Source organism: Arvicola amphibius, chromosome 5 (assembly GCF_903992535.2).
Source record: "Arvicola amphibius chromosome 5, mArvAmp1.2, whole genome shotgun sequence".
Lineage (NCBI taxonomy): Eukaryota > Metazoa > Chordata > Mammalia > Rodentia > Cricetidae > Arvicola > Arvicola amphibius.
This window is the reverse complement of record NC_052051.1, coordinates 44,277,199-44,702,966: the sequence shown is the minus strand read 5'-3', so window position 1 is coordinate 44,702,966 and position 425,768 is coordinate 44,277,199. Positions and strand designations below refer to the sequence as shown.

General features: G+C 46.4%; 12 protein-coding genes, 2 long non-coding RNA genes, 1 other non-coding gene and 2 pseudogenes across 38 annotated transcripts; 8 read left to right on the top strand and 9 right to left on the bottom strand.

Annotated features, from left to right (window-relative positions):
* Positions 1 to 10,439: 10,439 nt before the first annotated feature.
* On the bottom strand, positions 10,440 to 13,870 carry Gfra4 (GDNF family receptor alpha 4). Of its 2 annotated transcripts, none has more exons than XM_038330665.1 (6): positions 13,819 to 13,870; positions 12,395 to 12,758; positions 12,236 to 12,345; positions 12,024 to 12,158; positions 11,136 to 11,227; positions 10,440 to 11,006 (listed from the first exon to the last, which is right to left on the bottom strand). In XM_038330665.1, the coding sequence occupies exons 1-6, from the start codon at positions 13,868 to 13,870 to the stop codon at positions 10,956 to 10,958; spliced, it is 804 nt and encodes a 267-aa protein (XP_038186593.1). In that variant the 3' UTR covers positions 10,440 to 10,955. The 2 variants fall into 2 exon arrangements, with proteins under 2 accessions (XP_038186593.1, XP_038186594.1); XM_038330666.1 differs by lacking the exon at positions 10,440 to 11,006 and adding an exon at positions 11,046 to 11,072.
* Positions 13,871 to 18,421: 4,551 nt separating this feature from the next.
* Adam33 (ADAM metallopeptidase domain 33) lies at positions 18,422 to 31,380 on the bottom strand. 3 transcript variants are annotated; one of them, XM_038332045.1, is made up of 23 exons: positions 31,111 to 31,380; positions 28,969 to 29,048; positions 26,589 to 26,665; positions 24,754 to 24,829; positions 24,490 to 24,566; positions 24,231 to 24,405; positions 23,960 to 24,025; positions 23,799 to 23,870; positions 23,530 to 23,696; positions 23,360 to 23,444; positions 23,141 to 23,283; positions 22,795 to 22,845; positions 22,497 to 22,674; positions 22,295 to 22,384; positions 21,921 to 22,116; positions 21,684 to 21,792; positions 21,399 to 21,600; positions 21,232 to 21,309; positions 21,051 to 21,159; positions 20,831 to 20,975; positions 19,328 to 19,419; positions 18,919 to 18,991; positions 18,422 to 18,669 (listed from the first exon to the last, which is right to left on the bottom strand). In XM_038332045.1, exons 1-22 carry the CDS (start codon positions 31,208 to 31,210, stop codon positions 18,966 to 18,968), a joined length of 2,394 nt encoding a protein of 797 aa, XP_038187973.1. In that variant the 5' UTR covers positions 31,211 to 31,380; the 3' UTR covers positions 18,422 to 18,669; positions 18,919 to 18,965. The 3 variants fall into 3 exon arrangements, with proteins under 3 accessions (XP_038187973.1, XP_038187975.1, XP_038187974.1); XM_038332047.1 differs by having other exon boundaries at positions 26,589 to 26,713; positions 31,111 to 31,154; XM_038332046.1 differs by lacking the exon at positions 22,795 to 22,845 and having other exon boundaries at positions 31,111 to 31,379.
* Positions 31,381 to 39,832: 8,452 nt separating this feature from the next.
* Positions 39,833 to 57,936, bottom strand: Siglec1 (sialic acid binding Ig like lectin 1). Of its 4 annotated transcripts, none has more exons than XM_038331919.1 (21): positions 57,679 to 57,936; positions 57,113 to 57,472; positions 56,544 to 56,840; positions 55,587 to 55,853; positions 55,089 to 55,343; positions 53,088 to 53,387; positions 52,164 to 52,421; positions 50,121 to 50,441; positions 49,603 to 49,860; positions 48,933 to 49,235; positions 46,549 to 46,809; positions 46,135 to 46,446; positions 45,460 to 45,711; positions 44,931 to 45,200; positions 44,597 to 44,848; positions 43,994 to 44,299; positions 43,208 to 43,468; positions 41,897 to 42,196; positions 41,550 to 41,652; positions 41,136 to 41,208; positions 39,833 to 40,745 (listed from the first exon to the last, which is right to left on the bottom strand). In XM_038331919.1, exons 1-21 carry the CDS (start codon positions 57,725 to 57,727, stop codon positions 40,722 to 40,724), a joined length of 5,082 nt encoding a protein of 1,693 aa, XP_038187847.1. In that variant the 5' UTR covers positions 57,728 to 57,936; the 3' UTR covers positions 39,833 to 40,721. The 4 variants fall into 4 exon arrangements, with proteins under 4 accessions (XP_038187847.1, XP_038187845.1, XP_038187846.1 ...); XM_038331917.1 differs by having other exon boundaries at positions 39,833 to 40,728; XM_038331918.1 differs by having other exon boundaries at positions 39,833 to 40,721.
* A 38,109-nt stretch (positions 57,937 to 96,045) lies between these two features.
* Positions 96,046 to 96,612, top strand: LOC119814968 (annotated as a pseudogene).
* Positions 96,613 to 97,633: 1,021 nt separating this feature from the next.
* Hspa12b (heat shock protein family A (Hsp70) member 12B) lies at positions 97,634 to 118,733 on the top strand. 2 transcript variants are annotated; one of them, XM_038330655.2, is made up of 14 exons: positions 97,634 to 97,904; positions 105,197 to 105,669; positions 107,798 to 107,857; positions 109,508 to 109,605; positions 110,515 to 110,639; positions 111,798 to 111,984; positions 112,313 to 112,417; positions 112,675 to 112,791; positions 114,500 to 114,674; positions 115,343 to 115,429; positions 115,799 to 115,903; positions 116,013 to 116,271; positions 116,720 to 116,823; positions 117,493 to 118,733. In XM_038330655.2, the coding sequence occupies exons 3-14, from the start codon at positions 107,815 to 107,817 to the stop codon at positions 118,143 to 118,145; spliced, it is 2,058 nt and encodes a 685-aa protein (XP_038186583.1). In that variant the 5' UTR covers positions 97,634 to 97,904; positions 105,197 to 105,669; positions 107,798 to 107,814; the 3' UTR covers positions 118,146 to 118,733. The 2 variants fall into 2 exon arrangements, with proteins under 2 accessions (XP_038186583.1, XP_038186581.1); XM_038330653.1 differs by lacking the exons at positions 97,634 to 97,904; positions 105,197 to 105,669 and adding an exon at positions 100,409 to 100,622.
* A 535-nt stretch (positions 118,734 to 119,268) lies between these two features.
* Positions 119,269 to 134,498, bottom strand: C5H20orf27 (chromosome 5 C20orf27 homolog). Of its 5 annotated transcripts, none has more exons than XM_038332209.1 (6): positions 134,405 to 134,498; positions 126,633 to 126,749; positions 124,875 to 125,014; positions 121,096 to 121,234; positions 120,096 to 120,221; positions 119,269 to 119,886 (listed from the first exon to the last, which is right to left on the bottom strand). In XM_038332209.1, exons 2-6 carry the CDS (start codon positions 126,649 to 126,651, stop codon positions 119,786 to 119,788), a joined length of 525 nt encoding a protein of 174 aa, XP_038188137.1. In that variant the 5' UTR covers positions 126,652 to 126,749; positions 134,405 to 134,498; the 3' UTR covers positions 119,269 to 119,785. The 5 variants fall into 5 exon arrangements, with proteins under 5 accessions (XP_038188137.1, XP_038188135.1, XP_038188134.1 ...); XM_038332207.1 differs by lacking the exon at positions 134,405 to 134,498 and adding an exon at positions 133,744 to 134,081; XM_038332206.1 differs by lacking the exon at positions 134,405 to 134,498 and adding an exon at positions 133,078 to 133,201.
* A 4,082-nt stretch (positions 134,499 to 138,580) lies between these two features.
* On the top strand, positions 138,581 to 143,429 carry LOC119814506. Of its 3 annotated transcripts, XR_005285425.1 has the most exons (5): positions 138,581 to 138,711; positions 139,115 to 139,210; positions 139,579 to 139,978; positions 140,784 to 142,106; positions 142,281 to 143,429. It is a non-coding gene; the product is annotated as an uncharacterized LOC119814506 (long non-coding RNA). The 3 variants fall into 3 exon arrangements; XR_005285424.1 differs by having other exon boundaries at positions 140,784 to 143,429; XR_005285426.1 differs by lacking the exon at positions 139,115 to 139,210 and having other exon boundaries at positions 140,784 to 143,429.
* Positions 142,155 to 147,707, bottom strand: Spef1 (sperm flagellar 1). Of its 2 annotated transcripts, XR_005285423.2 has the most exons (4): positions 145,158 to 147,707; positions 143,714 to 143,825; positions 142,373 to 143,246; positions 142,155 to 142,283 (listed from the first exon to the last, which is right to left on the bottom strand). XR_005285423.2 is itself a non-coding variant. In XM_038330309.2 (3 exons), the coding sequence occupies exons 1-3, from the start codon at positions 145,264 to 145,266 to the stop codon at positions 143,030 to 143,032; spliced, it is 438 nt and encodes a 145-aa protein (XP_038186237.1). In that variant the 5' UTR covers positions 145,267 to 147,707; the 3' UTR covers positions 142,366 to 143,029. The 2 variants fall into 2 exon arrangements, 1 of the variants encoding a protein (XP_038186237.1); XM_038330309.2 differs by lacking the exon at positions 142,155 to 142,283 and having other exon boundaries at positions 142,366 to 143,246.
* A 150-nt stretch (positions 147,708 to 147,857) lies between these two features.
* Cenpb (centromere protein B) lies at positions 147,858 to 150,541 on the bottom strand. Its single transcript, XM_038330308.1, has one exon. The coding sequence runs from the start codon at positions 150,467 to 150,469 to the stop codon at positions 148,649 to 148,651; it is 1,821 nt and encodes a 606-aa protein (XP_038186236.1). The 5' UTR covers positions 150,470 to 150,541; the 3' UTR covers positions 147,858 to 148,648.
* A 9,067-nt stretch (positions 150,542 to 159,608) lies between these two features.
* Cdc25b (cell division cycle 25B) lies at positions 159,609 to 170,771 on the top strand. Of its 2 annotated transcripts, none has more exons than XM_038331822.1 (16): positions 159,609 to 160,023; positions 160,726 to 160,838; positions 161,676 to 161,727; positions 163,931 to 163,972; positions 164,103 to 164,139; positions 164,372 to 164,494; positions 164,584 to 164,706; positions 165,136 to 165,267; positions 165,681 to 165,761; positions 165,845 to 166,018; positions 166,223 to 166,312; positions 167,052 to 167,114; positions 167,263 to 167,361; positions 167,546 to 167,679; positions 169,737 to 169,848; positions 169,967 to 170,771. In XM_038331822.1, the coding sequence occupies exons 1-16, from the start codon at positions 159,824 to 159,826 to the stop codon at positions 170,105 to 170,107; spliced, it is 1,716 nt and encodes a 571-aa protein (XP_038187750.1). In that variant the 5' UTR covers positions 159,609 to 159,823; the 3' UTR covers positions 170,108 to 170,771. The 2 variants fall into 2 exon arrangements, with proteins under 2 accessions (XP_038187750.1, XP_038187749.1); XM_038331821.1 differs by having other exon boundaries at positions 166,220 to 166,312.
* A 20,054-nt stretch (positions 170,772 to 190,825) lies between these two features.
* Positions 190,826 to 204,523, top strand: Ap5s1 (adaptor related protein complex 5 subunit sigma 1). 5 transcript variants are annotated; one of them, XR_005285557.1, is made up of 5 exons: positions 190,826 to 191,126; positions 191,884 to 192,094; positions 193,319 to 193,608; positions 198,637 to 198,742; positions 203,148 to 204,523. XR_005285557.1 is itself a non-coding variant. In XM_038331948.1 (5 exons), exons 2-4 carry the CDS (start codon positions 191,919 to 191,921, stop codon positions 194,854 to 194,856), a joined length of 543 nt encoding a protein of 180 aa, XP_038187876.1. In that variant the 5' UTR covers positions 190,826 to 191,126; positions 191,884 to 191,918; the 3' UTR covers positions 195,153 to 196,384. The 5 variants fall into 5 exon arrangements, 4 of the variants coding, with proteins under 4 accessions (XP_038187876.1, XP_038187877.1, XP_041911119.1 ...); XM_038331948.1 differs by lacking the exons at positions 198,637 to 198,742; positions 203,148 to 204,523 and adding exons at positions 194,780 to 194,856; positions 195,153 to 196,384; XM_038331949.1 differs by lacking the exon at positions 198,637 to 198,742.
* Positions 204,524 to 209,743: 5,220 nt separating this feature from the next.
* Mavs (mitochondrial antiviral signaling protein) lies at positions 209,744 to 224,967 on the top strand. Of its 4 annotated transcripts, none has more exons than XM_038331009.1 (7): positions 209,744 to 209,815; positions 217,184 to 217,331; positions 218,667 to 218,844; positions 219,852 to 220,021; positions 220,929 to 221,067; positions 222,172 to 222,662; positions 223,396 to 224,967. In XM_038331009.1, exons 2-7 carry the CDS (start codon positions 217,215 to 217,217, stop codon positions 223,825 to 223,827), a joined length of 1,527 nt encoding a protein of 508 aa, XP_038186937.1. In that variant the 5' UTR covers positions 209,744 to 209,815; positions 217,184 to 217,214; the 3' UTR covers positions 223,828 to 224,967. The 4 variants fall into 4 exon arrangements, with proteins under 4 accessions (XP_038186937.1, XP_038186936.1, XP_038186939.1 ...); XM_038331008.1 differs by lacking the exon at positions 209,744 to 209,815 and adding an exon at positions 209,822 to 210,044; XM_038331011.1 differs by lacking the exon at positions 209,744 to 209,815 and adding an exon at positions 209,822 to 210,044 and having other exon boundaries at positions 217,151 to 217,331.
* Positions 224,968 to 240,217: 15,250 nt separating this feature from the next.
* On the top strand, positions 240,218 to 273,792 carry Pank2 (pantothenate kinase 2). Of its 2 annotated transcripts, XM_038329981.1 has the most exons (7): positions 240,221 to 240,512; positions 254,646 to 254,998; positions 258,664 to 258,917; positions 260,318 to 260,494; positions 263,949 to 264,072; positions 268,367 to 268,492; positions 271,661 to 273,792. In XM_038329981.1, the coding sequence occupies exons 1-7, from the start codon at positions 240,260 to 240,262 to the stop codon at positions 271,709 to 271,711; spliced, it is 1,338 nt and encodes a 445-aa protein (XP_038185909.1). In that variant the 5' UTR covers positions 240,221 to 240,259; the 3' UTR covers positions 271,712 to 273,792. The 2 variants fall into 2 exon arrangements, with proteins under 2 accessions (XP_038185910.1, XP_038185909.1); XM_038329982.1 differs by lacking the exon at positions 268,367 to 268,492 and having other exon boundaries at positions 240,218 to 240,512.
* Positions 273,793 to 277,441: 3,649 nt separating this feature from the next.
* Rnf24 (ring finger protein 24) lies at positions 277,442 to 323,523 on the bottom strand. The gene is made up of 6 exons (XM_038331200.1): positions 323,452 to 323,523; positions 287,049 to 287,198; positions 282,988 to 283,030; positions 280,803 to 280,844; positions 279,034 to 279,113; positions 277,442 to 278,414 (listed from the first exon to the last, which is right to left on the bottom strand). The coding sequence occupies exons 2-6, from the start codon at positions 287,189 to 287,191 to the stop codon at positions 278,276 to 278,278; spliced, it is 447 nt and encodes a 148-aa protein (XP_038187128.1). The 5' UTR covers positions 287,192 to 287,198; positions 323,452 to 323,523; the 3' UTR covers positions 277,442 to 278,275.
* On the bottom strand, positions 297,487 to 297,594 carry LOC119816013. Its single transcript, XR_005285670.1, has one exon. It is a non-coding gene; the product is annotated as a U6 spliceosomal RNA (small nuclear RNA).
* A 23,483-nt stretch (positions 323,524 to 347,006) lies between the features above and the next one.
* On the bottom strand, positions 347,007 to 347,858 carry LOC119814904 (annotated as a pseudogene).
* Positions 347,859 to 350,676: 2,818 nt separating this feature from the next.
* LOC119815719 lies at positions 350,677 to 356,956 on the top strand. Its single transcript, XR_005285563.1, has 3 exons — positions 350,677 to 350,872; positions 354,045 to 354,080; positions 356,173 to 356,956. It is a non-coding gene; the product is annotated as an uncharacterized LOC119815719 (long non-coding RNA).
* The last annotated feature ends 68,812 nt before the right edge of the window (positions 356,957 to 425,768 follow it).

Here is a 425,768-nt window from a genome sequence, read left to right as displayed (position 1 = left end):
ACGTTTCTGAGAACCATGTTCTTTTTATACTAAAAACTGGGGATGGGGGCTCATTTGTTAATAAATAGCGCCGTTTCCCTACACCTCAGCCTCCTGTCCCCCTCCTGGTCTTCCCTACATAGTCTGGAGAAGGGTCTGAAAGGTCAGAGATGTGGCAAGAAAGCACCCCATTGCCCCCTGAGCTAGCCTGTAAGAAGACTGTCAGCAAAAGGAAAGTACCAGAATATCTAGAAGGCTTGAAGTGTAAGATGGGATCTCGTTAGGGAATTGGAGAAACAAGAAGAGAACGCCCTGGGTAGGAGATGCCACAGCCTGCCAGTACCCATCCTCCTTCAGTGCAGTGGGGTGTACAGGGTGAGGAGTGACTCACTTCCTTGGGGGATGGTGCTTTTTTATGAACACTTTGAACCTTGGTGTCCTTTAATTGAACAAATATTTACTAAACACTTCTAAGCTAAGCTAACATAAGAGCAGTGACTGGGGTGGAAATCCAGCTCTTTGGACACAGCCATCACCCTAGGGGAGCTCCTGATAAGTCTGAAGTGTTGACCCTGGTCACACAGCCCCCAGCACAGCTTTGGACCGAGATGTCAGCATGGCCTCTGACTGAGCAGAGCCTCTGGAGCAGGCGCCTGCCTGCAGGGAGCCCTCAGGGTGCCCTCCCAAGTGCAGAGAAACTGGCGCCTTCTCTGCTCAGACTTGGACTCTGCACAAAACACTAGCAAAGCCTGCTGGACCAGTTCGGCCTCTCAACGTTTCATGGTTATTTACAGTTCGCTGTCTGTCTTCATCCAGCTTAGTTTGTTCATATGTGTAATTAGCATCTGTTGCACTTGTGTAAATATGGAGTAAGTATTGTAAACTATTTAATTGCTGGGATTGTTGGTGTTATACCTACATTTAAGACTGCAATTTTTGGTATTTTTTGTATTGTAAAATAACAGCTAATTTAATCAGGAACGAGATTTAAGGGGGGGGGTCTGCATTTTAAATGCAAATGTGAAGCACTTGTATATAAACAAAAGTAAATACTATAATACAAAATTCCTTCTGAAATAAAAGTAGATCTGGTAAAATTGTGGACTTTTTCTGAATATTTAATGATAATGCTGATTTTATTCTATATTTACATTTCATTCATTGCATTAGCAGTGAGGGGACAGAGACAACTACAGTTACCACCCTCAGCAGCCTGAGGAGTCCCCTAGATTAGAGAGTGCAGCTCAAGATTATTGGCTTCAGTCCTGAAGAGAATCCCAGGACTCGGCAGTCTATGAAGCAGCATTTAGTAAGGAATGTATCATTTGTGTCTACGTATGTGGTTGAGTACACATATGCCACAGCATGCAAAGACAACAGTTATGGAAATTGTCCTCCCTCTGGGGCCTGAAAAGCAAACTGATGTCTTCAACCTTGGTGGCAGGCACCTTTGCCTGATGAGCCGTCTTGCCAGCCCAGGATATTACTTACTGGGGGGAAGGGCTGTGTGTGCCACAGCACACAGGGGAGGTCAGAGGACGCCTCTTAGGAATCAGTTCTCTCCTACCTTGTAGGACCTAGAAATAAACCTGAGGTCAGACTTAGCAGTGACTATCTAGCCACTGAGCCATCTCATTGATCTGATGAGGATATTTTAATGATAGGCCTAATTAAGCACAGGGGTGCTGGGCATGGTGGCACACGCCTTTAATCCCAGCACTTGTGAGGCAGAAGCAATCAGATCTCTGTGAGATCCAAACCAGCCTGGTCTACATAGCAAGTTCCAAGACAGTTAACATTATATAGATGAGATCATGGCTCCCCGTCCCTACCCCACCCCCAAATAAGTACAGGGATTAAGAGAGGGGTGCTTAGAAGAGAGTGAGCCAGGCTGGAGAGACTCCGTGTGGGCTTCTCAGAGAAAAGCTCTAGAAAGACCGCATGTGAGTGCAGACTTGTAAGGACAGTCGTGGCACATTGGGTTTTGTTGGTTGGTTTTGGTGGTGTGATGGTTGGTTTTGGTGGTGTGATGGTTGGTTTTGGTGGTGTGATGGTGGGTTTTGGTGGTGGTAGTGATGGTGGGCTCCTGGCTTTTACAATACTCATACAGAATTTTGATGAGGTTTGAAGTGTTACAACTTTCTAAGGGTAAAGAAACACATATGAGGTCACCAGGTAGGTCCTGAGAGGTGCCTGACAGGCATTGCAGTTGATAAGGTCCTCAGGATGCAGGGACCCATGTAGGTGGAATTGTCTTTGGGCCACCAGCTCATAAAAAATGACACAGAGACTTTTTATTATTAGTTATGAAAGCTTGGTCTGTAGCTTAGGCTTGTCAACTAGCTTTTCTAACTTAAATGAACCCATATCTCTTAATCCATGTTCTTTTACATGGCTCGGTTACCTTTATTCTGTACTGCCCATCCTTCCTCGGCACCTAGCTCACAACCCTGCCTCTCTTCCCAGAGGTCCCTGCTAGCCCTCCTGCCTAGCTATTGGCCGTCTAGCTTTTTATTAAACCAATCATAGTGACGCATCTTCACACAGTATAAAGGAATATTCTACAACAGACCCAAAATCTTATCCATTCAGACCTTAAGACTTATTCTTTGTTACTTTAGCATAAAAATATGTATGAGAGAAGAATATTGACTGTCAGTATTTTCTACAGAAAGTATTTATAATTGTCCTTGAATTCTGGTTTTTCAGCTGATGAGAGGGTTAGTCAGACTCCAGGGTCCCTTCCCTGCCTATTTCCCCATAATTCCTGTCTCTGTTTTGCCTCATTCTCAGCCTGGTTATAGCCACCCAAAGGTCTAGGGGGTAGACTTCCCCCAGGCTCCAGCCCTAGTGCATGGATGCCGTCCTCTGGCTGCTGTCTTATGTTTAGTCTTATTTATTTATTTGTGTGTATGTGTGTGTGTGAGGCTACTTCCATTCACACAGCCTTGTCTGAAGGCCTCCTGGGTGCCCAGCTGCACCGTATTTGGGTAAAAGTCGTCCATGTTATTGCTCTAGCACATAGTACACACTGCCAGTGCTAGGAGTTGCAGAATGGGGTCATTGAAAATGGGAAGTCACAAGTGGTGGGCACTCATAGGGAGGATAAAACCAGTGTTCAAAAGCCAGGGTGCTTGAGAAGGGGTGGGCACCTGGAGTGGGCATGTGGCAGCAACCAGCTTGAGAAGGACTTTGAAAGTTGGGAGCCACCAACAGGATAATCCCCTAGTGGGCCAGTAACTTGGTAGACTGAGGAAGAGGAGTGTTGGTGGCTCAAAGCCAGCCTGGGCTACATGGTGAGACCCTGTCACAAAAGAACAAAACCTAGAGACACTGCTGTTGCTTTACCCAGGCTCTGAGAACTAGGTTAGTGCCACCCTGAGCTGTGGCTGATGAGACGTTGGGAAAGTGCTTACACCCAACTTTTACACATTAAATGTTTTCATTTGGGACCTTCCCTGGAATTCATGGGTTAAAGAGTTGGAAGGAGGCTGGGCGGTGGTGGCGCACGCCTTTAATCCCAGCACTCGGGAGGCAGAGGCAGGCGGATCTATGTGAGTTCGAGGCCAGCCTGGTCTACAGAGCTAGTTCCAGGACAGGCTCCAAAGCCACAGAGAAACCCTGTCTCAAAAAACCAAAAAAAAAAAAAAAAAAAAAAAAAAGAGTTGGAAGGAACAGGGTTCTTGAACCACCACTTGTTTACATGCAAACCACTTGGTCAGCAAGAGCTATTTTGGGTTTTGTTGCTAAATATTTCTTCCCAGGGAGAAATATAAACAGCGCCTGTCCCTTCAAAGGTCCCAACAAACAAACAAGGATAATTCCACCGAAATTCACTAGGAAGCCAATGAATTTATTGGGCTTTCTTACAAAACATAGATGAGGGGTTACTTGCAGAAGTGTGGGGGTCCTCCCCTTAACAGCCCATACCTGAAAAAGCCTTAGCCAGCAGGGATGAGGGCTTCCCCATAGCCACATAGATGGAGCTTCCACGCTAGTTTTCCCAGACAGACAGACGGACGGATGGATGTAGTGTGTGTGATAGCCCCTTCCACCAGGTTGCATGCAGTTAAAGCAGAGTTGCATACACCAGGTGGTAGGTGTCTCTGGATTTCTGTTGCTGTGAAGAGACACCATAACCATAGCAACTCTTCTAAAGCAAACCGTTTAACGGAGGTAGCAGTTCACAGTTTCAGAAGTTTAGTCCACCATGGTGGGGAGCATGGCAGCTGGGAGTGGAGTGGTGGTGCAAGCAGACAGGGTGCTGGAAAGGGTGCTGAGAATTCTTACATCTAGACAAGCAGGCCACAGGAAGTGATCTGAGACACTGGGTGTGGCTTCCACAGTGACACACTTCCTCCATTAAGGCTGCACCTACTCCAGCAAGGCCACACCTTCTAGTAGTGCCACTCCCTTTGAGGACCTTTTTTTTTTTTTTTTTTTCAAACCACCACAGGAGGGAAACTCAGATGAGAATCTCAGGTCCTATTCCACCTGTCTGTGCTGGGATATAAGCTGTCAACAAACCCAAATGGGATAATCTTTTGCAAGGAGACACAGCTGAATGCCCCAGTAGGGTGGTTGGCTCAGAGGACACTGACTACAGCTTTGTATCAATGAAAGGCAAACTCTGACTGGAATGAGGGGCTCCATTTTCCAGATCTGTACCCTGGAGAACCATGCAGATGCCGGCAATGGGAAAGGAAATGGCAACAGGCAGACAGCTGTGAGGCCCTGGCAGGTGGGAGGTTGTTAGGTTAATAACTTGTAAAGCAAACCAACAATTTTTAGCTAGAGAAGTAATTCTCAGCCTGTGGGGGTCACATATCAGATATCTTGCATATCAGATATTAACATTACAATTCATAACAGTAGCAAAATTACAGTTACATAGTATTGATGAAATAATTTTATGGTTGGGGTCATAACATGAGGAACTATTATAGGGTCACAGCATTAGGAAGGTTGAGACCCACTAAGCTAGGGGGAGAAAAGTTGAAGATAACTATACTTGATGTTTTTTTAATATCAATTTTTATTTTGTGTGTATGGGTATTTTGCCCGCATGTATGTCTGTGCACACGTGTGCAGTGCCCAGAGGCCAGATGGAGTAGTCTGATCCCCTGGAACTAATTACAGATGGTTGTTACTCACTGTTTAGGTGCTGGAAACTGAACCCAGGTCCTCTGGAAGAGCAGCCAGTATGCCTAACCACTGAACCAATCTCTCCAGCCCTGGCAGAACCTCATGTAGTCCAGGCTGGCCTCAATTTTGCTTTGCAGCCAAGAAATAGCCTTGAACTTTGATCCTTCTGTCCCCGCTGTACTGCCTTGAGCAAGCCAGGCATTGAGTTCTATGCCAGGTACAGTAGCTCATGCCTAGAATCCTAGGTCTTCGTCTCTTTACAGATTTGCTTTTATTCATATGTGTGTGTTTGCATGTATGTAGCAGCACTGTGTGTGTACAGTGCCTACAGAATTCAAAAGAGAGTACATGATACCCCGGGATGGTGATACCCTGGAATGGTGATACCCTGGGATGGGAGTTAGTTATGAGGCACCATGCAAGTTCTGGAAACTGAACCCAGTTTCTCTGCAAGAGTAGTAGGTGTTTGACTGCTGAGCCATCTCTCTATCCCCAATCCCAGCATTTTTGAGACTGAGGCAGGGAGATGATGCCAAGTTTGAGGTCATCTTGTGTTATGTAATGAGTTCAAGGCCAATCTCAGCTACCGAGTGGGACCCTGTCTAGAAAAGGAGGTGGAGAGCTGGCTCAGCAGTGACGAGCACATGCTGTTCTTGCAGAGAACGAAGGCCAGGTTCACAGCACCCTTGCTGGGCAGCTCATATTGCCTGTTACTCCAAAGGAGTAGCAGGTGGGTCTCACTGGCTGGTGTGAAACGGGCTGAATTGCTGTGCAGTTAGCGGTGGGGCTCACTGTGGCTGGTGTGAAACGGGCTGAATTGCTGTGCAGTTAGCGGTGGGGCTCACTGTGGCTGGTGTGAAATGGGCTGAATTGCTGTGCAGTTAGCGGTGGGGCTCACTGTGGCTGGTGTGAAATGGGCTGAATTGCTGTGCAGTTGAGGGTGGACCTTTCCTAGGCTAAGCTGAACTGAGCTGCTGGGTCAGTTTTTGTTTCTTCCAGGCTGCTTCTTGGCTGGTCTCTGTGCTTCTAGATTGCTCAGTTTGAGCCTGTTCCAAGAAGTTGAGTCTCAGGGGAGGAGGAGGGTGGTTGTCTTTGCAGCTGGGCTTGCCTGACAACGACTCAGCAGCTTTCACAGCAGCTCTGTAGTCTTAGGAAAGTGAGGGGGAGGGGAGGGGGGCAGGAGGGAGGGAGTAGTGAATTTGGTCAGTTTCAGGGACTTTCTGAAGCTGCTTTGAGTTTACAAGTTTACCTGCAGTATGGAGAGTCTCATCTCCTTGTAAACATCCTGTCCTAAAATACCCTGTTGTTTGACTTCTCTCTGACATCCTATGTCTTGAGAAGTTTGCCTCCAAGCCAGGAGATTTTCACCTCAGAGGAAGCTGCTACAAAACATCCCAGAACCCATCTGTGTAAGATGAGGACCGGCTTGTTGGGGTTTCTGTCCCGCCAGGTACCCCACAGCCGGCAAGTCCCAAAGAAAATCCCACAGAGTATACATTAGGTTATAAACTGATTGGCCCATTAGCTCAGTCTTCTTATTAGCTCTTGTAGCTTATATTAACCCATTATTCTGATCTATGTTAGCCAAGTGGCTCAGTACCTTTCACAGCAGGGCAGGTCACATGTTGCTTCTTCAGAGTCTGGGCAGGACTGGGAGCAATGGGCTTCCTCCTTTCCAGCATTCTCCTGTTTTTATCGCCCTGCCTCTACTTCCTGTCTGGTTGACCCGCCTATACTTACTGCCTGGCCAATCAGTGTTTTATTAAAATACATGATTGACAGAATACAAATAATTCTCCTGCATCACTTCCCCCTCTTTTTTAAAAAAAGAAAAAAAAAACAAAGTAAAATATCCATAGTCCATTTTTTGGGAATATGGACGTAGTTTTCCAGGCTACTTCTGGCTAGTTGGAGGCACTGATAATCTTACGGGGACCTAAAGATAATTATCATCAAGTCCTGACTGGAGTATCCTGTGAGTCTTGATCACCTCAGGCAGCAGTCCTGAATCTGTTTTAGATGTAGAACTCTGATATCGGGCCATCTGTTTCTACTGGAGATTTCTCAGGTGGTCTTCCTTGATCAAACCTAATTTTTCTTAATTCAGAATGAATCCACAGCCTCTTTCTGTCCTGCCCGATACCCCTGGCATGAGGGGCCTGTAACATGACTGACAGAATACAGACAATTCTCCCACACCACATCTAAGTTAAGCTTTCTAGGTTGCTCCCTTCCTGCCCTTAAAGTTTTGTATTTTATCATCTTAATTTTTCTCTACACCCTTCCTTGGTCTGGGAACTCATTTGGTTCCTTATTTTGTTTGGCATTATAAGAAAAGGTCTCACTACACAATCAGTCTGCCTCAAACTCATCGGTTTGCCTTAGCCTCCTGAATTCTGAGATTGCCAGTGGAACTTACCATGGGACTCACTGAAGTGTAAAGCGATGTGTGTGTTACCGCTCTGTGGGGGAGGGGGACCCCTAACAGAGGTGTTGGCAGCTCTAAGAGGAACGGTTTCCCCAAAGCAAGTCATACATCTCTGAAGGGAGAGGTGTCCTGGCAGTGGGAAGTCACCCTACACAACAATCATACAAGACATTTACTGGGAGTGCTACTTCTGCTTGGCTTGGGTGAAAGGCAGCAGGGGACTGAGCAGGGGACAGACTTACATAGGATTTCTTAGGGGAGGAGCTTGCCAGGGGGGAGACTTCCAGGGTGGGGATTGGTGAGATTTCAAGCCCAGCCCAGGGATTGGTGGGTTTTCAGGCTCAGGGATTTGTGGGGTTTGGCGGGTTTCAAACCTGGAAGTAGGCTTTGACCTTTTACCCTACAGTGTGGACCTCGCAGAGAAACCTGACCTAACTAGTCTGCACCCCCACAGCCATGTCCCTGCCACCTTCGCTGGGCGTGCCAAGTTCACTGACCAAGTCACTGTTGTGTCAGGAGCCACCCAGAAACTGTGCTGCCATTGTCCGAGCTTTCTAGAATTTTGTCAACAGAATTCATAATTTCTCCAGTTACAAAAACCAGTAGGCAGAAATAACTTATTCAGACCTAGCAATCTGGGAAGACCGTGGGTTAACAACACCTAGAGATTTTCCCTGCATCTCACCACCAATTGGCAGATTATATGTGAGGAGGGGAAGGGAACAAGAGCAGTCAATCATTATGGGGCTCAGGTTTGCTCAAGGTCCAGTGGTCAGTTCTGTTTCTGAGAGTTGTGATATCTATGCTTCTCGTTACCATCCCTCTTGCTCCCCCTCCCACTTCTGCATATGGTCTCTGTCCCCTATCAGTTTCACTGGCCAGAGTCCACATTTTCCTGCAAAAGTGAGCTGGTTTAGTGAACCTAGCTTTCTATCCCTGACTCATTTAGGGAGTGTGGGGGAAGGGTGAGCGGTGATTTCCACATCAACTTTGCACCTGGTTGCTGGGACCCATGCCAGAGGAGCATACATGAGCCATGAAGTTTCCACCAATAAATCCATGGATGCTTCTAGCAGCTGTCTTTCTACCTCAGCCTCACCTATGCCACCTGCCAGCTGCCAAATCAATGCTGAGAGCAGGTAACAGAGACCCAGGCACGGGGCCAGGACCACTGCCCTAGAATGTGTACACAGGACCGCTTCCTGGCAGAGCACGGAGGCTAGCAACTGTGATGGAGGGGAGATAGGAAGGATGAGGCTGGACTCAGCCTTATGGCACCTGGCCAAACAGCACCCTACATAAACCAGGACCTTGACGTAAAAGTAAATGAAACCAAACAAGCAAACAGGCAATTCTACTAGTTTCCTGGGACTTGTGTAACATTTTCCAGTCTTGGTAGTTTAGAAAAATAGTTTGTTCTTACCATTCTGGCAGAGCTGTACTCCTCTGCGGCCTCTGGGGATCCGGGCTTTGTGTCCTTTAAGTCCAGTGGCTCTGGGTATCACCTCCCTTCCCTAAGACTGTTGGTAAAGTGATCGCTGGGCTCTGCCTGTCCTTGAACTACCTCCCTCTACACTGATTGTGTAAGGTGTGTATCGGGCCTGCTTGGGTAGCCCAGCCCTCCTCAAGATCTAGAAGGCAATCACACCTGAACTATATGAAGTGGACTCTTTTGCCCCACTGTGTGATACTATACAGGTGCTTGGCCTTAGTCCAGTATTTTCACTTCATGTTCCTGTTAGTTTTGAAGACTTATATCTACACTTTCTACCAAGAACTGTAGTTTTATTTAGAATCATTCCCACTTTGGGGGGGGGGGGTTGAGACAGGGTCTCTCTGTGTAGCTCTGGCTGTCCTCTGTAAACCAGGCTAGCCTCAAACCCAGACATCTGCCAACCTCTGCCTCCCCAGTGCTGGGATTAAAGGTGTATGCAACCCAGCCTCATTTCCACTTTTTAAAAATGCCTACAGATGTCTCATAGGTTAAGAGCATTGCAGAGGACCTGGGTTCAGTTCCTAGCACCCACATCAAGTACCTCACAGCCTCCTGGAACTGCAGTTTCAGGCCCTCTAAAGCCCTCTCCTGGGCTCCGTAGGCACTGCATGCACATGGTGCACATATGTACACTCAGGCACACACAGGAAATAAAATTTTGATGTCTACATTTTATTCTAAATACTCAAGTCAAACAAGCAGTGGAGTTGAGCACACTCAGATAAGGAAGTCATTTAACAGACATTCCTATCTATGTCGAAGCCACCTGGTGGTTGTAGGAGGCTGGGACAAGTGGTGCTTCCCTGCCTCCCTGGCCCTAGCACAGCCTGCCTCTCCCCTCCCGCAATGTAGGTGTCCACTTCCGTGCAGGTGGGAAAGGGTATTCTCTCCTTTTTGTGACATGAGTAGAATCTGGAGTCAGCTTCACTCTGCCAACTCCTTCTTTGGGAAACCATCCCTCTTACACTTGGTGACCAGCTGGCTGTTGACTCCCTTCAGGAAAAGGCCCATGACCACCCTGGGCCATCACGGATCGATGCCTTTTCTCTGCCGAGATGCTAAGAGAAGCCTAAAGCTCAGGCATCCGAACCCACCCTTCAGTGGGGCCTCTCCTAGCTACGGAGCAGCTGTGTGAAGACTTTAACTCTGGAGACTGATGTGACGTGCTCACCCCGGTCTGACCTGTGTGCAGTTATGGGAAGGAGCTGGCTGCTAACACCAGTTGTGAGTGTGCAATGGAGTGCAACACATGCCCTCAGTCTAGTGGGTAGCTGCTCTTCCAGAGACAGGTTTATACACCCTCGGGTATTCAGGCTCAAGAGTAGTGCTGGGGGCATCCAAGGCCACACAGGTCTCCACGTTTCCGCCGCGACAGAAGACAGAAACACAAGGTTGGTCTCCGTGCACATGGGTTTACTGAGCTGCTATTCTAGGGAAACCATAAGGGAAGAGGCTGTGCAGCCAGTAGGATGCTGGGGCGGGGGGGCGGGGGAAGGGACTGAGTCTTCAATGCCTACACAGCAGCTTGTCATAGGTGGCAAGCAATGCCGCTGGTCATCGTGGGGCACGGGCAGGGCTTAAATGGTGAGCAATGGCTGACTGGGAGCATATTCAGGCTGAAGTGCTAACTCCGTGTGATCTCCTTAGTGCTTCGTCTGCTTGGAAGAGGGCAGCTCCGAATTCTAGGAGTCGGGGTAGTCTCTGCCCTGCTCTATAAGCCCTGGGGGCCTGGTGAGGTGACCATCTCAAGGATGGGGAAGAAAACAGCCAAGACACCTACTGACAGGGGAACCAGAGGCTTCTCAGTTGGACCCTAGCCTCCAGACCGCAATCCAGGGGACAGGCACACGGGCAAGGAAGTTTCACTTCTGCGAGCAGTGGCTGTGCTGTCCACGGGCCACCTCCTAATCAGAGCAGGGCCTGGAGAGCCAGAGCAGTGAGGACCGACATGGAGGACACCTAGGGGGTGAGGACAAAATGGGGCTGTCGCTCCCTCCATCACCTCTCAAGCCACTCATGCCCCACCTTGGCTTGCCGGGTACGGATAGGGCAGAAACGCCAAACTCCCCATCCTCTCTCCATACCTACCTGTGGGAAACAATGCCCAGTATTCTGGTAGGGCTTCATCCAGTCCTGCAGAATTGAGGGCCACAAAGGGTTAAAGGCTTGCATGGCACCATCTACGAAGCGGAGACATCCAGAGGCTAGGCCAGGAAGCCCTAGAAAAGGGCCCCCCTCCTTTGGGACAAACTGAGACCCTCCCTGGGATCTGCGGGCCATGGCCAGAAAATGGGAGGAGCATGCTACAGTATGGCTGTGCCCCACAAAATGCTAGCCTTCATCCTCACAGGAGAGGCTGACAAATGTCACCCCTCTTTACAGGTGAACACAATCACGATTAGTAAGAATTTAACTCTCAGCTACTGAGTGACAGAGAGCAACTTCAAACAGGCCCCCAGAACTCTGGAATCAAGCCATTCCACCCTGAGGCGTGGGCAGCAGTGTAAGGAAAGAGCGGATTGAGGAAAGAACCTCTTCATTGGTACCAGAGTGGGAAGCTCGGCCAACTCCAGGCCATTGGGCACGTTTTAACTCATCCCTTCCGGACCCTAGCGACCCCTTGACACCTAAAATTCTCTTGCGATCTACGATCTGGAAACAGCAGCTACTCAAAAAAATGTCAGTTTCCTTCCATCAGAAATGGGCTCACATTAGCGAGCAAGATGGCTCAGAAGGTAAAGAAAGGCACTTGCCACCAAAACTGACGACCCTAGTTCTATCCCGGGGGACCCACACAGTGGAAGGATAGACTCTCACAAGTTGTCATCTGACTCCCGTCCATAACAGAATGTGCACAGGGCCCCTAGCCCAACTCAAATAAATAAAACAACATAAACATTTTTGGGGTTCCCCACGGGCCAGGCGGCTTGGACTGGGCCGTCGACATCCGTGGCTCCCGGCTCTCCAGCCCCTCACCCAAGCAAGGGTTCCTTGTAAAGAGCTTGCGGAAGGCTTCGCACTCTTCCAGCCGGTTTCCGCTGTCCCCGCAGCCGCACCAGGGAGCGACGCGCGCGCTCACGTTGTCCAGGTAGTTGGGGGTGATCGCCGTGCCTGTAGGGACCCCAGGGCGCGGTGATGGGCTCCCCGAGTCCGCCGCCCTCCCCCCGCCGGGGTCCGCCAGGCCCTACCTATGAGGCCCGCATAGGCGAGGCGACAACGTGGACCCCGCTCCTCCGGGCAGCTGTCGCGGGAGCCGGGCGCGGGCGCGCACGAGGCCTGGAAGGCAAGGAGACGAGGCCTGCGTGCGCCCGGAAGGCTATGAGCGGCCCAGCCCGTCCCGCACGCACCTGCACAGGCGGCTACGCTCGCAGCGGTCCCGGACCTGCAGGCACGAGGGCGGCGCCGGCCCAGAGCCCGCGAACGCGCAGGCCGGAGCGAAGGTTTGGCGCCGGCGCTCGGCGCACGCCGGGCTCTCGCACCGGCAAAAGAGCAGCGCATGCGTGAGCGCCGGAGGCCCGCGGGCGAAGAAGCGGCGCAGGGCGCGGCGGCAGCGGGAGCGCACGCAGACCCCGGGTTCGCTCCAGCCCTCGGGCGCCGCCCGGCCCAGGCATCGAGCCACATACTCGGAGCGCAGCTGCTGGCACTGCGCGTCTGCTGTGCACGCCTCGGCCGCGGCCACGCAGCGATTCCCGCCGGTGGAGCTAGCAGACCCTGGTGAGGAACAGGCAGGCTGCAGTCCTCTGTGCTTGGTTCTCCCCATTCCGCACTACGGAATTTGGGGGTGCCCAAACCCAAGGGCACCATAGGTGTGACTGGGTTTCATCCTGAGGAAGGGGTATGAGCGGGTCCTAGGGATATCTACCAATGTCGTGAGTGGATGCAGCACTAGGAGGCTCGGCCTCCTGACCTTTCCCCAGAATCTGAGATCCAGCATCCTCCACCTCCAGAACTGCCGCATTGCTTCCACAGAGGATCTATTGGGCTCCTTCCATCCTCCCCAGCTCCACAGGACAGGACACTGAAGCCAACTGATTCAGCTACTGGAGACTGGAAATGGCACCCCTCATCCTCCTTTTGACACACTGCCGTTCCCTTCTCTGACACATGGAAACCCCTTGGGCGAATCTATAGATTTCTGGTCCTACTATCCCGACCTGTACTTCCTGCCCCTGTGCGAAGTGTTTCTGCATGGGTCTGAGTCTAACCTATCCTGCTCCACTGAACTCTGGTTCTGGACCAGCAAAGGGGGGTTCTAGGCATCGGATTCACTGGAAGGGTACTGCGGGTTGAGCACATCCAGGCCCTGGCGTCCAGATATGGATTCAGACGGCAGGCCGGAGTCCTTCTTCCTAAGAACAGACCTGGACATTCGTCAGTAGTTTGAGTGAAGTTACAGGGAAGTGACAGATGACAGCCCACTCGGGAAAAAGAAAACCCCTAACCCTTCACATCAGAAGTTGGTAGACCTGGCAGCTGTGGTGTCCAGACTCGCCGCTAAACACATCTAAATCTGGACAAACCAGGAGGGCTGGCTGCAAACACTTTCTAAGAATCAAGTCGCCAAACTCAGGCTTCTGGCACTTCCTTTCCCCATCCTCTTGCTAAGACTGGCCTCTCAGCCATCACCCTTAAAGGTGCTCCACTCCACATGGCACATCTCTTTTGAACATTCCAGTTCTCCCATTAGTCACCCTCACGCAATCCCACCTTGTCCCTGAGGATGGTGCCAGGGAGGGCAGGGGCCAAGACCAAGGAGGGGACAGGCTCTCACCCAGCAGCTGCAGCAGCAGTAGCAGCAGGGCAGACTCCAAGCAGCAGGCCATAATGATTGGCAGAGCCTCCGCTGGACAGGTGGTGCCGCCTTTCTAGAACCTCCTAAGCCTGGAGGGCAGCGGGCACCCTGGCGTCTGGACCCAGAGGAGTGCCCCGGGCTTTTGAGAGGAAACTACACCTGCTCTTCTCACGTTGTCCCCACCCCCAGGCCATACCTTCAGGCGAATCCAAATGGCCCCAGAGCACTGGATTGCCTGCTGTACACAAGCAGTTGGCTCCTAGTAGGAGCAGACCCTTCTGGGGAAGGGAGTCTTAGTGAAACTCTAAAGTTAAACAAGATTTAAACCTCACAAGTCCGGGAAAGCTGGAATGTGTGAGAACAAGACGGTGGGTGACTAATGGGAACGCTGGAAGGGACATTCAAAACGGCTTGTGCTCTGTGGCCAGGGGCCCCTAACACTCTGCCCCTGCTGTGCAGTGCCTGGAACCCCAGCTTTAGGTTCAGCGGGGCCACCCCTCCCAAGTCTAGCCTTGGTACCTGCGCCCCTCCTGGAGGTTGTAGAAGCACCTGTGGAAGGGAGACACCCCTGACAGGCAGGGCTACCTGCCGGCCGTGCAGAGAGCTCTTAAAGTCATCACCCCTGTACCGGTGGGTGTTTTGGTGGTTCCCGTGCTCCTGTAAGTAGTTCACCGCCATAGGGTTTTAAGAAATCTCAATAAACTCATGTATTTGCCAAGCTGGACTTTTGTAGAGTCATTCTTTGACCCATGGTCAGACCCCTGTCTGAGAGGAGTGGGCACTTGAGTTGCACCTCCCCAGGAAGCCTCACACCCCCTCACACCCCCATACACACTTGGCAACTCCAGGAGACCTGTTTCTCCATGCTGAACCAGTAACTTTAGGAAATCAGTTGTTCTTTTTCTTTCACTCGCTGGTTTTACACGTACAGAGATGTTGTAAAGATTTTGATCCCCCTACCACCACCACCCAGATTCTAAACCCAGCTCTCTGGTGTGGTCATGGCCCGGGGAGCAGCACTCGAGAATTAATACTGGTGCGATGCTGTGAAGTAAACTGCAGACCATTCATATTCTCCAGATTCCCCACGCATGGCCCTTTCCTGTTCCACGACCAGGGCATAGTGTGATACGCCTGTAAACCTGGCACTTGGAAGCAGCGCTTGGGGAAGTAGAGGCAGAAGGATCAGGAGCTTGGGGCCAGCCTCGGCTACACTGAGATCTTGTTCTCAAAAATCAAAGGTAGCAAGATGGCAAACTGAGCAAAGACTCCTGCCCCCAAGTCTAACCCCCGAGTTCAGTCTGGACCCATATGGCAGAAGTGAACCAACTCCCTAGAGTCCTCTGATGAAGAATGCTCCCCCGCCACACACACATAATCAATAAAATGGGGAAAGAATCATGTCAGGATCCCAAACTGCATTTGCTAAGTCTCCTCCTAAATGAGGCAGTCTCTAAGTATTTTTTAATCTCTATTCTTTCTTTAAACAATAGTGTGTGTGTGTGTGTGTGTGTGTGTGTGTGTGTGTGTGCGCGCGCGCGCGTCCATGTGAGCCCAATGTCATTGTCAGGAGCTGTTTCAGCTAGAATGGGCAGCAAGCCCCAGGGGTCCTCCTGTCTTCATCTGCCCATGGGATTGATGCACTCAGCTTGTTACAGAATTGCTGTGGGCTGAACTTAGGTTCTCACGCTTGTGTGGGACTCAACCAACTGAATCATCTCCCGGGGCCTCTGTAACAGGACTTTTGGTGTTAGCCGAGTTTATTGGTGGGACTGGTAAAGAACTGATGGTCCAGGGAAAACAGACCGTGTGGAGATGGCAAAAGTTTATGGAGCACAAGCTGACATCTAGCATCAGGATGGGAAGAGAAGCTGAGAGCTGGGAGTCTGCCTGGGGGCTCGGGGTGAAGCATCTTGTAAGATTCCTAGTCCTATTTCCCTCACCTTCTCACCCAGGTCCTCCCTCCCACCATTCCTGCAAGAAAGGAAGCAGCCATTGTAGGAAGCCCGACCCAGTTTCCCTGTATATTTTCCTCTCCATTGCCTATCCCACCCTTGCTAAGAATTCTGGCTAGATGGTTTCTGGATCCTTCCTACTGAGTGACTCTTATATTTTCTTCTGGTCTGATTGAGTGAGACACAGCGTTGTTGTTGTTTTTTTTTTTTTTTAAAAAAAAAAAGATTTTTATTTTTATTTTCTGTCTGTGTGTATGCTACCTGAGGCCAGAAGAGGGCACCAGATCCCCTAGAGATGGAGTTGTGAGCTGCCGATTTAGCTGCTGGAATCCGATATCTGGACAGCTGACTTGATTGCTGGGATCTGAACTCTGGGCCTCTGGAAGAACTCCGCAGGTGCGGCGGAGCCCGGAGCAGTGCAGAGCTTGCCAACTGCTGGAAAGCCAAGGTAGAATTGCCTCTGCGCACTGACCTGGGACCAGGCTTGGGGCTGGCAGTGCACCCAATCAAGAAGGGCTGTATGCTGAGCTAGCAGCCAGCCCGTCCAGTCTGGAGTCAGCGCAAGCAGACCCGGATATGTTCTGCCAGGTAGAGAAGGACTGGGGTTAGAAGAAAATGTTCACCATATGTTTTATCCCACCTAATAAAACCTAAGATAGACGTTTGCATTGCTATACAACATTGAGCCTAAAGATGATTTTCCTTCCAACATTGGGCACAGCAGTGACATCATTATGACCCAATACAGGGTGACAGTGTTCCACATGAGCTTGCTGCAGTGCACTGTGGGACACACTGTTTACAGAAGGGGCTAGAAGTTTGTGTTTGCAGCTTCCCAAGCTAGTCCCTGTAGCACAGACCACCCACGCACAATCAACGCAAGAAATAGCATGACTGTCTTCCAGCAAAATTCTATTTAAGAACACTAAAGTTTATGCTAATTTTCACATTCATGGTTTTCTGTTTTTAAAGCTATTTAAAATATAAATACAATTCTTAAAGAAGAGGCCTAGAAAAAGCAATTAGTGGCCTGGATTTGGTCTCTCCACCCCAGTTGGCTCTCTCTAGGGCAAAGGCAGCGAGTAAGCTGGGCTTAGCCCGCTCACCATGGTTGGTTCTTTCCCAAGCAGGCCTTTAGCTGTTGTGCGCCATGATAAAATTTTATAAAAACATCTCCTTCGTTCAAGAGAGACTGAGCTTTTGCTGGGCCCCACAGCCAGGCTAATATACCATGAGACCACTAAGGACCTAACCTGCTGTCCTGCACCTGCTTGCGTTCCTTCACACCGAGTCGTCTTTGTTTTTGTTTTTCAAGACAGGGTGTACACAACCCTGGCCACCCTGGAACTTGCTTTGTAGATCAGGCTATCCTCAAACTCACAGAGATCCTCCTGCCTCTGCCTCCAAAGTGCTGGGATCAAAGGCATGCGCCACCACCACCTGGCTGCACTGAGTCTTTCAATGAGTGTGAGGTCAGACCACCATTGTTGAAATTACCACCTTCATTAGAAAAGATTCAAGTGCACACTCACTTCCCACTGGTGTGCTTGCTCTTCGGAGTGCACCCTCTTGATCCAGGGGTGCAGTTTTATCTCACTGAGGCACTCGTTTGGTGTCCTTTGTGTGATACTGAGAATATTTCTAACAGGGTAGGGACCAAACCCAGGACTTTGTGTACGCTAGGCAAGCACATTCCCAGTTCAGCTCATGCTTCAACTTTTGCTATTTTAGATTTGTTTTATTTTTAACCGTGCACTCCACATGTGTGTGGGTGCCTATGGAAGCCAGAGGTATTGAATCTCCTGAAGCTGGAGTTACAAGTGACCATGAGCCATCTGATATGTTAACTAGTATTAATAGTTAAAATTGTAATAAAGCACCTGTGTTTGCCAATGGCTGGATATCAAGGGGAATCCAGATGGCCTGGTGCTGTATTTTGGGCAGTGGGCTGTGCAGGCCATCCATACTCATTTGCAGCAGTCTCATGGCTGCTGGAAAGGCAACAGCAAGTCCCCTGCGCAGGGGAGAGAGCCTGGCCCTAAAATGAGTTCAAATCCAGATGCTGATCAGGCCATGCTGTCTACAGAAGCCTTTTCTCGCTCACAGATGCTGACAGACACCTACTGAGTCCCCAGCTAACAGACATCCCGGAGCTAAGATCCCTCATCAGACTGAGTTTGCATCGAGGGGTTCCCTTGCCTGTCCCACACCCACTTCATGTTTATGCCATGAAACCTCCCCTATCGTCAGAAAAGAATAATAGCCCCCCTTCTGCCACAATGGTTTTGAGGCTCTGCCATACTGTCTCTGGTGCTGGGCCCCGAGCTCTCCTACGAGCCCCCACCATGTGTCTTCCCTGCCTAAAACACGGTGTTACTAATTTTGTTTTGGTTTTGTTTGTTTATTTTTCAGAATTTCTCTTTGTAGCCTTGGCTTTCTTGAACTTGACTCATGCACCAAGCTGACTTGAACTCAGAGATCTGTCTGCCTCTGCCTCCTGAGGGCTGAGATAAAAGGTGTGCACCACAAGACCCAGAGGTGGTTCCTTATGTTTTTATTTCTCAGTGATCCACCTCTGTGTTTCTTTAGAAAACCCCTCAAACTCTTTCATCAAAGACAGCCAACAGTACTGATAGAGCTCGTGAATTTATTGTTTAGAAACATCCTGACATTTCAGACTAGCACAGCTCTCAGGCCTGGGGTAGCCCTGGTGGTCCCGGGGAAGAGCTTCACATTAACGCATCGGTAGTACAAGAATTCAGATGCTGGCGATGTCCTTGGGGCCCAGGTTCCTGGAGTGGCAGTGGTCACCTGTCTGTCTCCACCTCAGGAAGTCCCCTTCTCCAGAGACAGGATCTTAGCTTCTGGACTTGTGCTAAGAATGAAATAGCAGAAAGAGGTGTCGTTCATCAAGAGCTGGGACCTGAGAAAAAACCATGGCTCTCCCTTCCTCGTCCCTAGGGCTTCCAGCATCCTGGTCTCCTTTGACAAAGCTTCCCTAGAGGGTTGCATCTCATTTCCTTATTGATATAAACCCATAAATCTGAGTAGTAAGCAACAAGTTGAGAAAGAGTTGGTGACTGGGCAGTGGGGGGAGGGAGAGGTATCAGGATCCCTCACTTACCTGGGGATCAGGCAGGTATGCGTGGCACAAGCTTCTTAGGGTAGTTCTCAGGTAAGTGCAGAGTTCTCTGGCTCTGAAAACAATGCAACATTGAAGGGTACAAACACTGTTGGCAAGAGGTGCCTGGGGCTGAGCCAAGGAGTGAAGGTGGTTGAGTAGTGGGTGCCGAATAGGGGGAGTCTGGAAGAAGGCAGACGGCAAGCCCGGCGGTGGTGGTGCACGCCTTTAATATCACCAGTCGTGAGGCAGAGGCTGGCGGATCTTTGTGAGTTCAAGGCCAGCCTGGTCTCCAGGACAGCTAGGGCTGTTACACAGAGAAACCCTGACTAGAGGAAAAAAGAAAAAAGGAACAAGGCAGGCGACAAGTTCCACCCCTCACTTCTTTCTCTGTCCCAAGTGCCACACTCACCCAGGGGTGAGGACTCTCCCATGGTGATGGAGCCAAACTCCATGGAGTGAACATTGCCCAGTGGGTGGTCCCTGCAGGGGCCATCAATGGTCCTATGCAGCAGATAAGAGTTCAGGAGGTCAGAAAGGGACCTGAACAAGGTGAAGAAAATCGCTTCCCCAAAGCATGGCACACAATCCCAGCACTGTAATGACTGACTTGTCCACGCTCAGGCTTCAGATTCCACCTTCCTGTTCCATTCTTGACGTGTCCAGATCCCACTCAAGATCTAGAACCTCCAAGGCTGTGGGCGTCTTCTCTCTCCAAACCTACTGTTGCTCCCACTCCAGCCTCCATCTAAGCAACCCTAGATGTAGGGCTTGCTTAGGTCCCATCTAGAGCTGAGGTGCAGATCTGCATCCCCGGGGGTGGGAGCTGTGCTGTCAGGTGCTCCTTCCAGTTAGATGCCCTGCCACTCTTGACTCCAGAGCCATCTTTGGCTGCCGGTGCCTTTCCCACAAGGCCTTGCTGTTTCATTGTTTCATTCAGACATTCCCCGCTGCCCTCGAGACCCCATCCTAAAGGTGGTGTGCAGCTGCTACTCCCCTGCAGTGCCCTTGCCAGCTGCCACGCCACCTTGTTTCTCTGCCTGCAGACCCCCAATCATCACCTGGCCCTTCCAAGATCTCCTCCCTGGCTCCTGGGGCCTGTTGGTGCCATTCCCTGCCTACAATGCTCTGTGCACATCTCCAGCCCAAATCCTACCCTTTCCCTCAGTGGGCCTGGAACACTTCCAGATTCGGACTGCCAGACATTGGACATGGTGTGCAGGACTTGCCAGGGGTCCAGTGAAGGTTGGCCCGAGTTGGGCCATGCTTGTTATCATGTAGCATGTCTGCCAGTCAGAGAACTGGGTTTGCAGCATCATGGTCTGCAGAGGGCAGGGGCACTGAGTCCTGGCACAAGAGCAGTCATCACCATAGCTGGCCAGTGGAAGGGAGTGCAAAGGTGTGCTGGGATTAACGCTGAAGAACTTAAAGGGGGTGACAGGGTCAAAGGATGAGGCAGATGGCTAAAAACTGGAAGCTAGAGAAGTCTTCAGAGACACAGCAGAGCACGGACCATTTAGGATTTGTTTAAAATGAATAAACAAACAAATAAACAAAAACACCAAAATGAAGGTGAGGCAATAGCCTGTTGGGAGACACAGAAGAAAGCCAGGGGAGCTGCCCTGTGGGAAGGAGCAAAGAGCAGCAGCAGTGAGTGCTGGTCAGGGCTGTGACACACACACACACACACACACACACACACACACACACACACACACACACACACGGACTTCTTCCCACTGCCTAAGGGCTCTCACTACACCTAGAGCTGAAACCAAACTCCAGCCGCTTCCCACAGCCCCAGCTCCCTGTAGCTCCCACTCCCCTATGCCCTGATGAGTTCTGAAAAGCAGGAGCCACGGGGGCAGGCTCAGAAAGAAAGACCTGAGCCCTCAGAGGTTAGCCCTGAGCCTACCTGTTGCATACGGGGTCCCTCCTGCAACACCACCAGGGTCGCTGACAGAGTGTTGGCAGCCGGTAGTAGCACCAGGCTAGGCCAGCCCCAGGGAGCAGAGGCAGCAGGAAGCTGAGGAGCATGGGCAGTGGGAAGGCGTCTCGGTCTGTGGAGGACAGGGCTGCTGAGTCCCGAGCAGGCATCTAGGTGGTGTCTGCCTGCTCCCACACCAATGGCATACTTGCAGGCTGTGCAGGGCCACTATCCAAGCTACCGCCCAAGCCTGGCTTGTCACAGAAGGGTGGATCCCAGCCTGGAGCACAGTGGCAGTTATGATTGCTATTGCAAACCTAAAAACAGGATAGAAAAGTCACACAGGATCAAGGACCTCCGGAGTTACCCTGACCCCTTAGGCGACTCACCCCATGGTTATTGCAGGCAGTCAAACAACGCTCCAACTCCTGGGAGGTAGCATTCTGGCAGTGCCTATCCTGGCACACCTATGGGCATTGTGCCCACTGGGCAATGAGGAGGACACTCTTGCATGGCAGATTCAATGACCAGGAGGGGCTGGGGAGGCAGGGCTCACCATTTTAGGTCCACAGCGGGTACCTGGCTCCACCAGGCCCAAGTCACGCTGATCCAGTTGAGTATGGGGGAGGATAAATACTTCCTGACAAGCCACCCCCTGACCCTCGAGGAGAACTGTGGAATCTGTAGTCACGACACTCCGCAACACAAATGGGGTTTGCTCCCCGCCCTGGCACAGCAGCTTCCCACACTGAGCATCCCTGGGGAGGAAACGGAAGGTGGTAATGTGTCTCACATGCCCTGCCCTGTTCTGTAAGGGTAGCCCTGCAGCTGCACACCTCACCTCTCTGCACAAGGAAGGAAGCTGCCCTTGCTGTCCTGGCCACAGTTCCCCTGCGAATTCCCCATGGAGTTCATCTCCTGGAAACAGGGCGTGGGAGCAGGCTGGGATCCTGGGGAAGAATGGGGATAGAAGAAGCTGGGCAGCTCAGGCCTCGGTTCCACGGGTGGAGCTTGCCTACAGTAGAAAACTGCAGGTCCAAGAAGCGATCAGGGCATCAGGGCGAGCATGCGGTCTCACCAGGCCCCCAGAGCTGCTGGCACTGCTGCTCCAGCGTAGGACACCAACCGTCTAGACAATAGCCACGGCCCTTGGCGCAGGGGGAGCCATCCAGTAGGTACATGTCTGCGGGACAATGCGGGGAGGCACCCGTGCAGAACTCAGGGAGGTCGCAGTCACTGGCAGCGGGACGACAAGGCGTGCCTGCCGGCTTTAGCTACACCAGTGACCCATCGGGAAGGGCAAAGAGACAATGGAGAGATTGACATCTTTGCCAGAGCCTGAGGGAGCATCAAGTGGACCCACCCACAGAGTCAAGCTCAGAAGGACTAGAAGGACTAGAAGGTACCAGCTCAGGTACCAACAGGTCGCTCCCCAGTGTCCCTATCTCTCACCAGGCACTGCGCACAGCAATCGCCGTGTGCGCACTGCGCCCCCACACGCAGGGAGCAGTTGTGAGCAACGCAGCAGGAGTCTGGGCACTTCTGGAGTCAGAAAGGAGAGAACAGAACACGTGGTGGCGCAGCAAGCCAGACCTGGGGGAGGCTGGGAGCAGGGGTCAACCTTGGACCCCAGGGACTGAGACGCTAACCTAACCTGGTCAGAACCACAGTCACATTCTTCTCCTGCTTCCACGAAGCCATTGCCGCAGCGGGTGGGCAGCACCAGGAGCCCCGTGCCTGGAGTGTTGGAGAGGCATGCACCACCCCCTTTGCGGAAGAAGGTGCGCAGCTGGCGGCGACTGCAGGCGCTGAAGACGCGCGGGAACGGGTGCCTGTGGGAAGAAGCAGACATCGACGGTGTGGGAAACCATCTGGCCTGTGGGAACCACCTCCTAAGCTATTGCACTCTGGGCCCTGGGCTTAGCCACACAGCGGACAAGATGTGCGGTTACCTCCTGAGCTGAGCGAGTGGTCTAGAGAGGAGAGGTCCAGAGAGGAGAGGTCTGGTGAGAGGAAAGGACTCGCGTAATCACACAAGAAACCTATGACACGGGAGGCTGACACTCAGGAGGCTGTGTGTCAAGATCTGGCAGCCCAGACCCTAAGGGAACCAAAAATCAAGAGTGGAGTACCCTAGTCCTAGTCCGAATGTCATGCTGAGACTTCTTAGCATTTCTCCCACTGAGGCCCCATAAACAGGCTGTTATCACCCTCACTTTACAGAAGAGGGAACTGAGGGGTAACCAAAGAAACGCAGGTGCCGCCTCCAGGTCCGGGGGCACGACCTTCTGTGCGTACCCTGTGGCTGCCTCCATGACGCAGCCTCCCTGCTCTGGATCTGCCTCTGTGCAGCAACCGTCGGGGTCGTGGCGGAGGCCCAGGCTGTGGCCTATCTCGTGGGCCATGGTGGCTGCTGTGCCGATGGGGAGTTCCGAGTGGTCCTGGAGAGCCGGGCTTCGCTGATGATCACAAGCCCTGCCTAGGCCCCTCCCCTCCGAGGTCCCCCGCGGAGCTTACTGTGCTCACACCTCCGGAGCTATCTGCGTTGCACATGCCCTCCACAGGTGCCAGGCCCACCGTGGTGCCCTGGAAGGTGCGGCCCCTGGGGGTGGCAGAGCAGGGCATGATTGGGTGGAGCTGGGAGTAAGGGCTACCCCGCAACCTGCGTGTGTCAAAAGGACACCCACGTGAGCAGTTGCGTGGAGTCGTGTGGACGCCTAGACCACAGCCCACGACGCCACTGCAGGAAAGCCCAAAGGGTTGCGTTGGCGTCCTGCGTGATGCGGCTGCGATCCTGTTTGGTCCACACTTCCAGGCCGGTCAGTACCACCTGAATATCCAGAGACCTGAGAATCTGAGGAAGAGACCATTTGAGGCCAGAATTAGCCACCCACTGTGCCGAGCCAGAGCTTTTCAATACTCACTCTCACTCCCGTCAGCGCCCTAACGACCCAACCTGGTCCACGCAATTGGCAACTTCCAGGAGGCGCTGTTTTGTGTGATTCAGGTTCTGGTGCTGCACTAAGAACTGCGAAGGCAGAAATCCCTGGGTCATGAGGGGCTGAGCAGGCTCTGACTCAGCCAAGTCAGACCTCTTAGGTCTCTCTCTCTTCTCACCAGGGTGTGGTCAGCCACTATGTACAGTTCCAGGTACCTGGGGCTCCTGCGGACCTCTCGCCTCACCTGGGAAGGGCAAATGGTGAGGGTCAGGCTGCTTGCCTTGAGTCCTGGCCACCAGCCACATTTCTCAGAAAGAACAGTTAAAACTTTTCGTTCAAACTTTATTCTTCAGCCTCCGGATTAAAACGGGGAGACCCCCAACCAGATATCTGCATTCCTGTCTCTTCTTGTCTGAAGGACAATGCCCACTCCAGTCTGTGCCTCTTACCCTGCTCTGGAGGACATGAGGAAGGCTGGCCATTTCTGCTTTGTATTTGGAGTTCTCTCTCCAGGTGAACAACTGCTCCATTCGGAAGATCTTGTGGGTTGAGAAGTCCCTGTTGTTCCCAGAAGTCCAGGGGTGCAGATAGTAGCTGACATTGCTACTGAGAACAATCAGGCCACTAGAGTGCAGAAAAATGCAGTGGCAGATGAGAATGAACTCGCACCTCTGCACCAGGTCCAGGCTCTTTCTCCTAACGCCTTACCTCATCCCAGAGCAGGTGCTGAGGACTACCCAGGATTCCAGGAAGCCCCTCACACGCCCACGATAGTGGCAATGATCCTAGAGAGAATGGAACTCAAACTCCAATCTCAGTGGGGTCTCAAGTTGGAGGGATAAGGAAGAGGAAGGCAGGCATGCAGGCTGGCTATAGTCTCCTTAGGAATGCAGAAAGGGTTAGGGTAGGCATTTAGGGGGTGCATTCCCAGCATCCCTCACGCTGTCCTCAGAGTCCATGAAAGAATCTCACCCTGTGGTTGGGGAACAGGACCACTGGCTGCCCATCTGGGCTGTAGTGGGTTTCTGTGTATCCTGGGGCCAGGAGCCTGCAGGGAAGCAGGTATGTTTTAGGAGTCACTGAATTTAAACGTCTCCAGCAGCTTGCCTTCAGGCATTCCTTCTGAATGCCAGCTGAACTGCTCTGAATGACGCATGCAGTGAGTCTGAGAGAAAGGACTGGAAAGGCTGTGCACTGTTCCTAGAGGGGAACCCTCAGAATAATAGAAGAAAAAGGCCTGGGGTAAGCCCTGAGCGGCTTAGACATGGGGTTGGGAATATGGTAAACCCCTGGGAGGAGCAGGCAGGGACCTTTGGTGCTGTGGAGCCGGCAGCAGGTAGATGGGGAAGGAGTCAGAGGACACTATTGCAGAGATGCCCCATGGGGCCAGGGCCATGAGCTCTGCATACTCCTGCCCTGCTGGGCATCTGTTGGGGAGATCCCAGGCCCTTCAGTTCTTCTCAGACTGCTGGATCCCTGTGTCCATCTGACCCTCACTGGTGCTTATCCCCAACTTCCAGAAAAACAAAGTCCTACCTGCCTGCATCTTCTCCTGTTGCGCCCACCTGGACAAGGGTCCCTTTACTCAGAGCTCGACTCTACTTAATAAAGACTCCATCATCAGGCTCCTTCCCTTCCCTGACCCCACCAAATAAGAAGTTCTTCCTCCTCTTCCTCTTCCTCTTCTCCTCCTTCTCCTTCTTCTCCTTCCCCTCCTCCTCCTTCTCCTCCTTCTTTTCCTCTTCTTTCTCTCCCCCCACCCCCTCCTCCCTCTCTCTATATTTTGAGACAGGGTTTTGCGAAATTGCCTAGGTCAGTCTTGAACTCACTCTATAGCCCAGGCAGGCCCTAATTTGACCCTGTGCTCCTCTTGCCCAGCTTCCTACAGAGCAGAAACCACAGGCCTGACTTCAGCTGTTCTTCTTACAGAAGACCCTGACTGCAGCTTCACCTTGTCCTCCAGATTACCCACCACCGTCCTGTGCTGTTGTAATCCAGTCGTTCTTACGCCCACTTCAACTTTGCTTCTTTGCTGACTGTGCTCATATGTGAAAACACTCAATGTGTGCACAAACACACAAGACAGTTTAGTGGGTAAGGGTGTGGCGCTCCCAGGAGCTATGGCTTGGAATAGGGTTACAGTTTGTTCCCAGTTTGTCTGACTCCATGGGGAAGGAGAAAGTGAATAGCGTACTTTCGGCAGTGCCAACAGGAAAAGAGACACAGAGCAAGCGATACTGTTGGTGACAGTCTATGATCTCCCTTTCCATCTTGTCCATCCATGCACCCAGGGCACCAGCCTGAGAGACACATTTCTCGTTTTACCACTTCACAACCTTTGACTCTTCAATCCAAGATATTTAGCACTAAAATGCCTTCTGCAATCTGGTCCTATTGGAACTTGGGAGACTACCCAAGTTCTTCCCTCCCTTCTCTCTTCCAAATGGAAACATTCCAAGCCGGCCAGAGGAACTGTCATCACTGGATACTGACCCTTGGAGCTACAGTGTTTCTGTCCCTGCCATCCCATCTGTGGAAGCCTGTCTACGACTGTCCCTTTTGAATGAACTGGTATATAAAAATGTCCACTAGATGGTACTCGCTGATCTGCAGCAGGGAGCCACCAAGCCGCTCCAGGACTTGAGATGGTGTGTATGTACCTACAACTGGGTTCAGCCCACTTTAACGTCAATAGCCACTCTCCCTGTGGCTAACGCCTCTGCCCACCAAGCCTCCCTCAGAAAGCACTGATCCTCTCCCGAGAGGGTCTGTTCGGGGCTTCAGCCAAACCCCAGGCTGATACTCACTGGTTCTTCTCCAGCTCAAGCAGGAGATCCTGGCCTTCAGCTTCTAAAGCCACCAGCACCACATCCGGCTTCAAGATCTGACCAAGAAGGAACGCAGTGACACACTAGGCCTCTAGGCCACCTGCCTGCCAGGGAACAGGAAGAATGTTCTAGAGCTGGCTAGAGAGAAACTCATAGGAACAGCAGGCCCCTGCTTTGCAATGAGTGAGCCGGTGTGGGGGTGGTAACTCAAAGATGTTCCCAGCACTTGTGTTTGTGACAATGGCCCCTTACAGATGCATGAACAGCCGTCCAGGGCTCCATGCCCCTTCCCTTGGTCGGCCCTCTTCTTTTGCTCCTAGAAAAATTGTGGGCACTAAAGGTATCGTGACTGGGTGGGCTGCGGCTTCCTCCATGCAGGTACTGCCTGAGGGCTTGCTCTGTTTGCTTGCGGGTTTGTTTTGAGTGCTGCAGTTCAAACCCAGGGTCTTGCATATGCTACACAAGCCAAGCACTGAGCTTTGTTCCCAGCTCCTTGTTATTCATCTTGCTGCCTTCCCCTCCTTCCTGATAGAACCCAGACTTTTTTTCTCCACCTCCAATTCCGGCACAGTGCCTGGTCCTCTAAAATTCCATGTGGGCTCCAGGCTGGTCTCATAACTGAGCTCAGAAAGTAAACATGAACCCCAACTTAGGCCCCCTCAAAAGTGTTGACTCTCTCAGCTAGATGTCAGAAGAGCTGGCCTTGGCCCTCTAAAGCCACCTCTCCTCTCTCTCTGACTTTGCCTCTTTCCTGCTGTCCACTCAGCCTGGCTAGAAGCCAGAACTGGAACTAGCCCAGGAGATTCCAGGGAAGAGGCTGCTGTACTTTTTAAAAATGTTTTCCCCACCCTTGTTGGCTCTCCCCTTTTATCCCGAAATGCACTGGGCTGGGACCCTGGCCAAGAGTCTTGCAGGGGAGCCCTTCCCCAGCAGGTGTAGAGTGCATGGCCTTCACTTCCCCGGTCATAGGCCCCTCAAGGGTCCAAACATAAGCTTATATGGTTGGAATGCCTCTTGATTTATAAGCAAACATTTGCTCTGGGAGAAAGGGAGTAGCCCCGATGGGAGGTCCCTGTCCCTTCGCAGCCCTTGCTGCCTTCAGTTCTGCTCCAGTGTTCATCCCCCTCTTCTGCGCCTCAGTCCCACCCTGCAGTATGATCCTGTTTGTGAAAGAGACACACTGCTGGCGGTCCCCTGCCCTCACAGGATTCCTAATGCAAAGCAGAGCCCTCTGGGATTCTCCACTCAGTCACAGGCCAAGCCAGGCAAGAAGAGAGGCCACAGGGCGACCCTGGTGTGTGTCCAGTCCTCTCTTCCACAAGTCAGCTTTGTTTGGCTACTTGAGGGAAATCCCAGAGGTCTGGGGAATCCCAGGGAAGGCCCTAAGTTGGAAGGTTTGAACTCCTGGGAACCCATAGACATTGTGGAAATGCTCTCTTGGGTTTGGACAGTGGGGCTGCCCTCTCTTGCCTGGAAATACAGAATCAAACTCTCTAGCTTGAGTAGTTGTAGGGAGGAAGGGGAAGGTAGCCAATTGTCTGAAGTCGTTTAGATTGTAGGAGGCCTCAGACTTCTGGAACCAATGAGCTATTAGAGCATGAGAAATTTCACAAGCCATCTGGAGCTCAGGGTGCCTCTCTGTAAGACAGACGCTCTAGTCCTGGCCTCTCAGTGTGCAGCGTAGCTATAATGGTGCACACAGCTGAGGCGAGACTATACTGGGGAGAATGTGATGGGCAGGAGTAGAGAGAAGGCTGGGCAGTGTCCTGGATAAGCAAAACAGAGTGGGCTTTCATCTGGAGATACCAGGGAAATGGACCACTGCTTCTTTGCCACAGGCAGATTCCAGCCACGGAAGCTGAGATTACAGGACAGCATTGCGTTCACAGAGCCACACATTCCCCACAAACATGGCCAAAGGATGATGTTTTGGTGTCCTTCCTTTAAAAGCTTCTGAAGTTGGCGTGATGGCTCACAACCTGAAACCCACCAGAGCTACGTAGTGAGACCCTGTCTTAAACCAAACCAAACAGAACAGAACACACACACAAAGCAGCTCCTGAAAGGCTTTGGGCCCCAAACTCTGAACTCATGTCTGTCTAGTTGAGTGGGGAGAGCTTAGATGTTCCCCAGTGGAGGAGAGGGTTAGGGCCAGGAATAGAAGGGGTAGGAGGGAGGAAGCCCAAAATGACTTCCATGTGTGCAGGCTCACGCCATCTAGATGTTTTCCTGTCCCACCCGCCCTGACAGGGAGTGGCTTAAGGGTCTAGGGGTTTGGTTCTGAGAATCCCAGAAAAACTGTCACGCTGCATTTTGGAGAAAGACAAAGGGACTGAGGCCCAGGGTTATAGATACTGACCGGCTCCTCCAGGGTGACTTTGAGCCAGAGTCCTCCATCCAGTATCCAGTGGGGAGTAACTGGCTCTCCAGGGACATTTCCTGGTGTGAAGACAGAGAACAGAATCAGAGCAAGTAGGAGCAGGAAGCCAGCAGGGAAGGTGAACCCCTGAAATCCAGAATCCATATGCAGCACTCCCGGGTTTGGTGTTCATAGGGCATCCCTAGAATGGAGCAGCGGCCAAGGAGGTGGCAAAAGAGAAACTAAGGCACCAAGAACATCCCCATTGGGGGAATCTGAGACTGGCCAGACCTTGGGGAGCTGGCTTGGAGTCAGAGAGCATGAGAAGAAACCCAGACCCCAGCGCAGAAGGGGTGGGAAGGAGGAGGCAGCCTCCTCTGGTATTTTTAGAATGGACAGCAGATGCCTTCAGGGTGAAGGATGTGTAGCCAGAGGCTGTCTGTCTCCTCTGCCATCTGAGTAAGAAACCACCAGATGTCTTGCTCAGTGCTGCTGTTGGGGTTGATGCTGATGGCGGGACTCTGAGGGACCCAGCCCAGAATCCCCCTGCTTTTAGGAGGGGAAAGGGAGGAGCTGGGGTTCAGAGCCTCCGTGCTCCCAGGCCAGGCCTTTCCAAGGGGGCTCCAGGAGTATTCCAGAGCCAAGCATTACTCAGAGGGTGCTGGAATGTTCTTCAGGAATGTTCCTACCTCCCCTCTCCTATCTGGTCCCAGACACCCTCACAGGGCCTATCCAGCAGAGCCAGGCTCTGGCTGCCAGAGCCATCAGGGAGCCTTTTCATCCCTCGGGCACCCAGTCCTCCAGCAAGCCCAGCTCACAGAAAAACAAAGCCCAAAAGCACCCCACCCACCATCAGTTCTGACCTCTGCCCTGCCCAGGCTGAGAGCTATCTCTGAGGTTGACTCTGCTCTTTCTGTGGTTGTTCGGTAGTTAAGGCTGCTCTTCCAGAGAACAGGCTTCAGTTCCCAGCACCCAGCAGCCGCTCACAACTGGCCACCTGTAACTCCAGGTCCAGCACCCTGTCCTTCTCTACTAGCCCCCAGGTATACCTGGTACCTCCGTGGTACACAGATGAACATGCAGGCAAAATACGTGCACACAATTTTAAAAATCTGGAATAGCAGCAGCTCCAGGAACCTCCTCCTTGAAGCCACACGTGTTTCTTAATTAACGAGCCATCATGGGGAAGAGGGTGTGGCTTTGGAATGGAGGCTGAAGAAGAAGGGAGTGGAGGAGAGGGAAGGGACAGAGATGCCTTCCTGGAGGTAAAAGAGCTCTTAGTCAAGAGAAGGCTCGACGTATGGAGAATTACATCTTGGTGGCCTGAGGCCACCAAAGGTGTAGGATATGGGTTCTCTGTGCAGTCCTGCAGGGACACCTTCAGGAAGGAGGCAAGGACGGACCTAGGAGTCTGAGGGGATTAAAGTGGAATTTGAGGACGCCAGTCTGGGTTGGGGAACACAGAGGCTGTTTCTCTTATGAAGTCCATCATTACCTATCCCCTGGCTAAAGACAGTACAGCCCTCATTCATCCCTTTCAGAACTGTAAAGGAGCAGGAGTCCCTAGGTATCGGGTTGCCTCCAGGCTGCCCATCAACCAGTTCACAGTCCTTCCCATCTCCTTCCTGGCACCTGCTCTGCATTCGGGTCAGCCATGTGCTTGCTGTATGGAGTTTGGAGACTAGGGGCCCTGTCCATATCAGAGTGAGGAGAGGTTACAGTAGGAAGAGAGAGAGGCAGTCACCAGGCTCTGCTAGGCAGACACCCCGTTTGAAGAACAACCACATAAGGCACCGGTATAAACACCATACAGTTGCCTAGACCCAAGACAAGGGGAATGAGCCTGATGGAACAGCTAAGTCCATGGGCAGGGCACAACGCCGAGGACCCCAGAGGATCAGTCCTTCCTGGAAGAGGAAGACTCTCTGACCTAAAATAGTCTGGAGATGAAGAAGCCTCGGAGCAAAGCTAGGAGCTGGGCAGCACTGAAGTGGGGATAGGGCCAGCCCAGAATCCCCTTCCCATGTCCTTTCCTGGACAGGTAGCACAGGGTCTCGAACTCGCTGTTCCACTAGTTGCTCTAGAACCCATGACCACCACCACTTCACCTGCCCTAGAGGCGCTCCCGGCCCGCACCCTCACCTGGAAACATCAGGGCGCTCCTCAGGGGATACGCGGAAAGCAACAGCTGCAGCAACAGCAACACGGGAGACCCCCGGGACCTCCCGCTCTCCGGGCCCATGGCTGGGAGTGTCTTTGCCTCCCTCTCTGGCTCGGCTGTTGGCTCCACCCCGGCTGCAGGGGGCCCGCCTCCTCCTGTTCTCAGCCTGCCTCGCGCCACTCCGCAGGACCCGGTCTGTACCCTGGTCCGCGGGACTTGAGCTCGAGCTGCGGAAGCACGGGCGACCCTCACTGGCGGCAGTGGTAACAATCCTACCTAGGCTTGCAGAGGGAGGGGAGCGAGGGAAGCGTCTCGGAAAGTTCTTAGAGAACCTCTCCGGGAGTTGAACAGAGGCACTGGCTGAGGAACCCCACCCTCCTTCCCACCCCCCGCAGCAGCTGTCAAGTCTGCCCAGGGCGCGTCTCCGGTCCTGGTCTCCCGAGTGACCTCTGGACCTGCCTTTCTAGCTGCCCTGCGCGAGGATTCCTCCAAGGATCTGTCTACCCGTGCTTAGTGTCGCCACTGCAGTGAATTATTCGGACGTAGCTGTCCCCTGCCGCCCAGGTGCAGATGAGTACCTAGGGGCCTTGTGGAGGCCTCCGTGCTCGAGATTGTGGTTTCTGGAAAAGGCGATGGTGGTGGGTGCAGGGGACCGGCAGCGATGACCAGGGCAGAATTGTACAATGCCGCAGATCCTCAGGCGCGAGGAAGCCTTCTCCAAATTTTAGGGGACATTGCTTTCGTGTTGTAAAGTACACTTCGCGATGCATTTGGATAGCAAAAGATTTATCTTTGAAATAAACTGGTTAATAGTTTGGCTGTGAGAAATTGGAATGTAAAAGTTCTGACAACAGAGAAAACTACATGTATAGAACTCAAACATCAAACAGTATCAGGCAATGGGGCCCTCTTGGATCAAGACAGGACACTCACGACTGCCAGCCTGGGCAATAGAGATCTCCTGGAAGAGAAAGGAAAGGGGGAGAGGATGGGGGGAGGAGGGAGGGAGGGAGGGAGGGAGGGAGGGAGGGAGGGAGGGAGGGAGGGAGGAAGACAGACTCCAACATCACATAAACTGGACACGGCAGCACACACCTGTAATGCCAACAGGTGGAGGCAGAGGACAAGTTCAAAATCACCCTCTGCTACAGAAAACTGAGTGAGATCGGCCTGAACTGGAGAGGGTGGGCTCTGTCACCAGGGAGATGGCTTAGTGAGCAAAGGGCCCTGCTGTGCTATTTGAGCTCAGGTCTCCAGCAGCTGCAGAACAGGGCACACACCTTTAAGACAAGTGCTGGACATGACAGAGACAGGCAAATTGTTGAGCTCCAGGTTCAGTAAGAGACCCTATCTCAAAATTATGATGGAGAGTAACATGGGGAGATACCCAAAGTCACCCACACATGCATGTACAGGATGATTGTACCCCTACACAGATACATACGCATACATACAGAGGTGAGCATCCGCACATGCATGTACAGGATGATTGTACCCCTACACAGATACATACGCATACATACAGAGGTGAGCATCCGCACATGCATGTACAGGATGATTGTACCCCTACACAGATACATACGCATACATACAGAGGTGAGCATCCGCACATGCACACACAGGTTAATGTACCCCCTACACAAATACATACAGAGGTAAGGGGAGACTGAAAGATAAGCGAGCCATGATTCACGCCTGTAATTCCAACACTCCAGAGGCAGCTCGAGCTACACAGCAAGACCCTGACTCAGAAACCAAACCCAAAAGTATAAAATGATTAGGAAAGAATTCCTATCTCTTCAGTCTCCACCCTTTCAATTCTCATTTCCCACAGGAAGCCACTGCTACTGGTTTCTTACGTAAGTTGTTTGAGATACAGAGTTGTTTATAGACAGACAGACAGAGAGATAGCATAGTCATTCACATTTGTAGCCCATTTTTCTAGCGAATGGTTAGTCCTCCTTTTAACAATTTGAGGGACCTCTGTGTATGGATTGTGTTTTCCCAGCCCATGAGGTTTACCCAGCCTATTGCCCGTGCCTTTACTTCATTTATTCTTGTAGATGAGTAGCTTTCAACTGTATCACTATAATCACATTTTTCATGAATTCTGCTGCCACCAGACAGTCCGTAGGTCTGTAACAAAAAGATTACAAGGGTGTTTGTGTGTATGTGTCCTTGGCATCCTCCCTGGCCTGTTCCCCTTCTTTATCTGTCTGCCTGGGAACACGTCCTTAGGAAGTCATTTGTCTGTGAATTCTCGCCTTGGGTAACAATATGGCTTTGGTCATGTTGTGGGCTCCATGGCAACAGGTGGAGAGGCTGCATGTCCTTTTCCCGTGAATGAGTAAGAGGGGTCACCAGAAATACTGATGGCGGCAGAGGCTATTCTTCCACTGAATTCCCTGTTCCTTCTGCAGGTTGAGCCTGGGGGGCGGAGGGATACGATTGAGAAACCTGTCATATCCAGATTCGCTCTGATGCCTCTTCCCTCATGCTGGAAGGATTTGAGAAAGTTAGCATTAGTTGTTGACGACAGAATCTAGAATCACCTGAGAGAGAGGTTTCTGGCAAAGCCTGTGGAGAATTATCTTGATTGATTGAAGTGAGAATACCTGTCCACTGTGGGTGGTACCATTCCCTAGGCAGGTTCCATCTGACAGAGTTGGTTGATGGCTTTTAAGTGGCTTCAGCCTAAAACAAGCTGATGGTAGGGAAGTGGAGCAAAGCCCCAATGTAGACCTTGGAGAGTCCTCTACACATAACCTGAAGTAAGCAAATGCAGTGGGGCAGAGAAGAAGGCAGGCCCTTCAAAGAGCACCATGGCTCCTACAGCCAAGGGGGAAAGTGTGCCTTTGCTGTCTCATTCGGAAGCTGTCCCCAATCACCAAAGCCAGGTAATTATTCCTGCATGGTACCTCTTACTGTGGCATGTTTCACATGGCATCCTAGTTGCCAATTTCCTCTTTCACCAGACCAAAAGCACCATGATGGCTGGGAATTCATTTGCTGTACATCCTGGTATGGGACCTGGCCCAGCTGAAATTAACAAGACGAGGAAGGCTATTGACATTGTTCTTGGCTGCCTCACAGCTAGATGGTGAGACTCTTGCTGAATATACAACACACTGGCTGCAGCACATTCATGAATCAAGCGGGAACTGACCTCATGGCTGACCTTCACAGTGCCAGAAGGAACTATGCAGGTGAATGCTACAAGAATGAGCTGCCAGAAGCCGGGCGGTGGTGGCACACACCTTTAATCCCAGCAATCGGGAGGCAGAGGCAGGCGGATCTCTGTGAGTTCGAGACCAGCCTGGTCTACAAGAGCTAGTTCCAGGACAGGCTCCAAAGCTACAGAGAAACCCTGTCTCGAAAAAAAACCAAAAAAAAAAAAAAAAAAAGAATGAGCTGCCAGGTAAGATGTGCCCAAAGGTGCAATAGTGACATGAAGGTTATGGGAGTAACCAACCACTTTCTGATTGGCTCTGAGGCCTGCTCCACGGGAGAGAATCTATGCCTGGTACTGTATATCAGGTCAAAAGCCCATGGCTCTGGAGGTCATAGACCCTGGAAGGGAGCTTATTACTGTTGTTCTGCTACATGGGACATGTCGAACAGCTTTCTAAACATTTGTTTATACCCATAGGTTAGTGCTGCTCTCTCCTTGGCCAGAGAGCTGCAGTGGGCAACAATTACTGCAGAGAGTCAAAAGAGCTGAAAATAACTGACTGTTGAGTGCTCAGCCCTAAGTAGGACGTCTGTATCAATTCTCCAAAGGCTCAGGGGACATCAGGGAAGGGAGGCAGGGAGGAGATAGGTGCTGGAGGATGAGGAGGATTACTATTAAAACTGCTGCGTCATGCACATGACATGGCTATTGCATTCAGAAATGCACAGCAGCGGTGGCTGGCTGCACAAAACCAAGCCAGAAAGAGCAGTAACCATTCCAACAGGCAGCACTAACTGGACTCCGAGTTATAAAAATAAATAATAAATAAATGAGTGGATGTGAAGTTGGGAGGGAGATATATTGGAGGGTGTCTGGTGGGGGACTGGGAGGGGACACTTAGGAATGAGTATGATCAAGATACAGTGTGCATGTAAAATTGTCAAAGACACTCAAAATAAAGTAAAATAAAAATATGAAGTAAAACTGACCATGTGTGGTGGTGCACACTTTTAATCCCAGCCCTTGGGAGGCAGAGGCAGAGGCAGATGGGTCTCTATGAATTTAAGCCAGTTTGGTCTACAGAGAGTTCCAGACTAGCTAGGGCTACATAGTGAGGCCCTATCTCAAAAATAAACAAGAGAGCTGTAGCCTCTGAGCCATGCAGAGATCATTTATTCTTTCAAAGCTGTGTCTCCTCAACCCAGAGAAGTTTCCAGACAAGTCAGGGTTGTTTGTGCCAAACTCTCTAAACAACCATAAACTTATACTTTGCAGTTGTAGCTGGAAGGAGAACAGTGGATCAAAGCTTTGGGAGGTAGAGCCCAGAACATCATGGAAAAACGATTTATCAAATATTTGTTGGTGTCGTTCTCAAAAGTGCAACCAGGAAGTGTCCTGAAAACTGTGCCAGTGCTCAGAATGGGCACCTCTCCCCACCTCCAAATGAGTCTTAGCCTGTGATAGCCCAGAGCCTGGTGTCTGAGGAAGGCATTGTCAATCCCAGCTCACAGACGAGGTCCAGAGTGGTGCCTGGAGATGCCAGGCTGGTGTTCAGGTGCTTCAGAAACAGTGATGGGTATGCATAGAAGTCCCCAAAATCATGGTCGAGGCTCCATCCCTGACAGCCCAGAACACCCAAAAAGAATTTGTTCTTTGGCAGGTATGAACCGAGTGCTTAGAAACCCAAGAAATTAGTCAGAATTTGGACAAGCAGCTCAGGGTTCTGGATATTCAGTATAAAAGGGTGGATTTTTTTCTCTTTCCTGCCTTTCTATTTGTTTATTATTATTATTATGTTGTTGTTGTTGTTGTTGTTGTTGTTGAGACAGGTCTTATTATGTAGACTAGTCTGGCCTGCCTCTGCCTCCTGAGTGCTGGGATTAAAGGCATGCACCTCCACACCCGATCTGTTCTGCTTTTAAGAAATGAGATTTTGCTGTGTGGCCCACTCTGATCTCAGTCTCATGGGGTCAAGGGATCCTCCCACCTCAGCCTAGAGAGTCTGGGGGTGCAGGTTCACAACACAACACCCAGGAATAGTGGCAGATTTTTTTTTTTTTTTTGGTTTTTCGAGACAGGGTTTCTCTGAAGCTTTTTGAGCCTGTCCTGGAACTAGCTCTTGTAGACCAGGCTGGCCTCGAACTCACAGAGATCCGCCTGCCTCTGCCTCCCGAGTGCTGGGATTAAAGGCGTGCGCCACCACCGCCCGGCTAGTGGCAGATTTTTTAAAAAATAAACTTTCTTGCCCAAATATATATTTGGAAAATGAGCAGCTCAGCAAATCTTCACAAAATGAACGCACTCATTTAACCTGCTCCAGAAGCTTCGTGGTGGCTCCTGCCAATCCCTTTCACCCATCAGTAACCATCGTCTCTGCTTCTACCCGTTGCTTAGCTCTGCCTGTTCTCCGTCTCCTTGATTAGGTTTAGAGTCACCTAGGAGTCACACCTCAGGGCACGTCAGTCAGAATGTTTCCAGACCGGAAGACCCACCCCAAATGTGGGCAGCAGCCACTGATGGGCTGGTGTTCTAGACAGGTAGGAAGCCAATGGGATCACTGGTCTCGCTCTGCTTCCTTACAAACGCAACGTGACCAGCTGCCTCCTGCTCCTTCCCCCCACAGCTACAGCCACTTCTACTGTCACCTTCCCCACGAAGGTGAGACTGTACCTCCTACCTGTGAGCCAAGAAAGAAAACCTTTCCTTCCTTAGATTGCTTTTGTCTGATGCTTGGATGCAGCAGTGAGAAAAGGAGAAACTCTATACAGCCGTGGCCCTGGCTGCCAACCCCTCCCACGGAACATTTGAAACCCATACTCATGTGGTCACCTTCAGGTCCAGCCTCTCATATCTGTGTGGACGCGGTACAGTCTGTCACCTGCAGGCACAGCTTCTATGTCTGTGTGGACGCGGTACAGTCTGCCACCTGCAGGCGCAGCTTCTATGTCTGTGTGGACGCGGTACAGTCTGTCACCTGCAGGCACAGCTTCTATGTCTGTGTGGACGCGGTACAGTCTGTCACCTGCAGGCACAGCTTCTATGTCTGTGTGGACACGGTACAGTCTGCCACCTGCAGGCGCAGCTTCTCATATCTGTGTGGACGCGGTACAGTATGTCAGCTGCTTCTCATGTCTGTGTGGACACGGTACAATCTGCCACCTGCAGGTGCAGTTTCTCATGTCTGTGTGGACGCGGTACAGTCTGCCACCTGCAGGTACAGCTCCTCATATCTGTGTGGACGCGGTATAGTATGTCAGCTGCTTCTCATGTCTGTGTGGACGCGGTACAGTCTGCCACCTGCAGGTACAGCTCCTCATATCTGTGTGGACGCGGTACAATCTGCTGAGCCTTTCCACTGATGTTGTGTATTTAGTATTTCAAGTTCTGGCTATGATGGATAACATGGTTATGAACATTCTAGTACAGATCTCAGGGTTACATAAGCCCTTACTTTTCCTGAGTAAATAAATGCCCAAGAATAGAATGTCAGGGTCAGGGAAGGACATTTTACCCTGGATGGACATTGGCAAATCATTTCACAAAGTTGTCACGTTTCAAGTATGATGCCAAAAATAAAAACTAAAAAATAAAGCATTATGCCATTTTATAAAGATCACAGGAACAATCAAATCTATGGCATTAGAAGTCAAGCTAGTAGCCACGCTTTGGGGGTTGCATGTGGGGTATCCTGGGGTGCTGGTGTTTCTATTTCTTGATCATGTGGATTACATGGATGTGTTCCATTTGGACACGCCATTGAGCTGACACACTTACCATGTGATATTATTTGAATTTCAGGTGTAGTTCAGAAGTCTAAGGGCTTCAGACCACTAAGGATTGAGCCAACTAGCCTCTCTGAGCATTCTTCAACACACCCCCTTGGGAGGACATGCAAGCCAACAAAGACCCAAGTCACATGTTCCCAAACCCGCAGTGCCCATCACCCTTTGGTCATCCCTGAAAGCCTGGAACATCTTCCTGCCTAGGTTTGTTCTCTCCTTGTCCTGCCTCTGGGTTAAAGCTGGCTTTTTGTCCTAATCAACAAAATTGTAGAAGAAACAATGTCACAAGACATATGCCAAACCTGTACTGGTCCTTAGGAGTGAGCCGCCCATTATAGGAGCTATGAGGAGTAGGAAGGAACACAGGTGAGTTCAGCAGATGGTGTGAGGTGAGCATCCTGTGATTTACACTCCCTGGCCACCTGCCCACAGACAGCGTCTGAGACACTGGACTATTAATTGAATTCTGAGAATTCTCGCCTAGGCGTTTTGGTTGCAAGAAGAAAACTGACTCCAGTTGTATCCTGGAACGGAAGTTTATTGGAGGGACACGCTAGAAAGGCTCCTGGAGAAAATATGGTATTCAGGCACAAAAACAAAAGGGGTCTGAGGAGGATCAGAAGCTCAAGGTCATCCATTCTCAGCCACTTAATGAGACTGAAGCCAGTTTGAGCTAAGTGAGACCTTGTTGGAGGCGGGGGAGGAAGAAAAGAAAGAGAAGAGCAAAAGTGGTCCTAGAACAAGCAGTAGAACCACCTTGGCTACACAGTTACTCCTTTCCTGATTCATTCTCAACCTTCTAGCCCCATTCTGCCCCCCCAACTCTCCAGGTTCCAGGTTCTCAGCTCCAGGCCCTTTGTTCCTGACACCATGTACTACCAGGCTACCAGGCTGCAGCAAGAGTCATCAGCCCACTGCAGGCCTGTCATCCCTGACCTCCCAGGACACTTCATTCCTTCTTGGTGATAATCATTTGTTTTAACAGACTCTGCAGTATGGGCATCCGGGAAATGAACAATTGTTCACTTTGCCCTGGAGAGGGATGCTTGTTCATATTTGAACAATTAACACCCCTGTCTGCTCCTCGCTCTTAGGAGAGCTGGTACAGCTGTAGGGGTGAAAGGGACCACACCCTGTACAGAGATGCCTGCCTGGCATGCCCTTGCCCTATTGAGTGTGATGGTTTGAATGAGAATGGCCCCCATAAGCCCAGCTGTTTGAATGCTTTGTCCCTGGTTGATGAGCTGTTTGGGAAGGATTAGGAGGCGTGGCCTTGTTGGAGTAGGTGTGTCTCTGGGGGTGGGCTCCGAGATTTCAAAAGTCCACACAACCCAGGAGTTACAGGAGTTGTCCTCTCTCTCTCTCTCTCTCTCTCTCTCTCTCTCTCTCTCTCTCTCTCTCTCTCTCTCTCTCTCCCTCTCCCTCCCCCTCCCCCTCTCCCTCTCCCTCTCTCTCTCTCCCTCTCCCCCTACTGCCTGGAATATAAAGCTCTCAGCTCTTACCGGTATTACAACTGTCTGCTTCCCACCATGATGGTCATGGACTAATCCTCTAAAATTATAAGCAAGACCCCAGCTGAATATTTTCTAAGAGTTATCTTGGTCACGGTGTCTCATTACAGCAAAAGAACAGTAACTAAGACACCTAGGGACCACCAGGCCTTGGTTTCTTCTGTTTTCTCATACAGGAGGGAGAGCCTTCCAGGACACCCAGAACCAGAATGACCAGGGACACTGAGTCAGAGCCAAGTGTGAGGAAGGCAGTCTCTTCAATATCAAAAGTCCTAGGGCTGAGTCCACAGTTGGGATCTTTCAGAAATACAGGTTCCAAATGCAGTCAAGACTCAGAATAAAGAGGACATTTCCCAGTCTCCCTCACAGCATGGTGTGTCTATGTGACCAAGTTCAAGCTGCTGAGGAGTGGGTAGAACTGACAACCATACTTTCTAGTTCTACAGACCATGGGGACAGGCGTGCCCTTCTCTCCTCTCTTCCTTCTCACTGTAGGACCAAGCTCACTGCAGTCACCTGAACCTCATAATCAAAGGCAACATTTGGGTGATGGAGAAAAAACAAGAGAGAAGGATTCTAAGCCCCAATATCTTATTCTCCCATAGCATAACCAGTACAGGAGAGAAAAATAAAATTCGGTCACGCAGAAGTCACTGTATTGTTAAAACAGCCTGACTTATATTCTGTCTGATACAGAGTATATTAGCAAGTCTGAGAGGACCTGGATGTCATTCTAACCAATCAAGAAAGTTCAAGGTGACCCGGATGCTGTTCTAACCAATCAAGAAAGTCCATGGTGGCCTTTGAAAAGAAAGAGGCAAAGGGACACAGAGGAAAGCTTGACAGAGAGACGTGGGCAACATGGCTGACACGGTCTCAGAGCCCTGGAGGCAGCCAGTCGGCCTCCATTCCACCTCTCCATCGCTTTTCCTAGGAACAAGAGGCTTGGAATCGGGTCTTGGGAAGTCAGATGCTACTGTGCAGCTGGTGCAGACATAGGTAGGAACTTGATCACAACACTTGAGTTGTCAGACAGTGTCAACTACCTCCTCCTGAAGGCAGGTAAGTCATCCATCAGCTCAGGGGTGTGACAGAAGATGATGTCTCATGTGTGGTTGTATCCAGTCCTAGGAGCTTCCCATAAAGAAAACCTGAGTCACAGAAGGTCCCACATCGACCTGTGGTCCTAGGAAGAGGTCATCTGCAGAAGAGGAATACGCTAGGGGAAGGGAAGATGGCCTCTCTCTCCTGCCTATCACCTATCAGACTTGAGGAAGAAAGACTTCAAAACAGAGGGGGAGGCACAGGAAATGCCTTAATAAGGCTACCAGTGCCACCGAGTCATGCACCTAGCAAACACATAGCTGCTCTGAGCCTCAGTCAGAAAAGCTCTCCCCGTGCCCCAAAGAAACCCAGGCTCCTGTGTGCCTTTCTCAGCCGCCCCTAGTCCCAGTGCCCCTAGTCCCATCCTAGGAATGGGGACGCTGTCCAGATGCCAGATGGGCACTGTCACACCTACGCATGCCCACATATGGATATACCTGCAGAGTGTCTTTATGGGTGGTCATCTCTGCCGAGTTCTCGTTCACGTTCATCTTATGAGAATGCCTCCTTCTGCATGGGCAAGAGCAGACTCAGTCAGAGTCCCTCCCCGCAGCTTCCCCACCTCCCCCACTGCAGAGGGCAGTAGAGGGAGTGTGGAACACCTCGTTTGCCCCCCCCCCCCCCAGCTCCTTCTTCAGCACAGAGTAGATATAAGCAAAGGGAAGATACTGCAAGATAAACTGGAGAGGCGATTTGGGAGGGGATCCCCAAATTTGGAGAGGGTGGGAAGGGAAATTTGAGGGCTGTGAATTTCGTAGGGGAGAATTTCCCTCCAAAGATCTGGGGGACAATGGAGGGAATGGGGTGAGCAGAATGAAGTATCCCAGTTCCCCACTCAGCTCTGGACCCACCTCCAGGTGTGCCAGGCTCCCAGGCCCAGCAGCAGGCACAGGAAGCCTGCCAGAAATCCCAGAACCCAGAGCAGCCGCTGGAACAGCTGCAGCCGGTGCAGAGCTGCAATACAAGGAGGAAGCTGAGGAGCTCTCTGGGCTCCAGGCCCCCATCACTCCCTCCTGAGGCCACCCAACCACAGTAGAACTGACTTCAACTTTCACTTCACCTCCAAGCCCCATACAAGAGAGCCCCCACGCAATCTGCTTAGACTAGAGAGGCAAGTTGTCTGGTGGCAGAAGTCTGGGAAGGACGTGAGAATCTTGTGCAGAGTGATTCCAGTGGTTGGTAGTGCCATTCTCCTCACCTCTGGTCCCAAAGGAGGCTGAGGCTGAGGCAGAGCCCAGGATGTTGGAGGCAGTGCACACATACTCCCCCTGAGTGCTGGCTCCGAGCTCCTCTATGTCCAGTCTCAATGCATTCCGGGAGACAAAATGAACGTGGGGTTCGGTGGGAACATCCTGAGGTTGGTTGGAGGCTATGAGTTGACTGCCCAGGTGGAGGGTGAGGCTGGCTGGGGGCTCACTGTCCACTCGACAGTCGAGGATGCCCTGGAGGCCACGCTGAGACTCCTCAAACACTGTCAGAGTGGGCGTCTTGGGAGGATCTGTGGGGAAGAAGAGTATAGTGACTGTAGACACCGACCAAAATTCCTCCCTCAGCTGAGGCCTTGCTGTCCTTCCGGGAAAAAGTGAAGATCATTTCCTCACTCCTGAGGCAAAGGTGACATTAAGGGGAAGGGGAAGGGTGCCTTAGTCAGTAAAGTAGTTGCCACATAAACATGGGGGTGATCTGAGTTTGATCCCTAGCACTCATGTAAAAACCTAGAATCCTAGCACTGTGGAATCAGAGATATGAGGATCCCTGGAGCACTGTGGACATCCAAACGTGCTGAATTGATTCCGTGAGGGACCACGGCTCAAAAGATGGGGTGGAGCGTAATAAAGATTGTGGCCTCTACCTGCCATGTACACGTACACAAACGAGTACATGTGTGTATGCACGCTCACACACACAGAATATGCACACACATTTTTAAATGGCATTATGGGACTTTGGAACTGAATCTCAAGATGTCTTACAGCTTCTCTTCTGCTTCCTGAAACAACCTTGTTGCGGAAAGCTCAGGCCAGCCTGCTGACGATGTATGGCCAGGCCACCCTGCAGTCACAGGTGAAGCCATCTTAGACTGTTCTGTCTTAGCAGAGCCACTGGTCAGCTGCAGCCAGGAGACCAGAATTGCCAAGCTGAGCCCTGTCCAGATTTCTAACTCACAGAATTTGGGATAACTCCTTACCAAGCTGTAACTGATTGATACAGCTCTGGCTCAGATGAAGAATGGCCTGAGAAAATTAAGACTAACGATGGTCTTCTGTGCACCAGGCATTCAACCTGCTTTATCTTCTGTATTCATCCCAAGAGGACAGGATGAATGTGCCCTCTGTTTCAAAGGTGGGGAGCAAAAGCATAGATACACAGCCACAAACAACCAGCCAGCGGGAATGCTAGTGTTATAAGATCCCATATCTCTCTTCAAAACTCTTACTCTATGCAGAGGAAAAGACCTGATAGAGACAGATGAGATGTGGAGAGACAAGGAGGGTGGGTTCATACTCACAGAGGACACGGAGCATGACAGGAGCAGAGGTAGTGACCCCAGTGGGGAGTTCAGCCCTGCAATGGTACAGCCCAGCCTGAGCCCGGGACACATGGGTGAAGGAGAGGGTGGGCACAGGTTGTGTACGTAGCGGATGGCGATTCCAGAACCATGTGATGGTAGAGTTGTCCATGGGCTTGGCACCACCAGGGAGGTGGCAGCTTAGGTTTAGGGCTATGCCCTCTGGCACGTCCAAGCCTGGCTCAGCTGCCACATGTATATCTGTGGTAGAAGGACAGGTAAAATGATCAGGGACCTGTACATTGTGGGGTGATCTCAATCTGTCTTGTTTAGGCTCCACAGTGGGGCTATGTCTCTGGCATAAAAACAGCTTGATGGCATTGCATTCTGAGGTTCCCATGACAGGGCTGAGCCTCCATCATCAGAAAAGGCCATCTGAAGTGTGAGGCTGCATCTTGCCCTCAGCCTGGGATTCTCAAAGGCGGGCGTCTGTCTTGTTCCCACCGCAGGCTTCCCCAGTGAAGGGCATGTGAGGTCAGGCTATGTCTCCTCCCACTCCTTCCATAAGACATTAATACCCTTCCTTACTTCGACGATAGGGCTGCACCATCCCCTCGGCCTGGTCTACCCCTTCCCCGAGGGCCATGCTTCCTCCAGCAGATCAGACTTATCAGGGAGGAAGTAGTTCGTTCATATGCCTTCAGGGCTGCAGACCCTCACGTGGGATCCAGCCCCACAACACCAGAATCCCAAACCCTAGCTCCCTCCTCACCCTGTCCCACTCACCACTCTCCCCCGGGAGCTTCTGCGTCGTACTGATAGAGCCCAGTGCATTTCGGGCTGTACAGACATAGACACTGTCATCACCTCCGGTCATGCCTTGCACCTGCAGTCGAAGAGCATTTCGGGCCACCTGGATGTGGCCTGTCCGTGATGCGGAGCTGGGAAGCTCATGGCTGGCAGCTAGCACCTTGCCGTTGTGGGATAGGACCAGCTCAGCAGGTGGTTCGCTGTCCACAGTGCACTGTATCACGACCATGAGCCTGGCCCTCGAGTCCCGAAAGGAAGACAGGACAGCATCCCGAGGGGCATCTAGAGGTAAGGCAGAACACAGATGGGGGCCCTGCCCATGTGCCCAATGTTGGTGAAGCTAGTTTCCAGACAAATGTCCCCCTCCTAAAAATTATGCCTTATCAAACGCCTGTGGGCAGAGCCCTTCTTGCAGGATTCCTAGGGTCATGATATCTCCATCTTCATTGCTAATGCCCTCTTTTCCCCAAGTGCCCATTTCTAGACCGTCTGTAGTGCCATGCCCACCCTAAGCCTGTGCTGGGAGCACCCTCTGCCACCCTCACCCTTGAAAGCCACAGCCAAGGAACCCCTGCTTACAGAGAACTTGCAGGGTGGCAGGTCGGGAGCCGCGTGTGCCCTGAGTGTCGTGCACCTGGCAAAAGTAGGCGCCTGCGTGAGCCCGTGTAGTTGCCAGAAACTGGAGTGAGGAAGCTGGCCCCTCCTGAAGCCAACGACCATTGTGAAACCAGGCATAGAGGGTGGGTGGGAGGGCAGCGGGGTCCTCGCAGGTCACTGTGACAGGCTCCCCTTCGGACACAGTAGCAGAAGGAGCCATCTTCACTCGGACACCTGAACCAAGGGGTCCAGTCAGTTTGGACCAGCTAGATGTTACAGGTATCTCCCTCCCCTGAAGCTTTGGTCCCTGTTTCACCTTCTAGGCGAAGCTCCAGGGAGGTGTTGACCTTGCCCAATGGGCTGTGGGCAGAGCAGCTATAGAGACCCTCATCGCTAGGCCTTGGGTCCCGAAGTTCTAGGCGCAGGGTGTTGGGGACAGAGGCTTCAAATGAAGAGGTTAGAAGGCGCCTGCCATGGCTGAGAGCTAGCTGGGCGGGTGGGCGACTATCCACAGTACATAGCACCAGGGCCAGCTGCCTGGCCTGAGTCTCTAGGAGGTAGGTCAGTCGCAGGCTTCGGGGGGCATCTGTAGAGATCCAGGAGGCATACAGAGTTCAAAAGCAGAGTTGAGAAGGCCAGTTAGAAGGCAAAGGAGAGTTCCCTACCGTCTGCCTTTCTGGGGAGAAGACCCATCCCCATCTCCCCCAACTCTTAAGGTCCCTTGTCCCGCGCACCATAGCTGGCTAGTAGCTGAGTTCTTAGGCTGCACACTAGGGGGCTCTCCCATGCCCTGATCCCCGTGAGTTTCTGTCTTTCTACCACTGCCTGCACCCAGCCAGACTCACAGAGGACATCCAGGGTGACAGGTCTGGAGAGATGAGGTGCCTGGCCAGGGAGTCCCACACCACAGCGGTAGGAGGTGGCATCTATGACTGTGACATTGGGCATGGAGATGGAACGGGCACCGGGGAGTTGTTGTCCACCCTTGTACCATGTGTAGCTGAGCGGGGTCTGATTGGCCGTCCACACCAAGCAGGTCAGGTTGACCTGCTGACCCTCCTGCACAGTGGCATTGGGCCACACCAGCACACGCACAGCTGGGGGAAGGAGGAAGTCACAAGTGAGTGTCTTAGAGCTGTGTGAAGCAAGCCGTTGTCCCCACATGGCCCAGGCAGCTCTGTTACTGAGATGTCACTTCAGGCTCCCGAGGATCACTGCTGCTAAAGGGTCCATAGGTTGAACCTGGGGGTCCTGAGTAGAGTTCTTCAAAGTCCAGACGGTCCCAAGCCCTTCCCTGTCTCTGGCTAAGGGTGAATGGGTGAAAAGGGCTCCCTGGACAGCTATGGTGTCTCTTGAGATGTATTTTCTGGTTAGCTTTATGCACCGGGCACCCAGTTTTTAAACACGGCCTTTCATGTACCCCAAGTCAGAAACCATACCCCTGATTAGCACAGGGCTGGAGCTCGGGCTTACGCTCCTAGGCTAGAACCTCCTGCATCCCCTCGTCTCTCCATACTGACCCTGGGCATCGAAGTCGGCTGTAGCGGAGGCCTGACCCAGCGTGTTGGTGGCCTCACAGGTGTAGGGGCCATCATCCTCCAGCCCCGTAAAGTTGATCTCCAGACGCAGTTCATTGGTGCTCACAGTCACACGCAGCCGGGGATCACTGCTCGCCAGTTCCTCTGAGCCTTGTTGGGTCGAGGCCACGAGGCGGTTCCGGTGAAAGAGCCGCAGCTGAGCTGGAGGGTCGCTGTGGACATTGCAGACCAGAAGGCTGAGTCGCGTAGGGCCTGTGCCTAGCAGGGCACTGAGCGTGGCCTGGCGTGGGGTGTCTACATCAGATGAGGAGGGTCAGGGTGTGTCTAGGTTGTCCCTCATGCAAGGTCTGTTGTGGAACACCTCCCTTCCCCCACATGAGTGGAAATCAGCCTTACAGGATACATGGAGGCTGACAGGAGCAGCCAGGCTGGCGGTAGCTGTGTCTGGAGCCTGAGCTTGGCAGTGGTAGGCACCAGCTTGCCTCAGACTTATGGCCGCAATGCGGAGTGTAGATGAGGTTGAACTTAGGAGAGGCCGGCCATCCTGATACCACTGGTAGGAGGTCCCCTCGGGGATCCCTGTGGGTACCTGGCAGCTCAGGACCACAGCCTGGCCCTCCTGGAGCTCAGGTGATGGGGAAACCTGGACCCAGGCTCCTGCAAGGAGAAAATGGGGTAGACGAGGACTTGCCATGGCCCCTCCCATTGTTTGGTTCTGTTTGTGTCTCCAGAAGAGTGAAGAGCCCAGGCCAGTGTCTACAGCTGCTGAGGACTCCCTCAGGTCCGGATCCTCGTCTTCCCTGCTCCTTGCCTGAAATGTACCTTATCCTGGCCCTTACTTCTTACCACCTGGAGTACACGTTTCTGGTTTGGTTTGGTTTTTTCTTTGATATGAGATGGTTGGTCTTTTGGTTTGGGTTTTTTTGAGACAGAGTCTTACTCTGTAGCACTGGGCTAACTTAGAACTCACTGTGTAGCCCAGGCTGGCCTTGGATTTATGATGACCTCTTGCTTCAGCCTCCTGAGTGCAGGGATTAACAGTATGCCGCATTTGAATTTGGGGTTTTGTTCTGTCGATCATTCTCACCTGTGGCAGGTGAGCCTCGGCAGAATGGAGTTGATATGCTCTACAGCCAGTTTCTGGCACAGCACCTACATGTGTTAGCCCTAAGAAAGGATGGTTTGACCACAAAGCACTGCCTGAGGAGGGCTTGGCTCATGCTGGGGCCACTGAACTGACTGTCAGCTGCATTCCCCAGGAGTAGCCCATGTTTGAAGGGAAAGTTGACAACAGCTGGTTTTTCCCACCCTTCTCTGGCCAAGTCCTTCACCCACGATGTAGGTCATGACAGCCCAGAGAGTGGGGAGTGGGCATAGAGGAATCAGGGGTCAGACAGTTGGGAGGAGAGACACTAGAGCCGTGATGGAAGCCAAGGCCAGGACTAAACTAGCCCATGGTCAGCAGGGCTGCCACTTCAGGATGCTCCCATGACCCTCAGTCTCTCTGCCTAACATATGGATGTAATAAATTAGGGGCCTGGAGAGGTGGCTCAGAGATCAAGAGCACTGGCTGCCCTTCCAGAGGTCCTGAGTTCAATTCCCAGCAACCACATGGTGACTCACAACCATGTATGATGAGATCTGGTGCCCTCTTCTGATATGCAGGCATACATGCAGGCAGAACACTATACATAGCAAATAAATAAAATCTTTTTTTTTAAAAAAAGCTGTGCAATGGTGACACACACACACACACAAAGACACACACACACAGACACACACACAGACACACACACAGACACACACACACAGACACACACACACACAGACACACACACACACACACACAAGACAGGTAAAATCAAAGCAAATGTCCCAAACTGTCACCACTTCGCATTCTGAGAGAAGGATGTATATCTCCTTGGCCCTGGCCTTGTGGATATCACCTTTCCTTTTTTTCTGCTGTATTTCCCTACATGGACTTTCTGTATTGTTTTCTTGAGACATATGCACCCCAGGCTGACTTTAAATTTGCTCTCTCCCTGCCTTTGCCTCCTGAAATGTCTGACTTACAGGTGTTTGCTACTTTGGATACCTGTTCTAGGAGACTTTCTATAAAGAATATATATATATATATATATATATATATATATATATATATATGAATATACAGGAGACTTTCTATGGCGAATATATGCATATGTGCACATGAATATATCACACATGTGCATATGTGTTTATACATATGTGAATAAAGAAGATAAATATATTATTTGTATGAATATATAGTCATATGTATAACATGCATGTACTTGATTTTATATGAAAATATTTAAGTGAAGCAAAATTACATTACAAAATAAGCTGCGTTAGAAAACTCTCTAGCCAGCTGGGCATGGTAGCTCACATCTGTAATCTTAGCCCTGAGGAAGCTGAGGCAGGAGTTTGAGGCTGACATGGATGCATAGTAAGTTCAGAGATTCCCTGTCTCAGAAGATCAGGTAGGGAGGGAGGGAAGAAGGAAGAGAGGGAGGGAGGGAGGGAGGGAGGGAGGGAGGGGGAAGGAGGGAGGGAGGAAGGGCAGGCTCCAGCCGAAACAAAGCCACCTGCACTGTTACCTTACAGGCACTGCGGTTAGTGCAGGTGGGAATAGTGGACACCAACGGAGACCTTGTGAAGGCTCCAGCCTGTACACGTCTGCATGGAACTCACAGTGCGGTGTCTGGCTGGAGCAGTTCTGGATCTCAGGGTTCACCCTAGGTCAGAGGGCTGACACTCACCTCTGACCTGGAAGAAGAGTGAACTGTTGGCTGATCCGAGAACATTTGTGGCCTCGCAGTGGTAGTTTCCAGAGTCCTCAAGACCTAGTTCTCGAACCTCTAGTTGCAGAGAGTTGGCTGTGGCCTTGGCCTGGATTCTGCCATGGGAGGGACGCTGGGGTTCCAAGTTGGTGGCCAGGAGATGCTCCTCACGGAATAGAGACAGGTGAGCCGGGGGATGGCTGTCCACAGTGCAGATAAACACAGCCATGTGGCCCTGACTCACATCCAGGAGAGCTGACAGCTTTGGAGGGTCTGGGGCATCTGTATGAACAGGAGTAGGGGTAGCTACTCAGGCGACTCTGGCCAACCTCACTACATTCCAGTTGTCACTCTGTGCGTCCTCCTCTTGGACATACTCCATAGCCCATCTGGTCATTCTAAGCTGGCATTTATCTCCTCAGGCCCCAAGCCCAACCCTAACCCCCCAGGTCCTCCACCCCTCAGGTCCCTCTACCCCACAGGTCCCTCCACCCCCCAGGTCCCTCTACCCCCCAGGTCCCTCCACCCTCTAGGCCCCTCCACCCTCTAGGCTCCTCCATCTTTCAGGCCCCTTCACCATCCTTGCCCTTTAACACACAGCCCTACGCCCCCTGCCCTCCAAGCTGTGATGCCCTCAGTCATCACCCACACAGCACACTTAGGACCACAGGAGCTGAGAGCAGAGCCTCGTCCTCAGTGAGAAGGCGGCAGGCGTAGATGGCAGCGTCGGTTCTGGCCACGGGCTGCAGCCTTATAGTCTCCAGTGGTCCCTCGGTCCACAGCACCCCATTCCGGAACCAGGAGAAGTTGGCAGGGCTGACAGAAACTTCCTGGCTCACGTTGCAAGTTAGGTTGCCCTCTGTGCCCTCATGCAGTGTGTCCGACGGCGAGATGACCAGGACAGTGGCTGGAGGATGGGCAGCAGGGACTCACTGGGGACAGGCCTCTCTCTGGGTAGCCTCACTTAAAGCCCACCCTGACCCAGGCTCCGTTTCCAACTTTAAGTAGGGAAGGATGGAGAGGCAAGCCAATAAGATGTGGGGGCGTAAGAGGGGCATGGAAAAGGAATGGAGAGCGAGGCAGCCCCACTGTACCCGGTCAGTTTGCTCAAGGCAGGGGTACTGTGAGCTCAGGTTATCGCTCCCTCAGTCCTCCTCTACTCCTTACCCTTAGCATCGAAGGTGGCTGAGGCAGAGGAATTGCCCAGTGTGTTGCTAGCCTCGCACAGGTACACGCCCTCGTCCTCTAATCCTGGGTTCTGGATCTCCACACGCAGTGAGTTGGAGGCTCTGCGGACCTTTGTGCGTGAGGAGCGGCTCCCACACCTCGATGGAAGAGAAGTGGCCACAACATGGCCCTTGTGGAGAAGCTGCAGACGAGCTGGGGGGTCACTGTCTACATGACACAAGAGGAGGCCACGCCGTGTAGCCCCAACACCAGAGGTATCCAAATCCAGCCTGGCAGTGAATGTGGGCTTTCTTGGAGGGTCTATGGAGAGGAAGAGCAATCGGCACTCATTTCGTGGCTACGTGAGAGCCCCAGGTCTACTTTAGCCTGGCTAGGCTCCAAGAAGCACACCAAGCAGCCACAAACAGCTATGTAGGGTGGGCACAGCACAAGGGTACCCAGACGACATTGGCGTTCATCTCTGCTCCTCATCCTAAACTGTGCCCTACTGCTGAACTGAGTCTTCCCAGAAGGGGAGCCATTTTCCAGCTGGGATCAAGGTGTTGTATTATCAGCCACCCCACATGTCTCATCTACCTCTGAAGCAGAATACCCTCAGGGCGGTCCCCATGACGCTGCTGTCTACACCCACTTCTGTCGCTAAACAATACCTCAAAGTTCATCTCACCTCCATTCGTTCCCCAGCCTAGATCCCGACATACTAGATAACACTTAAGATGGCCTCTCTAGCTTTGCTGCTGTTTCCGCAGTTTTGATGTTGAAGGGTGTCAACTTGAAGGCTCTAGAATCATCTAGAAGATGAACCTATGGGCACGGTGTGGGGTTTCTAGGTTGAATTAATTGAGGTGTTATGATCCACCCTAAAGGTGGGTGGCATCCTTCCATCGACCAGGGTCCCATCCTGAATAAAAAGGAGAAAGTGCCAGGTGGTGGTGGCGCAAGCCTTTAATCCCAGCACTCGGGAGGCAGAGGCAGGCAGATCTCTGTGAGTCTGAGGCCAGCCTGGTCTACAAGAGCTAGGTCCAGGACAGGCTCCAAAGCTACAGAGAACCCTGTCTCGAAAAACCAGAGAGAGAGAGAGAGAGAGAGAGAGAGAGAGAGAGAGAGAGAGAGAGAGAGAGAGAGAGCTGAGCATCAACCTCTGCCTCCCTCTGCTTTCTGACTGCAGAGACTGGCTGCCCTCCTGCTCCTACGGCCTTGACTCCACGCTCAAGCTGGAAATCAGAAGAAGCCCTCCCTTCCTCGTGTTGTCTTGTGCAGCAGCCCGAGGAGTCACTAAGTGATTCTAGAGTTGAACACAGGGCCTTGTACATGCTAAGCAAGTGCTAAAAAAAAATGGTTCCGTTCTAGAGATTTCTCAAAACACGTGGCCAAAAGACAGCTAGCAGACCAGGCTCCCACATAATCTCACTCTGGCACTAGAAAACCCATGAACACACCCACTAGGGGAGACCCTCAAGTGTGACCTTAGGGTTCATATGGACCATCAATCTTGGGGGGCACAGAGGAGCTGGTCAGTCTGTGGGACACATGCACATCTTTTTGAAAAACATGATATCTGGGGGCTGGAGAGATGGCTCAGTGGTTAAGAGTACTGCTTGCTCTTCCAAAGGTCCTGAGTTCAATTCCCAGCAACCACATGGTGGCTCACAACCATCTGTAATAAGATCTGGTGCCCTCTTCAGGCCTGCAGGCATACATGCAGAATACTAAGAATACTGTATACATAATAAATAAATAAATCTTTAAAAAAACATGATATCTGATACCTGAGAGTGGGATAAGCTGGGACCTAGAGCCATGGTATATTTTAGGAGCAAAGGCTGGGTCTAGACATCAGAACTTAGGGATCTAAGATCTGCCTCATCCCCCCAACTTCCAGCCCAGGTTGATAGGTTCATTGTGGAAAGGCCTATGAACACTCTCTGATGTGGACCCAGGGTCAGGAGAATATGAAAGGGGGTGGCTGTTGGGGTCCCAGTGGGATAATCCCACATCATGGGCAGTGGCCAGACCACTCACAAAGCACAGTGAGGACGGCAGGCTGGGAGGGGCCGCTGGTGCTGGGGCCAGTCTGTGCCACACAGTAGTATGAGCCAGCATCAGTGCTGGAGGCTGCAGGAAGCAAAAGGTCGCTGCTGGATCCCTGGAGAAGTAGCGCTCCGTTCAGGTACCAGGAGAAGCGAGTGTCAGATGCTGGGCTCAGGCCACTCCTGCAGCTCAGAGTCACAGCTTGCCCTTCCACCACCTGCGCTGAAGGACTGATGAGGAGCCGGGCCACTGGAGGAAGGGGACAGAGAATAGGCTTGGGTAAGTTGTGAGAGCCCTGGCCCTCTGTGTGGCTCTGCAGGAAGCCCTCTGGACATCTCTCTTCACGTGCCAAGGTAGGCTTTGTGGCCTCAGATATCAGTTCAGATGTACTGAAGCCAGGGTTACCTCAAGGCAGGCTTATGACACCTGGACTGAGGGCTAGGAACGTAGCTCAGTTGACAGAGTGCTTGCCTAGCGTGGCTGAAGGCCAGGGCTCAGTCCCCAGCACTGCATAACCAGATGTGGTGGGAAAAAAAAACCCAGCAAAAATCTGGCTTGATGCATCAGCTATGCCTCCCAGGACCTTGGAAGGAAGAACGAACAATGTGTGCTCCAACAACTGGTGGATTCTATTTCTCTGTCTCCCACATCTAATGCCTAACAAAGATCCTGACCCCAAAGCTAAAGAAATAAAAAATAAATGGATGTCTATAAAAGACCCTCCAAGTACAGAGTCAGAGATATGGGAGAGAAATAATTTGATCAACTACATTTCCCTTCTCTCCTTCTCTTCCAGAAATCTCTAAGGCTGGAGTGACTATATGAGACCAGATCTTCTGTGGGACCTAGCCAGAGAGTTTGGTCCCTCCTTGAACACCCGCCACTGGTCCTCCCTGCAGTGCATGCCCACATTACCGTTAGCATGGAAGTGCAGGCTGGAAGTTGCGCTTCCAAGGGAGTTGGTGGCTGCACATGCGTAGTCCCCACTGTCAGTGGGCTGCAAGTCTCGGATCTCTAGGCGCAGGGAGTTGGGGGTGGAGGAAATGCTGAAGCGAGGATTGAAGTCATTTTCTCCGGAGCTGGAGGCCAGCGTGAGGCCTCCGTGTGAGAGCACCAGTGTGGCCAGGGGCTCACTGACCACAGAGCAATGGAAGATGCCCACGAGCCCAGCCTGTGTCTCCAGGAAAGTAGTCAAGACTGGAGCAAGGGGTGGATCTGTGTGGGAAGCAGAGGTGGCTTGTCATCCTCAGACAGGTCAACTCCTGAATCCCCTGTTGTAGCCTTTGTGTTCCCTCTGCCCCACAGAGCCCTGGAACAGAACGGTCTCAGACCCTCTTGAGCACTTCTGAATATACTTCACCTTCTGGATGGGCAAATCTGTTAGCCTGGTTATCCCTCTTGCCCATACTACAAATGGAGGTCAGGGCTCCAAAAATTAGGTTCTCACTTTGTAACCAGGCTGATCCCAAACTGGTGATCCCTCTGCCTCAGCAGCCTCCCCAGCGCTAGATTACAGTGGTGTACTATCATGCCTGGCCAGTGTCTCATTTTAAAGATGAGAAAGCTGGAATAGTCCAGGCAGAGGGTAGCATTCTCACCAAGCGATCAAAGGGACCATTAGCAACATAGTACAAACTGGCCCTGAGTGTCTCCCAGTGAGATAGATGCTCCAAGGGACACACAGAGTCACACCTGTGGCCTTCCCAGTCAAACACATCTCAGTCAATTGCAAACTGAGGGGTAGCCTCCAAGAAGGACGGGGAAGGGTCATAAAGTCTGGAACCAGCATCCTAGTTCCTGGTGTGGTCCTGGAGTGAGGGTCATGTTCAGGGGAATCTTGGGAAATGCGCACTGACCAGGTGTGGCGTAAGCAGATTTTACACGCGCAACTCCAGGCACTACATACAGACGATCGTCCACTTACTATTGCTCCACTCAGGATTTTTCACCTTTATGGTGGTGTGCAAATCAGTATAAACTGTGCTTTGAATGTTGTCCTTTGCCTAGGCTAGTGGATTACAGTGTGACCCTCTCTCATGCTACTGGATGGTCAGCCATATACTGTGCCAAGCCTAGGAGAGCCGCTGGCATTCTGGCGTATTGTGCTATCAGCAGGCTTCGGGTACAGGCATTCGGTGACTTCATAGACTAGTTGGCACTTAATTGTGAACTAGGCATGTGTTAACTGGCTTGATCCAAATGTAGCTAGCATGAGGCTGATGCACGCATGTTTCCGGCTGACTGAACTAAACTCGGGCATTCAGAACCTGGATGTAGCAGATACCTCTTCAACTTTAGGGGTTTTTTTTGTGACAGGATCTCACTATGTAGCCCTGGCTAGCCCAGAACTCATAGATATCCACTAGCCTCTGCCTCCTGAGTTCTGGGGTTAAAGGTGCGAGAAAAGTTCTTTGTGGTGTAGCCCTATCCTAATTCTAAGTGCACCTGTAGAAAGGTATGTAAGAAACATGTGTGCATGTGTGCATGTGTGCAGAGTGATAATGATATATACGTATATGCACATATGTGCACATGTATGTGTATGGGATAAACAGTACAACCCAGGTGCACATGCAGAGACAGGATACAGTGCCTGCAACATGATGTCAACAGGCAGAAACTCTAGACTAAAGGTATATGTTAAATGTTTTTGAATGTTTCCTACAACTTTTCATGAGGTTGAACTTTTTTTCTGAAGAAAACGCTTGTAAACATAGCAGGAGACGGTGTCTGGGAAGGTCAGCGTGTGTAGGGATGCAGAGGCGGGCACACGCTTGTCCCCATTTGGCTGCCTACTCCGCATCTGGGTGAAGGGCGATGATACTATGTCGGGGGCCCCAGGTTTCTTGCAGGAACTCCATCCACCCTTTGGACCTCCTCCCATGACGTCTGCTGCCCCACAGGGTGACCACTTACATCTGACCACCACACTCACGGGGCCGGAGCGCTCACGGCCCTGGGTGTTCTGCACCTCACAGAAATAGAAGCCGGTGTTGGCCCTGGTGACGGCAGGCAGGTGTAAGGTGGGAGAGTGGGCATCTTCCAGGAGAATGTTGTTCTTGTACCAGCTGTAGCGTAGCTCCTGGGGTGCCTCTTTGGGGCTGGTGCAGACCAGTGTCACTGTCTCGTTTTCCAAGATGGGCCCTGCCGGGCTCATCTTGACCTCAACCACTGCAAATGGCATGGGACACACCCTTAGAGTTCTGGCTATTGGTCAGCTTCAATCTCTACAAGTTATGCTGACACCCACCCCCACCCCATACAGGAGGAGCCTCCTGGAGTCACTCATTCCCAGGGCCCTCCTGACTTGCCCCCTGTGAGAAGGCATTGTCATGGGTATGCAAGCCTCTGGTACTGTCCTATCACCAGGTCCCCTCAGCTCTCTAGCTAGATCCAGCCTCAGCCAGAACTTACTAAAAACATGAAGGCTGACTGGGGGTGAAACCATAGAGCCCACATTATTTGTTGCTTGGCAGGTGTAGACCCCAGAATCATTCCAGGCTGCTGAGGAGAGCCGCAGCACACGGCCACCGGCTGGGAGGCTCTCTCCATCCTTGGTCCACAGCACAGAGCTGACGTCAGGATAACTGCTGTTCACTTGACAGGTGAGTGTAACTAGATCCCCTGGAAGGATATTCTTTCCTGAGGAGCTGAGGAGGATCTCCACACCTTTGGGGGCATCTGCAAAGCACGATGGGATGTCAGGTGCGGTGCGTGAGAACAACAGGGTGTTTGGCACACTTCTTTCACATCTCTGCTCTAAGGAAGACCCGAAGCCCAGGGCCACCTGTTCCCCCCACCTCTAACATACTCCAACCTCCCTCCTTTTCCAATGAGACTCTGAGGAAGTGGACTTGGCCTAGATGAGGCCATCAATGGCTGTGCATGTGTGGCTATCAGGGGCCTATGTGTTCTAACTTGCTCCACATTCTGTGTGGGGACGATTGACATAGATCAGGTCATGAGCGCTCTACTTGCCTTGGTGACTTGTAGTAGCTATCGGAAAGGGAATAGCCACTTCATTTCAGGGGGTCAAAGACAGCAAACATTGATTCTCAGAAACATTTATAAGCAAGGGGCTAAGAATCCTCCCACCCTCGTCATGTGTGCATGAGTGTGGTGATCCCAGATATGGGGTGCACGCATATGCACACATATGGAGGCCAGAGGTCAAGCTTGAATGCTGTCCTCCTGGTGCTGTCTACCTGCTTCTTCAGGCAGAGTCTTTCATTGACCTAGGCTGTCTGGCCAGCAAGCCCCAGGGATCCAGGCGTCTCTGCCTCCCTGGTACGGGGATAATAAGCATGGGCTGTTAGGACCCAGAGGGAGCCACAGAAATGGTGTTCCGTGACAGGGCTGTGACACACTCACGCTGCACTTGGAGGTAGACCTCTTTCTGACTGCTGAGCCTGGCCAGTGAGAACCGACAGCGTAGGGCCCGGCCGTGGTCCTGCCAGGATAGGGGCATATGCAGGGTCTCCTGGTGACTGACGCCAGTGGGCTCAAGGCTCTGGTGACTTAAGATCACAGAATGAGAAGGGTCCTGGCCTTCCCACCGCAGGCTGGCCTTCTCCTGTAGGCACATGTAGGGCGTAGAACAGTTGAGGTTGGCCTCCATGCCTTCACGCAGCTCCTTTGGGGTCGTAATAGTGGGAGCGCTGGGGTCCTCTGAGAATAAAGACAGGAATTCTCAGGGCTAGGCTTCATTTCCCCTTAAACCTCTGTTCCCAGAACCCCAACCAAAGGGTGAGCTTAGTCGGGGGGGCTTGAAGGAAAGAGAATTTTTGGTGATCATCCCCCAATGTTACAGAGGGAAACAGTGTAAAGCCAAGACCAGAGCAGGAGTTGAGGTTGAAGACCTCGGTAAGGTCCAAGTCAAAGGCCAGGGTGGCACAGTAGCCTGGGAGTCCCCGGGAGTGGTCAGTCCTCAGCCTCCTCACTTGTCACGGTGACCTTGGTGCCTCTGACATCTGACCAGCGGTTGACATCACTGATCTCAAAGCGGAAGTTGTAGTTGCCGGAGTCCTCAAGCTGCAGGTCTTTGAGTAATAGGTTGCACACCTTGTGATCCATGTTCCCCATTAGCTCAGCGCGGCCCCTGAAGCGCTCCTCCACCTGTGTGGGGTCCCTCGAGTGGCTCACCACCTGCCGCTTGCCTGAGTAGTCGTAGTACCAGATGGCTGTGATGCCATCAGGCACCTCTACACTGGCCGGGAAGCTGAAGATGCAGGGGATGAGCAGGCAAGACCCCTTCAAACCCTGCACATCCTTGGGACTGGAGACACCCCAAGTGGTCTGGCCTGGAGGCAGGTAGGAGAAGGACAGAAGAGAGGGCCTGAATGTACTTCAGAGCCCTGTCACCTGCCCAAGAAGGGCTGCTCCAGACAGTGCACCCCCAGCAAGGACCTCTCAGTCCCCCAGGAATGGGGTTGCTCAGCCGTATCTTACCTAGGCACAGTCTGGCTGCTGTGCCGGGTCCCCAGAAGCCAGACCTTGTGCAACTCACCTGCTGAGAAGACAGAGGCCAGCAGGAGCAGTGGGAACAGCACACACATCACCAGTCCTCAGCTGAACTCGGCTGCCTAAGAGAGCAGTGTGACCAGCTAGGTGGGCGCCCAGAAGCCCTTTAGGGACACCCTGGGGCACTTTGGTCCCAGAGGCTGCAGGTTTTATCTCATCTGCTATGTTGGCCAACCCAACAAGGAAGGCAGGGTTCCTACTGACTGCTGGGGCAGCCACCAGCAGGGAGCCAGAAGCCTGTGTTCCTGGAGCAGGGAGTGACTAGAAATGCCCTCACTTGATGGCAGTGTCCCAGAAAGTCTTCTGTGTTCCTTGACTCCACCCCCTGAGGACTCAGCCTCAAGGCCGGAGAACAGTTGTGTCTCTTTCTTTACTTCTCCCTGGCCCCTCCCTATTACCCAAACCAAGAGTTCACAGACCCAGTGACGTGTTCCAGTGCACCCAGAAAGCACAGTGGACTTACTTGAGATTTGTCTCCTACCTCCAGTCTTACCAGCTACAGCTCAGAATGTATCTTACTGAACTTCCCAAAATGCTGAGGCTGCTTACTTGTTTGTAGACAAAGTTCTCAACTCCATAGCTCAGGATGCTCTCAGACTCACAGAATGCTCCCTTGGCCTCCTGATAACTGGCTTTGAAAAGTCATTCCTCTCAAGCCGGGTGGTGTTGGTGCATGCCTTTAATCCCAGCACTCGGGAGGCAGAGGCAGGTGGGTTTCTGTGAGTTCGAGGCCAGCCTGGTCTACAAGAGCTAGTTCCAGGACAGGCTCCAAAGCTACAGAGAAACCCTGTCTCAAAAAAAAAAAAAAAAAAAAAAAAAAAAAAAAAATTTGCCCGGCGATCGTGTCTACTTCCAATATCCAGGAGGATTACTATATGTTTTTCTTTGGGTTCACCTTCTTATTATCTTCTCAAGGATCCCGAATTATAGGCTTGATGTCCTTTAATTATGGCTAGAAACCGATTATGAGGGAGTACATCCCATGTTCATCTTTTTGGGTCTGGGTTACCTCACTCAGAATAGTGTTTTCTATTTCCATCCATTTGCATGCAAAATTCAAGATGTCATTGTTTTTTACCGCTGAGTAGTATTCTAACATGTATATATTCCACAGTTTCTTCATCCATTCTTCCACTGAAGGGCATCTATGTTGTTTCCAGGATCTGGCTATTACAAATAATGCTGCTATGAACATAGTTGACCAAATGCTTTTGTAGTATGATTGGGCATCTCTTGGGTAGATTCCGGTGGAGGCTGACTGAGAAGCCAAGGACAAAGGCGCTGGGCTTTGATTCTTCTGCATGGACGGGCTCTGTGGGAGCCTTCTCAGCTTGGTTGATCACCTTCCTGGACCTGGGGGGAGTTGGGAGGACCTTGGTCTTAACATAGAGTAGGGAACCCCAATGGCTCCTTGGCCTGGAGAGGGAGGGAGGTGGGGGTATGGGTGGAGGGGAGGGGAGGGAAGAGGGAAGAGAAGGGGAGGAGATGGAAATTTTTAAATATAAAAAAATAAACCAAAAAAATAGAAAAATAAACAAAATAAAGAAAGAAAGAAAAGAAAGAAAGCAAAGCAAAGTCATTCCTCTCAAAGACCTCTGTGGCTCCTCATCACTCATGAGAGTTGAAAGACCTCCATTCCTTACCACACATGCCGTCCCCTTTCCCTGCATGTCACAGACTCACTCTGGGCCCAGGCTCGCCTCCTCACTGGCACCCTAGCTGCCCAAACCAACCCCCATCATAAATGATCTTTGCAGCCTTCAGGACGCTGCACAAATCTCTAACTTGCCCTCTGGAGCGAGTCCTGAGGCCACAGCAGAGAAGCCTCTATGTTTTCCTTCTTCTTGGCATTCACCCATTTCTTCAGACCTAGACCTGAGGACACGTGTCCACAGCAGTGTAGAGCCCCAGACCCAAGGGATCTTCTCAGAGACGGGAGTGGGTGGTCCTTGGAGCTCAGAGTCTGGCTAGAGAGGTGGTAAGGAAACTTTCACGTGTTAGGTGGCACAAGGGTCCTGCACCCTTGAGGGTGTTCACACCCGCAAATATGAGTTAAGTGCCTATTGTATACCATGCACAAGAAGTCCTGTACCAAAGAGTGCCACAGTGGGGAGGAACCCCACAGGCCTAGAAGAAGACCTAGGTGACAGTGTCTGTGGCTCAGACCTAGGTGACAGTGGTGTCTCTGGCTCGGGCAGTGCTTTCCTGAGTTAGAAGCTAGGCACAGTGGTGCACTTTGTAGGATGGGAGTTTGAGGCCAGTGTAGGCAAGATAGTAAGACCCTGTCTCAGAAAAGAAGATGGGGGAGATAGGTGAGACGCTGTTCTGGACAACTTGACACAAGCTAGAGTCATCAGAGAGGAAGGAGCCTCAGCTGAGGAAATGCCTCCATGAGATCAAGGCGTAAGGCATTTTCTCAATTAGTGATCAATGGGGGAGGGCCCAAGCCATGGTGGGTGGTCCATCCCTGAGCTGGTCCTGGGTAAGCCAAGGGGAGCAAGCCAGTGAGCAGCACCCCTCCATGGCCTCTGCATCAGCTCCTGCCTCCAAGTACCTGCCCTGTTTAAGTTTTGATCCTAACTTCCTTTGGTGATGAACAGCAACGTGAAAGTGTAAGCCAAACAAATCCCTTTCTCCCCAACTTGCTTTTTGGTCATGGTGTTTTATTGCAGCAATAGAAACCCTAATTACCACAGATGGACTTGATTTTGTGAGCACCAAAAAGTACTGTGCAAAGAAATGAAGAAAAGACCACCAGGGAATGCGAGAAAATATTTGAGACTCACTTACAAAGGATTAATATCCAGACATGTAGAGAATTCTGACAATGGCATAGTCTCCTCCAAAATAAAACAATCCAATTAGGAAAATGGGCAAAGGACTTGAATAGAAACATTTCACTGAAGACATGCTGGTGGCCAATAAACAAATGAAAAAACAAAACAAATTTAAAAAAAAAAACCCCTCTGGTAAGTCATTAGTAAAACGTAAGTCAAAACCAGAGTGAGGGCTGGGGAGATGGCTCAGATGGTGGGAAACACAGCACCTGAGCCAGGTGTGGGCATGCATCCAGTCCCAGCACTGGCTTGGAGGAGAAACAGAGGACTGATGGCATTTGCTGGCCAGCCAGTTTAGCTGCAAGGGATCCTGTCTCAGGGGAATAAAGTGGAAAGCAAAAGGGGGAGACTACACAGTGTCCCCCATGTCCTGCCCCTGGACATGCATCGACAAACACGTGACTATGCCACATACACATGGAAAAATCACTGAGCTCCCACCTTTATGATGGTTACTAATGAAAAAACAGAACTAAAAACTGTTGAGGAGAGTGTGCAGAAATGGGAGCCCCGTGAGATGCAAGCCCTGTGAAATGTGAGCCCTGTGCATCATTAGTGGGATGTAAAATGGAGCCGTGCAAGAGACTGAGGATTCCTCAAGAAGCCAGTGCAGGGCTAGGAAATAGGGCAATAATCCCTCTCCTGGTTTATAACCTATAGGTATGGAGGCAAGAAGGCTCCAAACAAACACTTCTAAATCACGTCCATAGCAGTGACATTCAGTCACCAGAGAACAGAGCCCTGTGCCTATCAACAAAGGAGTGGACGTTAGGCAAACAGATACGGTGCTGACACACTTGCTCTATGACATAATGGACAGACGCTGCATTGCTCAAGTTAGTGGATGTTCTAGAGACAGAAGATGGGATGAAGTTGCCAGGGGCTGGGAGAGGAGAGAACAAGGAATTATTATCTAATGGGTACAGAAACTGTTGTAGAGGATGAGAAAGTTCTGGAAATAGAGGGGGTGATGGCTACGTAACAATGTAAATGTACGCCTAAAGACAGAGGAGTGAATTTTGTCTTGTGTATATTCTATCACACGCATGTGTTGCAACTTTGCAATCCTCCCAGCTGCCTGCTGACTCAGCAGGTGACAAGCAGGCCTGGGGAGGCTGGAAGTGAGGACAGGAAACTCATGACATCTCCCAGTCCCCAGCCCATCCACCACGACTGCACCGGCTACCTGGAGAGGGCTGAGCAAGGGTCCAAGCCTGGATGCAGATCTGAGGTGCTCCCAAGATGCCTAGGCAGCAATTAATCTGATGGAGAAAGCAGAAGAGATGTCTTTGCAGGAACAGTGACCACGGGCCCAAGTAGTACAGAAAGAACTCTGCTCCCTAGGGGCCCCAGGCTGCCAGTACCATCTGAGTGACATACTTGGCTTCTGGAAACTGACTCAGGCTGTCACTTTAAGAAAAGGCACCCTCGACCTAAAAAATAACTTCAAGAGAATATTTGAAACTCTTAAAGAGGAAATGAGAAATTCCCTTAAAGAAATGGAGGAAAAGACAAACAAAAAAATTAAAAGGTATCAGCAAATCACTTAAAGAAAACCAAGAAAAAGAAATCAAACATATGAAAGAAACTATTCAGGACTTGAAAACTGAAATAGAGACAATAAGGAAAACACAAGCCGAGGGAATTATAGAAACAGAAATCATGAGAAAATGATCAGTAACCACAAATGCAAGCATGAACAGCAGAATACAGGAGATGGAAGAGAGAATCTCAAGCACTGAAGATACACTAGAGGAAATAGACTCACCAGTTAAAGAAAACATTAAATCTAACAAGAGCTTAACCCAAAATATCCAGGAAATATGGGAAACCATGAAAAGGCCAAATCTAAGAATCATAGGTATAGAAGAAGAAGTTCAACTCAAAAGCACAGAAAATATATTTAACAAAATCATAGAAGAAAACTTTCCCTACCTAAAGAAAGATATGCCTATAAAGATACAAGAAGCTTACAGAACACCAAATAGACTGAATCCAAAAAAAAAAAAAATCCTCTCCCCACATATAATCAAAGCACTAAGCATCCAGAGTAAAGAAAGAATATAAAGAGGTGCAAAGGAAAAAGGCCAGGTAACATATAAATATAGACCTATCAGAATTACACCTGACTTCTCATTGGAGACAATGAAAGCCAGAAGGTCGTGGTCAAGCATTATGCGAACAGTAAGAGACCATGGATTCCAGCCCAGACTACTATAACCAATAAAACTTTCAATCACCATATAAGGACAAAACAAGATATTCCATAACAAATCTAGATTTCACCAATACCTAGCCACAAACCCAGCCCTACACAAAATACTAGAAGGAAAACTCCAACCCAAAGAAGTTGGCTACACCAACAAAAACACAGATGGCCTCATAACAGCAAATCCCAAAGAAGGGAAAAACGCACAAATTAACATCACCAACAATGAGAACTAAATTAACAGGAGATAGCAATCACGGGTAATTAATATCCCTTAATGTAAATTGAATCAACTCACCTATAAAAAGGCACAGGCTAACAGATTGGGTACAAGAAACACATCTCAACTTCAAAGACAGATATCGTCTCAGAGTAAAGGGTTGGGAAAAAATATACCAATCAAATGGACCTAAGAAACAAGTGGGTGTAGCTATCCTAATATCTAACAAAATAGACTTCAAGCTAAAATCAATCAAAAGAGACAAAGAAGGTTATTTCTTATTACTCACAGGAAAAATCCATCAAGAGGAAATTTCAATACTGAACATCTATGCCCCAAATACAAGGGCACCCTCATATGTGAAAGAAACACTTCTAAAGCTTAAATCATATATTAAACCCCACACACTAATAGTGGGAGACTTCAACACTCCCCTCTCACTACTGGACAGGTCAATCAGACAAAAATTGAACAGAGAAATAAGAGAACTAACAGATGTTATGACTAAAATGGACTTAACAGACATCTATAGAATATTCTACCTAAACAGAAAAGAATATACCTTCTTCTCAGAACCTCATGGAACCTTCTCAAAAATTGACCACATACTCAGTAACAAAACAAACCTCAACAAATACAAAAAAATTGGAATAACCCAATGTACCTTATCAGATCACCATGATTTAAAACTAGAAGTCAACAGCAATACTAATTCCAGAAAACCCACAAACGCATGGAAATTAAACAATGTTCACCTGAATCATCAATGGGTCAAGGAAGAAATAAAGGGAAAAATTAAAGACTTCCTAAAAATCAATGAAAATGACCACACAAGAGACCCAAATTTATGGGACACAATGAAAGCAGTGTTAAGAGGAAAGTTCATAGCACTAAATGCCTACATAAAGAAGCTGGAAAAATCCCACACTAGTGAATTAACAGAACATTTGAAAACTTTACAACAAAAAGAAGCAAACTCACCTAAGAGAACTAGATGGCAGGAAATAAAGTGAGAGCTGAAATCAACAAAATAGAAACAAAGAAAAAATACAAGGAATCAATGAGACAAAGAGTAGGTTCTTTGAGAAAATCAACAAAATAGACAAACTTTTATCCAAACTAACCAAAAGACAGAGAGAGAATATCCAAATTAACAAAATCAGAAATGAAAAGGGGGACATAACAACAGACACGGAGGAAATACAGAGAATCATCAGGTCATATTTCAAAAACCTGTACTTCACAAAATTGGAAAACTTAAAGGAAATGGACAACTTTCTGGATAAATATCACTTATCAAAATTAAATCAAGAGCAGATGAGCAAATTAAACAGACCTATAACTGCTAAAGAAATAGAAACAGTCATCAAAAGTCTCCCAACCAAAAAAAAAAAAAAAACCCCAGGACCAGATTGTTTCAGCTCAGAATTCTACAAGACTTTCAAAGAAGAACTAATACCAATACTCCTCAAATTATTCCACACAATAGAAACAGAAGGAACATTGCCAAACTCTTTTTATGAGACTACAATTACCTTGATACCCAAACCACAGAAAGACATTACTAAGAAAGAGAATTACAGACCAATATCACTCATGGACATTGGTGCAAAAATACTAAATAAAATACTGGCAAATCAAATCCAAGAACACATCAGAACCATCATCCATCATGATCAAGTCGGCTTCATCCCACAGATGCAGGGATGGTTCAACATAAGAAAATCTGTTAATGTAATCCACCATATAAACAAACTGAAAAATAAAAACCACATGATCATCTCATTGGATGCCAAAAATGCTTTTGACAAAATACAACATCCCTTCATGATAAAGGTTTTGGAGAGAGCAGGGATACAAGAAGCATACCTAAACATAATTAAGGCAATATACAGCAAGCCAACAGTCAACATCAAACTAAATGGAGAGAAACTCCCAGTGATTCCACTGAAATCAGGAACAAGACAAGGTTGTCCACCACTCTCTCCATATCTATTCAGTATAGTTCTTGAGGTCCTAGCTAGAACAATAAGACACCAAAAGGAGATCAAGGGGATACAAATTGGAAAAGAAGAAGTCAAACTCTCGCTGTTTGCTGATTATACGATAGTTTACATAAGCGATCCCCAAAAATATATCAAGGAACTTCTACAACTCATAAACACTTTCAGTAATGTAGCAGGATACAAGATTAACTAAAAAAAATCAGTAGCCCCCCTGTACACAGATGATAAAAGGGCTGAGGAAGAAATCAGAGAAACATCACCCTTCACAATAGCCACAAATAGCATAAAATATCTCAGAGCAACTCTAACCAAACAAGTGGAAGACTTGTATGACAAGAACTTCAAATCTTTGAAAAAAGAAATTGAAGAAGACACCAGAAAGTGGAAAGATATCCCATGCTCTTGGGTAGGCAGAATTAGCATATTAAAAATGGCAATCTTACCAAAAGCAATCTACAGATTCAACTCAATGCCTATCAAAATCCCAGCAAAATTCTTCACAGACCTCGAAAGAATGGTACTCAATTTCATATGGAAAAGCAAAAAACCCAGGATAGCCAAAACAATCCTGTACAATAAAAGAACTTCTAGAGGCATCACAATCCCTGACTTCAAACTCTACTACAGAGCTACAATACTGAAAACAGCCTGGTATTGGCATGAGAACAGACAGGAGGAGCAATGGAACTGAATAGAAGACCTGAATATCAATCCACACATCTTCGAACACCTGATTTTTGACAAAGAAGCAAAAAATATCAAATGGAAAAAAGAAAGCATATTTAACAAGTGGTGCTGGCATAACTGGATATCAACATGTAGAAGAATAAAAACAGACCCATATCTATCACCATGCACAAAACTCAAGTCCAAATGGACCAAAGACCTCAGCATAAAGCCAGCCACACTGAACCTTATAGAAGAGAAAATGGAAAATACACTTGAACACATTGGCACAGGAGACCACTTCCTAAATATAACCCAGAAGCACAGACTGAGAGAAACAATTAATAAATGGGACCTCCTGAAACTGAAAAGCTTCTGTAAAGCAAAGGACACAGTCAACAAGACAAAATGACAGCCTACAGAGTGGGAAAAGATCTTCACCAACCCCACATCAGACAGAGGACTGATCTCCAAAATATACAAAGAACTCAAGAAATTGTTCACCAAAAGAACACATAATCCAATAAAAAAAATGGAGTACAGACCTAAACAGAGAACTCTCAACAGAGGAATCTAAAATGGCTGAAAGACACTTAAGGAAATGTTCAACATCCTTAGTCATCAGAGAAATGCAAATCAAAACAACTCTGAGATTCCATCTTACACCTGTAAGAATGACCAAAATCAAAAACACTGATGACAACTTATGCTGGAGAGGTTGTGGGGTAAAGGGAACACTTGTGCATTGCTGGTGGGAATGCAAGCCGGTACAACCCCTTTGGATATCAGTGTGGCAATTTCTCAGAAAATTAGGAAAGAACCTTCCTCAAGACCCAGTAATACCACTTTTGGGTATATATCCAAAGGATGCTCAATTGTGCCACAAGGACATGTGCTCAACTATGTTCATAGCAGCATTGTTTTTCATAGCCACAACCTGGAAACAACCTAAATGCCCTTCGATGGAAGAATGGATAAGGAAAATGTGGTACACTTACACAATGGAGTACTACACAGCAGAAAAAAATAACGACATCTTCAATTTTGCAGGAAAATGGATGGAGCTAGAAAACATTATTTTGACACAGAAAGACAATTATCACATGCACTCACTCATAGGTGGTCCTAAGCATAAAACAAAGAAAATCAGCCTACAAAACACAATCCCAGAGAACTTAGACAACAATGAGGACCCTAAGAGAGACATACATAGATCCAATCTACATGGGAAGTAGAAAAAGACGATCTCCTGAGTAAATTGGGAGCATGGGGACCTTGGGAGAGGGTTGAAATGGGGAGGGGAGAGGCAGGGAGGGGGGCAGAGCTCAATAAAAATCAACTTAGAAAGGGGGAAAAAGGCACCTCTTGAGTACATTTGGGGTAGTAATAGCCCTAGGTCCTAGATCCATATATGTGGAATCAGGGCCAGTTACCCTGCAGCCAGAACATTAGCAAGCCATGTCTTTGCTGTCCCCAGATCTCTGTCTCCTATAATTCAGGTCCTAGAAATGGCGATGATGACTCTTGCGGAAGAATGGTGGGATTTAGACATTCAAATACCATAATGGAGCGTGTGAGATATGGCAGTGTTGCCTCATCTGGCCCAGGCCCAGTACCACAGGGACCAGTCCCACTGGGGTCCCGCATACTGACTCAGCCTGTTTCACCCCAAATGCCCAGGAGACAGTCTTTTAAAAAAAGAAAAAGGAGGGACAACCCCAGAAAGGAAGAGTTCTGTATCTGCATGAAAGCCTGGTGTAGAGGAGGAGGCGCCATGGGCTCGGATTGGGGTGGTCAACTAGTTGTGCCCCAGCACTCCCTGGGGATAAATTCTGCCCCTGGGAAATGGAAGGATACACAGAGAGCCTGTGGTCCCGAGAGAAAGCCTCCAGTGAACACAACTTTTGGACAGTATTGTCCTCACATGGAGGTTCCTGATGTTCATCCTTGAGTGCCCAAGCAGGGCATATGGAAGAAAGGGCTTAGATGCCCACCCTGCAATCTGCATGTGCCATGTCAGAGCCATTAGGGAGGCCCTGTGTTGACTGCATGTGAGACCAAGTGTCCCGGCACATCTAGGAAAGACAGGCTGAGGCCCTGACTCCCCGATCTCTGATCTCAGAAGCATAGTCCAGCAGGCACAAAAGGGACAGGGGGAGGGTCACTATGGGTAGCTTTCCCCAGAGTAAGATTCAGTTTCTGTTTCCTGTACCCCAGAGCCTTCCCTCAACTTCCCTATCAGCTGGAGAAAAAAAGATCCAGATGCAGCCAGCTGAAGGACACCCATAAGGAGAAGTAAGAGTGCCGTGGGCAATTCTAGGAGTAGATTCTTTTCAAAACAGAGGAGAGCCCCAAACAAAGGGCACCCCCAATTGTGTAAGTCACAGAATCCAAGCAGTTTTCCTGCCTCTCCCTTCCAAATGTTGGGGTTACAGATGTCATCCCTACACCTGCTTTGTGTGGTCAGGGCACTGAACCCAGAGCATCCCGTATGCCAGGCAAGGACTCTGCCAGTGCATGACACCCCTAGCCACCAACCCTCCTTTCGATAACTTTTCATGTTCTATCCTTGAATTTGCTCTGTAACAAGGCTGGCCTTCCATCAATGACCCTCCTGCTCCAGTCCACCAAGTAACTGGGACTACAAACCTGTGCCACCGGCCGGCAGCTACCCATTGACTTTGACAGAAGTTGTAGGAAGTCTACAGTTCATTCCACAACCTAGTTTTGCCCAGCTGTGACTGAAGACCCCACAACAGACGAAACAGCAGTGTGAATAAAGATGAATGGGGTGCTCTGGAGTGAGAAAGTTAGGGTTGGGATGGGTGAAGTTCAGTCGGGTGCTAGGCTGGGGTCTGGATTGGAATTTAGGATGGAAATGGATGCAGGAGAGGATAAGATGGGGCCTGTGCAGGAAAGAGGGGAGTGGGTTGGGCTGATGCTCTAGGATTATGGGAGAAAGACTCTTAGTTAATGGTTAGAGCGGCCATTTGAGTGAAGTGAACCTGGGATGGGAAACGCTGCTATGGAGCAGGGTTATGGCTTGAGCAGGGGGTGAGGGAGCGGGGCTGGAGAGGACCCAGCATGGGGGCATAGCTTAGAGTTCATGTTTAGGGTTTACACGTGTTTGGAAAGTCCTGGAGTCACACCCATCTGCATACCCCACCCCAGAAAGTCCCAGCCCCACTTGGCTCCCCACTCCCTGATCCCTGATCGGCCTCCTCTGCAGGCCCACAGATGGATGGAGGAAATGGCTGTGGGGACCGCTGAACTGCCTGCCAGAGCAGAGAACAGGAAGGAAGGCCAAAGAGCTCTCAGTGCAGCTGGCCCTCTGCTTCTGCTTCCCAGGAGAGGAGGATCCTGTCCTGGGGGCTGTTTCCTCTTTCCTGAACCCTCAGCCCTCTCTGCGTCCATCTGAGAGTGTGCTCAGAGGGCAGCTGAAGACCTTGCACAATCTCAGGCCAGGAAAGGCCTAAGCAGGGGACAGCCCCCAACCGGGCCAAGGACTGGAGGTCTGGAGCAGCTTAAGTGGGTGGGACCTAGAGCCACAATGAAGCTTTCTCCCAAGCAAATGGAAGATGCTGGTATTCTCCAGCAAGACCAAACCTGTCTCTCCGGGCCTCCTAGCCTAGGGAGAAGCCCTAGGAATCAGCTCTCCAATACTTTACGGACCGTGTTCATTCACCTCATGACAGGAAAAGTACATTTTCCAGCTTTTAACTTAGGTCTTGGCTTTGTGACGTTTTTGTCCAATAGATGTGAATGGGCCTGACATAAACAAGGTCTTGACATGTTCTTCTGTGGTGTCCTTCCCATGTGTGTCCTTGCCACTGTCCTTAGCAATGTAACTTGCAAAAAACAGGTAACAGGCAGTATGTTGTCCCAATTAGAAGAGACATATGGGTAGACAGACCAGTGGTCTGGAGCAAAGTCTAGCTGTGAGACTGCACCAGCCAGACCCGAGTTGCCCTGATACCCTATGGGGTTACTATAGGTGCCACACCCGAGTTTCCTTGAAGCTCTGGGGGTTTATTGGTGACTGGCAATGGGGATTTGGTGCTTGCTTATTCGGCTCCCTTGGCAGGCTAAGGCCTGGAGGCTTTGGCCTCAGAAACACCGCATGCTTGTTCTTAGTGTAAGAGAGGTCAGAGTTGTCTTACCTGGCCCAGTCAGCCAACTCATCTTTTTCATCCTCTCCTTGGGTCTATGGAGACCTCTGTAAGTAAGTCTCCTGCATCCTTGGGTCTATGGAGATATCTGTAAGTAAGTCTCCTGCAAGCGAACTGACCCACCCTGGGAGGTGGGGCCAGTTAGTCTCATTTCAGACAGAAGAATCAAGCTATGGAAATATTTTGGAATTTTCCCAGAGAATTTTCTTTTGAATTAAAAAAAAAGATGGGAAGGAGGAGGACTGGAGCAGAAGGATCAGAAGAGGAATGGGAGGGAATGGGGGAAGATAGCAGGATTGAGGCACATCTGAGGTGGTATGGAAACAGTGCAATGGAGACTCCCTAAAATATATGAGGGTGATCCTAATGAAGTCTCCAAATAATGGAGGAGACAGAGTCCCAACTCATTGCTTGTCATCAAACAAAGCTTCCAGGACTGGGACTAGGTTACATTCAATTGAGTTATTGGCCAAAGGGTCAAATGGAAGTCCCCAAACAACCCAGGTTGCCAAGACGGTAGGTGGCTCTCTATAAACTGACAGCAAGGCTCCACTGATGAAGACAATACCCACACAGCTCATTGAACATGGAAAGATCGAGCTGATGTCTATGTAGAACCGTCACCCCTACATTCTAGTGTCTAGTGCTTCAGTAAGTTACTCTGCAGGCTACCAAAAGAGAAACATGTACACCACCCAGCCACAAAACCTTTAATCTACACTCTTTCCTGCCTGTAAAATATGCTAGGGCAATAGTGGCACAAAGCTGTGGGAGTAACCAACCAATGTCTGATTTGACTTAGGCCCCACTCTACAAGATGGAACCCATACCCAGAAGGGCTTGGGTGACTAGAACCAGAGACTGGATATCCCAGAGACCTAGAGTAAAACCAAATACTACTCGTCTTAAAATACACATACACATACACACACACACACACACACACACACACACATATATATATAGTGTGTGTGTGTGTAAATATATATTAGTAAAATGACTTCTAATGACATTCTGCTGTACTCATAAATCAGTGCCTTGCTCAGTCATCATCAGAGAAACTTCGTCCTGCAGCAGATACAGAGACTGACAGCCAGACATTATGCGGAGAGAGAGACCTTGGAACACTCAGCTCTAAATGGGAGGTCTCCATCAAATCCCTCCCCTCAGAGCTCAGCGAACCCCAAAGAAGAGGAGATGGAAAGAGAGTAAGAGCCAGAGAGGATGGACAGAGGGGATGGAGAACACCAGGAGAACAAGGCTCTCTGAATCAGCTGAGCTAGGATCATATGAACTCAGAGACTGGCGCAGCAAGCACAGGGCCTCCTCGCATCTGCACTAGGTCCTCTGCATATGTATTATGGTTTTCAGTCTAATATTGTTATGGAACTCCTGAGCATATGAACAAGTTGGTCTCTGATTCTTGTACCTTCTCCTGACTTCTTTTCCTTCTGTTGGGTTGCCTGGTCCAGACTCAGTGTGATTTTTTTAATCTTATTTTATTTTATTTTGTTATATTTGTTGTTATATCTTAGAAAGCCCATTCGCTTCTAATGAGAGACAGAAAGGGAGTGGATCTGGATGAGAGGAGATGTGAGGAGGGACCTGGATGGAAAGAGGGAAGTAAAACTATGTTGTATGAGAAAAGAATCTGTTTTCAAGAAAAGGAAAAGTTTGTTACAAAAACCTAACCTCCAAATAGCAATAGTATAAATAAAACAGGATATGTCTCCCTTCTCTCAAGCTAGCATTGGCATACAATTTATTTCTGTGTGTAAATGGGTTGAAATAGGGTCTTATTATTATGTAGTCCTGGTTGGCCTTGAACTTGTGATCTTTTTGCAGCAGCTTCTAAGTGCTGGGATTATGGCTGTGTGCTACCACGTCCATCTGGCAACTTGATCATTGTGAAGCAGGACCCCTTTGTTTTCAGGCAGCTGTCTTCAATGGAATGCTTCTACTCACAGAAGAAGGGTCAGTGCAGCCCAAGCCCAGCTTTGTGACATTTCTGTAAACTGCATGCTTCATGCTTTTTTATGTCAAACTAACTAGAAGTTAGTCACAAGGTCTTATGTAATTGTTCTAATAGAGAACGTGCCCCGGGGAAATCTTGGAGATTCATTACTGAGCAGGTTCATTTCCCCTACCCAGATTCTGGGCTTCTTCCTGTGAGGGCACCAATTTGCCAGTGTTTGTGCAGAGCCTCCAACCTCCTCCAGAGGGTGCCAGAGCCCTCTGCTTCCTCAACCTTCAGATTCTTGGGGGAAGGGAGGGTGCATAAGAGGTGTGGGGTTCTTTGTCGATTAGATTTTTTTGGAGGCTGAGCTCTGGAGTGGCAGCTGAGCTCTCTCTCACATCTGGGTCCAAATCAGAAGACAAATAAAACTAACTTAAAAATGCATGAGTCTTTTGGAACCTCAAATCCAGCCCCCAATAGCACACCTCCTCCAGCAAAGCCACATGTCCTAATCCTCTCCAAACAACCCTTAGCTGGGGACCAAGTATTCAATACCAGAGACTTGTGGGGGCTATGTCATTCAAGCCAACACAATGACAATGACATACAATTGGGAGTGGAGAAAACCAGAGCCAAACAGGCCTCTAAAGAAAGCTACGCTGGAGCAGGACAGGCACCTTAGGCAGTTGGCCCTGGCCATTGTGCAGAAAGATGTGCTGGTCACCAGATAAATACTAGACAGTGAAGGAGAAAGAGCAGAGAGAGAAGGATTCTAAAGTGAACGAAAGATGAGCTGGGTGTAGACGTGCATGCCTGTAACCCCAGCCAGCACTCAGGGTGGAGGCAGGAGGATTGGGAGTTCAAGACCAGCTACATGAGACCGTATCTCAAAATAAACAAGCAAGCATGATAGTTCCTGCCTATAATACCCGCACTTGGGAGGCTGAGGCAGGAAAATTGAGATTTTGAGACCAGCCTGTTCTACGAGACAGAGAGAGAGAGAAAGAGAAGGGGGAAGGGAGGGAGGGAGGGAGGGAGAGAGAGAGAGAGAGAGAGAGAGAGAGAGAGAGAGAGAGAGAGAGAGAGAGAGAGAGAGAGAGAGAGAGAGAGAGAGAGAGAGAGAGAGAGAGAGAATCAAAGGCTAGGAGTGTGCATTCAGGACTTAGAATGCACAAGTTCCTGAATTTGACCCCCAGAACCTCACACACACACACACACACACACACACACACACACACCGGCGGGGTGCATGGAGGACAGCGAGCCTCTGAACGGCTTGTGCTATCGTCTCCATTTGTGCAGCAGCCGGGCGGGGATGGAAAGTGTACACAGGCAGCCACTCCCGGCGCCCAGCTCTGAACCGCCAGCTCCACTGCCTGCTGAAAGAACACGTAAACAAAGGTGAGCAGTGTGACTCAGACAGATAATGCAAACCACAAACGGAGTTCACGATAAAGGGAAGTTTTAATGTTATTATATTCATAAACAACAAAGCAGCTGTGAAAGAGAAGAGCACAAACAAGTCGTGGAACTTTTAAATAGAATATCTAAAATAAGAGGAAATTTAAATAGAAATGAATATGAAACTCTGTGGTTAGGGTTTTCAAAATTAATTCGCTCTTCCTTTTTCTAATTTTAATTTATTATTAGCACATGTGCGTGCACGTGTGTGCACGTGCATGTGTTCGTGTGTGCGTGCGTGTGTGTGTGTCCGTGAATTATGAGGATATCTTTGTGGAGTCCGTTCATTCCTTCTGTCTTTAAGGGGTTCGCATGTAGCACAGGCTTCACCGATGAGCCTGTCACCAGCCTTTCACGCTTCTTTCTTTGATGTGAGTGTGGGGGCAGAAAACCTTGATTTCAACTAAAGCCCCGTGGCAGGAGGATCAGGAGTTCAAAGCCATTAACCTCTCATACCAAGTTCCAAGTCAGTCTAGGCTCCAGGAAAGCCTGTTTCAAAACACACACACACACACACACACACACACACAAAATCCAATTCCTGTATTCCCTAGTGGATGGGTACAATAAACCTGGGTCACTAGACAAGACTAAGAACAGAAATGGGACACCATGATCCTGGGTCCTTAAATATATCATTTGGCCCCTGGATCAAGCCTGACCTAAAGCTAAAAGCTACAAGCTCTCCAGTTAATTATCCAATTATCTTTGTCTCTGTTGTCTCCCTCAGCCCTCAGATGAGCCACTGTAGAGGTGAGCTGCCAGGATGCGGATACAATCTCATCTCTAAGGAGAAATCACAGAAATTTCTAAATTTCTCTAAACAGAGATCACATAATTGCCTCGGGAAAGCAGTTCATCAAAGAAAGGTGCCAGGATGGGAGGACTGGGAGAGCAATTCAGTGCTAGAGTGGTTGTGTGATGTCCACAGACCCTGGCTACATCCCAGACCCCAAAAGGAGATAAAGGAAAGGCGGGAAGGAGGAGAGAGAAGGGTGGGGAGAGACTGGAGACCAAGGAGGGAGGAAGCAATGACCGGTGAACCCCTCGCAGCTGTGCCTCTCCTTTCACTGACAATTAGAAAACTAGAAACAAAACCAGGTGTGGTGGTGTACGCCTGTAATCCCAGCACTCAGGAGGCAGGGGCAGGTGAGTTCAAGGCCACACATGCACACATATGCACACGCACATGCACACACACATGCACACACATGCACTCACACATGCACACACATGCACTCACACATGCACTCACACATGCACACATGCACACACGCACACACATGTGCACACATGTACACACATGCGCACACACGTGCACACACGCACACAATGCACTCACACATGCACACACACATGCACACACATATACTCAGGTAATTTAAGTCAAAAATAAAGATAAATGGAAGAACAGAAGAAGGAAGATGGGGAGGGAGAAGGAGGAAAAGGAGAAGGAAGAGGGACAATTGGCATCCTACGTCACTTAGAGAATTGCTGAGTTTTATGGGGAAACACGAAGCCTTGATTAGAATGCCCAGGGTCTAGAGTGGGGAGGCACGTGAGTGGCAGAGCACTGACCAAGATTGGCCAAGTCCTGGCACCTGGCAGCACCACAGGTTGTCAATCATGTGGAGCACAGGGAAGCACAGAGTGTCCTGGAGGGGGTGTAAAAGGAGACTCACTTAGGAAAACAGTTTGACAAGAATTTTTTTTAATGTTTTTGTTTTGTTTTGTTTTGTTTTGTTTGGCTGGTTGGTTGGGTTTTTTTTTTTTTTTTTTTTTTTTTTTTTTAGATTTTGAGAGAGAATCTCTCTTTGTAGCCTGAGCTAGCCTGGAACTCACAGGCTCTGGTCTCTTTACAGACCTACAGACTCCTGTGCATATCACTGAGAGAAAGAAGGCAGGTGTCGGGTGTGAAAGGCGTCTAATCACAGCTAGCTGACACTGGGAAAGGCAAAACTATAAAGACTATAAAGAGGTCAGTAGTCACCAAGAGCTGGGGGACAGGAAAAGGTAGCAGGTGGAGCACAGAGGGACTCTAAGGCCATCAGCTATCCTACATGATGCTGTGATGTCCATAACGTTATGAGTCATAGAGAACACAACACAGTGAGTGCTACACGGATGTAGTGGCCCACAACTAAAATCCAGACACTTGGGCTGGGGAAGAGGTTTTGTCTCAGTCCAGAAGTTTGAGGATAACCTGTGCAGTACAGGGAGAACCGTGGGGCAGGGAGGCAACCTGGGGATGTAGCTCAGGCAGAAGAATGCTTGCCTGGCATGGCAGAGACTCTTGGTTTGATCCTCAGCACTTCAAATCCAGTGTAGTGGTCACCCTTAGGCACATAGTGAGTTAAAACCAGACTAAATTATAAGAGACCTGCTCTCAAAAAGAAAAAAACTGACCTGTAATGTAAATTATAGACTTTAATAAATATACCAATATTGGTTCATTAATTTTAACAAATGTGTTATATTAATAAGACATGACTAATAGGAAAAACTGTGTAGGCAGGGGTGGTATAAAGGAACTCCTATCTGCCCAGCAACTTTAAAAACTTAAAACTGTTTTGAAAATTAAGTTTTTCTATCCAGGTGTGGTGGATCTTTAATCTCAGCACTGGGGAGGCAGAGGCAGGCAGACCTCTGTGAGTCTGAGGCCAGCCTGGTCTAAATAGTGAGTTTCAGGCCAGGCGGAGCTACATGCTGAGACCTGACTCAAAATGAATAAATAAACATCAAAAACTTAAAGTGTCTGTTAAGGAGGCAGTCTGCAGTAGCAGGTGAACACAGCGGGCAGTGCAGGTGAACGCAGCGGGCAGTGCAGGTGAATGCAGTGGGAGCAGAGGGGAAGGTCCAGGGCGCATGATAGGACCAGGCGGCTGCAAGGCCAGGTTTCTGGAGCCAAACATTCACAGAGCCCTAATGCAGCAGCTGCTCAGGTCTCTATAGTGCACTCCTGTGTCTCCATGGCTTAGGCTGGTGAGGGTCCATACAAGCTGTATCACAGTTACTAAAGCCATCACCCAAGTGGGCCAGAATCAGACGCATTGTGACAGAATGCTGACAGGGATCCATTCTAGCTCTCCAAAAGTAATTTTCATGCATTTTCAAATGTTTTCCCGAATGCCAAGAACGAATTCCTCCCCTTACAGCGGCACGATGATTATGCTGAGATGACATAGTGCCCAGCTTATGCGGTGCCAGGGATCCAGCACATGGTTTTGGGTGTGCTAGGCAAGCACTCAACCATCTGAGCCGCAGAACCAGTGCAATAAGCCCTTCTTCTCAGAAGAGGGGAACTGTTAGTGCTGAGGAACAAGGCTGGGCATTTATCCAGAAATGGTAAATCTGATTAATGTTTCCACAGAGAGCTTCAGGACAGTGTGTGAGTGTCAGGCCACTTAGCAAGTATGTGGCGCTGTCCTGCACAGGGACCCACCCAAGCACTGTGCTGGAAATAGACACACACATGCCTGGGAGAGGAGCCAGGGAGCAGAGCCTAAGACTCACTCCTGAGTCTCTCGAGCGAGCCAGGCAGAGCATAATCCTAGCACTTGGGAGTCTAAAACGGGATCCCACAAGTTTGAGGTCAACCTGGTCTACATAGCAAGTCCCAATCTACCTATAACTACACAGTGAGAGCCTATATAAAATGAAAAATAAGAAAATACCCCTGGCGTAGCCAGGCACTCACACCCTGTCCTACCCATAACTCTGATGGATGGGCAGGACTGAGGATGATGCTCTCTAATCTGGGATAAAGTTGAGTTCCTTTTTGCAGGTGAGCTGTGACTAGGAACTCAGGACATAGCCCTGGCGGCTATGCCCACTCCCCCAGCTCCCGCTGCTCTCCCAAAGGCCCACACAGACGCAGGTCCCTCTGATCTGCCAGACTGTCATCAGGTCTGACTTCCCTCATAGACTCAGACCTTTTGATAATAGTCTAGGTCCCTCGGGTCAGTTCTGTCCTCTGTGAGGTGAAGAGGCCCTTTAGAGTCGTCCCAAGTTCTGCGGGAGGTCGAATGTCCAGATTATTGACCTGTATTGCGTTAGGCATCAGAGACTGTAACACTGAACAGCACGTTACTGAGGAGACCGTGAGCAGACGAATGAGGGAAGATGGGACCGAAGATGCGCACAAGAGAACAGAGTAACAAGGGGACTGTAGCTGACAGCCAGTGCTTTGCAGGAAAACTGGGTGGGGGGGTGCATACAAGGCACCCCAAGGAGCATTATCATCATTGTAGTGTGCGAAGGCCCACGATGTCTCCACAAGGTGCCGCTTGACGTAGCTCGGTGGTGGAGCACTCAGCTAGCACATGCAACAACACTCTGTAAGTTCGATCCCCAGCACCACAAAAACCAACCGAGCGCCACTTGAGCAGAGACCTGAAGGAAGCCAGCCAGGCAGGCAGATGCCAGAGGACAAGAGCATTCCAGCCTGAGGGAGCAGTGTACAAATGTATGCCTGGCATGCTCAGAAGACCCAGGAGGCCAGAGGGTCAGATCAGGGGAAGGGATGGGAGAAGCAATGGCGTCCCCTGTGCTCTGAGAGGTCAGATGGCACAGGCTGCCTGGCCCAGGGTAAGGGGCTCGGCTTCTGCACTGAGATGAAAACCACTCGAGGATTTCAAGCAGAGAAGTGATGTGATCTGTCAAAGGGCCTAGCGTATCCCTCTGGCTTCTGTGTTGAGAAGTTTGCAGTGAGGAAGGACAAAAGTAGGGGGAGGGCTGGGAGGCCATTGGGGTGGCCTAGCTAAAATACTGTGGCAGTCTGGACCCAGTGGGAGCGTGAGCAGTGATCTCTTCCGGGTATATGCTGAAGACTAAGAAAAAAAAGTAGAATCAAAGAGGACACAGATCTTTTGGCCTTGCATCTGAAAGAGTAAAGTCCCCTGTGCTTAGAATAACAGGAACTTGGGAGGAACCAGCTCGAGGGTTTGGACTACAAACATTGGCTCTTAACTAAGTGAAGACGTCAGATTGGAGGGAGTTCCAGGCAGAAGATAGAACTAGAAATGGTATTTGACAAATCTGATGACCTTGTGAAATGAGGGGAGGGGACAGAACTAAAGAAAACACAGTCTGGCAGGACTCCTGAGTTGTGACTAGAAAACACAGTCCCGCCCGCAGAGCCCGTTTGCTGGCTTCTTATCTCCAGCTTAGGCTGGCTCTTCCACCCACTCTTCCCTTTTAGGGTAACTGAAAAAATTTAGGAATGAAGAAGCATGTTGTAGATTCTAGGGGCTCTGAATCATAAAGTGGGGTATCACCAAGGAACTCTGTGACTGCTTTCTACTTTGGGTCTTCAGCCCTCAGCCACTCAGGCAATCAGCGCTCCCCTCTTCTCCTACTCTGTATCCACAGCCAGGAAGCTAACCATGTGCTTTCTCCCTTTAGTTACACAGATGTCATTGATGTTGTTCAGGCCCTGCAGACTCACCCAGACCCAAATGTCAAGTCCTACTTCACTATTGGTGCTGTCACCGTGTGTGTGGAGCCCCTGAGCTGCTACATGGAGCACAGGTAGACACGTAAGACCACCTCCAGCCCACGATGTGGTGTTGAAGTGAACTGTAGTGATTTCCCCTCCCCACCAGACTGAGAAAGGCTTTACACAGGTTTGGTTTGTGGAACACATCAGCCTGTGGTGTATGCAGTAAGTACCCCATGACTCTGATTTGTATAAAGTCCTAAAAGGGCACAGAGCAAGGTGAAGTAGATTATAGAAGACAGGCTTCATTCAGCTCTGTGAGAATAGGGTCCATGTCTTTTCAATACTTGGTACATAGTAAGTGCTCATGAAAGATCTGTTGTAGGAGGTGGGTAGGGGGTAGAGTTTGGGGCTGGGAATTTGCTAAGTGTCTGTAATAAACCTTGGGTTCAATCCGGAGTACTTCAAAGAAAAGAGGAGAAGGAAAAGAGGTGGGGTGGGGGGAAGGCAACTGTGAAGAGCCTCAGACCCGGGAAAGCTTCTAAAGGCTTTCTCCTTTCACAGCTAATAGAGAGTCAAGTGCCCTCATGTTCCCCACCCCCAGAAACCTGCATTTTCAGATAATAAACTCAAAATAGAGAAGACAGAGCTGTCTCATTGCATCCTATCAAGGTCTATTGTTCTCCCAGATGCCCCATACCCAGGAAAGTCCTTGGGACCTTTACACACCTACTCCAGCCAGAAATACTAGAAAATATAGTGGAGCTAGGCACATGGTACAAACCTTTAGTCCCAGCACTCAGTAGACAAAGGCCAACCTGATCTATACAGTGAATTCCAGGACAGCCAGGGCTACATAGTGAGACCCTATCTGGAGAAAACAAAACAAAACAAAACAAAACAAAACAAAACAAAACAAAAAAAAGCAAATAGAATGTCTCTGAGTCTAATTGGGCGAGGTCATTAACACTTGCCACCACCCCACCCACCCCTTCTCCCACTTCCATCCTCACCCTTGTGCTGTCTCACTGTAAATGGAAGTTTCTGTCCTACCTGGTCCCACAGCCATTCAGTCCCAAAGAAACACACACAGGATTATATTAATTATAAACTGCTTGGCCTATTAGCTCAGGTTTATTATTAACTAGCTCTTACAACTTAAATTAATCCATAATTCCTGTCTATGTTTAGACACATGGCTTGGTAACTTTTATCAGTGCAGCATTCTCATCTTGCTTCCTCTGCTTCTGGATGATGACTGCATCTGGCCTTTCCTTTTCCCAGAATTTTCTTTGTCTGGCTGCTCTACCTATACTTCCTGCCTGGCTACTGGCCAATCAGCATTTTATTAACCCAATACAAGTGAAAATCTTTACAGTGTATGAGAGTATTATCCCACAGAATTTCCCTTTTTTCTTTTTAAAACAAGAACTCAGAATCTAATCTCCTTTGTATAGCTTTTTTCCTGATCATTATCTATAACAACTTGCAACCAACACTCTAAACAAAGACAAACATCCATAATCCATTGTTTGGGGGGGAATGTGGGCATAATTTTCTAGGTTACTTCCTGCTGATTGGGAGCACTGAGAATCCTGTGGGGAACCAAAGAAAATTTAGTCCTGACTGAAGTATTCTGTGAGACTGGATCATCCCAACCAGCAGTCTTGAGGCTGTTCTGGATGTAGAATTCAGAGGAAGCTGCAACAGAGGTGCTCTGAAAGGTTGGATCATCTGGGCCATCCATTCCCATTGGAGATTTTCAGGGGGTCTTCCTTGATCAAGCCTTATTTTTTTTAACCCCGAATGAATCTACAGTCTATTGTTTCCTGTGGAAACAAAAGCAAAACCTCTTCTCCAAAGTAACATATCTTTTGACTTAAATTTTGAAGTCAATGCATTTTCAAAATATACAGGTTGGATTACTTCAGCAGTATTTATAATCAAATGTCTTTTAGCAGCCTCTTTTCCAAATCTTGAGATCCAAATTCTGAAGTCAAGATACCTTTGAAATATCTATACTGGTTTAGCTTAGCAGCCCACCCAATAAAATCTCTCTCTGTACTTAGCTCATTCACAGTCAAAAAATTCAAGGAAAATACAATAATATATATAATCCAGAATCTCTGTATATTCCCTCTTTATGTGGCTTATATTTCTCACTCTATTACTTTTTTTTACAAGTTTAATGTTAATTTTATTATCTTTACTCCTTTAATCTGTGACTGTCTGTACTCTTTTATATTATATTTACTGTCTCTTTACTCTTTTTCTTCTCTCTCCCAAACCTACATATATTTACCTAACACTGTGACCCATTTAGAGTTTTTTAATGTCTGAATCTGTCTTATAGTGTATCTGCAATCCTTTTCTGTCCTAGAGAGCATTTGAAATAATAAGCAGCTTGGTCACAGGGGCCCTGGGTTCTGGCTCCACCTCTCTCTGCTTTTCAAAATGGTGGAGGTACCATTACTGTCATGTCTGGGACCGCCAGGTAGGAGCTGAGCTCAGCACTTTAACTCTGAGAAGGAGCGTGCAGCACATAAACCCTTTTTATCTGAGGAATAATCATGCAGTTCACTGCACAGCCTGAAAATGTCTCTGTGCATGGCGGCAGGAATCCATACTCTCCTGCTTGTGCATGCCTGGTAGACCTGATTCCACTGCCTGCCCGGGCAGGGAGTGCCGAGCTGTGGGCATGGTCTCAGCTACTTTCCTCCCAACTCAGAGTGGGCACACAAGCACCCTGGCCCAGCAATGCCATTCAAGTGCTCAGCCTCCTGAAAGAGCCAGAGTGGTATGTGCTGCCATTTTGAAACCACACAGTTTGTTGTTGTTTTTGTTGTTGTTGTTTTTATCGCTGAATCAGAAAATCCTCTCTTAAAGGAGCTACAGCATGCCACCAACAAGCAGAGCCCATCCAGAAAAAAAAAAAAAAAAAACGCAGCTAAACTTTGTTTTTTCGTATCTAGAATTCCTTTCCAAGCCCTCTCAGGTTTTATGTGAATTTGGCTAGTACATGTTAGAGGGTCAATTTATTGTAGGTAGACCACTTGTTCATTCCCAGCTGCTCAGCCCTAAAATAACAACAGAAACTGTATTAATTAAGTCACTGCTTGGCCTATTAGCTCTAGTTTCTTATTGGCTAACTGTTACATCTTAATTTAACCCATTTCTATTAGTCTGTGTATTGCCATGTGGCTGTAGCTTTTGGCTCATCTGTTCCTGGCGGCAGCTATGTGGCATCTCCTGATTCTGCCTTCTTTCTCCCAGCATTCAGTTTAGTTTTCTCCACCTAACTATATTCTGCTAAGTCACTGGCCAGAACAGCTTCTTTATTCATTAACCAATAAAAAAACACATAGACAAAAGGACTTCCCACACCAACACTTGACTATTTCTTTTTTAAAGGATTTTCTCTATTCTATTTCTTTTCTCTCCCAAGCCTACGTATATTTTTAAACATAATGTAAACCATTTAAAGGTTTTTTTGTGGTTTGTTTTTTTCATCTGAATCTATCTTTACTGTGTATCTCTATTTTTTCTGACCACATGAGTCTTTAATCTGCTAAGCAGCATGGCTAGGATTAAAGATGCAGTTTTAGCCACTGGCTCCATAGCTTCATGGCAGAGGTACAGGCGGGAGCCACCCATGTTTATTGCCACAACTCTGTGGAGTTTCTAGGTCCATGCCACCACCAAGAAGCGTGCTGCTGGCTATTCATAAATACTATTTAAGTGTTTGGTGACAGGGTCTCTTAAAAGAGCTGTGAGGTTTTTGCTGCTAATGCTGAATCAGGAAATCTCTCTTAAAGGAGCTGCGCTTCTGCTTGCTGCCAGCAAACAGAGCCTACTCGAGTAAAGACAGTTACCAAAAAAAATGCACTTGACTCTGTTCCCATATGTCTAGTATCTTTTTTTTTTAAGCTTTCTTGGGCTTTATGTGAAAATTCTTGCCAAATGTTTCAGTGCCATTTGTAAGCAGGAGTTTCTGTCCCACTTGCTCCCGTAGCCATTCAGTCCCAAAGAAACACACAGAGGTTTATATTAATTATACACTATTTGGTCTATTAATTCAGGCCTATTATTAACTAACTCTTATAACTTAAATTAACCCATAATTCTTGTCTATTTTTAGCCATATGACTTGGTACCTTTTCTCAGTGCAGCCTTCTCATCTTGCTTCCTCTGCATCTGGGTGGCAAATGCATCTCTACCTTTCCTCTTCCCAGAGTTCTCATAGTCTGGTTGCCCTGCCTATATATACTTCCTGCCTGGCTACTGACTACTCAGTGTTTTACTAAACCAATACTAGTGACAAATATTTACGGTGTACAAGAGTATTATCCCACAGCAGTCTCACAAAGAAGTAGTTCCAACCCAGTCCAGTGACACACTCCTTTAATCTCACCATTTGGGAGGCAGCGAAAAGCAAATCTCTTGGAGTCCAAAACTGGCCTGGACTACATAGTGAGTTATGGCAACATAACTCAGCCAAGCAAGCAAGGACTACATAGTAAAACCCTTTCTCAAAAACACAACGCAGAGAAACAAGCAGGATGAAATCTTTCCTCCACACCCACTCTGTCCAGCTCACTAATAAGCCCTTTGCCTGAAGGTTGATCTCTCTCTCCTTCTCTCTCTGGAACACTGTTCCTTCCAAACCACTGAGTAGAAACATCTGATAAAGGTGAGTGTGGTGGCAAAGGCCTGTAATCCCAACACTCCCTGTCTAAAATAAACAAAATAAAAAAAGACATAAAGGCAATGAATGAGGGTGAAGGGCTGGAGATACTTTGTATTGCTCTTGAAGAGAACCTGAGTTTGATTCCCAGAATCAAAATCAGTATCAGGGTAATGCACAACCCCCTGTAACTCCAGCTCCAGGGAAATGTGATTCCCCTGGCCTACTTGGGTACCTATACTTGTGTGCATATATCCACATAAAGACACATAAGCCTGCACACAGATAAATAACAAAAATAAAATAGTTGAATAATTAAAAAATTTGAAAAACAACAAATGGGTATTCCAACATGTATAAAACAGACATAATTTAATAAATAAGTTATTAAAAGACTGAAAATGAGTATACAACCTACTTAATATAGAAATAAGACTTAAATTGGTGAATATAATCATGGAGTATAAAAAGATAAAGACTAAGAACGTGGCTCAATCGGTAGAGTGCCCATCCAGCATGCATGAAATCCTGGGTTCACTCCCCAGCATCATGGAAATTTGAGCATGGGGTACATGCTTCAAGATGTGGAGGCAGAAGGATCAGAAATTCAAATTCATCCTCAATTGCATATGAAGTTCGAGGACAGCTTTCAATACACAGACTCTGCCTTGAGGATAAGAACAGCTGAGATGGCTCAGTAGGTGAAGGTTTATCACCCAAGCTTGACGACAAGGGTTCAGTTCCCAGGGCCCACCTGGTAGAAGGGAGAACCTACTCCTGAAAGTTGTTCTCCGACCACCACCTGTGTGCCATGGCGATGGCACAATGCCCCCACCACACCTGCGCAAAATAACTAACATATAAATAACTAAAATAAGCAGCAGAAATAGGGAAGTAATAGGAAGCATGAAATATTAGTAAACAATTTTTTCAGACTGGGAGATCAAAAATATTAAAGTAAACAAATAAAAGTTGCTCATTTTGCTCATCTTTTAGATATTAATGAGAAGTTTCTGCATTCCTTTTAGAGAGTAATTTACCATAGTGATTTCATATAGGTGTGTCTTCTATCTATCTGTTGATTTCATTCGTTAATAAAGAAAACTGCCTTGGCTCATTTAATGGGCCAGCCCTTAGGTGGGTGGAGTAGACAGAACAGGAAGAAGGAAGTGAGGTAGATGGCTCAGTCAGATGCCATGCCTCTCCTAAGTTAGTCAGATGCCGTGCCTCTCCTCAGGGAGACAGATGCGATGAACCTCCAGCCCAAGATGGACGTACGCTAGAATCTTCCCGGTAAGGCACCACTTCGTGGTGCTACACAGATTATTGGATATGGGTTAATCAAGATGTGAGTAAGAGGCTGGAACTAATGGGCCAGGCAGTGTTTAAAAGAATACAATTTGTGTGTTGTTATTTCGGGTGTAAAGCTAGCCGTGTGGGAGCTGGGTGGGACGAAAAGCAGGCCTGCCCGCAGCTCCTCACTACAGTGATTTGCTAATTTTCTGTTGAAAAACTAAAGAATGGTCCATGGCATGTGGACTAAGAGAATTACAGGAACCAAGATCATAAGCAGAAAGTTACAGCCTGGGCTACACAGGGAATTCAACACTTAAACTTAGGGAAAACCTAACTCAAAATAGAAGGAATTGGCCACATAGCTCAGTGGCAAAATGCTTGCCTAGAATGTGCAAGACCGTTAGTTTAATCACCAATACTTTAAAAAGAAAAAATAGGGCTATCAAATAAAATCAAACCATTCCATTATAAAAGAAAAGGTGAACCAGCAGTGGTGGCGCACGCCTTTAATCCCAGCACTCGGGAGGAAGAGGCAGGCGGATCTCTGTGAGTTCAAGGCCAGCCTGGGCTACAGAGTGAGTCCGAGACAGCCAAGACACAGATCTGTCTGGGAAACAAACGAATGAATGAATGAATGAATGAATGAATGAATGAATGAATGAATGAATGAAAAGGTGAGGGGACTGGAAGCTCTCAGAGGGTTCAGTACAGAGCCCCAGCACAACAAGGATAAGCTGGGTGTGCTAGCACACACCTGTTGCCAGTGCTGGGGAGCAGAGTCAGGAATTGAGGGGCATTTAAGAATGATGTGGAAATCTAGTGCAGTAGAAACACCCTTAAATATATGAAGGCAATCATAATGAGGTCTCCTAACAATGGGGGATATGGATCCAACTGGTCATCTCTCGTCACCAATCAAGGCTTTCAATAGTGAAACTATTCTATTGAGTTGTTGGGCCAAGGAGATCCCATGGAAATCCCCAAACAACCCAAGCTGTTGCTAAGAGAATAGGTTACTCTCCACAAACTGACAGCAAGGCCCCATTGCTGAGGATAACGCCCATGTAATTTGTTGAATATGGAGAAGTTGAGCTGATGCCTACATGGAACCGTCACCCCTACATTCTACTGTCTTTGGTGCAGGAAGGTACTTCATAGGCTGCCAAAAGAAAAATGTATACAACCTAGTCACAAAGCCTTTGACCTACAATCTGCAACGTATGCTAGGACAGCAGTGGCTGAACTTTCAGGCGGAGCCAAGCAATGCCTGATAAGGCCCACTCCGTGAGATGGAGCCCATATCCGAAACTAGCTTAGGTGACCAAGAACTAGACACTACCCCTGAGGCCTAGGTAAAACCAATCACTACTTGTCAAAAAAAAAAAAATCAATAAAATGACTCCTAATGTTATCCTGCTATACTCGTAGATCAGTGCCTTATCCAGTCACCATCAGAAAGGCTTCCTCTGGCAGCAGATGGGAACAAATACAGACACTGACAGCCAGACATTATGTAGAGAGAGTCTAATTGCAGGTCTCCATCAAATCCCTCCACAAAGAGCTCAGGGAACCCCTGAGCAGAAGAGGAGGTAGAAAGACACTAGGAGCCAGAGGGGATGAAGAACACTAGGAGAACAAGACCCTCTGAATCAGCTGAACAAGGCTCATCTGAGCTCACAGAGACTGGAGCAGCAAGCGCAGAGCCTGCTCAGTCTGCACCATGTCCTCTCTGTATATCTTATGGCTTTCATTTAGTATTTTTATGGGACTCCTACATGTGTGAATGAGTGGGTCTCTAATTCTTGTCCCTTCTTTTGGGCTCTTTTCCTTCTGTTTGGTTTTGGTTTATCTTATATTTTATTTTGTCATGTTTTGTTGTTATCCCTTAGAAACCTGTTCTTTTTAGCCGGAGACACAAAGGGAGTGGATCCCGATGGGGGAGGAGACAGGGAGGAACTGGGAGGAGCAGAAAGTGCAGAGGGGAAACTGTGATCAGGATATATTGTGTGAGAAGAGACTATTTTCAATAAAAGGGAAAACCGAAAAAGAGAAGATAAGAGCTGAGCATGAACCTGTGAGCCAGCCGCACCCTCCAGGGTTTCTGCTTCTGTCTGGGAGATGAAATAAACGCTTTCCTCCTGAAGCTGTTTTTGGTTATAGTGGGTTTTAAAAATATTATTGTTATTGTTTTAAAAAAAATGCTTCTGGGGCTGGAGAGATGGCTCAGAGGTTAAGAGCATTGCCTGCTCTTCCAAAGGTCCTGAGTTCAATTCCCAGCAACCCCATGGTGGCTCACAACCATCTGTAATGGGGTCTGGTGCCCTCTTCTGGCCTGCAGGCATACACACAGAGAGAATATTGTATGCATAATAAATAAATAAATAAATATTAAAAAAGAGTTCCCCCTCAAAAAAAAAATGTGTCTGTATGTGTGAGAAAAGTTAACTCCAGAGACCAGAGAAGTCAGATCCTCTGGAGTTACCGGTGGCGGTGAGCCACCTTATGTGAGTGCTGGGACTTGACCTCAGGCCCTCTGGAAGAGCAGTATGTGCTCTTAAACACTGAGCCACCTCTCCAGCTCCCTAGAATGTTTTATCAAAGCAACAGAAAGGAAACTAGAACACATACACACACACACACACACACACACACACACACACACACACAAATGTGAGTGTATCTTGATGATAGAGTTCATGTTTACCATGTACGAAGTTCATTCCCAACACTTAAGGAAGGAAGGAAGGAAAAAAAAGGAAGGAAGGAAGGAGGGAGGGAGGGAGGGAAGGAAAGAAGGAAGAAAGGAAAAAAGAAAAGCCCATTATGATAGCACAGGCACTTGGGAGACAGAGTCAAGAAAGTCTTTGCAAATTTTAGGCCAGCCGAGGCCGCATTGCCAGACTCTGTTTCGACTGCCTTATCCAAAAAAATTAACTTGCTGAGGCAAAGTAAAGAAATATAAAACAAAAATAAAAACCTGTTACATAGCCAACTTCGTTAGACTAAAAATACGGCCACAAAGGGGGTTGGGTATTTAGCTCAGTAGCAGATTACTTGCTTAGCAATCACAAGGCCCTGAATCCTACCCTCAGTTCCAGCAAAATTAAAAACTAAAAATATGGCCACAGCAAAAGCATCAAGAACAAGTGTTGAATCCAGCATTAAATTTCATGCCATTCAAATCTGGGCATGGCCATATGACTGACTACTTTGGCCAATGGGACATTTACATTGTTTGAAGGGGTTGAGAAGGGTGGCTTGGTTGGTTTGCTTGCCTAGGATGCTCAGAACTTTAGCACTGCATTAAGTCAGATGTGGAGGTAGAAGCAGGAAGATCAGGACATCCTCAACAACAGATCAAGTTGGAGGATCAAGGCCAGCCTAGGATACTTAAGTGAGACCCTTTCTGATATGGGATTCCCCTCTGTATGCTGTGACTATGTTTTATTACCATTGGTAAATAAAGAAGCTGTTTTGGCCAATGGCTCTTAGCAAAGTAAAGCCAGGTGAGAAATCTGAACAGAGACATATAGAGAGAGAGTAGGCAGAGTCACAGAGATGCCATGTAGCTGCCAAAGAAGACAGATGCCCTGGAACCTTATGGGCAGGCCACAGTCTCGTGGTGATATACAAATTAATAGAAATGGATTAATTTAAAATATAAGAGTTAGTTAGTAAGAAGCCTGATAAGCCAAGAAGTGTTATAATTAGTATAGTTTCTGTGTGATTATTCCGGTCTGGGCAGTCGAGGAAACAAACAAACAATCTCCATTTATACCTCTCTCTCTCTCTTTCTCTCTCTCTCTCTCTCTCTCTCTCTCTCAAAAAAAAAAAAAAAACGCTGAAAGCAAACAGCTGCTTCTGAACGTCGGGGTTCGTCCTTGCTGCTCCTGGAACACGAGACCACCAGGAGCACAAGCCTGAGATCAGCTGGTGGTAGAGGGCAGAGTCAGAGACCATCACAAGCCTTTCAACCCTGCTGTCTGAATTGAGGTTCCCCCTGGGCCTGTGAATGAGACTGCCCCAGGCAGCCTCTTTGGACTTCCCCAGGCAAGAACAACCACCTAGCCAGCCCAGTAGTTCAGTTCTGCCCAATAATGTCAAGAGAAAGAGGCGTTCATTATTTCAAGCTACACAGGTTTGGGCTGATTTGTTACATGCCCACAATGAGAAAATCATCCCCGCAGAGATAGATTAGCCATTTCATTGTGAGAATTTTATCTTACACTTATTTGCATAAAATGCAAAGATACACATACTTGTTCTTATTTCAGGGAAATTCCTTTAATTCCAAACAAGAGGACTCATTTCCTTTTCCTACCTAGCAAACCACCATGCAGTGTCTTGTGGGGCATCCAGTCGGTGGACTTCATTTAGCGTGCACCAGACTTCTAAGGCAGTGGTTCTCACCTTCCTAATGCTGCGACCCTTTAATACATTTCCTCATGTTGTGAACCCCCAGCGATAAAATTATTTTATTACTTCATAACTGTAATTTTGTTACTGTTCTGAATTGTAATGCAAATATCTGTGCTTTCCAGTGGTTTTAGGCAACCTCTGTGGAAGGGTTGCTCAACCAGCAAGGGGTCGTGACCCACAGGTTGAGAACCACTGCTCTTGAGGAAAGCTGAGAAAACAGATTTCTGCCCTTTCTAAAGAGGGATACGCTGCTTAGCCACGCTGCAGTAGGTTGAATGATAATGCCCCCCCCCAGGCTCATATATTTGAACACTAGGTCCCCAGATATTGGGACTATTAGTGAAGAATTAGGCGGTATGGCCTTGTTGGAGGAGGTGTGTCACTGGTGGGGGGAGGCTTTGAACTTTCAAAAGCCCACATCACTCCCAATTAGTTCTCTGTCTTTTGCTTGTGGATCAAGATGTGAGCTCTCAGCTCCTGCTCCAGCACCATGCCTGCCTGCTGCCATACTCCCCACCGTGACCGTCATGGATTCTAACCCTCTGAAATTGTAAACCCCAGTTAATGCTTTCTTTTATAAGTAGCCTTGGCTATGGTGTCTTACCATTGACTAGAAAGATAAGAAGCCTAAGGAGAGGGGTGGGAGCAACAGGCAGTGTCAGACACTAGAGGTACCGTCTGCAGCTCACAGCAGCTGATGTACAGGAAGTAAAAGTGATCCAAATGTGTGTGGTTAAAAGACCGATGAGGCGGGGTAGTGGTGGCACACGCCTTTTTTCTAGTTATTTCCTATTTCCTAGCTATTGTGAGCAGAGTGGCAAGGAGCACAGATGTGCAAATATCTCCATAGCAAGTACAGAATTTTGGGGGTATCTGCCCAGGAATGGTACCTCAGAGTCACATGGCAGATCTGGTTCTAACTTTTTGAGAATCTCCACACTGGCTACACTTATTCCTAATCCCATCAGCAGTGTATAAGATTCCCCTGCCCCCATATCCACGCCAGCATTTGTGATCCGTATTTCGGAAGATTGCCATTCTGACAAGGGGAGATGGACTCTTGCCTGGATTAGATGCATTAGTGATTAACTCCAAGTCACCAACAATCTCACCAACAATGTATCAGTGTTGCATTAAGGAAAGAAATAAAAGCATTTCCCACGAGCGCCATTAAACCAAAACAAAACTCGATATGAATTCTCTCCTTCATGCTCCGGCCTTTTATCCTCTGGCTGCGGCATGAATCTGAATCTGTGCTTGCCTGGAGGCTGTCTTGTGGGTCTGCCCCTGTGTGTGTCTGTTGGTTGTGTGACTGTGTCTGTCACTAACAACTTTTTTATTGGCCAGCACAAAAATTATCACATGGGGAGATAATGAGGAATACTTTATAGAAATCTTTAAAAGAATTTTGCAAGTGATTACATCTCTGACTCCAACTGACCCCAGCTGACCAGAAAACAAACAGTTTTACAAACATCATTGTCTGTTAACCAATATCTATAAGCACTGCAGTCAACGTTTATGGTGGATATTCATTTTAGAGGATTGCTTTCTACCTCTGTGTTTGCTGCTTTCTGCAAAAGATACACATGCATTGTTCTGGTTAGGGCCGTGGAAGAGCTCTTAATTTAAGACTGCAGCTATGCATTAGCTTAGGTCATAAAAGCTGATTACATGGGAAATCCTCGGCAAATGTTCTGGCTGGTTTTGTGTCTGCTTGACACACTAGAACCATCGAAGAGGAAGGAGCCTCAGGTGAGGAGATGCCGCCAACGAGATCCAACTGTAAAGCATTTTCTCAATTAGTGATCCCTGGGCTGTTGCTCCTGGGTTCTATAAGAAAACAGGCTGAGCAAGCTAGGGGAAGCAAGCCAGTAAACAGCACCTCTCCATGGCCTTTGCATCAGCTCCGGCCTCCAGAATCTCAAGAACTTTGAGTTCTTGTCCTGACTTCCTTCAGTGATGAACACCAACGTGGAAGTATAACCCAAACAAACCCTTTCTTCCCCAACTTGATTTTTTGATCATGGTGTTCTGTTGCAGAAATAGAAACCCTACTTAAGACAAATAAAGCCAGTTGTCATATTATTCTCTTAAACACAGGTAAACGAACAGGCAGGATAGCAGTTTTAAGTCCTAAGTGACCTCAAAGTGTATAACTCTGGCTGGGAGGTCCAGCCAAAGTTCCAGTCTCTTAGAATATAAGATATTTTTACCATAATGCACTGCTGCAGAATCTTTCTTCGCATTTATTTATTTATTTATTTATTTATTTATTGACGGGGTTGCATGAATGCTACATTATGTATATGGACAACTTGCAGCGGTTAATTCTCTCCTTTTACTACGTGGTTCCGGGGTTAGAACTCAAGTCACCAGGCTTGGGACCAAGTGCCTTCCTTTACCCTCTAAGCCACCGCGACAGCTCTTCAGGTGTGATCTTAATGTAGTCTTAATCAGTGTTTCCCTGGTGGCTAAGGGTGTCCGAAGCTTTTGTTCAAGTGTTGACTAGGTATTTGTAGCTCTTCTTTTTGAGAACGTTCTGTTCAGTTCCACTGTTCATTTTTCAATTGGGTAGGTTTTTCCCCTTTGGTTTTAGTTTTTTGAAGTTTTTTTTTTTTGAGTGTGTGTGTGTGTGTGTGTGTGTGTGTGTGTGTGTGTGTGTGTATGTGTATTCTAGACATTAATACTCTGTTTTAAGATTCTCCCAGTCCCTGTTCTGTGGTCTGCCTCTTCACTCAATTGACCATTTTCTTTAGTCCATGAGATTCCCTTTATCAACTGTTTCTCTTACCTCCTGAGTGACTAGAATTTATTTTCAAAGTCCTTACATGTGCCTAGAATTCAAAGGATACTCCCTACCTTTAACCTCAGCAGTTTCAGGGTACCAGGTCATAGATTGAGGTCCTTCATTCATTTAGAGTTGAGTTTTGGGCACAGTGGGAGGTAAGGATCTAGTTTCATTTTTTTTTCTGCACATTGAAATCCCAAGTTTCCCAGCACCATTTGTGAAGATGCTGTCTTTTCTCTGGTGTATATTTTGACATCTTTGTCAAAGTAGCTGTAGGTGTGTGGGGCTGTGTCTGAGTCCTCTATCCTGCCCCACTGCTCTAAACACCTGTGTTTGTGCCATGCTTTTTGTATTACTGTGGCTCTGTAGTATATGAGATCAGGTATGGTTACCTACAGCAGTGTTATTTTGTGAGGACTGCCTGGGCTATCCTGTCTTGTGTGCCTCCATACAAAATTTAAGAATTTTTTTCCTGGGTCTGTTAAGAAAAGTCTGATGTTTTGGCTGGTACTGTGTTGAACCTGGAGATTACTTTTGGTAGAATGGTCATTTTCACTATATTAATCCTGCCAATTCATGAGCATGGGAAATCTTTCCACTTTCTGGTGTCTTCCTCAATTTCTTTCTTCAGTATCTTAGAGTTTTCATTGCAGAGGCCTTTCGTCTCCTCTGTGAGGTTTATTCCCAGGTCTTGTGTGTGTGTGTGTGTGTGTGTGTGTGTGTGTGTTTGTCACTGATGTGAATGGGATTGTTTCCTCCAATCTTCTTTAGTATATTTGGCATTGAATGGAAGAAGGTACTGATTTTTATGTTTAGTTTTGTATCCTGGCAGTGTGTGGGTGGAATATGACCAAAATAATTGTATGTAGTTATCAAAGAATTAATAAAATACTATTTTAAAAAATAAATTGTATCCTGCCACTTTGCTGAAAATATTTATCAGCTTTCTAAGGTTTTTGATGGGCTCTTTGGGATCTCATGTGTCTAGGATTGTAGCATCTGCAAACGAAGACCCTAACCCACTAGAGGAAAAGTCCACCAACAAGATATTAAATATTTAAGTCCCAAACACAGGCATACTCAAATTCATACAAGTACTACTGATCTAAAGTCACAGATTAAGCCCAGAACAGTGATAGTTGGTGACTTCAATACCCCACACTCACCTATAGGTTTTTATTGCTGTGAAGAAACACCATGACCATGGCAACCCTTATAAGGAAATAAAACATTTAATTGGGGTAGCTTGCTTACAGTTTCAGAGGTTAAGTCCACTACCATTATGGCAGGGAGTATGGCAGCATGCTCAGTGGTGGCACATGCGTGCAATGCCAGCACTTGGAACACGAAGGCAAGAGGAATTGAAGTTAAGATTATCCTCAGCTACATATAGTCCCATGTGAGAATATCTGGGGCCAGCAAGATAGCTCAGCAGGATAAGGTATCTGCTGCTGAGCCTGTGGAGCTGAGATTACATGATTAAAGGAGAGAAGCTAGTCCTACAAGTTGTCCTTTGCTTTCTGCATGCATGCTGTGGCATAGGGGCACATGCTGTGGCATAGGGGCGCATGTATGTGCTCGCCTGGGTGCATGTGCTCGCCTGGGTGCATGTGCTCGCCTGGGTGTATGCACACAAAGTTCAATTCCCAACAACCACATGGTGGCTCACAGCCATCTATAATGAGATCTAGTGCACTCTTCTGGCCTGCAGGGATACATACAGGCAGAACACTGTATACCTAATAAATGAAAAAAAAGGAAAAGAAAATAGGAGTGAAGGCAACAGGTCTCATACTTAACCAGACTGAGGTAGAAATGTTATCTTTCCTAACATTTCCTTTTCCCTCATCTTGCTCCATTTTGTACCATCGGTCCTGGGATGTTTCTGTGGGGCAGGAGCTAACAAGGCCTGCTCTTCCCCAGGATGAATGAATGAACTGTGTAATTAAGCTACCACCCAGGGATCAGGGTTAAAAAACAAAAACCTCAAGTAGCTCTTTCTGCCATCTCTCCATACCATCACTATGGTACCCATGAGTGTCCTGACCAGTGCTCTCAAGAGCATTAGCAGTGCTGAGAGGAGATGCAAACACCAGATCCTTATCAGGCCATGCTCCAAAGTCATTGGTTCCTAACTGAGATGATGGAGCATAGCTACACTGGCAAATTTGAGATCACCAATGATAACTGTGGTAGTTTGAATGTAATTGGCTCCCATAATCTCATAGGGAGCAGCACTATTAGGATTTGTGGCTTTGGTGGAGTGGGTATGGCCTTGTTAGAGAAAAATGTATCACTGTGGGGGCGGGCTTTGAGATTTTCTGGGCTCAGGATACCGCCCAGTAAGTCAGTTGACTTCCTGTTGCCTACAAGATATAGCAGTCTCAGCTTCAGCACCATGTCTGCCTGCATGCTGCCATGCTCCCTATCATGATAATAAGAGACTGGACCTCTGAAACTGTAGGGAGCCACACCAATGAAAGGTTTCCTTTAAGAGTTGTTGCGGTCATGGTGCCTCTTCACAGCAATAGCAAACCACAAACAGGACAAAAGTTGGTAACAGGAGTGGGGTATTGCTGGGACAGGCCTGGCCATGTGTTTGTCTTTAGGAATCTGGACTTTGGCACTTGTGTTTGGAAAGCAGTGGAATGCTTTAAGCACTGCCGTCTGCATGCTGGGTGAACACCACCAATTGGCTACACCACCCGCCCTCTTCTTAGATTCTGATTGTCTTATTAAGGGGGCTAGCTCCTTAAAAGCCTTTGTTTAACTAGTTATATATTCGTTGTTCAAAAGCAATCATTTGGGTCATGTTTAATAGTGATATTCTAATGTTCAGCGATCTGAATGTCCTTTTAGTTATTTTCATTGATTAAAATGAAAATTTTAAAATTCAAAAAATGTTGTTCACAGTGTATGATGCACGATAATAAACTGTCCCCTGCTGAGAGTTGGGTACTTTAGAGTGTAACAAATATAGACTGCGCTGGGTTAGATTGTAAATAAAACATACTTTTAGTAAATACTAGTATCTTTCTATACGTTGGAACTCTCAGCTTTGAGTTTTATGGTGTCTATGTGAACGACTGTTGAACATCCAGAGGTATAATTACCTAGGGTATAAGGGACAATTTGGCTGAATTAACCCTAACACTGCTGTTGTTCTGAAGAGAAAATATGAACTCTGATTATATATATATAAATAACTTAGATATCTAGCTGTAATTATGAAATATGTTGGCTCCCACAATTCCCAGTGTGAAAATATATATTAGAAATTTCCTTGATAATTTTGTTAAATTGAGCAGCATTTACACAGTTAAGCAAGCACTCAGTTCCCTATGTCCTACTTTAATGTTCAAGATGGGTTTGATTGGTATCAAGGCCCAGGAAGGCCAAGGAAACAACTCTAACCCCTTGGGAGCAGGAGGTGGAGGTTTGTAGAGTTGTAGAGAAGGACCCACAAGTGCCTGTGGACCAGAGCGAATGCTGGCCTTGCCACTGAATAGTTTCCAATCTAAAGAGCCTTAGTCCAAGAAAGCGCCCCATGCCAGTTCTGCCCGGATGGTGGTCCCCAACCACAAAGCAATACAGAGCATGAGCAGACCAGGTAGGCAGCTATAAGATCCTAGCTCAAGATTTAATGGCTGCAGTGTGTAACCTTGGCAAAAGGGATGCTTGGCCACACTTATCATCTCTAAGATGCAAGCCACACTTAATTTCTAGGATTAGCTGAGAAAGGGCAGAGGTACTCTAGACCTCAACAGCTCCTAGACAGCGGTGGTCTGCTCTCTCAGACAGTAACAAAGAGCAAAGGACAGTAGAGAAGACAGACAGTAGAGACTTTGGGAATATGTGAGTGTACTGTTTTCCAATTTATTTTCATAGTGTATTTTTCTGTTATTTGTAGAAATATCAATGTTTTAAACCTCTTCTTATAAAATTCAATGATTAGTAAAGTTCTACTGTAGAAGTTAACTCTAAGTGGCTGAAAATACTGTTCATTACATACTTATCAAATTATTGAAGAATATATAATTAAATTTAGTGACTTCATTAGTCACTGCCTTGTTAATTCTGCTGTAAAGAAAAAAAATAAAGAGCTGCTGTGGTCATGGTCTCTCTTCACTACAATAAAAACCCTAACAAGCTCTTTCTCTTCTGGTCGCAGGCGCTTTGGGAGCCGCCGGTTACCGTCCAGCCATGGCCAAGTCCAAGAACCACACCACACACAACCAGTCCCGGAAATGGCACAGAAATGGCATCAAGAAACCCCGGTCACAAAGATACGAATCTCTCAAGGGGGTCGACCCCAAGTTCCTGAGGAACATGCGTTTTGCCAAGAAGCACAACAAGAAAGGCCAGAAGAAGATGCAGGCAAATAACGCAAAGGCCGCGAGTGCATGTGCGGAGGCCATCAAGGCCCTGGTGAAGCCCCAGGTGGTGAAGCCCAAGGTGCCAAAGGCCCCAGCCGCAAACTCACCCGTCTGGCTTTCATCGCTCACCCCAAGCTTGGGAAGCGGATTAGAAGCCACATGGCCAGGGGTCGTAGGCTCCAAAAAACAAAGCCCAAGGTTCAAGCCAAGGCAGAGGCCGCAGCTGCAGCTCAGGCTCCCAAAGGTGCCCAGGCCCCTGTGAAGGCCCCATAAGAAAGGTCTCAGTCTGCCAGTGTGAAGAGATGGACTGGTGTGGATATCTACACAGTGTCTGCAGATGGTCAGGACCTTGTGCTGTTTTTACAAATAAACTTGAGGCAAGTTCTGAAAAAAAAAAAAAAACCCTAACAAAGACAATAACAGAACCAGGGAAATCTTTGTGAACCTCATGGGCAGGTTAAACAAGCATAGCAAGATCATCCCTAGATTGGATGTGCAGCTGAAAGACCTAGGAAAATGGCAGAATGATCTGCTCCCACCCTGTTTGGTTTCATTGTACTGACATCCTCAGCTGGTTTGATGAACTGTGAAGAAACAAGATAAAAACACGAGCAGAAAGCTCCTGGAGTTCCTTTTCCAGGGATGCAAAACACATGGATACATAAAATGTCTCAGAGGAAGGAAGGAAAGAAAGAAGGAGGGAGGGAGGGAGGGAGGGAGGGAGGGAGGGAGGGAGGGAGGGAGGGAGGGAGGGAGTCGTATTGGGAGGGAGGAGAGGCAAGGAGGAATGAAGGAAGGAAGGAAGCTTATGAAAGGACGTGCGGAAGAAAGAGCAAACTCGAGACGGAAGACACCAAAGCAAAATAAGTGACGTCTGGAGGTCTGGAGTCCTGGGCAAAGACCATAACACCTTCAGAGTGGGCTGGCAAAATAGCCAGCCACACTGGTGGCGTTACTGACTGCCAAGTATGTTGATTCATCCTGCCTCTGTTCTCCATACCCTCTGTGCACAGCTGCCTCTACCTGAGGTAACTCCTTCTCCTCTGTGAGGATCATTCTCAGTCATCCTTCAGGGTTCCAAAATCTCCTCTTCCTCCTCTTCCTCCTCCTCCTCCTCTCCCTCCTCCTCCTCCTCTACCTCTTCCTCCTCTTCCTCCTCCTCCTCTCCCTCTTCCTCCTCCTCTACCTCTTTCTCCTCCTCCTCCTTCTCCTCCTCCTCCTCGTCCTCTTCCTCCTCCTCCTACTCCTCCACCTCCTCCTCCTCCACCACCACCACCTCCTCCTCCTCCTCCTCCTCCAGGCTTCTGTCGCCTGTGTGGGAGCCCTGATAGGGAAGGGCTACGAGTGGGAGGCTCCAGTGAAGGTTCTGGAAGTGAGGTCAATCTCTATGAGCCAGCTGCCATCTGGGACAGAGAAGAGGGAGTGCAGCTGGAAAGTGGAACCTGCTTTTCTGTTTATGAAGAAGGAGGTACCAGCTAACAACAGAGCCTCCACGGTTAGCCTAGGCTCCTGATCCACAGACTCCTAGGTGACTGGCAGCGGCTGGGTCTCACGCACTCCCAATTCCAGCAAGGAAAGTGATCCTGCTGGAGGCCTGAGACCACAGGCCACAGAGAGGAAGTCCATCTGGGCGGCCCAGCAGGCAGAGGAATTCCTGGAAGGAAGCTCACATCTCAGGAATCTGGTAAAGGGGAACATTGTTGAATCTCTGTCCCAGGAGCTGCTTGCTGCCAGGATCCAGGATCTGATAGCAGGAGCAATGGGTCACCATCTGGGCAGCCTGGCATGTGAACTGGGCTACAGCCCAGTCACTAGCAAGAGTGAGGCTCAGAGGGAGGCAGCCTGCAGGAGCTGCCCTACAGTTTCTCAGCTGTGGTTTTCTTTCCTATACCTTGAAATGAAAAGGCTTTATTGCCACACATGGGGTGCAGGGGTGGCAACCAGAGCACCCAAGTAAGGTTCCTAGCTGGGCACAGGACATTTTGAAGTCCAGAGGACAGGCTCCACAGGTGGAAGAAGCCAACCCTTCCCTTTCGTGCATGTGTGTGTTTGCACGTGCTTGCGTGCATGTGTGCGTATGTATATACATGTGCACTCACTCTCCAGTCTTTGGAACAGAGCCAGCAAGTCAGGCTTGAGTAGAAGGTTAGAGCACAGCTATAAAGTTCTCTCCGCTAACCCTTAGCATCGATGGGCTTAGATCGGAGAACCGCATGTCTTAAATATTAACTACCTTTTGCCCTAAAGCTGCCTGCTGCTCTGTCATGTCATGGGTACCAGGAGCAGGGAGCTCTGCTCTGCCTTCCAAACTCAAAGATTCTTCTTAAAGACCTATGTGGTGGTCCCTGGGGCTAGAAGCTTTCTGAGTAGATGCAGCACCCACAGTAAAGTACAGGGGCCTGGTTTCTCCTAAATGCCTGGAGAAGGGAGGAATAATGGTAAGGAAGTCGTAATTAGGACTGGCCCAGGTGGAGCAAATGAGAAGTGTTAGGGACTGGGCCTGGGAAGGACAGTTAGGGACATTAGCCAAGGGCAGGGCATGCTTTGAATCCTGGGATCTCCTTTGGTGAGTGCTAGATTGATAGTGTGATAGGCAGGATTCCCATGATTGACAACCCACTGTATACACATGAGAGGGTAGGACTGGAAGACAGGGTCTCCCAGAGAAGGGCCTGAGGGAAACCTATGGAAAGGCTTGACAAGGAGAGGACACACTCAGAGACCCACCAGAGAAGCTAGAAACCTCTGGAGGTCAGTGGGTGGGCCCACAATGGCACTAGAGAAGAACAGAGGGAGAAAGAAGGGACCATTTAGGTGAAGGGTGGACACTCAGCAGGTCCATTGTCCCTGCCCACAGGACCAACTTTCTTTGGTGACTGAATCAAACATCTAATATGGAGCATTTGCTGTCCCCTGGGTAGACTGGAGTTGTACAAGGGTGGGACCGTGATTGATGAGGACTGAATCAGGACCCAAAGCAGAGGTGGAGATGCAAGAAGGAGGTGCCCTCATCACTTCAGAGGGTGGGTGAAGGGGTGGGAGGGGGGTGGGGGCAGACCGACTGCAGCTGCGATCCTAAGTGACAGTGTAGCTGGGGAAAACGGACGGTGAGATAAAAAACAAGAATCTTGTCACACATATCCTAACAGACACACAGACACAAGATGCATCCTCTGACAAGCAGGGAAAACTGCTGACTGGACGAACACCTTGCTGGCACACACACACACACACTACACACACACCCTACACACCACACACACACCACACACACCATACACCACACTCATACACACACCCTACACATACCCTACACACACCCTACACACCACACACATGCACACCACACCACGTGCACACACACACCACACCACGCACGCACACACACACACACACACACACACACACACACACACACACACACACCACCTCTGGCCCTGACCTCAGATAAAGACCCTCTTGGACAGCGCGAGCCCTAAGGAAGATAGCATTTTCTCTGGGCAGTGAAGGAGGCAAGGCAGACCAGGAGGGAAAATGACCTTGCAAAGGATGGGATAGCAGACAAAAGCAGTTTTCTCCTTGCCTTCTGGGTCTAGGGGAATAGTCACAAGGAGGGAAGATCTGGAAGCAACTGGAGTCTTTGTGGGGTATCGAGAGCAGAGGCCCTGACAGACCCTGGGAGCGCAGAACCTGGCAAGTCAGAACTGAACAAGCACCTGACAGCTACCCTCTGCTTCCCCTACTGTCTCCTGGCAGGGGAAGCCAGGTCCTGGCATCACCGGGAGGTCCTGGGTTGATACAAGAAGATTTATGAGCCACATTTGAAAGGTTGAGGAGGCAGAATAGGTGGTCTCTGGCCAAATCTGAGGACCTAGGTTCTGCCTTCACCCTCAATTCCACATGACCATTGGGGACACCCGCTAGGAAAAGTGTGGAGGAAAGAGTGGCGGCTTTAAAGATCTGGAATAGGGCCACCCTCCGTGGGGTCTAGACTCTGGGCAGCAGATGCCAATGCCCAACCCCAGGGTGGGCAGCTGGTGAAGTGGGAGCAGCAGAAGGCCTAGGAGGGTCTGGAATTCTCTTCCCACCCTGCTCCTCCCACTCTGCCTTCTCCCATTCCACCCCCTGGGCTGCCCTCCGAGCAGGGGAGGCGCCGCTGGCCTGTGGTGCTGCGAGAAGCTGGGAGGGGCCGGGGACGCGGGCCGGGGCTGGGCCCCTCGGCTGAGCTCTGAGGAGGCAGGCCCCGCCCTGGCTCACACATCTGGGCGGTGAGCGCGGCCATCCGGCCTGGGGGAGGGTGCAGGGACGGGCCTGGCGCACGTCGAGGGCCACAGCAGACTGCCGCGGGCTCTGAGCTAGTATCCAGGCGGCCAGACCTGGTGGAGCTGTCCGCAAGGCGGAGGTGAGCCGGGGAAGGGCCTCTGGGCTTCCCAGGGAGGTGCAGAGGCTGCTGTCTGGAGCTGTAAGCCCACGAAGTCACGGGCTAGGTGAAAGCAAATCTGCAAGCTCCTTGAGGAGGCGGGCCCGCTGGCCCAGGCTTGGGGAGGCAACTGAGCTTCGGCTCCTACCTGTGGCTGTGGGACCCCACCAGAGACTTGCTTGCTTTGGAACGACCTGGTGCATGGGGAGGTGGGCTGGGGGCTGGAGGAGAGCCAACTGTGAACTGGGGCCTGCTCACTTAACCAGTTGTGGGGACCTGCTGCCTGGGTTAGAGTTGAGACTGGATTTGAATATTTGTGTGTCAAGAAGTGCCTCACGAGGCTCCAGTCACTGAGATCCAAACTTGTGGGAGAGCATCTGGGTGACCAGGGTGTCTGTATGCCAGAGACCTTAGGCTGCTCTCAAAGAGGCACGGGTGGGGATCCAATTGGGTGGGGTCTGGGCTTCTATGAGGTTGGAGGAGCTAGCTAGCTATGGAGTAAGTCTGTCCCGTGGAGAAAGGGGAAGGCAGGAACTCCTACTCAGCCTGCTGTGAGCAGATGGAGCCATGGCAAAGGAAAAACTTCACTCGAGATGGTGGGCAGGGCACGGCTTTAGGTTTCGGTGGGACAGAGATTGTGAACTAATTATCCCCATGATGTGTACCCAAAGGGGTGGCACATTTGTGGAAAGCAAAGCTGGGGCAGAGACCAGGACACCAGGGGCCATTTCCATCACCCCTGGCCATGACAGGAGAAAGCTGCCTCCTTATTCCACAGCCTTTTCCTGGTCCCCTCTCCTTGAAGTCATCTCCCCAGTATAGGGTGGGGCAGCCCTTTGGGTGCCATTTCTGACCAGACCATGCCCCCCCCCCCGGTTGAGTGGCCCAGAAAAGTTTGGAAGAAATGTCCATAGCCCCAACCTGCCGACAGTCCTGTTGAAGCTCAGCTCCCCACCTAACCACCCCACCCAAGAAGAGACCCTGGAGGAATTGTGTCCATCAGACAAAAATTTTGAGGTTATTGTGAGATCTGGGGAATTCTCTGAGTTTCCACTTGGCACACCCTGTCCCGGTCCCCCGTGACTGACAGACCATGCCTATTAGACAACAATCGGGACTATAAGCCAGGGTGAACTTGAAGAGTATGAGCCCTGAGGCCCAGAGCCAGGAGTCAGCCACAGGTAGGGTTGAGGAGCTGTCTACAGATAGTGTAGTGATTACTTTAGGGCCTGGATTTGGCATGCAGTTTCCATCCGGAAACTCAGACATTTTCACCCCGTAACTGGAAGTCCCTGGGATGGGGGTCTGCCTCTGTCTGTTTCCATCTCTGCACTCTGCCGAGCCCTAGCTGTTGGGAGCTGACTTATCCCAAACTCCTTAGTCAGCATTCTCCTCAAATGTTCTTTCGGTGCACATGCACAGCATGGTGGGAAGGTCTGGAAGACACATTGGCCACCTGTATGTCCCTGCACAGCTGCTAACCCCTTTACCTCCATCTCTATGGAGTCTGTGGAGACTCTGTCATCATGGCTTGCTTCAGTTCCTATCGCCTTCAGAAAGAACTCAGGATAGGCAATGACCTTCTCAGTAAGACCCAGGGCTAAAGTCAAATCTACATGGAGAAGCAAAGAGCCCTGTCCACACACACCCAGCTCCCTGCCTTTTCCAGTGCTTTCCACACCTGGACTTGGTCCTCATAAGCCCAGTGTCACCCATTTCACTGAGGTACAGAGAGGTGACACACTCTTACGCAGTACCATAGTGGGCCTAGGGGGAGGTAAAGGCATCTGCCTGTGGCGTGGAACTAAGCTTTAGAGCGACAACTCAAGTCTTTTTCTCTTCGAAGCTCAAGGTTATTTTCTGCCATCCAACAAGCTTGGCCCAGAAAATCTATCCATCCATCCATCCATCCATCCATTCATTCATCAAAGTGGTTCTAGCACTAACTCAAGCCTATGACAGAGAAATGCTCAATATGTATTGTGGTGGGCTTTGATACAGTGGCATGCCAGTAAATACAGCCAGTTCTCTAAGAAAGAGAAAAGCCTGATTTGTAGTTTTTGCCCATTTCTGCAGTGTAAACACTCCTAGGCACGGCTGCTTTCAGGCTAACATCATTATGTGTATGGACATAGGATTAAGAGACAGTGTCTGCTCTGGAGAGTTTATGGTATCCGGCTCTAGTTTACCCCTTTCTTTTCTCTGAGCTAGGCTTCTGTCATGATTCCCAGGATTCTTAGAGGTCCCCTCTATTTGCTTTGCCTCTTTTCATCGTTAGCCCCTAGTTTCAGCCAGCCCTCATCCTTTCCCAAATTCTGACACCTACTACAGCCAACCGTGTCTCTCCAGTGTTGTGGAAGCAAGACCCTTTGTGTCTAGAAATCTCCATGATGCTGGCCACACAGGGGTACCCTGGATGTACAGAGCCTGGCTGTCTTTCCCTGATGCTGGGTATGTTCGGATGGTGGTGAGCAAGGGAGTATCCTTGTGTATGGGTGTGCCGCTGCCCGGATCTGTGTCTGCTTGTGTTCTGTTAGCAAAACTTCCTGATCAGGCTACAGAGAGGGGCAGCCTCCACCTTTGTTTAAAGGGGTAGCCAGGCTCATAGGTAAGAGCAATAGCCCCTGTGCTTTATAGACCACGGAGCAGCGTGAACACTTGAATATCACTTAATCTGTAAGGAGAATCTGAATTACCTTGGGAATGTCATAAAATACAAGTTCTGGCCGGGTGGTAGTGGCACACACCTTTGATTCCAGCACTTGGGAGGCAGAGGTGAAAGGATCTCTAAATTCGAGACCAACCTGATCCTGATCTACAGAGAGAGTTCCAGGACAGCCAGGTCTACACAGAGAAACCTTGTCTCAGAAAAGACAAAGAAAAAGAAGAGAGAGAGGAGAGAAGTTCTGAGCAGGTAAAGGTGGAACGCTCCTTTGGGGTGTAGTGATGCCGGGACTGCTGGACCTGTGGCAACATGTTAAGTAACAAAACTATTGATGAGTTGGAGGCATTTACTTAGAGCTTGGACCCCAGAACCTCACAGATTCAAGCTCAAATACCTCCCATGTTAGGAACAAAAATATAAATATAAATAAATATAAAATTTTTAACAGGCAGTAAATATCCTTGGCCCAGTAAATAACTTGCAAGCTGGCTCATCGGTAAAGGCGCTTGCCATGCAAACCTGATGACTTGGGTTGACTCCTAGGACCCACATAAATGTGGAAGGGGAGAAGTGACTCCCAGAAGACAGCTGTACATGTGCCATTGATGTGTGTGCCTCCATATTCAACTTCTCCCTGCTTGTCAAATAATATTAGAAATTTAGAACTTGTTTAAAAATGAAAACACATGAACACATAACCTTCCCTGCCTCCCTCCAGGCCCTTGTCTCTGCCCTTCTCAGCCAAGCTTCTTTTGCTCAGCTTTACCTGGGTTTATCTGCCTTGGGCCAATGGGACAGGTATTTGCTGTCCTAAATATTTCTTTAAAATTCTTTTTAAGGGGCTGGAGAGATGGCTCAGAGGTTAAGAGCATTGCCTGCTCTTCCAAAGGTCCTGAGTTCATTTCCCAGCAACCACATGGTGGCTCACAACCATTCGTAATGGGGTCTGGTGCCCTCTTCTGGCCTGCAGGCATACACACAGACAGAATATTGTATACATAATACATAAATAAATATTAAAAAAATTCTTTTTAAATTTTATTTGTATGTGTGTTTTATCTGCATGCCTGTCTCTGCACCACATGTGCGCCTAGGGCCCACAGAGGTCCGAAAAGGGCTTGGATCCTCTGGAACTGGAGTTGAAGATGGTTGTGAGCCACAGCCACTGGGTAGGTGCTGGGAACAGAACCCAGGTCCTCGCAGGAATAACAATATTCTTAACTGTTGAGCCAGCTCCCCAGTCCCTTTCTTCAAGGACTTCTCAAAACCACCTAGTTTCACCCTCCTCTCTTGCTGGGGTTGTCATGGGGTTGTCAGGAGGGTCCTTGGTCAGCCTGCTTCCACCTGCCAGGCCTTTAAATGTCCTTTCTCCTCCCTCCCCTCCCTTTCTACTTCTTCCTAGACTCCTGAGGACAATGAATTTCTCATGTATGGTATACTTCCTGCTCAGGGGCTTCTCCCTATCTCCAGACTACATATCTGATCACTAGTTCCGTTTTGTTACCTCGGTGTGAAACTGCATCCACACTGCCTGTCCCTGCTGTCAGCCTGCCATGCTCACTCTCTTCCTTCCATCCCCCAGCTTACGTCAGAAAAGTTTCCTCCTGAGGCCCACTCAACAGGTCTGATCAGCTCTGCTGATTTATACTGCTGCCACGAAATGGCCCCACTGTGTCCGAGGTGCACAGCTCACGGCCATCTGTAGCCTGGAAGCCTATAGCTGCCCAGCTGACTTCCGCTTCCCATGTTGCTCTCTAGCTGTTCCCTCTCAGTGCAGATGTGATGCTCGACACCCTCCCCCTGCAGCTTCCAAACTTGCGAGGTTTTCCGTTGCCCTTGACTAAAACTGAGTCTAAAGGAGGGTCCGGACCACCTCTTCTCTCCCACACAGATATCATCTTCACGTCCTTAATATGCTTGGCATTCGCAAAGTTGCTTTCATGATTATTGGGTCACAATCACTTGAGTCCCCAGAAAAGAAGGTGCGGATCACCATTTCCTAAACCACGGCTAGTGATCCCATTACAAGAACACCGTGCGGATCACCATTTCCTAAACCACGGCTAGTGATCCCATTACAAGAACACCGTGCGGATCACCATTTCCTAAACCACGGCTAGTGATCCCATTACAAGAACACCGTGCGGATCACCATTTCCTAAACCACGGCTAGTGATCCCATTACAAGAACACCGTGCGGATCACCATTTCCTAAACCACGGCTAGTGATCCCATTACAAGAACACCGTGCGGATCACCATTTCCTAAACCACGGCTAGTGATCCCATTACAAGAACACCGTGCGGATCACCATTTCCTAAACCACGGCTAGTGATCCCATTACAAGAACACCTGACTAAACAGGTAAGATGAAAATTTGGCAACACAATGTTCAATGACCAAAACTTACATCAAAATCAAAATGTGAATAAATCTGATTGTTTCCGGCAGTGCCAGCCCATGTTGCACTGTGTGGCCCACACAGTTCTGAGCACACAACACACTCCCTTTGTACTCAGATTTGAGACTATTCTGTATTAGGAATTGCGTGTTTTACTGTGCATACCAAACTGTGTAACTCCTTATGGAAACATACTGGTTTAATTACAGAAAACACAGACTTATGCCATTCCCAGCATTCCTCAGCATGTAAGATCATTGGATTGTATTATGTTAGAAAGGTTTTTGGTGGGGTCTTTGTTGTTTTTGTTTTTAAGAATGTTTGAATTTTAGTCAGGTATGGTAGCACACACCTTTAGTCCCAGCACTCCAGAGGCAGAGACAGGCAGATCTCTGTGTGTTCAAGGCCAAGCCTGGTCTATAGAGCTAGTTCCAAGACCGCCAGGGTGGTTACACAGAGAAGCCCTATCTTGAAAAAAACAAGCAAGCAAGCAAGTAAGCAAACAAGAATGTTTGATTTTTATGAATTTTAATCTTTTATTTATTTTATGTATATGAATGTTTTACCTGAATGTATGTCTGTGTACCACTTTCATGCCTGGTGCCTCCAGAGGCCAGAAAACAGCATTGAATCCCTTGGAAATGGAGTTCCAGATGGCTGTGAACTGCCATGGAGTGCTGGGAATTGAACCCTGCTCCTCTGGAAGAGAGCTTTTAACCACAGGCCATCTCTTCAGCCATGAGGGTGTTTGATTTTAAAGACTGCTGTTTGAATAATCAATGAATATTGACTTGAAGTTAAAACAGAATTTCCTGAAATTTCTGAAATGGCCCTAGACTTACTTGCCTCTGTCGTTTTGTACTGTGTGCTTATGTGAAGCAGCATTCTCAGCTTGACCATTATAAAATCAAAATATCTGTCAACTCTGGCACATGTTGACGATGCTTCACATTCAACGTCAAATATTCAGCCAACATTTATTTATTTTTTGGTCTTCTTGAAACAGGGTCACGTGTATCCCAAACTACCCTTCCACTTGATGATGTAGCCAAGGTTAACCTTGAATTCCTGATCCTTCTGTCTCACCTCCCCAGTGCTGAAAGTAGAGGCATGAGTCACCATAAGACTTCATTTTTTATGTAAAAAAGAAGCAAGCACATCTATCTCACCACTATTCAAATTTCTTCTATCTTTAATAAGTGGGAATATATATCAAAGAAGTGTTTTCAAAATAAAGTTCTATATGACATTATAAATAAAAATTTTATTTATATTCCTATTTTCTGTAATTATATACCCTGGATTTCATGGAAATTTCTTTTTTTTTTTCTTTTTTTTTTTGGAGTTTTTTTTGTTTGTTTTTGTTTTTTGAGACAGAGTTACTCTGGATCTTTGGAGCCTATCCTGGAACTAGCTCTTGTAGACCAGGATGGCCTCTAAATCACCGAGATCCACCTGCCTCTGCTTCCCAAGTGCTGGAATTAAAGGCGTACCCCACCTTTGCCCGGCGCATGGACATTTCTTGTATAAAATGGGTCTCGAGTGAAACAGTCTCGAGGGGAAAGTTTAAGGATCATCTGTGAGGGGTCCTGGCTGCTCCTCCAGAGACCTGTGCTCCCAGCACCCACTTGGCGGCTCACAGCTCTCTGTAACTCCAGATCCAAGCTATCCGTCACCCTCCCTGGACCTAGATACATACGTTATATGGGCATACATATAGGCAAAACAATCTCATAAGCAGCACTTGGCACAAAGCAAGCACCAGAAAACACATAGGAGAGTCATGGTTCCTACAGAGCAAAGGGCATTTCTGAGCAAACCAGGCCTATGGAGACTGAACTCTAGATGAGATGAAGGGATCTGGTTAGACATGCTAACAGAATTTGTGATGCTTGTTTTCAAAGTGTGACAACATCTTTATCTCCCAGAGACACACCGAGGAGTTTGTAAGTGAAATACTATGACGTCAGGGATTAGCATCAAGTGTCTCTGGCTCAGAGTAAAAAAAAAAAAAAAAATAGCACAGATAGCATTCAGGGAAAGAGCGTAGAACAAGTAAGTCTCATTTTGCTTGTCTGTTCTTGTTTTCAGCTCCAGAGATTGCAAGGATGCTGACTGTCCCAGAAATGGGCCTACAAGGGCTGTATATCAGTAAGACCTCTACTGCCCCTCCCTGCCCACCACCCCACTCACCCCACTTGCCTTGGCATGAGACTGCTAGTCACTGCCCACAGTTGTCTCTCAGCACAAGTTCTTGAGAACCATTCTATAAATTCTACACCGTGTGTGTGTGTGTGTGTGTGTGTTTGTGTACAGTGTGCACACCTGTGCATGTGTGCGCAGGGATGGTCTGTATACAGAAAGTATCTGTTCAGAGACCTCTGTGTGTGTGTGTGCATATGCATGTCTGTGTGCAAAGGACTTGCGTGTGCTTTGTGCACCTACGCGCATGTGCACCCTTTGTGAGTGTGCCGATGGATCCCTGTGCCGAGGACCTTGGGTTGGAGTGGTCTGCAGGTGGCCTGTGTGCACTGAACTCAGCACATCTGCTTTCCTCTGAGTGCAGGCTTTGTGCTCTCTGCAGGGTGGGAAGCCAGCAGGCAGGAGGGACACTCCTCAGGAAGTCCATTCACAAAGACCTGGTGGGCTGGGCCCTTCCTTCCTGCCTCCCTTCCCAGGCTCAAGCACAGCAACTGCCTTTCACATTAGAGCTGATAGCAGGGCCTGAGCCATGCTGGATGCCCTGGGAAGGGGATCTTGAACTTTAGCTACCCCGACCCTATACTTCTGGTACCCAGGCACACTGCAACTATGCCTAGGCTCTTCTTACAGACCCTCACATACATTCCTGGGTTATCCCGGGGCCACTGTCAAGGGTCACAGACAAGCTGAGGGAGCACAGCCAGCCCTGGCCCAGAGTGCAGCCATTCAGACCTGCTGACTTGGGCCTTCATGCCCGTTCCCACTCTCCTCTTATCAGCCTCCCTAGCTTCATCCATGGATGTCAGGGTCGCAGTGCCATCTCCTCCCATCACCCTTAGCAAACCTTAGTGTGATGGGGATAGTGACTTCCTTGCCACCTTTGAGTGTCCAGCCAGGCTGGCCTTCCTGTCCCACAGATGTCTAATTCAAGCCATACCTGGGGCCCTCCTGGAGGTTGCCCTGTTTCTTAGACCCTAAAGTCCAGCCCAGGCCTGGTCCTTCTGCCCCCAATGCTAACTTGAGTGTCTGCATGTGTGCTAAGGACGTCCCCAGACACAGAGCTGGGCTGGGGGTAGGTGCCACCTTCCCCTTCTGGTCCTGTGTGCCCAATGGGAACAGGGAACTCCCTCAAGTCCTGATTAGAACCATGTGGCCAACTTCAATAGCAGAGGAGTAGCCTGCCTCTAGGCCGTATGTCCCACCTCACAGCCACTTACATCTGAAGTCCCCTCCAGCACTGCCACAGGAGCCGATCTGCCCATTGCTCCTGCCTACCCATCTCTAGACTGTCTTTCTACTACAAAGTGCTTCTGTGTCTCCTTCTGTCCTCCTGTGTGTGCTTAAAGGGGACTTGGGAAACTGCCCAGATGATACACACACGACACCATCCAGGGAGACAGGTGCATCTGATTGGTCCAGGCAGGTGCTTAGACTCCCAACCCTGCAACATGCATGTCCTTCCTACTTCCTCCTGTCTCCCTTTCCCACAAATGACCCTTTGCCTCAGCCAGGCTCAGTGAGAACAGATAGAGCCCTTGTGCAAGGCAAGATCCTGCTTCCCAGATTGTTTCAAGGTGACTTGGTCTTTCTCCTCTACAGGCTCTAGCCCAGAGAGATCCCCAGTACCCAGCCCACCCGGCTCCCCGAGGACCCAGGAGAGCTGTGGTATTGCCCCCCTCACCCCTTCACAGTCCCCAGTAAGCAAGCCCTGATGGGGAATTTGGGTGGTAGGTGGCCTGGGTGGTGTGGAGGAGGGAGGTCCCTGTGGCAGGGACTGGACTGAAGAAAGGTAGAGAGGCATGCCACTAGGCCTGGCACACTAGTCATGTGGCCCCATGGCCTTGGACTGTGGGCCGTAACAACGCTACTGAAAACATAAGCTCCAGGTAACTTACTCCTACCTCTCTCTATAGAAGGATGACTCCCAGAAGACACTGTGGCTGACCTGCTTAAGCAGGCATGTGACTTTTCTAGGTTCTTAGAGCACTCTTCCTGCCGACCAGAGCCATAACACACTCTAAGCCCCATCTCAGGAAGAGTATATTGTTTAAAAATATTTAGAAACTGCACAGTTGACGTTCCCAAGGCAAAACCTCTGTCCCCACGGCTTTCCTGGGTTATCTACTCTCTATGGCTTTGTCCTGGTCTTCCAGCTTGGGAGAAATAGGGCCAATTCTGTACAGGGACTGGGGCCCCTCCTCTTTTAAAAACCAGAGTCTGGATTGTGTTACAAAAGCAAAAGGTAAAGTGTGCACATCCGCATGTTAGAAAACAGCCGAGAAAAGCCAGATTGCTCCCAGCTGGGGCAAGGCTGGCAGCAGGCTGTGAAAATGGTGTGAGATGGAGCTGGGCCGAGGGTGTCTGGGAAGCAGGCAGGTGAACAGGAAGCTAGATAGCAGTCATTTTAGCCCCCAAAGTGCCATGGCTACCTAAGAGGTATTGGACTGTCCAGGCAAGGTGGCATGGCCAGGTCCCAGCCGGGAAGGGAGGCTGTAAAACTAGGAAGGTGGGCCAACGGGACTGGAACAAAGCTACTTTGGGCCACAGGCAGTGAATGAGACGAGATCCTCTTAGTTGTTGGCTGACGTTAGGTCTTGGACTTGCAGAAGCCAGAGGCCCGTGCTCCACAGCAGGCCTCCTTCTCTGTGGTCGTAGCCATCGACTTCGGGACCACATCCAGTGGCTATGCCTTCAGCTTTTCCAGTGACCCTGAGGCCATCCACATGATGAGGTGAGGGCAGCTGGCCTGGGAGACTGGGCTGGGGAGGTACCTCAAACTCTGGTTAAGGCCTAGCCTTAGAAATAATTATGGGGCAGGGTCTTATCAGAGCCCCTTGTATCTCTAGGACTCCTCGCTGGGACTGGAGGCTGGAGAATGGACTTCAGGTCCAAACTTCAGCCTTATTTGGAGTCCTCCTACCCACTACAGGAATGCTGGGCCTCATTTATTTATTTGTTTATCCATTTATTTATTTGCAGTGCTGAACATCAACCCTGGGGCCACAAGCCCACAAGTGTTCTTGGGTTAGATCCCCAAATATATTTTGGGGATGTGTGTTTTGATGATCTTAAATGTGTGTGCACCATGCTTGTGTGTACTTGTGCATAGTGCATGAATATTAAGGCCTCTGCCACCCCCACAGGACCTCTCCCTGGACCCAGAGCACACCGATTGGCTAGCCTAGCTGGCCATGGAGCTCTAGAGATGCACTCATCCCTACTCCCCACCCCATTCCCCCCAGCAACAGGGTTAGTGACGAGGTTATAGATGCCACCATACCCAGCCTAAGCTCTAAAAATAACGAAAGGAAGAGAGGAAGATAAGGAGAGAGGGAGGGAGGAAACAAAGGAAGGAATCAGAAAAGATTGAAGTTATTTGGCCTTGGAAAACAACCTCGAGAAGTGCAGTGACTTGGCCAGAAACGCTCTGCTAGGGTCCCGGGAAACATCAGGAGGTCAGACACAAGCCATGGAATAACAGCTTGCTGTTGCTCGTAATAATACAGAGGTGAGGTCAAATGGGACACCCCAGCCACAGGTAGAGAGGATCCCTGGGGGAGCGTTTATAGAGGGATGTAACTTGGCACCACTTCGTTTTCATGAACCCCTAAGAGATACGCACTATTATTTTCCTGGGGGGTGAGGGTGAGGGCGGTGTTTGCGAGACGGCCGCACTCGGTAGATCAGGCTGGCAATCATCCCACCTCAGCCTCCTGACTGCTGGGATTGCAGTCACCACTCCCAGCTCCATTATTTTCATTTTACGGATGGCGGAGGTGGAAGCTCAGGGAAGCTGTGTCCTGCTCAGGGTCACACGTCTGGCCCCTGAGCCAGCACCCAACTGTAGGAATGTTGCCTCTGGCTCCCCTGACTGCCTTTGTCTTCGCAGGAAATGGGAGGGGGGAGACCCAGGCGTGGCCCACCAGAAGACCCCGACTTGTCTGCTGCTGACCCCAGAGGGTGTCTTTCACAGTTTTGGCTACACTGCCCGTGACTACTACCATGACCTAGACCCCGAGGAGGCTCGGGACTGGCTCTACTTTGAGAAGTTTAAGATGAAGATCCACAGTGCCACTGTGAGCCTATGCGGCCAGGCTCCTGCCAGGGAGGTGTCAGTGGAGAGCAGGGCAGAGCTGAGAGACCAGAGGAATGGCCTGACTAGGGGCCGAAGGGGTGGGGTCAGGGGCCAAACAAGTGGGCAACACTAACGATGGGCTTGATGTGAAGGTGGGCTAGAGGATGGGGGGGCAGACCTAGGGAATGGCAGGAGCTGGGGCAAAGCTGATATGAGAAGGATAGAAGAGAAAGAGAAGCAATGGGAGATGGGCTGATTATCCCGAGGAAATCCTCAGGGAATGGGGCAGAGCTATGGCCTCATGCAGAGCTGCCCTGTGTCTCTGCCAGGATCTCACCTTGAAGACCGAGCTAGAGGCCGTAAACGGAAAAAAGATGCTGGCCCTGGAGGTGTTCGCCCATGCCCTCCGCTTCTTCAAGGAGCACGCTCTTCAGGTGTGCTGCTCTTCCCAACCCTATCCCTTCTGTTCCCTCCCCCTCACCTCTCCCTACCCTGAGTCCAGATGATGAGTGGTCACTACCAAGTCACAGGCCACTCCAGTTCCCTGTCCTGTCAGAACTCGCCTTTGGGCCAGCCAGGTGAAGATCAGAGTTCTCACTCCAGCAACAGATCTTCCCAAGTCGAGCTCCTCCCAGAAGGGTCTGAAAATGCTTCAGGCCAGCTCTCACCTCACTGTCCTTCCCTACTGCAGGAGCTGAGGGAGCAGAGCCCCTGTGTGCTCGAAAGGGACAGTGTGCGCTGGGTGCTGACAGTGCCTGCCATCTGGAAACAGCCAGCTAAGCAGTTCATGAGGGAGGCTGCCTACCTGGTGAGGATGTGCAGGTGGAACTGGGGTAGCCCACACCTCATCCCTCCTTCAACCCCGAGGACCACAAAATCATTGTGGGATGATATTCACCCTTGCTGGGATTTTGGGAAAGTGTTGTCCCCGGGAGAGGGGGTGAGCCTTCAGGAACAAGGGATGCTGGGCAGAGACATAGGCCATCACAGGGTCCTGTCAGGTTCCTGAGAAGCAGAGCCCAAGATACGGAGTGTTGTGTATATAGTCTGCTGAAGACAGGCTCTTAGGACAAAGAAGGTGGAGGAATCAGGACCGGAGAGTGATGTGCAAGGAAGGATGCAGTCTTGCCGGGGTCTAGCTTCAACCCCATTCTATAGGAAGCCCCAGAGGGAGGATTGTGGCACTGGATTGGCCACAGTGAGGCAAGGGTCCATAGCTGCCTGCCATTGCTTGCTGGTGGGAAGGAAGGGGCACTTGTCCATGTGGGGTGGGACCAATGTCTAAAGCAGGGGCTGTACAGCAAGAGCAGCAGGCAGACACCAGGGGAGCCACTCTGGTCCTCCGCAGTACTTTGTACACCCCCATTCCTGCCCCAGGCATCATAGGTTCTTCCCAGAGGAAAAGGACTATTTAGCTACAAAGGGAGATGATTCTGGCCAAAGTGTGATGTCTTCCTACCACAGAGAATGTGGGGTTCAGACACTACCCTCTCCAATGGGGACAGAGAGGCCTCACAGAGCAAGATGGGTTGCTTGGCTCTGCCCCTGGGGCCTTGAGGAACAGACCCTAGGACATCCAAAAGGTATCTCAAGCCTGCCTTCTGTCCCCTTGAAGATACCTCTACTTGTGGGTCAGATGACAGGACTATGGGTGCCTATGCTTGTCCCTAGAGGGGGTTGACTTTGAGCACAGTGAGCCGTTTTGCAGATGTCCCTAGGCAGAACAAACATGCCTGTCCATTTACCTGCCCTGCTTCCTCCCACGTTGCTCCCTGATGCCAGCTCAGAAAGGGCTGGCCCAGGGCAGGAAGCCTCTAGTTCCTACCTGTCTCCCTCTTAACTTAGTCAGAATGCATGGAATCCCATGAACTCTAAACTCCCTGGAGAGAGCCTTTGTCCTGCTGCAGGAAATGACAGATCTTGAATGTTTCTCCTGTACCCCCACTGGCCTGTCATGATGCCTGGAATCTCACTATTTCCTTCCTGCTATAGCAGATTCTTTGGGAACAAAGTTCTCCTGTGAATGAGGCAACCTATGGCCAATATCTGACACCAGCCTGGTGAGCCGGGCATTGCCCCTGCCATCCCCTCCAGTTCACGGCACTCACCCCCCACTGTGCTGGAATTTTTTTTTCCCCTAGCAACACCACAGCCAGCACTTAGTTAGCCCCTGCCAGCCCCTCCAGTCCACTGTACCCACTCCCCCACCCGCCCCACTGTGCTGGAATCCCCCAGCCACACCACAGCCAGCACGGCATTCCCTGGGGATGGGAAACTTGCTACAGCCATGCCATTTCTTTCTGCTCGGTAAGCCTTTGGCTCCTTGGCCCTGGCCCTCCCTAACCTGACCTCAACGTGGCTGTGAGGCAGCTTCAACTGTGTGTAGCATGAAGGGGCCCGGCAGGCCTGGCATGGATGGCGTGATGGGTGAAGAGTTGGGAATACCCAGGAGCCAGAGTGCCATCTTACATGACAGTCTATGGTGCTGCCTGTGCGGGCCACCACTATATTCCCAGGCTGGCCTGGTGTCTCGAGAGGATGCAGAAAAACTCCTCATTGCTCTGGAGCCTGAGGCTGCCTCTGTCTACTGCCGAAAACTTCGCCTGCACCAGCTCATGGACCTGAGTAGCCGGACGGTAGGCGGTGGGCGCCTGGGTGAGCGCAGGTCCATTGATTCCAGCTTTCGACATGGTAAGCTGCTCCAGGGTTGCTGCCTGGGGCAGGGTTGGATGGAGTGCCCTTGGAAGGTTAGCTGTGTCTAGGATGGAAAAGGGGAAGTCACCACACTGAGGGAACTCAAGATCCCTGGTGGAGTTCACTGTGAGGGGGACACAGCCCTGGCTCTAGGACCCCAGGTTGAAGACAATCCCATCTTGACCAGGGAAGCGGAGTCTGAGGGCCAGGGAAACACAGACCGCCCCAGGGCAGGTGCTCAATGAACACTAACAAGGGAGTAAGCTGGGCTCCAGCCTCCTCTTCAGAGGCTTTTCCTTAAATGGCCACTCTATCAACTGTTATCCCACATCAACCCTGCCCCTTAGCAACCAAAGCTCTTGCAGCCAGACCCAGGCACTGAGGCCAAGGACAAACTCCTCAGTGTGCTCACCCTGGCAGGGAGAGGTCCCAAAGTCCTGAGCTTCCCTGGGACACTTGGAAACACCTCCCACTTAGATCCTGCAAGGCCTCTTGGGCCTGACTGAGCCAGGACCTGCTCCCTCTGGGGCAAGAACAAGTCCTGTATCCAGAAATGCTTCTAGCTGCTTCTAGTGCCTGGGATTGGGATCCGTGTTGCCCTAGGGCTCTGGACGGCCTTGGAAAGGAGAAGGGTTGAGACGGTAGCTCCTATCCTTACTTTCCAGCCAGGGAGCAGCTGCGGAGGTCTCGCCACAGCCGAACGTTCCTGGTGGAGTCTGGTGTAGGAGAACTGTGGGCAGAGATGCAAGAAGGTGAGGTGACAGGGCATGAAGGGACATCTCAGCGCACAAGAGAATCTGTAGGAACTGGGGAGGGCTCCATCCGTGAAGCCTGCATGCCCCCTCAGTCACCTATACCCCATCCTGCTTACAGTCACATCCCAACTCATTCCACCAGGAAGTTCTGCTCCATGTTCAAGCCTCAAATCATCCCTCTTCCACACTAGCATCCTTATTTGGTAGCCTGAAATGAAGCCCTTCGTCTCCCTCCCTGCCTTCCATAAACCAAGGCTGGGTTTGGTGCCTGGAGCAGGGCTGGAGGTGAGGTGGGGGTGGGGGATGCAAGACAGAAGGTGAGAGACAGAGACAGGCCTTTCATGTTACCTGTATTGGTCGGTGCAGGAGACCGCTACATGGTGGCAGACTGTGGAGGTGGTACTGTGGACCTGACCGTACACCAGCTGGAGCAGCCTCACGGCACCCTCAAGGAGCTCTACAAGGCTTCTGGCGAGTATACCCAGGAGTACCCTTGTCACCAAGCTCTCGCCGGGCTTTCCATCGTCCCCTGGTGGCCGATCTGGCAATAACACCCGCTCTGTCTCCTACCCTGCTGTAGGCGGCCCTTACGGCGCAGTAGGGGTGGACCTGGCCTTTGAGCAGCTGCTCTGCCGCATATTCGGAGAGGACTTCATCGCCAAATTCAAAAGGCAACGGCCAGCAGCCTGGGTGGATCTAACCATTGCCTTCGAGGCCCGCAAGCGCACTGCAGGCCCACACCGTGCCGGAGCACTCAACATTTCGCTTCCCTTCTCTTTCATTGACTTCTACCGCAAACAACGAGGCCACAACGTGGAGACGGCCCTGCGCAGGAGCAGGTGCGCCCAGGGTCAGGAGTCGGGCTGCTAATGTGGCCTGCCTTTGCAAGGGAGAGTCGTGTGCCCCAGGGACTAGAGAGAGAGGCCTGGGCAGTTCCACACACGTACACCATGCCAGCTGAGGGCACTGAGTACTGGGTGGTGAGGCAGGTCCACCAGCGATTAGGAATCGGCAGTCCAATTAAGAGTTAAGAGTGTCATAAAGGACAGAGGTTGCAGATTTTATCTTCTCCCTGACCCACCCTGTTACTCAGTGTTCGTGGCTCCGCTATGCTGGAGTAGGGTCAGTGGTTTGTGATTTCCTGAATGAGCCAAGCAGACAGCAGAGTGGGTTGGGGATAAGGGCAGGTGTCCACCCTTCGTTCACAGCGTGAGGACCCCTAACTAGAAGCTGCAGCAAACAGCTGAGCTGACCCATGGATTTGTGTGTCCCCTTCACCACCCACAGTGTGAACTTTGTGAAGTGGTCCTCACAGGGGATGCTCCGGATGTCCTGTGAGGCTATGAATGAGCTGTTCCAGCCCACAGTCAGTGGGATCATCCAACACATAGGTGAGTGCCTGGATGCCCCATTCATCACCAAACTCAGGTTCAGAAATAATTCCTCTCCTCTATGCTTGTAACCACACATCCTTACCTTGGGGTAAAACCCAGAATCATCTGTATTACCTGGGGCCAACAACTCATGGTGGTTAAGGAATTGTTTATAGTCTGCCAGGTTAAAGAAGGCCTGGTGCTTCCGTTTTCCCATTTTGTAAATGGACTTTATGAGCTGATAATGTGTAGACAGGCTGTCCTGAGCAGTGTAAATGCAATCCTGATTCTCTATTCTTCGTGGGATGGTAGCAAATGAGTAGGGTGTTGGGGGCCGGCAGGACCAGTGAAGAATGCCAGGAAACACTGTTTTCTTTTTAATGCTGTCAGAGTACTGGTGGGGCCAGGCATAGTGGCCTTTAATCCCAGCACTTAGGAGGCAGAGACAGGCGGATCTCTGTGAGTTTAAGGCTAGTCTGATCTACAGAGTTTGTTCCAGGAAAGCCAGGGTTCTATTTGCACAGAGAAACCCTTTCTCGAAAAACAAAATCCCCGCCCCCCCCCCAAAGAAAAAGAGTACGGGGGGTGTGGGTACAGAAGAGCTACTTACCATGAAATAGCTCTTAGTGACTCTGTCTCCTTCTTTCTCTTCCTGAACCCCACCCTACACTTGTCCTTGCCCTGCAGAGACATTGCTGGCAAGGCCTGAGGTACAGGGCGTGAAGTTGCTATTCCTGGTGGGCGGCTTTGCAGAGTCGGCTGTGCTGCAGCATGCGGTACAGACAGCACTGGGCACCCGTGGCCTGCGCGTTGTGGTCCCGCACGACGTGGGTCTCACCATCCTCAAGGGAGCAGTGCTTTTTGGCCAGGCACCCGGTGTGGTGCGGGTGCGCCGCTCCCCTCTCACTTACGGCGTGGGCGTGCTCAACCGTTTTGTGCCTGGTCACCACCCACCTGAGAAACTGCTGGTTCGGGATGGGCGCCACTGGTGCACTGATGTCTTTGAGCGCTTCGTCGCAGCAGAGCAGTCGGTGGCCCTGGGAGAGGAGGTGCGGCGCAGCTACTGCCCTGCGCGCCCCGGCCAGCGGCGTGTGCTCATCAATCTGTACTGCTGCGCTGCGGAGGACGCACGCTTCATCACAGACCCAGGTGTGCGCAAGTGTGGCGCACTCAGCCTGGAGCTTGAGCCTGAAGGCTGCCCGGAAAACACAGGCACGCCCCCCAACCGCCGTGAGATCCGTGCTGCCATGCAGTTTGGTGACACGGAGATTAAGGTCACTGCTGTGGATGTCAGCACTAATCGTTCTGTGCGGGCAGCCATCGACTTTCTTTCCAATTAAGGGTACCCCTTTCGGTTGGACAGAAGAACATGCTAGTTTTCACAGCGGCGCCCCTTTCTCCCCACCCTGAGAGAAATGTGGTAAGGACACATGGAGACTCACGTTGGGATTGGGCCTTGGTCTACTGATTGGAACACTAAAAGAACACCAAGAGGTGAGATGATATAAGAGACTTCGAAGGTTAGAGGGTGAGCCTGACTTTTAAGTGTGTGACCACGAAGACAGACTACAACGGAGGACTAAACACTGGCCTGAACTTGAGGGTTGAGGGGAAGGTTAAGCAAAATTGCTGAGGAGCCGCGCGAGGTGCAGAACCTGGGCCTGAAGGTTGGAGTTCACTGACTGTTGAAACTGTGGAGTTCTAGCCACAGGAAGCCAGAGAGCAGTTTCATGCAGGGGTGGGGGTTCAAGCCCATGCTAAAGGGACGGGTGTAATAGGAGCTGGCTGTGTGACTGTTAATGGCAGAGCAGTGGCTGACGGGAGAAGGGTGCACTGTTACAGTGAAGGCAGTTTGGAGGAGATGTAGACGCAGCATGCTCAGAGGGACCCATGGGCAGCCAATAAATGACTCATTTGCCACCAACCCAGCCACAGGAGGACAGAGTTCACGGGGGGTGGGGGGGGGCAGCTCTGCCACTTCATCACTATAGTATACCATTAGGAAATCTGATCAACCATGGGCCTCAGTTTCTCCAAGTGTGAAATGTCAGACACTTCCTGCCAACCATGGCATAGGACAACTTTACCTGCCTGAGAACTTACCCTAGGTGAAAATAAAGCATGTGTGGTCAAGAAAAGCAATAATCTTCTAGAACCACCAGAGTGAGGTACAAGTACCAGAGAGAAGAGAGACCATTTTCAGCTCACAGATGAAAGGGACCTGGCAAGGAGCTGTTGCTTTCTCCCTGTCTGGCATCAGAGGCCTGAAGATTGCTTTCTCCTAGGCAGGAGGCACCTCCCCACTCATATTAAGCAACGAGTCCCAGGCCTAAAAGGCATCCATCCCCTTGTGGTGCCAGTGCTACAGTATTGTGCAGTGCCTCTTCCTCCTGATGGAGCTGGTCCATCTGTGAAGGGTAAGGTCATCTGCCAACCCCAGAGAACAAAATGCCCCTACCGGTATCTACTGGAACTTTTGTTTATTAAGGTCTCTATCCCAACCAGTCATTTAAAAACCAAGTACCACAGAGCTGAGGGAAGGAACTGGGAACCGTACCTCCTCACCACATGAAGAGCAGTGGGGACGATGGAGGGCAGCAGAGGTGGACGGGAGGCGACAATAGCAGCAGCAATGGGCATCAGTGTCACAGAGAGGCAGAGCCACTCGCTCTCTCCCAGGCCCTAGCTAGAACCCCACCCAGGTCCCTCCTCTCAGAGAGTCTCCTTGGGACTCAACCCATTTCTTCAGTCAGGAGACTCAGGCACATGGGAGAGGAGGAAGTGGGAGAAGAGACCACAGGAGAGGCAGGATGGTGGCAGGAATGAAGGCAGAAGTGGGGGGCACCAGCAAGGTCTAGCCCTGCCACGCCCACCCAGGGGAGAGGTGAGGAAGCCACACCATCACGCAGCACGTCGGGAAGCAGGAGGAATTTAAGGCTCAGGGGCTCAGGCAGGCAGGCAGGCAGGCAGGGCCCAGGCCTCAGTCGAAGCCGTGCCAGTCGCTCTGTTCCGAGTCGTACTCCAGCTCGGCGCCCACACACTTGACACCATCCAGTAGCATGGGTGTGCCATGGTGCCGGTCTGCAAGGCAGGGGCCACAAGTTAGCATGCTGGCTGTGTCCTGGTACCACACAAGGTTTGTTCCACAGGAGCCTCTTCCTCCCATTGGCTGGGGATCCAGGAGAGGACCCTGCCAAGGAGATTTTAGAACCCCCTGCCAGCTTCAAGGATCTCTTGAAGCCAGACTCATGCCTCCTTCGCCCAGCCAGACCTACCCTGCTCTCACTCACCCATGACCCGTGCCTGCACCATCACACGCACGCAGGTGCCTGTGTCACCTTCGCAGGCGAGTAACATCTCCTCTTTGAGGACACCCTCTTTGTGTGCCGAGTACTCACACTTGATGCTGTAACCTGCTGGAGGACAGGGGAGGACAGGAAATCGGTACCTCCCATAGCTCCTCTCTAGTGTCCCCAGCACTCACAGTCCCCCACCCAGGAAATCTCGCTGAGATGGTCCCTCCAGAGACCCAGCCCCACAAAGCTGGCCCAGAACTTCAAGAAACTTCCCATTCTTTCAAATAAGGTCAATGTGTCTCTGGCCTGAGAATGCATCATGGCTCTAAAGGTGGAAGGACAGGGTCCAGTTCATCCTTCTAAGAAAAAGGTTCCCCTGGTGCCACATGGGAAGGCAGGAAGGTGACAGAGAACAGGGAGTGAGCTCTGCGCAGCTGGGATGGCCAAAGGAAAGGACTTTCCCAGTTCCCTGAAGGGCAGGCCGTTAGGAAGCAGCAGTGGTGGGGACACGGAACTGAGGCTGGAGCTCAGCAGCACACCCCGAAACTGACAGTCTGGTCTCTGCCAGGTTGGGAATCAGGAGCAGGACAGGATCAGAAGCCAGCTGGAGAAGCAGCCTAGAACCCAGGCCTGGAAAGTAGGTACTAGGCATTAGCTCCTACAGCTCCAGCCTTTTCACCCAGGAAGATGAGAAGGAAGGCTGGGGGCCAAAGACAGTTCTCAGTGGCTTCCATCTCTGGGACCTCTCCACTGAGGGTACCACCAGGCAGTGGGCAGGTGCAAACCTGCAGTGTGTGTTAATGGAATGGGCTTCTCTGGCCAAAACTAGAGGCCTGGGGCTTGAACTGCTGTGCCCCCACACTGTAAGCTCAAGGAGGTGCCATGGCCCTGACTGGCTGAGCTGCCGATTCACCCAACTAGGGAAAGGGCAAAGAACCTCATGTTCTCACGCCACTCACGGCAGGCCCCCATGGCAGCCCGGGAAGGGACCTACCTTCAGGGACAGGAGTGACACTGAGGAGCCTGAGGTGCAAGCTGTGGACAGGGGCCTCACGGATGTCTCTGCTCAGCCTGCGCACTGGAGGCAGAGTGAAGGTAATCTCATATCTGTGCTGGATCTTCAGGAAGCCAACCTGCAGCGACAAGGAGAAGGAGAGAGGCATCTTCACTGCTGCTACTCCTAGGCGTCAGGGTACACCGCCTAGACTCCTGAAGGGCCCCAGCATCTGCTGCTCCAGGTGCCCAGCTCTTGCTACTCTCCAGCTGTTTCACCCTCATGGCTCCAGGCATTCCCTGCATCTGTCTTAGAGGCCCCACAGGCCGCAGTGGTCAGTCTTATAGGTAAGAATATAGAAGTCAGGAAGTGGCTGCCTAGAGGTCACGTTGTGAACTACAGAAGTCCTTCTTAGACCTCTTGGTCACTTGGGTCCCGTGTGGCACACAGGAGGAAACCAAGGTCAGGGAGGGGAAGCTTAACATCCAGCCCCCGTCCAGATCCAGCAGCCAGTGTCACATGGGATTGGGAAGAGGACGGAACTGGAGAAATGGACACTAGGGTTTGGGTATAGCTCAGTGGTAGACTATGTACTCAACACATACGAAACCCTGGTTTCGATCCCAAGAACCAAACAAAACCCACAGTAAAGCAGCTGTGAGAGTCTACAGCAGGCCACAAGCCAAATATTAACCACTGACCCTATGATCCTGTCCACTGACACATGGTAATGGATGCCTGCCTACCTGCCCACTCAAAGGTACCACGTAACCAGTGACCTCTGCTGTGGCCCAAGCAATTTCTGTTGTCTAGATACACTGCTTGGACAAGCAGTGCTGTCCCTCTGGGACAGATGCCTCGGGAATTTTGGTGTGAAGGGTCAGAAGCTGAAATAGCTGCCATTCTAAGAGCCTCCTGAGCCAGACACAGTAGCTCCCATCTGTTCCCAGCACTAGAGAGGCCAAAGCAGTAGGACTCCACAAGTTTGAGGCCAGTCCGAGCTTCCCAGTGTTAGTCCAGCCCAGCTACACTCTCAAAGCAAAGAGCCTGTCTAGCATGCATGACCCTGGGCTTGACCCCCAGCACCAAATCAAATCAGGCATGGTGGGGCATACCTGTAACCCCAGCACTCTAGAGGTGGGGGCAGAAGGACCAGCAGTTCAAGGTCATCCTTGGCTACACAGCCAGTTCAAGGACAGCTTGGAGTACATGAGACCCTGTCTCAAAAAACAAAACGAAACAACACATTTTTCTTTTAAATTTGGATTTTTGCTTTTCATTTATTTATTGGGATGAAGGGTGGGTTTGACACACATGCTACAGTGCTGTGGAGGGCAGAAGACAATTTGCAGGAGTTGGTGCAACTTTCCACCATGGTTCCAGGGACCAAACTTAGGTAGTCAGGCTGGGCAAGTACCTTCACCTGCTAAGCCAAATCCGATGGCCCTCAAAAAATTCAGGTCTAGGCCAGGCAGTGGTGGCGCATGCCTTTAATCCCAGCACTCGGGAGGCAGAGGCAGGCAGATCTCTGTGAGTTCAAGGCCAGCGTGGTCTACAAGAGCTAGTTCCAGAACAGGCTCCAAAGCCACAGAGAAACCTTGTCTCGAAAAAACAAAAAAAAAAAAAAAAAAAAAAAAATCAGGTCTAGTGAGCTGGCACAGGGTTAAAGGGTGCTTGCCACTGACCTGATAACCTGGATCTGGCCCCCAGAACCCACATGGTACATTCAACTGACTCTTGCAAGCCGTCCTCTGCCTCCACATGTATCTCATGGCACACCTCCCCCAGACCTCCAAATAAATGTAAAAAGTTGGGGTTTTTTTGGCTTTCTGGGAGCTGGTAAGCTGACTCGGTGGACAGAGGCACTTGCCACACAGGCCTTGGCCCTGAGTTCAGTTCAGGCTGAAGGTGGAAGGAGAGAACGGACTCCATGAAGTTGTGCCCTGACCTCTACGTGTGCACTTCGGCACACGTAGTGGGGCGTGCGCACAGTAATCATTTTCAAGACTTTCTGGCTGCACTTGTCTGCTGTGACCTGGGGCCCAGCTGTGGCACTTGCAGAATCTGCCAGGGAAATACCCAGAGATGATAAGATAGTGCTTATCAGCACCTCATTTATAACAGAAATGGAAACAACAGGAACACCCAGGAACACAGAAGCAGCCATGACATATGCCAAATACCAGATGGGGGTGAAATATGATTGAAAATTATTTCCTAACAGGCAAGAAACAGTTTGCAAACAGAAGCAAGCAAAAACTACCATGTCCACTGTGATACCAGCTCTTCGAAACAAAGCTTTGAAAAAAGTGCACTAAAATAGTCACCAGGGTCACTTCTGGGTGGTGTTACTATGACTATGGCTACATTTAACTTTCCTGATAATTTTTTAGTGCCTTTATTTTGTTTATTTCCCTGGGAGCCATCAGCTGCAAAGAGAGAATAAATAAAGACTTTAGCATTGGACAGAAACAAATATGAACCTGGGATCCCTCTGCGAAGGGCAGCAAGTCTGTGGGGCTAGTCTTCGTGGAGCTGCCTGTTGATCTCTCACCACAGGGCACTCCTGCTCAACTCTGGGACCCTATGGACCTACCTAAGGCCTCTGAATCCCCATTTTCCCCAACCCTGTCCCTCCCACAATTCCTTCCTGTCCTTCCTAGTGTGTGTGGAACCTAAGCATCCAAGCAGCTGAAGGGCCATGCTGCTGGGTGTGTGGAGTGTGACTATGAATAAAAGTGCTCCAGTAAGTCAAAGATACAGAGCAAAGCTGACACAGCTCAGTAGTAGTGTGTGTTTAGCATGTACAAGGCCCTAGGTTCGAGATCATTAAAACCACCACAAAGAGCCAAACCAGGCAGAGTTATAAACACCTCATCATCACCATAATTAGCGACATCACACACACACACACATCCTTCCATTCTCACACCAACTTTGTGGGGAGTGAAGAGCCAGCTGGTGCAATGGCTCAGCAAGTAATGACTTGCAGCCAAGCACGACGACCAGAGTTTGAGTCTTGAAACCCGCAAAGTGGAGGAGAGAACAGACTCGTGCAAGTTGTCCTCTGACCTCCATGTCTAACTATGGCATGATGCTCCCACAAAACAAATAAATGTAAGAAACAAAGAGACACAAAGGGAGGGAAGAGATAACTAGGGGCAAACTGCCCAAGGCCACAGAGCCAGGACAGCATGCCTAGGCTGATCCAGGCCCATGACACCACAGCCTCCAACCAGACTTCTATGGCTCTTGTCTGGGTTAGACCACTGACAGTAAGTAGCCTTGAATCAAATGACATTTGTTTGAACCACTCACTGATTCCCTCACCTCCCATTTTACAGATGAAGAAATCAAGGCTCAGGAGATGCAAAGATGTGCCTGAGTCAGCTGTGGACGGGGTTCTATGCACAGGATGTGCCTGAGTCAGCTGTGGACGGGGTTCTATGCACAGGATGTGCCTATGAGTCCAGCTGTGGACGGGGATCTATGCACAGGATGTGCCTGTGAAGCCAGCTGTGGAAGGGGTTCTATGCACAGGATGTGCCTGTGAGTCCAGCTGTGGACGGGGATCTATGCACAGGATGTGCCTGTGAAGCCAGCTGTGGAAGGGGTTCTATGCACAGGATGTGCCTGTGAGTCCAGCTGTGGAAGGGGTTCTATGCACAGGATGTGCCTGTGAAGCCAGCTGTGGAAGGGGTTCTATGCACAGGATAGTTTCTAGAAGCCGGCAAAGATGCAGGTGGAGTGAGGCTGATGGAAGGAAGGAATTCACATACCTTGACTAGAAAGCTGTTATCACTCTCCTGAGTAACCATGACCACTGAGTCATGCAGCTTTTCATCAAAGTGGACATGGCTCTGGGAACCTTCTGCATCATGGCCTGCTGCAAAGCGGATACTTCGGACTCTGGGCTTGCCTAGGAAGAGGAAGAGAAGGCTCCAGGGGCTGCTGGATTCCCTTACCTCCTTGTTTCCTCCCCATGCCCAGACTGCTCTTAACATAACCCAACCCATAAATCGACGAGGACCCTTCCAGGTAGATAGTGTAAATCTTGAGGCTTGGACACTCCCACACACACTTCCCTGTCTTCTCACAAATGTGCACTCCCCAGCATAAATATAAGATTCAAGGGCTAGCTGATATGACCCCTTACTTGGAGGAAAAGAGGCTGGCACCTTCCCTACAATCATGCAGTATAGAAATGGACCCTCCACAATGCCACAGTCTTCATCCCTGGCATTTTTTTTGTTTGTGTGTGTGTGTGTGTGTGTGTATGTGTCATATCTGTCTGTATGAGTTTATGTGCATAATGTGCAAAGCAAGAAGGCACTGGACTTGCCAGGTGTAGTGGTACAGACCTTTAATTCTCTGAGAGGAAAAAGCAGGTGAATCTTTGTGCGTTCAAGGCCAGCCAGCACTACATAGTGAGATCCTGTCTCAAAAAACAAAACAAAAAACAACAAAGACGGCAGATACCCAGGAACTAGATTTACAGGTGGCTCTGAGCTGCCTGATGTGGGTAATGGAAACTCAACCCAGGTCCTCTGCAAGAGGACCGCTGAGCTGAGTCACCTCCCCAGGCCCACCTACGCTGTCCCTTCCAGCTTTGTAAGTGTATGAGACAGGCCCAGCCTGAGACTCCTGATAACCCCAACCAACCTGGGGTATGGTGATAAGAACAAACCCTAGGGAATCTACTTGCAGTGGGAGAAAAGAGGCGTTTAAAACCACACTTCTGAAAAACAAACTAAGCAGCTGACCATTTAGAAGAGGCTACAGCTGCCACTCAAGATCAATGGTCACTAGCAGCTAAGAAGCTGAGAAGCATCCCAATTCATCCCACAGTTTCCCCCTCTGCTAGCGTAGATGAGAGATGTTAGTTAGCTATCATATCACTGTGATGTGTTGGGAGTCCTAAAGCCAGAAAGGCCAGGGATTAAGACATACTGAGTGGCTGGGAGATAGCCAAGAGCCTAGGCATTCAGCCTATGGGAACGAAGGGCATGACCCCAGTCCTCTGTGAAGGTCTTAGGCCTCCCAAGAATCTGATCCAGGGTCATTTTGGTGGAGGACCTAGACTGGCACTGGCCTAGGTTCTTGAATACTTAGCAGCTCTAGAAGTCAATTGGACACAATCACTGTGATCCCTGTTGAACCCCCATCAACCTGATTCTCAAATCTTACCAGATTTCCTTTGCCTAAAGCCTTCCAAATTCACGGTGAGGTCCTGATCCAGGTCTGTGACATTAACCCAGCCCTACATGTCCTTTAAGATTGCTACCAGTGTGACAGAAGGGCTGCACATGGGAACACAACAGCACATACTTCCACAGAATGGCAAACAAGGAGCAAGCAAGGGTCCCTGCTAGGGCTTGGGGGATCCCCTAGATCCAGGACAAGCACTGGTATATTCTGAACAACACTGAGACATACCACATTCAGGGCTGAAACAAGCCCAATATGCAACAATACTCCATCTGCCAGGGGCTACTCCAAGAGCTCATGCAATCTTACAGACCCAGGAAAGCACTTACCTCTGTTGGCTGCAGCCATGGACACCTTCCCTGCCACTGGGCAAGACACACAGCTCCTGCTTGACACTGCCACTCAAGCTCAGCAGCCTGCCATGCTCCAGAAACAGTGGCAGGAACCTGAGGGATGAGGAATAAGGAGAGCAGGAGTCAGGACCACCCATCAGTTCACAGCTGGTGGGGATCAAAGGGCTCCCTTTGGGAAAGACTTAAACCCTTCTTGCTTTCAGAAAATACAGGGACATCTGCATGACCCTTCTAGTGCGCGACCCTTCTAGTGCGCACGTGCATGAACACACACACACACACACACACACACCCCTCAGCCCTGCCCTGCCTGATACTCTACTAAACTAAGGCTCAACTAGCTAAATTCAGCTGCCAAAGTACCAACACAGGATTCATATATCCAGCCTACCTAAGGCTGGCAGGAAAGACAGCTCAGAAAGGAGGCTTTACTGGAATTTTTCAGAGGCTATTTCTGGCATTGCTGACCCCAAAAGACTGTATTATTTAGGTACACACCCAGTTCACATGGGTAAAGGTCAGTCAACAGTAGGCTTAGAAGTGGGCAACAACAGGAGATAACCTCCTAAGATTTCATATTCCTACTCAGAGGGTCTGTCAGGGCCACATACAGAGCAGAGTCCTACGGAGGGGTGTGCTCCTTTCTGAGCCTGATATTTAGGCCCTCCTGACTCATGGAGGCCTCTGGCCCAGCAACCCAAAAGCTGCCTCAGTGCAAAAGGAAGGAGCTGGTGAGACGGACCAGCAAGTAAAAGCACTTGCCGCCAAGTCTGATGACCTGAATTTCATCTGGGGGACCCTCATGGCAGAAGAGAAATAACCCCTGTACTTCTCCTCTGGCCTGCATACATATGCTGGCTCATGCATGTGCAAGTATGTACACACACACACACACACACAAGCAAATGTGATAAAATAAAAAAGAATAACCATAAGGAATTCTTAAAAAGCCTCTGACGGGTAGGGTAAAGCCTATTTAAACATCAAAAGAATAGTGAGGGCACCTGATAGTACAGATGGAATACACTAACCAGCACGCACACAGAGATTACAGAAAAGGTAAAAACAATCAAAACAAACCTAACACTCATGTGTCACCACTGAGGGCAGCAGCGCAACTCTCTACTATGAAAACAGGCAATTAAAGAGAAATAATCCAGCTTATATCTTGTACGTGAACTGCCTTCTTTATAGGCAACTTCCTGCTAAGACAATGGATCAAATGCTAAGTCATTCTGCACTCCTAAAGGAACAACCGCCAGAGGCAAGGATACTCAAGATGCTGAGCCCTGAGACAGTACACAGATGCCCAAGTGGCATTAACAGATGACCCAGTGATCCTAAGGGAGAATGACACAAGACTGCATTGGTAGAGACAGAACATCTCCCCCCACTCACTGTGGGACAACGTTCGTGCCTCCTGGTGTCACAGCATCTCTGACAAAGGATGACTGATGACGATGCTTAGAGGAGACCTAACTGAGCCTCTGTGCCCAACTTCTTAACACTAAGAACATGAGATTGTGGAACAAACGAAATAACAGCGCGCAATGAGACCATCCAGAAGGCAGGATACGCCACAGGACAACTGACCTGTTTCTTTCAAACTGCAAGGGGGGGAAAGGGGAGGCTGCTCTAGATATGGAATTGGGCCACAGTCTTTTGTTTGTTTGCAAATAAAGCTTCATTGGGTCACAGTCTCTCTTGATCATTTGCATGTCATTTGTGACAGCTTTTGCATTAAAACAAAACTACTTGAATAGTTGTGACAGAGACCATATGGCCTACACAATCTAAAATGTCTGTCTATCATCCTGTGTTAGATTAACATACAGTAAGACACCAAGAAGGCAGAACAATTCTACAAGAAAACCGACCCATTTCACCTCATTAGCTACAAGAAATGGTGGAAGAGATTTCTAACTCCCTATTAAAAGAACACATTCGGGGGCTGAATGGCTGTTTCTGCAGAGGACCTGAGTTGGAGTCCTAGAACCCATGTCAGACAGTTCACAACTACCAGTAACTCCAACTCCAGGGGATCTGAAAACCTCTTCTGGCCTCCCCTGACACCCACATTCACGAGTACATACCCCCACTGAGATACATACATACCATCAAAACTGAAATAAATCTAGGAGGGGGGACATTGGGAAGCTGAATGTGGTGGTGGCATGGCTTTAATCTCAGTACTTAGAAGGCAGAGGCAGGTGTGAGTCTGAGGCAAGCCTGTCTATAGAGCGAGATGCTATTAAGCGAGAGAGAGAAACAAGTGGGAACCTGGAGATGTAACTCAATAGTGGAGTGCCTGCTTAACATGTGGCAAGGCCCCAGCACTGCATAACTTCATTTAATTAAAAGCCATAAGGGCTGGAACAATGGTTAAGAGCACTTGTTGCTCTTACAGAGGCCCAGGGCTTCAGCTCCCAGCACCCACACAGCAACTCAAAACCAGGACACTGATGCCCTTCCGATCGCCTCAGCTACATAGAAAGGTTGAAGCCAGTCTGAAACGCTGATTTTATTTGGTGAGGTAGTGGAATTGTACCATAAATGCATGTCCATATTTTTCAGAGAAGCACACTGAAGTGTTTAGAGATGAGTGACCCAGGAATGACCTTGGACAGTCCAGAGACTGAAGAGAAACCACAGGGTAGCGTTGTAGTCGTGAGTGGGCCTGTCCAGGGCATGAACTCAAGGTCCCCTGTGTACTGCGCAGTCCTGGGAATCACTGGGAATGGAGTTGGCCTTTCTTCCTTCTCCACTGCCTGTTGCCAGACAAGCCCACCCAGACCCCCACCATGGCTAGAGTGATCACAGCTTGGGTCTCAGGACAGCCCTGGTAGAAGAGGCCTGGAGAGATGAATGTAGTCCAAGATTCCACACTCTGGAATGCAGAAGCGGAAAGAACAGGAATAGACACCATCAACCCCCCTCACATTAGCTAGTTCCCAGGCCCTGGAATGAAGAGAGGCAAGCTATGCCCCACTCACCTCTAGTGAGGGTAGCTTGTGGTCTGCTTGCCTCCAGGGAGCCTAGCCTTAGAGAAGAGTTGACTCCTATTAACTTCCAACCACTTCCTACAGTTGTAGATTCCAGGCTGTGACAAATGACCAGGGTGTCTGGCCTTCTCACCTAAGGTGGCTGTTCCAGACACACGTCTGCAGCATAGGGACAGCCACAGTCCCATGTCTGCAAAGTTCCCTGTATCTCAAGACACTTCCTAGAGATGTGGGTGAAACCGGACCAGCGAAGGCTACCCTGAGCCCTTTTAACAAAACAGTCTGACCTGGAGTAGTCCCAGTCCACCTCTGCCCAGGCTCTCAGCCAGAAATTCCCCAACTCCCATCTACACCTAAGCTCAGCCCAGCATCTTCTTTTTAGGAAAGCAATACACACGCCACTCCAAATGCCAGGGAAGGCCTGACAGCTCCCCTTCTCAATCTCTGAGCACTGGTTTTCAATCTTTCCTACCATAAAGGGCAGCGATTGTAGCTTTGCCGAACGTCCCCAGCATCCATCAAAAAGGAAGCTGAATTCAATTTACACTAGTTAATTGAATTAATGAATGACATCCCAAGAGAAACCCCACTAGGACAGATACGGTGTGAGCAGGGCCAGTGACTCTCAGGAAGGTCTCACTCTAATCTCTTAGCCAACTCTCTCTCTAGACAACAACCTCCTCCCCAAACTGAGGTTTCCTTCCACCGTTCATCTGGAGGGTTACGACAGTCAGTTAGTTCCCTGTCCATGCCTACCCTGTGATGAGCAAGCTGCTGAAAGCAAGATCTCCATTTCCTGCAGTTACCAGAACTTGAAGGAGACATCACCCAGGAACTGCCTGTAACCTTAGGAACCAGAAGGCAAGTAACTGCAGGGACCCACAAGAGCCTGGAAAAACCAAACCTCCTTTCACAACAGACAACCTGCCAGTGGCTGCCCTGTGGGAGCTACACTCATCCACACAAATTCCTTATTAGATGCAGGAAAAGAGGCCACTGGGCCTCCCCCGCTCTAGGCCTGTCCACAGGGAACTGCTAAGCCACCTCACAACTCCCAAGCCTTGCCCTACCTCCAGCTGCACCTGTGCTAGTAGCCACATTCCCGCTGTCACCCAAACCACACAGATCCCCGCCCCCCAGGGGCGGCGGTCAATCAAATGCAGATTCCGCCCTTGCTGGCCATAGAGATGAGCCTTTTTTATTACTTGGATAGAGTGTAAGCAGTGGCTTGTTCATCCCAGGGCTTGGTGCCACTGTGCCTAAAACACTGTGAAAAATGCCCCCACCCCCTATTCTCCCACCTCAACCCCCAACCACTGCAAACACGAAGGCCCGAAGGCCTAGTTTCTAGAGCAAAGGCAACTTCACTGGAAGAAAGGCACCAGAAAACAAGCACTTCTGGTCACTCTTGGAGGAGCCCACAGGGAGTTCAGCTTCTCTGAAACTCGCTGAAAGGTTAAAAGGGGCATCTCTTCCTTCCCTTCTTCCATTCCCTGGGCAGCCAAATTCCCAGAAGACTATGGAGAAGGCTGCTGAGCCTTTCCTACTTTAGCCCCCTCATCTGGCAAAGAGGATGATGCACCTGTCCTTAGACGAATGCCAACAAATCACAAGTGAGAGGAGTGAAACCTGGGTAGGCAGCAGGCAAACCTGGGAAGTAGAGGCAGGAAGATCAGGAGATCCAGGTTATCTTTGGCTACGTAGTAATTTTGAGGACAGCCTGCGCTATATGAGACAAATCAATAACAATAAAAAACATATAAATCAGGAGTGATATCCTGGACAGTTGCAGGATGAGGAAGAAAAAAGCTGAGGCCTTGGGGGATGCTTTCGGATGCTCCTAGGGAAACTGGAGTAACAGAAAACCTAGGCCGAGGAAGGCTGCTTTGAGGCTACTTTTCCCAAGAACTAGCATGTGGGTAAACAGCTGGATGGTTACAGAAAAAGTCAGGATCCTTAGCACCATAAGGCCTTGCCTGAATCCAGGCCTGGCTGCAACTCCAGGCTGCCCTGTTCTAGCGCTCAAGCCCCAAGCTAAGCGCCAAAGATGGCCTATCCATTGCAAAGTGGAACTCCTGAACTGTGACTCTCTCCCTCCTGAACACATACCTCTTCACCCAGGGGCAGGGCCCAGGTCCAGCTTGTCCTGTGCTGTGTAGCCCAAACCTTTTAGAGCCCTCCTCTCAATCATTCTTCAATTATCAACTCAACAGGGGCCTTTCTCTATCCCAGACCAGAAAACAACCTTCTATTCTTCCTACTACTTCCTTCCTTACACCCATCCTGGGACCAAGTCACAGCTCAATCAGCCCAGTAGAAGCACCTACCCTGTCTCTCCTTAAAGCTCAAAAAACACCCATTGGAGTATCAGAGACCTCCATGGAGGCCAAATGTAGAAGCAATCTTCCATCAATTCAGCCTTGACCTATCTTCGAATCCTCCTTCTCCAAAGCCACAGATGCGAGGTCAGTCTGGGTATTCCGTTTTCTCTCACACACAGTGGAGGGAACTGTTGACCTGTAAAAAGGGTGTTCCCATGCCTTCTGTCTACCAACAAGTGCTGCCCTCCTCTGCCTAGCATCCTCTTCCCACATTCCCCCTGCACTCAGCCGGAAGACGGTGTTTGGATTCCTCTGGCCTCTAGACTGACTGTTCCACCAGAGAAGCAGAGGCCAGGGGGTGATAGATAGCTGCTCCCGATCTCCTTCCCACCCACCACCCACCCACCCAACCACCCACGACGCTCCCAGGTGCACAGCAATGCCCCATCTCCGCATCACACCGTCAAGATTAAAGAGGAAAAACTCAAGCTGTCCAATGGAGCCCTGTTCACTAACAAGAGCACTGGTCCAGAACCTAACTCAAACCATTTCTTAGAGACTCTGGGGAGGCTATGGATCTGGCCCTGTGTCTTTTCGTACCGCCATCGCTGTGGGTGTGGCACTCCCCAACCCACTATGATTGTCTTCTCGGGGAACAAGATCAGCAGGACGGGACTCAGTTGTACCCATACCGAGCGATAGGCCGGGGCTCCGTCTGTCTGAGATAATGCCGTGCGCTCTGAGTCGCTAGGCTGACGCAGGAGTCTACCGAGCCGACAACTCCCAACATCAACATCCTCCTCAGGATCGTGCCCAGGCACCGGCGGCTCAGTGGTTATTCTTCCAAGGTCACACAGAGACGTGGGGACCAGGTGGGAAGGGGACGCCAGACCCATTTACGCCCCCGCCCTCAGGTATCACTTGTACCCCAACAGCTAACCGTCATTTGTGCCCAGGACCCCACATCCCCCACCCCATCCCGCTCCTGAAGAGTGTCCCAGGCTAGAAAGCAGAGCCTCCAGCTCCGGCACAGAGGGGGATCTCAGACCCGAGAGCCGACTCTGGTGCACTAGGTGGAGCCGGGAGGGCCTATCTCACCTTGCGGGCGAGCCCCGCGGCCAGGCGGGCAGGAACGACCGCGGAGACAGCGGCAGCAGCAGCGGACCAGACTCTAGAGCGCGAGGAAGAGCCCCGCGCCGCAGCAGCCCCGCGCCACGCCTTCCCCTCCTTCATTGGCTTGAGGGGCGGGGAGAGGCGGGGCTACGGCACTTCAGACCAATGAACTGGCTCTGAGAGCCGCCAATGAGCGACGAGCTTCCATGTCACGTGGGCGCGGAGGCTGCGCCCCACGAGTCGGCGTCACCCTAGCCTCACGAGCTCTGGCGGTAAAGCCGGCGGCATCTGGGAACCGCTGGTGGAAGCCGACCCGAGCGGCCTTCCCTTTCGAGGCTTCCCAGCCACGGCAGTTTTGTCTAAGAGCTAAGCAACCACCTTTCCCGCTCGACTGAATTAGGATTTCGGTGTCTTCCCTTCCCACCCGGTTCCAGATAAATAAGAGAACAAAGAAGTCATGCGGCGTGGGAGTGGGGGAGGGAGCCTATGCGGGCGCCCCCGGGGACAGGAGCTTCTCATCTCTGTCTCCAAGGAGGCGGTCGCTATGGCAGCGGGATGCGCCTCGACCCACCCTACAGGGTGTGGGCGTCTACATAGAGCACGTCGGTAAGAGACACAGCAAAGGGTTTTGGATTTTTGCCACAGGCCTACCTGTCGGTGCGTGAATGTCTTTATCCTTAGATACAATGACGAGGACAGGTGACTTAAAAGTGCCGAAGGAGCAGTCCAGAACAAACAGGTTCCCTGCTTCCAATTTAACTAGTTGAGATAGGTCTTGGACCAATGAGAGCTTGCTTGATTTTCCGATAGACGGTGGTCCCTGCCTTTGAAGAGTCCGCAGGTTCCTTCTCTCCCTGTCTCTTTATGTCCCTCAACCTGACTCCTTCTATTGTTCTCATAGAGTCCTTGCCTTGTTTCAGAGGGCCCAAGGTTTCCCTGCTGTCTCCAGCAGCGCTCTCAAACTTTTATCAGTGTTTTGGGTGGTACGTGCGCTCCCTACTGTTTGAGAAAATTCTGTCCTCCAGCGCGGACATTGAGAACTTTTTGTTCTAATTCCAGCCTACTCAACCCCCACTCCCACCTTCCCATGAACCCTCTCATGTATTCCATATCTGCTCTTTTCCAAGTCAGCAGTGTGTCCAAAGTAGTCTGGCGGGCCACCATGCCAGGCAAAAGTAGCCTGCAGATTTATAACCTTCAGAGGCTTTCATAACTGTTCCTCCCGTCTGTTTGCCCCTCGTCCTACTTCTTCACAAAGGATTCTGATTTCCAGTCTTCTTTTGAAATATCAGATCTAACGATATATACTCACATTCACATTCCAGAATGAGGTAGTGGTTTCTGCCTCTTGGGAAGACATCAGTTTACCATAGTTTCCTCTGAACCCTATTTCTCGGATTTACTGCTTAGGTTTGTGTTGACTTTCAGTTTCGTGATTCCCTTTCTCTTCTGCTGCCTTTTACTTGAATTTCATCTCTTGTTGAGAAACACAGACTAGTTGCTAATGTTCACTGTCTGGGACCATTTTCTAATTGCCAACTCCTTTTAATGTATTTCCTGGATTTGTAAGATGAGCAGGTTACTGTGTTCCGCTGCTCCTAGTGCAAGGCACCCACAGCTTACTGTGGGAACACCACACAAAAAGAACTATGGTTTCCTGCTTTTGACACACTCCCCACAGTTCCAGACTCTGAGCGGCTTGGCTACCTGGGAAAACCTGTGAGATGGATCTGGCTGTACTAGGGCATGCTGCATGCTTCCAGAAAAGGCTACTGATGGTTCTGGAAGTAAGGCTTTGGATGCCACGAGAACACCAAGTTAGAACTTATATGACTGCTTCATTGCTTCTCAGTGGGCCTGTGCACCAAGAAGAAGGTATGCCAACATCAGAAATGCCCCAGCCTGTAAGACAGGGCCTTACCGAAAGCTAGAACGCCAGGCTCTATGGAGCTGGGGGCAGTATATGAGAAGGAGAAAACAACTCCAGGTTAGGAAAACATTCAGAGTACATGGAAAATTCTACTTTCGCTCCAGCATACTCTGAACTTTATTGATTAAAAAATTAAACTATAATCAGTCTCCTGAAAATATCTAACAAAGTTGATAGATGCTTGAGGGTTAGAGAGATGGCTCAGTAGTTATGAGCATTTGCTGCTCGCACCACCAGGATGTGAGCCAGGTAGAGTGTAGTGGCTCACGCCTTTAATCCCAGTACCGGGGAAGCAGAGGCAGGTGGATCTCTCTGAGTTTGAGGCCAGCCTGGTCTACAAAGAACATTCAGGGTTGTTACACAGAGAAATTCTGTCTCAGAAAACAAAGAAACAAGCCCAACCGGGATTTGGTTCCCAGCACCTACAGCCACAACTGTCTCTAACTCCGCTTCCAGGAGATTTGATGCCATCTTCTGGTATTCATGGACTCTGCACACAATGCGGTGTGCATACGGACAAGCTCATGTACACATATATACGTATAAATAAAAATGAATGTTTAATAGATACTAACAATATATATATATATATATATGGCAACATTTGTGATGTGCCCAAATGGAAATGATTCAAATATATATTGAAAATAAAATAAACTAATTACACCGTATTTATACAGTCATATCAGTGACAGAACATGCTGAATACGTGCAACAATATGGATGATTCTGTAAGACAATTTTGAGCAAAAGATACCAGACGCACACAAAAATAGTGTATACGCTTGTGTTTTAGTTTGCTTCTTTTGGTGAGCACATGTATGTGTTTCTCTTGACTATCTAGGATTTGCTGGTAACACAGCTTGTAGAACTTTGTAAAGTGCTACTTAGCTAGCATGAATTTGTCAAATTCCCTTTCACATATGTTTCCAATAAGGGTGGGCCACAGTAGACATTTTTGCATGAGACTTGAAGACTGGAAGAAAAATAGCATCAATATAGAACTTGACATTTGCAGGCTCCAAGGAAGAGATTTGTCACCCACACACTCTGTTGCTCTGCTGACTTACCTCGCTGACATGGAGCAGCGGCTGTGCCGACGAGGACTCTGTGTTTCTTTATCTCTTTTCAAGTCTCTGACTCCTGGGTCAGATGACCAAGTGGGCCTGCTGCTTCTGCAGTTCACCCTCCAGAAGACTGAGGAAAATGAGAGCTGGCGTGAGTTCCACTTTGTTCAAGAGCTTTCGCTCGTGGGTTCCACTGTGCCCCACTTTATGTCCCTCTCCCCTTCCCAGCTCCTAATCTGTGGGCTTGAAACCCCACCATAGATACAAAAGCATGGACTTTACTGGGGACAGGTACCATTTGACCTATAATCCCCACTACTTGGGAGGAGGAGGCATGAGTTCCAGGCTAACCGGGGCTAAATAGTAAAACCATGTCTCAAATAAACAAACAAACAGATTTGTTTTGGGAGGGGTAGGATGCAAAGAAATAAAATATAAAAAGTAAAAGCAAATTTTTTGTTTTTCTGATGGGACCCTAACATAAAATATAGCCATCTGTTTGTAGGAAATCCCCAAACTGTTATCTGAAATGACACTCTAATTAGCATGGTAAAAGAGCCAGTGGCTTCATATCCTCATCAATGGAAAAAAATGGCAATTTCTTGAAAACACTGCACAGTACAAGAGAACAAAGGAAGGTCACAGGTTACCAGTGTTTGCCTCTGCTATGAGCCAGCCTGGCCTTTTAGGGAACAATGTCATAGTATCATCACCACAGATACAATCGTTTATTTTGTTAGAGGCACAGTCTATAGCTGGTCTGGGGCTTGCTATATAGACCAGGCTGGCCTCAAATTTGTGGCAGTCATTATGACTCAGTCTTCAGAGTGCCAGGATTACAGGCATGTGCCACCACACCCAGCATATAACACTCTGACCTAGCAACCCAATTATAAAATTTATCATCCAGGTAACCCCTTATACAATACTGCTATCAGGTATGCTATTGTTATTGCATTACTATTATTAATAAAGATAGGAAGTAAGTATCCAAGTATAGGATGGATTCAACAATAGAATTTTATGTAGCTAAAAGAGGAGATTTTCAACAGAGCAACATGGAAGAATCTTGTAGAAGTCAGAGTTCTCCAGAAAAGCAGAACTGTTTGAAGTCAGCATAAAAGCAGAACTGAAAGGAAGGGCCTGAGTGATTCCTTTGGTATAAGGAGCTGGCTCGCACGATTACAGTAACTGGTGAGCCCTCTGGTCACAGGATGTCTTGATAGAGAGGTACAGGAGGGTAAATGATTCATTCGGATCCTGTGTAGGTTCTGAGGCTTGAAAATGAGGCGAGCCGATGGGGTAGTTCCTGGTACAAAGGCCGTTAGGCTTGGGCTCAAGACTCAGCAAGAGCAGTGTTTCTGAGTCTGAAGAGAAAGATGGGTGGGGCTGAGGTGCCAGTGCAAAAGCCACCGGGCTGGAGGAATTCTCTCAGGGCTAAGGGACGATCAGCCTCTGTGCTCTACTCAAGTCCTCCAACTGATCGGGTGAGGCCAGCCTACCTGCGGAAGACGGGGCAATCTGCTTCACTCCACTAATGTCCCAGGACGCTCTCACAGAGCACTTAGAACAAGGCTGATTAAGTAACTGGATGCCCTGTGGCCCAGTTAAATTCGTTCATAAAATTAATCCCCACAGATCTACAAGAGGTGCAGAACACAGAATGCAACACACTTCCCTGTGTACAAAAAGAAATATAGCCGGGTGGAGGGGACGCACACCTTTAATCCCAGCACTCGAGAGGCAGACACAGGCAGATCTCAGTGAGTTCAAGGCCAGCCTGGTCTACAGAGCAAGTTCCAGGACAGGCTCCAAAGCACGCGGCACACAAGTCCCGCTGCAATCCCACCTACTGCTGGGATTATAGGTGTGCTTGGTGTCCACCTATAATCCCAGCACTCAGGAAGTCAATGCACAGAATTTTGAGTTGAAGACTACTCAGAGAGACCCCCATCTCCAAAAAATAAGAACATTCTGGAAGGATGCTCAGCTTCCTTTCCAGTTTTAAATCCAAGCAGACTTTGCATTTTTCATTTTTATTTTTATTTGCATGTGTTTTTTAAAATCTTGGGCATGCTTAATCTACTCAAAACATTAAGTAGCAATTTTTAGATGTCATTTACATGCTTTCTCTCCTACAGGATTGTCAGTCTGTTTTTTACTCATCTTTAAACATTTGGGGAATTATGGAATGAATAAACCAGAGGAAATCAGAATTCATGAATTCAGAGGACCACCTGCGGGTAGAATAGAAGGGAAGTTCTCCCTTCTACCATGAGGGTCCTGGGGACTGAACTCAAGGTGCCTTTACCTGATGAGCCATCTCACCAGCCTGATTATTTTAATTTGCTGTTAAATTTTTGTTTGATTCCTAGTTAATGGGACTGTAGGCGAAAGATTAGGAGGTGTGGCCTTGCAGGGGTGGGTGTAGCCTTGTTGGAGGAGGTGTGGCCTGTCATTGAGGTGGACTTTGAGGTTTCAAAAGTCATTTCCCAGGCCAGTCTTGCTCCCTCTCTTCCTGCAGTTTGCAGATTACAGGAGCCCTTAGCTACGGCTACAGTACCTTGCCTTCCAGCCACCAAGATCCCCACCACAATGACCATGGACTCGCCCTCTGAAACTGTAAGGAAGCCCTACAGTGATATTTCATTTGCATTTTAATAACTAAAGCTTACCTGAAATTCAGAGAGTAAAACAGCCGCACTGGTCAGTTTTACAGACCAGGAAGTGGGTGACACACACCTTTAATCCCAGTAGCCATGCTAATTTGCCATAGAAACCAGGTAGTAGTGGTACACACCTTTAATCCCTAGATTAAAGGTACACTAGAGAAGAATATAAGATGGGAGGAGACAGCTCTCACACTGTCTCATTCTGAGATTCCTGGAGGCAGGATCGCCATTTTGGACTGAGATAGAGAGATAAGAACCAGTGGCTGGCTGTTTTGCTTTTCTGACCTTCAAGTTGAACCCCAATTTCTGTTTCTGAGTTCTTATTAATTATGCTCGCATGCCTTTAATCCCAGCACTCAGGAGGCAGATCTCTGTGAGTTCGAGGCCAGCCTGATCTACAAGAGCTAGTGTGGAACTCCAGACTGTTCATAGGGCTTCGTGTATGTTAGGTAAACATTCTACCAACTGAGATATAGTCCCCACCACATTCTTTTAAAAACCATTTATTTACTTTTATTTTATGTGCATTGGTGTCTGACCTGCATGTATGTCTGTGTGAGCATGTTGGATCCTCTGGAACTGGAGTTTCAGACGGTTGTGAGCTGCCATATGGGTGCTGGGAATTGAACCCAGGTCCTCTGGAAGAGCAGCAGTGCTCTTAAGCACTATGCCATCTTTCCAGCCCCCACAGCACATTCTTAATATTATTTAGCCATTGGTTCCATAAATAATTCACATACATAGCCCCACCGCCTGCCTCCAGAATGAAACCATTACAAATAACATAAACCAACTGAATTTCTTTCCTCTCTCTCAGTCTTCTCAAAGGGAACTACTACTGTCCTTGATTTGATGCCTTCATTACCACAAAAGGAAAAATAGATGGGTGTGGTGGCGCATGCCAGTGGGATTTGCTGAAAGAGGCAGAGGCAGGAGGATCACAAAAGGAAAAATAGCTCCAACAAACAGTTCCTCCTGATGTTGATGCCGGTGAACAAGCCCTCCCTGGATGTGGACTGAACCCAACAACGCGCTCCTCGTGAGCAGGAAACAGCAAGTGTGCTGGGTGTCACGTTTATGATTGCATGAGAGGACTGCGGTTTCCATCTTGCTACCTACTCTTTTAAAGATGTTTCTTGAAACATGTGTGTGAGTATGCACATATGTGCAGACGCCCTCAGATGTCAGAGGTATCTGGTCTCCTGAAACAGGCACTTGTGAGTTCTGGTCCTCTTAACCCCTGAACCTTAGCTTGAGCCCTTTAATTATTTTTTTAATTATTTAGTTGAGACAGGGTTCTCAAAATATAGCCTGGACTGCCCTTGACCTCACAGAGATCGGACTGCCTCTGCTTCCCATGTTCTGGGATTAAAGGTGTGCACTACCATGAGTGATTTGCTAACCCACTCTTTACTGTCTTATTTGCTGGTTTTAGTAAAATAAGCTATGTGGGGCCAGTGGGATGGCTCAGTGAATAAAGGCATTTGCCACAGTCCAAGTTTTGATGTGTGGAGGTCAGAGAACAACTTGTGAAAGTCAGTTTTCTCCTCCCACTATGTGGTCTTGGGTTCTCTGACCTATGCAACGTGCACACACACACACACACACACACACACGCGTGTTGTGGCATGCATATACACACTTTCATAAATGTAAAATCCAAATTTTTAAAGTAAGCTACTATACTGGAAATGGTCAAGGAAATTAGAGCAGTCACAAGGCAACAATCGTCAACACTGAAGCCCAACAACCCACAAGGGACTGATCTGTTAACACAGTGTGCCTCCTTCCCTAGTTGAGCTTAAGCCTGAGGATGAGGTCACACTTCTAGCTGACACCTCAGCCTTAACCTTGCAAGCATCCTGGAAGCTCAAGATCCAGCTGAGCCATGCTCAGATTGGACCCTCAGAACAGACTAACAAAAAAGACAAATCGTGTTGATTAAGTCTTTACATTGGTAGTAATTTGTTACACAGTAATAGATCACCAATACAAGTTCTTTTTAATTCTTTTTCTTTTTAGATTTATTTTAAGCTCAGGTGGTGGTCTGTGCACCACATGTGGGCCTGGTGCCCATGGAGGTCCGAAGAGGAGGCCCTGGAACTGGAGTGATGAAGAGATGTGGCTTGCCACGTGCGTGCTGGGAATGGAACCTGGCTCCTCTGCAAGAACAACAAATGCTCTCAACAGCTGAGCCCATCCCCAGCCCATCGTTTCCGTTCTGTATGATTGTTGTGGTGTGTTTCCCAGAACATAGGACACAAGTTTCTCCCATGCAATGTGTTGAATGCATTGCCTGGGAATGGAATTGCCAGACCCCGGGATTTACAAACCTTCAGCATTATTGTCAGTCAACAAATCATTAGAGTGAAGGTCCATGCCACGGTCAGGGTTTCAAGTGACATGTAGCCTCCGTCCATAGAGTTGAGATCAGTGTGGACAGGGTTGAGAGTCATACAGAAAGCTAATTTAAGAGAATCCATGGGCAAGGTTGGGAACATGAGTGGCCACCTTGGTGAAAATTTGCAGCTTGGGTTTGAACAAGTTTGGAGGACACTGGAAGGAGGCGATGGGGGTCACCCAGCGCTAGAAGCAGGCTGTCACATTTCCCAAACTCTTGTCCACTGGCAGGATCATCAATCTAAGGAGACATGAGACCCATCCTGGGTCCACGGGGTCTTTAAGAGGACAGCTAGGTGAAAGCGATAAAGGACAAGGCAGGAACTCGCTGCCTTTCGGACCCTTACAGACAGAAAGAAAAGGCAGCACAGGGAAGAACGCACAACACCACTTTTAATAGAGACAACTCTGCTCTGTCTTCCCCAGGCACTCCTTATATTGTTCCAGGCAGAAAGGGCTATTGTACACAGCTGGATGCCTCTTACTCGTGGCTTCTTCTTTCAACACCTTATCCCTTCCTCTCCAGCTGCAGTGGTCTCCAGCCCTGAGATGGGTCCCATGTAAGCACCCAGGAGGGACAAGAGAATCCCTCCACTTCCGGGTATAGCTGCTCGCGTGTCCGAGGCCTTGGAGAATTAGCATGGATGGAGACGGGGCTGTCCTCTGAGCTGAGAAAGGAACCAGAGGACCGCCTCTCCAGGCCCAGCGCTGGGAGCCTCAAAGTGGACACGGTTTGGGAGGTCATGCCGTGTGTCCGCACAGGTTTTCTGGGCTGTGGAAAGTGGTCTTTTCTCCTGGCCCGGATGGAGTGTAAGGAGGAGGATCAATCTCAGGTCTCTGCTTTGAACACCCCCACGTTCGCCCGAACCCTCCGCGTCCGAGCGCCGCTGCTGCAGGGGGCGCCAGTGAGCAGCTGGATCCGCCCTCCCAATCCTGCGTCCGCAGGTGAGTGGGTAGGTCGCGGCGTCGGGGCTCCAGCGGGCACCGGGAAAACCCGCGCAGCCCGGGCACTGCTCACCGCTGCTTGCGCTCGGCCTGCTGGAGCCTCCGGGAGAGGTCATCGATGCGCACGTTCTTGAGTTGGAGCAGGTGTTCCAGACGCTTCACCTTCATCTGCAGGACCTGGATGGGGGCGCAGAGACGTCAAGCCTGAAGACCTGTTGCCCTGCAGACCTCAAGCTGCCCTTTAGGCCTTAGTGTCCCCTCCTCACCTGCACTGTCTCTTGAGAGGCCAACAGCTCCTGCTCTTTTTCAGCGATCTGAAGGACGAAGCTGGGATCGCCCTGCAGCGCCTGGTTATATCCAGAGGGTCTAGGAGCCGGTGGCCGGCCCCCTCTGCAGTGGAAAGCAGCTTAGCAGAGGCCAGGACCTCAGACCCCGCCATTCCTTTCTAGTACTTGCTACCAGGCCTTCCTTTGTCGCCTTCTCACCACCTCCCCAATGGCCAAGGCACTGCCACACTAGTCTTTGTGGTGAAGGTATCAAGCCCGGTGAGGTCAGAACTCTCAAGTTTACCTGAGCTGCTCCCCTCCCAGGGCTGGGGCACCGTCTCCTAGAGTCTTCTGGGACAGACCTAAGACAAAGCAAGTGAAGAAGTGACCTTGTTGGAGTACCACTCTCCTGTCTCCCCCGGATCCTAAGATCGGTGTGGGAAAGCTTTCCTGAGGTAAAGGAAAGCCACCTTACCCATATCCATGTAGCCACTGACATCCTGAGAAGCCGGCTCCTGAAAGAACAGATGCGGTCTCCTGTGAACCTGGGTGTCTACGTCCAAAAAGCCCCATTTTCCTTCCACAATCCTGTGGGCCAGGTTCTCTTAGCTAGATACCCGTCTTCCTATTTATCGCCTAGGTAGGCATCGCCATTGCCTAGTCCACTGTCTGGGGAGCACCCCTTGCGCCCCCATCAGCAGGCTCATGCAGCAGCACCTGTAAGGAGCCAGCACCCAGTTTCTGGCGCCTCTGCCGCTCCTCCAAGCGCTGCCTTAGTGGAATGAGCACCAGCTCCACTACACCTGGAGAACACTGCGCAATCTTCCGCATCACATCGTCGGGGACAGAGAAGTTCAGCTTGTTCAGCACCTTTCTACGGAGTGGATACAAGAAGGGTGAGCGGGTCCTGGGGAAATGAAAGGAGTGCAGTGGGAAAGGAGTGGACATAGCCCCAGGGGACTGGAAGGGCAGACTCCTGAACCTCCTTGCTTGACTGTTCCAATTTCCCTTGAGTGTTTCCATTCCAATAAAATAATTATTTGATTTTATTACTAAATGGATTCTGTGTCTCCTGCTCCCCCCAGCAGTCTCAGTCTGCCTGTCAAGACCACAGGAGGTTTTTTGTTGTTGTTTTGCATTGCTAGGGACCAACCCAGGTGTGTGTGTGTGTGTGTGTGTGTGTGTGTGTGTGTGTTACACGCATGCGCACTCGCACGTGCATGCTAGTAAAAACACATCTCCAGGCAAGGTCATAGAAAGTTGAGTTAAGGCTGGCGCAATCCCTCTTGGGAAGCAGGCAGGGGCTGCAGAGTTTACTTCTGCACCCAGGGATTCTACTACCTGTTCAGGTGACCCCAGTTGCTGAGCTTCTGCTGGAGAGAGTTAGCAGGGACATAATTGTGCATCTCCACCATCTTGGGGAAGTAAAACTTGATAAGCTCTGCAACCAGGACTGGGGGAGTAGGATTGGGAACAGATAGGAAGGGCAAGCGCATGGGCCAGTGAGAAGGGATGGAAATACAGAAGAAGGGAAGGTGGACAGAGAGGAGACAAAGAAACAAGGTCAATAATCAAATCAAGATCCTACATTTCTCAGAGAAAAGGCATCTTCCTTATTAGATCAGGGCACAGAAAAACAGACTCCAAGAGGACCCTACAGGAGGCTGCAGCTTTGTTCTGGGAATTCACAAGGACACACACTAAAATCTCAGGAGAATCACAGATTTACACAAGCAGAAAAACAAGATCCTTCTATTGTGCTTGGAATATAGCACAGTTGGTAGTACGCTTCTATAACATGTATGAAGTGCTGCTCTCAACCCCCAGCACCATATAAGCAGGCTGTAGTAGCACACGCCTGTAATCCCATCACACAGAAGGCAGGAAAATAGTGAGTTATGGGCTACTTCACTACCCTGTGTCTCAAACATGTCCCTCTACAGGTATATATAGGTCAGAATGTATAGATGCACAGAACAAATAAATGCCAGACACACATGGTGCACACACAGAACACACACAAACACAGAAGTCATATATACATGTAGTTTCCTCAATTATACACATAGAAACAAAAACATTCTGGTTACAGAACTATGCATTTCTTAAATACAGGAGCCTTTCCTGAAAAAACAAACACATTATACATATGCACAAAAAACAAACAAACCATATATACATTCAGGACAGAACATGTCAACACAAAAGAGCATGGGGTGGGGATGTCACTCAATTGTTGGCATGCTTGCATAGCATTCACAGTGCTCTGGGTTTGACTCCTTAGCACCACATTAAAAACAAACAGGAGAGGTGGTGCATGCTTATAATCACAAAATCTGGAAGCTAGACACAGCAATATAGTAGAGGCAGGAGTCCAAGACACCCTCTCTCTCTCTCTCTCTCTCTCTCTCTCTCTCTCTCTCTCACACACACACACACACACACACACACACACACACACACACATTACAAGATAGACTTAGAACACAGAAATATGAGCAAGCATAGGTTCACAAATACATACCCAGACACACAGCTTAGTCCTTAACGCTCCTGAAGCGAGACACACAGACACACTCTATGTACACAAGGTATCATGGACATACATTGTTCACTCACAAATAGAAGAAACATGCAAGTGCCCACTTCCACAATCAAGTCCCAAAACACAGATCCCACCCCTGCTCCCACTCTACATGCACACATAACAAAAACGATAGCATACACACAAATTTATTACACATACATAAAGATAGAAAATTTTAAAACACACAACAACACACACCTCCGTCACTGAAGTCCCTGGAGAGGTTTCTCTTGGGTCGGGACAGAGGGATGTTGTCTACCCACAGGTACAGCTGGTGCAGAGACTCCTCGTCCACGGTGCTTGCCATTGGCTTCTGAACAAGGCCTCAGTGTTCCCCACAGAGCCCAACGCCAGCCCCAGGACCCTTCAAGTGCTTCCTCTCGCCACTGCGAGCGTTCAGATCTACGTTTACTTTCCAACTCGGCACAGACTCAAATCCCATCTGGGAGCAGCCATATTGTTTTCTGAAACCATAGCAACCGTCGCTACTTGCCTGGAAACAGAGACTTCTGGGAGTTGTAGTTTTTCCATATCTTTCCCCTGGGTCCCAGCTTTGAAAGGGCAATTATCTGTACTTATCTTCCTTTCTCTCCAAGAAGGCATCACCCGTCTGCCCACATCACTTGCTGATCAATCACTGCCCAACCTGGGCTTTGCCAAAACCAGCTATGTCCCCAGAAACCATTCCCCTTCTGTGCCATCTGTCAGTCCTAAAGGAAGCAGCATCTCCATGCTTGTTAGCGTTTAGGGAGGCGGGCACTCCGTTAGTCTGATACCTACTGATGCTGTGTGACAAGTTGTCTATTTTTAAATAAGTATTTTATTTTTGTATGTGTATGGGTGTTTTAGCTGTATGTATATTTGTGTACCACATGTGTTCCTGGTGCCTGCAGAGGGCAGGTGTTGGATCCCCTAGAACTAGAGTTACAGATGGCTGTGAGCCACTATGTGGGTGCTGGAGATCAAACCTGGGCCCTTTGGAAGCACAGCCACTGCTTCCCCACTAGCTCCCTCCAAAGCTCTGTAGACCTAGGGTCATTGCCATTTCCTCATCCCAATGTATCCTACTGGGCATTTAATATGTAACCCAGATTCCCAGGGAGAGCAATTTAAGGCCATTTTCTTGGGCAAGGTCATTTAATCCCTTAACCCTATTTCCTTCTTTGTAAAAAAGAAAGTTTTCATCTACTTGTCCCAATAATTTATTTTGAAAGAAATTTACAAAACGGAAAAAGGTATAAGCGGCCTGTATTTGTATGGGGATTAGGGATTAGGAATCTGCTGTATACATGAAAGCAAGAGCTTTGACAGACACCGTCACATCCCTTATCATTCACAGGAGGGATATTCTATGAAGGGCTAGAAACTGATTTCTGCAACCAGGAGGGGTAGGAACACAGGACCCTCTGTAACGAAGGCATACAAAGTACTGAAGGGATCTTCCAGAGCCTGCCTGAGTTTGCTTCCAGCAGCCTAATGTAGCTCTGGGCACATTACTGAACCTCTTCTGCCTGTTTATCGTGGGTTTTGTTACCTCATAAGGGCATCTGAGAGTGTGACACCTAGCATAGAGAAAGGGCCCTATTGGCATCAGATTGTGTTAAATCCTGGGACCAGTAAGAGGTTCTTATTGGCAGGAGGCAGAGTGAAGTGATTCGTCTTGGTACTAGAGATAAAGGACCTGTCTGGCATCTAGAGGAAACACCCCTGCTCCCTCCTACTTACTACTTAGAGCAGGCCCGTTAGATAGGCTAGGCTTTCTGGTCTCTTCCTCCAAAGTTCCAATTAGAGGAAGGGCTGATGCCAAATGGAATCCAAACACTCAGGGGGAAGTGTGGCTCAGCAGTGAGGCTCTTGCCTAGGTTGCTCTAGACCCTGGGTTCATCCCTACCCCAGTACAAATATAAGCAAAATTTGCATTAAAAAAACCAAAAACTAATTTTCAAAACTTGGAGATAATTTCCTAGTGTCAGAAATACAAAAGACCCAAACATTTATGGACAGCCTTTTTGGAAGGAACCATACCCAGGGCAAACAAGGCACAAAGGATGATTTGGATATCTCCCACCCCCTTACATTCCAGTGTGGGGAGAACTTGGTGGCTGGGGTATGTTAGGGATTGGGAAATTACCAGAGGTAATACGCCAGCCCTAAGTAAGGTGGGAAAACCGGTTTGGGACTCAGAGTTACCTGCCCAGCTCAGGTCTTTCCTTGACTGGAACTTGTGAGCCCCAGTAAGGGAGAGCCATGAAGGGAGGGGCCGGGCTCTGAAAGGACATGCCCTCACCTTTGGACTGGAGTGGGGGAGTGGCCCTGCACAGTGAGCTACCAATTCACGGGGATGCCATGTTTTCTAATAACTTCACCTTCCTCCTGTCATGGCCTCAAAGGTGATTTAACAGACTTGAAAATGCCAATCACTTGAACAGCCTGAAGAACTCCCTCTTAAAAGTTAAACGAGGGTTCCTTGCATGCCCCTCCAATTTTAACCTGACCCATAGCAGAACCAAAGCTTTCCCCATTCCTGCTAAACCCCTGCAAGGACCTTCCTTAACTAGCTTTGGTGGGCTCACTCTTCAGGGGTATACTGCCTGATCTGCCCTAACAGACCGCTGGCTCCCTCTCTACCGCCCCATCCAGTGACCAAAGCTTCTCACTACCATCAGAGGTTAAGGTTAGGGTTCCTGCGGTCTATCAAGAGATATGTCACTAAAGAAAGGCCCTCCCTCCCCAGAGTTCTCTAACATTTAGATGTCGGTGTCACTGCCTGCCACTCACCCCAGTCATGGTCATCTGCTCAAACCCTGCTTTCATGTCCCACTACAAGAACCAAGGGGAACCTGGAAAGGATGTGTCCCCCAAGACAGACGCAAGCCCAGACCATGAAGGATGCATCCATGGCTGTTAAAACATTCACTCCCACAAAAGGGGAGTAGACAGATTTATTGAATTCAAACTGGGAAGGGAGCACCTGGACGGCTGGACTCTGGGCCCAGCCCCAGGCCCCTCTGCCCAGGATGGGGGCCTGCAGAGGTTGAGGCACAAGGCCTGCAGCTGCCCAGTTTGGAGGTGCCTGCTGTCACTCCCCAAGAGGGCCTCTTGGAAACCTCCAATCTGGAAAGAAAACCAAGGGCCAAAGACTGGGCCAGAGCAAGGGATTTAGGGAGGTGGAAAGCAGGCAGGAGGCAGGCTCAGGAGCCTGCCCTACGTTACACTGTGCTTCTTTAGGCAGCCTAGAGGTGCAGGACGGGGGGATGCTAGTTTTGTGGGAGCCTAGGCTGGACCTTTCCTCTGGAGCCCTTTCCAGAATGGCTTTGGGATCCCCCCACCAAAGACCTGTTTGGGTGGCAAGGGGAGAGGCACTCTCTGGCCAAGAGCTTCCAGGACCTGTCCCTGGCTGCTGCTATGGTCTAGCCCACTGGTGGCATGGCGTGGTAGCACCGGACAGCTTCCCACCCAACCAGTGCCCTGAGCCCAGGAACTAACGGGGAGGAAACAGGAATCTGAGGAGGAGGCAATAGCAGTGAGGCAGACCTCAGCCCCTGGGCCTGTCTCGGGGCCGGGCGAAGCATTACTGAAGGCCCTGCAACTCCTCCAGCCATCTCCATCAGCTGCCCAGAGTCCTCTGCCTTGGGCAGGTGCTGTCCACCTGGGCTGGAGCGCAGCTACGTCCTGCAGAGTCCCGCAGATCAGCTTTGATGTCCAAGACCCCGAACTCCCGCCTGCCTGGCATGGTTCTTCCTAGTCACGTGGACCAGATCATGTTCCAAGTGAAGGATGTGGCTCTGCACGCGGTCATCGATGGGAAAGGAGGTCAGGTACCGTTTGACCATGGCAAAGTAGGCCATGGCTTCCCCAAAGCTGGGTACAGGGACCTCATCGCCATCATCATCATCATCCTCGTCGTCATCGTCTTCCTCATCCTCCTCTTCATCTTCCTCCTCCTCATCACTGTCTGAGTCCGAGTCCTCCCCACCTTCCAGAAAATGGAGGGTGGGGCACTGGGCCTCTTCCTGGACACCGTAACCCCCAAAGCCACCACTGGCCTCCACTACTCCCTGGGCCCAGTCTTCAGTCTCTAAACCCTCAGAGGAGCTTTCTTCTTCCTCCTCCTCCTCTTCATCACTGTCATCAACCTCACCCTCCTCTTCCACCTCCTCTTCCTCTCCCACCTCCTCTCCTTCCCCTCCTTCCTCCTCCTCCCCTTCTTCTTCCTCTTCTTCCTCCTCCTCTTCCCCTTCACCCTCCTCTTCTTCCTCCTCCTCCTCCTCCTCCTCTTCCTCCTCCTCTTCTTCTCCCTCGCTCTTGAAGGAAGTGGTGATAGTGGCATTAAGGCCACCTCCAAAACCGGCCTCCCGAAAGCAAGTTGCTATGTCCGAGGGCTCCACCGCTTGCCAGGCTGCAGCCACAAAGTGTAGGGCCTCCACCAGGCCCAGCTGCAGGCCTGAGGGATCCTGGCCCTCGAGTGCTGCCATGGCCTTGAGCAACATAGCCTGGCGGTAGTGGCCCTTCACCTGTTGGACCACTCCTCGCTCCAATGGATGCACAGTGCCGGGAGGGAAGAAGGCCAGCTGCACGTGCCGCAGGCCTGAGGTGTCCAAGGACTGGGCAGCCAGACGGCCAGCCAGCAAAAGGACCCGACGAGATTCTGCAGCCATTCGGGTGTCCAGCGCTTTCAAGTACTTAGCTAGGGCCTGGGTAGTGACTCCACCCTTAGAGTTGGCAGTGTAGTCACAGGGCAGACCACCTTGGCCTGCACGGGGCTTGGCGGACTTGCCTGCGACCAGCGGGGGAAGCTTTTCGCTGCCATCAGCGTTGGCGCACAGCAAAACACTAAGGCGCTGGGTGGCCTGGCGAGCCGTTCCATCACCTCCCCACAGCCCCGAGGCCTGGTCGGAGAGAAAGTCGTACCACAGGCTGGTCTCGGTGGCGCTGAACACGTCCTGCGAGGCGTAGCCCTCAGCCACCGACGGCGGCTGCTCCTCCCGCGTGCGCCAGCCTGGTGTACTCCCACCGCTGCCCTCGGAGGGCACCGCGGCTGGGCCGGCAGGTGCCGCTGGGGCCCGGGGGGTAGAGCTTCGCGCCCGGGAGCGGGTCACGCCGCTGCAGGCCACTACACCGTGGCGCCGGCGGAAGCGATCCAGCCAGCCGTTGGAAGCCGTGAAGTCGTCCATGCCCAGCTCCTCCGCTATCCGTAGCGCCTTCTCTTTCAGGATGATGCCCTTGACCGGCAGGCCCGCGGCGCGGATCTGCTGAAACCAAGCAATGAGGAGCCCCTCCAGCTTGTCGTACGGGGATAGCTTGTTGGTCTTGCGGCAGGTGGAGGCCACTCCGTACTTGCGCTCCGACGCCAGGATGGCGCGCTTGTTCTTCAGGATGGTGCTCAGCGTGGACGGCGGGATGTTGAAGCGCCGCGCGATCTCGCCCTTGCGTAGGTCCGGGTTCTCCTCCACCTCCTGGATGATCCGCGACTTCTCCCGGAACGTCAGCTGCCGCCGCTTGGGGCCCATCCCGGCGCGCCCTCCGCCCCGGGGCCCGGCACCGCCGTCGCCGCCCCGGGGCGGGGGGCCCGGGCCCGCGGCGGGGGGCACCTGGCGGCCTCTCCGTACGCCCCGCCCGAGACAAAGCGGCTCGCGGGGTGGCGGCGGGCGGTGGCAAGCGGCGCGGGCGGCGCGGGCGGCAGGACGTGCCCAGCGGGGAGCGCGGCGCGGCGCGGGGCGGAGCGCGCGCGGGATCTCGCGGGAAGCGCGGGACGCTGGGCGCCGCCTCCCCTACCCCGTGCTGCTGCCCGGACCCGCCGCCGGGGGCGCTGAGGTCCGGACCGTGAGCCTCGGCCACGCGCGGGGAAAGGTCATCTGCGGAGACAAAATGCACAGACACCTGGACAGATGCGCAAGGACGTTTTGATGCTCTCTCTTCTGCTCTTCCCTGCAGACAGGGCCAGCTGGCGTCAGGCTGCTTAGACTGCATTTTAACTGGCTGGCGTCAAGCGATTAAGTTTTCAGTGTGTGTAAATACCATTGCCAATATGCTTCTTTTTGAGTTAATTGTCTTTATGCATGTGTATGTCTGCCTGTGTGTATGCACACCTGCATGCAGATGCCCGAGCGGAACAGAAGAGGGCGTCGGACAAGAGTGAGATTACAGGTGGTTGTGAGTTGCAATGTGGGTACTGGGATCGGAACTCTGAGTCTCCACCAAAGCAGCCAATTGCTCTTAAGTGCTGGGCCTTCCCCCTGACGCCTAATATGCACTTTAATCATGTGTTTTGTTCCAAATGTGAGAAAGCCAGTCTATGGGTACACATTTAAGTTATTGTAAAGACAACATGGCATTTAAATCTATTTGATGGTGCTAAAGACGTTTTAAACTTCTTGTAAACCACAGTCCAAAACACTAATAACATCTGGGTATCATTGGTTTTTTTCATGCAGTTAGCTGTAAATTCAACTACAGAAATATGTATGTATATATGCATGTGTACAAATAAATCTTGAAACTTCCTGCAGCACCAAACACATGAAAGTGGTGATTCCTCAAGAGAGTGTGTACATTATAGTTTTTTTGCTTGCTTGTTTGTTTGTTTCTGAGCAGAGTCTCACTATGTAACCTTGTCTGACTTGGAACTCTGTGCAGACCAGGTGAGTCTTGAACTCATGGAGATTTACCTGCTTTTGATTCCTCAATGTTGAAACTAAAGGCTTGTGCTATTAATTATACCAGACAACCCAAGAAACACACACACACATACATACATACACCACACACACACACACACACACACACAGCCCTACAAAACAAAAAAATTAAACAAGCAAAATACCAGTAAGACAAAAAAAAATGCCCAAACAAAGCAAAATGAGACTAAAAGCCTATAAAAGTTCCATTGAGTTCATTTTGTTTTGACCAGCTTCTCCTGGGCATGGGGTCTGCCCGGGAGTGTGATTGATATACCCAGTAATACTCCACTGACGTAAACTGATTTTCCCTTTGCCAGTGGGGATCAGTTGCAGACAGCTTTGTGGTTCAGGTGAGACATGGGTCCGCCTTCCCCTCTCAGTGCTTGGACCTGGTCTGGCTTGAATTTGTGCCTGCCCTGTGCATGCGGCCACAGTCTCTGTGAGTTCATATGGGCATCAGTTCTGCTCTGTCTGGAGACACTGTTTCCTTGGAATCATCCATCACCTCTGGCTCTTACAATCTCTTCACCTCCTCTTCTGCATAGATCCTTGAGCCCTTGGGGGTGAGTTTTGATGAAGACATGATAAGTGAAGTTATCATGTTTTTAAAAGTCTTGAAGATCAGCATCCCAGAATGAAAGGCTGAGGAGCTGGGGCTAGATGAAGCTTCAGGTCAAGAAACAAAGAGAACCAAGGACAGCGTCCTGGGAGCTTCCAGGTTAAGGGCTCTAGAAATTACCAACAACACACTCATGAGGAGCTGATAAAGACAAAGTCAGAAATCAAGTCAGTGTGGTGTTCTGCAAGGTCAGGGAAGACTGTAACTCTCTGCTCTTTTAATACGTTTCTCTTCCCATGTGTATATTGGATCCTGAGATTCTCAGCCTTTGTCCATATTTCTCACTCTGGTCTTTTCCCCTCTGTGTGTGACTGTAAGAATCAGACTTTGGGCCTCATGCATACTAATCACATGCTTCACCCCAACCTTATTTTCCTGATGTTTAAGAAATCTACAAGTCAGGCTGGGCGGTGGTGGCGCACGCCTTTAATCCCAGCACTCGGGAGGCAGAGGCAGGTGAATCCTTGTGAGTTCGAGGCAAGTCTGATCTACAAAAGCTAGTTCTAGGACAGCTAAGACTGTTACACAGGGAAATCTTGTCTCGAAAAACAAAACAAAAAGAGAAAAGGAAAGAAAGAAAGAAAGAAAAAAAGAAAGAAAGGAAATCTACAAGTAGTGAGTGGCTCACACCTTTATTCACAGCACTCGGGGGCAGAGGCAGGCAGATATCTGTGAGTTCGAGGTCAATCTGGTCTACAGAGCGAGTTCCAGGAAGCCAGGACTGCACAGAGAAACCCTGTCTGGCAAACAAAAGCATTCTTCTAATCTCAAGGTTCAGGATAAAATATGAGAAACTTTCTGCCATAAGGACTGGATCAGTGCTTAGCTGTGGTGTCAAGGTAAATGAGGAGCCACATGCCAAGGACACCGTCCTATGCATCTTCAGGGAACGTTGCCTACATTTTGGAGTTTTCATCCATTTGCACACATGGCCCCTGCCCCCTCATATATGTTGACTTATAATCAGTGGATGCTTGGTGACTGGGCTGTGGACAGAGCTTTTCTCCTATGTTGATGAATTTTCCAAGCCGCTTTGCCTGCCTACCTGCCTTCTTCCTTTCCTTTCCTTTTCTTTGTTTTCTTTTACAGAACTGAGGACCAAACCCAAGGCCTTACACATGCTAGGCAAGCATTCTACCTCTAAATGCCAGCCCCCTTCACTCTTAACTATTTGAGATCAAATCTAAGTTTCCCAGGCTGGCCTTGAACTTGTATTCCTCCTGCCTCAGTGTCCAGAGTACTTGAGATTACAGATATGTACCATCATGCTTAGCCAAGTTTTCTTTTATAAGAAGTGTTACTCTTGGGGCTGGAGCAATGGTTCAGTGGCTAAGAACACTTGTTCTTCCCAAAGACCCAGGTCCAATTCCCAGCACACACATGTCAGCTAACAACGGTCTTTAACTAGTTCCAGATCCAACGCCTTTTTCTGGTCCCTGTGGGCACTGCATGTGGTGCACAGGCATACACACAGTCAAAACATCCATATACATAAAATAAAAGTTAAAAAAGTAAAATACTACCCTTTAAAATAAAAAGAGAGAGCTCAGCATGGTGATGGAAGCCTGTACTCTCAGCTGGGAAGCAGAAGCAGCTGGATCAGGAATGTGAGGCCATCCAGCTACACAGCCACTCTGGGGCCCATCTAGGCTACACAAATCCCATTGTCTCAAGAAATAAAAACATTTCAGGTGCAGTGATGCACGCCTTTAATGCCAGTGTTTGGGAGGCAGAGGCAGGTGCATCACTGTGAGTTCAAGGCCTGCCTGATCTATTAGTGAGTTCAAGGATAGTCAGAGCTCCACAGTGAAACCTGTCTCAAAAAACTAAAATAAAGCACACATGCATATTTACTTACACACATACATATTGAAAAGGAAAAGGAAAGGAGAATGAAAAGCTTGCTGATGGGCATGAAGGATGGGTAAAATAAACATAATGGGTATGAACCCTGTTCAGCAACTCCAGGTAGCCTGGACCAACAGAAGATCTTAACAGGGGGAAAGATAAAGCTTACAGAAGGAGGTGGGAATCCCAGAGCCTCACATAGATGCAGAGGGGGAGATCATTTCAGAGAGGGTAAAAATAACACCTGTGTACTGCTATAGGATCAGGTAGACCAGATTTGTCTGGAAATGGCTGTGCCAGGAACGCCTGTATGTGTTTGTTTTTCTGTCCAGGAGTGGCTGTGTAAGTGCCAGTCTATGTGACACCAAGGAAGGCCCTGAAAGGAGGTAGAATAGATGATATCAGTGGGATGGAAGATATCTAGCCATGGGGGTGTCACTAGACTTTCAAAGCACCCAGACCTGAGAGGCCTAAAAGGAATGTTCAATTTGCCTGTGGTCTCTCAGATATCAAAGCTTTATGATGTAGTTCATAGTCTGTAACTGTACAATTCGCCCAGAGTATACAGCTTACAGATATGTGCAGCTACCAGTGCAAGTCAATTTTAGAATGTTTTCCTCACCTTAAACGAAGGTTAGCACATGCCTTTAATCCCAGCACTCAAGAGGCAGAGGCAGGCAGATCTCTGTGAGTTCCAGGCCAGTCTGGTCTACAGAGTGTGTTCCAGGACAGGCTCCAAAGCTACATAGAGAAACCCTGTCTTGAAAAACAAAACAAAATAACAACAACTAAAAAAAAAAAAGTGAGGAGGCCAGGCGGTGTTGACGCAGGTATGCAGGTATTTAATCCCAGCACTTGGGAGGCAAAGGCCAACGGACCTCTGTTAGTTCAAGGCCAGCAGCCTGGTCTAAGAGTGAGTTCAAGACAACCAGGATGGTTACACAAACTCTGTCTCGAAAAACAAACAAATAAACAAAAGAAGTGAGGAAACATCTCCCCATCTCAGGACCGTAACCTACTGTGGTTGTTCATCTGCATCACACATGGGTAATAATTTGACCTTATGCCTGATTTCTTTTTCTTTTACAAATGGTATTTTGTTTATCCGCTCATCAGTTGATGGACATTTGGGTTGTTTCTACCTTTTGACTGTGATTAATACTGCTACAAACATTTGTTTGCAAAGTTTTGGGCAGCCATGTTTTCATTACTTTGGGTACATACCTAGCATAGGACCACTGGGCCATATAGTAACTCTACTTAGTCATCTGAGAAATTGCTATATGGAGAACATATGCTTAAGGGCCAGAAATGGAGCTTAGTAAGAAAAAAGGCTTGCCCAGCATGCATTGTAGCCCTGCATTTTATTCTCAGGTCATCAAAAACCAGAAGTGTGGCACAAGCCTGTAATCCCAGCACTCAGGAGATGGAGGCAGGAGGATCAGAAGTTCAAGGTCTTCCTCAACTACGTAGGGAGTTTGAAGTCAGTCTTGGCTATATGTGGCCCTCCCTCAAAAAAAACCCTGTATTTCTAATTAATTGAAAAATTATACAGATTCTTCTGAGCCTTTTAAAATACCGAAATTCTTTGGAGAATAAAAATGTATAATGCTACCATTGAAAAAAATTCAAAATTCTCTCTCTCTCTCTTTCTCTCTCTCTCTCTCTCTCTCTCTCTCTCTCTCTCTCTCTCTCTCTCTCTCTCTCTCTCTCTCTCTCTCTCTTTGCTACTGGACAGGTTATGTTGCTTTGTTTGAGGCAGAGTCTCATTGTCTAGGGCCGGCTGGCCTAGAACTTCCTGTAGACCAGGCTGACCTTGAACTCACAGAGGTCTGAGTGCTGGGATTAAAGTCGTGTGCCATCATCCCTGGCTTTATTTTTGTTTTTGGAGTTGGAGACACAGTTTATAGTCCATGATATTGTCACTCTTATAATTCTCCAGTCTTAGCATCCCAAGGGACAAATACTGTCTTTTGCTTGCTCGGTTGGATTTACTTTTTTTATGTGTATTGTCTTAGTCAATGTTCTCTTGCCGTGAAGAGACACTTTGACCATGACAACTCTTATAAAGGAAAGCATTTAGCTGGGACTTGCTTGTAGTTTCAGAGGTTTAGTTCACTACCATCATAGTTGGGGAGTATGGCAGCATTCAGGCAGACATGATGCAGAAGCAGCTGAGAGTTCTACAGGCAGTAGAGAGAGAGTATTGAAACCTCAAAACCCACTCCAGTGACACATTCCTCCAACAAGGCCACACCTACTCCAACAAATAGTGTCATTCCTAAGCGTTCAGATAGCTGAGCCTATTGGGGCCATCTTATTCAAACCACTACGTGTTTGGATGCTTTGATCGCATGTATGTCTGCACCATGCTAGTTGTCTGCAGAAGTCAGAAGAGGACAGGGGATCCCCTGGAATGGGAGTTACAGACAGTTGCGAGCCACCACGTAGATAATGGAAATCAAACCTGAGTCTTCTGGAAGAGCAGTAAGAGCTCTTTAACTCTTGAGATGTCTCTCCATCCCCTACACATACAACCAAGGAGCACATTCCTAGGGGAGACACCACCCACAGTGGGCTGGGCCCTACCCCATCAATCATTAATCAAGAAAATGCCCCACAGACTTGCCTACAGGTCAGTCTGATGGAGGCATCTTCTTGAGTTTCCTCTTCTCAGATGACTCTCTAGCTTTTGTCAAGCTGACAAAAAAACTAACCACCATAATAATATTTTAATATATTACATTAAATACAATACCAAAATTAAAATATAAAATTACATATTTTACCATATTTATTTATATTTTTGCTGTGTTCTGAACTGATTCCAGAAGCTGGAACTTTGCACACGCTAGGCCAATGGCCTCTCACATCTCAAGCCCCTTTTTACTTTTTTTTTGTTGGTAGTTTCAGACGTTTTGACGCAGGGTCTCGATATATAGCCCAGGCTGGCCTCAAACTCTCAGTGATTCTCATTCCTCGACCCCTTCCCCCCATAAATTTATAAGTACACAGCCAAGGCCAGCTTCCCTTTTGCTTTTTGAATGTGGAAATATTTAATTCTGTTTGTGGCTATCATCCATGTTTCCTTTGGAGAAGTATGAATCATTTTCAGGAGACAATACAAGAAAAGAACATTCTCACAATGCTGTTTCTGAAGATTAGGGGTGCTGCCTTTGGTATCATTTGATATTCTCCTCTGTCTGAATTTTTGGTGAAGCATAAATATGACATGTCACAAGTCATGAAAACACAGGTGTGGGGGGCACGGTGGACCAACAGGGGAAACTAGAATGTTTCTAAAAGGGCCCTGGAGAGATGTCTCAGAGGTGAAGAACACTGGCTGCTCTTCCAGAGGACCCAGGTTTGATATACAGCACCCACATGGCAGTTCACAACCATCTGTTTCAGGGGATCTGATGCCCTTTGCTGTCCTTCAAAGGCACCAAGCAGACAAACAGTGTACAGACAGGCAAAGTATGCGCACACATAAAACAGTAAGAGAGAAAAGTCCCTAAAAGATAGGGAAGTTCTCTTGCTCTGCAGGTCGCAAACATTTTAACATGCCAGTAGCGGTGACTCATAGCTGTAATCCCAACACTCAGCAGGCAAAAGCAGGGTGAGCACCACGAATTTGTAGCCTGCTTGCTCTACAGACAAAACCTGGGGCAGCCAGATCTACATAATGACATAATGAGACACGTGCCTCCTTAATTCAAAAAGAGCAAATCGTTTTTGCTTTTGTTTTTGTTTTCTTTCAACACAGGGTTTCTCTGTAGCTTTGGAGCCTGTCCTGGAATGAGCAGCACAAATCTTTTAACTGATCTTTAGGGACTAGTTTTGTTGTTTTAGTTGAGTCCATTGTCTATGACAATGGCAACCTGAAGTTCAAGAGCAGGTGAGCTGATAGATGAGGGGCCCTGGAAGGACTCTGCTGGGCTCCTCTCCCTTCCACAGGGGACCAGGAGCACCTCCAGATGTGATTTCAAGTGACTTCCAAAATCAGCACAGGAGGGCCCCTTCTCACTCTGAAGCGTGTGTGTGTGTGTGTGTGTGTGTGTGTGTGTGTGTGTGTGTGTGTGTGCTGGAGCGCAGGTGGGAGAAACCTGTTTTGTTGGTTTTGGAAACACTATCCTCAGAGGACTTTTATGCACAGGGGCGAATTTCTCTCTTGGTCCTGACACTAAGGCAGGGCAGGAAGCTGGAGGTCTTGAGCTTGACCTATGACCGGAACGGGAAATAGGACCCTAACTACTTAGTAGTATATAGTTCCTGGCACAGCACAGGCGCGGGCAAAATGTTGAGAGAAAGAAGGTCGTTACTCTGACTTCGGTCACTCCACTCAGGTGTGGTTAGTGCCCGCTTCCTTTGTACACAGCTGAAACTCTTAGACCCCATTCCTACCCTCAGTCACCCTTTTGCCGTCCCTCCCTGGTGGGCCTGGGGTGTTGGTTAAAAAGCAAAGGCAGATGTGCAAAGCTACTCTTAGCTCTTAGATCCTGCACTGTACCCCAACGACCAGCCCAGAAGCCTCGTCTTCCATGGGGAGAACAAAGTTGAAAAGGTTCCCAACTACCCACTTGGTCCTTCCCAGCTCATTTCAGGAAAACAGACCTGGCTGTGTTTTAAGGTGGTTAAATCATTAGAAGACGCTCATTGTAAACTAATAGCAAATTCAGCCTCTTCCACTTTCAAAGAAACACTAAATACGGTGCTATTAACACCAAATTAGCCAAGCTGTAAGTGGGTGTGAGATTTTTTTCCCTAACTGGGTTCTCTGGTGACATGTCACAATTGCCTGCAGCAGAAACCCATGCCTAAATCCAAACGTTGATTCTCGGGGATTACGGGAGAATATTTGGCCCAGTGTGGGGGAGGGGGAGTCACGTCGAAACTGGGAGCCCAGGAATCTCGCAGTTCCGCTCTGCCGCGCCAGGAGGCCAGTACCCAAAGCGCCGCCTGCGAAAGCCTGCGGCTACACTACGTGGCCCAGGGAGGCTGCAGAATCAGAAGATCCCGGGAGGGAGCATCTCTGGCTCCACCACTCAACCAAACCCGTGGCCTTAAACGAGTTAAAGAACTTCTTAATGTCCCGGTCTGCAAACGGGACAGGGAACGCAGACCTCGCAGCACACTTGGCAAACGTCCGGAGCTCAGGCAGAGCTTCGCACGGTTCCTTACCCGTGACCACACATGATGGTAAACGTCGAGTGGTCCTTACTAGGCCACCCTGTGGGGGTGTGTGCCTGCAAACCGTGTCCCAGGAGGCAGAATCCTGGAGACCAGGATCTTCGTGTCAGAGGGAACAGAGGGTATGTGTGGGGCATGGAGTTAACCCAACTCCCTGAGTCACCCTAAGAAGTCGGGCGGGCAAAGTTAGCTGGTCCAGCCTCAGCCCCAACCACAAGAGCCCCGCCCTCGGTCCCGCCCTCCCGGAACCGGCGCCCCCATTGGTGACGTCCGGCGGCGCTGCCGCTGTTATTTTTCGAATATATAAGGAGGTGGAGGTGGCAGCTGCCCAGCTCAGCGTTTTCCCCTCCTTTCCTACCCGCATCCCTCTCCTCACTCCCAGGCCCATTGCTTTTCCTCCCTCCTTTCCCTCCCTCTTTCCCTTCACCCCAGGCTCGCTCTCGGAGCCGAGCCAGCTAGGTTGGTGTCTGCTCGCCCTCGTGCTTGTTGTGGTGGCCCTAAAGCTAGCCTTTGCCCACCCCACCACGATGGAGGTGCACCCGCAGAAGTCTACGCCGGACTCGACTCTCAGTCCAGTTCGCGTGCTCGGTGGCGTTCAGCGGCCGCACCACCTCACAGGCTTCGGGTCGGAGCCTGATGGCTTCCTGGGGTCTCCAAAGAGCGCGGTTTCCTCTTCTCCGGTTACCACACTTACCAGAACCATGCACGACCTCGCTGGGCTCGGCAGGTAGGATGCCCCACTGGCACTGGGTGTGGTGGGACGGGGAGCCCCGAATAGGAGTAGCACCGAAGCCTAGAAGTGCTGAGCGCAAACGCCTTTCCCTTTATCCTTGCTTCAGGGACCTGGCACGAGAGTGCTGAGTCAGAAGTTGTGCGACTTGCACCACCCCCCCCCCGTATGACCGGCTAAGGATCATTCACCCCCTGTTCCCTCACTGCCTGTGGTATACAACCTCCCTAATTTCTGCCTTAGGCAGAGGATCATTGAGGTTGGCATAGCAGTGGCTCATACAAGGCCGTGCCTCGGCTCCTTGTACCCAGCATCTCCCGAACTCCCCTGAGGCTTAAAATGACAAAAGACTGGCTGACTTCCCTAAACGTGCCTGTGGGGGTCCCAGCTGGGTGGTCCAGGCGCAATAAAGACCCAGGTCACGGCCTTTGCCTCCAGGAAAATGCATGGTTAGGTAGGTGGAGCTGTGAGCAGGGAAAGGTTCTACACAACTTTCCCTGCCGCCTCCTACCTAAGCTCTTCACTCTTCCCTGAATTGACTGGAAGCTGACCTGAGCTACAGGATAGTCCTAGCATACGATCATCTCTCAGTAATGGTGGGCCCTTCATAGCTAGGGAATACATAGCAGCATGGACCAACCAACTTCTAAACCCAGAATTTATTTATTTTTCTTTCCTGTGCCTATTTCCCCTTACTAGTGAGACACCAAAGACTCAAGTAGGAAGCCTGTCATTCCAGAACAGGCTGGTGGGCCTATCTCTGTCCAGGCGTGCCTCCCTGTCATCTGAGTCCTCTGAAGCTTCTGATGCAGGTAAGTCCCAGGGTCCCCATGAGGTCCCCTACAGTCAGAAGAGATCAGGGAACTCTTTGGGCCTCCTAACTTCTCAGTCTGTCAGATAAACATCCTGCCCACATCTGGGTGGACCCAGAATGGTCTCCCATTCTCCCTTCAAAGCTGAAAAGAAAACACACCTCTAGTGGGTCTTACCACACCCAACCTTAATTGGGGAGCATGAGGAAGTCTGGCCCTTGGTAGGAGATGGTATCTTACCTATTTGAAACCTAGTGGTGAAGCCCCTAAAGTACCACTCCACCCAGAAGGCACTCACTACCACCAAAAGTTGGTCCTTGTGAAGCATTCTCAGTCTGTCACTTTTCTCCTTAGAAAACCATTATCTTTTCCAAGTCATTTTAAACTAGCTTAAGAAAAATGCTTAGAAAGCACTGTTTTTTTTTTTTTTTTTTTTTTTTTTTAAAAAACTGCAGAGGCTGGGCAGTGGTGGCACTTGCCTTTAATCCCAGGGAGGTAGATCTCTGTGAGTTCAAGGTCAGGCTGGTCTACAAAGTGAATTTCAGGATAACCAGGACAGTTACACAGAGAAACCCTGTCTCAAAAGACAAAACAACAAACAAAAAGCAAAGCAAAACAAAACAAAAAGCACCTGGGTAGAGACGGTTCCATAGTAAATAGATAATGTAGTCCTGACTCCTTTGGGGGGGTGGGGGCAGTGTCTTGTGCTCAGGGTCCATAAGTAGGTTTTGTTTCATTTGTTAAAGTCTGTCTTGATCTCAAATAGAAAGAGGTTTCCTTGGGAAAAGGTAAGCAGGAAAGGCTGCTACCTGCAAGCCAAGTTCTCTGTCCCACCAGGTCTCTGCATGGACTCCCCCAGCCCTATGGACCCACGGAAGGCAGAGCATGCGTGAGTAACGAAGGGAGGGTTCCCACGGAGGAGCTGGCACCTGCCTTTGGGAATCAATTTTTCTTTCTTTTTTTAAGATTTATTTTTAATTATGTGTTTGTTGTGTGTTTCTCTGCATGGGGAAATGTGCATGTGAACATTTGGGCCTGTAGAGGCCAGAGGAGGGATTTGCATCCCTTGGAGCTGGGTTTCCAGGTTGGTGTGAGTTGCCCTATGTGGGTGCTGGGTACTAAACTCAGGTCCTCTGCGAAAGTGACAAGTGGGCTGGGTGGGGCTGGGTGGTGGCGGCGCACACCTTTAATCCCAACACTTGGGAGGCAGAGGCAGGCGGATCTCAGTGAGTTTGAGGCCAGCCTGGTCTACAAAGCAAGATCCAGGACAGTCAGGACTGTTACACAGAGAAACCTTGTCTTGAAAAAACAAAAAACAAAAAACTTTTTTTTTAAAAAGTGACAAGTGTTCTTAGTCACTGAGCCATCTCTCCAGCTCCCAGAATCCTGCATTCCCACAGGGGGATCAAAAAGTAGACAGATTCCCTCAGGGCTGGATCTCCAAGCCTTGAGAACTGGGTTCCTGTTCAGAGAAGGGCCTGCTTTCATAGAAACCAGGTGAGAGTCGGTTCAAACCAAAAGTCATAGGGACGATGGCCTCTGGGAAAGTATATGCTGATACTTGGCTCTGGCTAGCACTGTAATTCAGAAATACAAACCTAATGTCCTGTTTTTCTTTTTTGCCTGTACACGTTTTTGTACATGTGAAATGTTTTTCCAACATATATATGGTCCTGCTGGGAATGGTGGCCCAGATCTATAATTTTAACACCCAGGACGCTAAGGCAGGAAGATAGAGAGTTCAAGGCCAATTTGGGCAAGATAGTAAAACCAATCTCAAAACCTAGACCAAACGAAAACAGTGTCTGCAGACTGGTTTGGCTCAGCAGCAGCCCCTGGCTTTGACACTTGACTCTCCTGGCTAACCCTTGACCAGGCCCTTTGCATTAGGGAGCAGAAAGAGGAAGCTGGTCTTTGCTCTTGGGCAGACACTTCTTCCTTGCCTATGGGCACAAATTATGCCTTCTAGAGAACACCTGTTCCCATCCAGCTGCTGGAGTAGCTGTCAGGCATTAGGAGGGACAGCTGGGCACTGCCAGCCAGAGCTTTTGGTTTAGGGTGGCGGTTACTATTTCCTCCTGATGCCTTTGATCAGACTGTGCTGTGCTCAGGGTTTATTCATAAACAGGAAACAAGAATTGGGTGGGGATGGGAGGAGTGGAGTTTGGTTTTAGTGACAACACAGATCCCTCACCCGGGAGACCCAGCTACAAATGATACCAGGATGATTGCACACAGCCCCTCTTAGGGGCCTGCACTTGCTTTTTGACTGTTTAGTTTCTCAGAAAAAGCTGGGGTGTGTGTGTGTGCAAGCACACATGGACAGGTGGTCTCCAGCAACATAGCTTTAAGGCACGGCTGTATGCAGAAACTTGTGCCTCAGCCTCAAAAGGAACATCTGTTGGAATTCCTTGCCGGCTGGCCTTTCCTAAGACAGAGGAGGGGGTGGAAGAGAGGTTGGGTCTTGGAAAATTCCATAGGAGGGAGGAGAGGATGTAACCCATATACTTGTCACTAGGAGTTTCTGCTGGGCTGATCCAGAAAAACACCAAAGGGGGTGGGGGTGGGGGTGGGGGGAGCTGTCCCAGAGAAAGTCAGACCAGTTTCCTGGTGTAAAGGGAAACCCAGCAAACCAGTCTTGCTGGCACCCACCCAGAGTCACCCATATTACAGGGTGCCTTTGGCCTATTGTCATGGGATGGATCAGTGCCTTTCATGGTGGCCATATGGCCCCACTAATATAATTTGCATACAGGTGGAAGGCCTGTGCTAGCTGGTGCAGGCTGGCGAGACTGTTGCCTTGGTGATGTCTTAATGACCCTGTGACCTGCCCCAGCTGTCTCCATCACTGCCTTTCTCTAGGCCTGCTTCTATTCAAGGCAGCCTTTAAAATCCCAGGCGGCCTCAAATCCTTCATCCTTGATACCTGGTCCCACGAATGGTGGGCTTTTTTTTTTCTACTCTCTTCTTCCCCCAGCCTGGTCACAGGCCCTTGTCCTTGTTCTCTTTGCTGGCCCTTTGAGGATGGGCCTGGCTGGGGCCTGATGCTTGGGGCCTGACTACAGAGAAAATGGATCACTTCTCTCTCCTAGGTTTGAGCAAACCATTCAGGCATCCAGTCGGGTCATCCAAAAGTGAGTGCTTTCTACCCTTCTCCACCTCCTGCTGTTTACTACAGTGTATGGCTTGGGTGCAAGGAGATCCTGACTGCTTTAAGTCACTGGCCCCCATTTTCCCAGTTCTGAACTGTCCTTTCTTTTTCAGTGAGCAGTTTACCATAAAACGCTTCCGGTCCTTGCCTGTGAGTATCCTCCAAGGCCTGACAGGGAACTTAGGCATCCTGGCTGGCATGGATATCCTGGGGGCACCTCTCGGAGAGTGTGCTCGAAGTAGCCTGGACTGCTTGGGGGAGCTGAGGTTTCCCCTGGTGGCTGAGTGGCCTGGGACTGGAGCAGAGTAGCAAAAGGTAGGGAGGGCCTGGGTGATCACAGGAGCACAGCCTTCAGTAGTTACTGCCCTGTCTGATTCCCTAGGTGAGGCTGCTGGACCACAGCCCTGTGCTACAGAACATCACCAACTCCCAAGCACTGGACAGCCGGAAGAAAAGTGAGGCAGGCTGCAGAGCTGCCAACAGCCCTGGGGAGGACAAAGAGAATGTGCGCTTCCAGAGCCGAGGACAGGAGAGGTTGGGAGAGCAGGGCGCACTGGGGTTATTCTGACACTTCCTCTCCAATCCTGCCCACAGGATGGATATTTCTTCAAGATGGCATGGAAATCCAATCATCCCAGCCCTGCCCAAGCTCTGGCAGAGTGGGCCAGCCACAGAGAGGCCTTTGCCCAGAGGCCAAGTTCAGCCCCTGACTTGATGGTACGTGAGGAGAACTGACCCCTTATAGGACCCTCAAGAAACAAACAGCTTAGGAGAGAGGTGGTGGTGGCTGGAGAGATGACTCAAGTGTCTGCTCTTCCAGAGGACCTGGTTCAATTCCTAGCATCCACATGGCAGCTCACAGCCCTCTAATTCCAGTCCCAGAGGACCTGATACCGTCTTCTGGTCTCTGTAGACACTGCTGGTACATGGTTCACAGACATATATGCAGGCAAAACACCCATATCTATAAAATAAAGGTTACAAAATAAAAACAAATAAAAGCTAAAAGGATTTTTTTAAGAGATGGTGAGAGAAGGAAAGAGTGGTCCAGCTTCTCTACCCCTACCTGTAGGTACTAGAGGCTTCTCAGAAGGGATGGCAGAGCCCCCACCTCTGAATATTCTGTGCTTGTTGTCATTTGGACAGTGTCTGACCCCTGAACGGAAGATGGAAGTAGAGGAGCTGAGTCCTGTGGCTCAGCCTTCTTTCTTGACTCCTATTGAAAGGGCTTCTGAAGAAGACGATGGATTTGTGGACATCCTAGAGAATGATTTAAAGGTAAACAGCCTTGGTCCACAAGGCCCCCTATTTGCTCCCCATTCAGCTAGTCCAGAAAAGGACAGCTCTGGCTTCAGCAAGACTATGACCTCACCCCAATGCCAGAAGAATTTGAGGGAACTGAGTAACAGCCTGAGATAGTGGTCAACCAGAGAAGACCAGGTGGGCTGGTGCTGCGGAGGAATGGAGGCTGGGCATGATGAAGGTACTGCTCCTGGCTCAGGGCATGCCCCAGCAGCAGGTGGATCCCCACAGCTCTTTATGTCTGGGCGGCAGGGGGAGGGTATTGCCATAGATAGGAGGAGTCAGCAGGGCTGGAGACAGCCTAGCATTTCTGGGAGAGTGGGCAAGGGAAGATTGTGAGGCTTAGTCTGTGCTTGTGTTTGTGACTGTCCTTGCTCATTTGACCTCAGGGTGATGACGTGGTCCCCCCAGGCATGGAGAACCTCATTAGTGCCCCACTCGTCAAAAAGCTGGATAAGGAAGAGGAACAGGTGAGTTTCAGGAGTGCCCCTCGGAGCTTAGGGACATGGAATTGAGGGACTATGCATTCTGACTGCCACACTGCCCTTGCCAGGATCTTATCATGTTCAGCAAGTGCCAGCGGCTCTTCCGCTCTCCATCCCTGCCATGCAGCGTGATCCGGCCCATCCTCAAGAGGCTAGAGCGGCCCCAGGACAAGGACATGCCTGTCCAGAGCAAGCGCAGGAAGAGCATGACACCCCTGGAGGAGCAGCAGCCTGAAGAACCCGTGAGTTTCTTCCTCCTGGGGCTGGGGGTGTCTGTGTTTGGGCTGAAGATGGCCTGGGGTGTACTCTCTTGGCCAAATGTGTAGCAAGGTGTAGTTGGTGTACAGGTAGTTGTTCATGTGACAGGGAAAGAGGGTGTCAGACAAATGCCATTGAGAGGCAGTCTCACCCCTGACCTGGCCTCCATCTGCCCTGCCTTCCAGAAGGCCCGTGTCTTCCGCTCAAAGTCCCTGTGTCATGACATTGAAAGCATCCTGGACAGTGACCACCGTGAATTGATCGGAGATTACTCTAAGGTAGCATTACAGGACCTCAGGAGGCTTCTTCTCTGATCTGCTCTGGACCCCTAGTGCAGGAGCTCTCTGTCCCCAGAGGCCCCCTTTTCTCTCTTGACTGACTTTCTTTCTTTCTTTCTTTCTTTCTTTCTTTCTTTCTTTCTTTCTTTCTTTCTTTCTTTCTTTCACTTCCTTCCTTCCTTCCTTCCTTCCTTTCTTTCTTTCTTTCTTTCTTTCTTTCTTTCTTTCTTTCTTTCTTTCTTTCTATTTTTGGTTTTTCGAGACAGGGTCTCTCTGTAGCTTTAGAACCTGTCCTGGAACTAGCTCTGTATACCAGGCTGGCCTCGAACTCACAGAGATTCGCCTGTCTCTGCCTCCCGAGTGCTGGGATTAAAGGCATGCGCCACCACCACCCAGCTCTCTTGTATCTTTTTCATTCTTGTTCTCATACAGACTCTTCCCTCTGGCTCCCCTTCTCCTGGCACCACCTCAGATCTATCCGGGCATCTGATATATCTCAGCCTTGAAAAACATTTCCAAATAGTGTCTGGTACGCAGTCTCCTGGCCCACCTCTCCGCTTTCAAACCCAAAAGCAGGAAGGCCCAGGGCTTCTCCTTTCTGCGTTTACCTCTGAAGACTGTTCCCCGGATGTGGGCCCCCAGAGGTTGCACTTCGAGCTGAATCTGAAGGCCTCTGCGCTCTCCAGACTCCTGGCCTGGCTGCCTTGCCTTCCCCTGACTGACTCATCCTTCCCTTCAGGCGTTCCTCCTGCAGACTGTGGATGGCAAACACCAAGACCTCAAATACATCTCCCCAGAAACTGTAAGCAGGGTTGAGCAGAAGTGGTAAGGTGCACTGGGGACCACCTTTTCTGGCTCTTGTCCTTCCCTGGGGATGGACTACGTGCACAGACCAGCACAAGAGTCAGGGCAAACCTGGGCTGCCCACCTCACCTGCTGGCCTCCTGCAGATGGTGGCCCTGTTGACAGGCAAGTTCAGCAACATTGTGGAGAAATTTGTAATTGTGGACTGCAGATATCCCTATGAGTATGAAGGCGGGCATATCAAGGTGAGACAGCAGCTGGTAAGATTCATTCAGATTCCTTGCCAAGAGGATGAATAGCCTTCTGTGGAGTATTTCTCATGGGGAGGGCTCCTCCCAGCAAGGGGTAGGGCTACTAACCTGGGAACTAATAGAGAGGGGGCCAGTGTAGGCTGCAGCTTGACCCCCCCCCCCCCGGATACTCTGACAGAATGCTGTGAACTTGCCTCTGGAACGGGATGTCGAGACCTTCCTGCTGCAGCGCCCCATCGTGCCTTGTAGCCTGGACAAGAGAATCATCCTCATTTTCCACTGTGAATTCTCGTCTGAGCGTGGGCCCCGCATGTGAGTCCTGCCTCTGCCCACCTTTGGCCTTCTTTGCCCAGAGCTGAGTGCTACAGTCTCTTGCTGCATCTCCTGCTACAGACAGCACGTCTTCCTGTTGCCTTCTTTCCGTCCACCTCATCAGACCATCCTTCATCCACTGTTGAACCCCCACAAAAATTGATGCCAAGTCTAGCAGTGTCCTTAAAATCTGAGAACCCTGTTCTAAGCCACATTCTCAGTGACACTCAGGCCTTTGGTATCCTGTTCCCATGCTGGTTACCACTGGGGCCCTCGGCCTTCCTTTACCCATCTCTCCTCTCTTCCCTCCATTGTGATCTTATCTGGTTATTCCCCTGCCACCTGGTTCAGGGTAGTCACCAGCTCCATCTGGCAGCTGGTAGCTTCTTAGCAGGCTGGAGTCGGTGTTTCCCATTCTCTGTGCAGGGGCCTTACTGCCCTACTCCACTTGCCTCTGGGGTTCCCACACAAGGCCCCTGTTAGGCAACTGACTGAGCTTCACTCTTTGATCCTCTGTCCCTGCTTCCCCTTCTTCCCTTGAGTCCTTACTGCATCTGGTCCAGGAGATTCTGTTTTGTTGCTATGATGACTGAGTCAGGCCATCCAGACACTAGGGAAGCACTGTACCAGGGAGGGTTACCCCCAGCCCTCTCTTTACTTCTTATTCTTTTTTAAATGATCACACATATGCATGTTGTATGAAGGCATATGTACATGGTGAACATGGACAGGTCAGAGGATGACTATGGAATCGGTTCTCGCCTTCCATGCTTACGTGAGTTTCAGACTTCAAGCCCAGGTTTCCCAATAAACCATCTCACCACCACCGCCACTCCCCTTTTAAAAAAGTTTATTTTTCGCCGGAGTGGTGGCGCACGCCTTTAATCCCAGCACTCGGAGGCAGAGGTAGGTGGGTCTTTTTGAGTTTGAGGCCAGCCTGGTCTTCAAGAGCGAGTTCCAGGACAGGCTCCAAAGCTACAGAGAAACCCTGTCTTGAAAAACAAAACAAAGTTTATGTTTAGTCTGGGCGGTGGTGGAGCACGCCTTTAATCCCAGAACTTGGTAGGAAGAGGCAGGAGGATCTCTGTGAGTTCAAGGCCATCTTGGTCTACAGAGTTCCAGGACAAGCTCCAAAACTACAGAGAAACCCTATCTCAAAAAACCAAAATAATTATTATAATAATAATAAAAATAAATTTTAAAAAACAGGGTATTTTTAGCTTTAAATTTTTTATTTTTTTGGTTTTTCAATTCAAATTATATGTGTGTGTGTGTGTAATTTGGTATGTGAATGCCTTTATGTGGTATACATATATGTGGTATATACATGTGTGTACATAAGCACATGTGTACAGAAGGCTGAGGAGGGTGTTACATGTCCCACTGTATACTCTCAACCTTATTCCCTTGAGACAGGGTTTCTCACTGAACTTGGGCTTGGTGACCTTCAGTCTAACTGCAACTGATCCTCCCGTTTTTACACCCCACACTTCCAATGCTGGAGTTACAGCCTTTTTGCTCGGGCGATTTGAACTCAGGTCCTCATGTTTATTCAGCAGGTACAGGTGCTCTTACCCACAGAGCCACCTCCCAGTAGCTTTTTTTTTTTTTTTTTTTTTTTTTTTTTTTTTTTTTTTTTTTTTTGAGATGGTTTTTCTTTCTAAATTGTCCAAGCTGGCCTTAAGCTCTTTTTGTGGCTCAGGCAGGTTTTGTACCTGCAATCTCTCTGCCTCAGAATCCTATATAGCTAAGACTATACAGGCTTGTGCCACCAGGCTAGGCTCTGAGTGGACCTTATATTGTGTTCACCGGTCGCCTTTCTTGCTTCCTCTTTCCTGGTACGTGCCATAAAGTGCTCCAACCAAAGTTATGTACCTGCCTTCCAGAAACAGTGGCCACTCCTGATTTTCCTGTCTTCACCCCAGTGTCTCCTACCTAGTAGATGACATTCCTGTGCTCTGAGCCTGTGCCCTTGGGGACCCTCAAAGCAGCATGTAAGGGCGTGGGTCTCTTTCTGACATGTGCCCTGCCCTGAACCCCCTCTCATGCTGCTCTAGGTGCCGGTTTGTCAGGGAACGGGACCGTGCAGCTAACAACTACCCCAGCCTGTACTACCCTGAGATGTATATCCTCAAAGGCGGCTACAAGGAATTCTTCCCACAGCATCCGGTACCATGGGTGGGATGGCCACAGCTGTCCTGAGAGAAGGAAAGGCTTGCCCCACCCTCTACAACTTACCCTTTCTCCCATGTTAATGAACTCTTTACATCTTCTTATCCTCCCTTAGAACTTTTGTGAGCCCCAGAACTACCGGCCCATGAACCATGAGGCCTTCAGGGATGAGCTGAGGACCTTCCGCCTCAAGACACGCAGCTGGGCTGGGGAGCGGAGCCGGAGGGAGCTCTGTAGCAGGCTGCAAGACCAGTGATGGGCCAGCTTGAGTCCTGCTGCCATCCTTACCTCATGGGGCCTGGAAGTCAGCGGGTCCCATGGGCCTATGAGGTCACCTACCTGCTAGAGACCTCAGGTGCTACTGGGGGTCGGGAGAATGGTGTGGTGTTACATCTTGTCTGTCCCTGTTCTTGATTCTCCTGTCTCCACTAATTTTCCAAATCCTGGTGCCAGTTCCACTTTGAAGAGCCCAGCCTGATGGGTGGATACCAGCTAGAAGAAAGTGCTTTGTGTTCGTGGGAGCCTTTTACAGTCCTTTTTCCGTGTGTGTGTGTGTGTGTGTGTGTGTGTGTGTGTGTGTGTGTGTATGTGTGTTAACTCTTTGTCTTCCTATGTTCAGAAAGCCCCTTTTGTGGGGAGAGCCTCAGCCCTTTAGGACGAGCACAGTTGCTCCTTGGGTGGTCTGGAAGCAGCCTGCTACCCCTGCTTCTGCACAGGGCTGGGTCTGCGCTCCTCTCCTGGCCTTTACACAGGCACCCTCATTGGAAGCATAAGCGCTGGCTTTTTCCTGTTGTCTTACCTGTAGCTTTTATTTTTGTTTGTCTGACTTAGCCTGTTTGGGGACACACTGACAGTTGAGTAGGCTCCCTCATACATCTGGGGGTTAGAGATTCAGATATCACTTACTCAGAAAGGAATCTTTCCCCAAGGCAAGGGCAAAGGCCTGATTGAGGATCCTCTGGAAGCCTCATCCCCAATATGTGAACTCCAGAGCCTCCCTGGTTAGAGCTTGCTGCTGGGCAGTGGACCAGTCACTAAGCATTATTTTGTTCATTGTCTTCTCCTTCCCACATCTGGTCCAGAAGACCTCTTGAGTATGCATGTCGGATTTTGTTGTTGTTGTTGTTGTTGTTGTTGTGTTTTCTGTGTTGCTGTTCTAGTGACCAAGCCTAGGCCTGTTGCAGATGGGCAGGCGGCTGGGCAGTCATGGATGCACAGTGCCTTGCACACACGTATGCATACGGACTGGGTGGAAGGATTTTGGTGAGCATGATGGCCTATGGCAGGAGCATGTGTGTGCGTGTGTACAAAGTCTTTACACTTAGCATTTGGAAATATTAAAGGAACACTGTCGTGGAAGCAGCTAAATAAAAAATGAAGCAACCTCTGGGTTCAGAGTCTACATATGGGAAAGTCATGCTGGAAGGCCCCCGGGAGTCCTCTGTTAGGGCCTTGGTTCAATAAAGCACTGAGCAAATTGAATAATCTGTTTGTTATGTGTAGCCTCTGACAAGACCATAGCAGACCCAGGGGAAGGACAGACAGCAGAGGCGGGGAGGCTTTCTGGAGAAGGGATTACACCTCATATTCTCCTCTGAAGTTTCTCCTGCTTTTGAAATGGAGGTCAGGGGTCGTCCTCTTACTATGTAGTTCAGACTGGCATCAAATGTATGGCTGCCCTGCCTCAACCTCCTTAGGGCTGGGGTGTAAGCTTGCACCATCACTCCTAGCTGGTGAGTCTCAGTCCTGCTAGGGCTTTGGACCCATCGCTCTCTCACTTGGCTACCCATGCTCTCCTGAACTTGCCCTTCAGGCCTGCATAAGAAATTGTCCTCAGGCTAAACTGCAAGGATTCCTGCCATAGTCCTTAGGATTTAGGTCTTTTGGCTTCATCCCCTCAGAAGAGCAGAAAACAATCTGGATGAACCACGTCTCTAGAGAAAAAAAATGAAACAGGCTCTCATTATATAGTCCTGGCTAGCCTGAAGTGTATGCTATAGACCAGGCTGGCCTTAGACTCAGAGATCTGCCTGCCTCTGCCTCCTGAGTGCTGGAAGTAAAGGTGTCTGCTAGGCTGCCCTGCACTAGAAAATTTTTTGAATGCCAGTGCAGATGACCCATAAAGGAGCCATGTGATTGCAGGCTCTTTTGATTGAGAGTGTGCCCACAGCCATGGTAGAGCATTGCTTGATATGCATGAGGCTTGGGGTTGGTTCCTAGTATTCTGGGGGAAAGTAGGACAGAGTAATTCAGAGTGCACACATGTCAGGTATGGGTCTCATTTCCCATGGGGTTTGTTGTGAAGTAGGTAGAGCAATGATTATCTTTCCCATTTTGCAGTTACCCTTGGTCCAGAGTGCCCTGACCTATGCTGGGTTGTGACTTTGATAGTTTAGGCCCTGGGCTTTGTGGGTGGAGGAAGGGTCATGTAAGAGTCCCCACTAAACAGACAACTGCTATCAAGACAAGCATCTATCTGGGTAAAGAAAACAAACTCTGAAGAAGGCACAGAACTGTAAACCTACAGGAAAATAGGCAAGGGACAGGAAGCTCTGCCCACTCTGAGCCCAGGTGGTCTGGTGCCATAGCAAAGCAACTGGATGCTCAGAAAAGGCATTCACTTGCCCTAGGGTCAGAGCAGACAAAAGCAGAGATTTTTCCATCCTACCCAAGACACATCATTCACCCTCACCTTGATCTGATAGAAGTCAGAGCTAGAGCCAGGGCTGCTTTACTTCTGCTGTTATCTGTCTGTATTGTCCCTGGACAGGAGGGAACCTATAATGCCTCATGCAACCTGGTGATGTCCCTGTGTTGTGTGACAAGACTTTTCCTGGGGAGATTAAACACACTTATTCTCCTACTTAGGGTTTCTATGGCTGCACTGAAACACAATGACCAAAGTAACTAGTAGAGGAAAGGGTTTAGTTGGTTTACACTTCCACAGCACTGTTCCGTCAAAGGACGTCATGATTCAAACAGGGCAGGAACCTGGAGGCAGGAGCTGACACAGAACCCATGGGAGGGGTGCTGCTTACTGGATTACTCTTGGCTTGCTCAGCCTGCTTTCTTTTAGAACCCAGGGCCACCGGCCCAGGGACAGCACCAATGAGCTGGGCCTTCCCCCATCAATCATTAGTTAAGAAAATGCTCGACAGCTTGATTTTTAGGGAGACATTTTCTCAATTGAGGCTCTCTCCTTTCTGGCTTGTGTTGAGTTGGCATAAGATTAGCCAGGACACTCATCTATTTACCCCAGATAGAAAACCCATGACAAGCAAACATATATACAAAGTCCAACTTGGTGAAAGAATGTGCTATGGGACAAGGGTCTGTACCGTGTCAAATGTATTTTAATAAAACACTCATTGGCCAGTAGCCAGGCAGGAAGTAGAGGTGGGGCGACGAGAACAGGAAAATTCTGGGAAGAGGAAGGAGTCAGTTTGCAGTTGTTAGCCAGCCGCAGAGGAAGCAAGATGAGAACCCCTCTCTGACAAAGGCACCAAGTCATATGGCTAACAGACAAGAATAATGGGTTAATGTAAGATGTAAGAATTCATTAATAAGAAGCCTTAGCTACTAGACCAACCAGTTTATGATTAACATAGACCTCTGTGTGTTTCTTTGGGACTGAACGGCTGTGGGATCTGGTGGGACAGAAACCTCTGTCAACAAGAATGAGTTTTATAGGAGTTACAAGAGCAGGAAGGTCTCAAAGACATCGCCAAGGCCCATTTGAGCATGGGTGACAGTTCACAAAGCTAGGGAACCCGGAGCACACTGCACAGCCTGAATACAGTTCATCAGGTTGGAGAGTGTCCTTACAGTTTCCTCCACTGGCCTAAATCTTTTCCAGGCAGCTCATCTTGCCTGAGAGTATTCTTTGCAGCTTTAACCCCCTCAGAATCTTTTTTAATTCCACATCACCTCCCCTGAGAAGGACTCTCAGCTTTTATTTTTTTTTTAACTCTGTCAGAGAGAGGCCCTAGTGAATCTGCTCAGTTTCAGGGACTTTCTGAAGCTATTTTGACTCTCTTACCTTCCTGCTTATGGAGTTTCCCTATAGGACAGAATGTTTTGATCTCAGAGGAAATCGTTACCCAACACCCTGGTCATATGAATCCCCATTTAAGCCATAGTCACCGCTGCAATCATGGGACACTTAGTATGTCAGACACCTGTCTTCTCAGCCTCCAGCAGGAGATATTCAGCTCATTCTGTCCAAGAGCTGAGAGGTTGTGGAGGAGAAGACACTGATAAAGACCTGAGATAGATGTCCTGTCCAAGAGAAGTCTTCTCATCCATCCCAAGGAAGACAGTGTCCTAAGCAATCATTGGCTTCTCCCTTACCTCAGGATATACCCTGCCTTGGAAAACTGAGGTAGGGGTAGAGGTGCTTACCTTCCCCTCCCCAGGAAAGCTACTTCTTAAAGTGAAGCCATCAGATAGGAGATGAGGTGTTTAAACACCTGGGATGCCAACCACCCTTGTCATTTTGCTGGGCTCTGGGCAGTCTGGAATCCCAGCTTGTGGGGCACCTGGTAGCAGCTGTCACTGTGCTGCTGACAAGTGCTGTCTGGAGCGGCTTGGCTGAGGCAGGGCATAGATCTAGGAGGCAGTGGGGAGAGCCTTCATGTGCTCCTTTGTGGGTTCCAGAAACTTCTTCCTCAGCGACCCAAAAACAGTTTTGTTTTGTCTTTGACAGGGTCTCATTGTACGGCTCTGACTGACCTAGTGCTCATTTGGTAAGGCTGGTCTCCGACTCCCTCAGAGCCTCCTGAGCACTGCGTGTAGATCACCACGCCTGGCTCAATGACAGTGTGGTGTTTTTGTTATTGTTTTGGTTTGTTTTTCATGGCAGGGTTACTCTCTGTAGCCTTGGCTGTCCTGGAACTCTCTCTGTAGACCAGACTGGCCTCAAATTCACAGAGATCTGCCTGCCTCTGCCTCCCAAGTGTAAGGACAAAGGGAACTTGAGTTTTGTGTCCTTTTCTGGAATGGACTTGGCAATGTTGGTCCAGGGCTGGGCAAATGCCTCTTCAGGAATCAAGATGCAATGTCTAGGGACCTGACTCTTCCCCTGGGCTGTTGTTATCAGTCCTGAGGCAGCTACGTCTTAGGTATCCCTTGTTCTCCTTGCCATCATTGTCTGACTTAGCTCTCTGCTGACTTTGGCCATTCCCACCACCACCTCCACCCCTGCAAATAGTCTATAAGATGTTTTGCTTCTAGGTGATTCTAATCTCTTTAAGATAATAATTGAGGTCAATCACTAGAGGTAGCCAAATCAAATCAATGGACTTCTGGTACAGTGAGAGTTTTCACTGGACTCTTTCAAAAACTAAAGTAAGGTGGAGTCGGGCAGTGGTGGTGCATGTCTTTAATCCCATCACTCAAGAGGCAGAGGTAGGCAGATCTCTGAATTCGAGGTCAGCCTGGTCTACAGAGTGAGTTCCAGGACAGCCATAGCTACACAGAGAAATCTTGTCTCAAAAGCCGAAAAAAAATGTTTGGACAAATTATAATTTTTATTCCTGTATAGCAAAGAGGGCAGGTAGCTGTCAGAATCGAGCCCACAGACTGCCATATGGCGTAGGTGTTTAAGCACCTCAGACCCAGCCTAGTTCTGATTCTTCCCTACTGAGAGGTAAACTAATGTTAATCTAAGTTCCACTTTTCCCACACGAGGTCTAAGACTCTTTAGAATTGGCGGTTTGTAAACTCTAGTCTGAACTCCTCTGTGGACAATAGTCCACACATATATCTGGAACCATGTCTTAAGAGCACCTCATCCCCAGGCTTGAACACATTGGACACCCACATTTGATAGGCAATGAAGCTGTTGGTAAACTATGTTTTGGGGTACAACTATAGTTCCAGCACTTGGCAACTGAGGCAGGAGGATAGCTGCAAGTCTGAGGCCAGTCTGTTCTACAATAGTGAGTTTCAAGCAATCCATAGCTGCAGAGCAAGACAGACCTCGTCTCAAAAAAGAGAGAGAAGCCGGGCAGTGGTGGCACACGCCTTTAATCCCAGTACTCAGGAGGCAGAGGCAGGCGGATCTCTGAGTTCGAGGCCAGCCTGGTCTACAAGAGCTAGTTCCAGGACAGGCTCTAGAAACTACAGGGAAACCCTGTCTCAAAAAAAAACAAAAGAGAGAGAGAGAGAGAGAGAGAGAGAGAGAGAGAGAGAGAGAGAGAGAGAGAGAGAGAGAAAGAGAGAGAGGTCCAGTACCTTCCCCCAGAAACCAACCAACCAAAAATCAAAGCTGTTGGCTCTGAAAGAGGTTTGGACAGGGAAGTCCAATGGCACTTGAAATCTGGACACAATCAGAAGGCAGCTGAGGAAGGATGGAGAAATTGCTGCTGGCGGCAGGGGGTGGGGGTGTGGGGGGAAGACTTGATCTGGTGCAGAGAATCTGCACAATCAAAAAAGACAGGTAGCTATGGTACTTGTAAGGAGGAAAAGCGTGCCTACTCTCTCCACACAGAAGTTTGTGTAGATGCCAAGTGGCCCCACCCTCAACCCACACTGAGTGACTGAGTGTGCCAGGGGTTGGGGGTGGGGTAGGAGGGTGACTGAAGCTGCTAGGCTTGGAGTCAGCAGGTCTGTGCAGCAGGAGGGGAAGGGAGCTCACGTGGCTGAACTTAGACTGCCTCGTGGAGCCTCCTGGCTTGCAGCCCTACAGGAAGCAAGGCTGTTTGAAAGGACAAATCATACACATCTTTGTCATCCTGGGGCTGTGCCACAGCCACTTCCCCAAAAGGAAGGCTTGGGGAAGGCTCCTGACGTAGGACTGGGAGGGTTGGTGAAGAAAAATACACAGTCCTGGGTGAGATGGCAGTTCCCATGGCTGGGCAGGCAGCGGTAGGCCTAGTGAAGATAACAGGCCTTCCACAGAACTAAGGAAAGGGGGCTACACCAGCTCAGGGGGTAGCGACTGGGGAATGAGGGAGGAGAGACCATGGAGTGTAAAGAGACAAGCTGAAGCCTATTGACACTTAAGACCAGTGATACATAGAACATCAGGATAATTCCTTCATCTCATTGGGCCTCCATTTCCTCATCTGTAAAATGGGGCAAAGAAAGTCCCTGGGGATACAGAGATGGCTCAGTTGTTAAAAGCACTGACTGCTCTTCCAAAGGGCCTGGTTTGCCTCACAGTACCCACGTGGTGGCTCACAATCTTCTTTCTGTACTTACAGTTCCAGGGGATCTGACACTCTCTTCTGGCCTCTGTGGGTACCAAGCACACCAGTGGAGCACAGACATACAGGCACATAAAATGCCCATACACACAGAATAAAATAAAAAATAAAATAAAGTCCTTTCGAAGGGCTGAGGATTGGCTTTGGTGAGTAGGTGAGACACACACAGCAGATACCTAGAGCAAGTACCATGCAGAGTCTCCTCCAGCTACTTAGGAACAGTGTGGGAATGAAGGCAAGATCATGGGTAAAAAGGATGATCCTGAAACATTTACCTAATGGGGCCAGTAGGGGGTTCCTCCTCTTTGTTCACCTGGACAAGCCCCTGGTGGATGGGACCAGGGAAAAGCTCAGCTACAGTGTGTGGCTGGTGGCTATTCTGCTCCAGTCTGAGCAGCACATAAGAGCAGGGTTTTGGGGAGAAGAAGTGTGGAAAAAAGCAGCCTCAGTAGCTCTGGGGAAGCTCCCAGCACAAGAACATGCACGGGGAGGTGGCACAGGGAGGTGGCACGGGGAGGTGGCACGGGGAGGTGGCACTGGGAGGTGGAGCCCAGCAATGCACAGGCAGGGCCTGAGTTTTGTCTTCTTTTATTATGGCAACTGTAATCAGCTCAAATTTAGCCCTACACCAATTCTAAAAAAGGAGAGAGAGAGAGAGAGAGAGAGAGAGAGAGAGAGAGAGAGAGAGAGAGAGAGAGAGAGAGAGAGAGAGAGAGAGAAGCACAATCCACCTATCTCTTAGTTTCTGCTAGCCCTTATCAGTAAAGAAAAATCCTCTGCCTGAGGCTGGCAGATTCCACTAAATAACCCTTCCTACAACCAGATGCAGGCAGTGATAGCCTGAGGTCTCAGAGTTTCTAGCTCTCAAAAACAAACAGGGAAAGGAGCTCACTCTCCCCAGCAGGTGGGAACTTGGAGATTGGAGAGATGTCTGGGAGAAGCCACATCTTACCAAGCCTGGCTGCAATTCTAGATCCAGCCTGAGCAGCTGAAGAAAGGGATCCACTTTCATCTGAGTTAGCAGCAGCTGCCTCACAGACGTCCTAGCAATGGGTACCAAGGGAATTCAAACAGGAACCCTAGCAGCCTGCTACTAGAGAGCGGGAATAGACTGGGAAGAAGGTGCCGTCGTTTGGGATGCGCAAGGGCTGCAGGCAACCCTTAACAATCCAAGAGAGAAGAAAAGGCATGGAGTGTGGCTCTCTGCCCATCTAGGCTGAGAGCTGGGTAATGGATCCAGCCATCTGTCCCCTTCAAGCTCCTCTGTTTTTGTGGTAGTAACTTACTACATTCTGTTCCTTCTTACTTCCTCTGCCTGTTACACATACATGGAATCCCAAACCTAAATCTATTGTGTACCCACCCCTGCCTCAAGTGCTGGGCTAATACCGAGCCTCACACAACCAATACGCAACTCATTGCTCCGTGCTTGGGAGAGGCCCCATAACCCAATGTGTCTGACCTGTCCCACCCCATCCCACCCCATCACTGAGTTGCCATCAGTACCTGTCTTCCCAGGGTTAATAAATGTCTTCCCCATCTGCCTCTGAGCCACCGAGTCCCTACTAGGTGCTAGGCTCCCTCTGCCCATTTCCCAAGCTGTATCAGCTAGGGGTACCTCTGGCTCCACATACAGGAACCCGTGAAGTGGCTTTATCACGCATGTGTATATGATCATCACTTCCAGGCCCCAGATGCTTTCCACTATTATCTGCAGCAAGGTCTTTCAGCCTCAAGGGCCACAGATGGCTGAGGGCTGCAAAAGGTCTGATAATGACGCTGTAAGTCCCACGACCTGAACAAGACTACAGCTTGAAAGCTATTTATCTTCATGTGTCTGTGTGTTGTGCTTACATGCATGTCTGTGCATCACATCCATGCAAATCAGTTTGTTTGAACCCTACCTCAGGTGGTGCCTTCGATGCCCCAGTACGCGGGAGAAATTGTTTATGGGACTCTGGTCCTTGGGATAACACAGAAAGGTTAGGAGTCTGAATCTAGGAAGACTGGCTTCTTCCCATCATTTGCATTTGATACAACTTAGCCCCCAGATACTACCTTCTCCATGCAGTCTACTCAGATTGCTCCTGCGGAGTCAATGCTTGGACTCTTCCCTTTTGTTAATCTATTGCTCCTCTTTCTTGTTTTTTGTTTTTGTTGGTGTGTGTGTGTGTGTGTGTTTGTTTATTTTTTGAGACAGGAATTCTCTGTGTAACAGCTCTGACTGTCCTGGAACTCACTTTGTAGACCAGGCTGGCCTCAAACTCACAGAGATCCTCTGCATCCTGAGTGCTGGGATTAAAGGTGTGTGCCACCACCACCCTGCCAGGTTTATTGCTCCTCTTTAACTCCTGTGCTGTTGCGGCGAGCGAACCCTGACCAGCAGGGAAAGATCACCACCGACACAGGATTCTTCTCTGATCACACTTTAATGAAGCGCTGCTTGGTTGAGGGAGAGCTGGAAGCAGGGGGCCCCCGAGCCGGGCTGGGTGGCGGCTTATATAGAGGAGGACGGGGCGTGTCTACTGATTAGGTGACGTGGCAGAAAAGGATTGGTGGAAACCTGTTGCCAGGCAGATGTGGCGCGAAAAGTTCGCGCCACATACTTGTTTACTTTAGCCCTCGGCGCCATCTTGTAATGGCGAATGTAAGTGCGGCCGCCACAGTTCCCCCCTTTTAATTTTATGAAATTTAAAAGACAGTCAAGGCTGAGGTCAGAGGACCTTACCCTGAAAATGTAGACATGTCCCGTTTTTCTCAGGGATGGGAAAAATAAGCGGGACTACCCATATGCATAAGGTCATGATCTCCTGAGTGGATCTACTCAGTGCACTCTTAGGTGCAAAACCTCCTGTCCAGGACAACACATCCCCAGATTCAGGGGAACCTCATCGATCCCTCTTTCCGAGTGCAATGGCTCAATGGCCTTCGGGTGCAAAAGCAGGGATTAGGGTCAGGAGTCCTGTAAGATGCTGATCCAAGCTTGGGGGGAGTTACCGGCCTCCAAGGCTGCGAGGGCACGAGCAATGGCCACCTTTTCCCGTTTCCTTACCCGAATCAGCCTTAGAATCAGAAACAACGCCAATATCACTCCCGAAGTTAATATTAATCCTAGCACGCCAACCCCTGCCCATTCCTTAATATATGAAAAGGTATCTACCAGCCAATCTGTAAATTCCCCCAGCGAAACCATAGTCGCCTGGGTTTGATTCAAAGCCAAAATCTTCAAACTAAAATTTGCTTGCAATTGTTCCAATTCCCTTGTCCAATTGCCATTTAGATATTGAGAAATCGCTCGGGATTCATTAAGGGTAGCAGTATAGGGGGTAACACACAAATGCTTAGTACGATCTACACAACCAAAGGTAACTATATCAAACATTTTTAACATATTTCTTTCCACCAAATCAACTCTCTTATTTAACAATAAAATACCTGACATTAATTGATGGTTAATCTTTTCTTGTATATACATAGCGTCCGAGGTTTTTTGAACCACGGAATTGATAAAAGTAACTGTCTGAACTTGATTGGCCATAGCTACTCCTGCAGTAACAGCTGCAGCAGCAGACACTGCAATAGCCGTCACAATAGTTGCTGTAATGCCAAAATCCCTTTTCCGGCGAACCAGGGTGGCTAATGGGAAGTTCTTAGGATTGGCTTTTACAGGCAAAAACACAAAGGTAGGGATGCGCATAACAATCGCACCTGAATGGTAGAAATTCCAACATTGTGACAGAGAGCAATTATCCTTCTTGCAATCAACTGCAGTATTATTTGAACTCCCTGTAGTATTAAACAAAAGCCAGACAAAGGGAGGATCCAGGCAAACTCTGGTTTGCCGTAGAGTAGTATTATGTTTTTTCTCTACACTAGTTATATTAATTTCTTTAGAAGTGTGATTCATAATCCCTGTATAATTATTTAACATAATTATTCCAGAGCGAACAAATGTAGCAAATGGAGACAACTCAGTTATAGCTCCTCTGGAATTCATAAGTATCCATGGTATAAAGGGTGATCCAACCTTTATCATAAGTTTTCTTTTAACCTTAAAATGGTTAAGATTCCTAAGAACCCATCCAGAATTATTGTAAAACTTATCATATCGTCCTCTGCAATCCACAAATTCAGGGGGATAGCTCAAATCATTACCAGAGCATCTAGGGACAGACCAAGAAAAAATATTATTACTAGTATGATTACTATTGCCAACCTGTGAATCACTATTATTAACCTTGCTAACCTGTACCCAATTGGGCGTTGTAAGGTTGCAACTGATCCCATAAGTGGTAACATTAACAGTATCATTGGAACCGGAATAGGAGCCAGATCCAGATTTAGCTCCAGATCTGACCTGAGGCAGGGCTACGCTAATGGCCTTTCTCAAAAAATTAGGGGTATCTTCTAAAAATGGATCTCTAGCTACAGTAAGATTCATAGCATCTAGCAAGATGCAGTCTGAGATAGAAGTGCTCTGATTTGTGGTAAAACATAAAGTTCCTGCTAGGGGCACTACAGTTTGATTAAATTTCTGTTCCTGAGCATCCACCTTTTTGCAAACTAAGTTCAATTGGCAACTATCAACAAAAAATTGTGGCAATATTGTGGACTCATTGTGAACAGGAATTGGAATGGGCCATGTACGGGCCACAGCCCAGAAATAAGATTCTTCAGATTCAACTGGAACCGGCAGGTTCACCAACAGGATCAGGAGCAGCAACATCTCCTTGCTCTTCGTCAGGCTGTTCCAGTGTTGTCACGATCCTTGTCAGTCTGGTAGGGATCCACACCGGATCTGGCCGATTCTGAGGAAAGACACAAACAGCTCCCCTGGACCTCTGTATCACAGGGTCCGGTCCATACCATTTGTTATCAATTACATCCTTCCATTTTACTAATTCTGTATTTCTGTGTCTGTGGTCCATATGTCTTTCCGCGGCTGAACAGCCATTGGAATCCAAGGTCAAAAAATTAAATGTAAAGAGAGCGAGAGATATTCTATCTCGCGGGGATGCGCCCTCGGCTATTCCCCCTTTTTGTTTTTGAAGCAATTCCTTAATGGTGCGGTTAGCCCTTTCCACGATGCCTTGTCCTTGTGGATTATAGGGCAAACCAGTAGTATGATTAATTTCGAAAATAGAGCAGAACTGTTGAAAACTTTTAGAGGCATATGCCGGGCCATTATCAGTTTTTAAAGAATAAGGCTTGCCCCAAGCAGCCCAGGCTTCTAGGCAATGGGTCCTTACGTTAAGGACCTTTTCACCACATAACGGGGTGGCATGTATAACACCTGAACAAGTGTCCACGGAAACATGCAAATATTTTTGTTTACCAAATTCTGAAACATGAGTAACATCCATCTGCCAAAGGGTAAGTGGCTTTAACCCACGTGGATTAACCCCAATATGAGGCGGATGATGAAAGATCACACAGGAGGAACATTGTTTAACTATCTCACGCGCTTGGTCGCGAGTAATATTAAACTTAAGGCGAAGGGTATTTGCAGGCACATGAAACTTTCTATGAAATTGTTCAGCCGATTGCATAGGATCCAGGGCAACTAAAGCCATTTCCCTGGTAGCCCTATCAACCATATCATTAGCTTCAGTCATAGGTCCAGGAAGACCGGAATGAGCTCTAATATGACCGATAAAAAATGGTTTAGCACGTTGAATTATACAATTCTGAATTTGTAATAACAAAGATGCAACCATGCTACTAGGTTTAACATATGCAGCCACTTCCAGATGTTTTACAGCATTAACTACATAGCATGAATCAGAATACAAATTAAAAGGCTGATGGGGAAAGGCCTTAAAGACCTCCAACACTACTTGACACTCCACGACTTGGGGTGCTCCAGAGCGAAATTTCAGAGTAACAGGCGGGGAGCCATATACCATATAGGCTCCAATTCCAGTTTTGGACCCATCAGTAAAAATAGTCAAGCCATTATTCAAAGGAGAAGCACTGGTAATCTTTGGAAAATATACAACATTCTGTGCCATAAAGGACAGCAATTTATCAGACGGATAATGATTATCAATAACGCCTGAATATGAGGAAATCAATACGGCCCAATCATCAGTAGTCCCTGTCAAAACTTCAATTTGATCTTTGGTATAGGGCAATATTAACTTCTCTGGCATTTTTCCAAAGGTGGTCAAGCTGAACTTCACTCCCAATAATGCCTGTTGTGCCACTAAATCAGGATAATAGCTTAACGTGCGTGAACCAAGTGTATGACCATGTATCCACCAAATCGGGCCTGTCTGCCACAATACTCCAGTAGGATGACCAACAGTGCGCAGAATGCAAAGCAATAATGGTTGTTCTGGATCAAACCGAAGAACCTGCGCTTGTTCTATGGCCTTTTCCACTATCTTTAATGCTTCTTTTCCCTTGGGTGTAAGCTCTCTAGGTGACGTTACATCAGGATTTCCTTCTAATATTGAGAACAACGGCTGCAAAGCTTCACGGGTAATGGGGAGATATCCTCTCAGCCAATTTATATCTCCGAGCAATTTTTGAAAATCATTTAAAGTGCGTAAATGTGATGTGCGAATGCAAATTTTTTGTGGAAAAATCTGTTTTGGGGTAACATGGGCTCCTAAAAACTCTATAATACTTGTCTTTTGAATCTTATCGGCGGCAATAATCAGCCCCTTTTGTTTTAAGGATGCCTCCAGGGCAACTAATGCCCGTTCTAGCATATGCTCTTGTTTTGCTGCCAATAGGATATCATCCATGTAATGGATCAGCCTAACTTTTGGAAAACTACGTCTCACTGGTTGTAACGCCTGATCCACGTATAGCTGGCACATGGTGGGACTGTTGGCCATACCCTGTGGTAAGACCTTCCATTGATAGCGTTCATCAGGCTGTTCGTGATTTATAGAGGGAACAGTAAATGCAAAACGATGTTTATCTAAAACATGCAAGGGTATAGAAAAGAAGCAATCCTTAACATCTATGGCAAAAACAGGCCAATCTCTTGGTAAAGCACTTAAAAGAGGCAACCCTCTTTGGACAGATCCCATGAGTTGCATTTGTGCATTAACTGCTCTAAGGTCATGCAGCAGCCTCCATTTTCCTGACTTCTTTTTTATGATGAAAATAGGAGAATTCCAAGGAGACACAGAAGGTTCAATATGACCAAGCTGAAGTTGTTCTTTAACTAATATGTGTGCGGCCTGGAGCTTTTCCATAGACAGGGGCCACTGAGGCACCCAAACGGGTGTATCTGTGCCCCAGGGGATGCGTAACGCATCATCAGTGGCCCCTAGGAAAAACCCAAGCCCTTCCGATCAGATTTGGGAGTGGGCAACACGGGATCACTTCGTCCTTGAAGGCGAGCCCCCAGCCCTTTTCCTGGTACAAAGCCTTGTGCCTTCATGACATCTTTACTCACTTGAGAATAATCATTGGTAATTATCAATTTTAATTGTTGTTGTACATCCCTTCCCCATAAATTTAAAGGAAGGTCTATGACAAAAGGCTGAAAAATGCCTTGACTGTGTTCCATCCTCCAATGCAATTGCTTAGCACTCATATCTGGAGTATTTTGATATCCTAGACCCTGTAAGGTTTGTGCAGCCGTCTGTAACGGCCACCTCTTTGGCCAATCCTGTTTACGCATCACACTTCTGTCCGCTCCGGTATCCAATAGGCCCGTAAAGAGCTTTCCTTCTATTTCTAGGGTACACATGGGGCGATCATCAAGTCCTATAGACAAGCATGCTAGTTCAACCCCAGAGGAGCCGAACCCTCGCTTGCCCCTCTCTTTCTCATAAGAGGGAAATTTTTCATGGTCTGATCGAAGAATTAACAATTGTGCAATACGATCTCCGGGTGCAATCGAAATGATGCCAAACGGAGAATGACACATTACCTTAATAATGCCTTTGTAGTCAGGGTCGATCACTCCAGGTAGCACTAATAACCCTCTAAGAGTACTGGAGGATCTTCCTAAAACTAGTCCCACTGTTCCTTCCTCTAGAGGTCCTGACATATCTGTGTCTATAGCTTGAACACCCATACTCTGAGTCAGTACCAATCCGGTGGTGGCACGGAGGTCCAACCCTGCGGAGCCTGTGGTGGCCCTTCTGATGACTGGGGTGGTCTCATGTTTGGCTCCTGAATTGCCCCATAAATTCTCGGGCCCTGGGGTAGTGGGCCCTTCTGCCCGTTTTTTGACATGGCTGATGTTGCATTAGGTATGGGCTGTCCATTGATATCCTTTACGGATCGACACTCATTTGCCCAGTGTTTTCCCTTTTTGCACCGCGGGCATGTGCCCGGCTGTCTCTGACCTTGGCTCTTTTTATGTGTGCCTTGGGGGCAATTTTTTCGTACATGCCCCGGCTTCCCGCAATTAAAGCAGGTACCTGATCTTCCCTGCCCCCTGGAGACTGCTAGCATAGCAGCTGCTAGGCCAGCATTAGTTAGAGGGCCGCCTATCTCTCGGCAGGCCTTAAGCCAAGCATCCAGTCCTTTATTTTTCCACGGCATGATGGCTCTCTTACATTCTTTAGTAGCCTGTTCAAACACTAACTGCTGAACCAGAGGCATAGCTTCTTCCGCCTCACCGAAAACTTTTCCTGCAGCTTCCATCATGCGAGCCACAAACTCCGAAAAAGGTTCAGTAGGGCCTTGAATAATTTTAGTAAGGTTGCCCGTCACTTCACCTCTTTTTGGTATCATTTTCCATGCTCTTGTGTAAATTTCATTAATTTGTTGATATACCTCCACTGGATAGGCTGTTTGATTAGCCGTCCATTGCCCTTGCCCTAATAACATGTCTGCATTCCAGGGAGCTCGATTTGGCGTTTGCGCATTTACTCGAGCCTGAGTGTGAGCAGCTTCTAACACTATAGATCTATAATCTAGATATTGACCTGTAGAAAGGCATGCTCTAGCAATTTCCCACCAATCTGTTGGTGTCATAGCTCTGGTGGTCAACCGAGTCAGTAATGTGCGGGTATACTGCGCATTAGCTCCATAAGTCTTTGCCGCTTCCACTAAATCTTTTAACTCTTTATAAGGGACTGGCTCATGATATCTTTGTTGATTTTGATCCTCAAAAACAGGAAATACCACCACTGAAGGTGGATAATGCACAGCTAACTGCGCAAGAGTGCCCCTGTCGATGAAATGGCAGCTACTCCTGGGCTGCACGTAAGGAGGGGGAAACTCTCTAGTAGGCACTTTTAGAGCTGGCCCATATCTCTCCTCCTCATAACGTGCATCTTCCTCCTCTAAGCTCTCCTCCTCTGCCTCTACCAGCTCTTCTTCAGCCAGCCGCAAGGCTGCGAATTCATCCAGCACCGGATATAGGGGAGGTGCTGAAGGTTTATTTATCTTAGGATCCTCTTTTTCTTTTATATCTTTCTTTTCTCCTTTTTTGTTCCTTATTACCGTGCACTTTTCTTCTGTATCCTCCTCTGTCTTTGAACCTGCTTCTGAAAGGCTGTCCTGGTGTCTTGCCAACATTTTCCTTCCTTCTCTTAACTCCTCTACATTTTTTCCGTCTTTCAAACAGGAGTGTACTAATCTCCAAAAAGGATAAGTCCCCTTCTTTAATTGCCCCTGTTCCTTTGCTGCCTCCAAATCTTTGCCTAGCTTTCTCCAGCAATGCAGATTTAGATCCCCAGACACCGCAAACCACGGCGCCATGCGATCAATATCCCCGACAATCACCTTTATGGTGGATTTCGAGATTTTCAATCCTCTCTCCTGTAGTAACCGCTGTATGGGATCTACAAAATCGCATACACTGGAGACAGACTGATCGTTGCCCATCTTTGCTCACTTTTCTACAAGAGGCTTACAAAAGGGCAGAAAAATCGCCTTATCTGCTACGGATTTACTTTCACTTTAGATGTTACAGCAGAGACACTCCTCTCCTGGTCTATGACAACGGATAAAAATGCAAAAGGCATAAACCACTACAGCAAAAACAACCACTGCTAGTGCAAACCACAAAGGACTAATTCCTCCAAGAAGCATACCTAAGGATACTTACCGGCGCCGACCGCTTCGTGTGTAGAGTTCTGAATCCTTTTCGGCCCCCTGTGTGTGTCCGCCGAAGTTCCCGGGTTTCGGCACCAGCTGCGGCGAGCGAACCCTGACCAGCAGGGAAAGATCACCACCGACACAGGATTCTTCTCTGATCACACTTTAATGAAGCGCTGCTTGGTTGAGGGAGAGCTGGAAGCAGGGGGCCCCGAGCCGGGCTGGGTGGCGGCTTATATAGAGGAGGACGGGGCGTGTCTACTGATTAGGTGACGTGGCAGAAAAGGATTGGTGGAAACCTGTTGCCAGGCAGATGTGGCGCGAAAAGTTCGCGCCACATACTTGTTTACTTTAGCCCTCGGCGCCATCTTGTAATGGCGAATGTAAGTGCGGCCGCCACATGCTGTGGCTACTGCACTTGTCTGCATAGAATCTGCTAGAAATACCCAGAGGACTGTCCTCACCTCAAGAACAAATATATAGCATGCTTTCCTTCTCCTTCTGACCCCTAGTTTTAGATAACATCTTTTTTTTTTTTTTTGGTTTTTCAAGACAGGGTTTCTCTGCAGCTTTTTTAGAGCCTGTCCTGGAACTAGCTCTTGTAGATCAGGCTGGCCTTGAACTCACAGAGATTGGCCTGCCACTGCCTCCTGAGTGCTGGGATTAAAGGCGTGCGCCACCACCGCCTGGCTAGACAATATCTTGAGTAGCTTAAGTTGACCTCAAATTCATTGAGTAGCTGAGGCTGTTCTTGAACTCATGATCCTCTTGCCTTTACCTCCCAAGTGCTGTAATTACAGGCATTCGAACCTGTTGTAGAATGCTCTCCTCCAAGCATAACAGCCATCATCTTCATCAGAACAGCTATGAGTGCCAGGCGGTGGTACACAGAGAAAGCTACACAGAGAAACCCTGTCTCGAAAAAAAAAAAAAAAAAAAAAAAAAAAAAAGAACAGCTATGAGTCTTTGCAAGAGTCTCTCAAGATCAGGTTTGCTGATGGTTGGCATTCCCATAGAGAGTGGAGGAAGCCCTGAGTCCTGAGGGAATGTGTATTTTACAAAGGCATGGCCTGTCAAGGACTCCAATTGACTCATGGGAAATTTGCAAAGCCTATATGGGGCAGGCACAAGAGGGATGGCAAATCTTTCCCCATGAGTCAATGTGTAAACGACTGGTCAGCGTGTGCAAAGACTAGCAACTCTGGTGTCCTGCTGGATGGTACAGCCTAGACTGTCCACCTATAGCGACTGCCTACTGAGACTAGCCAGTCTCTCCCCTGTGCTGTACCTAATAAAGAGGCTGGAGGAACTCATTTTTACCCCAAGTCGAGCTCTGGGGGACTCTTTCTCTATACAGAGCAGCACAGGTTTGTTTGTGTCTCCCGGGGAAAGCACTCGTGTGAGGGCCCCACATCAGGCTCTCTGTCCTCTTTCAGGTCATGTCCATCCTTCATCTTATTCAAATCTCCCCCCCCCCTCCTCCATGCTGGCTGCTGTGGGAAGCAGAACTCACATTCCAAATACTTTCCATCCCGTTCTGTGATGTGCGGCTTAGTCATCTGCCAGAGGAGACGACGCCCAGGTTTCTTTTTATATTATAAACCTGAACCATGCATAGCTCAAGCTTGTATCTTTCCAGTACAGGGAACGGATTCTATTACATTCTTAGTTTATTTATTTACTTTTGAGAAAGGTCTCACTGTGTATCCTTACCTGGTTGCTTCTGCCTCTCCAGTGCTGAGATTGAAGATATGCACTTTCTGGTTTTTAGTTTGTTTTTTGTTTTTATCCAAGACAGGGTTTCTCTCTAGCTTTGGAGCCTGTCCTGGAACTAGCTCTTGTAGACCAGAATGGCCTTGAACTCAAAGATCCACCTGTCTCTGCCTCCCAAGTGCTGGGATTAAAGACATGCGCCACTACTTCCCGACTTAGTTTTGTTTTAAAACCAGAATTCAAACTGGGTGGTGGTGGCGCACGCCTTTAATCCCAACACTTGGGAGGCAGAGGCAGGTGATCTCTGAGTCTGAGGCCAGCCAGGGCTCTACACACACAGAGAGAGAAACAACAAAAGAATTCAAAGTAAATGACTATTTTCGTGGATTTCCTACATTTTAAAAGTGCATGGCTAACCATGAAAGGGACACTACTGAGCTGGCTGCTTTTGATCATGTCTGAATCGGCATGGCTGAGTGTTCCCAGGGGGCCCCACAGAGGCTCTGAAGCATAGCTTAAAATCAGAAGAGGCCAGTGGCTACAAGGAAAGGCTCGCCCAGGGCACTCCCACAACAGCCCTTAAGCAAAACCATCAGGTGAGACCTCCGCTGCTGCCTGCCCCCAGCGCTCTCCAGGGAAGCCTTCTGTGATACCACATTCCTCGGGACCCTCCACCATCTTCCAAGGTGATGGCTCGGCACGCTTTTCTTCACACGCCCCACACAAGGTCAACTCTCCAGTGGTTTTGAACTTGACATGGACTGCCCGAGTGGTGAACAGAGGCCAGGATATCATGTTCCCAGTGCCCTCTGCCAGTTCTTAGTTACAATCTGCTGGCAGACATGAGGCCTGGCCCAGGGTGATAGGGATGGGGCACCAGGAGCCAACATCATCCCGACTCTCTGATTGAGGCCCCACACTGCCTCTGGGCCCGTCCTTTCACCTGCACCTGACATCAAACCCCCCCACAGCCTGTGCACCATCTATTCCCCTTGCCAACTGCCTGCCAAAGTCCTTCATGGGGGTCTTTCTTCAGAAGTCCTGCCTGGGCCACTCTGCTCCTTCATTTCGTCATCAGACAGTATTCAAGTAAGTATAATCCTGGCCTTGGGGAGAAAGACGGGAACCATGGCAGAGATGGGCCCCACAAGAGACAAAAGTTTTGGTCAGAGTCACTTAGGGAATAATCTCAGTGGATAGCCCTGGTGGGACCTTCGAGGTACATAAGACTGGGACATACTTAAGGAAGCCTAAGAATTCACATGCATAGCAAGTGGTAAAAGAATGCGTGTGCACCTTTGTCCTAAACACCGCTTGGGCCATGTTTCCAGACTGGATCTTCACACTAATGCTGGTGGCACCATTTGGTTCAAACCTTAGTTTTAGATCTCTTAAGTTAGAAGGTTCCTTGATGTCCTCCCTGTGAGGAGTCAAGCAGCGGCTGCAAAAGGGAAAGACAGCCTTAAGCACTTGCCCCAGCTGTCTCTAGATGGGGTTTCACTGGGGCCTAACAAAGACCTGCCAGGGCTACACAACTATGACGAAGTTGGGACTAGAATTGGAATCCTATGTGAAATCCAGGATCAGCTTTAACCCACTGAAGGAACCAACAATAAAGAATCTTCACAACTGCTCGCATATTCGTATCTTTCCCAAAGTCATCACTTTCTGGTGTGCGTTTCAGCAGGCAATTCGGTCGCACACAAGTAGCTTAGGGGTAGCGGTGCGCAGGCCTCCGTGGAAAGTTTGGCTCATGTCGCAGCAGCCACAGCGCCCCCTGGCGGCCACCCTCGCGGTGACCAGGCCGCAGCTAGTCAAGGGCTTTCCAGCGCCTCCAGAGAAGCTCGCCGGCCCCCTGAACCCTTCAGGGCGCTCTCGCAGTCGAGGAGATCGGCTAGTCAGAAGCCTGCGCGCCCTCGGGAAGTAAGGCCCCACGCCCGGACCACAGACTCAGGATTGAGTCCGCACTACAACCCCCAGAGTCCAGCGCGCCGCTGCCCGCGCGAGACAGTGACGCAATGAGGCCGTCAGGAAAAGAGGGAGTACGGTGACCGGGGTTGATGACGTCTGCTGCTGGCGGCAGAAAGATGACCAGAAGTCAAGGCCTATAAACCTTACTTCCCTTCCTGAAGCGGGTTTGCCAACCTACCTGTTGGATAACTTTCAATTCTTGATCTGTTTAGCCTTGACCGGGACTAACTACTGTGTCCCACCTCAGCCTTGCGACCCCGGGGTCGCCACTGTCACGTTGTCCAGAGCAGTCAGGGACTCCCCATATATCTGTGGCTGACTTGAATTCCTGATCCTCTTGTCTCCACCTCCCGAGTGGGATTTCAGGTATGTGCCACCATGTCTTGTTTTTGAAATAGTTTTGGTTAACTAGATAGAGCCCTTTGAATAAGGTTTGCCACACTCGCTCCTTCCTTTTTTTCCAGTTGATCAGAGTCAGCTGCAGATACGGCATTTAGAGGTATTTTCGTGTGTAGTTTCTAAAACAAAGACACGCTCCTACATTCAAAACCAAGTGGCAATGATCAAGACTTCCATGTCAGCCAGCCCGGTCTACAGAGCGAGTTCCAGGGCAGGCTACAAAGCTACACAGAGAAACCCTGTCTCGAAAAACCAAAACCAAACCGGTCTACAGAGCGAGTTCCAGGGCAGGCTACAAAGCTACACAGAGAAACCCTGTCTCGAAAAACCAAAACAAAACCAAAAAAAAAAAAAAAAAAAAAAAAAAAACCCTCCCATCTCATACTCCATACTTAAGTTGTCTTAATGGCGCACCCTGTGGAGTCTGGTTGGTTTTGTCCCAGGAGCACTCAGCTGTGGCCTCTGGTCATCAGTAGTCCTGCACTCTCATGACCTTGATGCTTTTGGAGATTTCCGGATAGTTTTGCAGAAGTGGGTTTAGTGTTGTAGGAGACATCTCCACCCTTGTTCTGCAAGGCAGACCAGACATTACATTATTCAGAGGCTAGGCATACCTAAGTAGACAGGTGATAAGTGTCCAGCCATAACACTCTCTGGGCACACTCCCAGGCCACACCCTCCTTGAGAGTATCTCCTTAACAGGGGTTTTACTTTCCTCTCGTAGGTCTCTGGCTTCTCTGCAGCACCCACCCTGTAGCCATGGTCCACGCCTTCCTCATCCACACCTTGAGGGCCCCGAATTCGGAAGATACAGGCCTTTGCCGAGTGCTCTACTCCTGTGTCTTTGGTGCTGAGAAGTCACCCGATGATCCACGGCCACGTGGTGCAGAAAGGGACAGGCTCTTGCGCAAGGAACAGATTTTGGCCGTGGCCAGGTAATGTCACAGCCTTGCCCCGAGCTTCATCAGACACAGAGCTGATTATGAGGGACGCTGGAGTTGGGCAGTGAAGGAAGACGAGGAGTCACGATGTTTCCCCTGGTCCCCACCACTGTGTATAAGTATTCCTATGAAAAAAGAGCTAAAGAAAGAATGTGATTATCATTATGGTGGTTCTGGGAATTTCATGTATATTATATAATCCTCATAGTCCTCTGAGGTGGCTATGTTATTATCTCCACTTTCCAGAAGAGTAAGCTGACATACAGAGGCTAAGGAACTTAACCTGCCCAAGGTTGTGCAACGAAAACATGGCTAGAAATGGAGATTAGAGTATAACCAGGCAGACTCATGCACACGAAACATGCTTTCTAGTGGAGGTCTTCCTAAGAGAGAGGACGTGATGATTAGCAGAGACTCAGGGCTGCTGAATGCCGGAGACTCCGAGCCGTTTTGGAAAGCTCCCTATGAGGGAGGTGGCCAGACTGGGACCTTTCTTCCCAGACCCACGTGAGTTGCACAGCTCTTTGCCAACCCCTTAGTCTTGACCTGGTTCCCCTCTTGCAGGACAGACAGAACTAAACAATGACCTGTTGGAATTATTTGTTTTGAGACAGAGCCTAATTTTCTGGTTCAGGCTGCCCTCCACTTCTCTGTGTATTTCAGGCTGGAATGAACCGATCCCCCTGCCTCCTCCTCCCAATGCTAGAATTATAGGCATGCACCACCATACCTGGCTAAACGCAAGGCTTTAAAGCCAGTCTGTGAGGGGCCTGATCTAGAAGATGATTCAGGAAGCGGTGAGGGCAGCCTTGACAGTCACATGGGAGGTGCTTAGGACTTGGAGAGGGGTGAATGGTTGAGAAGTCAGACGGCCCATGTTCTTCTCATCACTTGTTTGCCTCTCTCAACTGTTGAGAAGGCTTCTGCGAGGCGAGTGAGAAAAGACTTCATCCCTAGTCCTTTTCCCAGCCCAAGGAGCTGTCTTCTCTTGGCCATTTCGAGTAAAGTGATTCAGGCTGGAGCCTGGATTTCTGTAACCTCACATTTCCCTGGCTCTGTGTCCCTGGGCAGATCACTTAAGCTTTCTAAGCCTAAGTTTTCCTTACCCAAGATATGAGACATAACAGCTCCCAGCTACATTGGAAGTTGACAGAAGTGTCCATGTGTGTGGGGGTGTGGCACCTTGGTGGTCTGCCAGTGACCTGACTACTCTTCCAGGCAGGTGGAGTCACTGTGCCGGCTGCAGCAGCAAGCATCTGGATGTCCCTCCACAGACCTGCAGCCTCAGTTCTCAGATGAGCCTGTGTCTCTGCATGAGGCCCCCCATGGAGCCTTCTATCTGGGAGCCGGGGACCCTTTCCAGGAGCCGCAGACTGTGGTGTGGCTGGGTGTGCTCTCACTAGGCTTTGCCCTGGTGCTGGATACCCATGAGAACTTGGTGCTGGCTGAGAGTACACTCCGGCTGTTGGTCCGCCTCCTTCTTGACCACCTGCGGCTGCTGACACCAGGTAACAACTTCTTGTTGAGGGCTGACCGCATTGAGGGAATCCTCGCCCGCTTCCTGCCACATGGGCAGCTCCTTTTCCTCAATGACCAGTTTGTCCAGGACCTGGAGAAGGAATTCAGTGCTGCTTGGCCCCGCTGACCACCCACCAGAATGAGGCTTCTTGAAAGGACAGAGAGGGAGGGTAAAGATTACACACTTCAAGGAGAAGTTTGGCATCTCCCTCTTGCCCAGGCTGCTCCCTAGTCTGATATGTGACTGCACTCAGGACAAATGATTGGACAAGCTGGCAGGAGGGGGCCTGGATAGAAGGCAGAGGAAGCTAGCTGTACCTTTTCCCAGTTCAGTGGAATGGTAGGACATCCTGAACCAGTAGCTGCCATGTGACACTCTGCGTTGTTCACCACGCTAGCCCTTGACTTCCAGCCCTCTCAGCTGCCTGTACTGGAGCCATGTAATGCCTGCCAAGACTTTAGTTCACTTTCTCTATATCCCCAGCACAAAAGGAGTCTCTGAGACTCCCTTCAAGGTGGGGAAGCTGGGATGGTACCCTGGCAAATCCTGGCCCCTGCCTTTGCACATCATCAAGGATATTTTCAGCAAGGCCTATTCTGCATCCGGCCCCACCACAGTTCAGAGCAGGGGGATTCTGAGGCTCCGTATGTGCCGAGCCTATATCTGCCAGGCAAGCCAAGTGCACAGCAGCCTTTCTTGTCTGCTGGCCAGCAAGTGCCAGGTGTCTGGGCCAGGTGATACCTTACTTTGAATTAAAAACAATGGCTGTCTGACTTTGTTCTCTCTTTTTGTGCACCTGATGGATGCAGTGCCCTCCTGTGCATGAGCATCCGCCTGAATGACCCCTGACCTTGCCCTGCTACTTGCTCAAGCATCCTCCTACGAGGCTTCCTTTTGAGACCTCCATTCCTCCTCCTCAGTTGTTTCTTTGTGCTTTTTGCTGTAGTATGTGTCACGGGTGGTTGGCTGTGTGGTGGTTGGTCAGTCTCTGAGAAGCAGAGACTGGAGGGCAGTTCTGTCCTTGCCCTGTGGGACTGTCCTTGCGTTGTGGATTGAGCTCAGCTGTCAAGCTTCCTGGCAGGCACTGTTATCAGCTGAGCCATCTCTCCAGTACATGATGTATTTTTTCCAAAGTAAAATGAAGCCCTTTTTTATTTCAGAAATGTTTTCCCAGCTTGGGTCGTTAAGTAGCTATTGTGTTCCATTGTTCCATTCAGAGAGTCCAGCTGCACAGTAGGTGAGTCTCCTGTTGTTAATCTTCCCTTACCCTAATTGTGGCAGATAGCAGAAAACTCCAGAAAAGAAAAGTTACTTTTGGAAGATGGATCATTTGCGTACAATGAGGAAGGAACCACAGAACAGTTCTGCAAGGAAGCAGTTTAGTTTAACTAAGGGGGGAACCTGCAGGCTGCAAAATAAGGCTTAACTGTATCCCAGGTCTCTGCCATCTTGGCAGTCCAGATCATCCATCCAAGGTGGTTAGCTCTCATTGTATTCAAATGAAGCTTCCTCAGCTCCCTCCTCTCTTTGCAGTGGGGTGCCAGTATCCACTACCACCCCAGCATCTCAAGATCTCATGGAGCAGCCAGGCGGTGGTGGCGCACGCCTTTAATCCCAGCACTCGGGAGGCAGAGGCAGGCGGATCTCTGTGAGTTTGAGTTCAGCCTGGTCTACAAGAGCTAGTTCCAGGACAGGCTTCAAAACTACAGAGGAACTGTGTCTTGAAAAAAAAAAAAAAAGGAAGAAAGGAAAAGAAAAGAAAAATAGGCTCTCTTGGAACATCTGAGTCTACAAAACATGGTTTCTCTACATTTCTGACTCTAGTTCTGTCACGTTCCACTTGGCTCTCAGAACATGTTACTCTTCTTTCTTTTCTCTCAAAGCATGTAACACGTGCTGTTTCCACTGATGCTCACTCGCAAAAACAAGCATGTGCATTTTGGTTATAGCTGACTACTAATGAACATTTAGGAAGACAGAGTTATACAGAACAACAGAACAAAAAAAAATCTCATAATTGGTGATTATAGAATCCTTGTATTTTTCAGTACCTGAGGCTGGGTACATTTATAAAGAAAAGAGGTTCATTTAATCCAGTTTTGAAGTTAAAGTATGGCACTGGCCTCAGCTTGGCTCTGGTGACAACCTCATGGTGGGTGGCAATTCAGTGATGGGGACATGGACGGGAGAGAAGAGAGGTGGGCGTACAGTAAGCTGAGGAGCAGACAGGAGCCAGTCATGACCTCACAGAAAGCTCTACTGTAGATGACAGCGAGGGGTGCTTATATCCATACTCTAAATTCTAAGAGCTTATCTGAATGTCTTGGGTGGAAAGTTCACATATCCATCTATTGGTTTGTTGTGAGCTAACTTGAAGTCTTGATGTCTCAGGATGATTGCAAGACTTTGTAACCTTGGTATAAGTGAACACTCCCTGTATTCCACACACAGGGAGAAGGAAAAGCAGAACTTAGATCCAAGCCTAACCACTTGAGTGAGACCAGACTGGACTTTGGAGTGATCGATTGTTTTTGTTTCCCTTCCCATATACTCAGCCTGCTAAAGATGAGGGAAGACAGACTTGGAGAATGATATTCCTCTGTCTTCTCAGACTGAGCCTCTCAGAATAGAGTGCAGTTTAATGATTCACTCCTTTCTTTTTTAAGTTTTTATTTTATGTGTATAATTTGTGTGTGTGTGTGTGTGTGTGTGTGTGTACCATGTATATGTGTGCAATTCCCCAGAGGTCAGAAGAGGGCATCTGAACCCCTGGAACTGGAGTTACAGATGGTTGGGAGCTACCATGTGGGCACTGGAAACCAAACCCAGGTCCTCTGAACTAGCAGAATGTGTTCTTTACTACTGAGCCATCTTTCCAGCCCCAAGATTCAGTTCTTGCAGGGAGCCGATTTGCTGGCCGCCATTATGAGATGGCGCCGAGCCCCTGTACCACTGAGTAAACAACTCCATATTAGGCAAGGCTGTAGATGGAACCTCTCGCATGCGCAGTAGTGCGCAGAAATCTTGGCCAATCCCGTGGCCGGGGGCATCGGAAAAACGAGCGAGTAGCCAATCCAGGCACGACCCGTGTCCGCTCTCCCTATATAAGCTGCTGCCGTTTAGTGCTCTGCGCCCTTCGCTTCCTGCTCTCCCTTCAACCAAGAGGCTCCAATAAAGCGTGATTTGAGAAGAATCCTCGACTCGGTGGTCGTTCTTCCCTGCTGGCCAGGGGGGTTCGCCGCAAGTTCTTGCCTCTGTTCACTGGCATCTGAATTTTCCAGCAGCAGTGAGCTCTGAATTCAGATATCTGGATTACTTTAACTACCTCTGAAAGGTCTGCCATATACTAGTATCTCACTTATGGCCAAGATCCTAAGAAGTGATCTGAGAGGCAAATTCCAGCACTTTGATTCTCCAGAGTTCCCAACTGTTTTTTTAAAATTTATTTATTTATTATGTATACAATATTCTGTCTGCATGTATGCCTGCCCACCAGAAGAGGGCATCAGATCTCACAGATGGTTGTGAGCCACATGTGGTTGCTGGGAATTGAACTCAGGATCTCTGGAAGAGCAGGCAGTACTCTTAACCTCTGAGCCATCTCTCCAACCCCCCAACTGTTCTTCCAAGGAGGTTTTAATCATTCCTGGTCTCTACTTGGGGCCTCTGTTTCCCAACAACTCTCAGGTGTCACTTTCTTCTTTTAAAGTTCAGGGCTGGGGGAGAGGGTTCACTGGGTCCAAACACTTGGAGTGCAAGCATGACTAGCTTGAATCCCAGAACCATGTAAAGCCAGGCTCAGTAGCCCACATCTGTAATTCCAGTGCTTCTATGGTCAAAAAGGAGGCAGAGACAGGACAAAGCTGTGGGCTAGCTCACATAGTATACACCGTGGCAAACAACAAGGTAGAAGGCAGGGATGGACACCCAAGATTGTCCTCTGATCTTCAGAGTGCTTCCTGGCACACACATCGCACACAAATAATATCTTAATTTAAAAGTTGTTTTTTGAGGGCTGTGGTCAGGCCTTGAAATCAGCCTGTAGTCCCTCAGAAAACTGTGTGAGTATGGGTGTTGGGGGTAGGTTGCTGAGTACTATGGTTACATAGCAAGACCTGATCTCAAAATGATAATGAACACTCAAATATATGCACAGTGTTGTTTCTTTTATGTAGCTAGATAAATATCCATGGACTTGGTGGACATCGAGAATGGGCCTCTCTCCTTGTGCCCTAGACACTTTAAGAACCAGTATAAAGTCCATCTTGTAATGCCAATCTAAGCAGTGGTCCCTCCGGTCATTCATTGCCCACTCTGCCTAGAGAGTGCTTTGGTTTATTAAATTCTCTTTACTGTGATCATCAATCTATACTATGCACTGCATGTCTCTTTCAAATTAATTTAGTAGAGGGTGTAAGAAACCGGACAGAGAGCAGAGTGGAACAAGCCTGGTGACAGTTTCTATTTGTAGAGTGTTATCATTTGAGACAAAAATCCTATGCTTTGTGACAGGGGGTTTCTAGGGAATCCTTGAGGCTGGGAACTCTGAAATTTCACCATGTGCCAACCTTTTCTCCTTCAGTACTGAATACAGAACAAGGGCTTTTTTATGCTTGTCAGGCATTCTCCCACTGAGCTAAACTCCTAGCCCCATGCAGGGATTTCTCCTGGGATTCAAAAACAGCAGGCTCAAGAGTCCTGTTTCCCGGAAAGCGAGTTCTTTCTTCCAGTAAGTGCTCAGATGAGGCTAGAGCCAGAACTGGACGTTAGTACACACCTATGGTTCTGTCCTGAGGGAAAACAGGTGAAAAGGGGGCCAGAACTCCTCCCTCTCAGGAACAGTCACCTGATTTATGGTGGCAAGGTCAAAGCAGTTTCAGCCTGGCCTTGTCAGCTTAAAGAGCCATGAGCATTTGGAGCAGCAAAGATTTCACCTGTGGCTGGAGAAGGGCGGCATTTGGGCATTGCCTGGGAATCAACACTTGTGGACTGAAAATGACTTTAAAAGCCTTTGGAGTCCCCCATTTCAGGTGGTCTTGGACATCTACGTGATAAGAACAAAGCGCTGGGAGGCAGAGCAAACTTCAGCCTCAGAGAGGCCCATGCAGAGCTGACAGTAAGAGGTAAGCACAGAAGAGCAGTTTCCTGGGTCACAAATAGCAAGTTAGCAAAGATAAAGAAACGAAACCCTCACAGTCAGGCGTAACTAAAAATAAAGAGTCTGTGCAGAGACCTTCAGGGGCAATGGGGAACACAGTCACAGTACCTGTCCCTGGTCAGCACCCCAGGGTGCCCTCAGACTCCCTATGAGTGGAGGTTGACCTTGAACTCCATCTTCCACCTCCCAGTGTGGGGTAACAGGCACACGTCAATCACCACACTGTATAAACTGATGATATGACCACTCCATGGTTAAGGAGAACGTTTTTATTGCAGATGAGCTAGAGAACAACCAGAAACACCTAGTAGAGTCCAGATCAGAGAGGGAAAGAAGTAGACTGAACATGGCAGGGCTCTCTGTGAGAGAGAGAGAATAGCAGGGGACAGAGACTAGAGAAAACTGTGAGCCAAGCAGGAACCGTGCAGAGAGAACATAATGAGGATAGCAGGGTTATAAGAAAGAGTAGCTGGGGAGGGAAGCCCTCAGCTAGAGGGACCGTAGGGGAGGGAGGAGGTGAGAAGGGCCAGGATGCTAGTTAGTGTGGACTTTGAAATATATACCTGGTACCTGTGTTACAAGGGCCTGCAGGCCAGCATGGGCTTTGCTATGCTGATAGGTGCCACGGTACCCATGTGCCCCTCCTGGCTGAGGTAAGGAAATGTTCTTTTGGTGGAAGAGAACTATTTTCTAAGTTCCTGAGGATGTCGGCTTTCATGTAACCACCAGAAATCCTCCAGCAGTCCAAGTGAGCTCATTTCTGGATATTTGGAGTGTCTTTGGAGTTTGGGGGTTTGGAGTACCCTTTGGACCTGACACACACCTGACTCCATATATTATTATTGCTGTTGTCGTTTTGGTTTTTTGAGACAGGAACTCTCGATGTAGCTCTGGCTGTCCTGAAACTTACTATGTAGATCAGACTCAGAGATTCATGTGTCTCTGCCTCCCAAATGTAGGGATTAAAGGTGTGCGCTACTATACCCAGCTCCAGATATTACTCTTATCTTAAATATTACTAGAAAACGGGCTGGAGAAATGGCTCAGTGGTTAAGAGCATTGCCTGCATTTCCAAAGGTCATGAGTTCAATTCCCAGCAACCACATGGTGGCTCACAACTATCTGTAATGAGGTCTGCTGCCCTCTTCTGATCTGCAGACACACACAGACAGAATAATGTATACATAATAAATAAATAAATATTTAAAAAAAATATTACTAGAAAACTTGGAAAAGAAAGCTAACCAACTAAGGGAGCACCACAAAACAGAAGGGATAATAGTCAAATGCAGGAATTTTTGTGTTTTCACAGACAAGCAAACCCAAATGTCAGTGGGGTGATGCACACCTTTAATCCTAATACTTGGGAGGCAAGGGCAAGTGGATTTCTGAATTCAAGGCCAACCTGGTCTATACAGAAGTTCTAAAACAACAGACCTACAGAGAGAAACCTGTTTTTTTTAAAAAAAAAAAAAAAAAAAAAAAAGGAAAGAAAGGAAGCAAAGAAACCCCAAAGACTCAAGGTTTGCCGCTGGGTCTGTGGGGGAGGAGGGATGTGGGTGCTATAGGCGGTCCTTAGAGATTTCTGTACTTTTCCACTCCATGCTTTATCGCACCAGACAATGTGGCCTAGCATCACCCCTTGAGAGGGTGGAGGGTTTCTGTCCTTAGTGTGCCTGGGCTAGCCTCCTTACTTGCATCAGCCCAGTACAATGTGGCAGGAATGACACTTGGCCAGTTTAGAGTCAAGGTCTCATGGGCATTTTGCTTTCTGCTATGAAAAGTGTGTGGTTCAGGCTGATGGAAGGGTAAGAAGCTACGTGAAGTGAAAAGAACCATCCCTGGGCTGGTGCGATGACTCGGTGGGTAAGGCTGCACGAACCCTGGGACCTACTAGCTTCACTCTCTTTAACCCACGTAAAGATGACAGGAGAAAACTGACTCAACCTGCAGTTTCCTTTGGCCCTCTCTCTCTCTCTCTCTCTCTCTCTCTCTCTCTCTCTGGTATGTGCACCCCTCCCACAATAATAAATAACTATTGCAAATAAAGAGAGTCGTCCCAGCTGAGTCCATCTGAGACTATCAGCTCCTAACAGAAGAGAAGACTGACTGAAAAGAGGACTGACATCGCTGTCAGCACAGATGCCCAAGACCAGCACAAAGGAGATTTATTTCTCCCAGACGGACAGAGGGCAGGGAATAAGAGACCAACATGGGAGATCGGGAACGAGGGAGAAGGGAAAGGAACGAGAGAGGGAGGATATTTGCCCCCAAGGGACTAAGGACTTCCTCTGGATAGAGGGGAGACAGGTGTGGCCGGTAGGCAAATGGCAGTTTATAAAGGTAGAAGGGGAACCCCTGTGTTAGGACGAGTTGGTTCATTTTAATTGGGCATGTTAATTAGGTGAGCCGAAAGGGGGCTTTTGATTGCTGGACTTCAATAGTTTGGTAGCTGGACATTGGTAGGAGGAGGAAGTGGCCAAATAAGGGAATAGACCGTGGTGAGAATGTGATCTAATGGTTTTTACAAGGCAGAGGAAATGGGGGAAGGGCAAAGCCTGAGAGCCATGTTTGCCATGCTTGAGCCTGCTAGAGTCCTTCAGGTGTAAGTGAGACCAAGCATTGCGTAGCAGTCTCCTCTAAGAGTTAGACAGAAGATTGTAAAGGCTGGAGATGTTGGATCTGCAAAGATGACTCAGAGGTTAGGAGCCCTGGCTGTTGTTCTTCAGAGGACCCAGGTTCAATCCCCAGAACCCACATGACAGCTCACAACCGGCCATAATTCCAGTTCCAGAAGATCCAACACCTGTTTTTTGCCTCTTCAGGCACTAGGCAGGCACATAACTCATAGACATACGCAAGCAAGACACTCATTTAAAAAAAAAAATTTAAAACACACAGGATATACTAAGACAAGATGAAAATGCTCCATCCTGAAGAGATGCTGCCAAGTAAACAACTCAAAGTCTTCAGGAAGTCCCCAAACTGACCGGACTCACTGGGCCCTTCCCTCCCCAAGCATATATAAGCAATAAGGACTGCTTATCAGCACAGCTGCCCAGAAGAGGTTCAGACCTCACAAACTGCCTGGAAGAGAGTCTCCAGCCTGCAGAGCTGCCTGCACACTGCAGTGTGCTCCATTTTCCCAGCTCTCCTGAGCTGTCACTCATGCTGGGAGCACTTTGGTGATGCAACTGCCTTTGAGTTCCTTCCTGTAAGTAACCCCAATAAAACTTACTGGTTTACCACCTTGGATCTAAGTGGGATCCTTACTTTGGAGTCTAAAGTTTAGACTGCCATAGACGCCCTATCTGGGGTGAATAAAGGGACTAAAGTTCGTGTCGCCCCAGGAATAGCATCACGCAACACCAAGTAAGATCAGAGCTGCCGCAGGAGTCAGCCCCATATCACCAAAGGATCCACTCAATGGAGGAAGAGGTGCACTAACACAGCTGGCGCCCTCTACCTTCCTCCAGGGAGAAGGGCCAGGAACAAAGAACTATCCCACCTCCAAACAGACGTCTTGGTAGCGGGAGCTGTAACTATGAAGTGAGTCAATTATTAGATGCCACATGAGCTATTTGAGGGACAGAGGACGGCTTCCTGCTGTCACGTGACAACAATGACGCTAGGGTCTACGTCGGCTCCCAGCATTCTTGCCTCTTCAGCACTGAAAAGGCTTCTCAGAGCCCTGTGAATGGGGATGGCAGCAGCCATCTCCAGTTTTGACCAAGGTTTTCATGAGGTTTGGGTTGTTTTGTTTTCTTTTAACCATCAACTTTAAAAAGTTTTTTAAAAATTTTTTATATATTCCTGTACGTTGGTATTTTGCCTCTGTGAGAGGGTATAGGATCCTGTGGAACGGAGTTACAGACAGTTGTGAGCTGCCATGTGGGTGCTGGGAACTGAACCCAGATCCTCTGGGAGAGCAGCCAGAGCTCTTAACCGCTGAGCCATCTCTCCAGCCCCAAGGTTTTTGTTTTGTTTTGTTTTGTTTTTTGTTTTTTCCAGAGAGGGTTACTCTGTAGTTTTGGAGCCTGTCTTTGTAGACCAGGCTGGCCTCAAAATCACAAAGATCCGCCTGCCTCTGCCTCTGGAGTGCTGGGACTAAAGGCGCCACCACCGCCCAGCTCAAGTTTTGTGTTTTTTTTTTTTTTAAATTTTATTTTGCTATTATTTTTGAGACAAGGTCATACTATGTAGTTCAGATAGACTTAACCCTGTGCTCTCCCTGCCTCAGCTTTTCCAGTGTGGGGGTTACAGGTATGAATCCCACTGCAATAATGTGCGCTTGGATCCCCTCCAGGGGCAGCTCCCTGACTCTCACAGTTCCACAGTCAACTGAATTTGCACATTAAACTCCTCCACAGAGCACCAAAACCGTGTCAAGTGTTGGCAAGGAAGTGGACCAGACTGCATCAACTGACTCTCACACTGCATTGCTGCTGCGGGCTGCGATGCAGTCTCTTTGGAGAAGTCTGGAAACTGCTGATAAAGCTAAATATAGCTTAGCCTCTGTCAGGCAGTTTACTCAAGGGAAATGAGCGCGTAATCCCACAGAAAGACTTCCTTGTGGACGTTCATAGCAGCTCTACTCCTACCCATCCAAACCCGAGGGAGCCCAGATGTCCCAGTACGAGCAGAGGAACAGAAGGAATGTGAGCATGAGAGATGGCCCAGTGGTAAGGAGCGTGCCTGTAAAACAGTAAGGACCTGAGTTTGGACCCCAGGACCCTCATAACAAGCTGGGTGTGATCCTATGCTTCCTCTTTCTTGAACCAAACCGTCTCTCTTCTCCATGCTCAGTTGAAATGAACCAAAAGGACCGGCGCAACCCCCAGAAGCACACTTTGTAGGGACCTACTGCCGCCAACTAGGCTCCACATCTGAAGTTTCCAGAACTTCCCAAAATAGCACCATTCATTGGCTGGGGTTCACGCATTCAAAATGTAAGCCTGAGGGGGAAATTTACATTCGAATCCTTAACAGTGATGGAATCAGAAAATCGATTGAATGGTAGAGTGGGGGAGTGTGATGGCGTTAGCACACTGGTAACCTCAGCATGCAGCCGGTGCGAGCAGGAAGACCAGAAACTCAAGGTGGGGGCCACAGATGCTAGGCTGGGAAAGGCACTGGCTGTCAAGCCTGATGACCTGAGTTTGATCCCTAAGACCCACGTGGTGGAGGGAGAGAACTCTCCCACGTTGTCCAAAGGGAAAAACTCCAAGCACCCCGGAAAGGGCTGGCCCCTGACTTAGTCCAAAATGATAGTCTAGGCTCAGCTCAAGCTGGACTATAGAAGGATTTTTGGCAGATAGATCAAAACCTACAGCCAGCATTCCTCAGGAACCTGTGAAATGGTTTTCTGCCTGCCAGAAAGGGCCAGTTCCTTTGCCATATACCTGTAGTTACATACCAAGTCCAAAGCTAACCTCCAGGCTCCCTCAGTCTCTAGCAACAGACACCTCTTAGGAATATCAACCCCCACACCAGTCTTCTGGTTCTTCCCCACTCTGCTAGCTCCCCAGCGGCTCCAGATTACAGCTCACTCCCCTTCCCAGGCTCTGCTCTCTTGTCTGCCAAGGTCACCCCCCACACACTATTGTCTTCTCTTGCTTCTCCCTCCCGTTTTCTCTGCTCCCAGGAGATAGCCCAGCGAGATTGTCTTTTTCTCTCTGCTTTGGACTCTTCAAGATGCTTCTGGCTTCTCTCTCTTTCATATTTATAATAAAAACCTCCCAAACCATGGAGGAGTGGTCATTTCTGTGGTTTCTTACTGTGTCCTAGCTTACAATCTCCATGGATACACTGTGATTCATGAGCAAGCAAGTACATACACACACACACACACACACACACAATGAAAACCTTACAAGAGAAAAATTCAAGGTCATCCTTTGTTATATAGCAAGTTTGTAAATACCAATTTAAAAATATCAAAATAGCCTGGGCTATGTGAGACCCTCTTTCCTTTTTTTTTTTAAAGTGTGGGGGGAGGAATTTTTTGGGATTTGGAACATTCCAGGTATTTTTTTTTTTTGAGACAAGGTTTCTTTGGATAGCTTTGGCTGTCCTGGAACTCCATCTATAGACCAGGCTGGCCTTGAACACACAGAGATTCATCTGCCTCTGCCTCTGCCTCTGCCTCTGCTGGGGTCAAAGGTGTGTGCTACTTCCGCCCTGCTCATTCCAGATAGCCTGGAGCTTACAGCTGCAAAGAAAGGCCCTGCCACCAAACAAGGTAGGTAAAGATGACACCTGAGGTTATCCTGTGAGTTCCACACATGTGCTGTAGAATGCATTCGTGATACACACACTCACATACATTAATTGATTGATGTGATTCACTGAAGGTAAATTATGTTTCAGGCAGCCAAGCCTTTCCATCATGAAACATCCAGAGTAACTTCTATTTCCTGAGCTGCCCCATGATAGGAAGCTGGAACCTGGGAGAAGCAAAGAATCAGGGAAAGGTTCTTTGCACAATATGATCGGCATCTTGGAGTAGAGCTTACCTTCACCCACTTAACCCTGGCGCTAACTGAGCAGAACGAAACAGAAGTAGTCAGGTCTGTGTTAAAGATAATGGAGCTAGCTGGATGATGGGCAGGCAGGGGGTGGGGGTTGGGCTGCAACCCTCTTGTGATCTTGGGATATACTAGAGTTACAAGAAGTGGAAGGAAGGGGGCTGAGAGGGGCTCCACAATGCAGCTTCCATGAGGTCATCATGCTGGGGTGGCTCTTGTGGTGAGGCAGCTGTTTTGAAGTCACCTTAACCTATGCTCTATAAGTGACGGGTAAGCATTTAGGAAGAAGGAAAGGCTACCACCTACCAGAGGGGGAAGTTTTTTTAAAGGCTATCATCTAACATTTTAAAGTTTAAAATCCTCTAATAATCTCTGTACTATAAGATCTGGTTTATTTAGCTTCATTCCTCCACAGACTATAAGAAAAGATGTTAATTTTTAATTTTTATTTTATGAGTATAGGTAGATACCTGAATGTATATCTGTACACTATTTGTGTGCCTGGTATCCACAGAGGTCAGAAGAGAGTATGGGACCCCCTGGAACTAGAGTCACCGACGGTTATGATAAACCATGTGGGTGCTGGGAATTGAACTTAGGTTTTCTAGAAGAGCAGTCAGTACTCTTAACCACTAAGCCACTGCTCTAGCCCCCCCATTATATACTTTGAATTGATATCAAGTATGTAAGTGCTAAGACAGACTTGCCCATAGGAATAAATGTTCTGAATTGTGATCCAGTTTATAGAACTTTGTAGAAGTTGGTGTTGTCCCTTAAAGGAGAAGGAAACCTGGGCATAAGGAATGTCTTCCCATTTGCCTTTTAACTATAAAATAGATCTAGTTGTAGTGGGGTGTTAGAATTTAAGTTACCATCCAAGGGCCATGCTTTTCCACCACAGCTCATACCTGGGCCACACTGTGTTTAAAAAATAATAATAAATGAGCCAAACAGCCGGGCGGTGGTGGCGCACGCCTTTAATCCCAGCACTCGAGAGGCAGAGACAGGGAGATTTCTGTGAGTCTGAGGCCAGCCTGGTCTACAGAACGAGTTTCCAGGACAGCCAGGGCTACATGGAAAAACCCTGCCCCGAAAAACCAATAAATAAATGAAGTCATCATTTAAATGAAAGCATTATTTGGTATGAAGTTGTAAAGGCAGGGATAATTTTACTTTTGGTCTAGAAGAGTTTCTGCAGGGCTGAAGGATGTGGATGTTGCCCTTTTTGATGCCCTCTGTCACTGTCTCTGGGCCTAACTACTGCTCTCTCAGGAAAACATGAGCTGATTACTGCTGAGCCATCATAGTGGACACAGTCTCCTTGGAGCCCTGACCTGGACAACAATGAATTGTGGCTATGGAACAGGGGCTATAACAAGCAATAAGACAAAGTACTGTGAATAACCAGAGTCCATAACCAGTTCATTTTATCTTACTTTATAATTTTGAAAAAAATTCAGATTTACAGTTTCCAAGTAACACAAGTGCCTCTTGTCCAGCTGCAGGGCATCAGTCAGAAGAGAAGAGTAACGTGATAGAGCTTAGTGCAGCTCTCACCTTTGTCCCACTACTGTCCTTTCTCTGTTTCGGGACCTGGCCTAGGATGGCACCTTGCATTCAGTTATTATTCCACTCTGGTCTCCTTTAGTCTGGAATAGTTCTCCGCTCTTTCCCTAACTTTCATGACCTTCACATTATCCCCCGCCCCCCACTTTGTTTTTTGAGACAAGGTCTTGCTATGTAGCCAAATTGACTTCAAACTTCAAATGTTCTTGCCTCTACCTCAGTCTCCTAAGTGCTGGGGTCATAGACTGTATCACGTGATTTCAATATTTTTGAAGTTATTCTGCATACCAGTGCTATCCAGTAGAATTTTCTAAGAGAGAAATGTTTTTTATCTATACCCAGATGAATTTCACATTTGGAATGTGGCCAGAGAGGCTCAGAATGCCAAACGCATTTTTAAGAGCTGTTGACAGGTGATTGGGAACCAGGCAGGCCATGAAGCTGGATTGTTCCAATGCCCTTCAAAGTCCAGAAAGGACAGGGCTAACTATAACCACAATAAGAAGCCAGTTCTCACAGGCCTGATGCTCTTTTTGCAAGAATTAAGTAAAAGCTCTATATGGTGAATTCTAATTGGTCTTAAGAATAAAAACCTGGAACCAGATATCGGGGTAAATACTGAAAAATCAGAGAAACAAAAGAGCAAGCCACTAGAGAGACTTCTTACCTCTACCAAATTCTCAGACCAAAGGGGCTGAGCTCCTGTCTCTTCTCTCTGCCCAGCCATATTACTTCCTTTCTCCACCTCCCTAGTGCTGAGATTAAAGGCATGAGATCCCAAGTGCTAGGCTCAAAGGTGTGAGCTCTGTTTCTCTTTTAGACTGGTTAAACCTCTGTAAACCAGTGAGGCCGTGGACTCCTGGTCTTCCTGCTTCCACCTTTCAAATTCTGGGATTAAAGATGTGTGCCACCACCGCCGGTCCTAGTGACTAGCTCTGCCCTCTGATCTTCGGGTAAGCTTTATTTGTTAGAGCACAAACAAAATATCACCACAGAGGTCCTGGTGGTTTGCAGCAAGACTAAATCACCAATACTCACTTTTTAAAATTGCTTTTTACATTTTCAATTTTATTTTGTAGTCAAGGGGACAGACAGTTGTAGAAATCAGAAGAAAGCTTTCGGGAGTTCTTACACTACGTTGGTCCCAGGGGTCAAACTTAAGTGTGATTTGTATATGCTGAAAGTTGTGAACTATCCACACAACTACCAACAACTGTGTGGTGGTTTGAATGAAAATGGCCCCCATAGGCTCACAGGGAGCGGCACTATTAGGAGGTGTGGCCTTATTGGAGGAAGTGTGTCACCAGGGGTGGGCTTTAGGTTTCAGGAGCTCAACCTAGGCCCAGTGGCTCACTCTCCCTGCCTGCTGCCTGAGGATCAGATGTAGAAAGAGCTCAGCCTTCCTGCAGCACCATGTTTGCCTGCACTCCGCCATCCTTCCCACCGTGAGGCTAATGGACTAAACCTCTGAACTGTGAGCCAGCCCTCAAGTAAACTGCCGTGGCAATAGTGTCTCTTCATAGCAATAGGAACCCTAAGTAAGACAAACAGTAATAAAATCTCAGAGTTCTAGAATCTTTGTCACATAACTAATTCTGTTTGGCAGCAGTAGTGATTTCCCACGGAATCCCTCAGGCTTCTCTCTCGAATCTGTGCTAGACAGGAAAGTGTAACATTAAGTATACCATTGATGCAGTTTTAAAGACTTTTCATGTTTTACATTTATGGGGGCGATAGATGCCAATGCTTTTGGGAACTGATTCTCCTTCCCTCAGATTCTCAAGCTTGGCAGCAAGTGCCTCTACCTGCTGAGCCATCTCACCAGCCCCGCTGATACATTTTCACATATGCTCAAGCTGTGCACTCAGCACCCACAGGTGCTATCCTCAGGCGTGCTGCGGTAACTAATATGACTTCTGTTGAAGGACATTAGTTTTTACTTCTTGTTGAAACATGTGACTGGAAGCAGAAAGGGTGGATTATTTTGTCTGTTAGCTGAGCCCCGTTTAGCCACGCCACCCACTCCACTATGTGAGATCCCACCCTGTTATGTGCATCGAGAAGCTGTGACCTTTTACTGCTGTGTACTGGTCACAGTCTGCCCATTCATTTTACGGATGCACATTTGAATTGGTTTCATAATTTGCTTATTAAGAATAAAGACACTAGAACCTTTTCTAGTGGATGTAGTTTTTAAAAAAGATTTTAATCTTAGCTTTCATTACCTGGGTAGGTGTACAGTGAGTACAGGTGCCAGAGGAGGTCAGAGGTGTCGGGTCACCCTGGTGCTGGAGTCAGAAGCGTTTGTAAGGCGCCAGACATGGGTTCATAGCTCAAAGTCTTTTATTGCATCATATCCCCACGGTCCCTGCTCGTGTCGCCTGGCTAGGCACTCACGCCCCTGTGACATTTGCGTGTCAGCGCACCTTTACGGAGCACTGCGTGCCAGGCACTGGTAACCCTCTCTCCTCCAGCACCTGGCTAAAAAGGAGAGCTGCTTTGCTTGAGGAGGTGGGACGGAATCCAAGAACGCCAGTTTTCTGGGCTTCTGGACGTCCCGTGGAAACTGCTTTAGACCAAGCAAGGAGAGAATAATCTGCTCCTTCACGCCTCTGCAGGGAACCAGAACGGCCCCCAAGCAAGGTCTACGGAGCACTAGCAGCTAGACCAGCGGCTCATGAACTAGGGGTGTATCCAAAGGACCCACGATCGGTCTGGCCATCCTTAGCTCAGGACCTTCCCGTCCAACCAACAACCTTTTTTCCGACCCGTACTGTCCAGACCCGGCCCAGCCAATGGCAGAGTTTCCGGCCCCACCCTTCCCTAGCTCCTCCCCGCGCCCTGGCCAATGGCCGCGCGGCTCGCCGCGCCCCGCCCTCTTGATCTGGGAGGGTTCTGCACGGTCGCACGCGGGTCAACCTGTTGACTAGTCTGGTTTCCTCTCGGTAAGTTCGCAGCCCCGGAGTGGGTTCTCACGGCTCAGTGCTCACCATTGCCCTTCAGGGAGGGGGCCTAGGCCGGAGCCCAGTGCGGCGCGGAGTCTGCAGGAGCGCCCCGGGCCTGGGCACGCGGGGTCGGGGTGGCTCCTGACGGGATTATGGGAGAGCGCGTCCCGCCCCACTCGGATTCGGGACCCTGGGAGTTCCTCAAGCCGCAGGCACCTTTAGTGAGCAGGTAGGTGGTGCAGAGCGTTTGCCCGGGCTGTACAGGAGGAACCTCGGCGTGCCTCCTGCCTCTCCCTGGCCCTGATGACTCCAGCGAGGCCTGGCTGCGCGTAACGACCTGTGGCAGTCGCGCCAGGGAGTAGGCCTGCCAGCCCAGAGTACGGTCTGATCCCGGGTCTGGACAGTTGTGGGCAGTGACACCTGTTCAAAACAGCCTCCCCGCACTTGGAGACCTGGGTCCCGCCGGGAATCTAGTTTTAGGCCAGGAGACGTGTCCCTCGGGAGTGTGGGTATTTCTTTTCAGTGACACGGTCGGAAACTCTGTGGAAGTCAGGTCGGAAGCTTTGCTGTGTCCAGGATACCCCTGCCATCTCCTTTTCTTTGAGATGGGAAAGAAGTTTGAGGAAAAGGATGAAAACAAAGGAAAGAAAAAAAATGTTCTTTGGATACCGTCAAGCTTCCAAAACCTGAAGGGCGTTTGGCCTTGATCTCAGAACTCAGGTGAATGTCAGTGAGGGTTGCATTAGTGCCAGCCGTGTCTGAGAGATTTATGCTTCAGAGAGCCTAAATGCTGCGTCTTCTCACCCTGTAGACCCATCCCCAGGCAGTGACCTTGACATAAAGATGGACTTTGTGACTCTCCTGCAGGGCCTCTCTGCTCTGTTAGTCCACGGCAAAAAGTCTGGGTTCAAATCCCACAGGATAGTATAGTATCACTTCCTTCTTGCTTATGATTGTGTCAGAGGACTAGCTGAAAGAACCGTAACAGTTCCTGCTCCTGGTAACAGTGAACCTTCAAGAGAGAGCAAATGTGAGTCTCCTCTGCTTTTAGGGGGGCTACATGCCCCCCCCCCATCTGTGCCTTCAGGCTTATGGCTGGGCTGTAGAAAATTGCTAGTTTGACTCCCTGATTGTATCTTTCTAGGTGATCTGGGAAAGGAAGGGCCTAGGTTTCATCAGCCTGTCTGCCCCCAGAACTCCTCTTTTCATCTCCCGGAGGCTCAGCAGACCCCAATCTTACCCCCCTGATCTCCTAGCCTTCCATCTGTGGCTCTCCAAAGGAATGTAGCGTTCGGTAGTTAACAGTGCAGGTGATACCGTGAGCCGTGGGTCACTAGGCAGAACTGGTATTTCGTCTCACCTGTGGCCGGGGCCTGCAACCTTGAGCAGCTACGCTGTCCCCCAGAGGCCCCATAGGCAATAAAGAGCACCTGGTTCCCCCTTCTCCCCCTTCCTTCTTCTCTTTGAACAATACTCTTGGAATCCAGCAACAAATTGACCTTGTCACAATGGAGCTCTGAAGTGCTGCTGTCTTTCTGTGACCCCCCCCCCCCCACTTCCCTAGTGTAGGCGGTGGCACCTCCCCTGCCCCAACTTCCAAGAAACAATGTTTCGTTTCTTTCCCCACCTCCGGTGCACCCAAAGCACCAGGAACATAGCTGCCCAGCCCCACTTCTGTGATTGCCATCCTGGCCACACCCATCCTCCTCCCCCCCCCCCCCCACTTTGGTCTCTGCTTCCATCCTGGGCTTAGAACCTCCAGAGAGTTCTGTAACGCAAGTCGCGTTTCCGCTTTCCCATGATTCCTTCTTTCACACCAAGTAAAACTCAAAAGCCCTTCCCACAACACCTTACCTGCTAGCCTCCTCTTTGACCTTGACTTCCGCCCCTCTTAGCATTCCAAACCACTTCACTCACCTGCTCCAAGTGCTTAGAATCTGGGGTGTTTGAGGAGAAACACACATCTTTTTTTTTCTTTTTTTTGGTTTTTCGAGACAGGGTTTCTCTGCAGCTTTTTTAGAGCCTGTCCTGGAACTAGCTCTTGTAGACCAGGCTGGCCTCGAACTCACAGAGATCCGCCTGCCTCTGCCTCCCGAGTGCTGGGATTAAAGGCGTGCGCCACCACCGCCCGGCCACATCTTTTTTTTATTGATATTTATTGAGCTCTACATTTTTCTCTGCTCCCCTCCCTGCCTCTCCTCTCCCGCCTCCAATTCTCCCCTAAGGTCCCCATGCTCCCAATTTACTCAGGAGATCTTGTCTTTTTGTAATTTCTACTTCCCATGTAGATTAGATCAATGTAAGTCTCTCTCAGTGTCCGCATTGTTGTCTAAGTTCTCTGGGATTGTGGTTTGTAGGCTGGCTTCTTTGCTTTATGTTTTAAAACCACCTATGAGTGAGTACATGTGATAATTGCCTTTCTGTGTCTGGGTAACCTCACTCAAAATAATGTTTTCTAGCTCCATCCATTTTCCTGCAAAATTCAAACTGTCGTTATTTTTTTCTGCAGTGTAAATGTACCATATTTTTCTTATCCATTCTTCGATCGAAGGGCATTTAGGTTGTTTCCAGGTTCTGGCTATAACAAGCAAAGCTTCTATGAACATAGTTGAGCACATGTCCTTGTGGCACGATTGAGCGTCCTTTGCATATATACCCAAAAGTGGTACTACTGGATCTTGAGGAAGGTTGTTTTATAATTTTCTGAAAAATTGCTACACTGACATCCAAAGGGGTTGTACCAGCTTGCATTCCCACCAGCAATGCAGAAGTGTTTCCTTTCCCCCACAACCTCTCCAGCATAAGTTGTCATCAGTGGAGAAACACACATCTTAAACGTTTGCATCTGCTTTGCCTTCTGCTCAGAACTCTTCTCACAGTGAAGGACCGCACAGCTTAGATGCTACCAATCAGAGGGCCTTCCTTGAGCACTCAGTTCAAGCAGGGCATTTCCTCTTGGAGTTCTGTCCCATTGTCTGGACTTGTCATCTGGGGATGTGCTAACTGACCTGTGACCACTTCCACTCCATAGCACACTGGATGCGTGTGGAGGGCACATAGACCTGGCTTTCTTAGCCCTGATGGGGAGGATGCTACAGAAGTAATGCTTGCTTGCATTTAAGGCACTGTAAATGTTTACATTTAGGACCCGGGGGTGGTGGCAGGAGCAGAGGCAGGAGGATCTCTGTGAGTTCGAAGCCAGTCTAGTCTACAAGAGCTAGTTCCAGGACAGGCTCCAAAGCTACAAAAAACCCCTATCTCGGGGAATAAAAAAGGTTTACATTTAGGGTCAGTGAAATGGCTCAGCCGGTAAAAGTGCTTGCTGTGTTAGCCTGGTGACCTGAGTTCAAGCCCTGGAACCCACAATGGAAACCACAATGGAAGGAGAGAATCAACTCAAAAACTGTCCTCTGATTTTCGTATGTGTGCTTGTGACTATGTGCACACATTCACACACCCACCATACTCATACAATAGTAAGTGAATACGAATTTAAAAGTGGCTCGTTTAAAAAATTTAAGCTTAAGGGGACTGGAGAGAAGGCTCAGTGGTTAAGAACACTGGCTGCTCTTCCAAAGGGTCTGGATTTGAGTCCCAGCACCCAGATTGCATTTCACTCCCATATGTAACTCAGTTCCAGAGGATGGGATGCCATCCGCTGGCGTCTGAAGGCATGTGGTGCATAGACGTACATGCAGGCAAAACACCCATGCACATAAAATATAAATAAGTCTTGGGGCTGGAGAGGTGGCTCAGCACTTAGGAGAGTGCACTGCTGTTCAGAGGACCAAAGTTCAGTTCCCGGCACCCACGTACGACTGCCTGTCACTCTAGCTCCAGGGGTTCCAATGCCCTCTTCTGGCCTCCCCAGGTCCCTTCCCTTATGCACATATCCATACTCATACCCACACATACACATAATTTTTTAAAATTAATAAAGGAAATCTTAAAAAAAAGAAGTGAGGAAGTTAAAAAAAAAAAGCAAAGATTCTAAAAGTGATGTGGGAGAGTCTTCTCTTTGAGTTGATTTCATTGGCTAATAAAGAAACTGCCTGGCCCATTTGATAGACCGCCTCTTAGGTGGGTGGAGTAGGCAGAACAGGAAGAGGAAGTGAGTTAGAAGGGTCAGTCAGATGCCACACCTCTCCTAAATGAGACAGACTGCCATGCCTCTCCTCAGAGAGAAGCCAGACACGATGAAGCTCCAGCCCAAGATGGACATACGCTAGGAACTTCTTGGTAAGGCACCACTTCGTGGTGCTACACAAATTATTAGATATGGGTTAATCAAGATGGGAATAAGAGGCTGAAAATAATGGGCCAGGCAGTGTTTAAAAGAATACAATCTGTGTGTTGTTATTTTGGGTAAAGCTAACTGGGCAGCCAGGAGCCGGGCAGCGGGAAGCCAGCCCACAGCTAATCACTACAGAATGGCACCCAATGTGGATAACTGAATCCACAGAAAGCTTGAGAAAGCTTGGGAAAAAATAGAGTAAAGCATGGCTTCTTGGTAGCAGCAATTTCTCGGGTCTGGCTCTGCTTGCAAGAGGCTAGCAAGTGCTCTCATCTAAGAGAAGCTTCCTGACTCAGCTTTAGCTGCAAAACCCTGCAGCTCATTAAGAGGTCCTGCCACAAAACACTTAAACGGTGTTGATGAAAAGCTGAACGCATGCTTTTCGGTTTTCAGCTGTAGCAGGAAAAAAGCTGTGTCATTTTAAAATGCCAGCTTTCTGGGCCGTCCTGCCAGGGCAAACTGTAACTCTTTCAAGCAGGCGGTCCTGACTATGGAGCTTTTGAGTGTTGTGTTTAACACTGTTGCAGCTTGCTTGCTGGCAGGGACTTTGAACCGCCACAGAGTTGTGGTGAAAAACATGGCTACAGCAGTACCTCTGCCATGAGGCTGGAAAGCTAAGGAATGGGCTGGATCTAGCCGGCAAAGTCACGGCTTTAGTCCTACCGATATTGTTTGGTAAATTAAAGACTCATGTCGTCAGAAAAAGAGAGATATACAGTAAAAGAAAGATTCAAAGTCGAAGAAAATGTCTAAATGGTTTATGATGTGTTAAAAATATATGCAGGCTAAAGGTTAAAGTTCTTTAAAAAAAGGAAGTAGTTTGTTGTGGTGGTACACACCTTTAATCCCAACACTTGGGAGGCAGAGGTAGATTGACCTCTGTGACTTCAAGGTGTGGCAGCACACACCTTTAATCCCAATGCCTGGGAGGCAGAGACAGACAGATCTCTGTGAGTTCAAGGTGTTGCAGCACACACCTTTAATCCCAGCACTGGGGAGGCAGAGGCAGACGGATCTCTGAGAGTTCAAGGACAACCTGGACTACAGAGTTATTCCAGGACAAAAATATAGAGAGAACCTGTCTCAAAAAGTAAAAGTAAAAAATAAACAAAATAGAGGTTAAAATAAAGCCGCACAAAGATGGAAAATACACAGAGAATCTTGATACTATATACTATTATGCTCTCTTTGAATTGTTTGAATGCTGAGGAAGGAGCAACAGCTGCTAAAAGATACTTGTTTATAAATGCTGCTGAACTAATCCAAGAAAGATATCTTGAAAATACCTTGACTTCAGAATTTGGATCTAAGGATATGATACTTTGGAAAAGAGATTCTTCTTTTATTTTTACAGAAAATGAGACCATGTGGATTGCTTCTATCCCAATATGGTATGATAGACCACGACCTCCTGAAAGGTTGCCGTGAACACTTTCAGGAAATTACTTCACCCAACTGATGACCAAGATGAACCTGGAACACAGGTTACACCATGAAAGATCTGATTAACAGCGTCCCCATTCAGCAGGAAGCAGTTTGGAGAGAGATAACTGCGCCCATATTCCCAAATATTGTTTATAAATGTTCTTTTACATTTAAAGGGGGATATGATATGGAGATGAATAATTTGCATTGATATGGATTTTGTTTTAGTGATTTAAATTTAAGGTCAATTTTTTATATGTATATGTATTTCTAATAATATTAAGGTATTGTGATTGTGTAGTTCATTTTAAAAATGTAATGTATATAGGTTGTTAATGGATAGTCATCAATAATAGTAAAGCTTGTAGTCATGTTAGTTAGATTTTCTAGATATATAGAGATATATTTTAAGTTACATAGGCATTCTTCATATCTTTCAAAGACTACAGAATATTGCATTTTAGATGTTTTAATAACTTAGGACTGTTCATGACAATGAGACATGTCTGCTCCTGGCAGCACCAATCTACTTCAAGAAGATGATGGGCATCGACGAGGATCCTTATTGAGTTTGATAGCCATTTGGGCAAGAAACTGCTCTTGCCTGGACTATTGCATAAACTGGACATAGAGAACCCTCAGAGAGAGGACTGCTGAACTTGCCTAAAAGTGAGATGATCTTTCGGGATTCCTGATTCATGAAAGAGTCTGCAAGACATTCTGCAGGACACAGCAGAAAGTGACTGAACTGTCTTTGAAATTTCTTGCTTTATGGAAATGTCTGCTGGAAACTATGGGCCTGAAGCCCGAAGATGGATGCCCCAACGGTACAGAGGAACTTTGGGTGACTGTCCAGGCAGCGAGATGTCTCTGTCATTTCTAGAGTTTTGTAAGTTGCTTACTTCTTATTTACTTAGGTAATATTATATCCTTCTGGAGTCTTTGATGGAGTTGAAGAATGGATAGATAGTTAAAGTTTTCCTTTGTTATGATAAAGATAAAATGGATATAAGTATTGTAACTAATTCTTACTTGATAACTATTTTGTTATATGTAATTTTACTATGTTAAAGTTAAAGCCTTTCTTTTATTGTTTAAACAGAAAAAAGGGGAAATGATGTGGGAGAGTCTTCTCTTTGAGTTGATTTCATTGGCTAATAAAGAAACTGCCTGGCCCATTTGATAGACCGCCTCTTAGGTGGGTGGAGTAGGCAGAACAGGAAGAGGAAGTGAGTTAGAAGGGTCAGTCAGATGCCACACCTCTCCTAAATGAGACAGACTGCCATGCCTCTCCTCAGAGAGAAGCCAGACACGATGAAGCTCCAGCCCAAGATGGACATACGCTAGGAACTTCTTGGTAAGGCACCACTTCGTGGTGCTACACAAATTATTAGATATGGGTTAATCAAGATGGGAATAAGAGGCTGAAAATAATGGGCCAGGCAGTGTTTAAAAGAATACAATCTGTGTGTTGTTATTTTGGGTAAAGCTAACTGGGCAGCCAGGAGCCGGGCAGCGGGAAGCCAGCCCACAGCTAATCACTACATAAAAGCTGAGAAAGAATTGCCTTCCTCCGTCCCTCTGCCAACTTGTTGCCCTGGTGATCTTTCTTCCAGTCCCTCTCTCTCAGTCCATCCCATCCTTCCCAGGGCCGGAGTCCACTCCAGAAGCTGAGCAGCCATGACATTTGCCGAAGAGAAGACCTATAAGTATATCCGGGACAACCACAGCAAGTTTTGCTGTGTTGATGTTTTGGAGATCCTGCCTTACCTGTCCTGCCTCACTCCCAGTGACCAGGTAAGCCAGGGAAGCCACAGCTGGCCAGTGCTCTGAGCACAGGGCTGTCCCATCCAAGTTCAGCCTGTCCCAGCCCTTCTCCCAGACCAAGGCCTCCGAGGCTGCTGCCTGCCCTGCTTTTCTGACTTTTAGATCAAGTATATTAACGGTGGCTTTCCTAACATTGTTGATTTCCTTTTGTTTTTATGTTGCGCTCAAGAACTTGACCCTCCAGATCGGCAGGTTTCCAGGCTCTGGCTCTCTGATTTTTCAGAACCTTTTCTTTGCCTGTCCTTGGATCTTGGTCCTACTTGGTTCTGATTCATTCTCTCCTAGGATCTTATCTTGGGATAGAGTCTGGAGTATCAGTTCTGAGGACTCCACCACCACGACTTACTGCGGGCTCCTGCTCTCACCAGCCAGTGAAGTGGTTTATATTTGGGCACATCTCAGATGGCATAGGCTCCTGTGCTCCCCGCAGCTGCCTGTGTGCTGTTGGGGTCTCCGGAGTGCTGTTGTTTTCTGTGCAGTCTCCCGTGCAGACAGTGTTACAGTGCAGGGCTGGGCACTCCGGAGAGTCTACTGGCCTCACCCTGCCATCTAGTGTATAGTAAATATTTCTTGTAGTTTGTCACTTGTTTCTCCCTTCTTCTTCACTTCCTCCTAATCCTTTACCAAGTTTTCTTCCTCCTCCTCTTTCTTCCTGTCCTCTTTCCTCCTTCCTTTCCCTTTCTTCAAACAAGGTCTTCCTACGTAGCCCAGTCTGGTGTCAAACCTGTAATCCTCCTACTTCAACCTCCCCAGTGTTGAGACTAACAAGCTGATTGATCCTTTTCAAGTGGGAATCCCCGTGAATAATTAAAAAAAAAAAAAAAACCCTACAGCTGCTGTCGTATTTCTACTCTTGCCTGCCTGGCTTCCCATTCTTGGGCCCCTCCCTCTTCTTCTCTGCCCCCTTTCATCCCATTGTTGCTGGGCCCCTTTTCCTTCTCAACTTACTCCCTCTTCCCTTTGCTTTAGGAGCTGCCTGATTCAAGCTTTGCCCCCTTTGCTGCTTTGCTTCTGCTAAGCCTCTGCCTCTTCATCCGTAAAGTAGGAATGATCATAACGTTTAATGGGACAGTGCCTGCAAACCTAAACATGGCCATCGCCTTTTCCTGGCAGCCTTGATTGTTGATTGTGCTTCCTCATTCCATACGTGGGCTACCACCCTGACCTTGTCCTGACTCTCACCCATTGTCAGGTAGCTGCCTTCCTCTTGTGGCTTTCTTAGTGTCCCCTTTGCAGTACCTCTCTTCTGAGTGGAGAAAAGGCTAGGCCACCTGGCCTGAGTAGGGCGGCTGTGCTGTCTTCCAGGATCAACTGCGGGCTTCCTACAAGCAACTAGGGAACCGGGACACACTCTGGGACCTCTTCCATAAGCTCCAGCGTCGGGTTGGCTGGGTAGAGGTCTTCATCCGGGCCCTGAGAATCTGTGAGCTGCCTGGGCTGGCTGAGCAAGTGACTCGAGTGTATCAGAGCTACCTGCCTCCTGGTGAGCATCCTGCCCTTGCCTCCTTCCTAGGCCCCATCTCCCTCTTCCTTCCCCTTGTACCTCCTGCCTTTCTATCTCCATCGCTCTCCATCATAGGATATACCTGGGTTTAATCCAGCTGAGCCACTCACTAGCTGTGTCCCTTTGGCCATATCCCTTAATTTCTTAGTCTGTCACAGTGGGGCTAATGGCCACATTGCTCATGTGTGTCTGCAGTGGATAGACACCCCAGGGTGATGCCTTGAGTGTTAGCTGGGGTTTCATGCCTCCCCTATGCCTGGCCCAAGGCACCTGCTGTCAGTTTTGTAGTTCTGATGTTTTACTCCCTACTTGGTCCTCATTTTCTCTCCTGTCACCTTTCTCTACAATGTAGAGTGCAGAGTCTACACCCAATCGCTCACCCCACTCTTCATTTCTCTTTCCCTCCCCAAGGTTTCTCTGAGAACATCCTGGTTTCTAAGCCCAACACCCAGCTGCCCAGTTGTTCCTTAATTCCTCCTAATGTCCCTGCCAAGTCATGTGGCGGGGTGGGGGGAGGCGGTGTTGGTAGTTGTCCCTGAAGAGAAGATCCAGAAAGAAAAGCCAAGCCAATCTTGAACACACCATGTTTGCTTTTCTTTCCCCTTTCCTCCCTTCTTTCCAAGTTGGTGTCTTCATTTGTGGAAGTCAACAGTGCTCTCTCAAATAGAGATGACTGTGGTAGGGTCATAGATGGGCTGTGGCAAGGGCCAGTTGAAGATAACAGCTGTGTGTGAGGGAAAGCCTTGGGACAGAGAGGAGTGACCACTGGCAGTATGACTGGGCTCGTGCCCCCCCATCTCTCTTGCCACCTTTCCTGTCTTCTCCAGCTACTCTCCCTCCACCCCTCCTCAGTGATGCTTTCACCCCACATCAGGTCAGTTTTTGGAGTTATTTAAGGGAGACGAGACGCCCCAGAGCTTCCAGGTCTGGTAATAACCAGGACACTTGTGATTCTTTCTGGACATCACTATGTCTTTGTCCTTTAGGGACTTCACTCCGCTCCCTAGCACCACTGGAGTCACCAGCAATTCCTGTCACAGCTGCAGGACCTTCTGCCTATGCTCCAGGCCACAGCACCCCTGACAATGGCTACCAAGAGAAACCAGGCTACCCCAGGCCTGTCCAGGACACCCAACCGCCAAGGTCCCCAGGAGAGGTAGGTTCTCACAGTCCACTTCAAGCTTGCTGCTTTTTGTTTGTTTGTTTTTTGTTTTTTTGTTTTTCAAGACAGGGTTTCTCTGTAGCTTTGGATCCTGTCCTGGAACTCGCTCTTGCAGCAGCCTAGCCTCAAACTCACAGAGATCCGCCTGCCTCTGCCTCCCGAGTGCTGGGATTAAAGTTGTGCGCCATCATAGCCCGGCCTGTTTTTATTTATTTAAAGGTTTTATTTATTTATTATGTATACAGCGTTCTGCCTGCGTGTATGCCTGCAGGCCAGAAGTGGGTACCAGATCTCATTATAGATAGATGTGAGTCACCATGTGGGAGCTGGGAATTGAACTCAGGACCTCTGGAAGAGTAGCCAGTGCTCTTAACCACTGAGCCATCTCTCCAGCCCCCCAGTTTTTGTTTTTCTAAAGCATTTGAGGTCATCCTGGGAGGCTGGATGTAGCTCTCAATTGGTGGAGTTCTTGCCTAGTATACACACAACCCTGAGTTCATTTTCAGCACTATTTAAACTGGGCATGATGACACACACCTATAAGCCTAATGCAGAGGAGAAGCAGGTAGATCAGAAGTTATCTTTAACTACATAGTAAGTTCAAGGCTAGGGTAAGATACAAAAGACCCTATCTGAAACAAACAAACAAAAACAGTAACAGCAACAACAAAACCAAGTAGGCACTAAGAACTCAAGATGCATTAGGCAAGTATATTATTGATCAGTTACCCCATGGTATGTGAAGGTTACCTATGACCAGAAGCAAAGCAAGGGTTCCCAGGGTCCTGGGAACAGGAGCTGAGGCCTATAGGAGATGCCCCATAAATATCTGCTGTTCTTTATAAATATTTGTTAGCTCTTAGGAGAAACAGTTTCTTTATTACCATTTCCTCTGTTGCAGAATTCAGAGCAGGTCCCACAGGCCAGCTTCGGGACTGGTGACTCTTTGATGCCCTCACCTAACCTACAAGCTCTTAGTCCTCAGCCCTCCAGAGAACATCATGGTCAAGAACCAGAACGGGGTAGCACGCCCACAGCAAGTATGCATAGACTATGGTATCACAGGGTCTATCAGGTGGCACACCACAGCAAGTACGCATAGACTATGGTATCACAGGGTCTATCAGGGGTGTACGCATAGAATGTGGTATCACAGGGTCTCTCAGACCTCCCAAGGGAAGGGTAGGGTTACACTTACCACTTGGCCTTCCTCGGACAGGATGCTGGGTAGGAATAAAGGGTATTCACATTAGAGAGCCTGCATGTGTCTTCATATGTGCATGTGTACATGTGTGCATGCGTGAGAAGAGTAGCAGCAGCTTCAGTCACAGTCATTTATTAGCACATGGTTCAGCTGGGTGGGTCTTCTGGTCTTGTTGACTTCCTCCCATGCATTTCCTGACAGGATCATATTCTCTGCTGCTGTTCGTTAGCTCTCTCTCTCCCCTCCCTCCCTCCCTCCCTCCCTCCCTCCCTCCCTCCCTCCCTCCCTCTCTCTCTCTCTCTCTCTCTCTCTCTCTCTCTCCCCCCTCTCTTCCTTCCTCCCTCTCTCTTCCTCATGCTTGTGGATCACATGTAAGCTCTCAGCTACCGTTCCAACACCATGCCTGCCTGCTGCCATGCTCCCCACCGTGATGATCATGGACTCTAACCCCCTGGAACTATGCGCCCCAAAGTGATTTCTTTTATAAGTTGTCTTGGTCATGGTGTTGTCACAGCGATAGAAAAGTAACCAAGACCCCAGGAAATCACTGAAGTGTTTCAACTCCAGATGAGTCATCAGTTGGGTCAGAATCTGGCGCTCCCCGCAAGACTGTACTTGGTCCACCCTGGCTTTCCAGTCTAGAATGGCTCACCTCTGCTTTCCTGATTCTCTTCTGTTAGTCTCTGGTGCCTGGTCAGCCCTTGGCACCGTGGAATTGCTGTGTAATGGTGTGAACGAAGGTAGAGGCCATTTTATTTTGGTGATAGGACAGACTAGGGCTCTGTGTCAAGGACTGAGGGCAAGAATCTTCCCCATGAGCCGAAATTGGGAGACCAGATGTGGCAGGGACAGTGTAACCAAGGGCCTGGGGACCCTTATCTAGCCCTCAACACAAAACAGTCCTTTGAGTTTGTTTCTGTTTCTGTCTCCCCACCTGAAGGTGTTGACTCCATTCCCATACCACAGCATGGACCTGTGTCTCCCACTGTCTCCTTCCAGCCTCTTCCACGTACTACCCGTAGGACAAGCCACATGCCTGGGGCCACGGGATCTGTTCCATCTCCTGATTCCTCCTTATCTCCCCCTTCCACTGAATTGTCTTATGCAAAGGGAGCTGGTGACCAGGCCAAAGCTGCCACCTGTCTCAGCATGGATGGGGGAGTACTCACCAATTCTATAACTACCAGCTCAGTGCCTTCCTCTACCAAATTGGTACCAACAACTACTGTGTCTTCCAAAGTGTCCTCCAAGTTGCCCATCAGTCCAAAGCCCACTGCTGCAATGCCCTCTTCTGTGCTCACCAATACAACACCATCAAAGTTACCCATCAACTCAGCATATGCTGGCGCAATGCCATCCAAAGTGCCTGCTAGTGTGGCCAAAGCACCTGCCAACATAATGCCACCTAACAGGAGCAGCAGCAAAGCCAAGGTGAGTCTTCCTCCTAATAGTGACTCAGTCCACTTTGCCAAGACAGCTGATCCTCTGCCCCACCCTCAGACCCTTTTAGTCTCTGTGCTGTCTCTGGTCTGGTTCTTCAAGGTGTTGGGGCAAATGGAAATCAGCCTCATCCAGCCCTTACCCCTTGTTTTGCAAGAGGAATGGTAGTCATGAGAACTTCTTAGCATAGACCTTCAGCAGGGTGGGGCATGAGACCACCCACACTGACATGTATATTAACTCATTTGGGGCTTTGAGCAGTACCACTTTGTAGATGAAGTAATGAGGAATGAACTTGGTGGCTCATGTGCCCTGTTCTTCATTGGACAGTGGTCTCAAGCATCTGTCTTGGAGCAGCTACTCCAACCCAGTGACCCATATAGCCACTTTCCCTGTTTATCTGAAGGAACCAAGGTCACAAACCTTTGGGTCTTGTGGCTGCCTTGTTGCTCTCAGGTCCAAATAGTGCAACATGGGTCACACCCCAGTAAGGGCCCCCTAGCAGTGACACTCAGAGCAGCTCAGTGAGTGGGAGAGGGCTGCCCTGGAAGGGTTACTGCAGGGTCTTGGTCACTTCCTTCCCAGCTATGTATCATTGATGTGTTGACTCCCCAAGAGAGGGTGATTTCAGCTATTATGGGATGCAAGTTCATGCCCTGACCGCATAACCTAGCTTGTCTTCCTGTCACCTGAACTCCTTCTACCACTCTCCTTGTGTTTCCAGGAGACCCTAGAGCCTCCAGCAACCACAGACACCACGAGAGGCAACCTGCCCGGACCAGATGGCAGCTTCAGGAGCTTGCACTCCACGACTGAGATGAGCAAACCAGGTGTGCTGGTTTCCCAGGTGGATGAGCCATTCTCAGGCTGTTCTGTGGACCTTGCCATCAGCTCCAGCAGCTCCTTCAGCTCAGGACCTAATCATGGTCCGGAGGAGAATGAGTATTCGTCCTTTAGGATCCAGGTGGACGAGAGCCCCAGTGCTGACCTCCTGGAAGGAAGCCCTGGGCCACTAGCCACCCAGGAGACCCCAGAAGAGAAAGAAGAGCTTTGTGTCAGTTCAGTATCCTGGGCTAAGTGGCTCGGGGCAACCAGTGCACTCTTGGCCGCATTCCTGGCAATGATGCTGTACCGTAGTAGGCGCCTGGCCCAGTGAAGCCCCAGCTGTGTGTCACTCACTTGCTCAGTTCCGTCAAGCATGTTCTCTAGGCTTGGGCTGGTGGAGGCTGAGTTAGGGGAACCTAGAGATGGTGATTCCTTCAAGCGCTCCATCCTCTGTGGGGTAGGGGAGAGACTCTTTCCGTCCTAGTCCATGCCATCTTTTGGTCTTTAGGTGTTTGAGTCACTGGGTTAGCTCTACCACTTCTGACCTGCCACACGGCAGTTTAGGATTTCATGGCTATGTGCTTCTAAGCAGGTGTCCCCATCAGCCTCACCCCTCTTGGCCCAAGCCTGAAGGTCAGGAGGTGTCACTCTGTTGACAGTACCCCTCATCCTGCCCAGGTTCCTTGAAACACAAGCACAGGTATATTGGTGAGAGCTCCATAACATTTTGTGCCTTCCACTAGCAGTCCAGCCTAAGGCCTTGGCACTAGAGCCTGGGAGTAGCAGTGGCTGGTCTCTAGGGAGCTTTGAATCCTCTGTCATTCTGTACCCCCTCCACAGGCAGGCTACCCTAAGGGAAGGTCAGGTGGTTCCCTATGGACTCCAAGAAAGCCAGAAGCAGCTGCCAGGCCTGAGGAAGACCCTGGGAGCCCTCCTCTAGCCTCCTTACCCCTCCCTCCTCTTCACCTTCTCCCTCCTGGTCTCCATTCTCTTTGGCTTCCTACCCTGGATGATGGAACACCTAGTGGGCGGAGCTCGGCTGGGCTTAGATTTCAGTTCCATTCATTCTCTGGCATTACCCGATGTTTGGCTTCTCTAGTCTTTTTCCCAGGGTAGACAGTGAGCAGCTCTTGCTATTACTGTGCTCTTCTGAGACTAGAGGATATAGATATTACGTAATGCCTAGCCCAGAGGGTATGACCAACAAGTACTTACCCTCCTTCCCAGCCTGGTCGAACTGTGGTGAGCTTGAGAGGCAGAGCTCAGGTTTGTGATGGCACAGCCTTTGTCTTTAAGAGGACAACCTTGGCCTACATAGTGCTTCCGTGTCTCTCTGGCCCTAAGATCTCTGACAAGGTATAAACCTCTGTGCCTTATTTTCCCATGTGTGAAATGGGGGCGAATATGCATACATATGTGCTAATATGTTCTAATTTTATCAAGATAAATTAAAAAAGTTTATCTGTGCAAATCTTGTGAGTTCTATATTTCTTAGGGGTTGGATACATGTTATCACTTTTAAATGGAAAGGTGCTAGGGCTTTTGGCTGCTCAGTTAGAGAAAAGTGCTACATATTCTTTCCTTCTCCATTGGCAAGAAGTTTGGTTCCATCTACATCAGACACATACAACAAAGCTTAGGCTAATTTTGGTAGCTCACACCTTTAATCCCATCACTCAGGAGGCTGAGGCAGGCAGATCTCTGAGTTTGAAGCCAGCCTGGTCTACAGAACGAGTTCCTGGACAGCCAGAGCTACACAGTGAGACCCTACCTCCAGAGAAAGAAAAGAAATCCAGTAAGATGTATTGAGGTATCCTCGTGGGTTCTGTTAAGGTGCCCTTTGCTGGGCAAGGATTAGGCATGGAGCCAACTTCATCTCTGTGCTCTGTTGTGAGCACAAAGCTGAGAGGCATCAGGGATGGGGGTTGCTGTCACCGGCTTCCCTGCATGCCCTGGGGGGAAATGAACTAGTGACCTAGACTTTCTGAACTTCAAGGTGCACTTCAGCCTGGGCCGTGAATCTCAATGTAATTTGCACCCCCCCCCAAAGTCTGCACTGCTTTTTATCACCTTTGTTTCTTTAATTATTTTTCAATTTTTTTGGGGTTTTTTTGGTTTATTTTGTTTTTTTTTTCGAGACAGGATTTCACTGTATAGTCCTGCCTGTCCTGGAACTTACTCTGACTTTGAACAGAGATCCACCTGCCTCTGCCTCCCAAGTGCAGAGATTAAAGGCTTGCACCACCACTGCCTGGCTCACCTTTGTTTCCAACCAACCCCTGGACTCCCTACCCTCTCCCAGGTGCCATGCTGGCTTTGCTAGTGAAAGGTCGTGCGGGCACTAGCTTTAGTGTTGCTATTCCAGGGTAGCTTTAAAAAAGATATCTCAATAATACAAGACATAGCCCTACAGAGTGTCACCCAGATGGTGAGATTTCAAGCTCAGTAACAGGTCACTAGGCGTCTCTTAGGTCAAGGATGTGTAGGAGGTGTCAAAGGCCTTCCCTGCACTTTGCCTGTTTTGACGACTAGGCCTACATTTAATGACATCATCATCTCAGGTGGTGTCAACTTGGAGGCATCCCAGATGCCAGCTTCAGGAAGAGGAAGGCTCTGGCCAGCGTCAGGTCTCAGGAGTCCTGTGTTTGTTGCTTTCGGCTGCAGTAAGATTCATAGCTGTGTAGAAGGGAGGGTTGGGCCAGGTTACCGTCATAGCCATAATCTGGACAAGATGAACCAGAGCCCAAGCATCTGTACCCACAGGTGTCTGGAAACACATACTATGGATATCAGGAAACCGTTTCCTTTAGGATGATCACTGTTGGCTGGAGGAACCAACCCAGTGCTTCCTAAGCATCCTGATGGTCACTGTTGGCTGGAGGAACCAACCCAGTGCTTCCTAAGCATCCAGATGATCACTGTTGGCTAGAGGAACCAGTCCTTCCTAAGCATCCTGATGATCACTGTTGGCTGGAGGAACCAGTCCTTCCTAAGCATCCTGATGATCACTGTTGGCTGGAGGAACCAGTCCTTCCTAAGCATCCTGATGATCACTGTTGGCTGGAGGAACCAGTGCTTCCTAAGCATCCTGATGGTCACTGTTGGCTGGAGGAACCAACCCAGTGCTTCCTAAGCATCCAGATGATCACTGTTGGCTGGAGGAACCAGTGCTTCCTAAGCATCCAGATGATCATTGTTGGCTGGAGGAACCAGTCCTTCCTAAGCATCCTGATGATCACTGTTGGCTGGAGGAACCAGTCCTTCCTAAGCATCCATGCACAGATGTACCTGCAAAAGAGCCAGCCCTGGCCATCTTCTTTCTCTGATGAAGAATTCCCTAAAGCTCAAGGACTATATTGCTCTATCCCCAGCAATAGGCCCTGTTGTGATGAATTCAGTACAGCGCCACCCCTTCACTTCCTTCCCCTTGCTAGATGCCCTCATTATGGGACTCTGTCAGAGATGAAAGAGACACCCATCATGGGTATGCTCTATTACATCAGGGTCCTATTTTGGCAGTTTGTCAGTCATTTTCTTCTCTGTCCTGCAGAATGTCTAGCAGATTCTTCCATGAAGCAGGAACCCCGAAGAACTTTGGATTAGATAATGGACTAAATCTCTGAAATTGTAAGCCACCCAATTAAATATATTCTTTATAAGAGTTGCCATGATCATGGTGTCTTTTCACAGCGATAGAAACCCTAACTAAGATAGGGTCTAAGGATAGAGGTGTGCAGAGCCAGGCCAACCCAAGACTGTCTCAGAGGTTCTGATGTAAGGACAAAGGGAACTTTAGTTCTATGTCTGTGTCCAGGAATGGATTTGGCAAGGCCAGTCTGGAGTCTGTGTTGGGGTTTCTGGAGACCCAGCTCCTCCCCCTGGGCAGTCTTATCAGTCCTAAGGCAGCTGTGTCTGAAGTATCCTGTGTTCTCTTTGCCAACATTGTCTGACTTAGCTCTCTGCTGACCTTGGCCCCAGAAACAATATAGGAGGAGATGCTGTGCTTCCTTTTCTCTTTTCCTTTCTTCTTCTTCTTCTTCTTCTTCTTCTTCTTCTTCTTCTTCTTCTTCTTCTTCTTCTTCTTCTTCTTCTTCTTCTTCTTCTCCTCCTCCTCTTCATCCTCCTCCTCCTCCTCCTCCTTCCTCTTCCCCTCTCTCTCTCTCGCTCTCTCTCTCTCTCTCTCTCGCTCTCTCTCTCTCTCTCCCCCTTTCTCTTTCTCTCTTTTGAAACAGGATCTCTCTACATAGCCCTGGGTGTCTTGGAACTCACTATGTAGACCAGGATGACCTTAAACTCACAGAGATCGCCTCTGCCTCCCAAGTGCTGGGATCAAAAAGTGTGCATCACCACACTCAGCTGGTCTACTTATTAATAAACTTGCTTGTGAACAAGGCACAGTGGTGAATGTTTTGTACTCAGGAGGCAGAGGCAGGTGGATCTCTGAGTTTGAGGATAGCCTGGTCTATAGAGAGAGTTCTAGGACAGCAAGGGTTATACAGAGAAACCCTGTCTCAAACACTCCACCCTCAAAAAAGAAAAGGTTTGTGCAAGACCTCCCGATTTCAGCTTTTATCTTCTCTATCTTTCTCATCCCCTGGCTCCTCCTCATCAGCACCCTGTCACTGAAAAATGGCCTGCTGGTCCGGACCACACAGGAACCAGAGAAAAATTCAACCAGAAGCCTCTTCCTATAACTCTCCATGTGGCTCCTCCCCTTGATCACTTTCCTCTTTATTATCTCCATACTTATGTTTTCACCCTGTCTTTTAAATGTTTTATTTACTGAACTTCCCCTATACCCAAACAAAATGTTCCACATCAGCTCCCGCAATGGCCCTCACCCTACAACAGCTCCATTGGCTCTGGTTGTTACTGATACATCTGCAAAAGGAACTTTAGAGGGGCTGGAGAAATGGCTCAGCGGTTAAGAGCACTGCCTGCTCTTCCAAAGGTCCTGAGTTCAATTCCCGGCAACCATATGGTGGCTCACATCCATCTGTAATGAGGTCTGGTGCCCTCTTCTGGCCTGCAGGCACACACACTGACAGAATATTGTATACATAATAAATAAATATTTTTTTTTTTAAAAAAAAGGAACTTTAGATGTTGTGAGAAAGTCTGGCTATGAGGGACCTCCATCCCTTTCACCCAGGCCAGAGAGAATTCTTTAGTTCTCCACTGGCTTCAGTGTTCTCTAGCTCCCTGCTGCTGCTGCTGGACCAGTTTGGTGCAGTACTCTTTGCAATGGGACTAGTCTCTGTCCTCCTAAATCAACTCCAAACCCCCTTCCTTTCATGGGCTCACTCTACCTCTCTCACGTCTACTTCTCCCCAAGCCTCTAACTCCTGGACTAGCTCTCAATTTCACTCCAGCCAAATCATCTGCTTACAGCTAAGCGACAGATGACCTCCTCTACAGCAACCTGGAAATAAACCCCTCTGATCGCAGCCCTCCTTAACAGCAGTCAGCTAAGAAAGAATCTACACTCCCCACTTGTTTAGGGTTTGGAATGGTGGAGTGTTTCCTCTTTAAAATCTTACTGCACCTTACTTGGCAATCTGCTGAGATAGCCTGTGCTGTAGTCACCACCCTCCCTTCCCCTCCCTCCCCCTCAGCCCCTGTAAAGGCTCAAGTCATCTTTTTTCCTCTGACAGACTGCTCAGTTTCCTTCAGTAGAGAGTCTGCTCTCTGGCTGTTTGTCCTGCCTGTCTGTTGAAGGTCAAACTCCTCTATTTTTCTGCCGTCCATCTCTTTAAGCTGCCTCAGAAATCTAACAACCCTCTCCAGCCCTTCTCTTTTTCAACTGGGTCTCACTCTGTAGCCAAGACTGGCCTGAAACTCATTAGGTATCCTAGGCTAACCTTGAACCTGCAGCAATTTTCCGGCCTTGATTACTCCATGTTAGATTATAGGCATGAGCCATAACTATGGCTAGCTTGAGGTTTTTGCTTTGTTTTTTGTTTGTTTGCTTTTTTAAAGTTATAGTGAATAACAACCCCATCACCAAACAAACAAACAAGCAAACAAAAACCAGAACACAGCAAAACAGAAAACCTGGGCTGGCTGTTGATATAATTTAGTGTTGTAGTATGGCAGTTTCCCCAGAACTGAACCATTTCCCTCTGGAAAAAAAGGGACATTTCCGGAGACTCAGGAAGTAAACAATTTTTACTTGTCCTAGAAAGCTGAATTTCATAAGGTTCCATAGGGCTCAGCCCCAAGGTTATGGAAGCAGTGAACAACCACTGGGGCCTAGACTCAGGCCCTCTGTGTATACAAGGGGAGCCTCTCGATCTGCTGAACTCCTGCCCGCATGCATACTCAGGATGCAGCTTTTGAGAGCCATCATCAGTGTCGAGGTGGGCTTCGCAACGATGCTCCTGCATTTTAGCCATCTCTGATCTGTAAGCAATTCTATCCATGTTCCTGTAGGATATTTCAATAAGAACTCATTGGTTCACCAAGTTGGACTTCGGTCTCTCATGGGTTTTCCTAACGGGTGAGTAGACACGTGTTGTGTTTCCCCAGGAGGTTTCATGCAATTGATAGAAAGCTTATCTAGCCCTGTGTTTGATCCCCAATGTGAAAAGGGTTTTTTTCCCCTTTATCAAAAGTAATTAGTATAATAAAAGTGAGGCAGAGAAGCAGACAGACTTGTTCTCAAAAGGCTGAGGCTGCCTTATTGTAACAGTGAGGGTCCCCAACCTTTCTATGGGGTGAAGGTTGAGTGCATTTAGAGGATCTGGTGGACATATGTACATATATATATGTGCACACACACGCATGCACACACACACACCAGGAAGTTACAGCTTTTTTGTGGTTTGGCTGGGAGCAGCGTGTGTTGTTTGATACTTGGGGATATTGTTTCTGTAGGTGGAACAGGACAGTCAGGCTAGAGCTGGGCAGTTCTTCACAGCTCAGGGTTCTTATCCAGTACAGCCAGACTTAATTACACCCTCTTCCCCTTTGCACTCTAATCTCTTTATGGGGTTGGGATAGTCTACTCAAAGACGAGTTCCTGGATCTTAGAGGGTGTGGCAGGCTGGGCCGTCCCCCGCATCCTAGGCTTGTTTAGTGGAGCTCTTTGCTGCCATAAAGCCCAGGGCAGTCAGTTTTCTCCCGTGAAATTTTAGCTTCTTTACTGCTAGTCCCTTTAAAACAATTTATTTGTTTATTTAGTTTTTTCAAGACAGGGTTTCTTTGTGCAGCCTTAGCTGTCCTGGAACTCGCTGTGTAGACCAGAATCATCTCAGAATCATAAAGGTTCTTGTGCCTTTGCATCCTGAGTACTGGGATTAAAGATTAAAGGTGTGCGCCACAATTTCCAGCAAAAAAATATTGTTTTATTTTGTCCTAGTTAGTGTTTCTATTGCTGTGATAAAATATCATAATCCAAAGTAAGCCTGGGAGGAAAGGGTTTATTTCTTCTTACAACTCTGAGGTCCCACTCCATCACTGAGGGAAATCAGGGCAGGAACTCAAGACAAGAACGTGGACAGAAGTCATGAAGAAGTTGGCTTGTTCCTTCTGTCTTGCTCAGCCAGCTTTATTTTTTAACTTCTGTTGGTTTTTAAAATATTTTCATTACTTTTAGTTATGTAAGGTATGTGTGTGCATGTGGATATGTGCACGGGTATGACACATCAGGTTTCCTGGGAGTTGACTTTATATATGGTTGTGATCCATCCAATATAAGTGCTAGAAATGAACCTGGGTCCTCTGAAGGAGTAGCAAGTGCTCTTACCCACTGAGTCTTCTCTCTAGACCCTCATCCAGCTTTCTTATACCACCCAGGGCCACCTAGTCAGAAATGGCACCACCCCCAGTGGATTGGGTCCTCCTGCATCAATCACTAATCAAGAAAATGCCCCACAGACAGGCCATCTGGTAGAGGCATTTTCTTAATTGAGGCTCCTCTTCCCAGATAACTGAAGCTTCTGTCAAGTTGACCAAAAACAAAATGAAAAGCAAACAGATTAAAACAACAACTAAGACATAACCACATGGGTAATATGTGAACACATGTAAAACTCTGAGTTTGTCAAATTTTAATAGAAATGCAAGACCAGGGGTGGGGACTGAGACTGCGTTTCTGAAGAACTTTTTTGTTTATTTGTTTGTTTCTTTGTTTGTTTGTTTTAAATAAAGGCAAAGAACAATGACTGAGAGTGGATGCCCTTCATCCCGCTGAAATTGGAGGTATATCTTCTAGCACCCTATGATGCAATCTGGCCAAGCTGGGATGAATTGAGTTTCTGACAATAAATGACATGACAGTACAAATAATTTGGTCTCTGTTTCAGTTGATTGAGGACCCTATGGTTTTGGGGTTTTAACCACATGCAAGATGAAACACCTAAACCGCTGAGGAAATAGAGAACAGGGAAAAACCAGAGCCAGGATCCCACTGGCCACGTGCCATTATCATTTTCCCTCAGTAATCTAATAACATTCCTTACACCTTTTTAGGTTATATTGGTCAACTGTCCATCCCAATAATGCAATCTTGAGACAAAATTATAAAGAAAAATAAGCAGTTCATTTGGCTCTTGGCTTTGGAGGTTCCAGTCATGATCAAGGGGCTACCATCTCTTTGGACCTCTGGCAGGTGGCACATCATGACAGGAATATGTCAGAGGTCCTTCCTCCTGCTGGCCCACAGTATCTGCCCCCAGTGTGATGTCCACTTTGCCCACTTGATTGGACTGGGAGCTGCTGTAAAGCACACTTCTGGTCTACTGGTTTCGTTTCTTATTGGTGTGACAAGACACCTGAGAAAAGCAACTTAAGGAAAGAAGGGGTCACTTGGGTTTACAGGTTGAGAGTGGTCAGGGAAGCATGGTGGCGGGAGTGTGAGGTGACTGTCAGACTGTGTCTACATTGAAGAGGGAGGGATAAACACTGGTGCTCTGCCAAACTTCACCCGTGTATTCAGTTGGGATTCCAGTGCATGGGCCACCACCACATCCAGTACTGGTCTTTCCTCCTCAGTTAAACCTTTCTGGAAACACTTTTACAGGTAATGCCTGAGGTGTGTTTCCTAGGTGACTTAAACCGATTTGAGTTGACAATGATTATCAGACGTCAATTTGTATGTGTATGTCTTAAGGTTTCTACGGCTGTGAAGAGACACCATCACCATGGCAACTCTTATAAAGGTAAGCATTTAATTGGGTGGCTTACAGTTTCAAAGATCTAGTCCATTATCATCATGGCAGGACATGGCAGCATGCAGGCAGACATGGTGTTAGAGAAGGACCTGAGAGTTCTATATCTTGATTTGTAGGAAGTGAATGGAGATATTGGCTGTAGCTTGAACATTTATGTGACCTCAAAGCCTGCCTCCACAGTGACACACTTCCTTCAACAAGGCCACACCTACTTCAACAAGGCTACACCTCCTAATAGTGCCATTCCCTAAGAGCTTATGGGGACCAATTACATTCAAATTACAACAGGATGTTCCCAACCTAATAGAGTTGACAGTAAAGACCAGCCACCAGTTTGTATGAGCATTTCTAAGGGGCTTAACAAGGGAGAAGACTGGAGCATTGGCTGCACCATCCAGTAGGCTGGGACCTGTGAGAATAAAATGCGAGGAGGAAATCCACTAGGACTGGCATTCTCATTTTGGCTTCCCTAAGGCACATCTTTTTCTCATAACTTGACATTCTATCATGTCCCTTGTTCAAAGTAATGGATCCACCCATACATAAACTAAGACCTTTATAGCCACAAGTCAAAATAAATCTTTTTTTCTTGTAAACTATTTCTCTTATTTACCATAGTAGTAAGACACTACCTAACCAACACATCAGGCACTAGTCTTTATATATATGTGTGTGTGTGTGTGTGTGTGTGTGTGTGTGTGTGTAGTTTTGGCATCAGACCTCATTATAGATGGCTGTGAGCCACCATGTGGTTGCTGGGAATTGAACTCAGGACCTTTGGGAGAACAGCCAGTGCTCTTAACCTCTGAGTCATCTCTCTAGCCCTTCAGGCACTAGGTGTAAAAACTAGTCTTTAACACCTCAGTCTTTATGAGATGCTGTGGTGAGAACCTGTGAGAGTCTGGGAGAGGTTCAGAAGAATTTATTTAGATGTATAATAGGGGAGAGCACTCACTGATACGGGACAGCTTATATGCCACCACAGTTGTATTTCCCAAGGGGAAAGAGCACCACCGGCAAGCTGCCTGCTCCGCTCCTGCCATCCAAGCCAGTGCCAGACCAAGGGAGTGACCACCCCCCTCTTTCCTTACATCTGACAAAGGGCTGATCTCCAAAATATATAAATAACTCAAGAAACTAGACATCAAAATACAAAATAATCCAATTTTTAAAAAGTAGAACAGAGCCAGGCAGGGGTGGCGCACACCTTTAACCCCAGTACTTGGGAGGAAGAGGCAGGTGAATCTGTGAGTTTGAGGCCCAGCCTGGTTTACAAGAGCTAGTTCCAGGAAAGGCTCCAAAACTACACAGAAACCCTATCTCGCAAAACCAAAAAAAAAAAAAAAAAAATGGGTACAGAGCTAAAGAATTCTCAGCAGAAGAATCTCAAATGGCTGAAAGACATTTAAAAAATTGTTCAACATCCTTAATCACCAGGGAAATTGAAATCAACTTTGAGATACCATATTACCCCTGTCAGAATGACTAAGATCAAGAGTACTGAGGATAGCTTATGTTGGAGAGAATGTAGAGTCAGGGAATCACTACTGGTGGGAATGCAATCTTGTACAACCACTCTGAAAATCAGTATGGCAGTTTCTCAGAAAATTGGGAGTCAGTCCACCTCAAGAACTAGCAATAACCACTCCTGGGCATATACCTCCTTCAGCCAACAACCTTTAAGAGGTTGGACCAGGTTAGGGCATGACCTTTTAGGTAGCCAGAGAAAAACCACCCATGTTACACACCTGAGGTTGGACTTCTCGTTCCTGTTCTGTGATATTATATATAATATTATTATATATAATAAAATACAAGAGGAGGGGTAAAAGAACTGTGATTGGAATGTAAAATGAAATTAAAAAAAAAAATAAACACTCGGGGCTGGAGAGATGGCTCAGCGGTTAAGAGCATTGACTGCTCTTCCAAAGGTCTTGAGTTCAATTCCCAGCAACCACATGGTGGCTCACAACCATCTGTAATGGGGTCTGGTGCCCTCTTCTGGCCTTCAGGCATACATGCAGAAAGAATATTGTATACATAATAAATAAATAAATATTTTTTTTTTAAAAAAATAAACACTCACACACAAAATAAAACATCATGTCCGCAGACAAGAAGTCATGCCCTAAGACCCGTATTCCAAATCTATTGGCGGAATTAATTCCTACAACAGGATGCTCATTCAAACTATAGTAGAGGTGTACCTGTCTAAGTACTAAACCATTGGAAATTATGCCAATTTCCCCCTTCCAAAACAAATAAAAGAAAACAACAACAACAACAAAAAACACCCACCACAATTAGTACCTCATAGTTTTTCTGTTCAGGTACAGGTTAGCTGGGTCCCTTGGCTGCATCAATTCGTGTCCAACAATGGTGGGAGCAAAAAAAGAGTCGTCATCACATGGCAAGATAGGATGGTAGAGATGAGGATGGGGAAAGGGATCCACTTATAAACTCAGCTTGACTCCATCTGCCAAAGGTCTTAGTCTCCTATACTGTCACTCTAGGGGCCATGCTTCTAATACAGGAATATTTAAAGGGAACAAACCACATCCTAACCACAGTAATTTTCTATATAAAGAGAGAGAAGACTGGAGTATGGAAACAGCGTCTCTGAATATAACACCTATATACCGATTTTATGCTGGAAACTATGTTACCAGTCTACATAATTATAAAATTAAATTTAAATATTGTTTACTTTTATTTATCTATTTATTTATTGAAACAGGAGCTCATGTATACCAGGCTGGCCTTGAACTCACCGTACAGCAAAGGATGACACCGAACATCTGAGCCTCTTACCTCTCTCTCTAAGTACTGGGATTACAGATGTGCTCCACTGTGCCTGATGTATGCGGTGCTGGGGATCGAACCCAGGGTTTTAGCATGCTAGGCAAGCACTCTTCCAACTCAGTGTATTCCCAGAACTAAATTTTAGCATTAAATCCTTCTCAAATTGAATTGAGTTGAAATGGAAAACAATTGTGTGCTGATCTCCATGAAGAGGAATTAATTCAAGTAACTTTCAAATATAACAATCCTCTCTATGGTATGTCCTAAGGACATGAAGAACTGAAAATAAAATTAACATTTTAATTCTAAAACCACTACCTTTTTATTGATAAACCAGATACGTGCCAATGTTGTTAGAACTTGAAGTTTAGGATGAGATAAGAGAAATTTAAGTCAGATATATTAAATGTCAGCAGCTATAAAAATTAATGGGGAAATATTACCATAAGTTCATGATGTGTTTTTCTATTAAAAAATGGAGTTTGAGGCTTGCAAGACGGCCTAGTCAGTAAAGTACCTGCCATGCAGGCATAAAGACCTGAGCTTATCTCCTTAGAACACACAGAAAAATCATGACATGGTGCTTTGTCTGTTCCCCCTGCCTTGAGGATGAGGTGGAGACAGGAGGCTCTCTGAAGCCCACGGCCAGCCAAGCCGAGTCAGTGAGCCTCAGGTACAGTGAGAGACTGGGTCTCAAACAACGAAAGATGTGGAGCTCAGCTGAGGAAAGACATCCAAGTTCTACTTCAGCCTCTTCTCCCCTCACATACATGCTTACACACACACACACACACACACACACACACACACACACACACACACACACACAATCTATAGAAGGGCCTAGAAATGATGAGCAACCCTGTATTACTTTTCCATTGCTTTGATAAAACAAGGAAACTTCTGGAGAGAAGGGTTTATTTGGGCTTTTAGTTAATTCCATGAAGATAATGGTCTTTAGGCTTCTGTTCACCCAAGCCAAGGGCCTTCTGTTTAGGACATTGTCCCAGAACTCCTCTTTTGGATGATTCTATTTTGGTTCTAACAGTAATTAAGACAATATCATCTTTTACTCTACGATGACGCTGTGATTTAGCTGCATGAAAACTCAGTGGAAACTCAGGTTTGTCTCATCACTTGAAATGAGGTTGGACTCACTGGGAGGCCAGGGCAGACTGTGGGCTCTCAGATGCTTCCAAGAGTTTTCTCTTTCCTGATAGTTTTGTGTGATACCAATCCATACTGAATACATTTGGCCTGTTTAGTAACAGGATATTGCATAGATAATGGAGTATGACCTCCCAGCCTATGTCATAAAAGACACTGTCACCTCTGCCTATTTTCTCATAGGACACGGGCTCTGGAGAAGCCAGCTGCTATGTTGTGAGGACACTTCAGCAACCCGAGACAGGACCACATTTTTAGCTGAGGCTTCCTGATAATTACCAGTACTACCTTGCCATCCCATGATAGCCAGGCATGATCCTCCAGCCTGTTTTCACTGATAGTACTTCTTTATTCTAATTTTATGTGTATGAGTGTTTGCCTGCATGCTTGTCTGTGTACCATGGGTGTGTCTGATGCCTGCAGAGGTCAGAAGAGTGCAGAAGTCTAATTCCTCTGGATAGTTGTGAGCTACCACGTAGGTGCTAGAAACTGAACCCTGTTGCTCTGCAAGATCAACAAATGCTCTTAACCACTGAGCCATCTCTCCAGCCCAGCCCAACTGTACCTTAAAAAAACCCTGGGGCTGGAGAGATGGCTCAGTGGTTAAGAGCTTTGCCTGCTCTTCCAAAGGTCCTGAGTTCAATTCCCAGCAACCACATATGTTCACAACCATCTATAATGAGATTTAGTGCCCTCTTCTGGCCTGCAGGGATACATGCAGGCAGAACACTGAATAGATAATAAATAAATCTTTAAAAAAAAAAAAAAAAAAAAAAAAAAAAAAAAAAAAAAACCCTAAGGCCAGCTAAGTTACTCCTAATTTCCTTACCTCATGAGTTTGAGGCCACCAGAATCATGTAGTTAAAAAAAATGCTGTTTCAAAAAGCTAGGGGTTTTCACTAATTTATTGAAACTTCTATCTGTGCTGTCCATTTTCTTCTTGAGACAGAGTATTCCTATATAGCTACCTTGAACTTGGAAGCCTGAATGCTGGAATTATAGGCATGGACTACCATGCTTGGCTACAATCTGTGCCCTTTTTTTTCTTTGCCAAAACAGGGTTTCTCCATAGCTTTGGAGCCTGTCCTGGAACTAGCTCTTGTACACCAGGATGGCCTCGAACTCAGCGATCTGCCTGCCTCCGAGTGCTGGGATTAAAGGTGTGCACCACCACTGCCCGGTTTGTGCCTTCTTTTAATTACAAAGGCAGAGAATAGTTTATCTTTTCCTCCCATGCTGGGAGCCTAAATCCAAGGCCTCTCCACACTAAGCACTCTCTAGCGGATTTTTATCACCAGTTCTCCGTCATTTTTAAAATTTGTGTTTCTAAATAATTGCCTCATCACTCAAATCTAAGCCTTGATTTCCATCCTGTACAAATAAAACTGGCTGAATTGGTTGGAGTTTTGTAATTTGTCAAAGCCCCACATCCATGTCTGACTCCCCTGACTCTCTCTTGGCTTTAGTTTTGATTGAGGCTGCAGAAGCAGGAGAAGTAGTGGTAGCTGTTGCCATGAGGGCAGTGGCCACAAAGGTAGCTGGATTAGCTAAGAAGACCTTGACCTTATCAGCAAGTGGGGAGGTGTGTTCAGTTGCCACAGACTGTGGGAGGCACTGGAGGCAACAGCCAGATAACCAATCTGCACACAACACTGGAAGCAAGAATGCAGTTTCTTCTGTGATAGCAAGCATTTTGGGCTTGTAGAGCCAATAAACACTGCAGGATGATCAGCCCAGAGGAGGAAGGGAGGCTGCTATGTTCAGTAGTATGGCTTTGATGCTTCTTACTTTGTCTCATCTTTATTGGTTGCAGGTAATTCAGAATTCCAATGATACCTGCATATTTTAGTGGTAATTCCTAAAGTGTAGAAGCTGCTCTTCTCAGGCCCTAGCCTAGTGCTTTGGGTTGGCACAGTGGCTACATGTGAGAGAGAGACAGGGTGACTGGGCAGCATGTAGGTGCCTGGTACTCCAGGAGGGCCAGGAGAGTGAAATCCTCTGGAGTTACTGAGGGTTGTCAGCGCCATGTGGGTTCTGGGAATCAAATCCTGGTCCTCTGCTGGTAACTGTTGATTGCTCTCTTCAGCTCTGCTATGGGTATTCTTGATTCTTGTTAGATCTGCATGGGGTGTTATCCTGCAGGAGCTGAAAATTCAAGATAGGAAATAGGGTTTCCAGAGTTAGTCCTACATCGTGGGGCACTAGTTTGGAGTGAACATGGGACTATTATTCCACAGACCCAAAAGAAGCTTAGTCTGGTACTATTAATGATGGAGTAAGTGAAGATAAAAGGGCTGTCACTAGGGGGACACTATTGCCTCTCAGAAAAGGTACTTAGGAAATTGTGGGAAAGCCCCTGTCACTTCAAATTGAGGGATGCCTTAGGGGTATAGCTGGGTAGGAATGCTTCCAGAGTCAGGGCAGCCTTTGGTAGTGGGGGATGTTGGGAAGAGCCTGTTATATGAGGGAACCTTGGGACTGTTAGAAAAGACAACACCACCACCACCAAATCTAGCTGCCAAATTCTTTTTTCTCCAACACACACATAAAAGGGGAAAAGGCTTCTGCAAAATGCCAACCCAAGGGGCTGGAGCGTTTAGTCAGTGATTAAGAGCACTTGCTATTCTTGCAGAGGCCGGGGTTAGGTACCTAGGACCCTGTGGTGAATCCCAAGGACTTTTCTGCCTTTGGCGAGCACGGATACGGAGCACAGACATACATGCATGCAAAAAGCTCAAACACACACACCAACTTCCAGGCCTTCACACCATCATGGGCCACAGACATACATGCAAGCAAAAAAGCTCAGAAACAAACACGCACATACATACCCAACCCAACTTTCAAGCCTTCACACCGCCATGGACTACAAACGAAGGTAGATACACAGACAGACACACAACCCAACCCAACTTCCAGGCCTTCACACCGCCTCCTTCAGACTGGAGGTAAGTGAAGGATTTAGAATCCACCTCCTCCCGCCAGTTGCCATGGAGACCAACCCCAGTCTTTTCTTTCCTTCTGGTACGGGAATGAAGGATAGTAGCCAAAACACAAAGAGATGGTGCCTGTACAGTACGGATGGTTTTTGGGCCCCTACCGCAGCTATAGAAACAGACCCAGACACAAAAGCTAAGGTGTGACGCGGCTCAAAGTCCTTCCTTCTGCTAACACTGGCTACTAGTGGCTTCGGGGGCTCTACCGGGCCGAAAGAAGGCGCGATTCACGAGCGCCGGCTCCCGGCAGCGAGGAGACTAGGCGACGTCCCGGGAGAGTTTTACAGAGAAAGGGAGCCGACCGGCCCACCCGTCCCGTGTTTGCGCAAAAGGGGGCGCCCCTCGCTCAAGTCCTTCGTGGGCCGCCGCCATCGCTCCTAGCCTGCTCCGCTCAGTTGCTCTGAATGCCTGTCATTGGGTGGCAGCGCGGTAACCCGCGGCTCGAGTCTGGAAGCCGATTGGACGACAGACCTGCCACTCGCCCTAAGTCAGCTCGGATTGGCTCGCTCCACGTTGGCGCAACGGAAGCGGCTGCAGCCCGCGTGCGCCTGCGCTCAGCGGGCTGCGCGAAGACGGCGAGGCGGCGCTGGGGGGCTGGCTCGGGCGGCAGCGTCGGCTGCTGCGGATGGGAGCGGGCCGGCTCGGCGCGCCTATGGAGCGCCAGGGCAGGGCTGCTGCCACCTCAGCCACGGCCGGCGAGTCGGCGTCCGCTGATGCCGAAGCGCGAAGGCGGGAGCCGCTCAGGCGCCGGGCGAGTAGCGCGGCGCCGCCGGGGTCCGGGGCGGCGGAGGGCGTGAGACGGGAGCGGCCTGGTTCCCTCAGCGGCACCGCCTCGGTCGTCCGCCCGCGCGGCGAGGGCCTCCGGAAGAGGCGGCCGCGTAAGTGCCCCGGTCGTTGTTGCGCGCGAGCGGTGCCCGCGCTTCGGGTCCCCGCCGCTTCCCCCCCCCTTCCCGCCTCCTGGACCGTTCTTCTCCGGAGAATGCCTCGGTTTTCGTCTTGAGAAGGCGCCTCCTCTCCCAGACCTTTTATTTGGCGATTTCGAGCTCACTAGAAAATGGTTAACTGTTTCCGCCCCTCCCTGAAGCGCCACGGGCCTAAAATTCGACTCTGGGTCGGTACGCCTCTTGCTTGCTTTTCTTCCCGAGAGAATTCAGGTCATCTCGCACCCAGAGGTTCCCCCCATTTTCCTTCCTCCAGTTCGCGGGAATTCCGGTTTCAGCTGTAGCGTTCTGTGCCCTAAGGCCTTTTCTTTGGATGGTTGTCGACTTGTTCCTCAGTTTTGCCTAGAGAGTTAACTCTTTCCAGAGAATCGGTTTCTCACTCTTTGTGAGTGTGTGTTGCCTGGTGTATTTACTATTGTTTAAAGTGTCAGTTGTCCTGATACTGTAATAGGATACGGTAATACTTTACAGCATAGCTGCGTTTTACGTGTGGTGAAGACTTGGTTGTCAGATTACCACGAGGAAGGTAAATGATTAATGCAGGCTGTGAGAGTTACGGAAAGTGGCTTGATATTCAGGTCTGTGTTGGATAGTTTGTGCCCAGCCCAACTGCCCAGTTGTTTTTTATCAGTGATTTGTGTGATTGGATATAGCTGTTTTGTCGTGGAAAGTTTGGAGAGTTGATATATATATATATATATAATGTAAATCTAGTCATTTTCACTTTGCAAGAGATTTGAAAATACCAGCCGCTTGGGAGGTGAAGGCCGAGGGATCAGGAGTTTTAAGACCCTGTTAAAAAAAAATATATAAAAAAAGAAGACGTTTACTTGATTTAAATTTTTAAAATTACATTTATTTACTTATGTGAATGTGTATGGGTGAGCGTGTGTATCAGAGGACAACTTTCCCTAGTTCTGGGATTGGCAGGGGGAGTCACTCAATGAACCATCTCACTGACCCTGGTGTACCTGGTTTTTTGTTTGTTTTTATTTTATTTATTTTTCTTTTATGTGCATTGGTGTTTTGCTTGCATGTCTGTGTGAGGGTCTCAGATCACTTGGAGCTGGGTTGCAGACAGTTGTGAGCTGCCATATGGGTGCTGGAAATTGAACTCCGGTCCTGTGGAAGAGCAGCCATTCCTCTTATCTGCTGAGCCATCTCTGCAGCCCCTGTTTGTTTTTAATCTAAGAGAATTGCTGTATAGCCAGGGTGGACCCAGGACAGTCCTCCTGCTGCAGTCACCTTAGTGCTGGGATTACAGGTGTGCCACTACCATGCTCCTCTTGGGCCTTCATCTTCCAGTAGTGGGTTTGAGCACAGGACTTTGTACATGTTGATACGTGTTCTGTCACTGGGTATATTATAATATTCCCAGTCCAAGCACCCAAGTTTTGTTGTTTTGAGACAGTCTAAGATTGCCTTGAACTCCTGATCCTCTTGTCTACCTCCCAAGTTCTGAGATTACAGCCTATGCACCAAGCTCCTGATTCTTAAGCAACACGAAAACAATTTCTTTGTGGTCTTGTATTACGTGATTTGACATGAGTGTCAATTCTAGAGGTTTAATGTGACAATTAGCCATATGTAGATGGTTGGTGTGGCTACTGGACACAGTATCTGGAGTATTACTTAGGATCAGTTCAGCCTTCAGAGCACCCGTGAGGTATGTATGTGGTGGTAGCCTGTTTCACTGGAATGGTGCCCAGTGACAGGTGGCTACTCTGGTGGAATAGAAATGGAAGTTAGGAATTTTAGCCTTTGTGCTTCTGCTCTTCTCTTTTACTGAATTGTTTGTCTTACTGGTTTTTTGTTGTTGTTGTTGTTTTTCATTGCTTTAGGCCAAACGCAAACATGATCTTTTGTGTTCAAGGCTGTCTTGAGGGGAAAAATTGTGATTGCCAAGTACTGAACATAAAAAAAATGACCTACAGTAAATTGCTTGCTTCAGAAGTATGAGGACCCAAGTTCAAATCACCAGAACCCAGGTAAAAAGCTGGGCGCACTGGCATGTGCCTGTAATACAGTGATGGCCATCCATGTAGGCAGATTCCTAGTTAAGCCTAACTTATTTGGTAGAGTTTCAGGCCAATGAGAGTCACTGTCTCAAAAAGTAGAAGGCACCCGAGGAGCTACACACATGAACTTTAGTTTGCATTTGTACTTTCTCGTATATGAATGATGTAGAGTTAGAACAGATTTCAGGGCCCAATTTAGTGGTTGGAATAAGAATTGGAGAGGTGGTGGTTCACACCTTTAATCCTAGCCCTTGGGAGGCAGAGGCAGGCGGATCTGTGAGTTTAAGGCTAGTCTGGTCTGCAGATCAGTTCCAGGACAGCTACACACAGAAACCCTGTCTCAAAACAAAACAGATATGAAGAGGTGTTGAAGAAGCTGCCTTCGCCAGGTGTGGGTGGCCCATGCTTTTCATCTGATTGAGTAGTTTGGAGGTAGAGGCAGGTGGATCCCTGTGTTGAAAGACCAGCCTGATCTACAGTGTGAGTGCCAGGACAGCCAGGGTTACATAGAGAGACATTGTCTTGAAAGGGAAAAAAAGTGGCTTTATAAACAAAAGTCATTCAGATCCAAGCTATTCAGAGACAATTCTGAAAAACATTTGGGTTGTGCATGTTATATTAAAGTGGCCTCAGAACTTTTTTGAAGACACTAAGCAGACAAAAGTTGGGTTTATTTTTGGGGGACTGTGTTTTATGTTTCCCAATCTAATTCTTAGCTGTGTAGTTAAGCTTAGCTGAGAATGACCTTAGACTTGGTTATCTTTACCTCTTGGAGGCTGGGATCACAGTTTTTTTCTGTTTCCAGGTCTGCTTTATCTGGTGCTGGGGTTTGAACCCAGAGCTTTCTGCATGGTAGGCAAGAACTCTGCACACTGAGCTACATCCCTTATTTTTTTTTTAGCAAGTTTAAACAAACCACAGGCATTTATTTACTTATATTTATTTACTTATTTATTTTGGTGTGTATATATTTGTGTGCAAGTGAAAGGCATATATGGGGAGTTCACAGGACAACCTGTGGAAATTGGTTTTCTCCTACTTGGTGAATCCTGGGGATTGAACTTGGTCAGGTTTGGAAGGAGGTGTCTGTACTCACTGAGCTCTCCTGCCAGCCTCTGATTTATTTTTTTAATATGGTGTCTGATATTGGTCATATTCTTTTTCTTTGCGTTATCTGATTGTCTGATAAATCATGAAAAACTGTATTTCAGATAATGAACCTGCTGAAGAAACAATTTTTTTTAATTGTTAGCGATATGGTCTAAGGTAGCCCAGGCTAGCCTTGAACTCATGATTTATCCACCTCAGCTTCCTGAATGCTAAGATTACAAGCAAGACCACACTCCAGGATTCAAACAAGGTATTGACTGTTCTTATATCCATTTGATCTTCTGTACTACCCAGGGATACCCTGCTGCATGGAGAGCACAGCCTATTGGCTGCTGAACCCTTCCAAGAGTGTACTGTAGCCGTAGCTCTGAGAGAGTCCTCTGACAACTAAATAATTCTTTATTGAGAGAAGCCACCTGAGGTTAGAAACCCTTATTTTGTTTCTTTCTTTTTCTTCCTTCCTCTCCCTCCCTCTCTCCTTTCCTATCTTTTTTATTTTTTCTCTTTAAAGACAGCTTCTTATAGCACAATTAATAAAAATCCAGAGACAGATATTAGGGTTTAACCTGAAGGTCAGAAAAGCAAAACAGCCAGCCTCTGGCTCTTACCTCTACCTCAGTACAAAATGGCGATTGAGTCTGCTTCCAGAAATCTTCAGAATGAAACTGTCTGAGAGCTGTCTCCTCCCACCTTATAGTCTTCTCTAGGGCTGGGATTAAAGGTTTACACCACTACTGCCCAGTTTCTATGGCAACTAGTGTGACTACTGGGATTAAAGGTGTGTGTCACCACTGCCTGGTCTGTAAGACTGACTAGGGTGGCTGTATTACTCTCTGGTCTTCAGGCAAACTTCATTAAAATACAAATGAAATAATTACTGCAGGTTCTCTCTACACAGCCCTGGCTGTCCTGGAACTCGCTATGTAGACCAGGCTTTGAAGTCACAGATACCTGCCTACCTCTGCCTCCTGAGTGCTGGGACCAAAGACATGAACCACTATGCTGAGCTTATACTACTTTTCTAAGGCAGCTGAAACTAGTAGGAGCTAATTTGTTTTGTGATCTGTGGTCATGATTTATAATACTGTTCTATTCCACATGTTGCTTGAACAGTGTGGTTTCCAGACTGGATTCATCCTAGGCTTCTGAATGAGAAAGGAGATGAGGTGCATGTGTGAGAAATGTAAAGTATTATTACATAAATTTGGGCTGGAATGTTGGCTCAGCAGTCAAGAGCATTTGTTTCTTCTGCAGAGGGTCTGCTTTGTGGCTCACAACTGTCTGTAAGTCTAGTCCCAGAGGATTTGCCTTCTTTGGACCTCTCAGGGCACCAGGCACACAAGAAGTGCACACACACATGGTCAAGCAAAGCACTCATAAACATGAAATAATAAAATAAGTCTGGAAAAATAATATTAATGTTGTAAGTGTATGGGCACATGTGCTGTGGTGCATGTGTGGAAGTCAGAGGAAAAGTTACAGGAGTTGGTTCTCCCCCTCCACTTTGTGGGTTCCGGGGATTGAACTTGGGTTGTTAGGCTTAGTGGTAAGTGCCACTAATTACTGCCGTCTTACTGAGCCAGAAGTTCTTTAAAGATTTTAGATCAGGTGGGTGTTCTCTCACAGGATGAGAAAATACTCAATAAAGATATTTTAAAATTTCAGGACTTGCCAGGGAGATGGTGTAGTGGGTAAAATTACTTGTCATGTGTTGTGAGAAATTTTGCCCTGAATGGAGAAGGCAGCCTCTCCCCATTTTGTCCTAAGGTTCTAATGACAAACCAAAGTTCACACTGAGGAATCAGTGAGCTAACTAGGGTATTCTACAGCCTAAAAGCCACATTGCAAGGTGTGGACTTAGCATGGATGATGGCTTCCCTAAGACTAGCCCCCCCCCCCCCAAGGAGCCATGTGCAGTTAGCACAGCATTGGATACAGATGACTGGGATTAGTGGTTGGATACTCAGGTGAGGATCCAGTGACCCTTCCTACCACCTCCTTCTGTGAAAGAACATTAGCTTAGCAGTCAGCAAGCCCCCAGTTTTGATACTCTTAGGAAGTGGTATAGTTGAGTTCATGAGCCCAGAACCCTCTGTAATCCCAGCCTTTCTACAGCGAGATGGGAGGCAGAGACAGTAGAATCGGCTAGAAGCAAGAACAGAGTCCCTGTCTCAGTAAAGTGGAAGAAGAGAACTGACTCCTGAGAAGTTGTCCTATAGCCTCCACACACATGCTGTTGGCACAAGAGAATAGAGAAAATAAATTACAAAGGCTGGGGCCATAGCTATTTGGTTGAGTACTTGCCTAGCATGCAGAAATCCCTGATTGATCTCCAGGATTGTATAAACCAGGTGTGGTGGCACCTGTATATAATCCCAGCACTAAGGGGGACAAGACAGGAGGATGAGAAGTAAGAAGTTGAAGTCATTTTTGGCTATACGGTGGATTCAAGACTCATCTGGGATATAAGCTGGATGGTGGCGGCGCATGCCTTTAATCTCAGCACTCAGGAGGCAGATGCAGGCAGATCTCTGAGTTTGAGGCCAGCCTGGTCTACAGAGTCAGTTCCAGAATAGGCTCCAAAGCTACACGGAGAAACCCTGTCTTGAAAAACAAAAACAAAAATAAACAAACAAAAAAATGTAAAGATGGAACTCAGAGTTCTTGCCTGGCAAATATTTGGCAGTTTTAGCATTACTTTAAATAGGTAAAAATGATGGCAGCAAGATGCTAATAATAGCTACCACTACCAATTTTTAGGTGTTTGTTAGACACTCTGTCCCAGGTATTTTATTTAGGCCTCATTATCCAATGAGGTAGCAGGTTTTTTTTTGTTGTTGTTGTTTTTTTGTTTTGTTTTTTTTTTTTTGTGAGAGAGATGTGTGTGGTGTGTGCAAGTGAGAATTCAAATGTCCACATAGTCTTGAGCAGAACTTAAGGTGTCTTCTATTGCTGTTGATTGTTTGAGTCAGGGTCTCTTACTAACAGGATGCTGACCCTATCAGCAAGGATGGCTAGCCAGTGAATTCTTGGGACCTACTGGTCTCCATCCCCTCATGTTGAGGTTACATGCATGCATGGCTATGCTGAGGTTTTTTTTTTTTTTTATGTGCAATTTAGGGATTTGTGCTTGCAGAACATAAGTCTTTATTCACTAAGCCACTTTCCCCTTCTTTCAATTTCCAGGTGGAAAAGTAGGCTTAGTGAAACTTTAAAAATTTGTTTGAGATATAATGACATACAGTAAAACATTTTGGTAATATATATACAGTAAATTGTACTGGTGTTTAGGAAGTATGGGTCAGAGTCCTCCTTGGTGTTGTGGAGGAAAAGCTCTTTGAAGATGACTATATGATATAGCTCACGAGGGAGGGAGCTCTTTGGAACTTGGTGATTTTTGGACTCATTGCCAATCATGGGATATCCTTAAATTTTATTAGTCTAGAAAACAAAGCTTTTTGTAGCTTGTCAATACTAATTTAGAAAAGAGGCTCTTTGACTTTTGGGGAATATTGGTTGAGTGGAGCTGGTTGTGTTTTAAGTGTTCCTAGGTTTGTTTGGAAACCAAAAGGTCTTCTCTGCCCACCTCCCCCCATCCACATGATAAAGATTTTTAGTGCTTTTGATTTTCATGTTTTTTTTTTCCTTCTTCATTGTGAAGTATTTAAAACCTTTTGTTGTGGGTATATGATTTGTGTGTGCGCGTGTGCACGTGTGCAGGCATGTGTGGGCCATGGCATGGGGTGGAGGTCAGAGGACAATCTTGAGTTTGGGTCCTTGTCTTCCATTTTGGTTGAGACAGGTTCCCTTTGTTTGCTAGCTGGCCCATGAATATTTGGGGATTCTCCTGTCTCTGCCTCCCACTTACCTTTAGGAATGCTGGGACTGCAGATGGGAGTTGAGGTGCTCAACTTCTTTCATGTGTGCTGGGGACTAAGGCCTATAACTTCCAGATTTTATAGTAAGTACTTTACCCATGGAGTTAGCTTCTGTCTCTTGAGCTAACTTTTTTTTTTGGGGGGGGGGGCGTTTCGAGACAGGGTTTCCCTGTAGTTTCTAGAGCCTGTCCTGAAACTAGTTCTTGTAGACCATGCTGGCCTCGAACTCAGAGATCCGCCTGCCTCTGCCTCCTGAGTGCTGGGATTAAAGGCGTGCGCCACCACTGCCCGGCTTGAGCAAACTTTTTATGAGTTGTCGTCACCCCCCCCCCCCAACTAATCTTAGGATCCCTTTTAAACTTTGGTTACAAAGATACTTAATTTTGAAGTCTCTCCATATGAACTTTTTCATCTTTGACTTTGTAAATTAATTAATTTGTAGAGAAACTGGGAATAGCTCAGTTATAAAGTGCTTGTGCAGAGATGGGGACCTGATTTGTATCCCTAGCACCCACTTTTAAAAGCATGATGCAGGTCTAAGATTGGGGCTTGCCAGTATACACAAAAGCTTAAGTTCTGGGTTTAGTGAGAGACTCACACACTAAGGTGAACAAATGACTGAGGAAGATACTCAGTGTTGACTCCTGGCTCCCATGTTCACACCTAGTCATACACATGAAGCTACTAGTTACTAGAATATCTCACCCCCACCTCACCTCATGCATTCTAGGCAAGCACTCTACCACTGAGCTCTTACGTTCCTAGCCCCGTCACTGTTTACGTATGTATGTATGTATGTATGTATGTATGTATGCATGCATGCATGCATCCATCTGTTTATTTCATTTTTACAACAGGGTTTCTATGTGTATCTCAACACTCTGGTTGTCTTGGAACTTGCTCTGTAGACCAGACTGGCCTTGAACCCAGAGATCTACCTTCCTCTGACTCTTGAGTATTATTATTGTTATTATTATTACTATTATTAGTATTATTTTAGTAGAAATTTTAATAGAAACAGTTTAAGAGAAGAGAGTTTCAAGAATGGGAATGCACTAGTAGGCTTGCAAAAATGTATGTATTCAAAAGCTACTTATTTTCTGTTTTAATGACTTTTCCAAGACTTCATTTTATTATTGATCAGTAGTACTGTAGCTTTATGCACAATATTTTTCCTGTTTTTATTTATATCTTCCTTTTGGTGTGTACATGTACACACGTATGTGTAGGTATGCATGCACCTACAGGTGTGGAGGTCAAAAGAAGACATTGGGTGTCTTGTTCTGTATCGCTTGCCTTTTTTTTTTTTTTTTTTTGAAACAGGGTCTCACTGAACTTGGACCTAGGCTGGTGCTGGTGGCCAGCAAGCCTCAACATCCTCCTGTTTCTACCCTCCACAGTGATGGGGGAATAGACATCTGTGCAGCAACAAACACCCTTTTACCTGAGTGCTGGGCTACTAATTTAGGTTCTACTCCTGTACAGCAGGTGCTCCAACCACTGAATCAGCTTTCCAGCTCTTGTCCTCCCTCCCCCCCCACTGTTGTGCTTTATAGCCCTCACTACCCTGGATATTGTGGTAATGCTCCTCCTGTTCAGCCTCCAGAGTGCTAAGGTTGCAGACATGCTTTACCATGCCTGGCTTGCTTCTGCCCACTCTAGGTCTAGTCTGCTTTATTTTTCTAGCACTTGAAGTTGTACATGTCATTATATACCTATATTTTTCTTTGATGACATAGGCTTACACTATGTAGCCCAGACTGTCGTTGGACTTGTAGATGGAAGTTTCTGTTCTTGCCCATCAGTTCCCAGATAACCAACACAGAGGCTCAATATTAATTACAAATGCTCGGCTGGTAACTCAGGCTTATTACTAACTAGCTCTTATAACTTAACCCATTTCTATTAATCTATGTATTGCCATGTGACTCGTGGCTTTACCTGTCTTGCTTTACCAGCATGTCTTGCTCCCTCTTTGTCTCCTCATGACTCTACTGACTCCACCCTTCCCAGCATTCTCAGTTTGACTGCCTACTTCTTGCCTGGCTACTGGTCAGTTGGTGCCTTATTAACCAATGAGGTTATTCCACAGCAATTCTCCTTTTATTTAATTAAAAAGGAAGGTTTTAACTTAACATAGTAAAATTATATGTAACAAAAACAGTTATTAAGTAAGAATTACAGTTATAATATCCAGCCCATTTGTATTTGGCAAATTTAGGGAAAATATTCTGTTATTTTTATGACTCTAAAGTTTTTATACCTAATTAACCTTTTATCATAACTAAGGAAAACTTCAGCTATTACTATCTAGTCTTCAAATTAATTAAAGACCCCAGAAGGATGAAATGTTACCTAACTGCAAGGACATCTTGCTTGCTACCAGGACAGTCAGTTACCCTAGGTTTTTCTTTAATGTTGGGGTATCTATCTTTGGCTAAAGGTCTTGTATATCCGACACATTTCTGAGAAGCAGGGAATTTTGAAGGACTGTCCTACCTTGCCTTGGCAAAGTTTGACAGTTGCCTTTTTTGTGTCCTTCTGGTCCAATTAGGACAGTATACTGTCAGCAGTTGAGACAAGGACATGGTTTTTTTTTTTTGTTGTTGTTGTTTGTTTGTTTGTTTTTTCCCCTGAAATGGCTAGCTTTTGCTATAAACTCTATACAAAGTTTCTTCAATGCCCATTATCTTCTCTGAAGTAGATTGGTGCTTTCAGTAGCAGACATGTCTCACTGCAAAGAAAAGCTTTAGGTTATTAAACATATTAAATGCCATATTCTGTAGGTCTTTGAAGTGTTTGAAAATCATCTATTTAAATATCTCTTTATGACCTTGAAAACATACCTAACCTAACTAAGTTTGACAATAATAGATGACTATTAATCTGTATTTCTTAATTATACTTTACTTTTTAATTGAGTTGCATAAGCATAATACCCCAAACGAGTAGAAACATACATATAGTATAGTAAAAATAACTTTAAATTTGTATCAGTAAACCAAAGTCCATACCAGAGTAAAATATTTTGAGATTAGTAGTTGTTTTTTGGTTTAAACTGAACATTTATAATTGATACTAAGTACCTGTGCTGGTTATTTGGGAACTGGCGATGAGGAAAGAAAAGTCCACCTACAGTGGTCCTCTTCCAACTTCAGCCTCTTGAGCACTAGAATTACATGCTTGTGCCACCATACCTAGCTTAAAGTTTGTTTTAGCTGTGTGTAAAAATATTCCTGTTAGCAGCCGGGCGGTGGTGGCGCACGCCTTTAATCCCAGCACTCGGGAGGCAGAGGCATGCGGATCTCTGTGAGTTCGAGACCAGCCTGGTCTACAAGAGCTAGTTCCAGGACAGGCTCCAAAGCCACAGAGAAACCCTGTCTCGAAAAACCAAAAAAAAAAAAAAAAAAAAAAAAATTCCTGTTTACAGAGATCTGTGTGATGTTTTGACTCATGTATCCATTGCATGTTTAAATCATTAATGTTTGTTAGCATATCTACTCAAATTAATTTCTCTCTGGTGAAAACCTGCAAAATTTTTTAGGGCTGGGGGAAAATCTAAGTGGTGGAATGTTCACATTACAGTATGTGAGACCCTGGGTTGGATCTCCTGGCTATCCTCACCCTCAAACAGATTTATTACCTGTATCTAGTTATTTGAAAAATTTCATGTTCCTTCTCTCTTCTGGAGCTGCTTTTATTATTATTATTATTATTATTAAGTATTATTATTATTTTATTTTTTAATTTTTTGACATGGGGTCCCATGAAGTACTAGCTGGCCTGGAACTCGACATGTAATCATACTGGTCTTGAACTTGCAATGATCCCCCTGCCTTTGCCTCCCGAGTACTAGGGTTACAGCTGCATCTTTTTTTTTTGTTTGTTTTTTTTTTGGTTTTGTTTTAAAGCGTCCCTTTTCTGTTCTTGTCTCCAGTTGCTCAGTCTTTTTCTCTTTCCTTTCCCTACAAGACAGACGTGCTGCGTTTACTTTCCTACTTTCCTCCTTGATGTCCTTTGTTGAAATTGTGTAAGTATTTTAGATCTTAAAGTTAGCATGCATTTATTCCTCTGCTTATAGCTAATGGGTAAAGTCTTTCTTACAGCTCTTGGCAATGTAAAATTATGCTGTTGTGCATTTACATGAATCAGAGACTTTGTTTGGCTAGCAGTCCTTGTGTGTGAATTTTGTTTTGAATTCCTGCTTGAAAGCTGGTTGACTGGCTAACGCTTTTAAATCTTTCCCTTTCTTTTTTTGGAGCCTATGTACCTTTGTCTTCTAATACTCATGTTACTGGTGAAGAGCACTGCTTACCTTTGTATAATCTATTCCTAGGAACTTTGGTTCTTACGGTTTTCTGAAATTTCAGTAAGATTCTTTGCTTGGGACTGGAGAGATGGCTCAGCGGTTAGGAGCACTGGCTGCTTTCCCAGAGGACCCAGATTCAGTTCCAAGCAACTACATGGTAGCTCACAACTGTCTGTAACTCCAGTTCCAGGGAATCTGACACCTTCATATCAAATGCACATACAATAAAGTTAAATAAATATTAAAAAATATTTCTTTACTTATTTTATTTTTATTTTTCGAGACAGTTTCTCTGTTAGCCTTGACTGTACTGGGACTTTATGGATCAGGCTGAGAAATACACTTTTACCTCTGTCTCCCAAATGCTGGGATTAAAGGTGTACACCCCCCAACCTCCAACTTTATTTTTTTTGAGACAAGGTCTCACTGTGGAGTACTAGGTAGCTTAGAACTCAGAGATCTGCCTGTGCTGGGACTAAGTACCATATCTGACTCCAGTAGGATTTTTTTTTTTTTAAGTTTTCCCAAGTGTTTCCACTCTGTCCTGAGAAATTTCTAGAGCTTGTAAAAGATAAGGCTTTGGGCTTTGAATTCTACCTCTATTTCTGACACTTTTGTACTTGAGAGACAAGCTGAGAGGGTTTCTTAGTTTTGTCTTCTACTTAGTATGTGTGCACTCCCATTTTACTGCTAAGTGTATTTATTTGTATGGCTTAGAGTATATAGCTCTGTGATTCTCACACCGCTGACCTGTACCTCTGATAGTTTGTCCTGATACTTTGTTGTTTTTTTTTTATTTATTTATTATGTATACAATATTTTGTGTGTATGCCTGAAGGCCAGAGAGGGAGCCAGACCTCATTACAGATGGTTGTGAGCCACCATGTGGTTGCTGGGAATTGAACTCAGGACCTTTGGAAGAGCAGGCAGTGCTCTTAACCACTGAGCCATCTCTCCAGCCCTGTCCTGATACTTTGAATTTAGAATTTTATTCCTTCCTCTCTTTAGCAGTGTGATCACACAGTTGGCTTTCTCTCCTCGCTGTGGAAGTGATCAGTTTGTATTTCCTAGAGACTGTAGCATTTTCTGGAACACTTTTTTCACTCAGCTTATTTTTGAGTTTCATAGATAAATTTATGCTTTCTTTTTGCAAGGGCAAGTGCTGAAAGCACTCCCCCCTGATTAGGAACAAACTCTATTCATCTATTTTTTTTAAAAAAAGATTTATTTTAAAATTGTGTGTATGTGTGTTTGTGTCAGTATGTGCATGTTAGAATAGATGCCAGAGGAGGGCCAGAAGAGTGCTGGGTCTCCTGGAGCTGAGTCACCTGCAGTTACGCCACCTGATGGGAGTGCTGGGAACGGAACTCTGGTCCTTTGCAAGAACAGTGTTCGTTCTTTTCCTCTGAGCCATCTCTCCAGCTCCTATTCATTACTTACACACAAACTTATAGGTATCTGATTCTGTTTACTTTTGAAAATCATGAATTAATTCTTGTAGTTTTGGCATTAGTTTCTAATTTTTCACAGATGAGATCACAAAACATTTACTAGTCATTATTCCTGCAACTCTTTCTTCAGATACTTTCTCATTTTTGTGGCACTTGTTCCCTTTTGGTGATTCATCCTTAGGTGAGAATTGTTGTTGATCTTTAAATGGCTGTAGATTCTGTTTATTGTCTTCTGGGATGGGGTATAGTGGGGAGATGGGTGGAGGCTGTCCTTCCTTGGTGTGGCACCAGCCAAGTGGATACCATCCTGACTCTGTGTGTCTGATCCATGTACTCAGGGAAGAGACTGTTTGCCTTTGTGAGGGTGAGCAGTACTCCTGGTCCAGTTGCTCCAGGTCTGTTTCCTGACCATATCCCATATCAGCATAACTGCTGAAACTTGTCCCTGTGTCATCCTTGGCGGCCACTCCGTCTGCTGCTTGGGTAGAGTACCCCTGTTTGCTTGCCACCTTCACAGCTGTTTCCAGAGCTTTATTAGCGTTCTTGTTGGTTCAGAACAGACACTGACTAGATTTTTGTGTGTGTTCCAGAGCTATTTTAGGGGAGAATGTTAATAAACTTAAGCCCTCATTAGTCATTTCTAGATTTAGGATTAGGCACATCTATGTTCAGCCTAAAACCTATGGAGGCCAGGAGAGGATATCATATCCCCTGGAACTGTAGTTAAATATGGTTGTGAGCCACCAAATGACTCTCCGCCCCCTATTTAATTTTAAAGTGTTTTTTGGCAGCAGATAGCTTGGACTTAAAGTCCATTGAAACCTTTTATTTTTAAGCTGCCAGTATTTTCCTTTCTTTGGCTTCCCAGAGAATGAACCTAGGGCCTGATGTATATATAGTAGATCAAGTACTCTATCCCTAAGCTGTACGACTAGCCCAGAATAGCACTGAGAGGAACTGACCCTGGAGAGTCTTAGGTCAGGCCGGACCTTTCCAAGCTCTGTAGTCTCAGCTCTCCTTCCTTTGAACTGGAGGAAGGCTGAAGATTTTGTTTCAGTCTTTGTTTTTCAGGGTTGAAACTTGTTAGCTTTTAAGTATTTCACAGTATAGTTTGGGCATACAGAAATGTTAGTTTGTCCTGATACTTTGATATTTTTGATTCACATTTCTTTTTCCCAAACCTTTTAGTTTAGAATTTTATTCCTTAGAAACCATAGCCTACGGAATAAGTTGCTAGTCAAGTAAATATAAACTTTTATTTTTAGAAAAAGGTGTTTTGACATTTTTTTTTCTTTCCCATTTAGTTTTTCCATGGTTTGGCTTGGATATTGGTGGAACCCTAGTAAAGCTGGTTTATTTCGAACCTAAAGACATCACTGCTGAAGAAGAAAAGGAGGAAGTGGAGAGTCTGAAAAGCATTCGCAAGTACCTGACCTCCAATGTGGCTTATGGCTCCACAGGAATCCGGGACGTGCATCTTGAGCTGAAGGACCTGACTCTGTGTGGACGCAAAGGCAATCTGCACTTTATACGCTTTCCCACTCATGACATGCCTGCTTTTATTCAAATGGGCAAAGATAAAAACTTCTCGAGTCTCCACACTGTCTTTTGTGCCACTGGAGGCGGATCATACAAATTTGAGCAGGATTTTCTCACAGTATGCATTTTTTAGCTTATATACAATTTATGGAAATTTGATTGTTTAAAATGATGCCAATTACAAGTGGTAGAATCACTTCCATTTATAATGGAGCTTGACTATTCTTGAGGGAAATGAACATTATATAAACTAGTGACAGTCAGTAGTTGATCTTCTGGCGCTTCTTGGGTAGTGTGCTTCTTACCTGGTTAAAATATGTTGATGTATATCAGCATAGCATTTTACCATTTCTTTTTTTTTAATATTTATTTATTTATTATCTATACAATATTCTGTCTGTGTATATGCCTGAAGGCCAGAAGAGGGCACCAGACCTCATTGCAGATGGTTGTGAGCCACCATGTGGTTGCTGGGAATTGAACTCAGGACCTTTGGAAGAGCAGGCAATGCTCTTAACCACTGAGCCATCTCTCCAGCCCCTTACCATTTCTTTAGTATGAAAACTTTGACTGTGGGATAAGCACAATAAGAGTCTATGAGGAATACTATCATTACATTTTATTAAGGAGTTTAAAAATTGAAAAATTTAGTCCTGGGCTAGGCAGATGGATCAGTCAGTAAAGTGTTTGGAGGACCTGAATTCATTCTTTAGAACCCACATAAAAAGACTGTGTGGGCTGGAGAGGTAGCTCAGCAAGGACCTAAGTTCAGTTCCCATACCCATGTCAAAACAGCCCATAACTGCCTGCACTTTCAGTGTTAGGGTATATGATAGCACCTGTGGTCTTCTTGGAAATGCATACACAAAGCCATAAATAAAAATTTAGTTGGTTTTGGTGGTCTACGCCTTTAATCTCAACAGTACTCATAAGTCAGAGGCAAGTGGATCTCTTCTGAGTTTGAGGTTAGCCTCAGATCAGTCAAATGGAAATAAAATAACAATAAGACTGGGTATTGTTCCAGCACTAGGGAGGCAGAGACAAGTGGATCCCTGGGGCTCCTTGGGTAGCTTCCATGGAAAACTCCAGGCTAGTGAAGACTCAAGAAAAAAGTAGATGTCACCTGAGAAATAACATCTCAGGTTGTCTTCTGATCTCCACAGGGCCACAAAACTACTTGCAACCCTGTGTACCACATAGTTTCCATTCTGCCACCCCTGTTATTTTCCAGCATGTCTGGTTAAAAGTATTTTTGGGAGTATCGGGGGGCTGGAGAGATGACTGGTTAAGAGCACTGGCTGCTCCTCTGGAGTACCCAGGTTTGATTCCTAGCACCCACATGGTGGCTCATAACTGTGTACTGTGTGTAACTCAAGTTTCAAGAGATCCTAGTATATACATATAGTATACATACATGCAGGCAAAGCCTCATACACATAAAAATTTAAAGTACCGGGCAGTGGTGGCACACACCTTTAATCAGCACTTGGGACAGCTAGAGCTGTTATATAGAGAAGCACTGTTTCAAAAAACAAGATTTTTAAAAGCTCTTTTCAGGCATTAGAACTGACGGCAGAGTTGTTGTGCACAAACTAGGCAAATACAATCCCAGCCTATGCTCTTCTTGCCAACCAAGTTTTTCAACCATATCTAGACTCTTAAGGCCAGTAGAGCACTGAGCATTAGGTTTTGCTTTCCTTTTGTGAACACTGCAAGGTTTTGGGGCTTGATCTTTTGTGGGTCAATGTGGTGAAGGTGTGAGTACTAACAAATGAATTGTGCAATACCGTAGCCTTCAAAGGCAGTGCATACAGAGTTAAAATGTCTTCACTAACCTCTTTTCATGCTACCAAATGAGAATATTTGACAGAGGGAGGTTTTCCCTTTTCTCTGTCAACACAAAGCATAGCTCTTGCTTCATAGGAATTAAGTTTATTCTTCATAGGAATTAAATTTGTTTTGGCAGCACAAGTTTGGACTGCTCTGAACAGCATGAATGACATCTTTTTTGTGGGAGAGGTTACCGAGCAAAAGGAAGCCATAAGGCAGTGCCTTTCAAAAAACATGGGTAAAGACATCAGGTTGGCAGGTGCTAGTAAGTTTTAGATGTTGTCTAATGACTTTTTTAAGTTTAAGCTAGTGGTCTACTAATACATTCCAAAGATTTTAGCTGATAGTCTAAAAGGATGTTAAGTATAAAAATTGGTGATGGCTATTGAGAGTACTAACGAGCAGTTAAGAACTAACCAGTTAGTCGGTGTGCCGACTCGCCAGCATATACCTGGCTTTTCCAGGGAACTTGAGTCTATACTGTGTCTGTGCTTCACTCTTCCCCTGTGTGTCACTGCACACTTTATGGCCTTGCTCTTTTCTGATTCTCTCCCCATCCCCCAACTGGCTAATAAGCTAATAAGGTTTTATACTCTTTTTTGTTGTTTTTGTTTCAAGACAAGGTTTCTCTTTGTAGCTTTGGAGCCTGTCCTGGAACTTGTTCTGTAGGCCAGGCTGGCCTTGAACTCAGATCCACCTGCCTTGATTTTTCTTGTTTACTGGTTTTCAGTGGTTTCTTTTCTATCTATGAATTCAGGTAAAGAGTAGAATAGCAAGTCCTCTTTTGTGAGAGTCTCCCAGTGGACTCTGGGTCATAACTGTTAGGTGGGTGGAAAAGATTTCTGTTTCCAAGATGCTGTAGAGGCCCCATTGCAACAAATATTTGAAAAGCATTCAGGCCATGAACAGAGCCTCAGTTGTGTGAAGATTCAAGGGAAGAGTGCAGACTGGACTACGTATCCTGTTTGTTTGTTTAATTTTTTGTTGGTTTTGTTTTTGATATTTTTCAAGACAGGGTTTCTCAATGTAAAAGCCCTTGCTGTTATGGAACTCGCTTTGTAGACCAGGCTGGCCTCAGACTCACAGAGATCCGCCTGCCTTTGCCTTCCAAGTGCTGGGATAAAAGGCGTGAATCACTACTTCCTGACCTGGACTATGTGTTTTAAGAATAGGTTCTTAGACATTGATGCAGACATACTCAATAAAATACTGGTAAACTGAATCTAAGAACACATCAGAAAAATCATTGACCATGATCAAGTTGGCTTTATCCCAGAGATGCAGGGATGGTTCAAATTTGTCAATGTAATCCACCATATAAACAAACCGGGGGGGAAAAAACCCACATAATCATCTCATTAGATGCTGAAAAAGCCATCGACAAAATACAACATCTCTTCATGATAAAGGTCTTGGAGATAGCGGGGATACAGTGAACTTTCCTAAACAATAAAGGCAATATACAGCAAGTCAATAGCCAACATTAAACTAAATGAATAAGCCATGGCCTCAACTACATCTCTACTTCACTGTCTCTTTCAGCAGTGGTCCTACATTCTGCTGGTCACCTGTGACTTGGCACACAGCCCCACAGTTGCAGTGGTTTGGATGGAGACTCTTTGGGTCTGTGGGAACCAGAGTTTATCTTGGCAGTCCATCCTCCTGTTTCCTTCCCCCAGGACTGCTCTACAAGCACACATAAATGCCACACATCCATGGGCAGGCATGCTTTTATGTTTCCTTCCGTGTACAGATGTCTTTTTAAGTGAAATTTAAAATTTTTCTGTTGGTTGCCAGAGATGGTGGCTCACACCTGTAGTTCTAGCATTTAGCAAGTGGGGACAAGAGGATTTGGGACCAGCTTAGGTTACAGTGAGACTTTGGTCCAGAAAACCATATTTAAAAAATTGTTGGCTTATTAGAAAATCGGATTACTTTCTTATTTTATTACAGATAGGCGACCTTCAACTTCACAAATTGGATGAATTGGATTGCTTAATAAAAGGAATTTTGTACATTGACTCAGTTGGATTCAATGGACGGTCACAGTGCTATTATTTTGAAAATCCTGCTGATTCTGAAAAATGTCAGAAGTTACCATTTGATTTGAAAAATCCATACCCTCTGCTTCTGGTGAACATCGGCTCAGGTGTTAGCATCTTAGCAGTGTATTCCAAAGATAATTATAGGAGGGTCACAGGCACCAGGTAAATCTTTCATATAAGTCATTGCTTATACTTGATAAAGGTTTACTGAGTTCTCAAGTATCACAGAACTGTATTTATAGCACCCATTAAAATTTTTGTGAAAGATTAAAATTTTTGAAACTATGCAAAAAAACATTGCTTCTTTTTAAATATTCTGATATTATGAGCTCTTTTTAATCTCTTTTGCTTAGGTTTTATTGTTGTTTCATTAAGTGTTGGCTCAACATGACTCACTGCATCCAATTTATGGTGTGCACATATAAAGTAGCTGAAGTTAACCAGGTAGACTTTTGGAAGAGAAGGCAAGAAAACGGCCTTCCTTTGAAACCTCTAGATTTTGTACATATACATGCATACATGCTTTAACATGTGCATACATGCACTTATACCACAGGATGTTATAAGGTGACCAGGGGATGGCCATAGGATAAGGGATATTGATATTCATGTGATGGTGTGTGTGATAGTTTGATTGAGGATGGCCCCCCCATATACTCATATGTTTTAATATTTGGTTCCCATTGATGGAAATGTTTGAGAAAGATTAGGAATTGTGGCCTTGTTGGAGGAGATGTGTTACTGAGGGTGGGCTTGAAGATTTCAAAAGCTAGGCATTCTTAGCTTTCTCTGTTTCATGGTTGTGTCTCAAGATGTGAGCTTTCAGCTAGTGCTCCAGTGCCATGCCTGCATACTGTCATGCTGTCTGCCGTGATAGCCATGGACTCTAACACTGAAACTGTCTGCCCCAAATAAACTCTTTTCTATATAGGTTGTCTTGGTCATGGTGTCTTATCACAGCAACAGAAAACTAAGCAGTATAGATCTAGAAGTTGAGGTACTGATAACTAGAAAAAATGATTTGAAAAGGGAGAATTAGATGAAAGAAGAGAATGAATGTTTTGGTTAATGTTCAAGGGTCATTTGAGGAAAAGGAACTGAGGATTTGATAAACTTTACCTAATGAGTATTAGCCAACAAATGAGAGTAGTTTGGGGAAGAAAGGTTTCAATAGAGGGATCTTGTGGCTTAGTGACAGGTGCTGGGATGACTTCAGAGGTCTTTCTGCACTTGAAGACAGAAAGTAGGTGCCAGTATGACATTGGGTATGTTGGCCTTATTTTTGTGTGCCTGAGGCTTTTTATCCTCAAGAGTAGACTGCACTGGGAACATAGACAGGGAGATGGGCTCTGTATATTTTTCTACTTTGTTGATTCAAATGGATATATGCATTTTGTGTTTATGAGGCACTTGTATTTATCTTCTTGAAAACTTACTGGTATCATGCATGATTTAGCTGGGGCAAGAGTAGACCGATAAATGAATGTTGTTTTGGGGTTCATAAGTCTTAACAACCCATTCCTGTGTTTTAAAAATACTACATTGTTTGCTTTTAATCATAGTCTTGGAGGAGGAACTTTCTTTGGTCTCTGCTGTCTTCTTACTGGCTGTAGCACTTTTGAAGAAGCTCTTGAGATGGCGTCTCGCGGGGATAGCACCAAAGTGGACAAATTAGTTCGAGACATTTATGGAGGAGATTATGAAAGGTTTGGATTGCCAGGCTGGGCTGTGGCTTCAAGGTAAGGGAGTATGTACATAGTAAGAGACTATAGTTAGATATATGCTGTATTTTAAGCAGTTTCATTGAAATGTAATTTATAAAGTTACCTGATTAAAGAATTTAATTTGGGGCTGAAGATGTAGTTCAGTTAGTAAAGTATGTACTAATATGAAGCCCTGTACTAGTGTATATGATCCCAGCACTGTATAAACTGGGTGTGGTGCATAACCTATAGTCTCAGCCCTGGGATGGAGGCAGGGGGTCCGGAGTTCAGATCATTCTCTGCTTCATAGTTAATTGGAGGCTAGTCTGGTATACACAAGCACTTGTCTTTGTGTGTGTGTGTGTGTGTGTGTGTGTGTGTGTGTGAGAGAGAGAGTGTGTAATTTAGTAGTTTGTATGTTTACAGTATTTTGCAGCTATTTCTATAATTCAATTTTAGAAAATTTTTATCATTTTAGAAAGAAACCTTGCAGTCCTTAGCTGTCACTTTTTCATTTTACCCTTCCACCCTTCCCAAGGCTGCTTTTTTTCTGTCTCTGAATTGCTCTGAACATTTTATATATATAGTATCATGTCACTTAGTGCAATGTTTATATAATTCTTTTTATTGTTGAGTGATCTGTTATGTGAATATACCATATCTTATATATTTATTAGTTAATAACATTACGTGTTCCTTTTTTTTTTTTTTGTCATTAATAGTGCTGAAGACCTGTGTACTTGTCTTTGTATGGACATTTCCTTCCTTCCTTCCTTCCTTCCTTCCTTCCTTCCTTCCTTCCTTCCTTCCTTCCTTCCCTCCCTTCCTTCCTTCCCTCCCTCCCCCCCCTTGCTTCTGCCTTGCTATTACTGCCTGGCCAAGCTTAAAGAAGTCTTTACATGTTGTAGATAAAAGTTCTTTTATATATATAATATATATATATATATTATATGCATGATGCATACACATAATTGATATACTCCCCTCCCCTTTTTTTCTTTTTACTTCCTTGATGGTATTTACAATCCATAAATTTCTAATTTGGGGTGGTAGGTGGGAGGGGGCAAGGTCTCTTGTATCTCAGACTGGCCTTGACCTTGTTATGTTCTGACTTTGTCTCTACCTTCTGAGTACTGAGATTACATGTTTGTATCACTACATCCAGATTATTTAGTGCTAGAAATCATGTGTAGGGTCCCATATGTGCTAGGCAAGCAATTGAGACTACACCTGTAGCCTTATTTGGTCTTTTTGAGACTGGGTTTCAATGTGTGGTTCTGGCTGGCCTCAGGTTTTTGTTTCTCCTTCTACCTTTGCCCTTTGATGGCTGGGGTTATAGGTAAGTGCTATCAAACCCCGCCAGAAGCTTGCAATTTTGGTGAAGGCTCTTATTAATGTGTTTATCTCTTGTGCTTTTAGTGACATTTGCCCCCATCCAAGATGTGAAGACTAACTTCTAAGAGTTTTATAGTTTGGGCTTTGACATTATGTCTAAGACCCGTTCTATGTTAGCTTTTCTGTATGGTACATAATAGAGCTCCATAGTCTCTTTTGCATGGTGTTTTTCACTTCATCTCTGAAGACTGTTCTTTTCCTATTCTTTGGAGCCCTTTGTCATAGTAGTTGACTCTGGATGTTTGGTTTTATTTCTGGATTCTTAATTTTCTTCTGTTTTGTATATTTGTCTTTAGAACAGTACGACGTTCCCTTGTTTACTACAGTTTGGTACCAAGGGGGAAGTAGTAAACATACAGGATACAGCCCTCTAACTTGTTCTTCCTTTCCAAGATTATTTTGAATTTCTTGACTTTCTGTATGAACTGTAAGATGAACTTAGCAATATCTATAAAAAAGACAGCTGGGATTTTGATCGGGACTGTGTTGAATCTATTGACCAGCTCGAGGAGTATTGCCAACTTTTATTTTTAATTATTTTAAATTTTATGTGTGTTTCCTTTGGATGTATATATGTGAACCCAGTGTCTGTCTGATGGCCATGGAGGTCAGAAGAGGATATCAGTCGAGAAATGTGAACTGTTGAACCTCTGTATGGGTGCTTGGAATCTAACCTGGGTCTTTGTAAGAGCAAGTGCTCTTAGCCACTATCTCTGTAGACCTGAATATTACCAACTTAACACTGTCAAGTCTTTGGTTTAGGAAGATGGGCTTCTTCATTTACTTACATGGTTTTTGTCTTTCAACTGTAAAAGATTTTAGTACACGAGCATTATATTTCTTTTGTTAAGTATATTTCTACTTAGTTCTCTACAATTCTATCAAAAATGGAAGTCTTTGCTCACTCTTCCTCTTTCTGATTTTGAGACAGGATTTCACTGTGTAGCCCAGGTCTCCCTTGATCTCTCAGGTGCTGAGATGCTGGCCTGTGCTACCCTGCTCAGCTTGGGGGCTGTCTTAATTTTATTTTGTTTGTTGTAATTTAAAAAAAAAACAAAACAATTTTATGTGTGTGACTATTTTGCCTGAGGTACGTCTGTACACCATGGGTGTGCCAGGTGCCCGCAGAGGCCAGAAGAGGGCATCAGATTCCCTGGGATTGAAATTATAAACTTATACATGGTTATAACTGACATGTGGGTTCTAGGAATTGAAGGGGTTCTCTGGAAGAGCAACCAGTGAGCCGTTTTCTAGCCCCCTTGGGGTTATAATTTTGTTTTTGTTTTTTTTGTGTGTGTGCTAAAGTACATGTGTGTTGTTTTTGAGGTAATAAGGTCTCACTATGTAGCCCTGACTGGCGTTAGACTCTTAGAGATCTACTTGCCTCTGCTTTCTAAGTGCTGGTATTAAAGGTGCGAGTTACCATGCACAGCAGAGCACTTGGTTTTTAATAATAGAAAAGGCATTCATGCGCAGGCATTTGCTGAGTAATAGGCACTGAGTAATGCTGTAGATTCTGTTTTGTTTGTAGCATTTGATCACTGGTCTTGATTACTTATTCTTATTCTTGGATTTGAGTCATAATTACTAATGCAGCACTTTTGCTGATCAGTAAATATGGAAGTCTTTTACTTAACTTCTAGAGCAGCCAGGTACTTTAGTAGCTCACTGTGGAGTTCAGCTGTTTTGTACTCTATGCTGATAAAATGAGTTTCTATAATAGATGTTACTGTGACCATCTGAGTGGAACAGTTGCACATAGGAATGCCCTGCTGATAAGAGATGTCTTCCTGGAGCCCTGGTGGCAGATCAGGCAGTGTTGTCTCCCAGTGGATCTGTAGGATGCTACTTGGATAGGGAACTATCTAGTACCAAAGTTGAATTTTAGTAAAAGACAGGGCAAGTTACCTTCTCATTTAGAGTGCTTTGTGAACTTTTGTTTGAAGCTGAGCTCTCTTCAGTGGATGCTTCTATTATTCTGTAATAAATGGAAATGCTTATTGTAAAGTCATCTTATCATAGTAAAGTAACTTGGAAGTTCTCTTGGACTGTATTGCCTTTGTTTCACCAATGATTTTTTTTCCCTCCACCTCAGTTTTGGAAACATGATGAGCAAGGAGAAGAGAGAAGCTGCCAGTAAGGAGGACCTCGCCAGAGCAACTTTGATCACAATCACCAACAACATTGGCTCCATAGCAAGAATGTGTGCCCTTAACGAAGTAAGGACATGAGATTGTTCTTTTCTCTAAGGGGAAATGATGACTCTCCTAAATGGGTCCCACCTTGGCCTTACACAGTGTCTGTCTTCACAGTAGTGCCCAAATATAGTTACATGGGGGTAGACTTTAAATATGAACTTTATTCTTGAGGAACAGATTCATCTTCATTGACACCTCCTCCCCATACACACACCTTTTCTCTTCCTGAAGATAAACATTGCTGCTGCTGGAGGTGAATGAATTCTTTTGAGGAGAAAGTAGAAGGGGGTCAGGAAGGAAGCCAGAGTTAACTGGGGAGTGGGGTGAATGATGGGTAACAATGCTGAATCTAGATGCTGTGGTTTTTGGGTGCTATTGAGGTGTGGAAAGGAATTCACAGGAAGCCACTGAAGCTGGGAGAAGACTGAGCGGTCAGAGGAAGCCCACCTTGGTCCCATCCACCTCAGCAGAGCTGTCTTCGTGCTTTCAGCTTCTTTACAGTGCTGCCTTGTAGCATTCAGGTCAAGCAGCATTGTACAGGGCTATGAAAGAACCAAGAATGGGCTGCCCTCAGGGACAGAGATCTAGGATCCAGTTGGTGCAGCTTTATGGCTTGTCCCTATTTACACACTTTGGTTTAAAATTATTCTTTAAATAATATAGACATGTACCTTAAAAAGAGACTTCAAGGCCCAAAGGATTTGCCTAAATTTTAAATTAGAAGAAACTATATACCAGATTTTAAAAAGTACTTCATTTGAGTAAAATTATTTTGCCCTTTATCGCATGTTCTCTTACCTGTGCTTAAGTATTTTAAAATTTTTTTAATTGATGTGCATACATTATATTTTTAACCTGAAATATATGGTTTGTGGCTGTATTGTGTGTATGTAAGTGCATGTGTGTGTTTGTGTAGTTGTGGCTGACTTGTGTGTGTTTAAGTGCGCATGTGTGTGCAATTGTGAAGGTCAGATGACAGCCTAAGGTGTTCTCCAGTTCTGTTCATCTTGTTTTTTGATTTTGGTTTTTTTCAAACTGGCTACCAAGATCAGCTAGTCTCAAACTCTTAGAGATCTGGCTGTCTCTGTCTCCCTAGTGCTGGGATTAAAGGTGTGCTCCATCGTGCCAGGTCTCAGTTTTTGAGACAATGTCTCTCACTGATTGGAACTTGATTAGGTTAGGGTTGCTGGCCAGTGAGTCCTTGGGATCTGACTGTCTCTGCCTCACAAGTGCTGGGATTATAAACTTGCCACTGCCCCTGCTTTCTTAGGTGGATTCTAGGGAATTCAGCTCAGCACCTCACACTTGCATGGCAGACACTCTACTGACTATGCTACCTCCCTAGGGTCATAGCTATATATTTGATCAGGTTCTTATTTTGTTATAATTATTCAAATAGAGCTGGGCATTTGGTTTCTTGAAAGTGGTGACTGAGGTAAGTATTTTGAAGTATGAACTTGTTGGCTCTTTTATTCATGATACAGGGCTGACTTGGGAGTGACCATTGTGATCATCCTACATTATGATTGTACTTAATGGATCCTGATAGAGATTGCTGAACAGTTTTGCACAGGGATGTACCTATTTTGAGCATCTTTAGCATTGATGATTGGACTACTTTACTGAATTTGGGGGTGGAATTTCAGGTAGACTTTATTATAAACTGCTCTAAGATTCTGCTTCCTTAGTTCATAGCTGAAGCTGAATTGTTTTTAGCTGTCACTACCTTGCATATAATTTGCTTCTTTGTGCCAAGCCCTCTTTTTAGTTAGTTACCTTCTCTTTGCCTTGACCAAAACCTGACAACAGTAACTTAGGAGCGAAGTTTATTTGTGTTGGCCCACAGTCTGTTGTGGTAGGGAAGGAGGAACTTGTGGTAGAGTGGAGCTGCTCATTTACATCTGATATGCCAGGAAACAGATGAAGACTGCTTCAACTGACATTTCAGTCTGTAGGATGGTGTACCCATGCTCAAGACGAGTCTTAATTATCCCTCTGGAAATGCCCTCCTAGACGTGGCTAAAGGTGTGCCTCACTACAGCTTCCTACTCTAGCTATGCTGACAGTTATTATTGCCCATCTCAAGCTTATTTCTTGTCAGCTTGTCACCTAGACACCTCACAGCTCTGTGACCATCACTCGGGGCTCATGATGACATCATTTAGACTTAGGCAGGCTTTCATAGTTCTCTTCCAGCTATTGTTGGTGGCAGTTGTAGTTTCTCTCTTGAGCTGACTTCAGATGGAGTCTCCAGTTTTGCTTGGCAAATACCCCATGATCCTGGCATCTCCAGTATTTTAGTCTACATTGCAACTTAAGGACTTCACTGTTTTACATAGTCACCTCTGGGAGCCTTCTTGTAGGGAATTCAACCCCATCACATATTACTTGGTTCCATTAGCTTTCTGGATCCGTGGTGCAAACTTCAGAGACTCCATGGCTCTTGGATCTTTTTTTTGCCAGGCAGAGCTTGAGATAAAAGAATGGGGGAGGGAAGAGAGAGAAGAAGCTGCCTCCTCAGAAAATGGCAGAAAGGAAGCGGCTCTTGGATCTTTTAACAAATATTATTTATTTATTTAGTGGATGTGTGTTTGTGCTTGCATGTCAGAGGTTGTGTTAAATCAGAGGATAGATTTTGGGAATTGATTTTATCCTTCCAACATGTTGAATCAAACTCAACTTATCATGCAAGTGTCCTTACCATTTTACCAGCCCAACTCTGAGTTTGTGATGCCTGCACTGCAGTACTTTGTGGAATCACTGCTGCCTCCTGCCTTCAGCTCCAGATATAGCTGTGCCTCATTTTTAATAGTGACAGGTCTCTGAGTGTCTGCAGCCCTTTTAGAGCAAGATGTCATTATTTGTTCAGACAGTCTTCTTTTAAATGCAAGTTTTTCAGATAAGTTTGCACTTTTGTGGGGGTCGTAACCTCAGATTATCTTTCTGTTGTCTTGGTGCATTATCCCTGGTTTCTCTAATGGCAGTAGTCTCTTTAACAGTTAGGACTATTTTACCTGGATTCATGCTCCTTTCTTTCAAATTGCCCATTTTTCACATCTCTTGATGTGAAAAGTCTTAATGTCTTCAGGTCCCAAACCTCTTTCACATACCTCCTGTGGTCTAAAAGGCCTTTGTACCACAGTCAGTGCTATCACAATAATGGCCTCATTTCTTGGTACCAGTTTTTTTTAAAAATGTAATTATTATTGTGTATATGGGGTGGAGTGCCCATGTATCATGGCGTGGTTGTGGATGTTAGAGGGCAACTTGTGGAATTGGATCTGGCCTACCTTTGTGTGGATTCTGGGAATTGAACCATGTCATTAGGCTTTGAGGTAAGCATTTTTTTACTATAGCATACTATTTCACTGGCCCATTGGTGCCAATTTTCTGTATTGCTTTTCTGTTTTCTTAAGAAAAATATCCCTCCTTTTTTTTCTCTCCCTCCCTCCTTTCTCTTTTTTTTCTTCTTTTCTCCCCTGTCTGTGCCTCCATCTCTCTCTGCTTATACATGTGAATGTGCAGATGTACATACCCATGCTCATGTCTATGGAGGCCAGAGCATGTCTTCCTTTATTTTTTTTTTTTTTACATCTTACTGCCTTGAAATAGATTCTCACCTGTCCTGGACTCCTGGTGCTGTGATTAAAGGTGTGTGCAGCCAGTCTGACTTTTTTCTAAGTGCTGGGATTTGACTCAAGTTCTCCCTCATGCTTGCAAAATAAACACCTTATCTATCTCCCCGGCCCTCTGTATTTCTTTTCCTGTTGCTATAACAAAATTCCTGGCAAGAGCAACTTAGGGGAAGAAAGTTTTACTTGAATTCATGGTGGGGAAGGCATGGCTGTAGGAAATGCTTGTACTGTGGCAGTGTGAATGTGAGGCTCTTGATCACAGTGGATGGACTATCCTGAGGGGAGAGGGAATGCTTTTGCTTAGATGACTTTTTTCCTCAGAGTGTCCCCCAACACTTAAACTTCTGTAAGTGCCTTCACAAGCCTGAAGTTGTGCCTCACTAATGCCCTAATGTCTTAATCTAATCAGGTTGACAAAATCAATCATCAGGGGTTCTACCATTTTTTTTTTTTTAAGCTTACTGTTAAGTTTTCCTTGTTTATCACATTTAACACACTCTCTTTCATAATCTTTTCATGGGTCAAGTTTGGGTGAACCCATAATTGTCTGAATATCAAATCTTACTAGATATGAACCATTTGGATTGAATTTGATCCAGTCAAGTTGCTCTGAAAAACTCTATGGGTGTTTAGAAAACAAAAATCAGAGTGTGAACTCACTGCTACTTTTCTGTGCTCAGAACATTAACCAGGTCGTATTTGTCGGCAATTTCCTGAGAGTCAACACAATCGCCATGCGACTTCTGGCATATGCTCTGGATTACTGGTCCAAGGGGCAGCTGAAAGCACTGTTTTCAGAGCATGAGGTAAGGGACATGTTTCCAGGGACTGACCTGGGCTGCAGTGGTCCTGTTCTAACTGCAGAAAGCTATTTTTTACCAAATGTAACAAGGTATGTGTTCAATTAGTGTAGTTTAAGCATTTTTTTTTTGTTATTGTTTAAAACAGGTCCTTCCTATATAGGGGATGTCCAGGAACTTGCTGTATACATCAGGCTGGTTTGAACTTTTACAGTCTCCCTAACCTCTGCTTCCCAGTGCTGGGATTATAGGCATGAGCTACCTTGCTTGTCAGTTTAAGTGGTTTTAAAGGGGGAATTTTTTTTTTTTTTTTTTTTTTTTTTTTTTTTTTTGTGGTGTCAGATTAAACCCAGGACTTTTTACTAGGTGGGCAAGGGTTCTGTCACTCAGCTATACCATTAGGCCCAAAGGAAGGTAATGCTGATGAACATTGCCTTGTATGTCTCTAAACAAGCTATCTGTTCTGTTTTTCAATGTCAAATATCATTTACATATATGTATGTATGTTCTAGAAATGAATGGATGGTAATAAAGGCATTCCACACTGGAACCACACTATGCTGAGAATAGAATACACAGACAGCTAGAAGCCAGAGTGGAGAAGAGTTGGAATTGCTCAACAGGAACTCCTGTCTTAGGAGTTCTCCCTTTTCTTCCCGGTTTGGGGACAGTTGGACAGGAGCCATTGATGGGTGTTTCTCTTTTTTCCCCTTGGTGGGTGGGTAGTTGTTTTAGTTCATATGTTATTGGAGCTTAGATGATGTTACCACAAACATTAATGAGATGTTAATATGTGCATGTTTGTTTTATGACTTGATAAAAGTTCTTTTAAAAATTGCATACTTCATAATTAAAATCCAAAGTACACACATCCTTTCATTAAAGCTTAAGTCATCTAACTTTTATTTATTTATTTTCTGAGACAGGGTTTCTTTGTGTAGCCCTGTCTGTCCTGGAACTTGCTTTGTAGACCAGGGCAGCCTTGAACTCAGAGATTTGCCTGCCTCCTGAGTGTTGGGATTAAAGGCGTGCGCCATCAAGCTTGGTCTAGCTTTATTTTCTTTATTAGTACTTTTACAGTCTCTCTCTCTCTCTCTCTCTCTCTCTCTCTCTCTCTCTCTCTCTCTCTCTCTCTCTCTCTCGTGTGTGTGTGTATGCATGCTTATGCACATGTGTTCATGGGGCAGGCTCATGCTATGAAGTCAAAGAATAACTCAGTTCTCCTTTTTACCATGTTGGTTCTAGGTCGACAGACTTGATGACAAGTGCCTTTACCTGCTAGGTTTTGGAGATAAAGTCTCAAGATGTAGACTAGTTTGGCCTTGAGTTTACAATAATTCCTGCCTCTTCTCCTAAATGCTGGGATTATAGGCATGTGCTATTGTGCTTGGCTTTTTTAACTTGTAAGGTTATTATAATAGTAAATTGGTACTAATTGCTGTTAAGTTTCTTACAATTTATAACCTTTCCCATATTCCTATTTCTATAACACGTAACCTATTTTATTTTGTTTTATATTAGAAAAAAATTGTTAGCTGGGCAGTGGTGGTGGCACACACCTTTAATCCTAGCACTCGGGAGGCAGAGGCAGGTGGATCTCTGAGTTCGAGGCCAGCTTGGTCTACAAGAGCTAGTTCCAGGACAGGCTCCAAAAGCTACAGAGAAACCCTGTCTTGAAAAACTAAAACAAACAAAAACTGAGAAATAGAGAGATAGGGACCTTTTTAGGTATAATATTTAGTGTGTTCTTTAGAATCCACCACCTGAACTTGACGATTTTTCTGTTTCCTTTCAATTTTATTGTTGTTTTGGGTGGTTCTGGGGATTTAACCCTGACTTTATGTTCTGGCCTGATGGTCTGCAACTGAGCCATAGCCCACTTCAGTTGTTTGTTCTTACAATTCTTTAATTGCTAACCTCCTGCTTGGAGACAGATATAGTCTGTCCTTTGTATGATTCGTCTGATTCCTGCTGCCATCTCCTTCTGTTGGTGAGGGTTTTGTCTCACTTAATATTTTTTTTTTTTGTCCTTTGGTTTTTGGTTGGTTTTAGGTTCCTGTTTGAGCCCACTCCTTACTGTTGGAGACAGTATGGCATGTATCTTTTTTAATTTCTATTTTTTAAACTGGGTGTCACTCTGTAGCCTGGCTGGTCTGGAACTCTGTAGACCAGGTCTTCCCTTCTGAACAGATACCGATATGTTTGGACCCTTTCCACTTTCCCCTCCGTTCAGACCAGTCAGGCTCTTGTCCTCTGTGATTGAGCTTCTCAGCATCAGTCTTTGGCTGTTGGAAGTGTCCGGGCCTTTGCTCCAGGATAGGAGCCACCATCTGTCTTTGTTAGAGTTTTATTGCTGTGATAAAGACTATAACCAAAAGCAGCTTGGGACGGAGAGGTTTATTTGGCTTACATATCCCTGGTAACAGTCCATTGAGGAAGGCTAAGGCAGAAACTCAAACTGGGTGGGGACTTTGAGGCAGGAGCTGAAGCAGAGGCCATGGAGAAAAACTGCTTACAAGGCTTGCTCTTCATGGCTTGCGTAGCCTACTTTCTATGGTGCCCAAGACTGCCTACCCCAGGATAGCATTGCCCACACTGAGTTGGGCCATCCCATACCAATCACTAATCAAGAAAATGCCAAATAGATTTGCCTACAGGCTAGCCTAACTGGAAGCGACATGTTTTCTCAATTGAAGTTCCTCTTCTCAGATGATTCTAGCTTGTTTCAAGTTGACAAAACAAAACAAAAAACAAACAAAAACAGAATAAAATTCTTGCCAGATCTGAGCCTTTCTTCCCTCAGCTGCTGTAGTGCCCACTCTTCTTGTAGGGCATTTCCAGCATCCAGCCAGCCCCTCCCTGAACAAGAGTTCTTTAGGGCTTTTCCTGACTGCATGTGCTCTCTGTGCTCAGAAAACAAATGGGTCAGGTGTTACAGGAATATGCTAGCCTTATCTAACATTATACTTGTAGGAGTTAAAAATGAGCTCATGGGGTTGGAGGGGGATGATCCAGTGGTTGACAGCACACGTTGCTCTTGCACCCATGTTGGGTGGCTCACAACTGTCTAACTCTAGCTCCAGGGAACCTGACACCTGGATTCTGTGCACCTGTACTCACACTCCCTATGCATCTTTTAAAATAAATCTTACTTGTGGTGTATTTTTTTTTCAGGGTTATTTTGGAGCCGTTGGTGCACTCCTTGAGCTATTGAAGATACCCTGACTGTTACTCGGAGGACTTCCTGAAACTACCACAGGGGCATCTATGGACCTTTTTTTCTTTTTAAGAGACGTTTTATGATCGTGTACTACCCAAATCAGAGCAAGAAACAAATGTATTTTTCTAAGTCATCAAGATAAATTCTTAAAATTCTGTCTAATCTAGCAACCAGTAAAGAATTTTTTTCTTTCCCTGTGTAGACAGTATGAAGATTTGCTGCTTATAAGCTGCTGATATAGTTGGTGGCGCATGCCTTTAATCCCAGCACTCTGGGGCAGAGGCAGGCTGATCTTTGTGAGTTCAAGGCCAGCCTGGTCTACAAGAGCTAGTTCCAGGGGAGGATCCAAAGCTATAGAGAGAACCTGTCTTTAAAAAAAAAATAGGAAAAAGAAACTAGCTCAGAAGAGCAAGCCTCAAGGTTGCAGCATTGGTACTGTTCTGCACTTCCCACTACTGGTCTGTTTTCTCTTTCCTCATTGTGTACAGCCCAGTGTCACTCTATGAAGGGTTCTTTTTTGAGGCAGTGTCTCCTGTAGTCCAGGCTAACCTCAAACTTGCAATACTGCAGTATAGCTGAGGCTGTTTTGAACTGCTGATCATCTGAAGTGCTGGGATTATGGGTGTGCACCACTAGTACAACTCCATTGTAAAAGGTGTTTTCAGGGCCTCATCAGTTCTAACCTGCCTCCCTAGCAGCTATGGTCCCAGCACTATCTGTAGAAATGCACACATTACATTTTATGGCCACCTGACCTGTGAGCTGCATCCAGTGGCTGTTGGAACCATCTTGTCTTCTCTCATCTGACCAAAAGTTCCATCTCACTCCTTCCACTCAGGAGAAAGGAAGGTGGGAGAAGCCCCAGTGGCTGGATGTAGGTGAGACAGGAGGTGCTGAGGGTGTCTAGGTTGGTTTCAGAGTACCTGGTTTTGATAATCCCCAGAGCATGAGGGCATTTGAAGAAGAGACAAAGTAGAGGATGTGAATATAGGTGGGAATGTGAGGAGTCAGTGAATCCCCAGAACATGAGAATAATGTAGAGATGAGCAGTGAAGGAACAGGCTGTAGGGAAAACAACCTGAGGTTAAAGGACCTAGGGGTCAGAGAGCAAAGTGCTCAACAGGTACTTGATAGAAGGCATAGAAGGGTTGGTTACAAGGTTGCTGTGGTGAAGCCATGGGCTGGAGCTGGGCAGCAGAGAGCTGCTCACTGTCTTGTGTTAGCAGAGGAAAGCAGCTACATTTACAAAACTTTGAGTGTTAAGGTTGGGGCAAGTACTAGGAGTGTTACATACTATCCGAGGACAAAGCTATACATCAAGTCACCCCAAGTGACTGACTAGTCACAGTAGTAGGAATAGATGGTATGGTCTGGCTTCTTGTTGTCACTGAGGCCTGATGTGTTTTCCCCCATCAGTGTGCCCCACCTTACCTCACATTGAAGGAGGACAGGTCAGAGGTCGTTCAGTCTATCCGTTTCATGCCCACTGGTGCATAAGTTGACAGGTACATATTACAAAGTATTTCAAAATCTGCCCTTTATTTACATGTGTTTGGGTCAATTACATGCATGTTTTATTTTTTAACAAGTGATTAGCAAAAAATGCATTAAAGTTTTAAAATAGCAATTAAATATACAAAAATATAGCTTACAAAAACCAATATTTAAAAATATTCTGCTGCAGAATTCTTAGTGTACAAACAGTCTATGAAACCTGAGGCTCAGCATTTCATAAACCTTTTTGAGGGAGTTATATCTAGTAAATAAGCCCCAAAGGGCTAAACTACAAGACTAAAGTGCCACTCCCCTACTTTCCTGGCAATGACTTGTCAAGAGACCCAGAGGTACCAGTTCCAGGCCATCACCAGGAAGATGTCCCACTTCTCCACATCAGCCAAGCTGGAGTGGAGTAGGTGGTGCTGAGGTTTCAACCGTGCAAGTCCCTTAACACTGGTGGGGCCATGTTCTTAGCTATATCGTGCCTTTGAAACAGCAAGGGTGTTCTCCCTGACCCTGTGAACAAAGGAACTAAGACTGGATACTTGCTTAGGCTTGGTCTAACTAGAATAAAAGCATCTTGAAGCAATTTGAGTTCTAAAGCTGAGCTTGAAAATGGGCTGGTGTTTGACTCAATTAGTGTACCCGAGTCCTGTTAATTTTATTAAAAAGCCTTTACTTGGCATTTCAGGTCCTCATCTCTAAGATTTCATTAGATACTGTGACGCTTCCATTTTCGGTAATTTTTTAAAAAGATTGCCTTTTATGTGTATGAGTGTTTGCTTGAATGTATGTGTGTGTATATCTGGTGCCTCAAATGCCAAAAGAGATCTCCGGGAATTGAAGCTACAGATTGAAACTGTGAGCCACCATGTGGGTGTTGGGAACTGAACCTGGGTCCTTTGGAAGATCAGCATCTGCTCTTAAGTGATTAGCCAGGCTAGAGGTTGCATGAAGGATGGGTTCATCTTGAGTGAGCACAGGGACACTTTACTCACAGGTGAGTGAGTGGGGCAGAACTTTGGCTGAAGAGCAAGGCACATGTCTGCTCTCCCTTATGGTTGCCTAGAGGAGGCTGCTTTAATTTTTACCTTAGGAGATGGCAAAAATGAACTTAGGAGTGATTTCTGTTAATCAGAAAGTTGGGTGAGAGGAACATTTTGTAGGAAGCATTTGCTTCTATGCTGTCTCATTTGTAGACACTTAGATGTAATGACTGTTAGCCCTGAGGACCAACTTGTGACCAGAGTAACTTGAAAGACAGCTGGTCAGGCACCTGAAGAAACTGTTTAGTGCTAGGGGGAAGACTGTCATCCTGGAGAGAGTAGGGAAATCAGCTGTGTTGTTTTAGACGGATCAGTAAAGGAATCTATACGAAAAAACAACTTCCACGTCTGCTCCTTTCATGTAGATATTCTGGGATGGCTCTCTCTATAAAGTCTCAACGTGTGCATGCAAGTGTGTGCATGTGTTCTGCCCCCCGCCCCGCCCCGAGAGACAAAAGGAACAAATAATGAATCAAGTGCTCATGGGATAGATTTTTACAAGGAAGACAACTACTGTGATAATGTGAATTTTGTGAAGAATTGCCTATTTAAAGACCCAAAGGAAGACTGAGCAACCAGGTCAATATTCAATGCGGAGCTCAGGCATGGTGCCCCGCCTTTAATTGCAGCAGGTGCAGAGGAAGCTGATCTTTGATTTTGAGCTACAGTTTCAGGACAACTGGGAGAACATAGAACCTGTCTCAGATATTGACTGTGGCAGAGCCAGAGGAAGAGCCAGTCCAAGAGTTCTTGAGTTTACCACTGGGAAGGTATGTGCCATCAGCAACTCCTGCCCCTGGCCCCCATGCCTGTGCCCAACAGACTTGACAGACATGTCTTCTAGGAACCTTGCTACAATTCCTGGGTGGTGGCTAAGGAAAGGATGCTCTGAGAGGCTGACCTGAATAAAAGCACAAAGCAAATGAGCAGTGAGTAGACAATTGAAACTGGTGTAAGCACTTCTGCAGAGACCTCCTTGGAGCCTCTGTTGACATCTCAGATTCCCAGAAAATACGTGCTGTAGGTGTTCAGCACAGCTTAGAGTGGCTGTTAGAAATCAGAGATAGCATGAGCCAAGGAAAAGACCTTTTGTCAAGTCTTGTCGAGAACAGTATTTGGCAATGGTGGGAGGTCCCCTGTATTCCTCAGTATAGACCTCACCCAGAGGCCACCTGTCCCTACCTGGCTCCTTTGTCCTGCTTCCTGGTTAGGTAAGTACATGCTACAAGAACCTTAATGGTCAGGGATAGACCAAACTAAATTACACCTGGCAGAAAAACACAGATGGCCAGCTTACATGTTAGAGTGACTCAAGCAGAAATCTGATCAGGGCAGGTTTGTTCATTTCTATGCCAGCTGAATTCAGTCGGCTCCCAGGCAATAATGATCATGGCATGAAGTCCAGCTAGGGCTGATTTTTGTTCCACTAACCCATAGCCCACAAGTAGCACCTAATCCTCTAGCTATTTAAGACACCTGACAAGATTTCAAATAGTCTGAGAGTAGACCAAAATCTTCATCCCTAGATAAATGTTACCAGAGACTTAGGAAATTACCTCACTGCAGGTTTGGGCCTGAGCAGAGTATGGCTCAGCCAAATGCAGATGTACAGGGAACACTGGTGGGGACCCAGACATTAGTGTAAATGTTGAGTTGCTGTGACAACGAGCCAGAATGGGGGGAGGGGCTGCCGCAGCAGGAGGTGATCACCCACCAAGCCAAGAAGGGGAGATGAGAAGCATACTTTGCACATTTGGAGCTTCCAGCCCAAGGAATGTCTCTTAGGAAGCAGTCACATTAACAGAAACGTTTAGGGGACCTCTTCAGGCCCAGCAGAATGAGTGTCCTCATATAGGGTAGACCCCAGTACTCTTCCAAAGCCTGACTATTCACTGCATATCACCTACTCAACCTGTCTGGAGGTCTGATGAGGAATTCTGCCTTTACAAATACAGAGCTTTGGTGAGGCTGGCTTTTTACTAGTAAGGACAGGAATAGAAAAGGTTCCAGTTGAAGGTTCTACAAAAGCTGTGAGTGGTAATAATTTACAGTACTGACCATTTGGTGATCTTTAAGGGGACATTTCCTTACTGTGTCCAGTTACGCAATATGAAATGAATGCTAAGCTATAACAAAACTAGGCCAGAAGAAGCCCACTTCTGGCATTGGTCACTGAAAACATTTCGCTGTAAACTGAGTATCTGGGCATTTGACTTGTGCTTCAAACATAAAACAGAAGCAAGAGGAGCACAGGCATGAATTCTAGGGGCCAGTCAGGCTAAGACTCTCAGAAATGGTTCATGCCCTTTGCTCTGTATAGGAATCCAGCTGGCCTGCCATAAATAGAGCACACACTGGGGACAGCCAATCCTCACCAACCAGATTTGTAATTTTCCAAATGGACTCTGCCAAGAACCACCCCCTAGCCCCTTTTGCAAGAAAAATCTCACTATGAAGCCAAGGCTGGTCTCAAATTTGTGACCCTGCCTGCCTCAGCTGGGACTATACAGGTGTGTGCACCACATTTGGCTTCCTTAGCACTTGTTAGGAATTTTCTTCCCCATCTGACCTCAGCTACTGGAGGCAAAGGCAGGTAGGTTCCCTCTCATTCTAAGATTGGGTAGATGGCAAGAACATAGTAGCAAAGCCCCCCTCCCCCCATTCCTCTTCATGCCAGGCTGTACTTTCTACAAAAACCTCCTCCATAACTGTGGGACAGCAGGGCAGAGCAGTTGAGGCATTACAGTGGCACTCGTGACGAGGGAGGGGAGAGCAAGCTGCAAGAGAATGTTCTGTGCTTTACATGGCTAATTTACAGTGTCCACAAAGCCTGTTGGAGGCAGTTACCTCTAGAAAAGTTGGACAGGAAAAGCCAAAGAGCAGCATGCATTTCTCCTATAAAAACACCTTCAGTTAGGGATCTCAAGTCCAAGTAACTGAGGTACACACCAACAGAAGGTTAGCCATGCAGGAGCTTCCTCAAACTATTTACAACTCCAGGTGGCTCACTGGCTTCAGAATTACAGGGAGCTTTTTTTGGGTAAACATTTAAAAATGCAGTAACATTTTTCTTACATAGAAAAGCAGAAGAGAGGAGGGGAGTTAAAGGATGAGAGAGAAGCAAAGTGTCAGCGTCCTGGTCATCCAGGTGGGTGAGGACTGGTCTTGGTGCGGAAGGAGCTGAGCTCCTCTTTGGAGCCATCTGAGGGGCCGAGAGACTCCTTAGCCAGTGAGCTGAGGCCAGCAGCTATAATTGAATCATACTGCATTTGTGGGGTACTTATGCAGTAGTACCCTGGCTCCTGGGTTACATAAGACAGTTGAGGTTCAGGGTCAAGCTCCTGCTGCATCTTACTGATGACTGACTAGGAGGGAAAACAGAAGAAGAATGGCTCCTGACCAGGCCTTTCCAAGTGTGTCTAATGGCTTCAACTTGGAAGATCTGACAGCAGGTGTGAACTGGTGTGTGTGGCAGGAGTTCTGCTGATGCTGTTCCACAGTCTTTAGGTTCCCAAAGGCCTTATTAAATGGATAGAACCTGAAGAGACTTGCAGGGGCTGCCTCACCACACACTGGCAGTCAGTTGTGCTTCAGCTGATGGAACAGCTGGTTTCACGACTCAGGATGCCAAGAGGGCAGAGACAGGTGAGGTCTGCACAGCTGCTTACAGGTCCACAGGTGGGTGTGGCATTAAAGTCCCAATCTCAGTTCTTTTTCTAACACCTGTGTTATCTTCCCTTCTGGTTGATGTGCAGGTGCCTGGGAGACAGCAAGAGATGCTCAGGAAATTTATGAAACCAAACCTGCAGGCTCATCTACTCCTCTTGGCTTTAGGGTGATGTCAGAGTGCTTTGGTTGTCACAAGATCCAGATGCCTAGGGTCTCAGCTTGCCTGGCTCAAGAGTTCTTCATGAGGCAAAGGAAGTGACAGTGGGTGCCCCAGGCAGCGAACAGCCCAAACAAAGTCTGCTGTATTCCTCCTGGCTCCACACTGATGTATCCAGCAAGTCTGATCCTTTCAGTGAGCTATACAATGTTCTCTGCCCCAGGTAGGGGCTCTTGAGGGGGACCACGGTCCTGTTTACTGTGCAACTGGGCCAGCTGCAGCACCGGCATGTTGCACAGGGGACACACTTTCCGGACTTCCAGCCACTTAACAAGGCACCTGCAAACAAGACAGCCAGGTGGAAGACATCAGCTCCAGACTTAGAGTAAGTAAGGAGTCTGAGGTGGACTCTCGGCCCTAGCGTCCACATCACCCTCTGACAAGCCAGAGCTTTTTGTCTCCCACAAGGTAACATAAAAGTACCACAACCAACACATACTCTGAGTCACATGTGACTTCCTATTAAGTAGGTTGATGAGGGAAAGCAGGAAAAGTAGAAATTTCTAATAAACCAAAATTTCCAGAAGGAATATGGATGTGTCTGTAGAAGGTGTCCCTGTAACATCACGTATATCCATACTATTTATTGTGACTTAAAATAACTGGTTTTGATTAAAATACAGCTTCAAGAGATGGAGCGGTTGTCGGAAAGTTCCAGCTAAAGAACTGTTTATAGAGGTGTAGGGTGGGCTGGGCCTCTGCCCAAGCCTGCAGTGTTGGTCACGCTCCATTTCCCTGGTTCCGCCTAATGTCACATACACATGCATGTGCCCCACCCTGTGGAGTGCTGTCAGTTTTCTGCATTACTGACAATTATGAAGCCATCAAGCTTGGCTGGCAATGCCCCACAGCCCACAGTAAATTAGATCACGTTAAATAATTCCATAACAATACTCACTTTCTGTGGAAGGCATGCTTACATGGGCAAATCCCCAGTTCATCTCGAGGCTTAAAGTCTTCTAAACACACAGCACAGAGCTGGAAGGCAAAGTCACAGTGAGGCCAGTGTCTACCACAAAACGTGTGGGTTCCTGAAGCTCAGCTAAGCAACAGGACATATGGCTTCCCTAAGGCTCCTAGTGAGAGGATCAGGCTGCACATCCTGGCCATTTGTAGTTAAAAGTCAGCATGCGGAATAATATCAAATGCAGTCCTTAAAGTGGGCATGTTGAGCTGTGCCTACAAGCCCTTAGGAAGCTAAAGCAGGCTTATTGTTAATTCAAGGACAACCTGGGCTACAAATAAGAATCTATCTCAAAAACAACCCCTGAAAAATCTTGAGACTTCGTGTAAGGGTTAAGCCTCATCATCAACCTGACTGGCCTTTTAGAAGTCACCTAGGACAGACACATTAGGTGTTTCCAGAGAGGTCTAGCTGAGGAGGAAGACACACCGTACGTTTGGACTGGGTATCCACACTGACTATAAAGAGAGGAGGGGCAGGAAAGCCTGGTGAGCATCAGTGTTCATTTCTCTGCTTCCTACTGGAGGACCCAGTGCGAGCTCTTCATGCACCTACAATCGCTCAAGCCTTGCTCACTGCCAGCTCTTCACCATGCTGAATGAATACCCAAACTGTGAGCCACAATAAATGCTCTTGTGCCGGGCGGGCGGTGGTGGCGCATGCCTTTAATCCCAGCACTCGGGAGGCAGAGGCAGGTGGATCTCTGTGAGTTCGAGGCCAGCCTGGTTTACAAGAGCTAGTTCCAGGACAGGATCCAAAGCCACAGAGAAACCCTGTCTCAAAAAACCAAGATTTAAAAAAAAATGCTCTTGTCTTTAAGTGCTGCCAGGTGTTTTGTCACAGTGGCAAGAAGAGTAAGTGGTAATACATGACGTGCCTTATTGTATTGTCACTGTAGGGAGAGGGAGGAAGGGAGGTGCCCATCTTTTTCAGCTTCTGAAAATGAAGGTATTCAAGCACATCACTTGTACTAAAAAATTGCTCAAGGATATATACTTCTCTGAGGGAACCATTTTAGGGTTGGCAAGGGTCTTGACTCTAGAGAGGTTCCCAGGTATCCATGGAGATGTCCCCAGCTAGATCCTTGGGCAGCTGAGGAGAGGGAGTCTGAAATGGCCCTATCCTATAGCCATACTGATGAATATCTTGCATATCACCATAGAACCTTCATCTAGCGATGGATGAAGCTAGAGACAGAGACCCACATTAGAGCACTGGACTGAGCTCCCAAGGTCCAAATGAGGAGCAGGAGGAGGGAGAACATGAGCAAGGAAGTCAGGACCGTGAGGGGTGTGCCCACCCACTGAGACGGTGGGGCTGATCTACTGGGAGCTCACCAAGGCCAGCTAAACTGGGACTGATATAGCATGTGATCAAACCGGACTCTCTGAACGTGGCTTACATGGAGGGCTGACTGAGAAGACAAGGACAATGCCACTGGGTTTTGATCCTACTGCATGTACTGGCTTTGTGGGAGCCTAGTCTGTTTGGATGCTCACCTTCCTAGACCTGGATAGAGTGGGGAGGACCTTGGACTTCCCACAGGGCAGGGAACCTTGACTGCTCTTTGGACTGGAGAGGGAGGGGAAGGGGGACGGAGGGAGGGGGAGGGAAATGGGAGGAGGTGGAAATTTTTAATTAAAAATAAAAAAAAAAAAAGAAAATCGCTCAAGGAAAGATTAGAATACTTAAAAGCAACTTACCTCATGTAAATTCAGTTCTTTAACTTTTTCTTTTAATATAACCTGTAAGATAAAAAAATGCTCTTATGCCCACATAAATATATAGGCATGTACCTTTACCCACAGCACCATCTCACCAGCCACATAAATGTGTACTTAGTGGTTACAGTATTTGCCTAGCATGTACTGGGTTCAGGTTTCAATTCCCCACTGCCACATCCACAGAAGTGATTGAAGAATTTCTCAGTTCTGCTGACAAATGCTTATTTTATATGTATATACTATATAGACAGGTAAGAAACACACACACACACATATATGTATGCATATATGTATATATATAGCTCATTTGCCTCAAACAATTACAAACAATCTCTTTTACACTTCAAAACAAAATATTTAACTTTTTTTTTTTTTTTAATAAGGCAGGGCTAGCCTGGGATTCACTATGTAGATCAAGCTAGCCATAAACTCATGGAGAGCTGTCTGCCTCTTCCTGGGTGCTGAGATTAACAACATTCTTTAAAGTATTCTGAGTCAGGGAGTAGGGAGGCAGAGGCAGGTGGATCTTGTGAGTTCAAGGCCAGCCTGGTCTACAAGAGCTAGTTCCAGGACAGGCTCCAAAGCTACAGAGAAACCCTGTCTCGAAAAAAACCATCATCATCATCATCATCGTCATAATAATAATAATGTATTATGAAAAGCACTTGTTTATTTTTTAAAGATATGGTCTCCTGTAGCTTGAGCTGTTCCCGAGCTCACTGTGTAGCTAATAATGATGGCGAACCTCAGCTCTTCCTGTCTCCTCTTCCTGAATGGCTGAGATTGCAAATGTGTAATCCAGTTTAGGTGGTGCTGAGGGGTGGACTCGGAACCTTCTGCATGCTATAGATGCAAACCTCTTAACTGAGCTACATCTTTAGCCTTACTTCTGAATCTTTTTCAGGGTAGAGCAAATCTTGGGGAAAGACATTAACACATGCTCATCTGGATTGTGGTGAAATTGGTGGAAGGAATAACCACAATTCAGTAAAGCAGCACTGGCTGATGAGAATTAGTAATTCATAAAAGATTAAAATGTAAAGTCAATTTTAATTTTAGAAGTTTGCTTATTATTATACACCCATGTCCTCAGAAAAATTTCATCTAGATTTATCCTGGGTGTGTGGTAACAACATCAGCAGAAGCGAATGTGACAGGCAAGGATTCCATCTAAAAAGAAAAATTTGAGAATAGACTCATCATGTTTACTTTTTACTTCACCTGCTTAGTTCCCAGGCAATTTGACCTATTAAATGACCACCAAGGCCAATTTTACTCTATAGTTAACTTATATGCAAACATCTTGTATATTTTCAAGATTATGGTAGAATCAAGACAAAAGGATTCACTCATTTAGAAAACTACAACATTCAGCTGTTTTAGACCCACATGTTGCTGGAGAGAAACACAGGGTAGTCATGAATGGTGTACAGTGAGTTCACTTGAATGAGATCATTTTAAGACTTCCACAAAAGTCAAACAGAAGAATGCATAACCCTAAAATATGACATCAATGCCAGCAAGGCTAGGCCACTACAGGCCACTTGAACTTCAAGTTCAAGGCCAGCCTGGACTACAAAATAATTTCCAGGTCAAACTTAGGCACACAGTAAGATTCTATTTCAAAACAACAAAACCTGCCACTACCAACAAAAGCAAGCTGAGATTATAAAAACATGGGTTCTGGAGGAAGAGAACACAGTAACATAGCTGGGTGACCTGGAGGAAGAGAACACAGTAACAGAGCTGGGTGACCTGGAGGAAGAGAATACAGTAACATAGCTGGGTGACCTGGAAGAAGAGAACACAGAACATCTGGTCTCCTCTGAGCTTCTGATGTATTCTTCATGAAGGAAAAAGATCCACTCAGAGGGATGTGCACTCTATTGAAGGTAATTTGAAGGGTTACAGATGACAGCATTTACTTCAGCAAATATTGGCTGAAACTCTGTCATTTTATTCTATCATTTAAATTTTATAGCTTCAAATAATACTAATAAAAGATGACATGAGAAAATCAAATTGATCTATTCTGGACTGCAAACTGACAAATGAAAAGCTAAGATGAACCCATATTAAGTGAATCTTAGTTTAAACTATAGACTCATAGTCTCAAAGTTTATTGAAATACACAATAAAAGCTAATTATAATTAAATTTCTCACCTGCTTGTAGGCATAAAATTCTTTGTGTGCTTGATGTCTTAGCCTAAAAGACACAAATAAGCAGTGTGATATTGAGATTTTGGAGAAAGTACCCAGTGAACCACGGGATAGCATCCACTGTAAGTTCTAATAAAATCTCAGCAAAACAAGAGTCTCAACATATCAGATATTTTAATTAAGATAACAATTTTGTGTGTTAAGGAAAGTCTACTTATTTAAGTTAATTTGTCTAATTCTTAATTTAAAAATTTAAGACAAGTGCAAAAACTAAGTACACAATTCAGAAATTTAAAAAATGCATCTGCTGGAATAATTATCATCCACATCAAGATATAGGTTATTCCCAAGATTCCCAAAGCTTCTGAAATTGTCCCCCCAATTAGTGTCCACCCTTAAAACTTGCCCGACTTGGGCTTTTATCACAGATCAATGTAGATTAGCTATGTCTGTTTTTAGATTCATGCATGCATTGCTTGGTGTACCCTCCTTTGTGTTTAGTTTCTTCCAAACTATAGTCCCTGAGATTCTTTTTTTTTGTGTCTAGTTACAGAAATGTCTGCCAAAGATTAAGAAATTAATTCTCCTGAAGTCAGTGTCTGAAGACAACCCAGCAAAGTGGTAGAGATAATGGTAGAAAGCTCAAAAGTTCAAGGTCATAAGACAGACTCAAGACAATATCCCACGTTCTTAAAAAAAAAAAAAAAAAAAAAAAAGTACTATTTTACCTACTCCATTTAGGGCCGAGATCCACCTGAACCTAGTTTATGTGTTGTGAGGTAGGGTTCTAGATTCTTTTTATACCTATACCGGATTTATTGACTTTCTAACATTTATCAAGATCCTCCTTTCCCCATGAATGCAGTAGTTACATGTCTGGTATCTGCATATAACTGCATATGCAACATATGGATTTTCTCAGAGACTTTGCACCTTGCCCCAGTGTTCCATCTTCCTATCTTTGCATACTGGTTCCAATGGCATCCCTCAAAAACTCCGAATCCTGAATCTGGTGTGACTGGTATCCTTAGTCAATGGGCAGAGGCAGGAAAGAGGCCAGGTGACCAAGTGATTGCAGAGCAGAGGCTAAACAGCATCCACAATCCAAGGAATAAGGGTAGGCTTGGTTGTCACCAGAAGCTAGGGAGAGGCCTCCAATGGACATGTCTGAAGAGACAGACACTTCTGTTGTCTGGACTCACCTTTTTTTACAGTGCTTTGTTGAGAGGGTCCTAGAAAACTAACACCCTGTGTCAATACTATGCTATTTTAAAATGCTTCATTCTAGGGGCTAGAGAGATAGTTGAGCAACTAAGAGCACTTATTGCTCTTGAGAAGGACCCATGTTTCATTCCTAGCACTGACATCAGATGGCTCACACTGATTATAATTTCAGTTCCAACACTATTTGGTCTTCACAGGAATCTGCACACATGTGGTGCACATAAAAAACCTTTTTCTAAAACACACAAAAGATGCAGAGTCCATATATATTTTTGATTTGAGACAGAGTATTACTATGTAGTCCAGTCAGGCTTTGAACTTAAAACTTCCTGCCTTAGGACCCTACACCACTATGCTCAGCTCACACATACTTTTCTTCTTATTTCCTAATGCTTGAAGTTATGGAACCATAATATAGTTACCATAACTAGAAAATTACATGGCATAACACTGACAGGACATTGGCCAACTATTAACAACAGGCCCTATTGGAATTCCACAAGGTTTTTCACTCATGCCCTTTCCTTAGAAATACTTGGGATCACATTTTACACCTAAAGTCTACATAGCCCCTGCTATCATGCCATCTTATTAGCTGTTCAAACCTTTGACACTTAACTAAAATTGGTCGGTTCAGGTATTGTCAACCCTTTGTGACACAATCTTGGGAGCATAAGTTAAAATCATGTCCGTATCTTACTTTTCACAAAGCTTCTTTCCAGTATTAGCATCCACCTTCCTTGCCCAGTGGTCCTAATTTTTTGTATATTTAATTGAAATTCACATGTGTAAAAGTGAAGGCAGACAGTTATGGCAGCACCCAATTTTAATACCAGCACTTGGGGGGCAAAGGTAGGCGGATTTCTGAACTTGAAGCCAGTCTGATCTACACAGCAAACTCCAGGCTAGTCAAGACTGCAAAGTAAGACCGTGTCTGAAAACAAAAGCAAAGCCCCTTAATTTACACAATTTATTTTCATCTATGCTCTATGGGCTAAAATTCAAATGATCACTATTTGTTGCTCAGGTATATTGGGGCAAGACTATAGCTTACTGACAGAATGCTTGTCTAGCCTAGTACTGAAAGTGGGGAGGGAGACTTGAGTTATAATTTCCTTTTGCATTTATCTACCCATGATTAGAACCCTAAGCTTCTATGCTGCAGTTGTTTCAAACCCTTACTGCTCCAGGTTTTACCATACCCTCTACCTTCCTCTTTGAGACAGGGTCTTGCTGTGAAGGTCAGAATAACTTTGAACTCAGGACTGGCTTGCTTCATCATCCCGAGTATGTGTGAACCACCTGGTTCTTCTTTTAAAAAAAAAATTTTTTTTGAGACTAAGTATTACTTTATCCCAGGTCAGCCTGGAACTCACTATAGAGCTGAAGTTGGCCTTAGCCTGCAAAGTGCCATAATTACAGGCATGAGAATCATGTCCAGCCAGGAAAGACTTGCCACGATGAATGTAAAATCACATGTCAGATTATCAGAAACGACAGCCAGGTGGCTCATACCCTGCACTTAGAAGGCTGAGGCAAGAGAAGCAAGAGTTAAGGCTAGCCTTAGATACAGAGTAAGATCCTGTCTCAAAACAACAAAAACCCAACCCCACACAAATACGCTTACCTTTTAATTCCATGTTTTCTAACTCTAAATATGTAAACCATGCTGGCCTCAAACTCACAGAGATCCACCTGCCTCTGCCTCTCCAGTGCTGGGTTTAAAGGCATGCGCCACCATGCATGGCTTCATGGAACATTTTTAATGGTTTTTTTTTTTTTTTTTTTTTTTTTTTTTTTGATAGAGGGTCTTGCCATGTAGCTTTGTTGGCTTTAAACTCTTGATCATGTTGGCTCTACTTCGCAAGTGCTAAGATACAATTATTTGCTACTAAATTTGGCTTATACAGAATTTTTAAAGTTAGTTTGGGATTTGAAAATTAGGCTCTATTAAACAATGTAAAAGGTAAATGTGTTTAGATAATAAAAACTCAGCCAGACATGAATCATTAGTGACAAAATCTAACACCTCACCTGAGGCAACCTCTTCTGTCCCATGTCTGTGTCCCATGTTAGCAGTGTGGAGTGTTTAATGTGTTATGCTTTATGTGTTTAATGTTATGTGTTTATGTTTTCAACAGAGAGGTGTTTAAAGTCTTGAAAGACCAGCTGCAAGAGGCTTTTTTATTGTTGTTGTTGCTTTTCGAGACAGCGTTTCTCTGTAGCTTTGGTGCCTGTCCTGGAACTCACTGTGTAGACCAGGCTGGCCTTGAACTCACAGAGATTCACCTGCCTCTGCCTCCCAGTGCTGGGACTAAAGGCTGCAAGAGGCTTTTTAAGGCATAGCTTTTGTCTTACGACATTATCTTCTGACCCATGATGAATTCAGATGACAGTGATGCTTTCTACAAGAGCAACTTCAAGTAGACTAAATCAGGAATCTAGAGGCAGAAGCAGGTAGATCTCTATGAGTTCAAGGCCAGCCTGGTTTACATAATGAGTACCAGACCAGTCAAGAATGCAGAGATTGAGGCTCTGTCTCAAAACAAAACTTAAAAAGAGAAAGATTAAATCTTGGAGATGATGACGTAAGTGTATCTGGATGGGGTGCTAATACTGAGGAAAAACTATTGAAGAGCATTTTCTACTGCAGAGTAAACCCTCAGGAGCTGGTAGCATGGAAGACTGCATAGCAGTGGGTTTCTCAACACCACAGACAGTTAAAATGCTAAGCCACTAAGGCCTTAGAAAATGGGCCCCAAAACACAGATTTTGACCTCATGGTAGAAATAACTGTTTAACATATTCTGAAATATCAGAAAATAATAAAAATTGATTACCTAATCAAGTAGCAACAGAAGAGTAAACTAAGGATGAAGACAAATACAGCAGTGCCAAAAACCACAATATATATGTTGAGAGGCAGATTCTGGAATCCAATATTAGGCATCCTGAAGTTGTAATGTGGGAAATCTGAGCTCATGGATGAACTGTGGGAAAGAAAGAATGGAAAAGAATTAGGTGTGGGCAAGCATGGTGGTACATGTCTGTAATCCCAGTCCTTGGGAGGAGGCGGGAAGACTGCTATGAGTTTGAAGTTAGCCAAAGCTATACAGCAAGACTGTAAAAATAAATAAAATATAATAAAATAAAATACCAAACCTCCAAACACCCCAAAACAAACTCTCAAACTCCCTTAGAACCAAGATAGCATTATTTATTTATGCATGAACATGTAAAAGTTTTCTAATGCTTGACCTGAACTAAAATAACTAAAATAAGCTAAAGTATTAATATTCTTGTCCTTCCTTCATTTATCACACCAAATACAATTTTATTAGATTAAAAACATAAAGCCTATCAGCTCTTATTCATTCATAAGGCACTTCATGAAATAATGCCACTAATTAATCAACACAAAAGCCTCAAAGTGCAAAAAGAAAAAAAATGTATTAAAACTACTCAGATTATTTACTTAATAACTCACCCCTTTATGTAGCAGTATTTACCTCATAATTTACCAGTACTTATAATGGTAATATATGAAATATAATGAAAAGTAACTCATGTGGACTGGTAATGTGGCACACTTGACAACCTAAGTTCCATCCTCAGAGCCCATGTGAAGGGGAGAAAATGGACTCTGTGCTGTGGCACACGACATGCACAATAACAATAAAACACATATTTATCAGAAAAAGAAGATTAAATAATTATATAGCATCAAATGTTACAGGTTGGTTGTTTCTCAAAAAGTTAAAGAGTTGGGCCTGGTAATGCTCAGAAGCGGAGGCAGGTAGATTTCTGTGAGTTCAAGGCCAGCTTGGTCTACACAAGGGGTTCTACATAAGGAGTTCCAGGGATACACAGTGAGAGACTACAAAAAGAAAACAAAATGAAAAGTTAAATAAGATTATCATGTGATATATCCCACAGATCTGAAAACAAATTCTGTGAACTCTTAGTAACACTATTCATTGTTGCTCTAAAGTTGGAAGAGCCTAGATGTCTATTGAGACGAACAGGTAAACATCTGTGGTTTATCACCTATAATGGAGTCCTAGTCAGTCATAAAAAGGTGGACTGAATTCCCTGGGAACCCACCGGTCAGGGACACAAGTAAGCTAACTTCAGATCTTCACCTTTCCCCCTCTCCAAACCCAATCCCTCAGTCTCACCCAGTTCTGTTAAGAGACCTTCCCCTTGGGCCTCCCTTCCCTCTTTGCATGCCCCTCCCCTGTCTCCAGCAGATCACACAGATCTTCCCCTCCAGGCTTCCTTCCCCCTATTCATCTCTTTATCCCAGCCCCCAATTACACCAGGCATTCCCTGGGAAACTGCAAGCCAAGCCTGTCCCAGCAGCAAGCAGGCTAATTGCTGATCTTCACTCTCGTCTTCTACTAATCCAGTTACCCAGTCTCACCCCCAGCTCTACAGCAGACCACCTGCTGTGGCCTCTCTTCACTCCGCCCTATTCCTAGGGGACTAAGCAGACTCTACTGGAACACCTTGCTTTCTTTCCTCCTGTGGACCCCTTGAAGTCACTCCCAAGCCCATCCCCATTCCCAAGTCCTAGAAACACATTTTACCTGGAATTCCCAGCGGCCACACCTGGCAGGATCCCAGAATTTCCTACCAGGCATCACAGTCACCACACTCCAAGAACCAGAGAGGAAACAGAACCAAGGAACAAAACACCCACACAACAAAGACCAGATCTTAGCCCTAGAGTTACAATCATCACAAACCCAGATGCCTAGACACCACCATAAAAACACAGTAACAATATGTCTCCACTACAGTACAGCAACCCTACTGCAGCAGTAAGTACGGTAGTACTCTAGAACTGCAACACGGTTGAGGCACAGGACAAGGACCTTAACAGCCTTCATAAATATGATAGAGGATCTTAAAGAGGAAATTAATAAATAAACAAAAAGTAGGAAGAAATGAGTATAACAATTAAAGAGCTTCAAATAGAATCAATAAAGAAAGCCCAAACACCCAGGTGGTATCCCAGCACTCAGGAGGCAGAGATAGGCAGCTCTCTGTGAGTTCAAGGCCAACCTGGTCTACCTAGTGAGTTCCAAGACAACAGGACTGTTTCACAAAGAAACTCTGTCTTGAGGGAAAAGGAAGGAAGGGAGGGAGGGAGGGAGGGAGGGAAGAAGGGTGGAAAGAAAGGAAAAGAAAAGAAAGCCTAAATTGAGGAAAATCCGGAAAAGAAAAATTTAGAAACTTGAACAGGAATTTCATGACAAGCCTCACCAACAGAATACAAGAGATGGAAGAGAGAATCCCAAGCATTGAAAACATGGTAGAAAAAATGGATACCTTGGTTAAAGAAAATGTTTTATCTAAAAAAAATACTGGCACAAAACATCCAGGAAATTGGAGACACTATGAAAAGACCAAATGAAGATTAGGACTAGAAAAAGAAGAAACAACCCAGGGCAAAGGCACAGAAAATAGAACAGATGAGAAAAGAAATTCCCTTGGCACACAATAATCAAAAACAGTAACTATACAGAACAAAGAAAAAATATTAAAATCTGCAAGGGATATAAAGGTAGACCTATTAGAATAACACCTAACTTCTCATTGTGGACTTTAAAGCCTGATGTAGGACAAAAAGATGTTTTATAAGCTGAGACCACAGATGCCACCCCAGACTACTATACCTAGCCAAACTTTCAATCACAATAGATAGGGAAAACAAGGCATTTAAAGATAAAACCAAATTTAAGCAATATCTATCTACAAATTCAGCCCTATAAGATGCTAGAAGGAAAACTTCAACCTAAAGAGGTTAACCACACCCCAAAAAACACAAGGAATAAATAACTGTAGACCAGTAAGTCAAAAGAGGAGAAACATGCACACACAATCACCACAAAATAACAGGAGTCAACAAATACTGTTCTGCCGTGGAATATTTCTTTACAATGTGTGAATATATGCACAATGATTGGTTTAATACATGAGCTGACTGATCAATAGCTGAACAGAATAAGGTTAGGCAGGAGAGCCAAACTGAGAAGGCTGGAAGGAAGGAGGATGGAGGATGGAGTTGCCAGGAGGATGCAGAGGGAGCAGGAGACGAATGTGCCATGTTAATAAAGGTACTGTCACGTGGCAGAGCGTAAATAAGAAATATGGGTTAACTTAAAATGTAAGAGATAGTAGTAAGCCTGAGTTATCGGTCAAGTGTTTGTTATTTGAGAGTAACTGGGGGACAAAAAACCCTCTTCCTACAAATGGTGCCCACCATCTGGTGTAGATCCACATAAGACCTAGAAAAGCTTTTAAAAAGTTCTAAATACACAAAAATGGAGCCAGCCACAATGCAGAAATATGTCTCCCAACAGCTGCATACAAAATGGAGTCAGTCACCAAATGCCACGAGTTAAACCGGGTGTCAGGTTCCCACAGTCTCTCCACGTGGGCCGCGTACAGAAAAGCTTCTCCCAGCTGCTCTCTGTGGGTTTAAGAACTCCACCAGCATGCTCTATGGAGGGTTTAGGGTTTTTGATCATGAAAATAGAAAAGGTTACAGAAACACAATAAAGACAGATTCAGACAGGTTAAAAAAAAAAAAAGAAAAACCTCTAAATGGGTTAATGTGTTAAAAAATATGTGTAGAATCAGAAGAAAAAAGAAAAAGGGTAAAGAAAGTTCTTTTAAAAATCATCTTTGGCTTACTTGTGTATCCTGCAGTCTATATTTATACTTATATATACACAGATGTGTATCTTACCTTTAAAAGTTTATATATTTTCAGAACAAGGGGACCAGACATCAATAAAAATGGATGGACTAGGTGATCCAGCATCCAAAACAGCTTCAAGGGTGCTGACTGAGATGATCCAGCCTCACAGAATACTCTAATCATGATCTAATGATTATTCTGATTTTCACAAGGTTCCCTCAAAGATTATCAGCACCCCCAGACAACAGGAAGCAGTTTAGAGAAAACAATGTCCACATTCCCAAAATATTGGTTATTGTTATATGTTATCATTTGGGGGGTGGTTAAAAGTTGTTATTGGTAATAGTCAGGAAAAAAGCTGAACAAAGGAGATTAGATTCAAAGATCTCTCTCTGAAAAGAAAAAGGGAAATATAGAAATGATAGGATAGAATGGTAGATTATTGAATCTACTTTTAAACTATGAAAGCAACTACTAGACTTAAATGTTTTACACTGGTATAGATTTTTGTATACTAATACAAATTTAAAGTTAATTTTGTTATGTTGTATGTATGTGTCTACTCTTGTTTGAGTTATTGTGCTTATGTAACTCATTTAAAATGTAATGTATAGATTAAGTCAAACCTATAGTCATGTTAGTTTTCAAGGTCATAAACAAATATACTTAGATAAATAGATGGTCTTCAAATACTTCAAAGACCTACAGAAGCCGGGCGGTGGTGGCGCACGCCTTTAATCCCAGCACTCGGGAGGCAGAGGCAGGCGGATCTCTGTGAGTTCGAGACCAGCCTGGTCTACAAGAGCTAGTTCCAGGACAGGCTCCAAAGCCACAGAGAAACCCTGTCTCGAAAAACAAAACAAAAACAAAACAAAACAACAACAAAAAAAAGATCTACAGAATATGGTACTTAATGTTTAATAACTTAAGGCTTTTCATGAAAGTGAGACATGCATAATCCTGGCAGCACCAATTTACTTCAGAGAAAATAATGGGCATTGAAGAAACTCTATATGGAATTTTCTTTCTTTATGGCAAAAGCTAGCCATCTTGGGCAAAGAAAATGCCCTCGCCCCAATCGCTGACACTTAATGTCCAAACGGAACCAACAGGATGCAAGAAAGGTGACTGCTGAACTTTGCCAAGAGACGGTAGGAAAGTCCTTCAAAATTCCCCTCTCAGGAAAGTCTGTCAGATATGCTAGGCCTGTAGGTCAGAGTTGTATGCCCAAATAATACAGAGAAACTCTGGGTGACTGTCTAGGTAGTCTTATGTCTCTGACATTAGGTAACATTTCACCCTTCTGAGGTCCTTGATAGAGTTGAAGACCAGATAGTTATAGTTTTCCTTAGCCATGATAAAAAGGTGTATTTTATGTAAAACTTTAGATTTACTATGAAAGGTAGATAATAAAATATTTTCTCTAAATTTGCCAAATACAAATAGACTGGATATTATAACTATAATTTTTACTTGATAACTGTTTGTGTTGTATATAATTTTACTATGTTAATGTTAAAACCTTTCTTTTTTATTTAGACAAAAGGGGAAAATATTGTGGAATATTCCTTTACAATGTGCAAATATGTGTCACTATAATTGGTTTAATAAATGAGCTGACTAGTCAATAGCTGAACAGAATAAGGTTAGGCAGGAAAGTCAAACTGAGAAACCTGGGAGGAAGAAGGGTGGAGTATGGAGTTGTCAGGCAGACCCAGAGGGAGCAGGAGATGAGTGTTAATAGAGGTACTGCCATGAGGCAGAGCATAAATAAGAAATATGGGTTGACTTAAAATGTAAGAGCTTGTTAGTAATAAGTCTGAGCTATGGGCTGGCTGAGGATTTATAATTAATATAAACCTCAGTGTGTTTGAGAGTTGACTGCAGGACAGGAAAACTCTGCCTACACTGCTCATTGGTAACTCAACACCAATGGTCTCAGTACCCCCCACAACAAAAAACACACTAAAAGACTAGATAAAAAACAGGATCCATCCTTCAGCTGCATATAAGAAACACACTTTTACATCAAGGATAGATAATTGCCTAAGAGTAAAGGAATGAAAGAAGGTATTCCAAGCAAATGGACCTAAGAAGCAAGCTGGCATAGTCATCTTAATGTCTGACAAAATAGACTTCAAACCAAAATAATCAGAAGAGATAGGGAAGGACGCTACTGACTCAAATGAAAAATCCTCCAAGAAGACATTGCAGTTTTTAACTTCTATGTACCAAACACAAGGGCACTTATGTTCATAAAAGAAACACAACCACAGCTTAAATCACATATTAACTCACACGCAACGATAGTGAATGACTTCAATACTCCAGTCTCACCAATAAACACGTCATCCAGACAAAAACTAAACAGAAAAAGCTAAATGGAGCTAAATGATGTCATAAACCAAATGAACCCAGCAGATATTCAAAGAACACTCCATTGAAACAGTAAAAAAAAACTTCCTTCTTAGCAGCAGTTCATGAAACTTTCTCCAAAATTGAGCATATACTTAGACACAAAGCCAAGACTCAACAGATACAAGAAAACTGAACTAACATCCTGCATCTTCTCTGATCACCACAGACCAAAGCTGGACATCAACAACAAAAACAAGAAAAGGCTTACAAAAACTGGAAACTGAACAGTTCACCACTGAATGAAAACTGGATCAAGACATAAATTAAGAAGGAAATTAAAAATTTCTAGAACTGAATGAAAATGAATATACAACATACCCAGACTTGTGGGAGAAAATGAAGGTAATTCTACAAGGCAAGTTCAAAATACTAGGTGCCTACTTACAAAAAAGGAGAGATTTCTTACTAATAAAAGCACACTTGAATGCTCTAGAACTAAAAGAAGAAATCATACCCAAAAGGAGTAGATCACAATAAATATCAACCTCAGGGCCAAAATCAATAAAACAGAAACAACAACGATAAAAACAATACTAAGAATCAATGAAGCAAAAAGAGGGTTCTTTGAGATATTAGTAAAATTGACAAACCCTCAGGCAAATTAACTAAAAGGTGTAAAGAGAAGAAGTAAATTAACAGACACCAAGGAAATCCAGAGAATTGTAAGGGCAGACTTTAAAATCCTGTACTCTGAACTGGAAAATTTAAAAGAAATGGATAATTTTCTTGATATATACATACCACCTACCCAAGTTAAATCAAGATCAGATGCACAATTTAAACACACCTATAACTCTGTTTATCACTTCTATTTAGAAGTAGTAATTAAAAGTCTACAAAACAAACAAAAGGGCCAGATGGCTTTAGTTCAGAATTCTATCAGACTTTCAAAGAATACCAATACTTCTCAAATTATTCCACAAAATAGAAACAGAAGAAACTTTGCCCAATTCATTTTATGAGGCCACAGTTACACTGATACCCAACACACATAAAGATTTAAAGAATTAAAAATCAATTTCCCTTTTGAACACAGATGCAAAAATTCTCAATAAAATACTTGCAAACTGAATCCAAGAACACATCAAAAAGATCATCCACCGTGATCAAGTGGCTTCATCCTAGAGATGTAGGGATGGTTCAACATACATAAAATCCATAAATGTAGTCTACCATATACGCAAACTGAAAAGATAAAAACCACATAATCATCTCACTAGAAGCAGAAAAGGCATTTGACAAATCCAAAACCCATTCACAATAAAGTTCTGGAACGATTGGGAATACAAGGGACGTACATTCCTCAACATAATAAAGGCAGTTTACAGCAAGCTCATAGCCAATATCACTTAAAAAAGAGAAACTCAAAGCAATTCCACTAAAATCAGGAACAAGACAAGGCTGTCCATCTCTCTGTATGTTTTCAACATAGTGTTTAAGTGTTACAACAATTAAGGCAAATGAAGGAGATCAAGGGTATACAAACCAGAAAGAAGTCAAAGTATCTTTATTTGCAGATGATATGATAGTATATGTAAGTAAACCTAAAAATTCCACTGGAAACTCCTACAGCTATAAACACTTTCAGAAAAGTAGCTGGATACAAACTGAAGGCACAAAAAATCATATACAAATGACAGACTGAGAAAGAACTAGGGAACCAAAACCCTTCACAATAGCCTCACATAATATAACATACCTTGGGGTAACTCTAACCAAGAAAGTGAAAGACTAGTATGATAAAAACTAAGACACTGAAGAAACTGAAGAAGATGGATTGATAGAAATGACCATCCTATGAAAAGCAACCTACAGATTCAATGCAATTTCTATCAAAATTCCATTAATAGTCTCAACAGGACAATTTTCAGTTTTATATGGACACACACAGAAAACAAGAATAACTAAAACAATCCTGAATAATAAAATAACTGCTGGAAGTATCACCATCCCTTACCTCAAACTGTACTACAGAGATACAGTAATAAAAACAGCATATTGGCACAAAAACAAACACTGATCAATGGAATTAAGGACCCAGACCTATGGACACCCACTTTTTGGTAAAGAAGCTAGAAATACACACAGAAAAAAAGGCAGCAACTTCAACAAATGGTGCTGGATGTAGAAGAATCCAAATAGACCCATACTTCTCACCCTGGATAAAACTTAACTGCAAATGAAACAAAGACCTCAACATAAAACCAGATACACTGAACCTGTCAGAAGAGAAAATGAGGAATAGCCTTGAACGTATTGACACAGTAAAGACTTTCTGAAGCACAGGTGTGAAGATCAACAATAAATGAAACTGAAAAGCTTCTGCATGGCAAAGAACACTACCATTTGAACAAGATGGCAGTCTACAGAATGGGAAAAGATTTTAGCAATTAAACATATGACGGAGGGCTAATACCAGAATATATAAAGAACTTGATCAAAACTGGGTATCAAGAAAACAAACAACTCATTTAAAAAATGGGATCCAGGGCTGGAGAGATGGCTCAGCAGTTAAGAGCACTGCCTGCTCTTCCAAAGGTCCTGAGTTCAATTCCCAGCAACCACATGGTGGCTCACAACCATCTGTAATGAGGTCTGGTGCCCTCTTCTGGCCTTCAGGCATACACGCAGACAGAATATTGTATACATAATCAATCAATCAATCAATCAATCAATATTTTTAAAAAATGGGATCCAGATCAGATCTAAATAGAACATTCTTAAAAGAGGAAACTCAAAATAGCTGAGAAACACTTAAAAGAAATGTTCAACCTTAAGCATGCTAGGCAAGCACTCTACAACTAAGTTGCATTCTTACACAGCAGCAGAAAATTGCTTGGAGCTGCAAAGCCATTCTGTAGGCTGTTGTACTGTTGCATAATTGGGTGGGTGGCATTTTTACAGTCTATAGAATGCCTGAGCCTCTGAGCATATGCCAATAGTTCCCATTAGTCAAATTTTCACCACTTCCTGTCGCTTACTGTGTTTGTATTGCTATTTTTCCCTAAGGAGAAAAATATTTCTGCCTTTATTCAAATAAAAGAAAGGGAAGAAGAGAGAAAAAGGAAGGTAACCAGTGGAGAGCACTGTGATTTTTTTCTGTGTGATAAGCATGTCTACTTCAGGTCCTTGTCTGGCTGCTTCTACCACTAATAATCTGTCACTTTTATTTTTTTCTATCTTTGGCTTTTCCATATCCTATTAAAAGAAATGTTCATTTATATTCTCTTTTCACATTTGCATAGTTTTGTTCCTTAAATTTAAATGCTTAATCCATCTTGAATGTGACATAAGAAAATACTATGATATCCAATATCAGTACAGAGTGCTTTGTTTTAATGTAATTTAAACACATCAGTAATATACACAGGGTGGAACAGTTTTTTAAATACTTCAAAAATTATCCCTATACCTTTTTTCCAGGTAAGTTTAAAGATTAATTTTCTTATTATGTATAGGTGTGTCTGAATGTGTACATCAGTGCAGGTTCCTGAGGGGACTAGAGACATTGGATTCCCTGGAGCTGGAATTAAATATCCACCTGAAGTGGGTACTGGGAACTGAATCCAGGTCCTGTGAAGGAGTAGTTAAGTGCTCTTAATCTCTGAGCCATTGATCAAGTCCTCAGGTTTTAAAATGTTCTCTTGGGAAGGGGACTGAAAAGAGTATCAAATGTATAGTTTACATAAGAACAGGTTTTGTTAAAGTCTGAATGCTTGTCTCCTTCCAAGATTTATGTTACAGTTATTTTCTGTTGTAATAGTATTATAAGCAAGACCTCCGAGAGGTGCACAACCACAGGGCTATTCCTCATGAATAGATATCATGGGTTTGGCCACACTGACTGGCTTTTCTTTGTATTTCCACCATATTATAAGGCAGCAGGAAGGCCTTTATGAGATAAATTTGTTAATTTTGTGTGTGTATGGCATATATGTGCACGTTTGTAAGTGTCTGTGTGTTCCTTAAATGTTCTCCACCTTATTTTATGAAACAGGCTCCCTCACTGGAGCTCAGTGTTCAGCTAGATAGGGTGGCCAACAAGCTCCAGGAATGTGTGTGCATTCATGTGTTTGTGCATGGATATGTGTGCAGAGGCCAGAGATCAATGATGTCTGGTGTCTATCAATCCATCTTTTTATTTATTCTTAAAAAATATGGAATGACCCACAAATTTCCAGCTCATCCTTACACAGAAGCCATGCTAATCTTCTCTGTATTGCTCCAATTTCAGTACCATATGCTGCTGAAGTGAGCACTCAATCTTCACTTTTAAGATTTCCTTGTTGCGTGTGTGAAGTGTAAGCGGAAGAGAGCGAGTAGTGCTGTGCACGTGAAGTCAGAGCAATCTGTGGAGTCAGTTCTCTGCACCCACCATCTGGGTCAGGGACAGAACTCAGGGCACCAAGCTTGCACACCTTTGCCTGCAGAGCCATCTTACTGGCTCTCTTCACCTTATTTTTGAAGCAAGGTCTCTCACTGAATCTGAGCTCACCAATTTGGCTAAATGGTGTCTTAGTTTTTTTTTTTTTTTCTATTGCTGTGACAAGACACTATGACCACGGCAACTTATTTTAATTAACTTATTTAATCTGGAGGCTCACAGTTCCAGAGGATTAGTGTCTATGACCATCATGGCAGGGAACATGGCAGCAGGCAGGCAGGAATGGCACTAGAGAAGTCATTGAGAGCTTACATCTAATCAACAAGCATAAGGCAGAGAGAACTAACTGGTAATGTTGTTGGCTTTTGAATTCCAATACAGCCAAGGCTACATAGAGACCCTATCTCAAAAACAAACAAACAAACAAACAAACAAACAAAAAACCCCCAACTAACCCTAATGCATAGGTCCAGGTCACACTTCCTAATCCTTCCAACAGTTCCACCAACTGGGGACCAAACATGAGTCTATGGGAACCAATCTCATTCAGACCACTACACATGGTTAGCCAAGAAAGTCCCTGCTTCCTTCAACCTCCTCAGTGCTAAATTGTAGGCATGCACTAATACACTCAGCCTTCTATGTAGGTGCTGAGGACCCAAACTAAGGTCCACGTGCTTGTGTGGCAAGCATTTTTTACTGGATGAAGCCATTATGAGCACCTCTTTCAATTTTAATATTTTAATAAATTCTCCAGTCTGTGGGAATTCTGTGATAGCAGCACAAGTTGGGTTAAGATACACTTTTATACAAAACACATGTTATTCTTTTCATTTATCCTAGACTTATTCTATTTCCTGAGATAGATTTGGTTTTAGTTTTTTGAGATTGTGTCTTATTATGCAGCCATGGCTGGCCTTGAACTTGTCACGTGGATCAGAATGGCCTTGTATCATGGAAACCCACTTACCTCTGCCCCGCTCCTGAAGGGCTGGGATTAAAGGTGTTTGCAACCATGTCCAGATAAATAGATTTGTATAGTTTATTCAAACAAATTTATACTTTTCCAAGTTTATGTGTAGGTGTACAAAAACATACAAAATTACATTTAATATTTTCTAAACTGGTTCTTTTGACATAGAAGGAAGCTATTTTTTAAACCTACCCTAAAAGGTTAGACAGATGCAGCTCCTACTGCTATCTAGTAAGTCTTAAAGCACCTGAACTTTACTCAGCTCTAAGCCGTGAGTGCTTCAAGAGAAGCTAGTTTTAAAACACATATAAAAGCAATTGAATACAGCATTTAATGTATGCTTTTTACTTATATGCCATTAAAAATAATTACAAAAACATGCCAACAAGTAAAACTACTTTTAAACTTGCTGATCTGTATGTAGTTCATCTTCCTGACAAGTAAACCAGCAGTTGCTCTAGCCTCTGCAGTGTGAGCACATGCTTGGTGTTGGAGAGGATGCAATCTTTTGTGTTCTAGCTTAACCAAAGGTGGTCTTAGTAATCAATTAAAAGAAAAAAAAAACAGCCTAAAGACCTGTTTTATGTTGCTAGTGTAGGAACAATTGCAGAAGACATCATTCATTCTTACTGACACCTGGTGATGAGCCACAATGCAGCTTCACTGGATAGGCCGGCATCAGGCCCCACTCCAATGACCCGAGCCTTCCAGAAACAGCTCTGGATCTGCCTTGACAACTACTCGGTCTACAGCCAACTCTACTACAACAGAGGCCAACAAAACACATGGATTGCTAATAGGCTTAGCATATTTCACTAGAGAATATAAAAATTTACTTTGTGTTTTATTTTTGAGGCAGGGTCTTGCTTGGGCTGTTCTTGAACTTTAGATCTTGCTGCTTTAGCTACCCAAGCACTGAAATTACAGGCCTGTGTGGCTCATGATATGCACAGCTGGAACTGGCTTGGATTACAAAGCCGGGAGGATATTAAGAAACTGAAAGAATTGATAGCACGGACTGCTTTGGTGAGACAATAAGGAACACATGTGCTGGTTGGTTTTGTCAATTTGACATGAACCTAGACATATCTGGAAAGAAAGACTCTTAATTGAAAAAAATGCCTCCATAATATTGGCCTGTAGGCAAGTCCATGAGGGCATTTTCTTGAGTAATAATTGATATGGGAGGGACCAGCCCATTGTTGGCAGTGCCTCCCCTGAGCAGGTAGTACTGGGTTGTATGAGAAAGCAGGCCGAGCAAGCCATGAGAAGCAAGCCAGTAAGCAGCACTCCTCCATGGTCTCTGCTTCAGGACCTGCCTCTCAGGTTCCTCCCTTGTATTCCTACCCTGACTTCCCTGGATGATGGACTACAAGCTGTAAGAAAAAATAAACCCTTTCCTTCTCACATTGCTTTAAATCATGATGCTTATCACAGCAATAGAAATCTTAAGACAACAGGGAAGTGAATATATATATATATATATATATATACACACATATATTCTTTTGTATCTTGAAATTGGTATGTTAAAATTTCTCTAGTGAACCTTTTCTACATTGTTTGAGTTGATTTGAGGTCATTCTAATTTTTTATTCTATCTGATGAAGAAGCTGACTTATCAGCTTAGTAGTGCAGGCCTCTGCAATCCCAGCACATCAGTGAAGCTGGGGCAGGACAGTCGTCGTGAGACCCAGGCCAGCATGGGCAACCCAGTGAGACCGAATCTCAAAACGTAAAAAAAAAGAACTAGGGAATATAGTTTAGTAGTAGAATGCTGTGCAAAGCTCTAGGGTCAACCTCCAGTATTTAAAACCAGCCAACAACAAATGATGAATATCTGGGTGCTCTGTCTTCAAGTGCCAAATCTGGGGTGGGGTGGGGAGCAAAAAAGCCCTGCCACAGACTAAATCTGAAGGCAGAGGACTTTTCTCTGCAGGAACTCTGTAACCTCCCTCTACTTGCATTCCCATCCCATTCTCATTGTTTAGGGAATTGGAGGAACAAAAACCTACACAATTGCAATGCTGTATTCTAGTTATTTGTCTCATCTCTATTTCAATGCAGATCTTTCCATTTTACTTCACTCCTAAATCACATTATTTTGATTCTACTTTTGTTCATTCAAAAAAATGCTGTTAAGTGGGCTGGTGAGATGGTTCAGTGGGTCAGGTTGCTTACTGCCAAGTCTGGGCTCGATCCCTGGAACCCATATGATGGAAAAGAGAAAAGTGACCTGTAAATTGTTTTCTGCCACATATACACAAATAAGTAAGTAAAAAAAAAGTTATAAAAGCTTTATTTCTTTATTTGTACTTTGCTTTTAAAAAAATTAAAAATTCTAAACAGAGCTTGCTGTGGGGCAAAAGGTTTTAGTCCTAGCACTCAGTAGTTAGAGAGAGGTGGAGCTCTACAAGTGCAGGCCAGTCAGTGCTATACAGTAAGAGCCTGTTAGAAAGAAAAAAGAAGGAAGGAAGGAAGGAAGGAAGGAAAAGACAGATCTGGGGTTGGAGAGATGGTTCAGCAGTTAAGCTCATGGGTTGCTATTCTAGAGGACTGGGGTTCAATTCCCAGCACCCACATGGCAACTCACAAATGTCTATAACATCAGTTCTATGAGATCTGACACTCACACACACACACACACACACACATATATATATATACAGATAAACACCAATGCAATAAAATAAATCACTTAAAAAAATCTAAATAGTTCCTCTAATAGTCTTTATCCTCCCCTGCTCTATAGATGGAGATGCCGAGCCCTTTGCTGTTGGGTTTTTCTTTCAGCTGCCACTGATCCCTACGGGTGTGTATCCAGCACTCCCCTTGGCTGGTATTGCCCAAGTAATCGGGCTTGAGCTGCTGCCTTTAATTTGTGTACCGTAATTGGAGCATGATCGTTTGCTATTCTGATGGGTCCTTTGCTCTGCCCTATTCCAAGTTTCAGTTATTCTTTTTCTGTGGTTTTGTTTTTGAGACAGAGTCTCTCTGTGTAACCCTGGTTGTCCTGGAACTTCACCTATAGACCAGTATGGCTTTGAACGCAGACCCTCCAGGCCACCACAGCCCAGCAGAAGTGTCAGTTGTTCTATGTGTCAGTTTCATAAAGATCCATCTTTTTACACACTGAAGTCTCCATTAAAATTTTTAGGAATCTCATCAGACCTTTAAGAGACTTCACTGTGTGATGAGGGATTCAAATTAGTCATCTCCTATTCTCTTCTGATTTGTCTCAGGCACACAGTGCATACACTTACTATATTACAAAGAATCTATTTATCAGCCTTTAATTAATGGATTCTATTTGATTCATGGTTTTACAACCAGCTTGGTGAAAATTCTTTTCTGTTTGCTTAGGGTTTTTTTTTTCTTTTTGAGATAGGTTGTCCTCATATAAACCTCAGTCTTCAGTCTAATACTCTCTCAACTGAGTTATTTCACAACTAAACCTCAGTCTTAAAATCACAAGCTTCCTACCTCTTCCTGAGTGCTGAGGTGTACACTTCTATGCATGGCTCTAAGCGCAGAATTTTAAAATTCCATCCATCCATCCATCCATTTTGAGACAGGTTCTCTCTATGTATCCCTGGCTGGTCTGAACTCAGATATATAGATGAGGCTAGCCTTAGATGCACAGAGATCTGCTTCCCTCTGTTTACTGAGTGCTTGGGTCAAATGCATGTATACCACATCTGATCTAAGTACAGAATTCTTAGATTGTTAAAAAGAACATATCCACCACCATCCTGTAACACTCAGACAGCACAGAACACAAACTGTAAAGGAGACTTTCAGTCAGTTCCAGAAAGGCACTGAAAAGAAGTAGGCAGAAAAGAGAAGGTCCCTTCTCAATCTGCAATAAACTAGGTATATTATCTGCCTAATATTAGAAAAAGCTGCTTTGTTCTCAAGAGAATAGTATATCTTTCTCACAACAAAAGAAATCAAAATAATAATTATGTCAATAATAACTTTACTTTTGATTTTTTGAGACAGGGTTTCTCTGTGGCTTTGGAGCCTGTCCTGGAACTAGCGCTTGTAGATCAGGCTGGTCTTGAACTCACAAAATAAATGTAATTAAAAAATTTGTAAGACTGTCACATTGTCAGTACAAAAGGTACTTTCTATTGGTTTTAATATAAATTTACATATATACTAGAATATAAAGACAGATCTAAAGAAAGTCTTTAGTATGAATGTTTGAAAACCATGTGATTGGCTTGATTTGGTGTGGGTAACAACAGTTGCTGTGGGTTGATGTGTGCTTGTCATGTCATATCCGGAAACCACCATCTCACAGCTCCCCTCCTCCTCCAACACTTCTCATTCTTTCTGCTCCCTCCTCTGCAATGTTCCCTGAGGCCTGGACATTGGTGGGGATGGTGTGTGTGTGTGTGTGTGTGTGTGTGTGTGTGTGTGTGTGTGTACGCTACACAGCTGACCACTCATTTTACTTATACTCAGCACGTTAAGCAGTTATGAGTCTCTGCATTAAACACTATCCACTACAAAAAGAAACTTTTCTGACTGAAGTTGAAAGCAACACAAATCTATATTTAGAAGGAAATCTAACAGCATGACTAACAAAACTGTAGGTTCCTCCAAGACCTATTTTCTCACTATTTGTCTCAGGATTTCTATTGCTGGGATAAAACATCATGACCAAAAGCAACTTGGAATAAAAAAGGGTTTATTTCATCTTTCACTTCTCGGTAACATTTCACCACTGAGGGAAGTTAGGGCAAGAATTCAAGCAGGGTAGGAACCTGGAGGCCATGGAAGAGAGCAGCTGCTTATTGGCTCGTTCCTCATGGAATGCTCAGCCTGCTCACTTCTACCACCCTGGACCACCTGCCCAGGTTGGCATCACCCTCTTCAGATTGGGCCCATCCACACCCTATCATTAATCAAGAAAATGCTCCACAGGTTTGTCCAGTGGCTAATTTGATGGTGGCATTTTCTCAGTTGAGGTTCCCTCTTCCCATATGACTCCAGCCTGTGTCAAGTTGACATAAAAACTAGCTAGCACACAGGTATGGGTTTTTGACCAGTTTTACAGTACCAAGTATGAAATGCCTCCTGGGGAATAGGCCCCCTAACCAGAAAGCAATTGGATGCTCTCATAACCATTTTGCTACCACTGCAAGTAGGCACATCTTGCCAGGCAAATCAGTATTGTAGGATGCAAGATCCAGGGATAGGTAAGACGACAGATGCATTTCTTCCCCTAGCAGCCTGCCTAGCACCTTCAGGTGCAATGTAAGGTAACTATTTAAGAGTTTCCTGGTCATAGACTTTATGGATTCCACTGGTGTCTTGGGCTTTATATTTCATGTCTGAGGCTTTCATATCTGAATTTCTCCTTCTAGTGTCATGATTGTCAAAGTCCTAGACACTGGTTGTGTATACATTGTGAAATGCCTCAGTGCCAGAGAGGCTTTAAAGACAGAAAAAGAGCCCTTCTTTAATTTTTAAAATTATTGTGTGTGCACTGGAGGGAATGATGCGTGTGGAGGTCAGAGCACAGCTTTGTGGAGTTAGTTCTCTCCTTCCACCTTAACATGGGTTTCAGGAATTGAAGTCAGGTGGCCAGGCTTACACAGTGAGAGTTTTTACTCTCTGAGCCTTCTCACAGGTCCCCGAGAGCCCTTCTCTAAGTAAAGAGAACTGACTGTGATAACCTGCACTTAAGACACCTGTCAATAAAACAAAACAAACCAACAATTAGTCATAAGTTCCTGGAAAAGCACAGGTCACCAGATAGAAATCAATACAACTTTGTTTAATGGAACAGTCATGAAAGATTTAATTTGTTTTTAAATTAAAGGACTTGACTTTGTTCAGTCTCTAGACAAAATAAACTAATGATTTTATTAATAACTAAATTCAAGTATACAACGGATATTAAAATGCACTAGGTTTTCTCTCCATGTGAACTCCCTTTCTTTTCACGGATGGCAGTAAAGTTGCTAAGTGATTTTAATTTAAATTCTGAATCACCAGAGAAAGTGTAGTCTTTATATAAGACTCAGTTATTATATATTGAATACATATATATTCAAGCTGCTTTAGGAGACGTGTTAAGATCCTCTATGAAGCTCACTAGGTTCTCTTATTTTTGCACATCAAGTTCAGGACTTTACTGCTGAGTCTCCTTTCTGGTGTTTAGACCCAGGGCTTTAAACATGCTAAATGCATTCTGCCACTGAGTTGTAGTCCCAGCCTCACTGGTGGGTTCTCAATTCCTAGGAAAGATATGAGTTTTTCAGAATCCATACAGAACCTGAGAATCACTGAAGCGGAAAAGTACTAGAAGAAAAAAGCATATTTACTAACAGTAACAAAGTTTAATAACTATAGCCACATTTAGAATGGTACGAAACAAAAATTTGAAGAGTCTGTCACTGTATAGGCTTTAAATAGACAGAAAACAATGTAACCAATGTTTTAGAAATTCATTGGCAGAATAAGGTAAATCAGAGTAAGCTTCATGGTAATACTCAGAATCCAAGCAAGAGTCACAATAGCAACATGCATTAACCTCCCAGGCTCCTGCTTTACCGTCCCTCCTACCAGGACGGTAGCCTCAAGGAAGTCTCCATTTCCTGCCCACAGAAGAGGATAGCTACAACATCTACCCCAAGGGATGTGTCTCATAAACGGCAAGCATTCATCATTGCATCAAGGTTAGTTTTGGTTTAAGTGCATGGTTGGCTTTTGTTGCAGGGGTGCAGTTAAATGTAAAAATTTCAAGTTAGCAATCATCTTGGCTTAAGCCACATCTTCCTGGTCCACTTTGGGTCATAAATATACTCCTTTCTAGAGCGATTGGCTTATACAGTATGGGATTCTGAGGAACAGACATTAATTGAACATTTTTTTCTAACAAATTCTAGATAACTGATGTATATAAACTAAACACATGCCTGTTTTTGAACCTTAATTTGTAGAAGGAAAAGTGATGAACTGAAACAGCCATCTAAGAGGCTCATGACTAACTCAGCAATCCCTAAAGGTCTCTCTCTAAATCCAAAATATGAAGGCTACTTTGTTGTTGTTGTTGTTTGTTGTTATTTGTTTTTGTTGAGACAGAGTTTCTTTGTGTAGCTCTAGCTGTCCTGGAACTCACTCTATAGACCAGGCTGGCCTTGAACTGGGAGATCCAGATGCTTCTGCCTCCTGAATGCTAGAACTTAAAGGCATGACTCACTACCACCTGGCTGAGGCTGCTTTTTATTGTACTTTGACACTTGGTGATAATTACCTCAAGTTTCTAGATAGTAAATCCTGAGCATGGCACCCAACATCTTTTTGTCTTCTAGAATCACTTTGTTCTTTTACAAAAGACCTAAGGAAATTTTGTGTATGTGTGGTGCTGAGGACTGAACTCCGGATCTCTTACAGGCTAGGTAGGCACTGTACTGAGCCACAAACCCAGCCTAGTTGTATGCTTAAGACAGTTTCAGGCAGAGTATGGAATTCCTGGGATAATGGGGGTAGGGATGAAAAGTGTTTCTTCTGTGGGTGAGTCTGGTTCTGCTTTTATATTTTAAAACATCCTGAGAAGGTGATAATCATTCCAGAATGATGAACAACCTTTCTCTAAACAGTTTTTTAAAGAGTCAAGTCTTGCAATGTCACTAGTTCTGGAAGCTTTCTTTTCTTTGTTTCTGGGCTGGGTCTATTCCCTACTGATTATTTTCCTTAGGAGTTTCTGAGTTTTGTGGAATGTTCACACAACTTATTTCATAAGAGGCTGGCTCATAAATCACATCAGTTCTAGCAAGTGTCTTTCAGACTATCTCTTTACAATAACACAGCTACAGAAAAAGGAATGATTTATTCTTTCTTTTTGTGTTTAATTTTTGAGACCAGGTCTTGTAGTGTAGCTTTGAATAGCCTGGAACTTGGGATATAGATCAATCAAACTGTCCTCAAACTTGCTATTCTCCTTCTTCAGTCTCACAAATGCTGAGACTACAGGGGCTAGATACCAGAATGACATCTTCTTTTTGCTTTAAGATTTGCTTTTAATTACATGTGTGCACGTGTGAATACATGCACATACACAAGTGTAGGTGTCCATAGAGGCCAGATACCCCTGGAGTTGGAGTTATAGGCAGTTGTAAGCTGAATGACATACTAGGAACTCAAATTGGATGCAATGCAAGAACACTACTTACCCTTAGCCACTGAGCCTTTTCTCCAGCCCTGGTAATGATATATTAAGAGATATTTTTATAAAGTTGGGAAATTTATTTAGGATATTAGTATCAGGTATTAGAAACATAGAATCCTTCTTTAGAGGAAGAGATATAGTGAAGAATGTCCTTGGTTTTCTCTTATGATTAACAAGATAGTGGCATGGGGCTGGAGATATGGCTTAGCAGTTAAAAGCACTTAAGTCCAGAAGACTTAAGTTCAAGTCCTAGCACCTACACACAGTTCACAAGTATTTCTAACTCCAGATCCAAGGAACCAGAGACCCTCATTCTGGCCTCTGCAGGCACAGGCACATATGTGGCACAGAGACATATATGTAGGCAAAACAGTCATACATATAAAATATATAAAAAATAAAATCCTTAAAAATAATTTAACAAAAAGAGATTGTGGCAGAGAATGATAGTTTGTCCTCCTCTCCTGCCTCCTGCCACGTCTGTCTTCCTTTCCTTCGTGTGATCAGATTTCTAGGTGGGTGCACGACTACACTGCCCAACTCTCCTTGCAGTTACACTTGTCCACATCTTCGTTAAGACACATGCAATGGAAGCACATGAAATAATACTTATCAAAGCACTGACAACTGTCTTCTACTTTATGCTTCATTCTTTTCTTTACCTTGTGTTCTCTAATGGGAATGCCATGCCACCAATCTACTCAAGAAGGGTTGGAGATACAGTTCACTGGCCCAGTGTCTGCCCAGCATACACAAGTTCTGGGTTCCATTCATAGCATGACCAATATAGGAAGAGGATGGGGTCACCCACAACTTGAAGGTAGAATGGCAAGAAAGAAATGGGGATGTTTAGTATTAAGGTCCCTTGCTCCATGGTTCTTCATACTAAACATGTGGCAACTTTTACATTCATAAAGAAATAATTTTAATATTTTCTAGCACTCGTTTTATGATAGCTGATCCCTAATCATACTTGTCATCTAGGTCAGTACTATTTTTAAATTATTTTGTATTCACAGACATTCAGAAAACCAGATCACAGATCCTAACTCTAGTTCAGAAGCACACACTTTTTGCTAAGATCATATATATTTCCTAGCCCCATATTCTGACACATTATATAACTAAATAGAGCACAGCAAACTTGGCATTACAATGTGCTCTTTTTTAAAATAATATTTATTTATTTATTCATTATGTATACAATATTCTGTCTGTGTGTATGTCTGCAGGCCAGAAGAGGGCACCAGACTTCATTACAGATGGTTGTGAGCCACCATGTGGTTGCCCAGAATTGAACTCATGACCTTTGGAAGAACAGGCAGTGCTCTTAACCACTGAGCCATCTCTCCAGCCCCTACAAGATGTTCTTAACACAACAGTGGAGGAAGTGTGGAACCAATAGCAATATATTTACTAATTACCTAACTAACATTATCTGACATATATATCCTGATCCCAAAATCATGTCTATACTACAGGTTGGCTATCACTTTACTAAAGTATAAATAAAGTCATTTGTATTTCTATATATTGACTACACATAGCTAAAGCTGACTTTATTCAATTTTTACAGTATCTACACTGTAACCAGTCACATGAGGACTTGTTTAGTGCTCAAAAAGTCTCAACTTTTGGAGCATTTCAGATTTTCAGATTGGGGATACTCAGCCTGTCACACTCAATAGTTGGTTGTTCAAAATAAAACATTTAGGTTTTCATCTCATAAAACTCAATAATTAAAATGTAGTGTGTAAGCCTAGAAATGATATCAATAATGTTGAAGTTCTGCAGAACAATGAGGAGAAAAACCAGTCACAACGGAGGGGAACAAGTGACAGTGACAGCGGAGCAACAGTCTAGAGGCAGAGGCCCCAGAGTCTCAGCGACCGTCTGTGGAAAGACAGTCGTGCATTATCTTCCCTACCAGAACACCATTCTTTACTCCATCTACAGCAACTATTTAGAGAGCACTTCTCATCATTTGTGACAGAGTGAGGCATGGCACACAAGTCAATTTTTTTTATTAACAAGTCATTCCATCTATTCCTCCTATAGGTCAGTGTGCTTCTGAGAATCTTAATATTTCAAAATGATAACCAAAATGAACTTTGAAAACATCATTGCTAAGTCGAATGAGCCAATACCACATAGCCGCACAGTATATGACTCTCTGAAAGCCTGAGACTGGACACAGAAGCCGTCGAGAGCAAGGAGCAGAGAGCGATGGCTACAGAAATAAGGGTCCTTTGTAGGACAATGATACTGTTCCCAAAGTATGGTGACGAATGCCCAACTCTAGGAACAAATGAAAATCCAATGGGCGTACATTTAAAGATTTACTTATTTGTATGTGTGTGCCTATATGAGTTGGTCTATCACGTGTGGCAGGCGCCCACAGAAATCACAGGTGTTGAATACTCTAGTTACATAATGTTAGCTGCCTGAGGTGGGAGCTGGGTACCTGATATGGGTCCTCTGCAGGAGCAGTAAAAACTTTTTTGTTTGTTTAAATTTTTTTATTTTAGATTTCATTTTATCTGTGAGTGTTTTGCTTGCATGTACATATGTGTACTACAAATGTGCCTGGTGCCTGCAGAAGCGAGAAGGCATCAGACCCCCCTGCAATTGGTGTTATAGATGGTTGTGAGCCACCATGTGGCACTGGAAACTGAATCTGGGTCCTCTACAAAAACAGCAGATGCTCTTAATGACTAGGCCATCTTTCCAGCCTAGAACTGAATCATACATTTAAATAAACTGTGAACATGTAAATTTTGTCTCAGTAAAACTATGCAACCTCTGATCAGGCACATCTTGGCAGTCAGGAGGGCAAAGCTATCTGTTCTGTGCTCACTCCTTCCAATGAACTAGCTCTCATAGAGCAACGACAATTATTAGGACAGTACTTTATTAAAGGAACTAAATTATATCCAGAGAAACTCAAGTATTTAATTGTAATTACTTCCATCTGAGGCTAAGAACATAGTTATGAATAAGGCCAAAACTTGCTCAACTACCATATGCTATCCCTATATCACTCTGCTTTTTTCTGTATTCAAAAAAAATCAATGGAATTTATTGTGAAAAAATGTATAAGTTTGATTTTTAGGAGAGTTGGGAGTTAGCTAATAAAAGTCCAATGCAAGCTCTACTTGACTTCACTGCAATTATAGGAAGTTAGGCTGGGGAAGGTATTGAAATGCCAAAGAAGTTCCTATTTAAGTTTTACAGGAATTTTTCAGACTGTATGAAATATGTCACAAAACGAATATTAAAATGACAACTGGAAAATATTAAAATGTAACTTAGTGAATTATATAAAGAGTTATTCATTTATAAGTTCAGACTAGATGATGCCTGGTATATAAAAGATGATAAATGAGACATGAATAAAGATGGTAAACCCAAGAAGAATGTTCAATGGAATAATGGGAATATTCTTTTTATATTAATTGATTAAAACTTATGAACTGCATATTTATTTATTGTGTATGGGAGGGGCATGTGTACACTGGAAAGAATGTCAAGGTCAAAGGAAACCTGAAGCAGTTGGGTCTCTTTTTTTACCATGTGGGTTTCTGGGGATCAAAAGTGCTTATACCTAAGCCACCTCACTATCTTAAAAATACAAAAAAATTACACTTGTTTGTTGTAAAATGTACCAGCTTTGTAAACTTCAAAGTGTTTAAGACTGCTAGGCACTGTGGTCCACTGCTTTATAGGCCTCCCCACCATAAAAAATAACAGTAGGACATTAAATGGTGGATCTACACCTCGTGGGCTCTGGTTGTAAGAGAAAGAGGTTGCAAGGGCATGAGGCAACAAGGTGGTGACACAATTTCCTAGAAAGACTCTTTACAGAAAGGAAGTGTATCTTAACTAAGCAAATGCAATGATGAGCCCTCTGCAGGCATAATGACTTGCACACCGTGACTATTCTAAAGCAATTGTTGAACTCAGCAAGTAGAAAGTTCATTTTCTGCACTAAATCACTTTGGCTGAGATGAGGAATAAAGACACCTGTAATGCTTGGATCACCTGATTAAAAACAATGATGCTGATTTTATCTAGGGACTTCAGTGAGGGGATGTTTTGTTTTGTTTAACTGTGCTAGGGACTGACATAGGCCTCCTGCATGCTAAAGAAGTACTCTACTAATACTCCCCAGAGTTCTTGTAGACAGTCTTTTTTTTTTTTCAATTTTAAAAATTAAAATAAGCCGGGCGGTGGTGGCGCAAACCTTTAATCCCAGCACGCAGGAGGCAGAGGCAGGTGTATCTTTTTGAGTTTGAGGCCAGACTGGTCTACAAGAGCTAGTTCCAGGACATGCTCCAAAGCTATAGAGAAACCCTGCCTCGAAAAATATATATAAATAATATATAAAATATAAAATTATAATTATATAATATAAATATAAAATATAATTATAAAAATTATAATTATAATTATAATATAAAAATATATATAAACCTATATATATATTTTCCCTCTCCTTCACCCTACAATCCTTCCTATGTCCCCTTTTGTTATCTCTCAAATTGATGATGGCTTCTTTTCCTTTAATTTTGTACACACACACACAAATATGACTTGCTGGGTTGCTCATATGTACATGATTTCAGGACTGACCATTTGGCCTTGGATAACCAATTGGGGGTTCATCCCAGGGTTGACTCATTCTCCCTCCCGTGGCAGTGATTAGAGGCTGCTGCCCCCTTTCATGTTAGCTTGTCTATTGGTGTTGTCATTGTTCAGGTCTTGTTTAGGAGACACACTGTATCATGAGTGTAGGTTCCCTATCACTCCTAGGAGACACAACTGTGTGGCTTGCTGATCATCCGGCTCTAATAATCTTTCTGCCCCTCTTCCATGAGATCCCCCTGAGCCTTTGGTACTGGAGTTTTGTTGCAGATGTATCACCTGAGCCTGGGTACTCCACCATCAGTTGTTCTCTGGATTGTGGTCAGTTGTGGCTTTCTGTATGGTCTCTGCCTATCTGCAGTCTTTGAAGGCATCCCTTTACAATGGCATACTTCACTTTTAGGAGACCACAGCACAGTATTACTGCTTTGTAAGTAAACAGTATAGCACAGTAAGGGCTCATCTATGGAGAAATCACACTAGCACATACTTTTAATGACCCTCTCAAACAGTGTAATTAGAGATTGTCTAGAGATGGTTACTAAGCTAAGAACTCTAACCTGTTTAATTTTCCTTTGAAATCAAGACTACTTTCCTGAGAACAAAGATTCAGGGAATAACAAAAAACAAAAGGTAAATAAGGTAAATTGGAGCAGGACAAAGAGAGTAAGGCTTCCTCGGCATTAAAGGAATTTATTAAAGGAATTTGATGTTAAGAAGTATCAGGAGATACTGGGTGGTGGTGGCGGCACACCCTTTAATCCCAGCACTCAGGAGGCAGAGGCAGATGATCTCAGCAGCTCTGTGAGTTCAAGGCCAGCCAAGACTACAGAGCAAGTACCAGGGCAGCCAGGGTTGTAACAGAGAAATTCTGTCTAAAAAACAAACAAACAAAACCACACACACACACACACACACACAAATAAACAAAAAGTATCAGGAGAAATGATCAAAGAACTCTTTAGCATAAAGTAAAAAAATTTTTTTAAGACAGGATTCCAATTCATCTGTCGTCTGTTTTTTATCTTTTTTTTTTTCAGGTTCATTTCCCCCCCCCCCCCCCCCGGGAACTTAGTAACATTCACCCAAAGAGCAGCCCATGAAGAATGAGTGGAATGGGCACTCAGGTGCATATGAGGAAGGACTAGATCAAATCAACTTTTGGGAATCCTGACTTTGTATCCTAAACTAGTAGTATCCTTCCATTGCTTGATTTAAAAAGGCTTTAGCTTGCAGAGGTATTAGAGTGCATGTCAATTTTAAAAGAAATAATTCACATACTGATATGGTATTCAAAGGCAGCACCACAAAGACACATGATTAAATCCTTAAGTCAAACATTCAATTTCCTTCCTTATCTGATTAAACTTATTTTTATCAAGTATACAACAGTATAAAATTACAGTGGCAGCCTCTCATTTAAAGCGAATTTTATGGTTGCCCTAAAAATCCCTTGGATGAGACAAAGACCTTACAGAATTCTTGGTAACAAATGTAGAAGAGATAGCGGAGTAAGGAAAGTCACTATTACGCCACAGATGAAATGCCTTATACTGTGACCATCACACTGGTCTTTTAGCAATACTGGAAGTGGGGTAGACAGATACACATAGCCTCTAGGTGTGATTCAGTGTTGAATGTGATACAGAGAAGGGCAACAAACTACATCATGTGATGAAGAAGCAGACAAAGCCCAAATGTTGAGTCACAGGACCAGGACCCAGCTTGTGTGATGTGTTCATAACATAAAACAAAAAGAGGAACTGCCCTAAATAAAGAGACAGAAGACCTGGACTAGTCTTTAAAATATCTCAGCAAGGGAAGGCGAAAGAGAAAAAACTAAGAGAAACAAATGTGACAAACCCTGTAACTCAGTGTTTCTTAACCTTCCTGATGCCACAACCCTTTAGTACAGTTCCTCATGTTGTGATGACCCCAACTATAAAATTATTTTCACTGTTACTTCGTAACTGTAATTTTGCTATTGTTATGAATTGTAATGTAACTATCTGGGTTTTCCAGCGGTCTTTGGTCACAGGGTTCATCTGACCCACAAAGAGGTCTCAGCCCACAGGTCAGGAACTGCTGTTCTAACTACCGAGATGGCACATTGGAGCACTCAACACTGTTTCTGAGGATGTTTATAGCTCTTCCTAACAAAACCTAAGCCCCTTGCAAACAGAAGTTTGGGCTCATTGTGTTGGCCCAAGCCTGCAATCCCAACATGCAGGAGACAGAGGCAGGCAGAGCTCTGTTGAGTTTGAGGCCAGCCTGGTATATGTAGCAAGTTCCAGGCCAGCAGGCTACATGGAGAGTCCCTATCTCAAACAACAAAACAAAACAAAACAAAACAAAAAGATAGTTGAGTCTGTAGTCTTATTTTTGGGGCTCTCTGTTTTTGTTCTTTGGGGGGGGGCTGTCACCCACCTCCCAAATAAATCACACACAGATTCTTATGCTTTCTTATAAATATCTGGCTTTAGCTTGGCTTGTTTCTTGCTGGCTTTCCTTACCTTATATTATCCCATCTACCTCCTGCCTCTGGCTTTTTTCCTTTTCTTACTTCTGTGTATCTTACTTTTACTCCCTGGCTGGCTAGGTGGCTGACCCCTGACGTCCTCCTCTCCTTTTTCTCTTCTTTCTTTCTCTTCCAGAGTTCTTCTATTTATACTCTCTGCCTGCCAACTCCACCTATCCTTTCTCCTGCCTCGTTATTGGCCGTTATTAGCTCTTTATTAGACCACACGGTGTTTTAGACAGACAGAGAATCACAGCTTCACAGTTAAGCAAATGCAGCATAAACAAAAGTAACACATCTTTACATCGTTAAACAAATGTTCCAGAGCATAATCAAATGTAACATACCTTAAAATAACATTCTACAACATGAATATAAGAATATTAATCTCAGGCAGAAAATAAGGGGACCTGAGGCTAAAATCCACCTTACTGGTTTTTCAGTGTGTAGAGTAGGATAAGTTATATAGTAAATACCCATTTCTCCTTGAGTAAAACAACGGCATAACTATAGAATGCAAATATTGTTTTATATCTCAAATAAATTTTTACTGAAAATCTATAACATAGAACAAGCAGTTTTAACAGCACATACCACACACACACACACACACACACACACACACGCAAGAAGAGGCAGAGTCTCCAAATACAAACACACATCCTTTTACAGATGCAGCTGTCCACACCTCAGAACTGTCCTGCTTTCAAAGAATTGAGCTGTAAATGAATGGTGGCAGGGAACTGAAACAGAGAACCGAGACCCACAAAATAGAGTCACAGCTACATTCAGAAGCGAATGTTTTTCCTTTTGTTTACACTTGATTATTTCATAGCTTTTCTGAGATCGTATCTTAACATACAACATTCACAACAAACAAAACAAAGCAAACAAAAAAAGCATTGGCTGCTCTTCTAGAGTGCCTGAGTCTGATTCCCAGCACCCATATGGCAGCTCACCACTGTAACTGTTCCATGGAATATGACAACTTACTTCTGTCTTCTGTGGGCACTGCATGTAGGAGGTGCACAGATATGCACACAGGCAAAAAGCACCCACACACATAAGTAGAATAATTTTAAGAATCTACAACCAGGTGTGGTAACTCATACCTGTAATTCTAACAAAAGGCGTGCTGCACAGTTGAGGCTTGAGCTACAGAGTGAATTCAAGATGAGTGCTGGTTATAGAGTAACCTCCCTTAAACACAAAGGACCCTGAACTTCTTTCATCCACTGCAGTGCATCTGAATACTCTCCTGGGAGTTGGCAGCATAAACTGAGAGATGATGGGTGATGGAGATGTTTGTGCCCTGGCCCCTGACTTGTTAACCTCAAGAAATTACTTCTTTGGGGGCTGGAGAGATGGCTCAAAGGATGAGAACACTGGCTGGTCTTCCAGGACCCTGGTTCAATTCCCAGCACCCACATGGCAGCTCATAACTACCTGTAACTTCAGTTTCAGGCGATTTGATACCCTCATACAGACAGACATACATGCAGGCAAAACACCAATGCATATAAAATAAAAGTAAATAAATTATTTTTAAAAAAACAAAATTACTTCTTTGATCTTTAATTTTATCATCCACGAACTGGTTTCGGAGTAGTTGTAAGGAGGAAATAATAGCTGTTTTGCTATAGATATACAATGTTTTCAATGTAGGCTAATTCATGAAAAAGTTCATGTAGCTATTGATACTGCTTTGTCATTTAAAGAAAACAAATCTTAAGTTTCCAATCTTAATCCCAGCACCTGGGAGGCACTGAGTTTGAGGTTATTCTAGTCCACAACTACAAAGAGTTCTAGGACATCCAGAGGATGTCTACATAGTGAGACCCTGTCTCAATAAAGATTACTTTTTGACTTGTTTTCAGAGACAAAATTGAAAAATCAAAAGATTAAAGAAACATTTTTTTTCAAAGATTTATTTATTTATTATATATACAGAATTCTGTCTGCATGTATGCCTGTAGGCCAGAAGAGGGTACCAGGTATCATTATGGATGGTTGTGAGCCTCCATATGGTTGCTGGGAATTGAACTCAGGATCTCTGGAAGAGCAGCTCTTAACTTCTGGGCCATCTCTCCAGTCCGAAGAAACTTTTTTGTTTTGTTTTGTTTTTTTTCCAGATAGCATTTCTCTGTGTAGCCTTGGCTGTTCTGGAACTCACAGAGATCCTCCTGCCTCTGCTTTCTAAGTGCTGGGATTAAAGGTGTGCAGCATCACCAGCCATCAGATTGAAGAAACTTTAATTACAGACATGTACATAATTCAGTCCAAGCTGTAGACACTAGAACCTATTTTAAGTTTAAAGCACAAAGTATAATTTCACATGCTCAGATTCAAGAGAAAATAATAAAGAAATTTAGGTGATTTCTAATGCTTTTTGGTTTGGTTAGATGAATTTAACAAACAGGTAATGTAGAACCATTCAATCTCCAAGTGAAAAAAAAATTAAGGCAACATACTACTGTGAGATAAGTTTTTTTTCTATCAACGGTACTTTTCTCAATACCATTCCATAAATCTCCACATGATAAAACTTTTGTTTTATAGAATGTCCCCCCCCCACACCCCACATCCTGTAATTCACCACAGGACACCCTTACTATTACAATTTCAGAACTAGATGGTTTGAAGTGTTGACCCCTTTCCATCATTTCCTTTGCACCAATTCTTTTAAAACTAGCAATCACTAAAGACTGAAGTCTGAATAAAACTATTAATGTTGAGAATGAAAGATAGCATCATCAGATGAGATGTGTGCTCATACTGGCAGTATCACACTTATTCTTTTGCCCTTAATTAAACTAATATATTAAATTTGCTAAAGGATTTAAGGAACTGCTTGATACAAGTATCTGTCAAGTTAGGAAAATATTAACAAGTAAAATGAGACTAATTTTAAGATAACATATAGAATTAGCCCTCTACTGAGGCTTGTGATGTTTATAATGCAAATTTTATATTGAGGAAAAAAAGTTTACTAAACCAAATCACCCAAATGTTATAAGATAAAAAATGAAAATAACAGGGAAACTTTATTAAGTGATGCTAATAAATGAAAACAGATAAATTGGAAGAAGTCCCAATATAAAAGCATTTACTTTTATTGACAAGCAATTTTTCTATCCTTAGCATTAAATTCATAAAAATTCAGGCTGCATTAAACTTTCCCACAGCAATTCATAGCACAGAGTTCATTTGCAATACTAAGTGGCTTGCTTTCCCTTAACACTGCAGGCTGCCTTAACTCCATAGAGGGAGGCCTGGAGCAACTAACTCTTTGGCATGACTATTCTTAGGATAGATGGAAGGCCCAGACTGGCTTTCCAATAGTGGCCAACCCAAAATAAGGCCACTGGCCAGCTATTCATGGGCCAGCTGGCATGGAACAAAGTGTCTAGTTCTTACCTCCAGAGCAGAGGTTTATCCAGCTGGCTTTCAAAGGATGGCACAAACTGGAGTGCTCGCAATTCCTTTTCAACCATCTGGCATTCTTTTAAAACCCTCAATTTACACAGCACTACATTTTTGAGGTCTGAAATGCCCAGATTCTAAGGGTTCCCATTATGTATCTAGATAAGAAAGAATAGAGTAAGTACCAAATTAATTCAAGAAACAATTTCTAAAACTAAAAATTACCCATACCTTTCTCTTTAAAATGGTTGTTAAGTAAACTTCCTACACACACACACACACATACACAAATAATAAGAAAATAAACTAAACAAAACAAAAAATAATTTAGCGCATATAAACAAATTTCTTAGGTCTAAGTAAGATCTAGCCCTTCCAAATGGGACTTATACAGCCTGTCTATATCCTTCATGTGGCTCCCAAATGTTGAACTACTACATACATCTGCCTGTCTACCTTCCTAGCAGATAGAACATCTATAGTTACCAGGTATCTAACACACAAACACGCCTCTAGGGGTGTTTATCTATAATCCTAGCACTGCAGAAAGCCCTGAGGATCAGGCGTTCAAGGTCATCTTCAGCCACACAGTTAATTAAGTTCAAGGCTTGCCTGGGTTACATAAAATGCTGTCTTAAATAACCAAAATAAATAAGCAAATTTGTTTGATGACACACTGGGCATTGAAAGTTTTAACACACAACCATAATCTTACCACACAGGTGACAGAGGTAGCAGGAGGGTCTTTCAAGCTGGAGGCCAGCTTGGCTAACATAGTAAGATTCAGGCCAGCGAGGGCTACACAATAGTGAAACTGTTTCAAAAAGGAAAACAAAATTAGAAAAAACAATGAGCAACATGAAGAAAGAACCTTTGAGCCAAATAAACAAATAGTACTTGGTTCAAAATTAAACTATTTTATCAAATGATCAAAACAATTTACCAATTTACCAAACTGCTAAAAAGTGCTATAAGCTGCTCATTTGTCAACTGTAGATCCTTGGTTTTTTTTTGAGATAGATTTTCTCTGTGTAAATAGCCCTGGAGCTTTCTTTGTAGATAGGCTGGTCTTGAACTCAGAGATCCCCCTGCCTCTGCCTCCCAAGTGCTGGGATTAAAGGCGTGCGCCACCACCACGTGGCCAACAGCAGATCATTTTACTAACCTATCACATGATCTAATCTGGTGGGCAAGAAATTGGGGGGTGGGGAGTGGGAGGAAGAGAAGGAGAGAAAGAAAAAAACTAAACAGGTCATATTTATGACCAATATATCTTAGGGGATATAAGTATTCTAAACTAAAGTATTTTAGGGATGATAGGTCTTATGTAAGGACACAGGCAAAGTGTGTGCGTCTCACTTGAGACACTGAACTATGAGGTAAACAGGACAGATTGATGGGAAGCAAAGGAAGTTTGTTAAATTTGTTTTTATGGTGGAAGTGATGGACATGAGAACATGCCTGTGACCTGACATAACCTGTGTAAAGTTAATGATGCAAGAGAGAGGGCACAAATGCAGGAACTGTGAGTAGTGAAGGGGAGAGACAAAGAAGGGGGGTGGGGAGGGTGGTTCTGAGACGAGGAAACGAGAGTCCTAAGGACAGGTTTCCAGAGTTGGTGAGAGGAAGAGGGGTTTCTGTCTGAGATCTTCTAAACCTTTACAGTCTTAAGAGAGAAAAAGAGAAAGAGAGAGAGAGAGAGAGAGAGAGAGAGAGAGAGAGAGAGAGAGAGGAGAGAGAGAGAGAGAGAAGGGGGAGGGATGGAGAAAGAAGGAAGGGCCAAGTCACTTGAAAAATTAAAGTTCAGCCAGGGGTAGGGGCACACACCTTTCTGAGTTCAAGGCCAGAGGTCTATAGAGAAACCTTGTCTCGAAAATAAATAAATAAACAAACAAAATTTACGTTGTAAAATCCAAGCCTATCAAATCATAAAAGTTGACCTTTACTAACTTAAGGTCTTGTCATCCAAGGCAGGGTCATCTTTCCATTTACATGGCCATCATTCCCCTTTCCCTTTCTCCTGAGAAATGCTTTTCTGTGACCTCAGGAATACAGCCATAAAAAACTGGCTTAAAATTAAATCAAACATTTACTGATAATGAACTTAAGACAGTTTTATTTTATTTTATTTTATTTTTTTTTAATATTTATTTATCTATTTATTTATTATGTATACAATATTCTGTCTGTGTGTATGCCTGCAGGCCAGAAGGGGGCGTCAGACCTCTTTACAGATGGTTGTGAGCCACCATGTGGTTGCTGGGAATTGAACTCAGGACCTTTGGAAGAGCAGGCGGTGCTCTTAACCCCTGAGCCATCTCTCCAGCCCCCGACAGTTTTATTTTAAAGTAACTCTTTGGCATATACAATTTTACCACTTATTAAAGACAAAAGGCAAATTTGTATATTGATATAAATGTTTGTTGACTTTTATATAGAAAATTAAATTGTAGCTAAATATTTGATACTACCTAGAGCATCATTTTCAGAGGTGAGTGATCTTTTGACTTTATAATGTCAATGCTGAAATGCCACTTTATATATAGTACAAAATGGAAGAATTATATTTGGGACATATGATGGTTCACATTGATTTTCAATTTGATGGGACTTAGAATAATCATAAAAACACACCTCAGGGTGTGTCTATTAAGATGTCCCCTGCCCCTGAAAGGTTTGACTCAAGAGTAAGACTGGGCTAGAAAAACAATCCAGAAGTTAAAAGCACTGGTTGCTTCTCCAGAGGACTGAGGTTCAATTCCCGGCACCCACAGGACAGCTTGCAACTATTTTAGTTTCAGAGAATCTGATGCTGTCTTCTGGTTTCCTCTGGCTCCAGGCAAGCACACTGGCACACAGACACTTGCAGGGAAAACATCCATATACATAAATAAAATAATTTTGAAAAAGAAGAAAAGGGGGAAGACCCTGAATATGAATGGCAGGATCCTCACAAGCTGGAAGAAAATGGGAGCATCAGTATGAACCCCTCTCTGCTTTGCCACCAGACACAATGGGACTAAGCCTGGTACTCCTGTCTTAGACTTTACCATGACACCCTCAAGATGTCAGACAAAACAGACCTTTCCTCAAGTCATTTTTTGCCACAGGAATGAGAAAAATAACTAACACAGAGCCATATCTGGAGTTGTTGGAAATCTAATCCTAAACCAAAATTCAAATAATGATTGTTTTTTTTAATGAAATTAAAGTTAGCAACTCAAACAGCTTTTCTTTCGAGATAGGATCTCATTACATAATCTTGGCTGGTCTGGAAGTTACTCTGTAGACCAGGTTGGCCTTGAACTCACAGAGATCAATCTGCCTGCCACTGGCTCCTGAATATTCTATCCAGGTCTACACAGTGAGTTACAGGTCTATGTAGTGAGACCCTGTCTTTAAGGGAAAAAAAGAAAGAAAATTAAACACAATACAATAGGTATAGTATTTTTCTCTTTCTCTAAAGATTTATTCATTCACTCATTCATTGATTTTCCAAGATGGGGTTCTCTGTGCAGCCCTGACTATCCTGAAACTAACTCCATAGACCAGGGTGGCCTTGAACTCAGAGACCAGAGTACAGGGCTTAAAGGTGTGAGGTTTCAATAGGATCACAAGACCTTCTAGGTGCAGAAAAAAAAAAACCAAAACAAACAAAACCACTGTAATTCAAACACACAATAGCCTAGAGTCTGAGCCAAGGTACTTCAGGCAACGTCCACTGGCACAGTTGGTATAATAACATGAGGTGCCAAGCATACTCAGAAGCAAGGCTGCAGTGAAGTCCTACACTGCTATACCAGCAATGCCAGAACACCTCAGATCTATTCTGTGTTTGACTGTAAATTATTCCTACTATTCTCATTTTAGCAGGGTCTCTTGTATCCCAGGCTGGCTTCAAACTTAAGGTGATCCTCTTGCCTCCAATCTCCCAAGGGGAGATGGATTACAGGTATGGGAAACCAAATCTAGTTAATTCAGTCAAGAGACCAAGCCCAGGGCGTGGTGTTGCACATGCTGAGCAAATATGCACTATCAACTAAATCTCCAGCCCCTTGAATTAATTTTTGATCTCTGAACATGCAGAAACTTCTGATTGCTAATTATTGTGACTCCTACATTCAGTTATGCAATCCCATATTGGGTTGTGACCCATGGGTTAAGAAAAATGCATAAGGCAAGAATTTCTTTAAGAATAATGGATTGTCATCCAACCAGTGGAAATTTTCCTTCAAACTAAAGGCAAATGTTTTAAGCAGGGAGTCTATACATAAACAGATGCTGTGGAGGTTAACATTTCACTTTGTACTGAAATTTTACTAGGAATGAAAATATATGCGACTCAAAAATAAATAATCTTGAAAAGAACTTTAAAGAAAACTGAACCCACTCAATTATTCATATATAAACTCCTCAGTTTTTTCCACCATCACTATTTTGAAACAAAAGATCATAGCAAAAATATTTCTAAAACGTGCTTTTTCATTCTACAAAATTAGGAAGGTAAAAAAACCCAAAATATCATTATCCACCTAGAGTAAGAACTATCTTATAAGATTCAAATAATCTGTTTTAAAACAACAAGATATAGCTTGCTGGTTTGTTGAGACAAGGTCTCAGTATGCAGTTCTGGCCTGGAAATTCCGACATAGAACAGATTGGCCTTGAAATCACAGAGATCCTCCTGTCTCTTCCTCCTAAGTGAGGGGTCCGGTGGCGTTGGCCTCCACGCCTGACTGGCGCTAGTTTAACGACCTCTTTTAATCAGTGAAGTGAACAGGCAGGCAAGCAGGCAGAAAGTCCTATCAAGTCAAAGTCTACTGGACCCAGCAGGGCTTCCTACCCTCTTTGGGTGGCTGAAAACAATGGGGGAAAAAGGTGTTGTTTTCTGGTAGTCCTGTAAGATGAGCTGTTGAGCTGTTCAGATCAAAGCCAGAGTGCATGCCAGAATAATCTGCAATAAAATCCTTTGCCAAAACATGGGGGGGGGGGGCGGTTACGGGGCGACCAGACAAACAAGGAGGTGGAGAGAACCTGCTGGACCACCTCTCTTACTAAGGCAGGAAGGCAAGAAACCCAATCCACCTGTACAGAAGAGTGGGTAAAGCGGAGCCTGCATACATGGAACTATTCCTATAGATACGTATACAAAGACCTGTTATCAATCATCTAAGGCCAGAAAGCAATGCTCTGGATACTGGCGTAACCCTGATACATAAATACATCACCATCAACCCCAAGAGCAATGTGTTCTAGATATACAGCGACATAAGAATACAGACTCACACTTTCAATGAACAGACCCGCCGGTTTTACAAGAAACCAAAAAAGAATACAAAAACAAAACAAAAAACCGAAAAAAACAAAAACCAAAAAAACCCTGCACCAGGGACGGACCAATAAAGATGTGAAGTTGTCTTTACACTTCTTTTTCCGTGTGCCCTTTTAGTTGATCCCAGACCGCCTCAGTTCACAGGACACACACCCCTTGGGTCTCCGAAAACAAAGCAGGGTCATTAATTCTCTGCCCTGTGGGTGCACACACACGCCCCCCACCCATAGATGATGAGGCCGCCAGACGACTTTCACTAGTCAATGACCCAGTGCAGACCACTGCCTTGCACAGTGTGACAACCAGGCACGAGACAAGCACCACAAAGGAAGGAGTGGCTCGGGACCAAAAAACCACTGCCACACCGCGTCCCCGAGACGCGCGTCAGTCCCCGCCACCAACGCGGAGGCAGCGGCTCCTCCATCCTCCGCCCATCCCGCCTCCCCCGCCCGGGCCCAGCCCGAGGTGACCTCCGGGTGACAGCCCGAGCCGCCCTTTGTGCGGGTGTGTGGAGACTGCCCCGCGGCCCCCCAGTCTCGGGAGCGGGTGCGAGGCCGGCGCGCAGCCCTCAGCATCCCAGACACGGACCTGCGGAGCCTGCGCCTCAGCTTGCGCCTCAGCCGCACGGCCCTCAGGCCCGGCCCTCCCCTCACTCACCCGGGCGGTGGGCAGCAGACGTGAGGGCTGCGGCGCCCGGCAGCAGCTTTCGGGCAGCGAGCTGCTAGTGAGCAGCGTCCGAGAGCCCGGGCGGCTGAGCTGGCGACTGCTTGCTGCTGCCCCGGCGAGGGGCGGGCCCGGCGGGGGAGGGGCGGGCGCCGCGCCTCTCATTCATGCCGCGGAGGCGGGGTGTGGGACCCGGATGCCCGGGCAAGTCCCTCCTCCTCGCTGAGGGCGCGCGGCTTCATTGACTGCAATGCGCAGGCGCGGCGCCCTGTAGCGAGCCTAGGCTGTTGGCTGCCCTGATGCTGAGCTGTACGATTCGTGTCTTCTCAACTGTTTAGTATTTTCCGTGTCTGTGAAACAATTTAACAGTTAAAAGAGTGAAATTTGGCTTCTGTCGTAGCCGCCGGACCAAGAGTCCTCCAAAGTGGGGTACCCCCTATTTAGATGTTTCACCTGCTGCAGACCCAGTGCCTGCAGACAGTGGAAGTATATTCAAGAAACAGTGCGTTCTTTTATTTAATATCCTTTAATTATCTATCCATTAATCTCGGGCCCCAGCTCCTGTTTTACACTGTAGACAAGAAACTGACTCAGGATTTGGGGGCAGTGAGCCCTTCTTGTAATAGCAAGGCCCAAGTTCTAGCATAATCAATGGGAGCGTGCAGCCGTTCTCATAGCCACCACCGTTAAGGCTTCTTACCTAACCCCCCCATTTCCCCGTCTGAGACATCTCCCCTCCCTACACACACACACACACACACACACACTCCCAGATCCTTCACATAAACCATAAATAGTTCATGGCTTAATTCATCATGGAAAATGCCTAGCAGCCCATTCCTTCTGCTTTGGCAAACCATAAACCTCCTAGGAAAGGGGAAGTAAGAAGGATCAGTAAATGTTAGATTACAGGCCCTCTACCCAACTTCCTCTCGTTCTCCCAGAATCAGGCCACAACGGCCAGCAATCTCCCCCCCCCCAAACTCTCCCCTCCCCCTCCCGTCTCCCCTTCCCTCTTCTCTTCTCCCTTGGCTCTCAGGAGTCCTGCTGTGCTGTAGCCTCGCAGCTCCTCCCCCGCCCACCCCCCCCCCCCACTTCGCGGCTGCTCGCAGAAAGGCCTACCTAATTCCTTCACCTTGGCAGATAAACTAAAACAGATTGTTAACCGAAGTTAGGGTACGGTGTTTTCACGTTGCTAGTCTCTTATTTAAGGAATTGAAATAAGAGTCCACACAGATGTGCAAAAGTAGCAAGAAAACTTTACTTGAAGAAAAGCAAAAATGAAAAAATATTCAGCACACAATGCAAAGGAGCAGCAGGGCCACATGAGTGAAGACACTCAAATGCCTGGATTATTGTCTGAGGCCTTGGGGGGGGGGGAGAACACAATAAGGGGCGTGGCCTTGGGGGGGGAGAACACAATAAGGGGCGTGGCACAAATGAGTCATGGGGAGAGGGAACCTCAGCTGAAGAATTACTGTATCAGGCTGGCCTGTGAGCACATCTTCGGGACATATTTTTGATTAATGATTGATATGGGAGGGGAGGGGATGGGAGGAGAGGGTGGGTGGGGAGGGCAAGTCTGTAGGACATTTTCTTGATTAATGACTGATATGCAAACCGCTGTGGGTGACATCACCCCTACGCAGGTGGTCCTGGGTAGTATAAAAGAGCAAGCCAAACAATCCATAGGGAGCAAGCTGGTAAATAGCGTTCTGCTGTGGCCTCTGTACGGGCTCCTTCCTTCTGATTCCTGCCTTGAGTTCTTGTCCTGACTTCCCTCGATGGACAGTTAGCTGGAAATGTAAGCCAAATAAACCCTTTCCTCCCCGTGTTGCTTTCGGTCCTGGTCTTTTATCACTGCAGTAGAAGGCAAATGAAAACAATGGTCGTACCCAGCACAGGACCCTACATGCTCCTATGCTGAGCTGTCAGTCAAGATCTTCCCACTGAAGCAGTGATGACTGTTTCAGTTTAGCCAACCTCACAGGGAGGAATTCAAACTCGAGACTGTAAACTTGGTCAAAGGCCGATGGCTTGGGAGGTGACAGGCCCGAGGGGGGGATCTAAGTCCTGTTCTGTTAAATGTTCATGTTGTCATGCTGCCTTCTAAATATTTCTCTTTGTACCCATAGATGAGTTCTACTCCCAAGACTGGACAGAGAACCTTCTGTTTGCAGATAATGTAGAGATTCATAAGTGGTCAAAGAGTAAAGAATAAGTGACTCTTGGATGCTGATCCCTAAATAGGACATCTATTATTACACCAAGGTCCAGGGACCATCATGTAAGGGGGCAGAAAGGATGCAGAGGCCTGTGTAGGAGTGTGAAGGATGCTGTGAAACGCTTTCTTCTGAGCATGGCGTGGCCACGGCAGTTGTGGATCACCACAGCTGTGCTGCATGCACGGGAGTTAGCGGTGAACATTCCAGATGGAGGGAGAGCTCACGAGACCCCATCCCTAACTGAGAAGCTATGGGCAGTTGATGGCTGTTTGGGGAAAGGGACGTCAATTTTTTTTCGGGATGTGTCTGCTAGTATGTTGACCATACTGCAGTGAATGGCACCATACCCGTGCCCATGTTGGCAGTACTAATTAGACTCAGTGAGTTGAGAGAGAAGGGGGGGCACGAAGGTGGGAAGGAGATGGATTAGGGAGTTTAAGGGGAGTGGGGAGAGAGAGAGGTAGATATGATCAATATACATTATATACATGTATGAAATTGTCAAAGAATGAGTCAGAATACTGTAAAAATAATCTCCCTTGTTTGGGGTTATAGGAACTCTCCTTTCAGGATGCCTGTCGTGCTGTACGTGGCAGCTCTGTTTTCTATTTAGCCATCTAAGCTATCTCTACTGACGAGGCTCCTCTCCAAGTGCTGGGACGGAGTCCCCCTCTCTCTTCAAGGTCCAGCCATGTTGTCTCTGAGGTGATGTTCTGACCCTGCTGGTGCTCTCTTGCCTTAAGGCTGAGAATGGTCCTCCAAGGTCTTGAGACTGTCTCGTCTAATAAAGCTCATTGTGAACCAACCTGCTGTGACCACTTCCTCCCTCAGCCCTCAATGTCAGGGTCTGGACTGGCCCTTTCCCCCCCTGGCTCTTAATCCCAGCAATTCCCAGGACAGCCTTCGGGACACAGGTTTGCTGATGATAGCTCTCACTTTGGTATAGACCAGACCTCACCTTTGCTCTAGGCTGCTGCTGCTGCTGACTCTCATGCAAATCTATTCTCTCTCTCTCTCTCTCTCTCTCTCTCTCTCTCTCTCTCTCTCTCTCTCCTCTCTTCAAAAATATATTATTCTCTTGATGTGCAAATCTGCTGTGTCTGGCTTTTCATTTTTTTCTGCCCTGTCTGGCACTTAAGTCTTATTTTACAGCTGTTTCTAGATCAGCAACCATACTGCTTTGTTCTCTACAACTGGGGCTGCTGGTCCCTCTCCTAGAAAAACAACACTTACCTAGCAACACAGAAGAAAACTTACTTCCTCTTAAAATCCACCCAGAATTATTAGAGCACTGGAAATAATACCCTGGATGATGCTGTGTTGGTGAATACAAGCCACGCATCTGTGCAAACCTGTAGAACGTATGGCAACAAGAGTGAACCCTAATGTAAGCCATGGGTTTTAGATGATAATGACATATCAGCAAAGATTCGTCAGCTATGATGAACTTCCCACTGTGGTGGGGGAGGTTGGTGGTGAGGGAAGATAGATAAGGTGCAACTTCCCAAACTGTGGGTAGGGATCCATACTGAATGTGGGGGTCATGTAAAAATTGGCAGCAGTAACAGGTTTCTTAATGTGCAACTGCAGAAAATTCATTCAAAAGCAAACACATAACGAATCTATAATATTTCTGGCATCCCTAACCCATGCTGTACCGTGATCAGCTGGGCACTTGGGAGGCAGAGACAGGGGGAATCTCTGTGAGTTCAAGGCCAGCCTGGTCTACAGATCAAGTTCTAGGACAGCCAGGGCTAGACAAAGAAATCCTGTCTTGAAACACACAAACAAAAACAGCAAAACCCAGTGATGTTAAAGAAGATTGTATTTTGCTTTATGATTTCAGAGGATAATAGTCCAACATAGCCGGGCAATGGTGGCACATGCCTTTAATCCCAGCACTCGGGAGGCAGAGGCAGGTGGATCTCTGTGAGTTCGAGGCCAACCTGGTCTACAGAGCAAGTTCCAGGACAGGCTCCAAAGCTACAGAGAAACCCTGTCTCGAAAAACAACAACAACAACAACAAAATACAAACAAAAAAGAGTCCATCATAGCCAGAAATCATAGCAGCAAGCAGCAGGCCTTGTAGCTGGAGCAGGGGGCTGAAAGCTCTCATCCCTCACTGTAAGTGTGAAGAAGACAGAACTCTTTAAACTCGGAAAACCCACCCCAGTGACACACTTCCTTCAGCAAGGCCAGTTTCCTAAGCTTCCCAAATAGTGCCACCAACTGGGGCCAAGTGTTCCTGTGCCAGAGACTAAGGGGGAAACCCATCTCTTCAAATCACCTCCAGAAGAAAGACTTAACTGTTGCTCGACCACCTTTCACTCAGTTCTACTGAGTTTGGCTTGCTCAGTTCCAAAGGTGTCTAAGGCTTAATTCCATGAAAATGAGGCTGTTCTTACTTTTTCCTTGGGTCTTAGCTTTCTTGGAGTTTCTAAGTCAAGTCTGTCTGTCCCTGTTTTCCAGCTTCTGACACATATTTTGCAACTGTCCCTTTGTTTCCTCTGTCCTCTTGAATTCATGTTCCCACCCCACTCCTGATCCCACTGCCGTAGTTTTGTAGAATCAAGGATGGACAAAAAGAAATAGATATATGGACTAATTTTATAATCTTAGCCTGGGATAGTGTGGAGAGGACAAGACTCCAGTACTGTTTGGAAGCCATATACTCCCTGAATTTCTCTTCTTGTGAGATCCTTGGGATGACAAGCGGGCAAGTAAGGAATACCTTGTATTAGAGTCAAAGACCTGAGATGAAAGTTGTGTCTTCCTGCAGAGGATGATGTTCCCTTACAGATTCTTCTCTCAGCCATTGCATGAGCCAACTTTTGAAAACATAGAAGGCTACCTTTCAATTTCAATTATGTAAGATGGAAGAGCAAATAGCCAGCTCCGATGGAAAGCCTCCCAGAGGGTGTTGCACCAGCTGGAAAGCAGGTCTGACAGCTGTCTGCTTTCTTCTCCTTTTTCCCTTCCCCTTGCTTTGGAATGAGCTGGTGGTGACTGGGAGCTATGTTGGTAGATTGGACAGGCTTAAATGGAAGAAGAAAACTACCGAGGTCCCTTTTCCTAGAGTAAGCTGTGGGCAAGAGCAGCATCCCACTCCATTTCCTCTTTTGAAGGAAGAAAAGGCCCTGGCAGCTGAATGGAAAATTCAGGGGAGGAAGAAATCGTGGTGATAGTTGTGGTCTAAGGATGTTGGTCTAAGCACCATAGCCAATAGGTAGAGGAACAGAGCTGGACAGCCTGCTTGGCTTCCAGAGATCAAACTTTTAAGTTCCCTGATGATTGGTGGACAATCTCACCAAACAAATTTCAGTAAAATACAAATACAAGTTATAAGGGTGTGTACCTGCAAGTTATAAAGGTGTGAGGACAGGTGCACGCTATTAAATTTCTCTCTCATGCTGTCTTTCATAATCTTAAAAATACTTGTCATTGTGCAAAAACATCTGTCACAGTCATTCTGACATAAATATGTTAAAACTTATATTTTCACAACTCCCCCCCCAAATTCTTGTGAGTTCCAGGGAGCCTAATTGAAGAATCCACAGATAACACCCCTCTCAATTCTCTGATCCTAAAATTTTTTTTTCCTAAACTTAACTTTGTCTTCTGTCCTGCCAATACCTTAAACAGGTGTAAAAGACACCAGACATTTCCATCCACAAACACTGGACAAGAGCAAAGAGACTGGCTACCCCAGGATATGACCAGCACCCAGCTTTCTCAAGTTCCCCCACCCAGACGATGCCCACAAATAAGCAGGAAGCAGTCTTCAGAATCCGTCGCCCCAATTCCTTTAACCTGTTGTGCCTAACCTCCTGCCTTTTTATTATAAAAAAGAGATGGGAATGTCATGGTCTGTCCTGTTCCTTTAAGAGACAAGCACCGCCTACTCCCTCCCCTTCCACTGAGGCAAGCAGATCTTCCTTCCGCTTCCAGCCTGCGCCCCTTTCCCTTTCCTTTTCCATTTCTCTCCTGAAGAGTAGAGGTAGCTTCTCTTCTCCTCTTCTCTCTCTCTCTCTCTCTCTCTCTCTCTCTCTCTCTCTCTCTCTGTGCCTCTCTCTCTTCTCCCCCTTCTTCCTCCCTCTCCCCTTTCCGCTTTCCTTCCATAGCCCACTAAATAAATATCTAACTTCACTCTGCATGGTGTGCCTATTTGTCTGTCTCACCTGCCATGTGGCTCCCTGCCTGGGACCAGCTGCCTTTGTGGCCCACTGTGGTCTGTGGCCCACTGCCCACTGCCACCACTCAGAGAACGGCGCCGTTTTATTTAAACCATAACAATGTGCTCTCTCTCATCTGTAGTTCTTAGCTCCAAATTTTCAGACGAAAGTATACAACATGGAGAACTGCAGAAACTAAGAAGGTAAAAAGGGACTATGAGGTTTGGAGAAGAGGGCAATAACAAGATACAGGTGATATGAATTGGGAAACAGAAAGATGGGGAGGGGTTTCTCTCTTATTGTTTTGCTTTGGAGGCAAGGTTTTTCTGTCTAGCCCTGGCTATCCTAGAACTCACTCTGTAAAACAGGCTGGCCTTAAACTCATAGAGATTCACTTGCCTCTGCTTCCCTAGTGCTATGATTAAAGGTGTGCACCACTACCACTGCCTGGCCGGGGAGAGGTTTCTAACTGGGAGAGGGGGACAATAAAGAAGGAGAGGGAGGGAGGAGGGACACATAACACTGATGACACTTGATAGTCTCAAGGAAATATTGTATATTTTATTACTTAAAATAATACTATATATATTTTTACACACATACACACACTACATGAAGTTAAGTCACTTGGACTAGTACTGTTCACCACAAGTAAAGAGACATTGCTCACCAAAATCCCCAGTACCAAGTGTGAGAAGCCTCTGTTCAAGTTGTTTTTCAGGGTAGCTCAAGTGACTCCCAAAACAATATAAGCTATTACTGTTGTCATTTGATTTCTCTCCAAAGTTGAAAGTCCCTATTGCTGAAGACAGAACACACAGGGCTCAGAAGATTCCTGCTAGTTCTAACCTGAAAGCTTCCTTCCTGTGGTCTAGCTTTCATAGTACCAGAAAATACTATGTAAGCTGCCAAGGGAGGGAAACTACCAAGCTGCTATGGCAAGCTATCCATCCCTAAAGATGCAACAGCGGCAGTCGTATCTTGGAAGTAACCAACAGCTAATTGGACTTAAGGCCCACTCAATAGGAGGGAAGCTATGTTTAGTACTAGAAACCTAGCTAACTGCTCAGGGCTAGTGAGGGCATGGATCTTAGAAGATCCCATTACTATCTCTTTACTAGACAAGCATAATTTCTATGTCCATATTCTCTCTCTTTTTTTCAAAACAGGGTTTCTCTTTATAGCCCTGGCTGTCCTGAAACTCATTCTGTAGACCAGGATGGCCTGCCCCACTTCCTGAGTGCTGGGATTAAGGGTGTGTGCCGCCACCACCACCCCATGTCCAAATTCCTACAAATTCCTTTTGCAAATTAGTTGCAAAGGTCTACAAATCACATACCAGGTAATCCCAGCAAAGGCCTCACTTCTAGGAATCAATTATCTTTATTACTTGCTTTTATTGCTTCTGTGAAAAAAATGAGAATAATATAACAGATGAACAATTTATCTTGGCTCACAGTTGAAGAGGACACAGTCTGTCATGGCAGGGAAGGCATGGTGGTGGAAGTGTAAGACAATGAACTAAACACATTGTGTCTACAGTCAGGGAGCAGAGAGAAATGAATGACAGTGCTGTTATGGTTTTGGTTCATGGCTCATTTAAGAGACAAGCCACACCCACTCCCTCCTCCATCCACTGAGGCAGGCTGATCTTCAGCTTCTGGCCTGAGCTCGCTGTCTTTTCCTTCTTCCTCTCGGAGAGGCAGCTCTGCTTCCCCCGTCTCTTCCTCCCTCCCTCCCTCCCTCCCTCCCTCCCCCCCCCTCTCTCTCCCCCCTTCTAAGCCCTTCCCCCTTCACAACCCCCTGAATGAGGAATATTCAACCTCACTCTGCAAGTTGTGTCTATCCATGTTTCTGTCTTCTGCCCGCCCGCCATGTGTCTCCCTGCCTGGGACCAGCCTCCCAGAGCCCACTGCCTGCTGCCACATGGCCCGCCACCACCGCTCGGGCCACCGCTATGGGACAGGCAACCATCTCTGCCTGGGACTGGCTGCTCCCAGGGCCCGCTGTCTGCTGCCACATGGCCCGCTACTACCATTTGGGACCCACAGCATTTCTGCTGCCTACTGCCGCCGGGGATCTTGCATCATTTTTTAAAGAACAAGTGCTTCGCTTCCTTTCCCCTTTCCACTTTTTATTCAGCCCAAGTCCCAGCCATGGAACAATGCTGGCCACATTCAGGGTGAATCTTTCTTTTTCAGTTGAATTTCTCTGGAAGCACCCTCACAAGCATGGTAGTGAACCTCCTGTGGAGGCCCAAAAAACGTGAGACTGTTTCTATGTTGATCAAAGGTCAGAGAGTTGGAACAGTCCTCTAGTTCCTTCAAGGTTATTGTGCTTCCCCCTCAAACAAAGATCCCACCAGATGTTGAGCAGAGAGTTCTGCTTGCTCAAGGTTATTGTCAACAGGTGTGGCTAATTGTCAGACCTTGTACTCTAGAGAAGTAGATCTACCTCAAACAAGAGTCTAAGGATCCAACTAAGTTCCTGTTCCCTTTATGGAGTTCACTTGGGATTCCACCCAGGGTGTGATTTTCCTACAGAATGTTTTGGTCTAGGGTGTGTGACTTGTTTTGTTCTAGCAACAGAATGTTTAACTATGAATGTAGCCCTCAACTGGTCTATCCATTTCCTTGTATCATGCAAATGTGGTCTTTTGTCTTACTACTACTTTTTGGGGTCAGGAATATTTTGAGCAGTTGGAAATTAAACCTGGGCAAATTTTCAGTACTCACTGGAATTCTCTCTCGATACTATCCTATATATTTCTCTGTTTTGTTATTTTCATTCATATCTTCATATTACTATATTTACTATATTTTTAAATCCCCCCGCCTTTACCCTGGCAAGAGGTATTTTTGTCTTGGCTGGTCCCCGACAGCCTCCTAATTCCAAATCCAATCAAGGCAAAAATGAAGTCGAACGATAACTGTGCCTTAGGTTACCCAGAAATGGGATGTCCCATGCAACTGAGTTACAGAGGGCAGGGGCTCGGGGACAGCTCACTTTCTTGCTCTTAGAAGTCATAAAGAAAGGAGACCATGGAGGGAGCCTTGGCTAAAATTTGGACTCAGCCTGATCCATAGGGAATTCTGAAATAGAAATTATATCAAAGTTGATCTCATCTTGGAATAAAAGGACTGATTTCTTATATACAGCTATTAATAGATCTTTGGCAACTGACTGCCAAGAAAGAGGTCACAAATTAGGGAAGGCAATTCCTGGTCAAAGACAACTCTGTAGAGAAAGGAGAAACAGCACATTGGCAACCAGACACACAGCAGCTGGGCATAGGTAGGACACCAATAGTATCTAGTATAAATTATTAGAGTACCATACATACAGAAGATAGAGGACAAGTAGCAATGATACATATTAAAATAAAGTAATAGGAAAAAATAATTTAGGAAACATCAAGACTTATTCTCAAGGATGAGATACTGTAACCACAAAACAAGAATAAGATGCTATCTTAAGACAGGAAATAAAAAGCAGCTTAAAAATAAACATACATTCATGCTCATAGTACCAGAAATGATAAAGTCAATAGAAGATGTGTAGGCAAAGTCTGAAGCAGTTCATAGAAAATAAATGCAAAACACATGCAGGAGGAATAGTCAAAAATAGTAGGACTTCCAGAATGGGAGGGAAGGTAATAAGGAGTAAGATAATTCAAGAAAAATTCATCAAAGTAGAAAACATAAATCACCAGGTGTTGAGACTTCGCTGTGTTCAGTAGATAAAACAGGCCCAACTAAGACATGAAAATTGTGAAATTTCAGAACTTGGCACAAAAAGGTTCCACAACCTTTAATGGAGAAAATTAAGTTATATACTGAATCTCAAGAATCAGAACAGCTCTAGACTTCTCTTCTCCAAACTGTTGCCAGAAGCAGAAGACTCAACTGGTGTTTCTCAATGTGGCCTGAGGAGTCCTATTCAGGGTCTTGGGGGACCTTGATTCACTTGTACCTCGATCCTTGGCACCTTCCACAGAAGAGATTTTCAGGACAAATCAAAGTAAAGCAAAGTGAATGACTCTACTGACTAAGCAAAAAGATGACACATCTGAAGGGAGTCCGTGTGAGCGAGCCTGTGAGTCCATGTGAAATGCAGATGTGCTCCGGGGACGATGCGTTTGGCACTTTGAAGCTTCTTCATTTGCAACTAATTTGAAATTTGTTAGGGAAAGTCGTGTACTCCTCTTATTCACAGAATTCTGCTCTTGAAGAGGAGCATTTTCAGGTACATTGAGTGACCTGCAGTCTGAGAGAGAAGGACTGGCAGAAGTAGAACACCACCAGGAAGGTATCTTACTTACGTCCAAGTCCCAAATGGTGGCACTTAAGGCATCATTCTTTAGCATTTTCTGACAATCTCATTTGTGATGTTTCTCACAGAAAGGAGTGCAGCTTTCTACAGGTTGTCTTGTCAATCACACATAAAAACAAAACAGTAACAAGAAGCCCCCCTGGTCTGTAGTGGTGACTGTGGTGACTCCATAGTTAAGACTGTTAGCTACTCTATTATGAGTGCTAGAGTCTGGATCTAAGCACCTACATCAGGTAGCTCACAAAATCCCAAGCGATCTGTTCCAAGGGGTCTGACATCCTTTTTTGGCCTCTGTATAATCTCTCTCTCTCTCTCTCTTTCTCTCCCCCTTTTCGCTTTCTTTCTCTCTCACACACACATACGCACACACACACACACACACAAATGCATACATGCATGCACACACATACATACACACATGCACTTTCTAGAAAAATCCTTTTAAAAAGAATTATACTGCAAAGGACTGGAAAACAATGTTAAAAAAGAAAAACTCCTGGATATTAGCTAGTGAGAAAAAGGAAAAGAAAATGTTAGAACCAGGAGAATTAGGGGGTGGGGAATGCTTTCCTTTCCCAAGTCCTTTCCATTTTCTAACTAGCTATTGTGCATCAGAACTATTTTTTAGCAATACCGGAAGTTAAAATATCGGAGTTATATCCTCGGAATTGTGAAGGGAAATTGTTTTAATCTGGAATTCTATACCTAGCTAAAACTACCAGTCAAGTATTGAATAGCATGAAGATACAAATACGTACCAACTCATGTTTCCTTTTCTAGAAGTAAGTGAAAGTTGTACTTGCCAAACCAAAAAAGAAAACCAGAAAAAGGCCCAGGATACAGGAATTGGGGGATCCAGCACAGAGGAGAGGTACAGGGAATTCCCATGAGGCTAACAGAGGGCCAACCCAGGAAGACTCAGACACTTGTTAAAGACTCTAATCACCAACACATTCTTAGAGGCACAGACCTTCAAACTTTGTCTAAAAGAAAGGGGGCCTAGTTCTTGTTGGAAAGAGTATTACTGAGGCTTGGCTTCCAGTTTTGACTCTGTCTTAAAGCTGATGTAGGACTTGCTTTCAAGATCACTTCCTTTCAGGACCGTCTCTGAAAATGCTCAGATGGGCCTAGTGAATTCGTGTGTCTTTAAGACTACCTGTTTATCTTTAAAATTTATTTTCTGTAGTGTTCAGTTATATGAGTTATGGTATGGTATTTCTGTCTAATTGGCTCCTAAACTTTTGCTTACATCTACCATATATTATTGCTTTTGCTGGCCTTGGAAATTTCTTTTTTCTTTTTTTTTTTTGTTGCAGTTTGTGTTTACTGCAGAGATGTAACTGGTTAAAATGCTAAGAACAATTGACTATTTCTGTGAGATAGAGGCCCAATGATTAACCCTAAATGGGAGAAAAACAATCATACATGTTTATTACCCCCTCCCAATCTCAATGAAATTGCAGAAAATTGAGGGGAGGGGGAAGGTATGTAAGAAGCAGAGGAAAGGTAAAATTACATCTTTCAGGTACGGCATGTACATTATCATCTTGAAGTCAGAGCAGTTTTGATAACCTGTATGAGACCTTTAGAAGACCAGGCATACTGACATGCCTTAGTAAAAGTGGCTGACATTATAGCCTCTCCATTAATCTTGTTCTCTCATAGATATACAGGGGTGTTGGGGTTTATTGGGTGGAAGGTTAACTGAAGTAGAGGGAAGATTACATCTATTCAGCCTTTGAGAGCCTGCCATTCATGTTAGGTGGGACTTTTCGATGGTGAAGCTATTTAGGGATTACCCACATTTCTCTAAGTAACTCCTCATCCTCAGTCCTGTACGTGTGCCCAGATAACTGGTTGGCTCACCAAGGTAGATGTGGGTGTAGTAATTTCTTTGGTTTTCCGTTGGTGTCTTATCTGGGTGAATGGAGATTTATTCACGTTTCCCAGGCAGTCATTGAAGAGCATGGGTGACTGCTCTGAGATGTAACCCCTCAAACCGTCTGTCTGCACCTGCATTCTTTTAAGTTTCGTTCACATTCTTTGAACTAATATTTTAATTTTGAGATAGATTCACATGAAGTTATCAGAGATAAACCAGCAATTCTGCATATTCCTCTCCCAATTTCTCCCAGTTGTGGTAGCATATAGCATGATATTGTTAGCCAGGAAACTGACGTTGCTACAATGCACAAATCTTATTTCACCATCTCCTGTGTGTGTATTTAGTTCTCTGTAGCTTAGCAATAGCGTAGGTCTACGTAATCACATGACAGTCGAGTTGCAGAATTGAGGGTGCATGTGCTGCTCTTTTACCATGATTCTTGTTTCTTTTCTTCCCACCTCCGTGTCTCAATGTCTTGTCAGTTATTTTGTAGGTTCTTAATGTGTATGTGTATAATTGTATCATGTCAAAGGGATCCTATGATTAAAACCACCTACTGTGTGACTGTGACTAGCTTTATATACTCAGGAAACTTTCCTGGAGATTTATCAATATTGTGGCATGAGTCAATAGTTTGTTTCTTTTTATTGCTGAGTTGTGTTCCGGTGTATGGATGACACATTTTTTTTGTTAATCATTCATTTACCTGTTCAAGGATATTTGGCTTGTTTCCAATTTGAACATTATAGTATGTTTACTATAAGAGGAATATTTGTATATAGGTTTTTATGTATTTATAATTTTTCTTGAGTAAATGCCCAGGGGTGCAATTACTGACTGACATGGAAATTTACATATTTAGCTTCATAAGAAATTGCCCAGTTATTTTCTAGAGCAACTGTCCCTTTCCCACAAGCAGCGTCTGAGTGATCTCATCTCTCTGACTTCTCATTTTATATCCTTTGGAAGTACCTTTTAGAGCTGTAGCAAAACACCATATCCAAGGCAACTCAGAGATGAGTGTGTTTATTGGAGACTTTACCATTTCAGAGGGTGAGTCCATGAACAACTTGGTGAGGAGCATGACAGCAGACAAGCAGGCATGGCTCTGGAGCAGTAGCTGAGAGCTTACATCAGATCCACAAGCAGGAGACGAGAGAGCTTACTGTTGGTGTAGGAGAGAGAGCTTACTGTTGGTGTAGGTGCCCTGGATATTCTTTCAGAGTACGCTTTCTGGGAACAGTTGGCCTCATCTGAACGTTCTGCTTTCCCCTTCACTCCTGTAGCCTATTTCAAAGGAATATAGAATCCTAGGTCAAAAGTTCACTTATCACTCAAAAATATGCTACTCCGCTCTGCTGGCTGTAGTATCTGCGGGAGAATCTGTTGTGATCCCAGTGAGTGGTTTCCCCCTTATAGGTGGTATATCATTTCTTTCTGTCTGCTTTACAAATGTTTACATTTTATTATCAGGTACTTGTCTGTGATGTCTCGGTGTCCATTATTTTGGATTCAGTAATTTTGGATATTGTTCAGCTTCTTGAATTTGCAGGCGTATGAGGTTTTTGTTATACGTGCCAAATTTGAGAAATTTAGCCCTTATTTATTTGAATGTTTTCTTCTTTTAAAAATTTTTAATTAGCCAGGTGGTGGTGGCATGTGCCTTTAATCCTAGCACTTGGGAGGCAGAGGCAGGTGGAACTCTATGAGTTCAAGGCTAACCTAGTCTACAGAGCTAATTCCAGGACAGTTAGGGCTACACAGAGAAACCCTGTCTCAGGAAGAAAAAAAAGAAAGAAAGAAAAAGAAAATGTAATTGTATCCTTTCTCCTTTCCTCCCTTTGTTATGTTCTCGTGCACACTGCAGTTCTGTCCTCCCTCCCCCCCTTCCTCCTGTCTCCTAAATACACAAACACAACACATTTATTATCACATATCCTTCTACGGTTCTTTCGCCTCCCTCTCTGGTGAGTGTGTGAGGGCACGCTATGGTGTGGAAAGAGTTTTTCCCAAATGCTCACAGTTAAAGGCTTGTTTGCCAGTCTGTAGAACCTGTAAGAGGTAGGTCTAGTAATCCACACCGTTAATCTTAGGTAGAGTCAGGTAGATCTTTGTGAGTTCAAGCCCAGTCTGATCTTCAAATCAGGTTCCAGGCCAGCCAGGACTGTAGAGTGAGATTCTTTAAAAAAAAAGGAAGTGGATGTAGTGGGAGGAAGTTAGGTCTCCTTAAAGGGGACATTAGGACCCTGGATGCTTCCTGTCTCTCTCTCTTTTCTGGGTGCCGTGAAGTAAGTAGCCTTCTTCTCTCACATGCCCTGCCAGAATATATTGTGTCATCACAGCCCCACGCCCCCAAACAAGGCCAAGTAACCAGTGACTGAAGCCACCAAACTGGCAAATGAAAACAAACATTCTCAACATAAATTGAGTATCTTGGGTATCTCATTGAACTAATGGAAAACCCACTAATACATGGGTATAAACCTGGTACAAGATGAACTTCTCCTCAAGATCCTTAATCTCACCATGCTACCGAGTTCCATAAGAATGCCATGGGACCTGGTCTACAAGAGCTAGCTCCAGGACAGGCTCTAAAGCTGCAGAGAAACCCTGTCTCGAAAAACCAAAAAAAAAAAAAAAAAAAAAAAAAAAAAAAGAATGCCATGGGAGATAGCATTTCTGCGGCTTCTAGAGATTTGGATGAGGACATCTGAGGGGACCATTGTTCTTTTTGCCTCAGTGCCCTTGACAAAGAAAGGGTTTCTGGGTTCCAGTGACGAGGAAGGAGGATGGTGGCGTAAGGGGCTAGGATACAGAATGGAGAAATACATAGAGAAGAAATATGCATAATTCATTGGCTATTCAGTGTGTCGGCATGTGGATGAGGAGATCGCAGGTCTAGAAGGAAGAGGTGGTAGACATGAGACGCTGTAACTACTTCCTATCGCTGTATAGAGACTCCATGACAAGGCAGTTTATAGAAGTGTTTCATGGGGGCTGTTCACAGCCCAGAGGGTGAGTCCATGACCATCATGGTAGGGAGTGTGGCAGCAGGAGGGCATGGCACTGAAGTAGCTGAGAGCTTACATCTGATCCATAGGCACAGGCAGAGAGGAGAGAGAGAGCTAACTAGGGCAAGGTATGGGTTTCTGAAACCCCCAGTGACACCCCTCCTCCAAGAAAGCCACACCTCCTAATCTTTCTCAAACAGTTCCACCAGTGGGGTTTGGGGATGGGAGAGGACGATGTTGGCTAAGAATTCAAATATATGAACCTCCAGGAGCCTTCTCATCTCAAACCATTTGAGGGTGGAGCCTGGGAAGAATATAAGGTTCAGATAGCATGGCCCTACTGCTGAAGAAGTGGCCCCAGAAGGAGAGATGGAGGCGCAGGTGTCATCCACAAGACTTTGTTTTTAGACAGGGTTTCATATATCCCAGGCTGGCCTTGAAGCAGGACCTGAACTTCTGATCCTTCTGTTTTCATCTCCCCAGTACTAGGATCTCAGGGCTCTTTCATGGCCCCCAGTGTGTGTGACATTAGAAACTGAACTTGTGAGTGCAAAGCAAACACTCCTGTTGACTGAGCTACATTCCCAGCCCATGCAGAGAGAAGTCTCAAAGGCTGCCAAGAATGTGTACATGAAGTCAAAGAGAGAAAGAGGAATTTGACCCAGACTAGAGAGTGGGCAGTGCCTGTCTAGTGTGTGATCATTGCAGAAAGAGAGGACTGACCAGGCTCTCTGAGTAAAGAGGGAAGGTAAGAAGAAGGAGGTTTGTCCTGGACAATGTGACCCTGGCTTCACACTTGACACTGAGTACAAGTGCATGGTTTATGATAATGGATGTTGTCATTTAGAAATCACTGGGAAGAAGCCGGGCGGTGGTGGCGCACGCCTATAATCCCAGCACTCGGGAGGCAGAGGCAGGCGGATCTCTGAGTTCGAGGCCAGCCTGGTCAACAAGAGCTAGTTCCAGGACAGGCTCTAGAAACTACAGGGAAACCCTGTCTCGAAAAACCAAAAAAAAAAAAAAAAAAAAAAAAAAAAAAAAAAAAAGAAATCGCTGGGAAGAGATGTCACATCACATCATGCGACAGGGCTCACATGGAGTTTTTTTTTTAATTGAGGGAAAGGGAATGGGAAAAAGGGGTGAGGGGAGAGAGAGAGAGAGAGAGAGAGAGAGAGAGAGAGAGAGAGAGAGAGAGAGACAGAATATGAATGTATGAATATATTTGGGTGTGAGTGTGGATGTCAGAGGACAACTTTTAAAGTTGATTCTCTCTTTCCCCCATGGCTTCTGGAGGCCAGATTCAGGTCATCAGGCTTGTGTGGCAAGCTCTTTCTCCACTGAGCCATCTCACTGGTTCCCTTTTTGTGTCTTATTAAAAAAAATACTGTGTATAGCCGGGCGGTGGTGGTGCACGCCTTTAATCCCAGCACTCGGGAGGCAGAGGCAGGCGGATCTCTGTGAGTTCGAGACCAGCCTGGTCTACAAGAGCTAGTTCCAGGACAGGCTCCAAAGCCGCAGAGAAACCCTGTCTCGAAAAACCAAAAAAAAAAAAAAATACTGTGTAAAACTGGACGGTGATGATGCACACCTTTAATCCCAGCATTTGGGAGGTAGGGTAGGTGGATCTCTGAGTTCAAGGCCAGCCTGGTCTATAGAGTGAGTCCAGGACAGCCAGGGCTACATAGAGAAACCCCTGTCTCAAAAAACAAACAAGACAAAACAAAACGTCGTATGCATAAGTGAGATTCTCAGAGCCGGGTGGTGGTAGTGCACGCCTTTAATCCCAGCACTTGGAGGCAGAGGCAGGTGGATCTCTGTGAATTCGAGGCCAGCCTGGTCTACAGAGCTAGTTCCAGGACAGGCTCCAAAGCTACAGAGAAACCCTGTTTCAAAAAACCAAAAAATAAATAAATAAATGAGATTCTCAGATTAATTTGTTCAATAAATACTGAGTTGATAGCATACATTGGATAGTGTTCTTTGCAATGGAGATGCATTTAGCAAATAAAATGTGTGACTACAGATGGGAATTAGACAAGAGGAAAATAGACAAAGCTAAGAAGGACCAAGTGGGTGGGTGGATGCTGGAAGCAGAGAAAGTTTTCCCAGCAGGGGAGGATGCAAGCCTTTCAATATTCTTTTCACTTACAGAGAGACATTGGCCTTGCTCCCACCCTCTAGCAAGCCTTCTCTGTGGAAAGCTTTGAGGTGAAATCTTTCTCAGAGTCCATCCCTCTTTCCTTTCTTCCTTGTCTTCCCTCCAAATCTCTCTTTGCACATAAGTTTAGTTGGGTCAAGGTTAGAGAGGATGGGGACTATGGCTTCTTTACGTTGCCTTCATGTTTTCTTTCTACCCTTTGGACCCAATAAAAAATAACAAAGATGAACAAAGACCTATTGTACGTCTGGACTCACAGATGGAGCAGAGACTGACTCACTGGGGACTGAGGGCAAACCACTAATAAAGGAGTGTTTGGGAGCATTAGCAACCAATACACACAGCAGTTGGACCAGGGCTGGACCAGCTTGAAGGGTTTGTATGAGGCATTGACATCATTCAGTATAACAAGAATGTCAACTAGAAGATTAATTCCATACCCTTCTTGTAACTTTACACACCTTCCTAGTTAGTCACACACTCTGCCTTTAAATCCCATACCCAGATGCAAGCTGATATAAAACTCTGTAGCAGATTTAAGGATACAGTTTGACGGTGGAAAGCTCATCTAGTATGTGCAAAGATCTGGGTTGGATTCCCAGCACCTTAAAGACAAAGATAAAAGTTTCGGAAAGCCATGGCATCATACAGAGTGAAAGAAATGCATGTCCTATTACCCAGCAATTCGACTTTGAGACATATGCCCTACAGAAACTTGATCTATAAGAGGAGAAAAGTACACAAATGTTCATTGTAGCCATTTATGACAGTGAACGCTGACATGTCCATCCTGCAGGAACTTGGATGCACTCACAGAATGGAGCGCATCAGGTAAAAGAATCCAGGTTGTACTATCAGACACATCTGCCTTAGCTTGGCATCCCTTGCTGTGGTAAACACCATAACCACAAGCACCTTCGGGAGGAAAGGGGTTGTTTCATTTTACAGCTTGTAGTCCATCATGAAGGAAGTCAGGGCAGGGATCCGGAGGCAGCAACTGAAGCAGAGGCCATGGAAGAACGATGCTTATGGACTTATCAATCACGTCTTGTTTAGTCTCCTTTCTTGTACCATCCAGGACCACCCACCCAGGGATGGCACCATCCACAGTGCTCCCCCATTTATCATTGATGGAGAAAAATGCCTTACAGGTTGTTTTCTCAGATTACTCAAGCTTGTGTCAAGTTGACAAAAAAATTGACCAGCACAACATCTAAAGCATGCTGGAGAAGAATATATACACACACATACACACAATACATATATACACACAATATATACAATACATATATATGTGTATATATAAAATTTGTCATATGTATAGAGATTTTAAGTATTCAGTATAAATAGTATTTAGATATTTATATATGAATCTATGTACACATATATTCACACCCATATGTAGGAAATACATTGCATTAGTTACTTGCCCTGTGGCTATGCTAAAATACCCTGATAGGGCTGGAGACATGGCTCAGAGGTTAAGAGCATTGTCTGCTCTTCCAAAGGTCCTGAGTTCAATTCCCAGCAACCACATGGTGGCTCACAACCATCTGTAATGGGTCTGGTGCCCTCTTCTGACCTGCAGGCACACACACAGACAGAATATTGTATACATAATAAATAAATAAATATTTTTTTAAAAAAATACCCTGATAAAAGTAATTTAAGGGAGATAATAGTTTGAATGAGAATGGTCCCTATTGGCTCATATATTTGAACACTTGGTCCCCAGTTGGTGAAACTGCTTGGGAAGGATTAGGAAGAGTAGACTCAGAGTAACTTTGACCTTGGCCTTAGGGTCAACAAGGGTATGGAAAAGGGGTTATGGATAAGGAAATCTGCTGAGGCCAGGTAAAGTGGCAGGGAAGGCCTGTAGAGGCCATTGCATGAAGCAGTGAAGGTAAAGCCAGTGTTGATTTAGAGACCCTAATACGTTGGAGATGGCAGAGTCGTGGGATGCCTGCCAAGGACAGTTGCAGACAGGGTGTGGAGCCAGGCCAAGAGAGAGAAGTGTGTGCGTTACAATCAGATAAACTGGAAGGGAGGAGTCATCTAAGTTCTTTGCCATCAGACATGATCTTTGCCCTGTTGGGTTTTGTTCTTGTTTTGGTCCAGTGTTTCTTCATTGTGTCCCTGCTCCTCCCTTTTGGAATGGTAATATATGTTCTGTGCCATTGTGTGTGATTTGCTTTTTGTTTTTGCTTTTGCTTTTACATGGGGTTAGTCTCAAAAGAGACTTTGGACTTTGAGACAATGTTGAGACTGTGGTAGACTATGTGGACTTCTGAAATTGGAACGAATGTATTTTGCATTATGTTTTGGTTACAAGACTTTGTAGAACCGTGGAGTGAAATGTGGTGTTTTGAATGAGAATGTTTCCCACAGGCTCATATATTTAAATGTTTGGTTCCCAGTTGGTGGAACTATTTGGGAAGGGTTAGAAGGTGTGCTTTGTTGGAGGAGATGTGTCACTGGGGGTGCGCTTGAGGTTTAAAAGCCCACACCAGGCGTAGTATCTGTCCCTCTCTGCCTGCTGCCCGGGTATCAGGATGTAGAGCTCTCAGCTACTTCTCCAGCACCATGCCTGTCTGCTTCCTGCCATGATGAAAATAGACTAACCCTCTAAAACTCTAAGCAAGTCCCCAGTTAGATGCTTTCTTTTAAGAGTTGCCTAATTCGAGGTTGGAGAGATATCTTGCTCAGCAGTTAAGAGCGATGGCTGCCTTCCAGAGGACCTGGGTTCAATTCAAGATATCCACATGCCAGCTCACAACTGTCTGTAATTCCAGTTCCAGTTCCATGTGTCTGTATATCATACAGACATACATGCAGACAAAACACCAATCACAAAAGTTGGGTGCACGCCTTTAATCCCAGCACTTGGGAGGCTGAGGCAGGTGGATCTCTGTGAGTTCCAAGGCCAGCCTAGTCTGCAGAGGCAGTTCCAGGACAACCAAGACTGTGACACAGAGAAACCCTGTCTCAAAAAACCAAAACAAACACAAACAAACAAAAAAGTTGCCTTGTTCATGGTGTCACTTCCCAGAAATAGAGCAGTAACTAAGACAAGGGAGAAAGCATCTATTTTGGTTCAGAATTCAAGAATATAGTCCATTATAACACAGAATATAGATTATCATTCCAAAAGAGAGGAATGGGGACACACTGAAGAAATATTGGACCAAATACAGGGAGTCATGGAAGCAGGAGGTTGGGGGGTGGCAGCTCGTCATGATTGTCACAGTCAAGAAGAAGAAAGTGATGGGTGCTGGTTCTCACCAGCTTTCTCCTTTTTATGCTGCCCAGAAGGACCCCCAGCTCAGGAAATGATGCTACTCCATTTAGGGTGGGTCTTCTGTCAATTAATCTAATTCAGATAGTTCTCTATAGATACATCATGAGGCTTGTCTCCTAGGTGATTCTGAATCCTATAGAGTCGACTACTCAACTATCGCATACATACAACAAGCAGTAAGCACTGAGAATGCTAGCTCTTCATGCAAGAGCCATGTAGAACACTGTAGTTGCAGCCTGGTTGCACCTTAGTTCCATCCCTTGCCATTTTCAGAATCTTGAAACTCTACTTTGCCTCTGCAGGCCAGAGGTTTCTGATGTCAAATGTGAAATAGCAACATGTCAGTCAGTGATTGCTACCCTAATGCTGTGTAACAAACAACCCCTAGGCTCTGTGGCTTCTAACCTATAAGTCTTTGGCTTTCATTCCAAAGCCCACAGGTTAACTATGGCTCTGTTGGGCTGGGCTCCAGGCTGTGGGTTTGGTTTATGTCTCCTCCATGTGTCTACCTGCAGCTATGAAGAGCATATTCTTTTTATGGTGGAGGTCATACATATTAGCGTGGCAAGTAGAAACATGATACTCTTAAGAGCTGAGCTCTGAAGGGGCACATTGCTCCCACCCACATCCATGGGTAGAGCACATCGTTGGGGCTAGGGGAGTGTCCTCCCCAACCATGAAGTGGGATAAGAGCAGGAGAAGAAAGAACCTTGAGAAAATCCAAAATTTGTAGTGCTGACCTGGGAATATTGGAGAGGTTCCGTGAATGAATGTACGTTGGGGCTAGAAGCAGATCCTCGTATACAGCAAGTTCTATATTCTTGTTGTTCAGGAGTACAATGAGCTCTGAGAGAAAGAGAGATTTAGCTTATGTGTTAAACTTACCCTTTCCCCTGAAAAGTCATAAAAAGAAAAAGAAGGAAGCTATTTCTTTTCAGGAGATGGCTTTTTGCAATAGGTAGGAGCTGGGTTGTCTCCGAGGCAGAGTGGGATGTTGGGAAAAAGCAGATACAAAGTCTTGGGAGCAGATGGAGCCACTGTGGGAGAAAAACTGGGGGTGTGACTCAGTGTCAGAACATTTTTCTAGCATGTAGAAAGCCTGGGGTTGAAGTTACATCATTGAAAAGAGGGGAAAGAAGGGGCTGGAAAAGAGAGAGAGGAGAGACAGAGAGAGAGGGGGGAGGGAGGAAGGGAGAGGGAGAGAGAGAGGGAGGGAGGGAGGGAGGGGAGAGAGAGAGGGGGGAGAGAGAGAGGGAGGGAGGGGAGAGAGAGAGAGGGAGAGAGAGAGGGGAGAGAGAGAGAGAGAGAGAGGGAGGGAGGGAGGGGCGAGAGAGAGAGAGGGAGGGGAGAGAGTGGGGGGGGAGAGAGGGAGGGCGGGAGGGGTGACAGGGAGAGAGGGGAGAGAGAGAGACAGGAGAGAGAGAGGGAGAGAGAGAGGGGAGAGAGAGAGAGAGAGAGAGAGAGAGAGAGAGAGAGAGAGAGAGAGAGAGAGACTGTAGCCTTGGCCCAAGATGCCAAGTACAATGGAAGAGTCTTGTAGGCCCCAGTGTGGCATCACTCACCTTTGTCTTCCCAGTACCAAGGCTGCCACAGAATAAAGGTTCCTAAGGGGCACAGTGGGGGGGGGGGGGGAAGAAAGAAACAGTAATGTGGACAGGGGTCTGAAAGAATTAGAGAAAAATGAAGAATACTTACCCTAATAGCCAGTGAGATCGTTAAAGAGGTGCACTGGTCACAGTGGATACAGTCTCACCATAGACTGGGTGACAGCCTTGCTAGCAGTTCGGATCAGGCGTCCTAGGACAGAGGGGACAGAGCTGCTGTTTTCTGCGAGTTTTGTTTCAGCCCAGTTTCCTAGCAGTGAAGGCGAATAGGGCTGTCCTTCTGACTTGTCTCTATCCCATCCCTTTCTTTCTTTTCCCTGTGAGCTGCAGAATGTGCAGAGGCCAACACGGGGTGGCTAGGGCTCTCTAGGATTAGGAGGGAGGGTGGAGCCTCTCTTTGGCTTGAAAAGCTTGCCTGAGCCAACGGCCCAGAAGATAGACTCTCTTATAAAGGGTGCAATTAGAGCTGGGGTGATGGCTCAGTCAGTAAAGGGCCCAGATACGATGCCAGGTGTGTGGGAGTAAGCCTTACACTGGGGAGGCAGAAGCAAGCAGGGTTCTGTGAGTTCGAAGCCAGCCTGACCTACGTAGTAAGACCCTGTCTGAAAAACAAATGTAAGACCTAAATTTAGGTCCCATCACCCATGTGAAAAGCTAGGCATGAGGCACACTAATGTTCCCAGCACTGGTGAGGAAGTGACAAGGGACCCCCTGGAGCCAGCTGGCCAGCCACTCTAGTCTACTCTTGAGCTCCAGGGCCTGACCAGAGAGACATTTTCAACACAGTCAAGGTGGATAACTCCTGAGGATGGCGCTAACGTGCAGACATGTGCACAGGTGCACACGCCCAATTTTTTTTTTTTTGAAGTTTTGTAATTATATTTATGTACAGAAAACTCAGCAGTACATTTAACCCAGTTTAGTGGCGAGTTCTTTGGCCTTTGCCTTTTCCAGCTTGGCAATTCGAGCCACAGATTTAGGACCCAGGACGTTGCCTCCCCAGTGGCGGCGGATCTCATCATATCTGTCGTTGTAGTTGGTCCTAATAGCTTCCACCAGCTTGGCCAGAGCACCCTTGTCTTCCGAGTTAACTTGTGTGAAGGCAACAGTGGTGCACGTCTTCCTATGGACCAACCGCCCCAGCCTGGCCTTTCCCTTGATGATGCAGTAGGGGACACCCATCTTCCGACACAGGGCGGGCAGGAAGACCACCAACTCAATGGGGTCTACGTCGTGGGCAATCACCACCAGCTGAGCCTTCTTGTTCTCTACCAAAGTGGTGACTGTATTGATGCCTGCTCGAAGGACAGGTGGTCTCTTAGTTGGCACATCCCCTTTGCCAGCAGCTTTCTTCTCAGAACGGGCCAGCAGCCTCTGCTTCTTCTCCTGCTTGGTCTCTGGCCTGTACTTGTGGGCAAGTTTAAGCAACTGGGTAGCTGTTTGCCGGTCCAGGGCCTGGGTGAACTGGTTAATGGCAGGAGGAACTTTGAGCCCTTATAGAGGATGGCCCTCTGCCACTGCAGCCTGATGTAGCGGGGCCATTTGAAGAAGCGTGTGAGATCTCTCTTGGGCTGGATGTCCTGCCCAATGCCAAAGTTCTTAGGCCTCTTCTCAAACAAAGGATTCACCACCTTCTTCGCCTCCTGCTTCTTCACGATGGCGGGGGCCGGGGCCACCTTCTTCCCCTTGGCCTTCTTTCCCTTGGGCATCTTGCCGGGCTGGAGGAGAGAGAAAGAAAGAAAAAAAAAAAAACACACGCCCAAATTTTAAAAGCATTGTGAAACGATGGGCAGAAATTTCACAGGTCTCATTTTGATATCGTCAGGTTGTTGGATATCTGGCCCTTAAGAAGCCTCAGAGACTGGCTTCTGACTCACAGCGTGAAACTTGAGGTGAGTCACCTGGGATGGAACTCCAAGGAGGAGCCTGTAGCTGTCTGACTATGTAGTCTCAGGTTGGGGTACTCTCTGGGGTTCATTTGTTATGGAAGTCAGTGTTTGCTCTCAGGCTTGGCCTCACCACTTGCCCACCCTGTGACCTGGACTGGCTACTGGCCCTCCCTAAGCCTTCGTGTCCTTCTAAGGGCAGAGGTAGTGGTTTAGGGGGATTTGTTTGAAGATGACTGACTGTCCAACAGTTCCTCCTTCTCCCCGCCTCTCCCAGAAGAACAATGTGCGGATGTGGTCACCAACTTCCAGAGTGAAATCATCAGTTTTCCCTCAGGAATGTCTTACTTGCACCCTGGCAGACGACAGGGCTACACATTGCATCACAACTTGAGTTTCTCAGGGCTGAGAAGAAGCACGAGGCTGCCAGTCACAGACATTTACCTTCACTTCTGGAGGCTCAAAGCCATTATGATGGTGTTGGTGGGTGCTGCTCTCTCCCGGGCTCTGAGAGGGCATCCATCCTAGGCCTCTTTCTGAGATTCCACTGCCACCAGAAATCCCCAGCAGGGCTTAGCTTGCAGCATATCACACCACCCTCTGCCCCTGCTGTCCTGTACAGGGCATTTCCCCAGGTGACTCTTCCTAGGCTTTTTGTGTGTATATGCACCCGAGTTTCCCTGTTAGAGGGAAATGGGTCATATTGGATTAGCAGCCACCACAACAGCTACTCTTAACTTGATGTGATTGCAACTGTAATATTTCCTTGGGAGACATAATTTATGCCACGATGACTCAATAAATCCACTTTTAGGATTATAACAACATCAAAAAAATTCTTGGTTCCCACAAAATATGTATCAGAACTTTTCCAGTAGCTTCATTTTTTATAGTCACAAACTGAACACAAGCCAAAGATTTATCAACAATCCATTTTCAGCTGGATTTTATTCACACAGACTAGCACTCAGCAAAAAAAAAAAAAAAAAAAAAAAAGACAACTGCTTATATGAGTCACAACATGAACAAATGCACCCTGTAATTCCACTTGTGTGAAGTTCAAGAAGAGTTGAGCTGATTGGATGAGGTCCACTGGAGATATATTAGTAAATTTGATGACGATGATGATGATGATGTGTGTGTAATAAAATACTCGACATAAACAACTTAAGAGGAGGAAAGGTACATTTTGGCTCACAGTTTCTGACACCCAGTCTGTGGTCGCTTGACTCCCCTGCTTCTGGGAATCAATGAGGCAGCAGCAGATCAGGATGTGGGGAAGTGAACTCTCAGGTCACCGCAGACAGGAAGCAGAGAATGGAGGGGAAAGGTTAGGGACAGGATGCAGGCATGCCCGCAATGATCCCCTTTCTCCAGCTCTGCCCTTCCCCCCAGGCCTCTCACCTCTTCCTAATAGTGCCAGTAAATTATGGACCCATCCATAGACCAATGCATCCTACGGTTCAAATAACCTCTCGGTGAATACATCCAACAGTTGGAGAGAAAGGTATTTTTGTTTGTTTTATTTTTTGTTTTTCAAAACAGGGTTTCTTGGTGTAGCCCTGGCTGTCCTGCAGCTAGCACTGGCCTCCAACTCACAGAGATCTGCCTGCCTCTGCCTCTGAGGGCTGGGATTAAAGGCAGGCGCTCGGCTAGAAATCAAGTTCTTAGCATACGAGCATTTGGCCGAGGCAGGGCATTTTATGTGCAAAGCTATAAAGGAAGACAATCTGCTTTACTCAAAGCAACTTAAATATTAATCTTTAAAAAAAATTCTCACAGCACCATCCAGACTGCTGTTTGGTCAAATATCTGGGCACTGTGACCCAGTTAAGGGGACACATAAAATTAACATAACTGAAACGACTTCATAATGCAACAGAAGTGGTGGCCGATACAGCTATTGAGACCCTCTTGTAGTGGACCCTTGTCCTTAGTGCAGTGACTTACTCAAGGACACCCCAATACCACCCCAGAACACCTGCATGCTAAGTTTCTTGCTCCTTTGGCAGTGGGGGGGCGGGGCAACTGAATCATGTCCAGTGTAATTGGTAATGGCAGTGGCTTACTTACACCCTCTTCCTAGCCAGGGCTGTGGCTTCAGTTTATCTTTGAGACCATGGAGGGAGGGTCCCCTACCCTAGCGGTGAACAGTCTTCATTCTAAACCGATGTGAACCTCTCTTCCCTTCTTCCATCCTTGGCTCCCTGTCTTCCTGACAATGACTGACTGGCACAGGTATACAGGTTCCCTGTCTGGCCTCGAAGGCAGCCTGTTGGAACTCGGTGGTTCTTAACTGGGTGGCAGGGTTGGCGAGCACCTTTTTGGGGAGGGAGGTCTTGGCTGAGGGGAGGGCTCCTTATCTTCAGGGAGGTTTTTGTGGCTCTGCCGTGCCCTCTTCTGCACTCTCAGCTCACTCCTGCTTCATTCCCCCCAGTTCTATGGGGGGGGGGGCAGGGGGTGGTGAGAGCAGCTGCCTGTTGGGAAGAGAGACTTGGCCTTGAGTCCCACCCCCAAGACTTATTGGAATAGGAAATTGCCACTTTCTGCAGCCAGATAAGCTCTGATGAGAACAGCTGCCCCAGGACAGTGTTAAGAACCAAACCGAAAGCAAGCTGGTTTCCTGGTCAGCAGGCACCAGGCCTAGGCTAGGGTTTGTAGTCCCCGTTGCAGCCCGGGCCTGTGGCGTGCTGAGTCACCACCCTAGAAGCTCTCAGTGGGGTTTTTCCATAACTTTGAGGTTTGGAAATGTCCCAGACTCTCCTGCTCTAGCTGGAATCTCATCTCTGGCGTTCCCAGAGGCTTTCTGCCCTCTCTGGGAAACAGCTGCTCAAAGACGGAAAGTAAGTGAAAGCCAGGGCCAAGGTGGGGTGAGAGGGGTTAGGAAGAGGGCCCAGCGGAGAGGGGGATTGTGGGATGGAGAATGGCTCCTTGCTGCTCTCAAAGAACCTTCTATTCCACCTGGCTGGAGAAGATAACCAACAAAGGTTTCTTCCCTTCTCTCCCCTCCTTTCCCTCCCTCCCTCCCTCCTTCCCTCCCTCCCTCCCTCCCCCCCTTTCTTTCTTTCTTCTTTTGGTTTTTCGAGACAGGGTTTCTCTGTGCAGCCCTTGCTGTCCTGGAACTCACTCTGTAGACCAGTTGGCCTCGAACTCAGAGATCTGCCTGCCTCTGCCTGTGCCACCCTCAGCAGGCCAACAAAGGCTTCTTAACAGCAAAGCAGCAATTACAGGGCATCGAGCTGTTCCCTTAGAAGAACTGCTTACAACTTTCTTCTCTAAGAAGGATTTAGGAAAAAAAAAAAAAGCCTGGCAGTGGTGGCAAACACTTTTAATCCCAGCACTCAGGAGGCAGGTGGATCTCTATGAGTTCGAGGCCAGCCTGGTCTATAAGAGCTAGTTCCAGGACAGGCTCCAAAGCTACAGAGAAACCCTGTCTCAAAAAACCAACAACAACAACAACAACAACAACAACAACAAAAAGACTTAGGACAGGGTTTGGGTCTCAGAGGGATCTGACTGAAAACCTCACTCTGTTCTTATACATTCTGTGGTGCTAGGAAAGTGGGAAAGCTACTCCCAGCTTAGAACCAATTTCTTCATCCATGAATAATCATGCCCTCTGTGTATGTTTGCTTTCTGGAATGGGGCAAGGAGGCATCCAGAGGCAGAAAATGGCTTGGTAGGGCACGAGTGCTGAGGGAAAAGCCAACTTCACCAGAATAGCCACGGTAGCCATGGTGGTAGATTTAGGGCCATTGCAATTCCCTCTAAAGCAGATTTCACTATTCATACCCCCACACCCTAAGTCTGGATGGAGCCTCCAGCTAACTCTTATTTAGTGATTCAAGATGGTGCGCAAAATGGCCTATATGCCATCCCTCTCCAACAGAAGGCCTTGACAGTCACGGCTTTTGGCTTTTTTGTTTGTTTGTGTTTTGAGACAGGGTTTTATTATGTAGCCGCGACTGTCCTGGAACTCACTCTATAGACTAGGCTGGCCTCAAACTGACAAAGATCTGCCTGCTTTGGTTTGTGAAGTCCTGGGATTAAAGGTGTGTGGCACTACCACCCGGCCTTGACAGTCACTGTGTAAGAGTCCTTAGGCCTGTGAGGAGGATTTCCAAGAAGACGCTGCTTTGTAGGGGTCTCTGGCTTGCATGGCTGGAGGTGGAGGTGTTTTCTCAACGAGCGAGCGAAGTCCTGCTGTGGTTACTTGAACCACTGAACAGAGAACAGGTTTGGCTTGGATGTGCCTATGGGTAATAATCATTAGCTTGGTGGGCTGGTTCCACTGGAGATGGCAAGAGACTGGGAGATAAAGGTTCTGGTGTAAGTGGCTTAAGTTTTAGAGAGATCTCAGGACCTTCAGTAGGAATGTGAGAAATGAGCCAGTAAGAAAGCAGCCAGTGAACTGGGTTACTATGTTACTATAACAAATCATTATATGAATAAATCAACATAAAAGATGAAAGGTCTCTTGGCTCCATGACTTTGGGCCTGGGCAGTGGGTGTGCACCATGGCAGAAATGTGTGGTAGGGCTAACAGCTCACTTCACGGTAGCGAGGAATTAGAAAGGAAAAAGAGACCATGTCCCACAGCCTCCCTTGAGGGCACACTCCAGACTAGGAATCCGTACTACGCCTACCAGTTAAAGGTTCTGTTACACTGTCGCAGCACCCAGTGCGAGGAGCAAATCTTTAATACATGGGCCACTGGAACCATTTTACACAGCAGGACAAATCGGGCAGTGTTGAGCAGACTCCTGGGGTAGGACATTAACTGCTGACTCCAGATGGACAGAAGGAGGTCAAGAGGCTAGAGGAAGTGCGTGGGCAAAGACCCACTGGTGCTGCTGGTTGGAGGTAGTAAGAGCTAAGAGCAGCATTTGCTACTTAAGTGGTCATGAGGACCTCAGGGGAAGGAGGGAGGGTATTTCCATTGGAGAGCTGGGACATTGGCTGTCTTCTAAGGAACTAATGGGTAGTTTAAAGATTTTCTTGAAATCCCAGAGTTGGGCAGATTCCTTGTCAAACTCCCCACTATCGTGTAACAAGGTGATTATAAGGTGGTCCCCACTTGCTGTTCCAATCTGAACTGACACCCTGTACCTGGTGGACTTATAGCTGTTTCCGATGAGAAGTGGGCTCTGGTTCAAGTTTGTGGCTTGCTTTGGCCAGTGGAAAGTGCTGGAAGTCATGCTGAGTCCTTTCTGAGCTTAGGCTTTAAAAGGCCCCATCTGCTTTTACAGGGTTGCTTAGACAGTGCTGTGTGAACAAGATGAGCCTATGGGAGGGTAAGAGATCTCAAGGAGATAGAGATGGGCTCTGTCTGAGGCCTAATTAGCCCAGCCACTAGCAGGTGCTGAAACATGCCTCTATCCCAGGCAATATCAGAAGGTGCCTGCTCGTCTCATAGCTGATTAGGGACCCATGATGACCCAGACAATAAAAGGTGGCTTAGCTGATCTAGACTTGGAAATTCATGACATTCAAGCCTCTTTATTTTTTTATTTTATTTTATTTTAGGTTTTTTGAGACAGGGTTTCTCTGTAGCTTTGGAGACTGTCCTAGAATTCACTTTGTAGACCAGGCTGGCCTCAAACTCGCGGAGATCCACCTGTCTCTGCCTCCCAAGTGCTGGGATTAAAAGCGTGCGCCACCACTGCCCAGGAAAGCCTCTTTATTTTGAAGGAATTTGTTCTTTACTGTCTAGCTAACCAATACATTCGAATCACTGGACACTCAGGCTGACTCAATACTGAAAGCATCTTGCAGCCTACTCAAGGCCTCCACAAAAGGCTCCCTTGCGACCTCGGCCAGCTTACATTTTGGCTTCTTCTTTATTGATGGAGTTCCCTGGGTACTCTACCATCTCTGTTCTGTATTCTTCTTTGAGATCTCTTTCTGTGTGTGCGTGCGTGCGCATGTGTGTGTCTATATCTGTGTCTGCGCATACATTTATACATATACCCATGACCTCTAACGGGTTCTTTTTTTCCTTTATGTTTTGTGCAGGGCTGGAAATGGAGCCCCAGGCCTTGCATACGCTAGGTGAATGCTCTGCTATTGGGCCATATCCTCAGCTTGTATCTCACATCAGGTTAGTCTGCCCTTGCTAAGGACCCCCTGAAGCACAGACTGCACTTCAGCCCCTTCATTGCTCCTCATTACCTGCCCCCCTTTAGATTATGAGAATCCAGCTCCGTGCATTTGGTTAAATACCATGAGCTAGCCCCGCTTTGCCCCTGAATATAGCAAGAACGGTGAGCCTCAGCCCCCAACAACCAGAGCTAAAATTAGCATATCTGGCTGGGTCAGCTTTCCTGCCCTTTTAGGGCCCCTCCCTACTCAGTAGCTCTCTTCCTTGTGACTAGAGCTGGTCATGGGGCCATCCCCCTCTCACTATCTAGAACCTGATGAACCAGAATGACTTAGGACACCGCCCAGATCTCTGGTCTCTTCGTCATAGCATTTACTGACCAGGGCATTTGGTCACCAACCACAGACACTAATTCTAGCCTAAGTGGAGAGAAATTTTTTGGTCGGTTACCGGGTGCCTTGTGAGATTCCTCACAAGGACTGAGCATGAGGAGACCATGCCTACTAGCTGCCATCGGCACTACTCCTTATGGCTGTGCCCTCAGCTGTCCAGACTCCGAGCTCTGGAGGCATGACTGAGGGAAGGCTGAGCTTGGCTCTGGGCCTGTGCCCTTGTCACCAGAAAAAGCAAATCATTATACTGCTCAACCTCCTTTCTTTTCTTTTTTGTTTTTTCGAGATAGGGTTTCTCTGTGTAGCCCTAGCTGTACTGGAACTCTCTCCGTAGACCAGGTTGGCCTGCAACTCACAGAGATGTGCTTGACTCTGTCTTGGGAGTGTTGGGATTAAAGGTGTGCACTACCACCATCCAGCTTCAGCCTGCTTTCTTATAAAATGCAGGACTACGTGCCCAGAGATGGCAACACCTACAATGAGGTGGATCCTCTTACATGAATCATTAATTGAGAAAATGTTCACAGATTTGCCCAAGGCCCATTTTGATGGAGGCATCTTCTCATTTGAGGTTCCCTCTTCCCCATTAGCTCATGTCAAGTTGATAAACAACTAGCCAGCATACTGTTCCACCACAGATCTCTCCTCCCTACTGGCCCTGTTGCCTGTTCTTCTTCGCTGGTTATGTTCTGACTTGAGATTTACAGAGTTCAAAGTTAACTGTGTCAGGGAAGGGGTGTAAAGCTATGCAGATAAGTCAGTGTCTGTGTTTGAAGCTTTGAAAAAGTCAACTCAGGATTGCATCAGTATTAGAGGAGTCGAAGGTAGGAGGTTAGCAGCAGCACCCTAAGAATCCTCTGAAAGGGAAGTGACTATGGTTTGTTCGGATTCTAGGACAAACTCATGGGGTATGAAAGAAAGTTCCAAGAGAAGCCAGTGAATGAGAATTCAGGCTGCAAGAGCACACTTTTAAAACAGGAGCTCATGAATACGAGTGATACCTAAGGCGGCTCTGAGAGTACAGAAAAGGCGATCGCCTCAGGGGAAACAGGACAAAGGCAAAGGATCTGAAGCCCTACTACCTGTAATAACCTTTTTTTCTCCAAGACAGGATTTCTCTGTGTAGCCCTAGCTGTCCTGGAACTTGCTCTGTAGACCAGGCTGGCCTCAAACTCATGGGGATCCACCTGCTTCTGCCTCCCGAGTGCTGGGATTAAAGGGGTGCGCTCCCCACATCCAACTAAATAACTGAATCATTAAAAATCGATTATGATGAGCTGGACAAATGCACTGGCTGCTCTTCTAGAAGAGCACATTCAGTCCTCGGCACCTAAGGGCATTGCACAACTATTTGTGACTTCAGTTTCAGGGGCTCCAATGCCCTCTTCTGACATTTGTGGACAGTGGGTACACATACCAGGTACACATACATGCATGCAGGCATAGCACTCCTACACATAAAAACAAATGAATCAGTCTTAACAAATTCAGTTTGACTTATTTATACCACTTTTTGTGTTTATGTTTTCAGAACCATGCTGGGAGAGGCACTGCTCAACTAACCAAGCAATATTGGCTATGTATATGTGACATAGTTAAACTTCTCTGGTTTAGCCATTTACAAATGGTGCCATTGTTTTCTCCATTTTAGCCATATGACTGCACGTGATCAAAGATGATTGCCGTCTCCTGAATGATCCAGGCTCCGTACAGATACTCACCTTTTCTGTTAGTATACTTGGTACATGCCCAAGCTATGTGATCTTAAACAAATGACCTAACCTCTCTGACGTTCGGCTGTTATCCTGGCCAGGGCTTCCCGAGGGAGAGCTTGAGGAAAAGGTTTGTGAAGAGGTAGTTTGTTTGAGAATGTGACTCCAGGAAGCAGGAAAGATGGGCAGGGGACTGAATCCTAGAAGAAAACCTGTATAAGGCGGGTCAGCACACTGGCAAACGCTGTGGGTATCTAGGGCTCCCTGCCATCATGACCTTCCCCAGAAAACCTGAAATGTCTCAGAATTGTCTTCTGGAGAACAAGCGCTTACCCACTGGCTCCTCTCTCCTAATGGTCAAGGGAGACCCACAGACCCTAAGTTCCGCGTGCTTATGAGCTACATATGCTGAGATGGGTGCCCTTTGGTTATCTACTTCTCTGTATTCAGGAAACGTGTTCGCTAGGTTTTGGTCAACTTGACACAATCTCGATTCATCTGAGAAGAAGGAACCACAATTCCAGAAGACTGACCTGTGGGGCGTTTTCTTTATTAATGGTTAATGTGGGAGAACCCAGTCGTTGGTTGGTGCCACCCTTGAGTAGGGGGTCATGGATGGTATATGAATGCAATCTGAGCAAACCATGTAGAGCGAGTAAGGAAGCAGCTCTCTTCCATGGCCTCTGCATCAGTTCCTGTCTCCACATTCTTGTCCTGCTTGAGTTCCTGGCCTGAATTCCTTGGGTAATGAACTACAGTCTGAATGATGAAATAAATCCTTTCTTCCCCAAGTCGCTTTTGGTCATGGCGTATGTCTTAGTTAGGTTTTCTATTGCTGTGAAGAGACACAATGACCACACTGAAAACATTTATTTGGGTCTGCTGACAGTTCAGAGGTCTAGTTCATTATCATCATGGCAGGAAGCATGATGACGCGCAGGCAGACACGGTGCTAGAGATGGAGCTGAGAGTACTGTGTCAGGATCCACAGGCAGCTGAAAGAGCAAGTAAGCCACACCGGCCAGGCTTGAGTGTCTGAGACCTCCAAGTCTACCCCCAATGACACACTTCCTCCAACAAGACCACACCTACTCCACCAAGGCCATGCCTCCCAAGAGTGCCAGTCCCTCTGAGCCTGTGGAACCCTTCCGTTCTAACTACCCCAGTGTTTTTTATCACGGCAACAGACACCCAAACCCAGACAGAAATTGGTGCCAAGAGCTGGGTATTGCTGTGACAGAACTGACTGTGTTTGGGGGAGGAATGTGGAAGGGCTTTGGAATGGAAAAGCTACTGGAGTGTTCAGAGCCTAATGAGCGGCGACTGTGGGGACTTAGACGATTGTGTGAGAGCGATGCAGATGGTGGGGACCTGACTTGTGAAGTTTTGTAGGGAAGCAAAGACGAACAGAGCTATTGGAACGATTATTTCGAATTAAGAATTTGAGGTCCTGGTCTGCTGGAGCTGAATAATTGGCTGTGATTAAAAAGAAGCCAGCACGACTAAGGTGAAATCTTTGCTTTGCTGGGACAATCAACGCCCATTAGCTAGTGCTGAGAAATTAGTAGTGATTAAGAAGAGACCGACAATGTTGAGGTAAAATCTCACTGGGCGGTGGTGACGCACACCTTTAATCCCAGGACTTGGGGGCAGAGGCAGGAGGATCTCTGTAAGTTCAAGGCCAGCCTAATCTACAAAGCTGGTTCCGGGACAGCCAGGACTCTTACGCAGAGAAACCCTGTCTTGAAAAACAAAAGAAACAAAAAATTCTTCTTAGGAGCATTTTCTCAGGGTAAGCTATTGTTCAGAGGTGAACACCTTGTGCTGGAAAGTGAGCTTGGTAATGTATAAGAATCTCCCAGGCTTTGAAGGCATAAAGGAATCATGGAGAGTGGCTGAGGCTTGGGACCACGAGCAGTCAGGAGAGGCTTCTGGTGAATGCACAGCTGCAGGTGATGTAGATGTCCCAGGATTGAAGGGGTTGTGGAGAGGTTTTGGCTTGGCACTACATGGCGAGGTCAGAGACCCTGAAGAGAGGCGCAGCCCAGTTTTAGTGGAAACGCCAACATTTTAGAGTTGCTAACACCATGGAATGAGTGCCAAGGACAGCAGCAGCCATGGAGGGGAGCTAGCCTGAGCCTACATGACAAGCTCCATGTGGTTTGGATCACAGAATCCAAGAGGTAGATCCTTTGGCACCCAAAGGATCATGAGAGGATGGCAGGCATCTAACACCAAAGTTTGGTTTTGATTTGATCTGATTGTAAATGTGCCTGGCCTTTCCTTCTTGAAATAAGAAAGTGTTTAACTTATTTTCTCTGTCATGAACGCCCACAGTTTAGAGTCTCTGGAATTTTAGAGAGACTTTGGATATTTTAGAAGACTTTTAAACATTGAAAAAAACTGAACTTTTAAAATGTCTGATTTGTAAAGTATTGTGAAATTTTTAAAAAAACTGGAATGTTTTATGGTATTAATATTAACATACCATCTTGGGGACAGATAAAGGAAAGGCCAGTTGAATAGTGGTGCATTATCTGTCAAGTTGACCAGGGGTCTATTGTGCTGGCTGGTTGTGTTTAGGGTATTTGTTTAGTTATTGTCAACTTGACACAATCTAGAGTCATTTTGGAAGAGGGAATCTCAATTGAGAGAATGCCTCCATAAGATTAGCCTGTGGGGAGACCTGTGAGGGCATTTTCTTTGTAAATAATTGATGTGAGAGGGTCCTGGTCATTGTGAGTGGTCCTATCCTGGTCAGGTGGTTCTGAATGATAGAAGAAAGCAGGCTGAACAAGCCACGAGGGGCAAGCCAGTGAGCAGCACCTCTCCATGGCCTCAGCATCAGACCCTGGATCCACATTCCTAGCCTGTTTGAGTTCTTGGTCTGACTTTCCCGGTGATAGAGTACAATTTGTGCGATGAAATAAAACCTTTCCTTGCTAAGCTGATGGTGTTTAACCTGCAGTAATAGAAACCCTAAGTAAGACAGGAAGTGCCAGGCCAGGGTGAAGCCTGCCTAGAAAAGCCTTTCTCTGCTCTGGGTGGAGGGTCAGCTTTGATCCAGAGGTTTTTAAGGTGGTGTCCAAAGAGTGTGTGCCATGTTCATCTTCCCACAAGAGGAGGTGGGCCTTCACCTCACATGGATGCTGTATGGCTTGGGCTCTGTCCTGCCCTGAATAGTGAGGGTGAGGGGTTCCAGCCAAGGAGCTGAAATAACAACAGAAAACCAGGCCATTGCGGAGTGAAGTAGAGCTGGAATTGAAGGAAGGATGGTTTTGAGAGATGCAAAAAGGAGGGTGGAATGGGATTTAGAACCAGAACCAAGCTGGGATGCTGTGGAGTCTAGGTTTTGCGGAAAACCGTGGACAGTAACCTTTGTTAGGGAAACTTGTGACCTACAGTGCAGAGCTCATCCAGGAAGACTCTGACAGTCAGTGCAGAGGCAAGTGTTTATTAATTTGTTTTTGCTGTGAAACAAACCACCCGAGAGCATGTGTGTATGTATGAGTGCGCTGAAGCAGGCACACGTATGTATGTGTACATACCTGTGGAGATCTCAGGTATTATTCCCTCAGGGCAGATCCACGTTTTTTTTTTTTTATGTTGTGTGTGTATGTTTCTAGATGCATACACACCATGACATGTGTGTGAAGGTTAAAGGACCATATGTCCTCCTACCACGTAGGTCCTGGGATTGAACTCAGTTCTTAGGTTTGATGATAAATAAGTTAAAATAAGTTCGGGGTCAAAGAAGGAGACTACTCATCCATCTGAAGTGTCTAGACAAGGCATGCTTTACACTTTTGTTGTTTGTTTGCTTTTTGAGAAAGGGTTTCTCTGTGTTGCCCTGACTGTCCTGGAACTCACTCTGTAGACCAGGCTGACCTCAGACTCAGGGATCCTCTCCAGTACAGGGATTAAAGGCAGACACCACCACAGCATACTTTACTCTTGGTCAAGAGGGTGAACTCAGAAGAGTAAACACACAGAGACAGGAAGTGCATTTGTTTTTATTCTAACTCAGGTGGTGACTGTGCCTTTTCCCCATTGGCTGGGATCCGACTTCATGGTCTTAGTTTAATTGGCAAGTCTGAAGTGAATTGGCACACAGGAAATGAAGGAAGAGGGAAAGGTCATTCTCCCAAGGAGAAAGGAGTCGTTGCTCTAGTCCCTAAAATTCACGGAAACCACCGCAGAAGACCTTCCTGTAAACAAAGGTTTTACTGGGCAGCGGTGGTGATTAAAATATTTGAATAAATCTTACAAGGTGGGCGAGGTAAAAAAAGATTTCAATTCCTTGTTCTAAACACAACTTTCATAGTATATGATAGAAAAGACTCATATTGACTTTCCTTCCTTTCTTCCTCCCTCCCTCCCTCCCTTTCTTTTTTTCTTTTTGGTTTTTCAAGACAGAGTTTCTCTGTGTAATAGTCCTAGCAGTCCTGGAACTCACTCTGTAGACCAGGCTGGCCTCAAACTCACAGAGTTCCTCCTGTCTCTGTCTTCTGAGTGCTGAGATTAAAGGCATGCACCACACTGGGCCCTACTCTGCTTTTTGATCCAGGCTCTGGAACTCGAGACTGCTCAGGCTAGATTGACAGGCTGGCAAGTCCCAGACATGTCTGTCTCCAGCTCTCCAGCACTGTGATCACAAGCACGTGCCTCCATGCCTAGCTTTTCTGTGGTTTATGGTTGGAACTCAGGCCCTTATGTTTCTGCAGTAAGCACTTAACCAACTGACCTAGCTCCTCAGCCTTACAGAGTCTACTGGCTTACAACCCTAGTCAGCTATTATTTCTCACTAATGTATGGATCTTCTGGATACTTCTTTGGTCTAGGTTGGTAATCCAATCTTAGTGGCTCTCTCAAACCTCTATAGGCAGTTGACTGGAGGCTAGTTCAGGGTTTCTGCCTCATGTGGCTTCTAACTGCCCCTTGCCTGGGCGGGTGGGATCCCTGGGTTACATGATATCTCATGCCCCAGAGGACTCTTGAGGGCTTACTTTTATAGTGGCTGCACAGATTTCCTAGAAGTAGAAATTCACATGGCCTCTGGAAGCCTAGGCTCAGATTTTTGGCACATCAGGTTGTAGTAGCCAAAGCAATCCATAGGGACAGCCAAGATCAAAGAGGCAGGAGAATGCTCTCTGTCTCTTAATAGGAGATGATAAAAACAAAGTCACAGCAAAGGGTGTGACATAGGGAAGAAAATAACTGGCCACTTCTGCAATTAATCTATCACAAAAGTGCAAGGGAAGTTGGCAGAATTGAGACTAGAAGAGACCAAGGGATTGGAGGTCTGGCTGGGAGCTGATCTTCCTAGTGACTCTCAAGGAAGAGTCATGGGATTTGCTGCATTCCAAGATAGGTAGACCAGGGGGAGGGAAGGCTTTAGGGGATGCAGAGGAGACAGGTCTCTGAGTTTGCAGCCTCTGGGTCAGTGACGGCTATAACCATTCACAGACTGGGGATGTCAGCAGGGAACTGACGGACAAAAGACCTGTCTTATGGTCTGGGTGATTCAGAACCCAGCACTGGGAAGATGGGAGGCCCAGATAGATGGCAGTTCAGGTGAGCTTTCAGCCCTGAGGCCCATGTCCCTCTAGGCTGAGAGATCTTGTCCAGGTCTTTTTTAGGCTTGTGGATTGCTGTAGAACAAAGGAAGGCTAAACTTGCCATGGAGGCTCGCTGGGGGAAAGCATCCTACAAATCTTTTGGGCCCCACATTTATTCACGAGCTTATGGTTTGTTTACTTGTATGTTTGTTTTAATTTAAGAGACATTAGCTACACAGAGGAGGGTCTAGGAGAGACTGGGAAAGAAGAGTTCTGTTTTGGGGAGGATTGCTCTCACAAGTCAGATAAAGAAGAAGGAGCCACAGAGGAGGGTGTCTCAGCTTCAACAGAGCCCCTGTTGCTTAGGGCAGAAGACGGTTCAAAACGTCATCAGTGTCTGGTGCTGGACTGGAGCTGGCTCTGTCCTCGTCAGGTGCTGGAGTCAGAGCTGGAGTGGGGACAGGAATGTGCTTTGGCTACAGGCTCCTGGGTGGTCTGCTCTGACGTCAGTACAGTTTCCCCCCTCCTTCCTCTTTGCTCTGAGAAGTCCAGCGACATCATGGCTTCCAGATGTGGTTTCCAGATGTGACCTGGAAGATTTCCAGAGGGAGCAAAGACGCAGAGGCAGCAACAGCTAAGCTCCTGGCTTTCCCCCAACTCTTCCTTCAATGGCTGCCTCTCCCTGACTTATATCACTAGGCCAGTGTATCAGGCACCCAGAAGCCCCGGTGAGTGGGTGGGTAAATAAATACCAATTCCAAAGAAACCTGATTTGGACAGACACATCTTTACTTGTGTTGGAAAGAATTTAGTTCTGGGCAGCGGAGAACTCTCAGCTGTTTCTGTTGTGAGCAGCCCCAGCGGTTCCAAGGAGGAGGAAGTGAGCTGTCTCCTGTGCTGAGGACCTGCCAGAGCACTGGGCAAGCAGCCAGCTGTGGAAAGCCTCCCCTGATGGGAACAGCCTGGGCCCCAGTGTCTTAGAAGGATGAAGTCCCAGTTATGAACAAAGGCCACAGGCCACCGAAACCAGGTGGGATTGCTGGGTGGCACTTCTCTGATGCCCCCACCCACATGTCTCAAGCAGTACTATGCTCCATTGTTAAAATGCCAATTCTGATTGGGTACATCTGGGATGGAGCCTTGGATTCTGCATTTAAAAGATTTTAATTAAGTTAAAAATTGTATGTGTGTCCATGTATTATGTATGTGCAATGACCGCTACCGTGAATGTGTGGAGGTCAGAGGATAGTTTGTGAGAGTTGGTTCTCTCCTTCTACCACGTTTGGGTTGGAAAGCAGCTGGAGAGGGCTGGCATGTGGAAGCCCTGGCTTTCATCTGCAACACACACACACACACACACACACACACACACACACACACACACACACACGAGTCAAAGAAATAAAAGTGGTTACTAGTCATTGCCGGGAAAATTAAAACAGAAAGCAGCCAGACAGTATGTAAATGAATGGGTGTGACTGTGTTCCAAGGAAACGTATTAGTTTTTAAACAAAATAGGTAGCGAGCTGGATTTGCTTGTAGTCTGTTGGCCCTTGACCTTGAAGGAATATCCAATCATCTTCTGAATTCATGAGTAGAAGCATGTTATTTGAGTAAAAATGTAAAAGGCAGAGCACTGAGCAAACTCTGGGAGCGTGACTGCTTGGGAGAATGGTCTATCAGGGTCCAAGCAGGCAAACAAAAGTCATTTACACAGAGGTAATTAAATGCAAGAGTTGGTCACATGGGTGATGGAGAATTAGAAAGTCAATCGAGAGCAGCCTGGAAGTTAGCAATGGCATGGAAGTTGTTACTAGACCTTTGAAGTAGTGGGGAAAGCCGGGCGGTGGTGGCGCACGCCTTTAGTCCCAGCACTCGGGAGGCAGAGGCAGGCGGATCTCTGTGAGTTCGAGGCCAGCCTGGTCTACAAGAGCTAGCTAGGTCCAGGACAGGCTCTAAAAAAGCTGCAGAGAAACCCTGTCTCGAAAAAACAAAAAAAAAAAAAAAAAAAAAAAAAAAAAAAGAAAAGAAAAGAAAAGAAAAAAAAAAATGAAGTAGTGGGGAGGGTCAAGGACTTAGGTCAAAACTACTAGAAGCAGGGACCACATAGCTACTGCGTGCCTGTAGCCATGGGTAAGACCCAACATCAGTACAAATACTTGGGAAGAGATGCCAGGCCACCTCCCTCCTTTTGCCCTTCCCTCTGTCACGTACTGGTCACCCAGCTGGGAGCCTGTGTGAGCGTGTGGCAGCCAGCCCCTGCCATCTTGACTGAGCAGGGAAAGGCTAATAGGCTTTGGTTCAGCCTGAGAGGACTCCCAGAGTGAGTTCTGGAATGTAGGTAGTGGACCTGGCATAAGGAGGGAGGGTGGTATTCTGGGCACAGGCTTAAGGTATATCAGTCTGAGCGGTATCGAATACAGGGAGGATGTCCCCTTAGGCCAGATGTGATCTAGACTTTATAGCAGGCTTTGGCAAATAGCGGTCACAGAGTTTTGTTTTGTCTAAAAATAAAATGTAAAAACCACCCTCAGCTCACAAACCACACAAGCCACGGGCAGCAACAGCTGAGGCGTGAGCTTTAGTTTGCCAAGGTGGTTTTGAAAGGCTCATTTGAGACAAGGTCTCACTATGTTGCCCAGACGGATTTTGAACCACTGAGATAAATAAACCCCCTGCCTCAGTTTCCCAAGTATCTGGGACTATAGTTGTTTACCATTCTGCCTCAGTTTTACTTTGTTCTGTTTTGAGCAGTGCTGGGGATCAAATCCAGGGCCTTGCACAGGATAGGCAAGCAGACTCTTAGGCAGAAGGACCCACTTTAGCCTTGGAGTTGGCAGGAGCCTGAGGGAGGAGACACAGAGCCTGGAGTGGAGGCTTCTGATGGTCCTTGTGGAGAGTAAGGCACGAGTTAGAGATGCAGAACGGGCTGGACAAAGACATCACTTGTGTCAGACAAGACACCTAAGGTGGATTTGGAGGGATTTCCAAAGAAGCACATTAAATAGTTCCCCAGTTAACCTGGAACTCCCAGCCAGTCTCTTGTTTCAGAAAGCCAAAAGGGAAGTCCTGCCATTCCAAGTGACGGGTTCCAGGACACGGGACGTCTTCATTCCAGGCTCCCTCACCCCACCTCTGACCTCCCTTCAGGCAGAATGGGTGGGGGAATAGGTCTCTACACTTTCAGTACGTGAAGAGTCAGGCTGCCTGGCTTCCGTGACTCACTTATTGCTCATTCTAGAGTGCAGGTACCTTGTACCTCTTGTCCTCATTTTCAGGCCTTGGCTGTTGCTCTGGGACAACAGGAGAAGCCCTGCCTGCATCCTCTCATGTTTTCTTATGGGGTTTGGGTCCAGAGTAGAAATGAAAGACAGCAAGCCTCTCTCACCTAGCCCGGGGCTCTGAGGCTTGCTGCTGGCCCCAGCATCGTCCTGATCACAGGCTACTGGGTCTGACAGGGCTAGGTAGGGTCCTTATGCTCTAGTAGAAGCAGACACTCATATTAGGCTCTAAGTGCTAGTTTGATGAGATCGGGGGAGCCCATATAGGCTGTCTGCCAAGCCGGCTCCTACTGTGGATGACTTGAGAAACTTGAGTATTCCAGGGTAATCTTGAGGGACAAAGGGTTTGAGCTACAGATGGAGGATTACTCCAAGGGCTGGTTCTTCGAGCCTGCATTGTAGCCTTCTGAAGCTCAGGGGAAAACCCTCCAAGTGTGGGCATGCTGATTTATAAATGCAAGGCAGCTGGGGCTCCCTGAAGTTATGAGACACCAAAGAGGTAGGGGGGCTTTTAAGGAATCTGTTCTAGATGTTTCTCATAGACGCTTAACATGGGGGCAAAGTGAAAAGCAAAGTTACAGAGCTCAAGCAGAGCTGCGAGTCAATTGGCCAAGCAATTGGAGGAGGTGTGCAGGGTAGAGCAGAGCTAACAGTACAGAGGGAACGCGGCAGACACAAGAGAGGCTAAGCAGGTAGGAGTTGTGCCTCTTGTCTTAGTTATTTGGGATCAGGACCCATTGCATAGCTGGATACAGGGGTTGCAGGTCTCAGTATCCAAAGGCTTTGTGTATTCTATACCAGGCAGGAGCCACCCCTCCTGTCTGTCCATCCAGAGCTCACTTCTGGGAGGTTCAGTATGTCCTAGCTATCTTGCCAACTATTTTGGGGAGATGTGAGGGATCAGACTAAACCTCTCTCAGAGTGCATAAGATTTTCCAGGTGGATTAGTGCAGCTTTTTAAAATTTGTTTATTCTCCAGTGGGTTTTGTGTTGAGTGGTAGGAGATGGTAGAGGTCTCAGGAATCTAAGGTAGTGGGAATAGGTGGGTAGGAGAGATCTCCAGTCCCAAATCCAGTGGTAGAATTCCTTCTTTCCTACAGAAGCTTGGGGACACAGTGGAGAACAGATTGTTAAAAGTTCCACTTGCCTGACCAGCAGTGTCAATGTTCAAAGTCAGACGCCAAAGGTTGCTAGTTCCAAACTCTGCTCACACCCCCTCCATTCTCCAGCTTGTGCTGGCTCACTGACAAAGGTACCAGGAGTGAACCCCTCCAGTGTGCCTGCCCTTGGCAATGTGACTTTGCCACCCATCCCGTCAAGAGGTGGAATCTGGGCTAGGGCATTAGTCAGGCTCTCTGGAGAAACAGAACCAACAGGATAGGCAGGTGAATGAGAGAATTATTTTAAGCAACTAGCTCACACAGTCACAAAAATTTGCAAAACAAGCTGGCAGTCTGAAGACTAAGAAAAAACCTGCAGGTTGCATCTGAAGGCTTTCATTGTACTGGAGAACACCCTGTTTTTGGGGGAAAGGTAAGTCTTTGTTCTATTCAGGCAGTCAACTGGTTAGATGAGGCCCAAGCACATCATGGAGGCTAATCCTTAGGCTTTTCTTGAAGCTTTCCGACTTAAAAGTTAACTTCATTGAAGCAAAACTATCATAGAAATATCCACAGTAATGTTTGACCAACATACCGTGCCCAGCCATGTTGGCATATAAAACTCGTCATCATATTTGATCTGCCGCTTGTTTTGTGCCATAGAATGAGATGAAAGCAATGCTGTGTAAGTGCTGAGACCCTCAGGGGCTGTGGTCAGTTCTGCTTGCTGTCACGGAATTCTGCCAGTCATCACATTGACAGTCAGGCTGCGCTTGAGGATGAGTGCCTATGTGGGCAAGAGATAGGACATGCCAGTTGATGGCAGATCCCAGTCCATCTGGTAGCTGGTTGCATAACTCTGAGAAAAATTCAGCTGAGACAAACTGCCCAGCCCCGAGTGCTGGTCTGCATAACTGGAGGGCTAAACAGTTGTTGTCCCAGGCTTCTATATTTTGGGGTGATTTGTTACACAGCAAACACTAACTGATACAAGTTCAACTTCCATGGTGCCCATGAGCCTACCGCGATAGCTGTTTAAGAGGATACAGGCAAACAAGTTCTAATAAGGCTCCATGTGTGACACCTATGTTGGTACTTCTGAGATTTCAATATAGCTCCGTCCAAGCATATTCTGACCTGGCAAGATCCCACAACTGTATGCCAGAGCAAAGGGAGGAGCCAATGGCTGGTAGCCAGGAAAGCTGCACGCTGCAGGGTTGAGGACCAAAGGGTTGGTCCTGGAGCCTACCTCTGTGGGCCTTGAGGAGTTTCGGGGATAGTCAGAGGATGTAGTCTTGGCAAAAACCTGGGAAGCAGCAAAACCAGGCCACGTTGTGCTTCTGTTACCACCAGGCCCGTGTCTTGAGCAAACTGTCTTCCCTGAGTCACGATTTCTGCAAAGGCAGAGTCTGTGAGACCTGAGCTGATGCAGATTAGAACTCCTTTCAGAGTAAAATCAGTGATTGAGGCTGGGTGTGGTGTCACATGCCTTAATCCCAGCACCTGGGTAGAAGACATAGAAGGAAGGATCTCTGTGAGTTTGAGGCCAGCCTGGTCTATATAGAGATTTCCAGGTCAGTCAACGTTATGTAGTGAGACTCCGTTTCAAACAAATGAACAAACAGAGAAACAAAACAACCTGTGGTTGCAAAATTGCAGAGATCTGGAAGGGGCTCTGCAAGCATCCTCAGCTTCAGCAGCTCAGACAAATTGTTTCTGGCTTTCCCACTAAAGCCAGACACTGGTGCAGGGGGACAGACACTGGTGCAGGGGGACAGGGGCACTGGTGCAGGGGGACGGGGACACCAGTGCAGTGGGACAGGGGCACTGATGCAGTGGGGCAGGGGCACTGATGCAGTGGGGCAGGGACACTGGTGCAGGGGGACAGGGGCACTGATGCAGTGGGGCAGGGACACTGGTGCAGTGGGACAGGGGCACCGATGTAGTGGGACAGGGGCACTGATGCCGTGGGACAGGGGCACTGATGCAGGGGGACAGGGCACCGATGCAGTGGGACAGGGGCACTGATGCGGGGGGACAGGGACACTGATGCAGTGGGACAGGGACACCAGTGCAGTGGGACAGGGGCACCAGTGCAGTGGGACAGGGGCACTGATGCAGGGGGACAGGGGCACTGATGCAGTGGGACAGGGGCACCGATGCAGTGGGACAGGGCACCGATGCAGTGGGACAGGGGCACTGATGCAGTGGGACAGGGGCACTGATGCAGGGGGACAGGGGCACTGATGCAGTGGGACAGGGGCACCGATGCAGTGGGACAGGGCACCGATGCAGTGGGACAGGGGCACTGATGCAGTGGGACAGAGGCCCTGATGCAGTGGGACAGGGACACTGATGCAGTGGGACAGGAGCACTGATGCAGTGGGACAGGGGCACTGACACAGTGGGACAGGGCACCGATGCAGTGGGACAGGGCACCGATGCAGTGGGACTGTTTCCAGGGTCAGGGGAATCTGCTGTACACAGTATGGTTTCAGTAGGAAGTCAGTTCTGCATGGGAAAGTGGAATATGGTGGCTGGCAGGTGCTCCTAGGAGAGAGGTGAAATGGGACAGGGAAAGAGTGGAGAAGGCTTAGGAGTGGGTGTCCAGGTTCCAACCTGGTCCCATGGACTCCCAGCCCCGGCAAGCTTGCAGACAAGGGCTGTTGACAGAAGCAGGAGCTGATTTGATGGGGTCCTTATGATCTTCTGGAACTAGAGCAAGGCTGACATAGTTTGGGGAGCGAAGTAGGAAGGTATGCTGTCTTCCAGAGTAAGAGGCCATGATGGGGCTTCTGGAGCAAGTGACTTACCAAAGGACCATTGAGGTGAGCATGGAGTGAGGGGGCAGGCCGGGGTAGGGGGTGGCATAAACCAGGGGGATCAGGGTTCAACAGTGAGGGGATCCCAGTTGAGTTCTACCTTTAGCCCAGTCTCATAGGTAGCTATAAAGATTGAATGGACCCCATTACTGCCCTCACTATCCCCTGTCTCAATCAGTTGTTGGGGACAAGTAAGGAAATATAACCTCCCAGGGTCATCTATCAGCCCAGGGCACATCGTAGGAGAAGGGGATGGCATTTGCAGCAACTTTACAGACTCTGTTGCAGCCCACCCCCATTAATCTGGGATAAACAGACTTACTGTTATCTGAGGCTGGCAATTTAGGGAGGCTAAATGGATGTAATTTGAAGGAATTTGGAGGCTCAGGCTAGACTGGCAGGGCCCGTGGAGTACTGCTGCCCCTGTGTGCCTTCTAAGACCTTAGTTTTCTAGGAGAGAACCTGTGAGACATGTGAGACAATCTGGGGGACTTACAGAAATAACTGGGGCACATTAAGGGGAACTAGAGCACCTGCGGTCTTCAGAGAGTCAACGCCTGTGAAGTGTGTGTGTGTGTGTGTGTGTGTGTGTGTGTGAGTGTGTGTGTGTTTCCCTGGTGAAACAAAGTTGTTTATGAACATGGGTTGGTGGTGCTGAGAGGAGACATAGGCAGGCATGGAGCACTGTCAGCTCTGAAGTGTAGGATGACTTCCCAGGCTCTGCATGTGATCAGCTGGGAAGCAGTTAGCTGTGCTGTAGAAGGGAGAAAGGCTTTTCCTAGTTTGAGCCATGGCTCATAAAGAAGAGGAGGCTAGTCATTTAGGCCATGTACCTGTAATCCCAGAATTTAGGAGACTGAGGATGTGCAAGGCCAGCTTGAGATGTGTAGCCAAACTCTGTTTCAAAATGAGAAGAGGAGGAGTGAGAGACGAGAGAGGCGTCAGGCAGGAAAGGATGGAAGTTTAGCACAGCTGGGGGCCTGTATCTTATTCCCAATGCCAGACAGGCAAGGAAATGCTATTTGTCTTTGAGACTAGAATTAGGAAAACAGCGATTTGCATTTACATAAGGTTTAGGGAATGGTACAAGCACTTGGAAAAGCCTTTGGCAGCTTTCTATAAAGTTGGAAGGACTAAATTAAGTTGATTTTATGGGGGTGTTGTGGGTTTGGGCTGGTGTCTTAAAGGTTATTGGCTGAAGGCGTTCCCACAACATGGGAGGTCTTCCTGATCTTCTGGAGCAAGGTGGACACAGGGTTTGGGGCACCAAGTTGGAAGGCTTGTTCCAGGGAGTGATGAGGCTTTTGGAGCAAGTGACTTACCAAAGGAGGATGATCTGATTACCTTACCTCCTTAGGGTTTTTCCCCTACCACACCAGCCCCCTTCTAGCTTCAGAGTCTTATGGGATGGGGATGTTGCCCTCCCATGTTCTAGAGCAGTGGTTCTCTGTCTTCCTAAGGTTACAGCTCCTTAATACAGTTCCTCAGGCTGTGGTGACCCCCCCAACCAAACAATTATTTTCAGTTACTTCATGATTGTAATTTTGCTATTGTTATGAATCACAATGTAAATATCTAGGTTTCCTGATAGTCTTAGCCCCCTCCCTCCCCGTGAAAGGGTCATTTGACCTTGATGGGGGTCACAACCCACAGGTTGAGAACTGCCGTGCTAGGGGATGGAGCAGGGAAGTAAGACACATCCTTAGTCCTCGACATCAGCCCGTGCTTTAGTAAAGGAGTTTGGACCCCTAGGAAACGGTTTCTGAATGAATATTGAAACTTAGTCTTTCTCCCTATCACCAAAGCCCATATTTCCTAAAGATATGAATGAAGAGAGGCACTGTACAGTGATTCTCAACTCCCTGCAGGCCACAACCCCCTTCAAGGGAGTACAATGACTCTTTCATGGGGTTGCCTAAGACCACTGGAAAACACAGGTATTTACATTATGATTCATAACAGTAGCAAAATTACAGTTATGAAGGAGCAATGAAATAACTCTATGGTTGGGGGTCACCATAGCATGAGGGACTGTATTAAAGGGTTGCACACAGCACCAGGAAGGTTAGGGGTCACCATAGCATGAGGGACTGTATTAAAGGGTTGCACGCAGCACCAGGAAGGTTGGGGGTCACCATAACATGAGGGACTGTATTAAAGGGTTGCACGCAGCACCAGGAAGGTAGGGGGTCCCCATAGCATGAGGGACTGTATTAAAGGGTCGCACACAGCATGAGGGACTGTATTGAAGGGTCGCACACAGCACCAGGAAGGTTGGGATCTACTGGACTAGGACGTTAAAAGGGAATTCAGGGTTTGCTGAGCAATACAAAATGCATGCAAATGAATCTACAAAAGTGAACTTGTGACTCAGGGCCAGTGAATTTTGTCAAATCAAAGGGTGTTTGTGCCAGTTTGCCCAGTCCTGGATCATGACACCCCGTGGGAAGCTAGAAGAGGTGCTCTAGAATTTCTATGAAGGAGAAGCTGGGAAGGCACAGAGCTGTGGAGCGCTTCCAAGCCGAACCTGGAAGCTACTCCCTGTGTGGTCACTGAAAGATGGCCTCAACTCTGTTTTCTAGCTGTAGCCGTCAATGTGATTGCAGGATTTGAGTCACTTTATAACCGCTGCCAGTCATGTGACCATCTCTTCTGACCCCGTCATCTGTAAGCAGGTCCAGCTGTGCCCTTTGTGCCTGGGGGACCTGGATTTTTCCACAGACCTGCCTGGCTTAAAGGTTATTCCAAACCCTGATCCTCATTCTGGAAAGCTCCAGAGCTACAGAGTCCAGGGTTTGCAAAACCAGTCCCCTGTTTCCCAGGGCTGAGCAGATCGGACACAGAACACATGGCCCTCTAAACCCAGTCCTTGCCACTATCCCCATCACAGTGAATAGGTGGCCCCGCCCAGCTAGAGGAAACTGGAAGGTCATGCCCTCTTGGATGCCCTGTACTTGTCTGATGCCTTGTCTATTGCAGTGGCCCCAGCTGCTCTCCCACAAACTGCATGCTCCGTCTCAATGCTCCTAATCCTTACTCAGAAGTCAGGGGTATTCGTGTTCTTTCTTTAGCGTAGCATCATGGCTGTGAGCACTCAGGAAGTCGTTGCTGCTGAGTCTTAAGGTCAAGGGAGAGTTGGCTGAGAGACTTGTCAAGGACTGAAACAGACTGGTTTCTTGAGTCTCTAGAAAGAATAGCCATAGAGGAGTAGAGAACTGGCCCTGGGTCCGGGAACTGCTGTGTAAGAAGTCCCCCTAGGTTCTGTAGGTTACGTGCCACTTCCTGCCATAGCTAAAACTTGTGTCATGGTGCTGGTCCCTTTCTGCCTCGTATCAAAGCAAAAGCTCACTTCTTTTTTCATTTCAGAGCCACAAAACCAACTTAGTCCCCCCACCTCCACCAGTGGAGATTATATGCATTAGCTTCCCTGACCCCTGTTTTTCTATACAGGGTTTCTCTATGTAGTCCTGGCTATCCTGGAGCTTGCTTTGTAGATCAGGCTGACTTCAAACTCACAGAAATGCAGCATCAGCCTCTTCCTCCTGAGTGCTGAGATTTAAAGGCATGGGATACCATTGCCTGGCTAAAATAAGTAAAACTTAAAAGACTGTGAACTCCCTTATCAGTTCCCCCAGGACTGGAATTATAGGTATGTATCACCATGCCTGGCTGCATTTAATTTATTTATTTTTTGATAAAAATATGTAAAGGCAAGGGAAGAATATTTTGAATTGGGTTATGAGGCCTTCCAGGTGCTTCTCCTTAGCCACTGAGTTTGCTGCTTGCTGTGAGTCAGTTTGAAGCGCCACTGAGGGCTATCTTTTCCGTGTCCATAGCCTCTCCTGGCCAGTCCACTTGTTCTCTCTTGAAGCTTAGCTCGCTGCTCCAAGAGTGACGCTATTACAGCTAAGGAGGGCCCCGTCTCCCACCTTCCCAGGGGCTGGGAGTGATAAGCACTCTGCACGGCCTGCTCACAAGCTTCCCTCCCCTACATTGGTTAAAAAGCTGTTCACTTTCGAATAATTGTAGGTGCACAGATCGTTGTGAGGATGGTAAGGAGTGGTCCCCCCAAAACCCTGGCCAGTGTCTTTCATTGGCAACATCTCGTGTAACATTTTAGAACTGTCTCAAAGGCAGGAAGCTGATATTGATACAGCCTGTGCATCTTGTCACTTGCATACATTTGTGCAGACACCACGCCTGTCGTGATACCCCTTCCCTAGCCCTCCTGTCTTACTCTACCACCCCAAAACCCTGCCAACTATTAATGTATTCTCTATCTCTGTGTTAGCTACTTTTCCCGTGGATGTGCTCAGATATCTGACAAAAATAATGTTAGGCGGGAAGGCTGCACTTGGGCCTTTAGTTCAGAGGGATGCAGTCCATCATGGTGGGGAAGGCGTGACGGGCCCCAGACCATGGGATGGTGACACCCACATTCAGGGTGGGCTTTGCTTTGGGCATGCAGATTAATTTTTGCTAAACCTGCCACCTGAGCAAGATCTTAGCTGGAGACTGACCACCCTTTCAGCTAGTGCCAGGATCACTGGTTCCTCTAGCAGGGTCAGGTTCATCGTGTTTATGCCAAGTACCATCAGCGGGAACTCAAAAGTGATCTTTCACCCCCAAACCACGAGCTTGGCAGTGGACAATGAGCTCATCTCGAACCAGGCGTAGGTACTATTTTACCTATAAGACCGATGGGCACAGAGAGACCACACTGAGTATCTCAGTAGCTTACTATCTGCTGAAGTTGGGCCAGCCCAGTGCTCCTATCAGCCCCTTTGCTACTAGTGCCTCTAGAGACTTCTTGGTTCCCCTTATAGTGGGTAGGGTCACCCCAGATGGTTTCATTGGCATTCTTGAGGAAGGAACTGTCTTCTTGCTTGAAGACACCATATGGCACAGATCCAGATTGTGCAGATGGAGCCCGTGTCTTGAGGAGGTCGAATTTCATATCTTCAGGGTGGTGCTCGGTGTTCCACAGCTCGGTATGTCTTAGACACCTCTTCACGAGGCACCTCCTTTCCCGGTCCCATGTTCTCCTTCAGGGCCTCTCCAATCCCAGGAGATAACAGCACAATCCGTGTGGTGGTAGCCAAAACCAAGGGCATATTTAATGACTACTTTCCCATGACCAGGATTATCTTCCAAGTGCTCAGACCAACTGGGAGCATCATCGTCCCAGTATACATGAGAACACAAATGAACACAGTGTGTGGAGGCCTGAGGAGCCCTTCCTTAGGCACTTTCCATGGTATATGTGTTGTTGGCTCTTTTTACTCTTTGTTCTTTTGGGGGCCTGCCATCCCAAATGAATCATACACGGAGGTTTATTATTACTTAGGAATGCCCAGTCTTAGCTTGGCTTATGTCTAGCTAGTATTTAACTTAAATTATCCCATCTGTCTTTTGCCTCCTAACTTTTACCTTGTTCTATTTCTGTATATCTTTTCTTTCCTTCTTATTCCATGTCTGCTGTGAGGCTGGGTGACTGGCCTCTTCTTTTCTTGCTCCGCAATCCTTTCTTCCCAAGTTTCTCTTCCTATTTATTTTCTTTGCCTGCCAGCTCTGCCTAGTGTTTCTCCTGCCTCACTATTGGCCATTCAGCTCTTTATTAGACCAGTCAGGTGTTTTAAAGAGGCAAAGCAACACAGCTTCACAGAGCTAAACAAATGCAACATAAAAGAATGCAGCACTTCTTTGCACCATTAAACAAATGTTCCACAGCATAAACAAATGTAACACATCCTAAAATAATATTCTACAACATAGGGTCTGTCTTCTGAATCTAAACTCATTGATCTGGCTTGTCCAGCTGGCCAGCTTGCTCCAGGGATCTTCTGGCTCTGCCTCCCAAGTGGTGGGGTTACAGGTGGCCATTACTTCTGCTTAGTGTTTACATGGGTGCTGGAGCTCTGACATCTAGTCCCCATGCTTGTGCAGCAAATGCGTTCCCCACTAAGTCACTTGCTTAGGCCTCCTCGTTAGTTTTATATCGAGATCATCTGTTATTGAGAGAGAAGTTAAAGGCTCCAACTACAGTGGTGTTTGTTTCTTCTTCCTATATGATCAACTATCCTCTGTACCTCTGTTTGCAAACATGTTTAGCATTGCCACGTAATAGCATCTTCTTGGGTCGACCATTTTATTATGTAATGTTCTTGGACATTCCCCTCACGCTGACATCTGTGCATCCGCTGTGAGCATAGCCACTCTTGCTTCCCTCCGAGTTAGTGATGTATAACATGTCTACCCTTTTGCCGTCAGCCTACCTGCAACAGAGTTGAAGTGAGTTTTGTGTAGACAATATATACTTCAGTAATGTGTGGATCTTGTGGGTTTTTTTTTTTTTGGTATGTGTATATTTTGTTTATGTTTTTTGAGACAGGGTCTTTCCATTATAGCCCAGGCTGGTCCTGGAGTCATTATGTAGTTCAGACTAAACTTGAATTCACTCTCTTTTTATTCTACCCCCTGAATGCTGGGGATTGCGGCATGAGACACTATGCCCGGTTCTAGGGTTTTTGTTGTTTTTTGTTTTTCTGACAAGGTCTGTTGGGTGGCCTAGGCTGACAGTTTCCTGCCTTGGTCTCCTGATTGCCAGGATTATAGACCCATACCACCCCACCTGGCTTGAAGGGAAGGCGCTGTTCTAATTTGCTCATTGAATGACGCTTTTATCTAGTAAGAGGTCTGGTATACGGCAGGTGCTCTATAATCACTGAGTAAGGGACAGCTACAGTGGGCTAAGTGGGGCAGTCTGAGGCCCGGGTTAGGAAAGCGTGAAGATCAGGTTATTTAAGTACCAGCTTTGGTACTTAAACTTGGTTGCGTTAGGTAAGGGCGTTGTGCCCTTCTCAACCCAAGGATTTCTTATTGAACCAAGAGAGCAGCCCTTGGCTGAGATCCCCATAGCAGAGCCTCAGTCAGCCAGAACCAGGACTGTTTTATTTGAAGGGAAATTCTGTGCAGGTGCCTGGTCTAGGCTCAGAGTCGCCTCCTTGTGGCAACCGCAGCCTCTGCAGCTAACTGTAGACTCGCCAGCTCCCCACAGGGTCTCAGGGGTGAGGGAACAGGAATGAGGACTCACATCACTCTCTGCCTTGTAGTCTTTTTTGCTATGTCTGCAACAAGGAAGACCTTTGGGGAGAGGGAGATGAATTGTGTGCCTCTCCACCTTCCATGAAGAAATGCCAGGTCCCCAGCTCTCTGGTGGAGATTCTAAAAGTATCATGGGATAACAACTCCCTTGGGCTGCTTTGGTTAGACTTTACTCTCATGCCTCTTCTATCCTGGATGCTCTTTACCAGACTGTAGATCCTTTATGGGGATAAGCTCCCTGCCAGATTCCGCTGTGTGCTCACCTGACACTCACAGGACTTGAACCCACGGTTCCGTACATCCAAGCAGGCCCTGGAAGAGGAGATCTCTACCACTCTACCACCACCGCTTCCCTCCTTCCACAAGTTCTCAAGCTCCTCGGCAAGGTTTCCTCAGGACAGCCCTTTAGACACCATCTCCTAGGGCTGCTGAAGATGGCGCTGGCTTATACTCCTGGGGCAGATGTCATGAACAGAGCACAAACTCTGGTTTGTGTTAGATTGGGATTGATGGAGGTGACTTAGAAACAAAAGGAAAAAAAAAAGGCGCTTCTAGAAGCAGAATTGTTCTTTAATCAGAACGGAAGGGCTGCAGTATCTCTGAGGAAACGGAAGCTGTGCATACATGGTGTGGAGGTGTTGGAGTTTTATACTAAGGAAAAGGGGAACTTTTGGGGTGAAAGATTCCATCTGCAGGTCAGTTCTCCACTAGTCTGAAGAAGAAGGTACCAGTGGGTTTGAGATGTGGATCGCCTTATCAGACGCTTCCACGGGTGTGATCAGTCAAGTCAACTTTCCTGGACGGAATTTCATGCCACCCGAGGCTCTTAGGGCATTAAGCCTTCAGCAGGTGCTTCAGGTAGGTCAAGGATGAGGATTTATGGCCAACACGGTCTGGCGTGTATGACAGAAAGTCCATGTCATTGTCATTCCTTCTCTCTTGCGCCCCCGTGTGGTCCACATGCAAGTTTTGTACTGTTTTGATTCTGGGAAAGAAAGGTTCTTAACAGAAAGAGAAAACGACGTCTTTCCCTTATCTCTTGCCTGCCGAGGACAGATGTACAGCTGAGGTCTGAGAGCTGTCTGTCAGCAGAGGGTGCTCCGCCCATTATGCTGTCCTTCTCACTGTCTCCCGGGTTACCTTTATTTACGGGAAGCAAACAGAGCTCCTTGGTCGGTCCTTTTCCTGGCACTGTTGGCCTTTATTACCTGGGAGTCTTGAACTTGGTGGGAAGAAATGGTGGGAAGCTGAACCTTAGCTGGCATTCCTCCACAGGATCCAGCACTGGGTATGGATGGTGTGCTGATCCCTTTTGCACGGCTCAGACCAAATGCCTGAGAATGTCTTAAGGGAGAAAAGATAACCTTGGCTCGCTGTTTCAGAGGGTCTTGGGCAGACTGCTGTGGCAGTGGGAAGACGTAGCAGTGGGGAGTCTTCAGCTCTCGGTGTTCAGGAAGAAGAGAGAGAACGGGAAGGGAGGCCCAGGGGGAGATGACGACACGCCCCAAGTTAGGCTTCACCTCCTGAAGCTTCCAAGAGCCTCCCAAATAGCACTCCAGCGAGGGACTGAGTGTTCTTACATATGAGTTTGTGGGGGGACATTTCACGCTCACACCGTAGCAGATGGAGAGGAGGGAAATCCTCACAGAGGGAGGAAGAGGACCTGCGAGTCACAGAGTCTCAAGGGTACTGGTGAGGCCATGGGAGCAAAGGAGATACTGTGTGCTGGGACCTGGCCTCTTCCTAAACTGGGCCCCCAGGCAATTTCAGGCAAGCAGAGCAAATTCTAAAGACGGGAAACACCGGCTGGTGCTGGGTCTAGGACTCTGGAATTAAAGCCTTAGAGGCATAAGAAGCCCAGAGGAGCTAGCTCGGGGGACAGCTGGGATGCCCAAGAGGAAGCATTAAGCAGACAGAACAAGGGTACTGCAGCCAGCTCTGAGACAGGGAAGGACTGTCTTGTTAGAAGCATGTAAGAAGTGAGGACCCTTCAAAGTGGGTCAGGGGTGCTAGGATGTGAGGGTCATACTGCTTGCCACTCTACCAAAGCCCAGGAAGCAGAAGGAAGGAAGCTGGTTGGCTCTAGAAGAACCCTCAGGAAAAGAGGAGGCCTCGGTCTCAAACTTCCATTTTCAAATGTTGGGGAGGGTGGAGGACTTTTTCTGGGGCACAGGGGGTTACTGCAAGACAAATGGGGTTAGGCTGCCCATCTCCTCTGCTCTATTGCTTTATACAATTAATATGCATTAAGTAAAAAGAGGAGAAATCACAACTCATTTTTGGTTGATGTGATAAGCCGGTGAGAATGCAGCCTTTGGTTTTTGCAAAGTCATAAAAAGAAAGTCTGAGTCTCTGGGGGGAAAGAAATCAGTCAAAACCCAAAGCGTGGTAGTGTCAAACACCAGCTATGCCAGCACTTAGGAAGCTGAGGCAAGAGGACTGTGAGTTCTAGGCTACATAACAAGCCTGGCCTGTTTCTAAAAAAAAAAACCAAACCAAACCAGGCAAGGAGCCACTGACCATGAAGATTCTCCTGGGCCTGCCTGGAAGAAGTAGGTGGGAGATTCACTGCTGCAACAGCTTCCTGGACTGTCCCAGCCACAGGGACAGCCCTCTCTAGAGTCTGGGTTCCTGGTTCCTGGGTGTAGGCATCCCTTGTTCTCACCCCGGGAAGAGCAGAAGAGATGCTGGAGGGGATACCCTTCACCCAGTGACAACTTGTTGTCACCCTGGGAGGGAAGAGCAGGAGAGAAGCACCCAGCATCCCGAGGAACCGCACATACCTTCACCCGGTGAGAACTTCTAACTGATGGGCTATGCTCCATGCCAGAAGCCTTCAGCCTGTACATTGACTGTAAGTAGGCTGGCCAGGTACATCTGGTAGAAGCGGCAGTCCCTGGGTCAGATGGGAAACTAACCTCTACTGAAATCACACTTAGTAGCAGGGTGCCAGAAGCCATGCTCCGTAGAAATGAAGATGCCAGAGCAACTGGCATACACCACGGGCCTCCTTTTCCTTCGGTTGGAGGCGGGACACGCATTCACATGCCCAAGCCTTGAACCTGGGCTCAGCTCAGCTCTGCCTACATTTGAGAGCCAGAGCAGGCATCGCTGGAGATGCTCTTCTGCCCCTAGCAATTCTGCTGAGAAGCTTGTTGAGTCCCTCACAACTTCTACCCCCCAATAAAGGGACTCAGGAAATGTGGAAGAAGGCGTCAGGCTAATAATTCACAGTGGACAAATTGAAGATAGTTTTATCCAAGTGAAGGTTTGGTGAATTGGGTCGAGGAAAATACCAGTAGGTTTTGAGGGCCATGCTGGTAAGCTGGGGTGTCAGGGCTAGTTGTTCTGTGGTGCTGGGTCAATACCACGTCTTTGTCAAACAGAGATTATCATTGGAGCAGACCCTATAGCCTGGGGGTAAGGGTCTTACTGCAGTGTAATTACAGTTTTGAGAGAACTTTGGCATCTCAGGCCGCATGAATCTTGTGGCTAGTGAATTTTCTCTGCCAGTGGCTGTGTCAGAGGGGCAGCAGGTGGCAACTGAAGTTTGGGGTGTCAGTCCACCAGGAGGGAATCCCTGATGGTTGAATCTTAGATAGGCAAGGCCAGAAGATCACAGACTCCAGAATGTCTTTCTCTTCCACTATGCCTTTATGTGTTTGCTGCTGCCATCTTTCTCTGGTACCTGGCATGGTGTGAACGGGTGTGGGGAGATCCCCACTGCCTGTAATGTAGTGTGTTCATCTCATAGAAACATCCTGTTCTACTGGGCATTTTAACCTGTGGATTATTATGAAGGTGATTTCTTTTTAAGCTGTACTGTCTAATTGATAATAATAATGTTTAGTTTAGAGTTTTGATGATTAAAAATATATACTCCAGGTTAGATCAAGATGTTTTGATAATAGCTTTGAGATGAAAAACCCTAGAAAACAATCTAAAGTTCACAAGGCCTCATAGATGAGTTATAGATTCATTAGGTTAGGGTCAAAAATATAAATCATCCTAACTATCATGAACTGATGTGCCTTTCTTGCAAGGATTGGTTAATGATCAAAGGTGATGACTAGTTCCCGATACCCAGTTCTGCCCTCGATCTGCCGATATAAAAAAAAACAAAACTATTGTTGAATGGGTAGGTGCCCTAAGGTTTAAAGTAGAATTGACTGTTTTTCATGTAAAAAAGTATAATTTTGTGATTCCTTTAAGATTCCTTATAAGATTACCTTTCAATCATGCCTCTGCTTGCCTCTAGAGAACAGAGCCCACCTGATAAAATGCTGCTACCAAGAAGCCATGCTTAACTCTGTTTTTTTTTGTTTTTTTTTTTTTTTTTTTTTTTTTTTTTTTTTTTTTTTTTTTTTTTTGTGTGTGTGTGTGTGTGTCTAGAATCTAGAAGTGCTCTCGGGTTTTATTTGGATGTAGTTGCTCCACAATTGTGTGCCATTTTGTAGGTGGAGGCTGCATTTCATTTCCGGGCCACCCAGACCCAAAAAGTCACACAGAAACTATATTAATTATAACACTGTTTGGCCAAATTAGCTCAGGCTTCTTATTAACTAACTCTTACATCTTAAATTAACCTTCTAATTAAATTAAATTTCTAATAATCTAATAATCTAATAATAATTAATTAAATTTTTAATAATCTGTGTATTGCCATTAGGCTGTGGCTTACTGGTGCTCGCACGTTACTCCTTTGGTAGCTACATGGCATCTGCCTCCTTCAGCAGCTGCAAGGCGTCTCCTTGACTCCACCTACTCTTTCTCTATCTCTTCCAACCTGGCTATGTTCTGTCCTGCCACAGGCCAAAGCAGCTTTATTCATTAACCAATAAAAGCAACACACATACAGAAGGACATCCCACATCAGATAAGTAATAAAGTGATTGACTCTTACTTTGTTACCGCAATATGCAGCCTTCCAGCAAAAGAAATGATTGAGGAAAATACCCTGATTTCTCATGCTGTTAATCTATAACAAGTTACTTAGATGTAAATGTATGTGGGTTCTTGGGATGACTTTGTTTTAATCATGTAAGGCAGAAGAAAAACATGTTTTTACCTTTGTTCGTTATAGCCATTCACTTGAAAAATAAAATATAACCACATTGTAATTTCTATGCTGCCTGAAAGAGGTTGCTGGGGGGATATAAGCTGTACAGGAAAAATAAAGGAGAGAATACAGATGAAGAATTGAAGAATACATAAGGAAACCATCAAGAGAGTGTGTGAGTATCTTTTCCCTTACCTGCTCAGATAAAAAAGTCATAGGATGCCAGCTCTGTGGATTCCCTTTGAGCCCTCCACTGCTGGAGGCTGACCCTCTCCCCCACCCTGTAGCAAAATGCCACCACATTACACATCTTATTTTTATAATTAATTTTTGGGTTAGCATAATAGTAACAGGTTTCACTGTGGCATTTTACATTGTGTCTTAAACTCCATCTTGCCCATTCCCCTCCCCTTTGCCCCCTGGCCCCCAATGGCTGGCTTCTTTTCCTCAGATGACCTTCTGCATTGTCTTCTCACTACCCTCTGTGTTCCACCTCCGTTAAGACTCTTCCCTCTCCTGACCACCTTTGTAGCCCCCCCTGTGTCTCCTCCCCCCCACAATTTAAAATTAAGTTTGGCATATAAAAAGTATTTATCTAAGTTTAGATTAGTTCTTTAACTTAACACAAGGAATTACCACCACCACCCCTCCCCAACTTTAACTTTTTTTTTTTTTTGGTTTTTCGAGACAGGGTTTCTCTGCAGCTTTAGAGCCTGTCCTGGAGCTAGCTCTTGTAGACCAGGCTGGTCTCGAACTCACAGAGATCCGCCTGCCTCTGCCTCCCAAGTGCTGGGATTAAAGGCGTGCGCCACCACCGCCCGGCTCCAACTTTAACTTTTGAGACAGGGTCTCACTATGTAGCTCTGGCTGTCTTAGAACTCACTAAAGACCATGCTGGCTTTGAACTCACAGAGTTCCACCTACTTCTGGCTCCTGAGTGCTGAGACTAAAGGCCTGCATCACCAGCACAGCCCATCTATTGTCTTTCAGATGTCATGATTTCCTTTTTATCCATTTTAGTAAACAACTTTATCTTTTCTTGCCTTTCTTGTAGGTACCGCAGCCCTTTCCTGGGGACTTCCTTGCTTCCAAATTCCACCTTACAGCTAGAAGTCTTTTACCCACCGCGTTTGGCGGCGACATTGAAAAATCTGTGAAGGTTTCCTTTGCACTTATGGTTCAAGCCCCACCCCTTCTGTCACTGCCTGGAGTCTTTCCTCTTCTCCAGCCTCACCCCGTGACTCCCTTTGTTCGCTCTCTCCATTCCGAGTTCTTTTTTGTTTCCTTGAGCAGTCAAACTCTTGCTTGCAAAGATGAGGGTACCAGGAACACTTGATGTGTTACAGATAGCTGCCCTCCTCCCGCTCCCTGCCCCACTCCTGTCCACCTCGGTCATTTACTTCCTGCCGGGATTTGGGAACCCGAGTGAGCATAGCCAGAGGGGACGATCTTCTGCCTCCTAGCGGATAGACTGAGAACGTTTGTGGATTTGGCATTTTGTATTTTCTACCTCATGCCCTCATTCCATTGTTTTATAGTAGAGGTCAGTTGTGATGACCCATTTTTCTTTTATTTATTTCCTTCACTTACCACAATTTTAAGTTATCTTGTTTGTATGTTCCATTGACATTGGGAATGTGTTCTCTCTTCATATAGTTCTCTATGAAATGTCTTCCTGTGTTAGATGCTTGGTTTTAAAATCTTTGGGAGGTAGGACCGAGGTGAAGAAGTTAGGTCACTGGGGACATGCCCTTGGAGAGGGTATTAAGACTCTGATCTGTTGTATAATACTTTGTTTGTGTTCTGACAAATACAGCCTGCCTGGAGATCAGAGGGCGGAGCTAGTCACTAGTTAACCATAGAAGCCAGGTAGTGGTGGCACACACCTTTAATCCCCGCACTTGGAAGGAGGAAGCAGGAAGATCAGGAGCCACTCTGGGCTACACAAGATTGAACCAGTCTAAAAGAGAAACAGAGTTGGTCAGTGGTGGTGGCTCATATCTTTGATCCCAGCACTTGGGATCTCATGCCTTAAAACCCAGCACTAGGGAGGTGGAGACAGGAATAAAAGGCGGGTGGAGACATGATCTTGGGCCCATTCAGTCTTAGGATTCATAGAGACAGGATTCCCCCCCCACCCATTCAGTCTGAGGATTCGTAGAGATAGGATCACCCCATTTGCTCTGAGAGTTTGTAGAGGTAAGAACTCTCTAGTGGCTGCTCTGCTTCTCTGATCTTTCAGCTTCCACTCTAATATCTGACTCGGAGTTCACTCTCCACTGACCTTCCTGTTTCTAGTTCCTGGATGCCATGCAATAAAAGTCTCCTCTATGACGTCCTCCTGCCACGACGCACTGAACTGCCACTCACCCAACGCAGCAGAGTTAAGCAACCATAGACTGAAATTGCTTGAGTCATGAAACAAAAACCCCGCTTTCTTCCTTTTGAGTGTTTTCTTCCAGGTATTAGTAATCGAAACAGAGAGCTGACTAACAAACTCTCTAAAGGCAATACCCATAGCTGTGATCTCTGCCGTCCAAAGTATGAGTTATTCTCCTAAATGGTGTCTGTCAGGTAGGATGTTTAGCTGCAAGCAAGAGAAACATCCGATGTGATGGAATTGAAAAACATAAGGTTTCGCAACCCAAAGAAACCCAGATGTTAGAAATTGCCAGTCTGATATGACTTTGGGCACTGCACAGACAACCAGACAGCTAGGTTCTCTCTCTATTTCTGCTTCGTCATCTTGGCATATTTGTGTTTCTCCCCACATTTGCCATCTCACAGCCACAGCATCACTTCTTGGGGTACAGGCATTAAGTTCATAGTAAAACTGGAGAAACAAGGAAAGGCGATGCCAACCATGGCTTCTACAGGAGAAAGACATTTCTCAGGAGTCGCTGAACACATTCCCTTGTGCCTTATCCAGAACTGGGTCAGTGGTTTTGGCTTTGAAGGAGCTTGGATAACGGATCATGTAAAAACATGAGCTGGTTTATTTATTTTCTTTTTTATTTATTTTATTTATGTGTATGGGTGTTTTGCCTGAATGCATGTAAGCACACTGAATGTCTTCTTAGTGCCCTTAGAAGCCAGAAGGGGGCACTGGAGTTCCGAGCTGCCATATCGATGCTAAGAACTGAACCTAGGTCCTCTGCAAGAATGGTCAATGCTCTTAAGTACTGACTCTCCTCTCCAGCATCAGTTTACTTAGTTTCTTTATCTTAAAGCATTTTCTTTCACAAATGAGCTTTGAAAGTATTGAATTTCTGAGGTGTGTTGTTTAGATATGGGATAAGAAAGGGATCCTAAAACTCTAGGTCACAAACATTCTGGCCCTAAGTAAGTATTGTCATTTGCTGCCTCAGTTCCCCTCTCTAAGTCTTTGACCTCTTCATCATAGACCGATGAAAACCAAGGATGTATCTTCTATCACAGTTTTGGTGCTAAACAGGGAAATTAGGCCTATGTGGGAAGCAGACTTTTCCTCCTCAGAGCCGAGATGAAAGGGCCATCATTTGGTGGGAATCTGAAGAGAGGATACCATGACTGAAGACATCAAAACCATTCAAATCACCATACAGTGGTCCTGCTGGCATTAGTGCTGAAACGCCAGGTCCCTGTCCATCATGAGCTGCACGAGAGCCCTGATGTTAGTACATCAAGGAAGCTTAAGGCAGATTCTGACAGATTTAATTTGAGCCTGTAAATCTTGGAGAACTGAGAACCACCAAAAGTTTTACTTTAGTAATGCCACAGCCCCCTTTGTGCTTTTGCCAGACTATCAAGGGCCATCCAGTCTTGACTACAGCTGTCTTCATTATATTTATCTTTGAGCTTAGGAGTGAGATCCCTTGGATTAGGAAGGGGGCATCAATAGTTACATACTGAGAGTGTTACAAATCTCTCTCTAATACACACACACACACACACACACACACACACTTTTAAGAAGGAATCTAATGGTACAAAATTAAAAGGAATATAGAATGATGTTGTAATCATTGAGTTTGTAGTATCTCAGCAGTGGGGAAAAATAGAATTTACAACCAAAACACAAATTAAGTTTCCAACCAGAGGTTGGAAATGGGGCTACAAGTGGACTTATCCGTGTGGGTTGCCTTTGTATTTACAAGGAAGACATCCTTTTCTGCTTGTTTAAAGACAATGTTTACATTTTAAAAAGTTCTCGAATTTAAATGGCCTTGTATCTTAGTTTGATTCTCTGGTGGTGTGGTAAAAGAAAACACTGAGCAAAAAAGCACTTTGTGGGTTGCAAGATTTATTTGGCTCACATATCCTGATCATGATCAAACACTGAGAAGTCAGGGCAGGAACCCCAGCAGGAGCAGAGACTGGAACCATGGGTGGTGCTACACACTGGCTTGCTCAGCCTACTTTCTTATATTGTTCAGGGCCACTGCCCAGTGGTGGCACCTTCCACAGTAATTTGGGCCCTCCCAAATCAATCATTAATTAAGAAAATTCCAGGTCGGCAGCGATTCCAGGTGGGCAGCACTTGGAAGGCAGAGGCAGGTGGATCTCTGAGTTTGAGGCCAGCCTAGTCTACAGAGCAAGCTCCAGGACAGCCAGGACTAGTAGAGAAACTCTGTCTCAAAAACAAACCAAACCAAAACAAAAAATGAAACTCCCATAGACTTGCCCAAAGGCCAACTGATGTAGGCAATTCCTCAATTAAGACTTCCATTGCCAGATATGTCTAGGTTTGTGTCAAGTTGACAGAAATCAGTCAGCTCAGCTTGTCTCTAAGATGTCCTTGAGGTTGTGAGGATGCAGAATGGAGAATTATTTTAGAGAATACTCTCTTTAACATTCTTTTAGTCAGGAAGGCCTCTGTTCACCTTGGGTTGTCAGCAGACATCGGAAACTATTATTTCCCCAACTGAGACCTCTGAGTAAAATCTAATCAACAACTTTCACCCATGTGGCTGCCATCTTCATTAGGCTATGGAAAAGGAGCTGCTTAGCTTGACCTTTTGGGTCACTGCGGAGATAGAGATGATAGGCTCTTATGACTTTTTTGAATGACTGACTTAATTTATTCAGTTATTAAGGCACAAGTAACTAGGACGGTTGACTTCTGTCTCTTGAGGGGCCAGGGACTCTATGATCACAGCAACAGATGCCAAAAAACTCAACTTATAGTCTCTTTGAGAGCCAAAGTTACATTTTAAACTTTAATTATTATGCCTAATAGATCCACGAAACAAAATGCCTCTGATCAAGCCGGGTGGTGGTGGCGCACGCCTTTAGTCCCAGCACTCAGGAGGCAGAGGCAGGCGGATCTCTGTGAGTTTGAAGCCAACCTGGGCTACAAGAGCTAGTTCCGGGACAGTCTCCAAAAAGCTACAGAAGAAACCCTGTCTCGAACAACCAAAAAAAAAAAATGCCTCTGATCTGCAAGCCCCTTGCCCAAGGACAGGGAGTCCCTGAGATGCTAGAGACCGTTGTTTATGGGAGATAACAAGCCATGTGGTTTTCATTCCCCTAAACGAGTTTGTTTGACCCATCTTCACTGGATGTGCTTGATCACCTGTGGGTGGGAAGTTCACAGGCTGTTAATGTCAGGATGTATGCTTGCCCTGATTGGACCCAGTGGAAAATGCAATGAATTATGGGTTTTCTTTCTTCAGCCCTTGCCATACTTGATTCTGGGCTATTTCCAGGGAATCTGGCTAGGGGCCTGGCCAGTGCCCATCCACCTTGTCAGCATTTAATTAAGCTTGCTTCAAATTTGGCTTTAAACTGTGGTAGTGGTCTTATTCTTGACTGGTCAGATTAACATTTTCTTTACACAAAGAAATCTTTTAAGATAAAGAAACAAATAAATCAAGTAGAAAAAGACAAGATCTCCTGAGTAAATTGGGAGCATGGGGGTCATGGGAGAGGGGAGAAAGGGGGGGAAGGAAGGAAGGGGAGCAGAGAAAAATATATAGCTCAATAAAAACAATTAAAAATAAACAAATAAACCAACTCTTATGTTTTTACATGTTTCATTTTCCCAACCTCTTTTGAAGTTAAAATCATCAACACAATTCTGGACAAGATATAAGGGGAAGTGTGTTCATGGCATCCCTGTTTGGGGTAACAGAATCTTATACTTTCAATGAATTCACTACCCATGGATTAGTTTATATCTTATTGGATTCTCTCTCTCTCTCTCTCTCTCTCTCTCTCTCTCTCTCTCTCTCTCTCTCTCTCTCCTCTCTCTAAGATGCGCTTACATCTAATTTTGGGAGAGAGGTTTCAGTGCCTGGTATAGACTGTAAACATCCTGGCTTAGTTACAGAGTTTAGCTGGATTTTTATGTGAGGATTCCCAGTGTTGTGCCATCTTTCTAATATGGCAGATTCCAAGACTGGAGCTGACGGTGATATCCCCTTTATCTTTTGTACATTCCTGCCAACACTGGGTACTATATAAATTTACTTAGAAAGGGTCTCAGCTTACTGATTAAGGCAAAGAAGAAAGATCCCGTATCAAAAAGAAAAATCAACATTTTTATTTGCCATGCCAAGACTTCCTCAGATCACCTGATGGTCACATGGAGTGAGTGGAGTTTTCTCCAGGGATCCTTGAACATCTCTGGTCTCTAAGGGCAAACTTCACTAGAGCTGGAGGCCCAGCCTGTCTTCAGAGGGTGGACATATTTCTTATAGTAAATTTTCCGTTCTGGAGAGGGCAAAGTTCTGCTTTATTTTTTCCCCCTCCTTATCATGAGAAGTTACTTTACACTGCCTTGGTTTCTTCTCTTGGTCTCAGCATGCATCTCCCCCGAGAGTCCTATCTTTAGGCTTGGTTTCATTGAGGAGGCAGTTATTATCTGCCTGGGGGAATATATGATTCCCCAGGGTGAAAGTTATCAGTTACATTTGTCCTGGTGTCTATAATTATTTCCTCTGGGACTTTAGACTGCCTTTATTTTATTCTTGTTGATTAAAAAAAACTCCAAGAAAAAACTGAAATAATGAAATCTACCTTGGAGTCTCTGGAGTCTCACTGTCTGGTGTAGTTTTCCTCTAACATCTGGAGTCTCACTGTCTGGTATAGTTTTCCTCTAACACCTGGAGTCTCACTGTCTGGTGTAGTTTTCCTCTAACACCTGGAGTCTCACTGTCTGGTGTAGTTTTCCTCTAACACCTGGAGTCTCACTGTCTGGTGTAGTTTTCCTCTAACACCTGGAGTCTCACTGTCTGGTGTAGTTTTCCTCTAACACCTGGAGTCTCACTGTCTGGTGTAGTTTTCTTCTAACATCTGGAGTTCTGACTTGAATTAAATAACCGTAGCCTTATTCACACATACATCATCTATTTAAAAGGTGTGGTTTTGTTTTGTTTGCCATGGCTTCATTGTAGTTTAGGCCAGCCTAAACTCACTATATAGCTGAGGCTATCCTTGAACTCCCGGTCCCTCCTGCCAGCCTAGAACTCACTATATATAGCTGAGGCTATCCTTGAACTCCCGGTCCCTTCTGCCAGCCTAGAACTCACTATATAGCTGAGGCTATCCTTGAACTCCCGGTCCCTCCTGCCAGCCTAGAACTCACTATATAGCTAATAGCTGAGGCTATTCTTGAACTTCTGGTCCCTTCTGCCTTAACCCTCAAAGCACTGGGATTATGATACATCATTTTTAATCTGTTTTTAATTTACTTAAATATAAACATTTTTGTCATTTACTCAGATTCTGTTGGTTAGTCTTTTTGATGGATTAAATTTCATACATGTATATGAGGCGTTTTGTGGTCTCCACTCCACCCCTGCCATTCTCCAGGATGGTCAATCTTGTTAACCTGGTTGGATTTGTAGTTGCCTAGAAGACACATCGCTGGGCGGTCTGTGAGGGCATTTCTGGGAAGGCACAACTGAGAGGAGGTTCTCCCTCGAGGTGGGTGGCCTCTTCCCACCAGGTTCAGACATTAGGAGGTCCGAGGAAAAGCAGCTGGGCCTACCTGTCTTCGCTTGTGAGTGCTCCATTGGGACATCAGAATCAAGCCCTGTTGGGGTAAATGTGGACTCAAGACCAGTGGCTGGGAGAGGAGGAATCTTCCTGGCCTTCTGCACATGCTGGAACAGTTGAGGAACATAGCTCCGTGGGTGGAACAGCTTCCAGATTCTCAGTCTCTCCAGCAGGTAGATGAGTTGTGAAAGGAGCCCCCACTGTTGGTGGTAAACTCCTTTAGTAAATCCCTTTTACAACACACACACACACACACCCCCCTACACTTTCTGTCCATTTGGTCTCTGGTCACGGGTGCTGCCCTTGCAGAGGGATCGCCCTTCTGTCCTATCAAGTGCTAAACTCATAGCAGGGGACAGCTCCTATCTGGTACCTTTATTAGCCTACTAAGCCCAGAGACCCTTCCCCTCTAAAGTCTGTAGGTAAGCAGTGTTGATTGTTCTGAGGGGAGCTATTGGGTCTCCTGCCCAAGCTTCCACCCCTGTGAGTGACTAGCTTTACCTAAGATAATTTCACCTGACATCTTTATTTTTTGAAACACATGGCGTGAAATCCTGGTGCTTGAGAGGTAGCTGACATGGATTTCTTTGTGTGTGTGTGTGTGTGTGTGTACTTTATATCTAGCCACCTGGCACCCCCTGGCACTGTTTGGCCTATTGCTCAGGCCTATTACTAACTAGCTCTTAAAACTTAACCTATAATTCTTATCTGTGTTTAGCCACATGGCTTGGTACCTTTTCTCAGTGAGGCATTCTCATCTTGCTTCCTCTGTGTCTGGCTTGCAACTGCATCTCTGTCTTTCCTCTTCCCAGAATTCTCCTACTCTGGTCATCCTGCCTATACTTCCTGCCTGGATATTGACCAATTAGTGTTTTATTAAATCAATACAAGTGACAAATCTTTACAGTATGCAAGAGCCCACACTATCCCATAGCCCACACTGAATTATTTATTTATTTATTTATTTATTTATTTATTTATTTATTCATTCTTCCTCTCATCTCTCCCTTCCCCACTCGGTGTAGGTCAGAGGGCAACTTTTGGGAGCTGATTCTCTCCTTCCACCCATTCAGGTGCTAGAGTTTGAAGATCATTAGGCTTAGAGACAAATGCCTTTCCACGTGGAGCCATCTTGCCAGCTAGCCCTTATCCCCACTTTTAAGTAGGCTTCCCCCTGGATCAGAGGTCAGGTGACCTTTCCTCTTTCTTGTTCTTGGCCCTCCCCCAGGTTCTAGCTGAGGTCCTGTCCTTATCAGAACTTTTATTTCTCTTATACTCATTGCAAAGTTTCTGGGTTCTTAGGGACCCTTGTTCACGGTCAACTGCCCAAACTTCCACCACTGGGCTGGAGGCTTTCTACAGGGTTTAGTTCTGAGTCTATTGCTCTGATCCATGCTGATTTCCCAAGACCGTAGGATCTCAGTGGCACACTCTGAGTTCATCCATTTCCAGAATGGAGAAGGAGAATGACAAAGACATTTATTTATTCTTATTTTTCCTAGACCCTGTTGACTTAACAGACATCCTCTCTCCAATGGGCACCGCTCAGTCATGCTACTTCAAAGGTCTCCTCCTTGGCTGTCTAGTTCAAAATCATAAACTTCTCTATCTGGGGATGAAAGCAAATGAAGGAAAATGTCTTCTCTTTTGTAATTCTGTCTGACCACAATCACGACTTGATGACAGCCTAGGTCCTGAGAATGATACTTTCGACTTTAAAAACCTGAAAGAAAACGTATGCAACACCGTGAGAAATGCTCTTGCGTAAGAGGTTTCTTTCACAAACCGGAACCGCCCCTTCCTCTCCATGTCATGGCAACCATCTCCAGCCATTCTAAATTCCTTCATATGCTCTCAAAACTACAGCACAGATGTACACAGGGCACTTTCTCATCCCTCCTGGGTCCTTCATGGGCTCCTGCCCCCAGCATCAGCTTTTAGAACCCAGGACCAGGGGATCCACAGGAAGATGAAAGGAAATCTGGGTGACGTCTTTTAGTGTTCCCAGTTACAGCTGGATTTCTGCCATCAGCCTGTGGTAAGACTTGGATCCCTCTCCCTGGATTGAGATAATAACATTCTCTACTCTTTCTACAACTTGCCTTTTGCATGCACATCTGTGCCTGGCTGAGGAGTTTTCTTACTTCCTGACAAACCTTTATGATGTGTTTCAGATTTTTGGTTTTTGCCTTTAGTCTTAGTTTTATTTTAAACTAATTCTCCTTGGAACAAAATTATTATTTAAAATTATTTTTAAATCTGGAAGTATTTCCTTTAACATTTTCCAAAGTCATACTTTATATCTATACCTTTTCAATACTTTTTTGTTCTTTTATTTTTTTATTACATTTATTGAGTGTGTGTGTGTGTGTGTGTGTGTGTGTGTGTGTGTGTAAGCTCTTTGAAGTGTGGAGGTCAGAGAACAGCTTGCCTTCTATCATGTAGGTCCTGGGGACAGAATTCAAGTCATCAGGCAAGCACCTTTACCCAATTAGCCATTTTTCTGGCCCTCCATTTTTCCCTTTACTTTCTTTTATTTTTATTTAAACAAATTTAGAAAGCATTTTCTTTTCCTTACTAAAACACTGAGCTCCAATTAAACCCCAAGGGGCTAGTTCTGAAACTGGCAAACCATCAACAGTTTTGTAGATAACTTTATTTCCTTTTCAATTTTATGCCCAGTAGTATTTAGGTTAAACTGAAAAAGGAGAGATAAAGATGGGAAATTAGATATCACAAAACAGCCTCATCTCTCAGGAGACTGAGCCGTAGAGACCCTGCAAGCCAGGTCAGTCTCTGTTCTTTGAAAACAAAAGAGTATGGAGAAAAGAAAAAGGGAAACTCTGTAAGGCAAACCACAGTAGTGGACTGGGTCTGTCGTGCTAATTGATTATTACAGAAAAAAGGAAGGATGCTACAGAAGAGCCTGGAAGGATCCAGAGCCACATCTGTGTAGAGTTCACTTGGAGATCGTTGGCTAAAAGTTCAGCTAAACTCTGTAACTAAGATAGCTAAGATGTTTACAGACTATACCAGGCTCTGAAACCTCTTTCCCCAATTTAAATGTAAGCTTATCTTACTCAAAAACAAGAAAGATTAGACCATCCAATATAAACTAAGCACGGCTAGTGGATTCATGGGACAGGGACATCATGAGCACACTTCCTCTCACAGCTTGTCCAGAATTGTGTCAGTGGTTTTAGCTTGAAGAGAGGTTGGGAAATCGGAGCATGTGTAAAAGCATACGCGTTGGCTGGGGCTGGCTGAGCTGGCCACTCTTTAGCATCCTTGCGGCTGCCAGGCCAGGCAGACAATCGAGCAATGCTCTTCAAGGCTTGCACATTGTTTGCGGGTGATGCTTTTGGGTTCTTTCTTGGGGCGTTCAGGAAAGTCCTAGGGCTGCTGTCGCTAGGGGTCCTTCTACAGGATTCCTAGTGACAAGGCTTTTGTGGGAGATTTTTTTGGAAGAGCTTGGTCGGTTGATGTTTTCGTCGATGATGGCAGCAGCATGTAGTGGTCCAAGTTGTCTAATGGGGGAGGCAGCTCCTGGAGGTGGGAAACAACTGGTCTAGGGATGCAATATTCCCTTCCCTTTGTTACTCTGCTATGACCACCATCTTACCCAGAACGTCCTCTTTTTCTGCTCTTATTTAATACAGTGATGGATGTCTTAGCTAGAACTAGTAAGAGAGACCAATGTCTAGAGAGAGGGACTAATGGCTAGTGAGAGAGATAAATGGCTGGCTTGAGAGACCAGTGACTTATAAGCACATAAGATGCTCAGCATCATTTGCCATTGTGGAAATGACAATGAAAACAGATGCGTAGTCATACTCTCTGGAGAGTCTACAATGAACGGTTAGGAAGGAACAAGTGTTGCCGAGGACAAGCAGATATAGGAGTCTTCATTCATCATTGTGCAGCCACTTTGGAGAATAGACCAGTAGTTCCTTAAATGGCTAAACCACAGAAACAGTTTTACTACAGGATTCGGCAATTCCACTCTGGGTATATGCAAGGAAAATGAAAATACAGTTCAGGCAAAGATTTGTACCTGGGAGTATTGACAGGGGAGGGGCAGCAGAGGGGTGGTGGTCAGGGCATTCTATTTCCTTTCCATTGCTCTGATGAAACCCTGACCAAAAGCAGCTTAAGGGAGGAGTCCATTTACCTAGCTTATTCTTCCAGGTCACACTCCATCACCAAGGGAAGTCTAGGCAGGAACTCGAGCAGGAACCCGAAGCAGAAAGCATGGAGGAGCACTGCTTGATGGCTCCCTCACAGGTCATGCTCAGCTAGCTTTCTCAGACAGTTCAGGAATACCTGTCCAGGCCATGGAGCTGCCCACTGTGGGCTGGGCTCTTCTCCATCTATCAGTAATCAACACATTCCCCCCATGATCGATGTCCACAAGCCAATCAACTGAGTCACCCTTCTCAGACAACTGCAGGCCATGCCAAGTTGCCAGGTAAAGCTAGCTAGGAATAGAGTTCCTTTTTGCATTAGTGAAATATTCAAAAATTGATTTGTTGTTGTGTAAGTCTACTAAAAATAATTGGCGTATACATATTAAACAGGGACTTGTATACTTTGCAAATTATGCATGTATTAAATTATGTATCTATTAATAAAGTGTGACATTTCAAAATTAATACTGGTCCTGGGTTCTTTGTTTTGTTTTTTGAGATAGTGTTTTTCTAGTGTTTTGGCCTAAGACTCAGAGATCTGTCTGCTTCTGCCTCCTGAGTGCTGGAATAAAAGGCATGAGTCAGCATTGCTTGGCAATACTATTCTTGTTTATTACAAGAGTTATTCTCTGGGCATGGATCCATGAGTTCTAGGCAAGCCTGGTCCACAAAGTAAGTTCCAGGGCATTCAGAGAGGCCTTACTTTAAAAAAAAGTTATTCCCTTAAAATGTTACAGCTGGATTGAAAGAATATTTGGGAAATTACAATGTGGTTTACATAATATGTGCATGTCCTAACCACTGGAGATCCAAAGCCCATTGCCTTTGTGGAGTCTGAAACAAAAAAGCAAGCAGCAAAAGCTATTGAGGGAGGTTGGGCCCTGACAGAATCGTGTAAGCATGCAGACAATTACCAAACAGTCATGTAATTTGCAATTATTTCAGTTTCTTAACAACCTACAAGAAGAAGCACCAAGAAATCTGGTATATTTTTCTAAGACAGTGAAAAACAAAACCACTTCTGCCTCGAGTAGCTGGTAACTACTTATTTAATATTGAAGTATTAAAACCCCACAGTTCAAGAAAAATGAACCCGGTGCTAACATTGTTACAGGAAAGAAGAAGAAAAGCAGGAGAGAAGGAAGACATGGTGCAGACCAAATAGCTAAACACATACACACAACTACCATGAGTGCTTGTGAAGTGTATAGCTCGAGGCTGTGTCTGGGGGCTCAGAAGCAGAAACTCCTGAACCCCAAAAGCAAAGGAAAAGGAAAAAGCAGAAAAGTCAAAGTGTCCAGCTTACCTGAAGGCAAAGCAGGGAAAAACAAGAGAGAGTTCCGAGGATGTGAACACCCACTCCCCAGGTCAAAATAAGTAGAAACGACGGCTAACATAGATGGTTCTGAGTCTGGAAGAAGCAGAGGTGGAGAAATGGGATGGAGAAGAGGGAGAGGTGGACCACTAAGGCTGGATCCTGATGAGGCAGGGGCATTTCTACAGCTTCACAGCCACAGCTGTTTGAAGGAGAGTCCTTGTTTTTCTAGGCTTGGATTCTGTTCTATAGAAGAGGGAAAGTGGTGGAGGTAGAAAAGATGATCTTCTTAAAAGGGAAAAAGAAGCATTAAAAAAAAAAAAAAACAGGGAGAAGAGGCAGCCTCCTTGATTGAGCCACCAGGTAAGTGCCCCATTATGCTATTTTCTGTGGTAATCGACAACGTTCAGCAAATTATATCTTAATAAAGCTGTTTCTTAAAAAAATGCCAAGTGTTGTGTGTTATAGGAAATGAGATGCTGCTGTCGATGATGCTGGAACCTCAGACTTCAGAGGGTGGCAGGGCACCTGAATGAGGGCTTGACAGCTTGTGGTTTGGGTGTGTGCAGAATTTCTGTGATTGACTTTTTCTAAAAAAAAAAAATTTATTGGGGCTGGAGGGATGGCTCAGAGGTTAGGAGCACTGACTGCTCTTCCAGAGGCCCTGAGTTTAATTCTCAGCAACCACATGGTAGTTCACAACCATCTGTACTGAGATTTGGTGGCCTCTTCTGGTGTGCAGACAAACATGCAGTCAGAACACTATATACATAATAAAATCTTTAATTTTTTAATTGATTCTTTGTGGATTTCACATCATGTATCCCAATCCTACCTATTTCCCTATCCCCTTGCATCCACCCTCTGCCTCTGCAACCTACCCCCCAAAACAAAACCAAATTTGAAAGAAAAACCAAAAATCAGACAAGAAAGAAATGAAACAGAGAGAGAAGAATCTTGCTGTGGAAGCTGTAGTGTGGCTGTTGAGTCACACGGTTCATCCTTCAGTCCACTCATCTTTGCAAGTGTTGATTGCCATGAGTCATTGGTGTGGCTCCAGGCCCCTGGCTTCTGTTACACCACGGCTAATGGGCTCTCTCTGCGGCTCCTCTTAATATCCTGTTGTTATCCTGTGTCATGGAGTTCCTGCTGCTTTGGATCTGCAGGTCTGGCCCCTTCACCTGCTCCCACAGTTCATAGATGAGGTGGATGTTGGGGTGAGCCAACTCATAGCCCTGGTTCTGGGCCTGGGTGGTAGCTGGGTTGGTCAACTGGCTAGTTTTCCCTTTTCCCCACCATTGCATCACTGCCTTGGCTAACTCACCCAGTGCAGCCTGCAGCTAAGGGCAGGACCAGTTCTCCTGTTCTTGGCTTCTCAGATCTTGGTCAACCACACTCACACTGCCAAGGTCAGCTCTACTGTTTTGCCCAGGTGAACTGTAGGATCCCCTCTCCTGATGGCTGTAGGGGGTAAAGGAGGCAGGGGCAGTCAGCTTGTCTGCTCACATTCCTTCAGGGCTAGCTCACCTGAGCATCAACAACAGGATCAGCTCTGGTGTGCCGCCCAGGTGGGAAACAGGGTCTGCTCTCCTGTGTGCTGTAGCTGATGTTGGGCAAGACTAGTTTGCTCATGCTTGTGATCCCTGGTCCAACCCCCTCACCTGCCACAGGTCGCAAAGGGCGGAGTCTTTCCCTCATCCATGCCACAGCACGGCAGACGGGTGGTGGGGTGAGTTCAGTTCTCCTGCTCTCAGACCCTCAGAGTCAGCTCACCTGCATCCTGACCACAGGGTCAGCTCTGGTATGTTGCCCAGGTGAGGTACACATCTGTGGTGAGGGGTGGGGCCAGCTTTCTCAGAGTGCAGAGGCCAGCTCTCATGCTGCACTACCCAGCAAGGGACAGGACCAGCTGTCCCAGGGTCAGTGAAATCTCCAGGGACACCCCTCTGCTAGCACAGGCTGTGGACATCACCACAGATCCTGGCTGCAGTAGGACCATGAACTCAGACATGGCCTTCGGCAGTAGCCCTGGCTTGGTCAACGCCAAGGCTCTGAATGACAGCTCAGGCCATTCAGATCAACACGGCCCTGGTGGTGACATGGCCCTTGGACACGCTCATGGCCACAGGTTGCTGCCTGTGGTTGGCTTTTATTTGTGTCTGAGAGACAAGAAATTTCCACAGTTTTTACTCCAAAGGAGTGTGTCCTTGGATACGGAATGTTGCTCTCAGCAGAGACCAGCCAAACAACGTACTGAGAGCGCCAAGCTGTGTAGTCAGGGGTTGGCCATGCCAAGTATCACTCTGTTGACTGGAGCTTGGGCAGCTGCACCTACTTGGGTCCGCTATTAGGAACGTTCTGATTAAGGTCGTGATGGTTGATTTTAAATATTAACTTGCCACAGCTCGGGACGGCCCGAGTAGGGAGCCTCTAATGAGTAGTCTGTCTGGCCTATGGCTTATCCATGCAGAACAGCTCTGACTGCCCTAGTCAGTGTGGGAGGACCCGCCACCCCAAGGCAGGCAGCATCTGCTGGTAGCAGCGCAGATTTTCAGGCCACCAAGTTAATTTACCTTGTGGCTGGTGCTTGTTCCTTTGCTGATACAAGGACCGGGTTTTTCTGGGTTCCATGGCCTGAGGGAGGCCCTATGGCTTTCCAGGAAACCTCCAGGCCTTTGGTGCCAGGTTTGGGACTGCTGAGGCACCTAGACTCGTGGGATGAGCAACTACCATGTTCTCAGCTTTGCAGGTGTGAGGCTTACTATACTTTGGCCGTATTGCATATTGAATTAATAGGTCATCCTAGCAGTCCTGTTCCTCCCGAGGACCCTGACCAACACAGGTATGAAAAAAGCAGTGGTTTTGATTGACACCCATCACCAGTGATGATGGTGATGGTGTGTGTGAAGTGTGTGAACACAGGCGTCCCTTTGCTGTCTACTAGGTTCATCCCAAAGTTGCCGATGGATGACCTTTTTCTGCACCATGGCGCATGTCAAGGGACTGAGAACAGGAAGGTAGTTTCCCACTGCAGTCCAGATTCACCAGAGGATCTGCTCTCCATCCTGCAGGTACCATTTCCATTGTAGCAATGGGATCTCAGGGCTTTGTTTCACTTAGAGATGCTGCTTCTAAGCCATGTTGGGGAGCTGGAAAGCTCAGGGTCTGTACCTATAGAACAGCCCAGTGTGGGGCCTGCAATGGTGCCAGAATGAAACTTGGGTGTGGCCAGATTCTTGCTTGCAAAGACTTTGATGGCAAAGGTGCTGACATACCTTGAGGAAGGTGGTAATGGTAAATTGCAGCCCTCTGAAGGACAGGGAAGGAAGGCTGACTAAGCAGCAGTTGAGACAGTACTGAGTAAGGGCGTTAGCCTCATATAGAATAGCAAAATGGGTTCCACATACAGAAGCAGGCAGCAGCAGGGTACTTAGGAGTGAGAGAGAGGTTCAGGAGGGTCTGTACATTAGGTGCCTTTACTAAGCCCCTAGAAACACTCTGATTTGAATGTGCATGCCTCCTTCTGGGTCCCTGTCATGGTTTGAATAAGAATGGTCCCCATGGGCTCACATATTTGAATGTTTAGTCACTAGGGAGTGCCACCGTTTGAAAGGATTGGAAGGATTAGGAGGCGTGGCCTTGTTGGAGGAAGTGTGTTGCTGGGGATGGGCTTTGCAGTTTCCATAACCCAGGTTAGGTCCAGTTCTCTCTCTGGACTCAGGATGTAGTTCTCAGCTACGCCTTCAGAGGCTGTCTGTACGCTACCACACTTCCTGCCAGGATGATCATGAACTATAAGCCTCTGAAACAATAGGCCAGCGCCAATTAAATGCTTTCTTTCAGAAGAGTTGCCCTGGCCATAACCATAGGACAGTGACTAAGACAGCCTGTGACAGACATGAGGCTTTTGTTCTCTGCTGTATCTCCCAGGCTTTTCATAGCCTCCAACCCCAATGATAGCCAGGGCAGTGGCTGATCATCCAGAAACTCAGGCCAAGACCCACTACCCCCTCCCCGGTTTCTTAGAGACCACCCACAGTAGAAACTTTGTAAAAAAAGTAAAAATCTTCTATTTCTTCAGCAAGATCTACCAGGCTTGTAAAGTCAGTTCATAAAGGACCAGACTGAGACTTTAAATCTTTCCCTCCTTTAGCTGCAGGGCCTGACAGAAGCAAAATGATCCTCAGAACCCAAGTCCCGCCCCCAGGTAGGTTGTCTTTGATCAGCTTGCTAGATATACAGACAACTAGATAATTAGATGGCGAGGCAGTCCAAAAGCCAGACAACAGGTCACTGAATAGCTTGGCAGCCAGACAGGGGCACAGCACTGTCTGAGGGGATGTTTGCTGGCTCAGAGCTTCTATCTTCATCTGCCCTGCTCTTAGGCCTGAGCTAATCAACCAACCAGACTTAAGCAAAACTGCTCCCGGGATCTAAGTAGCATGAAGAGGGGGCTTTCCTAAGGGGCTTGGGAAGAGGAGGTCCTGTTTAAACTTGCCACAGCCCTTTAAATCCAGGACAGGAGTCAACCCAGAAGAAGGCAGGAAAGACACAGAGGAACCTTGCTTGAGCCCTGAGCAAGCCATTCCTGAATCCATACTGCATTTGATTTCAGAACCAGGGGGGTGGATTCTCTTTTTGCATGAGTCGGTTTACTGTGTCTCTCTTCCTTCCTGTGGGGAGTGCTCTGGCAGTCAGGGAAGCCACTGGGGTGTTGCTGCTTTGGGAGTCTGAGGTCTGCTTGGGAACATCTTCCTGGAAATCTGCTTATTTGGGATGCTGGGTTTAAACTAGAGTTTATTTTAAAAGAGCTAGGTCCACAAATGTGCCCTTTAGGCTGTGAGGGCTATGAACCTCTCAGAGATAGCCTTTCACCCTGCTTTGCCAACAAATGGAGCTGAAATTTGCACCATTCCCTGGAATTCCTAGTGGGATGGTGAACAGAAACAGAGCTTCCTGTAAGCTGGCCCTCAGTGTCTAAGGACTTATTGGTCCAGGAAGTGGAGTGGGCTTATCTGCTGCCCTTTCTTCATTTGGCAACTTGCAGCCTGGGACACCACCCAAACCCTCAGGCCTGCCTTTCTTTTCTCAGCCTTCTCCCTACACCTGCTCCAAATGAGTGTGCAGCAGGCGCTGAGTACTTGATTTTACCAGGAAATCCTGTCTGTGCCCCAATTCAACCCGCAGTCACCAGCGGCCGCCTGTGTGGCTGCCGACCAGCAATCCTGGCAGCAGTCTAAGGGCTGGCGAGAAATGCTCACCCCTGGCCTGCCTGACGGCAGCTGTGGGAGTGGATGTGTTTTAAGGGGCCTCCAGGGATCCTGGTCCTCATTCAGATACAGAAGCAAGGCTTGAACTCAGTGTTGCTCAAAAAGAGCTGAGAGGCTGATCTGGTGCCAGCCTGCATTCCTGGCAGCAGGTGTCTTCCCACCACCCCCAGCTGTAGTGGATGAGTGCCGGCAGCTTTGCTTCCAGCTGTCCCTTCTCCCCATGCCCAGAAATGCCCACTTGATCCCATGGGTCCCAGCCAATGACTGGTAGACACAGGTACCTGATGCTTGTCCCCTAATCTCCCAGTGGGACATTGGTGTGAACTACTCTGCCCTTTCACAAGTTAGAGCCATCCTGGACTGTAGATGCCTTGCTCCAGCTTTTCGCTGCTCTCAGACACCTAGAGCTGCTGTCGGTACAAACAAGTATGAATTACTACACAGCACCCTGGCGTAAAAATTAAACAGTCGCTTGGCTTAGCTTTGCAAAATTAAAATAACCTTGGCTGCAAGGCGTCGTCTGCCAGGCTGGCAGCTGTCTGGGCTGATTATACTCTACTCAGGCTACCTGGAGAGCCAGTCAGGAGAGGTGGCCGCAGTCACCCAGTTTGGTCTGTCGTATGCCCGGGTGGCCAACAGCTGAGCCTGGTTCATTTTCCTCTTGGCTTCAAAGAACCAGGGCCCAACATCTGGGCCACACATCACAGGGGCGCACTTCACAGGGCGTGTCTGGGCTCCTTTTCCTCCTCCGACCTCAGACCACAGCAGTTCCGCTCAAGACACACGTTAGAACCGACGAGTTCACTGACTTGAATTGCAGAAGCGTGGGTGGGGTGTTATGGGGGCAAAGGGCGGGGTTGTTTACAGTGTGTGGATGAGGTGTGCTCAAAGAAATGTGGGTGAATCCAGAATAGTTGCACCCCCAAAAGTCTCACCTGCTTTGGGATGACAGCTTCCCCACAGTTTACCAGACATGCTTTCCCTTCGGGTGTCCCCCCTTCCCCTCGATGTCCTGACGTGTCCCCACTGTTGCAGCCTCTCTTCCAGCATAAGCCTTGGCAGTCACCTTTAGTTCGCCAGTGTCCCTGTCTTCTCAAACTGCACATTTTGTATTTACTTCTGCCCCACTTGCTCTTTTTTTGTGGTACACCTGCATAAGACTGATTATTAATAATAACCACATGAAAGAGTCGATATGAGGCTGTCTTGACATCTTCTCTACCAAAAAATAAATTAGTTCATTATTTTTAGTTTAGACGCAGGTAGTTTCTTAGGACAAGGGCAGAGACCAGTTGCTAATAGTCTTCCCTTCTGAAACCTCTTGGGCAGGGCATCCATAGTCTGTATGGCTTTCAGCGCTACTGTCTTCCGAGCGCCTACAAGGATGGCCCACTATGTTCTGCTTATATTGTTCAACTGTTTTTGTAGTCAAAAGTCCCAAAGTTTTCCACATTTATTCATTCATTAAAAAAAAACAACAAAAAACAAAACAAAACAAACAAACAAACAAAAAAACCCACCCCAAAACCAAAAAAACCAATAATGTATGGTCAAGTCTGTCACAACAATACCTACTTCCTGGTACCAACTTCTGAATTAGTTACTCTTCCATTGCTATGATAGAACACCATGACCAAGGCAACTTATAAAAGAAAACATTTACTTGGGCTTACAGTTCTAGAAGATTGGAGTCCATGATAGTGAAGTGAAGGCGTGGTGGCAGGAGCAGCTGAGTGTGTGTGTGTGTGTGTGTGTGTGCACGCATAAGGGTTTGTAACAGGTTTGTGTGTGCTAGAGGTTAGGATGTGCTGGCAAATGCTGTGTCTATAGGTGTGTTTTATTGTGCACTTGGGAGGCTGATGCAAACGGGCCTAGAGTTTGAAGCCATCTTTGCCCTCAAAAAGCAAGACCCTCTCTCATCCTCTCCTTCCAACCCAGAAAACAAAACAACCTAGATGTATTTTCACATGTAGAGAAGTGTCTACACAACTGTGTATAGATGTGTTCATGTGTGTGTGCAGCTAGGTGTGCTGAGGGAAGGATGTGCAACGGTGCCTTTGTGTTGTGAGCTTATTGGTTTTGTGTTTGCTTGCTGGAGCCAGACCTCCATCACTGGCCAGAATGTTCCAACCACTCCTCAGTCCCAGGCATCACAGTGTCCACCTGACACCTTCCTGGAGCCCAGTAGGAGCACAGAGCTGGCTAAGACTGGTCAGGACAGTGGGATGGGCTCCAGACAGCTCCTGGCATGAGTGACTCACAGTCTGGGTTTCTGCAAGAACAGCCAAACATAGCCAGAAGCATGGGACATTAAAGGGAGACCTCATTCAGTAAAACATTTTTTAAAACCAGGTAGAAATATAGTGAAATTGTCTTCTTTTCTTTCCCCAGGAGTGGTGGGCTTGGATGATCTATATCTATTTGCATTTTTGAACTCTGCAATGAATATGAAGAGCGGGTACAACAACTGAAAATGAAGCTTCAAAAAATTATAAATACCCCACATCCAGCCCTTAGGTGCCTGCTCCCTCTTACTCCCAGGACAGTTTTAAGTCCTCAACTTCACGATGTAGCAATTTCCTAGCATTAGGGAAAGGTGGAATGGACAGTGTAACCAATACCTATACCATATACAAACATGTCTCACCCCTACATTGGATTTCATTGAGCCAGTAAGCACCCAAGGCCATTTCTAGGGATGTTTCTTTTCATTGCTTTACCCATCTAGAATGTTCACAGATTCAGGGCCTATTGGAAACTCCATCTTCTCCATTCCCGAAATCATCCATCCCTGAATGGAATGGATGAACTTGGAATTCAAACAAAACATCCAACATCAATAGTCAGGAGTGTGTATGAGAGGTTGGAGGCCTCACTTAGACTACAGGTGGTAGGTCCCTGGGTGGTTAGCACATGGATGACAAATTGAGACACTCAAGGCAGAGAGTACGTATCTAGGCAGAAGCACTAAGCCCCAAACTCCAAGGGACTGCTGTGTGGATGAGCTGGAAGAAAGAGTCCCAGATGGCTGTGGAACAGTGAGAGGAAAGCCAGGAACTCCTGCCAAAGAAAACAGGTACGCTTCTAAGAAAGGAGGAAACGCTACTGTGTCAGGTCATTCCCAGGAGGGAAAGCCAGAGGCGGATGTGCGAAGGTCCACTGAGGGCAGAATCATCAAGAGCAGTTCAGGACTCCCTGCTCCCGTTCCAGGGGGCCACGCAGATCTTCTCCTGCAATCTTCCCTACCCGCCTCATCCCTTTTTTTCCCCCAGCCACCAACTCCCATCAGCACTCCCTGGAAACCTGCAAGCCACACTGGTCAGGGTATCAGGTAGGAAGTTTTCACTCTCTCTCTCTCCTCCAACTCCAGGCTCCCAGTCTTATTCCCACCTCTGCAGCAGATTACCTGCTGTGGCCTCTCCTTCCTCTCTGTCCCCATTCCCAGGCCTTGGCTCAGAGCCTGGTGGCACACTTAGTTTCACTCCCTCCTGGGGCCTCTCTCAGCACAGTCACCATTCTAATCATTCTTCATTTCTTATTGTTAGCTCCCAAGATATCGAAACACATCCTACCCAGGACTCCCAGTGGCCGCACCTGGCAGTAACTCCAGAGCATTCCCTACCAGGCAACATAAAGGCACCACACTCTCCTAAGAACCAGATAGGGAAAAACAAAAACAAAAGAACCAACCAAGGAATGGAACCCTACCCAATAAAGACAACACCAGATATCAGCACCTCAAATTATAGTCACCCCAAAACCAAACTTCTAGATGTCTGCATAAAAAACACAATAACAGCCATGGCAATATTTCTCCGCTAGAGCCCAGCAACCCTGTTACAGGAGGCCCTGAAGTATAAGACAAGGACTGCAAAAATAACTACTATGGATCTGATCAAGGTCTTTAAAGAGGATATGAATAAATCCATTAATGAAGTCTATGAATATATAAACAGTGGAATGAAATTATGAAAACAGCTCAAGACATGAAAATAGGAATATAATTATAAGGAAAATCTAAACTGAGGAAAAACTGGAAGTGAAAAATTAGGAAGTCAAACACAAACCTCAGGGGTAAGCCTCACCAATAGAGTACCAGACATGGAAGAGGAACACTCAGGCGCTGAAGACAAGGAGAAAGAAACGGACACCTCGGTCAAAGAAAATAGTAAAACTAAAAAAATGTCCAGGCACAAAATACCCAGGAAATCTGGGACACTAAAAAGATCAAATCTATGAATAATAGGTATAGAGGAAAAACAAGAAACCTCGGTCTAAGACACAGACTGAGGTTTTAAATGCAAATCATCGAAGAAAACTTCCCTAACCTAAAGAAGGAGAAGCCTATCAGGGCACAAAAAGCATACTGAACAAAAAAAATAGATAGGACCAGAAAAGATATTTCCCACAACACATAATAATCAAAACTCTAGCTTTTCCCCCGGGGTGGTGCTGCTTGGGGAGGAGCTCGCATTCACGGTCGCAGCCTTGCTGTCCAAGGGTGTGCTGCAGTCTGCGCAGGTTTCAGTCACAAGAAGACAGCCACAGCCGCGATGCTCTGTAATGGGGAAGGGGCATCACACAGGCGTGATGCTCTGTAATGGGGAAGGGTCATCACACAGCCGCGATGCTCTGTAATGGGGAAGGGTCATCACACAGGCGTGATGCTCTGTAATGGGGAAGGGGCATCACACAGGCGTGATGCTCTGTAATGGGGAAGGGTCATCACACAGGCGTGATGCTCTGTAATGGGGAAGGGTCATCACACAGGCGTGATGCTCTGTAATGGGGAAGGGGCATCACACAGCTGTGATGCTCTGTAATGGGGAAGGGGCAGCATCAAGGCGAGTGTCCCCTGGAGATGATTAAGCCACACATGCTGCTGTACAAGTTATTGGAGTCCATCCCACTTTTGGGCATAGAGCGATTTCCTGCTGTGGGTAACCTGAGCCCTGTGAAATTTATGCTTTTTATTTTTCCGAGTTGATTTTCCTGGTGTGAGGTTATTTATTTCCTGTGTTTTCATGGTAACCTTGGCTGTCCTGGAACTCACTCTCTAGACCAGGCTGGCCTCAAACTCACAGAGATCCTTGTGCCTCTGCCTTCTAAGTGTGGGGTCAAAGGCGTGTACTACCACCGTCCTGTCAAATTTATGCTTTCTGATGGTCCATCTCCAAAGCCCTGATGGCTTATTGCCTTTAGTATGTTGTGGATAAGGCTATAAAGTAGGAGGATCAGGCTTTGCCTTTGTAATAAACATCCTAGGATTTTAATGTTCTGGAAAAACCCCACTAAATGTATACAACAACAACAACAGCAGCAACAACAACAACAAAGAGTATATTAAAAGCTCAAGGGGACAAGACCAAGCAACATATAAAGGCAGACATTAGAATAGCACCTGCCTTTTCAATAGAGACTCTAAAGTCAGAAAAGCCTGTGTGGATGCTCTACAGGATCTTTTTTGTCCCTCTCATATATTACATCTTGAACACAGTTTCTCCTCCTCACTTCCAGTTCTCCCCCATTTCTCTTCAGAGAAGGGCAGGCCTCCCATGAATATCAACCAAACACATATAGCATGTCAAATTGCAGTAAGATTAGGGCACACCCCTACTAGGGAGGCTGAACAAGGCAACCCAGGAGGAGGGAAAGGGCCCCAAAAGGTGACAAAAAAGTTGATTTTCCTGGTGTGAAGTTATTTATTTCCTATGTTTTCATGGGTGTAACTAGCATCTTTGAGATAGAGTTTTTCTTCTAGTACCTTCTGTAGGGCTGGATTTGTGAATAGATGTTGTTTAAACTTGACTTTGTCATGGAATACCTTGTTTTTCCCATCTATGCTGATTGAAAGTTTTGCTGGGTATAGTAAACTGAGTTGGTGTCTGTGGCCTTTTAGAGTCTGCGGTGATGTGGGAATCCCCCCTGAATGCTGTGAATATTGGTTAATAAAGGAACTTCCTTGGCCTGTTGGTAGGGCAGAACTTAGGTAAGGTGAGGAAAACTAAACTGAATGCTGGGAGAAGGAAGGCAGAGTTAGGGAGAAGCCATGGAGCTGCCACCAGAGATAGAGGCGCTGAAACTTTGCTGGTAGGCCACAAACTCGTGGTGATGCACAGATTAATGCAGATGGGATAAATTAAGATGTAAGAGTTAGCAAATGAGAAGCTAAAGCTAATGGGCCAAGCAATGTTTTAAATAATATAGTTTCTGTGTGATTATTTTGAGTCTGAGCTGCCAGGCAACTGGGAAATGAACAAGCAGCCTCCTTACTACAGCACTGCAGGATATATGTCCAGGTCCTTCTGGTTTTAAAGTCTCCACTGAGAAGTCAGGTATAATTAATTCTAATAGGTCTGCCTTTATATGTCACTTGGCCTTTTTCCTTTGCAGCTTTTAATAGTCTTTCTTTGTTCTGTATGTTTAGTATTTGATTATTCTGTGGTGGTTGTGGGGGGAGACTTTCTTTTTTGGTCCAATATATTTTGTGTTCTACAAGCTTCTTGTACCTTTATAGGCATGTTAAAAAACTTAGTATTAGGAAAATTTTTCTCTATGATTGTGTTAAAAATATTTTCTATGTTTTAAAACTGGGATTATTCTCCTATTCTTCTTATTCTTAGGTTTGATCTTTTCATAGTCTCTCAGACTTCCTGGATGTTTTGTGTCAGGAAGTTTTTAGATTTAACATTTTGTTTGACTGATGTATCAGTTTCCTCTACCATATCAACCCCTGAAATTTTCTCTTCCATCTCTTGTACTCTGTTGGTGATGCTTGTGTCTGTAGTTCCTGTTCGCTCACCCAGATTTCCCATTTTCAGGATTCCCTCGGTTTGTGTTCCCTTTATTGCTTCTTTATTGTTTCCATTTTCAGGTCGCGAACAGTTTTATTCATTTCCTTTACCTTTTGTTTTTGCTTTTAAAAAGGGATTTATTGATTTGTTCCCATTGTTTGTGCTTTACTAGCTTTCTTGAGGGATTTATTCATTTGTTCCCATTGCTGGTTTGTGTTTTCCTGGATTCCTTTAAAGGATTTATTCATTTCCTCGTTAAGGACCTCTATCATCTTCAAAAAGTCTGTTTTAAGGTCATTTTCTTGTGCTTCAGGGGTTACTGTAGTAGGAGAGCTGGGCTCTGGTGGTGCCACATTGCCCAGACTGTTGTTGATTGTGTTCTTTTACCGGCATCTAGGCATCTGGGTTTGGGTTAATTTTAGGTTTAGTTGCTTATTTCTGTGTTTATCTTTGTTGGATGGATTTTTTTTTCCTTTGGTTTCTGTTTCCTTTCTGGTCTTTGGCCTGAGTGGCCTGTGGTTCTGGTGACCACGAATTCTCAGGTCTAGTAGGGTGTCTCCACTGGGGTTTTGGTGGCCTGCGTGACCTCTGGAGTTTTGGGTGCAGGCGTTGCCTCTGGGGTTCTTGGAGCTGGCATGACCTCTGAGGTTCCAGGTACCTGTGTAGCCTCTGGTGTTCCAGGTACCAGCGTGGCTTCTGTTTGAGCAGTGAACTTCTGCCAGGGTTGTGGGCAGAGATATGGAGATGAGAGGAGGTAGTATTTTTGGGAGAGCTGGGTGGGTTCTGAGGAAGAACTGGATGTGTACGGGCAGGTCTTACGGGGGTGGGGGAGGTTCCAGTACCCTGGTGGCCTCTGATAGAGCAGTGGGCTTCTCCGGAGTCACTCTACAAACTCTTAAGAGACCACAGATCCTAGCCTAGATTACTAACTAGGCCCAGAAAAACTGTCAATCATGATTTTGCCGGCTAGTTTTACGTCAACAAGCTAGAGTTATCTGAAAGAAGGGAACCTCAATTAAGAAAATGCTTTCGCTGGGTGGTGGTGGCGTGTTGCAGGGAGGGGCTGCTTGTTCATCCTGGCCGCCTGGCTAGCTTAGCCCCGAAATAATCACACAGAAACTATAGTAATTAAATCACTGCTTGGCCCATTAGTTCTAGTTTCTTGTTGGCTAATTCTTACATCTTAATTTCTATTAATCTGTATATTACCACCTACCAGAAATGTTTCAGCACGTCTACCTCCAGCCGTGGATCCATGGCATCCCTTCTTGACTCTGCCTCCTTTCTCCCAGCATTCAATTCTGTCTTCCCTGCCTACCTAAATTCTTCCCTGTCAACTAGGCCAAGGCAGTTTCTTTATTCATTAACCAATGAAAGCAACACACAAACAGTAGGACCTCCTACAGTGGTGCACGCCTTTAATCCCAGCACTTGGGAGGCGGAGGCAGGCGGATCTCTGTGAGCCTGGTTTACAAGAGCTAGTTCTAGGATAGGCTCTAATGCTACAGAGAAACCCTGTCTCGAAAAGCCAAAAAAAATAATAAGGAAGAAAGAAATAAAAAAAGAAGGAAAGAAAGAAAGAAAAGAAGAGAAAATGCTTTTTTAAGATCTGGCTGTAAGGCATTTTTTAAATTACTGATTGATGCGGAAGGGCCCAGCCCACTGTGGGTAGTGCTATCCCTGGGCTCGAGGTCCTGGGTTCTAGGTTCTATAGCAAATGGGTCTGAGCAACCCATGAGGAGCAATCCAGTAAGCAGCATTCCTCCATGACCTCTGTATCAGCTCCTGACTCCAGGTTCCTGCCCTGTGTGCGTTCCTGTCCCAACTTCCTTCAGTGATGGACTACAATGTGGAAGTGTAAGGCAAATAAACCCTTTCCTCCCCAAGTTGCTTTTGGTTATGGTGTTTCATCACAGTAGTAGTAATTCTAACTAGGACAACAATACACACATAGAGGAAAACATTCCATGCTAAAACAGTACCCGTCTACAAATCCAGCTCTGCTGAAGGTGCAAGAAGGAACATTTCATTCTGACGAGGTTAACCACGTGGAAGAAAAGACAAGGAATAAATAGGCACAGCCAGCAAATGAAAGGTAGAGAGGCACACCACGACAACATAACAAAGATCAGCAAACACAAATCACATATTGACCGTCACATAGTGATAGCAGGTGGCTTTAATTCTCCACTATAATGAACAGACAGACCATCATGACAAAAATTAAACTGGAGAAATGATAAATAGCTAAATATGCTATAAACCAAATGGACTTAACAGATATTTACAGAACATTTTATACAAACACAAAAGAATCTATCTTCTCAGAAGCTCATGTGTAGTAATATTTTGTTTTTAATATAACAAATAAAGCTTGCCTGAAGATTAGAGTGTAGAACTAAGCCACTAGTTAGCCATAGAGGCCAGGTGGTGTTGGCACACACATTTAATCCCAGCACTCAAGAGACAGAGGCAGAGGATCTCTGTGAGTTCAAGGCTATCCTGGGTTACATGAAATTAAACTGTCTAAAAGAGGAACAGAGTTTACACAAAGGTGATCCCAGCACTTGGGATCACATGCCTTTAATCCCAGCACTAGGGAGGTGGAGACAGGAGTAATATGGCTAGGTGGAGAGAGGAATATAAGATGGGAAGGAGACAGGAGCTCAGGCAGTCTGAGGTTTTGGAGAGACAGATGCAGTCTGAATTTAGTCTGAGTATGTAGTCTGAGGTTCTGTAGAGTGAATATGTAGTCTGAGGATTCATAAGGACAGGATTGCCCCTTTGGTCTGAGCATTGGTAAGAACTCTCTAGTGGCTGGCTGCTCTGCTTCTCTGATCTGTCAGCTTTCACCCCTGATAGCTGACTCTGAGTTTTTATTATTAAGACCAATTAGAATCTGTGCTACACTCATGGAACATTCTCCAAAACTGACCACATAAGTTGGATGGACATATGGCAAATCTCAACAGATAAAAGAAAACTGAAATAATACCCTACATCCTATCTGACCACCACAGTAGCTGGATAGCAACAACAACAGAAACAAGAAAGCTTACCAACTCATGGAAACTAAGCCACTCACCTCTAAATGAAAAATGGATCAAGAAAAAAATTAAAAACTTTTTAGAATTGAAGAGAATGAAAATACAACATACTCAGACTTCTGGGACACAATGAAGGTGATTCTAAGAGGCAAGCTCAAAGCACTAAGTGCCTACAAAACAAGTAGAGAATTCTTATATTAGCAACTTAGTGGTGCACATGAAAGCTCTAGAACAAAAAAAGAAATAATGCCCCAATGGAATAGATGACAAGAAATAATCAAAACCCAGGATTAAAATCCATCAAATAAAAACAATAAAAATTACAAAGGATCAGCAAAACAAAGAGTTGGTTCTTTGAAAAAAAATAAATGATTGACAAACCCTTAGCCAAACTAACTCAAAGATGAAGAACAAAGATTCCAATTAACAAACTTGGAGGTGACAAGGGAGGAATTACAACAGACACCACAAAAATCCAGATAATCATAAGGAGGACACACTTTAAAAAATCCTGTACTCCCCCCAAATTGGACAATTTAAAAGAAATGGATAATTTTCCTAGTATATAGCACCAACCAAAGTTAAATCAAGATCAGATAATCAACTTAAACAGATCTACTAGCAAAAAAGTTCAGGTCCAGATGGTTTTAGGACACAATTTTACCAGACTATCAAAAAAGAATTAATGCTAATATTCCTCAAATTATTGTACAAAAGAGAAACAGCCAGAACACTGCCCAATGCTTTATATGAGGCCATAGTTACCCTGATTCCTGACTCAATAAAAAAAGAAAATTCAGTCCAATTTCCATTATGAACATAAATGCAAAGATTCTGAATAAAATACTTGCAAAATGGATCTAAGAACATATCTAAAAAGATCATTCATCATGGTCAAGTTGGTTTCATCTCAGAGATGGGGCATAATTCAATATATTTAAATTAATAAATGTAACCCACCATATAACAAACTGAAAGACAAAAACCACATGATCATTTCATCAGATTCAGAAAAAGCATCATCCCTTTATGATAAAAGTCCTGGAGAGATTAGCGATACAAGGGACACATTTAAAATAACAGTGGCGATTTATAGAAAACCTAGAGCTAATGTCAACCTAAATGGAGAGAAACTCAAAGCTTTCCACTAAAATCAGGAACAAGATGAGGTTGTTTATACCTATTTAACATAGTATTTGAAGTTTTAGAGCAATAAGACAACTAGACCCATGCTTACCACGTTGCATAAAACTCAACTCAAAAAAAAAAAAAAAAGAAAAAAAAAAAAAAAAAAAAAAGAAAAAACTCAACTCTAAATGGTTGAATCAAGCACCTCATAATAAAACCAGATACACTGAATTTGATAGAAGAGGAAGTGGGGGAATAGTCTTGAACTCATTGATTTTCTGAGCAGGAAAGTTTTTCTGAACAGCACATCTGAGGCAGTTTTCCCATCCTGGCAATTACTTCCAAATAACCATTCTGAGAGTTATATTTATTGCATGTGCTTGACCAATAGCTCAGGCTTATTACTACCTAAATCTTACACTGTAAATTTACCCATACTACTCATTTACATTCTGTCATATTGGTCTCCTGTTCCCTCTGTGTCTGTTGGTGACTCCTCTGACTCTGCCCTTCCTCTTCCCATCATTCTATTTGGCTTTCCTGCCTAACTATATCCTGTTCAGCTGTTCAGCTATTGACCAGTCAGCTTGCTTTTTTTTTTTTTTTTTTTGGTTTTTCGAGACAGGGTTTCTCTGTGGCTTTGGAGCCTGTCCTGGAACTAGCTCTTGTAGACCAGGCTGGTCTCGAACTCACAGAGATCCGCCTGCCTCTGCCTCCCAAGTGCTGGGATTAAAAGCGTGCGCCACCACCGCCCGGCTCAGCTTGCTTTTTAAATCAATCACAGTGCTGGGATCCCATTTGGCTTGGACCTGTGCAGGCTTTGTACATGCAGCCACAGTCTCTATGGGTTCATATGTCAGTCCTGCTGGGTGTAAAGGCCTTGTTTCTTTAATCATCCACCCCTCTTGCTCTTACAATCTTTCTGCCTCATCTGAAAGGTTCTGTGAAGGAGGGGTTTGATGAAGACATCCTATTTTAAGACTGAATATTCTGAGGTCTCTCACTCTTTCTATGTTGTTCAGTTGTGAGTCTCTGTGTTAATTCCCATGTCATGGAAGAGGAAGCCTCTCTGATGATAGCTGAGGAAGATACTGTTCTATGAGGATATCAGAATGTCATTAGTTAGTCACTTTATTGCTACGTTCCTTTAGCAGAACAAAAGTATTTTCTTTTCCACTAGATTCATGGCTTATCTAATCTCAGGTTCTTGGCCAGCCAAGTAGTGTCAGCAATGGGTTCCATCTCGTAGAGTTGGCTTTAAATCTAATCAGAGAGTGGTTGACTACTCCATTAACATTTGCGACACTATTGCCCCAGCCTATCACGCAGCCAGGTCACCATTGTAAATCAAAGGGTTTGTAGGTTGGTTAGTATTTACCATGCTCCTCTGGAAGTGTGCAGAATAGCTTTCTAAACCATAAACACTAGTCCTTAGGGGTAAACGCTCTAGGTAGGCACCAGCTTGACTTCTTCATGTTTAGTGAGTTGTGCAGATTTTGTCTTCAGCAATGGGCCTTATTATCAATTTGTGGAGAAGAACCAATGAACTTGGCAATAGCCTGTGTTGTTTGGAGGTTTCCATGGGGCCTTTTTGTCCAACAACTCAATTACATATAAACCATTCCCAGAATGAGAAGCTTCATTTAGTGACAGCTGTTTAGTTGTGGCTTACTCTCCCCCATTATTTGGTGACATCATTTAGATTATCTTAGTATATGTATATATTTGGGGAATCTTCTACTATATTAGGTTTCCAGACAATCCTCAAACAGCCCTTCATATAAGCTGCCACTCCAGGTGTTCTCTCCCTTGTTCTCTTCTTCTCTCCCCATCTCCATTTGATCCTCTCATTCCCAGCCCGCCTTTGTCCAACTATAACTATCGATTCTATTCTCCTTTCTGGGAGAGCCACCTCTCTCCTCTATTCCCTTAATCTATATATAACTTCTGTGGTTATATGGATTGAAGTTTGCTTTTTGAAGACTTAAAGCTGGCTTCCACATATAAACAAATGCATGCCATATTTGTCTTTCTGGTCTGGGTTACCTCAGAATGATGTTTTTATAGCTCCATCCATTTACCTATGAATTTCATGATTTCTTTTCTAGTGGTTTAGTAATATTCCATTATGTAAATACACCACGGTTACTTTATCCATTCATCCATTGATGACATCCATATTGTTCGGTCCCTAACAGCACCACGGATGAATGAACAGTCAGGTGTCACAGTATATATACCTATAATCTCAGGAAGTGGGAGTAGGAGGCCAGGCTGGGCTATGTCCCAAGACCCTGTCTCAAAATTAGAAACAAACAAAAGAACAGTTTTGTGAGTGATGGGGCAGAAGGGTTCCGAGGGCTTGAGTGATGAGCAAAGCATGAGCCAGGAGCATGAGCACTGACTCTTGCTCTTTAAGCACCATGGAGGCACAGAAGAAGCACAGAGGAAGGGAAAGCCATTTGAATTGGAGCCTACCTTTTTCCACTGCCTATCAGTCTACAGGTAGGGAGGAGGACAGCTTGCAATGGGACATGGAGTGGAGAAGGAATGTGGCAGTGGCCAAATAAACACACCATCCAGGGAAGCCAGCCAAGACTGAGCCCAGAATATCTGGACGGGAACCCATCTTCCCTCTGCAACAGGAAGTGGAGCTGGGAGCTGTGTTAACTGGAATTTCCGACTTTGGAGGATGTTGGTGGCAAAACCTTTTTTTTTTTTAATTTATTTTTTTCATTCATGAAAAAAAGAACCTGGACTTAAGTGATCCCTCTAAACATTCCCTCCCACAGAGGAAACGCTTAATTTAGCCTTGTTTGCTGTTAAGAAATGTATCCCTGAGGCTTGAAGGCTCCTGCTGCACTCTAACTAGGCAGGATGTTGAAGTCAGGTTGTTTGTGTCTTGATTTCAGCCGAGGATCTAAGAGAGGAGGCAAGGAAGTCCTTTAGAACACAGATGGGGCCTGCTCTGGGAACTTCAGAGAGCCCTACCCCCTGGCCCATAAAATTGCTTGTTGAAGCAAAGAGAAATTGAAAATTAGGATTTCTTCTGACACTATGCTTGTGTTATGGACCTGTCTTTGGATGAGGTGGAGACGTTTATCTTTCTCACTTAGAGTCAAAAGGTACTTCTGTACTGCTATATACAAAAACCCCTCCATCCTTCCCCAATGGAGATGACTCTAAAGTCCTGCCCAATTAGTTCAATTCAAAGTCCAGGTCTTCTGTGAGATCTGTGGCTCTGCCCCGCAAGGCTGGTTAAACCTCTCTTTGTTCAATGACCTGTAACATATTGTGCAACTTATCTGACCCACACCACACCTGGGGATGTACACGATGCAGGGAAGGAGACAAAGTAAATAATGAAAACTTTTCATCTGGCAGCACACAGTCTGTGAGTGGTCCACAGCTTCTATCAAGTCCCCCCAGTGCACCATGAATGAGATTCTTTGTGTCACAAAGGAGGGTGGCCCACTTGGTCTTGCTCATTAATTATTGGATTAATGAGGGCTTTGAAGTGTGAGCCCTTCCTGGTTCTGTATGGCTTTCACAGCTGGCACAGGTCTTGGAGACCGGAGGGGTAGACCTGGCCTTGCAGTTTTGTGCCTTCACCCCTTAGAATTCTGCAGGTGCATTTGTTTATATACAATTCGATATTTAAGTAGCTTTACCTAAAGAGTATCTCTCCTTTTAAAAAACATAAGAGGTTTTTTTGGTTGTTTTGTGGGTTTTTTGTTGTTGTTTTTTGCTTTTGTTTTTGTTTAGCTTTTCAAAACAGGGTTTCTCTATATAGCCGCCATAGCTGTCGGGAAACTCATTTTGTAGACTAGCCTCGAACTCACAGAGATCTTCCTGCCTAAGTGCTGGGATTAATGGCGTGTGCTAACATGCCCGGTGAATTTTTATTTATTTATGTATTTATTTTATAAACAGGTTCTTACTATGTAGCTTTGACTGTCTAAGAACTCTCTGTGTAGGCCCGGCTAACTCTGAATTCACAGAGATCCACCTGCTTTTGCCTCTCGAGTGTTGGTATTAGAGTACCACTATGCCAGTTACAATATCTGAAGACGTGTAACTTTCATTCATCATCCTCTGTACCTTGACAACCTCTCTTTTACAGTTTAGAGATAATCCTATTGAGGACAAACAAAACAATTGGCTTGGATGTAAAGGCAACAACTGTCTCCGACCTTCATTGCTACTCAGGTGTCCACTGCATCAAGGTCACAATCAAGACCTCTCCTGAAGGTTTTATTTATTTTTTATACATTTTTATTGATATTTATTGAGCTCTACATTTTTCTCTGCTACCTTCCCTGCCTCCCCTCTCCCCCTTCAGTCCCATGCTCCCAATTTACTCAGGAACTCTTGTCTTTTTCTATTTTCTACTTAATATATCTATGTAAGTCTCTCTTAGTGTCCTCATTGTTGTCTAGGTTCTCTGGGATTGTGGTTTGTAGGCTGGCTTTCTTTGCTTTATGTTTAGAAACCACCTATAAGTGAGCAATGTGATAATTGTCTTTCTGTGTCTGGGTTACCTCACTCAAAATAATGTTTTCTAGTTCCATCCATTTTCCTGCAAAATTCAAGATGTCGTTATTTTTTTCTGCTGTGTAGTACTCCATTGTGTAAATGTACCACATTTTCCTTATCCATTCTTCAGTCGAGGGGCATTTAGGTTGTCTCAAGGTTCTGGCTATGACAAACAAAGCTGCTATGAATATAGTTGAGCACATGTCCTTGTGGAACGATTGAGCATCCTTTGGATATATACCCAAAAGTGGTATTACTGAGTCTTGAGGAAGGTTGTTTTCTAATTTTCTGAGAAATCACCACACTGACATCCAAAGGGGCTGTACCAGCTTGCATTCCCACCAGCAATGCAGAAGTGTTCCCTTTTCCCTACAACCTCTCCAGCATAATTTGTCATCAGTGTTTTTGATCTTGGCCATTCTTACAGGTGTAAGATGGAATCTCAGAGTTGTTTTGATTTGCATTTCTCTGATAACCAAGGATGCTGAACATTTCCTTAAGTGTCTGTCAGCCATGTTAGATTCCTCTGTTGAGAGTTCTCTGTTTAGGTGTGTGCTCCATTTTTTTTTTTATTGGATTATGCTTCACTGGGTTTTAGAGTCACCAAGGAAGGGCTGGTGAAATGGCTCAGTATGTAAAAGTGCTTGCTGCCCAAGCCTGACTACGAGAGTTTCATGGACACAACCCACTGAGGAAAGATACCTGGGTGTGTCTGTTAGGGTGCTTCTAGAGAGGTTTAAGAGAAGAGGGAAGACCTGGTTAGACCTCTCTCTGTTCAATGACCTGTAACATAAAAGGCAAATTATCTGATCCACACCACACCTGGGATTGTATACAGTGCAGGGCTGGAGACAAAACAACCAATGAAAACTTCTCACTTGGCAAATAGGAGCTCCTGGCACACGGTCAGTGGTCCAGAGCTACGGTCAAGTTCCCCCTGAGTACATCAAGAATCGGATTCTTTGTCTGTGAATGTCTGTGGCACCATCCCAGGGGCTTGGGTTCCTCTGAACCGATTAAGAAGGAAAACACTGACTCTGCACATAGCTTGGTTGGTACTGTACTTGCCTGGCATGCATGGAGAGCCCTGGGATCCGTGCCCACAATGGCATAAACCAGATGTGGTGCGTTCCTGTAATAAAGAGATAGAAGGATCAGAAGTTCAAAGTCATCCTGGGCAAACATGAGTCCCCTGCCAGCCTGAGATACCTGAGAACATGTCTCAAAAATATAAGTAAGAAGGAAGAATCCAGCTTAGCACCAGCATTTATTTCTCTTTGTGTCCTGACTGCATATGCAATGTGGGCAGCCACTTCATGCTGCCATTCCCATGCTGGTGCTATGGTGGTAAGCCAGAAGAGCGTTTTGCTTCCTTATGATACTTTTGTCATGGCAATGGGAAAGTATGTAGTCTACTTTCTCTTCTATTTCCTTTTATTTCTTTTTTTTGCCCCAACATAATATATTTGTTTTTGTTTTTTCAAGACAGGGTTTCTCTGTAGAACAGTCTTGGTTGTCCTATAAATCACTCCATAGACTTTATAGACCAGGCTGACCTTGAACTCACATAGATCCAGTTGCCTCTGCCTCCCAAGTGTTGGGATTAAAGGCAAGTGCCTAACATAATATTTTTATTAATTATTTGGGAATTTCATACAATGCACCCTGATCACACTCACTTCCCAATCTTCCCAGGTACACCTTACCACTCTTGTTCCCTCCAAACAAAAACAAACAAACGAACAAGTCCAATTTATATTGTATATATACTCATTGGAGCATAGTCAGACTCCCAGTGGCCAGCTCCTTAAGGAGAAATGAGTCCTCCCCCTAACCCCCAGAGACCACCAACTGTGAGGAGCTACACTTCAGCATCTTTATCACAGTTTTTAAGAATACTCTTTAATAACTTCCTGTCTGGACTCAGCATTTTGACTCAGACATGGAGATATAGTGTCTGGAGTTTGCCTGGCTGGTTTTCAGTCTTGCTTTGGTTCAAAATTTTCATGGTGGAATTTTTAGGGTCACTTACATATACAATTATATCATCTGCAAATAAAGATACTTTGTTTTCTTTTCTTTTCTTTTTTTTTTTTTTTGGTTTTTTCGAGACAGGGTTTCTCTGGAGCTTTTTTAGAGCCTGTCCTGGAACTAGCTCTTGTAGACCAGGCTGGCCTCGAACTCATAGAGATCCGCCTGCCTCTGAAATAAAGATACTTTGAATTCTTCACTCAAAGCCCACCCTCACAACAACACACTTTCTCCAACAAGGCCACACCTTCTAGTAGTGCCTAATGGCATTTAGGGAGCTATTTTCTTTCAAACCACCACACCCAACTCCCTGACCCCCATAGGCATGTTGCCATACCATAATGCAAAAATGTATTCATCCCAGTTTCAAAAGTCCTCATAGTCTATAACAGTCTCAAATTTATTTAAAGGTTTAAAGTTCAAAGTCTCTTCTGAGATCCATGCAATCTTTTCACATAGTGGTCTCCTGCAATATCAAATTTAATAAAGCAAGCCAGGCGGTGGTGGTGCACACCTTTAATCCTAGGAGGCAGAGACAGGTGTGGTGTGGGAGGTCCTTCTGTCTGTGTGTGCTTTTATTGGCTAATGATTAAAGAACTGCTTTGAGCCTATAGCAGGGAAGAACAGAACTAGGCAGGGAAAGCTAGGCTGTATACTAGGAGAAAGAAGGGCAGAGTTAGAGAGAAGCATAGAGCCTCCGCTGGAGACAGACCCTGGGAACTTTACCTGGTAAGCCACAGCCACATGACAATATACAGATTAATAGAAATGGGTTAAATTAATTGTAAAAGTTAGCCAATAAGAAGCTAGAGCTAAATTAATATGCTTTAATTAATATGGGTTCTGTGTGATTATTTTGGGTCTAAGCTAGCCAGGTGGCCAGGAACCTACAAGCAGCCCCCTCCAACACAAGTGGATCTCTGTGAGTTCAAGATCAGCCTGGTCTACAAGAGCTAGTTGCAGGTCAGTCTCCAAAGCTAGAGCAAAACCCTGTCTCAAAAAAACTAACAAGCAAACAAACAAACAAACAAAAAAAATTAAAAAGCAGATCACATACTTCCAACATATAATGGCACAGGATATATATTACCATTCCAAAACATAGGGAAGGGAGCATAGTGAGGAAATACTGGACCAAAGTAAGACCAAAAACCAGCCAGGCAAACTCCAGACTCTGCATCTCCATGTCTGATGTCAAAATGCTCTTCAGATCTCTAACTCCTTTCCGCTCTGTTGACTACAACACACTTCTTTCTTGTGGGTTGGTTCTACTCCCTGTTAGCAGCTCTCCTCAGCAGGTATCCCAGGACTCTGGCATCTCCAGCATCTTGGGGTCCAAGGCAATTCAGGCTTCAGCTTCACAGTTTCATGAGATGGTATCTCTGTTAAAAGTAATCCTTAAAAAGATCCTCTCTGCTGGCGCAAAGAACTCCAATCAAACCAGATTAGACCGAATCAAAAATGCCCATGTTTAATAAATGCCACATTCCCGGGTGGATGGGGAAAGCATGGTGGGAAGAGGAGTCCACAAAAACCCCAGAAATCATGTGTTCCTTTTTCTGGTGTGAGCCTAAATACCCTGTGGGAGTGGTCCTGACCCTCCCCTGGAAGGGGTCAGCGCTTGGCAGGCTGGAAGTTGGAGTCCAGGTGCTTGGCAGGCTGGGAATTGAAGTCCAGACCAGGGCAATTCCCAGGCCAGGTCTAGGGTAACACTTCCAACTCAATATTACATTCCAGACTCTTTGGATATAGGGTTGTTAGAGGGCTTGGGTCTCACTTTTGACCAAACGTCCCAGAGTCCTTGGATACAGGGGCACTGGCTCATGTCTGGCTACTTCCTGTGAGCATGGGGTGACATGGGAGAGGGGAGAGCTGGGAGTTGGTGAGCTCACACTCAGTGAGAGGTGTGGCTGGGGCAGCATCTGGTTTGCTGTCATCCTAGAGTCCTCAGGCAGCTGCTTTTTGAGGGAGATGAGAAAGTAGGTGGCTGTGAGAAAAAAATGTTATTATTGGCCCTATGAAACGGGACTAGCCATGAAATGGGACACAATAGCAGATAAAACCAGATTTTAGTTGGCAGGTGTCCTTGATCCAGAAAAGTTGGTACCAATGGTGAAATGGCTGGAGTTAGCAAAAGGCTCTGGAGACTGTTAGGTTTTTTTTTTTTTTTTTTTTTTTTTTTTTTTTTTTTTTTTTTTCTTTTTTTTTTTGCCAGACCTGATTTTGATACAGCAGTAGAACTTTTCCAGGAACCTGTAGAGAACTGGAAGAGATTTACATCTTGGTGTCATAGGAAAAGGCTATTGCTTTAGGTTAAAAGGTATGAACATTTTAGCTGAACCTCTAAAGATACACCTGAAACCAATTAATTCTGGACTATGAAGCCTGTTAAAGAGGCACACCTGTCTGTATTTTAGCAGGAAACTTTATTAGATATCATGGATGAAGTAATAAGTTAACAACAGTACCTTAAATTGTCAAATGTCATTAGACATTAGAGGGATAAATGAGCAAAAATAAGAATGCTTTTTAGCTATGCAGGCAATCCCAAATCCTCTCCTTAGTCCTTGGAGAACACCAGTTTTCCTGTGGGGGAAAGATTTAGTCTACCTGTCTTGGCAGGATGACCAGATCGATTCTCCAAAAGGCATCCAGTCTTTTGTATCCAATCTGCTAGCCTGTGCCTTTTTATAGGTGAGTTGAGTTGAGTCCATTTACATTAAGAGATATTAATGACCAGTGGTTGCTATCTCCTGTTAATTTAGTTTTCATTGTTGGTGATGTTAATTTGTGCTTTTCCCCTTCTTTGGGATTTGTTGTTATGAGGTCATCAATTGTGTTTTTGTTGGTGTAGCCATCTTCCAACTTGGGTTGGAGTTTTCCTTCTAGTATTTTGTGTAGGGCTGGGTTTGTGGCTAGGTATTGGTGAAATCCAGATTTGTCATAGAATATCTTGTTTTGTCCTTCTATGGTGATTAACAGTTTTGCTAGGTATAGTAGTCTGGGCTGGCATCTGTGGTCTCTTAATGTCTGCCTAACACTTGACCATGACCTTCTGGCTTTCATTGTCTCCAATGAGAAGTCAGGTGTAATTCTGATAGGTCTACCTTTAAATGTTACTTGGCCTTTTTCCTTCGTAGTTCTTAATATTCTTTCTTTACTCTGTATGTTTAGTGTTTTGATTATTATGTGGTGAGAGGACTTTTTATTTGGATCCAGTCTATTTGGTGTTCTGTAAGTTTCTTGTATCTTCATAAGCATATCTTTCTTTAGGTAGGGAAAGTTTTCTTCTATGATTTTGTTAAATATATTTTCTGTGCTTTTGAGTTGAACTTCTTCTTCTATACCTATGATTCTTAGATTTGGCCTTTTCATGGTTCCCCATATTTCCTGGATATTTTGGGTTAAGCTCTTGTTAGAGTTAATGTTTTCTTTAACTGGTGAGTCTATTTCCTCTATTGTATCTTCAGTGCTTGATATTCTCTCTTCCATCTCCTGTATTCTGCTGTTCATGCTTGCATTTGTGGTTACTGATCATTTTCTCATGATTTCTGTTTCTATAATTCCCTTAGTTTGTGTTTTCTTTATTGCCTCTATTTCAGTTTTCAAGTCCTTAATAGTTTCTTTCATATGTTTGGTTTCTTTTTCTTGGTTTTCTTTAAGTGATTTTCTGATGTCTTCCAATTTTTTGTTTGTCTTTTCCTCCATTTCTTTAAGGGAATTTCTCATTTCCTCTTTTAGAGTTTCAAACATTCTCTTGAAGTCATTTTTTAAGGTCATTTTCTTCTGGTTCATCCATATTTGGTTATTCAGGTCTTGCTGTTGTAGGGTCTTTAGGTTTTACTGGTGTTGTATTGCTCTTTGCGATGTTGTGTGTGTTCTTACCTTTTCAACTCATCTTTTCCTCTAATAGGTGTGGTTGGGATTGTCTGAGATTCTGTTGAATAATCTTCTAGGTGCCAGTGAATCCAAAGCTCAGATGGTTGTTCCTCGTGGTACAGTCAGTGTCACAGTTCTAGTTACCCCATTGGTTACTCTGTGTCCCTGGAGATAGCTCAGCACTCCTGTGCTTTGCTCTGCTCCCTTGGAGTTTGCTATCTCAGACCTACTTTGTCCTAGGTTGCCAGCTTTGCCCTGTTTCTGTAAATCCTGGTCTGGAACCCCTCCTGCAGAAGTCCCTGGGTTGGAGTTGGACCTGGAAAGGTTTCTGGCTCTGGTCTACTGCCTTGGAGGTCCCAGTCTTGGATGCGCCCAGACCCACAGAGGACCTGCTTACTCCCTCAGAGGTTCCAGACTCACGCTAAGACTCCCAGAGGTTCCAGGGTTCCTGCCTATTCTCTTTGATGTTCCAGACCAATGCCCAGACCCACAGAGATCCTGGCTCAGGCCTACTCCCTCTGAGGACCCAGACTCATGCCTTGCCCTGCCGAGATCTCTGGTTCCTGCTTATTCCCTCGTAGGTCCCAGGTTCACTCATGCCCAGACTTGCAGAGGTCCTGGCTCAGGTCTAGTTCCTGGGAGGTTCTAGACTCATGCCCAGAACCACTGGGGTCCTGGCTTAGGTCTACTCCCTTGAAGGTCCCAGATTCACATCCGGACCCTCAGCGGTCTCAGGCTCTGGCTCACTCGCTCAGCCGTTACTCCCCTGTACCTGTTCTGGTGGAGATCGCTGACTCTTGATCTGGTAGCTGTCTCAATCCTGATCCTCCAGTGTCCTGGGACTGGGTTGGATCCTGGGACTGGATTTGCTCCTGGCTTCTGCTCCTGGTGGAGCTTGTTTGCTCTCTGTCCTAGGCAGCTGGTTCAGTCCCACTCTGGTTCCGGTGGAGATTGCTGACTCTGGGTCAGGTCACTGACCCACCAGTGCAGCTTTCTGTTTTCTATGGTCTCTTCACTGCCTAAGCTTAGCTGTTCTTGAATTTGCTCTGTAGACTAGGCTGGTCTCAAACTCAGAGATTCCTCAGCCTCTGCCTTCTCAGAGCTGGGATTAAAGGCATGTACCACCACACTAGGTTCTAAGCTTTTCTTTAATTTCTTTTCACAAGTAGGAAACTTGGGTGGGATCTTGCCCTGAGGTCACCACTCCCTTTATTCCATTTCTTAATGTATATCCTTGAATACAGGACTTAGGTCTATTCCACTTCCTGGTGCTGCTTTCTTCCTCAAATTGTACATTTTGTATTTGTACTTTCTCAGCTTGATCCTCTTCATCATAAATCTTCATTAGAGTTAGCACTAATAACGACATGGCAGAGTCTATACTAGGCTGTTTTGAGATTCCCTCTGACAATGAAATTAATCCAAATCTCTTCACTTCAGCCTTAAGCAGACTTTTTGGACAAAGGCAAAAAGCAGCCACATTTTTCACCAAAATATTGCATGAATGATTTCTAGGCAAAAGACTAAAATTTTTCTCCTCTGAAACCTTTTGAGTAAGATCTCACAGTTCAAATCTTCCATGTTCCTACTAGAGTAGTCTGTTAAGCAGTGCTTAGAACATTCTACTGCTTTCCTAACCTGAAGTACCAAAGTCCAAATTCCTCCAAATAAAAATGTGGTCAGGCCTATCACATCAATACAGCAGTCCCTGGTAACAACTTCTGTCTTAGGGTTTCTTTTGCTATGAAGAGACACCATGACCACAGCAACTCTTATAAAGGAAAACGTTTAATTGATGTGGTTTATAGTTTCAGAGGTTTAGACCATTATCACTGTTGCATAACATGGTGGCAACGCAAGCAGACATGGTGCTAGAAAAGGAGCTGAGGGTTCTACATCTTGATCCTCAGGCAACAGGAAATAAACTGAGCATATCATACCTCAAAACCCACTCCACAGCTATACACTTCCTCCAACAAGGTCATGCCTACTCCAACAAAGCCACACTTCCTATTAGTGTCACTGCCTTTGGGGACTATTTTCTTTCAAGCCACCACACCTTCCTATTTATATCCTCTTGATATCCTTCAGTTATCTGATCGCTCTAGTTAACACTTCAAGTACAATATTGGAGAGGTATGAAGAGAGTGGACTACCTTGTCTTGTTCCTAATTTTAGTGAAAATGCTTTGAATTTCTCTCTACTTAGGTTGATGCTGGCTATAGGGTTGCTGTAAATTTTCTGTATTATTTTGAGATATGTCTCTTGTATTCCTAATCTCTCTATGACTTTTTTTTTTTATCATGAAGGGATGTCAGATTTTGTCGAATGGATTTTCTGCATCTAATGAGATGATCATGTGATTTTTGTCTTTCAGACTGTTTATGTGGTGGGTTACATTTAACAATTCGTATGTATTGAACCATCCCTGCCTCTCTGAGATGAACCTAACTTGATCATGTTGGATACTCTTTCTGATATGTTCTTGAATTCAGTTTGCAAGCATTTTATTGAGAACTTTTGCATTTATGTTCATAAGGGAAAATGGCCTGTAATTTTCTTTCTTTGTTGGGTGTTTGTGTGTTTTAGGCATCAGGGTAACTATAGCTTTATAAAAAGAATCAAACAAAGTTATTTCTGTTTTTTTCCCCCAGAATAATTTGAGGAATATTGGCATTAATTCTTTTTTGAAGATTTGGTAGAATTCTGCACTAAATGCATCTGGCCCTTGGATTTGTTTATTTGTTTGTTTTGAAGATGGTCTTAGATAGGGTTTCTGTTGCTGTGAAGAGATACCACACAATTCTTATAAAGGAAAACTTTTAATTGGGGCTAGCTATAGTTTCAGAAGCTTAGTCTATTATCATCATGGTGGAAAACATGGTGACATGCAGGCAGACACGGTTCTGGAGAATGAGCTGAGAGTTCTACATCTTGATCCACAGGCAGGAGAAGGAATCTGTGTCTACACTGGGCATAGGTTGAGTATATAAGACCTCAAAGCCCACCTCCACAGTGACACACTTCCTCAAACAAGGCCATATGTCCCAGTAGTGCCACTGCCCATAGGGCTATGTAGGACATTTTATTCAATCAGCTACGGAGACTTTTAACTACTTGCTTATATTTCACTAGGATCTAGTATGGATCTATTTTAAATTGCTTATATGATCTTGATTTAACTTTGGTAGATGTTGTATATCAGGAAATCTATCCATTTCTTTTAGATGTTCTAATTTGGTAGAGCACATTTTTTTTTTTTAAAGAATATTCTTAAGATTCTCTGTATTTTCTCTGTGTCTGTTGTTCTCCTCTCTAATCTTCTTAATTTGGCTAAAGGTTCACCAATCTTACTCATTTTCTCAAAGATCCAACTGTTTGTTTTATTGATTCTTCGTATTTTTGTGTGTGTCCGCTTTATTAATTTCAGTCCTAAGTTTGATTATTTCTTATTATCTACTACTTTAGGGTGTTATTTCTTCTTTTTGTTCTAGTGCTTTTATATGTGCCATTAAGTTGCTACATGAAGTCTTTCTAATTGTTTTATAGGCACTTATTGCTATGAATTTGCATCTTGGAACTTCATTATGTCCCATGGGCTTGGGTAGGTTATGTATTCAATTTTAGTCAATTCTAAAATGTTTTTAATTTTCTTCTTTTTTAATATTTATTTATTTATTATGTATACAATATTCTGTCTATGTGTATGACTGCAGGCCAGAAGAGGCACCAGACCCCATTACAGATGGTTGTGAGCCACCATGTGGTTGCTGGGAATTGAACTCAGGACCTTTGGAAGAGCAGGCAATGCTCTTAACCTCTGAGCCATCTCTCAAGCCCTTTAATATTCTTCTTAATTTTTGTCTTGACCCATTTTTCACTCAGTGGTGAGTTGGTCAGTTTCTAATGAGATTGTAAGATTTCTGTTGTGTCTGTTGTTGTTGATATCTCACTTTAATTGGTAGTGGTCAGATAGGATGCAGGGTGTGCCAGTGTAGAAGAGATAAGGTGAGCTATGGTGTCAATCACTTTGTGGGTGGTTTTAACTGTCAACCTACAAGGGAGACTCAATAAAGGATTATCTAGAGTAGGCTGGTCTGTGGGCATGTCCATGGGGGTGTGTCTATGGAGATTATCTTGATTATCTTAATGGGGGGGGGAAGACCCATTCACTGTGGGTAGCACCATGCTCTATACAGAGGATCCTGGCTGTACAGGAGTGGTGAAGGTAAGTTGAACCCTATCATGAATGCTTTCCTTGTTCTCCAATGTAATGGATGTGGTGTAGTCAGTAAACAGCTTAACCTCCTGCTGCTTTCTGTGACTTCCCTGCTATAATGGACCACAACATGGAACTGTGAGCAAGAATAGACCCTTTCTCCCTTACATGACTTTGGTCAGGGCATTTTGTGACTGCAGTAGAAAAAGAAACTAAGATATCACA

Bases quoted from the DNA above. Each gene is read 5' to 3' on its own strand.
- Gfra4 (XM_038330665.1), bottom strand. From the start codon at position 13,870: ATGGCCTGCTGCTTGGAGTCTGCCCTGCTGCTACTGCTGCTGCAGCTG. The intron at 12,759-13,818 runs GTGAGAGCCTGT...GTTCCTCACCAG, and splicing joins ACTGCTGCTGCAGCTGCTGG to GGTCTGCTAGCTCCACCGGC. The intron at 11,228-12,023 runs GTGAGGGGCTGG...TCCGCTTCGTAG, and splicing joins TACAAGGAACCCTTGCTTGG to ATGGTGCCATGCAAGCCTTT.
- Adam33 (XM_038332045.1), bottom strand. From the start codon at position 31,210: ATGGGCCCGGAGAGCGGGAGGTCCCGGGGGTCTCCCGTGTTGCTGTTG. The intron at 26,666-28,968 runs GTCAGTATCTAT...CTTCTTGGTCAG, and splicing joins AAGTCACCCTGGAGGAGCCG to ATCTTGAAGCCGGATGTGGT. The intron at 24,406-24,489 runs GTAAGGCGTTAG...TCTGCACTCTAG, and splicing joins AGCACCTGCTCTGGGATGAG to TGGCCTGATTGTTCTCAGTA.
- Siglec1 (XM_038331917.1), bottom strand. From the start codon at position 57,727: ATGTGTGTGCTGTTCCCACTGCTCCTGCTGGCCTCTGTCTTCTCAGCA. The intron at 41,209-41,549 runs GTGGGTCCAGAG...TTGCCCATGCAG, and splicing joins GGAGCCTGGCACACCTGGAG to AAGGAGGCATTCTCATAAGA. The intron at 40,729-41,135 runs GTATATCCATAT...CTTTATGGGAAG, and splicing joins CCCATAAAGACACTCTGCAG to CTCCTAGGACTGGATACAAC.
- Hspa12b (XM_038330655.2), top strand. From the start codon at position 107,815: ATGCTGACTGTCCCAGAAATGGGCCTACAAGGGCTGTATATCA. The intron at 115,430-115,798 runs GTGAGGTGACAG...TGGTCGGTGCAG, and splicing joins GTGGGCAGAGATGCAAGAAG to GAGACCGCTACATGGTGGCA. The intron at 116,272-116,719 runs GTGCGCCCAGGG...CACCACCCACAG, and splicing joins ACGGCCCTGCGCAGGAGCAG to TGTGAACTTTGTGAAGTGGT.
- C5H20orf27 (XM_038332209.1), bottom strand. The intron at 121,235-124,874 runs GTATGTGAATTC...TTGTCGCTGCAG, and splicing joins ATAACAGCTTTCTAGTCAAG to GTTGGCTTCCTGAAGATCCA. The intron at 120,222-121,095 runs GTAGGTCCCTTC...CCTGTCCTCCAG, and splicing joins TGTCACTCCTGTCCCTGAAG to CAGGTTACAGCATCAAGTGT.
- Spef1 (XM_038330309.2), bottom strand. From the start codon at position 145,266: ATGGCAAGCACCGTGGACGAGGAGTCTCTGCACCAGCTGTACCTGTGG. The intron at 143,826-145,157 runs GTGTGTGTTGTT...CTACTCCCCCAG, and splicing joins CAGGGACTTCAGTGACGGAG to TCCTGGTTGCAGAGCTTATC. The intron at 143,247-143,713 runs GTAGTAGAATCC...TCCACTCCGTAG, and splicing joins AACTGGGGTCACCTGAACAG to AAAGGTGCTGAACAAGCTGA.
- Cenpb (XM_038330308.1), bottom strand. From the start codon at position 150,469: ATGGGCCCCAAGCGGCGGCAGCTGACGTTCCGGGAGAAGTCGCGGATC.
- Cdc25b (XM_038331821.1), top strand. From the start codon at position 159,824: ATGGAGGTGCACCCGCAGAAGTCTACGCCGGACTCGACTCTCAGTCCA. The intron at 164,140-164,371 runs GTGAGTATCCTC...CTGATTCCCTAG, and splicing joins AACGCTTCCGGTCCTTGCCT to GTGAGGCTGCTGGACCACAG. The intron at 165,762-165,844 runs GTGAGTTTCAGG...TGCCCTTGCCAG, and splicing joins TGGATAAGGAAGAGGAACAG to GATCTTATCATGTTCAGCAA.
- Ap5s1 (XM_038331947.1), top strand. From the start codon at position 191,919: ATGGTCCACGCCTTCCTCATCCACACCTTGAGGGCCCCGAATTCGGAA. The intron at 192,095-193,318 runs GTAATGTCACAG...CTACTCTTCCAG, and splicing joins CAGATTTTGGCCGTGGCCAG to GCAGGTGGAGTCACTGTGCC.
- Mavs (XM_038331009.1), top strand. From the start codon at position 217,215: ATGACATTTGCCGAAGAGAAGACCTATAAGTATATCCGGGACAACCAC. The intron at 217,332-218,666 runs GTAAGCCAGGGA...GCTGTCTTCCAG, and splicing joins GCCTCACTCCCAGTGACCAG to GATCAACTGCGGGCTTCCTA. The intron at 220,022-220,928 runs GTAGGTTCTCAC...CCTCTGTTGCAG, and splicing joins CGCCAAGGTCCCCAGGAGAG to AATTCAGAGCAGGTCCCACA.
- Pank2 (XM_038329981.1), top strand. From the start codon at position 240,260: ATGGGAGCGGGCCGGCTCGGCGCGCCTATGGAGCGCCAGGGCAGGGCT. The intron at 258,918-260,317 runs GTAAATCTTTCA...TTTTAATCATAG, and splicing joins AGGAGGGTCACAGGCACCAG to TCTTGGAGGAGGAACTTTCT. The intron at 264,073-268,366 runs GTAAGGACATGA...TTCTGTGCTCAG, and splicing joins GAATGTGTGCCCTTAACGAA to AACATTAACCAGGTCGTATT.
- Rnf24 (XM_038331200.1), bottom strand. From the start codon at position 287,191: ATGAGCTCAGATTTCCCACATTACAACTTCAGGATGCCTAATATTGGA. The intron at 279,114-280,802 runs GTAAGTTGCTTT...TTTGCCTTCCAG, and splicing joins AAGAACTGAATTTACATGAG to CTCTGTGCTGTGTGTTTAGA. The intron at 278,415-279,033 runs GTGAGTATTGTT...TCTTGTTTGCAG, and splicing joins AAGCATGCCTTCCACAGAAA to GTGCCTTGTTAAGTGGCTGG.